The 576,716-nt window shown below is 46.4% G+C and overlaps 1 protein-coding gene and 1 pseudogene across 8 annotated transcripts; one reads left to right on the top strand and one right to left on the bottom strand.

Annotated features, from left to right (window-relative positions):
* Positions 1-14,147: 14,147 nt before the first annotated feature.
* On the bottom strand, positions 14,148-361,929 carry GOLGA4 (golgin A4). Of its 8 annotated transcripts, XM_063922574.1 has the most exons (27): positions 361,189-361,929; positions 329,789-329,881; positions 310,950-311,048; positions 302,702-302,749; positions 245,376-245,690; positions 241,531-241,578; positions 241,072-241,128; positions 211,263-211,361; positions 210,725-210,845; positions 202,463-202,650; positions 187,533-187,616; positions 185,404-185,551; positions 145,285-145,463; positions 131,095-131,226; positions 130,724-130,879; positions 124,815-128,704; positions 113,028-113,149; positions 102,398-102,528; positions 101,247-101,330; positions 82,660-82,770; positions 79,749-79,772; positions 66,770-66,838; positions 49,265-49,340; positions 48,596-48,699; positions 47,228-47,314; positions 37,996-38,052; positions 14,148-15,137 (listed from the first exon to the last, which is right to left on the bottom strand). In XM_063922574.1, the coding sequence occupies exons 1-26, from the start codon at positions 361,261-361,263 to the stop codon at positions 38,023-38,025; spliced, it is 6,570 nt and encodes a 2,189-aa protein (XP_063778644.1). In that variant the 5' UTR covers positions 361,264-361,929; the 3' UTR covers positions 14,148-15,137; positions 37,996-38,022. The 8 variants fall into 8 exon arrangements, with proteins under 8 accessions (XP_063778644.1, XP_063778651.1, XP_063778645.1 ...); XM_063922581.1 differs by lacking the exon at positions 245,376-245,690; XM_063922575.1 differs by lacking the exon at positions 37,996-38,052.
* Positions 361,930-492,215: 130,286 nt separating this feature from the next.
* On the top strand, positions 492,216-492,334 carry LOC134931545 (5S ribosomal RNA; annotated as a pseudogene).
* The last annotated feature ends 84,382 nt before the right edge of the window (positions 492,335-576,716 follow it).

Raw genomic sequence — 576,716 nt, forward strand, 5'->3', positions numbered from 1 at the left:
GCTCCGGTCACACAGACGCCTGTACTGCGACCGGGTCTTCTCATGGTAGCTTTTTAGTGAACACAGACGCAGTGGCCTATGCTGCGACCGAGACCCCTCGTGGTAACATCTGAGGCGGAAGTGAGGCAACAGTTGGGAGACCGATGGAAACTGGTCATGAACTGGGGGAGAGGGGTGACCAGGAGAGCGTCTGACTCCCCACCGCTGACATCAACCCTAGGGATTGCAGCCTCATACTATTCCTGGTGCCTTATGATCCCTAAGGCCTAGCGCTCGAGCACCCGTGGTGGCGGCATGCCAGCTCAACTACTGTTTGGTAATCTCCTCCCAAAACACTGTGGCTGTGTCCGTATTCCTTCTCAGCGGAACCGATGCCTTACCTTCTCCGCGTGCTCCAGCCACAGCCTGGTCATGTCTGCTGGACCTGCTAGTATATCGGACACAGACGCCCTTCGAGACAGCACTTGTACCATGGGTAAGCGTTGTTGCGATCCGGCGGAGAGTTGTTGGAGCGACTCTTTCCAAAATGAGTATAAGACGCTGTTAGGAAATATCACTCAAAAACATAGTAAGACTATAAAAAATAAATTAAGAAAGCTTGGGGCTGACAAAATAGCAAACCCTCTGACCATGGTCCGGCTCCTGCTGCACCAAACAAAAAACTGATTTGCCTGAGCCAGTGGGCGGGGATATATGGACGGGCCCATTGCATCCTGGGAGGACTGATATCTTGTGATCATTTGGTGCCAATCCGCTATTGCTCCATCATATCCTATTGTTATCCTGTGGATAACCTGTGGACTGAGAAAGAAAATTTAATTCAAAGGACTCTTCAATAATGATTCCTGTGTGTGCATATACCGATTTCCACCCCTTTTCCTTTCAGTCCAGTAGTAGCTGTGGGAGGGTTATTAGAAAAAAAAGAAAAAAACTCAAGCAGTTCAAATACGGTATAACAAGTTTATAATAAACTGACCTTAACAAAACAGAGGGTCTTCTGTTTTCGGATGTTTGGCTGTGGTGCAATGGGGTTTTGGTTCTACAAGTCACTGGATTTCTAAGGATATGCATGTCAGTCAGGGGCCAGGTTATATTTCTACTTCTCTTGTTGGGGTCGTAAACAGGGTTTGTGGAGGCAATGAGGATTGCCGTTTCCATCACTTCCTTGCCCTCTACGCAGTTTCTTCTATTAACGAACTTGAGGTCCCCTATGAGGACCTTTCTCGTCCAGTATGAGTTTTTTTTGCTATAGGTTTTCAGCGGGCGTCGACACTTGGAGCAACTGAATGCCGTAGTGTCTCTCACAGGAAGTTTTTTTTATTGTCACTGCATATACTGTTGCTCATTCACAATAGACAATTTTTTTAGTTTTTTTCGCAAGCGCACACATCACCGTACAGGCTAGTAATAAGCAGACTGCTTCTCTCTACCGGGGACTTTCACCTGCTTCCAAATCTCTGGGCCATCTGGTAGTCCTGAACTTCCATAGTATCCTAGACAACATGGCAGTGACCCTCAGGGCTCCATTTTGGCTTTCCTGTGTTTGGTCTGTGGTTTTCTGCAGATCCTGCGGTCGGTCTGGTTGTCAGGTCTTGCTCCAGTAAGTCCTTTGATGCTAAGTTACTGCAGCACCATGTTATCCCAGTGGCTGCTTTCTCCTATGTTATAGTCTCCCTAGGCGTGGCTAATATGCTAATTTTCGCCGAGACTAGTTCAGGCTGACAGCAGTGGACTTTTTTCCCCATCTTCTTCTGCTTCAGGGACCCTGCTCACAGTTTCCTACTATTCTTCTGGGATTTCTTATTTTGGTCCCCAATGGTTTTGGTACCTTCGACTGTTTTTCCCTTGGGTTACTTCCGTAAATCAGATTGTGTGGGCTTCCCTTATCCTGGTGGATCTCCACTGTTGTCCAGGTTGACATGGGGTAGGTTTCGGGGCTTGGTGCTCTATTTTGTTACTGTCCCTCTCTGGTCGGTTTGGGGTTCGCACACTAATGACAGCCAATCCTGGCTCCTGCTTTTCCTTAACCATATGTTTTCTGTTGGTTGTGTTCCATGGCACATCAGATCCTTTCTTGTGTGCTATCCTGCCTACAGCGACAGGGGCTTACTTTTTCCCAGACTCTTATCCAGGTGATTAGTCTAGCCACTGGTGGGCCTTCACTTCGGTCTGCCTTGGTTTTTTCCTTTTTCTATACCTTCGGTGGGGCCCTCGTGGGCTGCACAAACGTTTTTTTGGCTTCTCACTTCCTGTGTCTGCTTGTTACTTGGTATGCTTTTGGGCCTACTTTTTGTCCGCAGTGCTTTTGCTTCCTTCTTTCCATAATAAACGTCCTTGGTTTAAGTCACCCTATTCTCAAGGGAGTTGATTCATTTTTTCCAAGGTCTATCAGGAGGGTGTCACTTTTCCGACGTCCGTCTCCTACACTGAGGCCACTGTTGGGCTTTGATTGTCAAGTACTGCAGGTCTCAGAACCTCCCTTTACGTGTGGGTCAGCTTTGGGACATCCCCAATGTACTGTACATACTCCAGTGTTCCCTAGTGGATGAAGGAGAAAGTGGGATTTTAGTACTTACCAATAAATCCTTTTCTCCAATTCCATAGGGGACACTGGACGCCCTCCCAGCGTTGTTCCTTCTGTTATTTTCCTCAGAGTGTTCTTGGGGAGTTGCAATTGTTCTGGTTCGTTTCTGCATTTTAATTGTTTACCCCCTTTTCATCCTCATACAGTTTTGTTTCCTTGGTTCCTCCTTCCCCTTATTCTGTGGTCTCTGTTCCGTCTCCCCTCGGGCTTGGTTAATCTTAACTGAGGTCTTCTGGGGCATAGAGGGGGAGGAGCCAACTACTATTCTGAAGAAATTTAAAGTGCCAGGCTCCACTCATCCCCCATCTATACCCAATATACATACTCCAGTGTCCTCTATGGAATCGGAGAAAAGGATTTATCGGTAAGTACCAAAATCCCACTTTTGCATCATATTGCAATTAAGACTCACTTTCAGCAAAAACAATATCACCTGACGCTGGCAGAGGTGCACGAGACCTGACGGCTCACTTACACCAGGCATCTTGCGCTGAATGGTGTATTGAGCCTAGATGCACAAGGACACATCTGTATGGAGAGCAGAAACAAGGGGCACACAATGGTGAAGTACAGTCAAAGGATAATCTTTACTTATCTTTGAGAGTTTATTTACCCATAAGTTAAAAGCTGCCATATCTGATAACAAACCTGGTATGGTCCATGCTGTGGTCCCGTTGATGTCACCAGACTACCACTAAAACCAATGCACTTCAAGCTTCGTTTTCAGATCAATGATGTCACCACACCTGAGTCTCTGTGGAAACGCATATTATATGTAATATATATATATACATATATATATATATATATATATAAAATCTGATGCTTAGCAACCGGCCAGGGTGTGCTGTACACGCCAGAGGGCGCCATCTGAAGACGTCACGGTCCCAATCTGGCTGTGTGCGATTCCGTGTCCAGCAGGGAGCTCAATGTGGTGTGCGGGCGCTGTCCTCCAGGTGGAACGGGTAAGGCTGCCTGATTGTGATTGCGTATAGGTATAAATAGCTGTATTGTGCATTTGTTATGGGTTATGCTGTCCCTGACGACGGGGTCCGTTCCTGAAACGTAGGATCTCAATAAAGGAGGATCCTTAAGAAAAGTCTGGTGAGTGCCGCTAACCTACATCTTCTACAGATGGCACCGCAGTGAGTATAAAAAGTTATCCCAAGAGAAGTGCCGGGCATTTGGATATACTATTTATGGAAGCAGCTATTTGATGTATCACATTCTACCCTGTCAAGGCACCCGTGGAACATATTAAGTACCAATTACTTAGATCACTTTGTACAGCAAGGATTCAGCAGTTTGGGTTGTTTTAAATTCACAAGTTGTTATTGTGAGTCAGCATACTCTTTTGGATTTTAAAGTGGCAGAGTACTTTTTTTCCTATTTAACATGGCCACCCCTTTGAATGAGACAGATCAGGTGCCTGATTTCTCATTTATGGATGCACAAGAAACATTGAGCTTTTCGGATTTAGAAGCAGAATCCATCTTATTCAAACAACAATTGGATGATGACATACTAGCTCAAACTCTGTAATTACAAACAATGTCTTAAATTGAAGCAACGTGAATGTGATTATTTGTACCACGGCATCACTTTATCGGATTATTATAAATCTAAACAGCTCCCTAGAGGCTTCAGGATCAAAAATATGCCCACCATCGGCAGATATAATACATCATTCTGCCGGCGGTGGATAGCAGTACTGAACAAGTGCTCTATGGACTTATTACTTATAATAATTGAAGCCACAAGAGAGCTGAATGGTACAAAGTCTAAATGGGCTACCATTCAAGAGAAATGGACTTTGAAGCTGCCAACAAAAGTGTCTTAATAGCCGATACCAGTAATACGTGGATGGAACGTTTTAATACCCAGATGGCACAATACAAACATGATCTTATTGCCTTCAAAAAGGAAAAACTGCACAAAGTACAGCTCGATTATGAACGGAGAGTGTATTCCTGGGTATCCAATGTCCACCCTCCATTTGATCGCTCAAGACTTTATAAGCAGCGCAGACAGAGAACACGTTTTAGAGACACTAAAGGGTCTAATACATCTTTAACGGAGGCACTGCCTACTACATCCACTGATAATATCCACCCTTTAGGGATACAAACAAGATCAGCATTACGCCCAAGGACCAACACAAGAGGACGAGGCAGACGCGGCAGAACCAAAGAATATACAAACAAAGGGCTGCCTCATCGATCAATGACTTAGTTTTCAATCTATCGGATAAACCCCTAACCCCAGTGGAACATAGAGTATTATCTAAAGGACTGCCCATTGTACCGACCACATATATGGATCCTTTTGACTGGAAAGTGAGCGTGTATAAACTCAATAGAACTCTTTGCCTGAAGGACCATTTTGGCAAACAAGTGTACCAGCAAGCAACAGGCACAGCAACTGATATACCTTCTCAACTAAGTAAGAACATACTAAGGTCAAAATTTGATCCCACAACACAAAATTCATCAATACATACCTTTACCCGACTTCTAGGGTCCGAGGGCTATGAGCCTATAAGAGCACAGAGTCTGGCTAACAATCTCAGCAAGGAGGAGATGACAGCTATTAAATCGTTGTCAGAATGCTCTGACATTATTATTCGCCCCGCGACAAAGGTGGTGCAGTGGTGGTGAAAAACCTTGCAGATTAGAGTAGAATGTGACCACCAATTGCTGGATGAGACCACTTATGAACTACTTCATAAAGATCCAACAATGCGCTTCAAGAAAGAATTGGACTCCATCTTGTTACAAGTGACAAAGGATGGCACGATATCAGAACAATTATGTCATGCATTAACTGTTGATTTCCCGGTGGTGCCACTCTTTTATGTGGATCCTAAAATCCACAAACACCGCCAGGCCGCCCTATCATATGGGGCAGGGGCTCTCTATACCAATCCATCTCCATTTACTTGGAATCATTTTTAAATACATGCATTCAGAAAATAGGATTTTAATACCTACCGGTAAATCCTTTTCTCTTAGTTCGTAGAGGATGCTGGGGTCACATCAAAAACCATGGGGCATAGACGGGATCCACAGGAGACATGGGCACCTCAAGACTTTCAAAGGGGTGTGAACTGGCTCCTCCCTCTATGCCCCTCCTCCAGACCCCAGTTATAGGAACTGTGCCCAGGGAGATGGACATTTCGAGGAAAAGGACTTATTGTTAAACTAAGGTGAGATACATACCAGCTCACACCTCAAGCACGCCGTACAACATGGCATTTAACACAACGCAAGTCAACGGCATGAACATCATTAGCAACAGGCTGACTATAAATGTAACACAACCCATGTGTAACCACACTAATAACTGCAGATACAGTACGCACTGGGATGGGCGCCCAGCATCCTCTACGGACTAAGAGAAAAGGATTTACCGGTAGGTATTAAAATCCTATTTTCTCATACGTCCTAGAGGATGCTGGGGTCACATCAAGAACCATGGGGCTTATACCAAAGCTCTAGAACGGGCGGGAGAGTGCGGATGACTCTGCAGCACCGATTGACCAAACATGAGGTCCTCATTAGCCAGGGTATCAAACTTGCAGAACTTTGCAAAGGTGTTTGAACTCGACCAAGTAGCTGCTCGTCAAAGTTGTAATGCCGAGACCCCCCCGGGCAGCCGCCCAGGATGAGCCCACCTTTCTGGTAGAATGGGCCTTCACCGATTTCGGTAATGGCAATCCAGCCGTAGAATGAACCTGCTGAATCGTATGACAGATCCAGCGCGCAATAGTCTGCTTGGAAGCAGGAGCCCCAATTTTATTGTGAGCATACAGGACAAACAGAGCCTCTGTTTTCCTAAACTGAGCCGATCTGGCGACATAAATTTTCAAAGCTCTTACTACATCAAGAAATTTCGATTCTAGCAAGGCGTCAGTAGCCACTGGCACCACAATAGGTTGGTTCAAGTGGAACGACGAAACCACTTTTGGCAGAAACTGCTGACGAGTCCTCAACTCTGCTCTATCTTGATGGAAGATTAAATAAGGGCTCTTGTGAGACAAGGCCTCCAATTCAGACACCCACCTTGCGGATGCCAAGGCCAACAGCAGGACCACTTTACAAGTAAGGAATTTAAACTCTACCTTCTGCAACGGTTCAAACCAATGAGATTGAAGGAATTGTAACACCACGTTAAGATCCCATGGTGCCACAGGGGGCACAAAGGGAGGTTGGATGTGCAACACGCCCTTCACGAAGGTCTGAACTTCTGGAAGGGAGGCCAATTGTTTTTGGAAGAAAACCGATAAAGCTGAAATTTTAACTTTAATTGAGCCCAAGTTTAGGCCCGCATCCACACCGGCTTGTAGAAAATGGAAAAAACGTCCTAACTGAAATTCTTCTGTAGGAGCCTTCTTGGATTCACACCAAGACACGTATTTTCACCAAATACGGTGGTAATGTTTAGACGTTACTCCTTTCTTGGCCTGAATAAGAGTGGGGATGACTTCCTTGGGGATACCCTTTCGGGCTAGGATCCAGCGTTCAACCTCCAAGCTGTCAAACGAAGTCGCAGTATGTCTTGGAACACGCACGGCCCCTGCTGTAACAGATCCTCCCTCAGAGAAAGAGGCCAGAGATCTCCTATGAGTAATTCCTGAAGATCTGGATACCAAGCCCTTCTTGCCCAGTCTGGAACAATGAGGATCGCTTGAACCTTTGTTCTTCTTATGATCTTTATCACTTTTGGAATGAGTGGAAGCGGAGGAAACACGTACACCGACTGAAACACCCACGGTGTCACCAGGGCGTCCACTGCTATTGCTTGAGGGTCTCTCAACCTGGAACAATATCTCTGAAGTTTCTTGTTGAGGCGAGACGCCATCATGTCTATTTGAGGAATTCCCCAAAGACTTGTCACTTCTGCAAAGACCTCTTGATGAAGACCCCACTCTCCTGGATGGAGATCGTGTCTGCTGAGGAAGTCTGCTTCCCAGTTGTCCACTCCTGGAATGAAGATCGCTGACAGAGCGCTTACATACCTTTCCACCCAACGGAGCACCTTTGTGGCCTCTACCATTGCCGCTCTGCTCTTTGTTCCGCCCTGGCGGTTTATGTACGCTACTGCTGTTATGTTGTCCGACTGAATCAAGACGGGCCGATTGCGAAGAAGATGTTCCGCTTGCAGAAGGCCGTTGTGAATGGCCCTTAACTCCAGAACGTTTATGTGTAGACACATTTCCTGGCTTGACCATCTTTCCTGGAAGATTTCCCCCTGCGTGACTGCTCCCCAGCCTCAGAAACTCGCATCCGTGGTCACTAAGTTCCAGTCCTGGATCCCGAACCTGCGCCCCTCTAGAAGGTGATAGCTGTGTAGCCACCACAGGAGTGAGATTCTGGTCTTGAAAGACAAGGTTATCCTTCGGTGCATGTGCAGATGGGACCCAGACCACTTGTCCAACAGGTCCCACTGAAACACTCTGGCATGGAATCTGCCAAACTAAATGGCCTCGTAGGCCGCCACCATCTTCCCCAGCAACCAGTGTATTGATGGATCGATACTCTTGTTGGTTTCAGCATTTGTTTAACCAGGCTCTGAATTTCCAGAGCCTTTTCCACTGGAAGAAAGACTCTCTGTAATTCTGTGTCCAGAATCATTCCCAAAAATCACAGCCGTCTCGTCGGAACCAACTGTGATTTTGGCAAGTTTAGGAGCCAACCATGTTGCTGCAGAATTGTCAGGGAGAGTGTAATGTTCCGCATCAATTGGTCCCTGGATCTCGCCTTTATCAGGAGATCGTCCAAGTATGGGATAATCGTGACTCCTTGCTTGCGTAGGAGAACCATCATTTCGGCCATTACTTTGGTGAAAACCCTCGGAGCCGTGGACAGACCAAACGGCAACGTCTGAAATTGGTAATGACAATCCCGAAATGCAAACCTCAGGTAATCCTGATGTGGGGAATAAATGGGACCATGCAAGTAGGCATCCTTTATGTCTACCGACACCATAAAATCCCCCTCCTCCAGACTGGAGATCACTGCCCGGAGAGATTCCATCTTGAATTTAAATTTTTTTTAGATAGAAATTTAGGGATTTGAGGTTTAGGATTGGTCTGCCTGAGCCGTCTGGCTTCGGGACCAGGAACAGGCTCGAATAAAAGCCTTCTCCCTGTTGTGACGGGGGAACCCTGACAATGACTTGATTGTGACACAATTTTTGTATTGCGGCGCATACTACCTCCCTGTCTGGAAGTGAAGCTGGCAAGGCTGATTTGAAAAATCGGTGAGGGGGGACATCTTGAAATTCCAGTTTGTACCCTTAGGACACTATTTCTAAAACCCATGGGTCCAGGGCTGACCGAGCCCAGCACTGACTGAAGAGCCTGAGACGTGCCCCCACCGGTGCGGACTCCCGCAGAGGAGCCCCAGCGTCATGCGGTGGACTTGGCAGAAGCTGGGGAGGACTTCTGCTCCTGGGAACCGGCCACGGACGGTGATCGTTTACCTTTTCCCTTTCCTCTAGTAGCAAGGAAGGAAGACCCTCGGCCCTTTCTGTATTTATTGGGCTGAAAGGACTGTAGCTGATAGTGGTGTGCTTTCTTTTGTGGTGCAGGCACATAAGGTAAAAATTATGACTTACCCGCGGTAGCCATAGATACCAAATCAGCGAGGCCGTCACCAAACAACACACCACTTTTATACGGTAGAGACTCCATAGCTTTCTTAGAGTCAGCATCAGCATTCCATTGATGAATCCACAATGCTCTCCTAGCTGAGACCGCCATGGCATTGGCCCGTGATCCCAAGAGGCCAATATCTCTCGCAGCTTCCGTTAGGTAGACTGCAGCGTCCCTGATATGACCTAGTGTCAAAAGAATGCTATCCCGATCTAGGGTATCCATTTCAGATGACAAGTTATCTGCCCATTTTTTCTATAGCACTACTCACCCACGCAGCTGCAATGGCTGGTCTGAGTAGTGTACCCGTGGTGACATAAATGGATTTCAATGTACTTTCCTGTCTACGATCTGCAGGGTCCTTTAGGGCTGCCGTGTCAGGGGATGGGAGAGCCACCTTTTTGGACAGCCGTGACAGAGCTTTGTCCACAATGGGGGGTGACTCCCATTTTTCCCTATCCCCAGAGGGAAACGGATACGCCACTACAAACCCTTTGGGAATCTGAAACTTCTTGTCAGGACTTTCCCAAACCTTTTCACAAAGCGTGTTCAGTTCATGAGAGGGAGGAAATGTTACCTCAGGTTTCTTCCCTTTATACATACAGACTCTAGTATCAGGAACAGTAGGGTCCTCAGTGATATGTAATACATCTTTTATAGCCACAATCATGTTCTGAATGCTCTTTGCCAGTTTTGGATCTAATCTGGCATCACTATAGTCGACACTTGAGTCAGTGTCCGTGTCCAGCTGGGCAAATGAACGCTTTTGTGACCCCGAAGGGGTCTGGACTTGAAACAACACATCCTCTACGGATTTCTTCCAAGTCTGGTTCTGAGACTCAGATTTATCCAATCTTTTATTTATCAGAGCCACATTTGCATTCAAAGCACTCAAAACATTCACCCAATCAGGTGTCGGTGGTGCCGACAGTGTCACTCCCACAGCCGTCTGTGTCCCTAACATAGTCTCCTCCTCAGAAGAGCACTCCGCCTCAGACATGCCGACACACGTGCACCCACACACGCAGATACACTGGGCCTATAGGGGACAGACCCACAGTATAGCCTGTTAGAGACACAGAGGGAGATATTGCCAGCTCACACCCCAGTGCCCAAACCCGGTCTGAAAACACTAAAGAAAATGTCCCAGACCTGCAGTGCTTTTAGAAGTTACATGTAATACACCAAAATCACTGTGCCCACCCCCGTTTTGCACCCTGTTACTTGTACAGCAGTGTGACGAAGGACCAGCGTCTCTGCAGCCTTGTGGAGAGAAAATGGCGCTGGGCTGTGTGCTGTGAGGGCTAAGCCCTGCCCCAGTAATGGCACGCTTCAGACCCGCTCTTTTTAAAACTTTTTTATACTGGCGGGGGTCCGGACAGTGCCCTGGCACTTAGTCCGCTCTTGCCAGGTAGTGATTTGAGGTTAAAATGCTGCCCAGGGCGCCCCCCCGCGCCCAGCACCCTGTAGTGCCTCTGAGAGTGGGAGCATAGCCGCTGTGCGGTACCTCAAAGCCGTCACTGAAGTCTTCTGATCTTCTTCTACTCACCTGTCTTCTGACTTCTAGCTCTGCAAGGGGGGTGACGGCTGGCTCTGGGAACGAGTATCTAGGCGTACCTAGCGATCAGACCCTGAGGATCTAATGGTGTCCTGTAGCCAAAGAAGCAGAGCCTTTGAACTCACAGAAGTAGGTCTGACTTCTCTCCCCTAAGTCCCACGAAGCAAGGAGACTGTTGCCAGCAGTGCTCCCTAAAAATAAAAAACCTAACAAAGTCTTTTCAGAGAAACTCCGTAGAGCTCATCAGTGTGCATCCAGTCTGCCTGGGCACAGATTCTAAACTGGGGTCTGGAGGAGGGGCATAGAGGGAGGAGCCAGTTCACACCCCTTTGAAAGTCTTGAGGTGCCCATGTCTCCTGTGGATCCCGTCTATGCCCCATGGTTCTTGATGTGACCCCAGCATCCTCTAGGACGTATGAGAAAATTCCTTCTTATTACCAGGACACTACGTCCTTGTTAAATAAGTTACAAGAGGTTGGTGTAGTTCCAGATTCGGTGGTGCTGTGCAGTTCTGATGTGACTAGCCTCTACACCTGCATACCACACTGTGCACGTGTGGAGGCAGTCAGGGCACTGATTGGTGACAATCCAGTTTATGAGGGGCCACCCGTAGAATTTTTTCTTACGTTGCTACAACTTGTATTAACTCGTAATGACTTTATATATGACGGTAGGTTTTACTTACAAAGGGCGGGGTGTGCGATTGGGTCCATCATACGCCAACGCATTTATGTATGCCATTGAACAAAAATTGTTCTGGATTGATGGTAAGCTTGACCCCAATATTAAACTGTACTTGAGATATATAGATGACCTATTTTTGGTTTGGACTGGCTCAGCACCATATCTACGATGTTTGTTGGATGAACATGATGTCAGTGTGGTGAAAATGACCTATTAAATTAGTACAGCGTCAGTGTATTATTTAGATGTAAATATATCTATTTAGAAGCATAGATTGAGTACCGAATAATTTATTGAGTACTGATAGAAACACCATATTAAGGAATGATAGTTCCCATCCGCTCCCTCTCCGCAACAGTCTTCCATATTCGCAAATGTTGCGGGCCAGGCGTATTACATCGGATCCTGCCAAAATTCATTCTACTCTAGATATTATGGTGGATACATTTTTGGAGTGAGGATATGACAGGAAGCTCTTAGAGCATACTAAAAATAAAGTGTTGAATACCCCACGAGAAGATACCCTAAAATATCAAGACAATAGTCATAAAACTAATATAAGGAAAATCGTCCTGTGAGTTAATCAATACACAGACAGAAGTCCTTCCTTATCTAAGCAGGCTAAAAAGTGGTGGCCTATTGTGAACAGTGATGCAGATTTACCTCTGTTACAAGACTCAAGACTTCTCCCAAGCTTTACTAAGGGTAGAAATCTGAGAGACCGCTTGGTCAAACTGGATATCACGGGCATGGATAAGAAAAATCCCCAACACTTCCTTAGCAGGAAGAATGGCTGTTATAAATGCTTGGGTTGTGTGACCTGCAGAGCCTTATTAGCAGGTAGTACATTTGAACACCCCCACACAAGTAAGAAGTTTTCTATTAGACATGCAGTTACTTGTAGTATCATGTTTGTAATATATATGCTGACCTACCCTTGCGGGTTAGCATATATAGGTAAAACTCAGCGCCAATTTAAGGAGCACATGGCTCAACACAGGACAGCGATCAGGCATGCACTAGATCATCCTGCTGCCAGACATTGTGCTGAGGCTAAGCATAGCATCGCTAGTATGAGAGCTATCATCACTGACCATGTCCCCTCTAAAATACGAGCGGGGAACTGGGCTAAGATACTGCTTCAGAAGGAATTCAGATGGATTTATGTCTTAGATACTATTGCACCTAGAGGGCTGAATGAAACACTGGGATTGCAATGTTTTCTTTGATAATAGTTTAAATATTTTTCTACTGCAGTTTTTTAGTGGCCATTAGATAGGGTTGTGACTCTGATCCATTTATCTACATTAGATATGATAGGATTGTGTATGTTTAGCACAACCTCTTTCTGATTGTGTTTTGTAGAGAAGTATGCTGTTTTAATGTGTTTTGTCTATCTGTTGCTTAGCAACCGATCAGCGTGTTCTGTTCGCACCGGAGGGCATTGTTTGATGATGTCACGGTCCCCATCTGGCTGTGTGCGATTTCATGTCCGGCTGGGAGCTCGGTGTGGTGTGCAGGCGGCGTCCTCCAGGTGGAACGGGTAAGGCTGCCTGATTGTGATTGAGTATAGGTATAAATAGCTGTATTGTGCATTTGTTATGCTGTCCCTGACGACGGGGTCCGTCCCCCGAAACGTAGGATCTCAACAAAGGAAGATTTCAACCTTAAGAAAAGTCTGGTGAGTGCCGCTTACCTACATCATATATTTTATATATATATATATATATATATTTCAGTGCACGCAACAGTAGTGCCAAATATATTTAACTGACTGTCCTTTTGCCTGGAGACCAGCATCCTTAAATTCCTAATTCTACTTGCAGGCTTAGTAAGGTCACAGGCAGATAGCAGACTTCTAAACTTAAGGCCCGTACACACTGGCCGATATATCAAGAGAACGGCCGATATATCGCGGGTCCGTCGGTCAGTGTGTACGGCTGATACGTCTGTGAACTCCGTCGTTCACAGACATATCGTGTCGGCCCCGCAGCACAGCTGACGGCCAATATATCTACCGACCGCCCGTACACATGCTGCGGCAGCCGGCGGTGATTGACAGCTGAACTGGGCGGGTTTGAGTACACGCCCGCCCAGTTCATGATGTCAGTCCCCGATGGATCGGGCAGTGTATATGCTCAACACATTGCCCGATCCGTCTATAGATATATCTGCCGATCAATTGATCGGCAGATATATCTTCCAGTGTGTACCCACCTTAAGAAATCCGAGTGGCTATAATATGCTCTAGGAAAAGTTACATTTTATTGCAATGGTCAGGTCCCTGACTCCCATTTAAGTTTGTTTCCCCAAAGTGGTTTGTAATTATAGTGATATGTAAACATTTATTTTATTAAGGAAAATTATGTGCAAATAATGCCTAATCCAGTGAGCCCATATCCTGGATAACTGATGCTCCAACTTAATTTATACACTCTATGCCTATTAAGGGGCATCTACAGTTTGTGTGCTTTAACCTTAAGGCGAAAAAGTATCTGTGATGCAAGACAAACTGATATTATCTGACAAACATGTATTTAAAATTCTTAAAGTAACAAATATAGCTGCACAAATAACATTAAACAAAAATGCTTTTCAAGGTGAAATAAAAGTTTATAAAGTCTTAAAATCTTTATTTGTACAATAAAAAAACATCAATAACAGAATGATGTTTAGGAAATAAAATTTATTTTACTCTTCTTTCCAGGATTAACATAGAAACCATCACAAACAGCATTATAATACATGTATGCGTTAACTATTTACAATATACAGTAGTGTATTCAATCTCTGAAAAATATAGGTACAAAAGCTAAGAGAAACCCAATGAGGTACTCCAATTTAGGATACTTCATCATAGATGAAAGTTTATAGAACTGGCCCATAGCAAACAAAATCAAACATGGATGAAAGGGGAGTTTAACCAAGCAGTTAAATTATTAGTGTGTGTGTGTTTATATAAATATGTATGTGCATGTATCTGTATATATGTGCGTGTGTGTATTTGTACCACAATTTCTCCCCAAATAAAATATTGCACAATTATTTCACACAAAATAGAAAAAAAAACAGAACATAAACCCACAGGTTTAAAAGGTAGTTAACTTAATAGAAATTGCTATCATTTAATTTATCCAAATGAATAAGATGTGGATTTCTGGATAGATTAAATCAATGAGGTTGCAGCAACTGGTGCCTTCCACCAAATGAGGAGGTGATGAAGGCCTGTGGTGTTCAGTAGGTTAAGAGGAATGCCACACTGTGCCTGAATATGCTTGAATTGTTAATTTAATTAGAGATATGTATGAAGCAATCTGTTTGAGGTTTACAAGTTCCTTGAACAGTACAAAGTCATTTAGACAAACCGTTTTTATTCTTATCTTCTACAGTATTACTTTTCATTTTATGGCAGGCAATATTTCAATGTACAGAACACCCTTGGTATCTATGACTTTGGAGAAAAATAAGTATTTCTGCAAAAAATGGTAACTATGTAGCTCAACTCAAGGCAATTATCGGTAACAGTTCTTGATTGTTGAACAGATTTGGTTTTTAATTCCAAGTTGTTGGAGGAAATCAATGCTGATATATCCAGTGAAAGCAGCATCTTGAAAAGAGCATCAAAATAGTTTTCAGGAAGTAGGTCTCAACCAGGACTGTAATTAATTTAAGAAGAAAACAACAAGTCAGAAAGTGAATTAATACAAGGCATTCATAGGCAATATAAATGTTGTGACACTTGCTCTAATTAAAACAGAATCCACATAGGGGGAAATACAATTAGCAGCAGCAACTTATGGCGGGCTAAATGACCTCCCTGGCTATTCAGTTAGTCCCGAAGTGAGCCTGCCGGCTGTATTTATCAGGGCTTTTGTTTACATGTCTGAACAGAAGCAAATAAAATAAAAAATCCCTGATAACTAGGGGGTTAACGGGTGACGCGACCCTGTTAAGACACAAATCTGTGAACTTTCCACAGATTCTCTGTGTTTAAACTTTAGCAGGCATATTCAAGGTGTTCGAGGGGAAAAAAGGTCTGGAATTGAATAGCCCTGGATGTTAATGCCTGGGGCTATCACCCTTTCTCTGACGTCCTAGTGGATGCTGGGAACTCTGTAAGGACCATGGGGAATAGCGGCTCCGCAGGAGACTGGGCACAAAAGTAAAGCTTTAGGACTACCTGGTGTGCACTGGCTCCTCCCCCTATGACCCTCCTCCAAGCCTCAGTTAGATTTTTGTGCCCGGCCGAGAAGGGTGCATTCTAGGAGGCTCTCCTGAGTTTCTTAGAAAAAGTTTAGTTTTAGGTTTTTTATTTTCAGTGAGACCTGCTGGCAACAGGCTCACTGCATCGAGGGACTAAGGGGAGAAGAAGCGAACCTGCCTGCTTGCAGCCAGCTTGGGCTTCTTGGCTACTGGACACCATTAGCTCCAGAGGGACCGAACACAGGCCCAGCCTCGGAGTCCGGTCCCAGAGCCGCGCCGCCGGCCCCCTTACAGAGCCAGAAGAAGAGGTCCGGAAAATCGGCGGCAGAAGACATCAGTCTTCACCAAGGTAGCGCACAGCACTGCAGCTGTGCGCCATTGCTCCTCAGGCACACTTCACACTTCGGTCACTGAGGGTGCAGGGCGCTGGGGGCGCCCTGAGCAGCAATAAAAACACCTTGGCTGGCAAAAATACATCACATATAACCCCCAGGGCTATATGGATGTATTTTAACCCCTGCCAGAATCCATAAAAATGCGGGAGAAAAGTCTGCGAAAAAGGGGCGGAGCCTATCTCCTCAGCACACTGGCGCCATTTTTCCTCACAGCTCCGTTGGAGGGAAGCTCCCTGGCTCTCCCCTGCAGTTACTACACTACAGAAAGGGTTAAAGAGAGGGGGGCACTAATTAGGCGCAGTATTAATAAAACAGCAGCTATAAGGAGAAAAACACTTCTATAAGGTTATCCCTGTATATATATATAGCGCTCTGGTGTGCTGGCATACTCTCCCTCTGTCTCCCCAAAGGGCTAGTGGGGTCCTGTCCTCTATCAGAGCATTCCCTGTGTGTGTGCTGTGTGTCGGTACGATTGTGTCGACATGTATGAGGAGGAAAATGGTGTGGAAGCGGAGCAATTGCCTGTAATGGAGTTGTCACCCCCTAGGGAGTCGACACCTGAGTGGCTGAGCTTATGGAAGGAATTCAGTGACAAAAATGATGACATGAGACAGCCGGCTACTCAGCTTGTGCCTGTCCAGACGTCTCAAAAGCCATCAGGGGCTCTAAAACGCCCGTTACCTCAGATGGCAGATACAGACGCCGACACGGATACTGACTCCAGTGTCGACGATGAAGAGACGAATGTGACTTCCAGTAGGGCCACACGTTACATGATTGAGGCTATGAAAAATGTTTTACATATTTCTGATAATACAAGTACCACTAAAAAGGGTATTATGTTTGGTGAGAAAAAACTGTTTGTAGTTTTTCCTGCATCTGAGGAATTAAATGAAGTGTGTGATGAAGCGTGGGTTTCCCCCGATAAAAAACTGATAATTCCTAAAAGGATATTAGCATCATACCCCTTCCCGCCAGAGGATAGGGCACGTTGGGAAACACCCCCTAGGGTGGATAAAGCGCTCACACGTTTGTCTAAACAGGTGGCACTACCGTCTCCGGATACGGCCGCCCTTAAGGAACCTGCTGACAGAAAGCAGGAGAATATCCTAAAATGTATATACACTCACACGGGTGTTGTACTGCGACCAGCAATCGCCTCAGCCTGGATGTGCAGTGCTGGGGTGGCGTGGTCGGATTCCCTGACTGAAAATATTGATACCCTAGATAGGGACAGTATATTACTGACTATAGAGCATTTAAAAGATGCATTTCTATATATGCGTGATGCACAGAGGGATATTTGCCGACTGGCATCAAGTGTAAGTGCGCTGTCCATTTCTGCCAGAAGAGGGTTATGGACGAGGCAGTGGTCAGGTGATGCTGACTCCAAAAGGCATATGGAAGTATTGCCTTATAAAGGGGAGGATTTATTTGGGGTAGGTATATCAGACCTGGTGGCCACGGCAACTGCTGGGAAATCCACATTTTTACCCCAGGTAGCCTCTCAACATAAGAAGACGCCGTATTATCAGGCGCAGTCCTTTCGGCCCCATAAGGGCAAGCGGGCAAAAGGCTCCTCATTTCTGCCCCGTGGCAGAGGGAGAGGAAAAAGGCTGCAGCAAACAGCCAGTTCCCAGGAACAGAAGCCCTCTCCCGTTCCTGCCAAGTCCTCAGCATGACGCTGGGGCTTCACTAGCGGACTCAGGCATGGTGGGGGCCCGTCTCAGGAATTTCAGCGTGCAGTGGGCTCACTCACAGGTGGACCCCTGGATCCTTCAGGTGGTATCTCAGGGGTACAAATTGGAATTCGAGACGTCTCCCCCTCGCCGTTTCCTAAAGTCTGCTTTACCGACGTCTCCCTCCGACAGGGAGGCGGTATTGGAAGCCATTCACAAGCTGTATTCTCAGCAGGTGATAATCAAGGTACCCCTCCTGCAACAGGGAAAGGGGTATTATTATTCCACGCTGTTTGTGGTACCGAAGCCGGATGGCTCGGTGAGACCTATTTTAAATCTGAAATCCTTGAACACTTACATACAAAGGTTCAAATTCAAGATGGAGTCACTCAGAGCGGTGATTGCGAACCTGGAAGAAGGGGATTATATGGTGTCTTTGAACATCAAGGATGCTTACCTCCATGTCCCAATTTACCCTTCTCACCAAGGGTACCTCAGGTTTGTGGTACAGAACTGTCACTATCAGTTTCAGACGCTGCCGTTTGGTTTGTCCACGGCACCCCGGGTCTTTACCAAGGTAATGGCCGAAATGATGATACTCCTTCAAAGGAAGGGAGTTTTATTTATCCCTTACTTGGACGATCTCCTGATAAGGGCAAGATCCAGGGAACAGTTGGTAGTCGGGGTAGCACTATCTCAAGTAGTGTTGCGGCAGCACGGTTGGATTCTCAATATTCCAAAGTCGCAGCTGATCCCGACGACACGTCTTCTATTCCTAGGAATGATCCTGGACACAGTCCAGAAAAAGGTGTTTCTCCCGGAGGAGAAAGCCAGGGAGTTATCCGAACTAGTCAGAAACCTCCTAAAACCAGGCCAAGTGTCAGTGCATCTATGCACAAGGGGTCCTGGGAATAATGGTGGCTTCCTACGAAGCAATTCCATTCGGCAGATTCCACGCAAGAACTTTCCAGTGGGACCTGCTAGACAAATGGTCCGGATCGCATCTTCAGATGCATCAGCGGATAACCCAGTCACCACCGTTGGGAAAAACCAAAGGTGGACATAATGGCGTCCCGCCTCAACAAAAAACTGGACCGGTATTGCGCCAGGTCAAGGGACCCTCAGGCAATAGCTGTGGACGCTCTGGTAACACCGTGGGTGTACCAGTCAGTGTATGTGTTCCCTCCTCTGCCTCTCATACCCAAGGTACTGAGAATTATAAGACGGAGAGGAGTAAGAACTATACTCGTGGCTCCGGATTGGCCAAGAAGGACTTGGTACCCGGAACTTCAAGAGATGCTCACAGAGGACCCGTGGCCTCTACCTCTAAGAAGGGACCTGCTCCAGCAAGGACCCTGTCTGTTCCAAGACTTACCGCGGCTGCGTTGACGGCATGGCGGTTGAACGCCGGATCCTGAAGGAAAAAGGCATTCCGGATGAAGTCATCCCTACCCTGATCAAAGCCAGGAAGGATGTAACCGCAAAACATTATCACCGCATTTGGCGTAAATATGTTGCGTGGTGCGAGGCCAGGAAGGCCCCTACAGAGGAATTTTAACTGGGTCGATTCCTGCATTTCCTGCAAACAGGAGTGTCTATGGGCCTAAAATTAGGATCCATTAAGGTTCAGATTTCGGCCCTGTCGATTTTCTTCCAAAAAGAACTGGCTTCAGTTCCTGAAGTTCAGACGTTTGTCAAGGGGGTACTGCATATACAGCCTCCTTTTGTGCCTCCAGTGGCACCTTGGGATCTCAATGTGGTTTTGGGGTTCCTAAAATCACATTGGTTTGAACCGCTTAAATCTGTGGATTTGAAATATCTCACATGGAGAGTGGTCATGCTGTTGGCCATGGCTTCGGCCAGGCGCGTGTCAGAATTGGCGGTTTTATCTTATAAAAGCCTTACCTGATTTTTCATACGAACAGGGCAGAATTGAGGACTCGTCCTCAATTTCTCCCTAAGGTGGTTTCAGCGCTTCACCTGAACCAGCCTATTGTGGTACCTGCGGCTACTAGGGACTTGGAGGACTCCAAGTTGCTGGACATTGTCAGGGCCCTGAAAATATATGTTTCCAGGACGGCTGGAGTCAGAAAATCTGACTCGCTGTTTATCCTGTATGCACCCAACAAGCTGGGTGCTCCTGCTTCTAAGCAGACTATTGCTCGTTGGATTTGTAGTACAATTCAGCTTGCACATTCTGTGGCAGGCCTGCCACAGCCAAAATCTGTAAATACCCACTCCACAAGGAAGGTGGGCTCATCTTGGGCGGATGCCTGAGAGGTCTCGGCTTTACAACTTTGCCGAGCAGCTACTTGGTCAGGGGCAAAAACGTTTGCAAAATTCTACAAATTTGATACCCTGGCTGAGGAGGACCTGGAGTTCTCTCATTCGGTGCTGCAGAGTCATCCGCACTCTCCCGCCCGTTTGGGAGCTTTGGTATAATCCCCATGGTCCTTACGGAGTTCCCAGCATCCACTAGGACGTCAGAGAAAATAAGAATTTACTTACCGATAATTCTATTTCTCGTAGTCCGTAGTGGATGCTGGGCGCCCATCCCAAGTGCGGATTGTCTGCAATACTTGTACATAGTTATTGTTAACTAAATCGGGTTATTGTTGTTGTGAGCCATCTTTCCAGAGGCTCCTCTGTTATCATGCTGTTAACTGGGTTCAGATCACAGGTTGTACGGTGTGATTGGTGTGGCTGGTATGAGTCTTACCCGGGATTCAAAAATCCTTCCTTATTGTGTACGCTCGTCCGGGCACAGTATCCTAACTGAGGCTTGGAGGAGGGTCATAGGGGGAGGAGCCAGTGCACACCAGGTAGTCCTAAAGCTTTACTTTTGTGCCCAGTCTCCTGCGGAGCCGCTATTCCCCATGGTCCTTACGGAGTTCCCAGCATCCACTACGGACTACGAGAAATAGAATTATCGGTAAGTAAATTCTTATTTTTTCATCCATGGTAATTACTGTGGGTAACTGAATTTCCCCCATAAAAGCTGTAAGCAGTAAATTTACTACTCAGGGGCTTTTTCTATGCATGTCCAAACCAGAAATTTTAAACGATAATACTATTAGAAAACAAAATGCAATGAGTCTGCCCATTTAAATTCCCCCCATTGTGTTCTGCTTGTAATATCATTGCCATATTAAATTTGTACTTACACACTCTGTGAAGCTGTGGCTTCAAAAAGCCCCTTACACTTCTATAACATATAGCTTAACAACGTTGGTGTAAATGACCTAAGACGAGTGGATCCTGGTGTACATGTGAAAAAGGAAACTGTAGTATCAGAGTAAGGTCTAGATGGGTGGAAAGGAGTAAGGAAGGTGGACAGAGGTAAGAGAGGGTGTTAGTATAGGTGAGGCAATTTAGGATAATGGGTTAGGAGAGCCACAGTGTTCTACCCTCCCAAAATGCAATTGATCAGTCACCCAGTAATCCTGTAGTGTATCCTAACTAAGCGATTTACCTGTCACATTACATAGTTACATAGTTTGTGAGGTTGAAAAAAGACAATTGTCCATCGAGTTCAACCGGTTAGTAATCTCCTACACTGTAATATATTTAAGACTAATTTTAGCTGGGGTGAGTGTTTAGCCATTATTTCAAGTATTCCTTTTTTTTTTTTTTGTATATATTTTGTTCTATTACTATAGTACATGATTTACCCACCATATCCCTGTATATCCTTTTCCATTAGAAATGTATCTAGTGACCGAGTCCGCCATTACTACTCTCTCAAGCAGGGAATTCCAAATACGTATTGTCCTTACTGTGAAGAAACCTTTCCGTCTCTGTGTGCGAAATCTCCCCTCCTCTAACCTAAGCGGGTGTCCATGTGTCCTTTGTGATGTTCTTACCAAGAACAAATCCCCCGCTAGCTCTGTGTATTGACCCCTTATATATTTGAAAATATTAATCATGTCCCCTCTTAATCTCTTTTCCCCAGTGTAAACATGCTGAGCCTGTCAAGCCTTTCCTCGTATTCTAGCGTCTCCATCCCCTTAATCAATTTGTTCGCCCGTCGCTGAGCCTTTTCTAGTTCCAGGATATCCTTTTTGTAGTATGGTGCCCATAGTTGTGTGCAGTAATTGAGATGTGGCCTCACTAGTGATTTACATAATGGGAGTAAAACACTCATCCCTTGCATCAATTCCCCACTTTATGCATGCTAATACCTTGTTTGCCTTTGTTGCTGCATTCCTAGTTTGAGTACTACAGCTAAGTTTGTTATCTATGTGAATACCTAAATCATTTCCAATACAGAGTCTCCTAGTTTCTCTCCATTTAGTATGTAGGTAGTAATTTTGTTCTTTCTACCAAAGTGCATTACCTTACATTTGTCTATACTGAACCACATTCTCCATTTTACTGCTTATGATTCCATTGTTCTATAGAGACTTAGCATACCCACCTGAATTTATAACCTTATACAATTTGGTATCGTCTGCAAAAATTGACACTGTACTCTCTAGACCTACTTCTAGATCATTTATGAAAATGTTAAACAATAGTGGTCCAAGTACAGACCCTTGTGGCACACCTCTTAGTACAATGCACAAATATTGGAAAGCTGCTCAATCAGATGTAATATCACTCAGGTGCTAAAAGGGAGGGGTAATTCTGTGTAAGAAAAAACAATTTGTGTTCCCTAATGCACACTGAGTGAGTAATAATACTACATAATAATCAGATAATACGGAGATCTTAGTTGCGTATATCTGCAGATATAGGGTTAAGCCCCCAGGCCGATCAACAAGGCTTCTCCGTCACTGGGGGTCCCTAATACTAGGTATGGGTCCGGGGTGCAGGACCCCATCATGCCGGCACAGGCCGGCTACCCCAGGTCAGCACACAGATGAAAATTAATAAGGGTTAATAAGAAGCACAGAAGTGCTATGTAAGTGCTTCTGTGCTTCTTATTAACCTTCATTAATTTTCACCTGTGTGCTGACCTGGGGTAGCCGGCCTGTGCCGGCATGATGGGGTCCTGCACCCCGGACCCATACCTAGTATTAGGGACCCCCAGTGACGGAGAAGCCTTGTCGATCGGCCTGGGGGCTTAACCCTATATCTGCAGATATACGCAACTAAGATCTCCGTATTATCTGATTATTATGTAGTATTATTACTCACTCAGTGTGCATTAGGGAACACAAATTGTTTTTTCTTACACCTCTTAGTACTTCAGACCAATTTGAATACATTAAATTTACCACCACTCGCTGCTCACTTTTATTCAGCCAATTTTTAACCCAAGTGCATATTGTGCTCCCTAGCCCAAGTTCTCTTATTTTGTGGATAAGTCTCATGTGAGGTACTGTATCAAAAGCTTTTGCAAAGTCTAAAAAGATTACATCCACCTCTTTACCCTGATCTAGGTTCGCACTAACTGTTTAATAAAATTTTATTACGTTAGATTGACATGATCTATCCTTCACAAATCAGTGTTGGTTCCTATTAATAACCTTATTGGTTTCAAGGAACTTCTGTATACTATCTCTTAAAATACCTTCCAGTACTTTCCCAACTATAGATGTAAGACTTACTGGTCTATAATTACCTGGTTCAGAATTACATCCCTTTTTAAATATTGGCACTTCTAACGCTATACGCCAGTCTTGGGGACCATGCCTGATGTAACTGAGTCTTTGAAAATCAAATATAGGGGTCTTGCTAATTCGGAGTGTAGCTCCATGAGAACCCTTGGGTGAATTCCGTTGGGAGAAGGTGATTTATTAATCTTAATTTTTTTAATCTGTCACAGACTACTTCCTCATTTAAATAAACATTAAGTAGTGGTATCATTGTTGAGGTTATGCCTCAATCCCGCCATCTGGACCTCTTTTGTGAATACAGAAGAGAAAAAAACTTGTTTAATTTTAATATTCTATTAATTATCGGAGTGATGTTGGGAGCTTTCACTTGCATTATTAAACATTTAGCAGCATTCAATACATGTCTTATTGTTATATTATTGTTATGCATGTACTTTTCATTTAAAATAAAAATAAGTCTTGAAAGTCTTAGCACCTCCACAGCTACTTACGATAAGATGAACAGGCAAATAGGATCATATAAAGTGATGAATAAATAAGATTTTACTCACCGGTAAATCTATTTCTCATAGTCCGTAGTGGATGCTGGGAACTCCGTAAGGACCATGGGGAATAGCGGCTCCGCAGGAGACTGGGCACAACTAAAGAAAGCTTTAAGACTACCAGGTGTGCACTGGCTCCTCCCTCTATGACCCTCCTCCAGACCTCAGTTAGGATACTGTGCCCGTAAGAGCTGACACAATAAGGAAAGGATTTGGAATCCCGGGTAAGACTCATACCAGCCACACCAATCACACCGTATAACTCGTGATATTATACCCAGTTAACAGTATGAAATATAACTGAGCCTCAGTAACAGATGGCTCATAACAATAACCCTTTAGTTAGGCAATAACTATATACAAGTATTGCAGACAATCCGCACTTGGGACGGGCGCCCAGCATCCACTACGGACTACGAGAAATAGATTTACCGGTGAGTAAATTCTTATTTTCTCTGACGTCCTAGTGGATGCTGGGAACTCCGTAAGGACCATGGGGATTATACCAAAGCTCCCAAACGGGCGGGAGAGTGCGGATGACTCTGCAGCACCGAATGAGCAAACTCAAGGTCCTCCTCAGCCAGGGTATCAAACTTGTAGACTTTTGCAAAAATGTTTGAACCCGACCAAGTAACAGCTCGGCAAAGTTGTAAAGCCGAGACCCCTCGGGCAGCCGCCCAAGAAGAGCCCACTTTCCTCGTGGAATGGGCTTTTACAGATTTAGGGTGCGGCAGTCCAGCCGCAGAATGTGCAAGTTGAATCGTGCTACAGATCCAGCGAGCAATAGTCTGCTTAGAAGCAGGAGCACCCAGCTTGTTGGGTGCCTACAGGATAAATAGCGAGTCAGTTTTCCTGACTCCAGCCGTCCTGGAAACATATTTTCAGGGCCCAGAATACGTCCAGTAACTTGGAGTCCTCCAAGTCCCACGTAGCCGCAGGCACCACAATAGGTTGCAAAGAGAAAAAAATTGGCTGCGCTTATAATGTAGTTAAAAATGACCTTATTAATGGAGAGCTGACAAACCGATAATAATGAATAAAATTATTTATTTAAAATGTTAGTATACCAATGTAACTAAGTACAATATTTAAAAAAATTAAATGTATGAATGTACTCTGAGCTGACCCTAAGTATTATGCAACAAGTAAATATTATTACTTAATAGATAGATAATTGGTAATAACATGGAAAAAGGGAGTTATTATGACATGCATGTAACAATCAGATCACTACTCACTGAGATGGAATTAATCACAAACGAAATGAGACTACACAATGTCTATAAGTACAGAGGCAGCATGTACTTTAAGATGTGGAGTGAGTCCCGACAACAGGTGGTTTAATTGAGTAGGATGATTTAGTTACCTCTCCTGGGATGTTACTACCGGGCGTCCCCGGTGTAATCCACTGTAGCCCTTTATGTGAAGAAATAGTAGTGGCAAATTGCTCTGAAGGAGACTGTTCCCATGTACTGAAGAGTGTCTCTGTATAAAAACGGCTCTTTCCTGGAATCTCCCGTGGGCTGGTAAAAATCCTTTAGTGTGCCCACTTACGTGCAAAAGGGAGTACGCCGTCCGATGCCAGGATGCTATTAACAGGGTTGCTGTGCATCAACGTGAGCCTGGGTTTCCAGGTGTAGAGGGTAAATTCTCTCACTGTGGCTGGAGTGTCCGTACGCGGCAGCCGCCGCTGTCAGCAGAATGGAGCCGTTCGGTAAAGAGCGCTGGCCGGAGCCGTCCGTGATGTGAAGCCAAAGCGGATGGGTCAGCAATCAGAGAGGTAGTGGGAGGAGCCACAATAGGTTGGTTCACATGAAAAGCTGATACCACCTTAGGAAGGAATTGGGAACGAGTCCTCAATTCCGCCCTATCCATATGAAAATCAGATAAGGGCTTTTGCATGACAAAACCGCCAATTCTGATACACGCCTGGCCGACGCCAAGGCCAACAGCATGACCACTTTTCACGTGAGGTATTTTAGCTCTACGGATTTAAGTGGCTCAACCCAATGCGACTTCAGGAAATCCAACACCACGTTGAGATCCCACGGTGCCACTAGAGGCACAAACGGGGGCTGAATATGCAGCACTCCCTTAACAAAAGTCTGAACTTCAGGCAGTGAAGCCAGTTCTTTTTGGAAGAAAATGTACAGAGCCGAAATCTGGACCTTAATGGAACCCAATTTTAGGCCCGTAGTCACTCCTGACTGTAGGAAGTGCAGAAATCGACCCAGTTGAAATTCCTCCGTTGGGGCCTTCCTGGCCTCACACCATGCAACATATTTTTGCCATATGCTGTGTTTTTCGATCACATCTTTCCTAGCCTCAATCAGCGTAGGAATGACTTCCTCCGGAATGCCTTTTTCCTTTAGGATCCGGTGTTCAACCGCCATGCCGTCAAACACAGCTGTGGTAAGTCTTGGAACAGGCAGGGCCCCTGCTGCAGCAGGTCCTGTCTGAGCGGCAGAGGCCATGGGTCCTCTGAGATCATTTCTTGAAGTTCTGGGTACCAAGCTCTTCTTGGCCAATCCGGAACCACGAGTATAGTTCTTACTCCTCTCCGTCTTAGTATTCTCAGTACCTTGGGTATGAGCGGCAAAGGAAGGAATACATACACCGACTGGTACACCCACGGTGTTACCAGAGCGTCCACAGCTATCGCCTGAGGGTCCCTTGACCTGGCGCAATATCTTTTTAGCTTTTTGTTGAGGCGGGACGCCATCATGTCCACCTGTGGCCTTTCCCAATGGTGTACAATCATTTTGAAGACTTCTGGATTAAGTCCCCACTCTCCCGGGTGGAGGTCGTGCCTGCTGAGAAAGTCTGCTTCCCAGTTGTCCACTCCGGGAATGAACACTGCTGACCGTGCTAACCCATGATTTTCCGCCCATCGGAAAATGCTTGTGGCTTCTGCCATCACCATCCTGCTTCTTGTGCCGCCCTGCTGGTTTGCATGGGCGACCGCCGTGATGTTGTCTGACTGGATCAGCACCGGCTGGTGTTGAAGCAGGGGTCTAGCCTGACTTAGGGCATTGTGAATGGCCCTTAGTCCCAGAATATTTATGTGTAGGGAAGTCTCCTGACTTGACCATAGTCCTTGGAAGTTTCTTCCCTGTGTGACTGCCCCCCAGCCTCGAAGGCTGGCATCCGTGGTCACCAGGACCCAGTCCTGTATGCCGAATCTGCGGCCCTCTAGAAGATGAGCACTCTGCAGCCACCACAACAGCAACACCCTGGCCCTTGGGGACAGGGTCATCAGCCGATGCATCTGAAGATGCGACCCGGACCACTTGTCCAACAGATCCCACTGGAAGATCCTTGCATGGAACCTGCCGAATGGAATTTCTTCGTAAGAAGCTACCATCTTTCCCAGGACTCGCGTGCATTGATGCACCGACACCTGTATTTGTATTAGGAGGTCTCTGACTAGAGATGACAACTCCTTGGCCTTCTCCTTCGGGAGAAACCCTTTTTCCTGTTCTGTGTCCAGAACCATACCCAGGAACAGTAGACGCGTCGTAGGAACCAGCTGCGACTTTGGACTATTCAGAATCCAGCCGTGCTGTTGTAGCACTTCCCGAGATAGTGCTACTCTGACGAACAACTGCTCCCTGGACCTCGCCTTTATAAGGAGATCGTCCAAGTACGGGATAATTATAACTCCCTTTTTCCGAAGGAGTATCATCATTTCGGCCATTACCTTGGTAAATACCCTCGGTACCGGGGACAGACCAACGGCAACGTCTGGAATTGGTAATGACAGTCCTGTACCACAATTTTGAGGTACTCCTGGTGAGGAGGGTAAATGGGGACATGCAGGTAAGCATCCTTGATGTCCAGTGATACCATGTAATCCCCTTCGTCCAGGCTTGCAATAACCGCCCTGAGCGATTCCATTTTGAACTTGAACCTTCGTATATAAGTGTTCAAGGATTTCAATTTTAGAATGGGTCTCACCGAACCGTCTGGTTTCGGTACCACAAACATTGTGGAATAGTAATCCCGGCCTTGTTGAAGGAGGGGTACCTTGATTATCACCTGCTGGAAGTACAGCTTGTGAATTGCCGCCAGTACTACCTCTCCTCGAGGGCAGCAGGCAAGGCTGATTTGAGGTAACAGCGAGGGGGAGTCGCCTCGAACTCCAGCTTGTATCCCTGTGATACTACTTGCAGAACCCAGGGATCCACCTGTGAGCGAGCCCACTGGTCGCTGAAGTTCCCGAGACGCGCCCCCACCGCACCTGGCTCCACCTGTGGAGCCCCAGCGTCATGCGGTGGACTCAGAGGAAGCGGGGGAAGATTTTTGATCCTGGGAACTGGCTGTCTGGTGCAGCTTTTTCCCTCTTCCCTTGTCTCTGTGCAGAAAGGAAGCGCCTTTGACCCGCTTGCTTTTCTGAAGCCGAAAGGACTGTACCTTATAATACGGTGCTTTCTTAGGCTGTGAGGAAACTTGAGGTAAATTTTTTTCTTCCCAGCTGTTGCTGTGGATACGAGGTCCCAGAGACCATCCCCAAACAATTCCTCACCCTTATAAGGCAGAATCTTCATGTGCCTTCTAAAGTCAGCATCGCCTGTCCACTGCCGGGTCCCTAATACCCTCCTGGCAGAATGGACATTGCATTAATTCTGGATGCCAGCCGGCAAATATCCCTCTGTGCATCCCTCATATATAAGACGACGTCTTTAATATGCTCTATGGTTAGCAAATAGTATCCCTGTCCTGACAGGGTAATAAACCACGCTGCAGCAGCACTATCCATGCTGAGGCAATTGCAGGTCTCAGTATAGTACCTGAGTGTGTATATACAGACTTCAGGATAGCCTCCTGCTTTTTATCAGCAGGCTCCTTCAAAGTGGCCGTATTCTAAGACGGCAGTGCCACCTTTTTTGACAAACGTGTGAGCGCCTTATCCACCCTAGGGGATATCTCCCAACGTGACCTATCCTCTGGCGGGAAAGGGTACGCCATCAGTAACTTTTTAGAAATTACCAGTTTCTTATCGGGGGAACCCACGCTTCTTCACACACTTCATTCACTCATCTGATGGGGGAACAAAACACTGTCTGCTTTTTCTCCCCAAACATAAAACCCCTTTTTTGTGGTACCTGGGTTAATGTCAGAAATGTGTAACACATTTTTCATTGCCGAGATCATGCAACGGATGTTCCTAGTGGATTGTGTATATGTCTCAACCTCGTCGACACTGGAGTCAGACTCCGTGTCGACATCTGTGTCTGCCATCTGAGGTAGCGGGCGTTTTTGAGCCCCTGATGGCCTTTGAGACGCCTGGGCAGACGCGGGCTGAGAAGCCGGCTGTCCCACAGCTGTTACGTCATCCAGCCTTTTATGTAAGGAGTTGACACTGTCGGTTAATACCTTCCACCTATCCATCCACTCTGGTGTCGGCCCCACAGGGGGCGACATAACATTTATCGGCATCTGCTCCGCCTCCACATAAGCCTCCTCATCAACCATGTCGACACAGCCGTACCGACACACCGCACACACACAGGGAATGCTCTGACTGAGGACAGGACCCCACAAAGTCCTTTGGGGAGACAGAGAGAGAGTATGCCAGCACACACCAGAGCGCTATATAATGCAGGGATTCACACTACCCACAGTGATTTTTCCCTTATAGCTGCTATAATACACAGTTTTGCGCCTAAATTTAGTGCCCCCCCTCTCTTTTTAACCCTTTGTGCCTGAAAACTACAGGGGAGAGCCTGGGGAGCTGTCTTCCAGCTGCACTGTGAAGAGAAAATGGCGCCAGTGTGCTGAGGGAGATAGCCCCGCCCCTTTTTCGGCGGACTTTCTCCCGCTTTTTTATGGATCCTGGCAGGGGTATTTTACACATATATAGCCTCTAGGACTATATATTGTGATTATTTTGCCAGACAAGGTGTTAATATTGCTGCTCAGGGCGCCCCCCCCCCCCCCCCCAGCGCCCTGCAGCCATCAGTGACCGGAGTGTGAGGTGTGCATGAGGAGCAATGGCGCACAGCTGCAGTGCTGTGCGCTACCTTGTTGAAGACCGAAGTCTTCTGCCGCCGATTTTCAGGACCATCTTCTTGCTTTTGGCTATGTAAGGGGGACGGCGGCGCGGCTCCGGGACTGGACGATCGAGGTCGGGCCCTGTGTTCGATCCCTCTGGAGCTAATGGTGTCCAGTAGCCTAAGAAGCCCAAGCTAGCTGCAAGCAGGTAGGTTCGCTTCTTTCCCCTTAGTCCCTCGTAGCAGTGAGTCTGTTGCCAGCAGATCTCACTGAAAATCAAATACCTAAAATAAACTTTCTTTTTCTAGGAGCTCAGGAGAGCCCCTAGTGTGCATCCAGCTCAGCCGGGCACAAGATTCTAACTGAGGTCTGGAGGGGGGTCATAGAGGGAGGAGCCAGTGCACACCAGGTAGTCCTAAAGCTTTCTTTAGTTGTGCCCAGTCTCCTGCGGAGCCGCTATTCCCCATGATCCTTACGGAGTTCCCAGCATCCACTAGGACGTCAGAGAAAGAAGGATCGCTCGGAGTGGCCGCATCCAGGTGGTCTGCGCACGCACACCGGCCGTTTTGCGCATGTACGACGCAATGTGATTGACAGGCGCAGGCTTTGCGGGACCAGAGTTACGGCGCTGCAGGGGTGCAGTGATGTCATGCACAGCCACTCCGGAAAAAAAAAATGGTCGCTTACCGCCCGACAGCACAGCTAGGGGTCAACCTTAGATCCGATTCGTCTGATGCATCAAGGGCAGCCTCACACCAAAATCCCTGGAAACAGCCTCGTTTTTCAAGCGATGTTTTATCTCCTCTAGTAGGATACCGCCCTCAATGTACCTTAACTCTTCACAAGGTTTACACATATTTGATCACATCTATTTTACATGTTCACTCTCTATGGTTAAACTTTAAATGTGAAACTGCCTTTTATAAGCAATCAATTACCAAATAGGGACATTTACATCTTTACACAACAGTTAAAATATGCTACGTAGGTTTTTCAATTTACATTACCACATCCATCTGGATTCATGCTCATATTGTATTAACCGTCTATTTCAACTTAAATGATGGCCTTCTGGCTCAATAACTCCATTATTAAGATGTTGCTGCTGGACATACTGTACCAGCCATAGTGACATGGATGCAAGTTTACACCATACAGTGTAGGAACTCACAGCAGCCAGGCACTTGATTGGCCTTCTTTACACTATACCACATGTTCTCAAATTTACAGTGCATGTTTTCCAGGTCTCCTCACAACATCACTACTGAAATAATTAGCTCCACCTGTGCACTTTTTTAAATGTGCCGGTGAGTAATGAGTACACCTGTGCACCTGCTAAGTGACCCGGAGAACTGTTTGGTGTCCTGGGGACAGAGTTTGAGAACCTATGCACTAGACCAGCGCTTTTCAGCCACTGTACCGAGCGATTATTGAGTGTGCCACATGAGCTGCCAGCCAAGTGCACAATCGCTGCCATTTATTATTATTTTTTGTTTTTGTCCCCAGGTAGCTCAGACATGGCCTGGGCCATGACCTATGGACATCATAAGTCACATAAGTACTCCACAACGTTGTCCCATCACCCCCACTAGCTCACCTGCCTGGCTGCCCGAGTGCTCAGTGCTGCTTCCTTCTCACCGTTCATGACAAGTTCCTGCCACACCTACGTTTGAAGCTGCAGAACCTCCGCTGTGGGACAGTGACAACTGAACTCCTTTCTCACCTTCTGACAGGTAGAAGCCAGTATGTTTTATTTTATTTTTCTGCAGGGGGTCACTGTCTTTAGTTCCTGTGAGGGCCAGTGTATTTGTTTTAATACTGTTGGGGCCCCAGTGTGTCTGAAACACTGTTGGGGCCCCAGTGTGTCTGAAACACTGTTGGGGCCCCAGTGTGTCTGAAACACTGTTGGGGCCCCAGTGTGTCTGAAACACTGTTGGGGCCCCAGTGTGTCTGAAACACTGTTGGGGCCCCAGTGTGTCTGAAACACTGTTGGGGCCCCAGTGTGTCTGAAACACTGTTGGGGCCCCAGTGTGTCTGAAACACTGTTGGGGCCAGAGTGTCTGAATTACCGCGAGGGTCGTGTCTGAATTACTGTGAGGGCCAGTGTGTATTACTGTGGGGGCCAATGTGTCTGTATTACTATGAGGGACGGTGTGTTTGATTTATTACTTTGAGGTCCAATGTGTTTGATTATTGTGTGTCCCAGTGTGTTTAATTACTGTGGGGGCCAATGTGTTGGTATTACTATGGGTGTCAATGTGTTTTTTATTACTGTGGGGGCCGTGTGTTTGTTTAATTACTGTGTGGGTCATTGTCTATATATTCTTCCTGTAGGGACCAAAGTGCGTGTGTTGTTTTTTTTTTTAACCTGTGGTGGACTGATGGTGTGCCTTGGCAAGTAGTAGTAGAAGTAGTGCTCGGTGTGCCGCGAGTTGGAAAAAGGCTGAAAATCACTGTACTAGAAAGATTAAAGTTAACGGATTTCATTGATATTTTTAATTATCATATTCAACTTTTACATTTATAGTACTAAGGTTTGGGTTGGGTATGGTATGTCAACATAGTCATTGACCATGTCGACACAGTGATGACATTTACACATGTTAGAATGTTAACTTATCTTCCCTGGTGGCCCAGCAGTAACTTAACCTCCCCCCACAGCCTAACTCTAAACCTCCTACCCGCAGCCTAACTTTAACCTCCTCCCGCAGCCTAATCCTAACCTTTCCCCTGCAGTTTAACCATCACCTTTCCCTGGCAGCCTAACCCTAAACCTCCTCCCCCCCAGCCTAACTCTAAACCTCCCACCTGCAGCCTAACCCTAAGCAGGTGGCAGCCTAACCCCCCTTCCTGTAGCCTAACCCTAACCTCAACAATCTGGCAATGCTGATGCATTGAGTGTTGACATTTTAACAATTTTAATTGTGGTGTGAACATTATGAATGTCTACATTGTTATTGTCAACCTTTTAACTGCAACCCTTAAGGTTCACTAACACTAATAACATAGGAAATACATTATTTAACAGTGCTCAAGGAATATGTTGATGTAGGATAATTCACCATAGGAGAATGCAGGAAGATGACTAAAAACTCACCATCATGACCTACAGTAACTAGTCAGTTAACAGATTAAATGCATATTAATAATTGTTTTATACTGAGACAACGTAGAGGTAGGCTGAGCATCCATCTTACAGCTATGGACTTCTTAGTAGGGAACAAAGATTACCAATATCTATACATGATGTGATTGTTCCTTCTGGACCTTAATACCAAAAATATGCAGTTTTGGCTCAATATACAGGAGTTATAACAATGACAGTGGAAACCAAGTCAGTTCTGAACAGAAATGGACAATAACTGAGCAGCTAAAGAAAATACTGGAAATCTACACTGGTATGATGGCATCTATGCTAGCAGGAGATAGGGACCATTTGATATGAAAAATATTTTATGGAGTTAAACCATATGGAGTTACTGCTGGACGCAGGTAATATCAGAAGAAGGGATTCAAGTAGACTCAATCGGTCTCATCTAATAATGGGAGTCTGCAAAGACCAGTTTCTCACAACTTTTACCATAAAAAAAGCGACCATGCTGTCACTAAATGGGTAAACAGAAAGGAAAATCACTGCATTTGTTCCATCACAGGATAGTACTTTAATTAGGCAATAGCTTAAAGATACCTGGGGTTTGTTCTCCAAACGCACCTCATATGTAATATGGTCTGAGTTTGCTGGAGATGCGGGATGCTGGCCAATCTCTAAGATTTCTTTTTTAAGCGGCAATCATTTACAAGGCAAAACCATGCCTTGTAAATGATTGCCACTTTAAAAAAAAAAAACTTCTGAGATCGGCCGGCATCCCGCATCTCCGGCACACTCGGATGCTATTACATATGCCCCCATGACGTTGTTGAAGATATTAATAATAAACAAAGAAATTGTGGCACATGACATTAGAAAACTGCCACCATACATCTGTCCTCTATTTTATATACATTAATGCGGAAGTAGATAACAGTAATGATAACAAGTCTAGATAAAATGGTGGGGGTGTTCCATATAGGGCAGTTCTGCAACGTAGCAGTAAAATCACAAATATGTACTGTATAGTTAGGTGGACTTTAGGGAAATAATGCCCGTTTTAGAGGAATAGAAACCAGCACCACCTTAGCCAACATAGCCTCAGATAGCAGGTGTACATATAGATAAATGGTGTAACTAAATATAAAGTAGAACTAGACAATAGGCTTCTGTTTTGGTCGGTGTAAAGTGGTCCAAGACTCTGCAAAAATGAGTGATGTAAAGGAGCTATGCATAATAATTTTTTTTACAAATAAATAATTATAAATAAAGTTTAATCTTCACCTTATTATAATGTACATTACTATATAAGATTTTAGTCATGCACAAAATTATTAAAAACATTGTATAAATTTACCTGTAGGCTATGTGTATAAAGTGTATAAGAAACATAAATGTATTTCATGCTATAGTTAACTCTTTTTCTTCGAGGTCCATAGGATCCACAGGGATGACTTTGGGGATTAGGTGGTTAGAGAGGATAGGCATCCACAGGGATGACATTGGGGTGTAGATGGTTGGAGAGGACCGGGCACCAAACATTCAAAGCTTTTGAAGTCCCAGGATGCTCCGGTCCCTCCTCCCCTATACTTCGCCCCCAGCCAAGGCTAGACAGGTTTGTGAACAAGCTCAAGGTCGGAGCAGAATAGGAGAGAACGAAGACTGGAACACACACGAAACACTCACAATAGAGAAGGGAGCTAATGACCAAGATGAAAAACCTATAGTGCATCAGGGTGAGCACCCTGTGGATCCTATGGACCTCGAAAAAAAAAAAACAAACTATGGTAAGTCTACCATAACTCTTATTTTCTTCTTCATGAACCATAGGCACCACAGGGAAGACATTGGGGATGTCCCAAAGCAGTATTCTTAAGGGAAGGGATGCTTCTGAGCAAAGAGGAGAATCTGGCGCCCAAAGGAAGCATACAGAGAGGCCAAGTTATCAAAGGCATAGACCTTTACTGTTAATATAGACTGTATTATATTTGGACAGGACATTAAAACATATCTAATGCAAAAATTAAAACACACAATTCTTTAAAAATGTATGTCATCACCCAAAGCGACAATAATGACCACCAAATGTATTAACATATAACAGAAAACAATGGGGGTCATTCCGAGTTGATTGCTCGCTAGCTACTTTTTGCAGCCGTGCAAACGCATAGTCGCCGCCCACTGGGAAGTGTGTATTTTCTGTGGGTCTGATCACATGTTCAGCCGAGCGGTACAAAAATAGTTTGTGCAGTTTCTGAGTAGGTCAGTACTTACTCAGCCCTTGCGATCACTTCAGCCTGTCTGGTCCCGGAATTGACGTCAGAGACCCGCCCTGCAAACGCTTGACAACGCCGGCGTTTTTCCAAACACTCCCCGAAAACAGTCAGTTGACAACCACAAACGTCCTCTTCCTGTCAATCTCCTTGCAATCGGCTGTGCAAATGGATTCGTAGTTAAATCCATCGCACAGCAACAATCCGCTTTGTACCCATACATCGCGCCTGCGCATTGCAGTGCATACACATGCGCAGTAGTGACCTGAATGCTGCAAAAAACGGCAGCGTGCGATCAGGTCGGAATGACCCCCAATGTCTGTTCCTAGGTTGCCCTAAGGTCAGTTTTTCCATTAAGGATTAGTAGCATGGAATTTCATTTTTATTGAATTAAATCCAAGAGACAGGTAGATAGTAACTGGGTGTCCGTTGGAGAAAGCATCCCTGGTGTTGACTCCTATAGATAGGCAGGGGTCCCCAGAGAGCATGGAAGCGAGTCCCGGTTTATTCCTGACACTCCAGATTAAAGTCCACTTGTATTTGCCATAAGGAAAGATGCAAAATCCAGTGCTGGATCAGACACTGTTTCAACAAGATGTGGTCCGGGAAGTGGAAGGCTGGAACCACCTTGGGGAGGTAGCCAGTCCGGGTCCATAAAACAGCGCTATCTGGATGAAAGATCAGATATAGGGAGTGACAGGAGAATCAGATACCCTCCCGGCAGAAGCAACGGCCAGAAGGAAAAGCGTTTTCGCCGTCAGCCACTTGAGGTCCACTTAGTCCAGAGGTTCAAACAGGGGCTCCTGTAGAGCCTGGAGAACCAAAGACAAATCCCACAGAGCCACCGGAGGGACAAAGCGAGGTTAAATGTGAAGGACACCCTGAAGGAAAGTTCGAACATCAAGCAGGGGAGCGATTCTTCGCTGGAACCAGATTGACCAAGCAAAGACATGCACTTTAAGGGATACCAGGCGGAATCTGAGATCTAACCAAGCTTGGAGAAAGGCAAGTACCCTAGAAACTCGAAAAAAAACAGAGGGTCATAGTGTCTTGCAGCATACCACTGGAAGGAAGCGTATCAAACTTGGTAATAGATGCGGGCTGAGGCAAGGTTCCATGCCTTGAGCATTGTTTGAATCACAGAGCAGGAGAAACTCTTGAATCTTGGGAGGGATGACTCAAGAGCCATGCCAACAGGTCTGGTCACAGAGGAAGTGGAAATGGAGTGTCTATTGCGAGACTATGTAATTCGGTGAACCAACGGTGTTAGGGCTAGGCTGGACCTATCCACAGCACGGTGCCACCTTCCTGCTTGAATTTGCAAAGAACCTTGGGAAGGAGGGAACCTGGAGGGGAGAGGTATGCCAGATGGAAGGCATACTTCACTGCCAGAGCTTCCGCAAAGGCCGCTTTTGAGTCTCTTGTCCTGGATCCATATACCGGAACCTTGTGGTTGTGTCGTGAGGTCATGAGGTCCACGTCTGGTAGGCCCCATTTGGCCACTAGAATCGACTCCTGGGTGTAGAGCCCAATCTCCTGCGTGGACGTCGTGAGGGCTGAGGAAGTCCGCCTCCCAGTTAAGGATCCCCGGGATGAACACAGAGATAGCCAGAAGATGACGTTCAGCCCATCTTAGAATGTGCGCCACTTCGTTCATCGCCAAAAAACTGCGAGTGCCCCAATGGTGATTGAGATAGGCAACTGAAGTGGCGTTGTCGGACTGGATTTGGACAAGCCTGCCCTGTAGAAGGTACTATGCCAGAGTAACTGTATACAGGCCGAAGTTCCAAGACGTTAAAAGTTCCCCAGTGCCAGTACAGTATTTACTGCCCTGACGGACTAGTGGGGTAGCAGACGGAGCGGCGCCCACATCAGTGCCTCCGGTCTGTCCCCATGACTGGAGGAAAGGCTGCACAAAGATGCAGTTAAAACATAAAATAAAAGCTTGGGGCTGCTTAGAAGCAGCCCCACTGTTAAAAGGTGCATCCAGCTGTTGCCGACACCAAAGCAAAACTGGATAGCTTTGGCTGCATGCATGGTATAGGGGAGGAGGGACCGGAGCATCCTGGGACTTCAAAAGCTTTAACTGTTTGGTGCCCGGTCCTCTCCAACCACCTACACCCCAATGTCATCCCTGTGGATGGCTATCGACCCTGAAGAAGAAAACTCATAGTATGAAAATGTTCCAAAATACAACAAAAAAAAAATCCTAAATCAAATACATCTGGTCCCAAGCATTTTGGGTATGGGAGACTCCGTTTTATTTTATTATTAATCACTTTTTTTCTAATCCATGTCTCATGAAGTTATTTTATCCCTGTGGGGGGCTGGGGTGCATGAAAGTTTTATGTTTTCATTGACTGAACAAATGTGAAGTTGGCGGATCGGCCAGATGGTGGATCTGTCGTCCTAGTGTTTATATAGCATAAAGCTGTGATAGGCACACAATACACTTCAAGGGCCGTACTTGGAGGTCCTCTAATTTCAAATGGGACAAAGAGGTGAGAGGTTTGGGAAAAAAGGTGGAGCAGGGGGATGGAGGATGAGAAGGGGGAAAGAGAATAAGAAGGGGAAAGACAGGTCAATACATTTTCTAAAATCTCATTTGAAATGGATTAAATAGCTATTTCAGTAAAAAAGGCCTAGTTGTTCTAACTTGTATATTTCTTTAACTGAACCATCTTACAAGGCATGGAAAGTATAGAGCAGCCCACCCCAAAAAAAAGAGAGACTTAATGTAATTGAGGACTTTTAGAACAAAACACGATTATTCACTCACCCGCATGCTAACTAAGCACCGACTGGCTCAGAAGATACCACTGCGAGGCGGGGTAAACTACAAAGCCAGGGAGAAAATAGCTTAGTGCAGTTAGTTCAGACAGAAAGTTAGTGATATTATCTGATTATATACACCTATGAGGATTAGTATGCGAGGGTTATTTGGTAAGCCATCGGAAGACCTATTTTCCTAGCATCCATCACCATTGCTGGACAGTAACACAGCATCAGCTAACTGCTGTGACACACACTGTATATCTGATATCAGTAACAGGTGGCTGGCATGCTGACATTTCTTGCATTCAAGGCAATGTTATTGTTAAATGATGGAAGTATTTATTTTTTTGAGAGAGATCTTATTTAACACATACGGGTTGTCATATTTGCTGTTACAATAAGGTTGAACGAGCTTTCTCTACAAGCTTATACTGAAGCAAAATGGGATTGCGTAGGTTTAATTTGTGTAATTCTATAGGACTAGGAAGTTTTGTACCACTGCAGAGTACACAATATTTGTGATATAAAATGTACAATTTTCAATATTTATGCACAACCTTACACAACAGCTGTTACGAGGATGTGTCTGTACTGATTAGTTCAAGCTATGAGAAACCTGTTCCACAAATGAACAGAATCCAGAGATAACACACAGAAATCCCTGCTGAGACAGATATTGGCCAAGTCTACCCTCTCCTCGCAAGAGCATGAATTACATGGTATAGCCTAACCAGCCAATCTCGGAGGCAGTCAATTGACCGCCGGACAGGATCATGACGGTCAATATACTGACACTGGAAAACAGACACCATCTGTAATACCGGTGGTCGGAGTTCCGACCGACGGCTGGTTCCCCCATTTGGGTGGTGGTCCACACGTGGCTTATGGATGGACGTTGAACAAGGCAACATGCAGTGGTGAATCCATCTAGTATCTTTGATTTTAAAACGAATGTATTAGTGGTGATTATACCGCCATCTTTGGTACACTTACATTTTTAGACCTGTGTTTCATGATGTGTCAATAAATTGTCATCTTTTAATGCACTATTGGCGCCCCCCATTATTCTATCTTCTCTAGATATAGATATATATATATATATATATATTTAAAAAAAAAATTATATATATATAAAACATACGTATTCCCGGCGTACAGGATGACGGCTGTCAATATACCGGGGAACAGAATGCTGTCAGCAGGGCGAGCGCAAAGAGGCCCCTTGCAGGCTTGCTGCACTCACCATAGGTCCATTCCCACTCTGTGTGTGTCGTGGGAATAGCCCTTCTGCGCCGGTATTCCGCCGTCTATATCCTGACCACCAGGATCCCAACAGCCGGCAAGATAACTGCATCCCATATATTATGTGGTGTCAATCAGACGCTACAATCTATTTAAAATTGCTAAGGGAAACTATACCAGATACGGTTCCGGTATGAAAGATAGATAGTGTCTAGTTAGACAGTCAATAGATAGACACCATATGTTAGACAGACATTAGGTCGACAGGGTCAAAAGGTCGACATGAAAAAGGTCGACAGGTCAAAAGGTCGACATGAAAATGTAGACACCATGTTTTTTTTGCATTTTTGTGGTTTGTGTGGATAGTTTTGTCATCTGGGACCCCCAGTTGTAGAACGGCATACGCTCGCCACCAGGTTTATAACCAACTCTATGCCGACATGGATAGAGAAGGTATGAAATAGTCCAAAAACATGTTGCATTAAAAAAAAAAAAAAATGTCTATCTTTTTATGTCGACCTTTTGACCCTGTCGACCTAATGTCTGTCTAACATATGGTGTCTATCTATTGACTGTCTAACTAGACACTGTCTATCTATCAAACGGATATCACCAGATAAGTATATCATTGTGTGGATGCAAGTTAAGCAAGTTCTTATTAACGTGTAACATAGTGAGAGGTGGTTGCTAAGAAACCACATATTTCAGCCACAGATGCCAATGGTGTATTGCTCCCCAACTTGTCATGTAAAATAATATGCATGTCCCTCTCAGCAATTTTGAACAAAGCTTCCCTCAGATATGGCAGTGCAATTTCTTGAATGAAACAGATGATGTAAATAATGAGTCATTATAAAGTCCATTTATATATTAAGCTGACAATGTTACTTTATCACTAGGGTCAGCAGTACAGTACTGATGGCCAGATGTACTAAGCCTTGAAAAGTGATAAATTGCATGGTGATAAAGCACCAACCAACCAGCTCCTCATTTTTCAAACCCAGCCTGTAACATGGCAGTTAGGAGCTGAATGGCTGCTACTTTATAACCATGCAATTTATTACTTTTCAATGCTTAGTACATCTTCCCCTGAGGAATCTGTATAGATGACATGGAATGTGGCCAGCGCTACATTGGCTCAGATAGATGAAACCAGAAACTGCAACAACACCACTAATGTGTGATATTCTATAATATATATCTGCTGCTCTATATTTCTATATATTGTATTTTTGTTTTGTATTTAAATATTAAACAATCCAGTAAGAAGTTATACTGAAGTTTAATCCTAAACAGGCTTTTTTTTTACATTTATTTACAGACATTAAGGGGGACATGTACTAAGCAGTAATAAAAATGGAGAAGTGAGCCAGTGGAGAAGTTGCCTATGGCAACCAATCAGCATTGACGTAACATTTATAATTTGCATACTATAAAAGTATACAGAGCAGCTGATTGGTTGCCATGGGCAACTTCTCCACTGGCTCACTTCCCCATTTTTATCACTGCGTAGTACATGTCCCCCTAATAGCTTTATTTGTTTTTTAGTTTTATTTATTTGAGAGTTAATGGAGATCATAGTTACTCATCTACTAAGCCCGAAATGGTATTACGTAACCTTTGTCTCAATACAGAATATTTTAAAAAATAAAAATATTATGAAAGTATTTCCGATCAGCAATTTAAATGTTTAGTAGATTACAGCAGAAGTTGGTAAATCTATACAGCAATTCTCCCCCTTACAAATAGACAAGAAAAAATAAGAATTTACTTACCGATAATTCTATTTCTCGTAGTCCGTAGTGGATGCTGGGAACTCCGTAAGGACCATGGGGAATAGCGGCTCCGCAGGAGACTGGGCACATCTAAAGAAAGCTTTAGGACTATCTGGTGTGCACTGGCTCCTCCCCCTATGACCCTCCTCCAAGCCTCAGTTAGGATACTGTGCCCGGACGAGCGTACACAATAAGGAAGGATTTTGAATCCCGGGTAAGACTCATACCAGCCACACCAATCACACCGTACAACTTGTGATATGAAACCCAGTTAACAGCATGATAACAGAGGAGCCTCTGAATAGATGGCTCACAACAAGAACCCGATTAGTTAACAATAACTATGTACAAGTATTGCAGACAAACCGCACTTGGGATGGGCGCCCAGCAACCACTACGGACTACGAGAAATAGAATTATCGGTAAGTAAATTCTTATTTGCTCTGACGTCCTAGTGGATGCTGGGAACTCCGTAAGGACCATGGGGATTATACCAAAGCTCCCAAACGGGCGGGAGAGTGCGGATGACTCTGCAGCACCGAATGAGAGAACTCCAGGTCCTCCTCAGCCAGGGTATCAATTCGTAGAATTTAGCAAAAGTGTTTTCCCCTGACCAAGTAGCTGCTCGGCAAAGTTGTAAAGTCGAGACCCCTCGGGCAGCCGCCCAAGATGAGCCCACCGTCCTTGTGGAATGGGCTTTTATTGATTTAGGCTGCGGTAATCCTACCGCAGAATGCGCCAGCTGAATAGTGCTACAAAACCAGCGCGCAATAGACTGCCTAGAAGCAGGAGCACCCAGCTTGTTGGGTGCCATCAGGATAAACAGCGAGTCAGTCTTCCTGACTCCAGCCGTCCTGGAAAAATAAAATTTACAGGGCTCTGACTACGTCCAGCAACTTGGAATCCTCCAAGTCCCCAGTAGCCGCAGGCACCACAAAAGGTTGGTTCAAGTGAAAACCTGAGACCACCTTCGGGAGAAACTGAGGACGAGTCCTCAACTCTGCCCTATCCATACAGAAAATCAGATAAGGCCTTTTACATGACAAAGCCGCCAATTCTGACACACGCCTGGCCAAGGCCAAGGCCAACAGCATGACCACTTTCCACGCGAGATACTTTAGCTCCATGGTTTTAAGTGGCTCAACCAATGCGACATTAGGAAATCCAACACCACGTTGAGATCCAAAAAGTGCCACAGGAGGCACAAAAGGAGGCTGAATATGTAGTACTCCTTTAACCAAAGTCTGAACTTCAGGCAGTGAAGCCAGTTTTTTCTGGAAGAAAATCGACAGAGCCGAAAACCTTGATGGACCCCAATTTGAGGCCCAAACGTCACCCCTGCTTGCAGGAAGTGCAGGAATCGACATAGTTGAAATTCCTCCGTCGGGGCCTTCATGGCCTCCCACCAAGCAACAAATTTTCGCCAAACGCGGCGATAATGTCTTGCGGTGACATCCTTCCTGGCTATGATCAGGGTAGGGATGACTTCCTTCGGAATACCCTTTTCCTTTAGGATCCGGTGTTCTTCCGCCATGCCGTCAAACGCAGCCGCGGTAAGTCTTGGAACAGACAGGGTCCCTGCTGCAGCAGGTCTTGTCTGAGCGGCAGAGGCCAAGGGTCCTCTGCCAGCATCTCTTGAAGTTCCGGGTACCAAGCTCTTCATGGCCTATCCGGAACCCCGAGTATGGTTTTCACTCCTCGCCTTCTTATTATTCTCAGTACCTTGGGTATGAGAGGTAGAGGAGGAGACACATAAACCGACTGGTACACCCACGGTGTCACTAGAGCGTCCCCAGCGATCGCCTGAGGGTCCCTTGACCTGGCGCAATATCTTTTCAACTTCTTGTTGAGGCGGGACGCCATCATGTCCACCCGTGGTCATTCCCAACGGTTTACCCGCATTTGGAAAACTTCTGGATGAAGTCCCCATTCTCCTGCGTGTAGGTCGCCCATCGGAGAATCCTTGTGGCTTCTGCCATCGCCATCCTGCTTCTTGTGCCGCCCTGTCTGTGTACATGGGCGACCGCCGTGATGTCGTCTGATTGGATCAGTACCGGCTAGTTCTGAAGCAGGGGCCTTGCTTGTCTTAGGGCATTGTAAATGGCCCTTAGCTGCAGAATATTTATGTGAAGCGAAATCTCCTTGGAAATTTCTTCCCTGTGTGACTGCACCCCAGCCCCGAAGGCTGGCATCCGTGGTCACCAGGACCCAGTCCTGTATTCCGAATCTGCGGCCCACTAGTAAATGAGCCCTCTGCAGCCACCACAGCAGCGACACCCTGTTTCTTGCTGACAGGGTTATCCGCTGTTGTATCTGTACATGGGACCCGGACCATTAGTCCCACAGGTCCCACTGGAACGTCCTTGCGTGGAGTCTTCCGAATGGAATTATGCTTCATACGAAGCTACCATTTTTCCCAGGACTCGTGTGCATTGATGTACCGACACCTGTCCTGGTTTTAGGATGTCTCTGACTAGAGATGACAACTCCTCGGCTTTTTCCACTGGAAGAAACACTCTTTTCTGGTCTGCGTTCAGAAACATTCCCAGGAACAGAAGACGTGTCGTCGGGACCAGCTGTGACTTTGGAATATTGAGAATCCAGTCGTGCTGTTGTAGCACTTCCCGAGAGAGTGCTACCCCCACTACCAACTGTTCTTTGGACCTCGCCTTTATCAGGAGATCGTCCAAGTACGGGATAATAAAAACTTCCTTCTTGTGAAGGAGTATCATCACTTCGGCCATTACCTAGGTAAAGACCTTCGGTGCCGTGGACAACTCCAACGGCCGCGTCTGGAACTGATAGTGACAGTCCTGTACCACATATCTGAGGTACTCCTGGTGAGGGGGGGGGGGGGGGATGGGGACATGCAGGTACGCATCCTTGATGTCCAGGGAGACCCTGTAATCCCCCTCGTCCAGGCTCGTAATAAGCGCCCTGAGCGATTCCATCTTGAACTTGAATCTTCTGATATAAAAGTTCGAGTATTTTAATTTCAAGATGGGTCTCACCGAACCGTTGCGGTACCACAACCACTGTGGAATAGTAACCCCTTCCTTGCTGAAGGAGGGGCACCTTGACAATCACTTGTTGTGATTATAGTGTTGAATATCCACCAACACTGTCTCCCTGGCAGAGGGAGGTGCCGGTAAGGCAGATTTTAGGAAACGGCGGGGGGAAGAACGTCTCGAACTCCAGCCTGTACCCCTGAGATACTACTTGAAGGACCCAGGGATCTATGTGAGAGAGCCCACTGTCCGCTGAAATATCTGAGACGGGCCCCCACCGTACCCGGGTCCGCCTGAGCAGCCCCAGCACCATGCTGTGGACCTACCGGACGCAGGGAGGACTTCTGCTCTTGGGAACTAGCTGTGTGCTGCAGCTTTTTTCCTCTACCTTTGCCTCTCGGCAGAAAGGATGAGCCTCTAGCCCACTTGTTTTTCTGGGGCCGAAAGGACTGTACTTGATGATACGGTGCTTTCTTTTGTTGTGGGGTAGCCTGTGGCAAAAAAATTAATTTCCCAGCAGTAGCTGTGGAAACGAGGTCTGAAAAACTATCCCCAAACAGTTTTACCCCCTTATAGGGCAACTTCCATGTGCCGATTCGAGTCGGCATCGCCTGACCATTGCCAAGTCCATAACCCCCGTCTGGCGGCAATGGACCTAGCGCTTATTTTTGATGCCAGCCGGCAAATATCCCTCTGTGCATCACGCATGTATAAGACCACATCTTTTATATGCTCTATTTTCAGCAAAATATTGTCCCTATCCATAGTTATTTTCCGACAGGGAATCTGACCACGCAGCGGGAGCACTGCCCAACCATGCCGAAGCAACGGCTGGTCGCAATATAATGCCCTAGTGTGTGACCATATCTTATAGGGTAACTTCCTGCTTTCTATCAGCAGGTTCCTTCAGGGCGGCCGTACCCGAAGACGGTAGTGCCACCTTTTCTGATAAGCGTGTAAGCGCTGTATCTACCCTATGGGGTGTTTCCCCGCGTGACCTATCCTCTGGCGGGAAAGGGTACGCTGCCAATAACCGTTGTAGAAAATATCAATTTCTTACCGGGGGAAGACCACTCTTCCTCACACACCTCATTTAGTTTCTCAGATGCAGGAAAAACTACTAATAGTTTTCTCTCACCAAACACAATACCCTTTTATGTGGTACCTGGGGTATAATCATAAATGTGTAATACATTTTTCATTGTCTCAATCCTGTAACGGGTGGACCTATTTGGAGGGTACACCAGTCTCATCGATGTCGACACTGGAGTCAGTATCCGTGTCGACATCTGTGTCTGTTATCTGAGGTAGCGGGCGATTTTAGAGCCCCCCATGACATTTGAGACGCTGGAACAGGCACAAGCTGAGTAGCCGGCTGTTCCGTGTCGTCGGCCTTTTATGTAAGGAGTTGACACTTTCACGTTGATCCTTCCATAAGTTCAACCACACCGGTGTCGACCCCGCAGGGGGTGACAACATATTTACAGGCATTCGCTCCGCCTCCACCTCATTATCCTCCACATACCTGTCGACACAGCCGTACCGACACACAGCACACACACAGGGAATGCTCTGATAGAGGACAGGACCCCACAAAGCCCTTTGGGGAGACAGAGGGAGAGTATGCCAGCACACACCAGGGCGCTATATATCACAGGGATAGCACCTATAAAAAAGTGTTTTCCCTTATAGCTGCCTATATGTTGTATACTGCGCCTAAATTGTGCCCCCCCCTCTCTTTTTAACCCTTTCTGTAGTGTATTAACTGCAGGGGAGAGCCAGGGAGCTTCCCTCCAACGGAGCTGTGAGGGAAAAATGGCGCCAGTGTGCTGAGGAGATAGGCTCCGCCCCTTTTTCGCAGACTTTTCTCCCGCATTTTTATGGAATCTGGCAGGGGTTAATATACATCCATATAGCCCTGGGGGTTATATGTGATGTATTTTTGCCAGCCAAGGTGTTTATATTGCTGCTCAGGGCACCCCCCCCCAGCGCCCTGCACCCTCAGTGACCGGAGTGTGTGGTGTGCATGAGGAGCAATGGCGCACAGCTGCAGTGCTGTGCGCTACCTTGGTGAAGACTGATGTCTTCTGCCGCCGATTTTCCGGACCTCTTCTTGCTTCTGGCTCTGTAAGGGGGCCGGCGGCGCGGCTCTGGGACCGGACTCCGAGGCTGGGCCTGTGTTCGGTCCCTCTGGAGCTAATGGTGTCCAGTAGCCTAAGAAGCCCAAGCTGGCTGCAAGCAGGCAGGTTCGCTTCTTCTCCCCTTAGTCCCTCGATGCAGTGAACCTATTGCCAGCAGGTCTCACTGAAAATAAAAAACCTAAAACTAACTTTTTCTAAGAAGCTCAGGAGAGCTCCTAGATTGCACCCTGCTCGGTCGGGCACAAAAATCTAACTGAGGCTTGGAGGAGGGTCATAGGGGGAGGAGCCAGTGCACACCAGATAGTCCTAAAGCTTTCTTTAGATGTGCCCAGTCTCCTGCGGAGCCGCTATTCCCCATGGTCCTTACGGAGTTCCCAGCATCCACTAGGACGTCAGAGAAAAAGGCAATAAAGAAGAACTTTGTCTACACTATGAAGACCAAATGCAGTATATATTTCATATATTATGACCATCTCTCTCCTGTCACTAAGGGGTTTATAATACAGGTAACTCAAAATTTGATTATGCCAACACCTGCCCCCATGCCAATATTATAGGCCTTAAGAGGCTGCAACAACAATAGTAGTATGGGTATATTTACTAAAGCTTCTAAAATAAAAAAAGTGGAGATGTTGCAGCAACCATCCAGATTCCATTATTTTCCAGGATGCAATAGACAAATGACACGTTGCCATGGGCAACATCACCACTTTTCATTTTTAGAAGCAATAGTAAATTTTACCCTGTATAATCCCACTGAGCCCACAGAGCATCTCTCTAGCTTGTGTAGAGGTTATGGCATAAAGGCCGGAGCATCTATTTCCCCTATTAACCAAATCTACAGGAGTTGCAAGTATTTCTGATCAATGTTTAAGTGGTAAATCTCACATCAGATCACACAAGAACATAACTACCATGATTATTACACTGTCAATGTTCCATTTATGTCATGTTTCATGAGCTGTAACACATTCCTGTATGGTCACAGGTGCTAACGTCAAACAGACATCTGATGATGCTTGTGACATCCTCTAATTCCATAAATCAGGATTAGACAGAATGAACCTTACCACAGGTCGCGCTTCTTCTTTTTCTAAGATCTTCTGAGCTTGATCAGCTGGAAATCTTAGCACTGTAGTAATTACTTTTGCCATTGTCTGATTAATGAAAGAAAAGGTGACACAGTACAAAAGATATCAGTATTCCTTCAAAATACAACAAGATTTAATTCTGTGTGTATAAAAATCACCTTAGTGCTCTTCACCCTCTATGGTACCAATGATTAGCTCTCACTAGAATTGTCCTTGTGCATGTTATGACCTTTGAAGTGGCACTCTTGCATTTGGCCAGTAACTACTGGATCTAACTGGGGCGGAGTCAGAGGTGGACGCTAATTGCACAGCCGCTGCGCCTTTGTACACTGTGTTGGTGTGACAATATGTTAATGTTGCAGGAGGCATCTTGAGATAAAAAGACACCCACTGCATGCTTCTGTGATCTGCTGCTGCATCCGTGGACGCAGCATTGGATCCACTACGTGACCATCAGACATCCGAGTAACCCTCAGGTTATTCAGTATGTCCTGAAAATCATGCTGCTGAAGGAAGTAAAGCTACATCGAGAATACAGCAACTGGCTCAGCACGCCCAGAAACCGGTGTCGACATATCAATCATGCTGTGGTGTTTGAGGCACTGCGAGCGACATCGCAACCCCCACATCTGCAACCCCACTGCTAAAAAGCAGTTGCTGCGATCAAATAGTTGCCGCCCAGAAATAGAGAAAAAATGGCCATTGCAGAAATTGCAAATGAATCGCAATGTGTGTTCTGATCGCAAAACCGTATGCAATTACCGGAACACCAAAGATTTTTCCTATCTGCACCATGCAAGGTCGCCCACAATTTTAGCGACGCAAGAGGCTGGAAGTGGTCATCGCTGATGTCAGATGCCCTCCTTAAAAACACCTGGGCATGCCTGCGTTTTTTCAGACACACCCAGAAATCGTCAGTCAAACAGCATCTGCATTGCAATTCCGATATGTTTGCAAATTCTGTCGCTATTTCCGATCGCGCGTGCGCGCAATGCGAATGCGCAGTGGTTTTATAATCGCACGGATTGCAATTCTCAAATTTTGCAATCTAACCTGAATAAGGCCCTAAGACCATTGTTACATTGACGCAATTCCTACCACTTCTCAGAAGTTACCCGTTGCAGAGTAAGGGAGCCGTAAGTTAGGTGTCTCCAGAACACCAGTCTGGGGGGATGTAATTTATTTATAAAAGTTGAAAATTTGTTTATCCTTAAACCCAGCGAGTTCTTCAAAACACCCAAATTTGCCTTTGGAAACTTGTTTCAGCATTACACATTGATACTTAAATTGTAAACTTTTGTCTCATGAAGAGAATACAGGGTAACGCCAGCTTATACAGATCCTTACCTTAGTTTCCCGTCCCATCATGTACTCAAACATTACTTTTCTCAAATACTCAAATTCAGTAGGCTCTCCGAAAACAGATACATCAGTGTACCGATGATTGACATCTGTAAAGGAGAACTTCATTTATTACAGGTGTGATATCCAGAGTCAATAGCAACATAGTAAAAGCACATTGTGCAGGCACAGCGATACTCATGTTACTAGTTACATCTATACAATTCACTCTGACAATCTTTGTTTCATTACTATTAGGTTTTTACCGATTGGTCTAAACCTTAAGGGTTTTATCAGGTTTCAGGTCCAGCTGAATTCTTATTGACTAGTAATAAATCCTGAATTCTCTGCAAAGTTTAGTGTATAAAAGCTAATGCTTTCTACAGCTAAAATTGTAGATAACATCAATTATTAACCCTCAACTTAATTTTATTCTTCAAGCTGAGACTCCGAAGTTGGTTCAATAGTGAGAAATACCTTTGTAAAATGATTCAGTTCAACATACTGTTTCCAAATAATGTAAAGGCTGCAAGTCAAGTGAGATCATACAGGAAGTATAAGGGGATAACACTTTCTGTGTTATACACAGTGCTATACTGTAGGGTGAGCAATAATGTGGCCTATTCCATATCCCCTAAGTGAGCGCAATAGGAAAGTGGTGGATGTGGGTCTCACCTTTATACGGAGTTCCAAGCGGAGTGACAAACACACCACGTGAATAATTTTTCAACTGGTCTTCCAAGATATTCATCTGTACACGTACAAACCAAAAAGAACAGACTTAAATTGATCAGTAGGTGAAAAACACTAAAGACTGCAGCCGACAATGAAATGATCCTGACCCAGGTATCTGTTGGCCAAAATATCCTATGGCTACAAACATATTTGTCTTCTCTTGCAAGAGTTTAAAGCATTATCATGAAGGTTTAAAAAAAGCCCCAAGGTTAACCTTGTGGAGACTATGGACCCTGAGGAAGAAACAACCAACTTATTAGAGAACATATTGTTTAACGGCTAATATCTAGTACATACGTTTTTTTAAATAACATTTTATATTTCAATAGCATTTATTAAGTAACACCTGCTACCCCCAAGCAGCCTGTATACTATTCTGGGGTACTACTTTTCTCGAGCACTTGTAACTGCTGATATCAATGGTTTGACAAGCATGGAGAAGACTGAAAGCAAAAGCTATTGAATTGTTTTAGGAGGTTATTCCTGGAGACAAAGCTGGTATAGGCAGGAGAACTGTATCTACTGAATTACTGGGGACCTCTCCTAGTTTTGGGGAGGGGAGCATCATCAGCAAAACTTATGTATTTTGTTTACATTAAGGGGGGTATCCTATTAGCCACAATAACCCGGTTTCAAGCAAAAAAACTGACTTTTACCACGAATCCCGAAAAACCCCTATCCAATTAGCCGAGAAAACGTTTCCCACAATCATTTTACCTCAGTTTCACTTCACCTACTCTGAGCAGGTGATAACTTTGGGAAAATACCATTTTTGTCGACCAAAATACCGTTATTGCACGTTTGGAATAGGATAGGACAAAAAACAGGATTTTAACTACCTACCGGTAAATCCTTTTCTCCTAGTCCATAGAGGATGCTGGGGTCCAATTTAGTACCATGGGGTATAGACGGGTACTTTGGGAGCCAATGGCACTTTAAGAGTTTAATAGTGTGGGCTGGCCCCTCCTACCAGACTCAGTCTAGAAACTGTGCCCGAGGAGACGGACATACTTCGAGAAAAGGAAATACATATATAGTGGTGAGATTCACACCGACTCACACAGAACAAAAAAGTAAAGCCAAGCTAACCAACTTGGAACGATTCAGCAAAGGCTGAGCCAACAAACGTTACCAAGTAACCATGTAGGAAAACGAAGCACTGGGCGGGCACCCAGCATCCTCTGCGGACTACGAGAAAATGATTTACCGGTAGGTAATTAAGATCCTATTTTCTCTTACGTCCTAGAGGATGCTGGGGTCCAATTTAGTACCATAGGGATGTACCTAAGCTCCCAGTACGGGAGGGTCCTGCAGAAAAGATTGACCAAACTTTAGGTCCTCAGAGGCCAAAGTATCGAACTTGTAAAACTTAGCAAATGTGTTCGACCCTGACCAAGTAGCCGCTCGGCAAAGCTGAAGAGTCGAGATACCCCGGGCAGCCGCCCAGGAAGAACCCGCTTTACGTGTAGAGTGGGCCTAAATAGATTTTGGACAAGCCGAACCTGCCGTTGAATAAGCATGCTGGATAGTAAGCCTAATCCAGCAAGAAATTGTCTGCTTAGAAGCAGGATACCCAACTTGTTGGGATCATAAAGGACAAATAGTGTGTCCGACTTCCTGTGATGAGCAGTCCTCTTCACATATATTTTCAAAGCTCGCACAACATCCAGGGACTTTGAGGTAATCGATGTGTCAGTAGCTACTGGCACCACAATAGGTTGGTTGATATTAAAAGCAGACACAACCTTAGGAAGAAATTGCTGACGCGTTCTAACTTCAGCTCTATCTTCATGGAAAATCAAATAGGGGCTCTTGTGTGACAATGCCGCCAGTTCAGACACACGTCTTGCAGATGCCAAAGCCAAGTGTGACTGCATTCCAAGTAAGAAACTTTATGTCCACCTCCTGTAAAGGTTCGAACCAATCCGATTGCAGGAACTGCAGAACCACATTAAGATCCCAAGGACAAGGCCGAAATATGGACCATGATGGAGCCCAAGTGTAGGCCCACATCCACACCAGCTTGCAGACAGAGGAGAAAACGCCCCAGTTGAAACTCCACCATAGGAAACTTCTTGGATTCACACCAAGACACATACTTTTCGCCAAATCCGAAGGTAATGCTTAGACGTTACTCCCTTTTCTAGCTTGGATCAGAGTAGGAATGACCTTGTTCAGAATGCCCTTCCGAGCTAAGATCTGGTGTTAAACCTCCATGCTGTCAAACATAGCCGCGGTAAGTCTTGATAGGCGAACGACCCCTGTAGTAGAAGGTCCTCGCGAAGAGGAAGAGGCCTCGGATCCTCCAGCAGCAATGCCAGAAGATCCGTATACCAAGCTCTTCTTGGCCAGTGAGGATCACCGGAACTCTTGTTATTTTTAGTAGTTTGAGAATCCTTGGGATGAGCGGAAGAGGAGGGAACACACATACTGACTAACACCCACAGAGTTACCAGAGCGTCCACCGCCACTGCTTGCGGGTCTCATGACCAGGAAAAGTAGCTCCAAAGCTTCTTGTTGAGGTGAGAGGTCATCAAGTCTATCTGAGGTACACCCCATCGGCTTGTTACCTCTGCGAATACCCAGTGGTGGAGGCCCCATTCCCCTGGATGGAGATCGTGTCTGCTGAGGAAGTCTGCTTCCCAGTTGTCCACTCCCGCTATGAAGATTGCTGACAGCGCCAGTGCGTGCCTTTCTGTCCAGAGGAGGATTCTTGTTACCTCTGACATCGCAACCCTGCTCTTCGTTCCGCCCTGCCTGTTTATGTAGGACACCGCTGTGACGTTGTCCGACTGAACCTGAATGGCTCGATCTTGTAGAAGATGCGCCGCTTGTAGAAGGCCGTTGTATATGGACCTTAGTTCCAGAATGTTTATTGAAAGGACAGATTCCTGACTTGACCACTTTCCTTGGAAGTTTTCCCCCCTCGGTGACTGCTCCCCAACCTCTGAGGCTTGCATCTGTGGTTAGAAGAATCCAATTCTGAATCCTGAACTTGCGGCCCTCGAGTAGGTGAGAAGTTTGTAGCCACCAGAGTAGTGAAATTCTGCCTTTCGGCAACAGGCGTATCCGCTGGTGCATGTGAAGATGTGAACCCGACCACTGGTCCAGGAGATCCAGTTGGAAGAACCATGCATGAAATCTCCCGTACTGTAGAGCCTCATAGGAGGCTACCATCTTCCCCAGAAGGCGAATGCACTGATGAACTGATACTCGGGCTGGCTTCAAGACATCCCGGACCATTGTTTGGATCACCAACGCTTTCTTCAGCGGTAGAAATACCCTCTGCACTTCCGTGTCAAGTATCATCCCCAGAAAGGGCAGTCTCCTTGTCGGGTTCAAATGTGACTTTGGAAGGCTCAGGATCCACCCATGATCCTGGAGTAGTTGAGTTGAGAGAGCAATATCCTCCAACAGCTTCTCCCTGGAAGATACCTTTATCAGCAGATCATCCAGATATGGAATTATGTTAATGCCCTGCTTGCGGAGGAGGAGCATCATCTCTGCCATGACCTTGGTGAACACCCTCGGTGCTGTGGAAAGGCCAAATCTTAACGTCTGGAACTGAAAGTGACAGTCCTGTAGTGCAAACCGTAGATAGGCCTGGTGAGGCGGCCAGATCGGAATATGAAGGTACGCATCCTTGATGTCCAGAGACACCTGGAATTCCCCCTCCTCCAGACCTGAGATCACCGCTCTCAGAAACTCCATCTTGAACACCCTTAAATACGGGTTCAGTGATTTGAGTTTTAGAATGGGCCTTACCAAACCATCCGGTTTCGGTACCACAAACAGGTTGGAGTAATAACCCTTGTTTTGTAGTTGAAGTGGAACTGGGACAATGACATGAATCTGTACTAGTTTTGAATTGCTGCCTGTAAAGCCATACTTGCTTCTGGAGAAGCTGGTAAGCCTGATTTGAAGAATCTGAGGTGGGAGTTCCTGAAACTCCAGTCTGTATCCCTGGGTGATAAGGACTGTGACCCAGGGATCCTGGCAAGATGTTGCCCAAACGTGACTGAAATAACGTAACCGAGCTCCCACCTGCCTGTCTTCCAGGCAGTGCGGACCACCGTCATGCTGAAGGCTTTGAGGAAGTAGAATAAACAGCGCATTTGGTCAGGGTTATATAGTACAAGTACCCTGTGATATACATCCAGTCTTTACTGTGCATTGATATATCTATTAATTATATAGCTATACTGAGTATTACTTTGTATTGCTAGTCCAGTGCAGTTTTATTGCATGTTATAAATTCTGCATTGTATATTGTGACTATATGTGTGTGCATGTAGCTGCTGTGTGACCTCCATTTCGTGTCTCTCACTCAGATTTCTATCCCTATATTCTATGACCTGAGGAGGCTCAGTGCGTCACGTTTATTATCCGATATAGGCGTCTCACAAGATATACTCTGTGTATTTTTCTTTGTGATTTTTAGTCACCATATACCTCTTGAATTCCCTGTTGCGGAGTATATAAGATGCACAGGGGATGCTTGTCAGGTATATTGCTGCTGATATTGGGGGTAATTCCAAGTTGATCGCAGCAGGATTTTTGTTAGCAATTGGGCAAAACCATGTGCACTGCAGGGGAGGCAGATATAACATGTGCAGAGAGAGTTAGATTTGGGTGGGGTGTGTTCAATATGCAATCTAATTTGCAGAGTAAAAATAAAGCAGCCAGTATTTACCCTGCACAGAAATAAAATAACCCACCCAAATATAACTCTTTCTGCACATGTTATATCTGCCTCCCCTGCAGTGCACATGGTTTTGCCCAAATGCTATCAAAAATCCTGCTGCGATCAACTTGGAATTACCCCCTTTGTACCGTGTTGCCTGAGATTGTGCTTTCAGATATATCAGCTACAGGGGGCAACAGAGCTGGATCTGATCCCACAGTGTGTGGAGGTGAGGGCTCCCTACCCCCCAGTGGAATAATGGCAATGGGGGTTCAAAATGACCCACCTTGGGCTACATTTTCCTCGTTACTAACTACGCTTGTAACAAAACTGACGCCCCCTATGGGACCTCCTGAGCCAGTACAACAGATTATGGTCCCTACAGTTAATCCGCCCTGGGCAGATCAAATCTCCAATCAGTTACAGCACTTAAACCAGTCGCTGACTAAAAAGAAATCTGACTCTCGCCCGCCTAAGACCAAGGGGTTATCTAAACGGGCCATTACTTCCCCACAGTCTACTACTGTCCCAGACACTTCATCTGATGAGGATGGTGTCTATACTGACCCCTCAGATTGTGATAGTTCTGATGGGGAGGCTGGTTCACAGGTAGATGTTCCTGACTTGTTGGAGGCGATGAGGGTGATTCTTCAGATCACTGATGACGCAGAGCCTGATGCCGTTCCTAAGAAACCGGACAGGTTCAAACGTAAGAAAGTGGTTAAGCAAGTTTGACCTCACTCTGACCACTTAGTGGACATACGTCAGGAATTCTGGGAAACTCCAGGTAAGAAATTCACACCTCACAAGAAGATGCTGGCTCGCTATCCTCTTGCTGCGGAGCCAAGTAAAAATTGGGAGACTCCCCCGCCAGTGGATTCGCAGGTGGCGCGGCTGGTAGTATCCTCAGCTCTGCCTGTGACTACCGTCAGTTCTCTGAAGGAACCGCCGGATAAGCGTGTGGATGGTTGTTTAAAGGCGATTTACACCCTAACTGGTGATGCGAATAGACCCACTATTGCAGCAACTTGGGCTGCAGAGGCCATTGAGGCGTGGGCCCAGGAGTTGGAGGCAGAGTTGCCTTCCAATGCTTCTGATCACGCTAGACAATGCCTGTCGTATATTGTCACAGCTTCTCATTATGTGAAGGAGGCGGCTTCTGATGCCGGTATCCTGGCGGCCAAGGCTTCTACTACATCTACCCTGGCTCGCCGGATTCTTTGGTTGCGGTCATGGTCCGTAGATCTGGATTCCAAGAAAACCCTGGAGGTGCTCCCCTTTAAGGGAGACATTCTTTTTGGATAAGACCTCAACAAGATAGTGGCTGACTTAACTTCTGCTAAAACAGCATGTCTGCCTATTACTGCTCCTTCGGCACCGAAGGCCAAGAGTACTTCCTCTCGTTCCTTTCATCCTCCAGGAAAAGCAAAAGGTCAGGCGTACCCGAAACACGTTCGCACTTCCAAACCTGCTAAGCCCAAACCCAAATGGGCCTGGGCTGCCCGTCAGCCTGCTTCCAAAACTGACAAGCCTGCCGCATGACGGGGCGGGCCTCCCCCTGGGGGATCCCAGGGTGGGGGGCCGACTTCTAGGGTTTACCCAGGAATGGTTGAAGACCACTTCCGATGCCTGGGTACGGGAAGTAGTCACTCGAGGTTACGCCGTATCCTTCAAGAAACGTCCCCCTCATCGATTTTGCCTATCAGACCTTCCATCGGACCCAGTGAAGGCAATCACCTTTCTATCGGTGGTACAATCCCTCCTGGACACAGGAGTGATAGTACAAGTGCCTCTGGCTAAGAGAGGAAAGGGGTACTATTCACCGCTGTTCCTAGTCCCGAAACCGAATGGGTCCTCCCGGCCCATTCGCAACCTCAAGTCCATGAACAAATCTGTCAGGGTTTCCAAGTTTCGTATGGAAACCCTTCGCTCTATTGTTCTGGCCTTGGAACCTGGGGATTATATGGTCTCCCTGGACATACAGGATGCTTACCTGCATATTCCCACTGCAATGTCACATCAGCAGTACCTGAGGTTTGTGGTGGGCAATCTTCATTACCAATTTTGGGCATTACCTTTTGGCTTGACCACGGCTCCGCGTATTTTCACCAAGGTCATGGCGGTAATGACGGCTGTACTCCGCTGTCAAGGGGTAAGGATCCTACCATATCTGGACGACTTGTTGATCCCGGTAAATTCACCAGAAGTTCTCCAACTCCATCTTGATCTGACAGTCCAGTTTCTGCAAGCCCACGGGTGGCTCATCAACTGGAAGAAATCTTCCCTGGTCCCTGCGCAGAGCATGGTGCGTTGTGGGAGCGTTGTTGGACACCCACAGCCAGTGGTTGTTCTTGCCTCAGGAGAAGGTCCTGAAGCTTCAGGACAAGATTTGATACTTCCTCTCTCGTCCGCAAGTGTCAATACATTCGGCGATGCAAGTGCTAGGTCTCATGGTGTCGGCTTTCGACATGGTGGAGTATGCTCAATTCCATTCACTCCCTCTGCAGAAACTGACTCTTGCCAAATGGGACGGCCTGCCTCACCGAATCAGGTCTCACATGATCCCCTCGTCTCCGGAGGCCCGTCTGTCACTGAGCTGGTGGCTGCAGGACGGACGTTTGAGTGGGGGTCGTCCCTTCTGGATCTCCAACTGGGTCCTTCTGACGACGGATGCCAGTCTGAGAGGCTGGGCACGGTGTTGGAGCAACACTCCCTTCAGGGTTGGTGGACCAAGGAGGAGTCTCGCCACCCGATAAACATTCTGGAACTGCGGGCGGTGTTCGACGCGCTGAACCTGGCCCAGTGTTTAATTCAGAACAGACCGGTTCAGATACAGTCGGACAACGCCACCACGGTAGCGTACATAAATCATCAAGGCGGCACTCGAAGCCGCATGGCAATGAGGGAAGTATCAAGGATTCTTCAATGCGCGGAACGCCATCTGCCAGCCATATCGGCGGTGTTCATTCCGGGGGTCCTCAACTGGGAAGCGGACTTTCTCAGTTGTCAGGACGTGCACGCCGGGGAGTGGAGCCTCCATCCAAGTATTTCAACTCCTCATGGACAAGTGGGGCACTCTAGATGTAGATCTGATGGCGTCTCGACACAACCACACGGTTTGAGCTTCTGAGCAAGAACAAGGGATCCGCACTGGCAATCCCGTGGAACTTTCAGTTGCCATATGTGTTCCCTCCAGTGTCTCTACTGCCCAGAGTGATAAGGAAGGAGGCATAGTATTTCTGATTGCTCCCGCATGACCCAGACGGCATTGGTTCTCAGACCTCCAGGGCCTCTCGTTAGAGCGTCCCCTTCTACTTCCACAACGACCAGACCTCCTCGTTCAGGGCCCTTGTGTCTACCAGGATTTGGCCCGACTGGCTTTGACGGCGTGGCTCTTGAAGCTTCCGTACTGAGGGCCAAAGGTCTTTCGGAGGCGTCATTCAAACTATGTTGAAGGCCCATAAGCCGGCTTCTGCTCGGATTTACTATAGGGTCTGGAATTCTTACTTTGCTTGGTGCGCGAATAACAATCTTGACGCTTACAAGTTTAGTACAGCCAAACCTTTGGCTTTTCTAGAGCAAGGCCTGGACTTAGGTCTTCGTCTGGCCACCCTCACGGTTCATATTTCTGCCTTGTCGGTATGGTTTCAGAGAGAAATTGCATCTCTGCCTGAGGTTCATACCTTCACTCAGGGTTTGTTGCGCATTCAGCCTCCTTATGTGCCGCCTGTGGCCCCTTGGGATTTGTCGGTGGTTTTGGAGGTCTTGCAAGAATCTCCATTTGAACCTCTTGCATCCGTGGATATTAAGTGGTTTTCCCTTAAGGTCTTGTTTCTGCTAGCCATTGCTTCTGCTAGACGCGTTTCAGACTTGGGTGCCTTATCCTGTAAGTCCCCCAATCTGATTTTTCACCGTGATCGGGCAGTTCTTAGAACACGCCCTGGTTACCTACCTAAGGTGGTGTCCTCCTTCCACCTTAACCAGGAGATTGTGGTTCCTGCCTTTGATTCTCAGGAGTTGTCTTCTGGAGAGCGGTCTTTGGATGTGGTGTGGGCTCTCCGTATCTATGTGAAGAGAACGGTTTCCATTCGGAAGTCTGAATCTCTCTTCGTACTGTTTGATTTTCACAAACGTGGCTGGCCTGCTAATAAGCAGACCTTGGCCAGGTGGATTAGAATGGTAATTGCACATGCTTATGTACAGGCTGGTCTTCCAGCTCCTGCTACCATTAAGGCCTTCTTGGGCGTCCCGCCGTGGTGCGACCCTTGAACAATTGTGCAAGGCGGCTACGTGGTCCTCAGTGAACACGTTCCAAAGGTTCTATGCCTTTGATATTTCCGCCTCCCAGGATGCTTCCTTTGGACGCCGGGTTCTTGCGTCCCCTCCCATAAGGAACTGCTTTAGGACATCCCCGATGTTATTCCCTGTGGAGCCCAGTGTACCCCGCAGCAGAAAACAAGATTTATGGAAAGAACTTACTGTTGTTAAATCTCTTTCCGCGAGGTACACTGGGCTCCACAGGGCGCCCACCCTGACGCACTTAGCTTCTTTGGGTTGGTATGGCATTAGCCGCTGACACCCTCTCCTGTGTGTGTGGTGTATGTGGCTACTAACGATTGTTGTCTTTTACCTGCTACTGCATTGGATAGGTTAACAAAAACAGAGTTCCTGTGCACGGAGGCGGGGTTATAGAGGAGGCGGCGATATGCATCTTGGGAACAGTCAAAGCTTTGTGCCTGTTGGTGCCTCGGATCAAGATCCTACTCTACACCCCCAATGTTATTCCCTGTGGAGCCCAGTGTCTCACACCACGTGTCTAGAGCTTCCTCAAAGAGAGCCTGACTCCTTCTGGATTCCGCGTCGGCCGACCACTGGCGCAGCCACAGTCCCCGACGAGCTGAAACAGACATGGAAGAAATTACTGCAGTCATGGAACCCAGGTCTTTCATGGATTCTACCATAAAACCTGCAGAATCATGTATTTTGCGTAAATACAATGCAACGTCATCCCTATCCATAGTATCCAAATCCTCAAGAAAGGTAGCCGACCACCAGTGATCGCAAAAATGTGCCATGGCGCGTTTTTTACCCGATTTTGAAGACCTGGGACTCAAGTTTCTAAAGTGGGTGGGTCCCCAGGGACGCGCTCCTCATTAGCCAATCCCTAAGGGGGATTTCAATGATTGATTGATGCTGGCCCCGGCTGAATGATATAAAGAGGAGATGGACCCTTTCCCCTCCTCTTTGACGCCGCTCCTGTGCATGGCGCTGCTCATGGCGGGTGAGTGAAGCGGGAGCAGGTGGTGGCTGGGCTAAGTTGCTCAACAGGGGGGGTTGCCACAGTGTCTGGGGAGTGCTGTCGATGTGGCACAATGCAGGGTTCGGCGTTCGTGATTGAGCAGGTAAAGCTGGGCTTAGCGAGAGGGGCTTTCCGCGGTGCCGTCTGAGGCGGCGGGCGCATTGCCGCGCTTGCTTTAAGGGTTCCTCAAACCAAGTGCGGCAGTGCGGCCACCGCCTCAGACGGCACCGCGGGAAGCCCCTCTCACTAAGCCCAGCTTTACCTGCTCGATCACGGACGCCGGTCTGGCGTCTCTGGCGGGAGGTGGGCTGGCTATGCGGTAGCTGCCTGCCTGTTTCCGCTGCGGGTGATTAGGTGCCGGCCGTGACGCGTGTTAGTCACGGCCGTGTTAGACTGGTCTTGCTGAGGGGGCAGGGCTTCCCGCGTTGCTGCGATCTGAGGGGAGGGGTGCTGGCAATGCTGTGGTGGCTGTGTTTTCACTGTTATGACCACTGCGGGGTTCCCACGGGGAGCTGATATGGTGGGTGGACCGCTTGTGAACGCCACTGGGGGCTCCCCATGGGGTCCGGCATGGCACAACTCCCGGACAAAGTGTACGGCTAACTGCCGGGGAGTGTGTGTGTGACAGTTGAGTCGCAGAGTGCTGCAGGGGGTGATTAGATGCCAGTATAGCCTGGTCCTGGGGCTAACTTCTGTGAGTCCCATGCAATCTGGGTCCTAGAGCTCTATAAAAATAAGTAAGCAATCTTGGGGGTCCTCGGTAACCATAATGCTGTATAATGCCTGTGCCTGTCCAAATGTGGTGGGACTACAAGTCCCAGCATATCTTGTCAAGTGGATGTGCTTGGACTTGTAGTGCCAACACAGCTGGAGAGACCTTGCCAAGCACGATATTGCTAATTATGTATAGGTGTTTTGTAGAGGGTTTCAGCTTTTTAATTATTTTATTACATGTCATGTTGTTTAGGTTGGCATTACATTGCTCTTAGCAGGATTATTTGTGTTTCAAAATGACAATTGATCATGTCCTCTTTTTTTTTTTTATATGGTAAGGAAAGGTTTTAATTTTCTCCATAATATACTACTGAGGTCACTATCTGCGAACAGCCTCGGATTTACGTTCATATCATTAAATGTTAATTGTGACGTTTTCCACTGCACATTTTCCATTATTGTCCTTGTGCAATGTGTATAATGTGCTCTGTCCGGCGCAATGTGTATAACTTGCTCTACCAGGTGCAATGTGTATATTGCCCTACCTGGTGTAATGTGTATAACGTGCTCAACCTGGTGTAAAGTGTATAACGTGCTCTAACTGGCGCAATGTGTATAACGTGCTCTACCTGGTGCAATGTGTATAACGTGCTCTACATGGTGCAATGTGTAGAATGTGTTCTACCTGGCGCAATGTGTAACGTGCTCTACCTGGTGCAATGTGTATAACGTGCTCTACCTGGTGCAATATGTAGAATGTGTTCTACCTGGCGCAGTGTGTAACGTGCTCTACCTGGTGCAATGTGTATAAAGTGCTCTGCCTGGCACAAAGTGTATAATGTGCTCTACCTGACGCAAAGTGTATAACGTGCTGTCTGGTGCAATATGTATAACGTGCTCTACCTGGCGCAGTGTGTATAGGAGGTTCTACCTGGTGCAATGTGTATAAGCAGCACTACTGTGAGGTATGTGAATTGGCACGATTATGTGGCGCGCACCCTCCATGTTTTAGATTGTGGGAGGGGAGCACAAATTCCCTTTCTGCTGAAGGGCACCAAAATGTCTACTTACAGCTCTGGTGCAGAGTGTCCTGTATGCTACACAGCCCAGCAGCACTGTCACCCCCTCTCCCCCTTGCAACACTTTTGTAGTGTCCAAATCATTAATAAGATTAATAAGAACCTTCAGTCCAATGGGACAGAGAAAAGGACAGGAAGGACCCCAATTTTTAAAAGTGAGGGGTTCCTGGGACCCACTTTTTTGGGGGCTCAGCGTGATCACTGACCACTTTACTATTGCCTTTGCAATCCATGCAGTAGCAATAGTGGGACGTAATATGGCCCCTGAAGCAGTATACATTGATTTAAGCGTGTTATCAATTTTCCTATCAGCCGACTCCTTTAAGGCGGTAGATCCTGGAACAGGTAAAACCACCTTCTTTGACAGTCTGGACACAGAGGCGTCAACAATAGGCGGTTTTTCCCATTTTTTCCTATCCTCCTCAGGGAAAGGAAATGCCACCTGGAAACTTTTAGGGACCTGGAATTTTTTCTCAGGGTTTTCACATGCTTTTTCAAAAATAGCATTCAATTCCTTTGACGCAGGAAAGGTTAGCGAGGCTTTTTTATTTTCAGTGAAAAAGGCCTCCTCAACCTGCTCAGGTGTGGTATCATTAACATTAAACACATCCCTGATAGCCTCTATCAACAATTGCACCCCCTTTGCAAGAGATGCGGACCCCCGCAACACATCCCCATCACCATCTGTAGTGTCAGAATCGGTATCCGTATTGTCTTGCGTGACCTGCACAAGCGCATGTTTGTGGGGGTATATAGCGGGGCGTCCTGAGGTACCAGAAACCGGCCATACTGCCATAGAGCTCTGTAATACCTGGGTTGCAGATTCATTACTTGCAACCCTGTCAGAAATCTGAGAAATCCAAGATTTGATAGAGGAAAACCACTCTGGTTCCCTTGCTGGTATCTGTGCTAAACCAGTGCTATCCTGATTACATGGAATGGGATCATCCTGGGAGGATAAATCCTCTGCAGCATATAACACAGTGTCCCTGGACATAGCTAAAGGAGACCAGCAAACACCACACACACACACACACACACACACACACACACACACACACACACACGTGGGGGCAGACAAAGTTTCCCCCCCAAGAATGGCAAGAGAGACACAGAGATCGGAGCCAACCCACACCACAGCGCTTTCAGTAAAGGGAGACCCCTTACCAGCGCAGACTGTGTCCCTTAATAGGAGAGACAGTTGTATTACAGCCTCCCCTCCCTTCTACAACTCCCTGGTACTGTGTACTGATAGCTGGAGTTGCTGTGGAGGGACCTGTTCTTCCATCAAGCGCTGTGCAGGGATGAAAATGGCGCTGGAACGCTGCTGGGTCCGCTCTGAGGAGAAGCTCCGCCCCCTTAATGGCGCTGTCTTCCCGCTCTTCATAGATTATACTGGCCTGAGGTCCTGAGGTGCTGGCTGAGATCCGCGGACCCCGACAGCCTTGCTGACCAGTGTGGGGGTAAGCGCTGGCCCAGGGCGCCCCTCACAGCGCCGCACCATGTGCCTCTGGACCTTCATAGGAGCGCACTTAATACTGCGCTCCCTTCCCGTTGCCGCCATCTTCACACCGGTCCCCCGCTTGGCTAGGGGGGTCGGTGTCTCACTCACCACTCTTCAGCTCTGTAAGAAGTTGGCAGCATGCTGCTGGGGCGAGTGGTCCCCTGTGGCGGAGAATGCTCCGACCCCTCTGGAGCTCTGTGTCCAGTCAGCGGAGTCAGTAGCTCAGACCCCGCAGGGCGGACACTGCCCCCCCCCCTTAGTCCCACGCTGCAGGCAGGCTGTTGCCAACAGCCTCCTGTAAAAAAAAAAACAAACTCTAAACTAACTTTAACTTGAAAAGCTCAATAGAGCTCCTATAGCTGTGACCGGCTCCTCCGGGCACATTTTCTAAACTGAGTCTGGTAGGAGGGGCATAGAGGGAGGAGCAAGCCCACACTCTCAAACTGTTAAAGTGCCAGTGGCTCCTGGTGGACCAGTCTATACCCCACGTAAGAGAAATGTCCCAGATGAAATTCCACCGCAGAATAATTTCTGCTCTCACACCAAGAGAAGTATTTCTTCCAAATACGGTGGTAATGTTTAGATATTACCCCATTCCTGGCTTGGATCATAGTTGGGATAACCTTGTCAGGGATCCCTCTCCTGGCTAGAATCAGCCGTTCAACTTCCATGCCATCAACCGTAGCCGCGGTAAGTCTTGATAGATAAACGGGCCCTGTTGCAGAAGATCCTCGCAAAGAGGTAGAGGCCACGGATCTTCGAGGAGCATCTCCACAAGATCCGCGTACCAGGCCCTTCTTGGCCAATCCGGAGAAATTAGTATTGCTTGAACCTTTTCCCTTCTTATTGTTTTCAGAATCCTTGGGATCAGAGGAAGTGGAGGAAACATGTACACCATTTGATAGACCCATGGAGTCGTCAGAGCGTCTACCGCCACTACCTGTGTGTCTCTTGACCTGGAACAAAACCACTTGAGCTTCTTGTTGAGACGAGAGACCATCATGTCGATTTGTAGATATCCCCACAGACGTGTCAAGTACCTGAACACCTCTGGATGAAGGCCCCAATCCCCCGGGTACAGGTCGTGTCTACTGAGGAAGTTTGCTTCCCAGTTGTCTACTCCCGGAATGAAGACCGCTGACAATGCCACAGAGGAGAATTCTTGACACCTCTGACATTGCTGCACTGCTTTTCGTTCCGCCCTGTTGGTTTATGTACGTTACTGCCGTCACATTGTCCGACTGGACCTGAATGGCCTGATCTTGAAGAAGATATGAGGCCTGCAGAAAGGCGTTGTATAAGGCCCTGAGTTCCAGAATGCTGATTGGAAGAATGACTTCTTGCCTTCACCATCTTCCTTGAAACTGCACTCCCTGGGTGATTGCTCCCCAACCTCTGAGGCTTGCGTCTGTGGTTAACAGAATCCAGTTCTGAATTCCGAACCTCTGACCCTCGAGGAGATGAGAAGTCTGTAGCCACCACAGAAGGGAGATCCTGGCTCTTGGCAACAGATGGATCCTCTGGTGCATGTGAAGATGCGATCCGGACCATTTGTCCAACAGATCGAGCTGGAAGGGTCTTGCGTGAAACCTTCTGTATTGAAGCGCCTCGTAAGAGGTTACCATTTTCCCGAGAAGGCGAATGCATAGATGCACGGATATCCAGGTTGGCTTCAGGACATCCCGAACCATCGACTGGATTACTAATGCCTTTTCAAACGGAAGGAACACCTTCTGCGACTCCGTGTCCAGTATCATTCCCAGGAATGGAAGCCTCTGTGTTGGCTCTAGGTGAGATTTCGGAAGGTTCAGAATCCACCCGTGATCCTGGAGAAGTCTGGTTGAGAGACCAATGCTAGTGTACTGTCAGCGGGGAGCAGGACCATTAACCCTTTAAGAGGTTGGTCCGTTACCCCCCTGTAAGTCCCACGAAGCAGGCAGGCTGGTGCCAGTCAGTCATGCCTGAAAATAACAAACAGATAAAATAAATGCAGAAAACTCTTCAGGAGCTTCCATAAGTGTGACCGGCTCCTCCGGGCACATTTTCTAAACTGAGTTTGGTAGGAGGGGCATAGAGGAAGGAGCCAGCCCACACTATCAAATTCTTAAAGTGCCCATGGCTCCTAGTGGACCAGTCTATACCCCATGGTACTAAATGGAACCCTCCTATCCTCTAGGATGCAAGAGAAAAGAAGCTAGTCTTTTTGGTATCTGAAACTTCTTACTAGGAGGCCAGTGAGCGGAAATTCAGCCATAATAACCTTTTGGCGTTTGAATAGCAGGGCTTTTGGCTTAGGAGCGGGCTCCTCCTCCTCTATTTCCTGAACAGATTAGACCACCTGCACTAGCTCGGGAACATCCAGTGTAGAATGGCGTTTCTCCTCTCCTGAGGGAGAGACATCTGCCTCACCAGAGGATACATCAGAATCTGAAAGCTACGTAGATTGTGAGGATGGAACAGTATGCCTATGTGCTTTGGTGGCTAAGGAACTGTCACTCTGTAACATCTACTGAATGGTGACAGAAGTTTTAGCCAGATTCTGAACAGAGGGGCAGATTTATTAAGCCTGGTGAAGTGATAAAGTGGAAGGTGATAACGCACCAGTCAATCAGCTCCTAACTTCCATGTTACAGGCTGGGTTTGAAAAACGACAGTTAGGAGCTGACTGGCTGGTGCGTTATCACGTTCCACTTTATCACTTCACCAGGCTTAATAAATCTACCCCTGAGTGAGACAGTACATCCACCAAGGGGGGAGGCAGAGAGGGGACTGGTAAAGCAAGTTCTAACTGCTGTGGGAATCCCATAGGGGGAGGCAAATTGGGAGCTGCTAAGCGGTCCACTATCTGTGACAAAACCTATGAAAAGGGGGATCCTGCTGGTGGGGCAGGCTGGGTAGATGGTATAAAGAAAGATGCACACAGATCATCTTGTACAGTGTCCCGAGGGGACAATGTAGCTGAACAGGACTTGTATGAGACCAGCATACGAGCAGCAGTCTGCTTGTTACCTTTGCCGCTGGAGGACATAGTAACAGTATAGTACAAAAAGTAGTGAGAAATAATGTGAACACCTATACATCGGTATCTAGGGTTATAGAAACAGTATGAACAGTTATAACTGACAGTGGGGAAATCACAGACTAGCACAAGTCCCATACAATGCATATTTATATATAAATATACAATTGCATGTGCACTAAAATAAACTACTCAGACCGCAGTGGCTGGTAGGATTTAGCGCTGTATAACCTGGCCCTTGGGAGAGGTCTACAGGGAGACTGGAACCAGCATTCCCCGAGATCTGCAGCATAAGCACTGATGTGAAAATGGACGCTGAGTGTCTCTGAGGGGGAGGGCAGAGCAGCTCAGTGGTGGGAAGCCAAAGTGGAATCATGCTCTAAGCCAGGGGAGGGGCTGCTAGGGGAGAGATGACCTCCCCTATGCTGACGTTAACCTCCAGGGGCCATTGGCCTCTAAAAATGCCCCAGCGCCAGTATAATACTGTCCTGGTGGACTTATGGGGTTGCCCACATCAGCGTCTCTGGTCCATCTCCGCGACTGAAGGGGAGACTGAAATAAAGACTCGGGGACCTGCCTTATCTATCTCCCAGTTCTCCAACTGCAGCCTGTGGGTCCCCAGGGTGTTTGCCAGCAGTAGCTCCGTGGTGCCCGTCGGAATCACCAGACCACTTACTGGTGTTGAGGGGAGTTGAAGGAGTAGCAGCGCTGTCGTCCCCCAGGACAGCCTAGCGCTGCTTGCTCTACAGTAGAAAAAAAAATTAAAAGAAATCATAAAATAAAAGCAGCCCCACTGTTAAATGGTGCATATGGCTGTTAAATGGTGCATACGTCTGCTGCTGGCACCAAAGCAAAACTGGATAGCCTAGGTAGGGGGCGGGATATTATTGGGAGGGGGGTGGGGGGGGGAGAGAGACCAGAGCATCCTGGGAGCTCAAAAGCTTAACTGTTTGGTGCCCAATCCCCTCCAACCACCTACACTGACGATGTTATCCCTGTGGATGCCCATGGACCCTGAAGAAGAAATGTACATTATCTTTAAGCAAAAAATTGCTATAAACAGTGAGAGAACATTCACTTTTTCGTACTGAAAAAATTCTACAGGAAAATATTAAATTAGAAAATAAATGTAAAATTTCACATTACCTTTTCCTTTAGTTCCTGTTCTTTCAATTTAGCTTCATTTAATTGTGTGCTTTTCATCGCCAGCTGTGTCTAAACAAGAAATAGAATTATCCGTAAAGACATAGTCAGTGCTGTGTTCCCAATATTCATAACTGCATAAAGCACTACCATTAAGCTATAATGAGTAGTGTTTGTAGCTATGTTGTCATATGTACAAACCAAATCATAATAATTAAAGATAAAGAAGGTAAAATGGTTTAAACAAGTATTTAAAGTAGAAACAATCGCCTGTATTATAATAGGATTTTAATTACCTACCGGTAAATCCTTTTCTCATAGTCTGTAGAGGATGCTGGGGTCCATTTAGTACCATGGGGTATAGACGGGTCCTTTGGGAGCCATTGGCACTTTAAGAGTTTAATAGTGTGGGCTGGACCCTCCCTCTATGCCCCTCCTACCAGACTCAATCTAGAAACTGTGCACGAGGAGACGGACATACTTTGAGAGAAGGAAATACACAGATAGTGGTGAGATTGACACCAGCTCACACATAACAAAAAGGAAAGCCAAGGTAACCAACTTGGAGCAGTTCAGCAACGGCTGAAACAACAATACTGAACGAAGTAACAATGCAGGAATATGAAGCACTGGGCGGGCGCCTAGCATCCTCTACGGACTACGAGAAAAGGATTTACTGGTAGGTAATTCAAATCCTTTTTTCTCTTACGTCCTAGAGGATGCTGGGGTCCATTTAGTACCATGGGGATGTACCAAAGCTCCCAGTATGGGAGGGAGAGTGCTGAGGTTCCTGCAGTACTGATTGACCAAACTTTAGGTCTTCAGAGGCCAAAGTATCGAACTTGTAGAACTTAGCAAACGTGTTCGACCCAGACCAAGTAGCTGCTCGGCAAAGCTGTAAAGCCGAGACACCCCAGGCAGTCGCCCAGGAAGAACCCACTTTACGAGTAGAGTGGGCCTTAACAGATTTTGAACACGGCAAACCTGCCGTAGAATAAGCATGCTGGATAGTAAACCTGATCCAACGAGAAATCGTCTGCTTAGAAGCAGGACACCCAACCTTGTTGGGATCATAAAGGACAAATAAAGAGTCAGACTTCCTGTGACGAGAAGTTCTCGTCACATAAATTTTCAAAGCCCTCACCACATCCAAGGACTTTGAGGTAATTGAGGAGTCAGTAGCCACTGGCACCACAATAGGTTGGTTGATATGAAAAGCTGACTTTAGAAGAAACTGCTGACGCTTTCTGAGCTCAGCCCTATCTTCATGGAAAATCAAATAGGGGCTCTTGCATGACAATGCCCCTAATTCTGACACACGTCTAGCAGATGCCAATGCCAACAGTGTGACCGCCTTCCAAGTAAGAAACTTGAAGTCCACCTCCTGCAAAGGTTCGTACCAATCCCATTGCAGGAACTGCAGCACCACATTAAGATCCCAAGGTGCCGTAGGAGGCACAAAGGGTGGTTGGATGTGCAGAACCCCTTTCAAGAATGTCTGAACCTCAGGGAGGGCAGCCAATTGTTTCTGGAAGAAAATGGACAAGGCCGAAATCTGGACTTTTATGGAGCCCAAACATAGGCACACATCCACATCTGCTTGCAGAAAGAGGAGAAACCGTCCAAGTTGAAACTCCGTTGGAAACTTCTTGGATTCACACCAAGACACATACTTTTTCCAAATTCGATGGTAATGTTTAGACGCAACTACCTTCCTAGCTTGTATTAGGGTAGGAATGACCTTTTTCGGAATGCTCTTCCGAGCTAAGATCTGGCATTAAACCTCCAGGCTGTCAAACGTAGCTCGGTAAGTCTTGATAAGCGAATGGCCCCTGTTGCAGAAGGTTCTCACGGAGAGGAAGAAGCCTCGGATCCTCAATTTCAGAAGATCTGCGTACCAAACCCTCCTTGGCCAGTCCGGAGCAATGAGGATTACCTGAACTCTTGTTCTTTTTATTAGTTTGAGAATCCTTGGGATGAGTGGAAGTGGAGGGAACACATACACCGACTGGAACACCCACGGAGTTACCAGTGCGTCCACCGTCACTGCCTGTGGGTCCCTCAACCTGGAACAGTACCTCCGAAGCTACTCGTTGAGACGAGAGGCCATTATGTCTACTTGAGGTACACCCCATAGGCTTGTCACCTCTGCGAACACGTCCGGATGGAGGTCCCATTCTCCTGGATGGAGATTGTGTCTGCTGAGGAAGTCCGCTTCCCAGTTGTCCACTCCCGGAATGAAGAGTGCTGATAGCGCCACTGCGTGCTTTTCTGCGTGCTTTTCTGCCCAGAGGATGATTCTTGTTACCTCTGACATTGCCGCTCTGCTCTTTTTTCTGCCCTGACAGTTTATGTAAGACACTGTCGTGACATTGTCCGACTGGACCTGTATGGCCCGATCTTGCCGAAGATGTGCTGCTTGTAGAAGGCCGTTGTATATGGCAATTAGGTCCAGAATGTTTATCGGAAGTATGGACTCCAGACTTGACCACTTTCCTTGGAACTTTTCCCCTTGGGTGACCGCTCCCCAACCTCTGAGACTTGCATCCGTGGTTAGAAGGATCCAATTCTGAATCCCGAACCAGCGGCCTTCGAGTAGGTGAGAAGTTTGCAGCCACCAGAGGAGCGAAATTCTGGCTTTCGGCGACAGGTGTATCCGCTGGTGCATGTGAAGGTGTGATCCCGACCATTTGTCTAGGAGATCTAGCTGGAATGACCGCGCATGGAACCTTCCGTACTGAAGAGCCTCGTAGTAGGCTACCATCTTCCCCAGAAGGCGAATGCACTGATTAACCGAAACCCGGGCTGGCTTCAGGACAACCTGTACCATTGATTGGATCACCAACGCTTTCTCCAACGGCAGAAACACCCTCTGCATTTCCATGTTGAGTATCATCCCCAGGAAGGGTAGTCTTCTTGTTGGCTCCAAATGTGACTTTGGAAGGTTCAGGATCCACCCATGATCCTGGAGTAGTCGAGTTGAGAGAGCAATACTCTGCAACAACCTCTCCCTGGACGATGCTTTTATCAGCAGATCGTCCAGATATGGAATTATGTTCGAAAAAAGAAGAATGTCTCCCAGCGCTATTGTTGTTAGGTGTATAGTAGTTAATTAATGGTGATATTAGCACAAAAAATAAAAGTACTCATAAAATCAATGTTGATTTAAAAATCTATATGATATTTTATTAATACAAGAAAAAACAGTTTTCCAACAAAATATCTTGTTCCCTAAAAGTGATCCTAATACCGGTATACACAATACAATCACATACAACATTAAACATATAAGTATATCAGTGATACGCTAGATGGCGATTTATTCACTAGGTAGGAGTTTTATTTTCCTCAGGTAAAAGCAGGTATATATATGTGGTATTTGTATCACAGTCCCTTGTTATGTATGGAATTTATTCCAAAAGTCTTGATTAATCCCTGCTGCTTGCTGTGGATTCTTTTCCAGAATGGTAATTAGCACATGCAGTCAAAGATCCTCAAATCCTTACTAGGAAATGTCCAAAGTTATTGGAAGACACTTACTTCAAGGTCGCAGGATGGTTGCTGGAACAGGTGTCTGCCGGCAGACATATCAGATAGCTCCGCAATCTACTAGTTTCGCCTGGCACCGCAGGCTTCCTGAGGAAAATAAAACTCCTACCTAGTGAATAAATCGCCATCTAGCGTATCACTGATATACTTATATGTTTAATGTTGTATGTGATTGTATTGTGTATACCGGTATTAGGATCACTTTTAGGGAACAAGATATTTTGTTGGAAAACTGTTTTTTCTTGTATTAATAAAATATCATATAGATTTTTAAATCAACATTGATTTTATGAGTACTTTTATTTTTTGTGCTAATATCACCATTAATTAACTACTATACACCTAACAACAATAGCGCTGGGAGACATTCTTCTTTTTTCTATCAGTAATCTTGTGGGGATAGTGGATATCCTCATTTACACTCCCTAGCTGCTTTAGTCGATTAGGAGTAGCTTACGAGCGCAGTCCTCTACTTTTGCTTTTTAGATGGAATTATGTTCACTTCTTGTCAGCGAAGGAGTAGCATCATCTCTGCGATGACCTTAGTAAACACCCTCGGTGCTGTGGAGAGACCAAAAGGTAGTGCCTGCAACTGATAGTGACAATCCAGCAGCGCAAATCTGAGATAAGCCTGGTGAGGCGGCCAGATCGGAATGTGAAGGTATGCATCCTTGATATTGAGGGATACTAGGAATTCCCCCTCCTCCAGACCTGAGATCACCGCTCTCAGAGACTCCATCTTGAATCTGAATTCCCTTAAGTAGGGGTTCTCCACACTTTTCTTAGATACTGCATCCGCAGTCCATTGGCGTAACCAGAGTCCTCTGCGTGCTGAGACCATGGAAGTAGCCCTTGCACTCAGCATTCCAAAGTCTTTCATGGCCTCCACCATGAACCCAGCAGAATCCTGTATGTGACGCAAAAACAAATCAATGTCACGTCTATCCATAGTATCTAAGTCCTCTAGTAATGTGCCTGACCACTTTACTATGGTTTTAGAAATCCACGCACAAGCAATAGTGGGCCTTAAAGCCACGCCTGTAGTAGTGTAGAGAGATTTGAGCATAGTCTCAATCTTGCGGTCAGCCGGCTCTTTTAGGGCGGTTGAACCAGGGATAGGTAAAACCACCTTTTTAGGCAACCTAGATACAGAAGCGTCTACTATAGGTGGGTTTTCCCATTTCTTTCTGTCCTCTTCAGGGAAAGGAAAAGCAATGAGAATTCTTTTAGGGATCTGGAATTTTTTCAAATAAAGAGTTTAGCTCTTTAGAAGCAGGGAAGGTGAGGGAGGAGTTCTTATTTTCCGTAAAATAAGATTCCTCTTTCGGCTCAGGTACCTTCTCAGTAATATGCAAAACATCCCTAATGGCTTCAATCATCAGCTGCACCCCCTCAGCAAGGGATGCATCCCCCCTGCATATCCCCATCACCGTCCCCTGTATCAGTCGGTATCAGTGTCAACTTGCATTATTTGGGCAAGTGTACGTTTTTTAGGGTATGTAGGTGGGGTATTTGAGGAAGTTGGAGCTGAATGCTGCAAACCCTCTACATACTTTCTCAAAAACTTCGTCTCTTTCTCATTTTGTGACATCCTTGATGAAATCTGGGATATCATTCCCCTTAAAGAATTCACCCATGGGGGTTCGGATTCGGAAGGTTGGGAAAGCACATTGCAGTCCTGAGTACATGGGATAGACTCCTCAGGAGAAGATACACACTCTGCAGCACATGATACAGAGCCCTTAGACATGGTAATGTGGATATATACACATACATATACAGGAAAATCAGACACAGCTTCCCCCAGAGTACCTTCAGAGAGTCACAGAGTATAAGGAGCCAGCCACACAGCGCCCCAGAGGGCAGTTATTATGATAACAGCCCGGCGCAGACTAAATAACCTTAATAGGTTAAATAGCACTAATTACACTCTCTCCCCCGTCTAGAACACCCTGGTACCGCAGTAACTGGAGTGATGTGGAGGGTCAGCGCTCCCTGTCAGTGTGTTTCAACGTTCTGCGGAAGAAAATGGCGCTGGTGAGTGCTGGATCTGCTCTGAGGAGAAGCCCCGCCCACTGTAATGGCGCGCGGCTTCCCGCACACTATGATTATACTGGCCCAAGGTCTTTAGTGCTAACAGCGGGATTAGCTCCTGTTAGTTGTTTTACCAGTGTTAGGGTGATCTCGCTGGCCTAGGATACCCCTCAGCCACGTCTACATAGATATGTTGCTGAGCCTTAATGGAGCGCAGCCTGACAGAGCTGCGCTCCCACCCTTGTGCCGCCATTCCCGCCGGCGACCCGCTAACCGGCTCGCCGGCGCTGAACTCACCACTCTTCTTTCTTCTGGCTCTGTTAGGGGGTGGCGGCCGTGCTGCGGGAGTGAGTGGTCGCCTCGTGGGCTTGCGAACAGCACCCTCAGGAGCTTAGTATCCTGCCAGCGGATATAGAGAACCATTAACTTCAAGAGTTGGTTCCTACTACCCCCACGAAGTCCCACGAAGCAGGAAGGCTGTTGCCAGTAGCCTTCCTGTACCTAACAACTCTTAGAAAAATTAAATAAGATTTTACACTTACCGGTAAATCTATTTCTCGTAGTCCGTAGAGGATGCTGGGACTCCGTAAGGACCATGGGGAATAGACGGGCTCCGCAGGAGACATGGGCACTTTAAGAAAGACTTTAGACTCTGGGTGTGCACTGGCTCCTCCCTCTATGCCCCTCCTCCAGACCTCAGTTAGAGAAACTGTGCCCAGAGGAGATGGACAGTACGAGGAAAGGATTTTTGTTAATCCAAGGGCAAGATTCATACCAGCCACACCAATCACACCGTATAACCTGTGATAAACTACCCAGTTAACAGTATGAACAAACAACATAGTCTCAGTCCAAACCGATGAACTATAATATAACCCTTATGTAAGCAATAACTATATACAAGTCTTGCAGAAGAAGTCCGCACTTGGGACGGGCGCCCAGAATCCTCTACGGACTACGAGAAATATATTTACCGGTAAGTGTAAAATCTTATTTTCTCTAACGTCCTAGAGGATGCTGGGACTCCGTAAGGACCATGGGGATTATACCAAAGCTCCCAAACGGGCGGGAGAGTGCGGATGACTCTGCAGCACCGATTGAGCAAACAGGAGGTTCTCCTCAGCCAGGGTATCAAACTTATAGAACTTTGCAAAAGTGTTTGACCCCGACCAAGTAGCAGCCGCCCAAGACGAGCCCACCTTCCTAGTGGAATGGGCCTTAACCGATTTCGGTAACGGCAATCCTGCCGTAGAATGCGCCTGCTGAATCGTGTTACAGATCCAGAGAGCAATAGTCTGCTTTAAAGCAGGTCCGCCAACCTTGTTGACTGCATACAGGACAAACAGTGCTTCTGTTTTTCTGATCCTAGCCGTTCTGGCCACGTAAATTTTCAAAGCCCTGACCACATCAAGGGACTCGGAATCCTCCAAGTCACGTGTAGCCACAGGCACGACAATAGGTTGGTTCATATGAAAGGATGAGACCACCTTAGGTAGGAATTGAGGACGGGTCCGCAACTCCACTCGATCCATATGGAAAATCAGATAGGGGCTTTTATGTGATAAAGCCGCCAATTCCGAAACTCAACCAGCCGAAGCCAAGGCTAACAACATGACCACCTTCCAAGTGAGAAATTTCAACTCCACTGTTTTAAGTGGTTCAAACCAATGTGACTTAAGGAAACTTAACACCACGTTAAGGTCCCAAGGCGCCACCGGAGGTACAAAAGGAGGCTGAATATGCAGTACTCCCTTCACAAAAGTCTGTACTTCAGGTAAGGAGGCCAATTCCTTTTGAAAGAAAATGGATAAGGCCGAAATCTGAACTTTAATGGAGCCTAATTTTAGGCCCAAATTCACTCCAGTTTGTAGGAAGTGAAGAAAACGGCCTAGATGGAATTCTTCCGTAGAAGCATTCCTGGCCTCACACCAAGAAATATATTTTCGCCATATTCGGTGATAATGTTTAGACGTCACGTCCTTCCTAGTCTTTATTAGCGTAGGAATGACCTCATCCGGAATACCTTTTTCCGCTAGGATCCGGCGTTCAACCGTCATGCCGTCAAACGCAGCCGCTGTAAGTCTTGGAACAGACAGGGACCTTGTTGTAACAGGTCCTACCTTAGAGGAAGAGGCCACGGATCTTCTGTGAGCATTTCTTGCAGATCCGGATACCAGGTCCTTCGTGGCCAATCTGGAACAATGAGAATTGTTCTCACTCCTCTTTTTCTTATTATCCTCAACACCTTGGGTATGAGAGGAAGAGGAGGAAACACATATACCGACTGGAACACCCACGGTGTCACTAGGGCGTCCACAGCTACCGCCTGAGGGTCTCTTGACCTGGCGCAATACCTTTGTAGCTTTTTGTTGAGACGGGATGCCATCATGTCTATTTGGGGTAGTCCCCACCGACTTGCAATGTGCGCGAAGACTTCCTGATGAAGTCCCCACTCTCCCGGATGCAGATCGTGTCTGCTGAGGAAGTCTGCTTCCCAGTTGTCCACTCCCGGAATGAATACTGCTGACAGAGCGCTTACAGCGAAGAATTCTGGTGGCTTCCGCCATTGCCACTCTGCTCCTTGTGCCGCCTTGGTGGTTTACATGAGCTACTGCGGTGATGTTGTCTGACTGGATCAGAACTGGTCGATTGCGAAGTAAGATCTCTGCTTGACGCAGGGCGTTGTTTATGGCCCTTAGTTCCAGGATGTTAATGTGAAGACAAGTCTCTTGACTTGACCAAAGTCCTTGGAAATTTCTTCCCTGTGTGACTGCTCCCCAACCTCGGAGGCTCGCGTCCGTGGTCACCAGGAACCAGTCCTGAATGCCGAACCTGCGGCCTTCCAGGAGTGAGCACTGTGCAGCCACCACAGGAGAGATATCCTGGCTCTGGTAACAGGGTGATCCTTTGATGCATTTGTAAATGAGACCCGGACCATTTGTCCAGTAGGTCCCATTGAAAGTCCTCGCATGGAATCTGCCGAAGGGGATGGCCTCGTACGATGCCATCATCTTCCCCAGGACACGGGTGCAGTGAAGCACTGAAACCTTTTTTGGCTTTAATAGGTTCCTGACCAGAGCTATGAGCTCCTGAGCCTTTTCCATCGGAAGAAAAACCTTTTTCTGTTCTGTGTTCAGAATCAGGCCCAAAAAGGTCAGACGCGTTGTAGGAACCAGCTGGGACTTCGGAATATTGAGAATCCAGCCGTGCTGTTGCAATGTCCTCACTGACAGTGACACGCTGTCCAGTAACTTCTCTCGAGATCTCGCCTTTATGAGGAGATCGTCCAAGTATGGGATAATTGTGACACCCTGCTTGCGCAGGAGCACCATCATTTCCGCCATTACCTTGGTGAAAATTCTCGGGGCCGTGGAAAGCCCAAACGGCAACGTCTGAAATTGGTAATGACAGTCCTGTACCGCAAATCTCAGGAACGCCTGGTGAGGAAGAAAAATCGGAACATGAAGGTAAGCATCCTTTATGTACAGGGAAACCATCCAATTCCCCCCCCCCCCCCCCCTCCAGGCTGGCGATGACCGCTCTGAGTGATTCCATCTTGAACTTGAACTTTTTCAAGTACAGGTTCAGGGATTTCAGATTCAAAATGGGTCTGACCGAACCGTCCGGTTTCGGAACCACAAACAGGGTTGAGTAATACCCCCTTCCTTGCTGGAGAAGAGGAACCTTGACTATCACCTGTTGCAGGTACAATTTTTGAATTGCAGTTAACACTAACTCCCTTTCTGACGGAGAAGCTGGCAGAGCCGATTTGAAAAACCGGCGAGGAGGCAACTCTTCGAATTCCAGCCTGTATCCCTGAGAAACAATCTCTATTGCCCAAGGATCCACCTGTGAGTGAACCCAGACGTGGCTGAAAAATCGAAGACGTGCCCCCACTTGATCTGGCCCCCCCAGGGAAGTCCCAGCGTCATGCGGTGGATTTTGCAGACGTAGGGGGGGACTTCTGCTCCTGGGAACTTGCTGTGTGCAGCTTTTTTCCCTTGCCTTTACCTCTGGCAAGAAAGGACGATCCCCGTACCTTTTTGCTTTTATTTGAACGAAAGGACTGCATTTGGTAATGAGGTGCCTTCTTAGTATGTTGTGGGGGAACATAAGGTAAAAAATTCGATTTACCAGCCATAGCAGTAGAGAAGGTCCGAGAGGCCTTCTCCAAACAACTCCTCCCCGTTGTAAGGCAACGACTCCATATGCCGCTTTGAGTCGGCATCCCCCGTCCACTGTCGGGTCCACAAGAGTCGCCTAGCAGAAATAGACATAGCATTTATTCTGGAGCTTAGTAAACAAATGTCTCTTTGAGCATCCCTCATATATAACGCAGCATCCTTGATATGCTCTAGGGTCATTAGACTGGTATCCTTTTCTAGGGTCTCAATCTCCGTAGACAAGGAATCTGTCCATGCTGCGACAGCACTACAAACCCAGGCCGATGCCATAGCCAGCCTAACAATAGTACCAGAATGTGTGTAAATGTACTTCATGGTAACTTTCTGCTTACGATCCGCAGGATCATTGAGGGAAGCTGTATCCTGAGAAGGCAGTGCTACCTTCTTGGATAAGCGTGTCAACGCCTTGTCTACTTTAGGCGAAGATTCCCATCGTATCCTGTCCTTTTGTGGGAAGGGATACACCATAAGAATCCTTTTGGGAACTTGTAGTCTCCTGTCTGGAGATTCCCAAGCCTTCTCGCACAATTCGCTTAGCTCAAATGAGGACGGAAAGGAGATCTCAGGCTTTTTCTCTTTATACATGTGTACCCTCGTGTCAGGGACAGGGGGTTCCTCAGTAATATGCAAAACCTCTTTAATAGCAATGATCATGTAACGAATACCTTTAGCCACTTTTGGCTGTAATTTTGCATCCTCATAGTCGACACTGGAATCTGAATCCGTGTCGGTATCTGTGTCAGTGATCTGGGATAATGTGCGCTTCTGAGACCCAGAAGGTCCCGGTGCCACTGGAACAGGCAAGACTGATCCCTAGATTCAGTCTTGTCTAATCTCTTATGCAATAAATTTACATTAGCATTCAAGACATTCCACATATCCATCCAGTCCGGTGTCGGCGTTGCCGACGGCGACCTGACAATCATGCACTCCCCCTCCTCCTTAGGCGAGCCTTCATCTTCAAACATGTCGACACACGCGTACCGACACACTCAACACACACAGGGAAACTCTTTTCTGAAGACAGGTTCCCCTTTAGGCCCTTTGGAGAGACAGAGAGAGAGTATGCCAGCACACACCCCAGCGCTATATGACCCCGGAGAAAAAAACAGAATGTTTACCCAGTAGCGCTGCTGTAATGTATAATCGCCAATTATGTGCCCCCCCTCTACTTTAAAACCCTCTTTCACCGTGTGTCAAGCAGGGGAGAGTCCTGGGAGCTTCCTCTCAGCGGTGCTGTGGAGAGAAAATGGCGCTGGTGAGTGCTGAGGGAGAAGCCCTGCCCCCTCGGCGGCGGGCTTCTGTCCCGCTCAAACTTAATAAAATATGGCGGGGGCTCTTTTATATACATGTACAGTGCCCACCTGTACATGTATATAGTCATTTGCCATAGGAGAGGTATTCTATTGCTGCCCAGGGCGCCCCCCCTGCGCTCTGCACCCTTACAGTGACCGGAGTGTGTGAGGTGTATCGGAGCAATGACGCACAGCTGCAGTGCTGTGCGTGACCTCAGTGAAGCACCCGAGGGCTTCTGCCGCCTCAGTAGTCTTCTTTCTTCGTTTTTCTCCGGCTCTGTGAGGAGAACGGCGGCGCGGCTCTGGGATGAACGCCCAGGACGAACCTGTGTTCCACTCCCTCTGGAGCTAATGGTGTCCAGTAGCCGAGAAGCAGAGCATATCATTTAAGTAGGTCTGCTCCTCTCTCCTTAGTCCCTCGATGCAGGGAGTCTGTTGCCAGCAGAGCTCCCTGAAAATAAGAAAAAAACCTAACAAAATGCTTTCTCAGCAGGAAACTCAGGAGAGCTCCCTGCAGTGCACCCATCTTCCTCTGGGCACAGTCTAAAAACTGAGGTCTGGAGGAGGAGCCAGTGCACACCCAGAGTCTAAAGTCTTTCTTAAAGTGCCCATGTCTCCTGCGGAGCCCGTCTATTCCCCATGGTCCTTACGGAGTCCCAGCATCCTCTAGGACGTTAGCAAATAAAACTAGAAAAAATCCTAGGAGCCCCCTAGCTGTGACCGGCTCCTCCAGGCACATTTTCTAAATCGAGTCTGGTAGGAAGGGCATAGAGAGAGGGGCCAGCCCACACTATTAAACTCTTAAAGTGCCAGTGGCTCCCAAAGGACCCTTCTATACCCCATGGTACGAAATGGACCCCAGCATCCTCTAGGACGTAAGAGAAATAAGTGCAGGTCTTTTTCATCAAGAAGTTTTGCATACTGTATATTCTTTCTGATTCTTGCTTAGCTGTTTCCTCAAGTGCAAAGAACTCAATGGAATTAGAAAGCACTAATCAACAGTCTATTCATGAAGCAGTGAAAAAGAGTGGAGAAGTGAGCAAGTGGAGAAGCTGCCTATGGCAACCAATCAGCTGCTACATTTATAGAATGGACTTAGTACTTAGAGTGTGCACGTGCATTTTTCTATTTTTTTTCTGTGTGGAACTACAAGTCTCAGCATGATAGCACCTGTCATTATGTTTAGAATTAGGGTTTGCAATCCAAGTTTACCACTGAGTTACATCGCTTCCTAACAAAAGACAATGATTTTCACATTGGTCTAGTGGTTAGAATGAAACAATTTTAAAGAGCGATCAAAGAACAAATTATTTTATGTACATAATTTTACATGCAAACACATTTAAAACACATTTTTAACATATTTTTAGTAATAAACCAAATCTATGTACATTTTTATTAACATACCTATTTTCCTAGCAATTTATTTTTCAAGCCATTGTTGAACTGTGTCTCCTATTTTCTAGGTTATCCTTGTATACTAGAGGTTCTCTCGAACAGCTACAACAACATCTATATTAAAAAAAAAAAATCTTGTCCCTTTCCATATGCCTTGCTGCATATTAGCTGTAAATTAGGGTTAGTTTTTGGGCTCGTACACTGGTAACACTCAAAAATATATAAAACATTGTTGAATTGAGTATTAGGTTTTGGGTGTATAACTCAACATTCATAGGGTATCATAAATGCCTCAAAATTGGTAAACCATACAATACTGCAGTGGAAAAAAAACCACGCAAGACGTTAAATGCAAGACAAACTATATATTAAAGAGATGTAAAAACCATGATAAATCTGTTTCCTAATAAAGAAAACATGCTATGTTTAAATTCTGCAATTTGGTTTGGTATGCCCTTGATGAATTATCTGTGTAATAGCATATTATTAAAAGACAAGCTGCTATTTGTAACCAGGTCTTACCTGTAGTTCCTCGTGATCGGACTCCTAAGATAAACAAGCAAAATGTATAATTATTTTATTTAAAGGACCACTACTACTACGCACAGAAAAAGTATCAAATGTGTAATCGCCCAAACAGATAGTCAATGCCATTTGTATTGGAAAAAAATAGAACTCTTTTAGATAATATTTTTTACCAGGATTGTATTCTACGTCATAGTTAATTTAGCTTTCTGTATTTAGCAGGAACATACACCCATCAGCCATAACATTAAAACCAGCTGCCTAATATTGTGTGGGTCCTCCCTCACGCTGCCAAGAAAAGCTCTGACCTGTCGAGGCATGAACACCACAAGACCTCTGAAGGTGTCCTGTAGTATCTGGCATTAGATGTTAGCAGAAGGTTCTTTACGTCCTGTAAGTTGCAAGGTGAGGCCTCATGGCTCAGACTGGTTTTCCAGCACACCCCATAGATGCTTGATTGAACGTATATCTGGGCAGTTTGGAGGTTAACACCTTGAACTCCTAGTCATGTTCCTCAAACCATTTCTAAACAATTTTTGCAGTCTGGTAGTGTGCATTATTCTGCTGAAAAAGGCCATTGCCAACAGGGAATACTGTTGCCATGATGGAGTGTACTTGGCAAGCAACAATGTTTAGGTAGGTAGTATGTCTGAAAGTAACAGCCACATCAATTCCAGGACCTAAGGTTTCCCAGCAGAACATTGCCCAGAGAATCCCACCGACTCTACCTGCTTGCCGTCTTCCTACAGTGCAGTAGTTCTCAAAGTTGGTCCTCAGTACCCCATACAATTCATGTTTTCCAGGTCAACCAGCAGGTGCACTGTGTATCACCAACTGTCACATTTTAAAAATCCACAGGTGACCTGGAAAACATGAACTGTGTGGAGTCCTGAGCACCGAGCTTGAGAAACTAGTATAGTGTGTCCTGGTGCTATCTGTTCCCCAGGCAAACAATGCATACGCATTCGGCAATCAACATGACGTAAAAGAAACGTGACTTATCAGACCAGCCTACCTTTTTCTATTGCCCCATGGTTCAGTTCTGATGCTCTTGTGCCCATTGTAGTCATTTTTGGTTGTGGACTCGGGTCAGCATTCTGACCTCTCTGTGGCCCCATACACAGCAGTGTAGATCATATATTTAGATGGCAGTAAATAGCCAGATACAATACATGATATTACAGTAGCAGTGGTGCTCCCTAGAGTAATATATGCAAGGAAGATAGAACTCTTTGGGTTGGAGCACTCTTTCTAAGATTAAAACTTAACTTTTAAGTAAAATAAAATAAAAAACTTGACACACAATACACAGGAATAGACAATCAATAAACACAACAGGGTAAATTAACCCTTTCAAAATTATAGAGCACTACTTGGTTGTAGTTTTCAAATTCCTGCGTGAAAAAAATCGCTGTGGAGCCTCAATCAATATGAATAAGGTTATTCTGCTTTGAAATGTAAATATCCTACATAATTAGATCCTTGAACATTCCAAGTATTAAAATGCAATATACTGTAGATTACTTGTATACATTTTTCTTCACAGTAAATGTACAGGATATAGGTATCCAATGAGGCATACAATTTAAGGATCATAGATAAAGTAGGAAGAAAGCGTATATCGTATAAATCAGGTTTCTGCTTTTCACTGTCAATTGGACGACCAATGAGAGTCCCATTATGATTTAAGCTAATATGTACGAAGTAAAACTGTATCTGCTTTTGGCTTATAGTCCCGTTAGGAACCGTAGTCCCCAGGCCAATGAGAGTACAGAGAAATATGAGGTGTTTAAATGAGTATGTCTATAAACTTAAATGTAGCACACTTCTGTAAAGATATTAAACAAAACATAAATCAGCATCTATCAGCCAGAGTGCCTAAATAAGTATTAGTGTCAATGCCAGAAAACCTTTCAACACACATATATTGCTTGGCATATAATTGCACAATTGCTTGTGTAGTGTACATATGTATACAAGAAAAAGAACCCAGCCTGTATATATATTGTCATCTGCTGTCAACCCTCTTACCAAGTGGTAGCAAAGGGTTAATGAGAGTGTCAAAAATATATACTAATGGCAGGGTGCACTGTGCTTCTACTTATGACTAACTGATCAGGTTTATCAACCTGACAGTCAGTAAGAGGGCACTGAGGGTTAGAAAGTAAAGATGCAGAGCGCCTCTACATGCATCCCACTTGCGGCATATGCGCCGCTTCTGATGCACGTTTCACCAGAGTCAGGTTTTGTCAAGGAAGTCCATACCCAAAGAGTTCTCTCTGCCTTGCATAGACCTAAACTTACCATCATAGCCATCATTAACATATTCAGCAATGTAGCTTTTCAGTGATATTGGATGAGACAGGCTAGCCTTCGCTCCTCACACCATGCGCATCAATGAGCATTTGGGCACCTATGACTCTGTAGCCAGTTCACAGTCTGTCTTTCTTTGGACCACTTTTGGTAGGTACTAACCACTGCATACTGGGCACACAAGAACTGGCCATTTTGGAGATGGTCTCACCCAGTCATCTAGCCATCACAATTTGGCCCGTGTCACTCAGATCATTACATTTGACAATTTTTCCTGCTACTAACTTATCAACTTCTAGAGCGGAGTATTCACTTGCTTTTCTATCTATCTATCTATCTATCTATCTATCTATCTATCTATCTATCTATCTATCTATCTATCTATCCCCACCCCTGACAGGTGCCATTGTAACGAGATAATCAATGTTATTTACTTGTCAATGCTATAATCGTTATGGATGATGGGTGTATAGCTTGATTTCTCAGCATTTGATTATCCCTGGCATAGTGTAGTCTATTCAGCATATTTACAAATGTAGGTTACAAGCTGACTGTTGCTTTTCCATTGCTACAATGCAGTAAACTGGGTGCTCACCTCTCCATCCTGAGCTGCCTCCTCCTCCTGTCTCCTTGATAGCTCTTCCTGTAATTTCTCCAGCTGCTCCTGTAGTTCAGTCACTTTTGTGCTCATTTCTTCTTCTCGAGCCTACAAGTTGCAATACATATACACCTCTTATGGTTATGTTCTAGGATTGAAAAATATTTAGATACAGATGTGGAACACTTCAGGGAGTCTTTGCTTCTATGATTCTACTGTCAGTGTATTCCATGACGTTTCACTTACAAAACCATTGCTATTGACCTGCTGCTGGATACTAAATATATGATGATGTGGTGAGAACAGGATGCTAACGATAATTAAATCACGGAATTTAATTTGAATCAGCAGCAACTGTGGTGTAAGCATATGTAACTATAAATCACACGTGTAAGTGTAAACGGAAAGTATGGAATTGCAATCGATTTACTGCAACTCAATTACACCACTGATCCTGTAATAATAAAAAAACAAAATGAGAATAATTTAAAGTGGTCAGGTGTTGATGTTAATGTTGTTTCTATTTGAGCATTCACAGGAAAATAAAGATAATTTAAATTTATATTTAGATAATGATAGATCATATATAGCCAGGCTCATCTTTGCTGCGGCTAATCGCACCCGCGATTAGTTTGCCGCAAATAGCATCCCGCAGCCCATAGACATTACACTGTCTAATTGCGGATGTTCGCTTCCTTGATGTGTGCATACAAGCCATGTGAAAGATGAGCCTTACTACATCTCTATTACTTTATTATTAATAATTTGATGAATAACACGTGAGGAATTACGCTTACTTAAAGGGTTAAGATGTTGAAAATGAATAATGTCACCTGCACTATAAGACAATGTGACGTGTGCTACACCTGTAGACTAGGATACAGAAAATTAATTTTACTTCATTTTATTAAAACACTAAGCTCTAGTGTTGGTCACCCTAGAAACAAAATAAGGGCACACCACAGCAAATTATAGAGGAAAAGGTGTAAAAGGAATAGTCCAAAGCAGACGCCGATACCTGTACTTTGTGTCCTCATAACATTTCAGGAATACAGGCATCATGGGGAACATGTGTCCATCTGTAGGAGTTTGGGTGCTATGGAGTTAATAATGTTCGTTCTCCCTCCATATGTTATATCCCTAGATAGGACACCAAACCTATTCTCCCAAATTTTATGAATAGTGGATGTAAAAGTACATACATATTGATTTTCTCATGTGCATCTATGTGGGAGACAGACATCATAGATATGTCCGAATGTGGGAACAAAGCGCAACATGCTAAAAGCAGACCAGAAATATCCCTAAACAAATGTCTAACCCTATCAATAGTCTCAAGACCCAATGTATCCTTCACCAAGAGCAGAGGTCCACTGAGAACTGGTTGTGTGTCACGGATCTTTCTTTCCTTTTAAGGGGTGTATTCAATAACTGTCGGAAGCTGCCGTCTTGTCGGAAAGACGGCAGCTTCGGACAGAAATAGGTCGGAAGGGGTTCCGACCTATTCAATAGGGGCTGATCCGCGTGCTTCTGTCGGAAATGGGGCCAAATCCTACAGGTTTTGGCCCCCTTCTGACAAACTCAATCCAACTTGGTTTGAGGTGAGGAGACCAGCGGTGCTGCGGGCGGCTGGGGGAGCTGAGATCGTTGGGCCGACAGGAGGAGCTGGCTGCGGGGGGACATGTCTGCGGCGGCGGGGGAGGCACTGCAGGGAGAGAGGTGCCTGGCCGTCCCTCGGCCAGGAACCTCTCTCCCTGCAGCGCCTCCCCCCGCCACCGCAGACATGTCCCCCCGCAGCCAGCTCCTCCCGCCGACCACCGATCTCTGCTCCCCCCGCTGCCATACAGCTCACGCCCACCGCCGTTAATCCCCCCGCCGGCCGCCGCCATCTGCACCCCTGGCTGCTGCTGTCAGTGCAGCCGCTGACAGCAGCGGTAGCACAGGACCCTGTGTACGGCCAAATCAGACAGTCGTATTTAGCCGTCCATTGAATAGGGGTTGTCGGATCCATTCCGGCAACTGCATGTCGGAATGTATCCGACTCTTATTGAATATACCCCTAAAACAGTGATTCCAAAACGCTGTCCTCAAGGACCCCCAACAGTCCAGTTTTAAGTATATCCATGCTTGGTCACAGGTGACTTAATTAGTACCTCAGTCCCTTAATTTTAACCATCTGTGCTGAGCCAAGGATATAATTAAAACCTGGACTATTAGAGGTCCTTGAGGACAGAGTTTTGCAAACCACTGCTTTAGAGTATGGAAATGACAACCAAAGGAGTCATGGAATATGGAAAAATAGGATTTTGGTTACCTACCGGTAAATCCTTTTCTCGTAGTCCGTAGAGGATGCTGGGGTCCATATTAGTACCATGGGGTATAGACAGGTCCACCAGGAGCCATTGGCACTTTAAGAGTTTAATAGTGTGGGCTGGCTCCTCCCTCTATGCCCCTCCTACCAGACTCAGTCTAGAAACTGTGCCCGAGGAGGCGACATACTTCGAGAGAAGGAATTACACAGATAGTGGCGAGATTCAAACCAGCTCACACAAACATGAAAATCCGGCCAACATGCTGGAATAACTTCAGCAACAGCTGAAACAGTAAATAACGCAGAATTTACCTAGGAACCAGGTAACACTGAACCAGAAAACCAATGCAGGAAAACGAAGCACTGGGCGGGCGACCAGCATCCTCTGCGGCCTATGAGAAAAGGATTCACCGGTAGGTAACCAAAATCCTATTTTCTCTTACGTCCTAGAGGATGCTGGGGTCCATAGTAGTACCATGGGGATGTACCAAAGCTCCCAGAACGTGAGGGAGAGCGCGGAGGCTCCTGCAACACTGCTGGACCAAACTTGAGGTCATCAGAGGCCAAAGTATCGAACTTCTAAAACTTGGCAAACGTGTTCGACCCAGACCAAGTAGCTGCACGGCAGAGTTGCACCGCCGAGACACCCCGGGCAGCCGCCCAGGAAGATCCCATTTTACGAGTAGAGTGGGCCTTAACGGAATTTGTACACGGCAGTCCTGCCGTGGAATAAGCATGCTGGATAGTGAACCTGATCCAGCGTGAAATCGACTGCTTAGAAGCAGGACATCCAATTTTCTTTGGATCATAGAGGACAAATAGAGAGTCACTTTACTTATGACGAGCCGTCCTCTTCACGTAAATCTTCAAAGTCCTCACTACATCCAAGGCCTTTGAAGAAATTGAGGAGTCAGTAGCCACTGGCACCACAAAGGGTTGGTTGATGTGGAAAGTTAGGAACTGTGGACGAGTCCGAAGTTTCGCCCTATCTTCATGGAAGATCAGATAGGGGCTTTTACGAGATAAAGCCCCCAATTCAGACACGCATCGTGCAGAAGCCAAGGCCAACAAGGTGACCGCCTTCCACGTGAGTAACTTGAGATCAGCCTCCTGTAGAGGCTCAAACCAAGCAGATTGCAGGAACTGCAACACCACATCAAGATCCCATGGAGCCGTAGGTGCCACAAAGGTAGGCTGGATTTGCAGAACCCCTTTCAAAAAGGTCTGAAGCTCAGGAAGAACAGCCAATTGTTTTTGGAAGAAGATGGACAAAGCAGAGATCTGGACCTCGATGGAGTCCAGTCTCAGTCCCATATACACCCCTGCTTGCAGGAAGAGGAGAAAATGTCCAAGTTTAAACTCCACCGCCGGAAACTTCTTGGCCTCACACCAAGAAACATATTTCTTCCAAATGCGATGGTAATGCTTAGACGTTACCCCCTTCCTGGCCTGTATCAGGGTAGGAATGACCTCACTCGGGATACCCTTCCGAGCCAAGATCTGGCGTTCAACCGCCATGCCGTCAAACGAAGCCACGGTAAGTCTTGATAAGCTAACGGCCCCTGCAGAAACAGATCCTCCCGAAGAGGTAAAGGCCGTGGATCTTCCAAAAGAAGATCCAGCAGATCCGCGTACCATGGCCAGTCCGGAGCAATGAGGATTGCCAGAACCTTTCTTCTTCTCACGAGCTGAAGAACCTTTGGTATCAGAGGAAGTGGAGGGAACACATACACTGACTTGAACACCCACGGTGTTACCAGTGCGTCCACGGCCACTGCGTGTGGGTCTCTTCACCTGGAACAGTACCTCCGTAGCTTCTTGTTGAGGCGGGAGGCCATCATGTCTATGTGAGGAACCCCCCACCAACCGGTTACCTCCTCGAACACCTCCGGATGGAGGCCCCACTCCCCTGGATGGAGATCGTGTCTGCTGAGGAAGTCTGCTTCCCAGTTGTCTACGCCCGGAATGAAGATTGCCGACATCGCCACTGCGTGCCTTTCTGCCCAGATGAGGATTTTTGACACCTCTGCCATGGCAACTCTGCTCTTCATTCCGCCTTGTCGGTTTATGTAGGCCACAGTGTTCACACTGTCCGACTGCACCTGAACAGCACGATCCTGTAGAAGGTGTGCTGCTTGCAGAAGGGCGTTGTAAACGGCCCTGAGTTCCAGAATGTTTATTGGGAGAAGCGACTCTTGAACCGACCATCGTCCCTGAAAGGTTTCCCCCAGAGCGACTCCTCCCCAACCTCTTAGACTTGCATCTGTGGTTAAAAGGATCCAGTCTTGAATTCCAAACCTTCTCCCTTCCAGAAGGTATGGAAGTTGTAGCCACCAGAGGAGTGAAATCCTGGCTTTCGGAGACAGGCGTATCCTCTTGTGCATGTGTAGGTGATAGCCCGACCACTGGTCCAATAGGTCCAGCTGAAAGGGTCGAGCATGAAAACTGCCGTACTGCAGAGCCTCGTAGGCAGCAACCATCTTCCCCAGAAGGCGTATGCATTGATGAACCGATACCCGGGCAGGCTTTAGGACCTCCTGGACCATTGCTTGAATCACCAACGCTTTCTCCACCGGGAGAAATACCCTCTGCACTTCCGTGTCGAGGATCATTCCCAGGAAAGAAAGCAGCCATGTCGGCTCCAGATGAGACTTTGGAAGGTTTAGGATCCAACCGTGCCTCCTGAGCAGCCGCGTCGTGAGCGCGATGGAAAGCAACAACCTTTCCCTGGACGACGCCTTGATCAGGAGATCGTCCAGATATGGAATTATGTTCACCCCCTGTTTGCGGAGGAGAACCATCATCTCCGCCATCACCTTGGTGAAGATCCTCGGTGCTGTGGAGAGGCCAAACGGTAGCGCCTGAAATTGATAGTGATCGTCCATCAGCACAAACCGGAGATATGCTTGATGCGGTGCCCAAATGGGAATGTGGAGGTAAGCATCCTTGATGTCCAGGGACACCAGGAACTCCCCCTCCGACAGTCCTGAGATGACAGCTCTCAGAGATTCCATCTTGAATTTGCACTTCCTGAGATAAGGATTCAAAGATTTTAAGTTTAGAATAGGCCGTACCGAACCATCCGGTTTCGGTACCATGAAAAGGTTCGAATAATAACCCTTGTTCCGCTGCTGAAGTGGGACCGGAATAATGACCTCTGACATCACCAATTTTCTGATGGCCTCCTGAAGAATTGTCCTGTCTGCCAGCAGGGCTGGCAAGCCTGACTTGAAGAAACGGTGAGGCGGGGGATTTTGATACTCCAGTCTGTACCCTCTGGACACTATATCCAGAACCCAGGGGTCCAGACCAGACGACACCCAGACATGGCTCAACTGCCGGTGTCTTGCCCCCACCTGACCTTCCACCAAGCCTAGCTGTACACCGTCATGCGGAGGACTTAGGGGTATCAGAAGCGGACTTCTGGGCCTGGGAACCTGCGGGAGCAGGTTTCTTTCCTTTGGCACGACCACCTCTGAAGAAGGTGTTCGAAGGCTTATTCTTTCTAGACCTCGCGGGCCGAAAAGGACTGTGACGTGGTAGATGAAAAAGGCTTCTTTGTAGCCGGTGCAGCACAGCAGAGGGGAGAAAAGGAGACTTACCCGCGGTAGCCGTGGCAATCCACGCATCCAACGCCTCCCCAAAGAGAGCCTGACCCTTGTATGGTAGGCCCTCCACACACTTCCTGGATTCCGCATCTGCAGACCAGTTGCGCAGCCAGAGACCTCTGCGAGCCGAGACAGACACGGAGGAGATCCCTGCAGCCATGGAACCCAGGTCCTTCATGGAATCCACCAGGAACCCTGCAGAATCCTGATTATTACGTAGAAAGAAATCAACGTCACCTTTGTCTAGCGTAGTCAATTCCTCCTGCAGAGTGATTGACCACCTGGCAATAGCTTTAGCAATCCAAGCACAGGCTATAGTAGGCCCCAATATAGCCCCTGAAGCCGTGTAAATGGATTTGAGCATAGCATCCACCTTGCGATCTACCGGGTCCTTTAACGCGGTAGATCCCGGAACCGATAATACCACCTGCTTGGACAGCCTGGATACAGAGGCGTCGACTATCGGCGGGGACTTCCATCTCTTCCTATCTTCCTCTGGGAAGGGAAAAGCCACCAAGACCCTCTTGGAAATCTGGATTTTGTTTTCCGGAGTTTCCCATGCCTTTTCAAAGATAGCATTCAATTCTTTGGATGCCGGGAAGGTGAGGAGGGGCATCTTTTTATCCGTAAAGAAGGCCTCCTCCACCTGTTCCGGAGCTGTGTACGAAATGTGAAAAACATCCCTAACAGCCTCAATCATCAACTGCACCCCCTTGGCAAGTGATGCCGTCCCCCTCAACACATCCCCATCACCGTCTGCAGCGATAGAGTCGGTGTCCATGTCATCCTGCATAATTGCAAGCGCACGTTTATGATAATGTACCGCAGGGGACCCCGAGGAGGTAGAATCAGACCATACCACCATAGAGGACTGGAGGACCTGAGTGGCATGCTCAGTCCTAGCAACCCTATCAGAAATCTGAGAAATAGTCCCCCTCAGAGAGACTAACCATTCTGTCTTTCTAGCTGGGATCTGCGCTAAAATAGTGCAATCCTGATTACATGGAATCTTCCTAGGAAGACAAATCCTCTGCACCATATGAAACAGTGTCCCTAGACATATTGTCACACACACTCAAACACCCCACAAACACACAGGGTATTATGTAGATAGAGTTTCCCCCCCCCCAAGAATGGCAGAGAGACACAGAGATTGGAGCCAACCCACACACAGCGCTTTTCAGGTAAAGGGAGTCCCTTCCCAGCGCTGTGTCCCTTAATAGGTGACACAGCCTTTAAACAGCCTCCTCTCCCTTCTACAGCCCCCTGGTACCGTACAGACTGCTGGAGAAAGCTCTGGAGGGACCTGGATCCAGTGAACCGTGACTGCAGGCAGGAAAAATGGCGCTGAACGCAGCTGGGTCCGCTCTGAGAAGCTCCGCCCCCTTCGATGGCACTGTCTTCCCACTCACATGAGGATTATACTGGCCCAGAGGATTGTGCTGAACTGGATCCGCAGAACCTGACATGCCTGAAACGACCAGTGTAGGGTCCGGAGCTGGCCCAGGGCGCTCCCTCCCAGCGTCGCACCAAGGTACCACTGAGCCTTCCAGCCTTGACCCTGTAGCCGCCTTCTTCACACTGTCCCCCCGCTTGTAAGGGGGGACAGTGACTCACTCGCCACTCTTCAGCTCGGGAGGGGGTGGCGGCTGGCTGCCGGGGCGAGTGTTCCCCTGCGGCGGGGCCCAATCAGACCACTCTGAAGCCAACGTCCAGTCAGCGGGAGCAGTGGCTCAAGACCCCGCAGGGCGGACACTGCTTCCCCCCCCTAGTCCCACGCTGCAGGGAGGCTGTCGCCAACAGCCTCCCTGTGAAATAAAAAAACCTGAAAAGGAAGAAAAATACTCTTTACCAAGAGAACTCTGTAGAGCTCCCCTAGCTGTGACCTGGTAGGCGGGGCATAGAGGAAGGAGCCAGCCCACACTATTAAACTCTTAAAGTGCCAATGGCTCCTGGTGGACCCGTCTATACCCCATGGTACTAATATGGACCCCAGCATCCTCTAGGACGTAACAGAAAGAAAAGTCACAGCTGCATCAATACCCAGATAGTAGAGTCTGGTGCTATCATGTGTGACAAAGACAAAACTAGAGTTATGGTAGACTTACCTTTGTTAACTCTCTTTCTTCGAGGTCCATAGTATCCACAGGGAATACATCGGGGTTGTAGGTGGTGAATCAGGTATGGGCACCAAATACTTAAGCTTTCAGCTATCCCAGAATGCTCGGTCCTTCCACGCTCCATGCTTAGGCAGGTCAGTTTTGTTAACAAGCCCAAAGCAGGAAGAGGATAGGAGAGAAGAAAGATATGGTACATAGAAGAACACACTCTCACAGATAGAAGAAGGGAACCAATGCTACAAACCCATATCAGCCAGGTGCGTCAGGGTGGGCACCTGTGGACCTCGAATAAAGAGAGTTAACAAAGGTAAGTCTACCATAACTCTCGTTTTCTTCTTTTAAAGCAGTATATTAAGGGAGGGGACACTCCTGAGTGGGTAAGATAATCAAGCGCCCAAATGAAGCTTCCTGGGAGGCGAAGGTATCAAAGGCATAAAACCTAAGAAAAAGTGACCACGTAGCCGCCTTGCAAAACTGTTCGACGGACCTCGGTGAACCGCCCACAGACCAGGTAGAATGAGCAGAGATCGCAGCTGGTACTGGAGTCAGCCATTTGAATCAATTGGGCCAGAGTTTGTTTGTTGGTTGGCCAACCTCGTTTGTGAAATCCATAGAGGAGGATAAATAGAGACTTTTGATTTTCTAATGGAACTGGTACGATCTACATAGATATGAAGAGCTCGAACCACATCCAGAGAGGCTTCCCCATCGATAGATTAGATGAGACAAAGGCCGGAACCACAATTTCTTCATTAAGGTGGAAAGGAGACACCAATTTAGGAAAGTAACCTGGCTGAGTACGCAGAACAGCCCTGTCCTAATGAAAGCTCAGAAAGGGAGAACAACAGGAGAGCACACCCAAGTTCGACACCCACCTGGCAGATGCAATGGCCAGAAGGAACAGCGTTTTTGCTGTTAGCCACTTATGATCCACAGCATCCAGAGGTTCAAATGGAGACTACTGCAGTGCATCAAGAACAATTGACAAATCAAACAGGAGGGACGTAGGGAGGTTGAACACAGATGACGCCCTGAAGAAAAGTGCAAACATCCGTCAATGGAGCAGTACAGCATTGAAACCATACAAAGCAGAGATGTGCTAGGTACAATCCATTCTGAAGAAAGGCAAGAATTATTGAGACCTTGAAGACTGTGGGGTCATAGCACTTGGCAGTGCACCACAGGAAGTAAGTATGCAACACCCCATAGTAGATACGGGCTTAGGCTAGTACATCGCTCGCAGCTCCAGGACACTGATTGATAAACAAGTCTCTGCTGGAGTCCAACGTGCCTGAAAGGAGAGCTGTCCGCTCACAGCCCCCTATCCGCGGAGAATGGCACTCATAGTGAGGAGTAACCAGTCCAGGGTCCAGATGTGGCAACCCTTGTCGAGGTGTGTTGTTACCAGGCTAGGGGCAGTCAATCTTCCGGAGAGAGAATAATCTGTTGGGATCGGATCACATGTGGTTGTCGTTCCACTTGGATAGAATCTAGAGATGAGCGCCGGAAATTTTTCGGGTTTTGTGTTTTGGTTTTGGGTTCGGTTCCGCGGCCGTGTTTTGGGTTCGACCGCGTTTTGGCAAAACCTAACCGATTTTTTTTTGTCGGATTCGGGTGTGTTTTGGATTCGGGTGTTTTTTTCCAAAAAACCTAAAAAACAGCTTAAATCATAGAATTTGGGGGTCATTTTGATCCCAAAGTATTATTAACCTCAAAAACCATCATTTCCACTCATTTTCAGTCTATTCTGAATACCTCACAATATTATTTTTAGTCCTAAAATTTGCACCGAGGTCGCTGGATGACTAAGCTAAGCGACCCTAGTGGCCGACACAAACACCTGGCCCATCTAGGAGTGGCACTGCAGTGTCACGCAGGATGGCCCTTCCAAAAAAACCTCCCCAAACAGCACATGACGCAAAGAAAAAAAGAGGCGCAATGAGGTAGCTGTGTGAGTAAGATAAGCGACCCTAGTGGCCGACACAAACACCGAGCCCATCTAGGAGTGGCACTGCAGTGTCACGCAGGATGTCCCTTCCAAAAAACACTCCCCAAACAGCACATGACGCAAAGAAAAAAAGAGGCGCAATGAGGTAGCTGTGTGAGTAAGATAAGCGACCCTAGTGGCCGACACAAACACCGGGCCCATCTAGGAGTGGCACTGCAGTGTCACGCAGGATGGCCCTTCCAAAAAACACTCCCCAAACAGCACATGACGCAAAGAAAAATTAAAGAAAAAAGAGGTGCAAGATGGAATTGTCCTTGGGCCCTCCCACCCACCCTTATGTTGTATAAACAGGACATGCACACTTTAACCAACCCATCATTTCAGTGACAGGGTCTGCCACACGACTGTGACTGATATGACGGGTTGGTTTGGACCCCCACCAAAAAAGAAGCAATTAATCTCTCCTTGCACAAACTGGCTCTACAGAGGCAAGATGTCCACCTCATCATCATCCTCCGATATATCACCGTGTACATCCCCCTCCTCACAGATTATCAATTCGTCCCCACTGGAATCCACCATCTCAGCTCCCTGTGTACTTTGTGGAGGCAATTGCTGCTGGTCAATGTCTCCGCGGAGGAATTGATTATAATTCATTTTAATGAACATCATCTTCTCCACATTTTCTGGATGTAACCTCGTACGCCGATTGCTGACAAGGTGAGCGGCGGCACTAAACACTCTTTCGGAGTACACACTTGTGGGAGGGCAACTTAGGTAGAATAAAGCCAGTTTGTGCAAGGGCCTCCAAATTGCCTCTTTTTCCTGCCAGTATAAGTACGGACTGTGTGACGTGCCTACTTGGATGCGGTCACTCATATAATCCTCCACCATTCTTTCAATGTTGAGAGAATCATATGCAGTGACAGTAGACGACATGTCCGTAATCGTTGTCAGGTCCTTCAGTCCGGACCAGATGTCAGCATCAGCAGTCGCTCCAGACTGCCCTGCATCACCGCCAGCGGGTGGGCTCGGAATTCTGAGCCTTTTCCTCGCACCCCCAGTTGCGGGAGAATGTGAAGGAGGAGATGTTGACAGGTCGCGTTCCGCTTGACTTGACAATTTTCTCACCAGCAGGTCTTTCAACCCCAGCAGACTTGTGTCTGCCGGAAAGAGAGATCCAAGGTAGGCTTTAAATCTAGGATCGAGCACGGTGGCCAAAATGTAGTGCTCTGATTTCAACAGATTGACCACCCGTGAATCCTTGTTAAGCGAATTAAGGGCTCCATCCACAAGTCCCACATGCCTAGCGGAATCGCTCCGTGTTAGCTCCTCCTTCAATGTCTCCAGCTTCTTCTGCAAAAGCCTGATGAGGGGAATGACCTGACTCAGGCTGGCAGTGTCTGAACTGACTTCACGTGTGGCAAGTTCAAAGGGCATCAGAACCTTGCACAACGTTGAAATCATTCTCCACTGCGCTTGAGACAGGTGCATTCCACCTCCTATATCGTGCTCAATTGTATAGGCTTGAATGGCCTTTTGCTACTCCTCCAACCTCTGAAGCATATAGAGGGTTGAATTCCACCTCGTTACCACTTCTTGCTTCAGATGATGGCAGGGCAGGTTCAGTAGTTTTTGGTGGTGCTCCAGTCTTCTGTACGTGGTGCCTGTACGCCGAAAGTGTCCCGCAATTCTTCTGGCCACCGACAGCATCTCTTGCACGCCCCTGTCGTTTTTTAAATAATTCTGCACCACCAAATTCAAGGTATGTGCAAAACATGGGACGTGCTGGAATTTGCCCATATTTAATGCACACACAATATTGCTGGCGTTGTCCGATGCCACAAATCCACAGGAGAGTCCAATTGGGGTAAGCCATTCCGCGATGATCTTCCTCAGTTGCCGTAAGAGGTTTTCAGCTGTGTGCGTATTCTGGAAACCGGTGATACAAAGCGTAGCCTGCCTAGGAAAGAGTTGGCGTTTGCGAGATGCTGCTACTGGTGCCGCCGCTGCTGTTCTTGCGGCGGGAGTCCATACATCTACCCAGTGGGCTGTCACAGTCATATAGTCCTGACCCTGCCCTGCTCCACTTGTCCACATGTCCGTGGTTAAGTGGACATTGGGTACAGCTGCATTTTTTAGGACACTGGTGACTCTTTTTCTGAGGTCTGTGTACATTTTCGGTATCGCCTGCCTAGAGAAATGGAACCTAGATGGTATTTGGTACCGGGGACACAGTACCTCCAACAAGTCTCTAGTTGGCTCTGCAGTAATGATGGATACCTGAACCACGTTTCTCACCACCCAGGATGCCAAGGCCTCAGTTATCCGCTTTGCAGTAGGATGACTGCTGTGATATTTCATCTTCCTCGCAAAGGACTGTTGGACAGTCAATTGCTTGGTGGAAGTAGTAAAAGTGGTCTTACGACTTCCCCTCTGGGATGACCATCGACTCCCAGCAGCAACAACAGCAGCGCCAGCAGCAGTAGGCGTTACACGCAAGGATGCATCGGAGGAATCCCAGGCAGGAGAGGAATCGTCAGAATTGCCAGTGACATGGCCTGCAGGACTATTGGCATTCCTGGGGAAGGAGGAAATTGACACTGAGGGAGTTGGTGGGGTGGTTTGCGTGAGCTTGGTTACTAGAGGAAGGGATTTACTGGTCAGTGGACTGCTTCCGCTGTCACCCAAAGTTTTTGAACTTGTCACTGACTTATTATGAATGCGCTGCAGGTGACGTATAAGGGAGGATGTTCCGAGGTGGTTAACGTCCTTACCCCTACTTATTACAGCTTGACAAAGGCAACACACGGCTTGACACCTGTTGTCCGCATTTCTGTTGAAATACTTCCACACCGAAGAGCTGATTTTTTTGGTATTTTCACCAGGCATGTCAGTGGCCATATTCCTCCCACGGACAACAGGTGTCTCCCCGGGTGCCTGACTTAAACAAACCACCTCACCATCAGAATCCTCCTGGTCAATTTCCTCCCCAGCGCCAGCAACACCCATATCCTCCTCATCCTGGTGTACTTCAACACTGACATCTTCAATCTGACTATCAGGAACTGGACTGCGGGTGCTCCTTCCAGCACTTGCAGGGGGCGTGCAAATGGTGGAAGGCGCATGCTCTTCACGTCCAGTGTTGGGAAGGTCAGGCATCGCAACCGACACAATTGGACTCTCCTTGTGGATTTGGGATTTCGAAGAACGCACAGTTCTTTGCGGTGCTTTTGCCAGCTTGAGTCTTTTCAGTTTTCTAGCGAGAGGCTGAGTGCTTCCATCCTCATGTGAAGCTGAACCACTAGCCATGAACATAGGCCAGGGCCTCAGCCGTTCCTTGCCACTCCGTGTGGTAAATGGCATATTGGCAAGTTTACGCTTAACCTCCGACAATTTTATTTTAGGTTTTGGAGTCCTTTTTTTTACTGATATTTGGTGTTTTGGATTTGACATGCTCTGTACTATGACATTGGGCATCGGCCTTGGCAGACAACGTTGCTGGCATTTCATCGTCTCGGCCATGACTAGTGGCAGCAGCTTCAGCACGAGGTGGAAGTGGATCTTGATCTTTCCCTAATTTTGGAACCTCAACATTTTTGTTCTCCATATTTTAATAGGCACAACTAAAAGGCACCTCAGGTAAACAATGGAGATGGATGGATACTAGTATACTTATGGATGGACTGCCGAGTGCCGACACAGAGGTAGCTACAGCCGTGGACTAACGTACTGTGTCTGCTGCTAATATAGACTGGATGATTGATAATGAGATGAAATCAATATATATATGTATGTATATATAATATCACTAGTACTGCAGCCGGACAGGTAGATAATATATTTATTAGGTAATGATGACTGATGACGGACCTGCTGGACACTGTCAGCTCAGCAGCACCGCAGACTGCTACAGTAAGCTACTATACTCTATAGTAGTATGTACAAAGAAGAAAGAAAAAAAAAAACCACGGGTAGGTGGTATACAATTATGGATGGACTGCCGAGTGCCGACACAGAGGTAGCTACAGCCGTGGACTAACGTACTGTGTCTGCTGCTAATATAGACTGGATGATTGATAATGAGATGAAATCAATATATATATGTATGTATATATAATATCACTAGTACTGCAGCCGGACAGGTAGATAATATATTTATTAGGTAATGATGACTGATGACGGACCTGCTGGACACTGTCAGCTCAGCAGCACCGCAGACTGCTACAGTAAGCTACTATACTATAGTAGTATGTACAAAGAAGAAAGAAAAAAAAAAAACCACGGGTAGGTGGTATACAATTATGGATGGACTGCTGAGTGCCGACACAGAGGTAGCTACAGCCGTGGACTACCGTACTGTGTCTGCTGCTAATATAGACTGGATGATAATGAGATGTAGTATGTATAAAGAAGAAAGAAAAAAAAACCACGGGTAGGTGGTATACAATTATGGATGGACTGCCGAGTGCCGACACAGAGGTAGCTACAGCCGTGGACTACCGTACTGTGTCTGCTGCTAATATAGACTGGATGATAATGAGATGTAGTATGTATAAAGAAGAAAGAAAAAAAAACCACGGGTAGGTGGTATACAATTATGGATGGACTGCCGAGTGCCGACACAGAGGTAGCTACAGCCGTGGACTACCGTACTGTGTCTGCTGCTAATATAGACTGGTTGATAATGAGATGTAGTATGTATAAAGAAGAAAGAAAAAAAAAACCACGGGTAGGTGGTATACAATTATGGATGGACTGCCGAGTGCCGACACAGAGGTAGCTACAGCCGTGGACTAACGTACTGTGTCTGCTGCTAATATAGACTGGATGATTGATAATGAGATGAAATCAATATATATATGTATGTATATATAATATCACTAGTACTGCAGCCGGACAGGTAGATAATATATTTATTAGGTAATGATGACTGATGACGGACCTGCTGGACACTGTCAGCTCAGCAGCACCGCAGACTGCTACAGTAAGCTACTATACTATAGTAGTATGTACAAAGAAGAAAGAAAAAAAAAAAACCACGGGTAGGTGGTATACAATTATGGATGGACTGCTGAGTGCCGACACAGAGGTAGCTACAGCCGTGGACTACCGTACTGTGTCTGCTGCTAATATAGACTGGTTGATAATGAGATGTAGTATGTATAAAGAAGAAAGAAAAAAAAAACCACGGGTAGGTGGTATACAATTATGGATGGACTGCCGAGTGCCGACACAGAGGTAGCTACAGCCGTGGACTAACGTACTGTGTCTGCTGCTAATATAGACTGGATGATAATGAGATGTAGTATGTATAAAGAAGAAAGAAAAAAAAAACCACGGGTAGGTGGTGGTATACAATTATGGATGGACTGCCGAGTGCCGACACAGAGATAGCTACAGCCGTGGACTACCGTACTGTACTGTGTCTGCTGCTAATATAGACTGGATGATAATGAGATGTAGTATGTATAAAGAAGAAAGAAAAAAAAAACCACGGGTAGGTGGTATACAATTATGGATGGACTGCCGAGTGCCGACACAGAGGTAGCTACAGCCGTGAACTACCGTACTGTGTCTGCTGCTAGTATAGACTGGATGATAAATAATGATATAAAAAATATATATATATCACTACTGCAGCCGGACAGGTATATATTATATAATGACGGACCTGCTGGACACTGTCTGTCAGCAGAATGAGTTTTTTATAGAATAAAAAAACACCACACAAGTCACACGACGAGTGTTTAACTTTTTCAGGCAGACAATCACAATATACTGGTGGTCAGTGTGGTCAGGTCACTGGTCAGTCACACTGGCAGTGGCACTCTGGCAGCAAAAGTGTGCACTGTTTAATATGTACTCCTGGCTCCTGCTATAACCTATAACTGCTCCCCAGTCTCCCCCACAATTAAGCTGTGTGAGCACAGTCAGATATTATACATAGATGATGCAGCACACTGGGCTGAGCACAGATATGGTATGTGACTGAGTCAGTGTGTATCGTTTTTTTCAGGCAGAGAACGGATTATATTAAATAATAATAAAACTGCACTGGTGGTCTCACTGGTCAGTCACTAGTATAACTAACTAACTACTATCAGCAAAATTCTGCACTCTCTGAGTACTCCTCCTAAGCTCCAGTAAATGAAGTGTCTCACTCTCACTCTCCTATCTATTTCTAAACGGAGAGGACGCCAGCCACGTCCTCTCCCTATCAATCTCAATGCACGTGTAAAAATGGCGGCGACGCGCGGCTCCTTATATAGAATCCGAGTCTCGCGATAGAATCCGAGCCTCGCGAGAATCAGACAGCGTGATGATGACGTTCGGGCGCGCTCGGGTTAACCGAGCAAGGCGGGAAGATCCGAGTCGCTTGGACCCGTGTAAAAAAACATGAAGTTCGGGCGGGTTCGGATTCAGAGGAACCGAACCCGCTCATCTCTATTAGAATCAAGTGCTGTAGAGGCCGAAAATGCAACTGAGCATACTCTAACCATGTCGACGGTTGAGACCATCAATCCTAGGACTTACATGGCCGAGTGGATGGACTCTCAGTGAGGGTAAAGCAGCTTTCGAACTTTTGTCTGCAGGTAGGAAAAGTCTATGGACTTTGGAATCCAGGAGAGCTCCCAGATAAAACATCCTTTTTAATGGTGTGAGAGATTACTTTTTCCAGTTGGTGAGCCATCCGTGGCATTGTAAGAAAGGCCATTGGGGGTCATTCCGAGTTGATCGCTCGCTAGCAGATTTTAGCAGCCGTGCAAACGCTATGCCGCCGCCCACTGGGAGTGTATTTTAGCTTAGCAGAAGTGCGAACGAAAGGATCGCAGAGCGGCTACAAAGTTTTTTTGTGCCGTTTCTGAGTAGCTCAAAACCTACTCAACGCTTGCGATCATTTCAGACTGTTTAGTTCCTGTTTTGAAGTCACAAACACGCCCTGCGTTTTTCCTGGCACGCCTGCGTTTTTCCTGGCACGCCTGCGTTTTTTCAATCACTCCCTGAAAACGGCAGGTTGCCACCCAGAAATGCCCACTTCATGTCAATCACTCTGCGGTCAGCAGTGCGACTGAAATGCTTCGCTAGACCATGTGTAAAACTACATAGTTCATTGCAATAGTACGTCGCGCGTGCGCATTGCGCCGCATGCGCAGAAGTGCCATTTTTATTTTGCCTCATCGCTGCACAGCGAACGAATGCAGCTAGCGATCAACTCGGAATGACCCCCATTGTTAGTTGTAGATGGCTTTGCAAGACCTGAGTTTGCTAGGAGGAGTAGGTTGTCCAAGTAAGTAAGTATTCGGACTCCCTGACGACATAAACGTGCTGCCATAATTTTGGTAAACACTCTGGGCGTTGAAGCAAGCCCAAAAGGCAGAGCACGAAATTGGTAAATGTTGTTGAAGTATAGCACAACGTAGGAAACGTTGATGCGATGGAGCTATAGGGATATGCAGCTATGCATCCTGTATGTCCAGGGACACCATAAAGTCCCCAGGCTTCATAGCTAGAATAATGGAACGGAGGGTTTCCATTCGAAACTTGGGGGCCTACACAAATATGTTGAGAGATTTGAGGATGGGTCAATTAGACCCAATGGGTTTCGGAATGAGGAACAGGGAGGAGTAGTAACCCAATCTGCGTTGTGACCAAGAAACACGTACTATCCTGAGCTGGGAAAGGGGCCACAGGTAGAGTGCTGGCCTCCCCTATACTGACGTTACTCACCAGGTATGTTGGCCTCACTAATCTGTGTACATAGTACACTGCCTGTCTGGTGGTCTAGTGGAGTTCCTTGTCTAGCCAGTGTCCACACCAGCGCTGCGGTCCATCTCCTGGGGCGCGTGGTGAACTGCGATTAGACACGGGTCTCTGTAAGCGGACCACGCAGTCTTAGGATCACGGAGCCGCAGCACTGGGGTCTACAGACTAACCATCACATAAGGCTCAAGTGAAGAATTCTATATAAAAAATAAAATTAAAAAAAATTCAAGCTTGGAGCATTCTGGAATATCTGAAAGACCTGATTCACCAACTACAGTCCCAATGTATTCCCTGTAGAGCCCTATGGAACCCAAAGAAAATAAAAATAAGCAACATGTCCATCTTCTAAGGTTTGTGAACAAAATATGATTATATGATCAGTTTTTAATCTGAGATCTTCAATGATATGAATGAAAATCCCCCCAATAATGACGATATGATGTTGGGTTCATGGTTTACATGTAGCACATCTTAATAACCAGCCTAATTTTTCCATATATGTGACTTTAGCAGCTACTGTAAGTCCCTGAAATATAGAAATACCCAAGATTTGACAAAGTTAGAAAGGACCAGAAATGTACAGAATATGATTTTTCTTCTGTATGAAGACAGAAAAAAACGTTATGCTTGGTCAGGGAATACTCAGAAGCACCTCTATATTACCTATATGACCGGTGCTTTTAGATGCAGTATACACAGTCTCTGTTCTGTTTGGGTGAAACGAGTTTGGCTAACAAATGGAACAAAAGATGAAGAATCTATCAAACTAGTCAATTAAAAAGTCATGTAGTGTAGGGAGAAAGCACACCATGCACAGCTATCGCAGGTACCTCTTCAGACCAAGCAAGGACGAGTACATTTTTCCAATGAATTGAATACAATTTTATGTGATCCATGTAAAGTCTGTTCAGCTCCTGAAAGGTACATTTTGCCATTCAAACTTTTACAATGTACGTAAGCTCATTAAATATCATTACAGTCTTTACTAATGAAAAATGTAGAATATTGGAAGAATTGGGTGAATTGTAGTACAAAATATATATTTTAACAAACTATAGCCATAAGTTATACATAAGCAAGTGGTTCCCAAACAGTCCAGATTTTAAGGATATCCATGGCTCAGGACAGATGGTTAAATCAAATTGATTGAGGTATGAATTAAGTCAACTCTGCCCAAGCTTGGTTATCCTTAAAACCTGGATCATTGGTGGTGCCTTGAGGAGCGCGTATTGGAACCTCTGACATAAGCCTAATACAGTTTCAGAGGGCGTCATTATCATTAGGCTGGCTTGAGGGGAGGTCTTACTCTACGCATCACCACCACACCAGAAGAGCAGTAAAGGTGAGCGAAGATGACACAGCAATGTGAGACAATGAATAGAAAGGGTTCAGCTTGCACAAAGATACAATATAAAGTAAGTGTACCTAACTTACAACTGAAACTAATGTAGCTCATACATCAATCAAGTGAATCATCAATTCCCTGATGCCCATCCCTGATCCAGACTCAGATTATCGTCAAAATACAACATGTTAAAAATCATGGATGCACAGATTATAATCATATTTGGGGTGGAATTGGCAAATCAAGATTGTTCAACATGTTGGATTTTGCCACTTACCTGACCCAACCATACACCAGCAACACAGAGAATTGGTCTGATGCATTCTTGAGGTATGGGCTACATAAAAGGTATGAATTTAGACACCTTGCCCTCCCAAACAAAATAAAAATAAATAAACCCTGTCAATTATACATATTTATGTAAAAAATAAATAAAAATAAAGGTGGAATAAAACTTCACTTTGTTAATCATCCAATTTTACATCAATGCATACATTTCTGCAATATTATGTGTATATTAAATACTAATCAGGTTTCACTAGAAAATGTTATTTTCGGTCAACGTAGTGAATAATTCCCTACTAGAAACAATTTTCAAACCAAGTAACTACATATGGTCGGCTCAGTAAAACTTACCTCCAAAATGTCTTCATATTTTTTAACTGTTCTTTTTAAGTCGTCTTCTTTTTCTGCAATTTTTTTATGGAGCTGAGTTGTTTCTATGTGATGTGATTGCATTAATTCAGCCTCAACCTCCTGTGCTTTGCCTTAAGGAATAAAAAGGTTTGTTAGGCCATAAACAAATAAATTCTTAGATTTTTTTTTTAAAAGGTGCTATATGTTCCCTATAAAGATACTTGTGAATTTTCCCAAAATGCCAGTGACAAATGATGGACAACCTGCAGAGTGGCAGGCTTGGTGGAGTTACTCTAAGATTGTCTCCCTTTGGCAAGAATATGTAGACTTGTGTTTATTGTGAGATATAATTGGCTACCCGACAATCAGGATTTCGGCTATCAGAAGACTGGCATCGGAATCCCGATACCGCTCACAATCCCGAATGCAATTATGACGGGGAAGGTTAGTGTAAGGCACTAATGGGAGGGTTAGGGTTAGGCTGCAGGAGGGGAGGGGTAGGGTTAGCCTACTTACCAAAATGTGTTGGGATTCTGACTGTCGGGATGCCGGTCGGTATTCTGACCATCGGCAATCCTGACTGTTGGTATTCTGTACCCAACCCTTTATTCTGGGGTTGTCCAAGCACACAAAAACAACCACCAATTAATTTGTCATATATTAAATGAGAAATGTAGCTGCACAATGAGTGTTTAAAATGGAACATATCACAAGAAACCTATATAAGCTTTATGGCCATGTGGCTTCCATAGACAATGAACAATATGGGGTAAATTTACTAAGATTCGTATTTTCCCGTTTGAGGTCAAAGTTCAATCACGAATGACATCGAAAGTGTAAAATTGCAACTTTTTGAATTGATTACGACTAATTTACAAAGCTGCCGTATTCTGCATTTTCGGGTTTTCCGATGTCGATGTCATTCGTTTTTTTTTGGCAGTGTTTTACGTGAGTGAATTGTAAAACACTGCCGACTTTAATACAATGAATCTCGGCCGGATCTGAGAGATCCGTGCTGGGCTTCATTGTGCACCTTGTTAAAAAAAATAAGAATTTACTTACCGATAATTCTATTTCTCATAGTCCGTAGTGGATGCTGGGGACTCCGTAAGGACCATGGGGAATAGCGGCTCCGCAGGAGACTGGGCACATCTAAAGAAAGCTTTAGGACTATCTGGTGTGCACTGGCTCCTCCCCCTATGACCCTCCTCCAAGCCTCAGTTAGGATACTGTGCCCGGACGAGCGTACACAATAAGGAAGGATTTTGAATCCCGGGTAAGACTCATACCAGCCACACCAATCACACCGTATAACCTGTGATCTGAACCCAGTTAACAGCATGATAACAGAGGAGCCTCTGAAAGATGGCTCACAACAATAATAACCCGATTTTTGTAACAATAACTATGTACAAGTATTGCAGACAATCCGCACTTGGGATGGGCGCCCAGCATCCACTACGGACTATGAGAAATAGAATTATCGGTAAGTAAATTCTTATTTTCTCTAACGTCCTAAGTGGATGCTGGGGACTCCGTAAGGACCATGGGGATTATACCAAAGCTCCCAAACGGGCGGGAGAGTGCGGATGACTCTGCAGCACCAAATGAGAGAACTCCAGGTCCTCCTCAGCCAGGATATCAATTTTGTAGAATTTTACAAACGTATTTGCTCCTGACCAAGTAGCTGCTCGGCAAAGTTGTAAAGCCGAGACCCCTCGGGCAGCTGCCCAAGATGAGCCCACCTTCCTTGTGGAGTGGGCATTTACAGATTTTTGGCTGTGGCAGGCCTGCCACAGAACGTGCAAGCTGAATTGTACTACAAATCCAACGAGCAATAGTCTGCTTAGAAGCAGGAGCACCCAGCTTGTTGGGTGCACACAGGATAAACAGCGAGTCAGATTTCCTGACTCCAGCCGTCCTGGAAACATATATTTTCAGGGCACTGACAACGTCTAGCAACTTGGAGGCCTCCAAGTCCCTAGTAGCCGCAGGCACCACCAATAGGTTGGTTCAGGTGAGACGCTGAAACCACCTTGGGGAGAAACTGAGGACGAGTCCTCAATTCCGCCCTGTCCGAATGGAAAATCAGATAAGGGCTTTTTCAGGATAAAGCCGCCAATTCTGACACGCGCCTGGCCCAGGCCAGGGCCAACAGCATGACCACTTTCCATGTGAGATATTTGAACTCCACAGATTTAAGTGGTTCAAACCAATGTGACTTTTGGAACCCAAACTACATTGAGATCCCAAAGTGCCACTGGAGGCACAAAAAGAGGCTGTATATGCAGTACCCCTTTTACAAACGTCTGAACTTCAGGGACTGAAGCTAGTTCTTTTTGGAAGAAAATTGACAGGGCCGAAATTTGAACCTTAATGGACCCCAATTTCAGGCCCATAGACACTCCTGTTTGCAGGAAATGTAGGAATCGACCCAGTTGAATTTCCTCCGTCGGGCCTTACTGGCCTCGCACCACGCAACATATTTTCGCCAATTGCGGTGATAATGTTTTTGCGGTTACATCCTTCCTGGCTTTGATCAGGATAGGGATGACTTCATCCGGAATGCCTTTTTTCCTTCAGGATCCGGCGTTCAACCGCCATGCCGTCAAACGCAGCCGCGGTAAGTCTTGGAACAGACAGGGTCCTTGCTGGAACAGGTCCCTTCTTAGAGGTAGAGGCCACGGATCCTCCATGAGCATCTCTTGAAGTTCCGGTTACCAAGTCCTTCTTGGCCAATCCGGAACCACGAATATAGTGCTTACTCCTCTCCATCTTATCAATCTCAGTACCTTGGGTATGAGAGGCAGAGGAGGGAACACATACCCTGACTGGTACACCCACGGTGTTACCAGAGCGTCTACAGCTTATTGCCTGAGGGTCCCTGGACCTGGCGCAATACCTGTCGAGTTTTTAATCATGTGGAAGACTTCTGGGTGAAGTCCCCACTCTCCCGGGTGGAGGTCGTGCTGAGGAAGTCTGCTTCCCAGTTGTCCACTCCCGGAATGAATACTGCTGACAGTGCTATCACATGATTTTCCGCCCAGCGAAGAATCCTTGCAGCTTCTGCCATTGCCCTCCTGCTTCTTGTGCCACCCTGTCTGTTTACGTGGGTGACTGCCGTGATGTTGTCCGACTGGATCAACACCGGCTGACCTTGAAGCAGAGGTCTTGCTAAGCTTAGAGCATTGTAAATGTCCCTTAGCTTCAGGATATTTATGTGAAGTGATGTCTCCAGGCTTGACCATAAGCCCTGGATATTCCTTCCCTGTGTGACTGCTCCCCAGCCTCGCAGGCTGGCATCCGTGGTCACCAGGACCCAGTCCTGAATGCCTAATCTGCGGCCCTCTAGAAGATGAGCACTCTGCAACCACCACAGGAGGGACACCCTTGTCCTTGGTGACAGGGTTATCCGCTGATGCATCTGAAGATGCGATCCGGACCATTTGTCCAGCAGGTCCCACTGGAAAGTTCTTGCGTGGAATCTGCCGAATGGGATTGCTTCGTAGGAAGCCACCATTTTACCCAGAACCCTTGTGCATTGATGCACTGAGACTTGGCTCGGTTTGAGGAGGTTCCTGACTAGCTCGGATAACTCCCTGGCTTTCTCCTCCGGGAGAAACACCTTTTTCTGGACTGTGTCCAGGATCATCCCTAGGAACAGAAGACACGTCGTCGGAACCAGGTGCGATTTTGGAATATTGAGAATCCAATCGTGCTGCCGCAACACTACCTGAGATAGTGCTACACCGACCTCCAACTGTTCCCTGGATCTTACCCTTATCAGGGAAATGTCCAAGGAAGGGATAACTAAAATTCACTTCCTTCGAAGGAATATCATAATTTCGGCCATTACCTTGGTAAAGACCCGGGGTGCCGTGTACCATCCATACGGCAGCGTCTGAACTGATAGTGACAGTTCTGTACCATAAACCTGAGGTACCCTTGGTGAGAAGGGTAAATTTTGACATGAAGGTAAGCATCCTTGATGTCCCGAGACATCATGTAGTCCCCTTCTTCCAGGTTCGCAATCACTGCTCTGAGTGACTCAATCTTGAATTTGAACCTCTGTATGTAAGTGTTCAAAGATTTTAGATTTAGAATCGGTCTTACCGAGCCGTCCGGCTTCGGTACCACAACAGTGTGGAATAATACCCCGTTCCCTGTTGCAGGAGGGGTAACTTGATTATCACCTGCTGGGAATACAGCTTGTGAATGGCTTCCAAAACTGTCTCCCTGTCAGAAGGAGACATCGGTAAAGCCGACTTTAGGAAACGGCGAGGGGGAGACGTCTCGAATTCTAATTTGTACCCTTGAGATATCACCTGAAGGATCCAGGGGTCTACTTGCGAGTGAGCCCACTGCGCGCTGAAATTCATTGAGACGGGCCCCCCACCGTGCCCGATTCTGCTTGTAAAGCCCCAGCGTATACTGAGGGCTTGGCAGAGGCGGGAGAGGGTTTCTGTTCCTGGGAACTGGCTGATTTCTGCAGCCTTTTTCCTCTCCCTCTGTCACGGGGCAGAAATGAGGAACCTTTTGCCCGCTTGTCCACGAAAAGACTGCGCCTGATAATACGGCGTCTTCTCATGTTGAGAGGCGACCTGGGGTACAAACGTGGAATTCCCAGCTGTTGCCGTGGCCACCAGGTCTGAAAGACCGACCCCAAATAACTCCTCCCTTAATAAAGCAATACTTCCAAATGCCGTTTGGAATACGCATCACCTGACCACTGACGTGTCCATAACCCTCTACTGGTAGAAATGGACAACGCGCTTAGACTTGATGCCAGTCGGCAAATATTCCGCTGTGCATCACGCATATATAAAAATGCATCTTTTAAATGCTCTATAGGCAAAAATATACTGTCCCTATCTAGGGTATCAATATTTTCAGTCAGGGAATCCGACCACGCCAACCCAGCACTGCACATCCAGGCTGAGGCGATTGCTGGTCGCAGTATAACACCAGTATGTGTGTAAATACCTTTTAGGATACCCTCCTGCTTTCTATCAGCAGGATCCTTAAGGGCGGCCATCTCAGGCGAAGGTAGAGCCCTTACAAGCGTGTGAGCGCTTTATCCCCCCTAGGGGGTGTTTCCCAACGCACCCTAACCTCTGGCGGGAAAGGATATAATGCCAATAACATTTTAGAAATTATCCGTTGTTATCGGGGGAAACCCACGCATCATCACACACCTCATTTAATTTCTCAGATTCAGGAAAACTACAGGTAGTTTTTCCTCACCGAACATAATACCCCTTTTTTGGTGGTACTCGTATTATCAGAAATGTGTAAAACATTTTTCATTGCCTCAATCATGTACCGTGTGGCCCTACTGGAAGTCACATTCGTCTCTTCACCGTCGACACTGGAGTCAGTATCCGTGTCGGCGTCTATATCTGCCATCTGAGGTAACGGGCGCTTTAGAGCCCCTGGCGGCCTATGAGACGTCTGGACAGGCACAAGCTGAGTAGCCGGCTGTCTCATGTCAACCACTGTCTTTTATACAGAGCTGACACTGTCACGTAATTCCTTCCAACAGTTCATCCACTCAGGTGTCGACCCCCTAGGGGGTGACATCACTATTACAGGCAATCTGCTCCGTCTCCACATCATTTTTCTCCTCATACATGTCGACACAAAAGCACCGACATACAGCACACACACAGGGAATGCTCTGATAGAGGACAGGACCCAACTAGCCCTTTGGGGAGACAGAGGGAGAGTTTGCCAGCACACACCAGAGCGCTATATATATACAGGGATAACCTTATATAAGTGTTTTTCCCCTTATAGCTGCTGTATAGTTAATACTGCGCCTAATTAGTGCCCCCCTCTCTTTTTTTAACCCTTTCTGTAGTGTAGTGACTGCAGGGGAGAGACAGGGAGCTTCCCTCCAACGGAGCTTGAGGGAAAATGGCGCCAGTGTGCTGAGGAGATAGGCCCCGCCCCTTTTTCGCGGACTTTTCTCCTGCTTTTTTATGGATTCTGGCAGGGGTTAAATGCATCCATATAGCCCAGGAGCTATATGTGATGCATTTTTTTGCCATCCAAGGTGTTTTTATTGCGTCTCAGGGCGCCCCCCCCCAGCGCCCTGCACCCTCAGTGACCGAAGTGTGAAGTGTGCTGAGAGCAATGGCGCACAGCTGCAGTGCGCTACCTTGTTGAAGACAGGACGTCTTCTGCCGCCGATTTTCCGGACCTCTTCTGCCTTCTGGCTCTGTAAGGGGGCCGGCGGCGCGGCTCTGGGACCCATCCAAGCTGGGCCTGTGATCGTCCCTCTGGAGCTAATGTCCAGTAGCCTAAGAAGCCCAATCCACTCTGCACGCAGGTGAGTTCGCTTCTTCTCCCCTTAGTCCCTCGATGCAGTGAGCCTGTTGCCAGCAGGTCTCACTGAAAATAAAAAACCTAATCTAAAACTTTCACTAAGAAGCTCAGGAGAGCCCCTAGTGTGCACCCTTCTCGTTCGGGCACAGAGATCTAACTGAGGCTTGGAGGAGGGTCATAGGGGGAAGAGCCAGTGCACACCAGATAGTCCTAAAGCTTTCTTTAGATGTGCCCAGTCTCCTGCGGAGCCGCTATTCCCCATGGTCCTTACGGAGTCCCCAGCATCCACTTAGGACGTTGGAGGAAAAAAAATAGTTTAAATGTTAAAAAAAAATTGCGTGGGGTCCCCCCTCCTAAGGCAAACCAGCCTCGGGCTCTTTGAACCGATCCTGGTTGCAGAAATATGGGGAAAAAATGGACAGGGGTTCCCCCATATTTAAGCAACCAGCATCGGGCTCTGCGCCTGGTCCTGGTTCCAAAAATACGGGGGACATAAAGAGTAGGGGTCCCCCGTATTTTTGAAACCAGCACCGGGCTCCACTAGCTGGACAGATAATGCCACAGCCGGGGGTCACTTTTATACAGTGCCTTGCGGCCGTGGCATCAAATATCCAACTAGTCACCCCTGGCCGGGGTACCCTGGGGGAGTGGGAACCCCTTCAATCAAGGGGTCCCCCCCCCCCCCAGCCACCCAAGGGCCAGGGGTGAAGCCCGAGGCTGTCCCCCCCATCCAATGGGCTGCGGATGGGGGGCTGATAGCCTTTGTTTGAAGTAATGAATATTGTTTTTAGTAGCAGTACTACAAGTCCCAGCAAGCCTCCCCCGCAAGCTGGTACTTGGAGAACCACAAGTACCAGCATGCGGCGGAAAAACTGGGCCGCTGGTACCTGTAGAACTACTACTAAAAAAATACCCCAAAAAAGACAAAACACACACACCTTGAAAGTAAAGTTTTAATACATCCATCCACACAAACATATACACATACTTACCTTATGTTCACACGCAGGTCGGTCCTCTTCTCCAGTAGAATCCATGGTGTACCTGTTGAAAAAATTATACTCACCAAATCCTGTGTAGATGGCTCCTCGGATAATCCAGTTGTAATCCACGTACTTGAAAAAAATAAAAAAACGCAGACCCGACCTCGCACTGAAAGGGGCCCCATGTTTTCACATGGGACCCCTTTCCCCGAATGCCAGAAACCCACTTTGACTTCTGTCTAAGTGGGTTTCATCAGCCAATCAGGGAGCGCCACGTTGTAGCACCCTCCTGATCGGCTGTGTGCTCCTGTACTGACTGACAGGCGGCACACGGTAGTGTTACAATGTAGCGCCTATGCGCTCCATTGTAACCAATGGTGGGAACTTTCAGGTCAGCGGTTGACCGAAAGTGACCTCACCGCTGAGCAGAAAGTTCCCACCATTGGTTACAATGGAGCGCATAGGCGCTACATTGTAACACTGCCGTGTGCCGCCTGTCAGTCAGTACAGGAGCACACAGCCGATCAGGAGGGTGCTACAACGTGGCGCTCCCTGATTGGCTGAAGAAACCCACTTAGACAGAAGTCAAAGTGGGTTTCTGGCATTCGGGGAAAGGGGTCCCATGTGAAAACATGGGGCCCCTTTCAGTGCGAGGTCGGGTCTGCGTTTTTTTAAGTACGTGGATTACAACTGGATTATCCGAGGAGCCATCTACACAGGATTTGGTGAGTATAATTTTTTCAACAGGTACACCATGGATTCTACTGGAGAAGAGGACCGACCTGCGTGTGAACATAAGGTAAGTATGTGTATATGTTTGTGTGGATGGATGTATTAAAACTTTACTTTCAAGGTGTGTGTGTTTTGTCTTTTTTGGGGTATTTTTTTAGTAGTAGTTCTACAGGTACCAGCGGCCCAGTTTTTCCGCCGCATGCTGGTACTTGTGGTTCTCCAAGTACCAGCTTGCGGGGGAGGCTTGCTGGGACTTGTAGTACTGCTACTAAAAACAATATTCATTACTTCAAACAAAGGCTATCAGCCCCCCATCCGCAGCCCATTGGATGGGGGGGACAGCCTCGGGCTTCACCCCTGGCCCTTGGGTGGCTGGGGGGGGGGGGACCCCTTGATTGAAGGGGTTCCCACTCCCCCAGGGTACCCCGGCCAGGGGTGACTAGTTGGATATTTGATGCCACGGCCGCAAGGCACTGTATAAAAGTGACCCCCGGCTGTGGCATTATCTGTCCAGCTAGTGGAGCCCGGTGCTGGTTTCAAAAATACGGGGGACCCCTACTCTTTTTGTCCCCCGTATTTTTGGAACCAGGACCAGGCGCAGAGCCCGATGCTGGTTGCTTAAATATGGGGGAACCCCTGTCCATTTTTCCCCCATATTTCTGCAACCAGGATCGGCTCAAAGAGCCCGAGGCTGGTTTGCCTTAGAAGGGGGGACCCCACGCAATTTTTTTTTGAAAATTTATAACATTTACCCCCCCTTCCCACTGAAAAACATGCACGGATCTCATGGATCCGTGCATGCCTATCCAAACACGGGATAAAAAAGCAGGTCTGGTTTTTTTTAGCACTTTTTCACGATTTGTATTTTAGCACGGCAGTGTTTGGCTATTGTCGGCAGTGTTTGTGTTTTGCACTTTTTAGTAAATTCCCGATTTCTACCAAATTGCAGGCGTATTTGACCGATGGTGTATTGATTCGTGATTTTTTTCAAGGACTTCCAAAATATTACGAATGCCCTCATCACTGCCGTGATTTTTGCTTAGTAAATGACCGAGATGACACTTTGAAGAAAAAACGGCATCTCGGTCAAAATCGGGACCTTAGTAAATATACTCCTATGTCTTAAATAACCAGTTCTCAAAATAACATCTACCTAACCTTCCAAATATGCATACAGCACAACTTGTAACCCCTATCCCCTAAACTTTAATTTATTTTTCCTCTTGTTCAAACACAGGGGCAGATGTATTAAGCCTGAAGAAGTGATAAAGCAGTGGTAAGTGGAAGGTGGTAATTCACAAGCCAATCATTACGGTTTTGAAAAAATAAAGTTAGGAAGCGGATTGGCTGGTGTGTTATCACTTTCAACTTACCACTGTTTTATCACTTCTCCAGGCTTAAAACATATGCCCCACGGTCCTCAATGCACCCTAACAGTTCGAGTTTTAAGAGTATCCACGGCTAATACAGCTGGTTCAATCAAAATAATTGAGGTACTAATTAATTCACTTGTGCTCAAGCATGCATATTCTTAAAACCTGGACCATTAGGGTGCATTAAGTACAGCGTTTGAGAACCCCTGCTCTAGTCACTTTTGTGAAAGCATAGAAATATTCTCCAACTAAGCCATGCCCAGGACCAATGACATTATCTATTCTACCTAAATCTGACTGACATTCAGGCAACAAGAATATTTTCTATCACACAAGGTAATCAGAACATGGAGCCTCAGACTCTTCCAGGCTAAAGTTCTAGGTCCCGAATTTAATTCAAGATATTGGGAGCCAACATATACTTGTTCTTTCTATTTTATACATAATCACCACAGTGGTTACTATACCCTTTGTTAACAACTGTAATATAACATAAAATGTAAGCTAAAAATGTATTTACAACAAATAAAAACAGAAACTGAAAAATACAAAAGGGCCCCTGTTGTAAAAACGTCCAGTTTAATACTGAAGTGTGAAAGCGGTTTAAGATAAAATCAGTTCATGCAATTCTTAAAGCTTAAAATATTGTATTTCTTCACTAGATGACCTCAATTAATCTACTGAGCATTTACTCTTATGTTGCCAACAGATGGTGCTGCAACCACAGGTTCAGAGATAATAAATTTTTGAGGAAGAAAATCAATGGCTTCAAGGTTCTACTCTAGGGTTTATTTACAAAAAGTATTTAAAACATAATTCCACAAACACTGAGTAGATGCCATTGCTGACAAGTGCCTATTGTAATCAGGATAATTGATCCATATAACCACACTATAGTATGTCCACACAACCTTGCCAGTAGAACTTTACCAAAGGGCCTGAAGAATCAACGTTAGAGGTCAGATGAATGACGCCAAGATCACATAGCACCAATTGGTAAATGAGCATTAATTTGCAATATATGGCTTAAAAGAATGAGTAATATTTTCACTGAGCCTTTTACTCATCAGCTTGTCTCAAAGAAAACCATTGCAGCTTCACAACAGTGAGGACAGCAAGTGCACATGTCCTACACACACTGATATAAGCAATACATTGGTACTTGAGGACCATATGCAATAACAAAAGCAGACGTAAGCTAATAATTATACGTACCAATTGTCTCCTGGACAGCGGTTTCAAGTTCACGCTCTTTTTGCGCCATCTGTGTGTTGACTTCCCTCATGAGATGCTTTAAAGCGGAGTTGTGCTTTAACTGTGTATCCTCCTGCTCATATCTATATAGGATAAAAACAAGGACGGTGGGAACATGGAACATGGCAATAGGAAAGTTTTGGCCATAACAAATAAATATTATAGTCTTATGTCTGGTACCCGCACAATAGAAATTATTGAAAATTGGGGTTAAGCAAGAGAGGAAAAGTATGGGTAGAAAATATATAAAGAAAAAAAGATTTTAAACCTACCGGTAAATCTTTTTCTCCTAGTCCGTAGAGGATGCTGGGGACTCCGTAAGGACCATGGGGTACAGACGGCTCCACAGGAGACATGGGCACTGTAAGACTTTAGAATGGGTGTGCACTGGCTCCTCCCTCGAATGCCCCTCCTCCAGACCTCAGTTAGGACTGTGCCAAGAGGAGACGGACAGTACGAGGAAAGGATTTTTGTTAATCTAAGGGCGAGATACATACCAGCCCACACCATACATACCGTACAACATGGTATATAATAAACCAGTTAACAGCATGAACAAACAGTATCAGCCAGAGACTGAACACAACTGTAACATAACCATTATGTATGCAATAACTATATACAAGCCTTGCAGAATTTTTCCGCACTGGGACGGGCGCCCAGCATCCTCTACGGACTAGGAGAAAAAGATTTACCTGTAGGTTTAAAATCTTATTTTCTCTTACGTCCTAGAGGATGCTGGGGACTCCGTAAGGACCATGGGGATTATACCAAAGCTCCAGACCGGGCAGGGAGAGTGCGGATGACCCTGCAGCACCGATAGAGCAAACATGAGGTCCTCATCAGCCAGAGTATCAAACTTGTAGAATTTTGCAAAAGTGTTTGAACCCGACCAAGTAGCTGCTCGGCAAAGCTGTAATGCCGAGACGCCTCGGGCAGCCGCCCAAGAAGCGCCCACCTTCCTAATGGAATGGGCCTTAACCGAATTTGGAACTGGCAGTCCAGCCGTAGAATGAGCCTGCTGAATCGTGTTACAGATTCAGCGAGCAAAAGTCTGCTTATACGCAGGAGCGCCAACCTTGTTGGCCGCATACCGGACAAACAGTGCTTCTGTTTTCCTAACCCAAGCCGTTCTGGCCACATAAATCTTTAAGGCCCTGACTACATCAAGGGACTTGGAATCCTCCAAAGCACCCGTAGCCACAGGCACCACATGGAAAATCAGATAGGGGCTCTTGTGAGACAAAGCCGCCAATTTGGACACCCGCCTTGCAGATGCCAAGGCCAATAACACGACCATTTTCCAAGAGAGAACTTCAATTCAACCGTTTGAAGAGGTTCAAACCAGTGTGATTTAAGGAACTGTAACACCACGTTAAAGTCTCACGGTGCCACCGGAGGCACAAAAGGAGGTTGGATGTGCAACACTCCTTTTACAAAAGTCTAGACTTCTGGGAGAGAAGCCAATTCCTTCTGAAAGAATATAGATAAGGCCGAAATCTGCACCTTAATGGAGCCTAACTTTATGCCCATATCCACACCTGACTGCAGAAAATGGAGAAAACGACCCAGCTGAAAATCTTCCGTAGGAGCATTCTGGGCTTCACACCAAGACATCTATTTTCTCCAGATACGGTGATAGTGTTTCGCCGTTACCTCCTTCCTAGCTTTAATTAGAGTAGGGATGATATCACCCGGAATACCTTTCCTAGCTAGGATTTGGTGTTCAACCGCCATGCCGTCAAACGTAACCACAGTAAGTCTTGGAACAAACAGGGTCCCTGTAGTAACAGGTCCTCCCTGAGAGGAAGAGGCCACGGATCTTCTGAGGGCATTTCCTGAAGATCTGAATCAATGAGTATTGTCTGCACTCTTGTACGTCTTATGTTTCTCAATATCTTTGAGATGAAAGGAAGTGGAGGGAACACATAGACCGACTGAAACACCCACAGTGTCACCAGGGCGTCCACTGCCACTGCCCGAGGGTCCCTTGACCTGGAACAATACGTCCGAAGCTTTCTGTTGAGGCGTGACGCCATCATGTCTATTTGAGGAAGTCCCCAACGACTTGTCACCTCTGCAAAGACTTCTTGATGAAGTCCCCACTCTCCTGGATGGAGATCGTGTCTGCTGAGGAAGTCTGCTTCCCAGTTGTCTACTCCCGGACTGAAGACCGCTGACAGAGCACTTACATGATTTTCCGCCCAGCGAAGAATCCTGGTGGCTGCTGCCATTGCTGCTCTGCTTCTTGTCCCGCCCTGGCGGTTTACATGCGCCACAGCTGTGATGTTGTCTGACTGTATCAAAACAGGTAGGTTGCGAAGAAGAGTCTCCGCCTGTCGCAGGCCGTTGTATATGGCCCTTAATTCCAGCACATTGATGTGTAGACAAGCCTCCTGGCTTGACCATATTCCCTGAAAATAAGAATTTACTTACCGATAATTCTATTTCTCATAGTCCGTAGTGGATGCTGGGGACTCCGAAAGGACCATGGGGAATAGCGGCTCCGCAGGAGACTGGGCACAAAGTAAAAGCTTTAGGACTAGCTGGTGTGCACTGGCTCCTCCCCCTATGACCCTCCTCCAAGCCTCAGTTAGGATACTGTGCCCGGACGAGCGTACACAATAAGGAAGGATTTTGAATCCCGGGTAAGACTCATTACCAGCCACACCAATCACACCGTACAACTTGTGATCTGAACCCAGTTAACAGCATGATAACAGAAGGAGCCTCTGAAAAGATGGCTCACAACAACAATAACCCGATTTTTGTAACAATAACTATGTACAAGTAATGCAGACAATCCGCACTTGGGATGGGCGCCCAGCATCCACTACGGACTATGAGAAATAGAATTATCGGTAAGTAAATTCTTATTTTCTCTAACGTCCTAGTGGATGCTGGGGACTCCGAAAGGACCATGGGGATTATACCAAAGCTCCCAAACGGGCGGGAGAGTGCGGATGACTCTGCAGCACCGAATGAGAGAACTCCAGGTCCTCCTCAGCCAGGGTATCAAATTTGTAGAATTTAGCAAACGTGTTTGCCCCTGACCAAGTAGCTGCTCGGCAAAGTTGTAAAGCCGAGACCCCTCGGGCAGCCGCCCAAGATGAGCCCACTTTCCGTGTGGAATGGGCTTTTACAGATTTTGGCTGTGGCAGGCCTGCCACAGAATGTGCAAGCTGAATTGTACTACAAATCCAACGAGCAATCGTCTGCTTAGAAGCAGGAGCACCCAGCTTGTTGGGTGCATACAGGATAAACAGCGAGTCAGATTTTCTGACTCCAGCCGTCCTGGAAACATATATTTTCAGGGCCCTGACTACGTCCAGCAACTTGGAATCCTCCAAGTCCCTAGTAGCCGCAGGCACCACAATAGGTTGGTTTAAGTGAAATGCTGAAAACACCTTAGGGAGAAATTGAGGACGAGTCCTCAATTCCGCCCTGTCCGAATGGAAAATCAGATAAGGGCTTTTACAGGATAAAACCGCCAATTCTGACACGCGCCTGGCCAGGGCCAACAGCATGACCACTTTCCATGTGAGATATTTTAACTCCACAGATTTAAGTGGTTCAAACCAATGTGACTTTTGGAATCCAAAAAAAACCTACATTGAGATCCCAAGTGCCACTGGAGGCACAAAAGGAGGCTGTATATGCAGTACCCCTTTTACAAACGTCTGAACTTCAGGGACTGAAGCTAGTTCTTTTTGGAAGAAAATTGACAGGGCCGAAATTTGAACCTTAATGGACCCCAATTTCAGGCCCATAGACACTCCTGTTTGCAGGAAATGTAGGAATCGACCCAGTCGAATTTCCACCGTCGGGCCTTACTGGCCTCGCACCACGCAACATATTTTCGCCAATTGCGGTGATAATGTTTTTGCGGTTACATCCTTCCTGGCTTTGATCAGGATAGGGATGACTTCATCCGGAATGCCCTTTTTCCTTCAGGATCCGGCGTTCAACCGCCATGCCGTCAAACGCAGCCGCGGTAAGTCTTGGAACAGACAGGGTCCCTGCTGGAGCAGGTCCATTCTTAGAGGTAGAGGCCACGGATCCTCCGTGAGCATGTCTTGAAGTTCCGGTTACCAAGTCCTTCTTGGCCAATCCGGAGCCACGAATATAGTGCTTACTCCTCACCATCTTATCAATCTCAGTACCTTGGGTATGAGAGGCAGAGGAGGAAACACATACCCTGACTGGTACACCCACGGTGTTACCAGAGCGTCTACAGCTATTGCCTGAGGGTCCCTGGACCTGGCGCAATACCTGTCGAGTTTTTCCCAACGGTTTATAATCCTGTGGAAGACTTCTGGGTGAAGTCCCCACTCTCCCCGGGTGGAGGTCGTGCTGAGGAAGTCTGCTTCCCAGTTGTCCACTCCCGGAATGAATACTGCTGACAGTGCTATCCCATGATTTTCCGCCCAGCGAAGAATCCTTGCAGCTTCTGTCATTGCCCTTCTGCTTCTTGTGCCACCCTGTCTGTTTACGTGGGTGACTGCCGTGATGTTGTCCGACTGGATCAACACCGGCTGTCCTTGAAGCAAAGGTCTTGCTAAGCTTAGAGCATTGTAAATGTCCCTTAGCTTCAGGATATTTATGTGAAGTGATGTCTCCAGGCTTGACCATAAGTCCTGGATATTCCTTCCCTGTGTGACTGCTCCCCAGCCTCGCAGGCTGGCATCCGTGGTTACCAGGACCCAGTCCTGAATGCCGAATCTGCGGCCCTCTAGAAGATGAGCACTCTGCAACCACCACAGGAGGGACACCCTTGTCCTTGGTGACAGGGTTATCTGCTGATGCATCTGAAGATGCGACCCGGACCATTTGTCCAGCAGGTCCCACTGGAAAGTTCTTGCGTGGAATCTGCCGAATGGGATTGCTTCGTAGGAAGCCCCCATTTTACCCAGAACCCTTGTGCATTGATGCACTGAGACTTGGCTCGGTTTGAGGAGGTTCCTGACTAGCTCGGATAACTCCCTGGCTTTCTCCTCCGGGAGAAACACCTTTTTCTGGACTGTGTCCAGGATCATCCCTAGGAACAGAAGACACGTCGACGGAACCAGCTGCGATTTTGGAATATTGAGAATCCAATCGTGCTGCCGCAACACTATCTGAGATAGTGCTACACCGACCTCCAACTGTTCCCTGGATCTTACCCTTATCAGGGAATCGTCCAAGTAAGGGATAACTAAAATTCCCTTCCTTCGAAGGAACATCATCATTTCGGCCATTACCTTGGTAAAGACCCGGGGTGCCGTGGACCATCCCTACGGCAGCGTCTGAACTGATAGTGACAGTTCTGTACCATAAACCTGAGGTACCCTTGGTGAGAAGGGTAAATTTTGACATGAAGGTAAGCATCCTTGATGTCCCGAGACATCATGTAGTCCCCTTCTTCCAGGTTCGCAATCACTGCTCTGAGTGACTCAATCTTGAATTTGAACCTCTGTATGTAAGTGTTCAAAGATTTTAGATTTTAGAATCGGTCTCACCGAGCCGTCTGGCTTCGGTACCACAATAGTGTGGAATAATACCCCGTTCCCTGTTGCAGGAGGGGTACCTTGATTATCACCTGCTGGGAATACAGCTTGTGAATGGCTTCCAAAACTGCCTCCCTGTCAGAGGGAGACGTCGGTAAAGTCGACTTTTGGAAACGGCGAGGGGGAGACGTCTCGAATTCCAATATGTACCCCTGAGATATTACCTGAAGGATCCAGGGGTCTACTTGCGAGTGAGCCCACTGCGCACTGAAATTCATTGAGAACGGGCCCCCACCGTGCCTGAACTTGTAAAGCCCTAGCGTCATACTGAGGGCTTAGCAGAGGCTGGAAAGGGTTTCTGTTCCTGGGAACTGGCTGATCTCTGCAGCCTTTTTCCTCTCCCTCTGTCACGAGCAGAAAAGAGGAACCTTTTGTCCGCTTGCCAACAAAGGACTGCGCCTGATAATACGGCGTCTTATTTTGAGAGGCGACCTGGGGTACAAACGTGGATTTCCCAGCTGTTGCCGTGGCCACCAGGTCTAAAAGACTGACCCCAAATGTCCCCTTTCAAAGGCAATACTTCCAAATGGCGTTTGGAATCCGCATCACCTGACCATTTTACTGGTAGAATTGGACAACGCACTTATACTTGATGCCAGTCGGCAATTATTCCGCTGTGCATCATGCATATATAGAAATGCATTTTTTAAATGCTCTATAGGCAATAATATACTATCCTTATCTAGGATATCAATATTTCCAGTCAGGGAATCCGACCATGCCAACCCAGCACTGCACCTCCAGGCTGAGGCGATAGCTGGTCGCAGTATAACACCAGTATGTGTGTAAATACCTTTTTTTGGATACCCTCCTGCTTTCTATCAGCAGGATCCTTAAGGGCGGCCATCTCATGAGAGGGTAGAGCCCTTGTTCTTACAAGCGTGTGAGCGCCTTATCCCCCCTAGGGGGTGTTTCCCAATGCATCCTAACCTCTGGCGGGAAAGGGTATGCAGCCAATACTTTTTAAGAAATTATTAATTGTTATCGGGGGGAAACCCACGCATCATCACACGTTTTATTTCTCAGATTCAGGAAAACTACAGGTAGTTTTTCCCTCACCGAACATAATACCCCTTTTTTGGTGGTACTCGTATTATCAGAAATGTATAAAACATTTTCCATTGTCTCAATCATGTAACGTGCGGCCCTACTGGAAATCACGGTTGTCTCTTCACCGTCGACACAGGAGTCAGTATCCGTGTCGGCGTCTGTATCTGCCATCTGCCTGACGGCCTATGAGACGTCTGCACAAGCTGAGTAGCCGGCTGTCTCATGTCAACCACTGTTTTTTTATATAGAGCTGACACTGTCACGTAATTTTCAACAGTACATCCACTCAGGTGTCGACCCCCTAGGGGGTGACATCACTGTTACAGACACTCTGCTCCGCCTCCACATCATTTTCCTCCTCATACATGTCGACCCACACGTACGGACACCCAGCACACACACAGGGAATGCTCTGATAGAGGACAGGACCCACTTAGCCCTTTGGGGAGACAGAGGGAGAGTTTGCCTGCACACACCAGAGCGCTATATATGTATAGGGACAACCTTACAATAAGTGTCTATCCCTTATAGCTGCTTATATCTGTTATTTTGCCAAATAAGTGCCCCCCTCTCTTTTTTACCCTGTTTCTGTAGTTGCAGGGGAGATTCTGGGAGCCTTCCTACCAGCGGAGCTGTGTGGGAAAAATGGCGCTGTGTGCTGAGGAGATAGGCCCCGCCCCCTTCACGGCGGGCTCTTCTCCCGCTTTTTACTGGAAAACTGGCAGGGGTTAAATACATCCATATAGCCCAGGAGCTATATGTGATGTATTTTTCGCCAACTAAGGTAAATTCATTGCTTCCCAGGACGCCCCCCCCCAGCGTCCTGCACCCTCAGTGACCGGAGTGTGAAGTGTGCTGAGAGCAATGGCGCACAGCTGCAGTGCTGTGCGCTACCTTATGAAGACAGGAAAGTCTTCTGCCGCCGATTTATGGACCTCTTCTTGCTTCAGCATCTGTAAGGGGGCCGGCGGCGCGGCTCCGGGACCCATCCATGGCTGGGCCTGTGATCGTCCCTCTGGAGCTAATGTCCAGTAGCCTAAGAAACCCAATCCACTCTGCACGCAGGTGAGTTCGTTTCTCTCCCCTAAGTCCCTCGATGCAGTGAGCCTGTTGCCAGCAGGTCTCACTGAAAATAAAAAACCTATTTAAACTTTTACTCTAAGCAGCTCAGGAGAGCCACCTAGATTGCACCCTTCTCGTTCGGGCACAAAATCTAACTGAGGCTTGGAGGAGGGTCATAGGGGGAGGAGCCAGTGCACACCAGCTAGTCCTAAAGCTTTTACTTTGTGCCCAGTCTCCTGCGGAGCCGCTATTCCCCATGGTCCTTTCGGAGTCCCCAGCATCCACTAGGACGTTAGAGAAAATACAATACGTCCGAAGCTTTCTGTTGAGGCGTGACGCCATCATGTCTATTTGAGGAAGTCCCCAACGACTTGTCACCTCTGCAAAGACTTCTTGATGAAGTCCCCACTCTCCTGGATGGAGATCGTGTCTGCTGAGGAAGTCTGCTTCCCAGTTGTCTACTCCCGGACTGAAGACCGCTGACAGAGCACTTACATGATTTTCCGCCCAGCGAAGAATCCTGGTGGCTGCTGCCATTGCTGCTCTGCTTCTTGTCCCGCCCTGGCGGTTTACATGCGCCACAGCTGTGATGTTGTCTGACTGTATCAAAACAGGTAGGTTGCGAAGAAGAGTCTCCGCCTGTCGCAGGCCGTTGTATATGGCCCTTAATTCCAGCACATTGATGTGTAGACAAGCCTCCTGGCTTGACCATATTCCCTGAAAAGTTTTTTCCTTGTGTGACTGCTCCCCATCCTCGGAGGCTCGCGTCCGTGGTCACAAGAACCCAATCTTGAATGCCGAACCTGCGACCCTCTAGAAGGCGAGTAATCTGGAGCCACCACAGGCGAGAGACCCTGGCCCTGGGGGACAGGGTTATTTTCCGAAGCATCTGCAGATGGGACCCTGACCACTTGTCCAGAAGGTCCCACCGAAAAGTCCTTGCATGGAACCTGCCGAACGGAATGGCCTCGTAGGCCGCCACCATCTTTCCCAATACTCGAGTGCAGTGATGAACGGACACTCTTTTTGGCTTTTACAGGACCTTGACCCTGTTCTGGAGTTCCTGGGCTTATTCCATTGGGAGAAAAACCCCTTGTTCTTCCGTGTCCAGAATCATGCCCAAAAATGACAGTCGAGCTGTCGGAACCAACTGCGACTTTGGTAGATTTAGAATCCAGCCGTGCTGTTGTAGTACTCTCAGGGAGAGAGACACGCTTTTTAATAACTGTTCCCTTGAACTCGCTTTTATCAGGAGATCGTCCAAGTATGGGATAATTGTGACGTCTTGCTTGCGCAGGAGCACCATCATTTCCACCATTACCTTGGTGAAAATCATCGGGCCGTGGAAAGCCCAAACGGTAACATCTAAAACTGGTAATGACAATCCTGTACAGCGAGTCTCAGGTACGCCTGATGAGGAGGATATATGGGAACATGAAGGTATGCATCCTTTATGTCTAATGACACAATAAAATCCCCCCCTTCCAGGCTGGAGATCACTGCCCTGAGAGATTCCATCTTAAATTTGTACCTCCTCAAATATAGGTTTAGGGATTTTAGATTCAGAATTGGTCTGAACGAGCCATCCGGCTTCGGTACCACCAATAGGTTGAATAAAACCCTTTCCCCTGTTGCACTAGGGGAACCTTGATAATCACTTACTGTTGACACAGCTTTAGTACGGCAGCCGAAACTATTTCCCTCTCTGGGGAAGAAGGTGGCAAGGCCGATTTGAAAAATCGGTGTGGAGGCACATCTTCGAACTCCAGTTTGTAGCCCTGGGATACAAAATCGACCACCCAAGGATCCAAATCCGACTGAACCCAGACTTGGCTGAAGAGTCGAAGACGTGCCCCTACCGGTGCGGACTCCCGTAGCGGAGCCCCAGCGTCATGCGGTGGATTTGGTAGAGGCCGGGGAGGATTTTTGTTCCTGTGAACTAGCCGTAGCCGGTGTTCTTTTCCCTCTACCTCTGGCGAGGAAAGAAGAGCCACGCCCTCTTCTGAACTTATGCGACCGAAAGGACTGCATCTGGAAATGAGGTGTTTTCTTTTGCTGTGGGGGAACGTAAGGCAAAAAAGAAGACTTACCCGCGGTAGCTGTGGAAACCAGGTCCGCGAGGCCATCCCCAAATAAAAGTTCACCTTTGTAAGGTAAAGCCTCCATATGCCTCTTTGAGTCAGCATCCCCAGTCCATTGACGGGTCCACAGGGACCTTCTAGCAGAAACTGCCATGGCATTAGCTCTTGAACCCAAAAGCCCAATATCTCTCGCAGCCTCTCTCATATATGACGCTGCATCCTTGATGTGACCTAAGGTCAACACAATACTATCTTTGTCTAGGGTGTCAATGTCAGATGACAAGCTATCAGCCCAAGCTGCTATCCGGGGACGGTAGTGCTACCTTTTCGGACAAGCGCGTTAAGGCCTTGTCCACTGTGGGCGAGGATTCCCACCGTGACCTGTCCTTTGAGGGGAAAGGATACGCCATAATAATTCTCTTGGAAACCTGCAGTCTCGTGTCAGGAGTCTCCCAAGCTTATTCAAATAAAGCGTTCAGCTCATGAGATGGGGGAAAAGTTACCTCAGGTTTCTTTTCTTTCCACATGCAGACCCTCATGTCAGGGACAGAGGGGTCCTCTGTGATATGCAAAACATCTTTTATTGCAATAATCATATATTGAATACTTTTGGCAACTCTTGGGTGCCACCTCGCCTCATCATAGTCGACACTGGAGTCGGAATCCGTGTCAGTATCAGTGTCTGCTATCTGGGTAAAGGGACGTTTATGGGACCCTGAGGGGTCATGTGACACAGTAAAAGCCATGGGTTAATTCCCAGCATTGTCTTTGGACTCCTTTGTCCAATCTTTTACGTAATAAAGCCACATTAGCATTCAAAACATTCCACATGTCCACCCAATCAGGTGTCGGCTGTGCCGACGGAGACACCACCACCATCTGCTTCCTCCCTAGACGAGCCTTCCGCTTCAGACATGTCGACACACAAGTACTGACACCCCCACACACACTGGGATAACTGAAATATGGGGACTGACCCACAATAAGACCCTTTGGAGAGACAGAGAGAGAGTTTGCCAGCACACACCCAGCGCCACAATATACTGAAACCAAAAGTCCCAGCCTAAATAGCTTTATAAATATACAATTTTGTACCAAATAATGTGCCCCCCCCCCCCCCCCTCGTTTTTGCCCCGTTACTGTGATCAGCAGGGGAGAGTCCGGGAGCAGCTTCTCTGCAGCATGCTGTGGAGAAAATGGCGCTGGTTAGCGCTGGAGGATCAAGCCCCGCCCCCTCAACGGCAGGCTTCGGTCCCGCTCATTTATTTATACTGGCGGGGGTTTTATAATATACTTGCCTCCGCAGGATCTAAAAATGCTGCCAGTTTCATTTGAGGTGATTATTGCTGCCCAGGGCGCCCCCCTTGCGCCCTGCACCCATGCTGTGCCTTGTGTGTTTGTGGGAGCAATGGCACGCAGCGCGACCGCTGTGCGGCACCTCAGTGAAGATCTGAAGTCTTCTGCCGCCTTTGAAGTCTTCTTTCTTCATATACTCACCCGGCTTCTATCTTCCGGCTCTGTGAGGAGGACGGCGGCGTGGCTCTGGGACGAACAGCGAGGACGACACCTGCGTTCCGACCCTAGGGAGCTAATGGTGTCCAGTAGCCTAAGAAGCAGAGCCTATCAGTAAAGTAGGTCTGCTTCTCTCCCCTCAGTCCCACGAAGCAGGGAGCCTGTTGCCAGCAGTGCTCCCTGAAAATAAAAAACCTAACAAAAGTCTTTTCAGAGAAACTCAGTAGAGCTCCCCTGCAGTGCATCCAGTCTCCTCTGGGCACAGGATCTAACTGAGGTCTGGAGGAGGGGCATAGAGGGAGGAGCCAGTGCACACCCATTCTATAGTCTTACAGTGCCCATGTCTCCTGCGGAGCCGTCTATACCCCATGGTCCTTACGGAGTGCCCAGCATCCTCTAGGACGTAAGAGAAATGAAAATGTAGATACTGTACGAGAAGAAAAGAAGGAAGAGGAAGAAGGTGTTCTAGAAAACAAATTTGCATTTCCCAAACTTACTTAATTTTCTGTTCAGCTTCTTCTAACAGTTCCTTTTTTAGCAAATCTAGCTCTTGATTGTGTTCCTTTCGTAGAGTCCGCATGTCTTTCTGAAGCTTGGTGACTTCCTTTCTGTATTTTTCTATGTTACCTTCTGCTTCTTGAAGTTTCAGCTTCAATGTGTTCTCCTGAGACTGAATTTCATCAAAAAGTACCTGTAGTTCTTCATACATCCTTGATTTCTGTTGCATTCTTTCATTTGAAGCTTTTAACTCAGAATCTTTGGCTGCTAACTGTTCTTTTAGAGAGACCAAAGCCTCCATATGTTTGGAAGATAACTGATCTATGTTTAACTTCTCAGCTTCCCTATCTTTCTCAATGGACAACTCTTTGTCTTTCAACATCTGCTCACTTTCGCAGAATTTGTTCTGAATAATCTCAATAGCGTCTTCTAGCTCTTTGAGACTCTGGACCTTTAACATCAACTCCTCTCTTATGCTAGACAATTCGCTTTCTTTGTTACGGTGCTGCTCTAGCAGCAATGAGTATTTCTTCTCAAGTTCTTCTTTCTCTTGGTTCAGACCTTCCTGTAGTGCTTGGCCTTCACTCTGCATTTGTGTCTTTACTTTTTTAAGTTGTATTTCCAGATCTTGCCTACACTTTTCCTTTTCTTCCATCTGAGACATGAGTTGCTTCTTCACAGAAGCAATTTTCTGCTCTGCTTTTTTCTTTAGTTCTGCCATCTTTTTGGTGTTTTCAGCAGTAAGTCTGTCTTCCAATGCTTTGAGTGCTTTATCTTTGCTATCAGTAAGTTCTGTTTTTAGCTGTTCCCATGCAATTTCTTTTGCATTATACTCTTCTTTCAAGCTTACAATATCCTTTTCTAGTCTTTGCACTTGTTGTGCTTCTGCAGAATTATTGTCTTTTTCTGAGGACACACTTTGGATATGGTGAAGCTGCTGTACAAGTTCCTTTTTTTCCATACTCTGTTGCTGAATGAGTCTTTCTACCTCTTCCATTAAACTTGTCTTTTCAGCTGTTAGTTTGTCTCTTACTGCCTCCAGTTGCTTAATTCTTGAATTTTGGCTTTCAATATGTGTGGTCAATTCAAGCTCTTTGCTATTCTTCTTGGCCCAATCCGCCTCTGTGTTCAGACGATGAGTTTCAAAGTTTTCTGTACTCTTTTGAATTTGTTCATCCTTCTCCAAAATTTGTTTATTACTCATTTCAATCTTTTCTTGCAAATCTTTGATTGTTTGGTGGTTTTGGGTAAACCGGAGTTCTGCTTTTTTCCTCCATTCCTCCAGCTTGTTTCTTAATTTATCCACTTCTTCTACAGAACTTGTTTTCTCTTTATTTAAAACGTCTATCTTAGACATTAGGTCTTGGATTTGATTCTGCAGCTGTTGCTGACTTTCCCTGTGCTGAGTACTTAGATAACTTACAGTCTTCTCTTTTTCTGCCAAGTCTACACTGTTCTCGAGTTTTGCTTTTAATTCATTTACTTCAGCATCTCTCTCTTTCAGTGTAGCCGACAAAGACATAAGAGTGTTGATATTTTCTGACAGATCTTTCTTTAATTGTGTAATGCACAATTCTTTTTCATCAGCAACTTTCTGCTGGTTGCCCTCTTCTTTCTGTAAGACCTCTTTCTCCGTGGTAAGAACGTTCAACTCATCCTTCATAGACAAAATCACATTTTCTTTTTCCTGCAATAACTGAGTGGCCAGGGTCATGGATACATTTACTGAAGTATATTCTTTAATTATTTGTTCAAGTTGAGTCTCTAGGTCATGGATTTTATGCACATGCTTAGAAATATTTTCTTTCAATTTATATGCCCCTTGTTCACAGTATGTAATCCTCAGTATCAATCTATTAATGTGATCATTATATTTATTACTTAGTCCGGAAGTCATTGACTCCAGCAGCAAGACAACCTCTTTGCAGAAGGACTCCATTTTGTTTTCTTGATCAAGTATTAGTTGATTGCACCAAGATTCCTTTTGTAACAGCTTTTCTGCCATTTCTTTAGCTAGTGTGGCAGACTCAGTCTCTACTGATTGACACTTTGCTTCTGCTTCTTGTAGTTTATCGAGTAATTCATCTACTCTGCTCTTACTCTCTACTATTGTTAATTTCAGTTTGTCAAGTTGCTCCTCAAGGATGTTTTTATCATTCATGAGCGACATGCATTCATTTTGCACTTTGTCATGCTGAGATTTGACATTAGTTTCACTCTGAGTCAAAGTGAGAACTTGAGCAGATGCTTGATTTAACCTGTCTTGTAATTCATGGAAAGAGATGTCTAACTTACTTTTTTCTTCCCTCAGCTCTATTATTTGTTTGTCTGCATCCTCTTTTTCTTTACTCATATTAGTGAACAGCTGTTTAAACTCTGCTACCTCTTGGTCTTTTTCCTGTAGTTCTACTTCATGTTTCTCCTTCAGTTCTTCCGCATGCTGGTTTAGCTTCTTCTCCCAGGTCTGTATGGTCTCTTCTTTCTCTCGCTGGTGAGTTTCTTTTATACTCTGCATCTGCTCCTTGTGGTTCTGCTCCAACTGAGACATTGCATCATTAATCCCAGCTGAGCTGGCATGTGCCATTTCCAGCATTTTTTCATTAAATTGCTTTTCTTTATTATTAAGTTCAAGTTGTTTCTTTTCCAACTCTATTTTCAGTTTACTTTCCATCTCAGAGTATCTTTTCTTCGAGGTTTCTTGCATTTCTTTAATTCTTTGCTTCATTTTTTCAATCTTACTGTCCTGGCTTTTGGCTTTTGCCTGGTATTCTTCTTGTAAAGATGCAATTTTCTTCTCTTTGGAAGACACAGTTTGGTTGAGCTCTAAAATAAGCTGATTGTGAGTTTCTTTGAGATCCTGTGTTTCAATTTCCTTCTCTAAAACAATTCTGGCCAATTCATCTATCTGACACTTGTACTCATTGATCTTGGTCTCAGATTGCAATGTCAGAGAGTTTAGTTGATCAGTCATAAGTATGGTTTGCTCTTGAATTTTCAATGCAAGAGTTTGTACCTGCTCTTTATGTGAATCAAGACTCACACTTAGAATCTTCAGGTTGGATTCTTTTTCCTCCACTAAATTTTTTAAATGGTCTCTCTCGTCATTTAGAACAGTCAACTTCTCTTGCATGGTCGTTAACTGGGCAGCATAAGTCTCTGCATCTTCCTGTGTCTTCTCGTGTGAACAGCGCAGCTCATCTAGCTTGGCAGAGACAGATTTAGAGTCTTCATTAGCCTTTTCAACAGCTTCCTTTAACTTCTGCTTCTCGAGTTCTAGCTCCTGCTCCTTCCCATCTAGCAAAAGTTTAAAGTGATTGATTTCTTCCTTCAAACCTTTTTCTACCCCCTCAGTCATCATCTCCTTCTCTTTTTCAATAGCACCAACATGCTCTCTGTGCTGCTTCTCCAACTCATCCTGCTTAGACACAAAATCCTGTTTCAGTTTGTCCATCTCATTCTGACACATTAAAAGTTTCACCTCAATTTCCTGACGTAGTTTCTGAGCTTCACCCAACTCAGATGACAGAGCTTCCAGCTCAGTTTGCTTCACATCTAGCTTCTCCAAAGTTTTCTCATTCATTTCTACGATATGGGTCTGGAATATTTGCTCCTTCTCTTTTATCTGCAGATCACATTCTTTCTGAAATTTCTCTTTTACTGCAGTGATGGCTGCTTCATGCTCTTGTTTCAGACTTTCAAGCTTTTCTTTTAAGTTTTTTTCACTTTCCTGCTCACGAAGTTCAAGCACTTGCTTGTGTTTTTCAATAATCTCAGTGATTTCTGCATTGTGCTTGTTTGTCTCATTTTCTATTCGTGTGGCCATTTCTTCTGACTTGCTATCACTATCTTGGGATGTTTTGGCAAGAAAACTCTCTAACTCAAGAATCCTCTGTCAAAATAAAAAAAGGGGCAAGATAAATGTAAACAAAAAATAATAGTAAACAGACATAAAAATGTAAGTTAAATTGCACACAAAATAAATTAGTAGTCATGTGCTAGTTAAATATATAAAAAAAAATTGGGAATACAAAACACATCACATTTGTCTATATTCTCTTAAACAAAATTGCTATCAATTGGTGAATGACATTACTGCTTTGGTATACATTAATTAAAAAATGTATATTATAAGGAATAACGTACCACTGTTTGTATATTATTATAGATGTTGGAAAGCACCCTGGATTTATGTTAGCTATATTGTCATGTATCCAATGTTCTCTAGATCCTAAAGCCATAAAATTCCTCAACGTTTCTATCATTATTCAAATATTTGTACGTCAACATGGTCGCGGCACCTAACTTACATGTCTGCTCAGACATGTAAAAAGAATCACCAATAAGTGCTGCCGGTGGGGGCTAATTGAATAGCCATGGTAAATTACCGCAGCTAAATGAATTCCCCCCTCAGGGGTAAATTTACTAAGCACTGTGTTAATTAGAAATTGCAATCACGGCCGTAATTTCCATCTCTGTAATTTACTAAACACAATACACGGCAGTGTTTGCTCAGATAGAACTAAAAACACGGTAAAACAGACATGTATGAAAAAAAAAGACCGTAGGCCAAACTTAGAAGAACTTTCCATAGGCACCACTACAACACGGAAATTTACCAACATTCGTTTCTGCAAACACAACCGTTAAGGCTCAAAATGCACTTTTTAAATAGAAATCCCCTTGAGCAGTGTGTTTTGAGAAGCCTGCATGGATCAGTAAGTATACTTCACTGTGTGTAGGTATAAGAACGTGTTAAAAGTTAAAAAGTGAAAAAATTAAATAAAATAACCTTGTGTGAGGTTCCCCCTCCTAAGCACACTGTGTGAGGTTTCCCCACCTAAGCACAGCCAGTACTTGAACCAGTACTGGTTCTAAAAATACAGGGGAAAAATTGTGTGAGGTCCCTCAGAACCAGCACCGGGCTCTTGGACTGGTCCTGGTTCCAATATTATGGAGGAAAAAGGACGTAGTGATCCCCATTATTTTTTAAAATGGCACCGTGCTACACTAGCCAAGGCGGTAATGCCACAGACCGGAGGAAACATTTATACTGGTCCCTGCATCCGTAGCATTAACCCCCCCTCCCCCACACACCCTCCCCCATACCCCTCCCCCCAAACTAGTCAGCTCTGGCCGTAGTTCCCTGGGGGAGTGGGGGCTAGGGTGGGATCCCGGGATGATCCCTGGCATCCATAGCCTGTGGATGCAGAGTTGATAGAATTTGAGTGTAAAAATTTGATTATCATCTTACGTGCGGAACTACAGGTCCCAGCAAGCCTCCACCACATGCTGGTACTTGGAGAACCACAAGTTACAGCATGCGGGGTATTAAAGGGCTCGCTGTTACCTGTAGTTCCACTAGTAAAACAAATATTACAATATAGACCCATCACGGACCCCTAAAACAATACAACTTTAGGCAACCACTCTTGCACACTCACATACAGTACATACACTTACACATACTCACACAATTTCCCCCCTGTATTTTTAGAACCAGGACCAGCTCAAAAAGCCTGGTCATGCATAACACTTTACTTTTATACTTTTACACAAAGAAGCCCTGCATGGATCTCACTGATCTGTGTGAACTTCATGTTCTGCAGTGTTTGGCTACCGGCAACCAAGCACGAATGCGTACACACAAAACCAGCAAACACGGGAGCTTAGTAAAACAGATTTTTTTTTCTTTTTTAATACACCCGTGCACGTTCATAACCAGCCAAGTTTAATCTTGGCTAAAACACGAATGTCAGTCAATTTACCCCTCAGTTGGATAATCATTGTCGTCATGGGGTTATAAACATTCTTTGATTTCATTCAATGTACCGTACATTACAAATGTAATCTCTGGTTTTCCATGGTTTCAAGATTAAAAACGCCCCCAAAAAATGGAAACCCAACCTACCGTCCGACATTCTTCAAGTTCTTGCTGCATTTCTTGCAGTTGGTTTTCAGTCTGAGACTGAATGGCTTTCTTCTGAAGCTCCATTTCTTCTAAAGCTAGGAGTGCCTGCTGTTCTTTTTCTTGCATAGTATTTAAATGATCCTCTTGACCCTTTATCTGCAGTGCAATATTAAAATCAAGAATGAGTAGCTGTAAACCTATACTGCATTATGACAAAATATAGTGGGAATATCACTAGCAGTATAGAGCTTTAATATCAGCAATGCTATTTGCATAAAACATAATTACCAGATCACAATAATCATAGTAGTTACAGGTACTGAAATATATTTAAAATCAATTTGGAGTAGTTCTAAAATCTCAAGACTTACCAGATCTGCTTTTAACCTTTCTTGGTACTCCTCTTCCAGTTTTCTAAGTCTTTCCTTGTAGTCCTGCTCTTTATTCTGCAATGCTTCAGCGTGTAATTTCTCCAATTCAAGAACACGCCCATCATAAGTTTTCTACACAAAAAAGGAGGTAAAAAAGGAGTGTTATAGTAGACTTACCATGGTTAACACTCTTTCTGCGAGGTATAATGGTTCCACAGGAAAACATCGGGGTGTAGAGTTGAGCTTGATCCAGAGGAACCAACAGGCTAAGGTTTTAGGCTGTCCCAGGATGCATTGAGGACTCCTCTAAAAACCCCGCCTCCAGGCACTGGAGCTCAGTTTCGTTAACCAGTCCAATGCAGGAGCAGGCAAGAGAGAAGGCAGATGTTAGTCACATAGAACCACATTTAAACGACAGGAGAAAGTACCAGCAGCTAATGCCATACAAACCCATAGAAGATAGGTGTATCAGGGTGGGTGCCCTGTGGAACTAACGTACCTCGCAGAAAGAGCGTTAACCATGGTAAGTCTACCATAACACTCCTTTTCTGCAGCAGGATACATTGGTTTCCACAGGAAAACAATCGGGGATGTCCTAAAGCAGTTCCACAAGGGAGGGGATGCACCTTAGCGCGTATGAGAACCCGGCGTCAAAAGGAAGCATCCTGGGAGTCAGAAGTATCAAAGGCATAGAGCTGCCTTGCACAACTGTTCTGCAGACGTGCCACAGCGGCCAGCCCAAAAAGGTACAACAGACCGAGTAGAATGGGCTTTAATAGCAGCAGGAGCTGAGAGACCAGCCTGTGCATAAGCTTGTGCAATCACCATTCTAATCCATCTGGCCAAGGTTTGCTTATTCGCAGGCCAGCCATGTTTGTGGAGACCAAATAGGACAAAAGGGGTGGTCTTCAGGTTGCCGGCGGCCGGGCTCCCGATGACCACCATACCGGCGCTGGCATACCGACATTTTTTCTCCCTCTTGGGGGTCCATGACACCCGTGGAGGGAGAATAGATAGCGTGGCGGCGTAGTGCACCACCGTACCCGCAGTGTGGCGAGCGCAGCTGTCGGTATGCCAGCGGTCGGGATTCAGGCGCCGGTATGCTAGCCACCAGGAGCCCGACCGCCGGCATCACATATTACACCCAACAAAAGGGTAACTGACCTCCTAATAGAGGCAGTCCTCTCCACGTATATACGGAGAGCCCTTACCACATCCAAAGACCGCTCTTTGGAAGACTAATCTGAAGAGATAAAAGCTGGAACCAAAATCTCTTGGTTAAGGTGAAAAAATGACACCACCTTAGGTAAATAATCCGGTCGAGTTCTTAGAACTGCCCGGTCACGGTGAAGTATCAGAAAGGGTGGACGACAGGACAAAGCGCCTAGATCTGACACCCTTCTTGCAGAGGAAATAGCTAGCAAGAACACGACCTTGGCCATAAGCCATTTCAGGTCCACTGACTCAAGTGGTTCAAATGGAGACTCTTGCAGGGCATTCAGTACAACAGCCAGATCCCATGGAGCCACCAGAGGGACATAGGGAGGCTTAACCCGAAGGACACCCTGAGTGAAAGTATGAACGTCAGGTATAGACGCAATTTTCCTCTGAAACCATACGGACAAGGTAAATATATGAACCTTGAGGGTGGCCAGACAAAGACAAAGGTCAATGCCTTGTTGCAGAAAAGCCAGAATTCTGGACGTTCTGAATCGATATGAATCATAATTCAGCACATCAGGTAAAGTAAGCATTCCAGACCCTGTAATAAATCTGGGCAGATGCGGGTTTGCGGGCTTTCAACATAGTCTGGATAAACACCTCAGAATATTCTTTGGCCCTCAGGAGTGATGCTTCAAAGGCCACTCCGTCAAAGGCAGTCTGGCCAGGTCTGTGGAAAGACAAGGGCCCTGTATGAGAACGTCCGGGCGCTGAGGAAGTAAAGACCCTGCTTGTCTGAGAACCAATGCCTTCGAGGCCATGCTAGATTGACTAGAAGTAGTATTCCTCCTTATTTGAACTTCCGTAGTACCCTGGGCAGGAGTGACTGGAGGGTACACGTAGGGCAGCCAAAACTTTCTTGGAACTGCCAGTGCGTCCACGAACGCTGCCTGAGGATCCCTTGTCTGTGATCCGAAGACCGGTACCTTGTGATTGTGTCGAGACGTCATGAGGTCTACTTCCGATAGGCCCCATCTGTCCACTATCAGTTGGAGATGAAAGACTTCTGGATGAAGACTCCACTCTCCGGCATGCACGTCCTGGTGACTGAGGAAGTCCGCTTCCCAGTTTAGGACACCTGGAATGAACACTGCCGATATGGCTGGCAGCTGACATGCCACCAAACAAAGGATTTTTGACACTTCCATCATTGCCATGCGGCTTTGCGTGCCGCCTTGATGGTTTATGTATGCCAATGTGGTGGCATTGTCTGACCGTACTTGAACAGGCCTGTTCTGCACCAGAGGCAGGGCGAGAGATAAAGCATTGAACAGCTCAACTCCAAAATGTTTATTGGGAGGAGTGATTCCTCCTTGGTCCAGCAACCCTAAAATGAGTGTTGCTCCAACACCACACCCCATCCCTTCAGACTGGCGTCCGTTGTCAGCAGGACCCAGTTGGGGATCCAGAAGGGACAGCCCCTGTTTAATGGCTGGTCCTGTAGCTACCAGGTCAGTGACAGACGAACCTCCGGAGTTAAAGTGATCATTTGAGATCTGATCCGATGAGGTTGGCCGTACCATTTGGAAAGGATTAAACTCTGTAGTGGGCGGGAATGAAATTGAGCGTACTCTACCATGTCAAATGCCGACAACCATCAGGCCAAGTACTTGCATTGCTGAGTGTATCGACACCCTGGGGCGACAAAGGAAGCATCTTATCCTGTCCTGAAGCTTCAGGACCTTTTCTGGAGACAGAAACAGCCGTTGACTGTGTGCATCCAGAAGTGCCCCCAGGTGCACCATGCTCTGAGCTGGGACCAGCGAAGACTTTTTCCAATTGATAAGCCACCCGTGGGATTGCAGGAAGGTTACCATCAGTTGAAGATGACTGAGGAGGACATTGTGGGAATTTGCCAGAATCAGCAGGTCATTCAGATATGGCAGGATTCTGAACCCCAGGCGACGGAGATGGGCTGTCATCACGGTCATGACCTTGGTGAAGATCCGAGGAGCCGTGGCCAGTCCAAATGGTAGAGCCTGGAATTGATCATGTGTGTTGCCAATAGCAAACTGCAGAAACTGCTGGTGATACATGGCAATAGGTATATGCACGTATGCATCTTGCATATCCATGGATACCATATAGTCTCCGGGTTCCATAGCCAGTACAATTGAGCGGAGTGTTTCCTATACAAAACCTGGACACTCTCCCAAACTTGTTCAGGGATTTAAGGTTGAGTATAGGCCGGAATGACCCATTTGGTTTCGGGACTAGAAACAGGGTAGAGTAATAACCTCTCCCTCTCTGGGACTGAGGTGCCGTCACTCAGGAAAGAACTAACAATTATTTGCGCCTTTAATGGATCCGAAAGTAGAACAGTGGTGCAAAACCATGGCGAGGGGCACGTGTCTTGAAAGAGACAGCGTACCCGTGAGAGACAACTTCCAGCACCCATGCATCTAAAGTGGTCTTTAACCAGACCTGGGTGAACTGTAGAAGTCTGCCTCCCACCCTGGGGTACCCCAGGGGTAGGCTCGCCCCATCATGCAGCAGGCTTGTCTTGTTTAGAAGCAGGCTGATGGGCTGCCCAGGATCGTTCGGCCTTGGGCTTTGTGGTTTTGGGAGCATGAGACTGTCTTGGGTATGCCTGACCTAACGCTTTCCCTTGAGGCCGAAAGGAACTAAAAGTGGTACCTTCTGCCTTCTGTGCAGAAGGATTAGTATGTGGGAGAAAAGCAATCTTAGCAACTGCTAACTCAGACACAATTTTATTAAGGTCTTCCCCAAACAAAATGTCCGCAGTAAAGGGGAGTATCTCAAAAATCTTTTTGGAGTCTAGGTCCACTTTCCATGACCTCTACCACAGAATACGGTGAGTCAGGACAGACGTAGTCGACGCCCTGGCCGCCAACACACCCGCCTCAGAGGACGCCACCTGAATGTAATAGGCGGCGGCGGTGGTGGTAATGTGGAGACAGGTATTGTCTGTCCTTGTCAGAAATATCCTCAGCCAGCTCTTCCTCTAATGCCTGAACCCGTGCATCAATACCTTTTGCAGCCCAGGAGGCAGCAATAGTGGGCCTATGTACAGCTCCTGTAAGTGGGTAAATACACTTCAGGCATCCCTCCACATGCTTATCTGTCAGTTCTTTCAGTGAGGTGACAGTGGTGACAGGCAGAGTAGACGACACAACAAGGCGGGTGACGTGAGAATGCACCGGTGGTGAATTTTCCCACTTGCTACATAACTCTGCAGGGAGAGGATAGCGAGCCAAGGCCCGTTTAGGTAGAGAGAATTTCAGAGATTGTGATCAGGTCTGAATTAGGCCCATAGCACGATAAAGCCAGATAAAGGGGGTAATTCAGAGTTGATCGCAGCAGCAAATTTGTTAGCAGTTGGGCAAAACCATGTACACTGCAGGTGTGGCAGATTGAACATTTGCAGAGAGAGTTAGATTTGGGTGGGTTATATTGTTTCTGTGCAGGGTAAATACGGAATGCTTTATTTTTACACTGCAATTTAGATTTCAGTTTGAACACACCCCACCCAAATCGAACCCTCCTGCAGTGCACATGGTTTTTCCCAACTGCTAACAAATTTGCTGCTGCGATCAACTCTGACTTAGGCCCAAAGTACAATAGCTAAATAAATCCGGTATTATGTGACTGAGTACACAGTAGAATATGCGTATTGGATGAATACTGTGACGCGCTATATTAGCGGACCCAGAAGCACCTAGCCTCTTAGGGTACAGAATATATTGACAGTTATATCTGGAAACACTGAAAGTTAAACCACACAGCAGATACAGGCACACACAGTCACAGGCAATGTAGAAATAATTAAACAATAAAGCTGCACTGAACTAGATTTTATATATATATATATATATATATATATACACACATACACACATATACACACACATATACACACACACACACACACACACACATACATACTGCTCAAAAAAATAAAGGGAACACTAAAATAACACATCCTAGATCAGAATGAATGAAATATTCTTATTAAATACTTTGTTCTTTACATAGTTGAATGTGCTGACAACAAAATCACATAAAAATTATCAATGGAAATCAAATTTATTAACCCATGGAGGTCTGGATTTGGAGTTACACTCAAAATTAAAGTGGAAAAACACACTACAGGCTGATCCAACTTTGATGTAATGTCCTTAAAACAAGTCAAAATGAGACTCAGTAGTGTGTGTGGCCTCCACGTGCCTGTATGACCTCCCTACAACGCCTGGGCATGCTTCTGATGAGGTGGCGGATGGTCTCCTGATGGATCTCCTTCCAGACCTGGACTAAAGCATCCGCCAACTCCTGGACAGTCTGTGGTGCAACGTGGCGTTGGTGGATGGAGCGAGACATGATGTCCCAGATGTGCTCAATTGGATTCAGGTCTGGGGAACGGGCGGGCCAGTCCATAGCATCAATGTCTTCGTCTTGCAGGAACTGCTGACACACTTTAGCCACATGAGGTCTAGCATTGTCTTGCATTAGGAGGAACCCAGGGCCAACCGCACCAGCATATGGTCTCACAAGGGGTCTGAGGATCTCATATCAGTACCTAATGGCAGTCAGGCTACCTCTGGCGAGCACATGGAGGGCTGTGCGGCCCCCCAAAGAAATGCCACCCCACACCATTACTGACCCACTGCCAAACCGGTCATGCTGGAGGATGTTGCAGGCAGCAGAACGTTCTCCTTGGCGTCTCCAGACTCTGTCACATGTGCTCAGTGAGAACCTGCTTTCATCTGTGAAGAGCACAGGGCGCCAGTGGCCAATTTGCCAATCTTGGTGTTCTCTGGCAAATGCCAAACGTCCTGCACGGTGTTGGGCTGTAAGCACAACCCCCACTGTGGACGTCGGGCCCTCATACCACCCTCATGGAGTCTGTTTCTGATCGTTTGAGCAGACACATGCACATTTGTGGCTTGCAGGAGGTCATTTTGCAGGGCTCTGACAGTGCTCCTCCTGTTCCTCCTTGCACAAAGGCGGAGGTAGCGGTCCTGCTGCTGGATTGTTGCCCTCCTACGGCCTCCTCCACATCTCCCGATGTACTGGCCTGTCTCCTAGTAGTGCCTCTGGACACTACGCTGACAGACACAGCAAACCTTCTTGCCACAACTGGCATTGATGTGCCATCCTGGATGAGCTGCACTACCTGAGCCACCTGTGTGGGTTGTAGACTCTGTCTCATGCTACCACTAGAGTGAAAGCACCGCCAGCTTTCAAAAGTGACCAAAACATCAGTCAGAAAGCATAGGAGCTGAGAAGTGGTCTGTGGTCACCACCTGCAGAACAACTCCTTTATTGGGGGTGTCTTGCTAATTGCCTATAATTCCCACCTGTTGTCTATTCCATTTGCACAACAGCATGTGAAATTGATTGTCAATCAGTGTTGCTTTCTAAGTGGACAGTTTGATTTCACAGAAGTGTGATTGACTTGGAGTTACATTGTGTTGTTTAAGTGTTCCCTTTATTTTTTTGAGCAGTATATATATATATATATAAATCAAACAGCGCGGAGGTATATATTGGAATACTTGTACAATATATTCTATGACAGGCACACTATTTCTTAACGAACACTGTCTGTATAAAGACATGTAGAATTCTTAAGTGTTTGTAAAGTCACAGCACTGTATACAGTCGGCATTACAAAGGAGATCTCGCCCTGCAGTCCCGGAGACCAGCCGCAGCTATGCTCAGAAGATGGCGCCCAGCGTCTCAGTCAGGAGTAAGGGATAGTGTGAGGCAGCACCAGGGCGGGAAAATCTGATTGGAGATGGCATCCTGGACTGGGGGAGGGGCTACAGGTCAAGCGCAACCTCCCCTATGCTGGACTTCCACCACGGGTACTGTGAGTCTTATTAAATGGGGTGTTAGTACAACCGACCTGTAGTCAAACGCCCCGGTGGTCTAGTGGGATCCTTGCTAGGAGACAGTGTCCACGCCAGCGCCACGATCCTTCTCCCTAGGTCACGGATGAAACGCGATTTAATGGCGGGTCCCGCGGGTGAACCCTCTTACCTCCTTCCCGTAGCAGCCACACGAACCAGGAGAGCGTCTACAACCGCTTGCCTAAGCTGGAGCGTCTCCGCCGCAAGTACCCGGGAACTGAGCCGTGGGAGTATGCAACACCGCTTGGGAGGTGATAGAGCTGCAGTGCTGAAGTGTCACCCTGACATACAACGCTGACAGCCCAGAGAAGAAATCTTCTTAGAAGCATTTCAGGGCTGCCCAGTGCAGCCCTCCTATTAGGTGACCTGCTGCTGCAGGCACCAACTCTAAACTGAGCTTCAGTGCCTGGAGGCGGGGTTTATAGAGGAGGCCCCAATGCATCCTGGGACAGCCTAATGCTTTAGCCTGTTGGTGCTTCTGGATCAAGATCCACTCTACACCCCGATATTTTCCTGTGGAAACCAATGTATCCTGCTGCAGAAACCTAGATTACATGAACGTACATGGGAAGTAAAGCATATTTCAGATGGCAGATATAAATCACTATATAGCTAATGGCCCTACATAAAAAGGTACAAAGGAAAAAATAAGAATTTACTTACCGATAATTCTATTTCTCGGAGTCCGTAGTGGATGCTGGGGTTCCTGAAAGGACCATGGGGAATAGCGGCTCCGCAGGAGACAGGGCACAAAAAGTAAAGCTTTAGGATCAGGTGGTGTGCACTGGCTCCTCCCCCCATGACCCTCCTCCAAGCCTCAGTTAGGATACTGTGCCCGGACGAGCGTACACAATAAGGAAGGATTTTGAATCCCGGGTAAGACTCATACCAGCCACACCAATCACACTGTACAACCTGTGATCTGAACCCAGTTAACAGTATGATAACAGCGGAGCCTCTGAAAAGATGGCTCACAACAATAATAACCCGATTTTTGTAACTATGTACAAGTATTGCAGATAATCCGCACTTGGGATGGGCGCCCAGCATCCACTACGGACTCCGAGAAATAGAATTATCGGTAAGTAAATTCTTATTTTCTCTATCGTCCTAGTGGATGCTGGGGTTCCTGAAAGGACCATGGGGATAATACCAAAGCTCCCAAACGGGCGGGAGAGTGCGGATGACTCTGCAGCACCGAATGAGAGAACTCCAGGTCCTCCTTAGCCAGGGTATCAAATTTGTAGGATTTTACCAACGTGTTTGCCCCTGACTAAATAGCCGCTCGGCAAAGTTGTAAAGCCGAGACCCCTCGGGCAGCCGCCCAAGATAAGCCCACCTTCCTTGTGGAATGGGCATTTACATATTTTGGCTGTGGCAGGCCTGCCACAGAATGTGCAAGCTGAATTGTATTACACATCCAACTAGCAATAGTCTGCTTAGAAGCAAGAGCACCCAGTTTGTTGGGTGCATACAGGATAACAGCAAGTCAGTTTTCCTGACTCCAGCCGTCCTGGAACCTATATTTACAGGGCCCTGACAACATCTAGCAACCTGGAGTCCTCCAAGTCCCTAGTAGGCGCAAGGCACCAAAATAAGCTGGTTCAGGTGAAACACTGACACCACCTTAGGGAGAGAACTGGGGACGAGTCCGCAGCTCTGCCCTGTCCAAATGGACAACCAGATATGGGCTTTTTTGAGAAAAAAACCACCAATTTGACACTCGCCTGGTCCAGGCCAGGGCCAAGAGCATGGTCACTTTTCATGTGAGATGCTTCAAATCCACAGATTTGACTGGTTTTAAACCAATGTGATTTGAGGAATCCCAGAACTACGTTGAGATCCCACAGTGCCACTGGAGGCACAAAAGGGGGTTGTATATGCAATACTCCCTTGACAAACTTCTGGACTTCAGGAACTGAAGCCACTTCTTTCTGGAAGAAAATCGACAGGGCCGAAATTTGAACCTTAATGGACCCCAATTTGAGGCCCATAGACACTCCTGTTTGCAGGAAATGCAGGAATCGACCGAGTTGAAATTTCTTCGTGGGGCCTTTCTGGCCTCACACCACGCAACATATTTTTGCCACATGTGGTGATAATGTTGTGCGGTCACCTCCTTTCTGGCTTTGACCAGGGTAGGAATGACCTCTTCCGGAATGCCTTTTTCCCTTAGGATCCGGCGTTCCACCGCCATGCCGTCAAACGCAGCTGCGGTAAGTCTTGGAACAGACATGGTACTTGCTGAAACAAGTCCCTTCTTAGCGGCAGAGGCCATAAGTCCTCTGTGAGCATCTCTTGAAGTTCCGGGTACCAAGTCCTTCTTGGCCAATCCGGAGCCATAAGTACAGTTCTTACTCCTCTACGTCTTATAAGTCTCAGTACCTTAGGTATGAGAAGCAGAGGATGGAACACATACACCGACTGGTACATCCATGGTGTTACCAGAACGTCCACAGCTATTGCCTGAGGGTCTCTTAACCTGGCGCAATACCTGTCCCGTTTTTTGTTCAGACGGGACGCCATCATGTCCACCTTTGGTATTTCCCAACGGTTTACAATCATGTGGAAAACTTCCCGATGAAGTTTCCACTCTGCCGGGTGGAGGTCGTGCCTGCTGAGGAAGTCTGCTTCCCAGTTTCCATTCCCGGAATGAAACACTGCTGACAGTGCTATCACATGATTTTCCGCCCAGCGAAAAGTCCTTGCAGTTTTTGCCCTTGCCCTCCTGCTTCTTGTGTCGCCCTGTCTATTTACGTGGGCGACTGCCGTGATGTTTTTCCCACTGGATCAATACCGGCTGACCTTGAAGCAGAGGTCTTGCTAAGCTTAGAGTATTATAAATATACCCTTAGCTCCAGTATATTTATGTGGAGAAAAGTCTCCAGACTTGATCACACTCCCTGGAAATTTTTTCCTTGTGTGACTGCTCCCCAGCCTCTCGGGCTGGCCTCCGTGGTCACCAGCATCCAATCCTGAATGCCGAATCTGCGGCCCTCTAGAAGATGAGCACTCTGTAACCACCACAGGAGAGACACCCTTGTCCTTGGATATAGGGTTATCCGCTGATGCATCTGAAGATGCGATCCGGACCATTTGTCCAGCAGATCCCACTGAAAAATTCTTGCGTGAAATCTGCCGAATGGAATTGCTTCGTAGGAAGTCACCATCTTTACCAGGACCCTTGTGCAATGATGCACTGATTTTAGGAGGTTCCTGACTAGCTCGGATAACTCCCTGGCTTTCTCTTCCGGGAGAAACACCTTTTTCTGGACTGTGTCCAGAATCATCCCTAGGCACAGCAGACTTGTCGTCGGGATCAGCTGCGATTTTGGAGTATTTAGAATCCACCCGTGCTGTTGTAGCAGTATCCGAGATAGTGCTACTCCGACCTCCAACTGTTCCCTGGACTTTGCCCTTATCAGGAGATCGTCCAAGTAAGGGATAATTAAGACGCCTTTTCTACGAAGAAGAATCATCATTTCGGCCATTTCCTTGGTAAAGACCCGGGGTGCCGTGGACAATCCAAACGGCAGCGTCTGAAACTGATAGTGACAGTTCTGTACCACGAACCTGAGGTACCCTTAGTGAGAAGGGCAAATTTTGGACATGGAGGTAAGCATCCCTGATGTCTCGGGACACTATATAGTCCCCTTCTTCCTGGTTCGTTATCACTGCTCTGAGTGACTCCATCTTGATTTGAACCTTTGTAAGTGTTCAAATTTTTTTTTTTTTTTAGATTTAGAATAGGTCTCACCTAGCCTTCTGGCTTCAGTACCACAATATAATGTGGAATAATACCCCTTTTCTTGTTGTAGGAGGGGTAATTTGATTATCACCTGCTGGGAATACAGCTTGTGAATTGTTTCCCATACTGCCTCCTTGTCGGAGGGAGACCTTGGTAAACCAGACTTCAGGAGCCTGCGAAGGGGAAACGTCTCGACATTCCAATCTGTACCCCTGGGATACTACATGTAGGATCCAGGGGTCCTGTACGGTCCCAGCGTCATGCTGAGAGCTTGGCAGAAGCGGTGGAACGCTTCTGTTCCTGGGAATGGGCTGCCTGCTGCAGTCTTCTTCCCTTTCCTCTATCCCTGGGCAGATATGACTCTTATAGGGACGAAAGGACTGAGGCTGAAAAGACGGTGTCTTTTTCTGCAGAGATGTGACTTAGGGTAAAAACGGTGGGTTTTCCAGCAGTTGCCGTGGCCACCAGGTCCGATGGACCGACCCCAAATAACTCCTCTTCCTTTATACGGCAATACACCTTTGTGCCGTTTGGAATCTGCATCACCTGACCACTGTCGTGTCCATAAACATCTTCTGGCAGATATGGACATCGCACTTACTCTTGATGCCAGAGTGCAAATATCCCTCTGTGCATCTCGCATATATAGAAAATGCATCCTTTAAATGCTCTATAGTCAATAAAATACTGTCCCTGTCAAGGGTATCAATATTTTTAGTCAGGGAATCCGACCAAGCCACCCCAGCTCTGCACATCCAGGCTGAGGCGATCGCTGGTCGCAGTATAACACCAGTATGTGTGTATATACTTTTTATGATATTTTCCAGCCTCCTGTCAGCTGGCTCCTTGAGGACGGCCCTATCTATAGACGGTACCGCCACTTGTTTTGATAAGCGTGTGAGCGCCTTATCCACCCTAAGGGGTGTTTCCCAACGCGCCCTAACTTCTGGCGGGAAAGGGTATACCGCCCATAATTTTCTATCGGGGGGAACCCACGCATCATCACACACTTCATTTAATTTATCTGATTCAGGAAAAACTACGGTAGTTTTTTCACATCCCACATAATACCCTCTTTTGTGGTACTTGTAGTATCAGAAATATGTAACACCTCCTTCATTGCCCTTAACGTGTGGCCCTAATAAGGAATACGTTTGTTTATTCACCGTCGACACTGGATTCAGTGTCCGTGTCTGTGTCTGTGTCGACCGACTAAAGTAAACGGGCGTTTTAAAACCCCTGACGGTGTTTCTGAGACGTCTGGACCGGTACTAATTGTTTGTCGGCCGTCTCATGTCGTCAACCGACCTTGCAGCGTGTTGACATTATCACGTAATTCCCTAAATAAGCCATCCATTCCGGTGTCGACTCCCTAGAGAGTGACATCACCATTACAGGCAATTGCTCCGCCTCCTCACCAACATCGTCCTCATACATGTCGACACACACGTACCGACACACAGCACACACACAGGGAATGCTCTGATAGAGGACAGGACCCACTAGCCCCTTGGAGAGACAGAGGGAGAGTTTGCCAGCACACACCAAAAACGCTATAATTATATAGGGACAACCTTATATAAGTGTTTTCCCTTATAGCATCTTTTATATATTTCTAACGCCAAATTAGTGCCCCCCCTCTCTGTTTTAACCCTGTTTCTGTAGTGCAGTGCAGGGGAGAGCCTGGGAGCCTTCCCTCCAGCCTTTCTGTGAGGGAAAATGGCGCTGTGTGCTGAGGAGATAGGCCCCGGCCCTTTTTTCGGCGGGCTCGTCTCCCGCTCTTTAATGGATTCTGGCAGGGGTTAAATATCTCCATATAGCCCCCGGAGGCTATATGTGAGGTATTTTTAGCCAAAAAAGGTTTTCATTTGCCTCCCAGGGCGCCCCCCTCCCAGCGCCCTGCACCCTCAGTGACTGCCGTGTGAAGTGTGCTGAGAGGAAATGGCGCACAGCTGCAGTGCTGTGCGCTACCTTAAGAAGACTGAGGAGTCTTCTGCCGCCGATTCTGGACCTCTTCTCGTTTCAGCATCTGCAAGGGGGCCGGCGGCGAGGCTCCGGTGACCATCCAGGCTGTACCTGTGATCGTCCCTCTGGAGCTAATGTCCAGTAGCCAAAGAAGCCAATCCATCCTGCACGCAGGTGAGTTCACTTCTTCTCCCCTAAGTCCCTCGTTGCAGTGATCCTGTTGCCAGCAGGACTCACTGTAAAATAAAAAACCTAAGCTAAACTTTTCTAAGCAGCTCTTTAGGAGAGCCACCTAGATTGCACCCTTCTCGGCCGGGCACAAAAATCTAACTGGGGCTTGGAGGAGGGTCATGGGGGGAGGAGCCAGTGCACACCACCTGATCCTAAAGCTTTACTTTTTGTGCCCTGTCTCCTGCGGAGCCGCTATTCCCCATGGTCCTTTCAGGAACCCCAGCATCCACTAGGACGATAGAGAAAGGAGAGTTATGGTAGACTTACCTTTGTTAACTCTCTTTCTTCAAGGTTCGTAGGGTCCACATGGAACATTGGGTTATAGGTGCTGGATGAGTGTCCGGGCACCAAACAGTTAAGCTTTGAGCGAATACCAGAATGCACGGCTCTCCTCTCCCCTATAATCCCTCCTCCGTGCTCAGGCACCCAGTTTTGTTAACCAGCTCAAAGCACAGACAGGAGAAGGGAACTAGTGGCCAAGCCTACAAACACCCATAGAGGCCAGGTGCATCAGGATGTGGACCCTATGAACCTCAAAAATGAGTTAACAGAAAGGTATGTCTACCATAACTCTCGTTTCTTCTTCAGGATTCCCATAGTGCTAGTCGCAGAGTGCCCCTGCCGCAAGTTCCTGTCTTGGCACTGGCCGTGCGGGAGTTTCGGCACCGACGGGGGAGGTGATGGAGCTGCAGCGCTGAAGTCTGAGAGACTTGCAGCGCTGACCGGCTCAGTGAAAAAAAAGAAAAAGTTTAAAATTTAAAGCTTTCTGTAATGGTGCACCATCTTCCTACTGGCACTAACTTAAAACTGGAGCCTGAGCATGTTGGTGTGGTTATAGGAGAGGGGAGCCGAGCATTCTGGGATACAATGAAAGCTTAACTGTTTGGTGCCCGGACTCTCATCTACCACCTACAATCCCAATGTTCCCTGTGGATTCCTATAAATCCTGAAGAAGAAATCTGGAAATAGAGATTGACACAGAAAAATCATATGCGGGCTGCTTATACAAACTAGCCCTATCACTTAGGAGTGGAGTGCCCATCTATGAAGTAATGGAGTATATATATATTTAAACAAAACACATCAACCAGCCACAACTATTTTATTACATCTCTCATAATCTGCATTATACGGTGCAGAACCATTCCATACCTTCATGATGTCTACCACCTCCTGCTTGACACGACTAAGCTCCTTTTGGAGATTCAGACGCTCTTCCTCACTAGCTTGCTCTATGGCTTTAATTTGATCTTCCATTTGTTGCTGGCCTTTTTTTTGAGCCTCCTCGGAGCTCTGTGAGGCACCTACAGCCCTTTCCAGTTGTTCAAATGCTAATGTAGAAAGAAAATAGTAAATATTCAATACAGATGCATGTACATAGCTATCAAATCATATAACAGCAAACCCAGCTTTGGTACAGGATGCCAATAATTCTATGTACTTGTACATAAAAACCATTCAATTGTGGGCAAGCTTTCACAATTTTATGAAAATGTTGACTCAATTAGTAGCAATGACCAGGATGGACTGTGTACTGTATATCAGCTTCACATATAGCAGACTTTAAATTGCGGGTATGGGTCATAAGGTCGACAACACTTAGGTCGACAGTCATTAGGTTGACCACTATTGGTAGACAGTGACTAGGTCGACACCTGACATAGGTCAACATGGTCATTAGGTCGACATGAACAAGGTCAATGGAAAAAGGTCGACATGTTTTTTTTTTTTTAAACAATTGTGGTGTTGTTATCTTCGTTAAGTGACCGGGAACCCGAATTAGTGCACCATGTCTCCTCGCTACACTCGCCCAGGTTACTATTCCCAATCGTAGTCCACGTGGATCGTAAAGTATGAAGTAAAAAAATGTGAAAACTCATGTCAACCTTTTTCCATGTCGACCTAGTGACCAGGTCGACCTAATGCATGTTGACCAATAGTGGTCGACCTAATGACTGTCGACCGTATACCCTAAATTGTGGTGATTTATAGTCCGGTTACTGGGTTCTAATATAGTCACAAAGGCACAAAGCGGGTATCGTCTGCAATTCACCTGATTGAATTAGAATTTAATAAAACACACTATTAACTTTAATTAGCTTTGTGTAGTTTTTCCTTTTCTTAAAGGAGAATCTGCAAAATGTGAGCTAAATTACATTTTACATAGTGTCTATGCCTAAAAGCCATCTTGGAATAAGTCCATGTTACTATACGTAATATGCAGCAGGTTTCCTGTAGAAACTGAAGTATGGTCTTTCCTGGAAGTCTCTCTCCACACTATGGGGTATATGCAATAGCGGTCGAATTCCCGAAATTGTCGAATTTCGGGTCATTTTCGACCAAAAAAAAAAATCGCCTATGCAATTCAGTGCTTTCCGACCAAAAAACGGACTTTCAAAATTCGACTTTTTGAAATTCGAATTTTTGCAAATTCGACTTTTCTGCAATGATACAAGTGCTGCAATTCGACCAAAGCATATTCAATTCAAGTTTGGAAATTCGACAGCAGTGCTTTTAGACAGCAAATTCGTCATTTTCAATCCGCCATACTTTGGAGGGTGAAAACAAATAAAAAAATTTTAAACATGTTTTTTTTTGTGTTTTTTTTTTGGGGAATAGCAGATCTATTTATATTAGAAGGGATTAGGTACTTTTTTTTTTTTTTTTTGGAGGCACAAATATTATTTATATATTTTGTAAAATATTTTTTTTTTTTTTTTATGCTGGAACGGTGAAATCATAAAAAAAAATGGCGTGGGGTCCCCCCTCCAAAGCATAACCAGCCTCGGGCTCTTCGAGCTGGTCCAGGTTCTAAAAATGCGGGGAAAAAATTGACAGGGGATCCCCCGTATTTTTAAAACCAGCACCGGGCTCTGGTGCCAAAAATACGGGGGACAAAAAGAGTAGGGGTCCCCCGTATTTTTAACACCAGCATCGGGCTCCACTAGCTGGACAGATAATGCCACAGCCGGGGGTCACTTTTATGCCGTGCCCTGCGGCCGTGGCATTAAATATCCAACTAGTCACCCCTGGCCGGGGTACCCTGGGGGAGTGGGGACCCCTTCAATCAAGGGGTCCCCCCCCCCCCAGCCACCCAAGGGTGAAGCCCGAGGCTGTCCCCCCCCATCCAATGGGCTGCGGATGGGGGGGCTGATAGCCTTTTGTGATAATAAAAAGATATTGTTTTTTCCAGTAGTACTACAAGTCCCAGCAAGCCTCCCCGCAAGCTGGTACTTGGAGAACCACAAGTACCAGCATGCGGGAGAAAAACGGGCCCGCTGGTACCTGTAGTACTACTGGGAAAAAAATACCCAAATAAAAACAGGACACACACACCGTCGACAGTAAAACTTTATTTCATACGTCGACACACACATACTTACCTATGTTCACACGCCGACATCGGTCCTCTTCTCCATGTAGAATCCACGGATACCTGAAAAGAAAAGATCAATATACTCACCTCAGCCATGGTCCACAGATAAATCCACGTACTTGGCAAAAAAACAAACCGAACACCCGCTTCATGCCGGACTGAAAGGGGTCCCATGCTGACACATGGGACACCTTTCCACGAATGAGACCTGTCAGTGACAGCTGTCACAGAAAGGTCTCTAAGCCAATCAGGAAGCGCAACTTCGTTGCGCTCACCTGATTGGCTGTGCGCTGTCTGTACTGTGACAGCACATCGCAAAGCCGCTCCATTACTTTCAATGGTGGGAACTTAGCGGCTAGCGGTAAGGTCACCCGCCGGTCAGCGGCTGACCGGCGGGTGACCCCACCGCTACCCGCAAAGTTCCCACCATTGAAAGTAATGGAGCGGCTTTGCGATGTGCTGTCACAGTACAGACAGCGCACAGCCAATCAGGTGAGCGCCACGGAAGTAGCGCTTCCTGATTGGCTGAAGGGACTTCAGTGACAGGAGTCACGTGATGTCCCGGCATTCGGGAGAAAGGGGTCTGATGTGAAAGCATTGGACCCCTTTCTAGTCCGGTATGGAGCGGGTATTTGCGTTTTCTTTTTTTTTTACAAGTACGTGGATTTATCTCTCTGGACGTGGATTTATCTCTGGACGCTGGAAGGTGAGTATCATTTTTTCACAGGTACCCTCGGATCGTCGGAGACCGTGGCAGTCGGCGTGTCAACATAGGTAAGTATGTGTGTGTCGGTAGTGTGTAATAAAGTTTTACTGTCACGGTGTGTGTGTCCTGTTTTTTTTGGGGTATTTTTTTCCCAGTAGTACTACAGGTACCAGCGGGCCCGTTTTTCTCCCGCATGCTGGTACTTGTGGTTCTCCAAGTACCAGCTTGCGGGGGAGGCTTGCTGGGACTTGTAGTACTACTGGAAAAAACAAATCTTTTTATTATCACAAAAGGCTATCAGCCCCCCCATCCGCAGCCCATTGGATGGGGGGGGACAGCCTCGGGCTTCACCCCTGGCCCTTGGGTGGCTGGGGGGGGGGCCCCTTGATTGAAGGGGTCCCCACTCCCCCAGGGTACCCCGGCCAGGGGTGACTAGTTGGATATTTAATGCCACGGCCACAGGGCACGGCATAACAGTGACCCCCGGCTGTGGCATTATCTGTCCAGCTAGTGGAGCCCGATGCTGGTGTTAAAAATACGGGGGACCCCTACTCTTTTTGTCCCCCGTATTTTTGGCACCAGCACCAGGCGCAGAGCCCGGTGCTGGTTTTAAAAATACGGGGGATCCCTGGCCAATTTTTCCCCGGATTTTTAGAACCAGGACCAGCTCGATGAGCCCGAGGCTGGCTATGCTTTGGAGGGGGGACCCCACGCCATTTTTTTTTCCGGGTTTTTCCCGTTTTTTAAAATCGCGGCAAAATCCGCCAAATCGGCCGATTTTCGCCCGCGACTCTGGCGAATCCGTTTTTCATTGAATATGGTGAATTCCGGAAGCCACCTTCCGGAATTCACCTGGCGAATTTAGTCGAATTAAAAAACGGCGAAAAATTGCCGCGATTCGCCGTGAATTGCATATACCCCTATAGCTCTCTTGTGGGTGCAGGCTCACAGTAGCTGTAGAAGGTAGCATATTGCGAACAAAGAGCAACTCATCTCTGCAGCACATCTGGCAACTGCATATAGCAAGTGGAGATATTTCATGGGGGGGAATCAGAGGACTGGTGTGAGAACATCCTACATTTTAGACAATGTATACTTGAATGTTTGACAGGCTAAAAGGAGAGGAGACTGATCCTTGGAGAACTACCAGTGTTGAGGAAATCCCTATTGAGCCATCTCCATAAAAACAAACTTACTCTGTGTGAGCAAAGACCTCCCATCAATTCAACTATACAAATATAATGGAGGGGAGATTAAAAGAACTAATGCATATTGCTGCTCACTACAGTTGCCCATGTCTCTATGACTTTATACAGCGACGACTCTCTTACTGCCCACTCTGATTTTTGTAACTATATAACCTCCACTTCCACCCCATCTCACTCCTGTCTCTCTCCTCCTCTTTGTTTCTACTAATTTCTCTTCTCTGATGACTTTGGTTTAAACAGTTCTTGTTGTATTGATGATAAATATATACCAGGTATTTCAAACTCAAAATCCCAACTGGGCCGCTTTATCAAGGTCTGAGCGGCAAAAAAAATAAGAATTTACTCACCGGTAATTCTATTTCTCGTAGTCCGTAGTGGATGCTGGGCACTCCGTAAGGACCATGGGGAATAGACGGGCTCCGCAGGAGACTGGGCACTCTAAAGAAAAGATTAGGTACCATCTGGTGTGCACTGGCTCCTCCCTCTATGCCCCTCCTCCAGACCTCAGTTAGGGAAACTGTGCCCGGAAGAGCTGACATTACAAGGAAAGGATTTGGAATCCCGGGTAAGACTCATACCAGCCACACCAATCACACCGTACAACTTGTGATAACCTTACCCAGTTAACAGTATGAACAACAACTGAGCCTCACTCAACGGATGGCTCATAACAATAACCCTTATTTAAGCAATAACTATATACACGTATTGCAGAAAGTTCGCACTTGGGACGGGCGCCCAGCATCCACTACGGACTACGAGAAATAGAATTACCGGTGAGTAAATTCTTATTTTCTCTGACGTCCTAGTGGATGCTGGGAACTCCGTAAGGACCATGGGGATTATACCAAAGCTCCCAAACGGGCGGGAGAGTACGGATGACTCTGCAGCACCGAATGAGCAAACACAAGGTCCTCCTCAGCCAGGGTATCAAACTTGTAGAACTTTGCAAAGGTGTTTGAACCCGACCAAGTAGCCGCATCGGCAAAGCTGTAAAGCCGAGACCCCTCGGGCAGCCGCCCAAGAAGAGCCCACCTTCCTTGTGGAATGGGCTTTTACTGATTTTGGATGCGGCAATCCAGCCGCAGAATGAGCCAGCTGAATCGTGCTACAGATCCAGCGAGCAATAGTTTGCTTTGAAGCAGGAGCACCCAGCTTGTTGGGTGCATGCAGGATAAACAGCGAGTCAGTCTTCCTGACTCCAGCCGTTCTGGAAACATATATTTTCAAAGCCCTGACTACGTCCAGCAACTTGGAGTCCTCCAAGTCCTGAGTAGCCGCAGGCACCACAATAGGTTGGTTCAAATGAAACGATGATACCACCTTTGGGAGAAATTGGGGACGAGTCCTCAATTCTGCCCTGTCCATATGGAAGATCAGATATGGGCTTTTACATGACAAAGCCGCCAATTCCGACACACGCCTAGCCGATGCTAAGGCTAACAGCATGACCACTTTCCACGTGAGATACTTTAGTTCCACGGTCTTAAGTGGCTCAAACCAGTGGGATTTCAGGAAATCCAACACAACGTTAAGATCCCAGGGTGCCACTGGTGGCACAAAAGGGGGCTGAATATGCAGCACTCCCTTAACAAACGTCTGACCTCAGGCAGTGAAGCCAGTTCTTTTTGAAAGAAAATGGATAGGGCCAAAATCTGGACCTTTATGGACCCCAATTTTAGGCCCATAGTCACCCCTGACTGTAGGAAGTGCAGGAATCGACCCAGCTGGAATTCCTCTGTAGGGGCCGTCCTGGCCTCACACCGAGCAACATATTTTCGCCATATACGGTGATAATGCTTTGCTGTCACGTCCTTCCTAGCCTTTATCAGCGTAGGAATAACTTCATCCGGAATGCCTTTTTCCGCTAGGATCCGGCGTTCAACCACCATGCCGTCAAACGCAGCCGCGGTAAGTCTTGGAACAGACAGGGCCCTTGTTGCAGCAGGTCCTGTCTGAGAGGCAGAGGCCATGGGTCCTCTGTGCGCATTTCTTGCAGTTCCGGGTACCAAGTCCTTCTTGGCCAATCCGGAACAATGAGTATTGTTCTTATTCCTCTCTTTCTTACTATTCTCAGTACCTTGGGTATGAGAGGAAGAGGAGGAAACACATAAACCGACTGATACACCCACGGTGTCACTACGGCGTCCACAGCTATCGCCCGAGGGTCCCTTGACCTGGCGCAATATCTTTTTAGCTTTTTGTTGAGGCGGGACGCCATCATGTCCACTTGTGGCAGTTCCCATCGCATTGCAATCTGTGTGAAGACTTCTTGATGAAGTCCCCACTCTCCCGGGTGGAGGTCGTGTCTGCTGAGGAAGTCTGCTTCCCAGTTGTCCACTCCCGGAATGAACACTGCTGACAGTGCTTGCACGTGATTCTCCGCCCACCGAAGAATCTTTGTGGCTTCCGCCATTGCCATCCTGCTTCTTGTGCCGCCCTGGCGGTTTACATGGGCGACCGCCGTGATGTTGTCTGACTGAATCAGCACTGGCCGGTTTCGAAGCAGGGGCTCTGCTTGACTCAGGGCGTTGTATATGGCCCTTAGTTCCAGTATATTTATGTGTAGAGAAGTCTCCAGACTTGACCACAGCCCTTGGAAGTTTCTTCCCCGAGTGACTGCCCCCCCCATCCTCGGAGGCTTGCATCCGTGGTCACCAGGACCCAGTCCTGTATGCCGAACCTGCGGCCCTCGAGAAGGTGAGCACTCTGCAGCCACCACAGAAGAGACACCCTGGCCCTTGGGGACAGGGTGATCAGCCGATGCATCTGAAGATGCGATCCGGACCACTTGTCCAACAGATCCCACTGAAAGATCCTTGCATGGAACCTGCCGAAGGGAATGGCTTCGTATGAAGCCACCATCTTTCCCAGGACTCGCGTGCAGTGATGCACCGATACCTGTTTTGGTTTCAGGAGGTCCCTGACCAGAGATGCTAATTCCTGGGCATTCTCCACCGGGAGAAACACCTTCTTCTGTTCTGTGTCCAGAATCATGCCCAGGAAAAGCAGACGCGTCGTAGGAATCAGCTGCGACTTTGGAACATTCAGAATCCAGCCGTGCTGTTGCAACACTTCCTGAGAGAGTGCTACGCTGATCAACAACTGCTCTCTGGACCTCGCCTTTATGAGGAGATCGTCCAAGTACGGGATAACTATAACTCCCTTCTTCCGAAGGAGTATCATCATTTCGGCCATTACCTTGGTAAATATCCTCAGTGCCGTGGACAGGCCAAACGGCAACGCCTGGAACTGGTAATGACAGTCCTGTACCACAAACCTGAGGTACTCCTGGTGGAGTGGGTAAATGGGGACATGCAAGTAAGCATCCTTGATGTCCAGCGACACCATAAAATCCCCCTCTGCCAGGCTTGCAATAACCGCTCTGTGCGATTCCATTTTGAACTTGAATTTCTTTATATAAGTGTTCAAGGATTTTAAATTCAGAATGGGTCTCACCGAACCGTCCGGTTTCGGTACCACAAACATTGTGGAATAGTAACCCCTTCCTTGTTGAAGGAGGGGGACCCTGATAATCACTTGCTGGAGGTACAGCTTGTGAATTGCCGCCAGTACTACCTCCCTTTTCATGGGGGAAGCTGGCAAGGCTGATTTGAGGTAATGGCGGGGGGGAGTCGCTTCGAATTCCAGCTTGTATCCCTGAGATACAATTTGTACAGCCCAGAGATCCACCTGTGAGCGAACCCACTGGTTGCTGAAGTTTCGGAGACGTGCCCCCACCGCACCTGGCTCCGCCTGTGGAGCCCCAACGTCATGCGGTGGACTTAGTGGAAGCAGGGGAGGACTTTTGTTCCTGGGAACTGGCTGCATGGTGCAGCTTCTTACCTCTACCCCTGCCTCTGGCAAGAAAGGATGCGCCCCTGACCCTCTTGCCTTTCTGAGAACGAAAGGACTGCATTTGATAATACGGTGCTTTCTTAGGCTGTGAGGAAACCTGAGGCAAGAAAGTCGACTTTCCAGCTGTCGCTGTGGACATGAGGTCCGATAGACCGTCCCCAAACAATTCCTCACCCTTATAAGGCAAAACCTCCATGTGTTTTTTAGAATCAGCATCTCCTGTCCATTGCAGAGTCCATAAGGCCCTCCTGGCAGAAATGGACATAGCATTAATTCTAGAGCCCAGCAGGCAAATGTCCCTCTGAGCATCCCGCATATATAAGACGACGTCTTTTATATGGCCCAGGGTTAGCAAAACAGTATCCCTGTCGAGGGAATCTATGTCGTCTGACAGAGTATCTGTCCATGCTGCTACAGCACTACAAATCCAGGCTGAAGCAATAGCAGGTCTCAGTAGAGTACCAGAGTGTGTATACACTGACTTCAGGATAGCTTCCTGCTTTCTATCCGCAGGCTCCTTTAGGGCGGCCGTATCCTGAGACGGCAGGGCCACCTTTTTAGATAAGCGTGTCAGCGCCTTGTCCACCCTAGGGGATGTTTCCCAACGTAACCTGTCCGTTGGCGGGAAAGGGTACGCCATCCGTAACCTCTTAGAAATCACTAGTTTCTTATCAGGGGAACTCCACGCTTCTTCACATAATTCATTTAATTCATCAGATGGGGGAAAAGTCACTGGCTGCTTTTTCTCCCCAAACATATAAACCCTCTTGGTATTAACAGGGTTAATCTCAGAAATGTGTAATACATCTTTCATTGCAATAATCATGTATCGGATGGCCTTGGTCATTTTAGACTGTAAATGTGCCTCATCATCGTCGACACTGGAGTCGGACTCCGTGTCGACATCTGTGTCAACCATCTGAGATAGAGGGCGTTTATGAGCCCCTGACGGTTTCTGAGTCGCCTGGGCAGGCGCGGGCTGAGACCCCGGCTGTCCCAAGGCTGCAGCGTCATCAAACCTTTTATGTAAGGAGCTTACATTGTCGTTTAAGACCTTCCACATATCCATCCAATCAGGTGTCGGCCCCGACGGGGGCGACACCACACTTATCTGACCTTGCTCCGCCTCCACGTAACCCTCCTCATCAAACATGTCGACACAGCCATACCGACACACCGCACACACACAGGGAATACTCAGACTGAGGACAGGACCCCACAAAGTCCTTTGGGGAGACAGAGAGAGAGTATGCCAGCACACACCACAGCGCTATATAACACAGGGATTTTCACTTATAATAAGGGATTACCCAATAGCTGCCTTATATGTTTTATTTGCGCCTAAATTTATGTGCCCCCCCTCTCTTTTTTACCCTTCTTGTACCTGGATACTGCAGGGAGAGCCTGGGGAGCTGCTTCCAGCGGAGCTGTGAAGAGAAAATGGCGCTGGTGTGCTGAGGAAGAAGGCCCCGCCCCCTCAGTGGCGGGCTTCTGTCCCGCTTTCTGTGTAAAAAAATGGCGGGGTTTTTTACATATATACAGTGCCAGACTGTATATATGTATTTTTATTGCCAAAAGGTACTTCAATTGCTGCCCAGGGCGCCCCCCCCCAGCGCCCTGCACCCTACAGTGACCGGAGTGTGTAAGTGTGCTGGGAGCAATGGCGCACAGCTGCGGTGCTGTACGCTACCTTAAATGAAGATAGGAGTCTTCTGCCGCCGATTTCGTCGTCTTCAAGCTTCTGTTCTTCTGGCTCTGCGAGGGGGACGGCTGCGCGGCTCCGGGAACGGACGATCGAGGACAGGTGCCTGTGTTCGAACCCTCTGGAGCTAATGGTGTCCAGTGGCCTAAGAAGCACAAGCTAGCTGCAAGCAGGTAGGTTTGCTTCTCTCCCCTTAGTCCCACGTAGCAGTGAGTCTGTTGCCAGCAGAAGCTCACTGAAAATAAGAAACCTAATAAATACTTTCTTTACTAGTAAGCTCAGGAGAGCCCACTAGGAGCACCCAGCTCTGGCCGGGCACAGATTCTAACTGAAGTCTGGAGGAGGGGCATAGAGGGAGGAGCCAGTAAACACCAGATAGTACCTAATCTTTTCTTTAGAGTGCCCAGTCTCCTGCGGAGCCCATCTATTCCCCATGGTCTTTACGGAGTTCCCAGCATCCACTAGTACGTCAGAGAAATAATAATAATAACGCACACACACATATATATATATATATATATATATACACACACATATACAGGGCCGGCGACAGGGGGGGTCAAAGAGGACACCTGTACCGGGCCCCAAGGATCAGAGGGGCCCCAAGTATATGCCACTTAGTGTCCAGCAGGGAATCATCATGGAGTTATTGGGGAGAGACAGACCGTGGTGTGTGTGGGGGAGGAAGGAGAGATATACATATTTATATCTCTGTATACTGTAGATAAATAAAAATAAATATATTTATTTAATAACAGTTTATTATATAGCGCAGGAAATTCCGTTGCTCTGAGGGGGCCCCAGAGATATCACTGTACCGGGCCCCAAGATGTCTGTTGCCGGCCCTGTGTGTGTGTGTGTGTATATATATATATATATATATAATGTATTTATTTTTCTTCTCTCCAGTATCCCTTGTCCAAGATTATTATTTTTATGCCCCCACTATAGAGCCAGTTACACATAATGTCCCCCCGTACAGTGCCAGTTACACAAAATGTCCCCCCGTACAGTGCCAGTTACACAAAATGTCCCCCAGTACAGTGCCAGTTACACAAAATGTCCCCCAGTACAGTGCCAGTTACACATAATGTCCCCCAGTACAGTGCCAGTTACACATAATGTCCCCCAGTACAGTGCCAGTTACACATAATGTCCCACAGTACTGTGCCAGTTATACATAATGTCCCCCAGTACAGTGCCAGTTACACATAATGTCCCCCAGTACAGTGCCAGTTACACATAATGTCCCCCACTACAGTGCCAGTTACACATAATGTCCCCCAGTACAGTGCCAGTTACACACAATGTCCCCCAGTACAGTGCCAGTTACACATAATGTCCCCCAGTACCGTGCCAGTTACACATAATGTCCCCCAGTACAGTGCCAGTTACACATAATGTCCCCCAGTACAGTGCCAGTTACACATAATGTCCCCCAGTACAGTGCCAGTTACACATAATGTCCCCCAGTACTGTGCCAGTCATACATAATGTCCCCCAGTACAGTGCCAGTTATACATAATCTCCCCCAGTACAGTGCCAGTTACACATAATGTCCCCCAGTACAGTGCCAGTTACACATAATGTCCCCCAGTACAGTGCCAGTTACACATAATGTCCCCCAGTACCGTGCCAGTTACACATAGTGTCCCCCAGTACAGTGCCAGTTACACATAATGTCCCCCAGTACAGTGCCAGTTACACATAATGTCCCCCAGTACAGTGCCAGTTACACATAATGTCCCCCAGTACTGTGCCAGTTATACATAATGTCCCCCAGTACAGTGCCAGTTACACATAATGTCCCCCAGTACAGTGCCAGTTACACATAATGTCCCCCAGTACAGTGCCAGTTACACATAATGTCCCCCAGTACAGTGCCAGTTATACATAATGTCCCCCAGTACAGTGCCAGTTATACATAATGTCCCCCAGTATAGTGCCAGTTACACATAATGTCCCCCAGTACCGTGCCAGTTACACATAATGTCCCCCAGTACAGTGCCAGTTACACATAATGTCCCCCAGTACAGTGCCAGTTACACATAATGTCCCCCAGTACAGTGCCAGTTACACATGTCCCCCAGTACCGTGCCAGTTACACATAATGTCTCCCCAGTACCGTGCCAGTTACACATAATGTCTCCCCAGTATAGTACCAGTTACACAATGTCTCCCAGTATAGTGCCAGTTACACAATGTCTCCCAGTACAATGCCAGTTACACATAATGTCCCCCAGTAAAGTGCCAGTTATACATAATGTCTCCCAGTACAGTGCCAGTTACACATAATGTCTCCCGGTATAGTGCCAGTTACACAATGTCCCCCAGTACAATGCCAGTTACACATAATGTCCCCCAGTAAAGTGCCAGTTATACATAATGTCTCCCAGTACAGTGCCAGTTATACATAATGTCTTCACTATACTGCCAGTAACACATACTATCCCCCAGTATAGTGTCTGATACACATAATTACCCCATTGCACCCCAATACCCTGTGCAGCATGCCCCAGAGATTTACATTTGCAGGATGCTCCTTCATGAGCATGCTGCTTCAGGGGTCTAGGCTCCGGTTGTAAGGGCTGCGGCTTTAAGGGCTCAGCGGCGCCTTAATGGCTGCTTCACATCGCTGCTGGCCATAATTTGCGGGTGGTGCAGACGCTGAGGCAACGTCATCGTGGGTGGACATAGACGGAACACCGGAGATGCAGTTCAGCCCCAAGTTAAACACACTAAAAGGTTAATTAAGTGTTTCACCTAGTGCAATTCCCGTACAGCCAGTAATGTAGGGGTTACTCAACCCAGAAAATATGTTTAGAAATAGGAAATAAAATTATTACAGCGCACAGGAATTGAAAAATATTTTCAGTTAATTTAAAACACAAAATATATATAATAAAAATAAGAATTTACTTACCGATAATTCTATTTCTCGTAGTCCGTAGTGGATGCTGGGAACTCCGTAAGGACCATGGGGAATAGCGGCTCCGCAGGAGACTGGGCACAAAAAGAAAGCTTTAGGACTACCTGGTGTGCACTGGCTCCTCCCCCTATGACCCTCCTCCAAGCCTCAGTTAGGATACTGTGCCCGGACGAGCGTACACAATAAGGAAGGATTTTGAATCCCGGGTAAGACTCATACCAGCCACACCAATCACACCGTACAACTTGTGATATGAAACCCAGTTAACAGCATGACAACAGAGGAGCCTCTGAATAGATGGCTCACAACAAGAACCCGATTAGTTAACAATAACTATGTACAAGTATTGCAGACAATCCGCACTTGGGATGGGCGCCCAGCATCCACTACGGACTACGAGAAATAGAATTATCGGTAAGTAAATTCTTATTTTCTCTGACGTCCTAGTGGATGCTGGGAACTCCGTAAGGACCATGGGGATTATACCAAAGCTCCCAAACGGGCGGGAGAGTGCGGATGACTCTGCAGCACCGAATGAGAGAACTCCAGGTCCTCCTCAGCCAGGGTATCAAATTCATAGAATTTTGCAAACGTGTTTGCCCCTGACCAAGTAGCTGCTCGGCAAAGTTGTAAAGCCGAGACCCCTCGGGCAGCCGCCCAAGATGAGCCCACCTTCCTTGTGGAATGGGCTTTTATTGATTTAGGCTGCGGTCATCCTACCGCAGAATGCGCCAGCTGAATAGTGCTACAAATCCAGCGCGCAATAGACTGCTTAGAAGCAGGAGCACCCAGCTTGTTGGGTGCCATCAGGATAAACAGCGAGTCAGTTTTCCTGACTCCAGCCGTCCTGGAAAAATAAAATTTTTAGGGCCCTGACTACGTCCAGCAACTTGGAATCCTCCAAGTCCCTAGTAGCCGCAGGCACCACAATAGGTTGGTTCAAGTAAAAACCGGAGACCACCTTTGGGAGAAACTGAGGACGAGTCCTCAACTCTGCCCTATCCATATAGAAAATCAGATAAGGGCTTTTACATGACAAAGCCGCCAATTCTGACACACGCCTGGCCAAGGCCAACAGCATGACCACTTTCCACGCGAGATACTTTAGCTCCATGGTTTTAAGTGGCTCAACCAATGCGACTTTAGGAAATCCAACACCACGTTGAGATCCAAAAAGTGCCACAGGAGGCACAAAAGGAGGCTGAATATGTAGTACTCCTTTAACCAAAGTCTGAACTTCAGGCAGTGAAGCCAGTTCTTTCTGGAAGAAAATCGACAGAGCCGAAATCTGGACCTTGATGGACCCCAATTTGAGGCCCAAACGTCACCCCTGCTTGCAGGAAGTGCAGGAATCGACATAGTTGAAATTCCTCCGTCGGGGCCTTCATGGCCTCCCACCAAGCAACAAATTTTCGCCAAACGCGGCGATAATGTCTTGCGGTGACATCCTTCCTGGCTATGATCAGGGTAGGGATGACTTCCTTCGGAATACCCTTTTCCTTTAGGATCCGGTGTTCTACCGCCATGCCGTCAAACGCAGCCGCGGTAAGTCTTGGAACAGACAGGGTCCCTGCTGCAGCAGGTCTTGTCTAAGCGGCAGAGGCCAAGGGTCCTCTGCCAGCATCTCTTGAAGTTCCGGGTACCAAGCTCTTCATGGCCAATCCGGAACCCCGAGTATGGTTTTCACTCCTCGCCTTCTTATTATTCTCAGTACCTTGGGTATGAGAGGTAGAGGAGGAGACACATAAACCGACTGGTACACCTACGGTGTCACTAGAGTGTCCCCAGCGATCGCCTGAGGGTCCCTTGACCTGGCGCAATATCTTTTCAACTTCTTGTTGAGGCGGGACGCCATCATGTCCACCCGTGGTCATTCCCAACGGTTTACCCGCATTTGGAAAACTTCTGAATGAAGTCCCCATTCTCCTGGGTGTAGGTCGCCCATCGGAGAATCCTTGTGGCTTCTGCCATCGCCATCCTGCTTCTTGTGCCGCCCTGTCTGTTTACATGGGCGACCGCCGTGATGTCGTCTGATTGGATCAGTACCGGCTGGTTCTGAAGCAGGGGCCTTGCTTGGCTTAGGGCATTGTAAATGGCCCTTCGCTGCAGAATATTTATGTGAAGCGAAATCTCCATGGAAATTTCTTCCCTGTGTGACTGCACCCCAGCCCCGAAGGCTGGCATCCGTGGTCACCAGGACCCAGTCCTGTATTCCGAATCTGCGGCCCTCTAGTAGATGAGCCCTCTGCAGCCACCACAGCAGCGACACCCTGTTTCTTGCTGACAGTGTTATTCGCTGTTGTATCTGTAGATGGGACCCGGACCATTAGTCCCACAGGTCCCACTGGAACGTCCTTGCGTGGAGTCTTCCGAATGGAATTATGCTTCGTACGAAGCTACCATTTTTCCCAGGACTCGTGTGCATTGATGTACCGACACCTGTCCTGGTTTTAGGATGTCTCTGACTAGAGATGACAACTCCTCTGCTTTTTCCACTGGAAGAAACACTCTTTTCTGGTCTGCGTTCAGAAACATTCCCAGGAACAGAAGACGTGTCGTCGGGACCAGCTGTGACTTTGGAATATTGAGAATCCAGTCGTGCTGTTGTAGCACTTCCCGAGAGAGTGCTACCCCCACTACCAACTGTTCTTTGGACCTCGCCTTTATCAGGAGATCGTCCAAGTACGGGATAATAAAAACTTCCTTCTTGCGAAGGAGTATCATCACTTCTGCCATTACCTAGGTAAAGACCTTCGGTGCCGTGGACAATTCCACCGGCCGCGTCTGGAACTGATAGTGACAGTCCTGTACCACATATCTGAGGTACTCCTGGTGAGGAGGGTAAATGGGGACATGCAGGTACGCATTCTTGATGTCCAGGGAGACCCTGTAATCCCCCTCGTCCAGGCTCGTAATATCCGCCCTGAGCGATTCCATCTTGAACTTGAATCTTCTGATATAAAAGTTCAAGTATTTTAATTTCAAGATGGGTCTCACCGAAACGTTTCGGTACCACAACCACTGTGGAATAGTAACCCCTTCCTTGCTGAAGGAGGGGCACCTTGACAATCACTTGTTGTGATTATAGTGTTGAATATCCACCAACACCGTCTCCCTGGCAGAGGGAGGTGCCGGTAAGGCAGATTTTAGGAAACGGCGGGGGGAAGAACGTCTCGAACTCCAGCCTGTACCCCTGAGATACTACTTGAAGGACCCAGGGATCCATGTGAGAGAGCCCACTGTCCGCTGAAATTTCTGAGACGGGCCCCCACCGTACCCGGGTCCGCCTGAGCAGCCCCCGCACCATGCTGTGGACCTACCGGACGCAGGGAGGACTTCTGCTCTTGGGAACTTGCTGTGTGTTGCAGCTTTTTCCTCTACCTTTGCCTCTCGGCAGAAAGGATGAGCCTCTAGCCCTCTTGCTTTTCTGGGGCCGAAAGGACTGTACTTGATGATACGGTGCTTTCTTTTGTTGTGGGGTAGCCTGTGGCAAAAAAATCGATTTCCCAACAGTAGCTGTGGAAACGAGGTCTGAAAAACCATCCCCAAACAGTTTTACCCCCTTATAGGGCAACTTCCATGTGCCGATTCGAGTTGGCATCGCCTGACCATTGCCAAGTCCATAACCCCCGTCTGGCGGCAATGGACCTAGCGCTTATTTTTGATGCCAGCCGGCAAATATCCCTCTGTGCATCACGCATGTATAAGACCACATCTTTTATATGCTCTATTTTCAGCAAAATATTGTCCCTATCCATAGTTATTTTCCGACAGGGAATCAGACCACGCAGCGGGAGCACTGCACATCCATGCCGAAGCAACGGCTGGTCGCAATATAATGCCCTAGTGTGTGACTATATCTTATAGGGTAACCTCCTGCTTTCTATCAGCAGGTCCCTTCAGGGCGGCCGTATCCGGAGACGGTAGTGCCACCTTTTCTGATAAGCGTGTAAGCGCTGTATCTACCCTATGGGGTGTTTCCCCGCGTGACCTATCCTCTGGCGGGAAAGGGTACGCTGCCAATAACAGTTTTAGAAATTATCAATTTCTTACCGGGGGAAGACCACTCTTCCTCCCACACCTCATTTAATTTCTCAGATGCAGGAAAAACTACTAATAGTTTTCTCTCACCAAACACAATACCCTTTTATGTGGTACCTGGGGTATAATCATAAATGTGTAATACATTTTTCATTGCCTCAATCCTGTAATGGGTGGACCTATTTGGAGGGTACACCAGTCTCATCGACGTCGACACTGGAGTCAGTATCCGTGTCGACATCTGTGTCTGTTATCTGAGGTAGCGGGCGATTTTAGAGCCCCCCATGACATTTGAGACGCTGGAACAGGCACAAGCTGAGTAGCCGGCTAATCTGTGTCGTCGACCTTTTATGTAAGGAGTTGACACTTTCACGTAATCCTTCCATAAGTTCAACCACACCGGTGTCGACCCCGCAGGGGGTGACAACATATTTACAGGCATTCGCTCCGCCTCCACCTCATTATCCTCCACATACCTGTCGACACAGCCGTACCGAGACACAGCACACACACAGGGAATGCTCTGTTAGAGGACAGGACCCCACAAAGCCCTTTGGGGAGACAGAGGGAGAGTATGCCAGCACACACCAGGGCGCTATATATCACAGGGATAGCACCTATAAAAAGTGTTTTCCCTTATAGCTGCATATATATATATGTATACTGCGCCTAAATTGTGCCCCCCCTCTCTTTTTAACCCTTTCTGTAGTGTATTAACTGCAGGGGAGAGCCAGGGAGCTTCCCTCCAACGGAGCTGTGAGGGAAAAATGGCGCCAGTGTGCTGAGGAGATAGGCTCCGCCCCTTTTTCGCGGACTTTTCTCACGCATTTTTATGGATTCTGGCAGGGGTTAATGTACATCCATATAGCCCTGGGGGTTATATGTGATGTATTTTTGCCAGCCAAGGTGTTAATATTGCTGCTCAGGGCGCCCCCCCCAGCGCCCTGCACCCATCAGTGACCGCAGTGTGAGGTGTGCATGAGGAGCAATGGCGCACAGCTGCAGTGCTGTGCGCTACCTTGATGAAGACTGATGTCTTCTGCCGCCGATTTTCCGGACCTCTTCTTGCTTCTGGCTCTGTAAGGGGGCCGGCGGCGCGGCTCTGGGACCGGACTCCGAGGCTGGGCCTGTGTTCGATCCCTCTGGAGCTAATGGTGTCCAGTAGCCTAAGAAGCCCAAGCTGGCTGCAAGCAGGCAGGTTCGCTTCTTCTCCCCTTAGTCCCTCGATGCAGTGAGCCTGTTGCCAGCAGGTCTCACTGAAAATAAAAAACCTAAAACTAACTTTTATCTAAGAAGCTCAGGAGAGCCCCCTAGATTGCACCCTGCTCGGTCGGGCACAAAAATCTAACTGAGGCTTGGAGGAGGGTCATAGGGGGAGGAGCCAGTGCACACCAGGTAGTCCTAAAGCTTTCTTTTTGTGCCCAGTCTCCTGCGGAGCCGCTATTCCCCATGGTCCTTACGGAGTTCCCAGCATCCACTAGGACGTCAGAGAAATATATATTTAACAATAAATCAGCAAACACTGGCCGGTATTTAATATATAAAATAAAATCTAACTGGCTATTTCCTCCAATAACACTTGTATACTTTCTTATAAAGGATATTTCAAGCTTGTTGTTGAGTCACCAGGTGATTTAGAGGATACTGTGTCTATTTAATATCAATTCATCTGTTACAAGTTGTTTAAAAGTCGTGCTGTTAATAAAAATACATTTTTGGCAACATCAATTCTTAGCTGTAAGAGCATAGACTTCAATGAGTTTAGCAGCTTATTATTTGATAGTTCATAAAGCAACAATGTGTCCAAGTAGTAACAGTTTCTCTAACACCGGCTGTTTAGAGGACTTATGCTATTGGTGTAAAGCAGGATTAGCATCAGCACTTTAAAGCTGTGAGCATGTAGTGTCCTAGTAAGTTCAGCATTCAATGAATATGCTGTTATTGGATCTGGACAGATATTTAAAACAGATATATGTGGTCTCACCACTGGCTTTGTTTGTTCTGCTGTAAATGATCCTCCCGGTCGCTGGCGCATTAGCCTTGTAGTGCAGTCATCGCTGACGCGTTTCCTCGCCTCCTTTTGGAATCAGCGTTCGCGCCTTCTCAGCGTTCCACACCTCACTCCTGGTGTCCATGCGCAGCACACCAGGAGTGAGGTGTGGAACGCTGAGAAGGCGAAAACGCGTGAGAGCCGCGGTATATAAAGGAAGCATACGGAGGGACAGAACTATACTTCTGAAGAAGCCGCTGATTCCAAAAGGAGGCGGGAAACGCGTCAAGTCACAATACACTGCATTCCTGCACCACCAGACCAGACTCTATCTCACACTGTGCTGTCCCTGCGGGCTAAAGCATATATAACTAAAAGGTCCTCCAGAGATGGCTGCACTACAAGGCTAATGCGCCAGCGGCCGGGAGGATCATTTACAGCAGAACAAACAAAGCCAGTGGTGAGACCAAATATATCTGTTTTAAATATTTGGCCAGATCCAATAACAGCATATTCATTGAATGGACTGTTTTATCACATGCTGAACTTACTAGGACACTACATGCTCACAGCTTTAAAGTGCTGATGCTAATTCTGCTTTATATCAATAGCATAAGTCCTCTAAACAGCCGGTGTTAGAGAAACTGTTGCTTTATGAACGGACTATCAAATAATAAGCCGCCCCAAGTTAACCCCTGCCAACATGGCCGCAAAAGATACCCTGCCCACGGGCCACAAAAGGATGTGGTAGGAGCTCCACATGCCCTGCAAGTTTGACACCCCTGATATAGGCCCTCTGATTGTGCTCTTTTCAATGTGGAAGTGTTCACATGTTGGATTGCATATCATCTCTTAGAAATTACCGATTATACTTGTTTAATTGAAACTAGATATGATTTTTATTCTTATAACATGTAATATTTCATTGAAACTAACTGCACTATCTTGGCTATGCAAAATAAATAAAAACAGTTTGAATAAAAAAGTTAAATAACAAATACTCTTTTATTTAAACCATTATAACTATATCAAAGGACAAACAATAGTGAAATGGGCAGTGCCCGGACATGAACCCCTGTAGTTAGTGTTAGGGACTCACCCAATGAGAGGCTACCTTGGTGCGGTGGGTAAGCTCATAGCCCTGGCCAGGAATATGCTAAATGACTCTGGTTATTACAGGTTGAGCTAGTGTGAGATAGTGCACCTGTTACTTTTTCCCTCCGTACAGTGCAAAAATAGGCAAGTCAAATATATTACACATATAAACAATCTCCTCCACCAAAAATAGGCAAGTCAAATATATTACACATATAAACAATCTCCTCCACCTAATGTGCCAGCAGTTATCTATCAGCAGGAGATGAAATAGACTCAGAAGGCTATATTTCTCGTTACAAAAGATGCCTCTTGTAGCTTAAACAGAAGTATTAGTTATAAATTGGTTTGTTTTAATTTAATTATAATAAGACTGAGGACCAAAGACCAGAGTTGCGTTAAACATTTTCCAGAATGTTCTGAAGAATAAAATGTAAAATACAGAATTCAGAAAACAGTTGAATGGTGAAGCAAAAGTCAAGTAGAAATATTGTATCGCAGCAGCCTCGCACCTCTCTCGAACAGTCTGCTCCACTGCCAGATTCAATTCTCATTAAATGCTGCAATTATTTAGTTCATTGCTACCAAATACTGTAAACCACTTAAAATTTGTATTCTATATTTTAAATAACACTGCCTTCATCAAACAAACTGCAGAACTATGAATGTGCAAACTTAAGCTTCATAATCACAATAAGGAGCTCAGCAGTAATATATTCTTACATAAGGCTTATCAGTGTTTTCATTTTTCCTGAGACTTTGTGAAGCTAATTTATTTAACATTTTGGGCCAAATGTAATAGAGTGAGAGTTTTAGAAAGTGAGAGATTTGGTAAGGTTTTGCAGGTTTTTTAAAGTGGCAATCATTTACACTGCCCCTTTAAAAAAAACCTGCAAAACCTACCAAATCTCTCACTTTCTGAAACTCTCACTCTATTACATTTGGCCCTTTGTGTATGTAGAACAGGGTATGCAATAAGCGTCCCTCCAGCTGCTGTTGAACTACACATCACAGCATGTAACTGGCTTGCAAACTGTTAATTATGCTTAATTAAAATACCATATAAAGACTATGTATGCATCCATTTATTATTTAACAATACATGCTTAGCAAGGGATGCAATTGATTATTAGGTTATAGCTGTAAACACAGATGGCACAATAATGAGAAATGTAACCTTTCCATAACTCAGAATTTTGTCTATATAACTAAGGTAGAAGGCACGGCAAACCAAAATAACATGCACTAATACTCTACATGCACTGTAAGAAGTCAGCATACAGCATTGTATTCAAAGCAGGGAGCTCAATGATGCCCCTTTTCCACTAGCTTTAAAAACACGGTTAAATGCGCAGTGGCACGCATTTACCCATGTTTTTTCGGCCCCCCCTGCAAATTCCCAGATCAAGTGATCCGGGAATCCTACCCGGGTAGCTTGCCAGGTTGAACACGTGTTCAACCCAGTAGGCTGTATAGTGCGACACAGCTCCCGTTCACAGTGTATGGAAGGGCGGAGCTGGGAGATCATGTGATCTCCCAGCGCCGCCCCTGCCGCGTCAGCAGCAGCGTCACCAACCCGGCAATATGCCGGGTTGGTGAGCGCTGTGGGAAAACGGGCTGTAGCACGGGTCGGAGCCGGTTTCAGGCTCCCGGCTGCGACCCGTGCTACAGGTGGAAAAGGGGTATGAGTGACATTAGTACTGCAGAAAATAACTGGAGATAAAGAACGGTTCCAAGCCACACCCAAACTATTGTCTTTTTATATAATACAGTAATGTTTGCTGCTCAGACAATTGGAACTTGTGCATTCATCTATTCTACTAAATGCGATTAACCAGTACCAAAAAACAGGATAGGATAGTCTATACTAGGGTTTACTCTATTTATAAGTCCATTGTTTTATTTTAAGCAGGCATAAGAATACATATAAAGCATTTGCTCAGATCATCAGGAAATAAGGAACAAACCAAAATCAAAACATTTAAATTACTATGTTTTAAGGTGGACAAAGTATGGTTATGCACTTATATAGTAATTAATATGCAAATGACAACTTAGTATATAAGGGCATTTTACCCAGTGGATGAATACCTGTATCATAGCAGCAAAAATGTAATTAAAATAGGTAATCTACTAGGGAAAAAAATAAAAAAATTGACAACACAGCAGACAAAAGGGAGTCAAACTGCTACATTTACACAGACTGTGTACATAGAAGACGTTAAATTATGTTAGCATACACAAACCAGAAAGAAAAAAATAAAATTTTAAATAATAAAAAAAAACATGTCCAGCAGAAAAATTTTCACTCCAAAATGAGAGTTCTATTAATAACTGTGCGACAATGCATAAATAATTGTCTGAGCAGCAAAACCATTTTATATTACTAGACTATTCCTGAAAGAAAATAAATTCCCTTACCCCAATCCTGTTCATACAAGGCTTGGGAAAGACACCATGAACCATTAATTGGCATGCATAAATACACAAAAATAAGATGAATTGGGTTGAGTTGTTTGCAAACATATGAAACTAAATTCGTGCGTTCAATAAAATTTAATCTAAACAATAGCAAGGGAAGATAATCTTCATAACAGAAAACAATTTTTTGGTTAACAAAATTCACGTATTGGTCAGATTACAGATTACTTTTAGCAATTTAATTGAGTGCTGTCTACCATGTGTATCTAGTAGGATTGTATTTACTTGGGTATCCTATTTAAGAATATATCATATAAATAAGTAAGGGGTTTTCACTTTAATTAATAACTTTACTAACTTATTTCACTTAGAACATTAGTGGTTTTAGAGACACTGGGGCAGATTTAATAGTTTTTACCCATGGATACCACAAGGGGACGCAAAACGGAAACAATTCAATTGTTGCTCCGTTTAGACACCCTGTAGCTGTGGGAATTACATCTCTTCTTGCAGTCTCCAGAGGTGCGAGAAGAAATGTGTATGCTAAGTCGGCACTTTAGTCGTCCGAACGGGAGTTTGGACACCCAAAGCTGGACTATAGATGAGTTTAGCCATTTTACGCGGCTAAACCCTGTTTTTTTTTTTGACGCGACATGCACGATATGCATGGGCGCCAAAATAACAATTGAGCTGTGACTGTTTGGGCGTGTAAACATTCCCGTTTATACAGGAAAATTAGATGCCCCAAAAAACTGAATCGGCCCCAATGTGTTGGAGATGTATTGCTATAGAGACAGTATATTAATTTCCTGTGACCTAATTTTATGTAAATATGGTAATTGTTTAAATATGCATCAGTCACGGAGACTGGTAAAGCTGGTGTGTGGTTGGTAAATATATGAAAATATAAATTTACAATTTGTATATAGAAGAGTACAGGAACATAGCAATAAGTAATTCAATACTTACTATTATTGTCTTGTACTTTTATCTTTCATTTCTCTACGCAATGTTTTAATTTATACATCTTCACTATTTTGTTATTAGATCAGTGGTTCCCAAACTGTGTGCCTAGGCAACATGGGGTGCATGAGGCTCTTGCAGGGGTGTCTCGGGTTGGTGGTCCATAACTACATAAAATTATTTATGGTCAAAGTGATAGGCAAAACAAAGAGGCTGCCAATCATAACACTTGTGGACAATCAGAAGCACAACTGTACACACCAGCACATAACTGACCCTAAGGATGACAAGTAGGCACAATTGACCAAATATATCAATAATAAACTTTTATCCTAGAGGTGCCACGAAAAAAATGGCGATACACTAGGACGCCATGTTTCAAGTAAGTTTGGGAACTACTGCATTAGATTATGCATTGTTGGCATTCACACAATTCCATGTGAACTGCCTACAACACGTACAGTATTTGCACTAACTGTAAACCTCTCACACAGTACACTTCCATAAACCTCTGCAATCCTTCAACACAAAGGTAACTATTCGCACCCTTTCCAGTTTACGGATTAAATTTAATAAAATGTAACTTAATTGTAATTAAATAACCGCTGATACTATTGTGCACACTAATTATTTTAGTAATTCTCAGTTAAATGTATTTACTATATTTCTACACAATTTAAATAATAAGATTTTACTTACCGATAAATCTATTTCTCGTAGTCCGTAGTGGATGCTGGGACTCCGTCAGGACCATGGGGGATAGCTGCTCCGCAGGAGACAGGGCACAAAATTTAAAAGTTTGACCACTAGGTGGTGTGTACTGGCTCCTCCCCCTATGACCCTCCTCCAAGCCTCAGTTAGGATACTGTGCCCGGACGAGCGTACACAATAAGGAAGGATTTTGAATCCCGGGTAAGACTCATACCAGCCACACCAATCACACCGTACAACTTGTGATCTGAACCCAGTTAACAGTATGACAAACGTAGGAGCCTCTGAACAGACGGCTCACAACAATAACAACCCGATTTTTTTTTTTTTTTTTTGTAACAATAACTATGTACAAGTATTGCAGACAATCCGCACTTGGGATGGGCGCCCAGCATCCACTACGGACTACGAGAAATAGATTTATCGGTAAGTAAAATCTTATTTTCTCTGACGTCCTAGTGGATGCTGGGACTCCGTCAGGACCATGGGGATTATACCAAAGCTCCCAAACGGGCGGGAGAGTGCGGATGACTCTGCAGCACCGAATGAGAGAACTCGAGGTCCTCCTTAGCCAGGGTATCAAATTTGTAGAATTTTACAAAACGTGTTCTCCCCTGACCACGTAGCTGCTCGGCAGAGTTGTAATGCCGAGACCCCTCGGGCAGCCGCCCAAGATGAGCCCACCTTCCTTGTGGAATGGGCCTTGACAGATTTAGGCTGTGGCAGGCCTGCCACAGAATGTGCAAGTTGAATTGTGCTACAAATCCAACGAGCAATCGTCTGCTTAGAAGCAGGAGCACCCAGCTTGTTGGGTGCATACAGTATAAACAGCGAGTCAGATTTTCTGACTCCAGCCGTCCTTGAAATATATATTTTCAATGCTCTGACAACGTCCAGCAACTTGGAATCCTCCAAATCGCTAGTAGCCGCAGGCACCACAATAGGCTGGTTCAGGTGAAACGCTGAAACCACCTTAGGCAGAAAGTGAGGACGCGTCCGCAGTTCTGCCCTGTCCGAATGGAAAATCAGATATGGGCTTTTATACGATAAAGCCGCCAATTCTGACACTCTCCTGGCTGAAGCCAGGGCCAGTAGCATGGTTACTTTCCATGTAAGATATTTAAAATCCACCGATTTGAGTGGCTCAAACCAATGGGATTTGAGAAAATCCAAAACTACATTAAGATCCCACGGTGCCACTGGGGGCACAACCGGGGGCTGTATATGTAGTACTCCTTTTACAAAAGTCTGGACTTCAGGAACTGAAGCCAATTCTTTCTGGAAGAAAATCGACAGGGCCGAAATTTGAACCTTAATGGACCCTAATTTGAGGCCCATAGACAATCCTGTTTGCAGGAAATGTAGGAATCGACCCAGTTGAAATTCCTCCGTCGGGGCCTTCCTGGCCTCACACCACGCAACATATTTTCTCCAAATGCGGTGATAATGTTGTGCAGTCACCTCCTTCCTGGCTTTTACCAGGGTAGGGATGACCTCTTCCGGAATGCCTTTTTCCCTTAGGATTCGGCGTTCAACCGCCATGCCCTCAAACGCAGCCGCGGTAAGTCTTGGAATAGACACGGTCCCTGCTGAAGCAGGTCCCGTCTTAGAGGTAGAGGCCACGGATCTTCCGTGAGCATCTCCTGAAGTTCCGGGTACCAAGTTCTTCTTGGCCAATCCGGAGCCACGAGTATCGTTCTTACTCCCCTTTGCCGTATAATTCTCAGTACTTTTGGTATGAGAGGCAGAGGAGGAAACACATACACTGACTGGTACACCCATGGTGTTACCAGAGCGTCTACAGCTATTGCCTGAGGGTCTCTTGACCTGGCGCAATACCTGTCACCATTGGTCTTTCCCAATGGACCACAATCATTTGGAAGACTTCTGGATGAAGTCCCCACTCTCCCGGGTGCAGATCGTGTCTGCTGAGGAAGTCTGCTTCCCAGTTGTCCACTCCCGGGATGAACACAGCTGACAGTGCTAACACATGATTTTCTGCCCAGCGGAGAATCCTTGCAGCTTCTGCCATTGCCCTCCTGCTTCTTGTGCCGCCCTGTCTGTTTACGTGGGCGACTGCCGTGATGTTGTCCGACTGAATCAACACCGGCTGACCCTGAAGCAGAGGTTTTGCCAGGCTTAGAGCATTGTAGATTGCTCTTAGCTCCAGTATATTTATGTGAAGAGACGTCTCCAGGCTTGACCACACGCCCTGGAAGTTTCTTCCCTGTGTGACCGCTCCCCAGCCTCTCAGGCTGGCATCCGTGGTCACTAGGACCCAGTTCTGTATGCCGAATCTGCGGCCCTCTAACAGATGAGCACTCTGCAACCACCATAGCAGAGACACTCTTGTCCTTGTGGACAATTTTATCCGCTGATGCATCTGCAGATGCGATCCGGACCATTTGTCCAGCAGATCCCACTGAAAAGTTCGTGCATGGAATCTGCCGAATGGAATCGCTTCGTAAGAAGCTACCATTTTTCCCAGGACTCTTGTGCATTGATGCACAGATACTTTTCCTGGTTTTAGGAGGTTCCTGACTAGATCGGATAACTCCCTGGCTTTCTCCTCCGGAAGAAATACCTTTTTCTGAACAGTGTCCAGAATCATCCCTAGGAACAACAGACGTGTCGTCGGGATCAGTTGGGATTTTGGAAAATTCAGAATCCACCCGTGTTGTTGGAGCACTACTTGGGTTAGTGCTACTCCGACCTCCAGCTGTTCTCTGGATCTTGCCCTTATCAGGAGATCGTCCAAGTAAGGGATAATTAAGACGCCTTCTCTTCGAAGAAGGATCATCATTTCGGCCATTACCTTGGTAAAGACCCGGGGTGCCGTGGACAATCCAAACGGCAGCGTCTGAAACTGATAATGACAGTTTTGGACCACGAACCTGAGGTACCCTTGGTGTGAAGGACAAATTGGAACATGAAGGTAAGCATCCTTGATGTCCAAGGACACCATAAAATCCCCTTCTTCCAGATTCGCTATCACTGCTCTGAGTGACTTCATCTTGAACTTGAATTTTTGTATGTACAGGTTCAGAGATTTTAGATTTAGAATCGGTCTTACCGAGCCGTCCGGCTTCGGTACCACAAATAGCGTGGAGTAATACCCCTGTCCCTGTTGTAGGAGGGGTACCTTGACTATCACCTGCTGAGAATACAGCTTGTGAATGGCCTCCAATACCGTCGCCCTGTCGGAGGGAGACGTTGGCAAAGCAGACTTTAGGAAACGGCGAGGAGGGGACTTCTCGAATTCCAACCTGTAACCCTGAGATACTACCTGCAGGATCCAGGGGTCCACCTGCGAGTGAGCCCACTGTGCGCTGAAATGTTTGAGGCGACCCCCCACCGCCCCTGAGTCTGCTTGTAAGGTCCCAGCGTCATGCTGACGCCTTTGTAGAAGCCGGGGAGGGCTTCTGCTCCTGGGAAGGAGCTGCTTGTTGCAGTCTCTTACCCTTTCCTTTGCCTCGGGGCAAATAGGAATGTCCTTTTGCTCGTTTGTTCTTATAGGAACGAAAGGACTGCGGCTGAAAAGCCTGCGGCTTTTTCTGCTGGGAGGTGACCTGGGGTAAAAAGGTGGATTTTCCGGCCGTTGCCGTGGCCACCAGATCTGATAGACCGACCCCAAATAATTCCTCCCCCTTATACGGCAATACTTCCATATGTCGTTTGGAATCCGCATCACCTGACCACTGGCGCGTCCATAAACTTCTTCTGGCAGATATGGACATCGCACTTACTCTTGATGCCAGAGTGCAAATATCTCTCTGTGCATCTCGCATATAAAGAAATGCATCCTTTAACTGCTCTATAGTCAGTAAAATACTGTCCCTATCCAGGGTATCAATATTTTCAGACAGTGATTCCGACCAAGCCACGCCAGCACTGCACATCCAGGCTGAGGCGATTGCTGGTCTCAGTATAACACCCGTATGTGTGTATATACTTTTTAATGTATTCTCCAGCCTCCTATCAGCTGGATCCTTGAGGGCGACCGTATCAGGAGACGGTAACGCCACTTGCTTTGATAAGCGTGTGAGCGCCTTATCCACCCTAGGAGGTGTTTCCCAGCGCGCCCTAACCTCTGGCGGGAAAGGGTATAATGCCAATAACTTCTTTGAAATTAGCAGTTTTCTATCTGGGGTAACCCACGCTTCATCACACACTTCATTCAGTCCCTCTGATTCAGGAAAAACTATCAGTAGTTTTTTCACACCCCACATAATACCCCTTTTTGTGGTACTTGCAGTATCAGAGATATGCAAAGCCTCCTTCATTGCCGTGATCATATAACGTGTGGCCCTACTGGAAAATACGTTTGTTTCTTCACCGTCGACACTGGATTCAGTGTCAGTGTCTGGGTCTGTGTCGACCGACTGAGGTAAAGGGCGTTTTACAGCCCCTGACGGTGTCTGAGACGCCTGGACAGGTACTAACTGGTTTGCCGGCTGTCTCATGTCGTCAACCGACTTTTGTAGCGTGCTGACACTATCCCGTAATTCCATAAACAAAGCCATCCATTCTGATGTCGACTCCCTAGGGGGTGACATCACCATTACAGGCAATTGCTCCGCCTCCACGCCAACATCGTCCTCATACATGTCGACACACACGTACCGACACACAGCAGACACACAGGGAATGCTCTGATAGAAGACAGGACCCAACTAGCCCTTTGGGGAGACAGAGGGAGAGTTTGCCAGCACACACCCAAGCGCTATAAATATATATAGGGACAACCTTAATAAGTGTGTTCCCTTTATAGCAGCTCAAATATTATAAATATCGCCAATAAGTGCCCCCCCTCTCTGTTTTTACCCTGTTTCTGTAGTGCAGTGCAGGGGAGAGTCCTGGGAGCCTTCCTCGCAGCGGAGCTGGGCAGGAAAATGGCGCTGTGTGCGGAGGAGAATAGGCCCCGCCCCCTTTTCGGCGGGCTTCTTCTCCCGGTTTTTTTGGAACCTGGCAGGGGTTAAATACATCCATATAGCCCCAGGGGCTATATGTGATATATTTTAGCCAGAATAGGTATATTACATTGCTGCCCAGGGCGCCCCCCCCAGCGCCCTGCACCCTCAGTGACCGCTGGTGTGAAGTGTGCGGAGAGCAATGGCGCACAGCTGCAGTGCTGTGCGCTACCTCATGAAGACTGAGACGTCTTCTGCCGCCGGTTTCTGGACCTCTTCTCTATTCGGCATCTGCAAGGGGGTCGGCGGCGCGGCTCCGGTGACCCATCCAGGCTGTACCTGTGATCGTCCCTCTGGAGCTAGTGTCCAGTAGCCTAAGAAGCAAATCCATCCTGCACGCAGGTGAGTTCACTTCTTCTCCCCTAAGTCCCTCGTTGCAGTGAGCCTGTTGCTAGCAGGACTCACTGAAAATAAAAAACCTAACAAACTTTTTCTAAGCAGCTCTTTAGGAGAGCCACCTAGATTGCACCCTGCTCGGACGGGCACAAAAACCTAACTGAGGCTTGGAGGAGGGTCATAGGGGGAGGAGCCAGTACACACCACCTAGTGGTCAAACTTTTCAATTTTGTGCCCTGTCTCCTGCGGAGCCGCTATCCCCCATGGTCCTGACGGAGTCCCAGCATCCACTAGGACGTCAGAGAAATATATTTACTAGTAAATATGAATGCAAAAATATACATCACAATTATTTTATATCTTCCTACCTATTGAAATAACAATCTTTACCACATCCTCCATGTTCGCTCTACCATCTTTAGCCACCTTTGAATGAAATGCCCACTATTTATCATAATGCACTGGTTGGGACCTTGGGCCTAATTCTGAGTTGATCACAGCAGCAAATTTGTTAGCAGTTGGGCAAAACCATGTGCACTGCAGGGGGGACAAATATAACATGTGCAGGGAGAGTTAGATTTGGGTGGGGTGTATGCAAACTGAAATCTAAATTGCAGTGTAAAAATAAAGTAGCCAGTATTCACCCTGCACAGAAACAAAATAACCCACCCAAATTTAACTCTCTCTGCAAATGTTATATCTGCTCCCCCTGCAGTGCACTTGGTTTTGCCCAATTGCTAACAAACTTGTTGCTGCGATCAACTCAGAATTACCCTCCTTATTCTCTTACTTGCATTCATCAACATAATCTATTGCTGTTATTATTATCCTTTATTTATACACAGCAGCACCACAAAAGGATCGGCAGCGCCCAGTTATAGGGGGGAATCCAATTATGAACAGTTGAGGACTGCGGGAAATTGTATCGCCGGGGGCAATCCTATTAGCCCCGATGCGGTGTGCTCCTCCCCCGGATGCTGGCACTTATCGCTTATTATTCTTTGGGTGTCTCAGGCGCCCAAAGCATAATCTATAATAAGCGGCTGCCGGAGCCACAATAACACCTGGGATAACACCCACAGAGTATATGAACAGATTAGCAAAACGAGAAAACAGTGACAAAGTTCAAGGCAAGGGATTTGGTTCCTTCGAAAGAGTATGGGGTAGAAGATGGTTTAAGTAAGAGAAGGAATGCTCATGAGGGAAGAAGGCCCTGCTCGTGAGAGCTTCCATTCTAAAGAGGAGGCACAGACAGACAGGGGTGACACAGATGGAGTAGACCGTGAGAGTGGAACTGAGGGTTATGATGAAGAAGTGGGTCTTGAGAGCCCATTTAAAGTTTTGTTGGGAGTATGATAGGGAGCAGCACGTGAAAATCTTGGAGGTAGGATTGGGAGGAAACAATCAGTAGACAGCAGAGGCGACGTGTATTAGTAGAGTGAAGAAGACAGGTGGGAGTGTAAAAGAAGAGAAGGTCAGAGATGTAAATGGTGGGTGAGGGCTTTGTAAGTGAGTGTGAGAGGCTTGAATTGGATTCTGAAAAGGAAGGGTAGATAGTGAAGGGCTTGTAAGAGAGGGGAGGTGGATGTAGCGCGTTTGGTGAGGAAAATGAGCCTGGCTGAGGCACTAAAGATAGACTGGAGTGGAGAGAGGCATTTGTTAGGCATTCCACATAGGAGATTACAGTAGTCCAGTCTAAAGATAACCAGTGAGTGGATAAGGGTCTTTGTAAGCATCCTGGGTGAGAAAGAGCCTGATGCTGGTAATATTTTTTTTTAAGATGAAAACGCTGGTTTGTGAGAGGTGCTGAATGTGTGGTTTGAAGGAGAGGGAATAGTTAAGGATTACTCCACGACAGCGCACCTGGGGCCTAGAGGAGATAGTAGTGCCATCAATAGATAATTAACTTGTGGTAGGTGAGGTTGTGCGTGAAGGGGAGGGAGGAGGAGACCAACTGTTAGTTGAAGTGGGGGGAGGGGCGGGGGCTAAGGGGGGGGGGGGGGGTCATGAGAGGAGACAGAAGGAATAGTCAAATAGATAGGAGAATAGCCTGGAGAGGGAAGTATCACGTAGACCAAGGGAGTGAATGACTTGCAGAAGGAGAGGATGGTCCAGTGTCAAAAGCAGCAGAGAGGTCAAGGAGAATAAAGCAAAGTGTAGTGGTCCTTGGATTTAGCAGCAAGGAGATCATTGCAGACTTTTGTGAGGGCAGTTTCAGTGGAGAGGACGGAAGCCAGATTGGAATAGGTCAACAAGTGAGTGGGATGAAAGAAAGGTAGTAAGGCGGTTGTAAAAAATACGCTCAAGGTGTTCGGATCAAGGCTTGGTTTTTCAAGAATAGGGTAGATGAGTGCATGCTTGAAGGCAGAGGTGACAGTGGCCTGATGAGAATGAAAGATTGAGGAGGTGGACAAGATGGGAACAGGCAGAAGGAGAGAGGTAGCGGAGGCGAGGCAGGAGGGGATAGGCTCATGAGGTGAGGTGGAGGGGTGGTAGGAACAGATGAGGGCCATGACTTCCTCACCATATACATGGGAGAAAGATGCAAGAGTTGGTAAAAAGGGATGGGGATGTATAGTATAGGAAAGGAGGCGGCTGGTTGCGGATGATCTGGTGGGATGTGAAGTCCTGACGCATGGACACAATTTTAGATGTGAAGCAAAGTCAAGGGCAGAGAGTGAGGAGGGGAAATGAGGTGGGGGTGGGCAGAGGAGGGAGTTTACAGTGGCAAAGAGGTGCCGGACGTTTGAAGACTGGGAGGAGATGAGGTTCACCATTCCCTCCTTATATACTGTATACACCTATCTTCCAATTATAGTGGTGGCAGTGTTGCACAATAATTTTGCTGACTGTGTCTTCAAACTTCGCTTCACATGCAGACAATTATTTTTTAACAGTGGATAGCAATCTGGGGTACACTATGACACTCAGGAGTATACAAAAACCTTTCTGTAATAGTGAAGCAGGGGGTGATCATTTGAAATGAAAGGGAAGCTATATCCTAGCGATTAAATGCATCACAGTAGGACCCTGACAGCAGTGACATGATCACTGGTGTTTCTTGCACAAGATATAGGTGTTTTACTTGCTACAGGCTCCAAAAGATATTCTTATAACTTCTAAAGTAATTGATATAATTTAGGGAAATTTTACATGACCATGCCTTGGTCTATGAGAAACATGAGGAAGCCATAGCAAGTGTTAAAAGTGTACGCCATTAGCATCTAGGCCAGCTGTTCACGCATGCGCAAAGTGATGGCCAGCTTTTGAAGCTTCTGTGAGTGGTGTTGTTTACTGTTGCGCTCCAGAGCAGTCCATTTTTCAAATAGGGGAACCACACCAACTGCCATTCCAAACACTGCCAAACATCACAGGCCGTGACTCCCTGGCAGTAGGTGTGACTCTCCTCTTTGAAATTTAGACTGCGCTGCAGCCCCACCTCTAGAGCCGCGACTGGTGGTGTCCACATTCATTGTGTATGTGTGTTACGTTCAAGCCTGCCTTAATGATAATTGCGTACACTTTCAATATGTGCTATGACTTCCTCATGTCTCTCAAAGACCAAAGTATGTCAGTGTCAAATTTCATTAAATTACAGTACATCCAATTTTTAGAGCCTACAGCGAGTGAAAAACACTGTGTAGATTATCTAGATTTAATGAATTCCAGATCATTTCTGACCAGGGTGCGTCATGTTAGAGCTTGTGAATAGGACATCAGTATTTTACGTTAATATAAATTTACGCTATTGCACAGCTGCCTTTACAAATATGTACATGTTGCAGGTGGCATCGCAAGAAAAAAAAGCCTCTTCTCGCATCATCGGATCTACATCATGGCCAGGAAATAGGCTTGCAAGGTCAGAATATCTGCATCCTCCTACGCAGATCCTGGACTAAGTACACCCAGAAATGGGAGAGACAAGCTTGTGTTTCTGGAATGCAGGCCAGCCACACCGCCGCTCTGCCCCCAAACGGCTGCAGCATTTCAGTCATGCTGTCACTTGGGGAAACTGCAAGAGACAATGTAGGACTCATTCTGCACATGTGCAGTCCCACAACAATCAGAATAGTATGTAAACTGTTTGCGTACTACTCTGAATCAGGCCCCATAATAAGAAAGCACACATTTCTTAATGTCAATTTTACATTTTTCTTAAGTACAGTAGTAGCATGTTTAAGATATAGTTATGTACAATTTATTTATTTTTTTCAAAACTTGTTTATAGCATAATTTAAATATAGTAGTGCCTAAAATTAGCAATTCTATTATAGCAATTATATTCATTACAAATGTTTTGTAATTGTTAAGATAACAAACAAAGCAATTGGGCTGCCAGGTATCTGGGTGGAAAATGATTGAGAACCACTGATTTAGATAAAACGTTTGAGCAGAAAATTGGCTTTGCCGATACCATACTTCTATAATAAAACTGTGCAATAACGCATTGTACACCTGCATGCTGGAAGGGAGAGAAATCCTAACCAATTTTTATACATACACACACGGTTTAAAAAGCTTTAGAACACTGGCACACCTAATGGCAGTGGAAGAGGGCCATGTTAAGCCTTCAATAAAGGATTGAAGAGAAGAGATTTGCTCATGCCCTGCCAGAGTACAGATTACTGAGCATGAACAGTGAGAAATGCTGTAACTTGTACACTTCCTTCACTCACATCTTGTTTCTGTCCAACACCACCAAGTAGCTGCTGAAACCTAAGGCAGTGCTTGCATAACCAGACATTAAAGCATTCCGATTGGAATTTGCTAACCTTTTATCTAATGAGTCTATACAACTTGTATGACCTCTGCCTGTACACAGGCTATAGAAATGAGAAGTGTCAGCACATCACTAGCACACGTACATAAATAAAATCACAGCATAATTATGTGCAGCTGTCATCTGTGAAACTCGAACAGACACTGGTTTTATTTATATCAGTGGGCTGCCTGTGCTTCACAGTGACACAATGCTAGAAATACAAACAGTTGCCTCTTTCCCCTAAAAGTAAACTATCACATTCATTATTTTTCTTTTGTGAACAAACCTATATTTTGCAATAAGAAATAACACAAAAAGGAGATTTATGGTAAGAACTTACCGTTGTTAAATCTCTTTCTGCGAGGTACACTGGGCTACATAGGGATAACATCGGGGGTGTAGAGTAGGATCTTGATCCGAGGCACCAACAGGCTAAAAGCTTTGACCTTCTCTATAACCCCGCCTCCGTGCACAGGAGCTCAGTTTTGTAACCAGTCCAATGCAGTAGCAGGTAAAAGAGACGACAACCGTTAGTAGCCACGTACACCACATTCTCACGACAGGAGAAGGTACCAGTGGCTAATGCCATACAAACTCAAAGAAGCCAAGTGCATCAGGGTGGGCGCCCTGTGGAACCCAGTGTACCTCGCAGAAAGAGATTTAACACGTGATCTCCAAGCGCTGCCCCCCGCCGTGTCACCACTGACGTCATCAACCCAGTAATATGCCGGGATGCAGACAGTGGCAGCGGGGCGCCTCAGGCAGGTCACACTCTGGAAGCTCCCGTGTCAGGCTCCTGGGTGCGACCCGCCTCAGGTGGTGTGAAAGCGGTATTACTGGTGTCAGGTTACATTGTCCCCCAACCCCACTCCTCTGTGCTTGTGGTTGGAAATTTATGTGCCTACGATTTCTGATTCTGTGAACATTTGCATGTGGCACTGTTAGGCTGTTAGAGAAGCTGGATCTGCTGTTTCCTTTAACAGTAGACCTTGCTGTGTTTGAGCCACACAGCCCCAGTACTTAAGGTACTGATTGCTTTATCTGTGTTCTGTTACTGCAGTGCTCTGCCAGTGCGCCAGGGGGTTCCGTGCAAGAGATGTCCACCCCGCGAGAGCCTGATTGTGCGGCATCACTATCTACAGCTATGTGGGAGCTGGCAGCATCCAGGTTACCATCACCATCTGGGTCAGTCTCCCCCACAGAGCCACAGCCTCATATCCCACAGCGACCCGAAATACAGCCTGCGTGGGTACATGGCTTTTTACAATCTGTGCAGGGATTGGAACATTCCAGTTCCCTGCAACAGGTTCTGGGTTCCACACCCGCGTGTCAGAAGTCCAGACGAGAGTCATCTCTGCTCTCACTGTTGGGAGAAATCCCAATCAGTTGCCTCCCTGGATGAGGACATCTCCTCACAACCTACTGAGGAGGATACACTCTCTCCTCAGGAAGAACACCTGACGCAGGCCATTTACAGCGACATGTTATGGATGCTGATATGCAACCTGCCACTGAGGCCCCCTTCTTCAAAAGGAAGAAGGAGGATCCTGAATTGTTTCCACCCTCATCTAATTTAAAGGAGAGCTTTAAGGAACCCTTGTCGCACCCAAATAATATTTTTGGGGTCCCGCCGCATCTTCCTTCTAGCCGATGCTGGAAGGGGATTAAAAAAAACCAAAACAATGGGAGACACCACCTGACGTGGACACATTACTAGGTTGATCAAGTCAACCTCCCTTGCTATTCTTGATGTCACATCTTTGAGGAATCCAACTAACAAGAAGTTGGGGCAGTCCCTTGACAATATTCACCAACGCAGGTGCAGATAGTTATCCAGCCTCGTCTTCAGCCTGGATTTCTTTGGCCATAGGAAGCTGGGCAGATGCCCTAGCTGAGGGTCTCCAGCCCGGGACTCAATGTTCTGACTTACTCTGCCTTGTAGACAACATCAGGGACACTGGCAGAGGAAAGAGGGCAGAGGTGAGAGGACAGCCCTCCTCCTTTGCACAGGGATCCTCATCCGACCAGCCTAGTCCACAGGTCGTCTGTTCTGGGTTGGTCGCCATAGGACCCACAAATAGGGTAACAAACCTACGGCATGACACTCAGGGAACCCACCTGGGCTCTTCCAGGGCGGCTGGTCAGTTTCTCCAATTTGCCAACGTCTGGCTAGACTCCATGTCCAAATCCTGGGTGTCAGGCATGGTATCCAAAGGATACGCCCTCACCTTTTTGGAGTGACCGCCTCTTCAGGTTTTTAACACTAAGCTGACAGTGGATGTCGACAAGGTCGCCGCTTTTCAATCTTCTATCCTTTTCCTACTGGCAGCGGGGGTCATTATTCCAGTTCCCTCTCCTCAAAGGATGAGTCCCCAGTACCACCTCCTCAAAGCAATGAGGAAGGCTAGTCAGGTGCTTGCTTGGTTGCATAGGGAGAGGAATCAGCAGCAGAAAGAAAGAAGTAATAATGCCACTGTATAGGTCATTGCATGAAGCATCAACTGGGATGTGGTCAGACTGGCCTTGTGCCAGTTGATCAGCCAGCCAGCCAGCCATGTGAATGTAAAAGTTCCAGAGTGACCTGTAGATGTTGTTGCAAGACAACCCGAGATTGAGCCAGACTGAGAAGGGCGTCCAGGTATGGGCGAAAAACAACGGACTCCCTGCAGGCCTAGCTGGGCTGCTTTGACTTTAGTGAAGACTCTTGGTGCAGTTGAGAGTCTTCACTAAAGTCAAAGCAGCCCAGCTAGGCCTGCAGGGAGTCCGTTGTTTTTTCCCCATACCTGGACGCCCTTCCCAGTCTGGCGCAATCTCGGGTTATCTTGCAACAACATCTACAGGTCACTCTGGAACTTTTACATTCATATGGCTGGCTGATCAACTGGCACAAGGCCAGTCTGACCATATCCCAGTCCATGCTTCATCTAGGGTCAACCCTGTACTACAGAGTACGACAATTGTTTCTACCCACGAACATGGTGTTGGGATATCTGGATTTCCTCAGGACTTTCTTCATGCATCACAGCATTTACATTCAAATTTGGGCAAGATGGTCTGTTTTGATATGGTGGAGTAAACCTAGTTCCTCTCCAAACCGCTGCAGCTCGAACGGCTCCACCTCCATTTCAAGTCCTGCCTTATTTCCATCTCAGAGAAACCAGTGTCTCACTCCTGTGGTGGCTCCAGTCTTCCCATCTGAACAAAGGGCGCCCATTCCTGTTCCAGGTCATTCTTACCACGGACATCAGCTTCCGAGGAAGGGAAGGGGGGGGGGGGCGCGGTCAAGGGGAGCCTCTCTTTTCAGGGACAACAATCAGCCCGGGAGACGACTCTATCAATGTCCTGGAACTTTGAATAATCTACGGTGCGTTCTGCCAAGTGGATCCACTCATGCACGCTAACCCGGTGAGGATACAAATCGGACAATGAAACAGCTGTTGCATACATCAGCCATCAGGGTGGCACCAGCAGTCGTGCCACCATGCAGGTAGTCGGTACCATTTTCCAGTGGGCGGATCGTTTCCTGCCAGCCCTGTCCACAGTCTACATTCCCGGAGTCCACAATTGGGAAACGGATTTCCTTGGCTGACAAGCCATCCATTAAGGAGAGTGGTCCCTCCACTCGGCAGTGTTCAACTTTCTTGTGGCTCGCTGGGGTCCATACATAGATTTGATTGCCTTCCATCAAAATCACAATCTTCCTCTGTATAGATCAATAACCAGGATTTGAACGCGTTTCTGGTGGACGCTCTGGTAGCTCCCTGGCCTTTTATAAAAGGTATATACCAAGAGTTCTGAACCTCCCGATGTTACCCCGGATTTGCCGAAATAGGCCTGGTACACAGATCTCCGCTGTCTATCCATAGGGCCTCCATTACACCCACCTCTTTGTCCGGATCTACTGTCCCGGGACCATTTCTTCACCCGACCAGCTTGTCGGGGTAGCTGTTGAGAGGTCGGTCTCAAGGGCCCGTGGCTTCTCTGATTCCATCATCCACTGCTATCAGCCAGGACACCTCCTTCTACTTGCATATATGATAGGGTGTGGCGGTACTTTTAGTGGTGTACCACCTGAAGCTTCAATCCATTGATATATCTGGTGTCTAGGGTTTAGGCCTCCCTTAAAGGTGCAGGTGTATCAGTGCTTTTCTAGAGAAAGGAGGCTGTTTCTTCATCAGTTTATACCTTCCTACAGGAGGTGATGCAATTACAGCCTCCCTTTGTCCCTCCTGTACATCCATGGGACTAATCCTCGGTCCTCCGAATGCTTTGGCGTGCTCCATTAGAGCCCCTGGACTCTGTTGATCTGCATTGGCTCACTTACAAGATTGTTTTCATGTTGGCCATTGCCTCAGCATGTCGGGTTTCCCACTTGGATGCTTCTCTCTCCGGTCCCCATTCCTTGTTTTCCACTCCAACCGGCAAGTTCTACGCCCTAGAATGGATTACCTCCCTACAGCATGGTGTTTTCCAGGTTCCACATTACTCTGGCGATTGTGGTTGCATCCTTGTCTCCTTCCGCGGTGGCTGACCCGGATGCCTCTTTTGTCGCCTTGGATGTTGTGCGTGTCCTCCCGGACTTATGGATGCAGAACATAGTCCTTCCGCAAATCGGACTCCTCTTTGTCCTTTCTGATATCCATATGCGAGGCTGGCCAGCCTCTACACAAGCTTTGGCACATTAGATTTGCATTGCCATTTGCCAGGCTTGTCTGCTAGCTGGTAGGTAATTTCCGGTGTCTGTAAAGGCTCTCTCTATGCGGTCTGTTGGCCCTTTTTGGGCGGATTGCCATGGGGCTTCTGTTACGTGGCTTTGCAGGGCGACTATGTGGTCATCTGCCCACAATTTCCTCACATTTTCTAAAATGACTCCATCGCCTCGCCCGATGTGGCCTTTGGGCATTAGGTCCTCAGTGCAGCTGAGGAGGGTTCCCGCCCGTACAGCTCTGGGACGCCCCACAGTCCCAGTGTCCACGTAGGCTGAATGAAAAAGGATGATTTCTGTCTTACCTGTAAAATCCTTTTTCTGAAGCTCCCACAGCTTCAGAAAAAGGATTTTACAGGTAAGACAGAAATCATCCTTTTTCATTCAGCCTACGTGGACACTGGGACTGTGGGGCGTCCCAGAGCTGTACGGGCGGGAACCCTCCTCAGCTGCACTGAGGACCTAATGCCCAAAGGCCACATCGGGCGAGGCGATGGAGTCATTTTAGAAAATGTGAGGAAATTGTGGGCAGATGACCACATAGTCGCCCTGCAAAGCCACGTAACAGAAGCCCCATGGCAACCCGCCCAAAAAGGGCCAACAGACCGTGGCACCATGGGCCAGTTTAAAGGGCCCCTCACAAAAAAAGCGAGTGTGAGGGTGGGTGCCCAGTGTGCCCCACGCACACTGGGCGCCCACCCTCACACTCACTTTTTTTGTGAGGGGCCCTTTAAACTGGCCCATGGTGCCACGGTTCTTTTGACCGGGGCAGTATCTGTGTGTTTGTGTGTTCTCTCCTGTACCTGTTCTTGAGGCTTGTTAAGTTAAAAACTGATCCTCCCATGAGCAGGTGGGGTATAGGGGAAGAGGAGCCTCTGCTGCACTCTGCAAGACGAACTCCTTGGTGCCTGCAGTGCTCCTGATTACCATACCCCACAGTCCCAGTGTCCACCATGGCTTCAGAAAAAAGGATTTTACAGGTAAGACAAAAATCCCCTTTTCTCACATAAAACACTGCAAAAACGTTAGTGAGTGTATGAACTATTTCCCACATTAACTATTAGGTTCCCCTACTTACTGGTCTTCCCAAACAAGAATTTCTATTTTGAATGCAGCAGCTCCACTAATGTTTCTTGTAAAAAGGAATTCTACTGCCCCTCCGCACTGTCACTACCTGCACTGCTAACCTAAGATTTACAGAATCAAATATAAAATACTTCAACTAATGTAACTAACCATAAACTGAAACAATATATTTCTATATACTTGTTTAAAATATCTCCACACTCATTACCTACTCCCACTCCAAGGTAGAGGACTTTTTCAGGTTGCACCCCCTGTAAGAAATTCTGTCTCTACCTCACTCACAACTTTCCCCTAGCCTCCAAACCATCAGTCTTGTGTCCTCACTCTGCTACACAAACTTAAATGTAAGCCTATTTTCTTATATAATCAGACCTACTGGGACCCCGTATAAAAAACAAAAAACCCTTCTTACCAGCTTTCTCCGATTTCTCTTTCTGCTCTTGTAGTTGATCGCATTTTGTAGTTAACTGCTTGACCCGTGTACGAAGCTGAGAAACCTCCTCTTCCTTCATCATCATCGCTTCATGCATCTGCCTCTTTGTCTCTGCAATGACCATCCCCTGTACAGAATATATAAATCATTCACATTCCACTGTTTGTCATGTACTTAGAACTTCACATTGGGACATACCTAACTTTGAAAACGAACATGAAGATGTTGTCACTGCATAATAAATCTAGGCACAGCACGAGTATTCTTTCTGTATGGTAATGAGCTTCAGTGTGTACTTATATGATGGATGGATGAATGAGGTCTACCTAGGTATGGCCAGAATTTAGACAACTTATAGATACATTAAATTAGCTGCGAGTCAGCTTGCATTGTGACTAGGTGGGCTTAAGCCGCACATGCAGTCCAAGCTTGAATATTTTTGTTTGCAGATCCTTAGGGATGCATGCTAAAACCTGTGAGTCCGGGTGGAGCTGAGGTACCATTGCTGGCGTTTCCATACTGTTGCAATGATAAATAACCCCATTCCATGACTGGTGTCACGTTCTACAGAGAAACCTCTAATATACATAAATAAAATAGTAAAAAGGTAAAACCATGCAGAAACTTAAATGCATGATTCCTCTTCCAGTTCCACATATTTACCAATATAGTGTTCCTGTGTGACAAATCTGTGGTAATGAGCTTGGTAGAGGGCTTAGTGGTGCAGTGTTTTGGGTGCCTTAACCAGGATCTACACACAGCTCTTCAGGTACATGTGAAACAAATGGAGCTTTTACTGTCAGCCTTCAGCATGAATGAAAAACAACAAATAACCTAGCCCTCATTAAGGGCACAAGCTCACTTCTTCGTCTATCTCCAAAATGGACAGCTAGTCTGCATTACAGTCTGACTTAAGTTTCAGTCCCGTCTCTCACAGGTAAGGCACCTCTTGCCCTTTTTAACCACTTAACTGACAAAAAAAACGCTCAGAAATTGACGTAGTTTTTCTAATGAGTGAATTAAGTGAAGAACATGTATTAAACCTATCCAAAATGATTTTATTTTAACAACCTGTATCGGACTGGTTGCATCGTGAGCGACAGGATCAGATAATGCACTTGTTGGTGTGTTCCCCGCGGATACCGACGCAATCATCCCGCATCATCGGACCTTTACATCAAAAGCCGGCCTTGCTGAAACATACAAGCGGCAGCGGTGAGACTTTGCTTGGCGGTGGGGAGGGTATTTGAAAGCGTTGGTCCGGCGGGCTCCCAAAAGCTTTGTGTGAGCCGCATCCACACAGTATTGGCTGAACTGCATTTTTAACATACATCAGCACACCAGCAGTATAATAACTAGCCTTCCTTTGGAGTTACAAATAGCACTTGGTTGTGCTTAATATCCTGTACCGGATCTCCAATTGCATATTATCTGTAGAACATTTATTGGTGGCAATATGGACTGTTAAGTATGCAGTGGTATTATATGGTGTAATTTATTATAGATTATATTGATTTTAATAATAATATTCTTAGAATAAATTGTCTTTTGACCAATGAAGTTTAGCGCTCCCTTGTGATCCTGTGTATCTAATTGTATTGTTTTGTCTAGGCCCATTGGCCTGACTTCTTTTCCGCAACATAAGCCCAGTCACAGAGATTGGTGGCCTTCCCTGCCACTTGCAGTCTGGATTCCTGGCTAGGCTCTTCAGCTGCCACAGTAGCCTGAATGGCTACCACAAGCCCACCTGGACTGAATACACAGGCAGCAGGCTAACTTGACTGCTCAGTACCTTGGACTATTTACACTCTGCATGCCTAGCTATGGTCACACCTATTTTCTTCCCTGTGTGGGCTGATCGCTCCAGCCCAACACAGAAGACATGGCTCACCACGCCATCTACGCTCATATTTAGACAGCTGGCAGTGAAACTGAATGGAGAGTAGTATAACTGAATGAGCTATTATGATCAATATGACTTTACAGAGTTTATAGTAATTAACAAAAAGATGGTGTAACTGGAAAAAGGTGCTAAGAGAGTATACATCACTATGATCCCTGGTAATATCAAGTGAAGTTGTGCTGACATATCAGAGATGAATAATTACCTTATCTTGCTCCAGCTGTTCAACTAAATTCTTGGCATCCCTCAGTTGGGTTATCAGCTTGGTCTTTTCACTTGTGTGAAGTTCCTGGAATGTCACACACAATGCTTACTGATATTGTACACACTTTCTTTGTGGACAACATATTTAAAAAAAAAAAATGAAAAAAAAAGAAAGAAAAAAATGAAAGGACCAGTCTGTTGTAGAAATCAAATTTAAAGTGAATTGAAAAAACAGAGTTTAATTAGGCTATAGAGCACTGAATTCAATTATGTTTTATTCTGTTTACAAGTAAACAACAAGCTGCCAAAATGCTGTTTTTGCAAAGCAACATATAAACGCCTATTACAACACATACCAACGTACTAGCTTGGCTTAAACCAGTGCAAGTAAGACTAAGGAAGGTACATGTCTAATAGGTTGATACCTGTTACAGAAACGTTTTGGGATTTCTATTATTTAACATAAATTTACAACTGACAAATGAAAACAGCCGGGTAGACTGATAAATTCATTCACAAACAGCTAAGAAAGTTACCTGTGGCTTCTCTACCCTTATTATTTGTATCTCAAAGATCCAGCACCGTGTATTAACGGACTTATCAATGATAGAGTAATCAACTTTGAGTTGTAGAAATGGGGAGGTGGGTAGGTTAGGATGGATTACAGCAGGGATGGGGAACCTTCGGCCCTCCAGCTGCTGTTGAACTACACATCCCAGCATACCCTGCAACAGTTTTAGCATGGCCAAAGAGCAAAACTGTAGTAAGGCATGCTGGTATGTGTAGTTCAACAACAGCTGGAGGGCCGAAGGTTCCCCATTCTTGGATTACAGGCAAGCAACAGGAATGAGGAATTCTCATATTCAGTACACCCCGTGAATATATTATGTGTGTAAGACTCTTGACGAAATAAGCCATGTTTGATGTTGAAGATGTCCAAAACTAAATGAGGTAAAACTGATTATTTTTACTTAATACAACAGGAGCTTATGCAAATATAAGAAAAAAAGGGGGAATTTTGCTATTTCCTGTTGAAACCTTTTCTCTGAATCTGGCTGGAGGAGACAGGACCTTGTGGTAGTAGATTGGGACTACAGAAACTGGCACTAAATTAAATTAAAACTGTAGCTTTAAGCATAAACTCCTGCGCTCTGCAATCCCCAGCATGCCAGTACAGCTTTAAGAGAGCCCAATAAGGAGAAGCAGTAACCCAGTTGAACAGTCAAAACACAAAAAGAGAACAGTATGGAAACAGACTGTCAAGATAAAACACTGCACGACTGAGTGTAAGGGACACAGTATGCCCTAGCTGGATTCAGAATAAATGATTCAACGGTTAGTACAAAAAATCCTTTTTTTTTTTTTTTTCTTTTATCCAGTCCGAAGGACATTGGACCATGGGACGTTCAACAGCCACCCCCAGTGGAGTGAACACTCAGGCTGCCTGACCGAAGAACTTTATGCCCCTAAATGTTGGCGTTGACGGAGGCAAAAACAGGAAAATGAGAAAAATGAGAGAACGTATGAACTGAGGACTAGGTAGCAGTCCTATTCCACGGAAGCACCAAAGGGTCTATTCATGAAGCAGTGAAAAGTATGGAGAATAGAGCCAGTAGAGAAGTTGCCCATGGCAACCAATCAGAATTGAAGTAACATTTATAATTTGCTTACTATACAATTGTAAATAGCAGCTGATTGGTTGCCACTTTTCACTGCTTCATGAATAGACCCCCAATCCACGCCACCAGGAGGTCACCACCACACTAAAAAATGCACCGACACCAAGTCTTGTGTTGGTCAATTCACACTGGAACAAGCGTAAGTTAGGACGGAAAGAAACCAATGCGCAATTGGCCACTTAGGAGCAGGCCAACCATGTTTCTGCGCGTCACAAAGAAAAAGCAGAGAAACTGTGCGGAGGATAGAGGAAGGAACGCCCACAGGGCTCGGACTACGTTTAACAGAGCAAGAACATCTCGGTCCTGGGAAGTTGCCAATGGATGAAATAATAAGATTTTAAACCTACCGGTAAATCTTTTTCTCCTAGTCCGTAGAGGATGCTGGGGACTCCGTAAGGACCATGGGGTATAGACGGCTCCGCAGGAGACATGGGCACTGTAAAGACTTTAGAATGGGTGTGCACTGGCTCCTCCCTCTATGCCCCTCCTCCAGACCCCAGTTAGGACTGTGCCCAGAGGAGACTGACAGTACGAGGAAAGGATTTTTGTTAATCTAAGGGCAAGATACATACCAGCCCACACCATACATACCGTACAACATGGAATGAACCAAACCAGTTAACAGTATGAACCAAACAGCATCAGCCAAAGACTGATCTCAACTGTAACATAACCCTTATGTCAGCAACAACTATATACAAGCCTTGCAGAATTTGTCCATACCGGGACGGGCGCCCAGCATCCTTTACGGACTAGGAGAAAAAGATTTACCGGTAGGTTTAAAATCTTATTTTCTCTTACGTCCTAGAGGATGCTGGGGACTCCGTAAGGACCATGGGGATTATACCAAAGGGAGAGTGCGGATGACTCTGCAGCACCGATTGAGCCAACAACAGGGCCTCATCAGCCAGGGTATCAAACTTGTAGAGTTTTGCAAAAGTGTTTGAACCCGACCAAGTAGCTGCTCAGCAAAGCTGTAGTGCCGAGACACCTCGGGCAGCTGCCCAAGAAGAGCCCACCTTCCTAGTGGAATGGGCCTTTTTCGAATTTGTTAACGGCAATCCAGCCGTAGCATGAGCCTGCTGAATCGTATTACAAATCCAGCGAGCAATAGTCTGCCTTGAAGCAGGAGCGCCAACCTCGTTGGCTGCATACAGGACAAACAGTGCCTCTGTTGTTCTAACTCTAGCCGTCCTGGCTACATAAATTTTTAAGGCCCTGACTACATCAAGCGACTTGGAATTCTCCAAGTCACCCGTAGTCACAGGCACCACAATAGGTTGGTTCATATGAAATGACGAAACCACCTAAAGTAGAAACTGAGGGCGAGTTCTTAACTCCGCCCGATCCACATGGAAAATCAGATACGGGCTCTTGTGAGACAAAGCCGCCAATTCGGACACCTGCCCTGCAGATGCCAAGGTCAACAACATGACTACTTTCCAAGTGAGAAATTTTAAGTCCACCGTTTGAAGAGGTTCAGACCAGTGTGATTTAAGGAACTGTAACACCACGTTAAGGTCCAACGGTGCCACTGGGGGCACAAAAGGTGGCTGGATGTGCAGCACTCCCTTTACAAAAGTCTGGACTTCTGGGAGAGAAGCCAATTCCTTCTGAAAGAAAATAGATAAGGCCGAAATCTGCCCCTTGATGGAGCCTAACTTGAGGCCCATATCCACTCCTGTCTGCAGGAAGTGGAGAAAACGACCCAGCTGAAAATCCTCCGTAGGAGCATTCTTGGCTTCACAGCAATATACATATTTTCCCCAGATACGGTGATAATGCTTCGCCGTTACTTCCTTCCTAGCCTTGATCAGAGTAGGGATGACTTCCCCCGGAATACCTTTCCTAGCTAGGATTTGGTGTTCAACCGCTATGCCGTCAAACGTAAACGCGGTAAGTCTTGGAACACACAGGGCCCCTGTTGCAACAGGTCCTCCTTGGGAGGAAGAGGCCACGGATCTTCTGAGCATTTCCTGAAGATCTGAATACCAGGCCGTTCGAGGCCAATCTGGGACAATGAGAATTGTCTGCACTCTTGTTTTTCTCATGATTCTCAATACTTTTGAGATAAGTGGAAGTGGGAGAAACACATAGACCAACTGAAACACCGACGGTGTCACTAGGGCGTCCACTGCCACTGCCTGAGGGTCTCTCGACCTGGAACAATACGTCCGAAGCTTCTTGTTGAGGCGTGACGCCATCATGTCTATAAGAGAAAGTCCCCAACGACTTGTTACCTCTGCAAAGACCTCTTGATGTAGCCCCCTCTCCTGGATGGAGATCGTGTCTGCTGAGGAAGTCTGCTTCCAGTTGTCTACTCCCAGAAAGAAGACTGCTGACAGAGCACTTACATGATTTTCCGCCCAGCGAAGAATCCTGGTGGCTTCTGCCATTGCTGCTCTGCACTTTGTCCTGCCCTGGCGGTTTACATGCGCCACGGCTGTGACGTTGTCTGACTGAATCAGAATGGGTAGGCTGCGAAGAAGATTCCCCGCTAGTAGTAGGCCGTTGTATATGGCCCTCAACTCCAGCACATTGATTTGGAGCCACCATAAGAGAGATACCCTGGCCCTGGGGGACAGGCTTATCCTCCGATGCATTTGTAGATGGGACCCTGACCACTTGTCCAGAAGGTCCCACTGAAAAGTTCTTGCATGGAACCTGCGGAACGGAACCGCCTCATAGGCCGCCACCATCTTTCCCAATACTCGAGTGCATTGATGAACTGACACTTTTTGGTTTTAGCAGGTCCTTGACCATGTTCTGGAGTTCCTGGGCTTTTTCCACTGGGAGAAAAACCCTCTTTGTTTTTTTGTTGTTGTTTTTTTCGTGTCCAGAACCATGCCCAAAAATGACAGCCGAGTTGTCGGAACCAACTGCGACTTTGGTAGATTTAGAATCCAGCCGTGTTGTTGTATTACTCTCAAGGAGAGAGCCATGCTTTTTAGCAACTGATCTCTTGATTTTGCCTTTATCAGGAGATCGTCCAAGTATGTGATAATTGTGACTCCTTGCTTGCGCAGGAGCACCATCATTTCCGCCATTACCTTGGTGAAAATTCTTGGGGCCGTGGAAAGCCCAAACGGCAACGTCTGAAACTGGTAATGACAATCCTGTACAGCGAATCTCGGGTACGCCTGATGAGGCGGATATATGGGAACATGAAGGTATGTAACCTTTACGTCCAGTGACACCATAAAATCCCCCCCTTCCAGGCTGGAGATCACCGCCCGGAGAGATTCCATCTTGAATTTGAACCTTTTCCAATATAGGTCCAGGGATTTTAGATCCAGAATTGGTCTGACCGAACCATCCGGTTTCGGAACCACAAATAGGGTTGAATAAAACCCTTTCCCCTGTTGCACTAGGGGAACCTTGATAATCACCTGCTGTTGACACAGTTTTGTATGGCAGCTGAAACTTATTCCCCTCTCTGGAGGGGAAGCTTGCCAGGCCGATTTGAAAAATTGGCGTGGAGGCACATCTTCGAACTCCAGTTTGTAGCCTTGGGATACTATATCGACCACCCAAGGATCCAAGTCCGACTGAACCCAGACTTGGCTGAAGAGCCGAAGACGTGCCCCCACTGGTGCGGACTCCCGCAGCGGAGCCCCAGCGTCATGCGGTGGATTTTGTAGAGGCCGGGGAGGACTTTTGTTCCTGGGAACTAGCCGTAGCTGGAGTTCTTTTCCCTCTATCTCTACCTCTGGCGAGGAAGGAAGAGCTCCGACCCTTTTTGAACTTATGCGCCCGAAAGGACTGCATCTGGTATTGAGGAGTTTTCTTTTGCAGTGGGGGAACTTAAGGAAAAAAAGAAGACTTACCCGCGGTAGCCGTGGAAACCAGATCCGCGAGGCCGTCCCCAAATAACACTTCACCTTTGAAAGGCAAAGCCTCCATATGTCTCTTTGAATCCGCATCACCTGTCCATTGACGGGTCCACAGGGATCTTCTAGCAGAAACTGCCATGGCATTGGCTCTTGAACCCCACAGCCCAATATCTCTCGCAGCCTCTCTCATATATAAGGCTGTGTACTTAATGTGACCCAAGGTCAACAAAATATTATCTTTATCTAGGGTGTCTATGTCAGATGACAAGTTATCTGCCCCCGCTGCAATAGCGGTACCCACCCATGCCGACGCCCCTGCCGGTCTGAGCAGGGCACCTGTAGTCGCATAAATTGATTTTAAGGTAGTTTCCTGTCTGTGATCCGCAGGATCCTTGAGGGCTGCCGCGTCAGGGGACGGTAGTGCAACCTTCTTGGATTAGCGCGTCAAGGTCTTGTCCACCCTGGGCGAGGATTTCCACCGTAACTTGTCCTTCGCGGGAAAAGGATACGCTATAATAATTCACTTGTGAACCTGCAGTCTCTTGTCAGGAGTTTCCCAAACCTTTTCAAATAAAGCGTTCAGCTCAAGAGATGGGGGAAACGTTACCTCAGGTTTCTTTTCCTTAAACAAGCAGACCCTCGTGTCTGGGACAGAGGAGTCCTCCGTGATATGCAAAACATCTTTTATTGCAATAATCATACATTGAATACTCTTGGCCACTCTTGGGTGCAACCGTGCATCATCATAGTCGACACTGGAGTCGGAATCCATGTCGGTATCAGTGTCTGCTATCTGGGAAAGGGGATGTTTATATGACCCTTATGGGTCTTGTGACACGGTCAAAGCCATGGATTGACTCCCTGCTCTATCCCTGGACACTGCTTCGTCCAATCTCTTATGTAATAAATTCACATTAGCATTTAAAACATTCCACATGTCCACCCAATCCGGTGTCGGCTGTGCCGACAGAGACACGATCACCATCTGCTCTGCATCCTCCCTAAACAAGCCTTCCGCCTCAGACATGTCGACACACACGTACTGACACTCCCACACACACTGGGATAACTGAAATATGGGGACTGACCCACAATAAGGCCCTTTGGAGAGACAGAGAGAGAGTATGCTAGCACACACCCAGCTCCACAATATACTGAAAACAAAAGTCCCAGTCTTAAATAGCGCTTATAACATATAATATTTGCACCAAATAATGTGCCCCCCCCCCACCTCGTTTTTGTCCCCTGTTACTGTGTGCAGCAGGGGAGAGTCCGGGAGCAGATTCTCTGCAGCATGCTGTGGAGAAAATGGCGCTGGTTAGTGCTGGAGGATCAAGCCCCGCCCCCTCGACGGCGGGCTTTGGTCCTGCTCATATCTTTATACTGGTGGGGGTTTTATAACATACTGCCCTGCAGTATCTAAACTTGCTGCCAGATTAAATTGAGGGGTTTATTGCTGCCCAGGGCGCCCCCCCTGCACCCGTGCTGTGCCTGTGTGTGTGTATGTGGGAGCAATGGCACGCAGCGTTAGCGCTGCCCGTTACCTCAGTGAAGATCTGAAGTCTTCTGCCGCCTTTGAAGTCTTCTTTCTTCATATACTCACCCGGCTTCTATCTTCCGGCTCTGTGAGGAGGACGGCGGCGCGGCTCCGGGACGAACGGCGAGGGTGAGACCTGCGTTCCGACCCTCTGGAGCTAATGGTGTCCAGTAGCCTAAGAAGCAGAGTATCATTTAAGTAGGTCTGCTTCTCTCCCCTCAGTCCCACGATGCAGGGAGCCTGTTGCCAGCAGTGCTCCCTGAAAATAAAAAAACCTAACAAAAGTCTTTTCAGAGAAACTCAGGAGAGCTCCCCTGCAGTGCATCCAGTCTCCACTGGGCACAGGGACTAACTGGTGTCTGGAGGAGGGGCATAGAGGGAGGAGCCAGTGCATACCCATTCTAAAGTCTTTACAGTGCCCATGTCTCCTGCGGAGCCGTCTATACCCCATGGTCCTTACGGAGTCCCCAGCATCCTCTAGGACGTAAGAGAAACTGGAAAGACGATTTCCCAGTTTAAGTGAAAAACCGAAACAACCTTCATCTGGAAGGTTGGAATCGTACGGGGAACCGCCCTAACGTCAAGGAAGATGAGAAATGGCAGCCTGCAAGAAAAACACCCAACTCTGAAACATGCTAAGCCAAATCAATAGCCATAAGGAAGACCAGATTCCAAGTAACAAGCTTAAAGTCTGCCTAATTCAAAGACCCAAAGGGAGCCTGCTTGAGAGGAGAGGATCAGGATAAGATACCCCCCTGAAGGAAGGCCAAGAAATGAGAAGTAGATGTAGATCTTCAAAACCCTACAGCAAGTGTATGATGAAACCAGTTTCCAGTTTAGTGGAAGATGCCACTTAGATGGGACCTACAGATAGTTTGAGAAAATCGGCAAACCATGGTCTGCGCAGGGTAACACTGGAACTGGCGGAAAGAGACACGCCAGATGGAAGTTTCATTGAACAGTCATGGCATCCACTGGGAAAGCCATTGGGCCTCTGGACCTCGTACAAACCAAGGGAACCACGAAGTAGAGACAATAGGCTACAAGGTACACCTCCAGAAGACTCCACTTTCAAAGAGACTGTAGCAAGACTGTAGTTTGCTACTTAACCAACAGTCCAGAACCTACACCAGAGTCTTAAAACCGTCCTGCATCTAAGATTTGCAGATACTGTCTGCAGTCTCCTGCCTCTACGTTTTGTCAAAGTCCTCTAGTGCTAGTACTGAGTGACCCGGGCAAGGGCCCACAACCTGCACGTTGGGAGCAGCGAAGACCAAACTCCCTTGTGGGGGTCCCTGGTGAAAGACTCTACGTCCTTGCAATGGGTCTCCAGTAACTGCCCAGTACTAGTTTATGTTCATCCATAGCTTCTGAGCAGAAACTATATCATAACAGCTATATTCAAGACTTCGATCTCAAGAGCTATATCAGTCAAGGATACGAAGTCGAAATCACAAAAGACTCAAAAAGGTGATTGTTGTTACTTACCGTAAAATCTCTTTCTCTGATTCCATCTGGGGGACGCTGCGCCATTACTTGTGGGTTAGAGGTGTGTGGTTGTGGAGTTTGGCACAGAACTATTAAAACCAGACTCCACCCCCCTCTAACCCCTCCCATCTCCTACCTGCCTAGCCAGTACCTCAGTTAACGTTTAGCCAAGCCAAAGGAGATAGATCAAAGAAAATTAACTGGTTAAACCAGACAAACATCTGGGAGGGATCGCAGCGTCCCCCAGATGGAATCAGAGAAAGAGATTTTACGGTAAGTAACAAAAATCACCTTTTCTCTTTCATCCATCTGGGGGACGCTGCGCCATTACTTGTGGGATTTCCCAAAGCAAGCTAATAAGAGGAGGGAGACGGGGACGGCATAGCCGTCCGCAAAAAGTGACGCCCAACAAAGGCAGTCTACAAACCGAAAGTCTGAAAACTGTAAAACTGTTTAAACGTATGCACAGACGAGCAGGTCGCCGCCCGACACAGCTGCTCTATAGATGTAACCCCGCGAACAGCCCAAGAAAACTCCAACAGCTCGAGGCGAAGGAGCTCGGATCGATTTAGGAATTGAAACATCAGAAGACTGTTTGCTGACCGAAGTTACCCAATGAGCCATAGTGTACTTGGAAGTTGTCCAATCTCGTTTTGGACGCATCAATCAAAAACCAACAAAGCATCCGTTTGATGGATAGAATCCGCACGAGATAAAGAAATCCGTAAGGCCCTAAGGACATCTACAAGTCAACTGGGAATCCTCCCTGGAAGGAAAAGGAGTAAACGCTAGAGGGACGATGAAGAAGTAAACGCTGAAGGGACGATGTCCTGATTAGATGAAACGCTGACACAACCTTCGGAAGGAAGGTTTTGTTCGCAGAACCACCCGATTTTCCTGAAAAACCAACAAGGGTGGTCTGCAAGACCATAGCTTCCAATACAGATACTCATCTTGCGGAGGCAATTTTTAATAGAAAGACAACAGTGGAACGTTCGCCAAAGGCTCAATGTAGATCCGTAAGGACTAAGTTAAAGTCCCAGGGAATAACCGGAGGAACAAAAAGTGGTTAAATCCGCAGAAATCCCTGATGGAACGTGAGAACGTCTGGAATGATAGCCAGTCTCTTTTGAAAAAGAACCGACAAGGCAGAAGCCTGACCCATTTGTGAAGAAAGTCTCAGACCCTTATTGAGACCCTCCTAAAGGAAGAATAACAGACAAGGAACTCTAAACAAATCCGGTAGTAAACCACGCTTTTTACACCAAGCAATGTAAATATGCCACAGTCTGTGGTAATTCCAGAAGCCACCGGCATGAATCATAATTTACACAACAGGACGGGAATAAAACTTTTTTTTTTTTTTTTTAAAGAAAACCAGCCGATCCAACCTGGGTGGTGAGATGTTCCTTGAATCATAAGATGTGGATGCAGAGGGAGTCGGAATGGTTCCCTGATGACCACAGTGCGCAGAAGAGCGTACCACTGTCAGTTTGGCCAATCTGGGGCCACCAGAATGATTGGAAGACCGTCTCTCTGAATGCGTTGAAGCAGACTTGGGATCAGTGGAAGTGGTGGCACATCTCTCAGTTGAAAGTGCCACAGCGCCATCAGTGCGCCGATTAAAATTGCTTGAGGGTCCTGAGTACACGACCCGTAGAGATGAAATTTATTGTTGAGACGAGACGCCATCAGATCTACATCGGGCATCCCCGACCGGGCTACTAGAGTCAGAAACCCCACCCGGTGAAGTTCCCACTCTCCCGGATGCACCGTGTGACGGCTTAAGAAATCCACTTTTCAGGTCTCGAGTCCTGGCATGTGAATCGCGGGTCTGGCCGGAACCCAATGTTCCGACCATAGGAGAATCTGATAGTGTCAAGGCAGATCAGCTTCGAGTGTCTCCTTGCTTGTTTATGTAAGTAACTGCCGTGGTGGTGTCGGACTGAATCCGCACTGGATGACCCTGTACTCTGGTTTGAATCTGCAGTAGTGTCTACCGGATTGTCCTCAACTCCAAGATGTTGATCTGCAACTTCTACTCTTTGACTGACCCAAAACCCCTGAAATTGAAGAGTCTGAAAAGCCGTACTCCAACCTATGAGGTTGACATCAGTAGTGACCATCACCCAAGGCCAAAATGTGAACTGAACTTTTGTTAAATTGAAGCTGTAAAGCCACCAGCGAAGCAACTGACAAGTCTGTACCGACAAGCGGAACAGCTGTAAGTGGAGATGAGTTCCTGTACGAGTCCAACGGATGAGAATCTGCGCCTGAAGGAGTCGAGCATGAACCTGGTATATGGAACTGCCTCGAAGGTTGCCACCATCTCGTCTAACACCTGCATGTATCGGAGAACCGAAACCACCTGTAAATGCCGCAGTGTTCAAATTCGGGACTGTATGTCCTGACTGAGGAAGAAAGACTTTCTGGTTGTTGGTATCGAATAAGAGTCCCAGAAAATTATTTTCTGAGAAGGAAGCCAAGACGACTTTTGGACAATTTATTATTGATCCGAATGGCTGTAGAGTCTCTATTGTGAAACGCAAGTTCTGTTGAAGAATCAACTCTGACGGTATCCTGAGTAACAGATCATCCAAATACAGAGTAATGTTGACTTCCTGACACTGCCACCGCATGGTCCATGATCTTTGTGAATACCGGAGAAGCCGTGGATAAGCCAAAGGGAAGAGTATCAATAGGAACAAGCAGATAGGCGTCTTATGTCTAATGAAGCCAAATATCCCCCTGGTTCCATGGCGATGCTAATCGAGTGGATAGAGTCCATTCTGAGCTTTTGTTGAAACGAACAGTCTAGTTTGTCCACGAGTACAATCCCCGACCTCTCTGCGGAGTGGGAACTAGAAAAATTTTACTTCATTTCGTAGAAGAGTGGCTGTTGCATGATGAAAAGCTCGACATCTGGAGGGACCGTTTGGAAGAGAAGTGAAGAACACACGATATGGGACTGGTTCCTCGAGATCTAACGTATATCCTTTGGATATGACCTCCGTCACCCACCTATCTGGTTTCGACAGGAGCCACCCTTCGTTGAGCTGTAGTAACCGAGTCCCAACCGTCACTGCTCCCTCCGGCGTCATGCAGTAGGTCTGTTGGAAGGTTTACTTCCACCTCTGAAACTCTTTTCATGGATATGTGGAGACAGCACGAAAGGAATGGAACTACCGCTGTCCTGTACATGAAAGGAACGATCCCTTGTAGTATTCGGTTTCGGAGGAACCGCCAGAAGAAAGGGGCTCCTGCCCTTCTGTAGTAGCTGAAATAATCTTCTTTGATTCCGACCCAAAGAGAACTCACCTTCAAAGGGTACCGCCGCCAAGGTCTGTTTGGAGTCACAATCGGCATTCCAAACCCGAAGCCAAAGAGACCGTCTTGCTGACACTGTCAAGGCAGAAATACGGGAGCGCCGCGTAGTAGAATCAATCAAGGTCTCACCCACATAAGTAAGCCGAAATTTGTTCTGCTAATTGAATGTCTTCTGATGGATCGTCAGACTGCATTCCAGATATGACCTGTTAGTCAGTCATCCGCGGCCCTGAGGATCCAAGCGCCAGCTAGAATCGTGATGAAGAAAACAGATTTAGGCATTGCTGCCATCGTCCTATCTGTAGGATCTTTCAATGTCACCGACTGTACCGAAGGAATAGCCGTAACTCCTGCTAAATGGGAAATGGAAGCGTCTACCTTTGGGGCTGTTTTCTGTAAAAGAATATAGAAATTTTAACTTCTGAGGGACTTGGGAACGAGAAACCGGCTTAAGTTAGGGCTCCTTTAAAATATCCCTGTTAGTAATAGTCTGACGGATGGTGTCTATCAGCACTCTAACACCTGAGCTATTAGACCAATCACTTTCCCAGACCAAAACTTCGTCCCACTGTGGGTCTACGTCCCCATTTTCCCATGGAAATGACTCCAACTCCTCCCCCATAAAGTTATAGCGGGCAACGGTTGTGGCCGTGTTGTATCAGAAAAACTGCCGGCAGAGTTTATAAACTTGTTTAGGGATTGAGTTAAATTAGTAATACATGTGCCCATATTTTTTGAGTCCACAGAGACAGGTCCGCAGAACTTCCCTGTTGGACCACACAAGATGCACCAGAACATGTCCGTTCACATTGTACGCAGGCAATTTAAACCCTCGAGGGTGTCTTCCCCCTTGTAGATCTGTCTTTTTTTTTTTTTTTTAAACAAATGCACTACCAAAGAACTATAAACACAGTAGAGTAGTGGACAGTATTGTGAAGCATACTGTGTAATTTATATTGAAACAAATACTGTTAACTTTAATAGAAATCCTCAAGGTGACACTAGGATTGAACCCAGGTCCCTCTATACCACAGATCTCTGTATAGAATAACACAATGCCCCCAAAGTATACTTGCTGTTAGGTGATCCCCTCTGAATAAACAGGGTGAGTAGTACTGAAACATTTTCCAAGTTGTGTGCTGTGTGCTGCACCGCATCCCCCGTACTGCCTCTGGCGAAAATGGCGCCCGGCTCTGTAGACGCTGGATCAGAGTGTGTGAGGTAGTGCAGGGCGGGAATCCCTTCTTTGAAGCAAGTAAGCGCCGGGTAGCTCAGCATAGGCGCGCTATAACCGGAAGTCTGCAGATTCTGTGTTCGGGTAGCGGCTCCCGCGCACCGCTACATACAGCGTGTCTCTTCGGGAAGCGGCTCCCGGGTGCCGTTACCTACAGCATCTGTTGTTCTAGCAGTGGCTCCCGCACGCCGCTATGTACAGCGGCTCGATCGGTAGTGGCTCCCGCGCGCCGCTACTTACAGCGGCTCTGTTCGGCAGCATCTAGTAAACCCCTAGGGAGTGACTCACCACTCTCCCGGGCTACTCAGAGGTGACCCCCCCTGTAGCAGAAATAAATAAATGCTTGTGCGGGAGGTTGGGGGGGGGGGGGGGGGGGGGGGGGGGGGGGGAGGGGGGACACGCAAGGTAATAAAAATAAAATCAAATATATATATCTATATGAAAAATATAGAAAGATATAGGAAAGGATAGACCAATACTGTCGGAGACAGATTGTGTCTATCCTGTGCCTTCTCACTGCCGACTTCTTAGAAATAGGAATCCAGCCCCAGTAACCGAAGTATGGTGACCTCCAGCGGCAGATTATAGAGTGGGACTTCTATCTAACCCCACTCTAGTAGTACCTGTCACCTGTATACAGGGACTAGGCACTCAAATCATAAAATAAGAAAAAAACCTAACTAAAATCTTCAGAGAAAAAAATCTGTGTCTGTACTCCACAGGCACAAAACAAAAACTGAGGTACTGGCTAGGCAGGAAGGAGATGGGAGGGGTTAGAGGGGGGAGGAGTCAGGTTTTAATAGTTCTGTGCCAAACTCCACAACCACACACCTCTAACCCACAAGTAATGGCGCAGCGTCCCCCAGATGGATGAAAGAGAAAGTTTGACGTGGACAGCTTTAGTATGCTTATTTACAGATTTTACAATGTTCAAACACTACAATAAAGTAATGCTGCAGATGTACTACAAAAGAACTGAAGTACAAGTAATGAGATGTGTTGTGAAGTACAGCAACCAATGAGTGCTCCAACAAAAAAAGTTTTCTTTTCTTTGCTACTTTTCAGTTGATACCCTATTATTATTGGGAGCACAGAGGAATGCTGTAGCTGACAGAATGACCCCTTCTCCAACGATCGCTCAGTTTAGACGGCTGGCCAGCTCTAGGAAGAGTCTTGGTGATTCCGAACTTCTTCAATTTACGGACGATGTGGGCCACTGTGCACATTGGGACCTTCAAAGCAGCAGATATTTTTCTGTTCCCTTCCCCAGATTTGTGCCTCAAGACAATCCTGTCTCGGAGGTCTACAGACAATTCCTTTGACTTCATGCTTGGTTTGTGTTTAGACATGCACTGTCAAGTGCGTGAATTTCCAAATCATGTCCAATCAACTAAAATTACTACAGGTGGACTACAATTAAGCTGTAGGAACATCTCAAGGATGATCAATGAATTTGGAATGCACCTGAGCTCAGTTTTGAGCTTCATGGCAAAGGCTGTGAATATTTATTTACATGCGATTTCTTCGTTTTTTTATTTTTAATCCATTTGCAAAAATCTCACAAAACTTTTTTCACATTGTCATTATGGGGTATTGTGTGTAGAATTTTGAGTGAAAAAATTAATTTATTCCAGTTTGGAATAAGGCTGTAACATAACAAAATGTGGAAAAAATGAAGAGCTGTGAATACTTTCCGGATGCACTGTATAGATTACCACTTGCATGGAAGACCAGTGTGTTAACCTATTTCCCACGTAATAGCAAGAATTTTTTGTTTCTCCAAAACTAGCTTTAAAAAAAAAAAAAAAAAAAAGGATCTATTTGCTAGTGCACCTTAATCTTTTCAAGCTCTTGGAGCCTCTCATCAAGTTGGTTCTGTAGTGCATCTTTTTCACTGCTAAGCTGAGAACACTGGTCCTTATATGACCGAATCTTTTCTTTACATCTTTGAAGAAGGTTCTCCTGTCGTTTCACTCTTATTTGCAGAGCATCTAATGTTTTTGTAGTGTCCCCACTTCCATCTACAGAAAACAAAAATGTCAATTGACAGTCAATACATAAAAATCAGTATAAGACATGGTTTGGTGAAATTTGGTCAGAAAAATATATACAGGTTGAGTATCCCATATCCAAATATTTCAAAATATGAATTTTTGGCGTGAGAAAGTGAAACCTTTGTTTTCTGATGGCTCAATGTACACAAACTTTGTTTAATATTACAAAGTTATTAAAAATATTGTATTAAATGACCTTCAGGCTGTGTGTATAAGGTGTATATGAAACAAATGCATTCTGTGCTTAGACTTGGGTCCCATCCCCACGATATTTCATTGTTATGCAATTAATCCAAAATACGGAAAAATCCGATATCCAAAATACTTCTGGTCCCAAGCATTTTGGATATGGGATACTCAATCTGTATATTATATATACAGGTTGAGTATCCCTTTTCCAAAATGCTTGGGGCCAGAGGTATTTTGGATATCGGATTTTTCCGTATTTTGGAATAATTTCATACTATAATGAGATATCATGGTGATGGGACCCAAGTCTAAGCACAGAATGCATTTATGTTACATATACACCTTATACACACAGCCTGAAGGTCATTAAAGCCAATATTTTTATAACTTTTTACATTAAACAAAGTGTGTGTACATTCACACAATTCATTTATGTTTCATATACACCTTATACACACAGCCTGAAGGTCATTTAATACAATATTTTTAATAACTTTGTGTATTAAACAAAGTTTGTGTACATTGAGTCATCAAAAAACAAAGGTTTCACTATCTCACTCAAAAAAATAAGAATTTACTCACCGGTAATTCTATTTCTCGTAGTCCGTAGTGGATGCTGGGTACTCCGTAAGGACCATGGGGAATAGACAGGCTCCGCAGGAGACTGGGCACTCTTAAAAGAAAGATTAGGTACTATATCTGGTGTGCACTGGCTCCTCCCTCTATGCCCCTCCTCCAGACCTCAGTTAAGGAAACTGTGCCCGGAAGAGCTGACATTACTAGGAAAGGATTTGGAATCCAGGGTAAGACTCATACCAGCCACACCAATCACACCGTACAACTTGTGATAACTATACCCAGTTAACAGTATGAATAACAACTGAGCCTCATGTAATAGATGGCTCATAACAATAACCCTTTATTTAAGCAATAACTATATACACGTATTGCAGAAAGTCCGCACTTGGGACGGGCTCCCAGCATCCACTACGGACTACGAGAAATAGAATTACCGGTGAGTAAATTCTTATTTTCTCTGACGTCCTAGTGGATGCTGGGTACTCCGTAAGGACCATGGGGATTATACCAAAGCTCCCAAACGGGTGGGAGAGTGCGGATGACTCTGCAGCACCGAATGAGCAAACTCAAGGTCCTCCTCAGCCAGGGTATCAAACTTGTAGTATTTTGCAAAAGTGTTTGAACCCGACCAAGTAGCAGCTCGGCAAAGTTGTAAAGCCGAGACCCCTCGGGCAGCCGCCCAAGAAGAGCCCACCTTCCTTGTGGAATGGGCTTTCACTGATTTAGGATGCGGCAGTCCAGCCGCAGAATGCGCAAACTGAATCGTGCTACAGATCCAGCGAGCAATAGTCTGCTTTGAAGCAGGAGCACCCAGCTTGTTGGGTGCATGCAGGATAAACAGCGAGTCAGTTTTTCTGACTCTAGCCGTCCTGGAAACAAAGATTTTCAGGGCCCGGACTACGTCCAGCAACTTGGAATCCTCCAAGTCCCTAGCAGCCGCAGGCACCACAATAGGTTGGTTCAAATGAAACGATGATACCACCTTAGGGAGAAATTGGGGACGAGTCCTCAATTCTGCCCTTTCTAATCCATATGGAAGATCAGATATGGGCTTTTACATGACAAAGCCGCCAATTCTGACACACGCCTAGTCCAAGCTAAGGCCAAAAGCATGACCACTTTCCACGTGAGATATTTTAACTCCACGGTCTTAAGTGGCTCAAACCAGTGGGATTTTAGGAATCCAACACAACGTTAAGATCCCAAGGTGCCACTGGAGGTACAAAAGGCGCTGAATATGCAGCACCCCTGTAACAACGTCCGAACTTCAGGCAGTGAAGCCAGTTCTTTTTGAGAGAAAAAGGGATAGGGCCGAAATCTTGGCCTTTATGGATCCTAATTTTAGGCCCATAGTCACTCCTGACTGTAGGAAGTGCAGGAATCGACCCCGCTGGAATTCCTCTGTAGGGCCTTCCCGGCCACACACCAAGCAACCTATTTTCGCCATATACAGTGAAAAAGTCTTGCTGTCACGTCTTTCCTAGCCTTTATCAGCGTAGGAATAACTGCATCCGGAATGCCCTTTTCCGCTAGGATCCGGCGTTCAACCGCCATGCCGTCCAACGCAGCCGCGGTAAGTCTTGGAACAGACAGGGCCCCTGTTGCAACATGTCCTGTCTGAGAGGCAGAGGCCATGGGTCCTCTGAGAGCATTTCTTGCAGTTCCGGGTACCGAGTCCTTCTTGGCCAATCCGGAGCAAAGAATATTGTTCACACTCCTCCTTTTATTACAATTCTCAGCCCTTGGGTCTGAGAGGAAGAGGAGGGAATACATAGACCGACTGGAACACCCACGGTGTTACTAGTGCGACCACAGCTATCGCCTGAGAGTCCCTTGACCCAGCGTAAAACCTTTTTTATCTTTTTATTGAGGTGGGACGCCATCTAGTCCACCTGAGGCAGTTCCCATCAATTTGCAAAACTGCGTGAAGACTTCCTGATGAAGTCACCACTTTCCCGGGTGGAGGTCGTGCCTGCTGAGGAAGTCTGCTTCGCAGTTGTCCACTCCCGGAATGAACACTGCTGACAGTGCGCTTACTTGATTCTCCGCCCAGCGAAGAATTCTGGTGGCTTCTACCCTCGCCACCCTGCTCCTTGTGCCGCCTTGGCGGTTTACATGAGCCCCTGCGGTCTGACTGGATCAGAACCGGTTGGTCGCGAAACAGGAACTCCGCTTGACTTAGGGCGTTGTATATGGCCCTTAGTTCCAGGATATTGATGTGAAGGCAAGTCTGTTGGCTTGACCACAAACCTTGGAAGTTTCTTCCCTGTGTAACTGCCCCCCACCCTCGGAGGCTTGCATCTGTGGTCACCAGGACCCAGTCCTGAATGCCGAATCTGCGGCCCTCGAGAAGGTGAGCACTCCGCAGCCACCACAGGAGAGACACCCTGGCCCTGGGGGATAGGGTGATTAACCGATGCATCTGAAGATGTGATCCGGACCACTTGTCCAGTAAGTTCCATTGTCCTTGCATGGAACCAGCCGAAGGGAATGGCCTCGTATGACGCCACCATCCTTCCCAGGACTCGAGTGCAGTGATGCACTGACACCTGTTTTGGTTTTCAATAGATTCCTGACCAGTGTCATGAGCTCCTGAGCTCTCTCTATCGGGAGATAAACCCTTTTCTGGTCTGTGTCTAGGATCATGCCTAGGTGAGGCAGATGAGCTGTAGGAACCAACTGCGACTTCGGAATATATAGAATCCAGTCGTGTTGCCGTTTCACTTCCAGAGAAGGTGATACGCTGTCCAGCAACTGCTCCCTTGATCTCGCTTTTATGAGGAGATCATCCAAGTATGTGATAATAGTGACACCTTGCTTCCGCAGGATCACCATCATATCCGCCATTACCTTGGTGAAATTGGTAATGACAATCCCATACCGCAATTCTGAGGTACGCCTGATGAGGTGGATAAATGGGGACATGAAGGTATGCATCCCTTATGTCCCGATTCACGATAAAGTCTCCCCCTTTTCAGGCTTGCAATGACCGCTCTTAGCGATTCCATCTTGAACTTGAACCTTTTCAGGTATATGTTCAGGGATTTTAATTCAATATGGGTCTAACCTAACCGTCTGGTTTCGGGATTATAACATGGTCGAATAATAACACCCTCTTGTTGAAGGAGGGGACCCTTGACCACCACCTGTTGAAGATACAATTTACGAATTGCAGTTAACACTGGCTCCCTCTCTTGGGGGGAAGCCCGCCGGGTCCTCGGTGAGGGGGCATCTTCTCCCAGTCCAGCCTGTATCCCTGCGACACAATTTCTATTGCCCAGGGATCTAACAGGGAGTGAACCCACTTGTGGATGAACTTACGAAGGCGTGTCCCCACCGGGCCTAGCTCCGCCTGTGGAGCCCCAGCGACATGCGGTGGATTTTTGTAGAGGCCGGGGAGGACTTCTGTTCCTGGGGACTAGCTGTTTTGTACAGCTTCTTTCCTCTGCCCCCGGCTCTGACAAGAAAGGACGCACCTCAGACTTTCTTGTTTCTTTATTCGAAAAGCTGCATTTAATAATGTCGTGCTTTACCAGGCTGTGCAGGAATATAGGGCAAACTAGCTATAGCTGTGGAGACCAGGCCCAAGAACCTTTCTCCACACAATCCTCAGCCTTCCATAGCCTCTTAAGTCGGCATCATCTGTCCAATGTATATTCTACAGGACACGTCAAGCAGAAATCGACATAGCTTTTGACTCTAGGACCCAGTATACTCATGTCCCTTTGGGCATGCTTTATAATTATATATCTATCACTTAAGACAGCATCTTAAAATATTTATATGCATACTAGGGTCTCAATCTCTGCTGATAAGGTACCTGTCCACGCTGCCACAGCGCTATAAACCAATGCCGACACAATCGCCGGTCTGGGTAGTATACTAGAATGTGCACACTATCTGCAGGATCCCTGAGAATAGCTAGCGCAAACAGGACACCCAAGGGGAAGATTCTCAACACATCCTGGCCCTAGTGTGGAAAGGATACAGCCTGAGAATTCTCTTGTGGGAAGCTGCCGTCTCTTGTCTGGAGATTCCCGCTCTTTTTCCTCATGAGAGGAGGGAAATTTACCTCAGCATTCTTCCCCTTAACATGTGTACTCTCGTGTCAGGGACAGATGAGTCATCAGTGATATGCAAATCATCTTTTATTCCAATAATCATATATTGAATATCTTTTAGCCCTCTTGGCTGTAACTTTGCATTATCTTAGTCAACAGTGGAGTTAAACTCCGTGTCGATACCAGTGTTTGTTATTTTGGATAGTGAGCATAGAGAGACTCTGAAGGACTCTGTCACATAGGGACAGACCAGGGTAGATTTCCTTTCTGTTCCCTAACCTTTTGTGCAATAATTTTACCTCAGCACTTACACATATCCAAACAGGTGTCGGCGTTGTCGACGGAGACACCCTCCCACACACATATCCGCTCTATCACTTCCTTAGAGGAGCCTTTTACCTCAGACATGTCGACACACGCGTACCGACACACCACACACACACAGGGGATGCTCTATTTGAAGACAGTTCCCCCACCAGGCCCTTTGGAGAGACAGAGAGAGAGTATGCCAGCACACACCACAGCGCTATATAATACAGGGATGTACACTATACTGAGTGATTTTTCCCCTATAGCAGCTTATATACACAGTTTTGCGCCTAAATTTATGTGCCCCCCCTCTCTTTTTTACCCTTTGTGTACCAGGATACTGCAGGGGAGAGCCTGGGGTGCTTCCTTCCAGCTGAGCTGTGAAGAGAAAATGGCGCCGGTGTGCTGAGGAAGAAGGCCCGGCCCCCTCAGCGGCGAGCTTCTGTCCTTTTATGTAATTTAATGGCAGGGGTTTTTACACATATACAGTACTAGACTGTATTATGTGTGTTTTTATTGCCAAAAGGTAATCTAATTGCTGCCCAGGGCGCCCCCCCCCCCAGCACCCTGCACCCATCAGTGACCGGAGTGTGTGGTGTGCCAAGGGAGCAATGGCGCACAGCTGCAGTGCTGTGCGCTACCTTAATGAAGACTGGAGTCTTCAGACGCCGATATTCAACTTCTCTTCGGTTCTTCTGGCTCTGCAAGGGGAACGGCGGCGCGGCTCCGGGACCGGACGACCGAGGACTGGGCCTGTGTTCGATCCCTCTGGAGCTAATGGTGTCCAGTAGCCTTAGAAGCCCAAGCTAGCTGCAAGCAGGTAGGTTCGCTTCTCTCCCCTCAGTCCCACGTAGCATTGAGTCTGTTGCCAGCAGATCTCACTGAAAATAAAAAACCTAACAAATACTTTCTTTTCTAGGAAGCTCAGGAGAGCCCCTAGGGTGCATCCAGCTCTGGCCGGGCACAGATTCTAACCGAGGTCTGGAGGAGGGGCATAGAGGGAGGAGCCAGTGCACACCAGATATAGTACCTAATCTTTCTTTTAAGAGTGCCCAGTCTCCTGCGGAGCCCGTCTATTCCCCATGGTCCTTACGGAGTACCCAGCATCCACTAGGACGTCAGAGAAAGTCCGTATTTCTGAATATTTGGATATGGGATACTCAACCTGTATCTATCTATATATATATATATATATATCTATCTATATATCTATATATCTATATATCTATATATCTATCTATATATCTATATATATATATATATATATATATATATATATATATCTATATCTATCTATATAGCAAGCAGTTCGGCCGGCACTCTGTCATATAAACGAATTGCTTTGGTGCTCTATCAACTTAGATAAACACAATTCACCATAAAAACAATGGCACTCTGAAACTTGAATAGTTGAAGCATGTAGGTGTATCAAACAACCACCGTTTCGGGGTTTTTATGGTGAAATACATAAATAAAATATATATATATGTATGTATATATATATATATATATATATATATATATATTTATTTATTTATTTTTTTGAGCATGAGACCAGCCGCACATACTTTCAAAGCATATAATATAGGATTTGCACGGCTCCATAGAAATGTTGAAACATGAAATAATTACAGCCAGCAAATTCCACTTCAATGATTCACGATTTTATCACCATATTGCAAAAAGATCCAGACCAATAATTCCATAAAGTGCAAAGAAGTGCATAATATACAGGAAAACAATCAATGACGGAAAGGTGTGGGGAACATAGTTGCATATAAATACTCATCCAAAATGTCAGAAATGGAAGACGAGTTAGTCATCCTGCAGGTGCATCCGGGCTAGATGTAGGAGGATGCATATGTAGCTATGCTTTCCACTGCAGAATGCATAGCATGGAAGTTGACTTGGACACATAGGGGTATATACAATTGACGTCGAAAGCTGCCGTCTGTCGAAAAGACAGAAGTTTTCTACTTTTTTTAGGTCGGAAGGGGTTCCAACCTATTCAATATATTGGAGAAGTTGAGGAATTCAACTTTTCGAAAAGCACGTGGATCGCAGGTATAGCTGCCGATCCACGTGCTTGTGTCGGTTTTGGCCCCCTTTTCGACCATCTCAGTCCGACATAAAAAAATGTCGGTCTGAGATGTGGGACCCAGAAGAGGAGAGGGGGGCGAAGGGAGACGAGGGGGAGCCGCGGGCATATAGGGGAGATCAGCGCTACAGCACAGCGCTGCAGCAAGATGTCACAGAGCCGCGCCGCTCACGGCAGCTTCCACCCGGCTCCAGCAAGTGAGGTCACGCTTGCTAGAGCCGGGTGGACACTGCCATGAGGTCGGGCGGCTGTGTAACATCCTCCTGCAGCGCTACTATAGCGCTGATCCCCTCCGTCTGCCGGCGGCTGTCCCTGCTGGTCTCCCCACCACTAACCCTCTGCACCATAAGTGCAATTGATTCATTTAAAAACTATTTTTGCCAATACTGCGCCATAACTTCACTTATTGATCTACAATCACAGAACTTTATGGATCAAAACTTGATTTTATGAGTTAAACAATACTCGTTGTGGTAACCAATATTTGAAAACAATTCAAAGGATTGCCAAGGGAAAGTTGGTGCACCTACAGGACAAAAAAATTAACAACAAAGCAAATGGGAGTGTCAACATCTGAAATAATTATATAATAACATCAAATTCATTTTTTTTTCCATCTTAAGCAATAGCATTCTTTTGTAGTATTTGATACATAAGAAAACAATGCTTTAGATTTTTTTCAAGCTGCTTTGTGTTCTGTATGCTAGAAATGGTAATACTATTTCCTTCTAATCTTTGCATTATTTTATAGGTTAGCGAAAATACAGCATTGCTCTATAAGAATACACCCAAGCGACTGCCTTACCAGGTGTAGACCTGTTGTCTGAGTCCTCCTCCTGCCCAGCGCTCTGAGTTTCATGCTCTGATGAACTGATCATCTCCGAGTCTGTTTGTCCTTTTGCAAACCGTTGTTTAAGTAAGGTTACCTAGACAAATATGTAGGTAAAATGGTTACGACTCTTTTCAAACAAATATGTACATTTGTTTCTGTAAATAAAGGCAATCTAAAGGCCCATACACACGGTGAGATTCGGGCTATGCCCGATTCTCACTATGCGACAGGGGCTGGGTCGGCATCGCAAGCACATAATGAGTGTGCTTGCGATACGGACTATGTGTGATTTTGGTTAAGTGTCAATTTTGACTATCTCCTCTATAGAGATAGTCAAAATTGACTTACCTGCACAGTATATCTATTAGTGAGACAGTTCTGTAAATCCCATACAGAAGAGGTGGGAAAAAAACATTTTGTATGAACTCTCCATTTAGTAACTTTTTCTGTCCTTTATTAGTGTATTGTTCCACAGTCCATTGATGTACCAAATGTTTTAGTAGGTCCATACCTGAGTCTGTAGCACACTTATTAGCTGGTCTTTCTCCTCAAGGGAAGCGTCAAACTCTTCCTGCAGGTGCTTCTTGGCCTGCTGGTCCATCTGCAGCTCCTAACAGGAAAACGTACAAAACAGGCATTTGTCTAAACAGAGGTTTTCCATATCAGAATGTTACGCATGTCCCTCCTGTGCAGATTAATTCTAAGTAGAGTATAGAAGATGGAATACATTCAAAATATACAACGGTACTACACTATGGATTAGCATTACTGTTTTCCAAATAATTCTCAATAATGGGAAGAGTAATAACCAATTGTGGACAAACACTGAAACGGAGCACCAAGCTGCCAAGAGCAGGGGAGAGGAATGTTATTATCTTTTTCTAACTGGTAGTGCACCTTCACAAAGCACCTACTACTAAATGAGAATGAGAATATATTTAAAATGTCAGGCTTGTAACACAGGAGAACAAAAAAACAAACCAAAAAGCTATCAATGAGTAATACTGTATGTAAGCACAAGTCAGGTGTTTGCTAACACGTGAACCTATATTATATGTGAAGTCACAATGTGAAGGATTGGTCTAAAGTTTTTCAATCTGTATATATATATATATATATATATATGTTTCAGACAAGCAAATGTGCTAGCAGTGTGAGACATTTGAAAGTTCATAGAAGTTTATAATGTGGTGTTTTAAATGCACAACATGGAGATTGTGTGGGGTGGCACACTTGGGAGAACTTGACCCCAAAACAGAAATGTATGAAGATAATACATTGTTCAGTCATAATGTGACTTCTTACTCACTGCAGCTCTGTTATGTGCATTTGCCAATTCAAACTTATTTTATAGGTCAAAAAGATAAAACTACAGAGCAGAACAGGTCAATAAATTTTCTGTGACAACAAAGACCTAAGGTTGTGATAGGCAATCTGATACACTTCAGGACTGCATTATGCCGCTTACGGACCTTCAAAATGGCCATACATTATACCTAATCTCAGCAATTAATTACATGAATACATAACAAAAAGAAACATGATCAGAACATACTGTATACAAAAAGATAAAAGAAAACTTGTGCAGAAACATACAAGCAATGACAAGTCAAGGATAGAAGTATAGGCAATTGATGAGGTTGAAAAAAGACAAAATGTCCACCGTGTTCAACCTGTAATGTAATCCTTACGCTAATATGAATGTAACTATAGTTTACTATAATGACCCGGTTGAAGTTATGTTTATTCGTCTAATATCAAATATAATTCATGCTTTTTCTAATATAAACTATCTTAAATGCTGTACCCTTGGATATTGCTTTCATTTTTTTTTTTAATTTGGCGACTGAGTTCACCATTACTACCTTCTCTGGCAGAGTACTCCAAAACCTTACTGCCCTTACTGTGAAGAACCCTTTCCTTCGTATGGTATTACATTTCCTTTCTTCTAGTCTGAGAGGGTGTCCACATGTCCTGAGCAGAATTTTTTTAATAAACAAATCACCTGAAAGGTCCTTGTACAGTATTGTCCTTTTATATATTTGGAAATATTAATAATGTCCCCTCTTAACCGCCTTTTTTCAAGTGTAAAAATATCTAGCCTAGTAAGCCTTTCCTCATAGTCCAGTGCCTCCAGATCCTTAATTAATTTGGTTGCTCGCCTCTGAACCTTTTCTGAGATATCTTTTTTTATAGCATGGTGCCCAGAACTGTACACAATATTCAAGTTGTGGCCGTACTAATGAGTTATACACAGTGGCAGGATTACACTTGCATCCCTTGTCTCCATTTCCCGTTTATGAATACTAATACCTTATTTGCCTTTGTTGCTGCATTTTGACATTGAGTACTGCTGCTAAGTCTGTTATCAATGAGCACCCCCAAGTCTTTTTCAACTAGTTTCCCCTAAAACTTCCCAATTTAATTTGTAGGTTGCATTACTGTTTTTAGTCCCAAGGTACATAACTTAAAATTTTTCTATATTGAACTTCATTCTCCATTTGTCTGCCCAAACTTCCAATATAAGCAGGTCATTCTGTAGAGACTCAACAACCTTGTCAGAATCAATTGCTTCACAAAGTTTAGTATTGTCTGCAAAAATTGACAGTGTGCTTTTCAGACCCACTCCTAGGTCACTAATAAATGTTAAACAATAGTTGCACGAGTACGGACCCTTGCAGTATTCCACAGAGTACTGGGGCCCAGTCGGAAAACATCCCATTGACCACCACTCATTGTTCCCTGTTATCCAGCCATAAGCTTATCCAAGTACAACCAAGCCCTCTTAGTTTGGAAATCAGCCTCATATGTGGTACTGTGTCAAAGGCTTTAGCAAAATCTAAATAAACCACGCCCACTGTTTTACCCTGAACGATATTGTTGCTTACTTTCTCGTAAAAGCTAATTAAGTTAGTTTGGCATGACCTGTCCCTCACACAACCAATGGCCTAATTCAGATCTGATCGCAGCAGCAAATTTGTTAGCTAAAGGACAAAACCATGTGCACTGCAGGTGGGACAGATATAACCTGTACAGAGAGAGTTAGATTTGGGTGGGTTATTTTGTTTCTGTGCAGAGTAAAAATACTGGCTGCTTTATTTTTACATTCGAATGTAGATTTCAGTTTGAACACATCCCACCCAAATCTAACTCTCTCTGCACGTTACATCTGCCCCACCTGCAGTGCAACATGGTTTTGCCCAATTGCTAACAACGTGTTATACAATGCATCCGGAAAGTATTCACAGCGCTTCACTTTTTCCACATTGTTATGCTACAGCCTTATTCCAAAATGGAATAAATTAATTTTCCCCCCTCTACACACAATACCTCATAATGACAATGTGAAAAAAGTTTTTAGATTTTTATAAATTTATAAAAAAAGAAAAGAAAAAAAAAAAAGAAATCACAAGTACATAAGTATTCACAGCCTTTGCTCAATACTTTGTTGATGCACCTTTGGCAGCAATTACAGCCTCAAGTCTTTTTGAATGATGCCACAAGGTTGGCACACCTATCTTTGGGCAGTTTCGCCCATTCCTCTTTGCAGCACCTCTCAAGCTCCATCAGGTTGGATGGGAAGCATCGGTGCACAACGCTTTTCAGATCTCTCCAGAGATGTTCAATCGGATTCAAGTCTGGGCTCTGGCTGGGCCACTCAAGGGCATTCACAGCGTTGATTATGTTACAAAAAATCAGCGCTAATAAGCTGTGTAAGATAAATTTCACAATGTTTATTACATATTATATTTTATAAAACATATAATTATAAATGAATATATAATAGGATTTTAATACCTACCGGTAAATCCTTTTCTCTTAGTCCGTAGAGGATGCTGGGAACTCCAAAAGGACCATGGGGTATCGACGGGATCCGCAGGAGACATGGGCACTTTAAGAGTTTAAATGGGTGTGAACTGGATCCTCCCTCTATGCCTCTTCTCAAGACCTCAGTTATAGGAACTGTGCCCAGAAGAGACGGACATTTCGAGGAAAAGGATTTTGTTAAACTAAGGGTGAGATACATGCCAGCTCACACCACAACACACCGTACAACATGGCATTTCACTAAAACCAGTTAACAGTGTGAACCAACGAGATCAGCAACAGGCTGACCCTTACCAAAACACAACCTTTGTGTAACATAAGCAATAACTATATACAATTACTGCAGATAGAGTCCGCACTGGGACGGGCGCCCAGCATCCTCTACGGACTAAGAGAAAAGGATTTACCGGTAGATATTAAAATCCTATTTTCTCATACGTCCTAGAGGATGCAGGGAACTCCAAAAGGACCATGGGGTCTATACCAGAGCTCAAAACCGGGCGGGAGAGTGCGGATGACTCTGCAGCACCGATTGAGCAAACAGGAGGTCCTCATCAGCCAGGGTATCAAACTTGATATATAACAAGATTTCCGTTGTATCTTTGATTGCGCAAGAGGCTGCCTGGCTACACCAACTCCCCAAACAAGTGTCTCCCCAAAACACTTCAATTAGACCAGAATACAATGTAAAATAGAAAGTGGTTGAGGCTAGGCGCCCCTAAACAATATGTAAGTCACTTAAGGGAGATTTATACAATCCTTTCTGAGAGATGCTCCTCAGGATTTCCTTTTCATCAGTGCGTTTTCACTCTCAGTACATGAAATGGAATGAGAACATCACATGTGTGGTAAAGTTTAAAATTTAATACAACACACTAGTATCAACATTTTTAAAAGGTTAAAAATAATTCAATGAGTCCCAGTGCGGGGTGCTGCAGATGGAACAATTACCAGAGCAGTTGGAGAACTGGGATAAACAGTCCTCAAACGAGTGTGTTATTAAACAGTCACCACAACGATCCTCCCGGGTAGGCAGTCAGGTGTACTTCTCTGGTAACAGCAAGGCAGTCCACCCTTCACCGGAACGCAGGATCCACAAGAATAGCCAACGCGTTTCAACCCAAACTGCTATGGGTCTTTCTCAAGGCGATGTGTGAAATGTCCCATCCGGGGTCCTCTTTTAAACCCTGATCCACCAATCGTGGAGCATCTAAAAATTTCACCCAATGACATCCCTCCTTGTAAAGATGGATTCTAACTGTCACTCAAAGTTTCTTCCCTCTGTAACAGTTCCTATAGGGAGACTCCCCTGTCAGTCAGCCCACGGAATCGTCGGCCGGAAGTGCGTCTATCTACTTCCGCCCGCCGGGTAGATCCTCCTCGTGTGTGTCTCCACGTGGTCTCCCCGGCGCGTCGTTGCAGGAAGTTCGGGGAGTCGTTGCCGGAAGTTCGGGGATTACGTCACTTCCGCCCAGACTTCTAATCCCCCGTGGACGCGACCATCTCTGGAGTTCCGCCCATAGGTTGTAATTACGTCACTTCCGGTCACGTTTCCATGCGCTGTCTGATTCTTTCATTAATGCATGTAGAGCAGCTTTTCAATGCAGAATTATGGCTTCTATTTCCCAAATACAGTAAAGCCCTTTTGTGGGATAAACATATTTCAATTAAAATATACACTTGTACACATAATGTTTCATTAAGTTACTTAAAAAATACTAATATACGAAGATGATTTCTAAAATTCGAAGATGATTTCTAAAATTATTGTCTTTAAAAATCCTTACTTTATCTGAACACTCCTAAAATACAACAATTGGTTAGCTCCTTAATCAACACCCCCTAAAAAGTCACCTTCTATAAAAACCATTTCAATTCAAAATCATTGTTAATCCCATAAGGATATAACGTATTAAAATTGTGAAAGAAAAGGTTGTTGTGAATCCCTGGCAAGTAACGCAAAAAAAAGAGCAGCCCGTAGGCCGGTTCACCACACCTGAACCTCACCAAAAAATTCAAATAACCACAATTTTTGAATACAAATGTGTGGGACACCAGAATAACAGGCGCTTAACAGATAAAATAACGGAATATACTTAGTAAAACATCCCTGGAATATGCAGGAAAGGTGGAATTTCCAGTTGTCGTGTCTACGGGCGTATTCCCCTTCTCTGAAGCGATTCTTTCTCCTCAACTCGATATTAACATGCAAAAGATGGTATATATATACATGTGTAGTATTGTTTCAATAATGGATAAATCTCTTTGAATATCAAAGATATGTAACACAGGAAGGGCTATATTCATCCGTCAGCAAGGCGTACCCCAACTCACTTTCCAAACGAAAGAAGAAAGCCTATCAAGGTATCTTTATCTTGTCCACCTCAGTGTTTTGAAAATCACAGATTTAAATGGTGAACCCCTTTTACCAAAGAAATGAGCGTACCTCACTCACACAAAAAGGGGATAATTGACACACATAAAGGTATCTTTCATTCCTTGTATATTGGATGTAAGGCGTACCCTACTCACGGAAATAAAGATTATTTTCAAGCACATCTGGGTTTCTTTCGATGATCAGACGTGTTAGTGATTAACACTAATTGCCCTCATGTGTGGATGGTTCCCAAAATCAGAAAAAAGGATAATAGTTCACGATGTATCCACATGCAAAAAGTTTGTATTTTATTTAAAAAGATGCCCCATACATAAGGGGTAAAAACAACAGACAACAATGAAAATGGTGTGTACAGTCCAAAGGGTGTTATAGCAGCATGGACAGTGTATCCAAAAACATAGCAAAAAAAATATTTTAAAGTCCAAAATTAAAAGATATAGTATAAAACAATTCGTACCTAGATGGTATAATGAAAAGTCCACACTCTCAGCTGGTCAACATGTTTCGGCCTGTCATAGGCCTTTATCAAGACATCAAGATGTCTTGATAAAGGCCTATGACAGGCCGAAACATGTTGACCAGCTGAGAGTGTGGACTTTTCATTATACCATCTAGGTACGAATTGTTTTATACTATATCTTTTAATTTTGGACTTTAAAATATTTTTTTTGCTATGTTTTTGGATACACTGTCCATGCTGCTATAACACCCTTTGGACTGTACACACCATTTTCATTGTTGTCTGTTGTTTTTACCCCTTATGTATGGGGCATCTTTTTAAATAAAATACAAACTTTTTGCATGTGGATACATCGTGAACTATTATCCTTTTTTCTGATTTTGGGAACCATCCACACATGAGGGCAATTAGTGTTAATCACTAACACGTCTGATCATCGAAAGAAACCCAGATGTGCTTGAAAATAATCTTTATTTCCGTGAGTAGGGTACGCCTTACATCCAATATACAAGGAATGAAAGATACCTTTATGTGTGTCAATTATCCCCTTTTTGTGTGAGTGAGGTACACTCATTTCTTTGGTAAAAGGGGTTCACCATTTAAATCTGTGATTTTCAAAACACTGAGGTGGACAAGATAAAGATACCTTGATAGGCTTTCTTCTTTCGTTTGGAAAGTGAGTTGGGGTACGCCTTGCTGACGGATGAATATAGCCCTTCCTGTGTTACATATCTTTGATATTCAAAGAGATTTATCCATTATTGAAACAATACTACACATGTATATATATACCATCTTTTGCATGTTAATATCGAGTTGAGGAGAAAGAATCGCTTCAGAGAAGGGGAATACGCCCGTAGACACGACAACTGGAAATTCCACCTTTCCTGCATATTCCAGGGATGTTTTACTAAGTATATTCCGTTATTTTATCTGTTAAGCGCCTGTTATTCTGGTGTCCCACACATTTGTATTAAAATTGTAAATGCACTGCATTTCGCATTTGGCCAGAAGGGAGGCTATATCTTTCTGTCGTTGATTACATTTGACCAACTTAATCCCTGCAAATCTTATAATTCCCTGCGTTGAACCATTATGATATTTTTTGAAATGGTTAGAGAGAGCATGTGTCTCTAGCCCCTTCCTGATATTACGACAATGCTCCCCTATACGTACTTTTAAAGGACGAGAAGTCCGCCCTATATAATACAGGTGGCAGGAGCATTCTATAATGTACACCACATTTTTCATATTGCATGTAATGAAATCCGTCAGTTTCCATGTGAAACTGTTGATGGTAATTGTATCTAGTTTCTTTGTGCCGTCATTCTTAATTTCTCTACATCCAAGGCATTCTCCGCAACGGTGGAAACCCTTAGTCAGGATTCTACCTTCTCGTTTCTTTTGCGGGACACAGCTCTTCACTAGGGCATTCTTCAAACTCGGCGCTTTTTTATAAATGAAAACTGGACGTTCAGGGATCACTCTTCCCAAGATTGGGTCTTTAAGCAAAATTTTCCAGTTTTTTCTAAATGATTTCTCTAAAAGTTTATGCTGTGTATTGTAACTTGTAATAAAGGCCCATTCATATCTGTCCCCTTTTGATTTAGCCTGTGGTCCAGACTCTAATAGTTTCCTCCTGTCCATCTTCTCTGCCGTTTCCATTGCTTGTTCCACCAATTCAATTTTATATCCATTTTCCTCAAATATCTCCTTCATTTCATTCGCCTGTTCCCTAAATAAAGTCTCCGTTGTACAGTTCCGTTTTAACCGTTTGAACTGGCCCTGAGGGATGGAGTTGAGCCAGTTAACATGGTGGCAACTGTTATATTCTATATATTTCCGTGAATCTGTCTGTTTCACATAGGTTTTGGTATGTAGGGTATTGTTCTCTACAAAGACAGTAATGTCTAAGAAATCGACCTTTAATTTGTTTATATTAAACGTCAACTCTATGTTTAAATTCTTAGTATTCAAATATGTGCAAAACTGAGCTAAAGCTTCCTGATCCCCCTTCCATATGAAAAAGATATCGTCTATGTAACGACGCCAGGACACCAGGCTTGCTCCGAACGGATTGTTGTTCCAAATACAATCTTTCTCCCATTGGCCCATGAATATATTGGCGTAGCTCGGAGCAAACCTGGTGCCCATGGCTGTCCCCACTTTTTGGACATAAAAGGACCCATTAAAAATGAAGTAGTTATTGTGTAAAATAAAACTTATGCCATCCACAATAAAATCTTGTAATGCTCCCTCCAAGGTGCTTTCTCTCAGATATTTAGTTACAGCCTGTATGCCATCTTCATGTTTAATAATCGAATAAAGTGATTTGACATCGGCAGTGACCATAAACATATTCTCATCCCATTCTACTGTAGTAAGAAAATTTAAAAATTGTTATGTGTCTTTTAAATGGGACATATTATTGTTCACTAAAGGTTGTAAGAAAAAATCTATGTATTCGGACATATTGGTTGTGGCTGACCCCACTCCGGATACAATGGGTCTGCCCGGTGGATTAGTGACACTCTTGTGCACCTTGGGCAACAAATAAAGTGCAGGTGTCATGGGGTCACTATTTATCAAAAATCTGATCTTTCTCCTCAAGGATTCCTAAGGCCTCATATTTCTCTACCAGCTTCTGTAGTTCAGTGCATATCTTCCCTGTTGGGTCAGATCTCAATTTGGCATAGGTGTCCTTGTCTTCTACATGATCTTCCACTAACTTTAAATACCATTCGGTATCCATTACTACTACTCCTCCACCTTTATCGGCGGGTTTAATGGTTATACTTGAATTTTCCTTGAGGGTTTTCAATGCGGATCTTTCTTTAAAAGAAAGATTAAACTTAATCCCTTCAGGTTTGATGTCTCTCAGATCACTTTTCACTAGTTCGCAGAATGTGTCTATAAAATTTCCCTTGACATGTGAGGGAAAAAATACAGACTTGGGCTTAAATGGTGTTCTTGCTGGAATTTCTGCAGCCCCCAATTCCTCCACTGTTTCCTTACCAAGGAAAAACTTTTTCAAACATAGTTTGCAAACAAATTTATGGATGTCCACGAACGTCTCGAACTTGTTAATAGATACGGAGGGTGCATACTTGAGTCCCTTTTCTAAGACTCTCCTTTCATGTATTGTTAATACATGGGAACTCAAGTTGAATATTTTTATTCCCTTTTCTTCCTCTACAGCACTCCCTTCCTCCCTGTCTAGTCTCCCATCTGAGCAGACCATCTGTTCCCTTTGTTCGCCGTTATCCACTGTCCTTGTCCCTTTCCTTTTCCTTTTTCCTTTCTTCTTTTTCACTTTGATCTTTTTTACTCCCCCTCTTTTTCCCCTGTGGGATCTTCTTTTCTTTATTATCTCCAATTCGAATTCCTCCCTCTCCTCTCTAAAAAACAAGGAGATCTTTCTCTCTCTTCAAAATCCAAATACCTATTCCTTAGTTGGAGTGGTGTGGAATTTGATGTTATCTTATTCCTTCCCCTCCTTATTTCCTCACTCCCCTGCCTCTCAGATCTATTTCTTGAACGAGACGGAGTCCGCTCCGCCTCTTGTACCTGTCTCCTACGGGGACCTTCATTTCTCCCAGTCCTGCTTTCTCTGTTCTCATCTCTTCGTCGATCTTTATCCCTGTTGATCCAGCTTCTATCCTCTCTCCATCCTCTCCCTTGTCCTTCGTTTCTCTCGTATGATCTATATCCGTCTCCATAATTCTCATTGGATTCTTGGGGTAACCTAAAATCCACTCTCCGTTCTCGGGGGTTATGAGTTATTTGTTTTCTCCAATTGATATTTCCCCTTCTATTGGACTCTGCTCTTCCCTTATCATTGTTCAAGCAATGCTTCACCTGTGTCTCTGGTATGTCATTGGATGAGATGACTTCCTCCTCTGATTCTTTCTTGTCCCTTATAAATTTCCTTATTTTTCTATCTACTAAGATCTTCTCGTTCTTCTTAATATTCACTTCTATTCTGTTCTCAAACAATTTATAATCTGCTACATCTGCAAACGGAGTGATAAGGTCTTTGCACTTCTTAATCTCCTCATCTAAATGGGATAATTCCCGCCTTCTCCAATTGATAATTAAATTCATCAATGAGAATGAGCATTCATTAACAATTCTCTCCCACTCGTCCTTAAATGAATCACTCGAGGTCTCAAAGTCAAATCACTTTATTCGATTATTAAACATGAAGATGGCATACAGGCTGTAACTAAATATCTGAGAGAAAGCACCTTGGAGGGAGCATTACAAGATTTTATTGTGGATGGCATAAGTTTTATTTTACACAATAACTACTTCATTTTTAATGGGTCCTTTTATGTCCAAAAAGTGGGGACAGCCATGGGCACCAGGTTTGCTCCGAGCTACGTCAATATATTCATGGGCCAATGGGAGAAAGATTGTATTTGGAACAACAATCCGTTCGGAGCAAGCCTGGTGTCCTGGCGTCGTTACATAGACTATATCTTTTTCATATGGAAGGGGGATCAGGAAGCTTTAGCTCAGTTTTGCACATATTTGAATACTAAGAATTTAAACATAGAGTTGACGTTTAATATAAACAAATTAAAGGTCGATTTCTTAGACATTACTGTCTTTGTAGAGAACAATACCCTACATACCAAAACCTATGTGAAACAGACAGATTCACGGAAATATATAGAATATAACAGTTGCCACCATGTTAACTGGCTCAACTCCATCCCTCAGGGCCAGTTCAAACGGTTAAAACGGAACTGTACAACGGAGACTTTATTTAGGGAACAGGCGAATGAAATGAAGGAGATATTTGAGGAAAATGGATATAAAATTGAATTGGTGGAACAAGCAATGGAAACGGCAGAGAAGATGGACAGGAGGAAACTATTAGAGTCTGGACCACAGGCTAAATCAAAAGGGGACAGATATGAATGGGCCTTTATTACAAGTTACAATACACAGCATAAACTTTTAGAGAAATCATTTAGAAAAAACTGGAAAATTTTGCTTAAAGACCCAATCTTGGGAAGAGTGATCCCTGAACGTCCAGTTGTCATTTATAAAAAAGCGCCGAGTTTGAAGAATGCCCTAGTGAAGAGCTGTGTCCCGCAAAAGAAACGAGAAGGTAGAATCCTGACTAAGGGTTTCCACCGTTGCGGAGAATGCCTTGGATGTAGAGAAATTAAGAATGACGGCACAAAGAAACTAGATACAATTACCATCAACAGTTTCACATGGAAACTGACGGATTTCATTACATGCAATATGAAAAATGTGGTGTACATTATAGAATGCTCCTGCCACCTGTATTATATAGGGCGGACTTCTCGTCCTTTAAAAGTACGTATAGGGGAGCATTGTCGTAATATCAGGAAGGGGCTAGAGACACATGCTCTCTCTAACCATTTCAAAAAATATCATAATGGTTCAACGCAGGGAATTATAAGATTTGCAGGGATTAAGTTGGTCAAATGTAATCAACGACAGAAAGATATAGCCTCCCTTCTGGCCAAATGCGAAATGCAGTGCATTTACAATTTTAATACGTTATATCCTTATGGGATTAACAATGATTTTGAATTGAAATGGTTTTTATAGAAGGTGACTTTTTAGGGGGTGTTGATTAAGGAGCTAACCAATTGTTGTATTTTAGGAGTGTTCAGATAAAGTAAGGATTTTTAAAGACAATAATTTTAGAAATCATCTTCGAATTTTAGAAATCATCTTCGTATATTAGTATTTTTTAAGTAACTTAATGAAACATTATGTGTACAAGTGTATATTTTAATTGAAATATGTTTATCCCACAAAAGGGCTTTACTGTATTTGGGAAATAGAAGCCATAATTCTGCATTGAAAAGCTGCTCTACATGCATTAATGAAAGAATCAGACAGCGCATGGAAACGTGACCGGAAGTGACGTAATTACAACCTATGGGCGGAACTCCAGAGATGGTCGCGTCCACGGGGGATTAGAAGTCTGGGCGGAAGTGACGTAATCCCCGAACTTCCGGCAACGACTCCCCGAACTTCCGGCAACGACGCGCCGGGGAGACCACGTGGAGACACACACGAGGAGGATCTACCCGGCGGGCGGAAGTAGATAGACGCACTTCCGGCCGACGATTCCGTGGGCTGACTGACAGGGGAGTCTCCCTATAGGAACTGTTACAGAGGGAAGAAACTTTGAGTGACAGTTAGAATCCATCTTTACAAGGAGGGATGTCATTGGGTGAAATTTTTAGATGCTCCACGATTGGTGGATCAGGGTTTAAAAGAGGACCCCGGATGGGACATTACACACATCGCCTTGAGAAAGACCCATAGCAGTTTGGGTTGAAACGCGTTGGCTATTCTTGTGGATCCTGCGTTCCGGTGAAGGGTGGACTGCCTTGCTGTTACCAGAGAAGTACACCTGACTGCCTACCCGGGAGGATCGTTGTGGTGACTGTTTAATAACACACTCGTTTGAGGACTGTTTATCCCAGTTCTCCAACTGCTCTGGTAATTGTTCCATCTGCAGCACCCCGCACTGGGACTCATTGAATTATTTTTAACCTTTTAAAAATGTTGATACCAATGTGTTGTATTAAATTTTAAACTTTACCACACATGTGATGTTCTCATTCCATTTCATGTACTGAGAGTGAAAACGCACTGATGAAAAGGAAATCCTGAGGAGCATCTCTCAGAAAGGAATGTATAAATCTCCCTTAAGTGACTTACATATTGTTTAGGGGCGCCTAGCCTCAACCACTTTCTATTTTACATTGTATTCTAGGGTATCAAACTTGTAGAACTTCGCAAAGGTGTTTGACCCCGACCAAGTAGCTGCTCGGCAAAGCTGTAAAGCCGAGACACCTCGGGCAGCCGCCCAAGACGAACCCACCTTCCTAGTGGAATGGGTTTTCACTGATTTCGGTAATGGCAAACCAGCCGTAGAATGAGCCTGCTGAATCGTATTACAGATCCAGTGTGCAATAGTCTGCTTAGAAGCAGGAGCGCCAACCTTGTTGGCCGCACACAGGACAAACAGTGCCTCTGTCTTCCTAACCCGAGCCGTTCTGGCTACATAAATTTTCAAAGCTCTGACCACATCAAGAGACTTGGAATCAGCCAAGGTTTCAGTAGCCACAGGCAACACAATAGGTTGGTTCATGTGAAACGAAGAAACCACCTTCGGTAGAAATTGTTGACGAGTTCTCAACTCTGCTCTATCCTCATGGAAAATCAGATAGGGGATTTTGTGAGACAAAGCCGCCAATTCAGACACCCGCCTTGCGGAAGCCAAAGCCAATAGCATGACCACCTTCCAAGTGAGAAATTTCAACACTACCTTTTGTAAAGGTTCAAACCAATGTGACGTAAGGAACTGTAACACCACATTAAGGTCCCACGGTGCCACAGGGGGCACAAACGGAGGTTGGATGTGTAGCACGCCTTTCACGAAAGTCTGCACTTCTGGAAGTGAGGCTATTTCCCTTTGAAAGAAAATTGATAAGGCCGACACCTGCACTTTAACGGAGCCTAACTTCAGGCCCGCATCCACACCTGCTTGCAAAAAGTGGAGAAAACGACCAGCTGAAATTCTTCTGCAGGAGCCTTCTTGGATTCACACCAAGACACACATTTTCTCCAAATATCGTGATAATGCTTCGCCATTACCTCCTTTCTAGCGTTGAGTTGAGTGGGGATGACTTTCCCTGGGAATACCCTTCCTAGCTAGGATTTGGCGTTCAACCGCCATGCTGTCAAACGCAACTGCGGTAAGTCCTGGAACACACACGGCCCTTGCTGTAACAGATCCTCTCTGAGAGGAAGAGGCCAGGGAACTCCTGTGAGTAATTCCTGAAGATCCAGATACCAGGCCCTCCGTGGCCAATCTGGAACGAGTATCGTCCGAACCCTTGTTCTTCTTATGTTCCTTAATACCTTTGGGATGTGGAAACGGAGGGAACACATAGGCCGACTGAAACACCCACGGTGTCACTAGTGCGTCCACTGCTATTACTTAAGGGTCCCTCGACCTGGAACAATATGTCCGAAGCTTCTTGTTGAGGCAAGACGCCATCATGTCATTTGAGGAAGTCCCCAATGACTTGTCACTTCTGCAAAGACCTCTTGATGAAGACCCCACTCTCCTGGATGGAGATCGTGTCTGCTGAGGAAGTCTGCTTCCCAGTTGTCCACTCCTGGAATAAAGACCGCTGACAGAGCGCTTGCATGTTTTTCCGCCCAGCGAAGAACCTTGGTGGCCTCCCCCATCGCCGCTCTGCTCATCGTTCCGCCCTGGCTGTTTACGTGCACCACGGCTGTGATGTTGTCCGACTGAATCAGGACGGGCAGGTCGCGAAGATGTTCCGCCTGCCTCAGGCCGTTGCAGATGGCCCTCAACTCCAGCACGTTTATGTGCAGACAAGCTTCCTGGCTTGACCATTTTCCCTGGATATTTTGTCCCTGTGTGACTGCTCCCCAACCTCGGAGACTCGCGTCCGTGGTCACCAGAATCCAATCTTGGATTCTGAACCTGCGACCATCTAGGAGGTGAGAAATTTGGAGCCACCACAGGAGAGAAACCCTGGCCCTGGGGGACAGGCTCATCTTCCGGTGCATATGCAGATGGGACCCGAATCACTTGTCCAGCAGGTCCCACTGAAACGTTCTTGCATGGAACCTGCCAAACGGAATGGCCTCGTAGGCCGCCACCATTTTTCCCAGCACTCGAGTGCAGTGATGAATCGACACTCTTGGCTGTTTCAGAAGTTCCTTGACCATGTTCTGGATTTCCTGAGCTTTTTCCAACGTGAGGAAGATCCTCTGCAGGTCGGTGTCCAGAATCATGCCCAAAAACGATAGCTGAGTTGTCGGAATCAACTGCGACTTTTGTAAATTTAGGAGCCAGCATTGCTGTTGCAGCACCTGCAGGGAGAGCGCAACGCTTTTCAGTAACTGCTCCTGTGATCTCGCCTTTATCAGGAGATCGTCCAAGTACGGGATAATTGTGACCCCTTGCTTGCGCAGGAGCACCATCATTTCCGACCATTATCTTGGTGAAAATCCTCGGGGCCGTGGAAAGACCAAACGGCAATGTCTGAAATTTGTAGTGACAATCCTGAACCTCAGGTACGCCTGATGAGGAGATATATGGGGACATGTAGGTACGCATCCTTTATGTCGACCGACACCATAAAATCCCCCTCTTCCAGACTAGAGATCACTGCTCGGAGAGATTCCATCTTGAATTTAAATTTTTTTAAATAAAGGTTGAGGGATTTTAAGTTCAGAATCGGCCTGACCGAGCCATCCGGTTTCGGGACCACAAACAGGGTTGAATAAAACCAGTCTCCACGTTGTGACGGGGTACCGTGACAATGACTTGCTGTTGACACAGCTTTTGTATTGCAGCACATACTACCTCTCTCTCTGGAAGAGAAACTGGTAAGACCGATTTGAAAAATCGGTGCGGAGGCACGTCTTGGAATTCCAGCTTGTATCCTTGGGTCACAATATCCCGCACCCAAGGATCTAGGTCCGAGCGAACCCAGACCTGACTGAAAAGTTGAAGACGTGCCCCCACCAGTGCGGACTCCCACAGCGGAGCCCCAGCGTCTTGCGGTGGACTTGGTTGAAGCCAGGGAGGACTTTTGTTCCTGGGAGCTTGCCCCAGCCGGGGATCTTGTACCTCTTCCCTTACCTCTGGCCGCGAGGAAGGAAAAACCACGTCCTTTCCTGAACTTATGCGACCGAAAGGACTGCATCTGGTATTGAGGTGTTTTCTTTTGCTGTGGAGGGGCAAAAGGCAAAAAGGAAGACTTACCAGCGGTAGCTGTGGAAACCAGGTCCGCGAGGCCCTCACCAAACAAAACTTCAACTTTGTAGGGCAGAGCCTCCATAGCCTTCTTAAAGTCAGCATCACCATTCCATTGATGAGTCCACAACGCCCTCCTAGCCGAGATTGCCATGGCATTGGCCCTTGATCCCAAGAGGCCAATATCCCTCGCAGCCTCTCTTAGATAAACCGCTGCTTCCCTGATGTGACCCAGGGTCAAAACTACGCTGTCCCTATCCAGGGTGTCTATGTCAGATAACAAGTTATCTGCCCACTTTTCAATAGCGCTACTCACCCATGCCGATACTACGGTCGGCCTGAGTAGCGTACCGGTAGTAACATAAATAGATTTTAAGGTAGTTTCCAGTTTACGATCCGCAGGATCCTTAAGGGCTGCCGTGTCAGGGGACGGTAGCGCCACCTTCTTGGACAAACGCGCCAGGGTTGTCCACTGTGGGTGATGATTCCCACCGTAATCTATCCGGCGAGGGGAAAGGATACGCCATAGCAATTCTCCTGGGAATCTGCAGTCTCTTGTCAGAAGACTCCCAAGCCTTTTCAAAAAGAGCGTTCAATTCATGAGAGGGAGGAAACATTACCTCAGGTTTCATTCCATTAAACATACAGACCCTTGTGTCAGGGACAGTGGGGTCTTCTGTGATATGCAACACATCTTTAATAGCCACAATCATGTACTGAATACTCTTAACCACTTAAGGATGTAACTTGGCATCATTATAGTCGACACTGGAGTCGGAATCCGTGTCGGTATCCGTGTCTGCTACCTGGGTAAATGGACGTTTCTGAGACCCTGAAGGGGCCTGAGACTGTGATAAAACATCACCCATGGATTTTCTGCATGCTTGGTTCTGAGACTCAGAATTGTCTAACCTCTTATGCAATAAAGCCACAATTGCATTTAAAACATTCCACATATCTACCCAATCATCAGTCGGCGGTGCCGACGGAGTGACTCCGACATTCTGTTCAGCTCCCTCACCAGCCTCCTCCTGGGAAAAGCATTCAATTTCAGACATGTCGACACACAGGTACTGACACCCCCCCAAACACACTGGGCTATAGGGGACAGACCCACAGTAAGGTCCTTAAGAGAGACAGAAAGGGAGTTTGCCAGCTCACACCCAGACCCAGACCTGTAAGCGCTTTTTATATAATAGTAATCAACACCAAATTGGCGTGCCCCCCCCCCACCTCGTTTTGTGCACCCTGTTACTTGTGGTAGCAGTGAAGGGCCAGGAGCAGCGTCTCTGCAGCTGTGCTTTGGAGAAAATGGCGCTGGTTTGAGCTGAGGAAGCCTCGCCCCCTATATGGCGCGCTTCAGTCCCACGTTTTTTTATACTGGCGGGGGTCCCTATACATTGCCTAGGCAATGTACATGCATATAGCCAGGTTAAATATGAGGTTTTATTGCTGCCCAGGATGCCCCCCCTATGCCCTGCACCCATGTAGTGCCGCTTGTGTAAGGGAGCAATGGCGCGCAGCGCGACCGCTGCGCGGTACCTCCGGAAGATCTGAAGTCTTCTGCCGCCTTTGAAGTCTTCTTTGCTTCTTTACTCACCCGGCTTCTCTCTTCAGGCTCTGTGAGGGGGACGGCGGCGCGGCTCTGGGAACGAACAGCTAGGCGAACCAAATGATCAGACCCTCTGGAGCTAATGGTGTCCAGTAGCCTAAGAAGCAGAGCCTTTGAACTCACAGAAGTAGGTCTGCTTCTCTCCCCTCAGTCCCACGAAGCAGGGAGCCTGTTGCCAGCAGTGCTCCCTGAAAATAATAAAAATAACAAAAGTCTTTTCTAGAGAAACTCTGTAGAGCTCCCCTAGTGTGCAACCAGTCTGCTCTGGGCACAGAATCTAACCGAGGTCTGGAGGAGGGGCATAGAGGGAGGAGCCAGTTCACGCCCATTTAAAGTCTTAAAGTGCCCACATCTCCTGCGGATCCCGTCGATACCCCATGGTCCTTTTGGAGTTCCCAGCATCCTCTAGGATGTATGAGAAATATATATATATATATATATATATATATATATATATATATATAGCACAGCACAGCTATGTATAGTATAGAATCAAGCTGGGAAACAATTCATAGAAGATGCCTCAGTCCTAGGGAGATAGTTAGTTGCACACATTACCAGTTCCTTGCAAAGGGTTAGTCCTCCAATAGGTTAGCACTCCTGTTAAAGCAATGGAGGTCTTCTTAATGCTGGATTCGGCTGATGTTTGTGCTGTCCAGTTGTAGATGGACCATAGCAGGTCCTTTGGCAGAAATTCCAGGACGTCTCCTACAATGGTAGTAGTGGCTCCCAATAACGGACTTCCAGGCAAATCAAAGTTGTTTTGGTTGTCCCAGGCTTGTCACCTGAGCCTCCTGACGAAGTGTGATACGAAACGCGTTGGGGCGTGGCCTGTCTGACGCACTGTGTCCACCTGTGCAGCTGCTCCCACTGTCTGATCCAGAGAGGTTTCCCGACGAGTCACGGCTATACCATAGCCGGCGGCGCGGTGTGTGGTCCCGGGTGGCGGCCAGCAGGTATGCAGTTTGTGCCAGTGGATTTTCTTTGAACAGTGTGGTAACCAGCCCACAGCGTGTGCTATATGGTACGAGTCCTATACAATTTGTCCGTGGACCTGTTACTGTTTTTAAATTGAATAAACAGTCTGCACTATGAGCGCCTTTTCCATTATATATATATATATATATATATATAAATTAATTTATAATTATATGTTTTAGAAAATATAATATGTAATAAACATTGTGAATTTGATCTTACCCAGCTTATTAGCGCAGATTTTTTGTAACATAATCAATTGCCTGTCAGGGTCTAACTAACCCTATTTATTCAGCAGCTGGTAGTTTAACAGCTCACGCCAGCGCCAATCCCTACCTTGGTAGTTTTCCTGCGCATTCAGAGTTGTTCTGAAGCCACTCCTTTGATATCTTGGCTGTGTGTTTAGGGTTGTTGTCCTGCTGAAAGATGAACTGTCGCCCCAGTCTGAGGTCAAGAGCGCTCTGGAGCAGGTTTTCATCCAGGATCTTTCTACATTGCTGCATTCACCTTTCCCTCTATCCTGACTAGTGTCCCAGTTCCTGCTGCTGAAAAACATCCCCACAGCATGATGCTGCCACCACCATTCCTCACTAAAGGGATGGTATTGGCCTGGTGATGAGAGGTGCCTGGTTTCCTCCAAACATGAAGCCTGGCATTCACGCAAGACAGTTCAATCTTTGACTCATCAAACCAGAGAATTTTGTTTCTCATGGTCTGAGGGTCCTTGAGGTGCATTTTGGCAAACTCCAGGCGGGCTGCCATGTGCTTTTTACTAAGGAGTGGCTTCCGTCTGACCACTCTACCATACAGGCCTGATTGGTGGATTGCTGCAGAGATGTCCTTCTGGAAGGTTCTCCTCTCTCCACAGAAGTATGCTGTAGCTCTGACCGAGTGACCATCGGGTTCTTGGTCACCTCCCTGACTAGGGCCCTTTTCCCTCGAACGCTCAGTTTAGACGGCAGGTCAGCACTAGGAAGAGTCCTGGTGGTTCCGAACTTCATACATTTACGGATGATGGAGGACACTGTGCTCATTGGGACCTTCAAAGCAGCAGATATTTTTCTGTTCCCTTCCCCAGATTTGTGCCTTGAGACAATCCTGTCTCGGAGGTCTACAGACAATTCATGTGACTTCATCCTTGCTTTGTGCTCAGACATGCACTGTCAAGTGTGGGACCTTATATAGACAGGTGTGTGCCTTTCCAAATCATGTCCAATCAACTGAAATTACTACAGGTGGACTACAATTAAGCTGTAGGAACATCTCAAGGATGATCTATGAATTCAGGATGCACCTGAGCTCAATTTTGAGCTTCATGGCAAAGGCTGTGAATACTTATGTATATGTGATTCTTAGGTTTTAATTTTAATAAATTAGCAAATATCACACAAAAAACCAACCTTTTTTCACATTGTCATTATGGGATATTGTGTGTAGAATTTTGAGGGTAAAAATTAATTTATTCAATTTTGGTTAACAAACTGTGGAAAAAGTGAAGCGCTGTGAACACTTTCTGGATGCACTATATCTGGCCCCCCTGCAGTGCACATGGTTTTGCCCATTAGCTAACAAACTTGCTGCTGCGATCAGATCTGAGGGGGTAATTCCAAGTTGATCGCAGCAGGATTTTTTTTAGCAATTGGGCAAAACCATGTGCACTGCAGGGGAGGCAGATATAACATGTGCAGAAAGAGTTAGATTTGGGTGGGTTATTTTGTTTCTGTGCAGGGTAAATACTGGCTGCTTTATTTTTACACTGCAAATTAGATTGCAGATTGAACACACCCCACCCAAATCTAACTCTCTGCACGTTATATCTGCCTCCTCTGCAGTGCACATGGTTTTGCCCAATTGCTAACAAAAATCCTGCTGCGATCAACTTGGAATTACCCCCTGAATTAGGCCCTATGTTGGTTCCTGTTGATAATCTTGGTGGTATCCAAGTACTCCTGAATGCTATCCCTTAATATACCTTCCAGTATTTTCCCCACTAAAGATAAACTTACTGGTCTATAGCTAACGGGATTTTTTTTAGTTCATTATTTAAATATTGGTACTACCTCTGTTATACGCCAGTCCTTCGTATCATGCCTGATGAAATGGAGTCATACAAAATCAAATATAAAGGCCTTGGTAGTTCTGAATTAAGCTACATAAGAACCCTTGGGTGAAGCACATCCAGACCAGGAGATTTATTTATCTTAATTTTACCTCTCCTGGACCACTTTCTCATTTAACCAAATACTTAGCATCTGGACGTTATCATAGCTTTTGTTTTGTATTACTCCCACCAACCTGTCCTCTCTAGTAAACACTGATGAAAAAAATGTATTCGATAAAAAGGAGATTTATGGTAAACTTACCATTGTTAAATCTCTTTCTGCGAGGTACACTGGATTCCACAGGGAATAACATTGGGGTGTAGAGTTGGATCTTGATCCGAGGCACCAACAGGCTAAAGCTTTAACTGTTCCCAGGATGCACTGCACTGCCTCCTCTATAGCCCTACCTCCAGGTACTGGAGCTCAGTTTTGTTAACCAGTCCAATGCAGTAGCAGGTACGAGAGACGGTAGATGTTAGTCACATAGAACCACATTCTCACGTCAGGAGAAGGGACTAGCGGCTAATTCCATACCAACCCAAAGAAGCCAAGTGCGTCAGGGTGGGCGCCCTGTGGAATCCAGTGTACCTCACAGAAAGAGATTTAACAATGGTAAGTCTACCATAAATCTCCTTTTCTGCAGCGGGGTACACGGGTATTCCACAGGGAAGAACATCAGGGATGTCCTAAAGCAATTCCTCATGGGAAGGGACGCACTGTAGCGGCAACAAGAACCCGGCATCCAAAGGAAGCATCCTGGGAGGCGGAAGTATTAAAGGCATAGAACCTGATGAACGTGTTCACAGAGGAAAACAGGAGTCACCAGCGCTTAGTTGCTTAGAAAAGGTATATCACCCAATTAAGTAAATAAATAAATAAATATATATATATATATATATATATATTATTATTATCCTTTATTTATATGGCGCCAGAAGGGTTCCGCAGCACCCAATTACAGAGTACATAAATAATCAAACAGGAAAACAGCAACTTACAGTTGATGACAGTATAGGACAAGTACAGGGTAAATAAACATAGTTATATCAGCAGATGACACTGGAATAAGTATCAGGTGGCAGAAGACTGCTGGAGTTGATGCAGTTGAAGATTATTAAAGTAAGAAAGGATAAGCACATGAGGGAAGAGGGCCCTGCTCGTGAGAGCTTACATGCTAAAGAATATATAGAATAAAAATAAGGACGGTAGGTTAAGTTGAAAAAATATATACATGTGTATTTAATAGAAACAATATCTTAAAAACACAGATGTCTTTCAAACATAATTCTAAAAACACCGATCATGTATCATTCATGGGTCGTGACACATTCATATGTCCCCTCAAGAGAAATTAAATCATACCCCGGCTAGGACTCCCTCCGGAATTAAGTCCACACTGACAAATTGGAAAATGAATGAAGGCGGTGGAGTTCAGTAAGTCCTTTTTAAGCACACCCGTGCAAGCGTTTTCATGCAGGTAGGGATAACTCCAGTTCCTCCACAGGTGGTAATGTCCAAGGGAAAAAGCTGTCCAATTAGTGCGGTATAGGTAGAGCTGAAAGGATTATCCAATATCACTCCTGAGGAAGCTGGCTGTTAACACCAGCGAAACGCGTTGAGACTGTCGGACACATCATTTAAATCCCCTCAGCACCATTGGATAATCCTTTCAGCTCTACCTATACGGCACTAATTGAACAGCTTTTTCCCTTGGACATTACCACCTGTGGAGGAACTGGAGTTATCCCTACCTGCATGAAAACGCTTGCACGGGTGTGCTTAAATAGGACTTACTGAACTCCCCTGCCTTCATTAATTTTCCAATTTGTCAGTGTGGACTTAATTCCGGAAGGAGTCCTAGCCGGGGTATGATTTAATTTCTCTTGAGGGGACATATGAATGTGTCACGACCCATGAATGATACATGATCGGTGTTTTTATAATTATGTTTGAAAGACATCTGTGTTTTTAAGATATTGTTTCTATTAAATACACATATATACAGGTTGAGTATCCCATATCCAAATATTCCGAAATACGGAATATTCCGAAATATGGACTTTTTTGAGTGAGATAGTGAAACCTTTGTTTTCTGTGGCTCAATGTACACAAACTTTGTTTAATACACAAAGTTATTAAAAATATTGTATTAAATGACCTTCAGGCTGTGTATATAAGGTGTATATGAAACATAAATGAATTGTGTGAATGTACACACACTTTGTTTAATGCACAAAGTTATTAAAAATATTGGCTAAAATTACTTTCAGACTGTGTGTATAAGGTGTATATGAAACATAAATGCATTCTGTGCTTAAACTAGCGTCCCATCACCATGATATCTCATTATGGTATGCAATTATTCTAAAATACGGAAATATCCGATATCCAAAATACTGCTGGTCCCAAGCATTTTGGATAAGGGATACTCAACCTGTATATATTTTTCAACTTAACCTACCGTCCTTATTTTTATTTTTTATTTTTTTATATATATATATATATATATATATATATATATATATATATATATATATATATATATATATATATATATATATATATATATAATGTTTTGTTTTTGTTTTTTTTTCTTAATTGGGTGATATACCTTTTCTAAGCAACTAAGCGCTGGTGACTCCTGTTTTCTGTATATATTGCCTTGGGGACTTACCACCCCCTACACCAGCAGCTTTTGACAGCGCACTCCTATAAATTCTTTATACTCCTGTTTCACAGGGGACCATATAGCCACCTTGAGCAATTGTTCAGCGGACGCGCCATGGCGTGCGGCCCAAGAAGGTCCAACCGACCGAGTAGAAAGGAGCTGGGAGCCCAGCCTGCGCATAAGCTTGTGCAATCACCATTCTAATCCATCTGGCCAAGGTTTGCTTATTCGCAGGCCAGCCACGTTTGTGAAAACCAAAAAGTACAAAAAGGAAATCTGACCTCCTGATGGAGGCAGTCCTCTCCACATAAACATGGAGAGCACGTACCATATCCAAAGATCTTTCTTTGGAGGACAGATCAGAAGAGATGAAGGCTGGAAACACAATCGCCTGGTTAAGGCGAAAAGATGATACCACCTTAGGCAAATAACCAGGGCGAGTTCGAAGAACAGCCCGGTCACAGTGAAAAATCAGAAAGGGTGCATGACAGGACAAAGCGCCTAAGTCCGACACCCTCCTAGTAGAGGCAATAGCCAACAGAAATACGACCTTAAAAGTAAGGCATTTTAGGTACACAGGCTCAAGAGGTTCAAATGGAGACTCTTGCAGGGCATTCAATACTACAGACAGATACCATGGAGCCACAGGAGGGACATAGGGAGGTTGAATCCGTAGTACACCCTGAGTGAAAGTGTGAACGTCAGAAAGACAATTTTTCTCTGAAACCACACCGACAAGGCAGATATATGAACCTTGAGGTTGGCCAGATGAAGGACCAAGTCTAGGCCTTGCTGTAGAAAAACACACAGTCTGAAAGTTTTGAAAGTATATGCATCATAATTCTTAGCTGCACACCAGGTGAAGTAAGAATTCCAGATCCTGTAATAAATCCGAGATGAAGACGGTTTACAGGCTTTCAACACAGTGTGAATGACCACCTCAGAGAATCCTTTGGCCCTCAGGAGTGATGCTTCAAGAGCCACACCGTCAAAGCCAGTCTGGCCAGGTCCAGGTAGACACAAGGGCCCTGAACGAAGAGGTCTGAGCATTGAGGAAGTAGAAGAGGACGCTCTATCGAGAGACCCTGCTTGTCTGAGAACCAATGCCGTCTGGGCCACGCTGGAGCGACTAGAAGTAGTATTCCTCCTTCTTGCTTGAACTTCTGTATTACCTTGGGCAGGAGTGACACTGGAGGGAACACATATGGCAGCCGAAAGTTCCATGGAATTGCCAGTGCGTCCACGAACGCTGCTTGAGGATCCCTTGTCCTTGCTCCGAAGACCGGAACCTTGTGATTGTGTTGCGATGCCATCAGGTCTACATCTGGTAGGCCGCACTTGTCCACTAGGAGTTGAAAGACTTCGGGATAAAAGACTCCACTCTCCAGCGTGCACGTCCTGACGAATGAGGAAGTCTGCTTCCCAGTTGAGGACTCCCGGAATGAACACTGCCGATATGGCTGGCAGATGGCGTTCCGCCCATTATAGGATTTTTGACACTTTCATAAATTGCCATGCGGCTTTGAGTGCCGCCTTGATGATTTATGTTTGCCACCGTGGTGGCGTTGTCTAACTGTACTTGAACTGGCTTGTTCTGTACCAGAAGCAAAGCCAGTGACAACGCATTGAACACTGTCCGAAATTCCAGAATGCTTTTCGGGAGGAGAGATTCCTCCTTGGTCTACCGACCCTAGAGCGAGTGTTGCTCCAACACCGCGCCCCAACCTCGCAGACTGGCATCCGTTGTCAGGAGGACCCAGTTGGAGATCCAGAAGGAATGGCCCCTGCTCAACTGTTGGTCCTGTATCCACCAGCTCAGTGACAGACGAACCGCTGGAGTCAAGGAGATCATTTGAGACATGATCCGATGGGGCATGCCGTCCCATTTGGAAAGGATTAATCTCTGCAGAGGACGGGAATGAAATTAAGCGTACACTACCATGTCGAAAGCAGACACCATGAGGCTTAGTACTTGCATCACCAAGTGTATCAACACTCCTTGGCGAGAGAGGAAGCATCCGATCTTTTCCTGAAGTTTCAGGACCTTCTCCGCAGACAGAAACAGTCTTTAGCTGCGTGTGTCCAGCAGCGCCCCCAGGTGCACCATGCTCCGTGCAGGGACCAGCGAGGACTTCATCCAATTGATGTGCCACCCGTGGGCTTGTAGAAATTGGACCAACATCTCCAGTTGACTGAGAAGGACATCTTGGGAGTTCACCAGGATCAGCAAGTCGTCCAGATACGGCAGGATCCCGATTCCCTGACGACGGAGGAAAGCAGTCATCACTGCCATGACCTTGATGAAAATCCGAGGCACCGTGGCCAGTCCAAATGGCAGAGCCTGGAACTGAAAATGAAGGTTGTCAATAGCAAACCGCAGATATTGCTGATGCGAAATGGCAATAGGTATGTGCAGGTAAGCATCCTGTATGTCCAGGGATACCATATAGTCCTCGGGTTTCATGACCAGCACAATAGAGAGCAGAGTGTCCATATGGAATTTGAACACTCTCACAAACTTGTTCAATGATTTGAGGCTGAGGATAGCCCGGAAAGATCCATTCGGTTTCGGAACTAGAAACAGGGTCGAATAGTATCCCCTGCCTCTCTGTGACAGAGGTACCGGGCACTACCACTCCTGTTTCCAGGAGGGATTGTACAACCACGTGTAGAGCTTGCGCTTTCAACGGATCCGAGGGGATCACCGTTGAACAGAACTGGCAAGGGGGGACGTCTCTTGAAAGAGATTGCATACCCGTGAGAGACAACTTCCCGTACCCAGGTGTCTGAAGTGGTCTTTAACCAGGCCTGGGCGTACTGCAGAAGTCGGCCTCCCTCCCTGGGGTCCCCCAGGGGGAGGCCCGCCCCATCATGCAGCAGGCTTGTCTTGTTTGGAAGCAGGCAAACGGGCGGCCCAGGATTGTTTAGATTTGGGCCTAGTGGTTTTGGAAGTACAAGCCTGTCTCGGGTACGCCTGACCTTTTGCTTTACTTGGAGGTCGAAAGGAACAAACTGGTACTCTTCGCCTTCTGAGCAGAAGGATTAGTACTTGGGAGAAACGCAGTCTTGCCCGTTGCCAAGTCTGTCACAATCTTATTCAGATCTTCCCCCAACAGGATGTCTCCCTTGAAATGGAGTACCTCCAAGGTCTTTTTAGAGTCCAGGTCCACTTTCCAGGACCTTAACCACAGAATCCGGCGAGCCAGGATAGACGTAGTAGAAGCCTTGGCTGCCATGACTCCTGCATCACAGGCCGCCTCCTAAATATAGTGAGAGGTTGAGGTAATGTACGACAGATATTGTCTGGCAATGTCAGAAAAATCTTCAGGTAGCCCATCCTCAATTGCCTGAACCCATGCTTCAATTCCTTTTGCCGCCCAAGAGGCAGCCATAGTGGGTCTATGTACAGCACCAGTAAGAGTGTAAATAGACTTCAGGCATCCCTCCACACGCTTATCTGTCGGTACCTTCAGTGAGGTGACAGTGGTCACAGGCAGAGTAGATGACACCACAAGACGGGCGACATGAGAGTCTACCGGCGGTGGAGTTTCCCACTTGCTACTCAACTCCGCAGGGATAGGATAACGAGCTAGCATCTTTTTAGACAGGGAAAACTTCTTTCCTGGAGATGACCAGGATTCCTGACATATGTCAATTAAGAGGTCAGTACGTGGTAAAACTACTTTAACAACCTTCTGACGTTTAAACTTATCAGGTTTCTTAGATGTAACAGGAGGCTCAATGACATCATCAATTTGGAGAATCAGCTTGATAGCCTCCACAAGTTGGAACACCAACCTGGGTTGGAGATACCTCATCAGAAGCAACTGCATCAGTGACTGATGGATCAGTATATTCCCCATCCTCATTGGAAGAATTATCCAAAATATTAGTGGATTGTGAGGAAGAAATGGCCCGCTTAGAAGACCCCTTGGCCCCAGAGGGACGTGGGGTGGACTTTTGTCTAACCAAAGTCTGATTTAATTTGCTGTAACTGGGTAGACAAAGTATCCGCCCATGGCGGATTAACTACAGGGACAATATGTCGCTGTAATGGCACAGGAGGCCCCACAGGGGGCGTGAGACGCATTACAAGCGTAGTCAGCATATTTGAAAAAGCTGCCCAAGGTGGGTCTTGATTGACCACAGGTGCCACAGACTGACTGAGAGATGTATGAGCCCCAGAGCCTGAACCAGCAGCTAACACTTCCCCCACTGGTGAATCCGCTACGACAGCACTGCATGATGCAGGAGCGTCCGCGGATGTCCTGCCCTGTGAAGCAAACCTTATATGGGATTTAACCTTAGGCGTGGGGTGACTGAAAAACACAGTGAGAAATACAAACAGTACACCCTGTGTAACACTATATATTATATGAGACCCTGAAGCACCTAGTTCCCCAGGGTCCAGAATATAGTGATAGCAAACGTGTGATACACGAGAGTGGAATCCACACAGCAGCTATAGGCACACTCAGTCACAGGTACAATGCAGGAATTATCACATATAACAATACAACTGCACTGGATGTAAGCATGTATGTATACAGATATAACAATGAACAGTAAACACTGGATGTATATCACAGAATACTTGTACTAAATATTCAGATAGCCGTACACTTGTTATTAACTAACACTGTCTAAATGACATGTAAAATACTTAAGTGTCTCTAAATGCACAGCGCTGATGATACAGACGGCTTTACAGAGGAGACAGTGCCCAGCAGTCCCGGAGATCAGCCCAGCTATGTAATGGCGCCAAAATCTCTTCAAGGAGCGAAGCAGAGAGAGATGCAGCTCCAGGGCGGGAACACCAGCAGTAGATGGCGCCCGGAGCTGGGGTAGGGGCTACAGGTCAGCGCTTTATCCCCTCTGCTGGACTTCACCACAGGGTACTGTGGAGTCTTTTGTACCTGTGCTCCTTGCCCTGGTGGATATGGGTGTGGTTCATCAAATCGACAGTATCTAGGTCGACAATGTTTAGGTCGACCAGTATAGGTCGACAGTCACTAGGTCGACATGGATGGAAGGTCGACAGGGTTTCTAGGTCGACATGTGCTAGGTCGACAGGTCTAAAGGTCGGCATGAGGATATTTTTTTTTGTGTCGTTTTCTTCGTAGTGTGACCGGGATCCCAAATTAGTGCACCGCGTCCCCTCGCATGGCTCGCTTCGCTCGCCATGCTTCGGGCATGGTGCCTTCGCTTCGCTCGGCACAGATTACCGTTCCAATCGTAGTCCACGTGGATCGTTAAGTATGAAAAAATTCAAAAAAAGAAAAAAAATGTGAAAAACTCATGTCGACCTTTAGACCTGTCGACCTAGCACATGTCGTCCTAGAAACCCTGTCGACCTTCCATCCACGTCGATCTAGTGACTGTCGACCTATAGTGGTCGACCTAAACATTGTCGACCTAGATACTGTCGATCTTCAGACCGGATCCCGGTGGATATAGTGGGGTCCCTGTGTGATACAGTATCCATGCCAGCGGCACGGTCCATCTCCTGGGACCTCGACCGGATCGCGATTTACCTTACCTCCCCCCCTTCAAGTGCAGCCATGCGATCCTGGAGAATAAGAGCCGTGGTGTGCCTGAAGAAAACCGGTGTGTCTCCGCTGCAAGCACCCGGGAATCAGGCTGCGGGAGTATGCAGCGCCGCTGAGGGAGGTGATGGAGCCGCAGCACAACATGTCATAACGACACAGAAAGTGCTGCGGCCCTTGAAGTATTCTAAAAAATAACTTTTCAGGGCTGCCTAGCGCAGCCCCACCTGTAGGCATCAACTCACAAACTGAGCTCCAGTGCCTGGAGGCGGGGCTATAGAGGAGGCGGTACAGTGCATCCTGAGAACAGTTAAAGCTTTGGCCTATTGGTGCCTCGGATCAAGATCTAGTAAAAAAAGGAAAAAAAATAGTAGCAGCTTAAGGGAGGTTCAGCCTCAAAGTGGACTTTCCAAGGGGCCCAAACTTTTACAAAGTTGTATAGGGTGTCGTGCAATACAGAAGTGATGCTCTCCATCCATTATGTGTATCTTTATACAGTAGCTATTAATGCTTGTTTAATAGGCCTGCTATATTATTACAGATAAATGTATATTTCTCTGATTAAATGTATTAATTTACTAATCTACTGATATAACGAGTAAAGCAACTCACACACACTATAAACACCTCTGAGCATCACCGGGTACAGCACTGTGTCAAACTTCCATAATTACCTACTACTATTCTTCAGAGGCTAGACAACTCAATTTACATAGAACCTCCCAAGAAAATTTACTTCATTCTCCTAAAAAGCATAAAAGCGAGTGCAGCAACACCTCCCTAATGTCAACTCTGACAGCTAGACCTCCATGGCAATGTGATCAAAAGGGATGAAGAAGGATTGAGGTTTTAAAATTTATAGCTGCTGAGTCCAGAATGAACCAGTTATCTGGCTAATGCTAACAGAACAGAGGCTCAAAACTTACCTCTCGCAGTTCTCCAATTCTCCTTAATGCTTTATCCTGGCTCTGGCTCAAAATGGACTGGAAAAAAAATGGTAAAAAAATTAAATTAAAATAAATAAAGAAAAATGTAACTAAAAAGTTGGGTTAAAAAATTAAAAACAAAAAGATAAAAATGTGTAGATCTGAAGGATCATTGTTAAATGAAACTACACCATTGAGTATTGCTCATTATACAGCACTCTCTTCCTACCTTAGCAGCGATGCTTGTGCGCCCTCCTGTAGTTACAGTAGCAATGCACAGCGGACCATTCACAAACAAGGTGAATACAACACAAATGTGCCATAAAATGTTACCATTGGCCAAGCAGAACTTGTGCGATACTGATATAAGCGACTATATCTTATTGGCATGCTGTGGGTTTAAGTGAAACAAATAGTTCAATACCCCCAAATACATTAGGATGATAGGTCCAACCTCACCTGAAGTTTCTCTTTGTCCCTCTGCACAGTCCTATATGTTGTTACCAGCTGTAATGAAAAAAATTATTAATGGACTTAGCATATACAACTTTACACTTGTCATTTATTTTTGTACTGTCTGGACATGGCTACTAATAAAAGATGCACAAACAAAATTCTTAAAGCTATGTGTGCAAATGCTAGCTTAGGAGACAAAATTCCAGAGCTAATTGTGATAATGACATTGGATAACCTGGATATTGCGGCAATTACAGTGTCATGGTGCAATGAGAATTGGAGGAGGGGTAGCAATATATGTGAAAAAAAGCATAAATGCTACTTTAATACAAAATATTGATGACAAAACTGAGGCCCTTTGGGTCACCACAGAAACCTGGGAGAAGGACATTATTCGCATTGGGGTGATCTATAGACCACCAGGCCAGGGGCAGGATTTGGACAGGAACCTATTCTTGGACATCACTAAAATGGCTTTAAAGGGAGAAGTCATAATCATGGGAGACTTTAATTTACCTGATGTAAATTGGGAGGAGTCCTTTGCAAGTTCAGCTACAAGTGGCAAATTTCTAAATTCCTTACAGGGAGCATCTCTCAAGCAATCGGTGAGGGAGCCCACTCGCAAAGACTCAATATTAGATTTAATTCTTACAAATGGTGACAGGATATCCGACATATATGTGGGTGAGCACCTGGGATCCAGTGATCATCAAGCAGCATGGTTTAGTATAAAGACAGGATCCAACTCCTGTCACACAAAAACAAGGTGTTGGATTTTAGAAATGCTGACTTTGCAAAAATGGGAAGATGTTTAAGTGATTCATTGGCGGACTGGAAGAACTTGGAAGGGGTGCAGGAGAGGTGGGGAAAAACTGAAAAGTGCAATGCTACGGGCAACAAACCTTTGTATCAAAAGGGTTAGGAAAAGCACCAGGAAAAGGAAGCCAGTGTGGTTCACAAAAGAAGTATCAACTAGTGTGAAAGCAAAATAAATGGCTTTTAGGAAATACAAACAGACTCAAAATAATAATGACAAAGAGGTGTATCTTGACAGACGGAAGGATGCTAAGAAAGTGATCAGACGTGCCAAGGCAGAAGCTGAGTAGACAATGGCCCAGTCAGTAGATAAAGGGGGCAAAACTTTTTTTTAAGTATATAAATGAAAGGAGAAAATCAAATGGAGGAATAATAAGACTTAAGACAGAGAGTGGGAATTTGGTGGAGCGAGACAACGCAATAGTAGATCACCTAAATAATTATTTTTGACAAGTATTTACTACAGAAGGAGAAGGGAAGGGGCCACAGTTAAGTTGCAAGGACATTCATAAAAATAAGGTCGATGAAACTACATTTACAGAGGAGAAGGTCCTAACAGAACTTTCAAAACTAAAAGTGGATAAATCAGTGGGGCCAGATGGGATACACCCAAGGATACTAAAAGAGCTAAAAGATGTGCTGGTGGCACCATTAACAGAATTATTTAACTAGTCACTAAAAACAGGTGCCATTCCAGAGGACTGGAAAAGAGCGAATGTAGTCCCACTGTACAAAAGCGGAAGCAAGGAAGAAGCAAGTAACTACAGACCAGTAAGCCTTACATCAGTAGTAGGGAAAGTAATGTTAAAACCGTGGTTTGATTTTCACGGAGAAACGTGTTAAGGACATCTCACGCTGCTGTTTTTCCCTGAGATCTACACAAGCACAGCACAACAGTCCGGACTCCAGCACACGGCAAACTGCCTGAATTCTACAGCTACGAACGGCGCCCTCCCTCCCCGGTGTACTGAATAGAACACCGCCGCTCCCACCAACCACAACGGATTCCGCATGCTGACAGCCAGCCTCACATGATACTCTAAGGAATAAGTGGTGAGCACAAAATTGTTTGGCGGTCGGGGGAGGTAGTAGCATAGCGCCCATCGTTTATACAGCTGAATATTCACCATCTAGTGAACACCATTCACATTCCCTAAAACAAATTGGGACTTTATAATTTGCTTTGGAGCGAACCAGCCACACTGGTCTTTTGGATGTGGACATCTGTGCAATATACAATTGGGATACAGTATATGGCAGCGTGTAAATAATATCAGCAGTGAGAATAATTCTTTTATGAAAATATGCATTACATTTTTTATGCTTTTATTTTATGTGATTGAATAAAATGTTTATATAGTAATGATCGGTATCTAGCGCTCTCTTGTGATATTGCATGTTTCACAATTACTTTGTATTAAAAGAAAGAGTTGTGGAATATCTTAAATCAAACAACTTACAGGATCCAAAACAGCATGGATTTACTGGTGGGAGATCATGCCAAACAAATCTTATTGACTTTTTTGACTCTGTGATGAAAATAATAGATCAAGGGGGAGCTGTAGATGTAGCATATCTAGACTTTAGTAAGGCATTTGACACTGTCCCACATCGCAGACTGCTAAATAAACTTGAAAGTGTGGGGGTGGATTATAAAACAGTTAAATGGATAAGAACCTGGTTGCAGGATAGGAAACAGATAGTTGTAGTAAATGGAGTGCAATTTATGGAGGTAAATGTTACCAGTGGAGTACCCCAGGGATCTGTACTCGGACCAGTTCTCTTTAATATCTTTGTTGGTGACACTGCAAATGGTATTGAAGGGAAAGTGTGCCTTTTTGCAGATGATACAAAGATACGCAACAGGGTAGACACACCAGGAGGGGTAAAACAAATGACTGATGACCTAGCTAGGCTTGAAAAATAGTCAAGAACGTGGCAACTACAGTTTAATACTAAAAAAAGCAAAATCATGCACTTGGGTCTCAAAAACCCAAAGGCTAAATATAGTATCAAGGGTACTATAATGGAAACTACTGAGGAGGAAAGGGATTTAGGAGTCACTATTTCAAGTGACTTAAAGGCAGGAAAGCAATGCAACAAAGCAATGAGAAAGACAAGTCAGATGTTGGTTGCATAGGGAGAGGAATCAGTAGTACGAAAAAAGAAGTAATAATGCCACTGTATAGGTCATTGGTATGGCCTCATCTGGAATACTGTGTCCAGTTCTGGAGACCATATCTCCAGAAGGATATAAATACATTAGAGAGTGTACAAAGAAGGGCAACTAAAATGGTGCATGGCCTACATCACAAAACTTACCCGGAAAGGCTAAAAGATCTTAACATATATAGTTTGGAGGAGAGAAGGGAAAGGGGGGACATGATAGAAACTTTCAAATATACCAAAGGTTTTAACAAAGTTTAGGAGGGAAACATTCTTCACAGAAAGGGTAGTGGATAAGTGGAATAGCCTCCCATCAGAGGTGGTAGAGGCTAAGACTGTAGAGCAATTTAAACATGCTTGGGATAGGCATATGAATATCCTTACAAAGAATTAAGGTTCAAAAAGGGTTGAGATTACCTAAAGGATATAAAAAGGGGCAGACTAGATGGGCCAAGTGGTTCCTATCTGCCGTCAAATTCTATGTATGTATGTATGTATGTATGTATGTATGTATGTATGTATGTATATATATATATATATATATACACACACATACATACACACACACACACACACATATATATACATACATACACACACACACACACACACACACGCTTGCAATTATGTATAAATATGCTGGCTGCCCTATATTTTGTAACTAAGTCTACCTTATTTGTATTACTGCTCTGTATGGTGCTGATAAAACTTGTAGTACCCTACAAATTTATAACAGGGCATTAATAAGGTATTACAAATAATAAAAATAAAAAAAATGTAAATATTTAGAAAAAGAGGTTCATAATCTATTTTACTTTACTACCAGCAACTATGGGGAAAAAAAATAAAAAATCATATTACCATACCTCAGAATATTTCCCTCTGTAGTTGCCCAAGCTCTTCTCCATCCTACGCAATCGATGAAAAAGTTGTTCTCTGTTGAGCCCCTCCAGATTGCTCATTGATTCTTCTGCCTCACTTTCAATATCAGAGGGAGGATCAAACACAGGACCAGGACTGTCCAACTCTATCCGGTTTAAGGAGTCGCGAGAACCACTTCTAACAAGAGATTCTTTTGACGGAGAACGGAACAAAGTTTCCTTTACTGGGCTTCGGAATAGGGACTCCATTGAAGGGACACGAAGTTGAATCTTCTGTGCAAAAGATTGTCCCTCACTCTTCTGTAATAATGAAGAAACAAGCTTGTCAAAACAGGTCATTCATTGATGAATGGAATAAGTATATTCTCAGAAAACATTTTCAGGATAGTGTTTTATATAGGTAACCCTCAACAGGGGTTGGAACTTAAATAATTAGAGTTACGGTAAAAAAAAAAAAAAAAAAAAATTACCCTCATTAATTTTTTCTTTGAGGTCCATGGGATCCACAGTGTTGACCCTGGGGTATGCTTCGTGGAGACCAGGATCAGGTATTAAACAGCAAAGCTTTTGAGCCTCCCAGGATGCATTGGGTCCCTCTCCCCTCATAACGAAGACTGAAGTGCCTGAGCTGTGGGCAAGGTAACAAGCCTAAAGCAGGAGCTAGAGAGAAGAGAAAGAAGAAGGGTACACACAGGAAACAATCACTTGTAGGAGAAAGGAACTGCTGACAGAGAAGAGTAACCTATTAAAGCTAGGTGCGTCAGGGTGGGCGCACTGTGGATCCCATGGGCCTTGAAGAAACAAAAGAGTTAACAAGGGTAAGTTTTTCATGGTCTTTAAAGGGGTAACCTTGGGGATGTCCCAAAGCAGTTTCAATAAGAAGGGAACGCTCCGGCCAAAAGTTGCACCTGAGAGGCCAACGTATCAAATGCATAGAACCTAAGAAACGTGTGGGCAGAAGACCACGTAGCGACCTTGCAAAGTTTTTTTAGCAGACGTGCCATGGTTGGCTGCCCATGAAGGACTCACAGAGCAAGTAGAATAAGCAGAGACGGTACTTTGAACTGTAAGATCTGCCTGCGTGAAAGCCTGTGAGATGGTCGTGTGAAGCCAACGTACCAACATTTGCTTATTGGCTGGCCAGCCCCACTTGTGGAATCCATAGAGAAATAATGAATCTGTTTTCCAAATAGAACTAGTACCGTTCACACAGGTCTGTAGAGCACGGACCATGTCCAACGAAGCTTCCTCTTGTGAAAGGCCAGGTTATTAAAAGGCCGGTACCACAATTGGCTCATTGATATGGAACTTGGAGACTACCTTAGGTAGGTATCCCTGCTTAGTCTGAAGAATAGCCCTGTCATGATGAAAAATCAAAAAGGGGGGACTACAGGAGAGTGATCCCAAGTCAGAAACTTGTCGGGTTGAGGTAATGGCCAAGAGGAAGAGAGTCTTTGTGGTTAATAATTTGAGGTCAACAGTATCCAATGGTTCAAAGGGAGGCTGTTGCAAGGCCCGAAGAACCAAGGACAAATCCCTAGGGGCCACTGGAGGAACAAAGGGAGGTTGAATCCAAAGTACCCCTTGCAGGAAGGTATGGACATCTGGTAATGAAGCAAGTCTTTTCTGAAACCAGACAGACAGAGCAGAGACCGGTACTTTAAGAGAAGCCAGGAAGAGGCCCATGGTGAGGCCCGCTTGTATAAATGCCAGAAGTCTAGGAATCAGAAATACCAGAGGATCATAGTGGCGATGAGCACACTACTGAAAGTAAGAGTGCCAGACGTGGTAATAAATGTGTGCTGAAGCTGGTTTCGAGCCTGAAGCATTAACTGCAGTGGAAAACCCTTTATTCTTTAGGATGATTAACTCAAGAGCCATCCCGTCAAAGACTAGCAAACTATGTCCGGGTGTAGATAAAAGTTCTGGTCGAAGAGGAAGGAGGAAGGGCACATCAAAGGAGAGACACTGGAGATCTGTGAACCAATGACGCCTGGGCCATGCCAAAGCCACTAGGATGTACCTGCCACCTTCCTCTTTGAATTTGCATAGTACTCTGGGAAGAAGAGATACTGGAGGGAAGAGATAAGGCAGATTAAAAGTTCCCCAGGACTGGTAGTATATCCATGAATGTTTTGTCAGAATCTTGTGTTCTTGACCCGTTCATGGGTACCTTGTGGTTGTGTCTCGAGGACATAAGGTCCACGATTGGAAGACACCATTTGCTCACCAGAAGCTGAAAGACATCTGGGTGTAGAGAACACTCACTGGTGTGCACATCCTATCGACTGAGGAAGTCTGCTTATACCCGAGGGATGAAGATCACAGAGATGGCCAGAAGATAGATTTCTACCTAGGCAAGAATTCATGCTACTTCCTGCATTGCTGCGGCACTGCGAGTGCCCCCTTGCCGATTGATATAAACAATTGATGTGGTGTTGTCCTGAGCATTTTCCGTGACTCTTAAGAAATGGCATTGTCATCTGGAGATGATGGTGGAGGACCTCTGGAGAATGTGCTAGAAGAAGGAGGTTGTCCACGTAAGGGAGTATATGAATTCCCTGTCATCGAAGATGAGCAGCCATCACTGCCATGAGTTTGGTGAACACCCTAGATGCTGTGGAAAGACCAAAGGGTAGGGCCTGGAACTAGAAATGCTGATGGAGGACAGCAAATCAGAGGTATTGTCGATGACAGGGTGCTGCTATAGGTACATGGGAGGTATGTATCCTGTATATCCAGGGGGACCATAAAATCCCCAGGCCGCATAGCCAGGACTATGGAACGAAGGGTTTCCATTCAAAACCTGGGCACTTTGACGTATTTATTCAGTAATTTTAGACTGAGGATGGGATGATGATACCCACTGTATTTTTGAACCAAATACAGCGTAGAACAGGACCGCTGGCCCTGTCTGGCCCAAAAAGATATTTGCCTTTGTATGGAAGTGCTTCCAGAGCTTTCTTAGTGTCAGAATCTGACTTCCAGGAATGAAGCCAAACAATACAGCATGATGATACAGAAGCAGACAAAGTCTTACAGGACAATAGAGCAGTTTCCAGAGCGGCTTACCAAATGTAATAGGCGGCATCTCTGATGTTGGCAATTAAAGACAGTTGATCCTTGGTTGCTTCCGAAGGAAAACTGCTTTCACATGCATCTGCCCAGTTTTCCTTGGCTTTAGCCACTCAGGCCATAGCTGTGGCAGGTTTTGCTGTGGCACCTGTAAGTGAATATAAAGATTTAAGACACGTGTCCAATGGACGCTGTTGGAATCGGAAGAATGGAACTTTTAATTAAACGTGTCACATGAGCATCCACAGTTGGTGTGTTTTCCCATTCTGTACAATCAACGGATAAAAAGGAGGAGATCAGCCTTTATGGAACCATAAAATTCTTGCTAGGAGTTTTCCATGCCTCATTCAGAGCCTCAGAAAAATTATCTGTGTGTGGAAACTCAGCTATTACCATCTTCTGTCTTTTACACAGAGGATCATTACATTTTGGGTCCAGTTCAGTATCCTCCAGCTGGAGTGAGAATATAAGCATACTAACTAAAGCACCCACAGAAAATTTGTACTGTACCTCTTCCTCCCCAGAGGGGGAGTCTGCATCAGAGACCTCAGCCTGATCTGAGTGGCGTAGACTGTAAGGATGGCACAGCTTAGTGGCAAGTATGTGTAAGCACTGTCACCTGGCCCTGTAACATATTCTGAAATGCAGCCGATGAAACAGACAGACTCTGTATAGAGTTGGAGAATAAGTCCAACCAGCAAGAAGTGACGGATGGGACTGGCATGAACTGATAAACAGGCCGTAATAGCTGTGGGAGACCAATACGGGGAGCCACAGATCGGGTTCCAATATGGTCAGCAATTTTTGTCAGCATGTTAGAAAACGAGACCCATGGAGGCTCTAGAGCTGGGGGAGCTGATGGGCTGGGGGCACAAAAATAGGATTTTGGTACTTACCAGGTAAATCCTTTTCTTTGAATCCATAGGGGGCACTGGAGTACTCTTGGGATATGGACGGTGTTAGCAAGGACTGGGCACTGAATATTCAAATTTCAGTAACTCTCCTCCCCTCCATACTCCCAGAATACCTCAGTGTTTTTTTCCTGAGGCGGACAGGATAGAGAGGATGAACAATGGAGAATTACCTATAATATTATAACATAACGGACAACAATAAAGTTGACAAATAACGTAACTGACAACTAACCAGTTGACACCATAACCGATAAATCGGTGAGAATGTGTTACCATAAGATCCCCTGAACTTACCACAACCAGGTAAAACTGCGCTGGGTGGGCGTCCAGTGCCCCCTATGGATTCAAAGAAAAGGATTTACCTGGTAAGTACCAAAATCCTATTTTCTTTTTCATCCACTAGGGGTCACTGGAGTATTCTTGGGACGTACCAAAGCTTCCCTCGTGGGCGGGAGAGCTGTTTGGCACCTGTAACACTAGGCGGCCAAAGCTAGATGCTGATGCCGCAAACGTATTAAACTTGTAAAAGCGCACAAACGTGTGCACTGATGACTATGTAGCCGCACGGCAATTCTGCGTCGTAGAAACCCCACGACCAGATGCCCCTGAAGTTTCCACAGAACGTGTGGAATGAGCCGTTACTGATGTAGGCGGCTGTAACTTAGCATGAAGGTAAGCCTGACGTATGGTCAGTATAATCCATCTGGATAAGGTCTGCTTAGAAGCTGGCCAACCCATTTTTGGCAGCATCCTAGAGAACAAACAACATATCCGTCTTACAAACTGTAGACGTTCGGGATACATAAACGCGTAATGTGCGTACCACATCCAAAGTTCCAGACTGCCCTGTTAACACAGGAACTACTATTGGTTGATTGATGTGAACATGTGACACTACCTTTTGCCAGAAAGCGGGATTCGTACGAAGCTCCGCTCTGTCATCATGAAACACTACAAACAGTGGCTTGCATGCCAATGCACCCAAATCTGAAACACGCCTTGCCAAAGCTAAGGGTAGGAGAAAAAATCATTTTCCAAGTGAAAAACTTAACATCCACTTGATGTAAGGGTTCAAAGTATGAAGCTGTACAAAATCTAAAACCAGATTCAAGTCCCATGGCGCTGTAGGTGGAATGAACGGAGGCTGTACTCTGAGAACACCTTGCAGAAAAGGTGTGTGAGGCGGCAATAGAGCCAATATTCTTTGAAAGTAAATTGACAAAGCAGATACCTGCACCTTTAGTGTAGATAAACGCAGTCCTCCATCTAACCCCGTTTGTAGAAATAACAAAAGACGGGATAACTTGAAAGATGATGTCGGAAACTTCCGAGCTTCACACCAACCTATATAGGCACGCCAAATCCTGTAATAACTGGATTTTTAGCACGTAACATGGTTGTTATAACCGATAATGGAATGCCCTCTCTTCTTAAGAGGGCGGTCTCAACAGCCACCCCTTCAAACGCATCCGCGCTAAATCGGGGTAAAGGAATGGACCCTGTCGTAACAGGTCCGGACGTAGCGGAAGCAGCCAAGGATCGTCTGCGAGTAAGCAACAGAGAGAGCAGCGGAAACGGTGGAAACAGATACCCGAGGCTGTACGGCCACGCAATCATGAGAACATCCACTACCACTGCCTTTGGATCTCGCGTTCTGGACACATACTGGCTTTTGGTGATTGTGGCGAGATGTCATCAGGTCCACTTGAGGGTAACCCCACCTCTGGACCAACATGTGAAACACTTCTGGATTTAATGCCCATTCTCCTGGATGAAAATCCGGATGGCTGAGATCATCCGCCTCCCAGTTGTCCATTCTCGTAATGAACACTACCGGCAATATCACTTGGTGATGTTAGGCCCAATTGAGGATTCGAGCTACTTCCCGCATTGCCATGCGGCTTCTCTTTCCCCTTTGTTTATTGACGTACGCGACCGCCGTTGCATTATCTGACTGCACTTGGACAGTCTGAGACCGAAGCAAGTGCACTACTTGTCGTAGCACATTGTAAATTGGTCGGAGTTCTAGGACATTTATAGACAGCAATCTGTCGTGATCCTCCCAGAGACCCTGGAGCTGACAATTTTGAACTACAGCTCCCCAACCTCTGAGACTCGCGTCTGTGATTAGAACTATCCAATTCCAGACGCCTAACCGATTTCCTGCGGTTAGATTGTGTACTTGGAGCCACCAGAGTACAGAAACACTGGCCCGTGGAGACAATCTCACCCTCTAATGAATCTGCAGCTGCGAGGCCGACCACTGTGCGAGCACATGCAGTTGAAAAGGAAGTGAGTGAAATCTTCCGAACAGAAGTGCTTTGAAAGCCGCCACTATTGTGCCTAACAGGCGAATGCACAAACATACCGAGGCTTGAGCACTAATCGTACCAGATGACGAATAGTCTGTACTTTCTGTTCTGCCAGACAAATTCCTCGATCTACCGTATCGAGAATCATTCCTAGGAAATGAAGTAGTTGAGACGGAATCCGATGTGAGTTCTTGAAGATGACAAACCAACCCTGCTGAACCAGCACATTGTACCTTAGCAACGCATGTTGAAGGCGCATTTGGTTGAGACGGAGCTTTGATGAGCAAATCGTCTAAGTACGGAACTATTATCACTTACAGGAATATGAGATGAGCCATCAAAACATACATCACTTTGGTGAATACCCTAAGCGCTGACGAGAGGGCAAACGGTAGAGCCTGAAACTGATAATGGATCTGCCGTATTGCAAACGCAAGAACCTCTGATGAGGTGGCCAAATCGGAATGTGTAAGTACGCATCCTCGAGATCCAGCGCAATCATGAATTCCTGTGGCTCTAAACCTGCAAGTACTGTCCGCAGAGATTCCATCTTGAATCCGTAGTAAATATGCAATATTGGCCTGACCAAGCCATCCGGTTTTGGTACCACAACAGACTGGAATAATAACCGTGACCTTGTTGGTGTACAGGGACCGGAATCAAAACTGCTGACTCCAGCAGAGAGTGAAAGGCAATTTACCGAACCGCCCTCTTGCCGTCCTACACAGGCAGTCCTGTGTTGACAAACCGCAGAGGCGGTAGACTGTCGAACTCTTATCTTTTAACACTAAATTGCGGATCCACCCATCTGTGGATATCTGCAACCATGCCAAATGAAACGTCTGAAGGCGTGCTACCACAACTGGAGAACCGAGATGGGCTGGGAGCCCGTCATGCCACTGGCTTGCCGGTGACCTTAGCGTCCGGACGACTGGCGTTGGTTTGTTGAAAACCACTTCCTCGACCTCGCCTACCAGGCGTGGCTGCATAAGGTAATGCTTCTCTCGACCTTTGCCTCCGCCTGCTAAGGATGCAGCCAGAGCTCTTGTCGTGCCACAACGAGTGACGCTGAAAGGCGAGAACTGACTAGGCAGACGTCCGTAGAAGCTGTACATAGATAATCAGCAGATTTGATCAGCGAGAAGCATAAGGTGGACGTTTTGTAGGGCGGACCTGAGTCCTGTTATCCAGACAAGCAACGCCGTAGTTACCCAAATGCCAACCAAACACGGTCGAAGCAAGACCCCTGCTGCTGTATACAGCGACTGTAGCACAGCTCCCATGGAGATGTCACTGACTGTGGAAACGGGTAACTAGACTGAAATCGGCGAGGTTTAGAAACCTGTGTATCAGGATCCTATTAACATCTTATTTAGAGAGTCCACGCTGGAGATCTGTGGCCTAGTAAAGACCACCTTATATATTGTCAGAGCCTCTTCAGTCCCTGTAAACTTCAGAGACTGACGCACCCACACTATCTGACTGCTGATCTATTCACCCTTCTCACATTCATCTTGCGCAGTTAGGCCTGGCATAGAATCGTCAGGATTGCAACATAGCAGAAACTGGGAATTTATAAGGCAAATGAAAACTATCTTTGCAACATAGGAGATGAAATGGGAGTATAACATATACTGTGCACGTGGTAGAACTCACCGGGAACCCACTGGTACAGACATTGCAGTGAAACAACTTTTCCATCTTTGCTGGTGACTGACTTATTATGTAATCAGACAAATAAATAGACAAAGACCAACCAATTCCACCTCAGTAAAATTGCGAAAATGTGTAGATGGTCAAAGTGCAGTGCACGTGGCCAGACCATAAGAAACCTGATTCAAAAATTCCTACCAACACCCCTGCGCCATCCAGTGGAGCAGTGTTGTAGGACAGGAACGTTCTGGAAAAGAAACAGAAAGTATGATTAAAATGGCCTCCAGCCATGTGCTTATAGTCAAAGAACATATAGCATATTTCGTTACATGACCATATATATATATATATATATATATATATATACATACATACAGTATTTTATATACATTTTCTATGGTATAACATTGTCTATGGTATAACAAGTGCTACACGAATGCATATATAACACAATGCAGCCCCTTCTTTAGCATAGGCTGTGTATTGCTGCTGCTGTGGCATAATCTCCCCCCCCCCCCCCCCCCCTGCAGCTGCGCTACAAGTAATAGGGACAGGGAAACTCCTGACTGCCCAGCATGAGCCCACTAGTTACTAGAGGGCTGTTTTACAGGGACAGACCGCGGCAGCAGTGTGCACTGACCGCGGTCTGAGTGATCTGAGGCGCCGGCATCTCCCCCCCCCCCCTGCTACCCCCTTAGGGCTGAAACACACTACACGGTTTTTGCCGGATGGCAAAAAGCCGGACAAACTTTGTCCGGCTTTCTGCCATCCGGGAGAAACCGGCAGTGTCTATCACACAGGACGGCTTTGAGCCGTGTGTGATGCTGTGCGCATGCGCAGCATCAGACACGGCTGCAGAAGAAACCGTTGTGTGTGAAAGCTCCCCTTCACACACATGGTTTACTGGCTCCAAAGACGGCCCGGCGGCCGCCCGGCCGCCGGACCTTCCAGTGGTGAGACCCGGCTGCAACCCGGCAGCCGGGTCGGGGCCGTGCAGTGTGAAGGGACCCTACCCCTCACACTGTTAACTACAATGCCGGCACGGGAAAAAGCTTTCCGGCTTTTTCCCGGCCGGCAAAAACCGTGTAGTGTGTTTCAGCCCTTAGCGTGTGCAGGGAGCGCTGGCCGTGCTGAGCTGCCGGCCGTTATTGAGACAGACCGCGGCAGCAGTGAACGCTGTCCGCGGTCTGAGTGGTTACCTTCCCCTAAGCCTCCGGCCGTTACAGGAACAGACCGCGGCAGCACTGAACGCTGTCCGCGGTCTGATTTACAGGCAGGGAGCGCTGAGAACGGCGCTTGCAGCGGCCGTCCAGCGCGTCCCTCGGAGCGGCAGACGGGAATAGGGGAGCGGCGGCGGTGAGCTGATAACAGCGGTGGCGGGGACGCAGCAGCGGGATGCCTGGGGCGACGCACAGAGCAGTCCCCCCACACGGCGGGGCGGCAGCGTGAGCTGACCGCCCCGGTCATAAATACCTTGGTTCCTGTGCTCTGACGGGGCTTCTACAGCAAGCTCTGTTCTGCATTCTCAGCTGAAGTAGCTGATGTACTTGGACTCTGACGGGGCTTCTTCCAGCAAGCTCCGTTCAGTCCTTTCTGCAGCCTCAGCTGTTGTTAGCTGAGCTGCTTGTGGCTGTGAGGGGGCTCCTTTGTGAGGCCCGACACGCCAAGAGCTGCACGCAGCAGCTTCTGTAATCCTGGACCCATAGCTTTTGTGGAAGCTGGGAAAGGATTGTAATATATAAAAAATAAAAACAAAAATGTTTAAAAGTAAAAAATGTATGTCCCCCTCTGGAGGTCCACACTTGTGCTTCCTGTCCATGTGAGCACCGAAAAAACACTGAGGTATTCTGGGAGTATGGAGGGGAGGAGAGTTACTGAAATTTGAATATTCAGTGCCCAGTCCTTGCTAACACCGTCCATATCCCAAGAGTACTCCAGTGACCCCTAGTGGATGAAAAAGAAACAAGCAGTGCACTGACCATCCTGTAATAAATCCTGAAGTAAAACCTCTGTGTTATAGGTCTTACATAATATAAGAGTAGAAGCTCCAGACTGTGTAGCTGCCTTGCCTTTGTTAGACATAACTACAAGGAATGTACACACACAATATGGCAATGTGCAGCTTGTAACGGAGAATAGTATGTGACAATGAGCCTGCACAAATACAATAATTTGCAATGTGTGGCGAGAGTAAACCCTGTACACAACAGTATTCAAGTGTTACTGTAACAAGAAAGGTACAGGGAAAGCAATATAATGTACAGAGAAAAAAGTACAGACAGCAGCACTAGCATAAGTCACATACAACGCAGAAATACAATTTAACTGCTGTGGGCACTGATATAAATGACCCAGCTATTAGAAGAGAGCTAGTAGGAAACAGCACTGTGTATAACCTGACTCCAAAGGTGAGGTACAGATGGAGCCACGCTAGTCGTGGCTCCGTCTGTTCCTGGGCGCACCGATCGACTACAACGTCTCCGTCCGGGTGGGCGCACCCGTGACGGAGACGCACCTCATCCACTAGAATGGGAGAGCGTCTCCGTCCTGTGTACGTGCGTCCGTGACGGAGACACGCCCTATTCTATTGAATGGGAGAGCGTCTCTGAACTCCCGGCGGGGCTAGGCGGACGGAGCGCCTAGTCACGCCGGGAGTGCACGTCTGCGATGGAGCCACACAGATGAGCGCGGCTCCATCTGTATACAGGGAGACTAAACCCAGTATTCCCAGAAACCTGCAGAGCTATTGTAATGGCTGCTCAGCATCTCTGTGAGGAAGGAGGGTGAGGGAGGAGCAGCCCAGGGTCTGAAAACCTCAGCAGAATGGTGCCCTGGGCTGGGGAATCGCTGACCTCCCCTTGCTGATATCCACCACCGGCTCCCTGGCCTGTCATAATGTTCCCCAGCACCAGTAACGTTAAGCCCTGGTGGACTAGTGGAGCCCAAGGTCACGCAATAGTCTGGGACCAGATCAGCACCACCGGTCTGTCTCCCCGGACTGGCCGTATAGGACTGCTGTGCTCACGGGTCCCACAAGCAGGAATCTGCCTTACCTTGTCCCCCATGAGTCCGGGTGCAGTCCGGGGTGTCCCTGCATGCCCCTGCTAGCGGAAGGTGCCAGGGTCCGGCTGAAATCACCTAGCCGTGGCTGGTGTTGCTGTGCTGGTGATGGAGCAGCAGTGCTGGTGTCCCATGGACTGCTTAGCGCTGCATGCTCAGTAAAAAGTAAAAAAAAAAAAAAAGTAAAAATGTAAAACCTTGGGCTGCATCATGCAGCTCCACTGTTCATTGGTGACTAGCTCCCGCTGGCACCAAGCAAAAACTGAACTGTGGGGAGAGTATTAGAGGAGAGGTACCTAGTGCATCCTGGGAGGCTCAAAAGCCTTGCTGTTCGGTGCCCGATCCTGGTCTCCACCAAGGTTAACCCTGTGGAGACCATGGAACCTGAAGAAGAAATAACAATAACAACCTTAAAGATTAAATGTAATATGTTCACAAAGCATTTATTGTTAAATATTATTCAAGAAGGCACATCCAACCTGACTTTTCCATAACTTGTGCAATATATAGCAGCTATAAAACAATGTCACTCATCTAGCGCATTTCCCGTACATACAGTACTGTAATACTGTGCATATTCCTATCCACAACTATGGGGGTATGAGGTAAAAATAAGATTTTACTTACCGGTAAATCTATTTCTCGTAGTCCGTAGTGGAGGCTGGGGACTCCGTAAGGACCATGGGGAACAGACGGGCTCCGCAGGAGACAGGGCACTTTAAGAAAGAATTTGGATACTGGTGTGCTCTGGCTCCTCCCTCTATGTCCCTCCTCCAGACCTCAGTTAGAGATACTGTGCCCGGAAGAGCTGACAGTACAAGGAAAGGATTTTGGAATCCAGGGCAAGACTCATACCAGTCACACCAAGCACACCGCATAACTTGTGATAAACTTACCCAGTTAACAGTATGAGCAACAACGGAGCATCAGATCAACCCTGATGCAACCAAACATAACCCTTATTTAAGCAATAACTATATACAAGTATTGCAGAAGAAGTCCGCACTTGGGACGGGCGCCAGGCATCCACTACGGACTACGAGAAATAGATTTACCGTTAAGTAAAATCTTATTTTCTCTAACGTCCTAGTGGATGCTGGGGACTCCGTAAGGACCATGGGGATTATACCAAAGCTCCCAAACGGGCGGGAGAGTGCGGATGACTTTGCAGCACCGAATGAGCAAACACAAGGTCCTCCTCTGCCAGAGTATCAAACTTGTAAAACTTTGCAAAAGTGTTCGAACCTGACCAAGTAGCTGCTCGGCAAAGCTGTAATGCCGAGACCCCTCGGGCAGCGGCCCAAGAAGAGCCCACCTTCCTTGTGGAGTGGGCTTTTACTGATTTTGGAAGCGGCAATCCAGCCGCAGAATGAGCCTGCGGAATCGTGTTACAGATCCAGCGAGCAATAGTTTGCTTTGAAGCAGGAGCACCCAGCTTGTTGGGTGCATACAGGATAAACAGCGACTCAGTTTTCTTGACTCTAGCCGTTCTGGCTACATAAACCTTCAAAGCCCTGACCACATCTAGTAACTCGGAATCCTCCAAGTCAGGAGTAGCCACAGGCACCACAATAGGTTGGTTCATATGAAAGGATGACACCACTTTTGGCAGAAATTGTGGACGGGTCCGCAATTCTGCCCTGTCCATATGGAAAACCAGATATGGGCTTTTATGTGACAAAGCCGCTAATTCTGACACACGCCTAGCTGAAGCCAAGGCTAATAGCATGACTACCTTCCACGTGAGAAATTTTAACTCCACGGTTTTGAGTGGCTCAAACCAGTGTGACTTCAGGAAACTCAACACCACGTTAAGATCCCAAGGCGCCACTGGAGGCACAAAAGGAGGCTGAATATGCAGCACTCCCTTTACAAACGTCTGGACTTCAGGAAGAGAAGCCAGTTCCTTTTAAAAGAAAATGGATAAGGCCGAAATCTGGACCTTAATGGAACCCAATTTTAGGCCCAATGTCACTCCCGACTGTAGGAAGTGAAGGAAACGGCCCAGCTGGAATTCCTCCGTAGGGGCATTCCTGGCCTCACAACAAGCAACATATTTTCGCCATATACGGTGATGTTGTTTAGCCGTCACGTCTTAGCCTTTATCAGCGTAGGAATAACCTCATCCGGAATGCCTTTTTCTGCTAGGATCCGGCGTTCAACCGCCATGCCGTCAAACGCAGCCGCGGTAAGTCTTGGAACAGACAGGGCCCCTGTTGCAACAGGTCCTGTCTTAGAGGCAGAGGCCATGGGTCCTCTGTGAGCATTTCTAGCAGCTCTGGATACCAAGTCCTTCTTGGCCAATCCGGAACAATGAGTATTGTTCTCACTCCTCTTTTTCTTATGATTCTCAGCACCTTGGGTATGAGAGGAAGAGGAGGAAATACATAAACCGACTGGAACACCCACGGTGTCACTAGTGCGTCTACAGCTACCGCCTGAGGGTCTCTTGACCTGGCGCAATACCTCTGTAGCTTTTTGTTGAGGCGGGATGCCATCATGTCCACTTGTGGCAGTTCCCACCGACTTGCAATCTGCGCAAAGACTTCTTGATGAAGTCCCCACTCTCCCGGGTGGAGTTCGTGCCTGCTGAGGAAGTCTGCTTCCCAGTTGTCCACTCCCGGAATGAACACTGCTGACAGTGCTCTTACGTGATTCTCCGCCCAGCGAAGAATTCTGGTGGCTTCCGCCATCGCCACCCTGCTCCTTGTGCCGCCTTGGCGGTTTACATGAGCCACTGCGGTGATATTGTCTGACTGAATCAGGACCGAAGCAGGGTCTCCGCTTGACTTAGGGCGTTGTATATGGCCTTAGTTCCAGGATATTGATGTGAAGGCAAGTCTCCTGACTTGACCACAGACCTTGGAAATTTCTTCCCTGTGTGACTGCCCCCCACCCTCGGAGGCTTGCATTCGTGGTCACCAGGACCCAGTCCTGAATGCCGAATCTGCGGCCCTCGAGAAGGTGAGCACTCTGCAGTCACCACAGAAGAGACACCCTGGCCCTGGGGGATAGGGTGATCAGCCGATGCATCTGTAGATGTGATCCGGACCACTTGTCCAACAGATCCCATTGAAAGGTCCTCGCATGGAACCTGCCGAAGGGAATGGCCTCGTATGATGCCACCATCTTTCCCAGGACTCGCGTGCAGTGATGCACCGACACCTGTTTTGGTTTTAATAGGTCTCTGACCAGTGTCATGAGCTCCTGAGCCTTCTCCATCGGGAGATAAACCCTCTTCTGGTCTGTGTCCAGAATCATGCCCAGGAAGGGCAGACGAGTCGTAGGAATCAACTGCGATTTTGGAATATTTAGAATCCAGCCGTGCTGTTGTAAAACTTCCCGAGAGCGTGCTACGCTGATCAACAACTGCTCTCTGGACCTCGCCTTTATGAGGAGATCGTCCAAGTATGGGATAATTGTGACCCCTTGCTTTCGCAGGAGCACCATCATTTCCGCCATTACCTTGGTAAATATTATCGGTGCTGTGGAGAGACCAAACGGCAACGTCTGGAATTGGTAATGACAATCCTGTACCACAAATCTGAGGTACGCCTGATGAGGTGGATAAATGGGGACATGAAGGTATGCATCCTTTATGTCCAGAGACACCATAAAATCCCCCCCTTCCAGGCTTGCGATGACCGCTCTGAGCGATTCCATCTTGAACTTGAACCTTTTCAGGTATATGTTCAGGGATTTTAAATTCAATATGGGTCTGACCGAACCGTCCAGTTTCGGTACAACAAACATGGTCGAATAATAACCCTTTCCTTGTTGAAGGAGGGGAACCTTGACCACCACCTGCTGAAGATACAATTTGTGAATTGCAGCTAACACTATTTCCCTCTCTAAGGGGGAAGCTGGCAGGGCCGATTTGAGGTATCGGTGAGGGGGCATCTCTTCGAATTCCAGCTTGTATCCCTGAGACACAATCTCTAGTGCCCAGGGCTCCACCTGGGAGTGAACCCACTTGTGGCTGAAATTTCGGAGACGCGCCCCCACCGGGCCTAGCTCCGCCTGAGGAGCCCCAGCGTCATGCGGTGGATTTAGTGGAAGCCGGGGAGGACTTCTGTTCCTGGGAACTAGCTGTGTTATGTAGCTTCTTTCCTCTGCCCCTGCCTCTGGCAAGAAAGGACGCACCTCGGACTTTCTTGCTTTTTGTGATCGAAAGGACTGCATTTGGTAATACGGTGCTTTCTTAGGTTGTGAGGGAACATATGGCAAAAAATTTGACTTTCCAGCAGTAGCTGTGGAGACCAGGTCCGAGAGACCTTCCCCAAACAACTCCTCACCCTTGTAAGGTAAAACCTCCATGTGCCTTTTTGAGTCGGCATCGCCTGTCCATTGCCGAGTCCACAGGACCCTTCTGGCAGAAATCGACATTGCATTTATCTCTCATATATAGGACAGCGTCTTTTATATGCCCCAGGGTCATTAATATAGTATCCTTGTCCAAGGTATCAAGTTCCTCAGATAAGATATCCGTCCATGCTGCTACAGCACTACACACCCATGCCGACGCAATTGCCGGCCTTAGTAAGGTACCTGAATGTATATAAATGGACTTCAGGGTACCCTCTTGCTTTCTATCCGCAGCATCTTTTAGGGTGGCCGTATCCTGTGACGGCAGGGCTACCCTTTTGGATAAGCGTGTGAGAGCTTTGTCCACCCTAGGGGAGGATTCCCAGCGTAACCTGTCCGTTGGCGGGAAAGGATACGCCATAAGCATCCGTTTGGAAATCTGCAGTTTTTTATCTGGAGATTCCCAAGCCTTTTGACATAACTCATTTAGCTCATGTGAAGGGGGAAAGGTCACCACCTGCCTCTTTTCCCCATACATATGAACCCTCTTGTCAGGGACTGGGGTTTCCTCTGTGATGTGCAACACGTCCTTTATTGCTATAATCATATAACGGATGGCTTTAGCCAATTTAGGCTGTAACTTTGCATCATCGCCACTGGAGTCAGAATCCATGTCAATATCTGTGTCAACAATTTGGGATAGTGGGCGCTTCTGACACCCAGACGGCCTCTGCGACATAGGATCAGGCATGGGCTGAGACCCCGACTGTCCTAAGGTTTCAGCTTTATCCAACCTTTTATGCAAGGAATTAACATTATCATTTAAAACCTTCCACATATCCATCCAATCAGGTGTCGGCGGCGACCCCACATTAATTTGCTCCCGCTCTGCTTCCACATAGCCTTCCTCGTCAAACATGTCGACACAAGCGTACCGACACACCACACACACACAGGGGATGCTCTTTTTGAAGACAGTTCCCCCACAAGGCCTTTTGGAGAGACAGAGGGGTATATGCAATTCACGGCGAATCGCGGCAAATTATCGCCGTTTTTTAATTCGACACAATTCGACAGGTGAATTCCGGCAGGTGGCTGCCGGAATTCACCATATTCAATGAAAAACGGATTCGACAGTCCCGCGGGCGAAAAACGGTCGATTTGCCGGATTTTGCCGCGAATTAAAAAAACGGGAAAAACAAGGAAAAAAATGGCGTGGGGTCCCCCCTCCAAAGCATAACCAGCCTCGGGCTCTTCGAGCTGGTCCTGGTTTTAAAAATCCGGGGTCAAAATTGACAGCGGATCCCCCGTATTTTTAAAACCAGCACCGGGCTCTGCACCTGATGCTGGTGCAAAAAATACGGGGGACAAAAAGAGTAGGGGTCCCCCGTATTTTATACACCAGCATCGGGCTCCACTAGCTGGACAGATAATGCCACAGCCGGGGGTCACTTTTATACAGTGCCCTGCGGCCGTGGCATTAAATATCCAACTAGTCACCCCTGGCCGGGGTACCCTGGGGGAGTGGGGACCCCTTCAATCAAGGGGTCCCCCCCCCCCCAGCCACCCAAGGGCCAGGGGTGAAGTCCGAGGCTGTCCCCCCCATCCAAGGGCTGCGGATGGGAGGCTGATAGCCTTGAGAAAAATATCTTAATATTGTTTTTTCCAGTAGTACTACAAGTCCCAGCAAGCCTCCCCCGCAAGCTGGTACTTGGAGAACCACAAGTACCAGCATGCGGGAGAAAAACGGGCCCGCTGGTACCTGTAGTACTACTGGGAAAAAAATACCCAAATAAAAACCGGACACACACACCGTGACAAGTACAACTTTATTACATACTGCCGACACACACATACTTACCTATGTTGACACGAAGCAGTCGGTCCTCTTCTCCAAGTACAATCCACGGATACCTGAAAATAAAAGATAATTATACTCACCTTCCAGCGTCCAGAGATACATCCACGTCCAGAAAATAATCCAGGTACTTGGCAAAAAAAAAAAAACGCAATGACCCGATCCTGCGGACTGAAAGGGGTCCCATATTGACACGAGACCCCTTTCCCCGAATGTGCCGGGACCCCACGTGACTCCTGTCACTGAGGTCCCTTCAGCCAATCAGGAAGCGCTACTACGTGGCGCTCACCTGATTGGCTGTGCGCTGTCTGTGCTGTGACAGCGCATCGCAAAGCCTCTCCATTATATTCAATGGTGGGAACATTGCCGTCAGCGGGGGGGTTACCCGCGGTCAGCCGCTGACCGGCGGGTGACCCCACCGCTAACCGCAAGGTTCCCACCATTGAATATAATGGAGAGGTTTTGCGATGCGCTGTCTGAGCTCAGACGCGCAGAGCCAATCAGCAGAGTGCAAGGACATTGCACTCGCTGATTGGCTGAAGAGACCTTTCAGTGACAGCTGTCACGTAGAGGTCTCTGCATTCGGGGAAAGGGGTCTCATGTGTCAACATGGGACCCCTTTCAGTCCGCTGGCACGGGTTTTTGCGTTTTGTTATTTTGCCAAGTACCTGGATTATACTCTGGACGTGGATTTATCTCTGGACGCTGGAAGGTGAGTATAATTTTTTAACAGGTACCCTCGGATCGTCGGAGACTGTGGCAGTCGGCGTGTCAACATAGGTAAGTATGTGTGTGTCGGCAGTATGTAATAAAGTTGTACTTGTCACGGTGTGTGTGTCCTGTTTTTAATTGGGTATTTTTTTTCCAGTAGTACTACAGGTACCAGCGGGCCGTTTTTCTCCTGCATGCTGGTACTTGTGGTTCTCCAAGTACCAGCTTGCGGGGGAGGCTTGCTGGGACTTGTAGTACTACTGGGAAAAACAATATTCTGACATTTTTCTCAAGGCTATCAGCCTCCCATCCGCAGCCCTTGGATGGGGGGGGGGGGGGGGACAGCCTCGGGCTTCATCCCTGGCCCTTGGGTGGCTGGGGGGGGGGGGGGCCTTGATTGAAGGGGTCCCCACTCCCCCAGGGTACCCCGGCCAGGGGCGACTAGTTGGATATTTAATGCCACGGCCGCAGGGCGCTGTATAAAAGTGACCCCCGGCTGTGGCATTATCTGTCCAGCTAGTGGAGCCCGATGCTGGTGTATAAAATACGGGCGACCCCTACTCTTTTTGTCCCCCGTATTTTTTGCACCAGCATCAGGCGCAGAGCCCGGTGCTGGTTTTAAAAATACGGGGGATCCCCTGTCAAATTTTTCCCCGCATTTTTAGAACCAGGACCAGCTCAAAGAGCCCGAGGCTGGTTATGCTTTGGAGGGGGGACCCCACGCCATTTTTTTCCTTGATTTTACCGTTCCAGCTATAAAAAAAAATAAAAATAAAAAATATTTTAAAAAAATATATAAATAATACTTGTGCCTCCAAAAAAGACAAACCAAGTACCTAATCCCTTCTAATATAAATAGATATGCTATTACAAAAAAAAACATGTTTTACATTTTTTTTATTGGTTTCACCCTCCAAAGTATGGCGGATTGAAAATGACGAATTTACTGTCTAAAAGCACTGTTGTCGAATTTCCAAACTTGAATTGAATAGACTTTGGTCGAATTGCAGCATGTGTATCATTGCAAAAAAGTCGAATTTGTCAAAAGTCGAATTTCAAAAAGTCGAATTTTGAAAGTCCGTTTTTTTGTCGGAAAGTACTGAATTGCATTGTCGATTTTTTTTTTTTGGCGAAAAATTCCTGAAATTCGACAATTTCGGGAATTCGACCGCAATTGCATATACCCCAGAGAGAGAGCATGCCAGCACACACCCCAGCGCTATATGTCCCAGGAATCACACAGTAACTTAGTGTTAACCCAGTAGCTGCTGTATATTATGTTTTTGCGCCTAATTTATGTGCCCCCCCTCTCTTTTTACCCTCTTCTACCGTGTTTCTGCAGGGGAGAGCCTGGGGAGCTTCCTCTCAGCGGAGCTGTGGAGAGAAAATGGCGCTGGTGAGTGCTGAGGAAGAAGCCCCGCCCCCTCAGCGGCGGGCTTCTGTCCCGCGTTTCTGTGTAAAATTATGGCGGGGGCTCATGCATATATACAGTGCCCAACTGTATATATGCCCAACTTTTGCCAAGAGGTCTCTAATTGCTGCCCAGGGCGCCCCCCCCCCCCCCCTGCGCCCTGCACCCTACAGTGACCGGAGTATGTGGGTTTAATGTGGGAGCAATGGCGCACAGCTGCATTGCTGTGCGCTGCCTCAGTGAAGACTGGAGTCTTCTGCCGCCGATTTCAAAGTCTTCTTGCACCGGCTTCTGTCTTCCGGCTCTGCGAGGGGGACGGCGGCGCGGCTCCGGGATCGGACGACAAAGGGTGAGATCCTGTGTACGATCCCTCTGGAGCTAATGGTGTCCAGTAGCCTAAGAAGCAGGACCTATCTTCAGTGAGTAGGGCTGCTTATCTCCCCTCAGTCCCACGCTGCACGTTGCCAGCAGATCTCTCTGAAAATAAAAAAAACCTAACAAAATACTTTCTTATAGCAAGCTCAGGAGAGCTCACTAAGTAGCACCCAGCTCGTCCGGGCACAGATTCAAACTGAGGTCTGGAGGAGGGACATAGAGGGTGAAGCCAGAGCACACCAGTATCCAAATTCTTTCTTAAAGTGCCCTGTCTCCTGCGGAGCCCGTCTGTTCCCCATGGTCCTTACGGAGTCCCCAGCATCCACTAGGACGTTAGCGAAATGCACAATACAGAAGTGATGCATGAGTGATGGACGGTGCCAGTCGCAAGGGTCACACACGGTGCCAATGGCACATCACATGCATCAACTGAATCACACCCTTAACATTTCTCAGAGCACATGATAAAGAAATGAAGGGAATATGGCACAATTTGTCTAGAACAGGCTGTCTAAAAAATCTTTTGCACTTGGCTGCTTTTGACACTTTGAAGGAATTAATAAAGGCACCAGATTGGTTGCTTTATGTACTGCTGCTATAAAGTATAGGATGAGTCTCCCATATCCAAAATGCTTGGGACCAGAAGTATTTTGAGATCAGATTTTTCCGTATATTGGAATATTTGCATACCATAACGAGATATCTTGGGTATGGGACTCACGTATAAACACAGAATACATTTATGGTTCATATACACAGTTTATACACACAGCCTGAAGGTAATTTTATACCATTCTTCACTGTAGCCTGCAGACATTAGTGTACCGCTCTCCAGCCCTTTGGCGAACAAACTGCCTTCTATTACAGCCATATATTTAAAATTATTACTCATCAATCCACAGCACCTGCTGCCATTTTTCTGCACCCCAGTTCTTATATTTTTGTGCATTGCTGAGTCGCTTGGCCTTGTTTCCACATCAAAGAAATGGCTTTTTGGCTGCAATTCTTCCATGAAGACCACTTCTGACCACACTTCTCCAAAGAGTAGACAGGTGTACATGGGTCTCACTGGTTTCTGCCAGTTCTGAGCGGATGGTACTCCTGGACATATTTCAATTTCGAAGGGAAGTAAAAGAAGTTTCCTGGACCGCCCGCCGCGTCTAAGGTCTGCAACATTGCCAGTTTCTTTCTGCTTCTTCAAAAAAGCTTGAACAGCATGTCTTGAAACCTCAGACTGCTTTGAAATAATTGAATGGGAGAGACCTTGCTGATGTAGTGTAACTACTGTATATTGTGTCTTGTTGCTTTGTTTAGTCTTGCCATGGTGTAATGACCTGTGACATGAAACGGTCTTCCACAACCTCACCTTTGTAGCAGAGTTTGGCTGTTCCTCACCCAGTTTTAAGCCTCCTACACAGCTGTTTCTGTTTCAGTTAATGGCTGTTTCAACCTACATATGAAAATCATGATTATCACCACCTGTTTGGTATGATTGAATGGGATGTAGTTGATATCTTGGCAGTCGGGATCCAGTCAGAATACAAACGCCGGGATCACGACCGGCGAGAATGCTGACAGCTGCACCAGGGCTATTCTCACTCGTGGGTGTCCAGGACACCCATAGAGTGGGAATAGAACCTGTGGCGAGCGCATCGAGCATGCAAGGGGCTTTCTAGCGCTCGCCCAGCGTTCGGCATTTTGATGGACGGGATCCCGGTGTCCGTATACTGACCTCCGGGATCCTGGCCGCCCAGATTCCATCCCCAACCCAATTGAATAATCATACACATGACTAGAATCCTACAAAATTCCTGACTTTGTGCAAGTGTACCTAGAAGAACTTGATTTGATTAAGCTTTCTCTTCATTCAATTTGCATTTTGTAAACTGATAAAAAATAAACTATTTTCACTTTTATATTTAAACGTATTCTTACTTTGCACCATTTTGCCACACCTGCTTACAAGTTTTGAACAGTATTGTATATTTTAGGTTTTTGTGTGCATTCTTCTTCCACCAATTTTTATTTTGTAAATATTTTTACTGATAGACATGCATGCAAACTGTGGGGAGCACTACTGTATGTGGCATAACATGAACCTAAGGTATTACTATGTAGGATAAGAAGAACTAGGGCAATACTATGGGGCATAATATGAACTGCTACTGCAGAGAGAGGTGTCTATCTAAAAGCACTGGGGCCCATTCAAAATATTGCTATGAGGGCCACAAAGTTTTGGCAATGCTCCCGACCTTAGTATGTCACGAGCTGGTCCCTGGTGTGACAAGTTCTTTGAAAGGGGATGACCAAAAAAAATAAAAATTCAGCACAGCAAGGGGAGTTAAGTGCACTATCCTCCCTGCTCCACTGGATACTGCATGGGCTTGTAAAGACAAACTGCTATCCGCCCACTGACGTACATCAGAAAGGGTGCCGGGAGTAAGCAGACACAGACTCAGTTGGACATGAGACCAAAAGGAAATGAAGAACGACAGATTCCTAAAGCAAGTGGAATTTCAATGATTAAAGAGAGCAGAGTGGGAAGGGGTGCTTGATATTAAAAGAACTACTGCCATAGAGAACTGTGGAATGATGTTAAAATGGATGTTGACCAACAGTTCCCATCCATCTTTATGGAATTAGAGAAATACTGCAGAGAAGAAAAGGAGATAAACAGTCAGGATGTGATAAAGTTTACCTAGGCCACAGCCTAATGGGCCCTACACACTGGGCGATATGAGTGAAAGATATGAACGATCTCGTTCATTAATGAATGCGATACCGTTCATATCTTTCAGTGTGGAGGCACCAGCGATGAAAGATGCGCGGCCCTGCGCTTGTTCATCGTTGGTGTCCCGTCACTTGTGCATGCAGGCCAATATGGACGATCTCGTCCATATTTGCCTGCACTACTCTGGAGCCGGGTGACGGGGGGAGTGAAGAAACTTTATTCCCCCCGTCACTGCCTCCCCCACCGCCGGGTCGCCCGTCGGCCGTATCCGCCGCCGTGCAGATCGGCTGGGGGTCTCTCAGTGTGTAGGGCCTTTAAGGTGCTTACCTTAATATCAACACTTACTGACTGCGTTATTTTTTTATACTACCATACTTTGGGTTAACAAGTTAAATGAATGCTTTAATGGATCCAGGTTGAATCTAGTGTTAGAAAGTGAAACATGAAACATACCAAAGTGGGTGAATAATTGTAATAGTCATAATACATAGTAGATACTGTGGGAATATTTACAATCCAATAAGCTACATTTCCATTTTAAAACCTAAAATGAGATTTTAAAGATGCTAGCATGTAGGGAAGAATTTCCCATAATAATTTTACATATGACAGACAAAACAAATATTGAAGTATTACAGAGGATAATAATTAATTATCAGAGAGCGCATATAGCTATTTAGCTCAAATTTATTGCATATATAGAATAATGAACATAAATAATGATGGATACAAATAAATATAAAAGTAAACACATGTACATAAAAAGATACAATCAATAAAAATGCCCCCTGCTGCAGCGGATACCTGGACGCTAATCTTATGTCCAGATTTGTAGTACTTGGTATAATCTTGTTGACAATTAGAGAGTCCCGAACGGTATACCATCCAACTTAAGAACACTTTGATGCCTGTTGTTTAAAATCAGCTGTAGATGTTTTTCACTTGTTAATAAAGGAGTATATCCTTTAATTGTCCGTGGGCCGTCCACGGACAATAAAAGGATATACTCCTGGCTGTGAGTATAAAGTGGACATTTGCTATTATGGCCCATTAGCACAGTTAGAATGAATGGAAAAGGTCACTTTGACACAGATACCGGAGCATAAGCATCTAAAGTTCTTGGCCGTTCAGCTGCAATAATTAACGGAGTGGGAAGCCTGTTGCTATTAGATACACAAGGAGAACTTTATTAACAAGTGAAAAAAATCTACAGCTGGTTTTAAACAACAGGCATCAAAGTGTTCTTAAATTGGACGGTATACCGTTCGGGACTCTCTAATTGTCAACAAGATTATACCAAGTACTACAAATCTGGACATAAGATTAGCGTCCAGGTATCCGCTGCAGCAGGGGGCATTTTTATTGATTGTATCTTTTTATGTACATGTGTTTACTTTTATATTTATTTGTATCCATCATTATTTATGTTCATTATTCTATATATGCAATAAATTTGAGCTAAATAGCTATATGCGCTCTCTGATAATTATTATCCTCTGTAATATTTTTTTTGTGTGGATAGGTCAGTACTGTCCAGTTGAGAGCCGCTTAGTTCAACACATATGACCCATATTGTATAAATTAGGCGGTCGTGACGCGCTGGAATTATTTGTTTCTTAAATATTGAAGTAGAAAGGAAAATTAAGAATTATGAAATAGGGCGTGGCCTGGCTGCTGAGGCGACAGGACGTGTGGAGCTGGAGCTCCTGCCCGGGCCTCATATATCTACCCCTTCTGCACCCCTAGGGTGTCCCACGACCCGCCACCCTCTCTGTTGGGGTCCCCCTGCTCTGGCCTGTGAGGTCCGCGGAGCCGGCAGACATCTCCAGTGTCTGTGCGGGTTGCGGCTTGCGGGTCGGGGTGAAGCCAGGGTCTCTCCTGCTTGCAGGCACCGAGACGCGGCTGCTGCTTCCGGTCCCGGCGCGGCAGTGCTCACCTCGGCCGCCGGACTCCTGTCTGCCGTCCGGGTCCTCCGGGCTCCCCTGGTCCTCCTTGGCCTCCTCACCCGCCCGGAGAAAGACGTCCGCCGCACTCCAGATCTCCGGCCTCCTCTGCATCCGGAAGCCGGAGCCCGACGCCGCACGCTCTGAGGTGAGATCCGGGGGCGCTGTGCGGCTGTGACGGGGGACACCGACGGGCGGCATATATAGCCGCAGAGGACTACTCCCAGCTGAGGCTTTGTGCTGGTCTTACCAGCCCTCTCCTACCTGCTTGCTAGCAGCCTGCACGCCTCTACCCTCCTTCTCTAACCTCTACACGTGGGCCCTCAGCTACCTCAGCCCAGCGCCGTCTTCCCCATTCCCCCGGCAGCCTGTGTTTCTTCAGCGCCCCTGCGGCCCGGGACCCAGCGCTAGGGGCCCCCCTGCTGTGGCCCTCCGGGGCCCGTATTTCAACCAGCCTCAGGGCCCCTGCACTCTCTCTGGCCCTGCACACTCCTGCCCCCCCTGCGGGCTCCTACCTCTCCCGACCCCCGTGACGGCCCTTACTATTGCTGGGGCCAGACACTCCCATCCTGCCACCAGAACTTGGTACTGTCCCGGTCACTGGCTGGTCCGTGTCCGGGCCTCACCCCCACAGATCCTGGATAGGGGTGGATATACAGAGTACACCAGCCCATCTCCTGCGACCTCTGATTGTCTGACTCCCCTCCGGGACCACGTGGGCCTTTCTATCTGCCGAAGCTCCCCGGCCCTGTCCCACTCGCGCTGCCCTGCTGGCCGCGTCATGACATCTCTCTAGTACCCCCGCCTTACCCCCCCTGGTCCTGAGCCATACTGCTGGAGCGCCTTCTCTACCTCCCATTCTGCCATCTACCCCCCTTCTCATCTGTTCAAGATGCCCAGAGGTGGCAAGAAATCGCAGGGATCCGACCTCACGCCATTCCTTACTAAAAAGAGCACCCCAGCCAAGAACAGGTCCGATGCTCCTGAACACCTCCATGGTCCCTCCGACTCCGATCCCGATGACGATCTCACACCCCTTACCCGCAGGGACTTTCTCTCCCTCCTTAAGGAGGTGCGGGATGTCAAGACCTCTGTCCAGGCTCTCCACTCCCTGAAGTCCGATATCGCCGAAATTGGCTCTAGAATGGATCAACTTGAGCGGCGAGTAGAAGAGGTGGTGACGTTCCAACAATCGGTCGAGACCGAATTCCATCAACTCCGCCAAGATGTTGCCCAATTGCGGAAGGAGCATGAGGACCAGGACAATAGGGCGAGGAGAAATAATCTGAGGATTCAGGGTATTCCTGAAGAGGTTGAAGCGGCCCATCTTGCTCTTTACCTTAAACGCCTCTTTGCCCACCTGTCACCTGACACCCCAGAAGACCATCTTCTCCTGGACCGAGCACATCGAGCCCTCCGACCCCGCTCCCAAGACTCATGCCAGCCCAGGGACGTCATTCTCCGAATGCACTACTTCACTGCGAAAGAGGCCGTTATGAGAGAAGCCAGGCGACTGGGGTCTGTGACCTTCCAGAATGTCTCCCTGCAGATCTTCCAGGACTTATCCCCGCTCACTCTAGCCAAACGTAGGGACTTTAAGCCCATCACTTCCCTGCTCTCCCAACACAATGTTAAGTACCGCTGGGGTTTCCCCTTCCGTATCCTGGTTTGGCATGAAGGGAAGCTACTTACAGCCAGAAACCCACCCGAAGCTCAATCGCTGCTCTCCAAGCTGGGTATCCACACCGAAGAACAGGACCTTTCTGCTCCACGCCTGCCTCCGCAGACACAGCCGCTGGGGTTTCCCCTTCTGTATCCTGGTGTGGCATCAAGGGAAGCTACTTACAGCCAGAAACCCACCCGAAGCTCAATCGCTGCTCTCCAAGCTGGGTATCCACACCGACGAACAGGACCTTTCTGCTCCACGCCTGCCTCCGCAGACACAGCGGAACCCACCTCCACCCCACCCCACCCCCGTTCGGAGTGGTTCACGGTTCCAGCTTCTTCGGCCTCTCCGGCTCCACCTCCAGTTCCCTGATGGACTTCCAGCTTTCTGATTTGACGTACCATATCTACATTTGTGTCGACCTTTCCTGGTCGTACTCCCTAGCTGGGGAGCTGTTTAACTTTAGATCTTCCATGTTCTGACTTCCCGATTCCTTAGTCGGCTCTCAACTGTTATGTTGTTAACCCTTGTTACAGTGTGATAAATTGTTTTTTCCATGCTCTCTTATTTTCTCTTCTTCGATTTCTCTCTGGAGCTGGCGCTCCACCTGTTCCTTATTCCTGTTTTCTCTCTAGCTTTTCCCTTCAGGTCCCTCCAGGGAGGGGGTCTGCTTCTTAGCCATTGCTACATGGTTTGTGATGCATCGTCTGGATGCCACGCTGCGCCCCCTTAGGGCTTCTAGCCCTCTTGCTGACCTAGGTGCCGTCCCTACACCTAGTACCCCCTTCCCCCTGTCAGCACCACCGGTCCTGGCCTCTACCGCCGGATGACCAAGAATTATGAAATAAAGTCATTTTGCGGATCAACCCAATATTAATGAGAATGCAGTACATGCATTAAGAACCAACGACACAACTAGTGGCGGAACTACCAGAGACAATGAAGGTGGTCACCTATGGACACCTGCCCTAAACGGGGCACTCGGGGTCCCCAACCTCCTGTATTGTCTCACCTGCTAACGCCATATGAGTCACAGAGAAGAGAGACCCCTCTGGACTCTGATTACAGAGAGGATCTGCAATGCAGCAGGTAGGTGCACATGTTGAAGTGCATGCCCCGCCTTACCTCCTCTATCGCCTCCTCCTCCCCTCAGACCTCTGCTCTGTAGGTGGGAGCAGTGTGTGCATGCAGCAATAAGCTGCAGCCAGAATACCATGTTACTAACTGAGGGGAGAGGGTGTCTGGGTGTTACACAGATGGCAAATTTGACAGCACATAAGAAGCACTTGGTCCATCTGGTCTTCCCATGTACATACACACTTACACACTATGGTTAATATGTCATTGTTGGGAGCCAATTAAACTACCAGTATATTTTTGGATTGTGGGAGGAAACCATAATACCCAGAGGAAACTCGCGCAAGCACGGGGAGAACTCAACACAGGTAGGGCCATAGTGGGAATCGAACCCATGACATCGGTACTGTGAGGCAGTAATGATGGTCCTTACACCACCCGTACTCATAGGCAAACGCAGTGGGGTTTCCATTTGTCCACAAACACCCCTTCCCCATAGCCCAGCCAGCGGCCAATACATGCAGTACAAGGGGTGTGGATTAATTTTTCGGATGCACAAAAAGTATTATATTTACAAAGCGAACACTATATTTTTTAAAGTATTTTCCAGAGGAGTCTATGTAAAGTTGCATGCGCTCAAACCACTTGGTGAAGCAGCTGAACCAGTCCAAAGCAGTTATGTCTTCTATAGGCTAGATCAGGGGTGGGGAACCTTTTTTCTATCGAGGGCCATTTGGATATTTATAAAATCCTTCGGGGGCCATACAAAAATTCTGAACTTAAAAAAATTACCCTGCCCCCCAGTAGGTCTGCCCCTTAGAGGTACTGTGTGTGCACGGGTATACAAAATGCCCCTCACAGTGCCAGGTATACAGATGCCCCCACAGTGCCAGGTATACAGATGCCCCCCACAGTGCCAGGTATACAAATGCCCCTCACAGTGCCAGGTATACAGATGTCCCTCACAGTGCCAGCACAGTGCCAGGTATACAAATGCCCCCCACAGTGCCAGGTATACAAATGCCCCCCACAGTGCCAGGTATACAAATGCCCCCCACAGTGCCTGGTATACAAATGCCCCCCACAGTGCCTGGTATGCAAATGCCCCCCACAGTGCCTGGTATACAAATGCCCCTCACAGTGCCAGGTATACAAATGACCCTCACAGTGCCAGGTATACAAATGCCCCTCACAGTGCCAGATATACAAATGCCCCTCACAGTGCCAGGTATACAAATGCCCCTCACAGTGCCAGGTATACAAATGCCGCCACAGTGCCAGGTATACAGATGCCTTGCCCTGCCCCCCCTCCCCTCCGTGCTGCTTACCGTGCTACTTTCGGCGGGACACGGAGGAGAGCGCGGCTATGTTGGGCGGCGGCGGCGTGTAGGACTTGAAACCAGCCGCCGGTTCGAGAGCCAATCAGAGCTCGCAGACCAGCAGCCGTGGCTCCTGATTGGCTGCCGGTCCGCGAGCTCCGATTGGCTCACGAACCGGCGGCTGGTTTCAAGTCCTACACGCAGCCGCTCCCACCCGACAGCCGCGCTCTCATCCCTGTTCTGACAGCTGAGACACGCTGCCGCCGGACTAAGCGGCAGTGTGTCTCACTGACACAAGCTGGTGGGCCGGACCAAACGGCTTCGCGGGCCTTATACGGCCCGCGGGCCGGTGGTTCCCCACCCCCGGACTAGATGAAGGACTCCACTGCAGCTTACGGTAACTCAAAACGAATCCCATGCATCTTGTGCTTAATTTGTGGGAATATAAAGAAGTAGCAGGGTGCCAGGTCTGGACTGTATGCTAATTTGGATAGGAAAGAAAAGTATATCTGCACACTTAAAGAAATTGATAGACTAATTGGACCATGTCTTTCGTATAAACCCCAATGTTAGTATTATGAATCTAATAATAGATCTCACTACGTAGGGGTTATTTTATTATTTAGGGAATTACCCTACGGATCTTTAAATAATAAAATAAAAATCGGTGACATATAATGTGGTGCTAATTGTGGAATTAATGAAAACCACTGCATATTGCATGAATATGAGTACATGCTTAATTAGCATGAGAAATTTGGTGTATTAAGCAATCTTAAGCAAGCATTTTCAACAATACACCTTGCAGGAGTAATTAGTGGAAGTACCGCTTTTTAAATCTATCTGCACCTATATCTATTTCTTTTCACTTATCTGTCTGTATGTGTCCAAATATTTAACCTCTATTTTTTGCTGTGTACTCCCCGGATAAAGGGGCCTTTTAGAAGGAATAAGCATTAAAAGCTAAGTTTTATTCAGTTGTTGAATTCACTACAAATCATATATGTGCGCCCAACTAAGCAACCACTCCTTGGTTCTCCTTTTTTCTGGACTGTACGCTGGAAGACCAAGCTCCAGGATGTGTTCATGGACCATAAATTGCACCACTTTCCTGTACTTGTGGGCAGATGCATTTGCATTTTGGAGAAAGGCACCACATGCACAAGTTGTTTGACGGTGCCTGGAAATGGCTTTCAGCACCTGTATTGGTTGGCTTACCAGTCTCCAGTGACCGTGCAATGCTGCATGAGTGGTACTGTAGCTACATGAACAGTCTTCGCAACAAAAACAGCCACAATATGCTTGGCAATGCTGTGCTCACACTGGAAATTCTGTGGTGGTGCACCTCCAACTGGAGTCCACTGGGCCAGCCGCTCTTTGGTCTTGGGGGTCGAAATTATAGATCCAGGATCTTTGCCACTAATTATATCCCAGACAGAGTTTGAGCAACTTCCATCAAACCTGGCCAACATGCTGCGGCACCAAGTCACCCGAGCCTCCGTCTACTGTCTATTTACCTGATGGGGGCATACACTGTGCAGAAAGTTTGCTCAGGCCAAGCTTTTCGAGGATTATCAAGCAGATTGATCCCGATGAGACGACTACCTCCTTCTCCAACTGAGCAACAGCGTCCACCTAAACTATGGCCCGCATGGTAGCAACGTTGTCCTCGGTTATAGCGGACAAAGGTTTACCGCAGCACTCCTAGTCTTCCAGGGATAGTCTCCCATGACAAAATTATGCAAGCCCACTCAAACACAGTGGTTCAGGACAATGTTTCCTCTCCAAAAGCAGCTCACAGTTGGCCAAAGCTCTCCTGCTGTCGTAGACCTCTCTTATAGTCAGAGAAGATCATGGCTTTCCAGTGGCCTCTGTTGATCTCCATACCGAGTTTGTGAAGGAAGTGAACATGCTGACTTCTTCAGTGTGCTGCTATTTATTTCTTATTTCTTATTATTTATTAACAGTTTCTTATATAGCACAGCGCTTTTTATCATTGTTGGAAACAACGATACGAAAGAACCTGAATGATAACAAACAGTCAGAAGTAGGAAGGCCCTGCTCGCAGTCTTACAATCTGCTTATATACGGGTCTGTGCTGTGACCTTTCACAAGAACTTCAGTCAGAGATTACAGTTCACCCCCAGATTTTGTCTACTCCAACTACACATCGGAAACTTCCGGCACAACTCTTGTACAAAGGGCAGAATAGAGCTGCTACACTTGCCCAGTGGCAGCAGATTTTCCTACCAAGTCTGCTGTCAATCATCGCACCAGACAGATAATCTGGCAAGTGGTGTACCATGATCATCAAGCCTGCAAATGTGTGAAGTACTGTATTACATAAGCTGCACTTGGTTTGGGGCAGACTATAGCTTGTTACATGCTAATTATGCCTCCTACATGGGCTGGCAACAATCGCACTAAAATCAAACATTGGGAAGCCCCCCATCAGAAATTCTGAGTTTGACCCTTATACTGGGTTGTAGAGGTGCAGTGTATGAGGCAGGGTGTCTGGAAGTTGTAGTGTATGGGGGCTGGCTGGCTGCTCACATGTATTAGTAATGTATGGGGGTGGGTGATGCTTGGGTGTTGGTAGTGAATAAAGGGTGAGGAGTATTGTCCGAGTGCTGCAGGGGTGTTTGTTCTAGTGAATGACGATGGTTGTAGGTGGGGGGCAACAACAACTATTTCGCCTTGGGCGCCTCTTATGAACTTACACCACTGGACACAAGTGTGTGTGTGTGTGTGTGTGTGTGTGTGTGTGTGTGTGTGTGTGTGTGTGTGTGTGTGTGTGTGTGTGTGTGTCTGCTCTTGCTGTATTGCAGATGCCTGAACCCTTCTCCTATCATGACCAGTATTTGATCCCCCCACGATTATTCAGGCACTGGAGAGATAAAGCATTGGTTATTCCCCACTAGCTGTGCAGTCTCTTGCCTTTACCCTCTTTGTATTGTAAAAATGGCAGCAGAACACCATCAGCTCTTGCAGCCTGAAATACAAATTGTAAACACAACACACTAATTCCCTTCACAGTCACAACCCTAATACTGCAACATTATTTAGAAGCTACTGTACCATAACCTACTTAAGCTGCATGTTTGACAATTTCAGTGGGTGATCTAAAGGTCTGACATTACACCCTGCACCCATACAATTTCTTACTTGCTTAATAAAAATAAGATTTAAAACCTACCGGTAAATCTATTTCTCCTAGTCCGTAGAGGATACTGGGGACTCCGTAAGGACCATGGGGTATAGACGGGCTCCGCAGGAGACATGGGCACCTAAAAATAACTTTTCCTATGGGTGTGCACTGGCTCCTCCCTCTATGCCCCTCCTCCAGACCTCAGTTAGAGAACTGTGCCCACAGGAGATGGACAATACAAGGCAGGATTTAAAAATCCAAGGGCAAGATTCATACCAGCCCACACCAATCATACCATGTAACCTGGAACATACATAACCAGTTAACCGTATGAACAACAACAGAGACGGTCCAAAACCGACTCCAACTGTAACATAACCCTTATGTAAGCAACAACTATATACAAGTCTTGCAGAGTTTCCGCACTGGGACGGGCGCCCAGCATCCTCTACGGACTAGGAGAAATAGATTTACCGGTAGGTTTAAAATCTTATTTTCTCTTACGTCCTAGAGGATGCTGGGGACTCCGTAAGGACCATGGGGTTTATACCAAAGCTCCCAATCGGGCGGGAAAGTGCGAATGACTCTGCAGCACCGACTGAGCAAAACCTAGGTCCTCGTCAGCCAGGGTATCAAACTTGTAGAATTTAGCAAAGGTGTTTGACCCCGACCAAGTCGCCGCACGGCAAAGCTGTAATGCCGAGACGCCTCGGGCAGCCGCCCAAGAAGAGCCCACCTTCCTAGTGGAATGGGCCTTAACCGAATTTGGAACCGGCAATCCAGCCGTAGAATGAGCCTGCTGAATCGTATTACAGATCCAGCGAGCAATAGTCTGCTTCGAAGCAGGTGCTCCAATCTTATTAGCAGCATACAGGACAAACAGTGCTTCTGTTTTCCTAATTCTAGCCGTTCTGGCTACATAAATCTTCAAAGCCCTGACTACGTCCAGGGACCTGGAATCCTCCAAGTCACTCGTAGCCACAGGCACCACGATAGGTTGGAAGGAAAATTATAGCAGGGATCAGTTTCTTGGGGTGCACTCCATCCCATTTACAAATAATTTAATAATTTCATAGATTCGTTACTGAGTGCATATTCTCGAACAGAAATGACCAATATCCACGTGGAATATTCCTGGATTATGTTCCACCTATGATATTATGATGGCCTAATTATTCGGCCATACTAAAGCGAAGTATTAAAAACAATATAGAAATAGAAAAACGTGAAGAAAAGAAAATCTTTATTAGACAGATTTCTGTCTTGTGTAAAAATAAAATATGATTAAAACCAAATCGTGTGCCGCCTATTATTTCTTATATATTCGATATGCTCTTATGATGAGTACAAATGTTTAAAGCTCCAACTATTTATATATATATATCCACTTATAGGTAATAATGTACTGTTGTCCTTGCCATGGAATTCTATATATAATATATACTTGCACCTATACCCGAATAGTATTCCACTTGTTATATATGCTGTAATGGATTAACCACAGAAATTGGAGGAGTAACCATAAATGTTAACATTTAAATCACAGCCTTAATGCTTATAAAATTCACTTTCTTATGCTAATACAGGTTGAGTATCCCATATCCAAATATTCCGAAATACGGAATATTCCGAAATACGGGCTTTTTTGAGTGAGAGTGAGATAGTGAAATCTTTGTTTTCTGATGGCTCAATGTACACAAACTTTGTTTAATACACAAAGTTATTAAAAATATTGTATTAAATTACCTTCAGGCTGTGTGTGTAAGGTGTATATGAAACATAAATGAATTGTGTGAATGTAGACACACTTTGTTTAATGCACAAAGTTAGAAAAAATATTGGCTAAAATGACCTTCAGGCTGTGTGTATAAGGTGTATATGTAACATAAATGCATTCTGTGCTTAGATTTAGGTCCCATCACCATGATATCTCATTATGGTATGCAATTATTCCAAAATACGGAAAAATCCGATATCCAAAATACCTCTGGTCCCAAGCATTTTGGATAAGGGATACTCAACCTGTACCAGCTATTTTCAGTATAGTATTACCTAGTATGTAGGAAGTGGCAACAAATGTTTAATAACAGCCTTGGTATTTGTAATGTATCCATTCAATGTTATCTGCAGAGAATGGCAACATGTGTTGCCATATATGTTGTATTTCAAGTTCTCAGCACTCTGCCCTTATTTGTATACTAGGGACATTGTGCAGATATTACATATACCAGGCTTCTTGGCTGCGCATGAAATTAATACCACGGATGTTTTCCTGTATATATAACTGCGTGGTACAGATGTATATGATTACAGACCTGTAATTACTGACATTATCCCCCAATAGGGAAAATACGTCCCAAATAATATGTCAGTCTATTAATATCAGGTATATTAAATGTCCCAGTGTGTTTCCACACACTGATTGCTGCAGGGACTGCTGTTTATAATGCACACAAGCTGTAATGGGGTTTGCAGGAGTCAGCAATTTATATATACAGGTTGAGTATCCCATATCCAAATATTCCGAAATACGGAATATTCCGAAATACGGACTTTTTTGAGTGAGACTGAGATAGTGAAACCTTTGTTTTTTGATGGCTCAATGTACACAAACTTTGTTTAATACACAAAGTTATTAAAAATATTGTATTAAATGACTTTCAGGCTGTGTGTATAAGGTGTATATGAAACATAAATGAATTGTGTGAATGTACACACACTTTGTTTAATGTAAAAAGTTATTAAAAATATTGGCTAAAATGACCTTCAGGCTGTGTGTATAAGGTGTATATGAAACATAAATGCATTCTGTGCTTATATTTAGGTCCCATCGACATGATATGCCATTATGGTATGCAATTATTCCAAAATACGGAAAAATCCGATATCCAAAATACCTCTGGTCCCAAGCATTTTGGATAAGGGAGACTCAACCTATATATTTTTATTAGCACTCCACACCCTGTTTACGGCAGGGACTGTTGTATATTGCTAATACACACAAGCTGTAATAAGATCTGCAGGGGTCAGTAGTTAGTATGTATATATTTGTTAGCGGTGATATTAAGAATCAAGATATACCTATAATTACTGACATTATCCCACAACAAAGGAAATATGTCCCAAATGGTATGTGGGTCCGTTTAATTATTCCCATACACTTCCAAATGCCTCTGATCTTGTGTTTTTAGGCTCAGCGTTTTATAATAAGGTGTGCAGAAATTAGCAATATATATGAGATAATTAACAGTTGTGCTTCAGATAAAGGTACGCTGACCCTGCTTATTACAGCTATCTGCTATTCAGCATAGCCATACATCATGAGATGATACGTGGGCAACTGACAGATCTTTGGTATGCACGCACAGCCGGGCTTCCTATAATCAAGTCTCCTCCATATACTAAACGGTATAAGCTATACAGTACAAGCAAGTAATTACTGAGCTAAAACATTAGGCATGCATTGGCGGCACACGGCTAACCAATGCACATTTCGCTCTATGGAGCTACCTCTGGTTCAGATGGAATGAAGAAACCACCTTAGGCAAAAATTGAGGGCGTGTCCTCAATTCCGCTCTATCCACATGAAAAATCAAGTAGGGGCTTTTGTGTGACAAGGCCGCCAATTCTGACACTCGCCTTGCCGATGCTAAGGCCAACAACATGACCACCTTCCAGGTAAGAAATTTTAACTCAACCTTGTTAAGTGGTTCAAACCAGTGTGATTTTAGGAACTGAAACACCACGTTCAGGTCCCACGGTGCCACTGGAGGCACATAAGGAGGCTGGATGTGCAGAACTCCCTTTACAAACGTCTGGACTTCTGGAAGAGAAGGCAATTCCCTCTGAAAGAAAATCGAAAGGGCCGAAATCTGTACCTTAACAGAACCTAATTTCAGGCCCATATCCACTCCTGTCTGCAGGAAGTGGAGAAAACGCCCCAAATGAAAATCTTCCGTAGGCGCTTTCTTGGTTTCACACCAAGACACATACTTTCGCCAGATACTGTGATAATATTTCACCGTCACCTCCTTTCCAGCCTTTATTAAAGTAGGGATGACCTCCTCCGGAATCCCCTTCTCCGCTAGGATTCAGCGTTTAACCGCCATGCCGTCAAACGTAACCGCGGTAAGTCTTGGAATATACAGGGCCCCTGTTGCAACAGGTCCTCCCTCAGAGGGAGAGGCCAGGGATCTCCTGTGAGCATCTCCTGAAGATCTGAGTACCAGGCCCTTCGAGGCCAGTCTGGAGCAATGAGTATTGTCTGTACTCTTCTTCGCCTTATGATCCTTAACACTTTTGTGATGAGAGGAAGAGGAGGAAACACGTAGACCGAGTGGAACACCCACGGCGTTACCGGGGCGTCTACTGCTACAGCCTGAGGGTCCCGAGACCTGGCACAATACCTCCGAAGCTTTTTGTTGAGGCGCGATGCCATCATGTCTATTTGAGGAATTCCCCAAAGACGTGTTATGTCTGCAAAGACTTCTTGATGAAGTCCCCACTCTCCTGGATGGAGATCGTGTCTGCTGAGGAAGTCTGCTTCCCAGTTGTCCACTCCCGGAATGAAGACAGCCGACAGAGCGCTTACGTGATTTTCTGCCCAGCGAAGAATCCTTGCGGCTTCCTCCATCGCGACTCTTCATCTTGTCCCGCCTTGGCGGTTCACATGAGCCACTGCTGTGACATTGTCTGATTGAATCAGAACTGGTAGGTTTCGAAGAAGACTCTCCGCTTGTCGAAGGCCGTTGTATATGGCCCTGAGTTCCAACACATTGATGTGTAGACAGGACTCCTGGTCTGACCACAGTCCCTGAAAATTTCTTCCTTGGGTGACTGCTCCCCATCCTCGGAGGCTCGCGTCCGTGGTTACAATGATCCAGTCCTGAATTCCGAACCTGCGACCCTCCAGCAGGTGAGCACTTTGCAGCCACCATAGGAGAGACACCCTGGCCCTTGGGGACAGAGTTATTTTCCGATGTAAGTGCAGATGTGACCCGAACTATTTGTCCAGAAGGTCCCATTGAAACATCCTCGCATGGAACCCTTTACGTCCAGTGACACCATAAACTCCCCCTCCTCCATACTGGCAAAAATCGCCCTGAGCGATTCCATCTTGAATTTGAATCTTTTCATGTACAGGTTTAGGGATTTTAGATTCAAAATAGGTCTTAGCGAACCGTCCGGTTTCGGGAGCACAAAGAGGGTTGAGTGGTAGCCTCTTCCCTGCTGCTTCAAGGGAACCCTGATAATTACTTGCTGTAAACACAGCGTTTGAATTGCAGCTAACACTACATTCCGTTCTGGTGTAGAAGCTGGTAATGCCTACTTGAAAAATCGGCGCGGGGCACCTCTTCGAATTCCAGTTTGTAACCCTGGGAAACTATTTCCAAAACCCAAGGATTCAGGTCTGAGCTGACCCAGGCCTGGCTGAAAAGTCGAAGAAGTGCCCCCACCGGTGCAGACTCCCGCAGGGGAGCCCCAGCGTCATGCTGAGGGTTTTGCAGTAGCCGGGGAGGACTTTTGTTCCTGGGCACCGGCCGAAGCGGGTGCTCTTTTCCCTCTAGCCTTACCTCTGGCAAGGAAGGAGGACCTCCAACCTCTTCTGGACTTTTGCGCCCGAAAGGACTGCATCTGATACGGTGATATTTTCTTTTGCTGTTGGGGAATAAATAGTAAAAAATTTGATTTACCTGCGGTAGCTGTGGAAACCAGGTCCGTCAGCCTATCCCCAAACAATACGTCTCCCTTATACGGTAGGTAGGACTTCCATATGCTTTTTTGAATCCGCATCACACGTCCATTGGCGAGTCCATAAGGATCGTCTCGCTAAGATAGACATGGCATTGGCTCTGGAAGCCAGCAATCCAATATCCCTTTGAGCATCTCTCATAAATAACACTGCATCTTTAATATGGCCTAGAATTAACAATACAGTATCTCTATCCATGGTATCAAATTCAGCCGTCAGATCATCTGTCCATGCTGAAATTGCACTACATACCCATGCCGAGGCATTTGTCGGTCTAAGCACAGCTCCAGTATGCGAATAAATAGACTTTTAAAGTAGTCTCCTGCCTGCAATCCGCAGGATCCTTGAGGGCCGCTGTGTCTGGAGACGGTAGCGCCACTTTTTTAGACAGGCGCGTTAAGGCCTTGTCCACAGTGGGAGGTGATTCCCAACGCACCCTGTCCTGTTTAGGGAAGGTGTATGCCATATAAATTCTTTTTGGGATCTGCGCTCTCTTTTCCGGAGTCTCCCAAGCCTTTTCAAAGAACTCATTTAGTTCATGAGATGTGGGAAAATTTATAATCTGTTTATTTCCCTTAAACATGTGAACCCTCGTGTCTGGAACAGAGGGTTCATCAGCAATATGAAACACATCCCTTATTGCCACAATCATACACTGAATGCTTTTTGTCACCTTAGGTTGCAATTTTACTTCATCATAGTCGACACTGGAATCAGAGTCCGTGTCGGTAGTAGTGTCCACAATTTGTGCTAAGGGACGTTTTTGAGACCCCGACGGGCCCTGTGAGTCGGTCCAATCCGAGGATTGACGCCCTGATGCCTCCCTTGATTCAGCCTTATCAAGTCTCTTATGTAGAGATGCCACACTTGCATTCAACATATGCCACATGTCCATCCATTCCTGAGTCGGCACAACCGACGGGGACACACCACTCATTTGCTCCACCTCCTCCTTGGAGAAGCCTTCCGCCTCAGACATGTCGACACGTACGTACCGACACCCCACACACACAGGGATAAACCTATAAGGGGACAAAACCCCAACCAGGTCCTTAGGATATATATATATATCCAATTCCCACTCACTGCATTACCAATGTGCCCCCCTCCTCTTTTTCCAGCCTGTGAAAGCGTTCAGCAGGGGAGAGACCGGGGAGCCAGCGTTCTCATGCAGCTGGTTAGTGCTGAGGATCAAGCTCCGCCCCTTCCCCCCCCCCCCCCCCCAACGGCAGGCTTCGGTCCCAGTGCAATTGTAATAAAATGGCGGGGGATCTGTGATTTACTGCCTCCGCAGCCTAATCATACTCTTTGTGCCCAAAATTGAGGAGTATTGCTGCCCAGAGTGCCCCCCCCTGCGCCCTGCACCCATCAGTGCTGCCTCTGTGTGTTGTGTCTGGGAGCAATGGCGCGCAGCTGAAGTCTTCTGCCGCCTGAGATGTCTTCTATCTTCTCATACTCACCCGGCTTCTATCTTCCGCCATTTGTGAGGAGGACGGCGGCGCGGCTCCGGGACGAACCCCAGGGCGAGACCTGTGTTCCGACTCCCTCTGGAGCTAATGGTGTACAGTAGCCTAAGAACCAGAGCCTATCAGTTAAGTAGGTCTGCTTCTCTCCCCTCAGTCCCACGATGCAGGGAGCCTGTTGCCAGCAGGACTCCCTGAAAATAAAAAACCTAACAAAATTATTTTTCTACAGAAAACTCAGGAGAGCTCTCTGCAGTGTACCCTTTCTCCTCTGGGCACAGAATCTAACTGAGGTCTGGAGGAGGGGCATAGAGGGAGGAGCCAGTGCACACCCATATGTCTCCTGCGGAGCCAGTCTATACCCCATGGTCCTTACGGAGTCCCCAGCATCCTCTAGGACGTAAGAGAAATGTACTGTAGTTTTCATAGTACTACACTATTATGTGGTACAGTCACACTCCATGACAAATGCCTCTCTTGAAGACCTATTAAGTGGTAGTAAAACAGTGGACTCAACTAGCATATGTATCATACATCCAGGAATAGGGAAGATATTTCTACACTGGGCAAGCTGATTAGCAATTACAGTATAAAATTAGATATTTGGAATGTGGTTTGGATGGCTCTAATTCTACCCTACCATTGGCCCTTTCTGCCATTTTCCATTTGTTACATGGAGGAGCTGGCATATCATTATTTTTAGTTTCAACAGCTTGGTTAAATATTATCCATAGTGACATAATAAAAATGGTCTCTTTCTATTCTTGCAGAACATATAAAGTGGAGAGAGATAAAGTACCAGCCAATCAGCTCTTGCCTTGTTACAGGCTGTGTATTAAAAAAATGACAGTTAGGAGTTGGTTGGCTGGTACTTCATCTACTTCCAATTTATCTCTCTCCCAGGCTTAAGCCCCTTTCACATCACCAATGCCGGCTCCCACCCGGGAATTGGAAACGGGTCCTTCCCAGGTGGGACCCGGCGCTGGACCCTAACTGCAGGCTTCCTGACCCGGCACTTTGCCGGGGCGGTTGCCATAATGGCGGGGGGGCGGAGCCGGCGGTGGGGGCGAAGGAGGCGCTGGGAGATGAGCTCATATCCACACTGCCTCTCCCTATGTAGTGAACGGGTCCCATCGACCCGGGAACCCGTTCACGCTGCCACTGACCCGATATTCAACCCGGGAATAACACGGCGACCTGGGGATTCCACCATGGCCCTTTCACACCGCACAACGACCCGGCAATATGCATCGGGACCTGCACATTTTCTTGATTACTTGATGGACCCAAGTTAATGTGGTAGTTGTCTAACTTGCGAAGAAAAGTTAGAAGCTCTGCCAGATGTGTCCTCTTACATCCTTGCTGCAGTCACGCTCAACAGCCCTTGAAGTCGCTCCATGCCATGGTGGAACTTGCTAGTGATGAGCGTCTTTGCATTTTTTTCAGCAAAAAATGAGTCTTAGATGCAAAGTAATGTAATCAGCTTCTGCTGATTAAAATGATATGCAGCATGCCTACATTATGTGTGTAATTGCGTCTCTATCTGCATCCAAAATATCACGTTACAGTGTTTTCCATGAAAACACTGTAGCATAACATTTTGTATGCAAATACAGTCGCGTTCACCCACAGAATATAGACATGCTGCATATGTATTTTTGCGGAAAAAACTTAAAAAAAGGAACGAAGAGCTACAGAGTCACACGAAGCAAAGATGTAAGATGGCATATCTGTACAGTACATTTGCCAAAGAAAAATATCCACATTCAAATACCCCTCTACTAACACTAGTCAAGTTCCAAGCAAAAGCAACCCCGTTTAATGACCTCTTGTTTGACCACGATGTTGTGTCAACAGTGGCACCAACAGACTGGTGAAAAACGCACATTGGTTCAGAAACTGTAGCTGGTAATGAAAATATCATAGTAGCAGTAGAGCAGTTGCTAACAGCTGCAACATCATCAGCTTCAGTAGAAAGAATATTTTAAACATTGTTTGGTGTAGTCAAAACTAAGAAACCACTTGGGTACTGACAGAGCTGCAAAATGTGTTTCTTTTTAAGGTGTTCAAGAAACCTAATGTGCAGGCTTATTCAGATTTACAAATCAGGCAAGACAATTGCCAAGTATAGTAACTTTTAGCATCATTGCGGTTTCTTTCCTTAGGCAGTTTGTGTGATTTGTGTGTAGTTTGCGGCTACATGCCATGATTCATGGTGACTCTCTAAAAGTAATTGAAATTAAATATTTTAAAGTTACATTATTTTAAAAACTTTGTATTATTGTTCTGACTTGATTTATTTGTTTACTTTTTTATAAAAATCCAATCTAAATAAAAAAAATAGTGTGTTCTTTTTTCACACCTTGGGCCAGATGTACTAAGCTTGAAAAGTGATAAATATCACTGTGATAAAGTACCAGCCAATCGGCTCCTAACTGTCATTTTTCAAACACAGCCTGTGACATGGCAGTTAGGAGCCGATTGGCTGGTACTTTATCACAGTGATATTTATCACTTTTCAGGCTTAGTACATCTCCCCCCTTGTCATATCTTAACATTAACTTGTAGCTGAGATATAGCAGGTCAGTATGATCTTATAAGAGATGGGTCCTTCAACCAGACAATATGAAAGGCATCTTGTACCCCTTTCAGACCGCAAATGGAGTCGCACCGGGGAGCCGTACACGGTGCTTCCTGGGTACGACCCACCTCGACTGTTTCACAGTGGCATCCCCAGCAAGGCATACTGCCGAGTTGGTGAGGCGTCGCTTGAGGCAACCCGTTCACACCGCACAGCGATAAGGGTTTAAACAGTGTTCAACCCTGGTCACTACCAGGGTTGAAATACCGGGTCGACCTGGGATATTTCCCCTTGGACCTTTCAGACTGCACAGCAACCCGATTTATGCGCACTCATGTGCAATAACCCAAGTTACATGCTCGCGGTCTGAAAGGAGTATAATACCATTTTCACAACTCCAATGCCGGATCCCACCCGTGAATTGGAAACGGGTCCTTCCTAGGTGGGATCCGGCATTGGAGACTCTCCTACCCCTTTTGCTGGCTTCCAGACCGGGCAATATGCCAAGCCGGTTGCCATAGCAGCGGGAAGCGAAGGCGGGGGCAGATGTGGAGGCAGCGCTGGGAGATGAGCTCATCTCCGCGCTGCCTCTCCCTATCTAGTAAATGGGTCCCGGGTCGCATCGACCCAGGAATCCATTTATGCAGCCACTGACCCGGTATTCAACCTGGGAATAACACTGCTTATAACTCGGGTTGAATTACCGGGTCAGGCGACACGGGAATTCGGATTTGGCACTTTCACACCGCACACTGACACGTGTCGACCCGGCAATATGCCGGGTCGATACCAGGATGTTTGTGCGGTGTGAAAGGGATATAAGTTTCATAACTGCAAGACCTGTTTTCATACAGAACACAATTGGTATGATGCCCAGGAACAGCAAGGAAAGGTTTGCATTAGTGATTCTGTAAGTAGGGAAAGGGCCTTTGCAGTTCTGAATCCATTAAGTTATGTAAGAAACAGCCTAGTTAGAAAGAAAAGGGGAATGCTGGTTAAAAATTAGCACAAATGATCTGCTGGGTTACTATTGAAAAAGGTGCCGGTAATCAGCAAAAATTACAAGTTTATCCAAGATTTCTAATAGCTTACACTCTCTGTATATATGTACATATACTTATTTCTGAAATGATTTTACATAATTTCTAGAGATAAGCGGGTTCGGTTCGTTGCCCCCCGAACGTCACATATTTTACACGGCAGCCTCGGATCTTCTCGCATTGCTCGGTTAACCCGAACGCGGCCGAACGTCATCATCCCGCTGTCGGATTCTCGCGAGCTTCGTATTCTATATAAAGAGCCGCGCGTCGCCGCCATTTTCACTCGTGCATTGGAGAACGGAGAGGACGTGGCTACGTTCTCTGCCTGAAAAGCTACATATCTGTGCTCCGTGTGCTGCAAACATCTGTGCTCAGTGTGTGCAAACATCTGTGCTCAGTGTGCTGCAAATATCTGTGCTTAGTGTGCTGCAAATATCTGTGCTCAGTGTGCTGCAAATATCTACGTTCTCTGCCTGAAAACGCTCCATATCTGTGCTCAGTGTGCTGCATTTTGGTGACCAACAGCTCTGTGTCACTGCAAGTATCCATTCCATATCTGTGCTGCATTTTTGTGAGCAGTATATATAGTAGTACAGTGCAGCATTTTGGTGACCAACAGTATATAGTTGTACAGTACAGTAGACCATTGCTGTATCTTGCAGCTCCGTGTCACTTCAAGTATCCATATCTGTGCTGCATTGTTCTGAGCAGTATATAGTAGTACAGTGCAGCATTGTGATGACCAGTATACTACAGTACAATAGTCCAGTGCTGTTCTCGCTGCTCAGTGTCAGTTCTCCGTATTATCATCAGTGCTCAGTAAAATCAGTGCTCAGTATAATCAGTGATTGATCAGTATAATCAGTGCGCTGTTAGACGTGCGCCCATTTTCCAACATTAGTGCATTGGGATTTAGACAACTGATGAAGTTATTGTGTCCCCGGTAAATATTTCCCATTAGACTAGGCAGGCGATAGCGAGATTTTACCAATTAATATCAGTGATATATAATTAATTATTAAATTACAGTGATCTTGCCAAATTATTCCAGTGATTTTGTCATTTTCTTCCAGTGATTTGGACCAATAATACCATTGATTAGAACGAATAATTCCTGTGATTTTGTCATTTTCTTCCAGTGATTTGGACCAATAATACCATTGATTAGAACGAAAAATTCCAGTGATTGTCATTTTCTTCCAGTGATTTGGACCAATAATACCATTGAGTAGAACGAATAATTCCTGTGATATTGAGGTGTTTGTGTCGCTTAGCTTAGCCGTCCAGCGACCACAGTGCACCTCTTTTTCGCTTTTCTTTGCATCATGTGCTGTTTGGGGACTATTTTTTTAAGTGCCATCCTGTCTGACACTTCCGTATATGTCCAGTGGTACTGCCATTTGATATAATTCCCGACATTACTGCCATTTAATTCCAGTGATTTTGTCATTTTCTTCCAGTGATTTGGACCAATAATACCATTGATTAGAACGAATAATTCCTGATATTGAGGTGTTTGTGTCGCTTAGCTTAGCCATCCAGCAACCATAGTGCACTTCTTTTTCTCTTTTCTTTTCATCATGTGCTGTTTGGGGCCAATTTTTTGAAGTGCCATCCTGTCTGACACTGCAGTGCCACTCCTAGATGGGCCAGGTGTTTGTGCCGCCCTCTTGGGTCGCTTAGCTTAGTCATCCAGCGACCTCGGTGCAAATTTTAGGACTAAAAATAGTATTGTGAGGTGTGAGGTGTTCAGAATAGACTGGAAATGAGTGGAAAATAAGAATTTACTTACCGATAATTCTATTTCTCGGAGTCCGTAGTGGATGCTGGGGTTCCTGAAAGGACCATGGGGAATAGCGGCTCCGCAGGAGACAGGGCACAAAAAGTAAAGCTTTACGATCAGGTGGTGTGTACTGGCTCCTCCCCCTATGACCCTCCTCCAAGCCTCAGTTAGGTACTGTGCCCGGACGAGCGTACACAATAAGGAAGGATTTTGAATCCCGGGTAAGACTCATACCAGCCACACCAATCACACTGTACAACCTGTGATCTGAACCCAGTTAACAGTATGATAACAGCGGAGCCTCTGAAAAGATGGCTCACAACAATAATAACACGATTTTTGTAACTATGTACAAGTATTGCAGACAATCCGCACTTGGGATGGGCGCCCAGCATCCACTACGGACTCCGAGAAATAGAATTATCGGTAAGTAAATTCTTATTTTCTCTATCGTCCTAGTGGATGCTGGGGTTCCTGAAAGGACCATGGGGATAATACCAAAGCTCCCAAACGGGCGGGAGAGTGCGGATGACTCTGCAGCACCGAATGAGAGAACTCCAGGTCCTCCTTAGCCAGGGTATCAAATTTGTAAGATTTTACAAACGTGCTTGCCCCTGACTAAATAACCGCTCGGCAAAGTTGTAAAGCCGAGACCCCTCGGGCAGCCGCCCAAGATGAGCCCACCTTCCTTGTGGAATGGGCATTTACATATTTTGGCTGTGGCAGGCCTGCCACAGAATGTGCAAGCTGAATTGTATTACACATCCAACTAGCAATAGTCTGCTTAGAAGCAAGAGCACCCAGTTTGTTGGGTGCATACAGGATAACAGCAAGTCAGTTTTCCTGACTCCAGCCGTCCTGGAACATATTTTCAGGGCCCTGACAACATCTAGCAACTTGGAGTCCTCCAAGTTCCTAGTAGGTGCAAGGCACCACAATAAGCTGGTTCAGGTGAAACACTGACACCACCTTAGGGAGAGAACTGGGGACGAGTCCGCAGCTCTGCCCTGTCCGAATGGACAAACAGATATGGGCTTTTTTGAGAAAAAACCACCAATTTGACACTCGCCTGGTCCAGGCCAGGGCCAAGAGCATGGTCACTTTTCATGTGAGATGCTTCAAATCCACAGATTTGACTGGTTTTAAACCAATGTGATTTGAGGAATCCCAGAACTACGTTGAGATCCCACAGTGCCACTGGAGGCACAAAAGGGGGTTGTATATGCAATACTCCCTTGACAAACTTCTGGACTTCAGGAACTGAAGCCAATTCTTTCTGGAAGAAAATCGACAGGGCCGAAATTTGAACCTTAATGGACCCCAATTTGAGGCCCATAGACACTCCTGTTTGCAGGAAATGCAGGAAACGACCGAGTTGAAATTTCTTTGTGGGGCCTTCCTGGCCTCACACCACGCAACATATTTTCGCCACATGTGGTGATAATGTTGTGCGGTCACCTCCTTTCTGGCTTTGACCAGGGTAGGAATGACCTCTTCCGGAATGCCTTTTTCCCTTAGGATCCGGCGTTCCACCGCCATGCCGACAAACGCAGCTGCGGTAAGTCTTGGAACAGACATGGTACTTGCTGAAGCAAGTCCCTTCTTAGCGGCAGAGGCCATAAGACCTCTGTAAGCATCTCTTGAAGTTCCGGGTACCAAGTCCTTCTTTGCCAATCCGGAGCCATGAGTATAGTTCTTACTCCTCTACGTCTTATAATTCTCAGCACCTTAGGTATGAGAAGCAGAGGAGGGAACACATACACCGACTGGTACACCCACGGTGTTACCAGAACGTCCACAGCTATTGCCTGAGGGTCTCTTGACCTGGCGCAATACCTGTCCCGTTTTTTGTTCAGACGGGACGCCATCATGTCCACCTTTGGTATTTCCCAACGGTTTACAATCATGTGGAAAAAACTTCCCGATGAAGTTTCCACTCTCCCGGGTGGAGGTCGTGCCTGCTGAGGAAGTCTGCTTCCCAGTTTCCATTCCCGGGATGAAACACTGCTGACAGTGCTATCACATGATTTTCCGCCCAGCGAAAAGTCCTTGCAGTTTTTGCCATTGCCCTCCTGCTTCTTGTGTCGCCCTGTCTGTTTACGTGGGCGACTGCCGTGATGTTTTTCCCACTGGATGAATACCGGCTGACCTTGAAGCAGAGGTCTTGCTAAGCTTAGAGCATTATAAATTTACCCTTAGCTCCAGTATATTTATGTGGAGAAAAGTCTCCAGACTTGATCACACTCCCTGGAAATTTTTTCCTTGTGTGACTGCTCCCCAGCCTCTCGGGCTGGGCTCCGTGGTCACCAGCATCCAATCCTGAATGCCGAATCTGCGGCCCTCTAGAAGATGAGCACTCTATAACCACCACAGGAGAGACACCCTTGTCCTTGGATATAGGGTTATCCGCTGATGCATCTGAAGATGCGATCCGGACCATTTGTCCAGCAGATCCCACTGAAAAGTTCTTGCGTGAAATCTGCCGAATGGAATTGCTTCGTAGGAAGCCACCATTTTTACCAGGACCCTTGTGCAATGATGCACTGTTTTTAGGAGGTTCCTGACTAGCTCGGATAACTCCCTGGCTTTCTCTTCCGGGAGAAACACCTTTTTCTGGACTGTGTCCAGAATCATCCCTAGGCACAGCAGACGTGTCGTCGGGATCAGCTGCGATTTTGGAATATTTAGAATCCACCCGTGCTGTTGTAGCAGTATCCGAGATAGTGCTACTCCGACCTCCAACTGTTCCCTGGACTATGCCCTTATCAGGAGATCGTCCAAGTAAGGGATAATTAAGACGCCTTTTCTTCGAAGAAGAATCATCATTTCGGCCATTACCTTGGTAAAGACCCGGGGTGCCGTGGACAATCCAAACGGCAGCGTCTGAAACTGATAGTGACAGTTCTGCACCACGAACCTGAGGTACCCTTAGTGAGAAGGGCAAATTTGGGACATAGAGGTAAGCATCCCTGATGTCCCGGGACACTATATAGTCCCCTTCTTCCTGGTTCGTTATCACTGCTCTGAGTGACTCCATCTTGATTTGAACCTTTGTAAGTGTTCAAAAAAATTTTTATTTTTTTTTTAGAATAAGTCTCACCTAGCCTTCTGGCTTCAGTACCACAATATAGTGTGGAATAATACCCCTTTTCTTGTAGTAGGAGGGGTAATTTTTTTTTTTTTTTTTTTTTGAAAATATGTTTATTAGTTTTTCCACATAGAGACATAAAGAGAGAAAAAGGCAGAGAAACAATGCAGTACAAAGTGCATGTAAAATGCTTATACTTATGGATTACATAATAGGCAACAAAGGTGTGGCATAGTATCAAACATCACCACTACCCCTGGTGGTGTGTATAGGAGCGAGCAGTGCAGAGGACCATATCAAAGCATCAGCAGTGATGATTATAAACAGCATTTTAGGCCTATAATATATTATTGAAGAAAAACTGCACATTGTCACATATGTGCCAAACCAAAATCAACTAGACAATCATAGAGAAAAAGAAAGAAGAAAGAAAGACAACAAAGACATGGATAAGAAGTGTGAGGGAGGAGGGGGGGGGGGGGGGGGGGGTTGCAGATGCCTAACAAATATTCATCGTACATGATAAGGCACATTCCTAGGGACTGTGGGGATCAAATCGCTCAGTATCAAGGTACGAAAGCGAGCATCACCCTGATGCCGAAGGTGGATCATCACCAATAGGGATACCTAGTCTGCGGTAAGAATCCCAACTAAGGGAATCAAACAATTTCAGTATATGAGTTCGTTGTGGGGGTAGAAGAGAGTCAATGTATAGTCCCCATTTCTTATAAAAGCGCAAAGCGTTGCGGTCAAGGTCTGGGAGAGTTGATTGGCGTTCAAAGTATAGTGTATTAGTAAGTAAAGACTTGAGGTTACCTAGGGAGGGGGAGGTTCGATATATCCAATGATTCAGAATTAACTTTTTCCCCAGGGTCAATAGTACATATAAAAACGGAATGCAGTATGTCTGGGATGGATGTAAACGCCAGGTTGTAGTATTAAGGCCGAGGAGTGCCGCTGGGTCCATAGGGAGAGAGATCCGGAAGGTGGATTTTATATACCATACTACTTTATTCCAGAATCGTTTAATTTTCGGACAATGCCAAAAGTTATGCATAAAGAGAGCATTTGGTGCTTTACATTTGGGGCAACGACCAGAGTCTGTAGAGACCATATATTTGCGTTGTCCCGGGGCAATATATGCCCGATGTAAAAATTTGAAGTGGATTTCCTGAAGCTGGGCAGAATGCAGGGCTTTCAGTATAGCAGGAAGGGGGGAGAGGAAGCACTCCACCGATGGGTCCCAGGACCACTCACTCGACCATTTTGACAACATGGGGGGCCAGAATACCTCCGGCTTGCCGGGCAACAAGTCCCGGTATAACCAGCATATCTTATATGAAAAGGTAGGTAACGTGACCAGCAGGGCGGACAAGGGATCCTTTCTCCGCTCGTGCACAGGAGGGATGGGGAGAGTTTGTACAAAATGGCGTACTTGTAGGAACATGAAGAAATCAGATGAGGGCACACCGTGTCTCTCGGCTAGATCCGCGAATGACAATACATGGCCACCCGGGTCGAACACATCACGAATGAGGGCTATGCCCCTAGATTTCCATGTGAGGAATTTGGTATTGTCAAGGGGAGGAGTGAAGCAGGGGTTTCCGCACAATGGGATGAAAGGAGAGTATTCTGGGTTGCGATGTAGGGCCTTGTTAATGGCCCACCAGGAACGATAGGCGTCCCAGAAAAGAATATTAGGGCGTACCATTGGTGGGAGCAAAGCTTTCGGGGTATGTAGCAAAGCCCTTAAGTCGTAAGGGTGTACAAGGCTCTGTTCCATGTCATAATTAACATATGAGGAGGTGCCCCTTAGCCAATCCGAGATATACCTAAAGTTCGCGGCCTGGAAGAAAGCCAAGAGGTCTGGTACAGCCAAGCCACCCTGGGCACGGGGGAGTTTAAGTTTAGGTAAAGAAATCCGAGACCTCTTGTGATTCCACAGGAATTTGGAGAACATTCTATCACATTCTTTTAAGTCTTTAGTAGGGGGCTGGATAGGAATCATCTGGAGTAGATAAGAGATCTTGGGGAATGCAATACTCTTCAAAATAGCTACTCTTCCTAGTAGGGACACAGGAAGAGATGACCAGGTGGATAGCAATTGGGAAACTTTGTTAAAAACAGCGGTATAGTTGACTGAGTATAGGTCTAAGATATTCACAGGGATATATATACCCAAGTATTTAAGGCCTAAGGTGTTTCTCTTAAATTGAGTGAGAACTGGCACCGGGGGGCGCTGACAGGCAATCGAGTTGAGTGGGAAGAGTTCAGACTTAGAGGCATTAACACGATATCCCGCAAAAGCACCAAACTCAGAAATAGCCAGCATGATCGACGGGACAGAGGTCTCAGGTCGTGAAATAAAGAGGAGCATGTCATCTGCAAACAAACTCACACGGAGCTCATGGCCATGAACCAATACTCCGGAGTATTCTGGGAGATGCCGCAGTTTAATAGCCAGGGGCTCTATGGCGATAGCAAATAATAGTGGGGAAAGGGGGCAGCCCTGCCTTGTGCCTCGGTGAAGAGGAATAGGAGCCGACAGGTAGCCATTACACATGATGCGAGATGAGGAGGGGGAATACAAATTACGTATCATGTTGATCAGGTCCAGCGGAAACCCAAACTTATCCAGCGTCGTGTATAGGTGATCCCAACTGACAAGATCAAACGCTTTCTCCGCGTCCAGGGAGAGGATGTATTGAGGGTCAGGGTCTCCGCTGGAGTGTAACCAGGTGGCCGCGGCAAGAACTTTACGGATATTGTTAGTGGAGTGTCGGCCTGAGATGAAACCAGTTTGGTCAGGATGGATAATGGAGGGGAGTAATCCTTTTAACCTATCTGCAATAATTTTCGTAAAGAGTTTATAGTCGACGTTGAGCAAGGAGATGGGGCGGTATGAACCGGGGAGATGGGGATCCCTTCCCGGTTTGGGAAGGAGACGTATCAGGGCTTCGTTAAAGTACAGAGGGAGGGAATGGGAAGATAAAATGCTATTAAATACCAGGGTCAAAGGATCCAGCAATTTAAGTATGAGCATTTTGTAGAATTCCCCAGAGAAACCATCGGGTCCAGGTGCTTTCATGGGCTTAAGATGTTTAATTGCCGCTTCCACCTCCTGGGTAGTAATCGGCAAGCAAAGATCCCCCTTCACCGATGTTGATATTTGAGGCAAGGAAACAGAGTCCCAGAAAGAAGTTTTAGCTGCTTGATCGAGGGGAGGGGGGGAGTAAATATCAGTATAAAATTCTGAGAGGATCTGCGCCATGTCCACAGATCTGGTAGCCAACGAGCCATCGTCTCGTTTCAATGTCTGGATCACCGAGGACGGCACTGAACCCCGCAGAAGATTTGAAAGGAGACGGCCCGTTTTATTGCCGTACCTATGAAAACGGTGATTTCTGCTAAATGTATGGCGGTCGCCCATTAATGCCAGTACAGCACCAAACTGAGACTTGCAATCTAAATATACCTTCTTTGAGGCAGGAGACGGGGACTGTTTGAAGTGTTGGTAGGCATCAGTTAGGCAGCGTTGTGAGGTTTTAAATTCAGAAAGAAATTGTTTCTTTCTTGTGGAGGTATATTCCACAAGCCTACCGCGTATAACCGCCTTTGAGGTCTGCCAGAACAATAAGGGATCGGTTTCAGCAATAGCTGCATTATCCAGTCTGAACTCCTCCCAAAATGCCTCCAACCTGTTCCGAAATTGTAGGGAAGAGGTAAAGGAAGTGGGGAAACGCCAGCATTTAAAGGAGCCATAGTCTAATGAGGTGGTAAGGGAAACCCAAACTAGGGCGTGATCAGAAAGAGAAATTGTTTCCATCTGTGCTTCAGCATTTTGGGGAATCAGGGAATCTGAGAGCAATAAGAAGTCTATTCTGGACAGTGTGTCGTGAGCAGCCGAGAGACACGAGTACTCCCTGTCAGTGGGATGAAGAAATCTCCAAGCATCAGTCAGATGCAGTTGTTGTGCAAAAAAGGTGACACCTAGGGTAGGAGGGGAGCGTGCACGAGCGGAGGAGTTCGAATCCATATAAGCGGAGGCCACAATATTAAAGTCTCCGCCCACAATCATTGGACATGGCATAAACGGGCACAGTGTTGTTATGAGACTCTTAAAAAAACCTTTTGAATAAGAGTTTGGAGCATACACAGAACATAAAACATACTTGGTATTATGAAGTAAAATTTCAAGTATTAGGAATCTACCAGCAGGATCGCACAGGGAAGTAATGACTTCAATATGCAAGCTACTTTTAGCGAGGATCAATACACCCCTAGCCTTAGAAGAATAGGGAGCGTCTAAGAGTACCTGCCAGCCCAAAACACCCAATTTTTGGGCCTCTGGGGTGAGAAGGTGCGTCTCCTGTATAAACACCAAATCCATATGTAATCTATTTAAATAGAGTAGAATCTTCTTCCTCTTGATAGGGGAGTGGATACCCCCAACATTCCATGTGCCCACCTTAATAGAAGACATGGGGCTTTGAGTAGTGAGTAATCATACAGGAAGACATCTTACAAACCCATAAGCAGTGTAGGGTGGGAAAAGACACAAGAGGAAGGAGGGGAGGGGGAAGACACAAGGATAGTAGAGACATAGAGATGAGAAGAAAATATTAGACCCACCGGGGGGTCCCACAACAATATTCGTGTAAACAACTTCACGGTATTATAATTAAAGTAATAACCAAGGGCAGCAAGGAGGGCAGTGCTCCTAGCCAGCGACCACTATAATGAGCAGCATAGGGGATGGGGGGGGGGGGGGGGAGAGAGAGAGGGAGAAGGGTAAGGGGAGTGGGGTATAGGGGAGGGAGAAATAGGGAGTGGAAGGGGGGAGGGGGGGGGGGAGAGGGATAGGGGATATGAGTGAGCGGTCAGGATGACATCAGCCTACCCCTAAATGGATGGGCAAAACAGGCATCCAAGCATATAGAACTATATAAAACTAGAAACAGGCATATAGGTATACATTGCTTAGAGGAAGCTTATGTCACTTTAAGATTATATATACATCACCCAGAAGACCACTGAGGGATTAGCGAGAAGGTCCAAATAAGACTAACAGAGGAACTTATAGTCCACGGGGTGGGGATAAGAAATAAATGTATGTCGAGGGTGACTAAGTCCAGGCAACAATGAAGCAGGATAGTTACAGAGCAGTGTCTGTAAAAGACGGCTATTTCGGCACTTGGTCGGAGGCTTCGGTCTCCGAAAGATAAGCGGCAGCATCCTCCGGGGTGTGGAAGTCCTTAAAAGACGTGCCATCGAAAATCCTCAGGCGTGCAGGGTAGAGTAGAGCAAACTTTCGGCCCTCTTGGGCTAATTTTGAGCATGTGGGGGAGAACGCCTTTCGTAGCCTGGTAAGCTCCGGGGAGAAGTCCTGGAAAATTAATAATTTGGCATCTTCCCAAACAAGGTCTCTTATACGGCGGGAAGCAGACCACAGGGCCTCTTTATGGAGGTAGTTGAGACACCGAAATAGCACAGCTCGTGGTCGGTTGGATGCAGCGGAGCGACCAGGGCCTGTTCTGTGTGCACGTTCTACCACGAGATCCGAGCAAATATCTTGAATTCCAAGAAGATCAGGAAGTGTGTGTCGAAGGAAGTGATAAAGAGCTTGGCCCTTAATCGTCTCTGGGAGCCCAATGAGCCTGAGATTGTTTCTGCGCGATCTATTTTCTAGATCGTCGATCTTAGACCATACCAGGTTTTCTGATTTCTGCAGTTTAGCGGAGATGTCGGAGAGTTCAGCGATTTGCTGAAAATTTTCACCAGCAGTATGTTCCACTTGTAAAACACGCTTGGACAGTTGTTTATACTGGCTTTTAATATCCAGGACAGCTTGCTGTAGTGCAGCAGCATGCAGCTGTGCTTGTTCTTGAAATAACGGCTGGACGGTCTCTTTCACCGCTCTAACAATGTCCTCATAGGACAAGGAATGCCCCGGGGTAGAGGAGGGCAGTAACGTGCCTAGGGCAGCGGACCCAGCAAGGGATGGAGAGACGCTGGGCACAGGGGCCGAGGGAGGAGCTGAGGTACCCGCCGTTCGAGCTCCGGTCTCCAGAGAAGCTGCGGCGGCCATCTTGGAAGCCGAGCCGCGGCTTTCAGATTTGGCCCGTGGAGGCTTTCCCTGCATCGTAGGAGCTAGGAATCGGTCCATAGAGGGGGGCCGGATGTGCGGGGAGCGGGCCGGTGTGAGTGACCGCTCAATGGACGCCCAAAATGGGCGATATGTTAGAGGTCAGTGGCCGCGGGCACCGGAGCTTCTAAGCAGCGTGTCACTCCATGCGGTGCCGGAACCGGAAGTCAGGAGGGGTAATTTAATTATCACCTGCTGGGAATACAGCTTGTGAATTTTTTCCCATACTGCCTCCTTGTCGGAGGGAGACCTTGGTAAAGCAGACTTCAGGAGCCTGCGAAGGGGAGACGTCTCGACATTCCAATCTGTACCCCTGGGATACTACTTGTAGGATCCAGGGGTCCTGTACAGTCTCAGCGCCATGCTGAGAACTTGTCAGAAGCGGTGGAACGCTTCTGTTCCTGGGAATGGGCTGCCTGCTGCAGTCTTCTTCCCTTTCCTCTATCCCTGGGCAGATATGATCTTATAGGGACGAAAGGACTGAGGCTGAAAAGACGGTGTCTTTTTCTGCAGAGATGTGACTTAGGGTAAAAACGGTGGATTTTCCAGCAGTTGCCGTGGCCACCAGGTCCGATGGACCGACCCCAAATAACTCCTCTTCCTTTATACGGCAATACACCTTTGTGCCGTTTGGAATCTGCATCACCTGACCACTGTCGTGTCCATAACATCTTCTGGCAGATATGGACATCGCATTTACTCTTGATGCCAGAGTGCAAATATCCCTCTGTGCATCTCGCATATATAGAAATGCATCCTTTAAATGCTCTATAGTCAATAAAATACTGTCCCTGTCAAGGGTATCAATATTTTTAGTCAGGGAATCCGACCAAGCCACCCCAGCTCTGCACATCCAGGCTGAGGCGATCGCTGGTCGCAGTATAACACCAGTATGTGTGTATATACTTTTTATGATATTTTCCAGCCTCCTGTCAGCTGGTCCTTGAGGACGGCCCTATCTATAGACGGTACCGCCACTTGTTTTGATAAGCGTGTGAGCGCCTTATCCACCCTAAGGGGTGTTTCCCAACGCGCCCTAACTTCTGGCGGGAAAGGGTATACCGCCCATAATTTTCTATCGGGGGGAACCCACGCATCATCACACACTTTATTTAATTTATCTGATTCAGGAAAAACTACGGTAGTTTTTTCACATCCCACATAATACCCTCTTTTGTGGTACTTGTAGTATCAGAAATATGTAACACCTCCTTCATTGCCTTTAACGTGTGGCCCTAATAAGGAATACGTTTGTTTATTCACCGTCGACACTGGATTCAGTGTCCCTGTCTGTGTCTGTGTCGACCGACTAAAGTAAACGGGCGTTTTAAAACCCCTGACGGTGTTTTTGAGACGTCTGGACCGGTACTAATTGTTTGTCGGCCGTCTCATGTCGTCAACCGACCTTGCAGCGTGTTGACATTATCACGTAATTCCCTAAATAAGCCATCCATTCCGGTGTCGACTCCCTAGAGAGTGACATCACCATTACAGGCAATTGCTCCGCCTCCTCACCAACATCGTCCTCATACATGTCGACACACACGTACCGACACACAGCACACACACAGGGAATGCTCTGATAGAGGACAGGACCCACTAGCCCTTTGGAGAGACAGAGGGAGAGTTTGCCAGCACACACCAAAAACGCTATAATTATATAGGGACAACCTTATATAAGTGTTTTCCCTTATAGCATCTTTTTTATATATTTCTAACGCCAAATTAGTGCCCCCCCTCTCTGTTTTAACCCTGTTTCTGTAGTGCAGTGCAGGGGAGAGCCTGGGAGCCTTCCCTCCAGCCTTTCTGTGAGGGAAAATGGCGCTGTGTGCTGAGGAGATAGGCCCCGCCCCTTTTTCGGCGGCCTCGTCTCCCGCTCTTAACGGATTCTGGCAGGGGTTAAATATCTCCATATAGCCTCCGGAGGCTATATGTGAGGTATTTTTAGCCAAAATAGGTTTTCATTTGCCTCCCAGGGCGCCCCCCTCCCAGCGCCCTGCACCCTCAGTGACTGCCGTGTGAAGTGTGCTGAGAGGAAAATGGCGCACAGCTGCAGTGCTGTGCGCTACCTTTAGAAGACTGAGGAGTCTTCTGCCGCCGATTCTGGACCTCTTCTTACTTCAGCATCTGCAAGGGGGCCGGCGGCAAGGCTCCGGTGACCATCCAGGCTGTACCTGTGATCGTCCCTCTGGAGCTGATGTCCAGTAGCCAAGAAGCCAATCCATCCTGCACGCAGGTGAGTTCACTTCTTCTCCCCTAAGTCCCTCGTTGCAGTGATCCTGTTGCCAGCAGGACTCACTGTAAAATAAAAAACCTAAGCTAAACTTTTCTAAGCAGCTCTTTAGGAGAGCCACCTAGATTGCACCCTTCTCGGCCGGGCACAAAATTCTAACTGAGGCTTGGAGGAGGGTCATAGGGGGAGGAGCCAGTACACACCACCTGATCGTAAAGCTTTACTTTTTGTGCCCTGTCTCCTGCGGAGCCGCTATTCCCCATGGTCCTTTCAGGAACCCCAGCATCCACTAGGACGATAGAGAAATTATGGTTATTGAGGTTAATAATACTATAGGATCAAAATTACCCCCAAATTCTATGATTTAAGCTGTTTTTGAGGGTTTTTTGGAAAAAAACACCCGAATCCAAAACACACCCGAATCAGACAAAAAAATTTCAGGGAGGTTTTGCCAAAACGCTTCCTAATCCAAAACACGGCCGCGGAATCGAATCCAAAACTCAAAAAATTTCCGGTGCACATCTCTAATAATTTCCCTGTTTACCAGAAGTAGTTATAAAAACGAAACTTGCAAAAAACAAATCCTTGTTGGTACTTAGTGTTCACTCTAGGAGTGAAAAGGGGCAGGGCGCCGGACTCAGGGGGGCACATGTGCGCGCGCGGCGCGTCCGAAATGGGGGGGCGGCCACGCAAATTAGGGGGCGTGGCCACGCTTCCGTCATTTTAGGGGGCGGTGCGGCCCACAGACGCTACTATAGAGAGCGTCTGTGGCCGGCGACGTCACTGTTGGGGGCGTGCCCAGCACCTCCGTCGGTGCTGGGCTTCCCCCAGCCCTCTCCCAATGCGTGAATGGATGCCGCGCGCATGCGCACGGCATCTATACACGCCGGGAGGGCAGGGAGCGGGCGGCTGTTCTAGCAGGGCGCCGCAAAAGGGGCAGGGCGGGTTTTGCCTGTTAAAAAACAGGCAGGGCGCGGCGCCCTGCTAAAACAGCCTAGAGTGAACACTAGGTACTGTGTACAAAGGGCAAGTTGTGCTGAGTATCCACAGAAAAAAACTACTAGTACTAGGCATAATGGTGGAGAAATCTATTCTTATGTGATATATACTATGGGATATATTTACGGCGAAGCACCTAGCCATTTTGCGTGTCAGAGTCACCGTTTTGTAAATATACCTCCAAGAATGTCCAAAGTATATGACATAAGGCGGCCTAGGCTTATTTATATTGTTAAACATTCAAATACACAGTAATAAAACTTGGGGGGGGGGGGGGGGGCTTGTGCACATTTATATAACAGGAACTATATACTCCTGCATAAACATGTATAAGTTACACTGTCTTGTAAGGATTTGACATTGCTAAAATGCAGGTTCACTTTTTATAGTTTTAAAGCAACAATAAAATGAAAGGATCTTTACTCATCTTTATAGTCAACATTGAGCTAGTCTACCCATGTGCTAGTATTTCCCCTTCCATAGATAGCAGAAGCAGCAGAGACATCTACAGTATATAAGAATATACTACATGTCAGTCTTTTCTAAATTGGAGATGTTTGCAACTTTTGAATAATACTTATTATTTCGGCAAGGAGAGCAATCTTGTGAAATTCTGCAGGAACAACATATTGGCATAAACTATGTTCAACTGTTTTAAGATGGACTCACCTGAGTGGAGTCATTGCCGTTTACACCGTCTGCAGACCTGGACATGTTCTGGGTAAAGAGTTGAAGGTATATGCTATTATACATGTACAATATCAACTGTTTTATTAGACATAGTAACTGAGCATTTATGTCATGTTAACTCTGTACAACAGGAATTAGTAATAATTACTTCTATTGCAGCTAAATGCAGAATGTGTGTTCAGGACAATATACAAATACAGCTTTGGGATATGTTGCCTGGAAACCTAATATCCAGAAAGCTCTAAATAGCAAAAACATATAAAAAATGAATAAATAACTAGCACTACTTGGTGATCATGTCATATGCACAGACATGATCAAATGTCTCCTCCTATAATCACTACGAGGAGCACAGATAAACAATTACATGCATGGGCATAGAATAAAATAGAGTTTATTTAAATTAAACTGAACCCATTTTAATCCTGGTGTACTACGTTATGGCGTAACCGCTTTCTACTGAAAACACAGCATACCATGTATTCCAAATAACAAATCCCATACTTGCTCATTTGTATCTGAAGACATTTCTGTGTTTTACAGCTTAGACAATTTCTGAATTTACCCAAACTGTAAATTACAGATATACGTTTTTATACCAGTAAGGATTTTATTTTGTTAATACCTATATTAGAAAGCATGTTGGCTAAAAGCCCAAATTACACTATTGTTATACATAAAAAAATTGTTCAAATTTATAGCTACAGGTGAATCCTCATACAATTAGCCTTAATATGTCATGAGACGCCTGGTGCGAGTCAGCTAGCTTTGGCCGTATTTTACCCAAAAAGTGCGTCTTAGTTACAATATGATGCGACTAGGACTCACCGGGAGACTGTGCCGATTAATATGATACACAACACCTTTATACCTGTGTGTGACTGAGACGGTATACATACCACAACAGAACTTAGTATGGAAAAGAGCCGCGGCTGCTGCATAGCAGAACTTCGTATACAGATTCAGAGAACAGAGTCACACACAGATACTGTATTCCAGTGTGGCATATCAAATGAATCAGCACAGTCCAAGTCATAGCCCATTGCAAGCAAGACACATTTATGGGTAAAAAGACAAAGAACATACCCGGACTTGGCACGCTGAGAGGGGATGTTTGGTGTAACTGCAGCAATAATGTAGGAGGACACATCTGTATGTAAATTAACAATCTACCATAATGAGCAGTATGCAACATTAGTGTTTGTGCATTTACATCATACAAAAATTATAAATGCATTACTGAATACACCCCACAACCAATATGGACATGAACATAGGTTTAGTTGAAAGGTTATGCTGCTTCTTTTATGAAAATTAACAAGCCGCTTACACCCATGCAATATAGGTATTAGTTCCTGAAAATATACAATATAGAGTCACAAAGCATTTAGGGAAGCACATTAGCACGGACAACTGGGCAGAGATCCACACAAGCTTTCCGACAAGTCACAGACTTGGCACTTGTAATAGGAAACCTTGGCAATGTGTTCTGTGTCAGCACAGGCAGCAGACTTTACCTCTGGCCAGGAAAACGGAACATTGTAAATTTAGTGTTATAACTCATGGGTGGGGCAATAAAACATGGCTCACAAAGCCATTCAGATTGGAACCAAATTATTCCTTCATATTGTACATAACCACATCTCAAGTATGAGCAGGTTTTATAGAAACAAAATAAATACCTGTGTCTTGCTAGTAAAAGCATTGTCCTTATAAATCTAAAGGTGGGTACACACTAGCCGATATATCGTCCGTTCTCTTGAACGGCCGATATATCGCGGATCCGTCGGCCAGTGTGTGCGGCCGATACGTCTGTGAACTCCGTCGTTCACAGACGTATTGCGTTGGCCCCGCAGCGCAGCCGATGGCCAATATATCTACCGATATATTGGTGCGTTGCTGTGTGTACGGGCGGTTCATTTCATGACGTCAGTCCCCAACGGATTGGGCAGTGTGTATGCTCAACACACTGCCCGATCCATCCACAGATATATCTGCCGATCAATTGATCGGCAGATATAGCTACCAGTGTGTACCCGCCTTAAGGCATAAACACACTTACAGAAGTATCTCTTTGTAAATAACCCCACTGACTCCTCAGCCTCCTTCTCTCTTGGCCCTTCCACCCACCTCACTGTTTTCTTTCCACTTACCTTTTCCTCCAATCCACCTCCACGAATTCTTCAGATGTCGTACCATCTCCATCCTTTCACCAGTGGGGCGAGAGATATGGGCCAGGTGGGTGTTACACAGTGACGCTTCACTGGTGACTGGATGGTAACCAGTGAAAGAGGCAGGTGTGCACGCTACACATGTAATGCAATGTCAGTTCTACACCAAAGCGATAACTGAATTTTAATCAGCTATCATCTTTATCATATAGAAGCTGATAAAAATGAATGGTCTTGGATAATGCCTAAATACGGTCATGTGAAGAAGACAATACATCCAGTTTCAAATCTGTATGTTTACACAGCACTACTCAAACATTTAATTCCTATGAAGTGCTAAAATTGATAAATCTGATGGGACAAGACAAATAACCCACATAACAGAATTTATTTTTTGTTGTTGTTTTTAAACAATGACAAAGAAATAGGCCAACAAAAAGAAGATAGATGTGAAAAATGAATGTACCGCTTCATTGCTTTCATAACAATAAAGGCAAAAAAACAAAAACAAAAAAACAACCTTTGGAATATGGTCTGGATGGGATTCAGGTTTAAAATTAAAAACACCTGCAATGGTCTCAGGGAAGCAACGGTTGGTGCTCATCAGACAAAAGGTCTATAACGTCACAGAAACAAGTACTAGTTTGTTTCAGAATCTGACATGCCGTCAGAGATTTCTTGGAGCATCATACCATCTGACCTAAGGATCTTGAAGCTACAGCTTGGGACCTACAAGCCTTCATTAACAAAATAAATGGTAAAATTCCTGTCCCTACTATCAGAAACTGGACAAATATTGCTCTCATGGAATAGTAACCAGGAGCACTTCTCTCAAAGTCAAACAAACACAAAAACATTGCTTTATGGCTTAAGGGGCCCATACATCAGCAGAGTATCAGGGCAATCCAATATGGCATAAACCCTCAATTTGCTGTTTTCGTCCAAAAACTCATTGGGATTGGCGAGTCAACGATTTTTTTTTATCATGCTGGCTTTCGCAGATAACCAAATAGATAGCCGATCATCAATGTCCACTGACCAGAATTTCTGATTCCCAATCAGCGAATCTGATCAGTGCCAGGCAATTGCCCAGCTGATGTATGGGCCGCATTAGTTTGTAAAGTGGAGCTGTTTGGCCTTAAGGTACATAGACATGTTTGGTGAATACCAAAACAAAGCATATCACAATACTACTTCTATTTTTCTCCTGACTGAAAGTGATGCACAGGGATAACCTTTTTGTGTGACCAGTTTATCATAAGGGGTGGAAGACCCTTTTCTCCCTTGCATCAAACCTTCAATCGCCACCTGTACCTTTGGGAGCGCAGCCCACTACCATATACACTGTATATCCGGGTTCACTACGGCTGGCCGGCGGTCGGGCTCCCGGCGACCAGCATCCCGGCGCCGGGAGCCCGACCGCAGGCTTACCGACAGCGTGGCGAGCGCAAATGAGCCCCTTGCGGGCTCGCTGCGCTCGCCACGCTACGGGCACGGTGGCGCGCTACGCACGCCACACTATTTTATTCTCCCTCTATGGGGGTCGTGGACCCCCACGAGGGAAAATATGAGTGTTGGTATGCCGGCTGTCGGGCTCCCGGCGCCGGTATACTGAGCGCCGGGAGCCTGACCGCCGGCATACAGAAGACCACCCGTATATCCATATCACAATATGAACGGGTGGTCTTCAGTATGCCGGCGGTCGGGCTCCCGGCGACCAGCATACCGGCGCCGGGAGCCCGACAGCCGGCATACCGACACTTATTCTCCCTCGTGGGGGTCCACGACCCCCCTGGAGGGAGAATAAAATAGTGTGGCGCGCGTAGCGCGCCACCGTGCCCGTAGCGTGGCGAGCCCGCAAGGGGCTCATTTGCGCTCGCCACACTGTCGGTAAGCCGGCGGCCGGACTCCCGGCGCCGGTATGCTGGTCGCCGGGAGGCCGGCCGCCGGCAGATCGTAGTGAACCCATATGAACTGTATACCAGTTGTTAAGCATAATGCTGAAGGGGTGATGATTCGGAAATTGTGCAAAACAATCATCCTAGGCACATCTAAAACTATAAAATGTAAAGATTTAAGTGGAAAACAATCAATGTTTGGAATGGCAAAGTCAAAAACCCAGATTTCAAACCCATTACAATAGGGTCAATACATGTGGAGTGGTCCAGCCATGGTTGCTTGACCATTTATTTATTTTTTTGTTTGTGATGACCACTGTAAGTTAGCAGTCAGAAACCACCATAACTAAAAAATTGTTTGGTAAATCTTTGAGTATATAACTATTTCCAAACAAAATTACAGCTCTGAAATTTTATTCCTTCCCACTGAAATACAATCCAAAAAAAATCCTTTTTTTTTTTAAATTTAAATGACAATTAACTTTGGCCTTAAATTTCAATCATAAGGAATTGAGGTAAGGAAATAGTTATATGACACAATGTGACATGAAATGTGCTGAAAATAATGTTTTTTATCCCAGCTTTCTATTACTTTTCTGAGCTGAGATATTGCATTTACACCAAACGTCCGCAACATTGAAAAATGTCATACGCCAGGATACAAAAATGGCTGCAATCTTTACATGAAGGTAAATAAAAATAAAGTAATGGTGGTTTCTGACTACTAACTTACAGGGATCTTCACACTCAAAAAATAAACAAAATTTAAAAGTGGTCAAGAAATGGGGGGCGTGGCCTAGCGAAACATAGAGTAGCAGCTCAGTGCGGGCGCTCTCCACCTTCATTATCCGAACTACCCATCCTGAGAAGCCCCCCCCCCCCCCCCCCAGCCCATTTTTCCATACCCGGTGGGGGAAGGTGTTGTGACACTGGGGAGCTGCTGTGAACCGCCGGACGAGCAGTGTTTGCCGGGCTGCTGGGCGCCTTTTCTCCCCGCTCTGTCCCTCCCAAGATGGCGCCGTGATTTCCGGTCCAGGCCCTGCAGCACGTCTCCACAGCATGTGCCGCGCTGGACCCGCACCTGAAAGGGACATTCTCCTGCATCACCGGAGCCTGCCTGCCTGCCGCTCTCCTGTGCCAGCTCTGCGCCAGACATACCAGCTAAGGGCCGTGGTGAGTTGGACCCTCCCCCCCGTGCTGTTTGTGTGCAATGGAGCCTGGGGCTGCCTGGGTGACTCTGCCTGCATTAAGGGACACGCTCCTGCCCTCCCAGACCCTGCCTCCCACTCTTATGGGTTTGCTCTGTGTTGGTCGCCACTGATGAGGACCGCAGCGTATTTAGAACCCCCTGTGCCAACTGTACGCCAGCGGGGCCGGGGGACTGCCTGCCTGAGTGGCTCTGCATAATTGCTCCTGGATGGCGACTTCGGGCCCTGATATTAATCAATGGATCCCGCTAGTGAACTCGGTTGTGTCCCATGAAAAGTTTGTTTATATTTCTAGGAAAGCCCCGGAAAAGTTTTACAAGGTATGGGATAGGTGGTTATCCTCCCCACTCAATCAGTGTACCCGTGTTTCTGTAATGCACTGACATCTTGTCACCTCTTATGGTACTATTCTATAGGTTGCTGATAAGAAATCACGCCACTACTTTGTATATCTTGTAGCTGTTTGCAAATTTATTTACTTTATTTTTTTGTTAATGTCTGTTTATGCATACAGCATTCGTACAAATTATTATGTAACAGATTGGCATACGTTGTTATAGTATGTGTTGTTCTGTTTGTATGTCTGAAAAATCAATAAAAACCTATTGAATTAAAAAAAAAAAAAAAGTGGTCAAGAAATCAAATCATTTAATTCTGGACCATTTGATATGGATTGACCCAATACTGTGCCAGAACCTTTAGAAAGAACAGTCAAAAATTGCTGCAATGTGATGCAAGATGCTTTCACATTCACACACAAAACAATTACTTCAAGTTAGTGCTAAAGGCGGTTCCACAAGCTACTGAATCAATAAGTGTATTTACTTTTCACATACTGTTTTCATGTCGGCTTATATTTTTGCTGAATAAAAGACCAAAAAGTAAAATGTGTTAGGTCTCATATGAGATTGGTGTGCTACAACTTTAAAGCCTAATAGGAGGTCCATATTGCTGGGTTGGTGACGATGCTAGTGACGCGGCAGGAGCGGCACTGGGAGATCACATGATCTCCCAGCGCCGCCCTTCCATACAGTGTAAACAGGAGCTGTGTCGCATCGACACGGCTTCTGTTTACACTACAACCCTACCCGGATCATTCCCGTGTCCTACCCAGGTATTTACCCGGGTAGGATTCACGGGTCACTTGAAGGGGGATCCTTTTCCACTAGCAATAAACACGGGTAAATGCGCGCTCCCGTGCATTTACCCGTGTTTTTTGAGCTAGTGGAAAAAGGGTATAAGACAGGTAACACTGAACTTTATGGTGTCCTGCCTTCAGGGACATGCGGTGAGGTAAGGCAGGTGAGACAGAGCCTTTGCTGTCATACTAACATATACGCCAAAGTTTTAACTATATAAAAGTATATTAAAAATGCAAAGAACATATTAGAAATTTCTTCTTTGTTTTATTCTAATCTTTTTTATATTCAAAATTATGGAGTAAAACGTCAATGGCAGGTGAGGCAGTGCCTATCTTTTCCACGCATCTCTGATCAAAACTTACAATATGCTGCACCTGTGTATAACGCCCACATGCACCATTGGACTCATATGTTGTGTGTAAATCTGGCTAAGGTACTAGCCAGTGCCTCCTCTGTCATTTACCTCACCGCACATCCCTGCCTGCCTTCCCTTACCAATGGTGTAGCACATGGAAATTTAGATGGTGGATTTCATTTCCCCACTGAAACTGTTGGTTTAATTAATTAAAACAGTGACACTGGCAGCAAATCAATTGGGGCCTGCACCAACAATCACATATACAAACATATCTGCTGCAATTAAATGTGATGTTGGGGAAATGCAGGCAATGCACCGCTGGGATAAGGTGTGAACGCTGGCAATTACACCCTACATTGTGCATTATACAATCGCTACCCCGTATGGCCGGTGCAAAAAAAGTTGTTCAATGAGGGTACAGAGATTTGCCTACCACATATAGCCTGTATCGCGCACTGGAACATACCATCTAACATTACATTTGTCCACAATGTGAGCAACATGAACAGCTGTGTAACATCCTGATGCATTAGCATGGCCAGTGGTCTGTATAAACCTACATGTGCATTGTGCAAATAAAGATGCCGATGTTACGGTTTCCAAAATGACTCATCACAGTGTGGGAGTCACACAACTTGGCTAAATTATAGATTCGGACTTTGCCAAATGTGAAATATTATCTCAAGATATTAGCACATCATACCCAATATATAACAAATTCAGACAGAAGAAAAATTGCCAGGGAATTATACCTATGTGGATGGCATCATTTTTAATGGGTACTTTTTTTTTTAACTGTAAAAAACTAGGTATTGTACTACTAAAAGTGTACGTTGTGGTAAATGGTTGACTGGTTAGAATCATTCATGGTGACATAAGCATCAGAGAACATAGATACCCGGAAGTATTATATGACCTTGATATTGAGCGTTTAATTTATTTTATATTATTTTTGATGCTTAAAGGATACAAGTAAGTAAATATAACATTAATTGACTATTTTATTCGCAATTAATCACTGTTGCCTAAAAACTAACAGTCTTTTCAAACATACTGTACGAACTATACTTACTAACAAGTTCTAAGCAGAGTTATATGCTTTTTGTAGTTTATTATATACACCAATTTACGTTTGTCCTTCCTGGATACATAGCATATAATAAGATATTGGAGGCAGCTGTTAATTCTGTAGATTAATGAGTAAGTGGGGAACTAGGCTGGTGCAAAAGCCTTGTCAAGAAAGCAGTATGAGTAAGCACTTGCATATTAACATAGAAACAGGTTAATCCTTTAAATTACGGAAACCCCACATACAGAAAGCAACAGAGAAACAAAACGCTATTAAGTGGTTACTAATACACATAGGGTATTGAATTACTACTAGAGGGTTCTAGAAGCAGATCTACAATAATTCCACTTCAGGCATCGCTGAAAGGAAGGCTGGACTCACCACACTGCCACTCTGTGGTTTGGACCTTTTGGTTTGGTCCAGAGCAAAAATAGTGTATTCAGAGAGTAAAGCAGGCTCTGCTATCATCCCGGCCAGCAGCTGTGCCATACAATGCAAGGGAATGGAATGAGGAGATAAATAATCAGACAGGATGTGCTCAATTCACATTACATTCCCCCATTTCCCAGTTGGGGACATTTGTGGAAACTGATGCACAGAAAAAGGTGATATAAGCCATTTGGTTACTATGTGTTACAGCAGCCTTCTCCTGTGCACCAGTTTTCACAAGCATTCCCCATTCAGTCTAACAAAATGAAAAACAAGTAGAAAACATAGGGACTAATCAGTTATTTCCTTAAGGTCTTCAGGGTAGTTTCAACTGTTGGAAAAGAATAACCATAAACCATTATTAAATCAGACAATGTAGAATCCAGGCATTAACCATTTGATGGATACAAATGTTAACATTGACTAGATTACAAATATTCTAATGCAATTCTAAATGCAGATGAAACGGACATGCTTGCTCCACAGGACCTCAGCTGTTTAAGATGTAGGGACCTATTTATAAACTTTTTCTCTATAAAAGTATGCTGAAACTGTAGTTTCTGCATAGCTTTATATAATCCAGTTGTACTAATATCTTACCCTGCAGCCTCTGTCTGAGCAGGCTCAGATTCCGGATACTGACACTGTGCGCATGCGCAGCATCCGTTTCCCCCAGACAAGTCTTTCACAATGCTGGAATTTTCACAATTCGCAGTGACAGCGGTTATCCCTACCGCTTACCCCTGTGGGTTTTACTTTGCAGGGATATTTTCATTGAAATTTTTAATATTGCCACGAAACAGAGTATTAATAATCAAGGCAGGAAACACTGTTGTGCTGCATCCTAACACAAAGTTGCTTGTCACAACCCTGGCCGCCACAACTTAATAGTCTCTTCCCCAACCTGTTGGATAACGTGAATCAAAACCAAATAAATCCTAAGCGTTGGAGACTGGAATATTAAAGGAGAACATAGAATGCATCATTTGTGAGCTGAAAGACTGATTAAACAATTATATGGTGCTCACCTTTTAATTAGTGGAACTAAAGCACATACATTTAAAAAAAAAAGTTTAAATTAAGTATATTGTCATCCTTAGGGTCTGTTATGTGGTGGTATATAGTTGTGCTTCTAGTTGGCAGCCACTAACACTGGTTTTGCCTATCATTTTGACCGTGAATAATTTGATTTGGCCCCGGACCACCAACCCAAGGCACCATTGTCAGTGCCTCATATCACAGTCTGGAAGCTACTGACATATACACAAATCAATCACAAGCACCAATGGGGTTGGATTAGAATAAATAATAAAAACCACATCTATAAACACTGCAGACATACAGTAGGGCCTACTTTTGAGTCACATGCAATTCTGATGTTCACGTATGTCAGCAATTATTTGTCACTGTGCATGCGCAATACATTCTGATAACCACTACGGCCTATGCATAACACAGAGTGTACGGACAAAGGCGCTTTTCCTATCTGGTCAGAAGGTATCAGAAATGTGGAAGAAAAGTGATGGGCGTTCCTGCATGGTGGCTAGTAGTGTATGGTATACTAGTACACATTTAAAGGACACCTCCATGTTACTTAGGAAATTTGCAGATTTGAGTGAGTTACCTGTGCAGACTAGCCTCGCTTCCATAGATGTTACAAGCTTATACACTTGTATACCACATGGGGCAGGGCTACAAGCTGTCAGAAGATTAATCACCAATAATCCACTTTACAAAGGCCCTGATATTAATTTCATCTTAGCCCTGTTAGAATTTTCCCTAACCCACAATTATTTCCTATATGATAAGACCTTTTATTTACAGCGCACGGGTTGCGCGATGGGATCGGCGGTGGCACCATCCTTCGCCAACACGTATATGTGGGAGGTTGATTGTGATCTATTTTTACAAAACAGTGCTACATTGGAAAGGATGAGTCTATATTGTCGGTATATAGATGACGTCCTTATACTTTGGAAAGGTAATCAGGCTGACCTTAAATCGTTAGTGTGTACGCATAATGCATCAGACAGTCCCATCAAATTGACTTTGTCAATTGATGATAAAACTATCAATTTCCTAGATGTTTGCATTACCATTGAGGATGGGAAGATCAACACATCACTGTTTGTGAAACCCACAGACAGAAATAATGTGTTGCGTTATGATAGTTCCCACCCCAAATCTACGATTTGTAGTTTACCGTTCTCTCAATATTTGAGAGTGTGTCGTATCACCACTAAACTACAGGAAAGGAATCAAGCCTTGCACAATATGACACTAAGATTCTTGGAGAGAGGCTATCCTATCAGGTTATTGAAGGCAGCAAGAAAGAGAGCGTTAAGTTTCTCGAGAGAACAACTATTAGAATCAAATCCCCCTAAACAGCTTCAGGGTAGATTTCCTTGGGTAACCAGATTTAACTCCAGTAGCTATCATTTGACTAAAAGGACCAAGCAAATCTGGCCCATTGTGGCTACTGATAAAGGGTTAGGTGAAGCTTTCCAATCTAAACTATTACCTAGCTACTCCAGGAATAGTAGTATACGAGATATTGTCGTAAAAACCGACATTTCTCAAATCAATATTTTGAAGGAACACTTTCTTAGTAGAAAAGCAGGATGCTATTGGTGCAGTGGATGCACTACGTGCAGCTACATGACACCGTGAACAAAATTTTTGCACCCCCATACCGGGAAATCATATAGCATTAAACAATGTTTGTCATGTGAATCGAAGTTTGTGGTCTATTTGCTTACATGCCCGTGTGGCCTATCATATGTAGGCAAAACAGATTGCGCTTTTAAGATCAGAATGGCGCAGCATAGGTTTGCCATTCATGAAGCTATAAAAACAGGCGATAGCGAACAACCAGTGGCTCGTCACTTTGCTAAAAAGCAACATAATATGGCCACACTTCGATACAAAATCATTGATCAGGTCCCCAAATCCCTAAGGGGCGGGGACAGATCAAAAAAATTGTTACAATTAGAGTCACGCTGGATTCATGTATTAAATACACTTGCTCCAAAAGGGCTCAATGAAGCCCTTAACTTAAGATGTTTTTTGTGAAATGCCCGGTAGGCAAGTAGACAATCCTGGGATATAGTATAAGTGTTATTAGGTATTTATATGCATTGAAAAAGTACATCTCAACCCTGGAAGAAATAGTTTGGTCGCTTGATGAATTTATTAAATTAGTTACTATTTTTAATATTAATCAATTTTTAAAGTTTATTCCACAGCTATTGCATTATTATTGCCTATTTGTCAGTATATTACACAGATATCGTTCTGATTATTATAAGCGTTACAAGTGTATATTTTTGAAAATATCAGATCGTCTTAATGTTTTATTTACTTTTCACTAGATTTGTTGTTTTAGATATATAGTGCAATAGTTGAATGGAGGCAGACATATTGTTTATATGTTTCCATGGTTTCTCTTTTCCCAGCCACAACGCGTAAGCTGGACGGGCCGGCGTGACGTCACTTCCGGCGGGACCGGGAGGACGCGACCGGAAACCGGGCAACGCGGTTGGAGGCGGCGGGTGGGAGCGATTTCACTCAGGTATTTAAACACGTTTTGTTATTGTACACACTTATCCTGACGAAGGGGCTGCGTCCCCGAAACGTAGAACACAGCATTAAATCACTTGAAAAGTCTCCTGAGTGCCGCCTCATTGAACTGTTTGTATCTGGGAGGATTGCCTCTACGAGGAGGGCACCGGGAGCAGCTGTTTGCTGGCGGTGGGGACCGCAGGAGTGCCGGGTCATTTTGGAGGATAGATATATATATATATATATATATATATATATATATATATATTTTTTTTTTTTTTAAGCACCTTGAGTCCTATTGGAGAAAGAGCGCTATATAAACAAAATTATTATATATATATATATATATATATCTATATCTATCTATACATACACACACACACACACACACACACACATATACATAAACACACACACTAAGTTGCCGCTGGAGTTCAGAGGAGCCAGCACAGGAAAAGAGAAGAGAAGGACAAGAAGACCAGAGATAAGTTTCCTGCAGCGGGAGAGTACCACAATAGAAATATAAATGGGGTGAGGCGCATGGCATGAGGCTAAACAAAAAAAAAATACGTATATGGGAAAAGAAGCACAGTACTACATATATGAGGGGAGTGATGATGACTATACAGAGTATACAGGGGGTGCAGCACAATACCAAATGGATTCGGTATCATAAACTGATGGACAGGATGTTGGCAGGCAGAATACAGACAGCGGCATTCCGTCCATCAGAATCCAGACAGCCCCCCAGAAAGGACACTAACCTTCCCCTGCCCCCTACCCTAACGCTCCCTTGTGGGTGCTGCAAGACACGAGCGTGTACCTACAAAAGAACGTTTGGGATTCCAGGCATCAGTATTTTACCGTAGGGATCTTGATACTGGTATTATGCCGCCGTTCGGGATTCCGGCGTTGGTATTTCAACCGCTGGGATCCCGGCGGCAATTTAACTACATCCCTACCAAACATATAGGGGTGACAGAAAGACACAGTGTCACACAAAGATATATTGTTGGACCAGAAAGCCCAAAAAACTGTAAAATCAAAAAGAGCAATATAATAGGATTGTAATACTAATGATGGCATAAAGGTTACCTCACATTTTACATACAGAGATTGTAAAGCGTTCTGCAGTCAGAATAGATGATTCACAATTATTATGACTTATTAATTAACCTTTCTAACTAAATCCTATGTCTCTTCACTATTATTATGTTTTGAGATAATAAATCCGGATACTGTATATAAAACTTTATACTGAAATTAATATAGCAATCCTAATGTATACTGTATTAACACAAATAATAAGATTTTACTCACCGGTAAATCTATTTCTCGTAGTCCGTAGTGGATGCTGGGAACTCCGAAAGGACCATGGGGAATAGCGGGCTCCGAAGGAGGCTGGGCACTCTAGAAAGATTTATGACTACCTGGTGTGCACTGGCTCCTCCCACTATGACCCTCCCTCCAAGCCTCAGTTAGGACACTGTGCCCGGACGAGCTGACATAATAAGGAAGGATTTTGAATCCCGGGTAAGACTCATACCAGCCACACCAATCACACCGTACAACTCGTGATACTATATCCAGTTTGACAGTATGAAAACAACTGAGCCTCTCAACAGATGGCTCAACAATAACCCTTTAGTTAGCAATAACTATTTACAAGTATTGCAGACAATCCGCACTTGGGATGGGCGCCCAGCATCCACTACGGACTACGAGAAATAGATTTACCGGTGAGTAAAATCTTATTTTCTCTGACGTCCTAGTGGATGCTGGGAACTCCGTAAGGACCATGGGGATTATACCAAAGCTCCCAAACGGGCGGGAGAGTGCGGATGACTCTGCAGCACCGAATGAGAGAACTCAAGGTCCTCCTCAGCCAGGGTATCAAATTTGTAGAATTTTGCAAACGTGTTTGCCCCTGACCAAGTAACAGCTCGGCAAAGTTGTAAAGCCGAGACCTCTCGGGCAGCCGCCCACGATGAGCCCACCTTCCCTGTGGAATGGGCTTTCACTGATTTAGGATGCGGCAGTCCAGCCGCAGAATGCGCCTGCTGAATCGTGTCACAGATCCAGCGAGCGATAGTCTGCTTAGAAGCAGGAGCACCCAGCCTGTTGGGTGCATACAGGATAAATAGCGAGTCAATTTTCTTGACTCTAGCCGTCCTGGAAATATAAATTTTTAAGGCCCCGACTATGTCCAGTAACTTGGAATCTTCCAAGTCCCTAGTAGCCGCAGGCACCACAATAGGTTGGTTTAAGTGAAAAACTGATACCACCTTAGGGAGAAACTGGGGACGAGTCCTCAATTCTGCCCTCTCCATATGGAAAATCAGATAAGGACTTTTATATAACAAAGCCGCCAATTCTGATACACGCCTGGCCGAAGCCAAGGTCAATAACATGACCACTTTCCGCGTGAGATATTTTAGATCCACGGTTTTTAGTGGTTCAAACCAATGTGATTTTAAGAAACTCAACACCACGTTGAGATCCCAAGGTGCCACTGGAGGCACAACCGGGGGCTGAATATGCAGCACTCCTTTTACAATGTCTGAACTTCAGGTACTGAAGTTAATTCTTTCTGGAAGAAAATCGACAGAGCCGAGATCTGTATCTTAATGGAGCCTAATTTTAGGCCCATAGACACTCCTGCTTGTAGGAAATGCAGAAATCGACCTAGTTGAAATTCCTCTGTTGGGGCCTTTTGTGGCCTCACACCAAGCAATATATTTCCGCCATATGCGGTGATAATGTTTTGCAGTTACATCTTTCCTGGCTTGAATCAGCGTAGGAATGACTTCCTCCGGAATGCCCTTTTCCTTTAGGATCCGGCGTTCAACCGCCATGCCATCAAAACGTAGCCGCGGTAAGTCTTGGAACAGACAGGGCCCCTGCTGCAGCAGGTCCTGTCTGAGCGGCAGAGGCCATGGGTCCTCTGATATAATTTCTTGAAGTTCTGGGTACCAGGCTCTTCTTGGCCAATCCGGAACCACGAGTATCGTTCTTACTCCTCGCCTTCTTATTATTCTCAGTACCTTTGGTATGAGAGGCAGAGGGGGGAACACATAAACCGACTGGTACACCCACGGTGTTACCAGAGCGTCCACAGCTATCGCCTGAAGGTCCCTTGACCTGGCGCAATATCTTTTATAGCTTTTTGTTGAGGCGGGACGCCTTCATGTCCACCTGTGGCCTTTCCCAATGGTGTACAATCCTTTGGAAGACTTCTGGATGAAGTCCCCACTCTCTCGGGTGGAAGTCGTGTCTGCTGAGAAGATCTGCTTCCCAGTTGTCCACTCCGAGAATGAACACTGCTGACAGTGCTAACACATGATTTTCCGCCCATCGGAGAATCCTTGTGGCTTCTGCCATCGCCATCCTGCTTCTTGTGCCGCCCTGTTGGTTTACATGGGCGACTGCCGTGATGTTGTCTGATTGGATCAGGACCGGCCTTTTGAAGCAGAGGCCTTGCCTGACTCAGGGCATTGTAAATGGCCCTCAGTTCCAGAATATTTATGTAGGGAAGTCACCTGACTTGACCAAAGTCCCTGGAAGCTTCTTCCCTGTGTGACTGCCCCCCAGCCTCAAAGGCTGGCATCCATGGTCACTAGGACCTAGTCCTGTATGTCGAACCTGCGGCCCTCTTGAAGATGGGCACTCTGCAGCCACTACAGTAGAGATACCCTGGTCCTTGGAGACAGGGTTATCAGCCGAAGCATCTGAAGATGTGATCCGGACCACTTGTCTAACAGGTCCCCCTGAAAAGTTCTTGCATGGAACCTGCCGAATGGAATTGCTTCGTAGGAAGCTATCATTTTTCCCAGGACTCGCGTGCAATGATGCACCGATAACTGTTTTGGCTTCAGGAGGTCTCTGACTAGAGATGACAGCTCCTTGGCTTTCTCCTCCGGGAGAAACACTTATTTCTGGTCTGTGTCCAGAACCATCCCCAGGAACAGTAGACGTGTCGTAGGAAACAGCTGTGTCTTTGGACTGTTTAGAATCCAACCGTGCTGTTGTAGCACTTTCCAAAATAGTGCTACCCCGACTAGCAACTGCTCCTTGGACCTCGCCCTTATAAGGAGATTGTCCAAGTACGGGATCATTAAAAACTCCCCTTTTTCGAAGGAGTATCATCATTCCGGCCATTACCTTGGTAACACCCTCGGTGCCATGTACAGTCCAAACGGCAGAGTCTGGACTTGGTAATGGTAATCCTGTACCACAAATCTGAGGTACTCCTGGCGAGGATAGTAAATGGGGACATGCAGGTAAGCATCCTTGATGTCCCGGGATACCATGTAATCCCCCTCGCCCAGGCTTGCAATAACCGCCCTGAGCGATTCCATCTTGAACTTGAATTTTTTTATGTATGTGTTCAAGGATTTTAAATATAAAAAAGGGTCACACCGAACCATGCGGTTTCGGTACCCCAAACCGTGTGGAATAGTAACCCCGTCCTTGTTGAAGTAGGGGCACCTTAAGTATTACCTGATGGGAATACAGCTTATTAATTGCCTCTAGCACAGCCTCCCTGCCTGAGGGAGTTGTCGGCAAGGCATATTTGAGGAAACGGCGGGGGGAAGACATCTCGAATTCCAGCTTGTACCCTTGAAATACTACTTGAATGAAACAGGGATCCACCTGTGAGCGAGCCCACTGATCGCTGAAATTTTTGAGACGGCCCCCCACCGTACCTGGCTACACCTGTGGAGCCCCCGCGTCATGCTGTGGACTCAGAGGAAGCGAGAGAAGAATTATGATTCTGGGAACAGGCTGACTGGTGCAGCTTTTTCCCTCTTCCCTTGTCTCTGTACAGAAAGGAAGCGCCTTTGAACCGCTTGCTTTTCTGAAGCCGAAAGGACTGTACCTGATAATACAGTGCTTTCTTAGTCTGTGAGGAAAACTGAGGTAAAAATATTTCTTCCCAGCTGTTGCTGCGGATACGAGGTCCCAGAGACCATCCCCAAATAATTCCTCACCCTTATAAGGCAGAATCTCTATGCGCCTTTTAAAGTCAGCATCACCTGTCCAGTGACAGGTCTCTAATACCCTCCTGACAGAATGGACATTACATTCATTTTGGATGCCAGCCGGCAAAATATCCCTCTGTGCATCCCTCATATATAAGACACGTCTTTAATATGTTCTCATGTTAGCAAACTAGTATGTTTGACAGGGTCACCGACCACGCTGCAGCAGCACGCTCTGCAGGTTTCAGTCTAGTACCTGAGTGTGTAAAAACAGACTTCAGGATAGCCTCCTGCTTTTTATCAACAGGTACCTTCAAAGTGGCCGTACCTAAAACGGCAGTGCCACCTATTTTGACAACCGTGTGAGCGCCTTATCCACCCTAGGGGATATCTCCCAGCGTAACTTATCCTCTGGCGGGAAAAGGTACGCCATCAGTAACTTTTTTGAAATTACCAGTTTCTTATCAGGGGGAACCCACGCTTCTCACACACTTCATTCATTCATCTGATGGGGGAACAAAACACTGCCTGCTTTTTCTCCCCAAACATAAAAACCCATTTTTAGAGGTTAATGTCAGAAATGTGTAACACATTTTTTATTGCCGGGATCAAGTCACGGATGTTCCTAGTGGATTGTGTATATGTCTCAACCTTGTCGACACTGGAGTCAGACTCCGTGTCGACATCTGTGTCTGCCATCTGAATGAGCGGGCGTTTTTGAGCCCCTGATGGCCTTTGAGACGCCTGGGCAGGCGCGGGCTGAGAAGCCGGCTGTCCCACAGCTGTTACGTCATCCACCCTTTTATGTAAGGAGTTGACACTGTCGGTTAATACCTTTCACCTAACCATCCACTCTGGTGTCGGCCCCACAGGGGGGCGACATCACATTTATCGGCATCTGCTCCGTCACTATATAAGCCTCCTCCTCAAACATGTCGACACAGCTGTACCGACACACCGCACACACACAGGGAATGCTCTGACTGAGGACAGGACCCCACAAAGCCCTTTGGGGAGACAGAGAGAGAGTATGCCAGCACACACCAGAGCGCTATATAATGTGGGGATTAACACTATAACTGAGTGAATTTTCCCCAATAGCTGCTTGTATATACAATATTGCGCCTAAATTTAGTGCCCCCCCTCTCTTTTTAACCCTTTGAGCCTGAAAACTACAGGGGAGAGCCTGGGGAGCTTTCTTCCAGCTGCACTGTGAAGAGAAAATGGCGCCAGTGTGTCTGAGGGAGATAGCTCCGCCCCTTTTCCGCGGCCTATTCTCCCGCTTTTTACTGGATTCTGGCAGGGGTATTTACCACATATATAGCCTCTGGGGTTATATATTGTGGTATTTTTGCCAGCCAAGGTGCTTTTATTGCTGCTCAGGGCGCCCCCCCCAAGCGCCCTGCACCCTCAGTGACCGGAGTGTGAAGTGTGCATGAGGAGCAATGGCGCACAGCTGCAGTGCTGTGCGCTACCTTGGTGAAGACCGATGTCTTCTGCCGCCGTTTTTCCGGACCTCTTCTTGCTTCTGGCTCTGTAAGGGGGACGGCGGCGCGGCTCCGGGACCGAACACCAAGGACTGGGCCTGCGGTCGATCCCTCTGGAGCTAATGGTGTCCAGTAGCCTAAGAAGCCCAATCCGGCTGCAAGCAGGCGAGTTCGCTTCTTCTCCCCTTAGTCCCTCGCTGCAGTGAGCCTGTTGCCAGCAGGTCTCACTGAAAATAAAAAACCTAAATCTATACTTTCTTTCTAAGGGCTCAGGAGAGCCCCTAGTGTGCATCCAACCTCGGCCGGGCACAAGATCTAACTGAGGCTTGGAGGAGGGTCATAGTGGGAGGAGCCAGTGCACACCAGGTAGTCATAAATCTTTCTAGAGTGCCCAGCCTCCTTCGGAGCCCGCTATTCCCCATGGTCCTTTCGGAGTTCCCAGCATCCACTAGGACGTCAGATAAATTATATATCTCACATACACACACCTATAAAAGAGTATACACACACACACATGCGCACACACTCACCTTGATATATAAAAGCCAAACACCACTCACTGACTCATCACGAAATCCTAGGAACCATGAGGACCAGGAACTTGAAACTTGGACAGTAGCTTTGTTTTGTGACGTAGGCACCCACTAAAAAGGGATTTTTCAAAAGTGTCCACCCCCAAAGGGGTGAAAAAAGCCAAATACCACTGACTGACTCATCATGAAATCTCCGGAACCATGATGACTAGGAACTTACAACTTGGACAGTAACTTTGTTTTGTGACGTAGTCACAGACTAAGAAGGTATTTTTCAAAAGCCAACCCTTAAAGGAGTGAAATGTATTTTTTTTAATTAATCTCTTAATCCAGATAAGATTTAGATTTGGTTTTGCATACAAACGTTACCAAATTAATTGCCTAAGTAGGTATATATATTTTTAGCATGTAACTCTAGGTTTAAAAACAAGCTTTTTTTTACAATTCTTTTACCGCCAATCTGTTAATTTTTGTTTCAGTTTAAATTGGAGGATTGCTAGGGGCTTCTTTAGAATCCACCCAAACCCTTCATTCTAAGAATTCCTCTGATCCTATCAGACTACCACTTCAAGTTCAAATGGCTGCAGTTCCTCGTAAAGGTCTGCTACGCCATGACCATTAACAAAGCTCAGTGGCAGAGTTTGAAAGTGGCTGGCATGGTTCTGAGAAATGACTGCTTCACCCATGGCCAGTTGTAAATTGCCTGTTCCAGAGTCAGTTCCTCTGACAGCCTGGCCATTCTACAAGCTGAAGGAAAAAGACTAAAAATGTAGTTTACCAGGAAGTCCTTCAAAATTACACGCACAGAAATTCCGTAGCGAAGTACAGGTATTCAGCTAGTATACATACAAACTATGTAGACAAAAGTGATTGCACCCCCCCAACCCACACACACACAAGCGAAATGGTGTGCTCCTGCGGCAGACGTGTTTTGTGAAGGTATAAAACAAGTAGAGGGACACCGATTAGATCATTTGCTAACGAAATGGCTAGCCGGAAGGAGCAAACAGAGTTTGAAAAGGTGATCATTGTAGGCTGTGCAATGTCATATTTCCAGGGCTAAGTTGGACTGGTATACAGAAAATTTGGTAACCTGAATGGACTGGCCAATTTAAGATCTTGACCCCATTAAGAATCTCTGGGATGAATTGGAGCGACAGGTACGTTCTAGTCTGACTCGACCTTCTTCTGTGTCGCAGTTGGTCAATGTACTTAAGGCGGAATGATGAAACGTATCACCTGCTGTTGTCCAGGAACTTGTAGACAGTTTGCCAAGAAGGGTGTCTGTAGTAATCACTGCATGTGGTGGACCTAAAAAGTACTGACAGCAATAAAATCTTGTTGATCTATTTGCTGACAGTGTCCAATCACTTTTGTCTACCCGTATGCCCTAAGAGAGTATTGGATTACAGCAACATTAGGATTGAATAGCAACAGAAGCCAGTGATAGTGTAGACAATTTAATTTAAAAAACAAAAATGTTATACCTGTACAATTTTATTTTGTTTATTTTATCAGATTTTTAAATTGTTAATTCTGTTTGGGGGCTATGGTGTCAGGGAGCGATGATAAGTAACAGGAATTACCATGGGAAAGACAATGTCAAGGACTAGTGGGTGGTGAGAGGTTTATCAGCAGGTAAAAATAAGAATTTACTCACCGGTAATTCTATTTCTCGTAGTCCGTAGTGGATGCTGGGAACTCCGTAAGGACCATGGGGAATAGCGGGCTCCAAAGGAGGCTGGGTACTCTAGAAAGATTTATGACTACCTGGTGTGCACTGGCTCCTCCCACTATGACCCTCCTCCAAGCCTCAGTTAGGACACTGTGCCCGGACGAGCAGACATAATAAGGAAGGATTTAGAATCCCGGGCAAGACTCTTACCAGCCACACCAATCACACCGTACAACTCGTGATACTATATCCAGTTTGACAGTATGAAAACAACTGAGCCTCTCAACAGATGGCTCAACAATAACCCTTTAGTTAACAATAACTATTTACAAGTATTGCAGACAATCCGCACTTGGGATGGGCGCCCAGCATCCACTACGGACTACGAGAAATAGAATTACCGGTGAGTAAATTCTTATTTTCTCTAACGTCCTAGTGGATGCTGGGAACTCCGTAAGGACCATGGGGATTATACCAAAGCACCCAAACGGGCGGGAGAGTGCGGATGACTCTGTAGCACCGAATGAGACAACTCCAGGTCCTCCTCAGCCAGGGTATCAAATTTGTAGAATTTTGCAAACGTGTTTGCCCCTGACCAAGTAGCTGCTCGGCAAAGTTGTAAAGCCGAGACCCCTCGGGCAGCCGCCCAAGATGAGCCCACCTTCCTTGTGGAATGGGCATTTACAGATTTTGGCTGTGGTATGCCTGCCACAGAATGTGCAAGCTGAATTGTACTACAAATCCAGCGAGCAATAGACTGCTTAGAAGCAGGAGCACCCAGCTTGTTGGGTGCATACAGGATAAACAGCGAGTCAGAGTTTCTGACTCCAGCCATCCTGTAAACATATATTTTCAGGGCCCTGACAACGTCTAGCAACTTGGAGTCCTCCAATTCACTAGTAGCCGCCGGCACCACAATAGGCTGGTTCAGGTGAAACGCTGACACCACCTTAGGAAGAAATTGGGGACGAGTCCTCAATTCTGCCCTATCCATATGGAAAATCAGATAAGTCTTATACATGATAAAGCCGCCAATTCTGACACTCGCCTGGCTGAAGCCAAGGCCAATAACATGACCACTTACCACGTGAGATATTTTAGATCCACGGTTTTTAGTGGCTCAAACCAATGTGATTTTAAGAAAACTCAACACCACGTTGAGATCCCAAGGTGCCACAGGGGGCACAAACGGGGCTGAATATGCAGCACTCCTTTCACAATGCCTGAACTTCAGGTACTGAAGCTAATTCTTTTTGAAAGAAAATCGACAGAGCCGAGATCTGTACTTTAATGGAGCCTAGACTTAGGCCCATATTCACTCCTGCTTGCAGGAAATGTAGAAATCGACCTAGTGGAAATTCCTCTGTTGGGGCCTTTTTGGCCTCGCACCATGCAACATATTCCCGCCACATGCGGTGATAATGCTTTGCCGTAACATCTTTCCTGGCTTTAATAAGCGCAGGAATGACTTCTTCCGGAATACCCTTTTCCTTCAGGATCCGGCGCTCAATCGCCATGCCGTCAAACGCAGCCGCGGTAAGTCTTGGAACAGACAGGGCCCCTGCTGAAGCAGGTCCTGTCTGAGCGGCAGAGGCCATGGGTCCTCTGATATCATTTCCTGAAGTTCCGGGTACCAAGCCCTTCTTGGCCAATCCGGAACCACGAGTATCGTTCTTACTCCTCGCCATCTTATTATTCTCAGTACCTTTGGTATGAGAGGCAGAGTAGGGAACACATAAACCGACTGGTACACCCACGGTGTCACTAGAGCGTTCACAGCTATCGCCTGAGGGTCCCTTGACCTGGCGCAATATCTCTTTAGCTTTTTGTTGAGGCGGGACGCCATCATGTCCACTTGTGGCCTTTCCCAACGGTTTACCAACAGCAGGAAGACTTCTGGATGAAGTCCCCACTCTCCCGGGTGTAGGTCGTGTCTGCTGAGGAAGTCTGCTTCCCAGTTGTCCACTCCCGGAATGAACACTGCTGACAGTGCTAGTACGTGATTTTCCGCCCATCGGAGAATCCTTGTGACTTCTGCCATTGCCATCCTGCTTCTTGTGCCGCCCTGTCGGGTCACATGGGCGACTGCCGTGATGTTGTCTGACTGTATCAGTACCTGCTGGTTTTGAAGCAGGGGTCTTGCCTGACTTAGGGCATTGTAAATGGCCCTCAGTTCCAGAATTTATATGTAGGGAAGTCTCCTGACTTGACCATAGGCCCTGGAAGTTTCTTCCCTGTGTGACTGCTCCCCAGCCTTGAAGGCTGGCATCCGTGGTCACCAGGACCCAGTCCTGTATGCCGAAACTGCGGCCCTCTAGAAGATGAGCACCCTGCATCCACCACAGTAGAGACACCCTGGTCCTTGGAGACAGGGTTATCATTTGATGCATTTGAAGATGCGATCCCGACCACTTATCTAAGAGGTCTCACGGGAAGGTCCTCGCATGGAACCTGCCGAATGGAATTGCTTCGTATGAAGCCACCATTTTTCCCAGGACTCGTGTGCAACGATGCACCGATACCCTTTTTGATTTTAGGAGGTCTCTGACTAGAGATGACAGCTCCTTGGCTTTCTCCTGCGGGAGAAACACTTTTTTCTGTTCTGTGTCCAAAATCATCCCCAGGAACAGTAAGCGAGTGGAAGGAACCAGCTGTGACTTTGGAATGTTCAGAATCCAGCCATGCTGTTGTATCACCTCCTGAGATAGTGCTACTCCGACCAGTAACTGCTCCCTGGACCTTGCCTTTATAAGGAGATCATCCAAGTATGGGATAAATAAAAACTCCCTTTTTTTTTTTTGAAGGAGTATCATCATTTCTGCCATTACCTTGGTAAACACCCTCGGTGCCGTGGACAGTCCAAACGGTAGTGTCTGGAATTGGTAACGGCAATCCTGTACCACAATCTGAGGTACTCCTGGTGAGGAAGGTAAATAGGGACATGCAGGTAAGCATCCTTGATGTCCCGGGATACCATGTAATCCCCCTCGTCCAGGCTTGCAATAACCGCCCTGAGCGATTCCATCTTGAACTTTGTTATGTAAGTGTTCAAGGATTTCCATTTTAAAATGGGTCTCACCGAACCGACTGGTTTCGGTACCACAAACAGTGTGGAATAGTAACCCCGTCCTTGTTTAAGTAGGGGCACCTTGACTATCACCTGCTGGGAATACAGCTTGTGAATTGCCTCTAGCACAGCCTCCCTGCCTGAGGGAGTTGTCGGCAAGGCAGATTTGAGGAAACGGCGGGGGGGAGACGCCTCGACTTCCAGCTTGTACCCCTGAGATACTACTTGAAGGATCCAGGGATCCACCTGTGAGCGAGCCCACTGATCGCTGACATTTTTTGAGGCGGCCCTCCACCGTACCTGGCTACGCCTGTGGAGCCCCCGCGTCATGCGGTGGACTCAGAGGAAGCAGGGGAAGAATTTTGATTCTGGGGACTGGCTGCTGGTGCAGCATTTTCCCTCTTCCCTCGTTTGACCCGCCTGCTTTTTTGAAGCCGAAAGGACTGTACCTGATAATATAGTGCGTTTCTTAGGCTGTGAGGAAACCTGAGGTAAAATATTTTCATCCCAGCTGTTGCTGTGGATACGAGGTCCCAGAGACCATCCCCAACCAATGCCTCACCCTTATAAGGCTCTATGTGCCTTTTAAAGTCAGCATCACCTGTCCAGTGTCGGGTCTCCAATACCCTCCTGACAGAATGGACATTGCAATAATTCAGGATGCCAGCCGGCAAAATATTCCTCTGTGCATCCCTCATATATAAGATGACGTCTTATGTTCGCAAAATAGTATCCCTGTTTGAAAGGGGTACAGACCACGCTGCAGCAGTCTGCAGGTCTCAGTCTAGTACCTGAGTGTGTAATTACAGACTTCAGGATAGCCTCCTGCTATTTATCAGCAGGTACCTTCAAAGTGGCCGTATCCTAAGACGGCAGTGCCACCTTGACAAACGTGTGAGCGCCTTATCCACCCTAGGGGATATCTCCCAGCGTAACTTATCCTCTGGCGGGAAAGGGTACGCCATCAGTAACTTGTTAGAAATTACCAGTTTCTTATCGGGGGAACCCACGCTTTTCCACACTTCATTCACTCATTTGATGGGGGAACAAAACACTGCCTGCTTTTTCTCCCCACACATAAAACCCTTTGTTTTTAGTGGTACTTGGGTTAATGTCAGAAATGTGTAACACATTTGATATTGCCGGGATCATGTAACGGATGTTCCTAGTGGATTGTGTATATGTCTCAACCTCGTCGACACTGGAGTCAGACTCCGTGTCGACATCTGTGTCTGCCATCTGAGGGAGCGTTGATGGCCTTTGAGACGTCTGGGCAGGCGCGGGCTGAGAAGCCGGCTGTCCCATAGCTGTTACGTCATCCAGCCTTTTATGTAAGGAGTTGACACTGTCGGTTAATACCTTCCACCTATCCATCCACTCTGGTGTCGGCCCACAGGGGCGACATCTCATTTATCGGCAACTGCTCCGCCTCCACATAAGTCTCCTCATCAAACATGTCGACACAGCCGTACCGACACACCGCACACACACAAGGAATGCTCCAATGAGGACAGGACCCACAAAAGCCCTTTGGGGGGACAGAGTGAGAGTATGCCAGCACACACCAGAGCGCTATATAATGCAGGGACTAACTGAGTTATGTCCCCTATAGCTGCTTTTATATAATTTATACTGCGCCTAAATTTAGTGCCCCCCCTCTCTGTTTTAACCCTGTTCTGTAGTGTAGACTGCAGGGGAGAGCCAGGGAGCTTCCCTCCAACGGAGCTGTGAGGGTAAAATGGCGCCAGTGTGCTGAGGAGATAGGCTCCGCCCCTTTTTCGCAGACTTTTCTCCCGCATTTTTATGGAATCTGGCAGGGGTTAATATACATCCATATAGCCCTGGGGGTTATATGTGATGTATTTTTGCCAGCCAAGGTGTTTATATTGCTGCTCAGGGCGCCCCCCCCCCCCAGCGCCCTGCACCCATCAGTGACCGGAGTGTGTGGTGTGCATGAGGAGCAATGGCGCACAGCTGCAGTGCTGTGCGCTACCTTGGTGAAGACTGATGTCTTCTGCCGCCGTTTTTCCGGACCTCTTCTTGCTTCTGGCTCTGTAAGGGGGACGGCGGCGCGGCTCCGGGACCGAACACCAAGGACTGGGCCTGCGGTCGATCCCTCTGGAGCTAATGGTGTCCAGTAGCCTAAGAAGCCCAATCCGGCTGCAAGCAGGCGAGTTCGCTTCTTCTCCCCTTAGTCCCTCGCTGCAGTGAGCCTGTTGCCAGCAGGTCTCACTGAAAATAAAAAACCTAAATCTATACTTTCTTTCTAAGGGCTCAGGAGAGCCCCTAGTGTGCATCCAACCTCGGCCGGGCACAAGATCTAACTGAGGCTTGGAGGAGGGTCATAGTGGGAGGAGCCAGTGCACACCAGGTAGTCATAAATCTTTCTAGAGTGCCCAGCCTCCTTCGGAGCCCGCTATTCCCCATGGTCCTTACGGAGTTCCCAGCATCCACTAGGACGTTAGAGAAAGTAGTGATTAGTGAGGGATATCTCCGTGCCTGCAGAGCTTATTTTTCCATCGTTGCTCCCTGTCCTGTCAAAAGCTGGCTACGCCACCGGAGCAGAACTCTGGCTAGGGATAGGCAATGGTTGGAAAGGGAATCTAGTTAGTAATGCAGCTTTAAAGTCCTTTGCAAAACCCTATTTTTCTTTTACATTTAGATAAAGCATTGCTTGTTCGGAAAAACATTTCAACAGCATTTACCTAAATATTCTACATAATTGAATGCTATGTAGACATAACCATGTGCCACTTGGTTGGGATTTCCACCATCGCCATCAATAATGGACAGTAGCAGTCCTCTGAGTGCCCAGCAAGCGGTGTGCTGTCTGCGAGAATTAGGCTGGAAAATCAAACTCCCACAGACAATATACACTCAGGTGCCAACTTTACCACATATTTAGCCTTGGACTATTTCCAAGATAGAGAAACAGCTATGTCAGACAGTTTACAAACACAGCTGTCCTCTGTCGCCATGGGCACTGAAATGAGACCTGTGGCTGCACTGCAACAAAGGTGGGTCAGGTTACTTCACATCCCTGGCTGAACATTCGCATAAGTAAACGTCTTGTGCAACTAATTTAAGATGGCATATTGCAAAGTAAAATATGGCATGCCTTTCAATGAATACCTCACGGGCAATACTTTACTTGTCCCAGCAAATGGAGCACATGTACTTCACTGGCAAACTACACAAAGATTTTTGTTTACTTTTTGACCTTCAGAAATGGACACCCATTATATCATTTTTTTCCTTTTTGTAAAATAAATGCTTGAATAAATAAAGGAATTCCAGGCTAAAAAAGCAGTCATAACAATTAATAGCAGAAACTGATCAGAAATGGTGAAAAACGCTTAACTCTTTACATTTTGGTTTGTGTGACAAAATTAGATCCTAATCTGTTGCATCTTAACACAACCAAATGTTTGCATACATTGACCCTCCTTTTGAGGCTGACAAGCAATGAATAGATTATAAACTGACCTCTTTGTCAGGAGTTGCTGTGCTGTCATCCTGCTGCTCGGTCAATGAAGATGTGCGACTCCTGTTCCCTGTTGGCGATGCTCTTGGCTGTCCCTAATACATAGAAAGACATTAAGTAGGAGCAAGTTTCCGTTTCCAGCTACCTCACTATTTCTTCTATCTTACCTACATACAGATGTGTCCTCATACATCTTGCAAGCCTCAATACGCCACATAGCAGGAGATGCCTGGCGTGAGTGAGCTAAAAGGTCCAGTGCTACTTCGATAGTGTTGGACATCTTTTTTGTCAATATTTGAATAGGACGCACAAGCAGACTCTGCTGATTAAAATTATATATGGCATGCCTATATTCTGTGTGCATCTTCGGCTGTAACTGCATGCAAAATGGTATGGTGCATACCATTTTGGATGCAGATACAGCCATGGTTGCACACAGATTATAGGCATGCCACATATCATTTTAATCAGCATAAGCTGTTTGTGCATCCTATTCACATTGCTTTGCAAAAAAGACGCATTTTAATATAACAAAATTACACATGAAAACGCTCAGCGCTACAGCTAGAAGGTCTGTTTAACGAGCAGGGTGGATAGATAGAATAGGGATGTGTACTTTTTCTGCTAGAGTATCTTTTTTGTTTTTTGGTGGCTTTTTTTACTGAAATAATAATAATAAGAATTTACTCACCGGTAATTCTATTTCTCGTAGTCCGTAGTGGATGCTGGGAACTCCGTAAGGACCATGGGGAATAGACGGGCTCCGCAGGAGACTGGGCACTCTAAAAGAAAGATTAGGTACTATCTGGTGTGCACTGGCTCCTCCCTCTCTGCCCCTCCTCCAGACCTCAGCTAGGGAAACTGTGCCCGGAAGAGCTGACACAATAAGGAAAGGATTTGGAATCCCGGGTAAGACTCATACCAGCCACACCAATCACACCGTACAACTCGTGATACTATACCCAGTCAACAGTATGAATAACAACTGAGCCTCATGAACAGATGGCTCATAACAATAACCCTTTAGTTAGGCAATAACTATATACAAGTATTGCAGACAATCCGCACTTGGGATGGGCGCCCAGCATCCACTACGGACTACGAGAAATAGAATTACCGGTGAGTAAATTCTTATTTTCTCTGACGTCCTAGTGGATGCTGGGAACTCCGTAAGGACCATGGGGATTATACCAAAGCTCCCAAACGGGAGCGGGAAAGTGTGGATGACTCTGCAGCACCGAATGAGCAAACTCAAGGTCCTCCTCAGCCAGGGTATCAAACTTGTAGAATTTTGCAAACGTGTTTGATCCCGACCAAGTAGCAGCTCGGCAAAGTTGTAAAGCCGAGACCCCTCGGGCAGCCGCCCAAGAAGAGCCCCCTTCCTCGTGGAATGGGCCTTTACTGATTTAGGATGCGGCAGTTCAGCCGCAGAATGTGCAAGTTGAATCGTGGAGCAGATCCAGCGAGCAATAGTCTGCTTAGAAGCAGGAGCACCCAGCTTGTTGGGTGCATGCAGGATAAACAGCGAGTCAGTTTTTCTGACTCTAGCCGTCCTGGAACATAGATTTTCACGGCCCAGACTACGTCCAGCAACTTGGAGGCCTCCAAGTCCCGAGTAGCCGCAGGCACCACAATAGGTTGGTTCAAATGAAACGCTGACACCACCTTAGGGAGGAATTGGGGACGCGCCCTCAATTCTGCTCTGTCCATATGGAAGATCAGATAGGGGCTTTTACAGGACAAAGCCGCCAATTCTGACACCCGCCTAGCCGAAGCCAAGGCCAAAAGCATGACCACTTTCCACGTGAGATATTTTAATTCCACGGTCTGAAGTGGCTCAAACCAATGTGATTTTAGGAAATCCAACACAACGTTGAGATCCCAAGGTGCCACTGGGGCACAAAAGGGGGCTAAATATGCAGCACTCCCTTACAAACGTCTGAACTTCAGGCAGTGAAGCCAGTTCTTTTTGAAAGAAAATAGACAGGGCCGAAATCTGGACTTTAATGGAACCCAATTTTAGGCCCATAGTCACTCCTGACTGTAGGAAGTGCAGAAAACGACACAGCTGAAATTCTTCTGTGGGGTCCTTCATAGCCTCACACCAAGCAACATATTTTCGCCATATGCGGTGATAATGCCTTGCTGTCACATCTTTCCTAGCTTTTATCAGCATAGGAATGACTTCAACCGGAATGCCCTTTTCCATCAGGATCCGGCGTTCAACCGCCATGCCGTCAAACGCAGCCGCGGTAAGTCTTGGAACAGATAGGGCCCCTGCTGTAGCAGGTCCTGTCTGAGAGGCAGAGGCCAAGGGTCCTCTGAGATCATTTCTTGCAGTTCCGGGTACCAAGTCCTTCTTGGCCAATCCGGAACGATGAGTATAGTTCTCACTCCTCTCTTTCTTATTATCCTCAGCACCTTTGGTATGAGAGAAAGAGGAGGGAACACATAAACCGACTGGTACACCCACGGTGTCACTAGAGCGTCCACAGCTATCGCCTGAGGGTCCCTTGACCTGGCGCAATATCTTTTTAGCTTTTTGCTTAGGCGGGACGCCATCATGTCCACCTGTGGACTTTCCCAACGGTTTACAATCAGTTGGAAGACTTCTGGATGAAGTCCCCACTCTCCCGGGTGGAGGTCGTGCCTGCTGAAGAAGTCTGCTTCCCAGTTGTCCACTCCCGGAATGAACACTGCTGACAGTGCTATCATGTGATTTTCCGCCCATCGGAGAATCCTTGTGGCTTCTGCCATCGCCATCCTGCTTCTTGTGCCGCCCTGTCGATTTACATGGGCGACCGCCGTGATGTTGTCTGACTGAATCAGCACCGGCTGGTTTTGAAGCAGGGGTCTTGTGTAGGGAAGCCTCCTGACTCGACCATTGTCCCTGGAAGTTTCTTCCCTGAGTGACTGCCCCCCAACCTCGGAGGCTTGCATCCGTGGTCACCAGGACCCAGTCCTGTATGCCGAATCTGCGGCCCTCTAGAAGATGAGCACTCTGCAGCCACCACAGCAGTGACACCCTGGCCCTCGGGGACAGGGTGATCAGCCGATGCATCTGAAGATGCGAACCGGACCACTTGTCTAACAGATCCCACTGAAAGATCCTTGCATGGAACCTGCCGAATGGAATTGCCTTGTAAGAAGCTACCATCTTTGCCAGGACTCGCGTGCAGTGATGCACCGACACCTGTTTTGGTTTCAGGAGGTCTCTGACCAGAGATGACAACTCCTTGGCCTTCTCCTCCGGGAGAAACACCTTCTTCTGTTCTGTGTCCAGAACCATACCCAGGAACAGCAGACGCGTCGTAGGAACCAGCGGCGACTTTGGAATATTCAGAATCCAGCCGTGCTGTTGAAGCACTTCCTGAGATAGTGCTACTCCGACCAACAACTGCTCCCTGGACCTCGCCTTTATAAGGAGATCGTCCAAGTATGGGATAATTATAACTCCCTTCTTTCGAAGGAGTATCATCATTTCGGCCATTACCTTGGTAAATACCCTCGGTGCCGTGGACAGACCAAACGGCAACGTCTGGAATTGGTAATGGCAGTCTTGTACCACAAAACGGAGGTACACCTGGTGAGGAGGGTAAATGGGGACATGCAGGTACGCATCCTTGATGTCCAGTGATACCATGTAATCCCCTTCTTCCAGGCTTGCAATAACCGCCCTGAGCGATTCCATTTTGAACTTGAACCTTCTTATATAAGTGTTCAAGGATTTTAAATTTAGAATGGGTCTCACCGAACCGTCTAGTTTCGGTACCACAAACATTGTGGAATAGTAACCCCGTCCCTGTTGAAGGAGGGGAACTTTTATTATCACCTGCTGGAGGAACAGCTTGTGAATTGCCGCCAACACTACCTCCCTGTCCGGGGGAGTAGCTGGCAAGGCTGATTTGAGGTAACGGCGAGGGGGAGACGTCTCGAATTCCAGCTTGTATCCCTGAGATTGTAGAACCCAGGGATCCACCCGTGAGCAAACCCACCGGTCGCTGAAGTCCCCCACCGCACCTGGCTCCACCAGTGGAGCCCCAGCGTCATGCGGTGGATTTAGTGGAAGCAGGGAAGGATTTCTGTTCTTGGGAACTGGCTGTATGGTGCAGCTTTTTCCCTCTACCCCTGCCTCTGGGCAGAAAGGACGCGCCTTTAACCCGCTTGCCTTTCTGGGGCCGAAAGGACTGTACCTGATAATACGGTGCTTTCTTTGGCTGTGAGGGAACCTGGGGTAAAAATGACGACTTCCCAGCTGTCGCTGGGGAAACGAGGTCCGAGAGACCATCCCCTAAGAATTCCTCACCCTTGTAAGGCAAAACCTCCATGTGCCTTTTAGAATTCGCATCACCTGTCCACTGCCGAGTCCATAATACTCTCCTGGCAGAAATGGACATTGCATTTATTCTAGATGCCAGCCGGAAAATATCCCTCTGTGCATCTCTCATGTATAAGACTACGTCTTTAATGTGCTCTATGGTTAGCAATATAGTGTCCCTGTCAAGGGAATCAATATTATCAGACAGGGAATCAGACCACGCTGCTGCAGCACTACACATCCATGCTGAAGCAATAGCAGGTCTTAGTATAGTACCTGAGTGTGTATACACAGACTTCAGGATAGCCTCCTGCTTTCTATCCGCAGGCTCCTTTAAGGCGGCCGTATCCTGAGACGGTAGTGCCACCTTTTTTGACAAGCGTGTGAGCGCTTTATCCACCCTCGGGGATGTCATCAGTAACATTTTAGAAATCACTAATTTTTTTATCAGGGGATGCCCACGCTTCTTCACACACTTCATTTAGCTCATCTGAAGGGGGAAAAACCACTGGTTGCTTTTTCTCCCCAAACATAATACCCTTTTTAGTGGTACCTGGGTTAATGTCAGAAATGTGCAACACATTTTTCAGTGCCGTAATCATGCAACGGATAGCCTTAGTGGAATGTACATTTGTCTCGTCGTCGTCAACACTGGAGTCAGACTCCGTGTCGACATCTGTGTCTGCCATCTGAAGTAGCGGGCGTTTTTGAGCCCCTGATGGCCTTTGAGACGCCTGCGCAGGCACAGGCTGAGAAGCCGGCTGTCCCACAGCTGTTATCATCAAACCTTTTATGTAAGGAGTTGACACTGTCGGTTAATACCTTCCACATATCCATCCACACTGGTGTCGACCCCGCAGGGGGTGACATCACATTTATCGGCACCTGCTCCGCCTCCAAATAAGCCTCCTCATCAAACATGTCGACACAGCCGTACCGACACACCGCACACACACAGGGAATGCTCTGACTGAAGACAGGACCCCACAAAGTCCTTTGGGGAGACAGAGAGAGAGTATGCCAGCACACACCACAGCGCTATATAATTAGGGATTTACACTATTACAGAAAGTGATTTTTCCCTATAGCTGCTTAACATGTATAGTTTGCGCCTAAATTTAGTGCCCCCCCTCTCTTTTTAACCCTTTGAGCCTGGAAACTGCAGGGGAGAGCCTGGGAAGCTGTCTTTTAGCGGAACTGTGAAGAGAAAATGGCGCCAGTGTGCTGAGGGAGATAGCCTCGCCCCCTTCTCGGCGGGCTTATCCCGCTCTTTTATTAATATTATGGCAGGGGATTTTTACACATATATAGTTTATTAGACTATATTATGTGTTTTTTTTCCCATGTTAAGGTACTCTAATTGCAGCCCAGGGCGCCCCCGCCCCCCCCCCCCCCCAGCGCCCTGCACCCATCAGTGACCGGAGTATGTGGTGTGCATGGGGAGCAATGGCGCACAGCTGCAGTGCTGTGCGCTACCTTAATGAAGACCGGAGTCTTCAGCCGCCGATTTTCTCCTCGGAATCTTCCGTCTTCTGGCTCTGCAAGGGGGACGGCGGCGCGGCTCCGGGACCGGACGACCGAGGCTGGGCCTGTGTTCGATCCCTCTGGAGCTAATGGTGTCCAGTAGCCTAGAAGCCCAAGCTAGCTGCAAGCAGGTAGGTTCGCTTCTCTCCCCTAAGTCCCTCGTAGCAGTGAGTCTGTTGCCAGCAGATCTCACTGAAAATAAAAAACCTAATACATACTTTCTTTACTAGCTCAGGAGAGCCCCTAGTGTGCAACCAGCTCGAGCCGGGCACAGATTCTAACTGAGGTCTGGAGGAGGGGCATAGAGGGAGGAGCCAGTGCACACCAGATAGTACCTAATCTTTCTTTTAGAGTGCCCAGTCTCCTGCGGAGCCCGTCTATTCCCCATGTTCCTTACGGAGTTCCCAGCATCCACTAGGACGTCAGAGAAATAATATTTATTAAGGATTTCTAATAAATGTACATACAATGAAATATACTCAGTGGTGTGCAAATTTATTGGAAAAAACTTTTTCTGTTTTGTTAAAAAAAAAAAAAACACCTGAATTATTTACACAACAAGTAATATGACAAAATATTCTGCAATTCTAGTTGCTTATTATTTGCCTTCTTTTCATTATCTCCACTTCAAGAAGTCTGCATCATACCGTTAAAGAATCAATACGTATACCATCAACTTCTAAGTCTCTTTGTAAGTCCTTGCTTACTTATTTGGACAAATATCACTTTTCAAATGAATAGTTTGTCAATTCAGGGAGGTTTCCATCTGTCTGCATTACCACTTCAAATCAATACACCAAAAGTTTTCATATGTCATGTCTGTTTTAAGCAACCTTGAAACACTAAATTTACTGACAACAGTCAGCCATATTACATGACGTACACATTAGATAGACAGACAGATAGGTGTAAATTTACTAAGATGGGAGTTCTATTTAAGATGGGATGCTGCTCATAGCCAATCAGATTCTACTTCTCATTTATCATCTCGCACCTTCTAGAACAGGCCTGGCCAACCTGTGGCTCTCCAGCTGTTGTAAAACTACAAGTCCCAGCATGTCCTGCCACAGTTTTGCTATTAGAGAATGCTAGAACTGTGGAAGGAGATGCTGGGATGAGTAGTCTCACAACACCTGGAGAGACTCAGGTTGGCCAGGCCTGTTCTAGAAGATAACACCTGGAATCTGATTGGTTGCTACGGGCAACATCCCACCTTAAATTGAACGCCCATCTCAGTAAATTTACTAGATAGATAGACAGACAGACAGACAGACGGCTTGACTTAATGCACTTACAGGGCAGCATTTTCTGTATGCGCGCTCCCTGCACAGTTAACTGCAAAAGGCTCATTTCCCCCAGTTGTTCTGTAATTTTGGCTGTTAACGTCCACATTAATTGCGGGAAAAGTCAGACTGTACTAAAAAAGTGACAACTAACATTCGCTAACTGTATAAAAATAGGAATTTACTTACCGATAATTCTATTTCTCGTAGTCCGTAGTGGATGCTGGGGACTCCGTAAGGACCATGGGGAATAGCGGCTCCGCAGGAGACAGGGCACAAAAGTAAAAGCTTTAGGATCAGGTGGTGTGCACTGGCTCCTCCCCCTATGACCCTCCTCCAAGCCTCAGTTAGGATACTGTGCCCGGACGAGCGTACACAATAAGGAAGGATTTTGAATCCCGGGTAAGACTCATACCAGCCACACCAATCACACTGTACAACCTGTGATCTGAACCCAGTTAACAGCATGATAACAGCGGAGCCTCTGAAAAGATGGCTCACAACAATAATAACCCGATTTTTGTAACAATAACTATGTACAAGTATTGCAGACAATCCGCACTTGGGATGGGCGCCCAGCATCCACTACGGACTACGAGAAATAGAATTATAGGTAAGTAAATTCCTATTTTCTCTGACGTCCTAAGTGGATGCTGGGGACTCCGTAAGGACCATGGGGATTATACCAAAGCTCCCAAACGGGCGGGAGAGTGCGGATGACTCTGCAGCACCGAATGAGAGAACTCCAGGTCCTCCTCAGCCAGGGTATCAAATTTGTAGAATTTTGCAAACGTGTTTGCCCCTGACCAAGTAGCAGCTCGGCAAAGTTGTAAAGCCGAGACCCCTCGGGCAGCCGCCCAAGATGAGCCCACCTTCCCTGTGGAATGGGCATTTACATATTTTGGCTGTGGCAGGCCTGCCACAGAATGTGCAAGCTCCAACTAGCAATCGTCTGCTTAGAAGCAAGAGCACCCCGTTTGTTGAGTGCATACAGGATAACAGCAAGTCAGTTTTCCTGACTCCAGCCGTCCTGGAAACATATATTTTCAGTGCCCTGACAACATCTAGCAACTTGGAGTCCTCCAAGTCCCTAGTAGCCGCAGGTACCACAATAAGCTGGTTCAGGTGAAACGCTGACACCACCTTAGGGAGAAACTGGGGACGAGTCCGCAGCTCTGCCCTGTCCGAATGGACAATCAGATATGGGCTTTTGTGAGACAAAGCCGCCAATTCTGACACTCGCCTGGCCGAGGCCAGGGCCAACAGCATGGTCACTTTCCATGTGAGATATTTCAAATCCACAGATTTGAGCGGTTTAAACCAATGTGATTTGAGGAATCCCAGAACTACGTTGAGATCCCACAGTGCCACTGGAGGCACAAAAGGGGGTTGTATATGCAGTACTCCCTTGACAAACTTCTGGACTTCAGGAACTGAAGCCAATTCTTTCTGGAAGAAAATCGACAGGGCCGAAATTTGAACCTTAATGGACCCCAATTTGAGGCCCATAGACAGTCCTGTTTGCAGGAAATGCAGGAATCGACAGAGTTGAAATTCCTCCGTGGGGGCCTTCCTGGCCTCACACCATGCAACATATTTTCGCCAAATGCGGTGATAATGTTGTGCGGTCACCTCCTTCCTAGCTCTGACCAGGGTAGGGATGACCTCTTCCGGAATGCCTTTTTCCCTTAGGATCCGGCGTTCAACCGCCATGCCGTCAAACGCAGCCGCGTTAAGTCTTGGAACAGACATGATCCTTGCTGAAGCAAGTCCCTTCTTAGTATCTCTTGAAGTTCCGGGTACCAAGTCCTTCTTGGCCAATCCGGAGCCACGAGTATAGTTCTTACTCCTCTCCGTCTTATAATTCTCAGTACCTTGGGTATGAGAGGCAGAGGAGGGAACACATACACCGACTGGTACACCCACGGTGTTACCAGAGCGTCCCAGCTATTGCCTGAGGGTCTCTTGACCTGGCGCAATACCTGTCCAGTTTTTTGTTCAGACGGGACGCCATCATGTCCACCTTTGGTCTTTCCCAACGGTTCACAATCATGTGGAAGACTTCCAGATGAAGTCCCCACTCTCCCGGGTGGAGGTCGTGCCTGCTGAGGAAGTCTGCTTTCCAGTTGTCCACTCCCGGAATGAACACCGCTGACAGTGTTATCACATGATTTTTCGCCCAGCGAAGAATCCTTGCTGCCATTGCCCTCCTGCTTCTTGTGCCGCCCTGTCTGTTTACGTGGGCGACTGCCGTGATGTTGTCCGACTGGATCAGCACCAGTTGACTTTGAAGCAGAGGTCTTCCTAGGCTCAGAGCATTGTAAATTGCCCTTAGCTCCAGTATATTTATGTGGAGAGAAGTCTCCAGACTTGACCACACTGCTTGGAAATTTCTTCCCTGTGTGACTGCTCCCCAGCCTCTCAGGCTGGCATCCGTGGTCACCAGGACCCAGTCCTGAATGCCGAATCTGCTGCCCTCTAGTAGATGAGCACTCTGCAGCCACCACAGAAGAGACACCCTTGTCCTTGGAGACAGGATTATCCGCTGATGCATCTGAAGATGCGATCCGGACCATTCGTCCAGCAGATCCCACTGAAAAATTCTTGCGTGAAATCTGCCGAATGGAATCGCTTCGTAAGAAGCCACCATTTTTCCCAGGACTCTTGTGCATTGATGCACTGACACTTGGCCTGGTTCTAGGAGGTTCCTAACTAGCTCGGATAACTCCCTGGCTTTCTCCTCCGGGAGAAACACCTTTTTCTGGACTGTGTCCAGAATCATCCCTAGGAACAGCAGACGTGTCGTCGGAATCAGCTGCGATTTTGGAATATTTAGAATCCATCCGTGCTGTCGTAGAACTACTTGAGATAGTGCTACTCCGACCTCCAACTGTTCTCTGGACCTTGCCCTTATCAGGAGATCGTCCAAGTAAGGGATAATTAAGACGCCTTTTCTTTGAAGAAGAATCATCATTTCGGCCATTACCTTGGTAAAGACCCGGGGTGCCGTGGACAATCCAAACGGCAGCGTCTGAAACTGATAGTGACAGTTCTGTACCACGAACCTGAGGTACCCTTGGTGAGAAGGGCAATTTGGGACATGGAGGTAAGCATCCTTGATGTCCAGGGACACCATATAGTCCCCTTCTTCCTGGTTCGCTATCACTGCTCTGAGTGACTCCATCTTGATTTGAACCTTTGTATGTAAGTGTTCAAAGATTTCAGATTTAGAATAGATCTCACCGAGCCGTCTGGCTTCAGTACCACAAATAGTGTGGAATAATACCCCTTTCCTTGTTGTAGGAGGGGTACTTTGATTATCACCTGCTGGGAATACAGCTTGTGAATTGTTTCCAATACTGCCTCCCTGTCGGAGGGAGACGTTGGTAAAGCAGACTTCAGGAACCTGCGAGGGGGAGACGTCTCGAATTTCCAATCTGTACCCCTGGGATACTACTTGTAGGGTCCAGGGGTCCACTTGCGAGTGAGCCCACTGCGCGCTGAAACTCTTGAGACGACCCCCCACCGCACCTGAGTCCGCTTGTACGGCCCCAGCGTCATGCTGAGGACTTGGCAGAAGCGGTGGAGGGCTTCTGTTCCTGGGAAGGGGCTGCCTGCTGCAGTCTTCTTCCCTTTCCTCTACCCCTGGGCAGATATGACTGGCCTTTTGCCCGCTTGCCCTTATGGGGACGAAAGGACTGAGGCTGAAAGACGGTGTCTTTTTCTGCTGAGATGTGACTTGGGGTAAAAAAGGTGGATTTTCCAGCTGTTGCCGTGGCCACCAGGTCCGATGGACCGACCCCAAATAACTCCTCCCCTTTATACGGCAATACTTCCATGTGCCGTTTGGAATCTGCATCACCTGACCACTGTCGTGTCCATAAACATCTTCTGGCAGACATGGACATCGCACTTACTCTTGATGCCAGAGTGCAAATATCCCTCTGTGCATCTCTCATATATAGTAATGCATCCTTTAAATGCTCTATAGTCAATAAAATACTGTCCCTGTCAAGGGTATCAATATTTTCAGTCAGGGAATCCGACCAAGCCACCCCAGCGCTGCACATCCAGGCTGAGGCGATCGCTGGTCGCAGTATAACACCAGTATGTGTGTATATACTTTTTTGGATATTTTCCAGCCTCCTATTAGCTGGCTCCTTGAGGGCGGCCGTATCTGGAGACGGTAACGCCACTTGTTTTGATAAGCGTGTGAGCGCCTTATCCACTCTAGGGGGTGTTTCCCAACGCGCCCTAACTTCTGGCGGAAAAGGGTATAACGCCAATAATTTTCTATCGGGGGAAACCCACGCATCATCACACACTTCATTTAATTTATCTGATTCAGGAAAAACTACAGGTAGTTTTTTCACACCCCACATAATACATATTTCTGATACTACAAGTACCACAAAAAAGGGTAACACCTCCTTCATTGCCCTTAACATGTAACGTGTGGCCCTAATGGAAAATACGTTTGTTTCTTCACCGTCGACACTGGAGTCAGTGTCCGTGTCCGTGTCTGTGTCGACCGACTGAGGTAATGGGCGTTTTAAAGCCCCTGACGGTGTTTGAGACGCCTGGACAGGTACTAATTGGTTTGCCGGCCGTCTCATGTCGTCAACCGACCTTGCAGCGTGTTGACATTATCACGTAATTCCCTAAATAAGCCATCCATTCCGGTGTCGACTCCCTAGAGAGTGACATCACCATTACAGGCAATTGCTCCGCCTCCTCACCAACATCGTCCTCATACATGTCGACACACACGTACCGACACACAGCACACACACAGGGAATGCTCTGATAGAGGACAGGACCCCACTAGCCCTTTGGGGAGACAGAGGGAGAGTTTGCCAGCACACACCAAAACGCTATAATTTTACAGGGACAACCTTATATAAGTGTTTTCCCTTATAGCATCTTAATATGTAATAATATCGCCACAAAAATGCCCCCCCTCTCTGTTTTAACCCTGTTTCTGTAGTGCAGTGCAGGGGAGAGCCTGGGAGCCTTCCCTCCAGCAGTTCTGTGAGGGAAAATGGCGCTGTGTGCTGAGGAGAATAGGCCCCACCCCCTTTTCGGCGGGCTTCTTCTCCCGTTTTTCTGACAACCTGGCAGGGGTTAAATACATCCATATAGCCCCAGAGGCTATATGTGATGTATATTTAGCCAGCATAGGTACTTTCATTGCTGCCCAGGGCGCCCCCCCCAGCGCCCTGCACCCTCAGTGACCGTTGGTGTGAAGTGTGCTGAGAGCAATGGCGCACAGCTGCAGTGCTGTGCGCTACCTTAAGAAGACTGGGAAGTCTTCAGCCGCCGATTTCTGGACCTCTTCTCTCTTCAGCATCTGCAAGGGGGTCGGCGGCGCGGCTCCGGTGACCCATCCAGGCTGTACCTGTGATCGTCCCTCTGGAGCTAGTGTCCAGTAGCCTAAGAAGCCAATCCATCCTGCACGCAGGTGAGTTCACTTCTTCTCCCCTAAGTCCCTCGTTGCAGTGAGCCTGTTGCCAGCAGGACTCACTGAAAATAAAAAACCTAATAAAACTTTTACTCTAAGCAGCTCTTTAGGAGAGCCACCTAGATTGCACCCTTCTCGGCCGGGCACAAAAACCTAACTGAGGCTTGGAGGAGGGTCATAGGGGGAGGAGCCAGTGCACACCACCTGATCCTAAAGCTTTTACTTTTGTGCCCTGTCTCCTGCGGAGCCGCTATTCCCCATGGTCCTTACGGAGTCCCCAGCATCCACTTAGGACGTCAGAGAAAGGCTATTACTATCATGAAAGCTATTATGCTTTTTGCAGAATATCACCGCAAAAATTACATGTCACATCATTAGCCAAATGACACTTATTAAGTGCCCTAGATTTCACTTGGGGGGAGAAACACGGTGGTTTCTAATTATTTCTAGTACAAAATAGGGATTTTTCCCTTTTTCCCTGCAAACAAAAATCTGAGTCAATTGCTATAGAGAGTTATACAGTTGTCTAAAGCCAGGTACACACTAGACCATATATCACTCAATATATCATTCCAATGCAGATTGGAACAATCTATTGGCCATATCTTCAGGTGTGTATGCCCAATCTGCGTGTCCCCGCTGTCGATAGTCATATCTTCTGGTCGGACCTGCTGCAGGGTCAATCAGAAGACATTGATAGTGATGCAGCATGGCATCCCCCGCCACCTTGCATCGGCAAGTGTGTATGCACTTGCTGATGCAGAGTTCCATTAGCAGATGCACATTGCTCCAATGTGTACCCGGCTTAATTAAATAGTAACAAAAAAAAAAAAAAATGTATTCAGCCACATTAACCTGCGGAAATGGGTTAACCCAGCTAACTGAATTCCGTCCTAAGGGGATGTTTCTTAGTTGTGAGCAAAGCAAAACCAAATTGTAATGCAATGGGAGCATATATATTTTTTGGCTTTTCCATGAAAGGGTAAATACTGGCTGCTTTTGCATGTAGCCCACAAATGCTGGACTGCTTAAATGACCCAACCTGTAGTGGAGCAAGATTTTGATATGGTGAAAAAAAGCAACTTGCTCTTGTTTGCTATGCTCCCAACTCCCCGAAGTGGCTGAAGCAGCAGAGATCTCGATATAGCAGGAGAATATAATACAGTGCAAGAATTGAAGCGTGGCGAGCGAAGCGTGGCAAGCGAAGTGTGCCCGTGAGGGTACTTTTCGGCCGTAGCTCCTCCCCCTGGTGTCACCTCCCCTAGTGACGTCAGAAGGTCCCTTTTCCCACTCCGATTTAGAACCAACCGTAAAAGATTGTCACTTTTAAAAAAACTCTCACAAAATCTCTCACTTCCTGATTCTCACACCCCATTACATTCCCCCCTAGGTGTTAAAGAAAAAAAACCTGCATATTTCCACCCACATGAGTAGTATCCATCTCTGCACTGACAACATATCTATCAATCATAATAAATAGTGTGCATTTTTCCCTACCATCCATCTGACGCTAGATACTCTTCCTAACAGGTGCATGAGCAACACTTCATTGAATATGAAACACAGAATTTGACGGCAGATAAGAACCACATAGCCCATTTAATCTACCCTTTAGACTTAGGGCAGAGTTTCCCAAACGCGGAAGTCAAGTAACGGTCCAGGTTTTAAGTAGCTCGTACTGGAAGCGGGTCACAGCTGCGTTGTGACAGCTTCCGGCGGTTGCCTAGCAACAGGCGCCGCACAAAAGTATGGTCCCAGCTGTTCCTAAGTAGCCGGGATGTTTCCTGTCTGATACGTGCAGCCGCACTGAATTATTATTAGGAGGCTGAGCTAGATGGGACTTGCTGGTTGGTCCCTGCTCCTGTTATTAGTCAGCCAGCCCTGCCCCTTAATGCTGGTGATAGCTTTATGCTACAAGTCTGTTGCTGTGAAGTTTGCTGCCTGACCCTGCTGTGTTCTGAAACCCTTGTCGGCTGCTTGGATGGAAGCTCCAGAACAACTCTTTAGTGTTAACCCTGCCTGTGCCTAGTCTCTGTACTTCAGCTCCATATTGGGAACCTTGGTTATTCCTGTTTCTCCTACGTCCTAGAGGATGCTGGGGACACTTCAAGAACCATGGGGTATAGACGGGATCCGCAGGAGACATGGGCACTTTAAGACTTTAAAAGGGGTGTGAACTGGCTCCTCCCTCTATGCCCCTCCTCCAGACTCCAGGTAGATTCTGTGTCCAGTGAGACTGGATGCACTCTGAGGAGCTCTCCTGAGTTTCTCTGAAAAAGACTTGTTAGGTTTATTATTTTCAGGGAGAACTGCTGGCAACAGTCTCCCTGCTTCGTGGGACTTATGGGAGAGAAGTCAGACCTACAGTACTTCTGTGAGTTTCAAGGCTCTGCTTCTTTGGCTACAGGACGCCATTAGCTCCTGAGGGTCTGAACGCTAGGTACGCCTTAGATGCTCGTTCCCATAGCCCGCCGTCACCCCCCTTACAGAGCCTGAAGTCAGAGGACGGGTGAGTTGAAGAAGATCTGAAGACTTCAAGTTACGGCTTTGAGGTACCGCACAGCAGCCGCGCTGCGCGCCATGCTCCCACACACAGACGGCACTACAGGGTGCAGGGCGCGGCGGGGGGGGCGCCCTGGGCAGCATAAAAATCCTCAATATGGGCTGGCAATGTGGTTTTTCAGTGCCTAGGCACTAAATCCGAACCCCCGCCAGTATAAATATTTTAAAAAATAGCGGGGCTGAAGCGCGCCATTAAGGGGGCGGGGCTTAGCCGTCACAGCTCACATCAGCGCCATTTTCTCTTCACAGAGCTGCAGATACGCTGGTCCTTCCTCTACACTGCTGTACAAGTAACAGGGTGCAAAACAGGGGGGCACAGTGATTTTGGTGCTGTATATATAATTATAAAAGCGCTAACGGGTCTGAGGCTTTATATAAGGGATTTCAGAACCGGGATAAGCGCTGGGTTGTGGGCTGGCAAACTCCCTCTGTGTTTCAGGCTTTACTGTGGGTCTGTCCCCTATATGCCCAGTGTGTTTGTGGGTGTCGGTACACGTGTGTCGGCATGTCTGAGGCTGAGTGCTCTTCCCAGGGGAGACTGGATTAGGGAAAGAAACGGCTGCGGGAGTGACCCTGTCGGCACCGCCGACTCCTGATTGGGTAAATGTTTTGAGTACTTTGAATGCAAATGTGGCTTTGTTAAATAAGAGATTAGATAAACCTGAGTCTCAGAGCCAGGCATGGAAAAAATCTGTGGAGGATGTGTTGTCACAAGTTAAGACCCCCTCGGGGTCACAAAAGCGTTCACTGACCCAGTTAGCAGATACGGATACCGACACGGACTGACTCCAGTGTCGACTATAGTGATGCCAGATTAAATCCAAAACTGGCTAAAAACATTCAGTACATGATTGTGGCGATAAAAGACGAGTTACATATCATGGAGAACCCTGCTGTTCCTGATACAAGGGTCTGTATGTTTAAAGGAAAGTAACCTGAGGTAACGTTTCCTCCCTCTCATGAACTGAACGCTCTTTTTGAAAAGGTTTGGGAAAATCCTGACAAGAAGTTTCAGATTCCCAAGAGAATTCCGGTGGCATATCCGTTTCCCTCTGGGGATAGGGAAAAGTGGGAGTCACCCCCCACTGTGGACAAAGCCCTATCACGGCTGTCCAAAAAGGTAGCGCTTCCGTCCCCTGACACGGCAGCTCTAAAGGAACCTGCGGATCGTAAGCAGGAAAATACATTGAAATCCATTTATGTCACTACAGGTACGCTGCATCGGCCTGGGTGAGTAGCGCTATTCAAAAATGGGCAGATACCTTGTCATCTGAGATAGATACCCTGGATACGGATAGCATTCCTTTGACGCTGGGTTATATCAGGGATGCGGCAGCCTACCTAAAGGAAGCTGCGATTCATCAATGGAATGCTGATGCTGACTAAGAAGGCGATGGAGTCTCTGCCGTATAAAGGTGGTGTCTTGTTTGGTGACGGCCTCGCTGACCTAGTATCTACGGCTACCGCGGGTAAGTCATCCTTTTTACCTTATGTTCCTGCACAACAAAAGAAAACGCACCACTATCAGATGCAGTCTTTTCGGCCCAATAAATACAAAAAAGGATGAGGGTCTTCCTTCCTTGCTTCTAGAGGAAGAGGAAAGGGAAAGAGGTCACCGGCTGTGGCAGGTTCCCAAGAGCAGAAGTCCTCTCTGGCTTCTGCCAAATCCATCGCATGACGCTGGGGCCACATCTCAAACTCTTCAGTCAGTTCTGGGCTCGTTCGGCCCTAGACCCATGGGTTTTGGAAATAGTGTCCCAGGGGTACAAACTGGAGTTTCAAGACGTTCCTCCTCACCGATTTTTCAAATCGGCCTTACCAGCTTCTCCTCCGGACAGGGAGGTGGTATGCGAAGCAATACGGAAATTGTGTCAAAATCAAGTCATTGTTAGGGTTCCTTTGTCACAACAGGGAGAAGGCTTCTATTCGAGCCTGTTCGTGGTCCCGAAGCCAGACGGCTGTCAGACCGATCCTGAACCTCAAATCCCTCAATTTCTACCTACGGAAATTCAAATTAAAGATGGAATCTCTCCGTGCAGTGATATCCAGTCTGGAGGAGGGGGATTTTATGGTGTCGGTAGACATAAAGGATGCCTACTTGCATGTTCCCATTTTTCCTCCACACCAGGCTTACCTGAGGTTTGCAGTGCAGGATTGCCATTATCAGTTTCAGACGTTGCCGTTTGGTCTGTCCACGGCTCTGAGAATTTTTACCAAAGTAATGGCGGAAATGATGATTCTCCAGCGCAAGTAAGGAGTCACAATTATCCCGTACTTGGACGATCTCCTGATAAAAGCGAGGTCCAAGGAACAATTACTGCAGAACATTACGCTCCCCCTGACAATTCTGCAACAACATGGTTGGCTCCTAAACTTACCAAAATCGCAGTTGATTCCAACGACACGTCTGTTGTTCTTGGGTATGATTCTGGTCATGGAATTACAGAGAGTTTTTCTTCCAGTGGAAAAGGCTCTAGAAATTCAGAACCTGGTCAAACAGATTCTGAAACCAGCAAGAGTGTCGATTCATCAATGCACTCTGTTGCTGAGGAAGATGGTGGCGGCCTACGAGGCCATTCAGTTTGGCAGATTCCATGCCAGAGTGTTTCAGTGGGACCTGTTGGACAAGTGGTCCGGGTCCCATCTGCACATGCACCGACAGATAATCCAGTCTTCCAAGACCAGAATCTCACTCCTGCGGTTGGTGGCTGCACAGCTCTCACCTCCTAGAGGGACGCAGGTTTGGGATCCAAGACTGGATCCTGGTGACCACGGATGCTAGTCTCCGAGGCTGGGGTGCAGTCACACAGGGGGAACATTTCCAGGGAAAATGGTCAAGCCAGGAAACTTGTCTACACAAACATTCTGGAATTAAGAGCCATTTACAACGGCCTTCTATAAGCGGAACATCTTCTTCGCGATCTGCCCGTCCTGATTCAGTAGGACAACATAACAGCAGTGGCATACATAAACCGCCAGGGCAGAACGAAGAGCAGAGCAGCAATGGCAGAGGCCACAAAAGTTTTCCGATGGGCGGAAAGGCATGTAAGCGCTCTGTCAGCAGTCATCATTCCAGGTGTGGACAACTGGGAAGCAGACTTCCTCAGCAGACACAATCTCCATCCAGGAGAGTGGGGTCTTCACCCAGAGGTCTTTGCAGAAGTGACAAGTCGTTGGGGAATTCCTCAAATAGACATGATGGCGTCTCGCCTCAACAAGAAATTTCCGAGATATTGTTCCAGGTCGAGGGACCCTCAAGCAATAGCGGTGGATGCCCTAGTGACACCGTGGGTGTTTCAGTCGGTATATGTGTTCCCTCCGATTCCACTCATTCCAAAAGTGATTAAGATCATAAGAACAACAGGGGTTCATGCAATCCTCATTGTTCCAGACTGGCCAAGGAGGGCCTGGTATCCAGATCTTCAGGAATTGCTTGTAGGAGATCCCTGGCCTCTTCCTCTACGAGAGGATCTGTTACAGCAGGGGCCGTGCGTGTACCAAGTCTTACCGCGGCTTCGTTTAACGGCTTGGAGGTTGAATGCCGGATCCTAGCCCGAAAGGGTATTCCCAGTGAAGTCATTCCCACATTGCTTCAGGCTAGAAAAGAAGTAACGGCGAAACATTATCACCGTATTTGGAGAAAATGTGTGTCTTGGTGTGAACCCAAGAAGGCTCCTACGGAAGAATTTCAGCTGGGCCGTTTTCTCCATTTTCTGCAAGCAGGTGTGGATGCGGGCTTAAAATTAGGCTCAATTAAAGTACAAATTTCGGCCTTGTCAATTTTCTTTCAAAAAGAATTGGCCTCCTTCCGGAAGTTCAGACTTTCGTGAAAGGCGTGCTGCACAAACAACGTCATTTTTTTAGAGAAAGACAGGGAGACCAATCATCAAAGATCCCCAACTCAAACATTTCCACTAGCCCCAAGGGGGGAACACGATGCATTACAATGGAACAAAAAAAGAGACAGAGAGGTAGAAAGAGGGGAGTCAGAGGTGGAAGACATACCAAGAAACCCAAGCAAAAATTCCCGATGGAATTAAAACCAAAAGGTATATTTAATCTGTCCTCTAAATCCCTTTCCTCTGATGAAATTTCATTATTGAATAAAGGATTAAGCTTCGCACCGGTTATGAAGCCAAATATGTTTGACCTTTTTGTGGATCTCAATAAGTTTGTGAGAACTCTCAGCAGAAAAAGTTTTTTTGCCATGAAGGATCTTCAGAGGAAAGGGATCGAGGGTACCCCTATTATTCTAGATAGGAACGATCAGGTCCCTCTGGATATCCTAGAATCCCTATTGTCAGAGAGTGAGGAACCAAAAATAGAGAAATTATATGATACCAGTACAGCACAGAGTAAGGTATTTAAAAATCCATCTAACTTCTATCCCCTTCAGTATCAGGGGCCGTTTGTGGAGAGTTTTTACATATCCACATTAGAGGAATTCAAAACCATGTGCCATTACCCAGGTTCCTTTAAGAAAAAGGATAATCTGTCTAGGAAAGAAAGACAGGCACTTAATGATATCTCTGTCCCCCATGAGTATCTTATCAAACAAGCGGATAAGGGGGGGGGGGGGGGGGGGGGGCTTTACATTCAGAATACTCAGGATTATTTAGATGAAGCTTGGAGACAGCTTGATAATGAGAAGTTTTATAAGAAAATTGCCACCAATCCCACACTAGAATTCCAGAAGGAATTGAAAGATCTTTTAGATTTAGCTCTCGAACAAGATGTCATCTCTAAAGATGAGTGGCAATTCATGTTTAATCGATATCCAGTGATACCGATTTATTACCACTTGCCTAAAGTGCACAAGTGCCTGGAGCACCCTCCCGGACGTCCAATCATTTCGGGGATAAATTCCATGACATCGAATTTGTCAGCCTATGTGGACGCTCAACTACAGGGGCATGTGATATCCTTGCAATCCCATATCAGAGATACCACACACTTTCTACAGAAATTAGAAAGTATAGAATGGAAGAGTACATACAAACTCCTTACATGTGATGTCGAAGCGTTATATACGAACATCCCACATTCCACGGGACTGGCCGCTGTGGATTATTATTTGCAACAAGATTCAGCACGTTCAGATTCTTCACGGGAGTTTGTTTTGGCAGCTATTAAATTTATTCTAACTCACAATTATTTTTTATTTGATACTCAATATTATTTACAGACACTTGGGACCGCTATGGGGACCAGGTTCGCACCGAGCTTCGCTAACCTCTACATGGGGCTCCTGGAGGAGCGCCTCATCTGGGGGGGTGGCTATGGTGCGAACTGGTCCTCTACGGGAGATATATAGATGATTTATTTTTTATTTGGGATGGGGATTTTGAGTCCATCACTAATTTCCTTGAGCACCTTAATATGAACAATTTTGGTTTAAAATTCACGAGCACTTACAGTGATAGTTTTATTAATTATTTGGACATATCGGTCAGTATCGTGGATGGGGGGATATGTACATCAACCTACACTAAAAGTGTGGACTGTAACAAATACTTGAATTACCAAAGCTGTCATCAGAAAAAATGGAAGGAAAACATCCCGAAGGGACAGTTTCTCCGTTTAAAGAGAAACGGTTCTCAAAAGGATGTGTTTGAGAAACAATCAGTCCAAATGTATAATGCCTTCCTGGAGCAAGGATATCCAAATGACATGATTTCTAGAGCACTTAAAGATGTAGAAAAGATAGAAAGAACGGCACTTTTAAAAGGCAAGACACCTAAGATAAGTAGGGATGATGTAGCCCTCCCCCCTTGTCTTTCATCACTCAATACAACTCAGCTGCACAACAAATTAAATCAATAGTTGAGAGGAACATGCAATTATTAACGCATGATAAATTTCTAGCTCCCATACTAAAGGAAAAAGGAAGGTAATATTTAGGAAATCAAGGAACCTGAAGCAAAAATTGGCACCCAGTATGCTACAGAAACAAAATAAGATACTAGGTGATAGACCAGATCAAATTATGACACTTAATTGGTTGCCACCAAAACCGAAAGGGTTCTTTAAATGTGGAAGGAATGGGTGTATTACCTGTACATATGCAGACCATAGGAGTATTGTAATCACTTCACATAAGGATGGTAATTTCTATACATTGGAGGGCTTTATGAATTGTCAGTCATCCTATGTGATTTATGTCCTCACATGTGGATGTGGAATCCAGTATGTAGGTCGAACTATCCGCAGTTTGAATGTTAGGTTTTTGGAACACAGGAGGGGGATAGTTAATAAAATCGAGAAATCATAGTGTATCAAGACATGTATTGAATTGTGAGCAAGGGGGGTTAAAAAATCTAAAAGTGAAGGCAATTGAACAGGTTAAAGTAACTGCTAGGGGGGGGGGGGGGGCAGATATCGGGAATTATGTAAGAAAGAGGCCTTTTGGATCTTCAGGTTAGGTACGATGGTACCCTCTGGTCTAAATGACTCAATAGAGTTAAACAATATTTAGGGGGACTGTGTACACTATATTTTGGGCTCTGGATGGTGGTCGATATTCCATTATGAAGGAATGATTATGATTAGTAAGTCTGGCTTGGGTCCTTATTGGGGATTAAGTGTGAGTCCAATTTCTAGTACACAGAATATTTTTATGTGTACAGGTTATTGAGTTCATGTAGGGTCATCTCCATAAATAAACAAAAAAAAAATTATTTGGGAGAGATTATCTAGATTAATTTAATGTAATATAATATGTTTGAACTATATGAAAAATTCTACTCTGTTATAGGGTATGTTTTTTTTTTTTTCAATTCATTGAGGAATAAATTCACAGTGTTCAGTATAGAATAAAATAGAAGTATAATAGATTATTAGATATATTAAACAAATAATCAAATAAAGAAATAATAGATAATGAATAAATAAAACGCTTTAGAGAATGGATGATGTTTCATGTGTATCAGCTGTTATAAGAAATTGTCCCAACTAATTATTAATGACTAGAAATTATGGTAGTAATGTATTATAAAGTCTATGTTCTTAATAGATGTCAATTTTAAATGTTCCACCTGATGTGCACATACTGATGACTATAGACCTTGAGGATGCAGAGCATTATTTAATGACAGCAGGAGATTTCCAGTAAGGTATATAAGTAAACTGTATTAATAGGTGTTATAATAGTTTTATGTCATCTGTATGGTGGTTTTAATATATTTTAATAATAGCCTATATTTTGGACAGCGCTTTATCTATTTTTTTTTTTGCACATCCAACCTCCCTTTGTGCCCCCGGTGGCACCATGGGATCTTAACGTGGTGTTGCAGTTCCTGAAATCTCATTGGTTTGAACCTTTACGTATGGTACAGTTGAAATTCGTCACTTGGAAAGTGGTCATGCTGTTGGCCTTGGCCTCTGCAAGGCGGGTGTCTGAATTAGCGGCTTTGTCTCACAAGAGCCCCTATTTGATCTTCCATGAAGATAGAGCGGAGTTGAGAACTCGTCAGCAATTTCTGCCGAAAGTGGTGTCATCGTTTCACATGAACCAACCTATTGTGGTGCCAGTGGCTACTGACGCCTTAGCGGAATCGAAGTCTCTAGATGTGGTCAGAGCTTTGAAAATTTATGTAGCCAGAACGGCTCAGATTAGGAAAACGGAGGCTCTGTTTGTCCTGTATGATCCCAACAAGATTGGGGCCCCTGCTTCCAAGCAGACTATTGCACGCTGGATCTGTAATACGATTCAGCAAGCTCATTCTATGGCTGGATTGCCGTTACCGAAATCGGTGAAGGCCCATTCTACCAGAAAGGTGGCCTCATCCTGGGCGGCTGCCAGGGGGGTCTCGGCATTACAACTTTGCCGAGCAGCTACTTGGTCGGGTTCAAACACTTTTGCAAAGTTTAACAAGTTTGATACCCTGGCTAAGGAGGACCTCTTGTTTGGTCAATCGGTGCTGCAGAGTCATTCGCACTCTCCCGCCCGTTCTTGAGCTTTGGTATAAACCCCATGGTTCTTGAAGTGTCCCCAGCGTAGGACGTAGGAGAAAATAGGATTTTAATACCTACCGGTAAATCCTTTTCTCTTAGTCCGTAGAGGATGCTGGGCGCCCGTCCCAGTGCGTACTGTATCTGCAGTTATTGGTTATGGTTACACACGTGTTGTGTTGTGTTGCGTTGCGTTTATAGTCGGCCTGTTGCGGTCGTTATTCATGCCGTTGCATGCGTTGGGTTAAATGCCATGTTGTACGGCATGCTTGAGGTGTGAGCTGGTATGTATCTCACCTTAGTTTAAATCAAAATAAATCCTTTTTCCTCTAAATATCCGTCTCCCTGGGCACAGTTCCTATTACTGGAGTCTGGAGGAGGGGCATAGAGGGAGGAGCCAGTTCACACCCCTTTTAAAGTCTTAAAGTGCCCATGTCTCCTGCGGATCCCGACTATACCCCATGGTTCTTGAAGTGTCCCCAGCATCCTCTACGGACTAAGAGAAAAGGATTTACCGGTAGGTATTAAAATCCTATTACCTCCAGTCCCCGTCACCTGGACACGGTAACCACAATGTCCATTGCAAACCCTGTTTTCTCCAGTGGCTTCTGTATCTTATCCAAGAGGGTGACCCCTGTCTCGTTCCTGCACCTTAGTCCCATCTCCATCCGCTCCTTCTATAACCTAGTGATCACCTGACAATAATATAAGCCCCTACTGTTCCAAATGTGCGGAGTCACTGATATCTTTAAAACCTCCACTGTTAGGGTGCCTTGAGGACAGAGTTTGGGAACCATTGGCTTAGGGTGTTAGGGTTAGTTTAGGGGTTAGGGTATTAGGATTACACAGAAACATAGAATTTGATGGCATATAAGAACCATGATATTGCTGTACTCAATCTACTTTAGATAGTAACCCCTTCCCTCCCCCATGCTGCCTCTCGTCAGAAGGCTAGAGTGCCAGATAAGCCCATGTGCATTAGTTTGCTTTGTGAACATGTGAATTTATGACACACAAACTGGTGTAAACTCAATATTGGGTTCTAAATGTTAAATGGCGATTTGCAAAACCTATTAAATGCGTTTGATGCTGATAGCTGAAAAAAAGTACTTGCTGTAAATGGAATTCCCGTTAGTATTTAAGTTTCATTACTTTCTTACAGACATCAAATATGTAATGAAAATCACAGAAATAATTACACTATGTAACAAATTTTTTGACCTTGGGTAGTAAGTGATGTTTCTTAATTGCTTATGTCTCAAAAGTATGTAAAATGCTATTTATTCCCCTCAAACTTTGCTTTTGTGACCAGGACATTTTATACTTAGAACTGTACCTATTCCAGATGTGGAATGCTATAAATGAGGGGCTCTGCTGTGTGGCATGCTATGAATTGGGGCAGTACTGTGTGGCATGGTGGCCAGATCATTTTATATAGTTAATAATACATATGCTTACTGGTCTAGTGCCATTGTAGAACCACCATATCTCTTAATATTACTGCTGACACTACCATGCACAATTATGATTGTACAGTCTAAGTATATATTTTTTTTCTTACTGTGCCCAACATAAGACACCAAAAAAGAAAAAAAATAGGATTTTAATTACCTACCGGTAAATCCTTTTCTCGTAGTCCGTAGAGGATGCTGGGGTCCACATTAGTACCATGGGTATAGACGGGTCCACTAGGAGCCACGGGCACATTAAGAGTTTGAGAGTGTGGGCTGGCTCCTCCCTCTATGCCCCTCCTACCAGACTCAGTATAGGAACTGTGCCCGAGGCGACGGACAACTTTGAGAGAAGGATTTTACATAGATAGTGGCGAGATTCTCACCAGCTCACACATACAAGGCAAACCAAGCTAACCAGTTTGAATACTCAGCAACGGCTGAACAAGATTACTTAACCAAGTAACAAAACAGTACTTAACCAAGAACTAAGCAGTACTGAACTAAGTAACCACTGCAGGATCACGAAGCGCTGGGTGGGCGCAAAGCATACTCTACGGACTACGTAATTAAAATCCTATTTTCTCTCACGTCCTAGAGGATGCTGGGGTCCACATTAGTACCATGGGGATGTACCAAAGCTCCCAAAATGGAAGGGAGAGCGCGGAGGCTCCTACAGAACTGATTGGCCTCTGAGGACCTGAAGTTTTGGTCATAGTATCAAACTTGTAGAACTTAGCAGACGTGTTCGACCCAGACCAAGTAGCCGCTCGGCAAAGCTGTAAAGCCAAGACACCCTGGGCAGCCACCCAGGGAGAACCCACCTTACGAGTAGAGTGGGCCTTAACAGATGTAGGACACGGCAATCCTGCCGTAGAATACGCATGCTGGATAGTGAACCTGATCCAGCTAGAGATAGCCTGCTTAGAAGCAGGACACCCAAGTTTCTTGGGATCATACAGGACAAACAAAAAGTCAGATTTTCTGTGACGAGCAGACCTCTTCACCTAAAGTTTCAGAGTCCTTACAAGGTCTATAATGAAATTGAGGCGTCAGTAGCAACTGACACCACGATAGGTTGGTTGATATGAAATGCCGACACAACCTTAGGAAGGAACTGCTGATGTGTCCGGAGCTCCATTCTATCTTCATGGAAGATCGAGTAGGGGCTCTTACAAGACAAAGCCCCCAACTCCAACACACGTCTAGCAGTAGCTAAAGCCAACAACGTGACAGCCTTCCACGTGAGAAACTTGACCTTAACCCCCGGTAGAGGTTCGAACCAATCCGATTGGAGGAACTGAAACACCACGTTAAGATCCCAGGGCGCCGTAGGTGGCACAAAGGGAGGCTGAATGTGCAGAACCCCTTTCAAAAAAGTCTGAACCTCAGGAAGGGAAGCCAACTGTTTCTGGAAGAAAATGGATAGGGCCGAAATCTGGACCTTTACGGATCCCAACCGCAGGCCTATATCCACACCTGCTTGCAGGAAGAGGAGAAAAAGTCACAGTTGAAACTCCACCGTAGGAAACTTCTTGGACTCACACCAAGTTACATACTTTTTCCAAATGCAATGCTAATGTTTAGACGTTACTCCTTTACTAGCCTGTATCAGGGTAGGAATAACCTTGTTCGGAATGCCCTTCCGAGCTAAGATCTGGCGTTCAACCTCCATGCCATCAAACGTAGCCGCGGTAAGTCTTGATAAGCTAACGACCCCTGCTGCAGTAGGTCCTCCCGAAGAGGAAAAGGCCTCGACTGTTCCAACAGTAGATCCAGAAGATCCGCGTACCAAGCCCTTCTTGGCAAGTCCGGAGCAATGAGGATTGCATGAACTCTTGTTCTCCTTATGAGCTTTAGAATTCTTGGAATTAGTGGAAGTGGAAGAAACACATACACTGACTGGAGCACACAAGGAGTTACCAGTGCATCCACCGCCACTCCTTGCTGGTCCCTTAACCTGGAGCAATACCTCTGAAGCTTTTTATTGAGGCGGGAGGCCATCATGTCTATTTGAGGAATCCCCCAAAGATTTGTCACCTCCGTGAACTCCTCTGGATGGAGTCCCCACTCTCCTGGATGGAGATCGTGTCTGCTTCCCAGTTGTTCACTCCTGAAATGAAGATTGCTGACAGCGCCACCGCATGCTTTTTCGGCCAGATTATTCTTGTTACTTGACATAGCAGCTCTGCTCTTCGTTCCGCCTTGTCGGTTTATGTAAGCCACCGTTGTTACTTTGTCCGACTGCACTTGAATGGATCGATCTCGCAAAAGATGGGCCGCTTGGAGAAGACAGTTGTAGACGGCTCTTAGTCCCAGAATGTTTATTGGAAGGCTGGATTCCAGGCTTGACCACCTTCCTTGGAGGGTTTCCCCCTGAGTGACTGCGCCCCAGCCCCGGAGACTTGCATCCATGGTTAGAAGGATCCAGTCCTGAATCCCTAACCTGCGGCCCTCGAGAAGGTGAGGCATTTGTAGCCACAAGAGGAGTGAAATCCTTGCTTTCAGCGACAGATGTATCCTCAGGTGCATATGTACATGAGAACCCGACCACTTGTCCAGGAAGTCCAATTGGAAGGATCGAGCATGAAATCTTCCGAACTGTAGAGCCTCATAAGATGCAACCATATTCCCCAGAAGACGAATGCACTGATGAATCGATACCCGTGCTGGCTTCAGGACAGGTATGGAATTATGTTCACTCCCTGTCTGCGGAGAACCATTATCTCTGCCATCACCTTGATGAACACCCTCGGTGCCGTGGAGAGACCGAATGGCAGCGCCTAAAACGGATAGTGACTGTCTAACAGTGCAAATCTGAGATAAGCCTAGTGCGGAGGCCAAATCGGAATGTGGAGATACGCATCCTTGATATCTAAGGATACCAGAAACTCCCCCTCCTACAGACCCGAGATCACCGCTCTCAGTTACTCCATTCTGAATTTGAACTCCCTTAGATAAGGGTTTAACGATTTAAAGTTCAAAACTGGTCTGACCGAGCCATCCGGTTTCAGTACAACAAAAAGGTTTGAATAGTTACCCACGTTGTGCATATAAGATGGAACTGACCTGTGACTTTTCCAATTTCTGGATAGCTTCCAGTAAGACAGTTCTGTCTGTCAGCAAAGCTGGCAAGTCTGATTTGAAGAATCGGTGAGGTGGGGTTTCTCGAAACTCCAGTCTGTACCCCTGGGACACAATATCCTGTACCCAGGGATCCAGGCCGGATGACACCCAGACGTGGCTGAAACGTCAGAGCCTCGCCCCCACCAGCCCGTTCTCCAGGCTGCGTGGTCCACCGTCATGCTGAGGATTTTGAGGTACCAGAAGCAGGCTTCTGGTCCTGGGAGCCTGCAGGTGCAAGCTTTTTGGATTTTGCCCGCCCACCTCTAAAGAAGGTGGTAGGAGGCTTGGACTTTCTTGCCTTAGCGGTGCGAAAGGACTGCGACACAGCTGAAGAAAATGGTTTCTTCGTACAAGGTATTGCAGAGGGAAGGAAAGGTGACTTACCCGCGGTTGACGTGGAAATCCACGCATCCAACGCTTCCCCAGATAGAGCCTGACCTGTGTAGGGTAGGTCCTCCACACTTCTCCTGGATTCCGCGTCTGCAGACCATTGGCGTAGCCAGAGTCCCCTGCGAGCTGAGACAGACATGAAAGATATCCTTGCAGTCAGCGTACCCAGGTCCTTCATGGATTCCACTATGAATCCCGCAGAATCCTGTATGTTACATAAATATATTTCAATGTCACTTCTATCCATTGAATCTAAATCCTCTAGTAACGTGCCTGACCACTTTACTATAGCTTTAGAAATCCATGCGCAGGCAATAGTAGGCCTCAGCGCCACCCCTGAAGCAGTGTATATGGATTTGAGCGTAGTGTCAATCTTACGATCCGCCGGTTCTTTTAACGTGGTAGATCCAGTTACAGGTAAAACCACCTTTTTCGACAGTCTGGAAACAGACGCATCAACTATGGGTGGGTTTACCCATTTTTTCCCATCTTCCTCAGGGAAGGGGAAAGCAACCAGAATCCTTTTTGGAATCTGGAATTTTTTCTGTGCGTTTTCCAAGGATTTTTCAAATAAAGCAAAATGTGAAGTAAGCCGCCTCAACCTGCTCAGGCTCAGGTGTTGTGTCAGTAATATTTAACACATCTCTAATGGCCTCAATCATGAGCTGCACCCCCTTTGCAAGGGATGCCGCCCCCCTCAGCACATCCCTGTCACCATCTGACGTGTCAGAGTCGGTATCCGTGTCATCTTGCATAATCTGGGCAAGTGCACGTTTCTGTGGGTATATGCTAAGGGATTTTGAAGGAATAGGAACAGAACCTGACCAAACTGCCATAGACTTCTTTAAAACCTGAGTTTCAGTCTCAGTATGAGCTACCCTAGTAGAGATATGAGAGAACATACCCTTAATAGAGGTTAACCACTCAGGCTCATTAATAGGGATCTGAGACAAGACATTACATTCCTGTGCAGATGGAATGGATTCCTCTTGAGAGGAAATGTCCTCTGCTGCATAAGACACAGAGTCCCTAGATGGCTATGTGAGACAACAAACACCCACACACAGGGAAACGTCAGACACAGTTTCCTCCCCCGAGTCTGCCACAGAGAAACACTGAGATTGGAGCCAACCCGCACACAGCGCTTCCCTAGGTAGATATAATACAACTACCTGGCGCTTACCGTGTACCTTAATAGACTACCCAGACTTTACACAGCCTCCCCCCCTTCTACAACCCCCTGGTACCGCACAGGATAGCTGGAGTTGCTTGGAGGGACAGCTCTCCGTCAGCGTCTCCGTATAGGATCTGCAGGCAGGAAAATGGCGCTAATCGCTGCTGGGTCCGCTCTGAGGATTAGCTCCGCCCCCTGAACATGGCGCTGCTTCCCGCTCTTCAGTTCTTTATACTGGCCTGAGGATTGTTGCTGGCAGTGTAACCGAGGTCACTGACAGGCTTGCTGGCCAGTGTAGGTTATAGGGCGCTCCTCACGCGCCGCACTATGTACCGCTGAGCATCCGGAGCGCAGTTAGTACTGCGCTCCCACCCTGTTGCCGCCAACTTCACACCGGCTCCCGGCTTGCCAGGGGGGGCGGTGACTCACTCGCCACCGGAATCTTCTGGCTCTGTAAGGAGGTGGTGGCATGCTGCGGGAGTGAGCGGTCGCCTGGGACGGCTAACGATCACCACCCTCAGGAGCTCAGTGTACTGTCAGCGGAGATAGTGGCTCAAACCCCTCAGGGCGGACACTACTCCCCTTCTTAGTCCCACGAAGCAGGGAGGCTGTTGCTGTGCTGCCCGGGATGCACTGTGTCCCCTATGGAGAGGTGCCCCCATTTGGTCACTCCTATGGAACTGCCCTCGAGCCGGCCCTAATTACAGAACATATAATTTAACATCAACTATATTAACGTATTAATGTATAATGATAGCTGTATACATTAGCTTTCGCGTTGCTTACAAAATTTTGCATTTGAAATTAAAATATGCCCTCCACGTGGTCAGCACCCTGCACCCCAACATATCCTAGAGTGAACACTAACATTACCAGGAGGAAGAAAAATAAATAAATAAAATATATATATATATATATATATATATATATATTTTTTTTTTTTTTTTTTTTTTTTATTCAGAAGAGAAAAAAAAACCTATACACCTCATTTCACAATGTTTTGATGCAGTGTTATGAGTAAAATGAGCATACATAACGAGAGGACAAGCAGTACAGAAACTCTGCAATCTGAAACAGAACCTAACCCAATGCAATCACTCCTCTCATATGTGGTTATCCTAGCACAAAATTACATCATGTTGTCCCACTTTCTATCACTCTGTATTTGGCCAATGCAAACCATTGAAGCACACACCCCTGGATCCTGCTGTATGACAGCAGCTTCCTGTTTCATGAACAATAAGAACTGTAGATCAAAGACCTGTATAACTGGCTGTCTGAAAGGCCTGGTAATCTGACAGATAGTTTACTTAAATGATTTGAATCCGATTTCCAAATGATAGTAACCTATACTCTGTTCTCTGTGGCATTTTCTTAGGCTTTTACTATTAAATCTAAAATTTACAATTACACTCTGTGATGATGCTTCCAATCGGTCAGTGATTTGTGCATTTCTGATATATAAGTAAAAGCCTCAGATAGGTTTCACAGCGTGGAAGAATGAATTATAGCAGAGTGAGAATTATATACAGTACCTCAGTGTGATACTACAATTCAGAGTTTCTCAAACTCTGCAATTACAGTCTAGGTCATAAGAATATCCATGCATGTGTCTAGAATGGTTAAATCAAGTTGACTGAGGTACTAATTAAGTCACCTATGTTGAAGCATGGATATCCTTACAACCTGGACAGTAATGGCGGAGATTGAGAAACTCTGAATTGTAGTATCACACTGAGGTATATTATTCTCACACTGCACTTGTCCATGGCGTTCCATTCAAATTGAAGATAAATATACACACAGGTAGATAAATGTTGATCACACTTTAGTAAATTAAGGTTATAGCACCCTCCCTCTCTCTATAAAACCTATTTATTTTCCCTTTCAATCTAGAAGTGAAGTACTGTAGGGTTACAACTGCTTCCCAGGCCACACCAAAATTAAGTTGTGTAAAGCTGACATATTGCAGTAAGAGGCATAGTGTCATTGTAGATGCTAGAATCAAGTGGGCTAAGGGACCTTTTCCGTAAGGGGGAGGCATAGTGTCATATTTCCAAAAACCTAAATGTCATTTATTAGCAGAAGTGGAACAATAACATACAGGTTACTATAAGTCAGTATAACAGCCAGGATGAGCAGCCAGCAGTGCCCGTGTCCTACCTGCTGTTGGGGGCTGAGGCTGCCCCGTACAGGGGACTGCTCCTCAGTGATCTTCTGCTTCAATTTCTTGAACATCTTGTAATAGGTGGAGGGGACAGAGCAGCAGCAGCAGCGTTACAGGGTGGTAGCGATGGGGGTGACCGTACAGTGACAGTGGTCCCGGCTAGTGGCTATCTGTCCTCCCACCGGTGAGCGATTGCTGAGGAGCTGCAGACCAGGCTACACACTGTCGCCTATATACCGGCACACATAGATTATACATAAATAGTGCTACAGCCGCTGAGACTGCAGCGCTGCTGCTGCGTTATTGAGCCCGCTTCCTGCTTCCAGTTGATCACTGGCACTGCCACTACTGCCGCGGGGCCGGATCTCTCTGCTGCGCATGCGTGGCCAACGTGGAGCTACGGACGCCTGGAAAGGACAAGTTAGTGCCGTGGCTAATTAACTTTCGTTCTGTCAAGGTTCTGCAGCAACAAATGTGCTGCGTAATCATGTCAGGCGGAGGTCTGTCAGTGACCAGGAGCGGCGGCTCTCACTACTCTTACTGCATTACTCAGAGTTATATTTACACAGAGCTTATTGCTCGCTCACATGTCAATGTGATATACATACTGTAGGCAGTCTGCTGTACTCCCTGCATAATGTGTACTATACTGCAGCTGACAGATGATTGTGTCGTTCCGTCTTTGCCCTTTTTCCTTTCATTGTCTGTGCCCATCCCTGTGTGCGCTCCTCTGCCCTTCCCTGTCTGTGTCCCTATACTCCTCCCTTTCCTTGACCTTCTCTGACTTTGCCCCTTTGCCCTTAACCCTTTGCCCTTCCCTGTGTGTGCCCCTGTACTCCTCCCTGTCTGTGCCCTTCCCTGTGTGTGCCCCTATACTCCTCCGTCTGTCCCATTCCGTGTGTGCCTCTGTACTCCCTGTTTAAAAAAAATGTCATAGTGACTTTTTATTATTATTTTTTTATATTGGCTATCATCAAATGAGGGCTTATAAGCAGTCGATTAAAATAATACAATTATGAAGGGGTTGGCCATCTGTTGTGCCCAGGGGCAGATTGGGATCGAACACCAGCCCGGGAAATTTATGGAAGCAGCCCTAATGGGGGCGGAGTCTGAAGGGGAGGGGCCTGTCAAGAGGACTGGGGTCACTCCTCAGAGGTCCTGATTCTGACATAGACACAGGGGGAAATTTACTAAGCTCCCGATTTTGACCGAGATGCCGTTTTTTCATCAAAGTGTCATCTCGGTAATTTACTAAACACTAATCACGGCAGAGATGAGGGCATTCGTAATTTTTTGCAAGTCCAAGTAAAAAATTACGAATGAATACACCATCGGTCAAAACGCGGCTGTTTAAGTATGAATCTCGGTCATTTACTAAGAAGTGCAAAGCAAAAAACAAACAAACACTGCCGTGAAAAATTACAACTCGTAAAAAAGTGCTAAAAAAAAACAGACCTTTTTTTTTTATTCGTGATTGGATAGGCATGCACGGATCCATGAGATCCGTGCATGTATATCAGTGGGAAGGGGTGGGAAAGTGCTTATTTTTTCAAAAAAAATTGCGTGGGGTCCCCCCTCCTAAGCATAACCAGCCTCGGGCTCTTTGAGCCGATCCTGGTTGCAGAAATATGGGGGGAAAAATGACAGGGGTTCCCCCATATTTAAGCAACCAGCATCGGGCTCTGCGCCTGGTCCTGGTCCCAAAAATACGGGGGACAAAAAGAGTAGGGGTCCCCCGTATTTTTAAAACCAGCACCGGGCTCCACTAGCTGGACAGATAATGCCACAGCCGGGGGTCACTTTTATATAGTGCCCTGCGGCCGTGGCATCAAAAATCCAACTAGTCACTCCTGGCCGGGGTACCCTGGGGGAGTGGGGACCCCTTCAATCAAGGGGTCCCCCCCCCAGCCACCCAAGGGCCAGGGGTGAAGCCCGAGGCTGTCCCCCCCCATCCAATGGGCTGCGGATGGGGAGGCTGATAGCCTTTGTTGTAAAAGAAAAGATATTGTTTTTAGTAGCAGTACTACAAGGCCCAGCAAGCCTCCCCCGCATGCTGGTACTTGGAGAACCACAAGTACCAGCATGCGACGGAAAAACGGGCCCGCTGGTACCTGTAGTACTACTACTAAAAAAATACCCAAAAAAAGACAAGACACACACACCGTGAAAGTATAATTTTATTACATACATACACACATACATACATACTTACCTTAAGTTCCCACGCAGGTCGGTCCTCTTCTCCAGTAGAATCCAAGGGGTACCTGTTGAAGAAATTATACTCACGAGATCCAGGGGTCCAGGCTCCTCGGGAAATCCAGGGGTAATCCACGTACTTGAAAAAAATAACAAAACGGTGTCCCGACCACGAACTGAAAGGGGACCCATGTTTGCACATGGGTCACCTTTCCACGAATGCCAGAAACCCACTTTGACTTCTGTCTAAGTGGGTTTCTTCAGCCAATCAGGGAGCGCCACGTTGTAGCACTCTCCTGATCAGCTGTGTGCTCCTGTCCTCACTGACAGGCAGCACACGGCAGTGTTACAATGTAGCGCCTATGCGCTACATTGTAACCAATGATGGGAACTTTCTGCCCTGCGGTTGACCTAAAGTGACGTCACCGCTGAGCAGAAAGTTCCCATCATTGGTTACAATGTAGCGCATAGGCGCTACATTGTAACACTGCCGTGTGCTGCCTGTCAGTGAGGACAGGACCACACAGCTGATCAGGAGAGTGCTACAACGTGGCGCTCCCTGATTGGCTGAAGAAACCCACTTAGACAGAAGTCAGAGTGGGTTTCTGGCATTCGTGGAAAGGTGACCCATGTGCAAACATGGGTCCCCTTTCAGTTCGTGGTCGGGACACCGTTTTGTTATTTTTTTCAAGTACGTGGATTACCCCTGGATTTCCCGAGGAGCCTGGACCCCTGGATCTCGTGAGTATAATTTCTTCAACAGGTACCCCTTGGATTCTACTGGAGAAGAGGACCGACCTGCGTGGGAACTTAAGGTAAGTATGTATGTATGTGTGTATGTATGTAATAAAATTATACTTTCACGGTGTGTGTGTCTTGTCTTTTTTTGGGTATTTTTTTAGTAGTAGTACTACAGGTACCAGCGGGCCAGTTTTTCCGCCGCATGCTGGTACTTGTGGTTCTCCAAGTACCAGCATGCGGGGGAGGCTTGCTGGGACTTGTAGTACTGCTACTAAAAACAATATATTTTCTTTTACAACAAAGGCTATCAGCCCCCCCATCCGCAGCCCATTGGATGGGGGGGGACAGCCTCGGGCTTCACCCCTGGCCCTTGGGTGGCTGGGGGGGGGGACCCCTTGATTGAAGGGGTCCCCACTCCCCCAGGGTACCCCGGCCAGGGGTGACTAGTTGGATTTTTGATGCCACGGCCGCAGGGCACTATATAAAAGTGACCCCCGGCTGTGGCATTATCTGTCCAGCTAGTGGAGCCCGGTGCTGGTTTTAAAAATACGGGGGACCCCTACTCTTTTTGTCCCCCGTATTTTTGGGACCAGGACCAGGCGCAGAGCCCGATGCTGGTTGCTTAAATATGGGGGAACCCCTGTCATTTTTTTCCCCATATTTTTGCAACCAGGATCGGCTCAAAGAGCCCGAGGCTGGTTATGCTTAGGAGGGGGGACTCCACGCATTTTTTTTTATTATTTTACAGTGTTTAATAAAAAATAAAAAAATAAATAAACCCCAGCACGGATCACACAGATCCGGCCGAGATTGATTGTAAAAAAAGTCGGCAGTGTTTTGCTAATCACTGCCGTAAAAATAAAAAAAAAACCACGAATGACATCGACATCGGAACAAAAGAAAAACCCGAATACGACAGCTTAGTAAATTAGTCGTAATCAATTCAAAAAGTTGCAGTTTTACACTTTCGATGTCATTCGTGATTGAACTTTGACCTGAAACGGGAAAATACGAATCTTAGTAAATTTACCCCACAGTTGGGGCCTCCTTTGCTTTACGTTATGCGAATGTTTACCAGTGACTTTATGCATATGCTGCTACAATGCCTTTCCCTGATGTACATCTGTACGTCTGAATATACAAGGACTGATATGTCCACTTTCAGTGTCTACTGACACTGCAGTCATGCCTTTGATCTACTTCTAATTTTATTGATTTTTTATTCTACAAACCCTTTTTCTCTTACGTCCTAGAGGATGCTGGGGACTCCGTAAGGACCATTGGGTATAGACGGCTCCGCAGGAGACATGGGCACTCTAAAGACTTTAGATGGGTGTGCACTGGCTCCTCCCTCTATGCCCCTCCTCCAGACCTCAGTTAGATCCTGTGCCCAGAGGAGACTGGGTGCACTGCATGGGGAGCTCTACTGAGTTTCTCTGAAAAAAGACTTTTTGTTAGGTTTTTCTCTTACGTCCTAGAGGATGCTGGGGACTCCGTAAGGACCATGGGGTGTAGACGGGCTCCGCAGGAGACATGGGCACTATAAAGAACTTTTAGTATGGGTGTGCACTGGCTCCTCCCTCTATGCCCCTCCTCCAGACCTCAGATTTTGTGCCCAGAGGAGATAGGGTGCATTACAGGGGAGCTCTCCAGAGTTTCTCTGAAAAATAATTTTGTTAGGTTTTTTATTTTCAGGTAGCACTGCTGGCAACAGGCTCCCTGCATCGTGGGACTGAGGAGAGAGAAGCAGACCTACTTAAATGATAGGCTCTGCTTCTTAGGCTACTGGACACCATTAGCTCCAGAGGGAGTCGGAACGCAGGTCTCACCCCGCCGTTCGTCCCAGAGCCACGCCGCCGTCCTCCTCGCAGAGCCGGAAGATAGAAGCTGGGTGAGTATAATAAGATAAGAAGACTTCAAGGCGGCAGAAAACTTCAGATCTTCACTGAGGTAAGCGCGCAGCGCTAACGCTGCGCGCCATTGCTCCCACACACTACACACACGGAACAGGCACTGATGGGTGCAGGGCGCAGGGGGGGCGCCCTGGGCAGCAATAAACCTCTGGGCTGGCATATAAGGGTACATTAGGCTGCGGAGGCAGTAAATGCAGAGATCCCCTGTCATGTTTTGAATATTGAAGCGGGACCGAAGCCCGCCGCTGGAGGGGGCGGAGCTTGATCTCTCAGCACTAACAGCGCCATTTTCTCCACAGAAGCTGCAGAGAAGCTGGCTCCCCGGACTCTCCCCTGCTGAACTCGGTTACAGAGGGCTGAAAAGGGAGGGGGGGGGGGGCATTTTTAAGGCACAGTGAGTGTATACATATTGATTATATATATATATATATATATATATATATATATATAAAGCGCTATCTGGGTTTATTCCAGTGTCAGTTGGCGCTGGGTGTGTGCTGGCATACTCTCTCTCTGTCTCTCCAAAGGGCCTTGTTGGGGAATTGTCCCCTTATAGATATATCCCTGTGTGTGTGGGGATGTCGGTATGTGCGTGTCGGCATGTCTGAAGCGGAAGGCTCGTCCAAGGAGGAGGTGGAGCAGATGAGTGGTGTGTCTTCGTCGGCAACACCGACTCATGAGTGGATGGACATGTGGCATATGTTAAATGCAAGTGTGGCCTCATTACATAAGAGACTGGACAAAGCAGAGTCCAGGGAGAAAGCAGAGAGTCAATCCACGGATTGGACTGGGTCACAGGGCCCTTCTGGGTCTCAAAAACGTACCCTATCCCAAATAGTAGACACTGATACCGACACGGATTCTGATTCCAGTGTCGACTACGATGATGCGAAATTGCACCCAAGGGTGGCAAAAAGTATTCAGTGTATGATTATTGCAATAAAAGATGTTTTGCATATCACAGATGACCCCTCTGTCCCTGACACAAGGGTGCGCATGTATAAGGAAAAGAAACCTGAGGTAACCTTTCCCCCATGTCATGAGCTTAACGAGTTATTTGAAAAAGCTTGGGAAACTCCAGATAAAAAACTGCAGATTCCCAAAAAGGATCTTATGGCGTATCCTTTCCTTACACAGGACAGGGTATGTTGGGAATCCTCTCCCAGGGTGGACAAGGCTTTAACACGCCTGTCCAAGAAGGTGGCGCTACCGTCTCCGGACACGGCAGCCCTCAAGGATCCTGCTGATCGCAGACAGGAGACTACTTTAAAGTCTATTTATGCGCATAGAGGTGCTTTGCTCAGACCGGCAATAGCATCGGCATGGGTATGTAGCGCAGTTGCAGCATGGACAGATACCTTGTCAGCTGACCTTGATACCCTAGACAGGGATACCATTTTATTAACCTTAGCCCACATTAAAGACGCAGTCTTATATATGAGGGACGCTCAAAGAGACGTTGGGCTGCTGGGTTCCAGAGCCAATGCCATGGCTATTTCTGCGAGACGAGCTCTATGGACCCGCCAATGGACGGGTGATGCAGACTCAAAGAAGCATATGGAGGTTTTACCTTACAAGGGTGAAGTGTTGTTTGGGGAGGGGCTCGCGGACCTGGTTGCCACAGCTACCGCGGGTAAATCTACCTTTTTACCTTTTGTTCACCAACAGCAAAAGAAATCTCCACAGTATCAGATGCAGTCCTTTCGGTCGCATAAGTCCAGAAGAGGTCGGGGCTCCTCCTTCGTCGCCAGAGGTAAGGGTAGAGGAAAGAGAACACCTGCTTCGGCTAGTTCCCAGGAGCAGAAGTCCTCCCCGGCTTCTACAAAATTCACCGCATGAAGCTGGGGCTCCCCTAAGGGAGTCCGCACCAGTGGGGGAACGCCTTAGACTTTTCAGCCAGATCTGGATTCTTTCAGACGTGGATCCTTGGGCGATGGAAATTGTTTCCCAAGGCTACAAGCTGGAATTCGAAGAGGTGCCCCCTCGCCGATTTTTCAAGTCGGCCTTGCCAGCTTCACCCCCGGAGAGGGAAGTGGTGTTAGCTGCAATTCAAAAGCTGTGTCAACAGCAAGTGGTGGTCAAGGTTCCCCTGGTCCAACAGGGAAAAAGGTATTATTCAACCCTGTTTGTGGTCCCGAAGCCAGATGGTTCGGTCAGACCCATCTTAAATCTAAAATCCCTAAACCTGTACTTGAAAAAGTTCAAATCCAAGATGGAATCGCTCCGAGCTGTAATATCCAGCCTGGAAGAGAGGGATTTTATGGTGTCACTAGACATCAAGGACGCATACATTCATGTCCCCATATACCCTCCTCATCAGGAGTACCTGAGATTCGCTGTACAGGACTGTCATTACCAGTTTCAGACGTTGCCGTTTGGGCTTTCCACGGCCCCGAGGATTTTCACCAAGGTAATGGCGGAGATGATGGTGCTCCTGCGCAGGCAGGGAGTCACAATTATCCCATACTTGGATGATCTCCTGATAAAGGCGAGATCGAGAGACCAATTGCTGAAGAGCGTGTCGCTCTCCCTGAAAGTGCTGCAGCAGCACGGTTGGATTCTCAATCTGCCAAAGTCACAAATTTGTTCCAACGACTCGGCTATCATTCCTAGGCATGATTCTGGACACGGAACAAAAGAGGGTGTTTCTCCCATTGGAAAAAGCTCAGGATCTCCAGAACATGGTCAGAGACCTGCTAAAACCAAAAAGAGTGTCTGTTCATCAATGCACTCGAGTTCTGGGAAAAATGGTGGCAGCCTACGAGGCCATTCCCTTCGGCAGGTTTCATGCGAGGACTTTTCAGTGGGACCTTCTGGGCAAATGGTCCAGGTCCCATCTACAAATACATCAGAAAATAACCCTGTCCCCCAGGGCCAGGGTGTCTCTCCTGTGGTGGCTGCAGAGTGCTCACCTTCTAGAGGGTCGCAGGTTCGGCATTCAAGACTGGGTTCTGGTGACCACGGACGCGAGCCTCCGAGGATGGGGAGCAGTCACACAAGGCAGAAATTTTCAGGGACTATGGTCAAGCCAGGAGGCTTGTCTACACATCAACATACTGGAATTGAGGGCCATATACAACGGCCTACTACAAGCGGAGAATCTTCTTCGCGACCTACCGGTTCTGATTCAATCAGACAACGTCACAGCCGTGGCTCATGTAAACCGCCAAGGCCTGACAAGGAGCAGAGTGGCGATGGCGGAAGCCACCAGGATTCTTCGCTGGGCGGAAAATCACGTAAGCGCTCTGTCAGCTGTCTTCATTCCGGGAGTGGACAACTGGGAAGCAGACTTCCTCAGCAGACACGATCTCCATCCAGGAGAGTGGGGACTTCATCAAGAAGTTTTTGCAGAGATAACAAGTCTTTGGGGAATTCCTCAAATAGACATGATGGCGTCACGCCTCAACAAGAAGCTTCGGAGGTATTGTGCCAGGTCACGGGACCCTCAGGCAGTAGCAGTAGACACCCTAGTGACACCATGGGTGTTTCAGTCGGTCTATGTATTTCCTCCTCTTCCTCTCATCTCAAAGATATTGAGAATCATAAGACAAAGAAGAGTGCAGACGATACTCATCGTTCCAGATTGGCCTCGAAGGGCCTGGTACTCAGATCTTCAGGAAATGCTCACAGAAGATCCGTGGCCTCTTCCTCTCAGGGAGGACCTGTTACAGCAGGGGCCATGTGTGTTCCAAGACTTACCGCGGTTACGTTTGACGGCATGGCGGTTGAACACCGAATCCTAGCTGGGAAAGGTATTCCGGAGGAAGTCATCCCTACTCTGATAAAGGCTAGGAAGGAGGTGACGGCAAAGCATTATCACCGTATCTGGAGGAAGTATGTATCTTGGTGTGAAGCCAAGAATGCTCCTACGGAAGATTTCTATCTGGGCCGGTTTCTCCACTTTCTACAGACAGGAGTGGATATGGGCCTGAAGTTAGGCTCCATTAAGGTACAAATTTCAGCCCTATCTATATTCTTTCAGAGGGAATTGGCTTCTCTCCCAGAAGTCCAGACGTTTGTGAAGGGAGTGCTGCACATCCAGCCCCCCTTTGTGCCCCCAGTGGCACCGTGGGACCTTAACGTGGTGTTAAGTTTCCTGAAATCTCACTGGCGTGAACCTCTTCAAACAGTTGAATTAAATTTCTCACGTGGAAGGTGGTCATGTTATTGGCCTTGGCATCTGCAAGGCGGGTGTCCGAATTGGCGGCCTTGTCCCACAAGAGCCCCTATTTGATTTTCCATGTGGATAGAGCAGAGTTGAGGACGCGTCCTCAATTTTTGCCTAAGGTGGTTTCTTCATTTCTCTATCGTCCTAGTGGATGCTGGGGTTCCTGAAAGGACCATGGGGAATAGCGGCTCCGCAGGAGACAGGGCACAAAAAGTAAAGCTTTAGGATCAGGTGGTGTGCACTGGCTCCTCCCCCTATGACCCTCCTCCAAGCCTCAGTTAGATTTTTGTGCCCGGCCGAGAAGGGTGCAATCTAGGTGGCTCTCCTAAAGAGCTGCTTAGAAAAGTTTAGCTTAGGAGGTTTTTTATTTTACAGTGAGTCCTGCTGGCAACAGGATCACTGCAACGAGGGACTTAGGGGAGAAGAAGTGAACTCACCTGCGTGCAGGATGGATTGGCTTCTTTGGCTACTGGACATTAGCTCCAGAGGGACGATCACAGGTACAGCCTGGATGGTCACCGGAGCCTCGCCGCCGGCCCCCTTGCAGATGCTGAAACAAGAAGAAGGTCCAGAATCGGCGGCATGAAGACTCCTCAGTCTTCTTAAGGTAGCGCACAGCACTGCAGCTGTGCGCCATTTCCTCTCAGCACACTTCACACGGCAGTCACTGAGGGTGCAGGGCGCTGGAAGGGGGGCGCCCTGGGAGGCAATGAAAACCTATTTTTGGCTAAAAATACCTCACATATAGCCTCCGGGGGCTATATGGAGATATTTAACCCCTGCCAGAATCCGTTAAGAGCGGGAGACGAGGCCGCCGAAAAAGGGGCGGGGCCTATCTCCTCAGCACACAGCGCCATTTTCCCTCACAGAAAGGCTGGAGGGAAGGCTCCCAGGCTCTCCCCTGCACTGCACTACAGAAACAGGGTTAAAACAGAGAGGGGGGGCACTAATTTGGCGTTAGAAATATATAAAAAAGATGCTATAAGGGAAAACACTTATATAAGGTTGTCCCTATATAATTATAGCGTTTTTGGTGTGTGCTGGCAAACTCTCCCTCTGTCTCTCCAAAGGGCTAGTAGGTCCTGTCCTCTATCAGAGCATTCCCTGTGTGTGTGCTGTGTGTCGGTACGTGTGTGTCGACATGTATGAGGACGATGTTGGTGAGGAGGCGGAGCAATTGCCTGTAATGGTGATGTCACTCTCTAGGGAGTCAACACCGGAATGGATGGCTTATTTAGGGAATTACGTGATAATGTCAACACGCGGCAAGGTCGGTTGACGACATGAGACGGCCGACAAACAATTAGTACCGGTCCAGACGTCTCAAAAACACCGTCAGGGGTTTTAAAACGCCCGTTTACTTTAGTCGGTCGACACAGACACAGACAGGGACACTGAATCCAGTGTCGACGGTGAATAAACAAACGTATTCCTTATTAGGGCCACACGTTAAGGGCAGTGAAGGAGGTGTTACATATTTCTGATACTACAAGTACCACAAAAGAGGGTATTATGTGGGATGTGAAAAAACTACCGTAGTTTTTCCTGAATCAGATAAATTAAATGAAGTGTGTGATGATGCGTGGGTTCCCCCCGATAGAAAATATGGGCGGTATACCCTTTCCCGCCAGAAGTTAGGGCGCGTTGGGAAACACCCCTTAGGGTGGATAAGGCGCTCACACGCTTATCAGAACAAGTGGCGGTACCGTCTATAGATAGGGCCGTCCTCAAGGAGCCAGCTGACAGGAGGCTGGAAAATATCATAAAAAGTATATACACACATACTGGTGTTATACTGCGACCAGCGATCGCCTCAGCCTGGATGTGCAGAGCTGGGGTGGCTTGGTCGGATTCCCTGACTAAAAATATTGATACCCTTGACAGGGACAGTATTTTATTGACTATAGAGCATTTAAAGGATGCATTTCTATATATGCGAGATGCACAGAGGGATATTTGCACTCTGGCATCAAGAGTAAGTGCGATGTCCATATCTGCCAGAAGATGTTTATGGACACGACAGTGGTCAGGTGATGCAGATTCCAAACGGCACAAAGGTGTATTGCCGTATAAAGGAAGAGGAGTTATTTGGGGTCGGTCCATCGGACCTGGTGGCCACGGCAACTGCTGGAAAATCCACCGTTTTTTACCCTAAGTCACATCTCTGCAGAAAAAGACACCGTCTTTTCAACTTCAGTCCTTTCGTCCCTATAAGAGTCATATCTGCCCAGGGATAGAGGAAAGGGAAGAAGACTGCAGCAGGCAGCCCATTCCCAGGAACAGAAGCGTTCCACCGCTTCTGACAAGCTCTCAGCATGACGCTGAGACCGTACAGGACCCCTGGATCCTACAAGTAGTATCCCAGGGGTACAGATTGGAATGTCGAGACGTTTCCCCTGCGCAGGCTCCTGAAGTCTGCTTTACCAAGGTCTCCCTCCGACAAGGAGGCAGTATGGGAAACAATTCACGAGCTGTATTCCCAGCAGGTGATAATTAAATTACCCCTCCTACAACAAGAAAAGGGGTATTATTCCACACTATATTGTGGTACTGAAGCCAGAAGGCTAGGTGAGACCTATTCTAAATCTAAAAAAATTTGAACACTGTGACAAGAACACTGGGATAGTGTTTGAGGGCAGGTATATTTGTCCCAGGTTCTTGTCTTACATGTTTTAGAAAATGTTAACTTCTAGGAAAAATGCTTTTTGTTTTGTCTGAACCTTTTCAGTTTGCTGTAAAAGCTGGGTAAAGGCTCTGAGAGAGAGATAAGGCGAGTTCTAGACATTGGGCCCAGTTCGGGTCTTTGGCCTCACAGAGGGCTAATCAGGGTTTCAGCTGTGTAAGAGTGATATAGTGCTTCTAACCTGATTAGTATGGGCAGACTGCCTGGGAAGGCTGCAGGATCTGTGTGTGAGAGACACGCTTTCTGATGCAAGTAAGCTATACAGTATGTACTGAAGAACTCTGTGTTTTGTTTAGTGACAGTTAGGAACATCTTATGTTTAGTTAGTGCCGGACAGGCAAGGTATTTTTATTTTGGGGTTTGTTTTATTTTCTGTTTCAATAAAACTGGCCGGGGTCAGTTGTACCAGAAACTGGACTTGTGTTGTTCCTCAGCTGCTGCGTGCTGCCATATTCCCCAGGAAAAGGCACCTTGCACCCCTACAGTGTTACAACTTGGTGGAGAATGCGAGCAGGCCGATCTGCGCATAAGTGAAAGCAGCAGCTTTGTGAGGCCTGCAGAAAACGGTGGTTTATGCAGATACAGCCCAGTGTGAAGTTACTGAGACTCACCCCTGAGGGTTTGATATATGTCCTGGGTGAAAGCAGCTGCAAAGCCGCCTGAAAAATCTGTTGACATGGAGGATCTGCTTAAAGCCTTGCTGCAAGCTACAGCGGCTCAGCAGGAGGCCAACCGACAGCAGCAGGTGGCAATGGAGGAAAATTGGAGACTACAGCAGGAGGCCAACAGACAGCAGCAGGTGGCAATGGAGGAAAATAAGAGACAACAGCAGGCAGTTGTTGATGAACTTTACAGGCAACAGCGTCAGGATAGAGAGGCCTTAGCAGAAGTGGTGCAGAGACTTGCAGCTCGGGTTGGAGATGTGGCCGTCAGTGCTCCAACCAGCTCTAGTTCTATACGAGCCAGTCACTTCCTGCAGAAAATGACAGAGGCTGATGATGTGGAGGCCTATCTGACCACGTTTGAAAGGACTGCCGAGCGTGAGAACTGGCCGAAAGCACAGTGGGCCAGTCTGCTGGCACCTTTCCTGTCAGGTGAGCCCCAAAAAGCTTACTTTGATTTAAGCCCTGCTGAGGCTCGGGACTATGATAAACTAAAGACTGAGATCCTGACCCGCCTGGGAGTCACGCTGTCAGTACGAGCACAACGGGTGCACCGTTGGCTGTACGCCATGGAGAAGCCTCCGCGCTCCCAGATGCACGACCTTATTCAGCTAACAAAAAAATGGCTACAGCCAGAGACATTAACTGGTCCCCAGATGGTGGAAAGAGTCGTCATGGACCGCTACTTGAGATCTTTGCCCATGGTCCTGCGCAAGTGGGTGAGCCATGGAAACCCGGGTACTGCTGACCAATTAGTGGACATGGTAGAGAGGTATTTGGCAGCAGAGGAACTACTGATGACCACCCAGCAACCCATAGGTCCTCGACAGCGCCCTTCAGTAAAGACTGGTAAGACTGTTCCGTGGGAAAACGTTGCTGGGCGGTTAAGAGAACGCAAGGCTGGAGAGACTGTAAACACTGGCCCTGGAAACAGGCCAATGGGGCTAGAACGGTCTATGCTGCCCAAATGGGTTGATAATCGTGTGGTTAAATGTTTTAGGTGTGGTATGCCAGGTCATGTTATTGCCAATTGCCCAGTCACGCAAGAACCCATGCAATGTGATGCTGCCTTTGAATGTCGCAGAATGTCTTTCTTTGCTAGGTTAGCCTGTACTGTGGTACCTTCACCTGAGCTGGAAAAACAAATGTGTGATGTGTTCTTAGAAGGTAACCGGGTAGAGGCCTTGCTAGATTCAGGAAGTTTAGTTACCCTCGTGAAAGCTGGGTTAGTGAACCCCTTAAAGGTCCAGCAAATACCTATTGGGGTAACTTGCATACATGGGGATACCCAACATTATGCCACTGCTGAGGTGAATATAGAAACTTGTTGTGGGTCAGCAATGGTTAAAGTGGGACTGGTCCCTACCTTGGTGCATGAGGCCATAATAGGGAGGGATTTTCCTCATTTTTGGAAACTGTGGGAATCACGGTTATCAACAGATGTGAGAAGTAAAAAGCCAGTTGATAATACCGGTGATTTTATGGATGTACGTGGGTCTTCGGAACTTTCTGGCCCTTTGCCTTTTGCTAGTTTGGCTGGGGAAGTGACAGATGGGGAGTCCAGTGAGGACCCTCTTGCCGGGAACAGAGACATAGTAGTTAGAACTGAAAGCGTGCCTGACCTAGAGGTAAAGAAGGATCTGTTTGCGTCTGAACAGTTAAAGGATCCTACCTTAATAAAGGCTAGAGAGAATGTTAAGATTGTTAATGGGGAACCTGTGGTACCAGGTGACAGGGTTACGTATCCCCACATGGCCATCTGTAATGAGCTCTTGTACCACATTGTCAAAAGGGGTGAGGATGTGGTGGAACAGCTGGTAGTTCCCCAGCCTTATCGGAGAACGGTACTAGATTTAGCTCATAGTCACGTTACCGCAGGACATTTAGGGGCAGAAAAAACCACTGAAAGAGTTTTACAAAGGTTCTTTTGGCCAGGGGTTTATAAAGAAGTGTCTGAATATTGTTCTTCCTGTCCTGAATGCCAGTATCATGCCCCTAGACCCCATTTCAGGAGCCCACTAGTTCCCATGCCTATTATAGAGGTCCCGTTTGACAGAATAGCCATGGATCTCGTGGGGCCCTTGTTAAAGTCTGCTCGGGGCCATCAGTATATCCTGGTAATTATGGACTATGCCACTCGATATCCTGAGGCTGTCCCTTTACGCACTATCACAACCAAGGCGATAGCTAGGGAGCTGGTGCAGGTATTTAGTAGAGTGGGAATACCAAAAGAAATTTTGACTGACCAAGGTACTCCATTTATGTCAAGGATCATGAAAGAATTGTGCAAGTTATTTAAGGTCACTCACCTCAGGACGTCCATCTACCATCCCCAAACTGACGGGTTGGTGGAAAGGTTTAATAAAACATTAAAAAGTATGTTAAAAAAGGTTGTTGAGAGAGATGGGAAAAACTGGGATTGTTTGTTGCCCTACTTGTTAATGGCCATCAGAGAAGTTCCTCAGTCCTCTACGGGGTTTTCTCCATTTGATTTGTTGTATGGTAGACACCCCAGAGGGCTGTTGGATGTTGCCAAAGAGACGTGGGAAGGACAGCCCACTCCTTATAGAAGCGTTATTGAGCATGTAACACAAATGCAGGATAGGATTGCAGCCGTGGTACCTGTTGTCAGAGAGCACATGGAACAGGCCCAAAGGGCTCAACAGAGGGTCTATAACCGGAGTGCCAAGATACGGGAATTTGCTCCTGGAGATAGAGTTCTTGTTTTGGTACCCACTGTGGAAAGCAAATTCCTAGCTAAATGGCAGGGTCCATTTGAGATTAGGGAAAAAGTGAATGAGGTTAATTACAAAGTATACCAGCCGGGAAAGAGAAAACCCGAACAGATCTACCATGTTAACTTAATCAAACCCTGGAAAGATAGGTTGTCTCTGTCAGCGGAGCCTTGCCCTTCGGTGTCTTCACCCCGGTTGCTTCCCGCAGTGAAGGTGTCAGAGACATTATCAGCTGATCAGAACAATCAGGTTAAAGAATTTCTCATCCAAAATAGGGAGGTATTTTCAGAGCTGCCTGGCCGAACGACCATAATAAAACATGACATTGTCACAGAACCAGGGGTCAGGGTTCATTTAAAGCCATATAGGATTCCTGAAGCTCAGCGAGAAGCTATTTCTAAGGAAGTTAAAACCATGTTAGAACTTGGAGTCATAGAGGAGTCTAACAGTGAGTGGTCCAGTCCCATAGTGCTCATCCCGAAGCCCGACGGTAGCATACGCTTCTGTAATGACTTTCGTAAGTTAAATGAGGTGTCCAAGTTTGACGCATACCCCATGCCCCGTGTGGATGAGCTTGTAGAAAGGCTGGGAACAGCCAGGTTTCTCACCACATTGGACCTGACCAAAGGTTACTGGCAAATACCTTTATCTGATAGCGCCAAAGAAAAAACAGCCTTTTCGGTTCCGGAGGGGCTGTACCAGTATAAGATGTTACCCTTTGGGTTGCATGGGGCTCCAGCAACCTTTCAACGGGCGATGGATAAAATTTTGAGGCCCCATAGAAAATATGCAGCTGCCTATTTGGATGATGTGGTAATTCACAGTACAGACTGGGGGTCACATTTGGTTAAAGTACAAGCAGTACTGGACTCAATCAGAGAGGCAGGGTTAACTGCTAACCCAAAGAAGTGCTGCCTCGCAATGGAGGAGGTCAAATACTTGGGCTTCACCATAGGCAGAGGTCTGATTAGGCCCCAATTGAATAAAGTTGATGCTATTCAAAACTGGCCTCGTCCAGTGAATAAAAAACAGGTAAGGGCTTTTTTGGGAATTACTGGGTACTATAGACGGTTTATTCCTAATTTTGCGACCACAGCGGTGCCGTTGTCAGACCTTACCAAAGGGAAGCAGTCAAATGTGGTGAAATGGAACCCTGATGCAGAAAAGGCGTTCCAAGCGTTAAAAGTGGCTTTGTGTTCACAACCGGTGTTGATAACACCAGATTTTTCAAAAGAATTTGTGGTACAGACAGATGCCTCAGAGGTAGGGATAGGTGCTGTGCTGTCCCAAACCAGAGATGGGGACGAACACCCTATCATTTATTTGAGTAGGAAACTCAATGAGCATGAAAAAAGGTATGCCATTGTGGAAAAGGAGGCTTTGGCCATTAAGTGGGCACTAGATACCTTGAGATATTACCTCTTGGGTAGACAATTCAGACTAGTGACAGACCATGCCCCTTTAAAATGGATGTATGTAAATAGAGGCAAGAATGCTCGTGTAACTAGATGGTTTCTAGCGTTGCAGGACTTTAAGTTTACTGTCGAACATAGACCGGGAACACAATTGGCCAACGCAGATGCATTGTCTCGCATCTTCTGTTTGGGGGCTACAAGTGTTCCGGCCCCTAGGTCGAAACAGGGGAGGGGGATATGTGACAAGAACACTGGGATAGTGTTTGAGGGCAGGTATATTTGTCCCAGGTTCTTGTCTTACATGTTTTAGAAAATGTTAACTTCTAGGAAAAATGCTTTTTGTTTTGTCTGAACCTTTTCAGTTTGCTGTAAAAGCTGGGTAAAGGCTCTGAGAGAGAGATAAGGCGAGTTCTAGACATTGGGCCCAGTTCGGGTCTTTGGCCTCACAGAGGGCTAATCAGGGTTTCAGCTGTGTAAGAGTGATATAGTGCTTCTAACCTGATTAGTATGGGCAGACTGCCTGGGAAGGCTGCAGGATCTGTGTGTGAGAGACACGCTTTCTGATGCAAGTAAGCTATACAGTATGTACTGAAGAACTCTGTGTTTTGTTTAGTGACAGTTAGGAACATCTTATGTTTAGTTAGTGCCGGACAGGCAAGGTATTTTTATTTTGGGGTTTGTTTTATTTTCTGTTTCAATAAAACTGGCCGGGGTCAGTTGTACCAGAAACTGGACTTGTGTTGTTCCTCAGCTGCTGCGTGCTGCCATATTCCCCAGGAAAAGGCACCTTGCACCCCTACAGTGTTACAACACTTACAAAGGTTCAAATCAAGATGGAGTCACTCAGCGCAGTGATAACGAACCGGGAAGAAGGGGACTATATGGTGTCCCGAGACATCAGGGATGCTTACCTCCATGTCCCAAATTTGCCCTTATCACTAAGGGTACCTCAGGTTCGTGGTACAGAACTGTCACTATCAGTTTCAGACGCTGCCGTTTGGATTGTCCACGGCACCCCGGGTCTTTACCAAGGTAATGGCCGAAATGATGGTTCTTCTTCGAAGAAAAGGCGTCTTAATTACCCCTTACTTGGACGATCTCCTGATAAGGGCAAAGTCCAGGGAACAGTTGGAGGTCGGAGTAGCACTATCTCGGATACTGTTACAACAGCAGGGGTGGATTCTAAATATTCCAAAATCGCAGCTGATCCCGACAACAAGTCTCCTGTGCTTAGGGATGATTCTGGACACAGTCCAGAAAAAGGTGTTTCTCCCGGAAGAGAAAGCCAGGGAGTTATCCGAGCTAGTCAGGAACCTCCTAAAATCAGTGCATCATTGCACAAGGGCCATGGTAAAAAAATGGTGACTTCCTTCGAAGCAATTCCAGTCGGCAGATTTCATGCAAGAACTTTTCAGTGGGATCTGCTGGACAAATGGTCCGGATCGCATCTTCAGATGCATCAGCGGATAACCCTATATCCAAGGACAAGGGTGTCTCTCCTGTGGTGGTTACAGAGTGCTCATCTTCTAGAGGGCCGCAGATTCGGCATTCAGTTTTGGATGTTGGTGACCACGGAGGCCAGCCCGAGAGGCTGGGGAGCAGTCACACAAGGAAAAAATTTCCAGGGAGTGTGATCAAGTCTGGAGACTTTTCTCCACATAAATATAGCTAAGGGTAAATTTATAATGCTCTAAGCTTAGCAAGACCTCTGCTTCAAGGTCAGCCGGTATTGATCCAGTGGGATAAAACATCACGGCAGTCGCCCACGTAAATAGACAGGGCGGCACAAGAAGCAGGAGGGCAGTGGCAAAAACTGCAAGGACTTTTCGCTGGGCGGAAAATCATGTGATAGCACTGTCAGCAGTGTTTCATTCTGGGAATGGAAACTGGGAAGCAGACTTCCTCAGTAGGCACGACCTCCACCCGGCAGAGTGGGAACTTCATGGGGAAGTTTTCCACATGATTGTAAACCGTTGGGAATTACCAAAGGTGGACATGATGGCGTCCCGTCTGAACAAAAAACGGGACAGGTATTGCGCCAGGTTAAGAGACCCTCAGGCAATAGCTGTGGACGTTCTGGTAACACCGTGGGTGTACCAGTCGGTGTATGTGTTCCATCCTCTGCTTTTCATACCTAAGGTACTGAGAATTATAAGACGTAGAGGAGTAAGAACTATACTCATGACTCGAATTGGCCAAGAAGGACTTGGTAGCCGGAACTTCAAGAGATGCTCACAGAGGACTTATGGCCTCTGCCGCTAAGAAGGGACTTGTTTCAGCAAGTACCATGTCTGTTCCAAGACTTACCGCAACTGCGTTTGACGGCATGGCGGTGGAACGCCGGATCCTAAGGGAAAAGGCATTCAGGAAGAGGTCATTCCTACCCTGGTCAAAGCCAGAAAGGAGGTGACCGCACAACATTATCACCACATGTGGCGAAAATATGTTGCGTGGTGTGAGGCCAGGAAGGCCCCACGAAGAAATTTCAACTCGGTCGATTCCTGCATTTCCTGCAAACAGGAGTGTCTATGGGCCTCAAATTGGGGTCCATTAAGGTTCAAATTTCGGCCCTGTCGATTTTTCTTCCAGAAAGAATTGGCTTCAGTTCCTGAAGTCCAGAAGTTTGTCAAGGGAGTATTGCATATACAACGCCCTTTTGTGCCTCCAGTGGCACTGTGGGATCTCAACGTAGTTCTGGGATTCCTCAAAACACATTGGTTTAAAACCAGTCAAATCTGTGGATTTGAAGCATCTCACATGAAAAGTGAACATGCTCTTGGACCTGGCCTGGACCAGACGAGTGTCAAATTGGTGGGTTTTTTTTCTCAAAAAAGCCCATATCTGTTTGTCCATTCGGACAGGGCAGAGCTGCGGACTCGTCCCCAGTTCTCTCCCTAAGGTGGTGTCAGTGTTTCACCTGAACCAGCTTATTGTGGTGTCTTGCGCCTACTAGGGACTTGGAGGACTCCAAGTTGCTAGATGTGGTCAGGGCCCTGAAAATATAGGTTCCAGGACGGCTGGAGTCAGGAAAACTGACTTGCTGTTATCCTGTATGCACCCAACAAACTGGGTGCTCTTGCTTCTAAGCAGACTTTTGCTAGTTGGATGTGTAATACAATTCAGCTTGCACATTCTGTGGCAGGCCTGCCACAGCCAAAATATGTAAATGCCCATTCCACAAGGAAGGTGGGCTCATCTTGGGCGGCTGCCCGAGGGGTCTCGGCTTTACAACTTTGCCGAGCGGCTATTTAGTCAGGGGCAAACACGTTTGTAAAATCCTACAAATTTGATAACCTGGCTAAGGAGGACCTGGAGTTCTCTCATTCGGTGCTGCAGAGTCATCCGCACTCTCCCGCCCGTTTGGGAGCTTTGGTATAATCCCCATGGTCCTTTCAGGAACCCCAGCATCCACTAGGACGATAGAGAAAATAAGAATTTACTTACCGATAATTCTATTTCTCGGAGTCCGTAGTGGATGCTGGGCGCCCATCCCAAGTGCGGATTATCTGCAATACTTGTACATAGTTACAAAAATCGGGTTATTATTGTTGTGAGCCATCTTTCAGAGGCTCCGCTGTTATCATACTGTTAACTGGGTTCAGATCACAGGTTGTACAGTGTGATTGGTGTGGCTGGTATGAGTCTTACCCGGGATTCATAAATCCTTCCTTATTGTGTACGCTCGTCCGGGCACAGTATCCTAACTGAGGCTTGGAGGAGGGTCATAGGGGGAGGAGCCAGTGCACACCACCTGATCCTAAAGCTTTACTTTTTGTGCCCTGTCTCCTGCGGAGCCGCTATTCCCCATGGTCCTTTCAGGAACCCCAGCATCCACTACGGACTCCGAGAAATAGAATTATCGGTAAGTAAATTCTTATTTTCATATGGACCAACCTATTGTGGTGCCTGTGGCTACCGGGGACTGGGAGGACTCCAAGTCCCTGGATGTAGTCAGGGCCTTAAAGATTTATATAGCCAGGACGGCTAGGGTTAGGAAAACAGAGGCTCTGTTTGTCCTGTATGCAGCCAACAAGGTCGGCGCTCCTGCTTCTAAGCAGAGTATTGCTCGCTGGATCTGTAACACGATTCAGCAGGCTCATTCTACGGCTGGATTGCCGTTACCAAATTCAGTAAAGGCCCATTCCACTAGGAAGGTGGGCTCTTCTTGGGTGGCTGCCCGAGGCGTCTCGGCATTACAGCTTTGCCGAGCGGCGACTTGGTCGGGTTCAAACACTTTTGCACAATTCTACAAGTTTGATACCATGGCTGAGGAAGACCTCATGTTTGCTCAATCGGTGCTGCAGAGTCATCCGCACTCTCCCGCACGGTCTGGAGCTTTGGTATAATCCCCTTGGTCCTTACGGAGTCCCCAGCATCCTCTAGGACGTAAGAGAAAATAAGATTTTACACCTACCGGTAAATCTTTTTCTCCTAGTCCGTAGAGGATGCTGGGCGCCCGTCCCAGTGCGGACTAAATTCTGCAAGACTTGCATATAGTTATTGCTTACATAAGGGTTATGTTACAGTTTTGATCAGTCTCTGGCTGATGCTGTTTTGTTTCATACTGTTAACTGGTTCGTATGTTCCAAGTTATATGGTGTGAATGGTGTGGGCTGGTATGTATCTTGCCCTTAGATTAACAAAAATCCTTTCCTCGTACTGTCCGTCTCCTCTGGGCACAGTTCTCTAACTGAGGTCTGGAGGAGGGGCATAGAGGGAGGAGCCAGTGCACACACATCTAAAGTCTTTAGAGTGCCCATGTCTCCTGCGGAGCCCGTCTATACCCCATGGTCCTTACGGAGTCCCCAGTATCCTCTACGGACTAGGAGAAAAAGATTTACCGGTAGGTTTAAAATCTTATTTTTTTTACGTTATATGTTTCAAAGTACAGGGAGGGGGAGCACACACTACATACAGCACAGTACAGGGAGGGAGCACACACTACATACAGCGCAGTACAGGGAGGGAGGGGGAGCACACACTACATACAGCACAGTACAGGGAGTGGGAGCACACACTACAGCACAGTACAGGGAGCGGGAGCACACACTACATACAGCACAGTACAGGGAGGGAGGGGGAGCACACACTACACACAGCACAGTACAGGGAGGGAGCACACACTACATACAGCGCAGTAGAGGGAGTGGGAGCACACACTACATACAGTACAGGGAGCGGGAGCACACACTATATACAGCACAGTACAGGGAGGGAGCACGCACAAGTAGTGAAACACAGGCACAGGGGACCAGCGCATCAGAATCTGTCCCAGTGGCCAATCCGCCCCCGATTGCATACATAGCCACCATATTACATACATAGCCACCACATTATTACATGAATAGCACCACATTACACGTATAGCACCGCATTACACGTATAGCACTGCATTACACAAATAGCACCACATAACACGAATAGGACCACATTACAAGTATAGCACCACATTACACGTATAGCACCTCATTACACAAATAGCACCACATTACATACATAGCCACCGCATTACATACGTAGACACCGCATTACATACGTGGCCACCGCATTTCATAAATAGGCCCATCATCATGGACAGACTTTGGGCAGCTATAGGGCTGAAGGACGTTGCATTAGAGATTGTCCCAGAGCTGGCTGTGAGTGCTGCCTGGTCAGCTGGCATCCTGAGAACAAGATACATCCTGCTCCTGTCCAGTCCCCAAACCATGCACTGTGACCGGGGACGCCCTAACCCTTACACCATCATAATAATGCAAATAATGTAATTAAAAATAACCTCTCTGCCGGGTCCCCTTCAGTGCTCAGTCGCCGCTCTGGCCAGTTCAGTGAGAGTGCGGGAGCTGGGGTGGCAGCGGGTGTAGTGAACCCGGCTCCGATCATCGCTATGCTGCTACTCCCGGGCTGGGCTCATTAAAGAGACCTTTGGCCAGGGCAAGGGAGAGGATGCTGCTGGGCTGGTTAACTTTCTCCAGGTCCCCCGTTGGTAGAACAGCATCACCACTTTTCACGGGTAGCGGCACCTGGAAGTGCCCGCTAGCCCAACCTGCGGATTGTGTTCCAATGAACCGCAAGTACTGGAATCAGTGTGAGCCAGCCTAGCCTGAGTGTGAATCAGCCTGGCTGAGGGGGATGTGGGACCAGCCCATCGGAATCTGTCATGGTGTCCTGGTGGGCCAATCCGCCCCTGGTTGTGCCTAGGAGTGCCCTTACCCCTAAATCCGCCCATGAGAGCCTTGTGTCTGCATGTGCAAGGACTGAGATGCTCACTTTAACCACTTGCCTGGCATGGTGGCATCAGATGCAACCACACCAGGCAGTGTACCTGGCGGCTGTCCGGGCTCTAAAAGATTAAATCGCAATGTTCCAATGGTCTCAATGATTCTAACCGATGTTTCGATGTTTGGGAGAGAATGTTTAAAAATATTTTTCGTTTATGTCCTAGAGGATGCCGGGGGCCCATATTAGTACCATGGGGTATAGACGGGTGCACCAGGAGCCATTGGCACTTTAAGAGTTTGATAGTGTGGGCTGGCTCCTCCCTCTATGCCCCTCCTACCAGACTCAGTTTAGAAAATGTGCCCGGAGGAGCCGGTCACAGCTAGGGGAGCTCCTAGAGCTTCTTTATTTTTATTTTTTAAGAGTTAGTTTAGGCACAGGGAGGATGTTAGCAACAGCCTCCCTGCTTCGTGGGACTAAGGGGGGGGAGTAGTGTCCGCCCTGAGGGGTCTGATCTACTATCTCCGCTGACAGGACACTGAGCTCCTGAGGGTGCTGATCGTTAGCCACTCCATTCGACCTCTCACTCCCGCAGCATGTCAGCACCCCCTTACAGAGCCAGAAGACTTCGGTGGCGAATGAGTCACCGCCCCCCCTGTCAAACGGGGAGCCGGTGTGAAGATGGCGGCAACAGGGCAGGGAGCGTAGTACTCACTGCGCTCCGGAGGCTCAGCGGTACATAGTGCAGAGCTGTGAGGGGCACCCTGAGCCAACGCCTATACCCTACACTGGCCAGCAAGCCTGTCAGGTTCCCCTGATCACTGCCAGCAACAATCCTCAGCCCAGTAAAATAAAATGAAGAGCAGGAAGCAGCACCATGTTCAGGGGGGGCGGAGCTTCTCAGAGCGGACCCAGCAGCGTACTGCGCCATTTTCCTGCCTGCAGTTCCGGTACACAGATGCTGACAGTGAGAGCTGTCCCCTCCAAGCAACTCCAGCTATCCTGTGCAGTACCAGGGGGTTGTAGAAGGGGGGGGGGGGGGGGGGGGGGGGGAGGCTGTGTAAAGTCTGTGTAGTCTATTAAGGCACAGAGCTAGCGCTGGTAGATTTATTAGTTCTACCTCAGAAAGCGCTGTGTGTGGGTTGGCTCCAATCTCTGTGTCTCTCTGTGGCATAATTGGGGGGAAACTGTGTCTGACATTTCCGTGTGTGTGTTTAATATCTCCCATAGCCATGTCTAGGGACTCTGTGTCATATGCTGCAGAATATGTTTCCTCTCAGGAGGGATCCATTCCATGTACACAGGATTGTAATGCTTTGTCTAAGATCCCTATTGTTGAGCCTGAGTGGTTAACGTCTATCAAAGGAATGATCTCTCAGATCTCTACTAAGGTAGCTAATACAGAGACTGAAACTCAGGTGATGAAGAAGTCTATGGCAGTTTGGTCAGGCTCTGTTCCTATTCCTGCAAAATCCCCTAGCATGTTACCACAGAAACATGCACTTGCCCAAATTATGCAAGATGACACGGATACGGATTCTGATACTGCAGACGGTGATGGGGATGTGCTGAGGGAGGCGGCATCCCTTGCAAAGGGCGTGCAGCCAGAGCCGGCCCTAACCAATATGATGCCCTAGGCAAGATTTTGGCTGGTGCCCCCTAGCACCACCGCTAGTTCTGCAAGAGATGCCTGGCATGAGCCAGCTGGCAGCTCTGCTAACGTCGGGCACCTTTTGTTTATGGAAATGCATCTTATTTGCATTACTATGTGACTAGGATGCACAAGCAGCTTCTGCTGATTAAAATGATATGCAGCATGCCTATATTCTGTGTGCGACTGCGGCTGTATCTGCATACGAAATGCTACATTACAGTGATTTCCAGGAATACACACAGAATATAGACATGCCGCATATCATTTTAATCAGCAGAAGCTGCTGGTGCCCCTAAGCATACCAAATGCCCTAGGCATTTGCCTAGTTTGCCTATGCCTAAGGCCAGCTATGCGTGCAGCTCATGATTGAGGCCATTAGAGATGTGGGAAAACCCGGAGAAAAAATTCCAGATCCCAAAAAGGGTTCTGGTTGCTTTTCCCTTCCCTAAGGAGGATAAGAAAAAATGGGAAAACCCACCCATTGTTGACGCATCTGTCTCCAGACTGTCAAAAAAAGGTCGTTTTACCTGTCTCTGGATCTACCGTGTTAAAAGAACCGGCTGATCGTAAGATTGACACTAAGCTCAAATCCATTTACACTGCTTCAGGAGTGGCGATAAGGCTCACTATTGCCTGTGCATGGATTTCTAAAGCCATAGTAAAGTGGTCAGGCACATTACTAGAGGATTTGGATACAATGGATAGAAGTGACATTGAATTGTTTTTACGTAACATACAGCATTCTGCGGGTGTCATGGTGGAATCCATGAAGGACCTTGGTACGCTGACTGCACGGATATCTTCCATGTCTGTCTCAGCTAGCAGGGGACTCTGGCTAGGCCAATGGTCTGCAGACGCGGAATCCAGGAGAAGTGTGGAGAACCTACCCTACACAGGTCAGGCTCTATTTGGGGATACGTTGGATGCGTGGATTTCCACGGCAACCGCGGGTAAGTCACCTTTCCTTCCCTCTGCAACACCTTCTATGAAGAAACCATTTTCTTAAGCTGTGTCGCAGTCCTTTCGCACCGCTAATGCAAAAAAGTCCAAGCCTCCTACCACTTTCTTTAGAGGTGGTCGTGCAAAATCCAAAAAGCCTGCACCTGCAGGCTCCCAGGGCCAGAAACCTGCTTCTGGTTCCTCAAAATCCTCAGCTTGACGGTGGACCGCACAGCCTGGAGGACGGGCTGGTGGGTGCGAGACTCTGACATTTCAGACACGCCTGGGTGTCATCCGGCCTGGATCCCTGGGTACAGGATATTGTGTCCCAGGGGTACAGACTGGAGTTTCAAGAACTCCTGCCTCACCGATTCTTCAAATCAGGCTTGCCAGCTTTACTGACAGACATGGCTATCCTACAGGAAGCCATCCTAAAATTGGAAGAGTCACAGGTCATTGTCCAAGTTCCACCTCATATGCAAAACAAGGGTTATTATTTAAACCCTTTCGTGGTACCGAAACTGGATGGTTTGGTCAGACCAATTTTGAACTTGAAATCGTTGAACCCTTACCTGAGGGTGTTCAAATTCAAAATGGAGTCACTCAGAGCAGTGATTTCAGGTCTGGAGGAGGGAGAGTTTCTGGTATCACTGGATATCAAGAATGCGTACCTCCACATTCTTTAAATTGCGTATTTTTTATTCAAAAGTTTTAAATGAACATCCCAAAAAAGAATAATATGAAAAAAAAAAAAAAGCATACATATAAAACAAACAATACCGGCAGGTATAGTAAAGTATGCAGGATGCAATCAGAAGTGCGGTAAGACAGGAGACACAGAATACAATTGCAGTACACGTCTAACAGTACAGGATATACAATACGCCCCACATTATAGCAATAAGCAGTAAGAGTAAGAGCCCACAGGATAAAATGATAAAATAAAATTTTAAAAAAGACTGACCCATGAGGCGTAGAAAAATACAAAAGTATTGGCACTGCAAACTATAGATAAAACACCTGCCTGAGTATACAGAAAAAAAAAATAAGAAGATAAGAAATAATTAAAATCCTAAGACCTCTGCTGCTCATAGAAATAAAACAAAAATCCCTACAATACAGAACAAAAAACAAAACCCCCCAAAACAAACCACCGCAAAACCCCCCACCCTGTATAGCCTATCCCCAACCTAGGTATACCTGGATCCCCAACCCCCCCCCCCACCCCCCATTAAACTGCGTGACCTAACTGTCTAACACCCCCCTCCCTCCCTTCCCTAATACCAGGGTAAATGAAAAAAATAAGTGACTGGGGCAAAAAAAAAAAAAAAAGAAGAAGAAATATGGCCGAACAGTAAATAGAGTAGATCTCCCTCATATGAGAATAAAAAATAAAAATAAAAAATGAATATGCAAATATGGAGATATGATAAGCGATCCGGAAATATAAGGAATCGTGCTGGTAGCACCCTACAGATACAACAGTATATAGGGATATGTAACCCTTAAATAAGCGATGGTTAAATAAAACATCTTAGAACCATCAAATAACGAAATTATATCAATGGTAAGACATACAAAAAACAGAATAGAACATAGTGTTTAAGAAAGTATCAACAATAAAATAGAACACAGCCAAGCACCCGGTAACCAGTGAGGTATTATACAGACTTGGAAAGAAAGAAAATCAGTCGGGAGGATAAGCCCACTCTGGAATCAAGTCATTTAGCGGTACACGAACAGTAGTCAGGAAGGTAGTGGAGCCAGCAACCATAATGCACAGCATTAGCCAGATAGATAAGAGGATAGGCCACAGTTCCACGGTAAATGTAGAATGGAGAACCATCCCTCTCCCAAACATCATAACTAACTGCGAAATGATATAATACCATTCTCCCCCATTATCAAGGAGGTCACACTGCGGACCCTCAAAGAAAATTGCAATGGAGGTCCATACAGTCACCAACGATGAGACGGAGGCAGTCACCGACATCCCATGCGCCATCACCCACTGCAAATAACGGTGAATATGCGCAGGAAGAATCCGCAACTCCCCCATTTTGTTCACAATGCGTTAGTCGGAGAAACCTCCAGCATTAAGCATCGACTGTAGCGAAGCGGCAGGCCCCACAGATACAAGCTCCCCCAAAGGTTCCGAGGGTAGCAGCACCGGCGGGCAGGTGGACCCCACAGGAGAACCAGTTACTGCAACAGTCTCTACTCCAAACATATTAAGAACCCTTTGCTCGGATTCCGCGATAGCCTTCAGGATGATTGAGACCGAATGTCCAGAAGTATGAACAGGATTAAACATGGCTGCATAGGGAAGAAGCAATATACTGTAGGAGCAGGAGCAAGATCCACTGTGTCAGGAATCGACTCACCATAGCTACATCTGTCCGTCGGTGCGGACTCCGTCCGGGGTCCCTGCGTTTTGCTGTCACCCGACTCCCTGTCGCCGGACGTCATCCTAGGCCTGGGGGCACTCCTGTTGTCGGCAGGCATGAGAGCACGCCGCGTTCCTGCCGGTCCGCGGCATGGGCGCCGCCATGACAGTCTCCATCAGTCTGAGTGCGGCGGCCAATCCGGAGCTTGGCCGCACCTCCTTGTTCCACTCCAGCCAATGCCTGCACACCAGGGGGTATATCAGGAGCTGCAGGATGAGCCTGTAGTTGTCCTGAACTTTGTGTCACTCCTGCGACCCATGTGCCTGGTTACCTTCCTGGATCCTCCGTGTTCCTGGTTACCTTCCTGGGTCCTCCGTGTTCCTGGTTACCTTCCTGTTCCTCCATGTTCCTGGTTATCTGTCTGCATCTCCGTGAAACTACAAGCATCAGCAATCCCTGTGTTTACTATCTGGCTTCACACCTATCTACATCCACAGTGTGCTTCAGCCTCAGCAGTAGAGACTCTCTCGCTCCAGGTACATTCCATCACCTCACCTGTGAAGCAGCTTGCTAGCTGCCTGTGCCTCATCAACTGCACTGTGAACTGTTACCAAGTCTCCTGCATCTGCTACCAGGTTTGCTATCCATATATCACCATCTCTGCTGGCTCCACGTTTTAAACAACTCTGGTTGCCATACCAGTGAACTCATTCTTCATATCGTCATATTACATTTGCCATAGACTTTCAGCTTTTATGCTGCACCATTATCATTGCATTCCTTACTGTTTATTTCTGCTGCCTTATTGTGTGAACTTTTCAGTTAATAAAACATCATTGCGCCCATGCGCAGAAACCCAATCCAGCCTCCTCACTTCTTCCCTCCAACCTCCACTGACCCACTAGCGCGCCCTCCGGGGACACAAACAAAACCGAACCTGACAGTAAGTTCAGGACCGATGGACTCGGACGGTGGTCAGAGTGTGGGGTCAGGGGCCTTACAAAATCTGGTCTCCCGCTTGGATGGTCAAGAGGCTGTGCAGCAGCAGATGTTTCAGTTCCTGCAAGGAATGTCCTCCCGGATTGATACACTGCAACAATCCCTGCCTAGTGTACCTGCTTCTCCAGTTCCAGTTACCCCAGCACCTGCAAGTGCTGTGAGTTCTTCTATGTCGGCTGCATCAGCTCCAGTGTCACGCTTGCACCTGCCCGTGCCCAGCAAATATGATGGCAGTCCGAAGCTATGTCGCGGTTACCTTAACCAATGTGAAATCCAGTTTGAATTATTATCACACAATTTCCCCACGCCAAGATCCAAGGTTGCCTACATTATCTCACTGCTCTCTGGTTCTGCCTTGAGTTGGGTGTCTCCTCTGTGGGAACGTGCTGATCCTCTGATGAACAACTACGCTGAATTTGTGTCAACCTTCAGACGTATCTTTGACGAACCGGGTCGTGCAACATCAGCCTCTGCAGATCTTATTCAGCTTCGTCAAGGTACCCGGAGTATGGGCCAATATGTCATCCAGTTCCAGACGTTAGCCGCAGAGATCCAGTGGAATAACCTGGTAGCAGCCTTCTGGCATGGACTTTCAGATCGGATCAAGGATGAACTGGCAACCCGTGATATCCCTGAGCAATTGTCTGAACTAATCTCTCTGTGCATCAAGTTGGACTCTCGCATTCGCGAACGCAACAGTGAGCGTGCTCGTAGTGAGCCTCGCAAGTCAAGAATGGTACCTTCAGTACAATTTCAGCCTCCACCTTCTGATGAGCCTATGCAAATTAATAGGTCCCGCTTAACTCCTGAGGAGCGGTCAAGAAGACTCCGTGAGAGACTGTGTCTTTATTGTGCGGCTACAGGTCACCAGATTAATTCTTGTACAGTGCGTTCGGGAAACGCCAGATCCTGACTTGTAAAGGAGGAGTCAAGTTGGGATCTTCTAGACAAGCTCCTTCAAACCAAGACCTTATTCTTCCTGTGACTTTAGAGACTACGGCTGGACTCCAGTCTGCAACTGCGTTGGTGGACTGTGGAGCCGCAGGAAACTTCATCACTCAAGCTGCAGTAGATAAGTTTCATTTGCCTGTCTGCGAACTCTCATATCCAGTCTACATTACTGCAGTGGATGGTAGCCCAATTTCCAAGGGCTATATCTCTCACCAGACCAAGCCAGTGGTACTGGGAGTCGGGTTCCTGCATTCTGAATTAATAAAGTTTTTAGTTATTCCTCAGGCAACCCAGGAGATTGTGTTGGGTATGCCCTGGCTCCAACTACATAATCCGCGGATTGATTGGTCCACGTTACAACTCACTTCCTGGGGTTCACATTGCCGTCAGTCCTGCTTAGCTCAAGTTTACCCTATAAGGTCTTCTGAAGTCAAGTCCCAGTCAAGTCTTCCTGTGGCCTACCAAGATTTCTCTGACGTCTTCAGTGAAAAGGCTGCTGATGTACTGCCGCCCCATAGGGAGTGGGATTGCCCCATTGACCTCATTCCCGGTAAAAAAAACACCTAGGGGGCGTACGTATCCGTTATCTGTTCCTGAAACCGAAGCGATGAGCGATTACATCAGGGAGAACTTACAGAAGGGATTTATCCGTCCCTCATCTTCACCCGCTGGTGCGGGCTTTTTCTTTGTTAAAAAGAAGGATGGAGGATTACGTCCATGCATCGACTACCGGGGTCTCAATGACATTACCATCAAAAATAGCTATCCATTACCCCTCATCACTGAGTTGTTTGACAGAGTCAAGGGAGCCCGCATCTTCACCAAGTTAGATCTCCGCGGTGCCTATAATCTCATCAGAATCCGTAGTGGTGACGAATGGAAGACAGCTTTTAATACTCGAGATGGTCATTACGAGTACCTGGTAATGCCATTCGGGTTGAGCAATGCCCCAGCAGTATTCCAGCACTTCGTTAACGAAATCTTCAGTGACGTTCTGTATAAGTATCTTGTAGTTTACCTGGATGATATCCTCATCTTCTCCCAAGATATCTCTTCTCATCGTCTACAAGTCCGTGAGGTCCTCCGACGTCTTCGTGAGAACCGTCTCTACGGCAAGTTGTCCAAGTGTACTTTTGAAGTTTCTTCCATACCCTTCCTGGGGTATATAATTTCCGGATCGGATCTCCAGATGGACCCGACAAAGTTGGAAGCCATTGCCAATTGGTCCATTCCAAATACTCTCAAGTCCATTCAGCGATTCCTGGGATTCGCTAATTATAATTATAGGAAGTTCATCCGAGGATTCTCAACTCTCATCGCTCCTATTACAAGCTTAACTCGGAAGGGGGCAGATCATTCCAACTGGTCAGAAGAGGCTTTAGCTGCGTTTCAAAAAATCAAGCTGGCTTTTATATCTGCTCCAGTTCTGTCTCAACCAGATGTTAACAAGCCATTCGAGTTGGAGGTGGATGCTTCCACAGTAGGAGTTGGAGCTGTTCTCTCCCAGAAGGGAACTGATGGTAGGATTCACCCTTGTGGATTTTATTCTCGTAAATTCCTTCCTGCAGAAGCTAACTATTCCATTGGTGACCAAGAACTACTGGCGATCAAGCTGGCCCTTGAGGAATGGAGGTATCTCCTGGAAGGGGCCAAATTTCCGTTCAACATCTATATGGATCATAAAAATCTGCTTTACTTAAAGGCAGCCCAGTGTCTTAATCCTCGCCAGTCCCGGTGGGCTATGTTCTTTTCTCGTTTTAACTTTAAGCTTCATTTCCGCCCAGGTTCCCAGAATATCAAAGCAGACGCTTTGTCCCGATCTATGGAGTCTGAAGAAGAGACGTCCGATCCAGTTCCGCATTCCATCCTGAATCCAGTCGTATTTGCTTCATCTCAAGTTTCTCCTGCTCCGCCTCCTGGTAAGACTTTTGTTTCCCCAGAACTTCGTCCCAAGTTGCTGTCTTGGGCTCATCAGTCCAAATTCACTGGGCATCCTGGTGTCCTAAAGACCTTAAAGTTCCTCTCCGAGACATACTGGTGGCCGAAGATGAAAGTCGACATCAAAGACTTTGTGGCATCCTGTCCTAAGTGTGCGCAGCACAAGACTCCTCATCAGTCTCCAGCAGGTCAGTTACAGCCATTTTCTATTCCCAGCTGTCCCTGGTCACACCTGTCCATGGATTTCATCTCCGACCTTCCCCCTTCTCAAGGATATAATACCATCTGGGTTGTGGTTGACAGGTTTACCAAAATGGCTCATTTTGTTCCTCTCCAGGGTCTCCCTTCTGCCCCAAAACTTGCTCAAATCTTCCTACGGGAGATTTTCCATTTACATAGACTGCTCACTGAAATTATATCCAACCGTGGAGTTCAGTTCGTGGCAAGGTTTTGGAGAGCCCTTTGTTCTGCCATGCAAGTCAGCCTCAAGTTTTCGTCTGCTTACCACCCTCAGACAAATGGGCAGACAGAGAGGGTAAACCAAGAGTTGGAAACCTTTTTAAGACTTTATGTTTCATCTTCTCAAGATGACTGGTTGGATCTGCTTCCGTGGGCCGAATTTGCTCACAACTTCCGCTACCATACTGCTACAGAAACAACTCCATTCTTTGCTGTATATGGACAACATCCTCGTGTTCCGGATTTTCAAGATCTTCCTAACATCGATGTTCCTGCCGCCACTGCTCTTTTGGGTCAGTTCTCTTCAGCCTGGAAGAAGATTCATGCTTCCCTCAAGAAAGCTTCCAGTCGTTATAAGTTCTTTGCTGACCGTAAAAGACGCGCAGTTCCTAGCCTGAAGCCTGGTGACAAGGTTTGGCTCTCCACTCGGAACCTCCGTCTTAGAGTGCCATCGATGAAGTTCGCACCGCGCTTCATCGGTCCCTTCACCATCGAAAAAGTCATCAGTCCGGTGGCTTACAAACTCAAATTGCCTCCTTCGTTACGAATTCCTAATGCCTTTCATGTCTCTCTCCTCAGACCGTTAGTCCTGAATCGCTTCCAAAGAGCTCTTCCAGTTGGTCCCAGAATATGAACCCAGCGGGGCGTAGAGTTTGAAATAGACAAGATTCTGGATTCTCGTTGCCGGTACGGTCGTCTGCAATACCTCATCGACTGGTACGGTTGCAGGAGACTTGGTATTTGCTTGGTTTGCCTTGTTGTGTGAGCTGGTGTGAATCTCGCCACTATCTGTGTCTAATCCTTCTCTCGAAGAGGTCCTCTCCTTGGGCACAGTTTTAGACCAGCGGTGGCCAACCTGTGGCTCTTGAGCCACATGCGGCTCTTACTTTCTTCAAATGTGGCTTCTAAAACACAAAGTCACATGACCACAACAGATTCGGTAACCACTGCACTCTAGAAAGACATGCAGCAGCACTATGGGGACTTAGAACTGAGGGAGCCAGATACTAGAAATGAGACACCCACCAGCAAGTTGGAGGAAGCTGAAGTGATACATGGGGGATCTGGCTGGAGTGACACAGCAGGGTGCTGGCTGAAGTGACAGGAGGGTGGTGGCTGGAGTGACACAGCAGGGTGCTGGTTGGAGTGACATATGGGGGAGCTGGCTGGAGTGACACAGCAGGGTGCTGGCTGAAGAGACAGGTGGGTATTGGTTGGAGTGACAAGAGGGTGCTGGCTGAAGTGACACATAGGGGAGCTGAAGTGTATTATGTGAATCCGGCTTTTTCATTATATTATATGTGAATCTGGCTTTTACAATTATTTTATGTGGAAGTGGCTTTTTCAATGTATTTTATGTTGGATCTGTCTTTTTCAGTGTATTTTATACCAGGGGCGTGGCCTAGCAGGCAAAAGGCCACACACCATTTTTGCATGCGCGCCTTCAGCTTGATGTCGGCTCTTTGACGTACCTAACAATTTTTTGGGGCTCTTTGTCTCTGACTGGTTGGCCACCCCTGTTCTAGACTGAGTCTGGTAGGAGGGGCATAGAGGGAGGAGCCAGCCCACACTCTCAAACTCTTAAAGTGTTAATGGCTCCTGGTGGACCCTTCTATACCCCATGGTACTAATATGGACCCCAGCATCCTCTACGGACTACGAGAAAAGGATTTACCGGTAGGTAATTAAAATCCTATTTTTTCATTTTTTCTTTCTTTTTTTTTTTTTTTTTTACTAAAATCATTTTGCATAGGGTTAAATTCATGTTCTTCATCTAATTCACTCATGAAAAAACCCGACAATTTCTGACCGGTCTTTGGGGGAAAAAATTGTCAGTTAAGTATCTTGTAGACGCTCAAATACTGCTTTGTGATTCTTTAAATACCACTATCAGTTGCACCACTGAAACTTGCACCAGCCCTATGCTAGGCGCAGATTCCCCATCTGAGTATGACCTCTAATGTTAGCAATTAAACATCTTTGTATGCAACCACTGTCAGCAACCCACCTGTGACTCTCCCATAGCACTTCCATACGATGCAGCATCTCCATGCATCTGATTAGTCACTCTCCCCATCAGAGCTGGATTTAGGGGTCAAGCCGCCCCTAGTCACAATGATATGGACAACCCCCAAGCACAATGATATCGGGACCGAACATCTAACTCCCCCCCCCCCCCCACCCCATATTCCTCCCCACCTGGCAAACCTTTCGCCAGGTCAAGCCTCTCATACACCCAGGGCTGACCACCACTAATCAGATTTAGGCAGCTGCCTATGGGCGGCGACCACTGGAGGGCAGCACCGCACACTGATTGAGAAAGAGAACGTTTTCTCTATCACCCTGACTCGCCTCAGCTCAGCCAAGCTCCTCCTCTTCTTTAAGAGACGAGGAGCAGCCAGGGATATTGTGGGCGCCCAGTTGTCAGCACCGAGTCTGTTTATGGTCAACGTGAGTCAGTGTAATGCATTCCTTTCTAAACACTGACTGTTCCCCTGCGATCAGGTAGTCACCGCCTACAGTGAGAGGGGGAAATGGCTGTGCAGGGGTGCGATCGCATGTGCAGGAGGGCTGCACAAACAGAAGTTTGTGCAATCTCTGCACAGACCAGGACTTACTCTTCCAGTGCAATGATCGGGGCCGGAGCCGACATCAGAAACCCTCCCTTCTAACGCCTGGCCCCTCCTGCATTTCTCCGGACACTCCTTAAAAACAGTCAGTTGCCATCCACAAACGGCCGCTTCCTGTCAGTCACCTTGCGATCGCCCGTGCGATCTCTTTTCTTGCACCATCCGTCGTTGCCCGGCGACCGACCAGAAGAAGTTAATTTAGAAGATGATATGAGGTTATTTAAAACTTACTGTATATTTTATGGATATACCTTAAATTCTAATCTTTATGATAGGTATGTGATATACCGTATATCACACTTTTGTAAGAAGCAACACAAAAGAGAGATTGTAGAAGATTTATTAAAACAGAAATACGTGATTTAGGCTGCAGAAATTACATAAGACTGAATTTATAAATTGCTCATATCCTTCAGGTATTATGAAACATGAATTAAAAATCTATGCCCTTGGGGGCGTGGCTAGCCGTGCAACAGGATGGACGTGTCACCTCATAGCTCCTACAACAAGCCGGGGTTATTGCTCTTTGTTAGCCACCCCACATGACCGCGGAGACCACCCCTGTGTTCCCCCTGTTTGGCAGCAACTGCCCGGTGCCCGCTGCAGAGCCGGCGGACGCTCTAGGTGTCCGTGCGGGTTGCGGCCTGCGCCGGGATAGAAGCCAGGACCTCGATTCCTTGGGAGCCGAACCGGAAGTTGTCGCGGAGACCCTCACTAGCGCTGGACGCCGGTGATTCCAGCTGTACGGTGCCCCATCTGCAGCACCCGGGGAGCCTCTCATCATGCCATCACGGGATGGAGCAGTGGAGACCTGGAGGAGCACACTCTCGCCCCGAAGAGCGGCGCCTGCATCTCCCGCCGGAAGTCGGAACCGCGGCACCAGCGCTGCACGGCCCCTGGCTCTGTGTGCAAGGCATCCACCGCGACCACCCTCTGCAGGGGCCTGCTGCCGGCCGGGGAGAGTGAGCTTTCAGTGAAGCCCGTGGCCGAGGTCACCAGGTGGGGTAAGCACTACATATGCTTCTGTGGGAGCTACAGCCCAGCAGCGGTGGCCATCTTTGTTATCCTAACAGCCCTTTGACAGCCTGTGAAGCTGCAGATATATAAGCCCGTACACTGTGAAGGGGATCATATCTGGGCTGGTCTCTGGCCTGCCCTGATTGCCCTGAGATTCTCTGGATCTTACCCAGGCCCCCTGCACTTATAATTTCCGCCCTGACATTCAGGAGTGCATCTTCTTCCCTGGCCACAGGTTAGGATTTTCAAACCCACCCCTCATACCTCTCCGTATTCCTACCACCCCCACACTGGTATACATAACCCCTACGGTTTAGGAGCACTGTTATTTTGCGAGAAACTGCCCCACACCCTGGCCTCACAGGTGATGGGCTGATGCTGCCCCCGTGTGGCCCCCACACCCAGTTTTTTCTTAATTCACTTTGTGGATCCTTGAATATTGTGTGTTTCCAAACTATCTAATACCGGCCATATGTCTAACAAGAACAGGAAAGCGTCGGCTGCGACAACTCCTTCTATATTTACGCCTAAATCGAAAGCACCACCGCAGAATACATATCGTGCGGCGTCATCTCCCCCCGATTCCCCACCGGAGCTGGACATAGACCCGTCCATACACTCTGTCCTCACTACTCTGGTAGACGGCATAAAGCTGACCTTTCAACAAGAGTTCAAGCGGGCAGTGGACAACTTTAAATCTGAGCTGACTTCCCTCAGTACGAGAACTGACGCTTTAGAGTCCAAAACGGACGACATCTGCCGATACAAGGCTCGGTGGAAAGGGAGCTCTCCCTCCTCAGATCTGAAATTGCTGACCTTAAGGAGAAACAAGAGGATATGGAGAACAGATCGCGTAGGAATAACCTATGGATTCGGGGTGTCCCTGAGACCATCTCTGCCCCGGCCGTACCTGCATTTCTCAAAGATCTCTTTCGGCATATTCTTCCTGGCCTTCAAGATAACGAACTTCTCCTAGACAGGGCGCACCATGCACTCAGAGCCAGGCCTCCTCTGGGCCAACAGCCCCGAGATATTATCACCCGCCTGCACTATTATCAGACTAAAGAGAAGCTTGTCATAGCGACCAGAGATACACCATACATCACATTTAGGGACACGCAGGTCCAACTATTCCAAGATCTAGCACCTTCCACTATACAGAAAAGGAGAGATCTTCAACCTATTACCAGAATTTTGCGCCATCACAACATTAAATATAGATGGAACTTTCCCTTCCAAGTCCTGGCGGACAACACTGTTCGCACAGCCAAAACGGTGGAACAGGGTCAAAAATTACTAGAGGACTTAGATATTCTACCTGAACCTAACACCGATGCTATTCCACTGGGCTCTCCTAAACCACAGCGTACCCGACCTCCTCAAGCGACATGGCAGCAGGTGCACCATGGTCCGAAAAATGACTCTGCCCCTCCTTGACTTGGAACTCTCACTCGTTTGGTCTGATATCCCGTCCAGAGACGGAAGTGTGATAGTTTAGTTACTAACATGTGTCTTGTCTTAATGGTTTAACTTCTTATGCTTGGCCTCATTAGTGCTAGGTAGTAGTGAGGATTGTTTAACATTACGTTCTTATAGTTGGTTGATGCCATAGAGGCCCACCACTGTGGCTTTGTTCTTAGCCAACGTTTCACCTTTTGTTAAAAAAAAAATTTTTTTATACTGTTAGGTGCAAGATTTGTATTCAGTCTCTATTCTTGGATATTCCTGTATGTCAGTTCTAGATGTTATTGGCTACGGTATATTTCGGTCTGTATATCACGGATCCAACACTATAGCTCATCCCCCTCGGGGAGGTCATCTCGAGGGGTTTGGGGGCCTATGGTGTTTCGCCGGCCCTAGACTTTCTCTCCTCCCCCGGCAGAGGTCATTATTGTAGTTCATGTTCACCCTGTTTTTTTCCCCTTTTTATTCAAGTGTATTCCTAACTGTCATTATGCTTAGCTCCATTGTTGGGGTCCACTCTACAAGGGGATTCGGCCTATTTAGGCCCTCTTCTCTTCTGCTTGTTCTGCTTCACTCTCCTTTTTTCTTCCTTTTCCTCCCTTCCTCTCTTCCCCCCTCCCTTCCTCTCTCCCTGACTCGACCGGTCCTGTTCAATTTTCCTAGGCTTTTTCAGCGGAACACGAGAACTTCGTATGTCTGGCCTCCCCTATGGGTCTGAAGGTCTTCTCCTTGAACGTTAACGGTCTCAACTCCCCCAAGCGACGTACTCTGGTCCTAGATGCCTGTAGATGGGAGAAAGCTGACATCGTGATGCTACAGGAGGCTCACATGACCGATTCCCACTCTCAACTGCGAGGTAAACGCTTTCCCAAATCCTATTTCGCTTCTGCCCCTTGTAAAAAAAGAGGCGTTGCAATCCTGATATCTAATAGGGTTCCCTTTACTCTCACTAAATCCCTAGTGGATCCGGAAGGTAGATTTCTTATGTTACTGGGCACCATTGGAGCGGAGACGATTGCCCTGGTTAATTTATATGCTCCGAATACTGGCCAGGGACGTTTCTTTCGCAGTATATTCAGACAAATTGAAAGGTTTTCTCGGGGTCATGTATTGATTGGTGGGGATTTCAATGCAGTCTTAGATAAGACTCTTGATAAAAAAGCTTCCACACAGATCAAACATTCCCCTGAGATACTGCGAACGGCGCAGGTTCTGGGTGATGGTATGAATAGGCTGATGTTGTTGGATTCCTGGCGCCTTAAAAATTCTTTGGCTAAAGACTATACCCATAATTCCGCTCCCTACCAAATCTATTCTAGAATTGATATGATACTTGTCTCTCACTCCCTAGCGCCGACTGTCACCTATGCAGGTATAAAACCTGTCTCGTGGACAGATCACTCGGGAACTATCCTCTTATTTGATCTTGTTAGTTCCGGTGGTAGGTCTGAGTCTTGGAGGTTGGACGATAGCATACTTTTGGATCCTTCTACTCTAGGTGACATTAGATCTGCCATTTCGGAATACTTTGAGATCAACGCATCTGATGAGAATGCTAATAGTATTATCTGGGAGGCTCATAAAGCCACGATCAGAGGTAAGCTCATCAGTGCGGCGTCTCACCGTCAGAAGCAGACTCAATGTGAAATCTCGTCCCTAGAAGCTGAAATAGCGTCGCTATTAACTGAACACCAATTGCGCCCCACCCCCACTTTGCTCTCTCAAATTAATACGCTTAGAGGCAGACTTAACACTATATTGTCACGCAGATCGGCCTTTATTTTACGACGGCTTCAACAGAAATACTACGATAAGGCTGACAAAGCCGACTCTGTTCTGACTAATAAGCTTCGGGAAAAAAAGGCCTCGAACTTGATTAACAAAGTGAGGTCTCCAATCACGGGGACCATCACGTATGACCCTGAGACAATTGTTCGGGAATTTCAAACCTACTATGAAAAACTTTATAATCTCCCTACTACCCCTCCCCAGCATGAACTACGGGACACTCCCTCTCTTTCCTCTTTTATTACTGATGTTTTACTTCCTCGTGTCACGGATCAACAGCTTTCTGAGCTGAACGCTGATTTCACGGATATAGAAATTCTTAGTGCCATTAAAAACCTCAAAGCGTCGGCTGCCCAGGGCCCGGACGGTTTCTCCCTCCAATATTATAAAAAGTGTGCGGCGGTGCTCACCTCCTTTCTTACATGTTTTTTTAATGATATTTTGCACGGTGCATCTTTTGATACCTTAACTTCCTTGGCAAGTATAGTTGTTATCCCAAAACCCGGTCGGGACCCAGAGCTGGTTACTAATTATAGACCCATATTGCTTTTAAATATCGATATTAAGAATTTCGCAAAACTGTTGGCCAACTGACTGGGACCCCTTCTTCCCCAGCTGGTCCATCCAGACCAGGTCGGTTTCATACCTGGTCGTCAAGCTTTAGATAACACGCGCATAACGGTTGATCTGATACACGAAATACATAGACGAAAGATGCCGGCTCTGGGCCTGGGGTTGGACGCCGAAAAGGCGTTCAACCGAATTCAATGGCCTTTTATGTTTCAGACGCTTCAACAAGCAGGTATTACGGGACACTTTTTTCAAGGAGTGTCTGCATTGTATAGTAATCCTAAGGCAGCTGTACTTGCCAATGGGGTGATGTTTCCATCTTTCCAAATTGCTAATGGCACATGTCAGGGCTGTCCGCTCTCCCCATTAATATTTGCCCTCTCTATAGAACCCCTCGCTGCGAGGATCCGAGCCAACCCATTGATTAAAGGAATAAAAGTGGAAGGTGTGGAGCACAAAATTGCGTTGTATGCAGATGACGTGTTGCTCACAATTACCGATCCTGTACACTCATTGCCCCATCTTTTCCGGGAAAAAGAGGACTTTGGAGCACATTCTGGCTATAAAATTAACACTGATAAGACTGAGGTCTTAGACTTTTATATCCCGCAAACCACGTAAAGTAATCTGACTACTATATTAAATTTTCGTTGGAATACTAAGCAACTTATGTACTTGGGAGTTGCTATAACCAAAAACTATTCTCAACTCTTTCAGGCAAATTTCCCCAAGCTACTTTCCCATCTTCAAAGAGATCTTGAGAACTGGGGAACCCATTATATCTCTTGAATCGGCCATATCAACGCCGTAAAAATGAACCTTTTGCCCAGACTCCTCTATTTGTTCCAAACACTTCCGGTTCGGGTGGCGCCTTACGTCTTCAAAAACCTTCAACACGCCACGTCCCAATTTATTTGGTCCAAAAAGAAACCTAGAGTGAAACGTCTCACACTACAGAAACACACCTCGGAGGGCGGTCTGGGGGTCCCGGACTTCAAGGCCTACTATATAGCGGCCAAAATGGCACAATGTATCCAATGGAATACTCCAAAAACTGAGAGGGTCTGGGTCTCAATAGAAACTGACTCGCTTAATTTTAACTATATTTCTTCTTTGCTATGGCTCCCCTGTTTGACACGCCCTCGTTCCGTTAAGTCTCACCCAGTAATCTCCCATTCCTTGGACATTTGGGATTTGGCTAACCGTAAATTCCATCTGGCACTGCTCCCTAGCCCCTTAGTTCCGTTATTTGATAACCCTCTGTTCCAGCCAGGCCGACACCCTAATGCTCTACCGCGTTGGCGGGAAGAGGGGGTTAAACTATTAAATGACATAGCCACAAATTCCCCGTTCCCATCTTTTACAGATCTCCAATCTAAATTTGCTTTGCCGCGTACACTCTTTTTCCAATACTTACAGATCCGACACTTCCATTCCGCGCTTCTAACACAACTCAATCATAGACCTCTGTCTTCTCTAGAGGTTCTTGCAATGCGCACGGACTCGGCTAAAGGACTTATCTCCACCATTTATAAATTACTGGGGCCCCCCACACAAGCAGATAAGGAGCCTCATGAGAGGGCATGGGAATCTGATCTGGGGGAAACGTTAGACTCTGAAGACTGGTCCGATATCTACGCTAGCCTAGCATCTAGCTCCATATGTGTCCGAGCAAAGGAAAACGCGTATAAGCTCTTCTATGGATAGTACTATGTTCCCACCCGACTTGCTAGGATGTTTCCAGATTTGTCTCCTCTCTGTTGGAGATGTAAAACAATAGGTGGGACGTTCTTGCATATCTGGTGGGAATGCCCTAGATTACTCCCCCTCTGGAGGGAACTGGGTTCCCTAGTTACCTCGATTTTGGGGATTTCTATTCCCTTGTGCCCCAAGCACTTCCTTCTCTCTGTGTCGCTATCTGGAGCGTCACGATGTCAGACTAAACTATTCACTCACATGGTTCTTGCTGCTAGGTGTGCCATTGCATCATCCTGGAAATCCACAGAGGTACCCACTGTGGGAGAAATTGTAGGGAAGATATGGCACATTTATACTATGGAACATATCACTGGCATTTTGAAGGGCTCCTCTGAGGCCTTTCTTAGGACCTGGGAACCGTGGACGTACTTTTTTAAGACCTCTCCACCCTTCCGTTAACTGGGTCCATTTATACTGTAAGTTTTAATTAGTCTCCGTAGCCACGTATTCCTAGGACGGGTCCGGTCGAGTCAGCCTCATCCCCCTTCCCGTATCCACTATATTTTACTACTTTTCTTTCTCTTCCCCGACCTCTGGAACTATGTTCCTTCTTTCCCTGTCTTCTTTTTCTTCCCCCCTCTTTTCTTTATCTCTATACTTCCTCGTAATATTTTGAAAATTGATGAGTCTTAGCTTTATTTTAGAAGGAATATAAGCTCTCAGGAACTTGTTAGTTTGGGTTTTTGACCTCCCTTACTGGGATTCTTACTGTAAATTGTTGACTGTGTACGTTTAATGTTACACAATGTTTACGCTTATTCCTGTATTGTATTTTATCTCATCTATCTAATAAAAAATAATAATAATTAAAAAAAAAAATCTATGCCCTTGTCTGTTCCTAAATATTAGACAATTTCATTAAATGTGGTATAATATGTGTGTTTTATTTTTATTTTCCTTAGGAATGCAGGGATACTTTTTAATATTATGTAAAATACTGTATTTATTTCTTGGGGACGTCATAAGAGACACAGAATATTGCTGATCCAGAGACCTAATTATCTTTGCACCCTAAAACGTTTTTCTGCTGCGGGGTACACTGGGCTCCACAAGGATAGACATTGGGGTGTAGAGTAGGATCTTGATCCGAAGCCACAACAGGCTCAAAAGCTTTGACCTTCTTCCCAAGATGCATAGCGCCGCCTCCTATATCACCCCGCCTCCGTGCACAGGAGCTCAGTTTTGTAGTTGGTGCTTGCAGTGCAAGCATGCAACAGGAAGAGCTGCTCACAGCAGCTCTAGAAAAAGCTTTTTCTGAGGAAAAAAGAAGACTACAAGGGCTGCAGCAGAGGCACAGAATGTGTTAGATGTCAGTAGACATCACCTGCTGCAGCTCCATCTCTCCCCCAGCGGCGCTGTACCCTGGTTGCCGGGTACCTACAGCAGGAGGCTCCGGTTTTCTTCCAAGTTAGTCACACACGGCTGGGGCTCTCCGGGATCGCGTGGCCGCACTTCGGGAGGAGGTAAGTGGGTCCCGCTCACGGGACCCGCACTTTATTGCGATCCAGCGCGGCCGGTGGGAGGCGGGCCGCGCACGCTGGCGGTGGACACTGTGGCAGTACAGGCGATCCCACTAGATCACCAGGGCATGGGTGCAGGTCAGGTTTTCTCTTTAAACCTTTTTACAAGTAGCCTGCAGTACCAGGTGGTTTTGCCAGCAGAGGGGATAAGGCTTAGACCTGGAGCCCCTCTCACTCAGCTTGCCATCCCTATATTCTATAACCTGAGGGGGCTAGGTGCGTCAGGTTTATAATACTGTAATATAGGATATTCACAAGATATACTGTAATTGTATTTTTCTCTGTGATTTTAGTCACCATATCTCTCATGAATCCCTGTTTGTGCTGACAACACTGTGCAGGGGTTTGGGTCAGGTATTGTGCTGCTGACAAATTGTTCGATGTTACCTTATACTGCAAGTTATAACATGTCTCCTTATGAGGGTAACGGTTCTGGGGCTGAACACACTGGTAGTGGTGCTGAGGCCACAGATACTTTTGAGGAAATTACAGCAGCTGAGGGCTGGTTCTAGGGGTTCTTTGCCCCCAAGTGGGACTATAGCAATGGGGGTCCAGAATGACCCGCCATGGGCTACCGTCTCTACGCTACTGAATACGCTAGTTACTAAACTATCGCCCCCTATGGGACCTCCTATGCCGGTTCAACCGTATATGGTCCCCGCGGAAGATTGTTTGCTCAGTTATGAACCAGTCCCTGACTACTAAAAAGTCTAACCCTCGCCCGCTTAAGACCAAGGAGTCCTCTAAGCGGGCCATTACTTCCTCACAATCCACTGCTGTCACTGACTCCTCGTCTGATGAGGATGGCGTTTACACTGACCCCACAGATTCTGACACTGATAATACTGATGGGGATAGTAGTTCACAAGTGGATGTTCCTGATCTATTGGAGGCTATTCCGGTTGATCCCAAGCCATCCGTTCCTCCTAAGAAACCAGATAGATTCAAGCGTCATAAGGTGGTTAAACAAGTTTTACCTCACTCTGATCACCTGGTTGATATACGTCAGGAATCCTGGTAAAAATCCAGGTAAGAAGTTCGTGCCTCACAACAAGCTGCTTGCTCGCTATCCCCTCGCGCCAGAGCTGTCTAAAAATTGGGAAACGCCTCCTCCAGTGGACTCGCATGTGGCTAGGATGGTGGTTTCCTCAGCTCTACTTGTCACTACCGTCACGTCTCTGAAAGAGCCTACGGATAAACTTGTGGAGGGTTGTCTGAAAGCGATTTACACCCCCACGGGTGCTGCACAAAGGCCCACTATTGCAGCGACATGGGCTGCAGAGGCTATTGAAGCGTGGGCCCTAGAGTTGGAAGCTGAAATCTCTTCTGACCATGCTAGATATTGTCACAGCTTCTCACTATATTAAAGAGGCGGCTTCTGATGCCGGTATTCTAGCAGCCAAGACCTATACTATATCAGTCCTGGCTCGCCGGATATGGTGGCTGAAATCCTGGTCCATGGATCTGGATTCTAGAAAAACCCTGGAGGTACTCCCTTTCAAGGGAGATATTCTCTTTGGGGAGGACTTAAATAAGATAGTGGCTGATTTGGCTACTGCCAAAACTGCCTGTCTGCCAAGTACCGCACCTTCTGTGTCGGAGACTAAAGGTACTTCCTTTCGTCCCTTTCATCCTTCAGGTAAAGCAAAAGGTCAGGCGTACAACAAGCAGGTGTCACAACTGAGGGCTGGAGACCGTGACTGGGAGCCTCAGTTGTAGGGGCTGACGGGTACTTGAATTTAGGAGGAGCTATGGGACTCCTGGACATGCGTAATGACAGTAGCAATGAATGCCCGAGGGCGTGAGCACGACAACTGGAAATGCCTTAAGTGCTTTTATTAAATAAAAAGTCAAATAACGTGCAAAAGAATAATAGAAGGTCACAAGTAATAATTAGGTGCACAACTGGTTAAGACCATTAACCTGGAATATGGAGGAAAGTTCTGTAAACAATAAAGGAAGCTAGGGTTCGCTGGAGGATGAGAAATGAGGCTGGGATTTGTAGGTAAATGAGGAAAGAAGCTGGAGTGCGCTGGTAACTGAGAAATGAAGGATGGTTACTGAAAAGCCAAAGTTCAAACACAGGAATCAGAGTAGACTGTAGAGGGTTAATCACTGGAGAGTCGGGTTACACTGCAGAGTGTAATCACCAGGGAAGTCAGGCTGAACTGCAGAATGGAATTGCAGGAGAAAGTCTGTAGTGAAGCTTGCAGGCTGGAATCACTGATGACAATTGAAGCACTGACATCCTTCAGTGCTGGGACAGGCTATTTAAACCCACAGGTTAGCAGGGATTGGTGGGCAATTAGGCTCCAGCACTTGTCAGCACCGCAGATAGGAGAAACAATGTCATGTGACTGAAGTCCAACATGGCTGCGCCCATGAACACACACTGAAGGGGAATAAACTACTATAGGAAAGGTGTAACAATGGCGATGAAGGCCGCAGTAGCAGAATCACATGCGCCCAGCGGCGCGCGGCGGTCAGCGAGACAGGAGCGGCAGCAGAGGCCCATGGAGGACGTGCATCCAGAAGGGAAAATGGTGTCTCAGTACCCGGATCGTGACAGTAGGCCCGCACTTCCAAACCTGGTAAGCCAAAGCCCAAAAGAGACTGGGCTGCCTGTCAGCCAGCTTCCAAGACCGATAAGCCTTCCGCATGACGGGGCGGGCCTCCCCCAGGGGGATCCCAGGGTAAGGGGCCGGCTTCTAGGGTATACCCAGGAATGGTTGAAGACCACTTCAGATGCCTGGGTACGAGAAGTCGTCACTCGAGGTTACGCCATAGCCTTCAAAAACCGTCCCCCTTATCGATTTTGCCTGACAGATGTCCCTTTGGACCAGACAAAGGCAAAAACTCTACATTCGGTGGTACAGACCCTCCTGGACACAGGAGTGGTAGTACAGGTGCCTCTTGCTCAGAGAGGCCGGGGGTAATATTCTCCGCTATTTCTAGTCCCAAAACCGAATGGGTCCTCCTGGCCCATTCTCAACCTCAAGGCATTGAACAAGTTTGTGAAAGTCTCCAAGTTCCGTATGGAAACCCTTCACTCTATAGTTCTGGCCTTGGAACCTGGGGATTATATGGTCTCCCTGGATATACAGGATGCTTACCTGCACATTCCTATAGCAGTGTCGCATCAGTAATACCTGAGGTTTGCGATTGGCAACCTCCATTACCAGTATCGGGCGTTACCTTTTGGTTTAACTACGGCTCCACGAGTCTTCACCAAAGTTATGGCGGTGATGACGGTGGTACTCCTCCGTCAAGGGGTCAGGATCCTACCGTATCTGGACGACTTGTTGATCCTGGCAAATTCCCCAGAACTTCTCCTACATCATCTAGATCTGACTATCTGGTTTCTGCAAGCCCACGGGTGGCTCATCAACTGGAAGAAATCCTCCCTGGTCCCTGCTCAGAGCATGGTGCACCTGGGAGTGCTATTGGACACTCACAACCAGCGGTTGTTCTTGTCTCAGCAGAAGGTCCTGAAGCTTCAGGACAGGATTCATTGCTACCTTTCTCGTCCGCAAGTGTCGATACATTCGGCGATGCAGGTGCTGGGCCTCATGGTGTCAGCATTCAACATGGTGGAGTATGCTCAATTCCATTCTCGCCCCCTCCAGAGGCTGATTCTGGCCAAGTGGGACGTCCTGCTTCACCGGATCAGGTCTCACATGATCTTATTGACTCCGGAGGTACGTCTGACGCTGTACTGGTGGCTCCAGGACCAACGATTGTGCAGGGGCCGTCCCTTCTGGATATCCGACTGGGTCCTGTGGACGACAGATGCCAGTCTAAGGGGTTGGGGCGCGGTGCTGGAGCAACACTCCCTTCAGGGTCGGTGGACCAAGGAGGAGTCTCTCCTCCCGATCGACATTCTGGAATTGCGGGCGGTCTTCAACTCATTGAACCTGGCCCAGCATTTAATTCAGAACCGTCCTGTTCAAGTACAGTCAGACAATGGCACCACAGTGGCTTACATAAATCATCAAGGTGGCACTCAAAGCCGTTTGGCAATGAAGGAAGTCTCACGGATTCTACAATGGGCGGAACGCCATCTACCGGCCATATCGACAATATTCATTCCGGGAGTCCTGAATTGGGAAGCGGACTTTCTCAGTCGTCAGGACGTACACGCCGGAGAGTGGGGCCTCCTTTCAGAAGTGTTTCCTCTCCTAGTGGAAAGGTGGGGCCTTCCAGACGTAGATCTGATGGCGTCTCGACACAATCACAAGGTTCCGGTCTTCGGAGCAAGGACTAGGGATCCTCAAGCAGCATTCGTGGATGCGCTGGCGGTGCAAAGGTTTCAGCTGCCGTACGTGTTCCCCCTGGTGTCACTCCTGCCCAGGGTAATTCGGAAGTTCAAGCAAGAAAGAGGAATCCTGCTTCTCATAGCTCCAGCGTGGCCCAGACGGCACTGGTTATCAGACCTGCAGGGCCTATCGTCAGAGCGTCCAATCCTACTTCCACAACGCCCAGACCTCCTCATTCAGGGCCCCTGTGTCTACCAGGACCTAGCCCGGCTGTCTTTGACGGCATGGCTCTTGAAGCTTCCGTCTTGAGGGTAAAGGGTTTTCTGAGGCGGTCATTCAAACTATGTTGCGGGCCCAGAAACCGGCTTCTGCTCAGATTTACCATAGGGTCTGGCATTCTTACTTTGTTTGGTGCGCATCTAACAATTATGACGCTTCCAAGTTTAGTACAGGCAAGTTGTTGGCTTTTCGTCAGCAGGGCCTGGACTTAGGCCTGCGTCTGGCCTCCCTCAAGGTTCAAATATCTGCCTTGTCGGTGTGGTTTCAGAGAAAGATTGCGACCTTACCTGATGTGCATACCTTTACTCAGGGTGTGTTGCGTATCCAACCTCCCTATGTCCCGCCTGTGGCTCCTTGGGACTTGTCGGTGGTTTTGGAGGCGTTACAAGAGTCTCCGTTTGAACCTCTTGGTTCAGCTGATCTTAAGTGGCTTTCCCTTAAGGTGGTGTTTCTGCTGGCTATTGCCTCAGCTAGCAGAGTGTCGGATTTGGGTGCCTTGTCTCGTAGTTCCCATATCTGATATTTCACCGTTCCACCTTAATCAGGAGATTGTGGTCCCGGCCCTTGTCTCTCCTGATCTGTCTCCCAAAGAGCGGTCTTTGTATGTGGTACGGGCTCTCCGTATCTATGTGAAGAGAACTGCTTCTATTAGGAAATCTGATTCTCTCTTTATTCTGTTTGGGTTTCACAAACGGGGCTGGCCTGCTCACAAGCAGACTTTGGCCAGATGGATTAGAATGGTGATTGCACATGCTAATGTGAGGGCTGGTCTGTCGGCTCCTGCTCACATTACGGCCCATTCTACTCGGTCAGTTGGACCTTCCTGGGCGGCCCGCCGTGGTGCGACCCTTGAACAATTGTGCAAGGTGGCTACGTGGTCCTCAGTGAACACGTTCATAAGGTTCTATGCCTTCGATACTGCCGCTTCCCAGGATGCTTCCTTTGGACGCCGGGTTCTTGTGCCCGCTACAGTGCGTCCCATCCCATAAGGAACTGCTTTAGGACATCCCCAATGTCTATCCTTGTGGAGCCCAGTGTACCCAGCAGCAGAAAACGAGTTTTATGGTAAGAACTTACCTTTGTTAAAACTCTTTCTGCGAGGTACACTGGGCTCCACAAGGCGCCCACCCTGACGCACTTAGCTTCTTTGGGTTGGTGTGGCTATAGCCGCTGACACTTTCTCCTGTCGGGAGAGTGTGGTGCTTGTGGCAACTTGCACTTGTCGTCTCTTTTACTTGCTACTGCATTGGGCTGGTTAACAAAACTGAGCTCCTGTGCACGGAGGCGGGGTGATATAGGAGGCGGCGCTATGCATCTTGGGAAGAAGGTCAAAGCTTTTGAGCCTGTTGGTGCTTTGGATCAAGATCCTACTCTACACCCCAATGTCTATCCTTGTGGAGCCCAGTGTACCTCGCAGAAAGAGTTTTAACAAAGGTAAGTTCTTACCGTAAAACTTGTTATTCAGTTGTTATGAATTATAGGTACAGTATGTGGCAAAGTTACCACAATTCCACAGACACATTACAATAATATGCATGGTGCACTGAGCTCAGTGAAAGCTGGAACTAATTGTACTTCTCTCAAACCATTATGTGCACAGTGGCAAGGTGGAACCGTGGCCAACTCCTCTACTGGTTGATTTCCACTATATTACAGCACACAGACAATTTGTAGAGCTGACATCATTTGCTAAACCTGTTCTTTACGTTCTGCATGTCTACACCATGCATATTATTGAAAGGGTCATGTAATGATTGAGAATGAGTTACTCCTAAAGAGGTGTGCATTAGCTTGTTCTTATAGACCAGCAGCAATGACTAACTGTAATTGGGTCTAAATTGTGCCTTTTTATTTAATTATCTGTATAACAATGTGGATGTAATCACTTCTAGCAAGTTGGCGATAGTGATCTAGCAGACATAAGGGCCCTACACACTTAGCTATTACGATGATCGATATGAACGATATTGTTAAAAATGTAAAGATAAATCGTTCATATCTTCCAGTGTGTATGCATCAACGATGAACGATGCGCATCCCTGCAGTCGCTCATTATTGATCTATCCTCGTTTATACATGCAAGTCAATTTGGACGATATAGATGTATGTACTGTCATATCGTCCAAATTGACCGTCGATATCGTCCAGTGTGTAGGCAAACATCGATGATGAAAAAGCGACCAACGATAATATCGGACATTAAAATCGCCCAATGTGTAGGACTCTATACACACTCCGCCCTCTGTCAGTACCAATAAGTGTGTATGTATAAACGTCCTGTATTTAGTGAAAGTTCAATTGGTCTTGCAAGTCTCGTTGTCATCAGATATCAATCTGCATATATTAATATATAATTGCCTGGATTTGTAGGTACTGTAGTCACACGTATATTTATAAGAAGTCACACACACATACTGTATCATGAAGCAATTGTTGATAACAGTTGAAGTTCTTTAAGGTGAACTCAATTTGCAATAGCCCATACACACTAAACGAGTCCACGCCTACGCAGATATTGGCGGCAGCGGGGACCTGATGGGGTGCCGGCATCGGCAAGTGCATAAACACTTGTCGTTGCCGGCAGGGAAGGGAGCAATGGTGGGGGGAACGACGCCCATGCTGCATCTGCAGCATGGCTGTCATTAACGAGGACCTCCCTCGTCTGTACATGTTCAGGCAAGGGAGGAGGTCGTTAACGATGTGCAGGTGCATGCATCATTAACGCCATTGAGTGTACTCACTAGACGAGATTGTTAAAGATCTCACTCAGATTGGCCTTTCTAAGCAAGATCTTTTACTTTCTCATCTAGTGTGTATGGGCCTTAGGTGTTTCATCAGCACCCCATTGCGTTCCCTTGCATGAGTGGCAATTGCAAGCCTGTGATAAATCAGCACAATGGATAAATGTGCACCTGGCACCTATGCATATGTTTAGCATTAATACTTGATGTATGTGCCATAATATGAATACTGTACATGTATCCAGGGGTGTAACCAGAACTTTGTGGTCCCCTTATCAACATATAAATGTGGCCCCTGTCCCAATGATACTTGAGAGACACCTCCCTGCAGCAATTATTACTTTTATTCCCTGTAATAGTGCCCTAGTTTATTTTCTGAACCATAGCCCTGCCCTAGTTAATATTATGCCGCATAGTAGTTCCCTAGTTTATTTTATGAACCATCGTAGTTCCCTAGTTTACATTATATCACACTGTAGGGCTGCCGGTACACATTATGTCACACAATATCCCCAATTCACATTATGACATACAATGTCCCCAGCTCATATTATGCCACATTACAGTACTCCCTGTTAATACTGTGCCACATTAGTGCCCTCCAGTTCAAATTATGCCACGTTACAGTGTCCCAGTTCCTTTTATTCCACACAATAGTGCCTCCATTTCATATTGTGCCACATTACAGTGCCCCATTCTTTTTTATGTACATTATAGTACCCTACATATTACAATGAGCAGATCAGATTATGACACATTACAGCACCCTCCAGTTCATATTGTGCTACATCACAGTGGCCTCCAATTCAAATTATACTGCATTACAGTGCCCCCGTGCCATTATAACATCCACTACACACTATCCTCACTGAAATTGTAATGCCACACAATTCAGGCTGGGCAATTAATCAGACCAATTTGCTTAGCAGGCAAATCTTGGAAATCAGTATGCAACTTTATAACCTGGGTCCAGGCCTCCCTAAGCCCCAGTGACACCCTTTGCACCCACTATAGTTACACCCATGCATGTATCCCTATTTTCCAATCCCAATGCTACAATGAATAGACAAATAATATATGTTCTTGATTTGTTATTGTGCTGCATGTTGAAGTAATCCAGGATGATGGTCAATTGATCAATGAACACTTACCATCCCATCTATAAAAAGGTAACAGTTACAGTTCTGCGCCATCATATGTAAACACAATAGGTAAGTATATTCCCAGCTCACAAAGTATTCCTTGACCTTGACAGAGTATGACTGCTGTGTTGATCTGGGTTTTTATGTGGACCCAAGCAACCACTAATATTACCCTATGAAAGAATAGAAAACCTGGTATAAATAACTCACTTAAAATGGAAGCTGTCACTGCGGATTTACAAAGCACTACATGCGACACATTATAGTTATTGTCATAGACATGTGTCCTAACCTGGTTGGATGATCCAGTTTTATGCTAGTGCATGACATGACGGCAGAAAGGGAATCTTTCTATCTATGTGACCCGAGAAAAAAAGGGGGTTGAGAGGTCGGCGCACTGGTATAGGTCACTATAAGAATAAGTGACTACTATTTAGTCTACTATAACCGGAATATCTTAAGGTATGTTTGCATTATATTAAACATCAATTACATTATTACAGCGGTTCAATCGAACCTAACCGAGCATACAAAGGCCTGGTGGTGCTCCCAAGAGTTAATACAACATATAGAAAAACGAAAGAGAAGAAAACCCTTTTTTTGTGGGGCATTCGTAACAAATTTACTTTTGCTTATACTTTTAACATTTCATTTTTATATGTGGACTCACTTTTAGACAAAACATACATTAAACATTTATATAATAAAATGCTAACAACCTGTAGTTTAATATAATGACTATTACATCTTTACCTCCTAAGTTTGTTTATAATTAGACGTATTGCCATTAACATGCTATTCAAAGTTCTATATGGCTCAATTGTCAGTAAATCAAATTTCAATTATGCTGCTGATTTCACACTGTCCCTGCTTTTATCTGATATCCCAATGTTAACTACAATATAAGCAGAAAAAAGAGTAACAGGGATGGAGGAGATTAATCTCACAGCCTTTTATCTTATGCTTTTCTAGCCAGTTGATTAGTAACTTTGTTATGTACTACAGGGTGTAGCAAAATTAAATGAATTAATACTTAGTATTAATACTATCTTAATACTTAGTAACTGTATCGTGTTATGAAGACAAATCTTTCTGATACAATGTAAAAAATAGTCCTTGGTAAAGTATCTTTGAAGTATAAATTCAATGCACAATAGATTACAAATATCAAGAGAGATAATTATTTATCTTTAAAGAGCAAATGTAAAGAAGAATTATCACACACCGCTGCTTCTCGCCTCTACGCTGTAACTCATTTCAGAAGATTGATGGTCAGTGAGCGATTGTTGGCGGCATTGATATAATATCATCACTGCCTCTCACTATCATTATCCTGATCATTGAAACATCAAGGCCAATGAGCGAGTGTAATGATAAAAAGTGAAGATGAGCTTCTGCTTTCGCTAGCTACCAACGATCATCCTGCTACAACTGTAACCATCGATGAGAGAGCTCAGAAAATAAAAGGGAGGAAAAAAAGAGGGAAAGAAAAATAGATTTTTAAAGTAATTATATTCCCATAGAGGGGATATGGAATATTAGTATGAATATATTAAGCCTCACAGAAAGTCACCATTCACCGCTGCTTCTTCTCTTTACATACAATTTTACCCGGCATCAGGAGAGAAGTGAGCGAGTGCATATGGTGACAATAGAGCGTACAGAGAAAATGTAATGTTACTCTTATAGATGTTTGTTATTCTAATACTTATTGTTTCAGTACCGCTGCTGAATATAATTAATTCTACTTAAATGTACAGAAGAACATTTTCATCAACCTTGCCCTTAATCTCTTATACAAATTTAAATATTAGTGTGAATAAATAACAGAACTCAATTGTCAAAATTTATTTGAAACAATACATAGCTTTTGGGGTATATTCAATTGAATTCAAAAACTGCCATCTGTCGAAAAGACTGCAGTTTTCGACTTTTTAAGGTCGAATCGTGATTTGACCTATTCAATATATCCTAAAATGTTTCTACAAGTCGATGAATTCGACTAGTCGAAAAGCACGTAGATCAGCGGAATAGCTGCCAATCCACGTGCTTGGGTCGAAAAAGGGGCCAAAACCGACAGGTTTTGGCCCCCTTTTCGACCATCTCAGTCCGACATAAAAAAATGTCGGACTGAGATGAGGGATAGAGCAGGAGAGAAGGAGAGCCGAGGCGGGGATGGGGTGAGTAGCGCTGGAGGATAGCCGCCGCTCACAGCAGCGTCCACCCGGCTCCAGCAAGCGAGACCTCGCTTGCTGGAGCCGTGTGGACGCTGCCGTGAGCGGCGGCTGTGAGAGAGGAGGAGCGGGAAAGAGCGGCAGCTGTGACGGGGACAGAGCGGCGGCTGTGAGGGGGGACAGAGCAGTGACTGTGACGGGAGACAGAGCGGCAGCTGTGACGTGGGACAGAGCGGCAGCAGTGACGGGGGACAGAGCGACGACTGTGAGACAAGAGGGACGGGGGAGAGCCGCGGCTGCTGCTGCTGTAGCGCCGTTCTCCCCCGTCTGACTGCGGCTCTCCCCTGTCTCCACCCCCCCCCCCCCCCACACACACACACACTTCTCAATTCGACTTTTGTAAAAGTCGAATTGAGATGTCCATTGAATAGGCCAGGTCGGATCCATTCCGACAAATGAATGTCGGAATGGATCCGACTTCAATTGAATATACCCCTTTTTGTCCTTACTGTTTGCTGATCAGGTTACCATAGGAGCCATCAGCTGGTCAGGTTACCTTAAGAGCCTTCTACATGCATGTTTCACCTTGGGTGGCTTCGTCAGGAAGTGTCTATGTGACCCAGCAGTTGATCGGTCCAAAATACTACTATCCATGTATATTCAAGTGAGCTACTTGTGAGAAGTTTGCATTACAGAACCCTAAAGTGGGACAACCAGGAGGGGATGAATGATAATCAATGCACTGCATATGTATATGCTTACTGGTTTGTGCACATTAACTTGGTTCTGTGAATTGCTCAAGCTTGTGAAAGAATTTCTTATTTGTATTGTAATCCTAATTCTGATGTAGTTCATCATTCATATCGATATATGATCATTTATGTCAATTAAGAGAAGGTATGCAGTGACTTGGTATATACTGGAACTTATATTACCTAAGGAAACCTTTGGATTTAAATTTAATTTATTGACTTTCATTTAATACAGGTTTAGAGTCCCGGAATTATCGCTGCTATTTTTTCACTCTGCAATCTACTTTTACAGCAATCTATTAACTGTTGGAGCTTGGACTGCCTTAACAGTTACTTACTTGGGAGTTTAATGGCTAAATACAGTCTCAGAACTCCAAATCTTTTTTTATTTTTTCCCAATAAATGTTTATTGATTTGTAAAGTAATAACAGGTTATAGAAGACAGAATACATCTTTCAACTGATAATACAGAAAAACACAGGGGGTCATTCCGAGTTGTTCGCTCGGTAAATTTCTTCGCATCGCAGCGATTTTCCGCTTAGTGCGCATGCGCAATGTTCGCACTGTGACTGCGCCAAGTAAATTTGCTATGTAGTTAGGAATTTTACTCACGGTTTTTTCTTCGTTCTGGTGATCGTAATGTGATTGACAGGAAGTGGGTGTTTCTAGGCGGAAACTGGCCGTTTTATGGGTGTGTGTGAAAAAACGCTACCGTTTCTGGGAAAAACGCGGGAGTGGCTGGAGAAACGGAGGAGTGTCTGGGCGAACGCTGGGTGTGTTTGTGACGTCAAACCAGGAACGACAAGCACTGAACTGATCGCAGATGCCGAGTAAGTCTGGAGCTACTCAGAAACTGCTAAGAGAGGTCTAATCGCAATATTGCGAATACGTCGTTCGCAATTTTAAGAAGCTAAGATTCACTCCCAGTAGGCGGCGACTTAGCGTGAGCAAATCTGCTAAAAGCAGCTTGCGAGCGAACAACTCGGAATGAGGGCCACAATCCGATAGGTATGAGCAAAGACAGTTAACATAGCTATCGTGGCCAGTAGTACATAAATTCCGTGTCCAGGTCAATACCTCTAATTCGAGGTCAAAGCCGGCCTCTCTAGAATAAAGCTGTCTTGACATAACATTTCTTAACACTAAAAGAAATAAAGAAGAAGGGACAGAAAAGAGTACAGGGTGGAAAATAGAGATTCAAGAAAAGAGGGGGCGGGGAGGGGGGGGGTGACAGCGTGGACCCTTCCGGTCCAGTCAGGTCAGGAAGCTGAAATAATAACATCTATCTCCAAGTGTCAATACTAAAATAGTTAGGAATCGGAAGTAGAGGGCGACGTGCAGGGCTCAAGTTAGGACATCAGTGACAGGTAAGCATGTGAGGATTTAAATTCCAACCAAGGGGACCAAGTGGTCGTGAATCTCCGATGTGTCTCCGGTGTCACCCGCAAGTCCTCCATAGTCATATACCAATCTACTCTAGCAACCCATTCCCTCATATTAGGAGGTTCAGTAGATCTCCAGCGAACCGGAATGACCGCTTTGGCTGCGCTATTAAGAAACTTTAGTAGGGAGTTTTTATATGTCAACAGGGGCCATGTAACACAGTTGAGGAGCCAGAAGGCTGGCTTAGAGGGGACCTCCGAACCCACTATCAATTTTGAGGTTGCAATTACTTTATCCCAAAAGGGCCGAAGTTTAGAGCATTCCCACCAGATATGCATCGGGGAACCTGTTTGAGTATTGCATCTCCAACATTTGTCTGATACATTGGGGAACATTTTAGCCAGTGTTTGGGGACATCTGTACCACCGAGACAGAACTTTGAAATGCGTTTCGAGGACTGAATAACTTGAGGAACTTACAAAGGTGGCTTGAAAACTCTTCTCCCAGTCCTCTTCTGACAGATCTATCTGTATGTCAGGGGCCCAGTCCCTGGCATATTTAGGGAGATCCGGGAATTTGTTCACAATCAAAAATCTATAACATTTTGAGAGGAAGTGCAGTGGGCGAGAGGGTTCTGAGCATAAATTCTCGAAAACCGTTAATGGTCTAGTCATGCTTGGGCGGACATTACTCCCCAGGACAAAGTGTTTCAATTGAAGGTACTTCCAAATCTCCGAAGGTGAGAGATTCCACTTCGATTGCATCAAGGGGAAGGGGATCATCTCTCCATGCTCCACCAGCTGGCCAACACGCGCCACCCCCTCCCGTCGCCATGAGTCAAATCCCCGGCCTAAGACCGCCGGCGGGAAATCTGGGTTATAAAACAATGGGGTCAGGGGAGAGTATTTAGAAGAAATATACGGGAGAGTCCTAAGTCTACCCCAGCATGAAAGTGTAGGTCCAATAGTAGGGTGATCTATGTGTGGTATCTTAGAGCACCAAGGGTAGTAGGCAATGGGGGCGGGTAGCACTGCTTCCTCAATATGGACCCACTGTTTTGTGTCACGTGGGCGTGACCATTCCAAGATTCTGTGGAGAACAATAGCCTCATAAAGAAGACCGCCCTTATGTTTGGGACGAAAAAGAATGGCATGTTGAAAGCGGGTCCGTTTGCCCCCCCCCCCCCCCCCCCACACACACAAAGTCCCTAACTAAATTATGTAGATCTCTGAACCAAGTTCCAGGAATGGAAACCGGGAGCGCCTTGAGGAGATAGAGGACTCTCGGTAAAACATTCATTTTAATAGCACTGAGCCTCCCCAACCAGGATAGCCGCCTGTTGCCCCAGTCCCGGAACTCGGAGCGGAGTGAGACAAGCAATTTTTTGAAGTTTACCTCATAAAGACGTGAAAAGTCTTTATGTAGGGTGACCCCCAGGTATTTAAAGCTAGAGGGATGCCAGTGAAAGGGGAAAGATTGAGGCCGTCAAGAGCTTGGGAGGGCTTTGATACAGTCACTGCCACTGACTTAGAAAGATTAATCTTAAAGTTTGACAGGGAGCCATATCTATCGAGTTCAGACATCAGGTTAGGGACAGAAACCACCGGGTTCGATATAATAGTTAGCAGATCGTCCGCGAACAGTGCAAGTTTGTACTCTCTGCCCCCCACCGTGATTCCCGAGATATCTGGATTAAGCCTAATGGAACTTGCCAAGGCCTCCATGCAGAGGACGAAGATGAGGGGCGAAAGAGGACATCCCTGTCTAGTGCCGTTCCGAATCAGAACTGGGTGGGACAGGTCTCCGTTAATTTTGATCCTTGCAGTTGGGAAATTATATAGTGCCAGAACGCGGTTTAGGCTAACAGGCCCCAACCCCAAGTGACACAGGACCCCCTCCATAAACACCCAATCTACTCGATCAAATGCCTTCTCGGCATCAGTAGAGAGCACCACTATTGGGTTTTGACTATGCGAAGCTAGATACATCAAATCGATAATTTTGGTCGTATTATCCCGGGCCTCCCTACCAGGGATGAAACCCACCTGGTCCGAATGCACAAAATTGGGGAGTAACAGCCTCAATCTGTTTGCTATAGGTTTAGCAAACAGCTTAATGTCTGTGTTGAGAAGGGAGATCTGGCGATAACTGGCACATTAAGCCGGGTCTTTCCCCTAATTCGGTATAACCGTGATGAAGGCCTCTAGTGATTGAGGGGAGAAACCACGATTATCGGAGATCTCGTTGAACGCCAGTAGCATTTTAGGCAGGAGAGAATCTTTAAAAAGCTTGAAATAAGAGATGGGATAGCCATCCGTGCCCGGACTCTTCCCGGAGGGAGTCTCCTTAAGAGCTTGTTCCAGTTCCGGGAGCGAGAAGGGGGAGTCTAGCCAGGCGCTATTGTCTTCTGATATCCTAGGGAGTCCTGCGTCACGGAGGTATCCTGCCACCAATTCCCTGGTTACTGATAATGACCCCGGGGTTTTAGGTTCCTGATTATATAATTTAGTGTAATAAGAGTGGAAAGCCTTAGCAATATCCTTGGTGAGGGTGCGGAGGTTTACCGCCGCATCCTGTATCGACTGGATAAATAGAGTGGCTCTCTGCGCGCGGAGCGCCCTGGCCAGAAGCTTCCCTGGTTTGTTACCCCATTGATAAAAACGATTTCTGCAAAGCCTATAGTCCCTTTTGATGTCTGAAAACAACAGGGCATTAAGAGCTGTTCTCGTCTCGGTCAGTGCGTTCAGCACCGATGAAGAGGAGCCCATCTTATGCGTTGTCTCGAAGTCCCTCAGCCGCTGAAGTAAGGCAGTCTTTTCCCCCAGTCTTTCCTTTTTCAGCATGGAACCTAGCTGGATGAGCTTCCCCCGCAGAACACACTTGTGAGCTTCCCACACCGTGACCCGGGAGACATCCGGCGTTTCGTTTGTTATAAAATAATTTTCCATTGTCTCAAGTATCTGGGGTTGAAATCTAGTGTCCATCAAGAGTTGTTCGTTCAACCGCCAGCTACATTGTTTGGAGTGTGGGTGAGACGTCTCCAGGGTCAGGGAGATAGGAGCATGATCCGACCAGGTGATCAAGCCGATGTCAGTATCCCTAACTAGATGCAGAAATCTGTGGGGCAAGAGAAAGTAATCTAACCTAGAGTAGGTATCGTGGGGTCTGGAGTAGAACATATAGTCCCTGTCCCCGGGGTGTTGGAGCCTCCAGGTGTCAACCAGCTGCTGGTCATGGAGAGAGCGTCGCACTCTACGATGCGATGTTACAGAGGTTCTGGCCGGCGTCCCGGAGATGTCCACCTCCGGTTGGAGAGTCCAGTTAAGGTCACCTCCAATAACTGGGATACCTGTGATCAGGGGGGCAATGCGGTTGAGAACCTTCCCTAGAAAACTAGGTTGCGATTGATTGGGGGCATATATGTTAATGAATGTATATGGCTGATCAAACAGTTTACATTTCACCAGGAGTGTCCTGCCCTCCTCTAAAGACACCGATGTAAGTTCCCGAAAAGGCAAGCGTTTAGACAGCAGAATGGCAACACCCAAAGACTTGCCATTGCTGTTGTTATAAAAGGAGTGCGGATAATTACGGTCCTTAAGGACCGGGGCCGCTCCCACTTTGAAGTGCGTTTCCTGTAAGAAGGCAACATCAGCCCGAAATGCAAAAAGGTCTCTAAGCACCCTTGAGCGTTTCTCCGGGACATTAAGGCCCTTAACATTTAGGGAAACCAATTTTATGGCTGTCACTTTGGGGTCAACCGCCATCATCGGGAAACCAGGGTGAAATGTTGAGTCTAGCAAGGACGGCAGAACAACTCCCGGAACAGAGAACCACACATCGGGGAATAGAAGGGGAAAGAGAGAAAGAATGAAACAGAAGTAAGGAACACATAAGGAGAGAAGTTCAAGGAACCTGGCCCAAGCAAAAAAACAGCAAATGAAGTCAGGAACGTAGAAAAAAGAAAAAACACACTACCGCCTCTCGGGAGCTCGGATGCGTTAATCGCATCGGAGGCTGAGAGTACACGGGCGGTGTAGGGGCGAACTGGGGGGTCAGTGCCGACCCCAGCCCCAACAGGAATGTTGATATCACAATCAGAAATATTACGAACAGTTTGATCACACAACTACAGAGCAATGTAGAGAAACATCATAGAACCAAAAACAAATACCTCCCCCCCGATCGGGTCAGATGGGTACCTGCCGGGTCAAGTACGATCCCGGTGCCTCGGTCACATCCCCAAAGGGGGTATGAACCATAGAGCAAAGAGATCCCCTGAATCGGCAGGGAACTAGTTTAAACTAAAGTAGGATCTCTTGAAAATATTAAGGTGAATATTCCGAATCATGTAGAGACCCTCATTTCTTCAGCGACTGCGTGAGGGAGTTCTGGGGGTACACCGCATGTCAGAGGCTCCTGCCAGTCTGGGAGAGAGACTTGCGGCACACCCAACGTTTGGCAGAAAAGGGGCAAATCAGAGGGGTCCTTAAAGGAGTGCAGTTTCCCATTTTGCGAGACCTGGAGTCCAAAAGGAAAGCCCCATCTATACTTAATACCCAGCTTCCGGAGTTCCGCGGTGAGCGGGTGTAGGGCTCTTCGTTTCTGAAGGATCGACCACGATAAATCCTGAAAGATCTGAAGTCTATGAGATGCAGTCTCTATCACATCCATGTGACGTGTCTTGCGGAGGATCTCCTCCTTTTCTGTGTAGTAGTGTAGATGGCAGATTATGTCGCGGGGGGCGGTCGGAAGGTGTACCTCTGGGTCTCAGGGCTCGATGGGCCCTATCGAACTCGATGGTCGAGGCAGGATCGCGGCCCAGGAGATCGTTGAATACCGTCGTAAGGAAGCCTATAAGACAATCGGGCGAGATGTCCTCCGAAACCCCCCGGATCCTCAAATTGTTTCTCCTTCCGCGGTTATCTAAATCTTCTACACGGTCCTGAAGTTGTTGAAGGCTTGATGCTTGCTTAAGAACTGTGGCTCTTAGAGCGTTGTGTGCCGCTGCCGTGTCTGAAGAGAAGCCTTCCAGCAAAGACAGGCGGGTTCCAATGTGCGTTATTTCTGCCTGAACTATCGCGATCTCCGAGCGGATAGTTTCTCTGACCCTACCCTTCAAATACTCAAAGTCCTGCTTCGTAGGGAGGGCCTGAAGGAGGTTCAGGATCTAGGAGAGGCTTCCCGGGTCCGTCGCAGTGTGTGGGTCTGCCAGTTGGGGTCCCCCTTGAGAGGCCGAGTCTGAGGCAGGCGAGAGGCGTGGGGTCGAGGGCAAAGAGACATCCATCGTGGGGTTGGAGCCCTGGGGAAGGAGAAATTGTCTTATACCGGCTGAAGTCGGAGTATCCATTGCACACGTTGGAGTGATCTTTTGCTACTTCCTTCCTCCTCTTTGCGATCCCTTCTTACCTCTCACCATGAGGCACCCTAGTTGCTTCAGTAGGGCATCAGAGTTAGTGTTGTGTGATCAAAGCAGCATCCCGTCGGGGCCAGCGCCCGCACGCCACCCCAGAATCTAAGTGGCTAGCCGGACATCAGTGCAGAAGTAAACTTGCAGAGAGGAAACAGTAAGCTTGCATAGCCTCTGGGTGCCGACACAGCAGCGCACTTTTATGAGCAAATGGTAAAATGGCAAAAATCCGGGCTCCACTGTTTCACAAGTATGACAGTAGAGTGGTTCAGGGGGAGCTGGGCATGGGGGTATTTGTAAGGCAGGTAGAGGTGGCTGCAGCTTTCATCCCGGGCCACAACTTCAGTAGAGCTTGGGGAGGGGAGGTATATCCTAGCACTGTGGAAGGCTCACTGGGGACAGGCTGCAGGTGTGAGGGCTGTGGGTAAACAGTGCCAGGGAAGGAAGCTGCAGGAGGCTCTATACACTCCCTCACCAGAGGCTGCTCGTCCTGGAGGAGAGTGAGGGCGCCGCCAGCCACAAGATGGCCACCCTCCAACCAACAGATCCTGCCCCCCCGTGGGCCCTCCAGCCGTCAGCCGCCTTCAAGCAAAGGGGTTCAGCCCAGTGGGGGTGTAAGGGGTGAGGGCCGTGGGTCTTGGAGCTCCGGGAGGCCGCTCTGTGTGCGCAGTGGGCCGCGGGCGCCGAGCAGCGCCAACCACAAGATGGCCGCCGCCCGCCCGCCACACACGTCCCGGCCGTTATCTCTAGCGGGTCCTGCTGGCCTCGGACTCCGGGAGGGACTGCTGCTCGTCGGGTGTCTTGTCCTGCAGTGGGGAACGGAGCTGAGGCGGAGGAGAGAGCTTGCGGTGCAGGAGGGTCCAGCGGCGATCGTCCTCAGCAGCCTGCTTCCGTAATTGAGGTCCCGGCTCCCGCGACGGAGGTAGGCCGCAATCCGCAGGGGGCAGCGCCGGTCCCCCCCGATTCCGCAGCACTACCCTCCCGAAGCAGGGCAGTTCTGCTGGCCCAGGCAGTGTTAATAGGGCCAGCTGTCGCTAGAATTGCAGGTTAGGGCACACTTTTAGGGAGATGCAGGCTGGAGCTCCACTGCAACACAGCCTTCCCTGATGCCGGCCAGACCACGCCCCTCAGAACTCCAAATCTTATATGGCGACAGCATGTTAAATAAGGGATTTCTAACTGGGAATTGGAAATATGTAATTTCATATATGTGATTTACGTGAATGAATTGGGATTTTTATTTTATATCGTCTATCCACCATATTTTTTTTTTTTTGTATCTATTGAGTTATCCAGTGCAAAATAACAATGGGGGTCAATCCGAGTTGTTCGCTCGCAAGCTGCTTTTAGCAGCTTTGCACACGCTAAGCCGCCGCCTACTGGGAGTGAATCTTAGCTTATCAAAATTGCGACCGAAAGATTCGCAATATTGCGAAAAGACTTCTCTGTGCAGTTTCTGAGTAGCTCGAGACTTACTCTGCCAGTGCGATCAGTTCAGTGCTTGTCGTTCCTGGTTTGACGTCACAAACACACCCAGCGTTCGCCCAGACACTCCTCCGTTTCTCCAGCCACTCCCGCGTTTTTCCCAGAAACGGTAGCGTTTTTTCACACACTCCCATAAAACGGCCAGTTTCCGCCCAGAAACACCCACTTCCTGTCAATCACATTACGATCACCAGAACGAAGAAAAAACCTCGTAATGCCGTGAGTAAAATACCTAACTGCATAGCAAATTTACTTGGCGCAGTCGCACTGCGGACATTGCGCATGCGCATTAGCGACTAATCGCTCCGTTGCGAGAAAAAAATAACGAGCGAACAACTCGGAATGACCCCCAATATCTCCATAGAAATATGGCAGGGATACTAAATAGTTATTGAGTTGAATATTGTATAATTGTTCTTTTCTATACTATACCAAGGAAGTGTTGTAGAATGACATGTTGTTTCAATTGAAATCCAGTATTTACCATTGGGTTACTTTCTATTTAAGGTATATACCAAAAAATACCAATTAGAATGGTATACTGTTACAAGCCGCCGCTGCAGTTTGTCTTCACGAGGAGTCTCAGTTATTGCTAGGCAACCATGGCACCATGTCATCTGGCTACAAGGACCATGGTCCTGCTGGTTGCTAGGCAACCGGTGCACCAGGCAGCTATGGCACCTCTGCTTTCCTAGCGCTCAGAACAGGATTAGGTACAGCACTGCAACTGCAGGAGATTTTTCACTATTGTGGGCCTTCTCGTTCCTGCCGCTCTGATGGTTCCGCACCCTTTTATATTTATAAGACAGTCAGGTCTGCTCCACCCTGCTGTATGCTTCAGTGTAACTTGCTGGTCTGTGTCCCGGATCCCTCTAGTCTGTGGATACTTTGCCTGTCAGAACTCCTGCCTGCCAGTTGTGCCGAATCTTGCATGACCATTGAACTTGCCACTCCTGGCTTTGTTTCCTATTGTTCTATCCCGCAGCTCAGCCTGCAAGTGTATTTACAAACTGTACTGTGTTCTACATTACCAACTTACAGTGTCCCATTTGCTGCTGCTGAGAACTGACCTTGCACCGCCTGTTAATCCTCTGTGCTCCAGTTCTTGTCAGTATTGTTTGTTGTACATTACTCTACACCAGGCATTCCCAACCACGGTCCTCAAGGCACACCTACAGTGCAGGTTTTAGTGATATCCAGGCTGCAGCACAGATGGTTACATCAAAATAACTGAGCTACTAATTAAGTCACCTGTGCTGCAGCCTGGATATCACAAAAACCTGCACTGTTAGTGTGCCTTGAGGACCGTGGTTGGGAATGCCTGCTCTAGAAAATCATCCTGCTGACTCCAGTTAATTGTGTAAGGCCCTACTGCTTGAGGTTTAAGACCCGATGGCTTCCTAAGTATCTGTGTGTGTGTGTGTGTGTGTGTGTGTGTGTGTGTGTGTGTGTGTGTGTGTGTGTGTGTGCGTGTGTGTGTGTGTGTGTGTGTGTGTAATACACTAAGGGAACAACGGTTAGCTGTTCTATGCAGAAGACCTTCTTGGTGGCTCTAGAGATCTTATACAACTGGGCTAGAGCTCAATAAGAGTGATTATATCTAGGAAACAGGGCTGGATGTTGTGGCGGCTGAGATCACTGGAGGTACGGTTTTGCCTTGTAAGTGATTGCTACTTTAAAAAAATAAACCATCCGAGATCAGCCGGCATCCTGCACCTCTGGCAATCTTGGACTCCTTTAATCCCACTGCTGGTGTTTGGAAAATGTATAAAGTTGAGCAGCCTGCTGCTGGCAATGTCTACTGAAGCCTGCGCTCTATGAGCCCAGGTCACCACTGCTCCCGTGGGATGTGAAGTCAATGTCTTTGATACTGTACTTAATTTCCTTTCCTCTTATATGTTCTGCCAGGCTAAAAAATGGAAGCAAATGGAGATTCAACCTTGGATGTGTGTTATTTCCATCTTTTAACTCTAAGGTTTTCTTAGAGCATCTATTCATTTTGCTTTCAGTCTCTGATGGGTGTAAGACTTTTCCATTTAGGCATTTGGACTAATCACCACCAAAGCTATCTGGAAGATCCTAAATCTCTGATACTTTGTGCATACCGTCTGATTTGATTGGCCACTTTATTGTCCTTTCCTGCCACATGAAGTGATGTTAGAGATTTTAGATTATACTCTGCCTGTGATATGAATGATAATATTTCTATCATCATGTGATTACATTTGGCGCCTCCTCTCTTTATGGATGCTACCACCATCTGGTTTTCTGTAACACAACTAGAGCAAAAACATCTTTTTCAGACTGTTGTATTGCATATGAGACTGCTCCAGAATGTTTGCCTGTAGTCTTTTACTTGTAACTCCATACACTCTGTATTACTTTTTCATTAAGGTGAGCTCCCCAACCCTTGGAGCTTGAATCTGTTAACACAATCTATACTCCTTGTTTGTTTGAACACAATGGAGGAAATATACTAAGAATCGTTTTTGGGCAATTTAACAAATCATCTCTTATCACCAGCATTGTGACGTGTACGCTATGTGTCGATATTTATGTACTTCCGTATGAGGTCACTTCATGGGGGTCATTCCGAGTTGTTCGCTCGCAAGTGAATTTTAGCAGATTTGCTCATGCTAAGCCGCCGCCTACTGGGAGTGAATCTTAGCATCTTAAAATTGCGAACGATGTATTCGCAATATTGCGATTACACACCTCGTAGCAGTTTCTGAGTTGCTTCAGACTTACTCGGCATCTGCGATCATTTCACTGCTTGTCGTTCCTGGTTTGACGTCACAAACACACCCAGCGTTCGCCCAGACACTCCCCCGTTTCTCCGGCCACTCCTGCGTTTTTTCTGGAAACGGTAGCGTTTTTTACCACACGCCCATAAAACGGCCTGTTTCCGCCCAGTAACACCCATTTCCTGTCAATCACATTACGATCGCCAGAACGATGAAAATGCCGTGAGTAAAATTCCTAAGTGCATAGCAAATTTACTTGGCGCAGTCGCAGTGCGGACATTGCGCATGCGCATTAAGCGGAAAATCGCTGCGATGCGAAGATTTTTACCGAGCGAACAACTCGGAATGACCCCCCATAAGTCACATTTGAATTTGCTAATTTGCAGTAGAATGCGTCCGAAGATGCATGCCAACACAAAACTAATTATGCCTCAATTAGCACCACAAGTCGCAGTAAAGTGACAAAGTCCCCAAATACATTCTAACATGCTGGTTCATCTGTTCTGTTTCTTGCGCCTGGGCCCTGTCAGTCAGCTGGGGCAGCCAACATGAAATCACTGCCTGCATCCAGGCTACTGAGAAAGCTGCCTCTACCATGGTTGAGTGCAGAAAGTGAGTGCTGCGGATGACTTGCTGGGCTTTTATTAGCATTCTGATTGGTTAAGCATTAATCATAATGGTGTTCACACGTTGCTTTTTGGAAGTGGTGCGTTGAGGTGTGATGTTTGAGCGATTTTAGTATGGGACTTTGATGGGGGGAAAAAATGGTTGTTCCATGTCAACACGCTGCAATAAAAAATCAGTGCATAAAGGTGCGATTTTGTAGTGATTTTGATGTGATGTGGAGCGATTTCACTAAAACGATTCTTAGGGTCAATCCATGTGCAGTGGTCCAGCCCAGGTTGCTTGACCATTTAAAAAAAATATATATTTTTTGTGTGTGATGACCCCTGTAAGTTAGTAGTCAGAAACCACCATTACTTTACATTTATTTACCTTTATATGAAGATGGTGTGCATTTTTGTATCATGGTGTACAACATTTTTCACCACTGCGGACATTTTGGTTAAATGCAATATCTTAGCTCAGAAAGGTCATAGAAAGCTGGCATAAAAACCATTATTTTCAGCACATTTCAAGCTACATTTTGTGTCATATAACTATTTCCCTACCGCACTTCCTTATGACAGAAATTTAAGGCCAAAGTTAATTGTCAGATTAAAAAAAAATAAAAAAAAATCACATTCTCCGCATACACATTACTCTATGAGGGGTAACTGTAAAATAAAAATTGGAGTTTTATATAAATTTTTGATATTCCATTTTTATCCATTTTTTGATATTTGATAATGATATTTGATATTGATATTTGCTCTTAGTGTAGCTTTGATCCACATGGAATATCAAACTTGAATTTACATTTTTTTATCAGGTCCCCCACCAGAGATCTAAGAGGTCAATTTAGGTGAAAAACTGAAAAATATATGTTATGGTAAGAACTTACCGATGATAACGGTATTTCTCCTAAGTCCACAGGTTCCACAGGATAACAATGGGATATGATGGAGCGACAGCGGAATGACACCAAACGATCAAAGCTTTCCGGCTCCCAGGATGCAACGGGCCCGTCCATATATCCCGCCCCCTGGCTCAGGCAAATCAGTTGTATTCCAAAGCACAAGGCAGGAGCATCATGTAGAGTCCTAATCAGGCGAGAAGAACACACATGCACACCCTTCCATACAAGAAGTTAGAGGTTAGTGAGTAGAAGGATCCTCAAATCAGGGTGGGATCCCTGTGGAACCTGTGGACTTAGGAGAAATACCGTTATCAACGGTAAGTTCTTACCATAACGTATATTTCTTTGGCAGGGTCCACAGGTTATCGACAGGATAACAATGGGATTTCCCAAAGTTATTTTAGTGGTGGGATGCACCTGATTGGACAGGAGAACCTTGCGCCCGAATTCAGCGTCATGAGAGGCAAAAGTATCCAAGGCATAATGTCTGAATGTGTTAATGGAAGACCATGTGGCTGCCTTACATATCTGTTCTGCTGAAGCACCATGTTGTGCTGCCCATGAAGGACCTACCTTACGAGGAGAGTGAGCAGAGACATTAGCCGGAACAGGGAGATCAGCTTGAGAATATGCTTCTGAAATCGTCATTCGAAGCCATCTTGCCAGCGTCTGTTTAGTAGCAGGCCATCCCCTCTTGTGAAATCCATAGAGAATGAAGAAAGAATCTGTCTTTCTGATGGCACTGGTACGATACACGTAGATCCTTAATGCCCGGACCACGTCCAGTGACGCATCTCCCGCAGAAAGTCCCGATACCTGAAAAGCTGGGACTACAATTTCTTAATTAAGGTGGAATTTAGACACCACCTTAGGAAGATACCTAGACCTAGTTCTAAGAATTGCTTTAATTGGATAAAAAATCAGAAAAGGAGAATGACATGACAGCGCTCCTAAATCTGACACTCTTCTAGCTGATGCCATAGTCAGTAGAAAGAGAACTTTAGCTGTCAACCATTTAAGATCCACTTTATTAAGTGGTTCAAACGGAGCAACTTGCAAAGCTTTGAGGACTAGACTTAAGTCCCAAGATGCTGTAGGAGGAACAAAGGGAGGTTGAATGTGCAGCATTCCCTGGAAAAAATTATGCAAATCCTGTAAATTGGCAATTTTCTTTTGGAACCATACAGTCAATGCTGATACTTGAACTCTCAAGGAAGCCACCTTCAAACCTTTATCTATTCCTGCCTGAAGGAAAGCTTAGACCCTGGAAACTCTTTCAGGTCCATACTTCTCTCACTGCACCAATGAATATAGGCCTGCCATATTCGGTGATAAATACGAGCTGAGGAGGGTCTCCTTGCTCTGAGCATTGTTTGAATTAACTGTTGTGAGAATCCTCTTGACTTCAGGATAGAGGTTTCAAGAGCCACGCAGTCAAAGACAGTCGATCCAGATGTCTGTGATAACAAGAACCCTGCATTAGTAGATCTGGACGTTGAGGGAGCAGAATTAGAGCATCCATCGACATTCTCTGCAGATCTGTGTACCAATGCCTTCTGGGCCAAGCCGGAGCTATTAGAATCACAGCACCCTTTGCTTGCTTTATTTTCCTCACCACCCTGGGTAACAGGGTGATCGGGGGAAACCGATATGCCAGATGAAAGTCCCATTTCACTGACAAGGCATCCACAAAGATCGCTTTGGGATCCTTTGTTCTTGATCCGTATGCGGGCACTTTGTTGTTCAGACGGAACGCCATGAGATCTATCTCTGGCAATCCCCACTTGTCTACTAGTGTCTGAAAGACCTCCGAGTGTAGAGCCCATTTGCTTGCCTGAATGGCGCGTCGACTGAGAAAGTCCGCTTCCCAGTTTAGGACTCCCGGAACGAATACTGCGGACAAGGCCGGGAGATGGAGTTCTGCCCACTTTAGTATGTGACTTACCTCCTTCATTGCTGTCTGGCTGCGGGTTCCTCCCTGATGGTTGAGGTACGCTACTGCCGTTGCATTGACCGAGCGTATCTGGACTGGTTTTCCTTACAGAGTGTCCTTTGCCTGAATTAGTGCCATGTATATGGCCCGAAGTTCTAACAGGTTTATTGTAGAGATGAGCGGATTCGGTTTTACTCGGTTTTACTCGGTTCTCAAAACCGAATCTTATTGGCTATCCAAAACACGTGACATCCGTGAGCCAATAAGATTCGGTTTTGAGAACCGAGTAAAACCGAGTAAAACCGAATCCGCTCATCTCTAGTTTATTGGCAGGCAACTTTCTTCTGTGGTCCATTGTCCCTGAAACCATAATTTTCCGGACACTGCTCCCCAGCCCTGAAGACTGGCATCTCCCAATCTGATATCCAAAAGGGTCTCCCCTTGTCTATATGGGATGTCTGTAGCCACCAGATTAATGACTTTCTTACCTTTACTGGAAGTACCATCGTCTGTTTCTTTATTGTCTGATGTACTCCATTCCATCTGGCCAGAATCAGACGCTGCAGAGGCCTCGAGTGGAATTGCGCATACTCCACCATGTCGAATGTTGACACCATCAAACCCATCACTCGCATTGCTGCGTGAATTGATACTGTTTGACTGTGTAACAACTACTGAATCTTTGACTGTACCTTAGATATCTTGTTCCGAGGTAAAAATAACTTCTGCAGACTTGAATCCAGTACAGCCCCCAAGTAAGTCCTACATTGTGACGGAACCAGAGACAACTTTGCCCAATTTAAGAGCCACCCGTGCCTCTGCAGACATGTTATTGTCTGTTGGAGATGGCACAGGAGCAATTTCTGTGATTGTGCCAGGATTAAAAGGTTGTCAAGGTATGGAAAAATTCTTATCCCCTGCTTGCGGAGATAAGTTGCCATAACCACCATAATCTTGGTAAATACTCTTGGGGCTGTGGCTAACCCAAAGGGTAGGGCCTGGAACTGAAAATGCTGCTGGAGGATAGCGAACCTGCGATAATACTAATGAGAAGTGCTATAGGAACCTGTAGGTAAGCATCCTGAATATCCAGTGATACCATATAATCCCCTGGCTCCATGGCCAAAACTATGGAGCGTAAGGTCTCCACGTGGAACTTCGGCACTCGAATATATTTGTTTAGCATTTTGAGATTGAGAATGACCAATTTGGATTCTGGACCAAAAATAGGTTGGAGTAAAAACCCTGCCCCCGTTGTGCCGGGGGTACTGGAATGATTACTCCTGACTGAAGCAATTTCTGAACTGCTTCTTGCAAAGCCCTGGCCTTTGTCTCTACCTGAGATGGGCTGGTGCAGAAGAACCTTTGAGGAGGATGCTTCTTGAAGGGAAAAACAACCTAGAGATACCGCTTCCTGCACCCAGGTATCTGTTGTAGATTGTCGCCAGATGTGTGCAAACTGAAGAAGTTGGGGCCCCCCTGGGATCCCCCAGGTGGAGGCCCGCACCATCAGGCTGATGTCTTATCATCTGCTTTGGAAGCTGGCCCTCTGGTAGCCCAATGCTTTTTTGACTTACCAAACTTATTGTATTGGGGCTGTTTGCGATCACTTTTTCCCTTTGGTTTTCCTTGAGACCGAAAGGTCCGGACGCTCGGACCCCTAGGTCTGGAGTTATATGTGGAAGGAAACTTGACCTTCTTCGAGTCTGCTTCTGACTCCAGAATATCTGTCAATTCTTTACCAGAATATTTCCTGAAAAAAGCAAAGATTCCAAAACTTTCTTGGATTCTGAATCAGCTTTCCATGTACGTAACCAAACTGCTCTGCGAGCAGCTTTCGTTGAGGCTGATGCCCTAGAAGCAATAGTACCCATATCTAGTGCAGCTTCTTCCAGGAATACTGCTGCTTGTTTAATATGGGCTATATAAGATTTTTGCTCTCCAGAAGCTGATGAAAAATCACCTTCCAATGCCTCAGCCCAGGCAGCCACTGCCTTTGCTATCCAAGCAGAAGCCATAGCTGGCCTTATGACTACTCCAGACAGGGAAAATATGTTTTTTAGAAAACCATCCACTCTCCTATCTGTGACATCATTTAAAGATGTTGATGGCAAAGGCAATATAGATTTTCTCACTAATCGAATCACGTGCGTATCTACCTTAGAAGCTACCTTCCTTTTTAAACAGTCCCCGGCTGGAAAAGGATAATCAGAATCCCATTTTTTGGGAATTCTATATTTTTTGTTGGGTGTTGCCCAAGCGTCTTCCATCTTGGGATGTTTAAACACAGGTGCCCTGGTTTTTAACACAGGTTCTGCTGAATCTTCTAAGGACAAAATGACCTTCATTGCTCTAATTAATTCAGCTACATCCACTGAGCTGAGAGCTCATCCTCCTCTTCGTATACTGAAGTACAGTAAATAGAGCTTTCATCATCTGATGAATCATCATGTGTAGCCTGTGAAGGTGAAGATTTACTTACCATCAGTTTATCAGCTTGTTTCTTTTGAGAAGCTGCTGGGGGAAATGATATACCGTAGGTAGGGCGCTGCATGTATGGGTACCCTATACCTGGTACCGAAGCTGTAGGAATTATCCGTTCAGCTATACTGGACAAAGTCTGTGCAAACATAGCCCAAGGTGGATCCATCTGTACCTGATGTTGTACAGGGATCTGCCTTGTGTTCTGCTGAAAAGCAAAACAATTTGCACATAAACCATCCTGATATGAGTGTTGCTGTAAATGTACCTTCTTCACCTTTGCTGCAATTAGACATGATAAATAATCAGCACTTTCACAGTGTACTACACAATTTGTGACTGTAATCACTTTAACCTTCTAAAGTGATATCAATCTGACCCTACCAATGCACCAGCATTGAGGATCAGAAGAAAACAACTGACAAACATATATTAAAAAGTCAGCAATCACACTAGCAGTCAGTCACATGTTATATATTAGTCATATGAGCATATCATCAACTACAAACACTTTTTAAAGTACGTAGGCGAACATTTACTGAATCCTGTATAAACAGATCTAAAGTATTCAGACGCAATGCGAAGAAAACCACAGTAAATGTACACAGACTCGTATGCAATAGGCACTTAACTATTCGTACTTGACAAAGTAGATAGAAATTTAGTGCTGTATAGCCCGTACTCATTAGAGTGGGATACAGGGAGACTTGCCTCGCTTCCAGTGATTGATCAATACGTTAGCGAACGCTGAGTGGATCCAGATGCTACTAGTGTACACTGCCGCTCCAGGAACCTATAGCGGACACAGACGCTCAGTGAACACAGACGCAGTGATCACACAGCCGCCTATCTCCCATGGTAGCGCTTAGTGAACACTGACGCAGCGGCCTATGCTGCAATCAAGTCCCCTTTGGTAGCGTCTGAGACGGAAGCGAGGAACAGTTCACGGCGGGAGACTCGACGGAAACTGATCATGAACCGGGGGTGGGGTACCAGGAGAGCATGTGACTCCCCACTGCTGACATCAACCCTAGGGATCACAGCCTCACGCTATTCCTGGTGCCTCTGATCCCTAAGGCCTAGCGCTGGAGCACCCGTGGTGGCGGCGCGTCAGCTACTGTTTGGTAGTCTCCTCCCAAATCAGTGCGGCTGTATCCATATACCATCTACTAAGCGGAATCGATGCCTTACCTTCCCTCCGTGCTCCGGCCACAGCCTGGTAACGTCTGATGGACCTGCTAGTATATCCGACACAGACGCCCACCGAAACAGCACTGTACTGGTGGGGAAGCGTTGTCGCGACCCGGCGGAGAGTTGTTGGAGCGACTCTTTTCAATATGCGTATAAGATGCTGTTTGGAAAGATCACTCAAAAAACGTAAGATTATAAAAAATAAAATAAGAAGCTTGGACTGCTAGTGAAACAGCAGCCCTCTGACCATGGTCCGGCTCCTGCCGCACCAAACAAAAAACTGATTTGCCTGAGCCAGGGGGCGGGATATATGGACGGGCTCGTTGCAGCCTGGGAGGCCGGAAAACTTTGATCGTTTGGTGCCAATCCGCTGTCACTCTGTCATATCCCATTGTTATCCTGTGGATAACCTGTGGACCCTGCCAGAGAAACTAGCAAATTTTAAAGTGCCCTAATAAAAGAAGTAGACATGATAGATAACTCAAAATATGTTTGGCAGATATTTGAGTATATAACTATTTCTAAACAAGATTACAGCTCTGAAATTTTATTCCTTTCTTCTGAAATACAATCCCCAAAAAATTTACTTTTTAAAAAATCTGACAATTAACTTTGGCCTTAAATTTCAGTTAAAAGGAAGTGAGGTAGAGAAATAGTTACAGTATATCACAAAAAATGTAGCTTGAAATGTGCTGAAATTAATGTTTTTTATGCCAGCTTTCTATGACTTTTCTAAGCTGAGATATTGCATTTACCCCATATGTCCGCAACAGTGAAAAATGTCATACGCCATGATACAAAAATGGCCGCCATCTTCATATGAAGGGAAATAAAAATAAAGTAATGGTGGTTTCTGACTACTAACTTACAGGGGTTATCACACACAAACTTTTTTTTTTTTTTTTAAATGGTCAAGCAACAAATTTAATTCTGGACCATTTGATATGGATTGATCCCATAGTAAATTTGCGACTTCCTATGATACCAATGATTATTTGGACAATGTTTGCACCGATGGTGTGGAGTACAAAGTCGCATTTGTCATGCGACTTTCATGTGAATTAATCCTTAGTAAATTAGCGAATCGCAAAGTCGCATTTTTTATTTTTTGCAAAAGAAAGGCGAATCAACCAAAACTACCTTTAGTAAATTTCCCCCCTCTAGTTGCAAATTGCTCTTATGTTAACATGCCCATGTGGGTATACCTATGGTGGGATACGGTCATCAGATCGACCACTATTGGTCGACATGGAAAATGGTCGACATGAGTTTTTCACATTTTATTAATTTTTTTTAACTTTTTCATACTTTCCAATCCACGTGGTGAGCGAAGCGAGCCATGCGAGGTGATACGGTGCACTAATTCCATCACTTTACGAAGAAAACGAACTAAAAAAATAAGATTTTAAACCTACCGGTAAATCTTTTTCTCCTAGTCCGTAGAGGATGCTGGGGACTCCGTAAGGACCATGGGGTATAGACGGGCTCCGCAGGAGACATGGGCACTACAAAGAACTTTTAGTATGGGTGTGCACAAGATTCATACCAGCCCACACCAATCATACCATATAACCTGGAATATACACAACCAGTCAACAGTATGAACAAAAAACAGCATCAGTCAAAGACCGATTCCAACTGCAACATAACCCTTATGAAAGCAACAACTATATACAAGTCTTGCAGATGTAGTCCGCACTGGGACGGGCGCCCAGTATCCACTACGGACTAGGAGAAAAAGATTTACCGGTAGGTTTAAAATCTTATTTTCTCTTACATCCTAGAGGATGCTGGGGACTCCGTAAGGACCATGGGGTTTATACCAAAGCTCCAAACCGGACGGGAGAGTGCGGGTGACTCTGCAGCACCGACTGAGCAAACGCAAGGTCCTCCTCAGCCAGGGTATCAAACTTGTAGAATTTAGCAAAAGTGTTTGAACCCGACCAAGTTGCTGCTCGGCAAAGCTGTAATGCCAAGACGCCTCAAGCCCACCTTCCTAGTGGAATGGGCCTTTACCGAATTAGGTAACTGCAATCCAGCCGTAGAATGAGCCTGCTGAATCGTGTTACAGATCCAGCGAGCAATAGTCTGCTTAGAAGCAGGAGCGCCAACCTTGTTGGCTGCATACAGGACAAACAGAGCCTCTGTTTTCCTAATCCTAGCCGTCCTGGCTACATAAATCTTTAAGGCTCTGACCACATCCAAGGACCTGGATGTGCCACAGGCACCACAATAGGTTGGTTCATGTGAAAAGAAGAAACCACCTTAGGCAAAAATTTAGTACGTGTCCTCAACTCAGCTCTATCCACATGGAAAATCAAATAGGGGCTCTTGTGGGACAAGGCCGCCAATTCGGACACCCGCCTAGCAGATGCCAAGGCCAATAACATGACCACCTTCCACGTGAGAAATTTTAATTCAACTGTTTGAAGAGGTCCAAACCAGTAAGACTTCAGAAAGTTTAAGACCACGTTAAGGTCCCACGGTGCCACAGGGGGCACAAAGGGGGGCTGGATGTGCCACACTCCCTTCACAAACATTTGGACTTCTGGGAGAGAAGCTAATTCCCTCTGAAAGAAGATAGATAAGGCCGAAATCTGTACCTTAATGGAGCCTAACTTCAGGCCCATATCCACTCCTGTTTGTAAAAAGTGGAGAAATCGGCCCAGATGGAAATCTTCCGTAGGAGCATTCTTGGTTTCACACCAAGAAACATATTTCCTCCAAATACGGTGATAATGCTTTGCCGTCACCTCTTTTCTAGCCTTTAGTAGAGTAGGGCTGACTTCCTCCGGAATACCTTTTTCAGCTAGGATTCGGTGCTCAGCCGCCATGCCGTCAAACTTAACCGCGGTAAGTCTTGGAACACACATGGCCCCTGCTGTAACAGGTTCTCTCTGAGTGTCAGCGTCCGGAGTCTTACCGGTACACTGGGGCCGCGGGGCTGGCTTCCTTGGCATTGTGCGGGCAGCGGCGGAGGTGGGCTGCTGCGCCGGATCTGTGGGCAGCAGTAGCGGAGGTGAGGGGGTCCGCTCGTGGCGGCGGGACGCCGCTACAGCGGGTCGCTCTTGCTGAACCGTTGCTTGGAGACCAGGGGCAGTGAGCAATGTGGCTATGCAAAAAGGTCTGCATTACTGGGCGCCGCCATGTTGGAGACCAAGTTTTAAGCATAGTTCCTGTTTCCTGTTTCTTCCAGACAATCCAGGGGAAGCTCTCCCTATAAAAGGGGGCTGGTTTAGGACAGGGACGCCAGTGCTTCAAGTTACAACCCTGTTGTAGGTGCTTTAGCCTGTGCTCCCAGGATTCCTGCTGTATCTTGGTTCCTCCTGATCCTGCTTGGTCGGTTCTCTGTTGCTGCTGCAGCCCTGCCGTTTCTTGCCTGCTACTGCCTGTGGAAGCGCTCCTGGAAAACCCGGTCCAGTAAGACTCTTTGGGCACAGTCGGCCCCGGGTCTTCTGCCTCGTCTTTCAATTCACACTCCACAGATCTCCTTCACCAGCCACGCCTTTGTACCACTGACCACAGCCTGCAGATTATTATCTTCAAGCCTCGTTTACCACAGTCCACAGTCCTTGTCTCCAGCCACGTTTTCAACTACCATCCACAGTTCCACAGTTCCACAGTTCATCATCTACAGTCTCGTCTTTCAAATCACAGTCCGCAGTTCTTCTCCTCCAGCCACGTCTTTAACCATTGTGCTTCAGCCTCAGTTCCCTACCTCAGCCCTGTACATAATAAATACTTTCCATTGACTCTCAAACCCCGCCTACAATCTTCATTGCTCCGTGTCCCATGCAAAGGAACTATATCCAGCCCCCTCATCTGGTTCATTCATAGCCTGCTACCTCCTCGGGCAAATCTCAGCTGCCGGATCCTCAAACCCTGCCAGACGTGACAGTAAGCACTGGCCCAATGGATTCGACGGGTGATCAGGCCTCAGGAGGGGATTCAACTGCAGATATCTGGTCTCGCTTAAGTAAGCAGGAGGCCACACAATCTCAAATCGTGCAGTTCATGCAGAGTATGTCCGAACGTCTCGATTCTCTCTGTGTTGCCATGACGGCACCTCAAGTATCTACAGCTGCTCCCACATTGGCACCTCCGGTCCTGCTTCCTCCTGTACCAGTACCACTTCCACGTTTGCATTTGCCACCTCCCAGTAAATTTTATGGGAATCCAAAACAATGCCGTCGGTTTCTTAACCAGTGCGAAATCCAGTTCGAACTACAGTCGGCCAACTTCCCATCAGCACGAACCAAAGTAGCCTATATAATTTCTTAACTTACCGGGCAAGCGTTGGAATGGGCTTCACCTTTGTGGGAGAGGATGGATCCCATCTTATCTAACTATCCAGAATTCATGGCCACCTTTCGAAGAATCTTCGACGAACCGGGCAGGACTTCTGCCGCCTCATTGGAGATCCTGCGCCTGCGTCAGGGCACGCGTAGGTCAGTCAGTACGTGATCCAGTTTCGCACCCTTTCCTCAGAACTGAACTGGAACGAGGAGGCTCTCATTGCAGCTTTCTGGAGCGGTCTCTCCAAAAAAATCAAAGATGACCTCGCAACTCAGGACGTACCTGATAAGTTGGATAAACTAATTTCTTTATGCAATAAGTTAGATCTGAGGTACAGAGAACGCTGTATGGAGAGGTTGCGGTCAGATCGCCCTAAGCCTAGAGTTGTTCTTCCACCAACACCATCATCACCAACTGTGGAAGAACCCATGCAGATTAATCGCTCCCACCTCTCCAATGAAGAACGTCAGAGACGGCGACAAGGGAACCTCTGCCTGTATTGTGGTGCATCTGATCACTTTGTTAAAACTTGCAGTCTACGTCCGGGAAACGCCCGCTCCTAGTTTGTGCTGGAGAGGTCAAGCTAGGAGAATTCTCAGAATTACATACCAAGAAAGAGTCTGTCCTGTTAACCCAATTGGAGCTCCCTTCTTCTTCTCTTCTCATCCCTGCACTACTCGACTCCGGAGACGCCGAAAGCTTCATTACGTCAGCTCTGGTCAAACGATCTTGAATACAAACGGTTCCTTTGGATCGTACCATTTCTGTTACCGCAGTGGATGGAAGTTATATCCCTGAGGGGATTATATCCTTTCGTACTATTCCTCTCAAGATGAAGGTCGGAGTTCTCCATTCAGAAAAAATCTCTTTCCTTGTAATTCCTAAAGCCTCTCATGAACTAATCCTAGGGTTTCCATGGTTAATCAGACACAATCCCCACATAGATTGGCAAACTATGGATGTTCTCTCTTGGGGACAAGACTGCTTTCAGAACTGTTTACCTTCAGTTAGACCTATCTGTTCTTCCAACCCTTCCAGCCTTCCTGTGGAGTACCAATCTTTTCAAGGTGTTTTCAGTAAGCATGGGGCGGACACCTTGCCTCCGCATCGTACTTGGGATTGTCCCATTGAGCTAGTACCCGGTAAGACTCCTCCCCGAGGTCGAATTTACCCTATCTCACTTCCCGAGACACAGGCCATGTCGGAGTATATACGGGAGAACTTGGAGAAAGGGTTCATCAGGTCTTCTACATCTCCGGCCGGAGCAGGGTTTTTCTTCGTCAAAAAGAAGGATGGGGGGTTGCGGCCCTGTATTGACTATAGAGGTCTCAATGACATAACAATTAAGAACAGATATCCGTTACCGCTGATTCCAGAACTGTTCGACCGTGTTAAAGGAGCTACTGTATTTACTAAGTTGGACTTACGGGGGGCCTACAATCTTATACATATTCACCCAGGGGACGAATGGAAGACGGCATTTAATACCCGCGACAGCCATTACGAATACCTGGTAATGCCTTTTGGCCTATGCAACGCCCCAGCCGTCTTTCAAGAGTTCGTTAACGAAATCTTCAGAGATCTCCTCTATGACTGCTTGGTAGTGTATCTGGATGACATCCTCATTTTTTCTAGGGATCTGAAGACCCACCGGGAACAAGTCAAAGAAGTGTTAACTCGTTTACGAAGGAATCAGTTATTCTGTAAGTTAGAGAAGTGCACCTTTGAAGTACCCACGATTCCATTCCTCGGTTACATTCTTTCAGGGCAGAGGTTACAGATGGACCCCGCTAAAGTCCAGGCGATTCAGGATTGGGCACTTCCAGCTACCCTTAAAGGAATTCAACGTTTCCTGGGGTTTGCTAACTTCTACCGAAGATTCATTCAAAATTATTCTTCTGTCATAGCTCCTATAACCGCATTAACTAGGAAGGGAGCTGATCCTGTCAAGTGGTCTCCGGAGGCTTTGGAAGCTTTTTCATCTTTAAAGGAGGCCTTCACGACTGCTCCAGTTCTTCGACAACCCGATCTCAGCCGTCCGTTCTTGGTGGAGGTTGATGCCTCTACTGTAGGCAGTGGTGTAACTACTGCCCCCGCAGCCCTCGCGGTGGCTTGGGGGCGAGGGGCTGCGGGGGCGCCACTGATTTACAGCAGACTGACATGCGGACGAGCGTCCGCATGTCAGTCTGCGGTCTTCTTCCCTCCGCCGCTTGTTGGAGGGACACGGAGGGCACAGCGCGCCTCCCTGTGTCCCTCCTGCATCATCTCCGGCGGCCGCGGGTCTAATAGGGGGGAGTGCCGTCCATGAGCTCTAATTGGCTCACGGACCGGCACCTCCCCCTATTAGACCCGCGGCCGCCGGAGATGATGCAGGAGGGACACAGGAGAGGCGAGCTGTGCCCTCCGTGTCCCTCCAAAAAAGCGGCGGCGGCGGGGGGGGGGGGGAAAGAAATATCTGGCACTCGGGGCATATATGGCACTGGGGGGAATATCTGGCACTGGGGGGAATATCTGGCACTGGGGGGGTATCTGGCACTGGGGCATATATGGCACTGGGGGGGAATATCTGGCACTGGGGGCATATCTGGCACTGGGGGCATATATGGCACTGGGGGCATATATGGCACTGGGGGGGAATATCTGGCACTGGGGGCATATATGGCATGGGGGGAATATCTGGCACTGGGGGCATATATGGCACTGGGGGGGGATATCTGGCACTGGGGGGAATATCTGGCACTGGGGGCATATATGGCACTGGGGGGGATATCTGGCACTGGTGCATATATGGCACTGGGGGAGAATATCTGGCACTGGGGGCATATATGGCACTGGGGGGGAATATCTGGCACTGGGGGCATATATGGCACTGGGGGGGAATATCTGGCACTGGGGGCATATATGGCACTGGGGGGAATATCTGGCACTGGGGGCATTTATGGCACTGGGGGGGAATATCTGGCACTGGGGGCATATATGGCACTGGGGGGGAATATCTGGCACTGGGGGCATATATGGCACGGGGGGGAATATCTGGCACTGGGGGGAATATCTGGCACTGGGGGCATATATGGCACTGGGGGGGATATCTGACACTGGGGGGAATATCTGGCACTGGGGGCATATATGGCACTGGGGGGGGATATCTGGCAATGGGGCATATATGGCACTGGGGGAGAATATCTGGCACTGGGGGCATATATGGCACTGGGGGGAATATCTGGCACTGGGGGCTTATATGGCACTGGGGGGGAATATCTGGCACTGGGGGCATATATGGCACTGGGGGGGGGATATCTGGCACTGGGGCATATATGGCACTGGGGAGAATATCTGGCACTGGGGGCATATATGGCACTGGGGGGGGAATATCTGGCACTGGGGGCATATATGGCACTGGGGGGGAATATCTGGCACTGGGGGCATATATGGCACTGGGGGGGAATATCTGGCACTGGGGGCATATATGGCACTGGGGGGGGAATATCTGGCACTGGAGGCATATATGGCACTGGGGGGGAATATCTGGCACTGGGGGCATATGTGGCACTGGGAGCACAGCCCTAGCAACAAGGACTACCTCCTAGCAACGAGCATGACACCCAGTGCATGAAACACCTGGCAACGAGCATGACACCCGGTGCATGAAACACCTGGCAACGAGCATGACACCCAGTGCATGAAACCCCTGGCAACGAGCATGACACCCTGAGCATGAAAACCCCTGGCACCGTGCATGGAACCAAGAGCATGAAACCCCTGGCAACGAGCATGACACCCAGTGCATGAAACCCCTGACAACGAGCAGGTAATTGAAAAGTAATTAGAAGCCTTACTGTAGGACTTAATGTGTAATGGGCATTACGGTGTGTGGCATAATGTATCACGGACATTGCGGTGTGTGTCATAATGTGTCACAGGCATTACGGTGTATGGTATACTATATTGCGGGCATTGTGATATGTGGTATAATGTCTCAGGGTCATTGCAGTGTGTGGCATAATGTATCACGGACATTGCGGTGTGTGTCATAATGCGTCAGGCATTACGGTGTGTGGTATACTATATCACGGGCATTGTGGTATGTGGTATAATGTCTCAGGGTCATTGCAGTGTGGCATAATACATAACGGGCATTGCGGTGTGTGGCATAGGGTATAACGGGCAGGGCATTGCGGTATGTGTCACAGGCATTACGGTGTATGGTATACTATATCACGGGCATTGTGGTATAATGTCTCAAGGTCATTGAAGTGTGTGGCATAATGTGTCACAGGCATTGTATGGGCTATAATGTATCGGGCATTGCAGTGTGTGGCATAATGTATCACGGACATTGCGGTGTGTGTCATAATGTGTGACAGACATTGTATGTGCTATAATGTATCAGGGGCATTGCAGTGTGTAGCATAATGTATAACGGGCATTGCGATTCCTGTCATAATGTGTCACAGGCATTACGGTGTGTGGCATAATGTGTCACAGGCATTACAGTGTGTGCATATTGTGTCATGTGCATTATTGTGTGCGGCATAATGTCTAAGGGCCATTGCAGTATGTGGCATAATGTATACTGGGCATTACTATAAGGAGGAAAAATTACAAATAATGTAAGGGGCATGAATCAGGATCATTTTTCTTTCCTGTGGTGGCCAACGTATGGGCGTGCAGGTTGCAAAACTGGGGTATAAGGTAGTCTTTTCCTGCAATGCCACGCCCCTTTATGCGAAACCACGTCCATTCCAACGAAACCACCACCCCTTTTTTGCTGCGCGCGCCGTAGGCGCGCGCATATTTATCCAATATTTATGTAGGGGGGGGGGGGGGCGCCGAAGAATTTTTTGGCTTGGGGGAGAAAAATTTCTAGTTACGCCACTGACTGTAGGAGTAGGAGCGGTATTATCCCAGCTTTTCGAGGACAAGAAGGTCCATCCTTGTGCATTCTTCTCGCGAAGATTCTCCCCCGCTGAACAGAATTACGCTATTGGGGAACAGGAATTACTGGCAATTAAGTTGGCCTTTGAGGAGTGGAGGTATTTGTTGGAGGGAGCTCAGCATCCAATTTCGGTGACCACGGATCACAAGAACCTCCTGTATCTACAGTCAGCCCGATGTCTGAACCCACGCCAAGCAAGATGGGCACTCTTCTTTACCCGTTTTAATTTTAAACTCAGTTACAGACCAGGTTCCCTCAACAAAAAGGCAGATGCATTATCTCGCTCCCTAAGTTCAGAAGAACCCTCTGACCGTTCAAAAGAGCAATTTATCCTGGAATCCACCTCTTTTTCTGCAACTGATACCTCTCCACTTCCTCCTCCAGGGAAGATCTTCGTTGCACCAAATCTTCGCAAAAAACTTCTTACATGGGCTCACTCCTCCTCCTTCATGGGCCATGCGGGCGGTCATAAGACACTTAAATTCATTCAACGCTCCTACTGGTGGCCTTATCTCAGGACTGACGTTCAGGAATTCGTAGCTGCCTGTCCAAAATGTGCCCAGCATAAAAGTCCCAAAGGTCCACCAGCCGGGTTACTCCATCCTTTGCCGGTACCACTAAGACCATGGACGCATATTTCTATGGACTTTATTACAGATTTACCTATGTCTGGTGGGCGGAACACCGTATGGGTCATAGTTGACCGATTCTCTAAAATGGCACACTTTGTTCCTCTGGTTAATCTTCCATCTGCATCCCAGTTGGCAAAATTGTTTATAGCAGAGATCTTTCGACTCCATGGTCTACCCCAGGAGATCGTGTCTGATAGAGGTCCTCAATTTGTGGCCAGGTTTTGGAGATCCCTATGTTCTGCTCTTGGCGTGAAATTAAACTTCTCCTCAGGATATCATCCTCAAACGGATGGTCAAACAGAGAGAGTGAACCAGGATCTGGAGACTTTTCTGCGTTTATTCATGTCCTCCTCACAGGACGACTGGCTGGACTTCCTCCCATTCGCAGAATTTGCCCATAACAATCTTTATCACTCTGCCACAAAATCTTCTCCATTCTTCATTAATTATGGTTACCATCCAAGAGTTCCTGACTTCCAACTTCTGCCTACGCTCGAGGTTCCGGCCGCAGAGTCAACACTTCGTCAATTTACTGAAGCCTGGAAACAAGTTCACAAGACTTTGCTCAAGACATCCAAGAGATATAAGACCTATGCAGATCTGAAACGAAAAGCTCTACCAAGCCTTAAGGTAGGAGATCGGGTTTGGGTTTCCACACGTAACCTAAGATTAAAGGTTCCTACAAAAAAGTTTGCTCCCAGATTTATCGGGCCTTACCCAATCGAAAGAGTGTTGAATCCTGTGGCTTACAAAGTGAAATTACCTCCGCAGTTAAGAATTCCTAATGCAATTCATATTTCTCTCTTAAAACCACTGGTACTTAATCGGTTCAGAGCCGCTCTGCCTAAATCACCCAAGATCCAATCAGCACATGGAGATGAATTTGAGATTCACAAGATCCTCGATTCTCGCAGACGTTATAGTCGCATCCAGTACCTTGTTGATTGGAAATGGTATGGGCCAGAGGAGAGATCTTGGGTAGATGCAGAGGATGTCCATGCTCCAAGACTTCTTTGGACATTATTTCATGCCAAGTTTCCAACTAAACCACATAGGGGTCCGGAGTCCACCCGCAAAAGGGGGGGTACTATCAGCGTCCGGAGTCTTACCGGTACGCTGGGGCCGAGGGGCTAGCTTCCTTGGCGTTGTGCAGGCAGCGGCGGAGGTGGGCTGCTGCGCCGGATCCGTGGGCAGCAGTAGCGGAGGTGAGGGGGTCCGCTCGTGGCGGCGGGACGCCGCTACAGCAGGTCGCTCTTGCTGAACCGTTGCTTGGAGACCAGGGGCAGTGAGCAATGTGGCTTTGCAAAAAGGTCTGCATTACTGGGCGCCGCCATGTTGGAGACCAAGTTTTAAGCATAGTTCCTGTTTCCTGTTTCTTCCAGCCAATCCAGGGGAAGCTCTCCCTATAAAAGGGGGCTGGTTAGGACAGGGATGCCAGTGCTTCAAGTTACAACCCTGTTGTAGGTGCTTTAGCCTGTGCTCCCAGGATTCCTGCTGTATCTTGGTTCCTCCTGATCCTGCTTGGTCGGTTCTCTGTTGCTGCTGCAGCCCTGCCGTTTCTTGCCTGCTACTGCCTGTGGAAGCGCTCCTGGAAAACCCGGTCCAGTAAGACTCTTTGGGCACAGTCGGCCCCGGAGTCTTCTGCCTCGTCTTTCAAGCCACACTCCACAGATCTCCTTCACCAGCCACGCCTTTGTACCACTGACCACAGCCTGCAGATTATTATCTTCAAGCCTCGTTTACCATAGTCCACAGTCCTTGTCTCCAGCCACGTTTTCAACTACCATCCACAGTTCCACAGTTCATCATCTACAGTCTCGTCTTTCAAATCACAGTCCGCAGTTCTTCACCTCCAGCCACGTCTTTAACCATTGTGCTTCAGCCTCAGTTCCCTACCTCAGCCCTGTACATAATAAATACTTTCCATTGACTCTCAAACCCCGCCTACGTGCTCCGTGTCCCATGCGAAGGAACTATATCCAGCCCCCTCATCTGGTTCATTCATAGCCTGCTACCTCCTCGGGCAAATCTCAGCTGCCGGATCCTCAAACCCTGCCAGACGTGACACTGAGAGGAAGAGGCCACGGATCTTCTATGAGCATTTCCTGAAGATCTGAGTACCAGGCCCTTCGAGGCCAATCTGGAACAATGAGTATTGCCTGCACTCTCCTTTGCCTTATGAGTCTCAAAATTTTTGAAATGAGAGGAAGAGGAGGAAACACATAGACCGACCGAAACACACATGGTGTCACTAGGGTGTCTACTGCTACTGCCTGAGGGTCCCGTGACCTGGCGCAATACCGTCAAAGCTTCTTGTTGAGGCGTGACGCCATCATGTCTATTTGAGGAATTCCCCAAAGACTTGTTATCTCTGCAAAAACTTCTTGATGAAGTCCCCACTCTCCTGGATGGAGATCGTGTCTGCTGAGGAAATCTGCTTCCCAGTTGTCCACTCCCGAAATGAAGACAGCTGACAGAGCGCTTACGTGATGTTCCGCCCAGCGAAGAATCCTGGTGGCTTCCGCCATCGCCACTCTGCTCCTTGTCCCGCCTTCGCGGTTTACATGAGCCACGGCTGTGACGTTGTCTGATTGAATCAGAACCGGGAGGCCCCGAAGAAGATTCTCCGCTTGTCGTAGGCCGTTGTATATGGCCCTCAACTCCAGTATGTTGATGTGTAGACAAGCCTCCTGGCTTGACCATAGTCCCTGAAAATTTCTTCCTTGTGTGACTGCTCACCATTCTCGGAGGCTCGCGTCTGTGGTCACCAGAACCCAGTCTAGAATGCCGAACCTGCGACCCTCTAGGAGGTGAGCACTCTGCAGCCACCACAGAAGAGACACCCTGGCCCTGGGGGACAGGCTTATTTTCTGATGAATTTGAAGATGGGACCCGGACCACTTGTCCAGAAGGTCCCACTGAAATGTCCTCGCATGAAACCTGCCAAAGGGGATGGCCTCGTAGGTTGCCATCATTTTTCCCAGTACTCGAGTGCATTGATGGACTGACACTCTTTTCGGTTTTAACAGGTCTCTGACCATGTTCTGGAGTTCCCGGGCTTTTCCATCGGGAGAAAAACCCCTCTTTTGTTCCGTGTCCAGAATCATGCCTAGGAACGATAGCCGAGTCATTGGAACCAATTGTGACTTTGGCAGATTGAGAGTCCAACCATGCTGTTGGAGCACCTTCAAGGAGAGCGACACGCTCTCCAGCAGTTTGTCTCTCGATCTCGCCTTTATCAGGAGATCGTCCAAGTATGGGATAATTGTGACTCCCTGCCTGCGCAGGAGCACCATCATCTCTGCCATTACCTTGGTGAAAATCCTCGGGGCCGTGGAAAGCCCAAACGGCAACGTCTGAAACTGGTAATGACAGTCCTGTACAGCGAATCTCAGGTACTCCTGATGAGGAGGGTATATGGGGACATGAAGGTATGCATCCTTTATGTCTAGTGACACCATAAAATCCCCCCCTTCCAGGCTGGAGATCACTGCCCGGAGCGATTCCATCTTGAATTTAAACTTTTTTAAGTACAGGTTTAGGGATTTTAGATTTAACATGGGTCTGACCGAACCATCCGGCTTCGGGACCGCAAACAAGGTTGAATAATACCCTTTTCCCTGTTGAACCAGAGGAACCTTGACCACCACTTGCTGTTGACACAGCTTTTGAATTGCAGCTAACACTACCACCCTTTCCGGTGGCGAAGCTGGCAAGGCCAACTTGAAAAATCGGCGCGGGGGGGGGGGGGGCATCTCTTCGAATTCCAGCTTGTAGCCCTGGGAAACAATTTCGATTGCCCAAGGATCCACTTCTGAAAGAACCCAGATTCGGCTGAAAAGTCGAAGACGTGCCCCAACCGGTGTGGACTCCCTTAGGGGAGCCCCAGCGTCATGCGGTGGATTTTGTAGAAGCCGGGGAGGACTTTTGCTCCTGGGAGCTAGCCAACGCAGGTGCTCTTTTTCCTTTACCATTACCTCTGGCTAGGAAAGAGGAGCCCCGACCTCTTATGTCCTTATGCGACCGAAAGGAATGCATCTGATACTGTGGAGTTTTCTTTTGCTGTTGGGGAACAAAAGGTAAAAAGGTAGATTTACCCGCGGTAGCTGTGGCAACCAGGTCCGCGAGCCCCTCCCCAAACAACACTTCACCCTTGTAAGGTAAAACCTCCATATGTTTCTTGGAGTCTGCGTCACCCGTCCATTGGCGGGTCCATAGAGCTCGTCTCGCAGAAATAGCCATGGCATTGGCTCTGGAACCCAGCAGCCCAACGTCTCTTTGAGCGTCCCTCATAAATAAGACTGGTATCCCTGTCTAGGGTATCAGGGCCGTCTGACAAGGTATCCGTCCATGCTGCAACTGCGCTACATACCCATGCCGATGCTATAGCCGGTCTGAGCAAAACACCTGTATGTGCATAAATAGACTTTAAAGTAGTCTCCTGTCTGCGATCAGCAGGATCATTGAGGGCTGCCGTGTCCGGAGACGGTAGCGCCACCTTCTTGGACAGGCGCGTCAAAGCCTTGTCCACCCTGGGAGAGTATTCCCAACGGTGCGTCCTGAACAGGGAAAGGATACGCCATAAGAATCCTTTTGGGAATCTGCAGTTTTTTATCTGGAGTTTCCCACGCTTTTTCAAACAACTCGTTCAGCTCATGAGAAGGGGGAAAAGTGACCTCAGGTTTCTTCTCCTTATACATGCGCACCCTCGTGTCAGGGACAGAGGGGTCATCTGTGATATGCAAAACCTCTTTCATTGCAATAATCATACACTGAATACCTTTAGCCACCCTTGGGTGCAACCTTGCATCATCGTAGTCGACACTGGAATCAGAATCCGTGTCGGTATCAGAGTCAGCTATTTGGGATAGGGGACGTTTTTGAGACCCAGACGGGCCCTGTGACCTAGACCAATCCGTGGATTGACTCCCAGCTTTTTCCCTGGACTCTGCCAGGTCCAGTCTCTTATGTAATGAGGCCACACTTGCATTTAACATATGCCACATGTCCACCCATTCATGAGTCGGCGTTGCCGACGGAGACACACCACTCATTCGCTCCACCTCCTCCTTGGATGAGCCTTCCGCTTCAGACATGCCGACACGCACGTACTGACATCCCCACACACACAGGGATATATCTATAAGAGGACAATTCCCCAACAAGGCCCTTTGGAGAGACAGAGAAAGAAAGTACTGGAAAATCACCCAGATAGCGCTTTTTTATTCACAATGTGTAAAACACTCACTGCGCCTAGAAAATGCCCCCCCCCCCCTATTTTTCAGCCCTCTGTCACCGAGTTCAGCAGGGGAGAGTCCGGGGAGCCAGCTTCTCTGCAGTGTTCTGTGGAGAAAATGGCGCTGTTAGTGCTGAGGGATCAAGCTCCGCCCCCTCCAGCGGCGGGCTTCGGTCCCGCTTCAATATGTAAAAAATGGCGGGGGATCTTTACATTTACTGACTCCGCAGCCTAATGTACCCAGAAAAGCCATACCCGAGGTTTATTGCTGCCCAGGGCGCCCCCCTGCGCCCTGCACCCATCAGTGCCTGTTCCGTGTGTGGCTTGTGTGGGAGCAATGGCGCGCAGCGTTACCGCTGCACGCTTACCTCAGTGAAGATCTGAAGTCTTCTGCCGCCTTGAAGTCTTCTTTTCTTCTTATACGCACCCGGCTTCTATCTTCTGGCTCTGCGAGGAGGACGGCGGCGCGGCTCTGGGACAAACTGCGGGGTGAGACCAGCATTCCGACTCCCTCTGGAGCTAATGGTGTCCAGTAGCCTAAGAAGCAGAGCCTATCATCTAAGTAGGTCTGCTTCTCTCTCCTCAGTCCCACGATGCAGGGAGCCTGTTGCCAGAAGTGCTCCCTGAAAATAAAAAAACTAACAAAATTCTTTATTTAGAGAAACTCAGTGCACACTCATACTAAAAGTTCTTGTCCATGTCTACTGGGGAGCCCGTCTATACCCCATGGTCCTTACGGAGTCCCCAGCATCCTCTAGGACGTAAGAGAAAAAACAAGTTAAAAAAAAAACCATGTCAACCTTTTTCCATGTCGACCTTGTTCATGTCGACCTATTGACCATGTCGACCTAATCTAATGCATGACCTAATGACACATACCCCCTATGGTAGAGGAAAATATTCCTGGGAGCTGGAGATGTTTCCTAACAAGTGCTGTTGAGGCTGGATCTGATAAGATATTGAATCTTTTGGATTCTTCATTGCGACGCTGATTAGTTTGGGCACAACTCCAATGTTCAGAGATCTGCGCAGATGCCAAACTGTGCTGTGCAGATCACTGTGTGCAAGATAGCATGCAGTGCCTCCAAGACTCAGCATGACGGGGGGCGGCAACTGTTATTTTGTAGGCATTCCGAGGTCTTCCGATGCCTGGCAGAGGATTTTCAAGTGGTAAGCCTATGTGTACTCAGATGGCTGTGACCATCACAGCCAATGGTCGTGATAGTGATGCTGCATCTGTGGACGCAGCACTTGGATTGCTGTTGCGTCCAAAGACACAGTTGTGATGCATATTGTGTCCACCTCTGATTCATGCTCTAAGTATCCAAAGAAACAACAAAACTGAAAAGACACTGTTTGCAGCGCTATCAATACTTAAAAAATGAAAAATAAAGTGTAACAATTATACATCCTTTATATAATTGTTACACTTTATTTTTCATTTGTTAAGTATTTAAAGCGCCGCAGGCAGTGTCTTTTCCACTTTGTTGTTTCTTTGTATACTGTACTTATAAATGTAGTGACATTTATATAGGAAAGTGACATTACCTTAGCAGCTTTTAGCGCCTGTCAGAGATTACCCCTTACTCTTTATTTACTTTCCTAAGTATCCAAGCCTCCACATACCTCACAATCACACCTCTCACCTGGATCTTTGGAGGACGTGTTAGTCCATAGTCTAATCACACTGCCTGCCAGGATCTGTGGAGGCTGTGCTGGTCCATAGTCTAATCACACTGCGCACCGGGATCATTGGAGGCTGTGTTAAGCTAGGTACACACTGTCACACTTGGTGTGGAATGTGGATCCGGGTTAGGTGTGTAAGAAACAGGAAGTTCGAATACCTTGAATACGAGATGAACTGGTCGAAATAAAGTTCTTCTCATAGGTTGAAGTAACAGGAGAGCCAGGAGTAGAAAGGGAGAGTCCTTAGGACTGAGCGGAGAAAGCTGCGAGGATAGGGTGACCATGACCTGGGCTCGGCAGGGAACCTCTAATGGGTTTTAGTACTGAGGTGACTGCAGCTAAAGATGGCTGGTTAGACTAAGTACTGGGCGGATTATCACCGACAGTCAGGAGCTATGGATAGACTGTGGAAACGAGCAGGAAGAATTACTGGAAACAACAGAGGCAGACTTGTAGTTCACTGGATACTTCTCGAACACTGCGGCAGAGCACAGAGAACTAGCAACATAGCGTGGGTGTGTATAACGATGCAATGGCAATTCTTGCAGTAAAATCTACCAGGTGTATACCTGCAGGTAATGTTTCATTGGCTGCCAGAGTTAGTAGACCCTCCCAGCAGCCGATTTGCAGATGCATTCATCTGAGAGGAATCCATAATGGAGGCACCCAGTGCTGCAGAGTCTCCCGCAGCCAGCTATCGACCAGGCCCTCAGGACCCTCCCCATGGGTCCTCACGTCACCATCCCCAATCCTAGCCAGCAGTCGTACACCCACCAGCGGGACACCAGCACAGCACACGGATGGGTAAGTCCCGGGTTGTTGTTTTTTTTGCGTTTTTCTGTTTTTTTTACAACTTTTGCCTCATTTACTATCCATGTCACAAACTATTACCGTTTAGTAAAGTTGTTGCGAGCGAAGCGAGACACAGAGCCCGAAGCGTGGCGAACCCACGAAGGGATGAATTTCACCAAATTTGGGTGAAAAATGTTAAAAAACACACACACACAAAAAAAAAAAACTGTCGACTATATAGGGGGTCATTCCGAGTTGTTCGCTCGCAAGCTGCTTTTAGCAGCTTTGCACACGCTAAGCTGCCGCCTACTGGGAGTGAATCTTAGCTTATCAAAATTGCGAACGAAAGATTCGCAATATTGCGAGAAGACTTCTCTGTGCAGTTTCTGAGTAGCTCGAGACTTACTCTGCCAGTGCGATCAGTTCAGTGCTTGTCGTTCCTGGTTTGACGTCACAAACACACCCAGCGTTCGCCAAGACACTCCTCCGTTTCTCCAGCCACTCCCGCGTTTTTCCCAGAAACGGTAGCGTTTTTTCACACACACCCATAAAACGGCCAGTTTCCGCCCAGAAACACCCACTTCCTGTCAATCACATTATGATCACCAGAACGAAGAAAAAACCTCGTAATGCCGTGAGTAAAATACCTAACTGCATAGCAAATTTACTTGGCGCAGTCGCACTGCGGACATTGCGCATGCGCATTAGCGACTAATCGCTCCGTTGCGAGAAAAAAATAACGAGCGAACAACTCGGAATGACCCCCATAGTGTCTAACTACTGACGGTCTATCTTTTAACTGTCTATGAGCTATACCACACCCAGTCCTGGACCCCGTTGTCTCTCACAGCTCGGCTCGTGACACACACTATACAATTATCTGACCAATTTGGCTGGTTGGAATAAATATCTAGTAATGTATGGGAGTAAGTGACAATTGATTATTTGTTCCCAAACACTGGAAAATAAACAAAAAAGGTCATTTAGACAAATTGGTAAAATGAAACGGATTTTACGAATTTGTCTGAACAACAGTTTTTTGTTAATTTTCCAGTGTTTGGTAGTAAATGGTTGATTATCATTTGCTTCCATACTGTACATTACCAAATTTTCATTCAAACCATCCAAATTGGACAGATAATTGTGTGTTCCTAGCTCTAGTCCATTGTCCTTGTGCATTTCTTGTTTTTCTGCCTTCTTTTCTATGAAAAGGAAGACTGGATAAATTACTTGCATGCTGTCTGATAAGATAAGTTCTGTTTTTGAATGTTGCCTTGAAAAGTGTAATTTAGTTTCAGTACTTTTTTTTTGCCAAACCAAAACCTACATCAGTGGTTCCCAAACTGTGTGCCTAGGCACCCTGGGGTGTCTCAGGACACTAGCAGGGGTGCCTTAGATTGGTGGTCCAGGAACAATTCAAACTATTTTTGGTCAAAGTAATAGACAAAACCAGTGCTTGTGGCTGCCAATTATAAAATATGAGGACAAACAGAAGCAAATATTGTCCCGCAACACACTAAAGAAACTACTTATTGTTTTCTAAAATTCTCAAAGAAACTTTTGGCCTAGGGCTGCCATGAAAATTTTTGATACTCTAGGGCGCCATGATTAAAAAAAATTTGGGAACCACTGACCTACTGTCACAACCCAGTCCAGTCCAGATTGCCATTCCGATGGGTCACTGTGTAACAGTGTTAGCCTGGTTACTACTATCACACTCTTCACTCTCCTCATACATCATCCATTCACCAACACTGAAACCCTTGGTGGGCTAGTGGTCACGATCCAACATTTCCTTGCCGAGACCCGGGTTCGATTCCCGGCCAGGGGATGGTATTTTCCAGCTTACTTACATAACTCAAAGTACTTGCACAGACCTTTCCAGATTCCGGATTCACAAACAAATACCAGTCTGACAGTATGAACTAGCCCATGGATCCGGCTGAAGGAATTTGTCTATCACAAGACCTCCTGAATAATATTGCAGGACGTCTGGAGGGTCTGGAGGTAACAAATCGCCAGCTGGCACAATGCATACAAGCACTCTCTACCCGCCAAGATCAATTTCTGACTACTGCTACAGGACCAGGAGTTCCTACCCATCCTGTACCTTATGTTGCTGCTGTGCCCAGACTTCACCTTCCCACGCCTGATAAGTTTGATGGAAACCCCAAGTTATGCCGAGGTTTTTTTTAACCAATGTGATGTAGACTTTACTCTACAACCTGCCAACTTTCCTTTGGATAAAATCAAAGTTACATATATTGTCTCCCTGCTATCCGGTCCAGCCCTGGATTGGGTATCACCTTTGTGGGAGAGATCTGATCCATTGCTGTTTATCTATACTGACTTTATTGCCACTTTCCATAAGATTTTTGACGAGCCCGGAAGATCTAAGTCAGCATCTAAAGACATCTTACGTCTACACCAGGGCACTAAAACCATAGGTTAGTATGTGGTACAGTTCCAGACGATAGCATCGGAATTACAGTGGAACGAAGAAGCCCTCGTAGCTACATTCTGGCATGGGCTATCAGAAGAAATCAAAGATGTGTTGACAACTCGTGACCATCCTTCCAAGATGGCAGATTTCATTTCCCTGTGCACCAAAGTGGACTTATAACTCTGAGAATGTTCCCGTGAGAAAAATACACTAAAGGTTCCGTCAGTATCTTCTCCTGTGAAAATCACTGCTGATGAGGAATCCACGCAATTTGGCAGATCCTGCCTCCCTTCAGAGGAGCGTCAGAGGCAACATCAAACAAATCTGTGTTTGTACTGTGGTGAAGCTGGACATATGATCTCCTCCTGTACCAAACCATCGAGAAAATGGTCGCTCAAGATTCCTCAGAAAGGAAAGAGATTAGGAGTATTACATCCCTCTTCCAAACAGTCAGACCCTGTGATTCCAGTGACTCTTGTTGTTGCTAACAAACGTAACTTTCTGTTTGTACTCCTGGACTCAGGTGCTGCTGGAAATTTCATAACGCAAAGTTATGTTACCAAGCATAATATACCCAGTGTCACTGTCAGCTGTGGATGGCAGTTTGATCCCACATGGATCCATCACCCAGGGTTCTTCAGCAGTTAAACTCCAGGTGGGGGGGTTACATTCTGAAGAAATCTCTTTTCTGGTCATCCCTAAAGCCACTCTTTCCATTGTACTCGATTTTCCCTGACTTCAGAAACATAGTCCCCTAATTCAGTGGTCTACTTTGCTCATTTTGTCCTGGGGTAAGAACTGTTCCAGTGTCTGTTTGAAACAAGTGGTACCTGTTCGGTCATCTGATACTACCTGTCACAACTGAGGGCTGGTGCTGACTATGGGAAGCCTCAGCTGTAGGGGCTGAGGAGTACTTAAACCTGGGAGGTAAGATAGAACTCCTGGACATGCGTGTGGACCTGTAGTACCAGTGCCCGAAGGCCAGTTTGCAGTATGGTATTCAACAATAACAAGTCACAGTTCCTAGAATTGCATTAGAAAGTCTCTAGGTGTGGTACAATCAGGAGACAGTCTTAAAGGACCTGGAGGTGGTATGTCCTTTACCAACACTTATGCGCTTGGAAGTGGATTGGAAACAGGAACTGGCCAGCTGAGGTAATGCAGAAGCTAGTGACTGTGTTGTAAACTGCCGGGTTTTACCAGATGGGACTGGTCCAACTGAATAGCTGTAGTGGAAGTGCTGGAGTGCACTAATGTAGCTAGGGATCAAAGAAATATCACAGGTGATGCTTGGGATCGCAGATTACTGGAGAACGATGGCAGGGCATCGATGTAGAACAGAGACAGGGCACCGCTGGAAGCTGCAATGCTGGAAGCTGGTGTTTAGTTATCTGCCAGACGCAGGGTGCAATGATGAGACACTGCAGAGTCAGGTTGCACCATGAGGAGTAGGACTGGTGCGAGTCTCTAGTGGAGTATTGAAGACAGGAACAACCACAATGAGCAGAGACTTGTATCACTGGGATGACAACTGAAGCACTGACAATCCTCCAGCTCTGAAACAGGATATTTATACCTGCAGGGATGCAGGCATTGGCTAGACAATTAAGCAGAGTTCTGTAGCGCAGTAGATTGGAGGAAACACTAGCATGTGACCAGAACCAACATGGCTGCGCCTATGTAATCACTTGGAGGCAAAATCAGCTTGGGGAAAACCATGCGGAAAACAACAGCAATGGAGGCGGAGACCGCAGCAGGCAAGAGACGCCACACTATCCATTTGCACAGCCAGACCACAGGGACAGCGGCAGAGACCGCAGTTGGCAGAAGACGTCATACCCAGCTCTCTGCACACTGAAGGCACGGGACTGGCGGCAAAGGAGATCGCGGCGGGCAGGAGATGCCACGCTTGTTCACCCGCGCAGCAAGGCCACAGGGACAGTGACATAGACAGCAGTGAGCATGAGACGTCACACCCAGCTCTCTGCACACTGAAAGCACAGGCACGGCTGCGGCGGTCTTGGTGGGATGAGAACGCCATTCTGGGACCTGACAAGTATACTGAGAAGGGCACTGTAACAGCGCTGCGGGCCAACAGTGAAGCGATGCAGAATATATACATCAGCAACACCGCTGGGACCCGACCCTGGAACGCAGAGCCAACCTCAGAAGACACTTGACTGGTAAGAAATGACGACCAGTTACCCGAACCGTGACACTACCATTGCTGAGAAATTACCAACTCAGTACCACTCATATATTGAAGTTTTCAGCAAACAAGGGGCTGATACTTTGCCTCCTCATAGAGAATGGGATTGCCCCATAGACCTGGTCCCTGGAAAATCACCTTCCAGGGGTCGTACATATCCATTATCTGTACCAAAGACGAAGTCCATGATCGAGTACATCCAAGAGAACCTGAAGAAAGGGTTCATCCGTCCTTCATCATCACCTGCCGGTGCAGGGTTTTTCTTTGTTGAAAAAAAAAGATGGCGGACTCCGACCCTGGGGTAAATTTACTAAGATTCGTATTTTCCCGTTTCAGGTCAAAGTTCAATCACGAATGACATCGAAAGTGTAAAACTGCAACTTTTTGAATTTGTTACGATGGATTTACTAAGCTGTCGTATTCGGGTTTTTCTTTTCTTCCGATGTCGATGTCATTCGTGTTTTTTTTGTGTTTTTTACGGCAGTGATTAGCAAAACACTGCCGACTTTTTTACAATTAATCTCGGCCGGATCTGTGTGATCCGTGCTGGGGTTCTATTTTTTTTTTTTTTTTAATTAAACACTGTAAAATTTATAAAAAAAATTGCGTGGGGTCCCCCCTCCTAAGCATAACCAGCCTCGGGCTCTTTGAGCCGATCCTGGTTGCCGAAATATGGGAAAAAAAATGACAGGGGTTCCCCCATATTTAAGCAACCAGCATCGGGCTCTGCGCCTGGTCCTGGTCCCAAAAATACGGGGGACAAAAAGAGTAGGGGTCCCCCGTATTTTTAAAACCAGCACCGGGCTCCACTAGCTGGACAGATAATGCCACAGCCGGGGGTCACTTTTATATAGTGCCCTGCGGCCGTGGCATCAAAAATCCAACTAGTCACTCCTGGCCGGGGTACCCTGGGGGAGTGGGGACCCCTTCAATCAAGGGGTCCCCCCCCCCAGCCACCCAAGGGCCAGGGGTGAAGCCCGAGGCTGTCCCCCCCCCATCCAATGGGCTGCGGATGGGGAGGCTGATAGTCTTTGTTGTAAAAGAAAAGATATTGTTTTTAGTAGCAGTACTACAAGGCCCAGCAAGCCTCCCCCGCATGCTGGTACTTGGAGAACCACAACTACCAGCATGCGACGGAAAAACGGGCCCGCTGGTACCTGTAGTACTACTACTAAAAAAATACCCAAAAAAAGACAAGACACACACACCGTGAAAGTATAATTTTATTACATACATACACACATACATACATACTTACCTTAAGTTCCCACGCAGGTCGGTCCTCTTCTCCAGTAGAATCCAAGGGGTACCTGTTGAAGAAATTATACTCACGAGATCCAGGGGTCCAGGCTCCTCGGGAAATCCAGGGGTAATCCACGTACTTGAAAAAAATAACAAAACGGTGTCCCGACCACGAACTGAAAGGGGACCCATGTTTGCACATGGGTCACCTTTCCACGAATGCCAGAAACCCACTTTGACTTCTGTCTAAGTGGGTTTCTTCAGCCAATCAGGGAGCGCCACGTTGTAGCACTCTCCTGATCAGCTGTGTGCTCCTGTCCTCACTGACAGGCAGCACACGGCAGTGTTACAATGTAGCGCCTATGCGCTACATTGTAACCAGTGATGGGAACTTTCTGCCCTGCGGTTGACCTAAAGTGACGTCACCGCTGAGCAGAAAGTTCCCAGCATTGGTTACAATGTAGCGCATAGGCGCTACATTGTAACACTGCCGTGTGCTGCCTGTCAGTGAGGACAGGAGCACACAGCTGATCAGGAGAGTGCTACAACGTGGCGCTCCCTGATTGGCTGAAGAAACCCACTTAGACAGAAGTCAAAGTGGGTTTCTGGCATTCGTGGAAAGGTGACCCATGTGCAAACATGGGTCCCCTTTCAGTTCATGGTCGGGACACCGTTTTGTTATTTTTTTCAAGTACGTGGATTACCCCTGGATTTCCCGAGGAGCCTGGACCCCTGGATCTCGTGAGTATAATTTCTTCAACAGGTACCCCTTGGATTCTACTGGAGAAGAGGACCGACCTGCGTGGGAACTTAAGGTAAGTATGTATGTATGTGTGTATGTATGTAATAAAATTATACTTTCACGGTGTGTGTGTCTTGTCTTTTTTTGGGTATTTTTTTAGTAGTAGTACTACAGGTACCAGCGGGCCCGTTTTTCCGTCGCATGCTGGTACTTGTGGTTCTCCAAGTACCAGCATGCGGGGGAGGCTTGCTGGGCCTTGTAGTACTGCTACTAAAAACAATATCTTTTCTTTTACAACAAAGGCTATCAGCCTCCCCATCCGCAGCCCATTGGATGGGGGGGGACAGCCTCGGGCTTCACCCCTGGCCCTTGGGTGGCTGGGGGGGGGGACCCCTTGATTGAAGGGGTCCCCACTCCCCCAGGGTACCCCGGCCAGGAGTGACTAGTTGGATTTTTGATGCCACGGCCGCAGGGCACTATATAAAAGTGACCCCCGGCTGTGGCATTATCTGTCCAGCTAGTGGAGCCCGGTGCTGGTTTTAAAAATACGGGGGACCCCTACTCTTTTTGTCCCCCGTATTTTTGGGACCAGGACCAGGCGCAGAGCCCGATGCTGGTTGCTTAAATATGGGGGAACCCCTGTCATTTTTTTTCCCATATTTCGGCAACCAGGATCGGCTCAAAGAGCCCGAGGCTGGTTATGCTTAGGAGGGGGGACCCCACGCAATTTTTTTTGAAAAAATAAGCACTTTCCCACCCCTTCCCACTGATATACATGCACGGATCTCATGGATCCGTGCATGCCTATCCAATCACGAATAAAAAAAAAAGGTCTGTTTTTTTTTAGCACTTTTTTACGAGTTGTAATTTTTCACGGCAGTGTTTGTTTTTTTTTTGCTTTGCACTTCTTAGTAAATGACCGAGATTCATACTTAAACAGCCGCGTTTTGACCGATGGTGTATTCATTCGTAATTTTTTACTTGGACTTGCAAAAAATTACGAATGCCCTCATCTCTGCCGTGATTAGTGTTTAGTAAATTACCGAGATGACACTTTGATGAAAAAACGGCATCTCGGTCAAAATCGTGAGCTTAGTAAATTCCCCCCCCTGTATTAACTACAGAGGGCTCAATGAGATCACTGTCAAAAACAGTTATCCTCTGCCTCTAATTACGGAGCTCTTCGACAGAGTGAAAGGGTCTACTATCTTCACAAAACTTGACTTGAGGGGAGCCTACAATCTGATTCACATTCGCCAGGGTGATGAATGAAAAACAGCATTTAATACGAGAAATAGGCACTATGAATATCTGGTCATGCCCTTTGGTCTGAGTAATGCCTCAGCAGTGTTTCAACATTTTGTGAATGAGATTTCATGACCTTCTGTACCACTCTGTTGTTGTCTACATAGATGACATTCTCATATTCTCCAGTGACCTTGTTTCACATCGTGACCAAGTAAAAGATGTTCTCCGAAGACTTTGTGTAAATCACTTGTACTGTAAACTTGAAAAATTTATTTTTGAGGTACCAGATATTCCTTTTCTTGGATACATCATTTCAGGTGTGGGCCTCAAGATGGATCCTGAAAAAGTTCAAGCAGTACCCTCCTGATCTGTGCCTAATTCCCTGAAAGCCAATCAAAGATTCCTGGGCTTTGCCAATTATTATTGAAAGTTTATCAAGGGGTTTTCTACATTAGTAGCTCCTATCTCTGCTTTGACCTGAAAGGGGGCCAATCCAACACAGTGGTCTACAGAAGCAAAATCAGCATTTCAGTTACTGAAACAGTCCTTTATCTCAGCTCCGGTACTCAGCCAGCCGAATGTTACTCAACCCTTCATCCTTGAGGTGGATGCATCCTTAGAAGGAGTAGGGGTAATTCTTTCACAGAGACTTGAGGACCAACTGCATCCATGTGGATTCTTTTCAAAGAAATTTCTGCCTGCCGAGAGAAACTACCCCATTGGCAATAAAGAACTATTAGCCATTAAATTAGCCTTTGAGGAATGGCGTTATCTGCTGGAGGGAGCTTGCTTTCCAATTTCGGTATTCACAGACCACAAGAATCTTCTTTATCTCAAAACTGTCCAATGTCTCACGCCCAGGCAAGTCCGGTGGGCTCTGTTTTTCTCTCAGTTTGATTTAAATATTTTCTACCGTCCAGGATCCCGTAACTGTAAGGCTGATTGCCTTATCCTGCTCTATGGTTCCAGAAGGTGAATCAGATGGAGATGAACAGTATCCGTTGCTAAATCCTACTGTATTTGCTTCTACTGATGTGGTCACACCTCCTCCTGGTAAAACATTTGTCACTTCTGATCTTCGCAAGTGACTATTACTATGGGCGCATGCCTCCAAGTTATCTGACCATGTGGGAGTTAGAAAGACTTTGGAATTTGTTAAAAGATCCTATTGGTGGCCTTCCTTACGTTCTGATGTCCAGGAATTTGTGTAATCTTGTCCTCAGTGTGCTCAGCATAAGGTCTCTTGCAACCATTATCCATACCATTACAACCTTGGACCCATATTTCAATGGATTTCATTACTGATCTCCCACCCTCCAAGGGATTTACCACTACTTGGGTTGTAGTTGACCGTTTAAAAAAAAAAAATACTTTGTACCTCTGACTGGACTGCCATCAGCTCCACGCCTCTCTCAGCTTTTTTTTTCATCTCTGAAATATTTTGCCTTCATGGATTGCCCACAGAGATTGTGTCTGTCAGAGGATCCCAATTTGTTGCTTGCTGCTGGCGAGGTCTCTGTTCATCCTTACAGATTAAGTTAAAGTTCATATCACCCGCAATCTAATGGGAAGACCGAGAGGGTCAATCAGGATATAGAGACTTTCCTCCGTATGTATATATCATCCTCGCAGGATGACTGGGCAGATTTCCTACCACGGGCCGAGTTTGCTCATAACAACTCCTATCATACTTCCTCTGAGACCACTCCTTTCTACACTGTGTATGGGCGGCACCCTCGAGTTCCTGAGTTCCAGTCTCTCCCAGTATTTGATGTACCAGCTGCCAAAGCAACTCTCCAATATTTTGCAAACATCTGGAAAGAGGTCCATGCCACACTTAAAAAATCTTCGGTACGTTACAAGATTTTTTCCGATAGAAGGAGGAGGGCTATTCCTCACCTCTAGGTGGGCGATCGAGTTTGGTTATCCACGCGCAATATCAGACTTCGGGTACCATCAATGAAATTTGCACCCCACTTCTTTGGTGCTTTCCCTATCATCAAGGTCATCAATTCAGTGGCTTACCGTTTACAACTTCCTCAATCACTTCAAATTCCCAACTCTTTTCATGTGTCGCTTCTCAACACCCTTATACTCAACAGGTTTCAGTCTTCTCTTCCCAAGGCTCAGCTTGTTAAAACTCAGCAAAGGGTCAAAGCATAATTGACTCTCATTGTCGTTATGGGAAACTCCAATATCTGATCCATTGGAAGGGATACGGTCCTGAGGAGAGGTCCTGGGTAAATACTGAAGATGTTAATGCTCCTCGTCTCATCTCCAACTTTCATACAAAGTACCCACGAAAACCAAGGAGATGTCCTGAGGCCACTCCTCAAGGGGGAGGGGTTCTGTAACAACCCGGTCCAGTTTGCCCTGCCGATGTGTCACTTACCCCTCCTGCCGCATGCAGACTCGCTCCATCACAAGGTACCCATATCCGCTGTCACTTACAAGACATAGAGGCTTCAGTATTTTCCGGCCTGCTAGGCCACATGCCACATCAAAGCCTGACCTAGATTACTGCTGTGCCCAGTCCCAATCACCTGACCGTGGTTCAGCCAATCGTTAGCCAGTCTGATCTCTCTGCACCATCTGATTCTGCTCAACCTATTCCAGCTCTCCAAGGGGTATATGTTCCGTTTACTGGCTCTCAGACTTCGCTAGTTCATTGTCTAGCTCAGCTCTATCTGAGTGAAGTTAACTGTGCTTCCTTGCATTCCGTTTCCCTGCAGGTGCAGTTTCTTCCCTAAGTGCTGCACAGCATCGTTATCCAGCTCTACACCTGTGCAGGCCTTTCCTTTGGCTGCACAGGTAAACTCATCAAGCTCCTGACTGCTGGTGCCAGCCAGCACCTGAGATTCCAGCCTGTTACAGTTCCCTGGATCCACTCTGGTTATTTACAAACTACCATCCTGTTCAGTGTTCAGTTTGCATCCAGTCCAAGATTTCTCAAGAGTGCTTCCTCATCCAGTTCTACAGTTACCATCCAGTCCAAAAGCTGGTTATCACACTGCTAAGGTCAGCCACTCCACCATACTGGACAGCAGTTACATGTAAAGAGAGTGTTGTACATCATTACTGTATTATCCCAGTGTTAGCCTGGTTACTACTATCACACTCTTCACTCTCCTCATACATCATTCACCAACACTGAAACCCTTGGTGGTCTAGTGGTCACGATCCGACATTTCTTGCCGAGACCCGGGTTCGATTCCTGACCAGGGGATGGTATTTGCCAGCTTACTTACATACCTCCAAGTACTTGCACAGATATTTCCGGATTCACAAACAAATACCAGTCTGACACCTACATTCAGAGGCAGTGTAAATATATATTTTTTTTTTCGTGTGATCATCTGCTGTTCATGAATACATCCATGGGGCCAGAGCCAGCCCTAACCAATATGATGCCCTAGGCAAGATTTTGGCTGGTGCCCCCTAGCACTACCGCTGGTTCCGCCTCTGACCCTGCACATCTTTCCCAGCACCATCACCCCCCACCCATAGCAGTCCTTTTTTTTGTTTTCCTACCCCCTGTAATTTAAATAAGAACGGTGTGCACATTCGGCGCATAGCCCAAAAAGGTATGTGTTTTTGCTGGCAAGGGGCATGGCCACACAATAGTACCCCCAATTCAACTTATGCCTCACAGTGTCACTGACCTGGGTTCGGAGTGTTGAAAACTCGGGGGTTCTTCCGATGATTGGAAAGAGGAACCACAGCTGGGCCGGAGCAGGGATGGCCGGATGTAGGTTTTCCTCATGCAGAACTAGCCATAGTAACTGGCGTATAATGCTGAAGAATTAAATGATGATTTGAGAACGATGGTGAAGCACACAGAAGAATGAAGAACTTGTGAGCGATGCTGAAGAAATGAATGAGGATTTGAGAACGATGGTGAAGCACACTGAAGAATGAAGAATTTGTGAGCGATGTTTGAAGAATGAGAAGCTTGTGAGCGATGTTGAAGAATGAGAAGCTTGTGAGCGATGTTGAAGAATGAGAAGCTTGTGAGCAATGTTGAAGAATGAGAAGCTTGTGAGCGATGTGGAAGAAATGAATGAGGATTTAAGATTCAGTGTAACTCTGGAAGTATGGAAGGCGTTCCACTTGGAGATATCATGTAATACAGGAAACACAGGAGGTGTCCCCCTAAGAGAAACACTGTAACTCAGAGAATGTCCCACTGAGTGATACACTGTAACGCTGGTAGCACAGTGAATGTTCCACTGAGTGATACACTGTAACGCAGGTAGCACAGTGATTGTTCCACTGAGTGATACACTGTAACGCTGGTAGCACAGTGAATGTTCCACTGAGTGATACACTGTAACGCTGGTAGCACAGTGAATGTTCCACTGAGTGATACACTGTAACGCTGGTAGCACAGTGATTGTTCCACTGAGTGATACTCTGCAAACGCTGGAAGCACAGTGAATGTTCCACTGAGTGATACACTGTAACGCTGGTAGCACAGTGATTGTTCCACTGAGTGATACACTGTAACGCTGGTAGCACAGTGATTGTTCCACTGAGTGATACTCTGCAAACGCTGGAAGCACAAGGAATGTTCCACTGAGAGATACTCTGCAAACGCTGGAAGCACAAGGAATGTTCCACTGAGAGATACTCTGCAAACGCTGGAAGCACAAGGAATGTTCCACTGAGAGATACTCTGCAAACGCTGGAAGCACAAGGAATGTTCCACTGAGAGATACTCTGCAAACGCTGGAAGCACAAGGAATGTTCCACTGAGAGATACTCTGCAAACGCTGGAGCACAAGGAATGTTCCACTGAGAGATACTCTGCGAACGCTGGTACACAGGAGACGTTCAGTTAAAGAACTCACTGAACGCTGCTAGCACTGGTGATCATAGAAGAGACGATACTCAGGCGCCGGAGCTCTGCACGGCGTCTTCCTTTGAACTTCCCGCTCTCTCCCAATTGGCGGAAGGGGCCGATGACGTCACTCGCCCACCACGCTCCCGTGAACGCCAGGCGCAATGGCGGCGCCCACACCCCGGGAACCCGCCGGAGGCAGCGCCAGCAAGACGCAACAACCCGGAGCCCACCGGGGGTGGCGACCGCCGGGAGACCCAGCGCACCCGGAGCGGTAAGCGCGGTAAGCGCGGCAGCCGCAGCGCCGTGAGTGTGACAGTACCCCCTCCTCTAGGAGTGGCCCCTGGACACTTTCCTGGTTTCGTGGGATGCTTAGAATGAAAGATCCGGACTAGTCGGGGAGCAGTGACTTCAGAAGCTTTGACCCAGCTCCTCTCCTCAGGACCATAACCTTTCCATTCTACTAGATACTGTAAATTCTTGTGAAGATAACGAGAGTCAAGAATAGCTTTGATTTCAAATTCTGTTCCAGCTTCAGTCTCTACCGAGGTCGGCCTAGGAGAATCTGAATGGAACCGATTTAAGATGAGGGGACAAAGAAGAGAAACATGGAACGAATTTGGTACCCGAAAGTGGGAAGGCAACCCCAATTTGCAGACAACCGGGTTCAGGACTTGCAAAACAGGGTAAGGACCGATGAACCTCGGAGCAAACTTCATAGCGGGCACTCTTAAACAAAGATTGCGGGTAGAGAGCCATACCCTGTCACCAACTTTGTATTGCGGAGCTGCTTGCCATTTTCTATCCGCAAAGAATTTGTAGCGGCCAGAGATTTTTTTGAGATTAGCATGAACCTTACTCCAGATTTGACTGAAGTGCTGGAGAGTAGAAGCTGCAGCAGGAACATCCTCCGAAGGAGAGATGGGTAATTCTGGGACACGTGGATGGAATCCATAATTAATGAAGAATGGAGACTCACCAGTGGAAGAGTGATACAGATGGTTATGGGCAAATTCGGCCCAGGGTAACAGTTCCACCCAATCGTCCTGCGAAGGAGAAAGATAAACGCGGAGAAAAGTCTCTAAATCTTGATTGACGCGTTCAGTTTGCCCATTGGTTTGTGGATGGTAAGCAGATGAGAACTTGAGTTTTATTTGTAAAGCTGAACAGAGGGCAGTAATAGGTGCAACAATGGTAGAAAATCCCTTTATAAATTTCCGGTAGTAATTTGCAAAGCCCAGAAATCTTTGTACCGCTTTCAAGGAGAGAGGCTGAGTCCAGTCCCGAATGGCAGTGAGTTTCTCCGGATCCATGCGAAGCTCCGTACCTGAGATGACATATCCGAGGAATGGAATTGAAGGGACCTCGAAGACACATTTGGATATCTTGCCGTAGAGACGATTCCTTCGTAGGCGAAGAAGTACTTCTTTGACCTGTACTCTGTAGTCTGCAAGATTCTTAGAAAATATCAGAATGTCATCCGAGTACACCACTACGCTTTGATATAACATATCTCGGAAGATTTCATTTACAAATCCCTGAAAAACAGCAGGGGCATTGCTGAGGCCAAACGGCATTACCAGATACTCGTAATGCCCGTCCCTGGTATTGAAGGCCGTCTTCCATTCGTCCCCCTGTCGGATACGTATCAAATTATAGGCTCCTCTTAAATCGAGCTTAGTGAAAACGTGGGCTCCACGAACCCTATCAGATAGCTCCGTGATTAGCAGTAGAGGGTATTTGTTCTTAACGGTGATATCGTTTAAGCCACGATAATCAATACATGGTCTTAACCCTCCGTCCTTCTTCTTCACGAAAAAGAAACCTGCTCCAGCTGGGGAGGTAGAGGGGCGAATGAATCCTTTCAGCAGATTAGACTTGATGTAGTCCGACATAGCTTGGGTCTCAGGTAATGATAAGGGATATGTGTGTCCCCGAGGTGGCATTCTCCCTGGGATATGCTCAATGGGACAGTCCCAGGGTCTATGCGGTGGTAACTGATCGGCCGCCTGTTCTGAAAATGCGTCTGTGAACTCCCGATAGGCCTCTGGAATGAGCTCCTCATCCGACTTGGAAGATGCACGGAGCGGGTAAACAGGAGTGAGACAATTAGAGTGACAAAACGAACTCCAGGACACTATTTGTGACGACTTCCAGTCGACGTGAGGATTGTGAATTCTAAGCCAAGGTAGACCAAGAACAAGATCGTGAGGCATCTCCGGAATTACTAGGAACTCCAGATGTTCTTGATGCAGAGCTCCGACCTGCAGCTTGATTGGCTCTGTGCGACTTGTAATAAGACCGTTAGATATTTTGGTACCATTGATGGCGGTCAACGTAATAGGTCGTTTGACAGACTGTAACTGTAAACCCAGACTCTGAACACAAGAAAGAGAAACAAAGTTCCCTGCAGCCCCAGAGTCCAGCAGGGCTTTAACAGGTTTAGCTATAGACTCAGAAAACAGGGACACAGAGAGTAAACAATCCACTGTCGGAGAAGATTTAGATGTAACCCCTAACTCGACTTCTCCGGAACAAGCTAGGACTGCCCGTTTCCCGGACGGGACTTGCAGAATTTGATAAAGTGATCCGCGGCTCCACAGTAGAGGCAGAGTTTACCATCACGACAGCGCTGTCGTTCTTCCGGGGACAGCCGGGATCGATTGATTTGCATGAGTTCATCCGAACTTGGGGTAACTGTTTGCTTAGACGGGAGAGACCGGAATCTGGATCGATCCGACCGACTACGTTCGCCACCTCGTTCTTGCAAGTGGAGATCCACCTTAACGCAGAGTGAGATCAACTGTTCTAAGGAATCTGGCAGATCCCTAGTGACCAGCTCGTCTTTTAGACGGTCGGAGAGCCCGTTCCAGAAAGCGGCCCGGAGAGCATCATTATTCCAGCGTAGTTCCGAGGCTATGGTCTGGAAGTGAATCACATACTGTCCAACTGAACGGGAGCCTTGACGGACTCGGAGCAGGTCCGAGGAAGCAGCGGTCATTGTGCCGGGCTCATCAAAAATCCTTCGGAATGACGCGATGAAATTGGTGTAACTGGAAACCAAAGGGTCAGATCGCTCCCACAACGGAGACACCCAATCCAACGCTGAACCTTCAAGCAAGGAAATAATGTATGCCACTTTGGCCCGATCCGTGGGGAAGTTGTGTGAGAGAAGTTCAAAATGCACCTCGCATTGATTGAGAAAACCACGGCAATTCTTTGGATTCCCATTATAGCGAGAGGGAGTGGGAAGCTGAAGGCGTGACCTGGATCCGGACAAGGATTGAACATTACTGGTGGCAACCACTGGAGCGGGTACTGGAACTGGAGCCGGAACTACAGAAGCCAGGGAAGCCTGAATTTGATCCTGCCGGCCGGATAATTCCTGGAGATACGGCATCACCTGGCCCTGTGCCGCCTCCTGACTCTGAACTCGGGAAACTAAGTTTTGGATGGCACTTGATTCTGGGTTCCGATCCCCCGGGTCCATGTGGCCTGAGTATACTGTCACTGACCTGGGTTCGGAGTGTTGAGAACTCGGGGGTTCTTCCGATGATCGGAAAGAGGAACCACAGCTGGGCCGGAGCAGGGATGGCCGGATGTAAATTTTTCTCATGCAGAACTAGCCGTAGTAACTGGCGTATAATGCTGAAGAATTAAATGATGATTTCAGAACGATGGTGAAGCACACAGAAGAATGAAGAACTTGTGAGCGATGCTGAAGAAATGAATGAGGATTTGAGTACGATGGTGAAGCACACAGAAGAATGAAGAACTTGTGAGCGATGCTGAAGAAATGAATGATGATTTGAGAACGATGGTGAAGCACACTGAAGAATGAAGAATTTGTGAGTGATGTTTGAAGAATGAGAAGCTTGTGAGCGATGTTGAAGAATGAGAAGCTTGTGAGCGATGTTGAAGAATGAGAAGCTTGTGAGCGATGTTGAAGAAATGAATGAGGATTTAAGATTCAGTGTAACTCTGGAAGTATGGAAGGCGTTCCACTTGGAGATATCATGTAATACAGGAAACACAGGAGGTGTCCCCCTAAGAGAAACACTGTAACTCAGAGAATGTCCCACTGAGTGATACACTGTAACGCTGGTAGCACAGTGAATGTTCCACGGAGTGATACACTGTAACGCTGGTAGCACAGTGAATGTTCCACTGAGTGATACACTGTAACGCTGGTAGCACAGTGATTGTTCCACTAGGTGATACACTGTAACGCTGGTAGCACAGTGATTGTTCCACTGAGTGATACTCTGCAAACGCTGGAAGCACAAGGAATGTTCCACTGAGAGATACTCTGCAAACGCTGGAAGCACAAGGAATGTTCCACTGAGAGATAATCTGCAAACGCTGGAAGCACAAGGAATGTTCCACTGAGAGATACTCTGCAAACGCTGGAAGCACAAGGAATGTTCCACTGAGAGATACTCTGCGAACGCTGGTACACAGGAGACGTTCAGTTAAAGAACTCATGAACGCTGCTAGCACTGGTGATCATAGAAGAGACGATACTCAGGCGCCGGAGCTCTGCACGGCGTCTTCCTTTGAACTTCCCGCTCTCTCCCAATTGGCGGTAGGGGCCGATGACGTCACTCGCCCACCACGCTCCCGTGAACGCCAGGCGCAATGGCGGCGCCCTCACCCCGGGAACCCGCCGGAGGCAGCGCCAGCAAGACGCAACAACCCGGAGCCCACCGGGGGCGGCGACCGCCGGGAGACCCAGCGCACCCGGAGCGGTAAGCGCGGCAGCCGCAGCGCCGCGAGTGTGACACACAGTAGTGCAACTTTATTCACAATTTATAATGTGATAGTATCCCTTATTCACATTACATAACACAGTAGTACCACTTTACCTTATATACGTTCCTCCCCAAGTAGTGACCCTTTTTCACATTACATTACACTGAATTGCTCCTTATTCACATTACACCACACCATATTGCTCTTCATTCACATTAGACCACACAGTAGTGCCCTTTCTATACGTTACGCCACACAGTAGAGCACCTTATACACATAATGCCACACATTGGTAATGCATTTATACAGATAATACCACACAGTAATGCCCCTTACACATATAACACACATTATTAATGTTAAATATAATGCGCCTTACACATTATGCCAACCCTTATTAATGCCCTTATACACATAATTTTCCTTACACATATGCCACATTGTTAATGCCCTTATACACATAATGACACATAGTGCCCCTTACACATATGTAACACATTATTAATGCGCTTATACACATAATGACACATATAGTTCCTGGCGTGAGTCAACTGCCAGCTCTGCTAACGTGGGGTGCCTATTTTTTATGAAAATGCATCTTATTTGCATTGTTATGTGGCTAGGATGCACAAGCAGCTTCTGCTGATTAAAATGATATGCGGCATGCCTATATACTGTGTGCGACTGTGGCTGTATCTGCATACAAAATGCTACACACAGAATATAGGCATGCCGCATATCATTTTAATCAGCGGAAGCTGCTTGTGCCCCTAGGCATACCAGATGCCCTAGGCAATTGCCTAGTTTGCCTATGCCTAGGGCCGGCTCTGCATGGGGCTTCTCCTAATCATCACTGTGGATGCTACACCTCTAGCTAAAAGGGTAAATGTATTCATTGTAGCTCTATAAAGTCAAATACTGTCCTCAAGATCTCCACATTTTTTAGTATGTTTTATCTACCTCCTGAATAATTATGTTTGCTCTTCAGCCTGAAGCCATTGACCATAGATAATTGATTTAATTGTTGTACCAACCGTATAAACATGTTCAGTTTCTTAAAACATTTTTCTCTCTCCATCACGTCTTTAGTGGACTTTTGTTTTCTAATGGTAGAATAGTTACCACTTTGGGTATGGGGTAGGATGTCCATTCCCGGGATTGGGATCATTAGGTATCCCGGGATTTAGGAGTAAAATTGGCCGGGATTTAGTCACAGGATTGGAGCTTCCAATCCCGGGGATTTCGGGATTAGAAAACCCCCTTGTTTTTTCAATGCCAGGCATCGTTGAGCATCCCCAGGAGGCTAGATGCTGCCCAGCTCCTTCCTCCCGGCTCCCCCTGCCCCGACTGTGCAGCATGACGTGAAGTCAGAGGTCACGCTGCGCAGTCTAACACCAGCTGCCCACGCTGCCTGGACCGCACCTCGCCGCCCGCAGCAAGTGAACCCGCACTCCCAGGGGATGGTGTGTAGTTTTGTGGGCTGAGTGGGTCTGGAAAGGGAAGTGTGGGGGCACTGATGATTTTAATTTTAAAATCTTCAACCCAATCCCAAGATCGATAATTTTTCAATCCCGATACCCGGGATTGAAAAAAAGGCCCGGGATTGGCCACCCTAGTAAGGGGTCTGTATTAAAAGTTCTCAATTTCTTGAAAGGTAACCCTGTTGTCTAATATTCTAATAATGTTGTCTCTACAACTGATTCCTTTCCTGATCCAGCAGGTCTTCAATCATGTTTTGTACTATTTACTAATGCATTTATTCTGATTATTTTCTTTCAAAATAATCATCCTGTAAATTGGATGTGGAAGGCTTATCCTGTATACCCATAGTTTTGTTTATGTGTTTATAGTCAGGTTTCATCAGACTTCAGACACATTGGGCCTAATTCATGATTGTAAGCAAATGCACAGCCACAATGAAGTAGCTGTGCAATTCCGTGTCATTAAAATTCAAATGCAACAGGAGGCATCTATAGGAGATAGACACAGCTGCTGAAGGGATTCCAGCTGTCAGTATTCCGACAGCAGCATTCTACCTACTGGAATACCGGCAGCAAGTCCGCTCGCCACGCATCGGGCCCGGTGGCCTTAGGTTATATTCTCACTCGACCCACCAACCGAGTGGGAATTACAGGTGGATGTCAGTATTCCGGCCGCAAGTAAAATACTGGCTGTAGGGATTCTGGCGTCGGTATCCTGACCGTCAGGATCCCGACAGGTGGCCTTTTGACTGCATCCCATTACAGGCTGTGTTTGAAAAAAGACAGGAGCTGATTGGCTGCTACTTTAACACCGTCCACTTTTCTCTCTCCAAGCTTTGATAAATCTCCCCTATAGTCTTGAGGACTTTTGAATCCCTACTGTTTGCAGGAAGTAATCTGGTCCACCTTGAACTGTATAAAATTAGCAGCCAGTCCACAGGAGCAAAGACTCTAATCAACCCACGTTTGGGTCTTTTAGAGTCTCAGGAAAATGTAGGGGCCTTAATTTCAGTGAAAAATTGCTTGCACCATGTGAAGGGCAGCAAAAGAAGGGAACTGACTTAAGTCTGCTAAGTGATCAGTATCCAAACACTCACAAAAAACATTCAAACTACCAGGGCCATAACTGCAGGGCCACCGCACAGAGCTCAGGGCTCTGTGGTTACCACCATTGCTTCCCTACATCTCTGCATTTAGCTAGCAGGGTGTCTAGACCAGTGGCATGTGTTGAGGCAGAGCCTTTTCTGTCATGTGAACGTACACGCCAGAGTTTTGACTATATAAATTATGTGAAAAATACAAAGAATATATTAGAAATATCTCCTTTGTATTAGTCTAATCATTTTTATAGTGAAAACTCTGAAGCAAAAAGTCTATGGCAGGAAAGGCAGTGCCTCCCCGACCTATCTTTTCCACATATCTCTAATCAAATCTTACCAAATTTCCAGCAGTATACTGCTGCATCTTTGTATAATGCCCATATGAACCCTTGGGCTCGTATATTGTGTGTAAATATGGCTGTTACTAGCCAGTGCCTCCTGAGCCATTTACCTCACTGCACATCTCTGGCCTAGACAGGCACCCTGCAGCCACGATCTCTGGAGTGCCCTGGCTGGAGCGTCTTTTAGACACCCATCAGTCCTGAGGACACGCTAGCAACTCTGCACTTGGTGGCGCTACAGTTCCCCTCCCAATGTGATGTCATCTGTTCCAGCTGCGGTGGCCCCACCTCCTTTATGGCGCCTTAGGACAGGCAGTGCGGCCGGCACAGGGCACAATGCAGTCCTGCTAAAGCTCTGCAATCTTCCCACACAAGAGCTCTTGTGTTGGCAGCCTGCGTACTCCTCATCTGGAATCTGTGGTTAATTTTCACTTTAGGTGTCTGTGTGAAAGGAGTCTGTTATTCTGTTATCTTTATGACATTTGGTCTGAGGAAAGTCTAAATGCTCTAATGAGAGTTCAGCCTCAATTAAAAATAAAAATCAATCAGATACTGCCACCGCAGTGGCTTACATCAACCACTGCAGAGGTACTGTACCAAGAGTTCACAAGGAATGAAGTAAACCGACTAAAATTTGGGCAAAACAAAATATTGCAGCAATCTTGTTGGCATTCATACCAAGGAATGAGAACTGAGCAGCAGGCATTCCTCACATCCGGTTGCTTCATCTGGAAGTGTTCCATGATACAGGACCTTTCAGGGAAAACAGATGATGCCAACAAGAGAAGTTGGCCCGCCTCTAAGCATACTATTGCTATCTGGATTACGTCTGTCATCTGACTAGCCTCCATTGGAGTGGAGAAACCTTTTTTCTCAAAAGAGCTCATTCTACAACCCTGGGCATTATGAGGCCCCAATTTAGCAGCTGTCTTTGGCATAGGATCACATGCAGGCGTGGCTAGTCGCAATCGTGATGCAGGCAGATGTGCGACACATTCCTGGGATGGATGAGCAAGGACACATATGTATCTATATAATATATCTATCAGGCCATGCACATGACACCATCATAAATGTCCAACGTTATCATCTACCTGATTCAATTGTATAAACTATAACAACTTCTAATTGTGCTGTCCAATTGTCTCATAAGACTGGCCTTATAGATAAGCTAGCAATAAAATGGCAGGCCTTACACAAAAGCAGTATGACATAAAAACTGATTAACAAGCAATTTTACATTCCCTGAAGAAACCAACAAGGGGGGCAGATTAATGTTGTGGCCGTGTCACCAGACTCTAGTCGGTTCGTATGCTGCTAATTGTCTCAGCCCACAAAATGTACACCACCATTGCATGTATTTACTTATTTAATCTAAGCTAACTGGTCAGAGCCAGGTCTGACAAAAATAATGAGACGTAACATAGGCTATAGTAGATAAGGATGTACAGTGCAATTATGGAGCAGCAACACAACCTATTGCACAGACATATGATCCTCCACAACCCTGGGCCCGATTCAGGTCCCGATGCAAGTGTGGCTGGAGTCGCAATGTACAGATGGTCGGTACACTGCACACGTGCAGTACCTGTACTGCGCCATGTGAAGTACGGGTTCTGCGGCAGTGAAGTATGGCTGCAGATTTCAAGTGATTGACAGTCTGCAGCCGATTCACAACGGCTGCAGACGCCAGATGCTAATCTGCCTCAGTTTTGTGGGAGTGCCAAGGCCAGGGTCTCCGTCTTCCGACAGAGATTTCCTGGCCTTTTGGATGGAGCTGCGAAGGCTAGTCTGGATGACCACATGGCTGGCTTATAGTGTTGCAGCTGATTCGATGCTACATCCTAGGACACAGAACTAAATCACACAGGCATGCAGGAGGTGGCTACTTACATCAAATACCTCCTACTACATTGCTATATCTGAGCATCACTGCTGCCCTGCCTTCAAGTAAACAGCAGTGATGCTCACTCCGTCCACGTCTTAATCAGGTGCCCTGTGTGATCAGAAATTAATTAACCTTATAGCTGTTGGGAGTCACAAATTTGAAATGATTAAAAACTTACAATAGGTTCATAAAAACCTTATATTGATCAGGTGCAATTTGCAAACTGAAAATAAGTTTGCATCTAGTTTAGAAAACAAACAAAAAACATAAAATAAAAATCCCCTATAATGCCAATGGTAATAAGACTATGCTTTGGCAGAATGTTTTTTTTTTGTTTTTCGAGAGATCCAGGAAGGCAACAATATGCCAAAAGCAGACGCCCTTGCTAACCTTTACTATTTCTTTGCTACACTTTAGAAAGGAATGATCAACGCCAGGAAATACGGCAGACTCTGTCCGTGTGAAACAAACAGGGTTCTGCAGAATGACAGTAAGGCTTTCTTTATGCTTGCATATCACACAGGATAAGTTCCTATCTTCAGCTCTGAAAACCTCTGACACCATCATAAATGTCCAACGTGCCAACCAATAACTGACTTGACACTTGTATCTTGGCCAAAAAAAAAAAAGAAAATTGTCAGTTTTATTTTAAAGAACACAATTACAATATATCACATGGCAAGGAAAAAGAAAGCAGTGGGCAGGGCTATCACAGCTCCCACAGACCACATTTTACCACCTGCGACATGCTCGGCTCAACCATATAGGCATGCAATTCATGCCCCCTCCCATTGGGATCTGCTACCATGTACATACTTGCCTCAGCTAAAGCGTAGCCCATACAGCCCAACTGTTTTAAAAGCCTAATTCAGACCTGATCGCTGTTGTGCGAAATCGCACAGCGTCCGATTATCAACGACTGCGCATGTGTACGGATCGTAATGCGCAGGTGCGAGGACAAACTGCGAAAAAATCCTGTGTCTTTTTTATTTAGCTAGCTGAACACAGGCTGATTGACAGGAAGCGGACAATTGGTGGGTAATAACTGGCCATTTTCTGGGAGTGTCAGGAAAAACGAAGGTGTTCCCAATCGGTTTTCAGGGTGGGAGTGTGATGTCAGCTCTGGCCCTATCAGCCTGTTTCTTTCACACTGCAGAAGTCCTGGGCTACTCAAAGACTGCACAGACTGGAAAAAACATTCTATGGTGATTTGCAAACGGAGTTGCAGATGGCCAGTGTTTGCAAAACTTTTTGCACGGCGTACGCAGACTTGCTTGGGCAGTTTTTCACTCTTTATGGGCAGTGACTATCTGATTGCAAACATCTGCAACTTCGCAGAGGAGCGATCAGGTCTGAATTAGGCCCTAAGCTGGAACCAGGCTTGATGCCTTCTATTCTGGTAAATATATGCCACTTACTATGCCTTGCACACCGCTTTTCCTGAAATCCCTACTAACCATGCCTTGCACACCGCTTTTCCCCGCTAACAAACAATGGAATACAATACGCAACCAATATATCTGCCTTAAAACATCCTCTTGAACAACAACAATTTATTTTAACAGTAAAAACTAATCATCAAGCACACATGCATCAGTTACATGATGATTTTTTTTTTCAATATAACTATATCGAAGCAAACACCCAAGACCTATACTTACCCCAAACCCGATTTTCATACTGGGATTGGAGGTGGGTGTCCTGAACGTTGGAAAGAGATAAAAGGGCTCTCCTTCCTCTGGCTGCCTCTTTTAAACCTTCAATGCTTCCTACCCCTGAACCCAGCTCCACTGCCTTTCACTGGTCAGCAGGACTCCTAAGGTGTGAAAGGCGGACTGGGTTTACCTGGATGCCCACCCCCACTCAACTAGCACTGTTGGCCTGGATGCTGACAGCATATATCTGAAGAGGGCTTCAGTAGCAGTGGCAGCAGGCTAAAACACAGACCCCAAAAAGCTGGGATTGACATATCCCAACATCACCACAAGAACTCCTCCCTATGGGATCAGGTCTTTCTATCTGATTGACAACAAGCAAGGGAACTTGTCATTAAAACAACTTGGCCAGCCAACCTGCAGCAAGCACTGCACAGAGCCATTTGCAATTAAAGTCCATCTAAGAGCAAGCAGACTCTTGGGTGCGGAGGATCTGCAGAGGAGTACCTCTGGAACCAGGGGAATCCTGACCATGGAACCCTTATGGGTCTAGGGGGGAAAAGATTGGGGTATTACCAGTTCTCTTTAAAGGGGAGATTTAGCAAATCTTCTAATGGAGGTGTTTCCCATAACAATCTCTGCTTGAAATCACTGTTCTTTAACTATATTGCTGCTAAACTATTTTCTCCCAACTATGAAAAAAGAAAATTCATTTTAATGTGAAAAATGTAAAAAGTTACAAACCGTAGCGGATGGGAATTCTGGAGTCTGGGCCAGGGCACACAGACATATGCACTGGGAAAATAAATTGAAATGCATGAGAACTAACACACGAGTTAGATGCAATTGTGTAGGGGGTGTGTTACTGAACAAGAAATACAGAGTGCTGTAGTACCGCCACATCTTATTTGTCCTACTATAGTTTAAATTAACATTTCAAACATTTACCAAGATGAGAAAAATGCACTAAAATAGGTATGAACCAGGCCTCAATGTTATATTAGCCGTAAATCACACAATGGTTTTTAAATACAATTCTTTTTTTTAATTTAAACAACAGCAGGGATGATACTATATTACAGAAGAAAACATAATAAAAGAGAAGAAAAAAAAACAACTAAAATTCAATAACTAGAAATAATAACACCAATCTTTGATAAAGATTAATCTGAAAGCCCAAAGAAAGCATTGCAATGCTCTAGCCAAAATGCACTTTACTAACAATGAGGGCAGCTGTACAAGAAGGATGGATATTGAGCTGTGATGGCCTGCTCTACACTATCCTCTCTATTAGCGTAGTCTCACTGGGGTACAGATAAATCGCCCTGAAAGGGAGAAGGTGTTTGGCAGCTACCACTTACGCCCCAAATCCACCCCCAAACCGGAAAAAATTATTGTTATGGTAAAACTTACTGTTGATAATGCTATTTCTCCTAAGTTCACAGGATAACATTGGAATATGATGACGCGACAGCGGATTTGCACCAAACGGTCAAAGGTTTCGGCCTCCCAGCATGCAACGGGCCCGTCCATATATCCCCGCCTCATGGCTCAAGCAAATCAGTTGTTTTCCCAAAGCTCAAGGCAGGAACATCATAGAAAGCCCTAGTCAGGCAAGAAGAACACACATGCACACCCTTCCGTACAAGAATGAAAAGGATCCTCAAATCAGGTGCGTCAGGGTGGGATCCCTGTGGATCCTGTGGACTTAGGAGAAACAGCGTTATCAACGGTAAGTTTTACCATAATGATTATTTCTCCGGCAGGGTCCACAGGATAACATAGGGATGTCCCAAAGAATTTAGTGGTGGAGACCAGTGACGTGCGGTGAGGTCAATGACTGGGGAGGCATTGGCTAATAACAGATCTGGATTTACACCAACATACAGCTTGGGGTGAGTAGAGGGTGTTTTCACCTCTCCACAAATCCCTAACTTTTCCGTAGGCTATCCCTACCCTCCCCCTATGGTACCTAACCCTAACATCCCCCTATGGTACCAAACTCTAACATCCCTGTGGCATTGCCTAAAGCTAACCCCCCTCCCCGATGCCTAAACCTAACTCTCCCTCCCCACAGCCTAACTCTAACCCTCCCGATGGGTGCCTAACCCCCCTCCCTGCAGCCTAACCCTAACCCCCCCCCCCCATCCCCAATGCAGCCTAACCCTAACCTCCACAAATATAAGAAATTACACAATGGGCCAGATTGAAATGTGTGCTCCCAGCCACGATCATGCCGACCGGTTTGGGCGGGACCGTTAGTTCAGTCAGGTTTAGGTGGTTTGTGCGCTTAATCCCGACTGTACTGAACGTGATCAGTGGGGACATTTGAATATCGCCCATCTATCTCCTGTCACTTTAGATGGGAGATAAGGGATGTGTGAACATTTGAATTCCCCCCAAATGAGTACTCCAGTGTACAGAACAACAAGAAACCCCAGCGTCTGTCTTTCTCCCTCTCCCAGCCAGGGCTGTGCTGATACGTGTGTGTGGGAATGAGGGAGCTATGTACTTGGGTTACTGCCACTGGTGTATCTATAATGGATGCAGAGTGTGCAGTGCACACGGGCCCTTGGGTCCAGAGGGGGCCCACACCGCACCCATTTCTTCTATACTTACCTTTCCGGAGTCCATTGCTGACCGTGTGTTGGCCCCCCCTCCTCTCCCGTAGCCATCACCACTGCTGCTAGCACACTGACCACTAGAGACTCTGGCACAGTGCCAGAGTCTCAGCGCTGACAGTGGCAGTGATGGCTACAGAAGAGGAGGGGGCCCATACATGGAGTCTGCACACGGGTCCCCTCCTCTCTTGAAACGCAGCTGGTTACTGCTTATTAGTAACACACATTTACAGGCATCAGCTGAGGGCAGGAAACTAAGAGGCCTATTTACTAAGCCTTAGATGGAGATAAAGGGGTCATTCCGAGTTGATCGCTAGCTGCCGTTGTTCGCAGCGCAGCGATCAGGCTAAAAATCGGCACTTCTGCGCATGCGGCGCAGTGCGCAAGTGCAACGTACTTTCACAAAAGCCGATGCAGTTTCACACAAGGTCTAGCGACACTGTTCAGTTGCACTGCTGGCCACAGAGTGATTGACAGGAAGTGGGTGTTTCTGGGAGGTAACTGACCGTTTTCGGGGAGTGTGTGTAAAAACGCAGGCGTGACAGATACAAACACAGGCGTGCCTGGGGAAACGCGGGCGTGGCTGGCCGAACGCAGGGCGTGTTCGTGACGTCAAAACAGGAACTAAATAGTCTGCAGTGATCGCAAGGTAGGAGTAGGTCTGGAGCTACTCTGAAACTGCACAATCTTTTTTTGCAGCAGTGCTGCGATCCTTTCGTTTGCACTTCTGTTAAGCTAAGATTCACTCCCAGAGGGCAGCGGCTTAGCGTTTGCACGGCTGTTAAAACCAGCTAGTGAGCGATCAACTCGGAATGAGGGCCAAAGTCGCTAGAGATAAAGTACCAGCCAATCGGCTCCTAACTGTCATTTTTCAAACACAGTCTGTGCATGGCAGTCAGGAGCCGATTGGCACTTTATCTCCAGAGACTAGGGGATATATTGAATTGCAGTCGAAAACTGCCGTCTGTCGAAAAGACGTCAGTTTTCGACTTTTTAAGGTCGAATCCTGATTCGACCTATTCAGAGCTTTTCGACAAGTCGAGGCATTTGACTTGTCGAAAAGCACGTGGAACGGCGGAATAGCTGCCGATCCACGTGTTGATGTCGAAAACGGGGCCAAATCCAACAGGTTTTGGCCCCCTTTTCGACTATCTCAATTCGACATCAAAATGATGTCGAAATGAAATGGACCCGGAGGAGGCGAGGGGGGGGGGAGCCGCAGGGAGATGGGGGGACAGTCGGCGGGCATACAGGAGATCAGCGCTACGATCAGCGCTGCAGCTGGATGTCACTCACCCGCCCGACCTCACGGCAGCTTCCACCCGGCTCCAGCACGCTGTTGGAGCCAGGTGGAAGCTGCCGTGAGGTCGGGCGGCTGAGTTACATCCTGCTGCAGCGCTACGGTAGCGATGATCGTACGCTGATGTCTCCTGTATGCCCGCTGGCTGTCCCCCTGTGGCTCGCCCCCCTTCTCCTCCTCTGCGTTCCATCTTAATTCGACTTGAAAAAGTCGAAATTAAGATGGGGATTGAATCAGGGACGTGCAGTCAGGGGAGGCAGTGCCTCCCCTGTCATTCCCCTGTCATTAATGATTAAGGTAATACAAAGAAGATACTTATGACACATATTCTGTGTCATAATTATCCTCTTTATATTATTCTAATCATTCAAATTCATTAAAGTAGTTTGGGAGGCACTGATAGCAGTGCCTCCCATAGACAATGAGAACGGTATAGAGAGACGGGGGCGGGGCCAAGCAGAGGGCTGTAAAAGCCCATTGAAAATACTGTAAAAAGCGGCACCTATAGAAGTGCCTCGTTGACAAGAAGCACGCCCCTGTCAATGAGGCACATGTGATTGGACAGCGGATCCTGTGCTGGATCCGCTGTCCAATCACCCATTAGCGGCGGCGGGACAAGAGTCTTGAAGCTGCCAATCAATGATGATTATCAGCTTCCTGGGAACTGACTCCTTACCTGCTGCTGTGAGCCTGTAGTAGCCTCCCGCGCCCGGTGATCTCTGTTATGGTAACCTCCATGCCCGCTGCCGCATATTATATGCTGCTGCTGAACTTTGCTCTCTCCAGCGGGGACGTGCGGGGTAGCCATTGACCTACCCCGCAGGCACAGCTGACAGCACCGTGGAGCGGGGAGAGTAAAGCACAGGAGCAGCATCTAATATGCGGCAGGGGGCACGGAGGTGGCGGCGGGAAGAACAGAGCAACAGTGTCCGGCACTCTCCTCCTCCACTATACGGTCTCTCTCTCTCCGCAACACAGTCTCTCTCCCTCTATCATATCACCATGAAATGGTTTTTCACTTTCCCAGTCAGTATTTGCCAATGTTAATCTCTTAGCTTGTGGTGGGATCTTGGAGCCTGTCTCATTTTTGCCCTTCCGATGTATTACATCTAACAGAAGCCTAATATGAGGGTAAGTAAATGTGTCCACATGCAGGGTACATGTTTCACAGAACCACCCTGTGTGGACAGCTCCCAGTACACAGTGTGTGGAAATGTGTGTGTCCCTCTTTACTGGAGCTGTATAGTGAACATAACACTCACAGAGGCATCTCTGTAATATGAATAGTATCACAATACTCTGAAACATGTACCACAATAATACACTGCCCTGCAGCTAACACACTATTACAAGTACCGTCTGCATGATAGCTTCACATTATAATCCAGATTGTGCAATTCTTTAAGAGCTGTTTCCAAATAATGGGGGTAATTCCAAGCAGGAAAATTTTTAGCAGTTGGGCAAAACCATGTGCACTGCAGGGGGGGCAGATATAACATTTGCAGAGAGAGTTAGATTTGGGTGGGTTATTTTGTTTCTGTGCAGGGTAAATACTGGGTGCTTTATTTTTACACTGCAATTTAGATTGCAGATTGAACTCACCACACCCAAATCTATCTCTCTCTGCACATGTTATATCTGCCTCCCCTGCAGTGCACATGGTTTTGCCCAACTGCTAAAAAAAATTCCTGCTGCGATCAACTTGGAATTACCCCCAATGTTCTGTACATAGAATCTGTGTCAGCATGTGTCTCTAGCAGTATGCACCATGGAGGGGTATATAAAGTTAGGCATGCCTTGTATGATTTGGAACCTCATTACACTCTGGTGGTGTGCACAGTGGTTCCTCCGAATTCCTTGCTGAAGAGCTATAAACCAGGCTTTGCCTCTCTCTGTGAGGGGTCAGAAGGATATTGTACACTATACAATAGTGACGTGCGGTGAGGTCAATGGCTACCCTGCAGGCGCAGCTGACAGCACTGGGGAGCGGGGAGAGCAAAGCACAGGAGCAGCATCTAATATGCGGCAGCGGGCACAGATGTGGCAGCGGGAAGACTAGAGCAGCAGTGGCCAGCACTCTCCTCCTCCTCTCAGGCAGCAGACTCAGCAGCAGCACCGAGCCTGCTGCACTGTCCCACCAGCAACTCTACCAGGACTCAGGTGAGAGGAGCTGTGTGGGGAGGAAGGTTACCTGAAGTAGTGTGGGCAGAGGGGTAGCTCATCCACACATCCGAGACAGGGGGCACTACGTATAACTGGCTCTACAGGAGGGGGCACTACATGTAATTGACACTACAGGGGGCACTACTTGTAACTGACACTACAGGGGGCACTATGTGCAGCTGGCACTACTTGTAACTGGCACTTCAGGGGGGCACTACATGTAACTGGCACTACAGGGGGGCACTACGTGTAGCTGGCACTACAGGGGGCACTACGTTGTGCTGCTGGGGATGTACTGGAGAAGCCAGTGCCTCCCCAGCCATTGACCTCACCGCATGTCACTGGATTGAATAGGGGTTGTCGGATCCATTCCGACAAATACATGTCGGAATGGATCCGACTTTAATTGAATATACCCCTTTATCTACATCTGAGGCTTAGTAAATAGACCCCTAAAGGCTGGAGCAGACAGTGACACGCAGCCTGCTCCTGCTGTAGCTCTAACCCTGACAGCAGCAGCCTGACCCTACTGTACATTGCTGTAGCCGCCTGGTGCAGGGCATCAGAGCCTGCCCCCCCCCCCCTTCCCTTTCCAAATCATGATGGTGATACCCCTACTATAGACATGTGGAATTGTGCACCCTGATAGCCTACCCCACCATCTGTGCCAAAGGCTGCTAATCTTTTGTTAGCAGTCATATCCCCACCAGCACTTGATTTACTGTCATGCATTATTGATTATATGTGTTAATACATATGAACAGATATATTTATATGCCTTGAGGTGCCCTCTATCGCCAGCACTAACTGCGCCAGCAATAAGATTCGCAGTGACAAGTCTACGTAACTAGCACTGTAAATGTAATCAGCAATACTCAAATTTATAAAATATCATTTTATTTTTTTTAAATCTGTTTTTGAATTAAAATGTATATTCATTATAAGTGGAACTGAGGGCCCACGTCTAGCATGCAGGTGTGTGAGCTGTCTCCGCGGGGTGTCTTAGTACCGCTCAGCCAGCTCTGCTTAATTGCATTACAGACCCTGGATAGTAAATTGAGATTTTTTTTATTTTACCAATACAAAGAAAGCTCTGCCTAGATTTCACTGCCACATATAGCAGTTTCTATTAGATGTTATTCACTATCTGTTTATTTTCTATCAATTACATTTTGCAAATTAATTATAATGTTATGATGTTTGACTAATTATTCAGCTATTCAGTTCTCAACTAAAATATTCAATTATACACATTTCCCTGTTAAAGCAAATTATTCATACAGTACAGTATATCAACTGTTCGTTATGCTTACCCCACCATCTGTAATGCAACCAGGACCTGGAGAGGGAGGAAGATATGGACTCTGCACTGAGAGTGACAGCAGGAAACAGTCACTGCTCAGTGCTAGAGCCGATGTCCAATCAAATCTGCCTCACTGACAGGAGCGGGCTCTGAGGTGGGATTCAGGCACGCCCCTGTCACTGAGGCAGCTCTGCTGGTGCCTCTACTACATTTTTTTTCAATGGGCTTTTCCTGCCCTTGTGTTGGCTCTGCCCCCTGCCCGCCCCCCTCCTCAGGCACTTTATTGTTGTCAGTGGGAGGCAGCGCTCTCAGCTGCCTCCCACCCACATTTGGCTGTGTTTCCACAGCAAAAATCATTAGAAAAATTCAAAGAAGATCATTATGACACAGGATGTGTTATAACTATCTTCTTTCTATAATTAAATCATTATGACAGGGGAGGCACTACCTCCCCTGACTGCACGTCCCTGGTGGAGACGCTCCTGATTGGACCGGAGAATCCTTTGCCCGAATTCAGCATCCTGAGAGGCAAAGGTATCAAAGGCATAATGTCTAATGAATGTGTTAATGGAAGACCATGTGGCTGCCTTACATACAGTATCTGATCTGCTGAAGCACCACGTTGTGCCGGACCTCCCTTACGAGTAGAGTGAGCAGAGACATTAGCCGGAACAGGGAGATCAGCTTGAGAGTATGCTTCTGAAATTGTCATCCGAAGCCACCTTGCCAGTGCCTGTTTATCAGCAGGCCATCCTCTCTTGTGAAATCCGTAGAGAACGAAGAGAATGTCTGTCTTTCTGATGGCACTGGTACGATCCACGTAGATACTTAAGGCACGGACTATGTCCAACGATGCATCTCCCGCAGAAAGGTCCCGCCTCTGGAAGGCTGGGACTACACTTTCTTCATTAAGGTGGAATTTAGACACCACCTTAGGAAGATACCCAGATTTGGTTGTGAGAACCGCTCTATCTGGATAAAAATAAAAAATAAAAAAATCAGAAAAGGAGGGCGGCATAACTGGTGGTCTTCAGATTGCCGGCGGTCGGGCTTTCCGGCGACCACCATACCGGTGCCGGAATCCCGACCGCCGGAATACCGACACTTCTTCTCCCTCTTGGGGGTCCACGACCCCCCTGGAGGGAGAATAAATAGCGTGGCGCGCGTAGCAAGCCCGCAAGGTGCTCATTTGCGCTCGCCCAGCTGTCGGTATGCTGGTGGTCGGGATTCCGGCGCCGGTATGCTGGTCGCCGGGAGCCAGACAGCCGGCATACCATACTACACCCGGCATAACAATGCCCCTAAATCTGAAACTCTTCTAGATGAAGCAATAGCCAGTAGAAAGAGAACTTTAGCTGTCAAACATTTAAGATCCACTCGTGTAAGTGGTTCAAATCGGGCAACTTGAAGGGCCTTTAGAACTAAACTTTGGTCCCAAGGCATTGTAGGAGGAACAAAAGGAGGTTGAATGCGCAGTATTCCCTGGAAAAAAGTTTTCCCCCTCCCTGTAGGTTAGCAATTTTCTTTTGGAACCATACAGTCAATGCTGACACTTGCACTCTCAAGGAAGCTACCTGTAGACCTTTGTCCATTCCTGCCTGAAGGAATGCCAAGATTCACTGCACCATTGAATATAGGATTGCCATATTCGGTGATAAATGCGAGATGAGGAAGGTTTCCTTGCTCTGAGCATTGTTTTAATGACCTGTTGTGAGAATCCTCTTGCTTTCAAGTCTCAAGAGCCACGCCTTCAAAGACAGTCGATCCAGGTGCTTGTGATAGCAAGGACCCTGAGACAGTAGATCTGGACGTTGAGGGAGTAAGACTGGAGCATCCATCAACATCCTCTGCAGATCTGTGTACCAATGTCTTCTGGGCCAAGCCGGAGCTATTGGTATCACGGCGCCCTTTCCTTGTTTTACCTTTCGCATTACCCTGGGTAACAGGGCGATTGGTGGAAACACATAGGCCAGATGAAAGTCCCACCTCACTGACAGGGCATCCACAAAGATCGCTATGAGATCCTTTGTTCTTGACCCGTATGCGGGAACTTTGTTATTCTGGCGTGACACCATGAGATCTCTCTCTGGTAACCCCCATTTGTCTACCAGATTTTGGAAGACCTCTGGGTGTAAAGCCCATTCGTTTTCATGAATGACGTGTCGACTGAGAAAATCCGCTTCCCAGTTTAGGACTCCTGGGGCAATATTTACTAATATTCGTGTTTGAGTCGGTTTGTGTAGTGTTTAAACTCGTTTTGTATTGGGTGCATTTTCATGCAACTTTTTGAATCCATATACGCAAAGTTACGAAGCAGTCGACTTTAATGGTTGTCGTGTTTTCCGATGTCGATGCCAATCGGTTTTTTTTTGGCACATTTACGGCTGTCATTGTCGTTTGTGTACGTGTTTTTGTTGTATTTGCTGTTTTTTTTCCTAAGTTAAACGCGGCAGGGTTTTTTTTTCCCGTGGCCGCATTTTCACTTTCAGTTTCGATTTTCATACCCATTCGTGATTGGTTGTGTTTCAGATGGTAGGAGTGTCTGTGCGCAACCATATAAATACGCCCCAAACCGTCCACACCTCGTGGGTTTAGTTAGTGGTGAGGAGGAGGGAGGTCGTGCTGTGGAGGTAGGTGAATTTGTGGTTTGGTGAGGAGTGTTGGTAGCGATTTCTGAGTGTGGTATTGTGTTTGAAAGTCGTCTTGTCATTCTTGTTGTCTTGTATTTTGTGGTTTTGTCTCATTTTTATTCCAAGTTATTTTTCTTTATAGTCCCTTGTCAGTGTGTGTGTGTGTGTGTGTGTGTGTGTGAGTGAGAGTTGTGTAGTGGTAGTGGAGGAGTGTGTTGTTTTTTTTTTTTTTTTCTGTGTTAACTGTTTAGACACACAATTATGAGGTGGGTGAGGTGGAGGGTGTGAGTGAGGGGGAGGAGGTCGGTCAGGTGGAGGAGGTGAGTGTTAGTGAGGTTAGTGAGGTGGAGGAGGTGGGTGAGGTTGCTGCAGCAGCCTCAAGTGATAGTGACAGTCAGAGTGCTCCGCAGCCACGCACCACTACTAAGACTGGGCGGAATGTAAAGTTTAGTTTTGCTGAAAATGTGGCATTGGTGCATGAGCTGATGAAGTATCAGAGGCAGCTATTTGGCCCTGAGTCCGCCAAGGTGCCAACACAGAGGAAGATGGTGTTGTGGGCGAAAGTTGTTGCTGCTGTCAATAGTGAGGGGGTGGTCAAGCGGACGGAGGACACGTGCCGCAAACGGTACTATGACATAAAGCGACGTGTCAAGTCCAAAATGGCCAAGGAGGCCAAGTCGGCTTGGAAAACCGGTGGTGGGCAGCCCTATATTGCAAGTTATCTGGAGTATGAGGAGCCCATGCGGAGTGTAATCCCTCCAGAAGTTGTCTCTGCAACCCATGTCCGGGATTCAGATAGGCCCAGGAAGAATGGTGAGCATGTGTATTTGCATTTACATTCTATTGTTTTTGGGGGTTTTTTAAATGTGTGTCATGTGACGTTGCATATTACTCCCATCTTCAAGTGTGTGTCAGCAAATACATTGTTTTGGGTCATGTTTTAGATAAAAGCCAATATAACATCTTACTTTATTGTATGTCATGTGTTTTTCTGACTGATATTTTGCATGTGTAGTTTGGACTTGGTGTGTCTCTGAATTGTCCTGCAATAATGTTTTACTTTTGGCCGTTTTTTATGTTAAAATTGTGACTATGTTTTATATTTAAGTGATCCGTGTGCAATGTTTTAAAAACAGTGGTTGTCATGTTAGAGGCTGGAGTACTGGAAAGTGGTTTGGAAACCACTTACATGTGTAGTGTCATTATTAGATAATGTTAATTATTTAATTAAATTAACACTAATTTTTTTTTTTTTGCTTGCATTTGTACCGTGACACCACACTGCAGTGTAATTTTTGTTAAAAATTGCTACATTTTGTTTTGGCTCATATAGTGGTAATGTGTCTTTGGAGTGCCACATCACAGAGCAATTTATATATTGCATCTGTAATATTTATCCTTTCAATACAAAATGAAGATGTGTGGGGGGTTTTTCCCTTTAACTTGTGGCCTATGTCAGTGTCCTGTACATGTTTTCCTGTGTTGATGTTGCCATAGTGCATATGTGTTTTGGTCAATGTTTTTAGTTTTTTATTTTTGTATTTCCGGTCCTTATGTTTTTTATAAATAAAAACCAAGCATTTCTTAAAGAATAAATGTTTATAAGCATAATGGGTGGATGTATACACAATAGCATGATTTATTTTTTATTTTATACAGTGTTAGAAAAAAGCAGTACTACTCGTCGGCCAGTAACTCCTATCACATCTGATGATGATGACGCTGCGGAAGCAGGTAAAGTGTCCATTGTAGTATAGGGTATGCTTGTAAAGGAATGGCCATAACAAAATTGCACTTTCATTAAAAGGTCCATCAAAAGAAGTATGGAGCAGCAGAAGTGGCACTTCTGAAAGACATCACCACAAAAATCCTGTGGCCGAAAAGAAAGCAAGGTCGTATGTCCCGGCCCAAACACAGCAGGCTACCCCGCCACGAAGATTATCGTCCGTATGTTCTGTCCCCCCACTCCAAATTTTGGACACACCTCCAAGACGTCATCCACACTCCCCTCATCTTGATTGTGAGTATCAAACTGAAAAAAATTTGAAAAATTTCAGAACGTAATCAAAATATTTCATAACCGCATTAAGTCAAAACACATCAAAAACTTAAATACTTACCACAGTAAGTAAAAGCTGAAATGTAATCCAAGCTAAATGTCCTTGTCCACATCCAGTAAAGATATGTATGTCCACTTGAGCCATACAGTAAGACATTGTGTGTAAGATGCTGCAACAAAAAAGCATGTTGGTTTTATTGCAAAAAGTAAGGTTGTTTTTCCACATTTTACATGTGTGTTTGAGGTAACATTGCAAAATACATATAAAAACATTACTCTGTTTGTTTGAACAAAGCTATAAGGTAACACATTATGTATTCCAATGTGTTTTTATGGTGGAGTATGTGTGAGCTACAATAAAACTAAAGTGTTTGCTTTCACAATTAAGTAACCAGACACATTTGCCACAAACAGGCATAGGTATGTATTTAAGCTATGAGTGATGATGTTGCTAGGCAGAATAGTTGTAAGCAACAGTGAATCACATGTGTTCCATGTGTAGTGATTTGTTTTCATTTCTCAAACATATGGATAGCTAATGGAGATTTGTTTAACATTTCAGCTTCTAGTCCTGGGAACAGCATCCCTCCGCAACAACAGCAACACAGTGACATGGAGGAGACAATCATCTTAGAAATGCAGCCATTAATGCAAGGAATGAGCCCCCCAGCACCTGTGAGTACACCACCACAGCAAAGCACACCACCACCACAACACAGCCCAACAACACCAGGAACACAAGGCCCTGATCAGGTGTTTTGGACCATTTGGGCTAGACAGCAGGCCACTAATGAAGATTGCCTGCGTAAGCAGACACAAATGTTTGCAAGCCTACCATCTCACCTCAGAAGAATATCAAGAAATCTGAGTAGACAAAATGAACAAACAACCAGAATAGGCAATACAATGGAACTCATGCGTACAGACATTACACAGGTCATGGGCAACTTACAGCGCATAATGGAAGAACAGCACAGACAGCAGCAAAGTTATATGAGCATTTTTCAAAACAATCAAAAGATTAATGAAAGTTTATTCCGAATAGTAGACAATCAAAATGCTACTACACGTGAACTCAATGCCACCCTCACTAACCTGAATGAAACACTCAGATGCATGCACCAACAGCAAACAAGCAGCAGTTCTGGTACGACTACTCCAAATATCACGCCAGTCTCATCACCACCAAGACGCTCCACCAGAGCACGACAACATGACAGTGCTAAAGGCAAAGGGCAGGACAAGCAGCCACCAAAAAAAAAACGTGAAAAAAATACAAGTTAGACATTTGTGATAAGTAACTCAAAATAGTTAGTAAGTGTATTTTTGGATTAAAATATATAACACTTAGCTCCTTGACACTTTTTTCAACATCATTAATTATAAGTGCTACAAACAAAAACAAAAAATTTGTACGCACATTTATTCTTTACCAATTTTTTGGGGTATTGGAGGAGGGAAATGTGGATGGAGCCACACATACATGTTAGCAGGAAGTAAACTGACCACTTGATTTTTTTTCTAATCATTACTCTTTCTAGATTCCAATCATTCTCTTTTCCTGCAGACACAATAATTGCCAGCCAGGCAGAATGTCTTTAGCAGGAAGTAAACTGACCACTTGATTTTTTTCTAATCATTACTCTTTCTAGATTCCAATCATTCTCTTTTCCTGCAGACACAATAATTGCCAGCCAGGCAGAATGTCTTTAGCAGGAAGTAAACTGACCACTTGATTTTTTTCTAATCATTACTCTTTCTAGATTCCAATCATTCTCTTTTCCTGCAGACACAATAATTGCCAGCCAGGCAGAATGTCTTTAGCAGGAAGTAAACTGACCACTTGATTTTTTTCTAATCAGTACTCTTTCTAGATTCCAATCATTCTCTTTTCCTGCAGACACAATAATTGCCAGCCAGGCAGAATGTCTTTAGCAGGAAGTAAACTGACCACTTGATTTTTTTTCTAATCATTACTCTTTCTAGATTCCAATCATTCTCTTTTCCTGCAGACACAATAATTGCCAGCCAGGCAGAATGTCTTTAGCAGGAAGTAAACTGACCACTTGATTTTTTTCTAATCATTACTCTTTCTAGATTCCAATCATTCTCTTTTCCTGCAGACAATCCAAATTACAATGTTATTGATACATATTTTAGCTTTCTTCTCTATACAACATTACAAGAAGAACACAATTGAGTTGCGTAAAAAGCTTGTAATATGTTGGCTTTGTTTTGTTTTAAAAACATTGTCAAAATGAATGTCAGTATTGTTGGGACATGTTTGTGTGTGTTAAAAATGAGTAAGAATGTTTTTACACATGATGCTGAAATAAACAAATATGTACTTTTACAACAAAAAACAAAGAATGTGTATAATAATGTATATGTGTGGCAAACTGTGTATTTACTTATACATCATCAAGTTTACAGCATCAAACATTAGGAAATAAATTATTCCTGATTACAGTAAGTTTGTGTGTCTTAAATATGATGGTGCATCACACATAGGGACACATGTATTCCTCAAGGCTAACATATTATATGTTGAGGAGTGTTTTTTGGGAACACAGGTTCTCAAACTCGGCCCTCAGGAACCAACACAGTGCATGTTTTGCAGGTCTCCTCACAGAATCACAAGTGACATAATTAGCTCCACCTGTGAACCTTTTAACATATGTCTGTGAGTAATTCATACACCTGGGCTTCTACTGGGTTACGTGAAAAACATGCACTGTGTGTGGTCCTGAGGGCCGAGTTTGTGAACCTGTGCATTAGGACATTACACACAATGATAAAGTGAAATACTAAATGGATTATGTGGGCTTGTAAGAAATTAGCACTGCAAGTTTACGATCACTTATCCAGACTTAATGCATGCCACTCATAATCTGTTGTTTTGAGAATAAAAATACACACAATACACATGCGACATTTGTTTTTCATAAAGCGAGGGTATGTTTGTATGTGTCAAGGAGACACACATTCTGAGTAATGGTTTTGGGGGAAAAAAGGCAAAACATCTATTTATGATTACACAACAAATGAAATAAGCAAACCAAGCTTACCTTAGAAATAGCGATTGATGATCTCTTGTCTAACCTGCCTCCCTACATCTGTACTCCAAGTATCACCAGATGTCTCTAATTCCTCTGCTTGCTGGCTGCTTTCTTCCTCCTCCTCCTCCTCAACATGTGGCAGATGTTGTTGCAAACACATGTTATGAAGAAAGCAACAGCAGAACACAATTTGAGTCACCTTGGAGGGACTATACAACAAAAGGCCACCTGACTTATCCAGACACCGAAACCTAGATTTCAGCACACCAAAACATCTTTCTATCACATTCCGCGTGGACTTATGTGCATGATTGTAATTGTGTTCAGCAGGGGTATCAGGTCGGGACAATGGAGTTAGAAGCCAAGAGAAACAGCCATATCCTCCATCACCTAAAAGACAGATATAGTAACGTGATTCATGTTAAGATACAGCAACACATAAGTAACACACTGTGGGGCAGATGTATTAACCTGTAGAAGGCATAAGGAAGTTAAAAACCAGTGATATGTGCAAGGTAATAAAGGCAGCAGACAATCTGTTCCTAAATGTTCATTTACATATTGGAGCTGATTGGCTGGTGCCTTTATCACCTTGCACAGATCACTGGTTTCTCACTTCCTTATGCCTTCTACAGGTTAATCCATCTGCACCTGTATTTGGACAAAGTATACGCAGGCCTACACATATCAAATTACATACCCAGCAGCCATCCATCTGGCATTTGTCCGTCCTCAAACTTATCAAAGAGGGATGACTGACTGAGGATGAAGGAGTCATGGCAGCCCCCAGGGTAACCAGCAACAACACTCATTATTTTGAGATTTGCATCACAAACCACCTGCACATTTGTGGAGTGTTCGAAATGGCGGTTTGTATATATGTGCTGCCTGCCCCTAGGTGGTCTCAGCTGAATGTGAGTGCAATCTATGGCTCCAAGCACATTGGGCATGCCAGCCAGCTCATAGAAATCTACCCTGACGGCATGCCACTGAGACTCCTGGGTAGGGAAGCAGATTGAGGCCTCGATGTGGGGCTGCAAAACAGCCAACACCTGTGTGTATATTTTAAAGAATAAACATGAGATTATAGGACAGAACTGGCCACCGAGAAATTAAAACAAACACAAAACAGAAGAGGTAGTTAGGTATACATCACCTGTGTTAAGATTCTGGAAAATGAGGGCTGTGAGATTCCTATGACATCAGATAAGGTATTTAACCAACACAGGGAGACCATTCACTAATTGGTAATCTGTGCATTAATCCTAATATTGCCTCCATTACCAGCCCGGTCAGACTATTGCCAAGGAGAACCAGGTTAAATTACTTACAGAAGTTTTGTACACATAGCGTGTCTTTATTAAATGATGACAATTATTGCTTTCTAAGTGTACCCATTCCGCAACTGACAGTCTATTGCCTATACTGTATTTTGTATGTTGCTTTATGCTGGATTCTATATGAAACATTACGTTCGTTATGAGATAACATATGGTATTGCTGCAAAGTACTCAGTTATTTATTTATTTATTCATTTGTCTAATTTAGACCGATATACCCTCTATCTTATCTATTTCAAAACATTCTCTACCTAGGCAATCTGCTTGAAAGGTGGAAATACAAATATTGATATATTCTGTCTTGCATCTAGTTTTTAGATAGTAAGCATTTTGTGCCTTATTTTTCAACTTGATGTTATTCTACTGCTAAAAGGCTATATCCCTGCAGATTTATTACACTTTATTTGGTCAGTGGGGCAATGCTTACATGCTCACTGGTATTACCACAATTTTGCTGTGGGAATTTGTGACTATTATTACTCTGTTCACATACTGTTCCAGTATCAACACCAAGATATTGGCCCTCTAATTTTTATTCGTATTTATTTATTTTTGGCATCTTTATGTGAAAAATCTCCACTCTTTTGACTTCATTGTCACATTAATAGCAACTGGACGTATCATCCAGACACTTTGAAGTAGTTTGGAATATCTTTTCCCCACCCCCTTTTTCGTGACCGGCTCAAGCCTATCAAGCAATTGGTGTTTCCACACGCAGATAGGTACCCACGTGACTATCTACAGTCATACCATGCTGGACATGCCCGATCTCGCCTGATCTTGGAAGCCAAGCAGCATTGGGCCTGGTCAGTACCAGAGAGGGTGACCCTCTGGGAATACTGGGTACTGTAGTATCAAGGAACATACCTTCCGTGCAGACACCCTTTACTCACCAGTATTCCCCACCACAATTTTGCAGTAATTTACCAATACTTACCTTTCAAGAAGGAGTCCGGAGTCGTTTAAGCCGGTTTTTCTTGTTTCTCTCATATGAATATACTCACGTATAAAAATTTATAAATCAATAGAGAAAACAAGATCTACCTAATTTTCGCTCTGAATAAATTCAAATATCAATACTCGCTTAACCCCAGTGGGTGTGCACATAAATCATCTGCCACCTACTCCATACCAAGTGAGTCACAATCGTCCTATCACCATTTAATACTTTTTTTAATCTACCTGCTGATATATACAGCATGATTTATGTAATTTGTCTGTCTTTTTTCATCTGATAATTATTAAAAGTTACGTTTTATCTTTATATTCACAATTATTAAATATTCTAATTTCATCAACAATTTACTGTATACAAAGTGTGCCCCAGAGAGACACAAAATCAGTCTAATTTTTTCTTCTTAGCAAAAAAAACCCCTTCAACAGTTTGTCCTGAACTAATGTCCGGGAGCACCGCCAACTTTGTTCTATCCTCAAAGCCTGACAGGCAAAGTGGTAGCTTTATGTTGGTCATTAATTTTTCCTTTTTGGTATAAAAATTGGTTATAAATTGTTACCGTCTATTCACAATCTGGTCCTGTGCAGATTCCTAAACCCAAACCCACTACTATATATTCCTATGACATCCCCAGACACCGCTTGAAAGCTGCCAGTAGCCAGAAAGTGCAACACAGCCAGGAGTTTGTGCAGGTCTGAGACAGAGCGAGAGCGTGCTGTCTCAGGGTCTAGGCCCAGTTTGACAAGGCCATACAGACGGAAAATGTTGTTACGATTTAGACGGAACATCTGTATGACCTTATCATCGGACAATGCGTTCAAGTTTAAACGCCCCCTAAAAAAACGAGGCCTGCGCAGCCTCTGCGGAACCTGTACAACCTGCTGACCATGTTCAGTTTCTTGGCCCTGGTTACTTACAGGCTGATGTCTGAGTCTGAGGAATCCCACAGCACACAAAAGATCACTGGCCCACAGTCCTGCTGCCATTTCTGAGTGTAGGTGTATTGAAATGGGCCTAACATCCTTTTATAGGCATCCTAATTCAGGTGTGAGTGATTTTTTATTTGCAACACATGTAAACACGACTGAAAAAAGCAGGTCTATTTTTTTGCCGCTTTTTTTAACGAATCGCAAAAAAATAAGACCGCATTTGAGCACTCAGAGACTAACACCCAAATACGAATGAATAGTGAATTCCCGTATTCTATGTAATAACAGCCGCGTTTGACCGATGGTCTATTCATTCGTATTTGTGAACGTTGTCATTCAAACCATTACGAATAGTCCAAACACTGCCGAGATTTGTGCTTAGTGAATTCCCGGATTGGGACTTTGGAAAAAAAACACAAATCGGACAAACTCGATTTTTTAGTAAATATTGGCCCTGGAATGAACACTGTGGACAAGGCTGGAAGATGAAGTTCTGTCCACTTTAATGTGTGACTCGCGTCCATCATTGCATTCTGGCTGTGAGTTCCTCCCTGGTTTCCCCTGAAGGATGTCCTTTGCCTGAATAAGTGCCATATACATGGCCCGAAGTTCCAATATATTTATTGACAGGCAATTTTCCTCCTTGGTCCACTGCCCCTGGAAGCAACTTCTTCCTGACATTGCTCCCCAGCCCTGAAGACTAGCATCTGTTGTCAGAATTTCCCAATCTGATATACAAAAGGGTCTCCCTTTGTCCAGATGGGATGTCTGTAGCCACCAGGCTAATGACCTCCTTACTCCCAGAGTAAGGACCATAGTCTGCATTTTTATTGTTTGATGACAACCATTCCATTTGGAAAGGATCAGACGCTGCAGAGGCCTCGAATGGAACTGAGCATACTCCACTATGTTGAATGTCGACACCATCAACCCCATCACATGCATTGCGGCGTGAATGGATACCCTTTGACTGTGTAGCAGCTCCTGAATCCTTGACTGAATTTTGGATATTATGTTCAGAGGTAGAAATACTCTCTGAAGACCTGAATTCAGCACAGCCCTCAAATGAGTCATCCATTTTGACGGAACCAGGGACGACTTTGCCCAGTTTATGAGCCAACCGTGTCTCTGTAAACAAGCTATTGTCTGTTGCAGATGACCCTGAAGCAATTCTTGAGACTGTGGCAGGATTAATAAATCATTGAGGTATGGAAAAATCCTTATCCCCTGCTGACGAAGATAAGATGCCATCATCACCATCATTTTGGTGAATACTCTGGGAGCTGTGGCCAGTCCAAATGGTAGGGCCTGAAACTGAAAATTATGCTGGAGGGTAGCAACCCTGAGATTGCACTGATGGGACAGTGCTATAGGAACATACAGGTAAGCATCTTGGCTATCTGGGGATACCATAAAATCCTCCGGCTCCATGGCCAAAATAATGGACCGTAAAGTCTCCATATAAAACCGATGCACCCAAGGCCAGAACGACCCATTTGGCTTCTGGACTAGAAACAGGTTGGAATAAAAACCTTGTCCTCGTTGTGCAGGGAGAACTGTAATTATCACTCCTGACTGAAGCAACTTCTGAACTGCCTCTTGCAAAGCCCTGGCCTTCGTTTCCACTGTAGGCGGGCTGGTACAAAAAAACCTTTGAGAGTGTTTCTTGAAAGCAAATGCATAACTATGAGATACCGGAGGACTTCTGGTTCCGGCGCCCATGTGAGGAGATGCTGATCACTAAAGCTCTCCTGCACCCTCGGAAACCGGAAGCCGCAGAGCCGTATCCCAGCAGCGTTTCTCCGGCTCCTGGCACCTACCATCAGTGGAACAGTGTTGGGGAGTGGATGGATAAGTTTCTGTCCTCCCCCGTGCCCCCAAAAACCCAGAGATCGCGGTCTGAAAAACGGCCGGGGGAATCCAAGATGGCCGCCACGCCCTCTGTACAAACAAGCATGCAGGCTGCTGGCAGCGGTAAACAGACTACAGCAACACAGAACCACCCCTCAGGTGAGCCAGACCGTTCCCCTGACTCCCCAGTGACATATGCAGATGTTGTGAGGGCTGTAAGAGATGCTATGGAGCCTATTATGGATGCTCATGCTTCTAAAATGCAGCAGGCTGTGAAAGACCTTAAGTCCCAGCTCAAGCAATTGTCAAAGACTGTTATCACTAATGAACACAGATAGGGGGAAACTTTTTAGGATGTTGGAGACCTTAAGCATTAATATGATGAGTTGCATAAATCACATTACCAGCTGCTTAACAAGGTTGATGATCTTGAAAATAGATCGCGGAGATCGAATCTTAGAGTGCTGGGTCTCCCTGAGTCATTGAAGGGCCTTGACTTTTTTTTCTTCTTGCAATTGACTTTGCCTGAATTACTACAGATACCGGATGAGTGCTCTGGCTTGGTCGTTGAGAGGGCCCATAGACTCGGGCCCCCACGCTCCTCCACAGCAGACCTCGTGTTGTCATATTCAAATGTTTGAATTTTGTCCACAAGGAGGCGATATGGACAGCCTCCAGAAAGCACAGAAATTTGCAATGAGAGGGAAACTGGCTGGCATTTTCCAGGATTACTCCGCAGAGGTCTCCCGTGCGCGACATGAATTCTCCCCCCTCTGCTCGCGCCTAGTCAAGGCGAATAAGAAATTTGCGTTGCTTTTTCCTGCCAGGTTGCGTCTTTTTGATGGTACTTATTTTAAGGATTTTACTAATCTGGCGGACGCGGAGGTTTACGTCTTGGAGGCCGGCGAGGCCGGAGATGACATCTCTGCATAATGACGCTCCAGACCGGGATGGCTGAGTATACTCAGACTCCTCCTTATCTCATGCGTTGAATGCAAAGTTGCTTGGTTGATTATGGGTCGTTGCAGGTGTTCGCTTTGCCAATTTGATACTGACCCCATCCAGCTGTTTGTTCTGCCTGATTATTGCTGGACATTCCTTGCTCCTTTCAGTATTTTTCTGATAAAATGATATTTTCTCTATGCTGCTCATCCCTACATACTAGGGATCATTTTCGTTATGTTATTCTCATTATGCTCTGTTATTTTCTTATATTATAGTTATCATGTTTATATTTTTCTTCATATGTTGCCGAGGGCGGGTAAGGCCCCCCCCCCCCATTTTTTTTCAGAATTTCACTTTTCCTGCTGGCGCTGCAGCTGTCCAGTGCAGCTTCGGCGCTTGCTGGAACCGGTTGTTCTGATTGCTTTGAAGGTATGTTTGTCCTCTGCGGGACTTTCTTTCATTGTGTTATAGTTCTGTTTTCTGTCTTTTCTGTGTTTTTGTCCCCCTTTTTCCTCTTTCTTCTTCCCCTCCCCCTTCTCCCCCCATGTGTTGTCCTCTGTTTGTTTAATGGTTCTCTATTAGCAGCTGAGGGTGATAATGTTATTTCATATGCTCAGTACATGTATGCAGATACATAATCTCACTTGCCTGGGGATTCTTGGTTACCAGGTAACTTTGATGTATGGCTAATCTGTGTATAGGCACGTGGACTGTGGGTGGCATAAACTCCCCAGCTAAGTGCAGAAATATTTTACTTTATCTTCGTAAACGGAGAGTTGATGTCATCTTCCTTCAAGAGTCTCACCTTATGCCTACAGAGGTGGTTAAACTTAATACTATGGGCTGGTCTGTGGTGGCCTCTTCCTCTTTTTCTTCTAAGGCTCGGGGAGTTATTATTTTGGCTAGACACACTGTTCCTTTTTCTATCCATACGGTTCTAGATGATGCCCAGGGTCGCTATGTGATTGCTGACGTCACACTGGATAATACTAGATTTTTATTGTGCAATATTTACGCTCCCAATCAATAATCCAGACAGTTTTACTCACCTATTATTACGAAATTGCTTAGCCGCACGGAGAGTCCTATAATTCTCGGTGGGGATTTTAAGATATTTTCTTTCCCTACTATAGATAAGTCCCCTCCCCCTCGCTCTCCCCCCTATATGCCAAGAGTTGGTAATCCCTATATTTGCTCCCAACTGTCCTTGGTGGTTGTGTGGTGCGCTTGCTATCCATTGGAGAGTTTACGTGTCTCTCAGCCGCGCATCACACGTTATCAAGGATTGATTATTTGCTGCTTTCTGAACCCCTTTTTTCTAAGGTAGCTGACTCTAAGATTGAAGATATTTGTATCTCCGACCAGTTTAGATCCTCATTGGATGCAGTGTGGTTAGAATATCATACCCATAATGGTGAGACTTTACTTGATAACTCCGCTTTATATTGGCAGGCGTCTAAATCGGTTATCAGAGGACACATCATATCTTATAGTAAGAAGAGGGACTTAAATTTGAACTCCCCCTCCCCTTCCTCTAGAGCAGGGGATGGCAATTATTTTAGCTGAGGGGCCACTTGACATTTCCTGTCAGTATCCGAGGGCCACATACAAAATAGCAGCTCGCTCCACTTTCCAAAAATATAGGGACGTGGCTTCATGTGGAAGGGGTGTGGGCAAAAAATAATACAGATTCATATTAGGCTGCACAATAGTCTCCTTTATTCAAATTGCGCCACACAGCGCCACTTACACACATTACACCAGGTAGAGCCCCTTTTACACACATTACGGCAGGTAGAGAGCCTTTTTACACAATAACATTCTATTTAGGATAATTATTTTGCAGCAAGCAAATTATCCAGTGTCTTATGGCCCCTGGGGAAAGGTGTGACACGGTGACAGAACACGGTGGGGGTGACACAGTGACAGAACACGGTGGGGGTGACACGGTGACAGAACACGGTGGGGGTGACAGAACACGGGGGTGTGACACAGTGACAGAGCACGGTGGGGGTGACACGGTGACAGAACATGGAGGGTGTGACACGGTGACAGAACACGGGGAGGGGGGGTGACAGTGACAGAACACGGGGAGGGGGGGGGTGACAGTGACAGAACACGGGTGTGTGATACAGTGACAGAAAACGGTGGGGGTGACACAGTGACAGAACACGGGAAGGGGGGGTGACAGTGACAGAACACGGATGTGTGACACGGTGACAGAACACGGGGGGTGTGACACAGTGAAAGAACACGGGGGGGTGACAGTGACAGAACATGGTGGGGGTGACACGGTGACAGAACACAGGGAGGGGGGTGACAGTGACAGAACACGGGGGGGTGACACAGTGACAGAACACGGTGGGGGTGACAGTGACAGAACACGGATGTGTGACACGGTGACAGAACACGGGGGGGGGGTGACACAGTGAAAGAACACGGGGAGGGGGGGTGACAGAACAGAACACGGGGAGGTGACACAGTGACAGAACACGGGGAGGTGACACAGTGACAGAACACGGGGAGGTGACACAGTGACAGAACATGGGGAGGTGACACAGTGACAGAACACGGGGGGGTGACATAGTGACAGAACATGGGGGTGACATGGTGACAGAACATGGGGGGGTGATAGTGACAGAACACGGGGGGTGTGACATAGTGACAGAACACGGGGGGGTGACACAGTGACAGAACACGGGGGGTGACATAGTGACAGAACATGGGTGTGACAGTGACAGAACACGGGGGGTGTGACATAGTGACAGAACACGGGGGTGTGACATAGTGACAAAACACGGGGGGTGACAGTGACAGAACACGGGGGGATGACACAGTGACAGAACACGGGGGGGGGTGACATAGTGACAGAACATGGGGGTGACATGGTGACAGAACACGGGAGGGGTTGGTACAGCGAGAGCTAAAGATCTCTCCCCCAAACCTAAAAATAGTCTGACGCCACTGCGCGCACACACAAATATATGCACACTATCACACACACACACACACACACACACACACACACACACACACACACTTTCTTTCACTTTTCCTATTAACTTACTGATCTGGCTGGCAGTGGCAGGAAGGATGGATCTGTAGCAGTATGGCTCTTGTCCCGTGTAGCCCCGCCCCCTGATGGCCCGTGTAGCCCCGCCCCCTCATCGACACGTAGCCCCGCCCCCTTCTCGGCTGAACACAGCCGTTGTCACTGGGGACTCTGGAGGAGGCTGCTACAACGCAGCAGTAGGAGCAGCAGGGGAGAGAGGCGCCGCTGGCAGCTTGGAGGTACTGCAGTGCAGAGCAATGACAAGCAGCTCAGCCGGTCGGGCTGCTTGTCATTGCTCGCTGGTGGGAGGCAGTGGGCCGGGCAGGATCGGTTTGTGGGCCGCATCCGGCCCGCGGGCTGTATTTTGCCCACCCCTACTCTAGAGACTGATACCTTACACGTAAAACATTGTTTGACACTCTACTCTCTCAGATGGAGGCTAAATACTCATTTTGAAGGGATTGTGGTATCTACAGATTTGAAAACAAGTCTGGCAAACTTTTGTCTCATCTGTTAAAAGGCAGACACCCTAAGGTTGTCTATCACCACCTAACTTGAGCAGAGAATGAATGAGTACGCACTTCGGCTGAGATTGCTGAGGTACTACAGGTTGAGTATCCCTTATCCAAAATGCTTGGGACCAGAGATATTTTGGATAAGGGATTTTTCCGTATTTTGGAATAATTGCATACCATAATGAGATATCATGGTGATGGGACCTAAATCTAAGCACAGAATGCATTTATGTTACATATACACCTTATACACACAGCCTGAAGGTCATTTTAGCCAATATTTTTTATAACTTTGTGCATTAAACAAAGTGTGTGTACATTCACACAATTCATTTATGTTTCATATACACCTTATACACACAGCCTGAAGGTCATTTAATACAATAATTTTAATAACTTTGAGTATTAAACAAAGTTTGTGTACATTGAGCCATCAGAAAACAAAGGTTTCACTATCTCACTCTCACTCAAAAAAGTCCGTATTTCGGAATATTCCGTATTTCGGAATATGTGGATATGGGATACTCAACCTGTACAATCTTTCTACACTGATCTTTACTCACGCCCTGTTATTAATCAAGTGCATAAGTCCAACTTCTGGGCTACTACTGACCTGCCCCAGATGTCAGAGGCACAATGCGCCTCATTACTCGCGTCCATTACAGTTGAGGAGGTTTCAGCTGCGATAACAGGGCTTAAGACTGGGAAGACCCCAGGCCCGGATGGCTTCGCCAATGACTACTATAGAATTCTTTCCCCTCGACTGTGTGAACCCCTTTCTATGCTGTTTAACTCCTTCTTGCAGGGTGATCCTTTGCCGCAATATTTTAACTCTGCAGTTATTAAAGTCTTCACGAAGCCTGGACGAAACCCTGAACTCCCTACTTCATACTGTCCAATCTCCTTCCTGAACACTGATTATAAATTGTTCACTAAAATCCTTGCTGACAGGCTCAAATTTGTTGTTCCGGACATAGTCCATACCGATCAGACCGGATTTGTGTGGGGTAGGCAATTAGTTAGTAATATACGGAAGGTTTTGCTGTCATGCAGGGCCTTCAGTCCTCCGGGGTCACCGATACCAACGTCCTGTTGTCCCTTGATGCCGAAAAGGCTTTTGACCTGGTAACATGGGACCACCTGTATGAAACACTACGGCGGTTCGGTGCCCCTGATGACTTTGTCTCAGTAATTTCCCGTTTATATGAGTACCTGTGATACGCTGGTAAAACACTATGAATAATAGTGGGTATCACGTTTGTAAATGGACTTACTTGCTCTAGTACTGCAGGGGTTAACACTTCCCCTACTGGATGATGCCAGCAGCTATTAGGGAAACACTAGGACCCAGAAGGATGACAGCCACAGCACCTGGAGAGTGGAAAGATCCAGAGCCCCAGCAACAGGCTGACCTGTGAACTGAGGAAGGGGAGGAGCCTGTGGGGGAGAGAGAAGAGAATGCTGAGTGAGGAGACAGAGCCAAGCTGAGTAGAGCTGCCTGGGAGCTGGCTTGTACCTGAGAGTGCTGACTAGAGGAGTGGGGTGCAGCTGTGGAAGGACAGCAGGAAGCTCCAGTGACTGGAGAGATCCCCTCAGCCACCAGAAGCTGCAACACAGGGACAGAGAGTGGTGCAGACATCACAGTGTGACCAGCCAGGAACTAACACCCCAGGGTAAGCTCCTGTAAAATCAGAGGGAGGAGAGAGCCAGCAACAGACAGACCCTCAGGAAATCCCCAGCCTGATACCTGACAGCCAACCTCCTATGTGCCCAGTCAGTCAGTGTGAGCCAGAAGGAGAGAGAGGCCAGATAGAGCAGGAGCCAGAGACTCTCTGTTGAACTTTTACTAAGGGGCAGCTGGGTAACCCCCACATTGGAAGAAAGGCATTCAGCCAAGTGTGATACAACAGACTGTCAGTGGGAAGTATAATCACATACCCTCCAACTGTACCTTTTTAATAGGTACAGTACCTTTTTTTCATGGTCTGTACCGATTTTTGCCTCTCCAAACTTCCATTGAAAGTATAGGAAAAGGGGCGTGGCCACGCCCCCTTTACACGCGGACACGCCCCTTTTTCGGATTTGTACCGATTTTTCTGTGTAAAATGTTGGAGGGTATGTAATCACTCTACTACAACTGACATCCAGCTGCTATCGAGAGTAAGAAACCAACAACCCATTCCTTATCACACAAAGTGAGAGACTTGGACAGTGATATAGTTATTGTCACACCCTGCAGGTTGCATTACGGACTGTAGTGAGGGGACATAAACTCACCAAACCAGGAATTGTACTACTTCCATTTGACTTTCCTAACAAAGAGAGACATATTACTTTGCTAACTAAAAATGCAACTGCCACCTGGAGGACACCAGAAATATTGCCAAGGTTCATTTAATTAATATTGTACTACATGCAAAAGGGGAGTACTACATTTGCAAAGGTGTGCTTAACCGTGAAGTGTGATGTAACTAACTGGCGTTACCGGAAAGATATTACTGTAGCAGTTAGGATTGTCATGTGTTTTACCTGATTTGGTGCCATTGTGTATGTTAAACCATTTTCTTTCAAAAACAGCAGTGACAACATTGTTCCTTATAATAAAATACCAGTCACTGTTCTAACGCGTGGTGACATGTTTGTTGGGATGTTTGGGGGTCCTGATCTCTCTGCCTAGTCCCCGAGGAAGCCTGAAGAGAAAGTGTACAGAAGGCCAAGGAAGAAGATCAGGAAACGCAGGTACCACTCGATCCACTCATACACCGCCACTCTATCACTAGTGGCATATCACATACCCGTTTACTCAAGTTTTAGGAAATGGTGTCCTTTCCCCCCCTTTTCTTATTCAGAGTGGTACGTGGCAGGGATGCCCCTTATCACCTCTGCTCTTTGCTTTAGCCTTGGATCCCCTTGCTGTATCACAGAGAAATTCTTCTGGTTTTACAGGTATCCGGATTAAGGATACCACAGTAAAGTTGTCGCTATATGCCGACGATATGCTCCTTTTTATTTTGCAGCCTCTTACCTCTATCCCCGAAATTGTCTCTTTGCTAGAGACATTTGGCTTATTTGCAGGATATAGAATTAATATCTCTAAATCCGAACTCCTTCTTTCAGGTGATTCCTCACTTCTTTTCACACACTGTCTTGTCACAATTTCCGATAGTACAGAATAGTCTTCGATATCTAGGTGTTCATATCCCTACTTCCCTTGCGGATTTGTACACGATTAATTTGGGTACTATATTATCTAAGGTAGCTAAAATTCTTGCGGCTTGGACATCCCTGCCCTTGTCACTGCTGGGTCGAGCAGAAGTTATTAAAAGTGTAGTCTTTCCCAAAATCTCTTATTTTCTCCTTATGCTTCCCATTGCCCTCCGTAGTATAGATGTACTTTTTCTTTGACAGTGTTTCACTAAATTTTTGTGGGCGGGCAAAAGGCCGAGAGTCCCTTATGCCAGGTTACAATTATTATGTGAGGAGGGCTGATTGGGAATCCCAGACCCTGTTATATTTAGTAGGGCAGCAATGTACCGTTATATTACGGATTGGCTCTGGGACAGGTCAGTATTTATAAACTTACCACTCGAACTTGCCATCTTCCATCCCTTCTCCCCTGCAGCACTTCTACACACACCAAAACCCCAACTTCCATCTGAGATTAAACATAATGGGGGAGATTCAAATGTTTGAAAAGTCACCTGGGAGTCTGTTTTTTCCTGTCTATTAGATAAGAAAAAAACAGACACCCAACCGACTTTTCAAACATTTGAATCTCCCCCAATGTTTTATTTTGGCACACCTACCAAGCATGGCAGACTTCTCATATTAAAGTGGGTAGAAGACCTGATGCTTCTCCTCACACTAAATTCTGAGGCAACCCCTGCTTCCTCCCTGGCCTTGATAATGCACATTTCCTGAGGTGGGGAGAGAAGGGGATTGCTGCTATCAGAGATATATATGACCCGGGGGGTAATTCTTTGATGTCTTTTTCTGATCTCCAGTTAAAACATTGTATTCTCCATCTGGAATTTTTTTATGTATCTACAAGTGAGACATTTTACTCAGTCCCAACCCTCCTCTACGCTCCCTGCGGCCACTACAGATCCACTACGCACCTTAATGGTCAGGGCCGGCGCCACCATTAGGCAGCTTTAGGCAGCTGCCTATGGGCAGCGGCCACTGGAGGGCAGAACTACACACTAGCAATGAGTGGCTGCTGTCTTTATTATACTCTGTCTTGCCTCAGGTCAGTCTGCCAAGCTCCTCCTTTTCTTTAAAAGACGAGAAGCAGCCAGAGCCAGGGATGTCGTTGCCGCCCAGCAGCCACTCAGTCTGTGTATAATGTGAGTAAATCAAATGTATTGTAAAGTTTGTAAACACTGACTGACTGTTCCAATCATTCCTATCCCCTCTCTGCAATGCTGTCGCCCACCTCCGCGATAGAACTCGGCATATTGCCGCCCTGCGCTATGACAGCACCTACCGCATGTTGTACACCCCCACGCGATTGAGCTCCTGGACTTCTCTCCCGTATATTACCCACTTCTCCCTCCGTGAATGGGCTCCGGCGCCGCGCACCGCATCATGTTACCCCCTTCCCCCGCGATTGAGCTCCTTTATGTTACCCGCTCACCCCTCCATGATTGGGCTCCCGCCGCATGCCGCTTATTGTCACCCGCATACACCAGAACCCCCCCGATTCTGCTCCTGCTTGTTACCCACTCCCCCCCCCACGATTTTGCTCCTGCTTGTAACCTGCTCCCCCCCACGATTCTGCTCCTGCTTGTAACCCGCTCCCCCCCAACTCCCGCGATTCTGCTCCTGCTTGTAACCCGCTGCCCCCCAACTCCCGCGATTCTGCTCCTGCTTGTAACCCGCTCTCCCCCACCTCCAGCGATTCTGCTCCTGCTTATTACCCGCTTCCCCCCACTATTTTGCTCCTGCTTGTAACCCGCTCCCCCCCCACCTCCAGCGATTCTGCTCCTGCTTATTACCCGCTCCCCCCCCACTATTTTGCTCCTGCTTGTAACCTGCTCCCCCCCCCCCCCACGCGATTCTGCTCCTGCTTGTAACCCGCTCCTCCCCCCACCCCCTTTTCCTGCGATTGGGATTCGCACGACAGGACAGTACAAGGAGGAGGATGGCTGGATGCCCTATTGGCTCCTTCTGTGAAACGATCGTTGCCTCCCTCATTCTATCCCTCCATGAATAGCACTTGATATGTGCAGATACGTCTGTATGTAAATACAGGCATTAAATAAATTGGACTTTGGGGTCGATTCAATTCGGCAACAGTTGAATAGCGCCGGGAGTTAGCTCCCGACGCTATTCAATTCAGCTACTAGTTACCCGCAATTGGCGGGAATTCTTCTCTCACCCCCAGGGGGTGAGAGAAGAAAACCCACAAAAGAGCTGCCGCGCGGCCGGCGTGATGCTGATTCTGTCGGGAATCAGCGTCGCTGCAGGTAGTTAAGTCGGAGAATGCTTGTTCTCCTGACAAAACTACCTGTTAAGTCGACGAGAACAGGCATTCGCCGACTTAACTTTAGCTGAATTGAATAGCGTCGGGAGCTAATTCCCGGTGCTATTCATCTGTTGCCGAATTGAATCGACCCCATTGTGTCTCACTACATGAACCCCACAACATCTATAAAACTGTATCTGAAGAGTTGTAGGATTAGGTTCAGTATGTTATCCCAATGGCCGGGATGTTGACGGTCAGAATACCGACAGCGGCATCCGACCATCAGAATCCCGACAGCCCGCTGGAAAGTACCCTAACCCTCCCTTTCCCCCTACCATAACTCTCCCTGGCGGTGTCTAACCCTAACCCTCCCTTCCCCGCTGCCTATCCCTAACCCTACCTTTGCCGCTGCCTAACCCTAAACTCCCTTCCCCGCTGCCTATCCCTAACCCTACCTTCGCCACTGCCCAACCCTAACCTCCCTTCCCCGCTGCCTATCCCTAACCCTACCTTCGCCACTGCCCAACCCTAACCTCCCTTCCCCGCTGCCTATCCCTAACCCTACCTTTGCCACTGTCCAACCCTAACCTCCCTTCCCCGCTGCCTATCCCTAACCCTACCTTCGCCACTGCCCAACCCTAAACTCCCTTCACCGCTGCCTATCCCTAACCCTACCTTTGCCACTGCCTAACCCTAAACTCCCTTCCCCGCTGCCTATCCCTAACCCTACCTTCGCCACTGCCCAACCCTAACCTCCCTTCCCCGCTGCCTATCCCTAACCCTACCTTCGCCACTGCCCAACCCTAACCTCCCTTCCCTGCTGCCTATCCCTAACCCTACCTTCGCCACTGTCCAACCCTAACCTCCCTTCCCCGCTGCCTTTCCCTAACCCTACCTTCGCCACTGCCCAACCCTAAACTACCTTCACCGCTGCCTATCCCTAACCCTACCTTTGCCGCTGCCCAACCCTATACTCCCTTCCTTGCTGCCTAACCCTAACTCCCTCCTTCTAAGTGCCTGAACCTAACCCAGCCTCCCCAGTACCTAACCATACCCTTCTCGTCCCTGCACTCTAACCCCAAACTTCCTTCTAATAATTAAACCTATCCTTCCACCCCCTGCAGCGAGACGCAAGCGTGTCCCGCTGGACGAGGGATCGTGATTATAGCTGTCTGTATGTTGATGCTGGGTTTATAGCGTGCCTCTGGTGTCGGCATATAGACCGCTGAGATCCCATAGGATCGTCTATTGAATTTCACTTTATGATTTTATTTCAGAAATATATTGTGGACAAAATGGCTTATATCAATTAACTTATTAAAAAATAAATAATAAGATGATATAATATAGAGAGAGAGAGATACATACTAGCTGTTCTACCAGTTCTTTGTGCGGGAGTTTCCCTTCCACTGCCACTCAACGCGCAGCATGCGCAAGGTGAGTGGAGATAGCACCATTGACACATTGCTCTCCACACCGCTCTGCAGCCAACACTACCCGAGCCAGCCACCTACACGCTGTCCTAAAAACATTGACTGCCATGCTGAAAATATGCGGGTACATGAATAAAAATGGGTTTTGTACTTTAACCAATAATAATTTGAAAAGTCAAGTGTGTATGTGAGCAGCTGAGGGGAGGGTATCAGGAAATGCAGGGGCAGTATTGGGTAGCTTTGCCTAGGGTGCCTATAAAGCTGTTAGGGTCTCCTGCTCTGTGCTGCCACGTCGTCATGGCAACCGGGAGACAAGTGCTAGCGGAGTAACCTGAGCGTAGCTGATACTCCGGTTCGGGTCTTTTGCTGTGCAGTGGTTACAGGCTCTGTGCACGGCAGGGGATCCGGTGCTGGTTTTTGTGCTCACAGTCTGTGAGGTCTGAGTGGGGCGTGGACAGCACCTGCTATATAAACCCTCTTCTCAGGTTAGGCAAATGCTGCTGAATCTTTGTTGGTTAGTCAGTTCCTGAAAGCTAGCTAGTACTGTGTAAACTTTGTATTTGTTTGTTGCTTACTGCAAATAGGCCTTGGGATTTGGTATTACACTCTGCCAATCCAGACCTAGCAGTAAGACTGGAGTCAGTCGTTTAACCTGCTGGGGTTCTTTTGCTACTCTGTGAACCTAGCAAGTTTGCGGCTGTATTCTCAGACTTGCCTGCCAAAATCCTTTCTCACTGTGCAAGGTGTTCAGGTGTCAGTTTAGTGGCAGTAAGCTGAACCAGTGCACTGCAAGTGAGGACTAGGATTGTGGAGACTCTCCTTGTGTCTATTATTCCATCTCTGACCAAGGAGTTTACTGCCACACCCGTTGGTAACCCTTTAGGGTTTTGCTGTTGCCCTTAGCAACAGCATTTCGGGTTCTCTACGTATTAAATCACTACATCTCGCTTCTTTCCATCTGAGCATTCCTAATATTAGGGAGACACCCAGTTTCTTAGCCTTTGGGCTTCTCTGTTCACTTTGTGTTTATTTTGTTACCCTATCACCTTCTGTGTATGTAATGTCATATTCCCCAGTCTGTCTGTGAGTTCATTTGTTTTGCATCCCTCACCGTTCAGACACCAGTACATTCCTGCTGGCACTGGTGTGCATAACATATTCAGCAGCCTAATACTCCTGTTGAAATTTTGTGGGAATATGGAGCATACCCCTCAAAATACTTTGCAACAGGTGGTTGATCAGGTGCAGGTCCTGACCCGACAATTTAATGATTTGTCCATTAAAATGCACACCTCGCAGGCCGCTGGCGGAGCTCCCGCAGCAGCAGTACCTTCAGGGGTTAAGGAGCCGAAAGTAAATCTCCCGGATCGTTTTTCTGGAGATCGCTCGCAGTTCTTTTGTTTCAAGGAGAGCTGCAAGCTATATTTCCAGCTTAGGCCTCAGTCTTCTGGGTCGGAGATTCAGCGGGTGGGTATAGTGATTTCCTTGCTACAAGGAGACCCACAGGTCTGGGCATATGGGTTGCAGCCTGACTGTCTGTCGCTTAAAAGTGTTGATGCTTTTTTTACGGCACTGGGCATGTTGTATGATGACCCTGACAAGATGGCCTCAGCCGAGGCTCAGATTTCGATCCTTAAGCAAGGGCGAAGGCCAGTTGAGGTTTATTGTACGGAGTTTCAGAAGTTGGCCCATGATACCCAGTGGAATGACCCAGCCCTGAGACACCAGTACCGAAGAGGTCTTTCTAACCAGTTAAAAGACCAACTGGTACAATATCCCTTGCCTGATAGCTTGGATCAGCTCATGCAGTTATCCATTCGGGTGGATAGACGGCTGAGAGAGCGCAGGCTTGAAAGGGAGACCGAGGTTTCCTTCTTTCCCAAGGGAACCTCAGACTCTGAGGAATTTTCCGAGGAGCCTATGCAGATTGGGGCTACCCGCCTCTCCTCGCGTGAGAAGATGTTGAGGAGACAGCAGGGGTTATGTTTGTACTGTGGGAATAAAGGTCATGTGGTAGTATCATGCCCAGAAAAGCCGGAAAACTTCAGGGCCTGAGGGTGATGGGAAATATCCTGTCAGGTCAGAAGTCGGAATTTCCTAAGAAGACTTTTATCATTCCGGTGACCTTGAAGATCCTCGGTCAAACTGTCAAGACTGAGGCCTTTGTGGACAGTGGGGCCGACGGGGTTTTTATGGACCGCCAATTTGCCCTGAAACACTCTGTTCCCTTAGTACCCTTGGCATCGGAAATTGAGATTTGTGGGTTAAACGGGGAACCATTATCCCAGGGTAAAATTACCTCTTGCACTAGCCAGATTTCTTTGTTTATTGGAGCCACACACTCTGAAAAATTGTCCTTTTGTGTGACTGTCTGTACTTTTGCCCCATTGGTGTTGGGGTTACCCTGGTTAAGGGCCCACAATCCTCAATTTGACTTGGTCTCTGGGGAGATTCTTAGTTGGGGTACTGATTGTTTCAGGAGTTGCTTGAGCCTTCCAGTCAGGCTTTCGCAGCTAAGTTTGCCAGGATTGCCAGGATGTTATGCAGATTTTGCGGACGTGTTCTCCAAAAGAGTTGCAGAGGTACTATCTCCCCATCGCCCCTATGACTGTGCCATTGATTTGTTGCCGAATGCTAAGCTTCCCAAGAGCAGGTTGTACTCCCTGTCACGTCCTGAGATTCAGGCTATGGCAGAGTACATTCAGGAGAACTTGGCTAAGGGATTTATCAGACCTTCACAGTCTCCAGTTGGGTCGGGGTTCTTCTTCGTGGGTAATTTCATTTCGGTCTTGTTTGACCAGCTTCGTACTGCCACCATTTTTTCTAAGATTGACCTACGCGGTGCGTACAATCTAATCCGAATAAGAGAGGAGGATGAATGGAAGACTGCCTTTAATACCCACTCAGGGCATTATGAATATTTGGTGATGCCTTTTGGGCTCTGTAATGCCCCGGCAGTCTTCCAGGACTTCATGAACGATGTGCTCAGGGAATATTTGGATAGATTCTTAGTTATATACTTAGATGACATCCTAATCTTCTCCCATTCCCTGGAGGAACATCGGAAGCATGTACGCTTAGTCCTCCAGAAACTCAGAGACCACCGGCTTGGGGCGAAGCTGGAGAAGTGCGAATTTGAAGTTCAGCAAATCGCATTTCTAGGATATATTATCTCCCCAGAAGGTTTCCAAATGGAGGGTTCCAAGGTACAGGCAGTCCTGGATTGGGTGCAGCCCACTAGTTTGAAGGCGCTTCAGCGTTTTCTGGGCTTTGCAAATTTTTATAGACGATTTATCGCTGGATTTTCGTCTATAGTGGCGCCCTTGGTGGCACTCACTAAGAAAGGGGCAGATGTTGCTCACTGGTCTTGTGAGGCCAAAGCGGCTTTTGCCCGTCTCAAAAGGGCATTTGTCTCGGCCAAGGTGCTGCGACACCCAGATCCAGTGCGTCCTTTTGTGGTGGAGGTGGATGCCTCTGAGCTGGGTATTGGGGCAGTGCTCTCTCAGATGGGGGTGTCTGATAATCGCCTTCATCCCTGTGCTTACTTTTCCCGTAAATTTTCGCCTGCCGAGATGAATTATGACGTGGGTAACCGGGAATTGTTGGCTATTAAGGATGCACTCGAGGAGTGGAGACACTGGCTTGAGGGGGCTAAGTTTGTGGTCTCAATTCTCACCGACCATAAGAATTTGGCATATTTAGAGTCAGCGAAGCGCCTCAATGCCAGGCAGGCACGATGGGCTTTGTTTTTTGCTCGCTTTAATTTGTTGATAACATATCGCCCTGGGTCAAAAAACATCAAGGCTGATGCGCTCTCGCGAAGTTTTGCTCCAATCCAGGAGACCACCGAGGAGCCATTGCCCATTGTGTCCCCATCATGTATTAAAGTGGGCATTACCCAGTACCTCTTGTCATTAGTCCTTTGAGCACAGGAGCAGGCTCCTCCAGACCTTCCGGTAGGTCTTTTGTTTGTGCCTCCTAGGTTAAGACAGCGAGTGTTCCTGGAATTCCATGCCAAGAAGTCGGCAGGTCACCCGGGTATTGCCAGAACTCGGGAGTTGCTATCTAGGGCGGTGTGGTGGCCCTCGGTGGCTAGGGATGTGGATCAGTGGGTTCGGGCATGTGACATCTGTGCCCGAAATAAGACTCCTAGAGGGGTTCCTGTTGGCCCATTACATCCACTCTCTATTCCATCTAAGCCATGGACCCACATTTCAATGGATTTTGTGGTGGACTTGCCCAAATCCTCGGGGATGACAGCCATCTGGGTTGTCGTTGACAGGTTTTCGAAGATGGCGCACTTCGTTCCATTGGTTGGGCTGCCATCGGCCAGACGCCTGTCTGAATTATTTATGCTGCATGTTGTGCACCTCCACGGGTTGCCACTTGATGTGGTCTCTGACCGCGGATCCCAGTTTGTGGCCAAATTCTGGAGGGCATTTTGTTCCGATCTCCAGATTTCTGTCAGCTTGTCGTCAGGCTACCATCCGCAGTCTAATGGGCAGACTGAAAGGGTGAACCAGTCCTTGGAGCAGTTCCTCAGGTGTTATGTCTCCAAGTGTCAGACTGACTGGGTTGCTCATCTGTCCATGGTGGAGTTTGCCTATAACAACGCGGCTCACTCTGCTACAGGGATCTCTCCCTTCCTTTGTGTGTATGGGCATCATCCTAAGGCCAATTCTTTTGACCCCCAGGACTCCACGCCTGGTGGTTCCTCTGTGGTTTCGGTCCTTAGAGGTATTTGGAGGAAAGTGAAGAAAGCCCTTGTGTCTGTGTCATTAGTGACCAAAAGGGTTTTTGATAAGCGGAAAAGACCCTGCAGCTTCAAATTAGGAGACTTCGTCTGGTTGTCTACCAAGAATTTGAAGTTGAGACAGCCATCTCATAAGTTAGGCCCCCGGTTCATCGGTCCTTATAAGATCACTAGGGTTATCAATCCGGTGGCATTTCAGTTAGATCTACCCCGTTCTTTGGGTATCAATAAAACATTTCATTGTTCCCTTTTAAAATGGGCGATTTGTAATCCTTCTTCCAGTGGAAGACCTTCCCCTCTTCTGATACGTGGCCAGAGGGAGTTTGTTGTTGAAAGGATTCTTGACTCCAAGATGGTTCGGGGTCGGCTGTCATTTTTGGTGCAATGGAAGGGGTATGGCCCGGAGGAGCGGTCGTGGATGCGCAGTTGTGATCTTCATGCCCCCAGACTGTTACGCTCTTTCTTCTCGCAGTTCCCCGATAAACCTGGCGGTAGGGGTTCTTTGACCCCTCGTCAGAGGGGGGGTACTGTTAGGGTCTCCTGCTCTGTGCTGCCACGTCGTCATGGCAACCGGGAGACAAGTGCTAGCGGAGTAACCTGAGCGTAGCTGATACTCCGGTTCGGGTCTTTTGCTGTGCAGTGGTTACAGGCTCTGTGCACGGCAGGGGATCCGGTGCTGGTTTTTGTGCTCACAGTCTGTGAGGTCTGAGTGGGGCGTGGACAGCACCTGCTATATAAACCCTCTTCTCAGGTTAGGCAGATGCTGCTGAATCTTTGTTGGTTAGTCAGTTCCTGAAAGCTAGCTAGTACGGTGTAAACTTTGTATTTGTTTGTTGCTTACTGCAAATAGGCCTTGGGATTTGGTATTACACTCTGCCAATCCAGACCTAGCAGTAAGACTGGAGTCAGTCTTTTAACCTGCTGGGGTTCTTTTGCTACTCTGTGAACCTAGCAGGTTTGCGGCTGTATTCTCAGACTTGCCTGCCAAAATCCTTTCTCACTGTGCAAGGTGTTCAGGTGTCAGTGTAGTGGCAGTAAGCTGAACCAGTGCACTGCAAGTGAGGACTAGGATTGTGGAGACTCTCCTTGTGTCTATTACTCCATCTCTGACCAAGGAGTTTACTGCCACACCCGTTGGTAACCCTTTAGGGTTTTGCTGTTGCCCTTAGCAACAGCATTTCGGGTTCTCTACGAATTAAATCACAACATCTCGCTTCTTTCCATCTGAGCATTCCTAATACTAGGGAGACACCCAGTTTCTTAGCCTTTGGGCTTCTCTGTTCACTTTGTGTTTATTTTGTTACCCTATCACCTTCTATGTATGTAATGTCATATTCCCCAGTCTGTCTGTGAGTTCATTTGTTTTGCATCCCTCTCCGTTCAGACACCAGTACATTCTTGCTGGCACTGGTGTGCATAACAGGAGGTTGAATGCCAGATCTTAGCTCAGAAGGGCATTCCGAACAAAGTTATTCCTACCCTGATACAGGCTAGGAAAGGAGTAATGTCTAAACACTACCATCGAATTTGGAAAAAGTATGTGTCTTGGTATGAATCCAAGAAGCTTCCTACGGTGGTGTTTCAACTAGGGCGGTTTCTCCTCTTTCTGCAAGCAGGTGTGGATGTGGGCTTGCGTTTGGGCTCTATAAAAGTCCAGATTTCGGCCTTGTCCTTTCTCTTCCAGAAACAGTTGGCTATCCTCCCTGCGGTTCAGACTTTCTTGAAAGGGGTTCTGCACATCCAGCCTCCCTTTGTGCCTCCTTCGACACCTTGGGATCTTAATGTGGTGCTGCAGTTACTGCAGTCGAATTGGTTTGAACCTTTACAGGAGGTTGATGTCAAGTTTATTACTTGGAAGGCGGTCACACTATTGGCATTAGCATCTGCTAGACGTGTGTCGGAATTGGGGGCATTGTCCTGCAAGATCCCCTACTTGATTTTTCATGAAGATAGAGCTGAGCTCAGGACGCGTCAGCAATTTTTTCCGAAGGTTGTGTCAGCTTTTCATATCAACCAACCTATTGTGGTGCAGGTGGCTACTGACTCCTAAGTTACTTAAAAATCCTTGGATGTTGTGCGGGCTTTGAAGATTTATGTGAGGAGAACTTCTCGTCACAATAAGTCGGACACTCTTTTTGTCCTTTATGATCCCGAAAAGGTTGGGTGTCCTGCTTCTAAGCAGATGATTTCTCGCTGGGTCAGGTTTACTATCCAGCATGCATATTCTACGGCAGGCTTGCAATGTCCAAAATCTGTTAAGGCCCACTTTACTCGTAAAGTGGGTTCTTCCTGGGCGGCTGCCCAGGGTGTCTCAGCTTTACAACTTTGCAGAGTGGCTACTTGATCAGGATCAAACACATTTGCTAAGTTCTACAAGTTCGATACTTTGGCCTCTTAGGACCTAAAGTTTGGTCAATCGGTTCTGCAGGAGCCTCCGCGCTCTCCCTCCCATACTGGGAGCTTTGGTACATCCCCATGGCACTAATGTGGACCCCAGCATCCTCTAGGACGTAAGAGAAAATAGGATTTTCATTACCTACCTCTCGTACTTCTCGTAGTCCGTAGAGGATGCCTGGCTGCCGCCCAACGCTTCATTTTCCTGCATTTCTTACTTAGTTAAGTACTGGGTTGTTACTTGGTTAAGTACTGCATTGTTACTTGGTTAAGTACTGTTGTTCAGCTGTTGCTGAATTGTTTCCAGCTGGTTAGCTTGGTTTTCTGTTGTTATGTGTGAGCTGGTGTGAGTCTCACCACTATCTGTGTATTTCCTTCTCTCGAAGTATGTCCGTCTCCTTGGGTACAGTTTCTAGACTGAGTCTGGTAGGAGGGGCATAGAGGGAGGAGCCAGCCTACACTATTAAACTCTTAAAGTGCCCATGGCTCCCAAGGGACCCGTCTATACCCCATGATACTAATGTGGAGCCCAACATCCTCTACGGACTACGAGAAAAGGATTTACCAGTAGGTAATTAAAATCCTATTATAGCAGCTGTGTGCCAGGCGTTGTAGGCACAGTCTGCAGCCAAACAGCATTAATTATGCATGTGGTAGCAGTGGGTCTAGCATCATCTATATAGGGTCAAATTCAGAACATGGAACCCCTTGGGCTAGCTGGCATAACTAAATGGTTATGGCTAAAACCAAGTTGGAGAAAGGACCTCTGACGTCACTATGGGGTGGAGCAAGGAAATGTACCATCGCGGGCTCGCTACGCCTGCCACGCTTCTGGCTCAGTGGCTTCCTTCCCTCCGCTCTGCACGCCACCAGGTTACTAAAGGGAGTAGTTGGTGGCGTGGATAGTGAAAGAACTATCCCGCCGGCCTAGCTCCTCCCCCTGACGTCAGAGGTCCTTTAGCCCACTTGGTTGTAGCATCTACCATAACTAAACTGCCTCAGAACACTATCCACGTGAACAACGATTGGGAATAGTAACCTGAGGGGGGGTTTAGTTATGCTAACCCCGGGGGTCCCATGTTCTGAACTTGAACCTATATATATGTGTGTGACTTCTGTAGTCTAGCTCAGTGTTTCCCAAACTTGGGGGTCTATAGACTCGCAGGTTTATTTACTAAGCCTTGGATGGAAGTAAAGTGAACGGAGATAAAGGGCCTAATTCAGACCTGATCGCTGTTGTGCAAAATCACACAGCAGCTGATTAACGAATGACTGCGTGTGCACCGCAATGCGCAGGCGCAAGCCAAAACAGCGACAGAATGTTGCGTAAATTTCGATCGCTAGGCATATGCAAGGTGATTGACAGGAAGCGGATGTTTGTGGGTGGTAACTGCCCGTTTTCTGGGAGTGTCAGAAAAAACGCAGGCGTTCCCAAGCATTTTAAGGGAGAGGGTGTGTGACATAAGCTCCGGCCCCAGTAAGCCTGTTTGTATAGCACTGTAGGAGTAAAGGCCCCCATACACAGGTCCGATTTGGCCTGTTTTCATCCAATTCCGATGGATCGGATAAAAACTGGGCGAATCGTGTGTTTTGACATGAGGTCGGATACAATTCGCGTTCCCGTGCGCATCGGAGCTGGAGATCGGATGTGCTGCAAGGCCGACCACCAATTTGGAGCGGGATCCGGCAGCGGGGAATGGGATCGCATGCGACATGTCACATGCAAAAGGACTGCATTCGATACTGCTGTCCGGGAAGCTCCCGGATGGCTCAAGGGGCATCGGCTACGATTCCTCCCGTAGGAGAAATCATACCTGATTGCACCTATGTATGGGGGCCTTAAGTCCTGGGCAACGCACAGACTGCACAGACTGGAAAAATCATTCGATGGTGAGTTTCGAACGGAATTGAAACTGTCCGCTGTCTGGTGAAGTTTTTGCACTGTGTACTCATGCTTTCATTCGCACACTTGCACGGGGCGGGATTTCACTCTCTATGGGCAGCGACCATCTGATCAGATCTGAATTAGGCCCATAGTGCCATACCTCCCAACTATCCCAATTTTCACAGGACAGTCTTAATTATTTGTGAGTGTCCTGCTGTACCAACCGCAGGCTGCAGTGTCCCGCAATGGGGGGGGCTTGAGAGGCTCCCCATCACTCGCTGCTCTACAGAGAATAGATGCTATGCTCATGTGCACAGCATCTATTCACAGGAGATAGAGGGACTGGGGGCATGCCAGCAGTTCACAGTGCTAGGCATGGCACCAAAGTGACAAAAAATGGTGTAGATCAAAATACTCCCGCAAACCCACGGGAGATATGAACTACCATGTCACAGACTGGGTTAGAAAAAAAGGAGAATTATGGTAGGCTTACCCTTATTAACCCATGTTCTTCAAAGTTTATAGGGTACACAGGGAACATCGGGATGGATGAGAATGTTGGATGAGAATACGGGCATCAAACAGTTAAAGCCTTCAGCTGTCCCAGACTGCAAGGCTCCTCTCCTCTATAATTTCGCCTCCATCCACAGGCAGTTTGGTTAACCAACTCAAAGCAGCAAGCAGAAAGAAGAGAAGAAAGATGTTAGTCATATAGTAACACATTCTCACAGACAGGAGAACGGAACCAGAGGCCAACATCGCAAAAACCCAGAGAGACCAGGTGCATCAGGGTGGGTGCCCTGTGGACCCTATGAACTTCGAAGAAAGAGAGTTAACAAGGGTAAGTCTACCATAATTCTCCTTTTCTTCATCAGGGTTCATAGGTTTCACAGGGAACATCGGGGATGTCCTAAAGCAGTACTTCAATGGAGGGGACGCTCCTGAGGAGTGAGGCTACAAGGATCAGGCGTCCAGAGGAAGCATCCTGGGGGGCAAATGTGTCAAAGGCATAAAACCTAAGAAACGTGCGGACCGAAGACCACGTAGCCGCCTTGCACAATTGTTAGGCAGACGCCCCATGGCACGCTGCCCATGAAGGTCCTACAGACCGAATAGAATGGGCAGATATCGAAACTGGTACTGGAAGGTCCGCTTGAGTGTAAGCATGTGCAATGACCATTCTAATCCATCTTTCCAGCGTCTGCTTATTAGCAGGCCAGCCACAATTGTGAAATCCATATAAAGAATGAATAGGGAATAAGAACATCTGATAGAGCCAGTACGTTCCACATAGATATGTAGAGCCCGAACCACATCCAAAGAACGTTCTTTTGCCGACAAGTCTGGGGAGACAAAGGTTGGAACCACATACTCTTAAGGTGAAAAGAAGAAACACCTTAGGTAGACAAGGTCTGGTTTGGAGAATCGCCCTGTCTTGATGAAAAACCAGGAAGGGAAGATGACAGGACAGAGATCCTAAGTCCGATACCCTTCTAGCTGAAGCAATAGCAAGCAAAAAGAGTTTCTTTTTCATCCACTAGGGGTCACTGGAGTACTCTTGGAATATGGACGGGTGTTAGCAGGGATAGGCACATTTAAATTAGTAACCCTCCACCCCCTCCATACTCCCAAAGGTACCTCAGTGTTTTTCTGTGCTCAGTTGGGATAGAGCGCACGTGGAGAATCTCCACTTTATTTCTATTTTTAACTTTTATTTTTCATTTTTATTTTTTACACACAATCCCTTCCCAGCTTATAAAGAAGCTTGGGTCCGGGATTGTTGGTGCTGCTGCATGCAGCTATTGGCTTTTCGGCGCTCAAGAGAGGAGCACCGCCATACACCAACTTCAGCTGAGAGAAGGAGCTGGACAGAGCTTGGAACAGAAGCCCCGTCATAGCCTCCACAGATTGCAGGTAATGAGCGGTGAGGTAGCTCACACTGCCGCCGTATTGCTGGGGGTGAGGGGCGGCCAGCTCACGCTGCCGCCTGCCATGCGGGGACTGTGTTATTTATTTATTTTTTTATTTATTCACAATTCCCTGCTGCCGGCCCAGCCGCTGTCGGGCGCCAAGCCACCACTGCTCTCCAGGCCCCCACCCCATAGCCTCCAATCCCTGCCCGACTCCCTCCCTCTCTCTCCCGCGGTTAGCTTCTGCTAACCGCTACATTCAGAGCTCCGGAGCCCCGTACTGTGGCTGCCATGGCTCTGCCTTCAGAAGGGGGAGAGGGGGGAGGCTGACCGCGGACAGCTCTCGCTACTTTAGCGGTCCGTCAGTGAGGGGGAGATCGCGGGAGAGGGGGGAGGATTACAGCGCCCACAACAGAGCTTGTTCTAATACAAACAGCTCTCAGGCTATTAAGGCTGTGTTATAGGAGCAGTTATTTTAATGATCTGCTGGCCACATACATTATCAGGCTGTGGGGGTGTGTATGTGTGTATACATGATGTCTATATATATATATATGTATATGGGTGTATGTATGTATATGTTGGTATATATAGGGGTATGTATATGTTCATATATATATATATATATATATATCTTAGCTAACATGGTTTATTATACTGGAGATATAGGAAGCACATGGCTGGACGCCATTTTAACCTTACTTCCTGCTTCTTCCAGGAAGTTTGCTGCTGTCCTACAACACTCGGCCACCGGAGGAGCAGGGGTGTTAGTAGGAATTCGGACAGCTCAGGTTTCACTGATTGTAGTGTGGCCCACGTGCACTGCACTTCGGGCTTATACACACTTTAGTTACATTTTTACTGAGTCGTGGGACTTGTCTGTCTTTGTCTGTGACATAATGAGTAAGACACCTGCAAAATAAAAAAAGCAGCTTAGCTGCAAGGTCTGTGCGAATGTGTTACCTGATGGAACTACCACATGCACAGTATATTTTGTACAGCTACAAATACGATTTCTTCTCCTGATCCTCCGTGGGCAATGCTAGCGGATGTAATGTCTGGGTTACAATCGGAATTGGCCACTGCACGAAAGGAGCGTGAGGCGACTAGATCAGAGGCTAGGGTAATACCGCTTGAGATACCAGAGGGGTCTCAGAAGATGCCTAGGACTTTACAAGGATTACAAAGGTCCAAGCCTAGCTCAGTTCTGTAAAATATTTATCATTTGTCTTATAATTTACCAGTTTCAGCTATGTTGCATTCTGATGATTCAATGCCAGACCTCATATCGCAAGAAGAACATGAGGAGGGTGAATTGGGCCAGGAGTCAGATAGTGAGGTTACTGATAGCCCACCCATTGATCATCTCATCAGAGCAGTACGTCAAGTTCTAGATTTTACAGAGACTGAAGAACCGCTTTCAAATGATGAAGTGTTATTTGCTAAAGGACAATGAACTCCGGTGTGTTTTTCTTATTCAGATTCTCTTAATACGCAGTTAACAGAAACATGGAAGAATCCAGATAAACGGTTTTCTAAACCTCGCCGCTTTCTGTGTAGCTACCCACAGGGCCGTAACTAGGTGTGTGCCGATGGTGCCTTGCCCATAGTGCACATGCGCTGAAGGCGCACCATCGGCAGCACACCCCCACCCATACACGGCCGCAGCCACTGTTCTCACTATAGAGTCCAGCGCTGCCGCCTGTCTCCCGCCGCACGTCAGAGCCTCTGCAGGGACTCTGAGCGCGGCATTCCCCCACACTGCCGCCTGTCTTCCACCGCCTGGAGCCGCCCGCTCTGCATGCACTCAGAGCGCGGCATTCCCCCGCACTGCTGCCTGTCTCCCGCCGCCTGGAGCCGCCCGCTCTGCACGGACACAGAGCGCGGCATTCACCTGCACTGCTGCCTGTCTCCCGCCGCCTGGAGCCGCCCGCTCTGCACGGACACAGAGCGCGGCATTCCCCCGCACTGCTGCCTGTCTCCCGCCGCCCGCTCTGCATGGACTCAGAGCGCGGCATTCCCCCGCACTGCCGCCTGTCTCCCGCTGCCCGGAGCCGCAGCCTCTGAAGGTACCAGGGGACAGCCTGGAGGAGGATGCCATTAGGGTTATCTGATAGGGTTAGTGATATCTGATAGGGTTAGTGATAGGGTTAGTGATATCTGATAGGGTTAGTGATAGGGTTAGTGATATCTGATAGGGTTAGTGATAGGGTTAGTGATATCTGATAGGGTTAGTGATATCTGATAGGGTTAGTGATATCTGCCTGACAAAGAGGAGGTGAGGGCAGAGCCATAACTAGGGGGCTCTGTCTGCCGTAATGTGTAAAAATGGGGACGCTGTCTGCTGTAATGTGTAAAAAAAAAGGGGGGCGCTGTCTGCCGTAATGTGTAAAAAAGGGGGGCGCTGTCTGCCGCAATGTGTAAAAAGGGGACGCTGTCTGCCGCAATGTGTATAAAGGGGGCTCTGTCTGCCGTAATGTGTAAAAAGGGGGACTGTCTGCCGAAATGTGGAAGGGACGCTGTCTGCCGTAATGTGTAAAAAAGGGGGACGCTGTCTGCCGTAATATGTAAAAAAGAAGGACGCTGTCTGCCGTAATGTGTAAAAAAGGGGGGCGCTGTCTGCCGCCATGTGTAAAAAGGGGACGCTGTCTGCCGCAATGTGTATAAAGGGGGCTCTGTCTGCCGTAATGTGTAAAAAGGGGGACTGTCTGCCATAATGTGGAAGGGACGCTGTCTGCCATAATGTGTAAAAAAGGGGGACGCTGTCTGCCGTAATATGTAAAAAAGAAGGACGCTGTCTGCCGTAATGTGTAAAAAGGGGACGCTGTCTGCCGCAATGTGTATCAAGGGGGCTCTGTCTGCCGTAATGTGTAAAAAGGGGGACTGTCTGCCGTAATGTGTAAAAAAAGGGGACGCTGTCTGCCGTAATATGTAAAAAAGAGGACGCTGTCTGCCGTAAGGTGTAAAAGGGGCTCTGCCTGGTGTAGTGGTGCTATTGTGTGGCGTAATCTGAATAATGGAGACTACTGTGCACCATTATATGAATTGGTATTATTTTGTGGCCACACCCCTTTTCCGTGAAACCACGCCCCTTATATATTTTTGCGCGCGCCTACGGCGCGCACTGCCACCGGTATCCGTTGAGGGGGGGGCGCCGATGCCATTTCTTGCACACAGCGCTAAAATGTCTAGTTACGGCACTGGCTACCCATTCCCGGAGTCTATGACGTCTAGATGGGAAAATCCACCGGCTGTGGATTTCTCAGTGTCAAAACTTTCTAAAAAGTTAACCATTCCAGTACCAGCTGCTATGACGCTTAAAGACCCGTCAGAGCATAAGTTAGAAGCTATGCTAAAGTCAATGTATACAGCAGTAGGGGTGTTGCTTAGACCTGCTTTGGTGGGAATTTGGGTTAATAAGGCGGTAACTGACGGTAATCTTTAGGATTGATGATTCAAGAGCCATGTCGTCAAACACAACCTGGCCAGACCAGGATGGAGACATGGGCCCTGAGAATGTCCATTTGTTGAGGAAGTTGAAGGGGTTGCCCCACTGAGAGGCCCTGGAGATTGGACAACCAATGCCATCTGGGCCTTGCCGGGGCTACCAAAATGAGGTTTGCTCCTTCTTGTTTGAACTTCCGAAGGACCCAAGGTAGAAGTGATACCGGAGGGAAGATTTATGGTAGACGAAAGGTCCACTGAGCTGACAATGCATCTATGAATGCTGACTGAGGATCCCTGGTTTGTGATCTGAAGACCTGTACCTTGTGGTTGTGGCGGTAGTTCATAAGATCCACGTCTGGTAAGCCCCCATCTGTCCTCCAGGAGTTGGAAGACCTCCGGGTGTAGATCCCATTCTCTGGCGTGAACATCTTGACAACTGAGGATGTTCGCTTCCTAGTTGAGTATGACTGGAATGAATACCGCTGATATGTCCGGTAGATGACGTTCAGCCCATCTGAGAATTTTGGCCACCTCTTGCATCAGCATCTTTCTGCAAGTGCCGCCCTGATTGATATATGCCACTGTTCTGGCACTGTCTGACTGGACTTGAACTGGTGCAGACTAGGGTCAACGCACTGTACACTGCTCTCAACTCCAACACATTGATTGTCAAGTGAGACTCCTCCAGAGTCTAACATCCCTGAAACAAATGCTGTTCGGTCACCATTCCCCAGCCCCAGCCACGAAGTATGGCATCTGTTGCAAGCAGGACCCAGTTGTGTACCTAGAAGGGACGACAACTGTTCAGTTGCTGGTCTTGGAGCCACCAAGTCAGTGACAGCCGAACCTATGGAGTCAGAGTTATCATTTGTGATCTGATGCGATGAGGTTGTCCGTTCCACCTGGAAAGAATCAGTCTTTGCAGAGGGCGAGTGTGAAACTGAGTGAACTCAATCATGTCGAATAGTGACACCATCAGTCCGAGACTTTGCATTGCTGAATGCACAGAAACTCGAGGAAGGTGAATGAAGTTTCGTATTTTACTCTGTAGTTTCAAAACCTTGTCTGGTGATATGTACAGTCATTGACTGTAAGAGTCTAGAAGTGCTCCCAGATGTACCATCCTTTGTGACAGCAAGGGAGGATTTCCTTCTATTTCCTACTGTGACTTTGCAGGAAGACTACTGTCAGTTGGAGATGACTGAGGAGAACATCATGTGAGTTTGCCAGAATCAGAAAATCGACCAGGTATGGGAGAATTTGAATACCTTGGCGACGGAGATGACAGCCATGACCTTGGTAAAAATTCTGGCTAAAAATTCCAGGCCAAATGGCAGTGCCTGGAATTGATAATGTTGGTTGCAAATAGCAAACCACAGGAACTGCTGATGTAAAGGAGCAATAGGAATATGCAGATACAAATCCTGTATATCTAGGGAAACCATGAAGTCTCCAGGTTCCATGGCTACAACTATGGAACGCAATGTTTCCATGTGAAACTTGGAAACTTTCGCAAGCTAGTTTTAAGATTTGAGCTTGAGAATACACCAGTGTGACCCGTTGGGTTTTGGAACTAGGTGGTTCGTTGGGACTAATCACTCCTGAGTGTATAAGTGAACTAACCACAGTCTGTAGAATTGAAACCTTTTTTGGGGTCTGATGATAGGCCCATGGTGAAATACTGTTGAGGGGGGCGTCCCTTGAGAACGAGACGACATACTCGTGAGAGAAAACTTCTAGCTTCCAAGCATCTGAAGTGGTTATGGTCCAAACATGCAAAGTGTAGAAGTCGGCCTCCCACCCTGATGTCGCCCAGGGGGAGGCTCGCCCTGGCAGGCTGCAGGTATGTCAGGCTTTGCTGCAGATTGACGAGCAGCCCAGGATTGCTTGGACTCAGATGGTTTGCAGTGTGTGTCTTCATAGGGAAGGATTGTCCTTCCTTGCGGATGAAAGGTACGAAAAGTGGCACTTTTGACCCGCTGAGCTGGATTACACGGGGGTAAGTCCCAATTTTATTTAGCTCTTCACCAAAAAGAATATCACCCGTAAAGGGAAGAAATTCCAAAATTTTCTTGGAATCCAAGTCTGCCTTCCTAGAAAGTAGCCAAAGGCTACGTCTTGCTTTCACAGATGTAGCAGACGCCTTTGCTGCTAATACGCCAGTCTCAGATAAAGCTTCCTCACTATATGAAGATGCAGACTTGATATGAGCTAGATACATTCTGCATTCATCCGACATATCCAAAGGCAGTTCCTCTTCAATTGCCTGCGGCCATGGTTCAATGGCCATTGCGGCCCAGGAAGTGTGTCTATGTATAGCCCCTGTGAGGGAATAAATAGATTTTAGACAGTTTTCATTACATCTAAATGTTAGTTCCTTCAACGAGGAGACAGTGGTGACAGACAGAGTGGACAACACCACGAGACATGTGACATGAGAGTCCACTGGAGGTGGGGTTCCCACCTAAACAGAATTACACCAAAAAGGATAGAAGTCTAGTTACATCAGCGCATAAAAACAAAGAAAGGAAATACTTATTCCCAACAGACATGTCAGTGGTGTTTCATCATTGTTTCTTTTCCCAATGGCATTATTTCAATACATGGAAAGAAAGAAATTGGGGTACATAGTATAATACTGGTTTAATAAAAACAACTCGGATAAACAACACAATAATGTGAAGCCACAAAGCGTCACTCCAAAGTCTTCTATGGGTTAAACATGCATTCCGACCCTCACAGGGGTCTTTTTGAAGGTCAGCCGTCGAGATTGAATGTCCATACTTCCTCCCGGCAGTGTTTTAAACCTCCCCGGTGTTTTCTAATTGGTCCCCGCACGTCAGTCTCTAGACATCGGGGAAACTACAAGTCTCATGACCGTTTGCGCTGAGTCCATCATTTCCACTTCCTCACTCATTGTATTCCTTGTTGTCATGGCAATGTGGTGCTGAAGTTCATTACAGTGTATTCTTAAAAAATAGAGAAGAATGCTTTTAACAAGATTACAAAACTGTAGTTACATATCAATAGCCGTTATCAACATTTCCTTTGTATATAATTACCACCACCAAATACTGACAAATGTGTACCGAAAGAGGCAGTGTGGTGAGTAACAGGTTTAAAAAAAAATAAAAACAGAGGAACCACTTCACCTCAAAATCAATATTCAGGCCACCAGGCATAAGTGTTCCAAGATTGTATATTCTTCTTATTTCTACCTTAGTCTAATGTTAGGCCCTCCTCTGCTGCAGCTGAGGAGCCTCTATGGGCACGTACAGTAATATGGGTAAATTCTTATCCGATATGGCAACTTCACTTAATAAGATTGTAACCTCCTCTGTGTCTACTACTACTACAAGACGCAGACCAGCGTCCTCTCCTGTAATCTTTCCTGGTGATGATCATGATTCTGATGCTTGTTCGCATTTCTCTTACGTCCTAGAGGATGCTGGGGTCCACATTAGTACCGTATAGACGGGTCCACCAGGAACCATGGGCACTTTAAAAGTTTGATAGTGTGGGCTGGCTCCTCCCTCTATGCCCCTCCTACCAGACTCAGTTTAGAAAATGTGCCTGGTGGAGCCGGTCACAGCTAGGGGAGCTCCTAGAGCTTTTCTAGTTTTATTATTTTTTTAAAGAAGTTGGGACTTAGGGGGGAGTAGTGTCCAACCCTCTGAGGTTAATGGCCACTATCTCTGCTGACAGGACACTGTGCTCCTGACAGTGATGATCGTTAGCCCCCAAGTCCACCACTCACTCCCGCAGCATGCCGCCACCCCCTAACAGAGCCAGAAGATCGAGGTGGTGAGTAGAGCACCGGCGACCCGACAAGCGAGGAACCGGTGAGAAGGAGGCATCAGGGTGGGAGCGCAGTGCTGAAGCTGCGCTCCGGAAGGCTCAGCGGTACAGATGTGCAGCGCTGTGAGGGGCGCCCTGGGCCAGCTCAATACCCTTACACTGGTCAGATCGCTTTCAGGGACTCTGTCTACTGCCAGCACACAATCCTCAGGCCAGTATAAAAAAATTCAAAAGTGCAGGAAGATGCACCATTTTAGGCGGCGGAGCTTCTCTTCAGAGTGGACCCAGCAGCTCACCAGTGCCATTTTCTCCCTGCAGATCATCATCACAGAGACGCTGCAAGGAGCGCTGATCCTCCTCATAACTCCAGCTATCCAGTGCGGTACCAGGGGGTTGTAGAAGCTTGTCCAGGGACTCTGTCTCTTGTGCTGCAGAGTATGTATCTTCACCAGAGAAATCCATTCCATGTACTCAGGAATGTAATTTACTGTCTCAGCCTTCTGAATCTGAGCCACAGTGGGTGGCTTCCATTAAGGGAATGATATCCCAGATTTCTACTAGGATAGCCCATAATGAGACTGAAAAACAGGTTTTAAAAAATCTGTAGAGGTTTTGTATGGTTCTGTTCCCATATCCTCAAAATCCCCTGGTGTATTCTCAAAGAAACGTGCGCTTGCCCAGATTATGCAAGTCGACACCAATACCGACTCTGACACGGCAGACGGTGATGGGGATATGCGGGGGGAGGGGGGGGGTGAGGCTTCCCTTGCAAAAGGGGTGCCGCTCATGATTGAGGCCATTCAGGATGTGTTACACATTACTGACAAACCACCTAAGCAGGTTGAGGAGGCTTACTTTACAGACAATAAGAAAGCCTCCCTGTCCTTCCCTGCATCTAAAGAATTAAACGCATTATTTGAAAAATTTCCAGATCCCAAAAAGGGTTCTCGTTGCTTTTTCTTTCCCTGAGGATGATAGGAAAAAGTGGGAAAACCCACCTATAGTTGACGCTTCTGTATCTAGACTGTCAAAAAAGGTGGTTTTACCTGTCCCTGGGTCTACCACTTAGAAAGAGCCGGCAGACCGCAAGGTTGAAACTACGCTCAAATCCATATACACTGCTTCAGGTGTGGCGTTAAGGCCCACTATTGCCTGTGCATGGATATCTAAAGCCATAGTAAAGAGGTCAGGCACATTACTAGAGGAATTAGGTTCTATGGATAGAAGTGACATTTAATTGTTTTTACATAACATACAGGATTCTGCGGGCTTCATGGTGGAGTCCATGAAGGACCTGGGTCATCTGAATGCAAGGACATCTTCCATGGCTGTCTCAGCACGCAGGGGACTCTGGCTGCGCCAATGGTCGGCAGACGCAGAATCCAGGAGAAGTGTGGAGAACCTACCCTTCATAGGTCAGGCTCTATTTGGGGATCATTGGATGCGTGGATATCCACGGCAACCGCTGGTAAGTCATCCTTTCTTCCCTCAGCCACTCACACAACGAAGAAACCCTTTTCTTCGTCCACAATGCAGTCCTTTTGGACCGCAAAAGCTAAAAAGTCTAAGCCTCCTACCACTTTCTTCAGGGGTGGTCGGGCTAAATCCAAAAAACCTGCACACGCAGGTCCCCAGGAACAGAAGCATGCTTCTGTTTCCTCAAAATCCTCAGCATGACGGTGGACCTCACAGCCTGGAGAACGAGCAGGTGGGAGCGAGACTCAGACGTTTCAGTCACGTCTGGGTGTCATCCGGTCTGGATCCCTGTGTACAGGATATTGTGTCCCAGGGGTACAGACTGGAGTTTCAAGAGCTCCCACCTCACATATTCTTCAAATCAGGCTTACCAGCTTTGCTGACAGAAAAGGCTATCCTACAGGAAGCCATTCAAAAATTGGAAAGGTCAGATGTCATTGTTCCAGTTCCACCTCATCTGGAAAACAAGGGTTACTATTCAAACCTATTTGTGGTACTGAAACCAGATGGTTCGGTCAGACCAATTTTTAACCTGAAGTCGTTAAACCCTTATCTGAGGGAATTCAAGTTCAAAATAGAGTCTCTGAGAGCGGTGATCTCAGGTCTGGACGAGGGAGAATTTCTGGTATCCCTGGATATCAAGGATGCGTACCTCCACATTCCTATTTGGCCGCCACACCAAACATATCTCAGATTTGCGCTGTTGGACTGTCACTATCAGTTCCAGGCACTGCTGTTCGGCCTCTCCATGGCACCAAGGGTGTTCACCAAGGTAATGGCAGAGATGATGATTCTCCTTCGCAGGCAGGGAGTGAATATAATTCCATATCTGGGCGATCTGCTGATAAAAGCGTCCTCCAGGGAGAAGTTGCAGAGCATTGCTCTCACAACTCGATTGCTCAGGGATCATGGATGTATCCTGAATCTTCCAAAGTCACATTTGGAGCCAACAAGGAGATTGTCTTTCCTAGGTATGATCCTCGACACGCAAGTGCAGAGGGTGTTTCTACCGGTGGAGAAGCGTTGGTGATACGATCAATGGTCCGGGATGTCTTGAAGCCTGCCCGGGTATCGATCCATCAGTGCATTCGCCTTCTGGGGAAGATGGTTGCCTCCTACGGGGCTCTACAGTACGGAAGATTTCATGCACGGTCTTTCCAACTGGATCTCCTAGACAAGGGTCGGGATCTCACCTACACATGCACCAGAGGATACGTCTGTTGCCGAAAGCCAGGATCTCACTCCTATGGTGGCTACAACTGCCTCACCTTCTGGAGGGCCGCAGGTTCAGGGTTCAGAACTGGATCCTTCTAACCATGGATGGAAGTCTCAGAGGTTGGGGCGCAGTAACCCAAGGGGAAAACTTCCAAGGAATGTGGTCAAGGCTGGAATCCATTCTTCCAATAAACATCCTGGAGCCTGTACAACGGTCTTCTACAAGCGGCACACCTTCTGCAAGATCAGGCCATTCAGGTGCAGTCGGACAATGTGACGACTGTGGCCTACATAAACCGACATGGCGGAATGAAGAGCAGAGCTGCAATGTCAGAGGTGACATGAATCCTCCTCTGGGCAGAAAAGCTCGCGGTGGCACTGTCAGCAATCTTCATTCCGGGAGTGTACAACTTGGAAGCGGATTTCCTCAGCAGACACGATCTCCATCCAGGGGAGTGGGGCCTCCATCCAGAGGTGTTCACAGAGGTGACAAGTCTTCGGGGTGTACCTCAAATAGACATGATAGCCTCACGTCTCAACAAGAAGCTTCAAAGGTACTGTTCCAGGTCGAGAGACCCACAAGCAGTGGCGGTGGACGCCCCGGTAACTCTGGGTGTTCAAGTCAGTGTACGTGTTCCCTCCACTTCCACTTATTCCAAGGATTCTAAAGCTCATAAAGAGAACAAGAGTTCAGGCTATCCTCATTGCTCCGGACTGGCCAAGAAGAGCTTGGTACGCAGATCTTCTGGAATTACTGCTGGAAGATCCGAGGCCTCTTCCTCTTCGAGAGGACCTTCTGCAACAGGGGCCGTTTGCTTATCAAGACTTACCACGGCTACATTTGAAGGCATGGAGGTTGAATGCCAGATCTTAGCTCGGAAAGGCATTCCGAACAAGGTTATTCCTACCCTGATACAGGCTCAGAAGGCAGAAACAGTTTCCAATGGTGGAGTTTCAACTTGGACGGTTTCTCCTTTTTCTGCAAGCAGGGGTGGATATGGGCCTGCGTTTGGGATCCATAAAGGTCCAGATTTCGGCCTTATCCATTTTCTTACAGAAACAACTGGCTTCCCTCCCTGAGGTTCAGACTTTCTTGAAAGGGGTTCTGCACATCCAGCCTGCCTTTGCGCCACCTACTGCACCCTGGGATTTTAATGTGGTGTTGCTGTTCCTGCAATTGGATTGGTTTGAGCCTTTTCAAGAGGTTGAGGTCAAGTTTCTCACTTGGAAGGCGGTCACACTGTTGGCATTAGCATCTGCTAGGCGTGTGTCTGAATTAGGGGCTTTGTCCTGCAAAAGCCCCTACATAATTTTCCATGAAGATTGTGCTGAGCTCAGGACGCGTCAGCAATTTCTTCCGAAGGTTGTGGCGGCTTTTCATATCGATCAACCTATTGTAGTGCCAGTTGATATGACTCCTCATTTTCATCTAAGTCATTGGATGTTGTAAGGGCTCTGAAGATCTATGTAAAGAGGATTGCCCGTCACAGAAAGTCAGACTCTCTGTTTGTCCTGTATGATCCCAAGAATGTTGGGTGTCCTGCTTCTAAGCAGATGATTTTTCGCTGGATTAGGGTCACTATCCAGCATGCATGTTCTACGGCAAGATTGCCATGTCCAAAATCTCTTAAGGCCCACTCTACTCGTAAGGTGGGTTCTTCCTGGGCGGCTGCCCGGGGTGTCTCGGATTTACAACTTTGCCGAGCGGCTACTTGGTCAGGGTTGAACACGTTTGCTAAGTTCTGCAAGTTCAATACTTTGGCCTCTGAGGACCTAAAGTTTGGTCAATCAGTTCTGCAGGAACCTCCGCGCTCTCCCTCCCATTCTGGGAGCTTTGTTACATCCCCATGGTACTAATGTGGACCCCAGCATCCTCTAGGACATAAGAGAAAATAGGATTTTAATTACATACCGGCAAATCCTTTTCTCGTAGTCTGTAGAGGATGCTGGGCGCCCGTCCAGCGCTTAATTATCCTGCAGTGGTTACTTGGTTCAGTACTGCTTTGTTCCGGTTAAGTACTGTGTTGTTACTTGGTTAAGTATGGTTGTTCAGCTGTTGCTGAGTATTCAAGCTGGTTAGCTTGCTTTGCCTAGTATGTGTGAGCTGGTGTGAATCTCTCCACTATCTGTGTAAAATCCTTCTCTCAATGTTGTCCGTCTCCTCGGGCACAGTTTCTATACTGAGTCTGGTAGGAGGGGCATAGAGGGAGGAGCCAGCCCACACTATCAAACTCTTAAAGTGCCCATGGCTCCTGGTGGACCTGTCTGTACCCCATGGTACTAATGTGGACCCCAGCATCCTCTACAGACTACGAGAAAAGGATTTATCGGTAGGTAATTAAAATCCTATTATCAATAGGCGTTATCAACATTTCCTTTGTATATAGTTACCAACACCAAATACTGACAATTGTGTACCAAAAGAGACAATGGGGTATTTTTACTAAGCTCCCGATTTTGACCGAGAGGGTGTTTTTTCTTCAAAGTGTCATCTCGGGAATTTACTAAACTCAAATCTCGGCAGTGATGAGGGCATTCATATTTTTTTACGGCTGTGTTTTAAAAATACGAATGAATACACCATCGGTCAAACGCGGCTGTTTAGGTATAGAACTCGGTCATTTACTATGCATTCGTATTTGAAATCTCTACCGTGAAAATGCATGTGCCGCCGTGAAAAAATGCAAATCGTAAAAAAAATAAGTAGACCTGCTTTTGAGAAGCGTGTTTACATGTGTTTCCAATTCTACATTACTCATACCTGAATTTTTGGACCTTTAAGAGGGACCCAAGCACATTTGTAACATCTCTCACTCTGAAATGGCTGCTACCGTGTGTAGTACTGATTTCTTGTTTGCTGGGGGATACCTGAGACTGCTCCATGAGGCAACAATAAACCAAAGCCAGGAAACTGAACATGGTCAGCAGGTTGTACAGGTTCCGCGTAGGCTGGCCAGGCCTGGTTTTTTTAGGGGGCGTTTAAACTTGAACAAATTGCCCGATGACCAGGTTATACAGATGGTCCGGCTAAATAGATAAAACATTTTCCGTCTGTATGACCTTGTCAAACTGAACCTAGACCCTGAGACAGCACGCTCTCGCTCTATCTAAGGCCTGCACAAACTCGTGGCTGTGTTGCACTTTATGGCTACTGGCAGCTTCCAGCCTGCGACTGGCGATGTAATTAGTATCTCACAGTCCACCTTTTCTAAATATTTAATTCAGGTGAGTTTAAACATACATACACGTCTATGTCTAAGTGGTGCTTCTGTTATGTAATATAACACAGTATTGTATTGATTACAGGTCATGACACTCACCTTAAATTTTGTACTGTCCACTCAGGTTTTGGATGTCTTGGATGCCCACATAGATGCCTCTCTCTGCTTCCCTACCCAGGAGTCGCAGTGGCATGCAGTCAGGGTAGCTTTCTCTGAGCTTGCTGGCATGCCCAATGTGCTGGGTGCCATAGATTGCACACACGTTGAGCTGAGACCACCTAGGGGCAGGCAATATATTTATACCAATAGACATCTGGGCCAATCCAGTAATGTGCAGGGGGTTTGTGTAGCAAATTAAACAAAACACATATTCCGTGTGAATAATTTATTACCTTGAACACAGGCATTTTTTGTGTAACAAATCAAAAAACAATATTTGTAACAAACTATTTGCTGCAGGTGTCATTATTATTTTTTTTTGTGTGTGTGCTGGGTGCAGAGGATTGCCCTGGTTTGTTCGTCCAGGTTCTGCTGGAGCGTCTAACTGGGGAGGTAACTGGGGTCTGGCTTGGTTTAGTTGTTCCCGAGCTAGAGCTTAGTTGGTGTGATGCCAACACATTAAGGCTTTGGCTGAGGTTATTTAGGCTTGCAGTGTTGCTTGCAATAATTCTGGACAGGTTTTCGTTAATCATTTGGTTGTGTTGAATCAGTTGAATTAGGGTTTGTTGTTGCCGCTGTTGTTCATCCATGATGCGTTGCAGATTGGCTTGCATTTGGGTGTTGTCTGCCCTCATCTGCTCCATTGAATTGGCAATTCTGCCAACCTGAACTATCAGTCTGCCTGAGTTCCGACTGAGTCGCAGCAGATGATGGGGCAGACTGGCAAGGTATTGGGTGTGGGTGTTCAGGCACGCATAGTGTTGCGCCTGTTGTGTGGCCCAACTGCTCCAAAACTCTGGGGCCATTTGTTGCTGGGGTGGTGTTGGGCTCAATTGAGGGCTGTGGGGTGGTTGGGGTATGTCCTGCGGAGTGGTTGTCTGGGTAGGATCTATGGCTTGCAGGTGTAGTGTGTAGGTATCCTGCTGGACACTTTCCTGCTGGGCATCCTCGGCCATGATGGGTGGTTCTGTATGGGGTTGAAGACAGCCACTATTTAGTCATTATTTAGCATTGGTCTAATTATAGCTTTACGTCAACATGCATTACTTCTTAATATTCATGTTGGTATTGATAAATAGATTGTTGGCTAAACTTCACAATTTAGCTCACCTTTTTGTATAAATATGTTGCTTTTAACGTTCACTACTAAGTTGAAAAATGTTTAAGGGAATTGTTGGACTCTGAGCCATAATTAATGTTCGAACACGAAGAACTCTAACAAATACAAATTACTACATTTACATATTATATATAAAGCTTCCTTTTGAAGAACACACACAATACAATAAATGTGTTGAGCCATACACTCATACATTGTTCAAGGCAGTCAGTGGTCTGGCCAAAACTTAAACAAATATAGTGGGAAAAAATGTAAACATTAACAATGGTGGAAAAAGTCTTAAGGTGTCCTATGTTTCGAACTGGTGATGTTGGGCATGCAAAGCAATTGGATGAGACTTAACATTTAAGTAGCTGTTTCTAGCAAACATTAAAAAAAAAAAATATTTGTTGCTATGCCCAACATCACCTTTGAAAATTATGCACAAAAAAAAAACTAAACCCCCATGTGCTTGCTGTTGATGATTATTACAAGGATGAATGTTTATTTGTGACACATTTTTTTTGCTGTGCACAAACAGTGGGGCAGATTAATTAACCTGGAGAAGACATAAGGAAGTGATAAACCAGTGATATGTGCAAGGTGATAAAGGCACAAGCCAAACAGCTCCAATATGTAAATTAATAGTTAGGATTTGTTTGGCTGCTGCATTTATCACCTTGCACATATCACTGGTTTATCACTTCCTTATGCCTTCTCCAGGTTAATACATCTACCCCACTGTTTTTTTAACTTCTTTACAAGTAATTGTTATGTTTACTCACCAGACAGCTGAGGGGATTGAGGATCTTCGCTTTGTGGGCTGGCCAAAATGGTTTGTGGTGGCAGGGCCGACACTATGGAGATGCGCCGTTGGGGTGGTGAGGATGCTGCTGGTGATTCAGCCTCAAGACGGTGTCTCTTGGTTGGCCTCCTATGTTGAGGATCCGAGCCCTGTGATGGGCGCCTTAGTGGAGGGGGGTTTGCTGAAGGAGAACCTATGTGATAAGATAAACATTAACATTCTGCTTTTCTCTGTATTTTCAGAATATGTGTTTACACTAAATTCTTACCTGCATCGCCAGCATCTGCATCTCTTGGCAGTGTGGGATGTGGCCTGGCTGTGCTGCTTCTCTTTCGTACTGTAAAAATATGAAGAATGTACTAATGAACATACTATTATGTTTATCTGTTTATGCAAATTCCTTATTGTGATGTAAACATATGTTGAACCTGATGAGAAGTAAACTCAACTATGCTTATGCTTTTCTGCCTGACTTCATTGGGTGTGTATAGTTGAATTAAGAAACAATTTCACCAACCAATCCATACACAAAGGTGCATAATGCACAATATTATACTACTTAAAACCCAAACTTTGGGGGTAAATTTACTAAGATGGGAGTTCTATTTGAGATGGGATGTTGCCCATAGCAACCAATCAGATTCCAGGTATTATCTTCTAGAAGGTGCTAGATAAATGTGAAGTATAATCTGATTGGTTGCTATGGGCAACATCCCATCTTAAATAGAACTCCCATCTTAGTAAATTTACCCCTTGGTAGCTTGACACAACCAGAATATAGCACGATATGTTACTAAATTTTGCTGCTAACAACAAACCACTACCCACAAATATCTACAACAAATTGTAAGCATCCAAAAAAAATATGCTTGAAAAATCACATCAACCACACAAAAGAAAACCCAGATCAACACACAATGACCATAAGTCCATTGAAAAAGTTTTACAAAAAAAACTTTTCACAAAACACATGATTCACAAATACACCTACAACAATTTACTTTTGAATTAAAACACCAGAAAAAGGCAAAGACAACCTGCTAAATTGACAATACAAAGGAAAAAAACAAAACTAATTGTGATTAAAACTACATCACCAACACATTATAAGAATGAACTAACTTACAATCACAATTAGCTAGAAGACATTTCAGACAACTAAGGACAAAGCACAGATGTTAAAATGATAAATAAAAAACAATAATAAACTCACCATCCTGCCTTAGCCGATCCGAATCCTGGACATGAGTCGCACCAATCACTTCTGGCGAAATCAGAGTATGCACAGGCTCCTCCCAATCCCGATAGGACGCTCGGAAGGGGTGTCCACCCCCTGTTTGGCGGGCTGATTTAGCCTCCTTCGACATCTTAGCCGTGACACGGCGCTTGATGTCGTAGAATCGCTTACGACACGTGTCCTCGGTCCGCCTCACCACACCCTCACTATTCACAGCCGCAACAACCTTCCCCCACAGAACAGTCTTCCTGCGTGACGAAACCTTTGCAGCATCATGGCCAAACAGCTGTCGATGATGCCTCATCAGCTCCCACACCAAAGCCATATTCTCAGCGTAGCTGAATTTAACATTGCGGCCCGTCTTTGTAATGGTGTGTGGCTGCAGAGCCACAGCACCATCACTGTCACTATTACTGGAGGCCGCAGCAGCAACCTCCCCCTTCTCCTCACTAACCTCCTCCACCTCAGTCACCTCCTCCCTCTCACTCACCTCCTCCACCTCACTCACCTCCTCCCTCTCACTCACCTCCTCCACCACACTCACCTCTGACTGGGACATAATCAGGACAAACAACAAATAACACTGATAAAAAAAAACACTAAACACACTCCTCCACTACCACTACACACCAAACACACACACACTCACTCACTCACTCACTCACTCACTCACTCACTCACAAACAATGACAATAGACGTTAAAAAAAAACAAAGACAAAAAACTAGACGGACTTTTAAATAACTACACAACAAGTATGACAAGACTACTTACACACACAGTACAGCACTCAACAATCGCAAATAACCTCCTCAAAACCGCCAAAAACTCCAAACAACTCACCAACTCCTAACACACCTTCCTCTCACCTCTCCACTAGCTGAACCCACGAGGTGCGGACGGTTTGGGGCGGTTTTATAGTAATGAGCACAGACACTCAAACCAATCACGGACGAGTGACAAAAACGAAACTTAGAAAAAAAATGCGGTCGGGAACGGATAAACACTGCCGTAAACAAAAAATTACGCAGTCGTGAAAAAACCTCATAACACGGCCGCAAATCATCAAAATCGGCCGCATTCTACCTTTGAAAAACACGAATGACATCGACATCGGAAAACACGAATATGAAAAATACGACAGCTTAGTAAATGAGTCGTAATAAATTCAAAAAGTTGCAACTTTACACATTCGATGTTATTCGTGTTGGAACTTTAATCTCATTCTGAAAAATACGAATTTTAGTAAATATACCCCCAATGTGGTGAGTAACGGGTTTAAAATAAAATAAAATCAGAGAAACCACTTCACCTCAAAATCAATATTCAGGCCACCAGGCTTAAGTGTTCCAAGAACAAATATTCTTCTAATTTCTGCCTTAGCCAATTGTGCCCCTAAGTCCCTTCTTCTCCAATGTCCCTTGATCCACTGGATCTCCATAAACTGTTTAATAGCTGCAGGGGAACATTGATGACCTCACCAGAAATGATCCGACAGTGCATGGATTTCCATATATTTTCTAATATTTCTGATATGTTCACCAATACAGATTTTTAATAGTCTAGACCACAGGTTCTCAAACTCGGTCCTCAGGACCCCACACAGTGCATGTTTTGCAGGTCTCCTCACAGAATCACAAGTGAAATAATTAACTCCACCTGCGGACCTTTTAAAATGTGTCTGTGAGTAATTAATACACCTGTGCACCTGCTGGGTTACCTGAAAAACATGCACTGTGTGGGGTCCTGAGGACCGAGTTTGAGAACCACTGGTCTAGACGTTCTTCCTATATATGTTAAATCACATGTGCATTCAATCATATATGTAACACTTTTTGTATGGCATGTAATAAATTCATTTCTCATACGTCCTAGAGGATGCTGGGGACACTTCAAGAACCATGGGGTATAGACGGGATCCGCAGGAGACATGGGCACTTTAAGACTTTCAAATGGTGTGACCTGGCTCCTCCCTCTATGCCCCTCCTCCAGACTCCAGTTTAGATCTGTGCCTAGGCAGACTGGATGCACTCTGAGGAGCTCTACTGAGTTTCTCTGAAAAGACTTTATGGGGGTAATTCATACTTGCCTACCTGACCCTCTCCATGAGGGAGAAAATGCTCTGTTCCTGGACTTTCCTGGTAATGTATGATTGCCATCACCTGTGGTGTGCTAGTTAATTGATAAGAAAGGTGTTTCACCACAGGTGATGGCAATCATACATTACCAGGAAAGTCCAGGAACAGAGCATTTTCTCCCTCATGGAGAGGGTCAGGTAGGCAAGTATGGGGTAATTCCAAGTTGATCGCAGCAGGATTTTTGATAGCAATTGGGCAAAACCATGTGCACTGCAGGTGGGGCAGATATAACATGTGCAGAAAGAGTTAGATTTGGGTGGGTTATTTCTGTGCAGGGTAAATACAGGCTGCTTTATTTTTACACTGCAATTTAGATTGCAGATTGAACACACCCCACCCAAATCTAACTCTCTCTGCACATGTTATATCTGCCTCCCCTGCAGTGCACATGGTTTTGCCCAATTGCTAACAAAAATCCTGCTGCGATCAACTTGGAATTACCTCCTATGTTAGGTTTTTTATTTTCAGGGGGGCTGCTGGCAACAGTCTCCCTGCTTCGTGGGACTTAGGGGAGAGAAGTCAGACCTACTTCTAGTGAGTTTAAAGGCTCTGCTTCTTTGGCTACAGGACACCATTAGCTCCTGAGAGTTTGGAACACTAGGTACGCCTAGGGGTTCATTCCCAGAGCCCGCCGTCACCCCCCTTGCAGAGCCAGAAGTCAGAAGACAGGTGAGTAGAAGAAGAAAAGAAGACTTCAGTGACGGCTTCTGAGGTACCGCACAGCGATCGCGCTGCGCGCCATGCTCCCACACACAGCGGCACTGTAGGGTGCAGGGCGGGGGAGGGGGGGCACCCTGGGCAGCATATAAATCCTCAAAAAGGCACTGGCACACGATACACTGCTAGACATAGGCAGGGCGCAGGGGGATCGCCCATGGCATTTAATACACTCATTTTTGGCAAAAGGGGCATAAACACACTCTGTCCTACCCCTGCCAGTGAAATTAATTATTTAATTAAGAGCGGGAGAAGCGCGCCATTATGGGGGCAGGGCTTCTTCCTCACTAAGCCAGCACACTTCTCAGCGCCATTTTCTCCTCAAGAGAAACACTGGTCCTCCCTTCACTACTGATTTGTATCAGGGTGCATATAAAGGGGGGGGGGGGAGGGGGGCGAGGTATATGTTATATTATAAAGCGCTGCAGGTCTGTTATGTTATACTGTTATGTTATATTTTGCAGATTTGTGTGTTTACACTGGGATGTGAGCTGGCTAATCCCTTTTGTGTCCCTCTGACAGAGATCGGTCCTCTATCAGTCCCAGTGTGTCTGTAGGTGTGTGTGATACACATGGGTGACATATCTGAGGCAGGGAGTTCCTTCACGTAGGTAACCGTTTTGGGACACAGAGTTGTAAGGTGGTGACGCTACCGGCACACCAAGAGCCTGCATGGGTGCATAAAATACGTGGTGGTATGCATCATATCAGTAAGAGATTAGACAAAGCTGTATCTAATGCTGCATGCTGAATATGTAGAAGATATGTTGGTCAGCATTCTGTTCTTCCATCTGCAGGCGACCCTCTCTGGGTCACATGAAGTCCATTTAAATGTTATGGCTACTGCTACCGACACGGACTCTGAGTCCTGTGTCGGCGATGGGGACTCCAGGGAAATAGATCAACTCCCTCCCACGTGCGTAATATATTCTTTCCCGGCAGTCACCCCCTGTGTTAAACAGTGCACGGCCCAGGTTGACAAAGAAGGTAATTCTCCCTGCACCTGGCACGGCTTCACTAAAAGAGACGGCAGACCGTAAGATGAAAACTACATTGAAATCCATTTATGTTACCAATGGTACACTGCTCAGACCCACTATTGCCTGCGCGTGGGTGAGTCGCGCTATTGAAAAATGGTCAGAATGTGTGTCCTAAGAATTTGACACAATTGATAAAGATGAGATGTTCCTTAAGTTAGGGAATATCAAAGACGCTGCCGCCTATATGCTAAAAGCAATGAAAGATATGGGACTCTTGAGTTCACAAGCCGCTACCATAGTAGTATCGGCTCGGCGGGCGTTGGGGATTCGCCAGTGGAACACGGATGCAGATTCGAAAGAGAAATATGGAGGCTCTCCCATATAAGGGGACACCTTATTTGGCAATGGACTGGATGCATTAGTCTCGGCGGCTACCGATGGTAAGTCGACATTTTTGCCCTCAGCACCTGCACCGGCAAAAAAGATCACCATCACATGCAGTCCTTTTTCGGCCCAGTAAGTACAGAGAGACGTTTCCCCTTATTCGCAGGATGGGGAAGAGATGAAAAGAACAGAAGTCTACCCCTGCTTCTGCCAAGTCTACAGCATGACGCTGGGGATCCCTCGTGGGAGGTAACTTGGGTGGGGGCACGTCTAAAAACTGCTCAGTCAGGATTGGAGTCAATCTGACCTGGATCCCTGGGTGTTACAAATAGTGTCCCAGGAATACAAACTGGGGTTTCAAGACGTATCCCCATGCCGATTTTTAAAATTGACCTTGCCAACATCTCTTTCAGAGAGAGAAGCACTTATAATGGTAATTCACATTTTATGTCAGGACCAGGACATAATCCTGGTGCCTGCGTCACAACAAAAGGAGGGGTTTATTCAAGCCTCTTTGTAGTTCCGAAACCGGACGGCTCTGTCTGACCGATCCTGAACCTAAAATCTGAATCTCTACTTGAAACGTTTCAAGTTCAAGATGGAATCACTGGGGGCAGTGTTTTCCAGTCTAGAGGAGGGTGATTACAGGAGGTCAGTTGACGTAAAGGATGCTTACCTGCATGTTCCCATTTATCCTCCTTACCAGGCTTAGCTGAGTTTTGCGGTTCAGGATTGCCATTACCAATCCAGACGTGACCTTTCGGTTTCTCCACGGCGCCGAGGGTTTTCACCAAGGTGTTGGTGGAGATGATGGTTCTCCCGCCTCAAGAAGGGGTCAGTATAATTCCATATCTAGAAGATCTCCTGATAAAGGCGAGATCCAGTGAGTGCGTGGTACAAAACATCGCGCTCTCTCTGTCCATACTCCAACAACACGGTTGGATTATAAATTTTCCAGGAAAGATTATTTTGTCTTTCGGGACAATTATGGACAGGGTAGTTCAGAGAGTTTTTCTTCCGGGGGAAAAGACTCTGGAAATCCAGAAAATGGTAATACTAGTTTTGAAACCATCAACAGTGTCGATCCATCAGTGCAAATATGGTGACGGCCTACGAGGCCATACAGGTTGGCAGGTTCCATGCCAGGGTATTCCAGGGGGACCTGTTGGTAAAGTGGATTCCATCTACACATGCACCAGAAGATAGTCCTGTTGTCGAAAGCCAGGAGTTCACTCCTGTGGTGGCTACACAGCTCGCACCTATTAGAGGGACGCCAGTTTGGAATTCAGGACAGGGTCCTGGTAACCACGGATACAAGTCTCCGAGGCTGAGGAGCTGTCACTCAAGGAAAAACTTCCATGGAAAATGCTAAAGTCAGGAAGCCTGCCTTCAGATGAACATGCTGGTATTGAGAGCCATTTTCAAAGGTCTTCAACAAACGGTACATCTTCTTCAAGATCATCCCGTGCAGATCCAGTTGGATAATGTAACAGCAGGGCGGAATGGAAAGCAGAGCAGAAATAGCAGAGGTGACGAAGGTTCTCCTCTGGGCAGGAAAACATGTAAGGGCTCTGTCGATAATTTTCATTCCAGGAGTCGATCCCCAGCCGGGTGAGTGGAACTTCCACCAAGAAGGATTCGCAGAGGTGACAAGTCTTTTCGGAGTTTCTCAAATAGACATGTCATCTCGTCTCATCGAGAAGCTTCAGAGATATTGTTCCTGGTCAAAAGACCCTCGGACATTAGCGTTAGATGCACTGGTGACCCAGTGTATGTATTCCCTCCACTTCCACTATTCCCAAAAGTTCTCGGGATCATAGGAAGAACGAGGTTTCGGGCAAAATTTCATGGCCCAGACTTGCCAAGGAGGGCTTGGTGCCCTGATTATTATAAAAAATAAAAAAAGAGGATCCTGGACCCCTTCCTCTTCGCGAGGACCTACTACAGTAGGTGCCGTGCGTGTACCTGGATTTACTGCAGCTATGTTTGACGGCATGACTGTTGAGTGCCGGATTCTAGCCCAAAAGGGTATCCCCAAGGGAGTCATCCCCACTCTTATTCAGGCCAGGAAAGGGGTAACGTCTAGACATTACCACCGTCTTTGGTGAAAATATGTGTCTTGGCGTGAATTCAAGAAAGCTTCAACGGCAGAGTTTTCAGTTAGGGTGTTTTCTCCGTTTCCTACAGCCCGTAGGGTATGCAGCATGTAATTGGACTCCATTAAGGTCCATTTTTCTGCATTGGCAATTTTCTTTCGAAAAACTATTGGCTTCCCTTCAGGAAGTTCAGTCTTTCGTGAAAGGTGTGTTGCGCATCTACCTTCCATTTGTGCCTGCAATGGCACCTTGGGTTCTTAATGTGGTATTGCAGTTCCTTCAATCACGTGTGTTTGAACCTTTACAGAAGGTGAAGTTGCTGTTTCTCACTTGAAAAGTGGTCATCCTGTTGGCCTTGGTATCTGCTAGGCGGGTGTCTGAGTTGGGGGCCTTATCTCACAAGAGCCCTTATTTGATCTTCCATGAAGATAGAGCTAAATTGAGGACACGTCAGTGTTTTCTACCGAAGGGGTTGTCCGCTTTCTACAGGTACCGACCTATTGAGCTGCCTGTGGCTACTGATGTCTTCGCTGAGTCAAAGTCTCTGGATGTGGTTAGAGCTTTGAAAGTTATGTCGCCTGGACAGCTCTGATTAGGGAAACAGAGGCTCTGTTTGTCCTGTATGTCCCAACAACATTGGGTGTCCTGCTTCCAAGCAGACCATTGCGCGCTGGATCTGCAGTGCGATTCAGCATGCTCATTCCACGGCTGGATTGCCATTACCGAAATCGGTGAAGGCCCATTCTACTAGAAAGGTGGGCTTGTCCTGGGCTGCTGCCCAGGGTTTCTCGGCATTACAACTTGGCCGAGCAGCGGTTTGGTCGGGTTCAAGCACTTTTGAAATGTTTTGCAGGTTTGATACCCTGGCCGCTGAGGACCTCATGTTTGGTCAATAGGTGCTGCAGAGTCATCCGCACTCTCCCGCCCGTTCTAGAGCTTTGGTATAAACGCCATGGTTCTTGAAGTGTCCCCAGCATCCTCTAGGACGTATGAGAAAATAGGATTTTAATACCTACTGGTAAATCCTTTTCTCTTAGTCCGTAGAGGATGCTGGGCGCCTGTCCCAGTGCGTACTGTATCTGCAGTTATTGGTTGTGGTTACACACAGGTTGTGTTACGATTTTTGTCAGCATATTGCTGCGAATTCTTCATGCCGTGGCTTGTGTTCTGTTGAATGCCACGTTCTGCGGCATGCTTGAGGTGTGAGCTGGTAAGATACTCACCGTGGTTTAACAATAAATCCATTCCTCGAAATGTCTATCTCCCTGGGCACAGTTCCTTAAACTTGAGTCTGGAGGAGGGGCATAGAGGGAGGAGCCAGGTCACACCATTTGAAAGTCTTAAAGTGCCCATGTCTCCTGCGGATCCCATCTATACCCCATGGTTCTTGAAGTGTCCCCAGCATCCTCTACGGACTAAGAGAAAAGGATTTACCAGTAGGTATTAAATCCTATTTTATCTCCCATGTATTTCCATTGACCACTATTTTGGAGGTTTTTCCAGTACTGTTCATATTGGTTTCCCTACACCCCACACAGGAACCACACCGGAAAAAAACTTTCATTTTGATCCCTGCTGTGCGTTTAATAGATGGAAGGGCACTTCTGACTAAACTTGTGCCATATTCGGTGCCCGTCTATAGATATATTTGAGTTTATCCGGTAATAGCGTACCTATAACTGGATCCTGTTGTAAGATACCCCGATTTTTATTGATTGATTTCTCAATCAATTTATGCTGTTTATTATAGGTAGTAATAAATGCCCACTTATAATCAAAATCCCCCCCCCCCCTTTTCTTTCTGTTATCTTTTGCTTTTAATAAATCTTCCCTTTAAATTTTCTTAACCTCCTCCGTCACTGTCTTTAGTTTTGTCGATTCATAACCACATGTTTCAAATTTTTTGCATAATTGGTCTGACTGTTTTAAGAAGATTTCATTCTGTGAGCAGTTTCTCCTTACTCTTCTTAGCTGGCTCCCATGTATGGAGCTCAGCCAATTGGGGTGATGGCAACTATCTGCCTTTATATAACTATGCAAATCTGTGGGTTTCGTATAGTTTTTAGTCTGTAGCGTGCCATTCCCCACATATATACAGACATCTAAGAATTAATTTTTTCTTTACTACTGTTGAAAGTAAATTCAATATTAGATGTATTATTATTCAAGTAAAAAGAAAAATTCATCTAGAGAGGGCTTCCACCCACTCCACACAAATAGCACGTCATCTATGTATCAGGACCAGGACATCAGGTGCGCACCATGGGGATGGTCCTCCCAAATATGAGTTTCCTCCCATTTCCCCATAAACATGTTTGTGTAACTTGGAGTGAAACTGGTGTCCATCGCTGTCCCGATCTTCTGTAGATAAAACTGCTCATTAAAGACAAAGTAATTGTTGGTTAGAATTAACCTCACAGCCTCCATAATAAAATCCTTCTAAAAGTATTCTTCTCTATTTTTTTAAGAATAAACTGTAATGAACTTCAGTGCCGCATTGCCATGACGATAAGGAATACAATGAGTGAGAAAGTGGAAATGACGGTCCCAGCGCAAACGGTCATGGGACTTGTAGTTTCCCCAATGTCTATAGACCGTCGCATGGGGACCAATTAGAATACACACGGGGAGGATTAAAACACCGCTGGGAGGAAGTATGGGCATTCAATCTCGAAATCTGACATTGAGAAAGACACCTGTGAGGGTCGGAATGCATGGGTACCGGGCAGGTTTATCTGATGACCAGCAGGTTTGAACGGACGTAAGCTGGGAAGCCGGGAGCTGCAGCAGGGGACTTTCCATTTGTCACATGCTTATAAAAACTGTTCGTTGCCAGTTCTTCAAACTAACTGGTAATTACCCATCCTGTTCATTCTATAGGACACCTGCTCAGACGGATGCTTGGTGAATTTATCCATATAATGTTTTTCATGTGATTTTAAAAACTGTTTAACACTAGTTCTAACCTTTTATTGATAATTGTGCATTTTTAAACCATAGAAGACTTTGGAGTGACGCTTTGTGGCGTCACATTATTGTGTTGTTTATCCGAGTTGTTATTAAAACAGTATTACACTATGGTGGTCATTCTGAGTTGTTCGCTCGCTAGCAGTTTTTAGCAGCTGTGCAAATGCTATGCCACCGCCCACTGGGAGTGTATTTTAGCTTAGCAGAAGTGCGAACGAAAGGATCGCATAGCAACTACAAAATAATTTTGTGCAGTTTCAGAGTAGCTTCAGAGCTACTCAGCGCTTGCGATCACGTCAGACCATTCAGTTCCTGTTTTGACATCACGAACACGCCTTGCGTTTGCCCAGCCACGCCTGCATTTTTCCTGGCACGCCTGAGTTTTTCCGAACACTCCCTGAAAACGGTCAGTTGACACCCAGAAACGCCCTCTTCCTGTCAATCACTCTGCGGCCAGCAGTGCGACTGAAAAGCTTCGCTAGACCTTGTGTGAAACTACATTGTTCATTGTAATAGTACGACGTGCGTCCGCATTGTGCTGCATGCGCAGAAGTGCCGATTTTGTGCCTGATCGCTGCGCAGCGAACGAAAGCAGCTAGCGATCAACTCGGAATGACCCCCTATGTAGCCCAATTTCTTTCTTTCTATGTATCTATATGAGATAACGCCATTGGGAAAAGAAACAATGATGGAACACCACTGACGTGTCTGTTGGGAATAATAGTATTTCCTTTCTTTGTTTTTATGCGCTGATGTCACTAGCCTTCTATCCTTTTTGGTGTAATTCTGTTTTGGTGAAGGGTGAGGAAAAACCTCTCTTTAGATATGTCGGTATTATCAGCTGCCTAATCTGCGCACAGTAATTTAGGTCAATTCATTTTTACTATAGTGATTGTTTGTTTTTCCTAGACCTTTAAGCTACAGTGCTTTAAAATGTTTCATTACAGAGATAATAGGAGATCCCTATTTGAAAATGCATTTAGAGAAGAGGGTGAACCCACAATCATTTTGGATGATAACCTAGACAATGTAATGAAAAAAACTAGAAACAGTTATTTTAAAGGAAAATAGTATGTGGTGGGAAACTGTAACCTTAAAAAAATACGTCTAGTGATTTGATTCCAAAGGGAGTGAAAATAAATAAGCCCGCCTCCTTCTCAAATGTAATTGAGAGTTTCAAAAATGATTGGGATAAGATCCTAAGGGAATGCTTATTTGCATTGATGAGAATAAAAGCGATAGAAAGAAGAACCTCCCGAAGTTAGAGGAAGAGATCAGCTCCTATAAGCCGATTTGTGGATACACAGGGGTATAAAGAAATATACAAAAGAATTGAAAGGCGTATTGAAAAAAAATGAAAAACTCTTAATTGATCGTAAAATAAGGAAATATAATAGGGATAAAACAGCGGCTAGTGTAACTATCAGTGTAGAAGAACCCATCGGAAGAGAGGAGTGTGGTAACTGGGAATAACCTGTCGTGAGACCAAAAACACGGATGAAAAATAGTAACAAAAAGGAATTGCAATATAAATCCACCGGGGAAAGAATAAACCATAAAATACAGACCCCAGGAGCAGACCGACAGGTGCCATGGAGACAAAGGAATAGGAATAAGATTCCAAAGAGATAGAAATGACTCTAACAATTGGAACAGGGAGAATAACAGATATGAGATTAATAGGAATATGAAAGCATCCAGAGAGGAGAGGTTTAGGGATTGGAAGAGATCTCCTGAAAAGGAAATATGACCATATAAATCTTATGAGACTTCATAACAAATATGAGATGTTGGATAGTACTAGCTCCACCCCTAATTTTTTAGACCAGGGACGGATGCGACCGACACAGCGTGTTGATACATAAAAAAAGGGGGAAACGAGCAGGAAATAAAATACGAAAGAACAGGAAAAATAAAAATAAATCTGTTAAAATGAAAAAGAAAAAGCAGACAGAAATCAATACCCCAATAGATGGCAATGTTGAAAAATTGATGGTAGAAAACCAACCAGAATCTTTAACCTAAGTACCAATATATTAACCAAGGACGATGTATCAGTTTTAGAAAGGGGTCTCAAGTACGCACCTACAGTACATATAGCATGAATACATTTGAAACATTTGTGGACCTCCACAAATACATGATAAAATTAACAATAAAGAAGATTTTCTTGAATAAAGAGACGGATTTGGTGGAAATAGAAGTTACACCTGCCACTCCCTTTAGACCCAAATAAAAATGTTTACCCTGCTCATGTAAGAGGAAATTTTCTGGCCCCTTTTTTAATATCGTGCATAACGATATTTCTCATACGTCCTAGAGGATGCTGGGGTCACCGTAGAACCATGGGGTATAGACGGGATCCGCAGGAGACATGGGCACTTTAAGACTTTGAAAGGGTGTGAACTGGCTCCTCCCTCTATGCCCCTCCTCCAGACTACAGTTTTAGAATTGTGCCCAGTGAGACTGGAAGCACTACAGGGAGCTCTACTGAGTTTCTCTGAAAAATACTTTTTGTTAGGGTTTTTATGTTCAGGGAGGCTGCCGGCAACAGTCTCCCTGCTTCGTGGGACTTAGGGGAGAGAAGTATGACACACTTCCAGTGAGTTCAAGGACTCTGCTTCTGGCTACGGGACACCATTAGCTCCTGAGGGTGCTGATCGCTAGGTACGCCTACTACAGGGTGCGGGGGGGAGGGGGGAGCGCCCTGGGCAGCTAAAAATCAGCCTCATTATTGCACTGGCAAGAGGGGACATTAGTGCCTCGGCACTGTCCTAACCCCCGCCAGTATAAATATTAGAAAAAGCGGGAGAAGCGTGCCATTAAGGGGGCGGAGCTTCTTCCTCACAGCTCACGGCGCCATTTCCTCTCCACAAGCTGCAGAGACGCTGGTCCTCCTCACAGACAAGTACCAGGGGTGCAAAACGGAGGGGAGGCATATCAATTGGTGCAATATATGTGATAGAAATAGCGCTATAGGTCTGAGGCAATTTATTGGTGATTTCAGACCCGTTGTTTTAGCGCTGGGTTGTGAGCTGGCAAATCTCCTCTGTGTCTCTCTGACAGACTTTACTGTGGGTCTGTCCCCTATATGCCCGGTGTGTCTGTGGGTGTATGGTGCACGTGTGTCGACATGTCTGAGGCTGAAGGCTCTTCACAGGAGGAGGCTATATTGGGGACACAAACGGCTGCGGGGGTAACCCTGTCGGCACAGGCGACGCCTAATTGGGTAAATGTGTTGAACGCCTTAAATGCTAATGTGGCCCTTATTAGTAAGAGGCTAGATAAGTCTGAGTCTCAAACCCAGGCATGGAAGAAATCTGTGGAAGATATGTTATTGCAAAGTCAGGTCCCCTCAGGGTCACAGAAACGTACGCTGGCCCAGTTGGCAGACACTGATACCGACACGGACTCTGATTCCAGTGTCGACTATAGCGATTCCAGATTAGATCCAAAATTGGCAAAAAGCATTCAGTACATGATTGTGGCAGTTAAAAAGGTATTAAATATCACTGAAGACCTGGCTATCCCTGATAAAAGGGTCTGCATGTATAAGGAAAGGAAACCTGAGATAACGTTTCCTCCCTCTCATGAACTGAACACGCTATTTGAAAAAGTCTGGGAAGGTCCAGACAAAAAGTTTCAGATTCCCAAGAGAATTACGGTAGCTTATCTGTTTCCCTCGGTGGATAGGGAAAAGTGGGAGTCACCCCCCACTGTAGACAATGCCCTGTCACCAGTGCCGTAACTAGGCATTTTAGCGCTGTGTGCAAGAAACGACAGTGGCGCCCCCCCCCCCCCACGTAAGATGGGGGCGTGGCTTCACGGGAAGGGGCGTGGCCACAAAATAATAGCAATTCATACTACGGTGCACAGTAGTCTACATTATTCAAATTACGCTGCACAGTAGCGCCACTACACCAGGTAGAGCCCCTTTTATACATTACAGCAGACAGCGTCCCCCTTTTTACACATTACGGCAGCCAGGACCCCATTTTACACATTGCGGCAGCCAGGACCCCTTTTTACACATTGCGGCAGCCAGACCCCCTTTTTATACATTGCGGCAGCCAGGACCCCTTTTTACACATTGCGGCAGCCAGACCCCCTTTTTATACATTGCGGCAGCCAGACCCCCTTTTTATACATTGCGGCAGCCAGGACCCTTTTTTACACATTACGGCAGCCAGGACCCCTTTTTACACATTGCGGCAGCCAGGCCCCCTCTTTACACATTGCGGCAGCCAGGCCCCCTTTTTACACATTGCGGCAGCCAGGACCCCATTTTACACATTGCGGCAGCCAGACCCCCTTTTTATACATTGCGGCAGCCAGGACCCCTTTTTACACATTGCGGCAGATGGTGTCCCCCTGAGAGAGAGAGAGAAAGCGAGAGAGAGAGAAAGAGAGAGAGAAAGAAAGAGAGAGAGGGATATACTTACCTTCTCCCCGCTGACAGGCTCCTCGTGCTGGCATCGATCTCCCTCTCGGTGCAGGCAGTGAGATGAGAAGGAGGAGGAGGGAGGGGGAGCAGGGAGCCGCAGCAGCGCTACTTGATTGGTAGTAAGCGCCGCTGCAGCATCCCCCTCTCCTTCTGTATTGGCTGCCCGGCGCTGCTATGGATGCTGGGATGAAGGAACCTTGAACCCGGCGCTGGTCTCTTCTCCCTCCAGCCGCGCACGGCGCACACAGAGGCGGCATGTAATGAGTCAATTTGACTCATTACATGCCGCTGGCCATTGCGCCCTCAGGGCAACTGCACTGAGTGCCAAGCCCACTTGGCACACACATAGTTACGGCCCTGCCTGTCACGTTTGTCTAAAAAGGTGGCTCTCCCGTCACCTGAGATGGCGGCCCTTAAGGATCCTGCGGATCGTAAACAAGAAACTACGTTAAAGTCCATTTATGCGACCACAGGTACGCTACTCAGACCTGTCATTGCGTCTGCGTGGGTAAGTAGTGCTATCGAAAAGTGGTCAGACAACTTGTCTTCGGAAATAGATACCCTAGATAGGGATAGCATCCTCTTGACCCTGGGTTATATCAAGGACGCTGCAGCATACCTAAAGGAAGCTGCGAGAGATATTGGTCTTTCAGGATCAAAGGCCAATGCCATGGCAATCTCAGCTGGGCGAGCATTGTGGATTCACCAATGGAATGCTGATGTGGATTCCAAGAAGTATGGAATCTCTACCATATAAAGGTAAGGCCTTGTTTGGAGATGGCCTCGCTGATTTGGTATCTACAGCTACCGCTGGTAAGTCGTCCTTCTTGCCTTATGTTCCTCCACAACAAAAGAAAACACACCACTATCAGATGCAGTCCTTTCGGCCCATTAAATACAGAAAGGGCCGAGGTTCTTCCTTCCTTGCTACTAGAATAAGGGGAAGAGGTAAACGTTCACCAGCCTTGTCAGGCTCCCAGGAGCAGAAGTCCTCCCAGGCTTCTGCCAATTCCACCGCATGACGTTGGGGCTCCTATGCGGGAGTCCGCACCGGTGGGGGCACGTCTCAAACTCTTCAGTCAGTTTTGGGTTCGTTCGGACCTAGACCCATGTGTTTTACAAATAGTTTCCCAAGGGTACAAGATGGAGTTTCAAGACGTTCCCTCTCGACGTTTTTTCAACTCGGCCTTACCAGCTTCTCTTCCGGACAGGGAGGTAGTTTGCAATGCAATACAAAAGCTGTGTCAAAATCAAGTTATCATCAGGGTTCCCCTGTCACAACAGGGAGAAGGTTTTTATTCGAGCCTGTTTGTGGTCCCGAAGCCGGACGGCTCGGTCAGACCAATCCTAAACCTGAAATCCCTAAACTTCTACCTAAAGAAATTCAAATTCAAGATGGAGTCTCTCCGAGCAGTGATCTCCAGTCTGGAGGAAGGGGATTTTATGGTGTCGGTGGACATAAAAGATGCCTACTTACATGTTTCCATTTATCCTCTGCATCAGGCTTACCTGAGGTTTGCAATTCAGGATTGTCATTACCAATTTCAAACGTTGCCGTTTGGTCTGTCCACGGCTCCGAGGATTTTCACCAAAGTGATGGCGGAGATGATGGTTCTCATGCGCAAGCAAGGAGTCATGATTATCCCATACTTGGACGATCTCCTGATAAAGCATACAAACGCTCTGTCAGCGATCTTCATTCCAGGAGTGAGTGGACAACTGGGAAGCAGACTTCCTCAGCAGTCACGATCTCCATCCAGGAGAGTGGGGTCTCCATCGAGAGGTCTTCTCAGAGGTGACAAGTTGTTGGGGAGTTCCTCAAATAGACATGATGGCATCTCGTCTCAACAAGAAGCTTCAGAGATATTGTTCCAGGTCAAGAGACCCTCAAGCAATTGCAGTGGATGCTCTGGTGACACCGTGGGTGTTTCAGTCGGTGTATGTATTCCCTCCACTTCCTCTCATCCCAAAAGTTCTAAAGATCATAAGAAGAACAAAGATCCGGGCGATCCTCATTGTCCCAGACTGGTAAAGGAGGGCCTGGTATCCAGATCTTCAGGAATTACTCATAGGAGATCCCTGGCCTCTTCCTCTGCGCGAGGACCTGTTACAACAGGGGCCGTGAGTGTATCAGGACTTACTGCGGCTGCGTTTGACGGCATGGCGGTTGAGCGCAAAATCCTAGCCCGTAAGGGTATTCCAAGTGTAGTCATTCCCACACTTATTCAGGCCAGAAAAGGAGTAACGTCTAAACATTACCACCGTATTTGGAGGAAATATGTTTCTTGGTGTGAATCCAAGGGGGCTCCTACGGAGGAGTTTCGCCTAGGACGTTTTCTCCATTTTCTACAAGCAGGTGTGGATGCGGGCCTAAAATTGGGTTCAATTAAGGTACAGATTTCAGCCTTATCGGTTTTCTTTCAGAAACAATTGGCCTCCCTTCCAGAAGTTCAGACTTTCGTGAAAGGCGTGTTGCACATCCAACCTCCATTTGTGCCTCCAGTGGCACCATGGGATCTTAATGTGGTGTTGCAGTTCCTTCAATCGCATCGGTTTGAACCTTTACGGAAGGTGGAGTTGAAATTCCTCACTTGGAAAGTGGTTATCCTGTTGGCCTTGGCATCGGCAAGGCGGGTGTCTGAGATAGCGGCCTTGTCTCACAAGAGCCCTTATTTGATCTTCCATGAAGATAGAGCTGAATTGAGGACACGTCAGCAATTTTTACCGAAGGTGGTTTCCTCTTTCCACATAAACCAACCTATTGTGGTACCTGTGGCTACTGACGCCTTCGCTGAGTCAAAATCTCTGGATGTGGTCAGAGCTTTGAAGATTTATGTCGCCAGAACGGCTCAGATTAGGAAAACAGAGGCTCTGTTTGTCCTGTATGCTCCCAACAAGGTTGGGTGTCCTGCTTCCAAGCAGACCATTGCACCCTGGATCTGTAACACGATTCAGCATGCTCATTCCATGGCTGGATTGCCATTACCGGAATCGGTGAAGGCCCATTCTACTAGAAAGGTGGGCTCATCCTGGGCTGCTGCCCGGGGGGTCTCAGCATTGCAACTTTGCCAAGCAGCTACTTGGTCGGGGTCAAACACATTTGCAAAGTTCTACAAGTTTGACACCTTAGCCGATGAAGACCTCAGGCTCGGTCAGTCGGTGCTGCAGAGTCATCCGCACTCTCCCACCCATTTTAGAGCTTTGGTATAACCCCATGGTTCTATGGTGACCCCAGCATCCTCTAGGACGTATGAGAAAATAGGATTTTAATACCTACCGGTAAATCCTTTACTCTTAGTCCGTAGAGGATGCTGGGCGCCCATCCCAGTGCGTACTGTATGTCAGCGTCCGTGGTCTTTTACTGGAACGCTGGGGCCGCGGGGCGGGCTTCACGGGCAGCTGGGCAGCGGCAGTGGAGGGCAGCAGTGGTGGAGGGCTGCGGCGCTGGGTTCAAGGGTACAGGCAGCGGTAATGTCGCTGAGGGGGTCCGCTCGTGGCGGCGGGACGCCGCTGCAGTGGTTCGCTCTCGCTAAACCGTTGCCTAGGAGACCAGGGGCAGTGAGCAGCATGTTGTCAGAAAAGGTCTGCATTACTGGGCGCCGCCATGTTGGATACCAAGTTTCTGACATAATTCCTGTTCCTAAATTTCCAGCCAATCCAGGGAGACTTCTTCCTATAAAAAGGGGCTGGTTTAGGACAGGGACGCCAGTGCTTCAAGTTACAACCCTGTTGTAGGTGCTTTAGCCTGTGCTCCCAGGATTCCTGCTGTATTCTGGTACTTCTAACCCTGCTTTGCCAGTTCTCAGTTGCTGCTGCAGTTTTCCCGTCCCTAGCCTGCTGCTGCCCGTGGAGACGCTCTTGGAAAACCCGGTTCAGTAAGACCCTTTGGGCACGGACGACCCCGGGTCTCTTGCCTCGTCCTCCAAGCCACAGTCTGCAGATTCTTGCTTCCAGCCAAGTCCTCGAACCACCATTCACAGTCCTCAGCTCGTTATCTCCAGCTTCATCTTTCAAGCCACAGTCTACAGTTCTCAGTCTCCAGTCACGACCCAAACTACCGTCCACAGTTCTCAGCTCCTCTACTGCAGTTTCATCTTATAAGTCAGAGTCCACGGTTCTTGTCTTGCCTCATTTTTACTCTCACTCACAGTTCCACAGTTCTTTGTCTACGACCACGTTCTCAAGTCACCGTTCATCAACCTCAGTTTTCTACCTCAGCTCTGTACATAATAAATACTTTCCATTGACTCTCAAACTCCGCCTACATCCTTCATTGCTCCTTGTCCCATGCAAAGGAACTATATCCAACCCCCTCATTTTGTTCTTCCCCAGCCTTCTACCTCCTTGGGCAAGTCTCAGCTGCCGGATCCCCAAACTTTGCTAGACGTGACAGTAAGCACTGGCCCAATGGATTCGACGGGTGATCAGGCCTCAGGAGGGGATTTAACCGCAGATATCTGGTCTCGCTTATGTAAGCAGGAGGCCACACAATCTCAAATTGTGCAGTTCATGCAGACTATGTCCGAACGTCTCGATTCTCTCTGTGTTGCCATGACGGCTCGTCAAGTTTCTACAGGTGCTCCCACATTAGCACCTCCGGTTCCGCTTCCTCCTATGCCAGTCCCACTTCCACGGTTGCATTTGCCATCTCCCAGTAAATTCGATGGAAATCCAAAGCAATGCTGCGGGTTTCTTAACCAGTGCGAAATCCAGTTCAAACTACAGTCAGCCAGTTTCCCATCAGCACGAACCAAGGTAGCCTATATAATTTCTTTACTTACTGGGCAAACGTTGGAATGGGCGTCACCATTGTGGGAGAGGTCAGATCACATCCTGTCTAACTACTCGGAGTTTGTAGCTGCCTGTCGAATAATCTTCGACGAACCGGGCAGGACTTCTGTTGCCTCATTGGAGATCTTGCGCCTGCATCAGGGCACGCGTACGGTCATTCATTACGTGATTCAGTTTCGCACTCTCTCCTCTGAACTGAACTGGAATGAGGAGGCTCTCATCGCAGCTTTCTGGAGCGGTCTCTCCGAAAAGATCAAAGATGACCTCGCGACTCAGGACGTACCTGATAAGTTGGATAAGTTAATTTCCCTATGCAATAAATTAGACTTAAGATACAGAGAACGCTGTATGGGGAGATCACGGTCAGATCGTCCCAGGCCTCGAGTCGTTTCTCCACCAACACCATCAACTCCAACTACCGAGGAACCCATGCAGATGAATCGTTCCCGTCTCTCCAACGAGGAATGTCAGAGACGGCGACAAGGGAACTTATGCCTGTACTGTGGTGCATCTGATCATTTTGTTAAATCTTGTAGCCAACGTCCGGGAAACGCCCGCTCCTAGCCGGAGAGGTCAAGCTAGGAGAATTCTCAGAATTACTTGCCAAGAAAGAGTCAGTCTTGTTAACCCACCTGGAGCTTCCTTCTTCCTCCCTTCTCATCCCTGCACTACCTGACTCCGGAGCCGCCGAAAGTTTTATTACATCAGCTCTGGTAAAACGATCTGGGATACAAACGGTCCGTTTGGATCGTACCATCTCAATTACTGCTGTGGATGGAAGTCATATTCCTGAGGGAATTATCACTCTTCGTACAATTCCTCTTAAGATGAAGGTTGGAGCTCTTCATTCGGAAAACATCTCTTTCCTAGTAATTCCTAAAGCCTCTCACGAACTGATCCTAGGATTTCCATGGTTAATAAGACACAATCCCCACATAGATTGGCAAACCATGGATGTTCTTTCCTGGGGACGAAACTGCATCCAGAACTGTTTGCCCTCTGTAAGACCTCTCTGCTCTTCTAGTCCTTCCAGCCTTCCTGCAGAATATCAGGCCTTCCAAGATGTTTTTAGTAAGCATGGGGCGGACACCTTGCCTCCGCATCGCACTTGGGATTGTCCCATTGATTTGGTACCCGGCAAGACTCCTCCCCGAGGTCGATCTACCCGCTCTCACTCCCTGAGACTCAGGCCATGTCGGAGTATATCCGGGAGAACTTGGAAAAAGGGTTCATTAGGTCATCCACCTCTCTGGGGCAGAGTTTTTCTTTGTCAAAAAGAAGGGGGTCTGCGGCCCTGTATTGAGTATAGAGGTCTCAATGACATTACAATTAAGAACAGATATCCATTACCTCTCATTCCAGAACTGTTCGACCATGTTAAAGGAGCTACTGTGTTCACTAAGCTGGACTTACGAGGAGCCTACAATCTTATACGTATTCGCCCAGGTGATGAATGGAAGACGGCATTTAATACCCGCGACGGCCACTATGAATATCTGGTAATACCTTTCGGCCTATGTAACGCCCCAGCCGTCTTTCAAGAATTCGTTAATGAAATCTTCAGAGACCTCCTCTATGACTGGTGGTTTACTTGAATGACATCCTTATTTTTTCTAGGGATCTGAAGACCCATCGAGAACAAGTCAAAGAAGTTCTAACTCATTTACGGAGGAATCAACTATTTTGTAAGCTCGAGAAGTGCACCTTCGAAGTACCCACGATTCCATTCCTCGGTTACATCCTTTCAGGGCAGAAGTTGCAGATGGACCCCGCTAAAGTCCAAGCGATTCCGGATTGGTCGCTTCCAGCTTCCCTTAAGGGAGTTCAACATTTCCTGGGGTTCGCTAACTTCTACCGAAGATTCATTCAGAATTATTCCTCTGTCATAGCCCCCATAGCAGCATTAACTAGGAAAGAAGCCGATCCAGCCAAATGGTCTCCAGAGGCTTTAGAAGCCTTTTCATCTTTAAAGAAGGCCTTCATCCCAGCTCTTCGAGGACAAGAAAGTCCATCCTTGTGCATTCTTCTCGCGAAGATTCTCCCCCTCTAAGCAGAATTACGCAATTGGGGAGCAAGAATTACTAGCAATTAAGTTAGCTTTTGAGGAGTGGAGGTATTTGTTGGAGGGAGCTCAGCATCCAATCTCGGTATCCATGGATCATAAGAACCTCCTGTATCTACAGTCAGCCCGATGTCTGAACCCACGTCAAGCAAGATGGGCACTCTTCTTTACCCGTTTCAACTTTAAACTTAGTTACCGTCCAGGGTCCCTCAACAAAAAGGCAGATGCATTATCTCGTTCCTTGAGTTCTGAAGAACCCTCTGACCGTTCAAAAGAACAATACATCTTAGACTCCACCTCTTTTTCAGCAACCGATACCTCTCCACTTCCTCCTCCAGGAAAGATCTTCGTTGCTCCAAATCTTCGCAAGAGACTGCTTACATGGGCTCACTCCTCCTCCTTCATGGGCCATGCGGGTGGTCATAAAATGCTCAAATTCATTCAGCGCTCCTACTGGTGGCCTCATCTTAGGACTGATGTACAGGAATTCGTGGCTGCCTGTCCAAAGTGTGCTCAGCATAAAAGTCCCAAAGGTCCTCCAGCCGGGTTACTTCATCCGCTACCTGTGCCACAAAGACCATGGACACATATTTCTATGGACTTTATTACTGATTTGCCTGCGTCTGGCGGACGGAACACCGTATGGGTCATAGTTGATTGATTTTCTAAAATGGCACACTTTGTTCCCCTGGCCAGTCTTCCATCAGCATCCCAGCTGGCAAAATTATTCATAGCAGAGATTTTTCGACTCCATGGTTTACCGCAGGAAATCGTATCTGATAGAGGTCCCCAGTTTGTGGCCAAGTTTTGGAGATCCCTATGTTCTGCTCTTGGCGTGAAATAGAATTTCTCCTCAGGATATCATCCTCAAACGGATGGTCAAACAGAAACAGTGAACCAGGACCTGGAGACATTTCTGCATTTATTCATGTCCTCCTCTCAGGACAACTGGCTGAACTTCCTCCCATTTGCAGAATTTGACCATAACAATCTTTATCACTCTGCCACAAAATCTTCTCCATTTTTCATTAATTATGGTTATCATCCGAAAGTTCCTGACTTCCAACTTCTGCCTACACTTGAGGTTCCTGCCGCAGAGGCAACACTTCGACAATTTACTGAAACCTGGAGACAAATTCACAAGGCCTTGCTCAAGACATCCAGGAAGTATAAGACCTACGCAGATCTGAAGCAAAAAGCGGTACCAAGTCTTAAAGTGGGAGATCGGGTTTGGGTTTCCACACGTAACCTAAGATTGAAGGTTCCTACTAAGAAGTTTTCTCCCAGGTTTATTGGGCCCTACCCAAACGAAAAAGTTTTGAATTCTGTGGCTTACACGGTGAAGTTACTTCCACATTCAAGAATCCCTAACGCTTTTCATATTTCTCTCTTAAAACCGTTGGTACTCAATCGATTCAGAGCTGCTCTGCCTAAATCACCCAAGATCCAGTCAACACACGGAGACGAATTTGAGATTCATAAGATCCTCGACTCCCGCAAACGATACGGTCGCCTCCAGTACCTAGTTGATTGGAAGGGATATGGACCTGAGGAAAGGTCCTGGGTAGAGGCAGAGGACGTCCATGCCCCAAGACTTCTTCGGACATTTCATGCCAAATTTCCAGCTAAACCTTATAGGTGCCCGGAGTCCACCCACAAAGGGGGGGGGGGGGTACTGTCACCGTCCGGGGTCTTACCGGAATGCTGGGGCCGTGGGGTGGGCTTCACGGGCGGCTGGGCAGCAGTGGTGGAGGGCTGCAGCGCTGGGTTCAAGGGTACAGGCAGCGGTAATGGCGCTGAGGGGTCCACTCGTGGCGGCGGGACGCCGCTGCAGCGGATCGCTCTCGCTAAACCGTTGCCTAGGAGACCAGGGGCAGTGAGCAGCATGTTGTCAGAAAAAATCTGCATTACTGGGCGCCGCCATGTTGGAGACCAAGTTTCTGACATAATTCCTATTTCTAGTTTTCTAGCCAATCCAGGGAGACTTCTTCCTATAAAAGGGGGCTGGTTTAGGACAGGGACGCCAGTGCTTCAAGTTACAACCCTGTTGTAGGTGCTTCAGCCTCTGCTCCCAGGATTCCTGCTGTATTCTGGTACTTCTAACCCTGCTTTGCCAGTTCTCAGTTGCTGCTGCAGTTTTCCCGTCCCTAGCCTGCTGCTGCCCGTGGAGACGCTCTTGGAAAACCCGGTTCAGTAAGACCCTTTGGGCACGGATGACCCCGGGTCTCTTGCCTCGTCCTCCAAGCCACAGTCCGCAGATTCTTGCTTCCAGCCAAGTCCTCGAACCACCATTCACAGTCCTCAGCTCGTTATCTCCAGCTTCATCTTTCAAGCCACAGTCTACAGTTCTCAGTCTCCAGTCACGACCCAAACTACCATCCACAGTTCTCAGCTCCTCTACTGCAGTTTCATCTTATAAGTTACAGTCCACGATTCTTGTCTTGCCTCATTTTTACTCTCACTCACAGTTCCACAGTTCTTTGTCTACGACCACGTTCTCAAGTCACCGTTCATCAACCTCAGTTTTCTACCTCAGCTCTGTACATAATAAATACTTTCCATTGACTCTCAAACTCCGCCTACATCCTTCATTGCTCCGTGTCCCATGCAAAGGAACTATATCCAACCCCCTCATTTTGTTCTTCCCCAGCCTGCTACCTCCTTGGGCAAGTCTCAGCTGCCGGATCCCCAAACTTTGCTAGACGTGACACTGTATCTGCAGTTATTAGTTGTGGTTACACACATGTTGTGTTATGTTTATTCCCAGCATGTTGCTGAAAATTGTTCATGCCGTTGGCTTGTGTTCTGTTGTATGCCACGTTGTGCGGCATGCTTGAGGTGTGAGCTGGTATGAATCTCACCTTAGTTTAACAATAAATCCTTTCCTCGAAGTGTCCGTCTCCCTGGGCACAGTTCCTATAACTGGAGTCTGGAGGAGGGGCATAGAGGGAGGAGCAAGTTCACACCCTTTCAAAGTCTTAAAGTGCCCATGTCTCCTCCGGATCCCGTCTATACCCCATGGTTCTATGATGACCCCAGCATCCTCTACGGACTAAGAGAAAAGGATTTACCGGTAGATATTAAAATCCTATTTAAAAAATATGGAAATTAAAAGGAGCGGCAGGCCTTAAAATAACCTTAAAGATCTATCAGAAATAGTAGTGAAGCCCATCGATAGAGGCGGAGGGGTTATACTTCTGGACAGATTCAAATATGAAATTGAGGTTTTTAAACAATTGGAGGATAGGACTACCTATCATAAATTAAGGGCAGATCCAACTGACAGCAGGGTCACCAAGTTATAAGAGAGCAGGCCCAGACGCGCTGTCACAGCTGCCAGTAGGGATTGTCAGTCCCAATAGAAAATTGTGAAAAGAAAATATAAACTGGCGCTACGTGTTTCTCCAATAATAAAAACTGTGGATAAATTTCAGTAAAATGACATAGAATTTATTAATTAACTAAACATCACATATTAAAAACAAGAATAAATTCCAATATAAACATGTAGTTTAGGGCATTGATAGAGCTTATGAATAATTGGTAATGGCTGCTAATAAGTGGTCACCTAGCTTCATCAGAAGTAAAGCTCAATCTGAATGTGGGATCTATTTAAACCCCATTTTGATGACCTGATGCCCAGCAGGTGTGATGAAAAAAACATTCAATTATCCACAGTTATAATAAAAACAGAAATTCAATATAATCTATCTACTTAGAATGTATACAGGAGTTAGTAGGAGGCAAACCCACAATAAAAAAGATTCATTTCATATATATACAAAGGAACAATGAAACATGATTTTGAAATAAAGGAGGTCAAAGGTCAGTACAATCACATGACTCGCCCCCAGCCACCAGATACATCATCTACAGTGGGATTTCGGTTATTTATTATTCACTTGTATACCCCCCACCCCATTTTTGGGGGCATAGTACCCCCGCAGCCCACAGTACTTACAGAGGTGCCCCTGATCAAAGGTGGGGGGACAGGCAGATCGGAGGAACTCCGTGGAGCATTAGACGCTCCTTCCGGGTCACGTGACAGGCGGAGGCCAATAGAAGTTTCCCGTCAGAGGCGCCCTGGTTGCTAGGCAGCCCGGGCGCGCACCAATGCGGTGCGCGATGGCGTCATTCCCCCGTCACGTGACCGGGAGCCTGAGGTGCTGCAGTTACATAGAAAAGTGTAGACTGAAACAACAAGAGAGGCTGCGCTGTGTGTCAGTAGTTAAGTACAAAAAGAGCAAACGTGTACTATAAAGGTATTAAATTTATTAAAAATGACATGTGGTTAATAAAACAAACTTAAAATAAAAGCACACCTGTATCTGTCTCAAAGGTATATGGAGTAGTGATAACTGGTATATGGTATATGGCAATAAAGGTCCAATATAAAGTTCAGAAAAAAGAAACTCAATGCGGTGCAGTCCCAGAGAAATGGTTACCTCGTATATGTCACCCGGCAGATGGTGATGTGTGTGTATAGTACCTCTCCGATTGGGCTGGTATAAATTTCGGCCGAGCGTCCCCGGCCAAAACAATCCTGCTTTGCCCAAATTGTTGCACAGCGGAGGGACGATATCTAGTAGACAGCCTGTCAGTAGTCACTCGTCGCGGTGAGGAGATGGTATAAGCTTGCGGCTGGATGGAAGCAAAGTCCGGTAATGCTCACCAGTTGCAGTGGTGAGATGGACGGCAGCCTGTACGGTGACGAGCCGGTAATAGGCTGAAATTGGAAACCAAGGAGGGTTTGCACGGCAGTGTAACACCTTGGACCAGGTGTGCTAGTTTGGAGGCGGAGTCCTGACGCGTTTCGTCACGATCACGTGACTTTTTCAAAGGTATGATCCTGCCTCCACATTTACCAGTATTTAAAGCCTGAGCTACTGATGACATGCAGATGTCAGTGATTAACAATTAAGGCAACTGCCCTATGAAACACATTACATACACGTTCGCTCTCAAAATAACACAGTTTAAAAAACACATTGTTATAGAAAACAATCGAAGCATATGGCAGAATTGACCCGTGAACAGAAACAATATTAATCCACAGATTAAACCTCTGCATAGGGATTGCAATGTTGTGCAGAAGGTTTTCTAATGGACAATTACTACAATGAGAAGCAGGAGCTAATTAGCCGTCACCTGTGATGACATTTAAACATAGTTTACTTATTTGATGTTGACAATCTACTATAGTTCTGAGCAGAGGACATATATTATCTAATAGAATAGGATAGAATAAAATAAAGCAGACGATGAAACATAGTTTCAAAAATAATAATAATAAATCAAGAGTAAAAATAAAAAAAATAAAAAAAATAAAGAATAAATGAATAAATGAATAAATGATTAAACTGTATCTATCTGACCATCATGGATTCGAACTGGGGTCTGTGGAGGGATGCTATTCAGTGATCTAACTCAGTGTGCCACTGGCCCTGCTGTGTGTGGAAGAGATTCAGACCTGTATTTGTAAGCTGACAGACACTCGGAAGTACATGTAGAACTTGATATTTAATATTATCTCCATAGCTAAAATAAAATAAATATAGGAAAAAAGAAGAAAGAGAGACACAAAAAGTGGTCAAAGTAAAACAAACGTCAGGATGAAGGTCATGAGTAACCTATATTCTTGTTAGCTCATAACGTCATGAGTCCTTATGTCGCTCGTGTATAAACGTGAGGAATAAAATAAATTTATTCTCTATTGACTGCGCACTGGTGACTGCCATGAGTTCGTATCCCACGTCCAACTGAGGCACCAAATAGTGTCTCAACCCGACGTGCCACTGACCTCACTACAACACACCATAGCTGCAAGAAGACTATTCATTATGGGTAATCTTAAAATTTCACAAAAAAACTTAGAGAAAATATCAAAATATAGTACCCATCTATGACCTTCATTAATAGAGATTGTGTAAAGGGTTTAAAGCAGAAAGAAACTGGGTACCCGAAACATCTATAGCATGATTTTTTTGATTAATAAATATTGACTTTTCTCATCCTAGGTCGAATTCAATGCATTCATTAAGGCCCTCCGGCATTAGGGTCCTCAACTTGTGGATCCAGTAGTTCTCCCTCAGGCATAACTTTCTATATCTATCTCCTTCGCGTGCTGTCGGTGGTATTGTCTCAATACCAATTAATTTTATATCTTCTGGATTTTTTTGGTGTTTGTCTGAAAAATGTCTAGAGACGCTATGGAACACAAAACCTTTTTGAATATTGCGTCTGTGTTCAAGAAACCTAGTTCTTAATTTTCGTGTCGTCCTACCCACATAGATAAGACCACAATTGCAGCTCAATAGATATATCACAAAAGAACTGTTACAATTGATATGTGAGCGGATCTCTACCTTAAGGGAGTTAGGAGTATTGAAAACTTTAACATTGTTTAACATCACTACTCCATATACCTTTGAGACAGATACAGGTGTGCTTTTATTTTAAGTTTGTTTTATTAACCACATGTCATTTTTAATAAATTTAATACCTTTATAGTACACGTTTGCTCTTTTTGTACTTAACTACTGACACACAGCGCAGCCTCTCTTGTTGTTTCAGTCTACTCTCTCCATTCTTCACATAGTGGTCAAGGCAAGCGCAGTGTCTCAGCAGTTTATTATTTTATCTATACTATCGTTAGGCGCTGCACTAAGAGTGTTTTTTTGTTTGGACATATTTGTTGTTTGTGCAGCAGCCTTTCTTCATTGATTTTTTGTTGATTCTAATTATTGATATATACACTTGTGTTGTCAGTTGAAGCAATATGGCAGAGTTGACCTGTGTTTCTGAATGCGCCAGAAGGAGACAATGTTATGAAGCAGACTATATTGAAAACCCTGACACCACTGGATCCTCTTTTAGTACGAATGACCATGAAAAAGAATTTAATACTCTATTCTTCAAATTAGAAGATCAGATGAAAACAGAAACCCGCCATTGGTGGGACATGGTCACTTTGCAAAAATACATAAGAAACAAGAGGATACCAAGGGGTCTCAGGATCTTCAAAACTCTATCCTTTGTTGATGATCCCAATCTGAAAAATAAATGGGACTCTCTATTGGATGATTGTTCCTTCTCATTAATGGAGTTGTTAGTTACTTATCGTAGAGATAAAGTAACCTCATTAGCTTTAGAGATAGAAGACACTAAGAAGAAGCTTAGCTCTTTTTCTGGCCATCCTCAATTCAAACATAATGATATAAAATTAAACAACAAAATACAGATATATGAGAAAGAGATCATAGATGGTAAGAATAGAAAATTCAATAGAGACATAGAAGACTACAGTTTAAACAAAGTTCGCAATTACAACAAACAACGCTACATGACCAATAGGGGTAGATCTAGGAGTATTTCGAATCGGAGATCCAAGAGAACTAACAGTTTTCATAACAGATCAGCCAACAGATATCAGAAACAAAATTCAGACAGGGAATTCAACTCCCCTCATGTACATAAACAGATTGATGGACATCATCTTACACAAGCAGTCACGTCTACCGATGCAGCAGTGAGACCTAAAGGGGCATCATATCACAACTCCCCCACCAAACCTGGGTTTACAGGCACTTATGCTAACAATTTTTTAGAGAAGGATCAGAGGGTCCACAAATACAGACCAATAGACCACATGTCCAATCGATACGAAGTCCTAAGACACGAATCACCAAAGAGGGCCAGAGAAGAAAACACAGAGGATGCAGAGGAGGCCGTAGGTTACAAAGAAAAAAAGAGAGATTTGAGAACATAAGCACTGACAACATTTATAATTTATCCTCTGCTACTATTGGAGACTCAGAAATACGTCTTTTAGCCAAAGGTCTAAAATTTGCGCCTTCCAAACCCCCCTCTTTTTTCACCCTGTTCATTGAACTAAACACTTACATTCGCACATTAACACGAAAGAGATATTTTGCTACCAAAAGATTAGCACAACGTAAAATAGATGGATTCCCTATTGTACTGGATGATCATGATAGGACCAGTATAGAGACATTAGAATCCCTCCTCTGGGAAAATCCTCCTTCTGATTCCACTGTTCCCATTTATAGTTTAGACCATAAGAATGAACGTCTCTCTAAATTCAAGAACAAATCACAATTTTTTCCTTTGCATTATAGAAGCCCACCCATAGAAATTTTTTATAAGAAAACTTTGGATGATCTGAATACTCTCTGTCAGAGGGAACATAGGAGATTTAAATTTAGACAAAATCTCACGGTCCAAGAGAGACTTGCTTTACAAAAACTGGTCAATGACCCCTCCCTTGTTATCAAGCCGGCTGACAAGGGAGGGGCCATTGTCATACAAAACACAGATGATTATCTATTGGAGGCTTCCAGACAACTTAATGACAGTAATACATACACCAAATTACTCAATAACCCCTCTCAGAATTTTCACAGATCTTTGACCATTTTAGTCAAGGAAGCACTGGATAAAGATATTATCACTAAAGAGGAATATAGGTTCCTCATTCCATCACATCCCATCACCCCCACATATTATCATTTACCTAAAATCCACAAATCTCTCACTGCACCCCCTGGTCGTCCCATTATTTCTGGTGTTGGGTCCCTCACTTCTAATTTGTCACAATTTGTTGATTTCTTTTTACAGCCACTTGCATCGTCATTACGTTCACATATAAAGGACACAACTATGTTTCTCAATGCCATTTCTAAGATCAAATGGCAAAGCTCTTTTTTCTTTGTGACCTGTGATGTACAGGCACTATACTCCAATATTCCACATCAGAAGGGTTTATCCGTTATAGCAGATCACCTTTCAAAGAGCAATTATGTAGAACCTGAGTTACAAAAATTTCTAGTGGACTCCATTTTTTTCATCTTGTCACACAATTTTTTTGTGTTTGACAGGAAGTATTATTTACAAACACTTGGGACGGCCATGGGGACGAGGTTCGCGCCGAGCTTCGCTAACTTATACATGGGTGCCTTTGAGGACTGCCATGTGTGGGGGCGGAGCTTTGGCGCGGACCTCGTCTACTATGGCCGTTACATAGATGACATGTTTTTTGTTTTTGATGGTGATATCTCTCTTTCTTCTGAGTTGATCACACAATTAAATTCGAATGATTTTAATTTATGTTTTACTGGTGAGTCTAGTAATACATCCATCTCTTTCCTTGATATCTCACTCAATATAGTGGATGGTAGAATTATTACCAAAACTTTTCGTAAAGAGGTTGACACTCTGAATTTTTTACATTACAAAAGTTCCCACCACAAACCATGGTTAAACAATATTCCATTTGGACAATTAAGACGTATTAAACGTAATTGCAGCAGTTTAACAGATTATCATTCACAAGCAGATGAGTTATCAACTGCATTTAAGAACCGAGGATATCCTGAATCCCTGATTAAATCAGCCAGAGATAGGGCAGACTCTATAGACAGGAAGGATTTATTGGTACATAAAGCACATCACTGCAAGTTTGATTCAGATCAACCACACTTTTTAACACAATTTAATAGCTCTTCATACAAGGTCAAGAATATCATTAATAATAATTATACTATACTTTTGACAGATCAGATTTTAAAAACAGAGTTGAAAGATAAACCGTCTGTTATTTTCAAAAAGTCTAACAATCTACAACATCTTCTTGCACCTAGTCTTGTTATAGACAAAAGAAAAACAGAGGCGAATATCAACTCCTCTAATATGGCTCAATGGCTCCCCAAAATTGTAGGATGTTTCAGATGTGGAGCCAAGCAATGTATCACCTGCTCATATATTTTAAACAATGTTAAAGTTTTCAATACTCCTAACTCCCTTAAGGTAGAGATCCGCTCACATATCAATTGTAACAGTTCTTTTGTGATATATCTATTGAGCTGCAATTGTGGTCTTATCTATGTGGGTAGGACGACACGAAAATTAAGAACTAGGTTTCTTGAACACAGACGCAATATTCAAAAAGGTTTTGTGTTCCATAGCGTCTCTAGACATTTTTCAGACAAACACCAAAAAAATCCAGAAGATATAAAATTAATTGGTATTGAGACAATACCACCGACAGCACGCGAAGGAGATAGATATAGAAAGTTATGCCTGAGGGAGAACTACTGGATCCACAAGTTGAGGACCCTAATGCCGGAGGGCCTTAATGAATGCATTGAATTCGACCTAGGATGAGAAAAGTCAATATTTATTAATCAAAAAAATCATGCTATAGATGTTTCGGGTACCCAGTTTCTTTCTGCTTTAAACCCTTTACACAATCTCTATTAATGAAGGTCATAGATGGGTACTATATTTTGATATTTTCTCTAAGTTTTTTTGTGAAATTTTAAGATTACCCATAATGAATAGTCTTCTTGCAGCTATGGTGTGTTGTAGTGAGGTCAGTGGCACGTCGGGTTGAGACACTATTTGGTGCCTCAGTTGGACGTGGGATACGAACTCATGGCAGTCACCAGTGCGCAGTCAATAGAGAATAAATTTATTTTATTCCTCACGTTTATACACGAGCGACATAAGGACTCATGACGTTATGAGCTAACAAGAATATAGGTTACTCATGACCTTCATCCTGACGTTTGTTTTACTTTGACCACTTTTTGTGTCTCTCTTTCTTCTTTTTTCCTATATTTATTTTATTTTAGCTATGGAGATAATATTAAATATCAAGTTCTACATGTACTTCCGAGTGTCTGTCAGCTTACAAATACAGGTCTGAATCTCTTCCACACACAGCAGGGCCAGTGGCACACTTAGTTAGATCACTGAATAGCATCCCTCCACAGACCCCAGTTCGAATCCATGATGGTCAGATAGATACAGTTTAATCATTTATTCATTTATTCTTTATTTTTTTTATTTTATTTATTTTTACTCTTGATTTATTATTATTATTTTTGAAACTATGTTTCATCGTCTGCTTTATTTTATTCTATCCTATTCTATTAGATAATATATGTCCTCTGCTCAGAACTATAGTAGATTGTCAACATCAAATAAGTAAACTATGTTTAAATGTCATCACAGGTGACGGCTAATTAGCTCCTGCTTCTCATTGTAGTAATTGTCCATTAGAAAACCTTCTGCACAACATTGCAATCCCTATGCAGAGGTTTAATCTGTGGATTTATATTGTTTCTGTTCACGGGTCAATTCTGCCATATGCTTCGATTGTTTTCTATAACAATGTGTTTTTTAAACTGTGTTATTTTGAGAGCGAACGTGTATGTAATGTGTTTCATAGGGCAGTTGCCTTAATTGTTAATCACTGACATCTGCATGTCATCAGTAGCTCAGGCTTTAAATACTGGTAAATGTGGAGGCAGGATCATACCTTTGAAAAAGTCACGTGATCGTGACGAAACGCGTCAGGACTCCGCCTCCAAACTAGCACACCTGGTCCAAGGTGTTACACTGCCGTGCAAACCCTCCTTGGTTTCCAATTTCAGCCTATTACCGGCTCGTCACCGTACAGGCTGCCGTCCATCTCACCACTGCAACTGGTGAGCATTACCGGACTTTGCTTCCATCCAGCCGCAAGCTTATACCATCTCCTCACCGCGACGAGTGACTACTGACAGGCTGTCTACTAGATATCGTCCCTCCGCTGTGCAACAATTTGGGCAAAGCAGGATTGTTTTGGCCGGGGACGCTCGGCCGAAATTTATACCAGCCCAATCGGAGAGGTACTATACACACACATCACCATCTGCCGGGTGACATATACGAGGTAACCATTTCTCTGGGACTGCACCGCATTGAGTTTCTTTTTTCTGAACTTTATATTGGACCTTTATTGCCATATACCATATACCAGTTATCACTACTCCATATACCTTTGAGACAGATACAGGTGTGCTTTTATTTTAAGTTTGTTTTATTAACCACATGTCATTTTTAATAAATTTAATACCTTTATAGTACACGTTTGCTCTTTTTGTACTTAACTACTGACACACAGCGCAGCCTCTCTTGTTGTTTCAGTCTACTCTCTCCATTCTTCACATAGTGGTCAAGGCAAGCGCAGTGTCTCAGCAGTTTATTATTTTATCTATACTATCGTTAGGCGCTGCACTAAGAGTGTTTTTTTGTTTGGACATAGAAAAGTGTGTTTATTCCCACTCGTGGGCAAATCGATACGCACTAAAAATCACACTATATGGTTTAGTATAATGAAACCCATATATACATAATCACTGAGACGCTTTAAACACTGAAAATCAAACAATCGGCAAATATTGTTAGACAGCCGCAGGAACCGGGACTGTACTTAGTGTAGATCTTGGTAGGAGTACATAGTAGATCCTAGTACCCGGGCCACTCGCAGGGGCAATTAAATACTTATTATTTAACCCCACCATACTATATATACCCTCCTCTTATACTAGATAGTTAGGATAGGGGTCAGTTTGTATTTAGCTAATATATAATAAAATTGTAGCATGTCTTATAATGACACAAATAGCAGGGAAGGATAAACAGAGGAATTTACATGCAGATGATAGTTGATAAGCCTATTAAACGGTCAAGACCCATCTGACATTAGTCCCACCGCCACCATTGGGTGGCTGCGCAGCCATGGAGGAACTCCAGATGGCAGGAGTTGCCTGAACACTCGGATAACCACCGAGTGACCGCTAACCACATGGTCAGCACGTCTATGGTTAGCGGTCACTCGGTGGTTATCCGAGTGTTCAGGCAACTCCTGCCATCTGGAGTTCCTCCATGGCTGCGCAGCCACCCAATGGTGGCGGTGGGACTAATGTCAGATGGGTCTTGACCGTTTAATAGGCTTATCAACTATTATCTGCATGTAAATTCCTCTGTTTATCCTTCCCTGCTATTTGTGTCATTATAAGACATGCTACAATTTTATTATATATTAGCTAAATACAAACTGATCCCTATCCTGACTATCTAGTATAGGAGGAGGGTATATATAGTATGGTGGGGTTAAATAATAAGTATTTCATTGCCCCTGCGAGTGGCCCGGGTACTAGGATCTACTATGTACTCCTACCAAGATCTACACTAAGTACAGTCCCGGTTCCTGCGGCTGTCTAACAATATTTGCCGATTGTCTGATTTTCAGTGTTTAAAGCATCTCAGTGATTATGTATATATGGGTTTCATTATACTAAACCATATAGTGTGATTTTTAGTGCGTATCGATTTGCCCACGAGTGGGAATAAACACACTTTTCTATGTAACTGCAGCACCTCAGGCTCCCGGTCACGTGACGGGGGAATGACGCCATTGCGCACCGCATTGGTGCGCGCCCGGGCTGCCTAGCAACCAGGGCGCCTCTGACGGGAAACTTCTATTGGCCTCCGCCTGTCACGTGACCCGGAAGGAGCGTCTAATGCTCCACGGAGTTCCTCCGATCTGCCTGTCCCCCCACTTCTGATCAGGGGCACCTCTGTAAGTACTGTGGGCTGCGGGGGTACTATGCCCCCGAAAATGGGGTGGGGGGTATACAAGTGAATAATAAATAACCGAAATCCCACTGTAGATGATGTATCTGGTGGCTGGGGGCGAGTCATGTGATTGTACTGACCTTTGACCTCCTTTATTTCAAAATCATGTTTCATTGTTCCTTTGTATATATATATGAAATGAATCTTTTTTTATTGTGGGTTTGCCTCCTACTAACTCCTGTATACATTCTAAGTAGATAGATTATATTGAATTTCTGTTTTTATTATAACTGTGGATAATTGAATGTTTTTTTTCATCACACCTGCTGGGCATCAGGTCCTCAAAATGGGGTTTAAATAGATCCCACATTCAGATTGAGCTTTACTTCTGATGACGCTAGGTGACCGAGCCTAGGGAAACGCGTTAAGTGTTGATGCTGCTACCTCACCAGTGTCCTGCCTTTCAAACGGATCCAGATATGGACTTTTAAAAAGCTACTTTGGAATTTTCTCTGTGGGACTTCACCTGTACAGCACCGATTGGAGAGACCCAGTCTTCACACAAATAGCACAGCCTGCTTGCTGGCAATTTCAAACCTCTGGAAGTCTCCATCGTCACGGGTAACACCAGCTGTTTATATTCCTTCTCCCCAGGGAACTTTGCATACATTCTCAGTCTGGGATCCTTTGTGGACACTTATTAGCAGCCATTACCAATTATTCATAAGCTCCATCAATGCCATAAACGACATGTTTATATTGGAATTTATTCTTGTTTTTAATATGTGATGTTTAGTTAATTAATAAATTCTATGTCATTTTACTGAAATTTATCCACAGTTTTTATTATTGGAGAAACACGTAGCGCCAGTTTATATTTTCTTTTCACCAAGTTATAAGCCTTGGTAGATAAGTATAGTAAATTAGGTGTTTTGGAGGAAAAAGAACAAAAGTTCTTAGTAAATTTGGAACCGGATACTCCGGTTCTATATATACTACCAAAGATACATAAGGACCCTCTAAATCCCCTGGTAAGACCAATCATCTCCGGGATAAATTCTGTGACCTCCAATGTTTCCGAATTTATTGATTTTTGTCTACTTATCTACAACCTTAGGTAACTCAGAACAAGTCACGTTTAAAAGACACCACAGCCCTTTTGAATTTGATTGAGACCATAAAGTGGCAAGATAATTACATATTGGTAACGGCCATTGTGTGGGCTCTCTATACCATTACTGACCACCAAGAAGGGATTAAAGCTGTTATGAGATACCTTAGAAAAAGTGACAAAGCCAGGTACACAGGATTTTATTGTGGAGGCTGTGAGGTTCATTCTAACCAACAATTACTTTAGTCTGTAATGAGCAGTTTTATCTACAGAAGATCAGGACCGCGATGGACAACAGGTTCGCTCCAAGTTACACTAACATCTTTATGGGGCAATGGGAGAAAAACCATATTTGGGGGGACCATCCCCATGGAGCGAACCTGGTGTCCTGGTCCCGATACATAGGTGTTGTGATGTTTGTGTGGAGTGGTGGAGACCCCTCTCTAAATGAATTTTTCCTTTTACTTGAATAATAATACATCTAATAGTATACTTACTTTCAACAGTAGTAAAGAAATGGTTAATTTCTTGGATGTCTGTATATATGTGGAGAATGGCACTGTACAGACTAAAACCTATACGAAACCCACAGATTCGCATAGTTATATAAAGGCAGATAGTTGCCATCACCTCAATTGGCTAAGCTCCATACATGGGAGCCAGCTAAGAAGAGTAAGGAGAAACTGCTCACAGAATGAAATCTTCTTAAAACAGTCAGACCAATTATGCAAAAAATTTGAAACATGTGGTTATGAATCGACAAAACTAAAGACAGTGACGGAGGAGGTTAAGAAAATTTAAAGGGAAGATTTATTAAAAGCAAAAGATAACAGAAAGAAAAGGGGGGAAAATTATGATTATAAGTGGGCATTTATTACTACCTATAATTGGCTGAGCTCCATACCTGGGAGTCAGCTAAGAAGGGTAAGGAGAAACTGCTCGCAGAATGATATCTTCTTAAAACAGATAGACCAATCATGCAAAAAATTTGAAGCATGTGGTTATGAATCGACAAAACTAAAGACAGTGACGGAAGAGGTTAATAAAATTTAGAGGGAAGATTTATTAAAAGCAAAAGATAATAGAAAGAACAGGAGGGAAAAGGATTATTATGATTGTGCAGTTATTACTACCTATAACAAACAGCATATATTGATTTGAGATATCTATCAATAAAAACTGGGGTATCCTACACCAGGATCCAGTTATATATAAAATATATAGATGGGCACTGAATATTGGCACTAGTTTAGTCAGGAATGCTCTTCCATCTATTAAACCAACAGCAGGGATCAAAATCAAAATGGGATTTTTTACTCACCGTAAAATCTCTTCCTCGGAAACAATCTGGGGGACACTGCATCATGACCTTTGGGTTAGAGTGTGGGCTATGGAGGTTAGGAACAAGAAACACTAAAAACTAACTCCTCCCCCTCTAAGCCCTCCCACCTCCAGCAAGCCTTAGTCTACATTTAGCTAAGCTGTATAGAAGAACAGTAGAACAAAGTAAAGAAAACCAGACAAAAAAGGGTAGGGATCGCAGCGTCCCCCAGATGGATTCTGTGGAAGAGATTTTACGGTGAGTAAAAAAATCCAATTTCCTCTATCATCCATCTGGGGGATGCTGCATCATGACCTCTGGGAAGTCCCAAAGCAAGCTAACAGAGAGGGTGGGTTCCAAAGCGGCCGCACTTAAGACCGTTCTGGTCAAACCGAGATTCATCCAAACCAAATGTGTGGAATCTATAAAAGTTGGTAAAGGGTTGCACAGACAACCAGGTCGCAGCCCTACACAGCTGTTCCACTGAGATGCCACGGCAAATAGCCCAAGATGCGCAGACGGCACAAGTCGAATGATCCTTCAAAGTAGGCGGAACAGGTAAATCCGATGAGACATAAGCCTGACGGATAGCCGAAGTGACCCAATGGGCAATGGTATTCCTGGAAGCCGGCCAGCCCGGTTTTGGATCATCAACGAGAACCAAAACACTGTCCGTATGGCGTAAAGACGCCGTGCGAGACAAGTATATCCATAAGGCCCGAACAACGTCCAACAAGGCCAGGGATGATGAATCCTGCAAAGATGGAGAATCCGGAAGAAATGCTCGCTGAACAATATCCTGGTTGAGGTGGAGAGCAGAAACCACTTTAGGCAAAAAGGAATGTTTTCTCCTCAAAACCACACAGTCAGAGTGAAAGGTAAGAAGAGGCGTTCTGCAGGATATGGCGACTAACTCAGAGACCCGCCTAGCCGAAGCAATCGCCAAGAGAAACACTACCTTCAAAGTCAATAACCTTAAGTCCACCGAGTCCAGAGGCTCAATGGGCAGTTTCAGGAGAGCCGTAAGGACCAAATTCAAATCCCAAGAAGGAACAGGAGCAGTATATGGCGGCTGGATTTGAAACACGCCCTGAAAAAAACAACGGACATCTGGAAGGTTAGCCAACTTTTTCAAAAAAATTACAGACAAGGCAGATACCTGACACTTGAGGGAAGAGAGTGGGAGACCCTTGGTCAAACCATTCTGGTGAAAAGACAAAAGATGCAGAAGACGAAACACAGAGGCCGAGACCTTCTTGCGCTCACACCACGAAATGTAGACATGCCAAGTACGGTAATAAATCCTGGAAGTGACTGCTTTCCAAGCCTGAAGCATTGTACCAATCACCAAGGAAGACAGCCCTTTGGATCTTTAGATGGTGGTCTCAAGAACCATGCCGCCAGACGACGCAAATCGGGGTGACAACACGGTCCTTAAAGAAGGAGATCTGGACATAATGGGAGGTGGCATGGAGGCTCGGCCAGCATGGCCTGAATCTGAGCATACCAATGCCGCCGAGGCCAATCCGGAGCAATCAAGGGCTTCTTTCCAGATCCGCTGAAGCACTCAAGGGAGCATTGCCAGAGGAAGAAACAGGTACCCGAGACGAAAATGCCAAGGTGCTGTCATGACATCCACGAAAACAGCCTGAGGATCATTTGCGCTTGCCCCGTACCTGGGAAGCTTTTTGTTGAGGTGAGACACCATTAAGTTGATGTTGGGAAGACCCCATTTGGTGACCAGAGAAAGAAAGACCTCTTGATTGAGCTCCCATTCCCTGGGTGGATCGTGTGACAACTTGGAAAGTCTGCTTCCCAATTGTCGACTCCGGGAATGAAGACTGCAGAAATTGTCGGAACCCAGAGCTCGGCCCATCCAGAGAATGTGGGCCACCTCCTTCATGACTCTCAAACTGCGAGTCCCACCTTGTTTGTTTATGTAAGCAATGGCCATCGCGTTGTCCGACTGTATGTGTACTGGATGACCCCAAAGAAGGACCTGAAGTTGCAACAATGCGTTGTGAATTATCCGAAGCTCAAAGATGTTGATCGGAAGAGATGCCTCGAAAGTGGACCACTGACATTGAAGATGGTGATGACAAAACACGGCGCCCCAAACCCTGAGGCTGGCGTCCGTCATCACCACATGCTAAATCCAGACGGAAAAGGGAGATCCTTTTGTCAGATAGGAATGTGAAGCCACCACTGGAGAAACTGACGGGTTTGGAGTGACAGGCAGAGAATCGGCGTGTCCAACCGGAGATTCAACGGGGACCAATGACACAGAATCTGAGATTGCTAGGTCCTGGCATGGAAGCGGGAAAATGGAACTGCATCGAAAGCAGCTACCATCTTCAAAAGCAACTGCATGCATTGGAGCACCGACACCCGAGGTAGACGAAGAAGACTGTGCAGGGCCGGTGCAAAGTTTCTCGATGCCCTAGGAAAAACTTCAGCCTGCTGCGCACACACACCGAGTCTTAGTAAATACAGAAATGCTGTAAAACCCAGAAAACAGGTTTTTACTGCATTTTCCTTTCAGTACATCTCGTCCAGCATGCTAACTCTAATAGGCCCTATACACTGGTCGATAGCTAAGAACAATATTACCAATATTGTTCAGAAAAAAACGCTATATCATTCATATAGTTTAGTGTGGAGGCACCAATAGTGAACGATGGTTTTTTATCGTTTTTCAATGCAAGCCAATTTGAATTATATCGATCATTATTCATATTGATCATCGTTCAAATAGCAGTAATCATCCAGTGTGTAGGGCCTATTAGTGGGAACTTCAGGACAGGTTGCTGCTGTAATGCTGCAGGTGCTCTACCCAGGGTGCGCAAGAACCGCTAAACATGGGCTGGATTAATCCTTCGGGGGGCCCAAGGCATTTAAGACAGGATACCGGCAGCAAAATGCCGGTGGGGGGATGGGGCCGAGCGCAAGAAGACCGCCGGTCGCATAACTACCTCCTGACTGCCGGTCACATAACCACATTGTGGCCTGTTGTTTCTCCAATCTTACTGGCTCTGACATTATTGTTATTATGTTCCGTCATTTTGACGGGCTGGTATCTAGTGCATGTATATATGTTGTAACACTGTAGGGGAACAGGGCACCATTTTCCGGGGTAGATGGCAGCAAGCAGCAGCTGAGAAATCATGCCAGTCCAGTTTCTGGTGCAACTGGCCGCAACCAGTTTTATTAAACAGAAAATAAAACAAACATCAAAAGAAAATACCTTGCCTGTCCGGCACGAACTAAACAGAAGATGTTCCTAACTGTCTCTAAACAAAAACACAGAGTTTTCCAGTTAATACTGTATGGCTCACTTGTATAAAGAAGCGTGTTTCTCTTTGCAGAGATTCTGCAGTCTTCCCAGGCATTCTGCACACACTAATCAGGCTAGCAGCCCTATAAGGCTCTTGCACAGCTGAAAGCCCTGATAAGCCCTCTGTGAGGCCAAAGATTCGAACTGGGCCCAATGTCTGGAACTTGCCCTCTCTCTCTCTCTTTCTCTCTCTCTCTCAGGGCCCTTATCTAGCTTTTCAAGCAAACTGAAAAGGTTCAAACAAAACATTTTCCTGGAAGTTTTAATTTTCTAAAACATGTAAGACAAGAACCTGGGACAAACATACCTGCCCTCAAACACTATTCCAGTGTTCTTGTCACATATTCCCCTCCCCTGTTTCGACCTAGGGGCCGAACACTTGTAGCCCCCAAACAGAAGATGCGGGACATTGGTGTGTACCCGGTCTATGTTTGACAGTAAACTTAAAATCTTGCAATGCTAGAAACCATCTAGTTACACGAGCATTCTTACTACCTCTATTTACATACATCCATTTTAAAGGTGCGTGATCTGTCACTAGTCTGAACTGTCTACCCAAGAGGTATCTAATTCCCGTTTAATGGCCAAAGCCTCCTTTTCCACAATAGCATACCTTTTTTCATGCTCATTGAGTTTCCTACTAAAATAAATTATAGGGTGTTCTTCCCCATCTCTGGTTTGGAACAACACGGCCCCTATCCCTACCTTTGAGGCATCTGTCTGTACAACAAATTCTTTTGAAAAATCTGGTGTTATCAATACAGGTTGTGAACACAAAGCCACTTTTAACGCTTGGAACGCTTTTTCAGCATCAGGGTTCCATTTCACCATATTTGACTACTTCCCTTTGGTAAGGTCTGACAACGGCACTGCTGTGGTCGCAAAATTAGGAATAAATCGTCTATAGTACCCAGTTATTCCCGAAAATGCCCTTGCCTGTTTTTTATTCACTGGACGAGGCCAGTTTTGAATAGCATCAATTTTATTCAGTTGGGGCCTGATCAGACCTCTACCTATGGTGAAGCCCAAGTATTTAACCTCCTCCATTGCGAGGCAGCACTTTTTTGGGTTAGCAGTTAACTCTGCTTCTCTGATTGAGTCCAGTACTGCTTGTACTTTAACCAATTGGGACCCCCAGTCCGTACTGTGAATTACCACATCATCCAAATAGGCAGCTGCATATTTTCTGTGGGTCTCAAAATTTTATCCATCACCCGTTGAAAGGTTGCTGGAGCCCCATGCAACCCAAAGGGTAACATCTTATACTAGTATAGCCCCTCCAGAACCGAAAAGGCTGTTTTTTCTTTTGCGCTATAAGTTAAAGGTATTTGCCAGTAACCTTTGGTCAGGTCCAACTTGGTGAGAAACCTGGTTGTTCCCATCCTTTCTATAAGCTCATCCACACGGGGCATGGGGTATGCGTCAAATTTGGACACCTCATTTAACTTACAAAAGTCATTACAGAAGCGTATGCTACCGTCTGGCTTCAGGATGAGAGCTATGGGACTGGACCACTCACTGTTAGATTCCTCTATGACTCCAAGTTCTAACATGTTTTTAACTTCCTTAGAAACAGCTTCTCGCTGAGCTTCAGGAATCCTATATGGCTTTAAATGGACCCTGACCCCTGGTTCTGTGACAATGTCATGTTTTATTATGGCCGTTCGGCCAGGCAGCTCTAAAAATATCTCCCTATTTTGGATGAGAAATTCTTTAACCTGATTGTTCTGATCAGCTGATAATGTCTCTGACACCTTTACTGCGGGAATCAACTGAGGTGAAGACACCAAAGTGCAAGGCTCCGCTGACAGAGACAACCTATCTTTCCAGGGTTTGATTAAGTTAACATGGTAGATTTGATCGGGTTTTCTCTTTCCCGGTTGGTATACTTTGTAATTAACCTCATTCACTTTTTCCCTAATCTCAAATGGACCCTGCCATTTAGCTAGGAACTTGCTTTCCACAGTGGGTACCAAAACAAGAACTCTATCTCCAGGAGCAAATTCCCGTATCTTGGCACTCCGGTTATATACCCTCTGTTGAGCACTTTGGGCCTGTTCCATGTGCTCTCTGACAATAGGTACCACGGCTGCAAACCTATCCTGCATTTGTGTTAAATGTTCAATAACGCTTCTATAAGGAGTGGGCTGTCCTTCCCACGTCTCCTTGGCAATGTCCAACAGCCCTCTGGGGTGTCTACCATACAACAAATCAAATGGAGAAAACCCCGTAGAGGACTGAGGAACTTCTCTGATGGCCATTAACAAGTAGTCAACAAACAATCCCAGTTTTTCCCATCTCTATCAACAACCTTTTTTAACATACTTTTTAATGTTTTATTAAACCTTTCCACCAACCCATCAGTTTGGGGATGGTAGATGGACGTCCTGAGGTGAGTGACCTTAAATAATTTGCACAATTCTTTCATGATCCTTGACATAAATGAAGTACCTTGGTCAGTCAAAATTTCTTTTGGAATTCCCACTCTACTAAAAACCTGCACCAGCTCCCTAGCTATCGCCTTGGTTGTGATAGTGCGTAAAGGGACAGCCTCAGGATATCGAGTGGCATAGTCCATTATTACCAGTATATACTGATGGCCCGAGCGGACTTTAAAAAGGGCCCCACGAGATCCATGGCTATTCTGTCAAATGGGACCTCTATAATAGGCATGGGAACTAGTAGGCTGCTGAAATGGGGTCTAGGGGCATGATACTGGCATTCAGGACAGGAAGAACAATATTCAGACACTTCTTTATAAACCCCTGGCCAAAAGAACCTTTGTAAAACTCTTTCAGTGGTTTTTTCTGCCCCTAAATGTCCTGCTGTAATGTGACTATGAGCTAAATCTAGTACCGTTCTCCTATAAGGCTGGGGAACTACCAGCTGTTCCACCACATCCTCACCCCTTTTGACAATGTG

Source organism: Pseudophryne corroboree, chromosome 5, assembly GCF_028390025.1.
Source record: "Pseudophryne corroboree isolate aPseCor3 chromosome 5, aPseCor3.hap2, whole genome shotgun sequence".
In the NCBI taxonomy this organism is placed as follows: Eukaryota; Metazoa; Chordata; class Amphibia; order Anura; family Myobatrachidae; genus Pseudophryne; species Pseudophryne corroboree.

Coding starts and splice junctions, on each gene's coding strand:
- GOLGA4 (XM_063922574.1), bottom strand. CDS start 361,263: ATGTTCAAGAAATTGAAGCAGAAGATCACTGAGGAGCAGTCCCCTGTA. Junction 311,049..329,788: donor CAGCAACTCCTGACAAAGAG/GTCAGTTTATAA, acceptor TGTATGGCACAG/CTGCTGGCCGGGATGATAGC. Junction 82,771..101,246: donor TCCTTGCTTGGTCTGAAGAG/GTACCTGCGATA, acceptor TGCAACTTGTAG/GCTCGAGAAGAAGAAATGAG.